This window comes from Cololabis saira, chromosome 18, assembly GCF_033807715.1.
Source record: "Cololabis saira isolate AMF1-May2022 chromosome 18, fColSai1.1, whole genome shotgun sequence".
In the NCBI taxonomy this organism is placed as follows: Eukaryota; Metazoa; Chordata; class Actinopteri; order Beloniformes; family Belonidae; genus Cololabis; species Cololabis saira.
In genome coordinates, this window is record NC_084604.1 from 17153621 (window position 1) to 17730336 (window position 576716).

General features: G+C 42.4%; 5 protein-coding genes across 19 annotated transcripts in view; 3 read left to right on the top strand and 2 right to left on the bottom strand.

Annotated features, from left to right (window-relative positions):
• LOC133464526 (forkhead box protein N3-like) overlaps nucleotides 1-21705 on the top strand; it is an 81610-nt gene extending 59905 nt beyond the window's left edge. The window contains exons 4-6 of one of the 2 annotated variants that reach the window (XM_061746557.1): nucleotides 7427-7485; nucleotides 15711-15819; nucleotides 17909-21705. In XM_061746557.1, coding sequence (XP_061602541.1) covers nucleotides 7427-7485; nucleotides 15711-15819; nucleotides 17909-18500 — 760 coding nt within the window. In that variant the 3' untranslated portion in view covers nucleotides 18501-21705. The remainder of the gene's footprint in view (nucleotides 1-7426; nucleotides 7486-15710; nucleotides 15820-17908) is intronic. The other variant, XM_061746558.1, reaches the window with a different exon arrangement.
• Nucleotides 21706-35096: 13391 nt separating this feature from the next.
• Nucleotides 35097-44726, top strand: gtf2a1 (general transcription factor IIA, 1). Of its 2 annotated transcripts, XM_061706941.1 has the most exons (10): nucleotides 35097-35264; nucleotides 37681-37782; nucleotides 38014-38200; nucleotides 38285-38349; nucleotides 39716-39791; nucleotides 39900-40024; nucleotides 40740-40844; nucleotides 40925-41212; nucleotides 41303-41392; nucleotides 42412-44726. In XM_061706941.1, exons 1-10 carry the CDS (start codon nucleotides 35235-35237, stop codon nucleotides 42517-42519), a joined length of 1176 nt encoding a protein of 391 aa, XP_061562925.1. In that variant the 5' UTR covers nucleotides 35097-35234; the 3' UTR covers nucleotides 42520-44726. The 2 variants fall into 2 exon arrangements, with proteins under 2 accessions (XP_061562925.1, XP_061562924.1); XM_061706940.1 differs by having other exon boundaries at nucleotides 38014-38349.
• Nucleotides 44727-51067: 6341 nt separating this feature from the next.
• On the bottom strand, nucleotides 51068-92524 carry tshr (thyroid stimulating hormone receptor). The gene is made up of 11 exons (XM_061707473.1): nucleotides 92472-92524; nucleotides 82498-83002; nucleotides 74168-74239; nucleotides 73128-73202; nucleotides 67847-67921; nucleotides 65488-65562; nucleotides 63934-64011; nucleotides 63355-63423; nucleotides 61323-61400; nucleotides 54093-54281; nucleotides 51068-53729 (listed from the first exon to the last, which is right to left on the bottom strand). Exons 2-11 carry the CDS (start codon nucleotides 82695-82697, stop codon nucleotides 52280-52282), a joined length of 2361 nt encoding a protein of 786 aa, XP_061563457.1. The 5' UTR covers nucleotides 82698-83002; nucleotides 92472-92524; the 3' UTR covers nucleotides 51068-52279.
• LOC133418656 (centrosomal protein of 128 kDa-like) lies at nucleotides 84659-133269 on the top strand. Of its 4 annotated transcripts, XM_061707469.1 has the most exons (26): nucleotides 84659-84775; nucleotides 85232-85400; nucleotides 89051-89137; nucleotides 89495-89621; nucleotides 89794-89915; nucleotides 90106-90197; nucleotides 91906-91978; nucleotides 92539-92661; nucleotides 95003-95089; nucleotides 95406-95480; nucleotides 95645-95774; nucleotides 97508-97647; nucleotides 99032-99103; nucleotides 99372-99557; nucleotides 105079-105267; nucleotides 106367-106828; nucleotides 108630-108794; nucleotides 109683-109847; nucleotides 120240-120299; nucleotides 121498-121690; nucleotides 124633-124682; nucleotides 126777-126800; nucleotides 129418-129495; nucleotides 129657-129770; nucleotides 131765-131858; nucleotides 132486-133269. In XM_061707469.1, exons 2-26 carry the CDS (start codon nucleotides 85254-85256, stop codon nucleotides 132557-132559), a joined length of 3129 nt encoding a protein of 1042 aa, XP_061563453.1. In that variant the 5' UTR covers nucleotides 84659-84775; nucleotides 85232-85253; the 3' UTR covers nucleotides 132560-133269. The 4 variants fall into 4 exon arrangements, with proteins under 4 accessions (XP_061563453.1, XP_061563454.1, XP_061563455.1 ...); XM_061707470.1 differs by lacking the exon at nucleotides 84659-84775 and having other exon boundaries at nucleotides 85101-85400; nucleotides 106367-106807; XM_061707471.1 differs by lacking the exons at nucleotides 84659-84775; nucleotides 108630-108794 and having other exon boundaries at nucleotides 85101-85400.
• Nucleotides 133270-150386: 17117 nt separating this feature from the next.
• LOC133418480 (neurexin-3b-like) lies at nucleotides 150387-453572 on the bottom strand. Of its 10 annotated transcripts, XR_009770445.1 has the most exons (24): nucleotides 452444-453572; nucleotides 447287-447304; nucleotides 446899-446925; nucleotides 385667-385968; nucleotides 384293-384316; nucleotides 382494-382655; nucleotides 370671-371109; nucleotides 365666-366049; nucleotides 334260-334463; nucleotides 332697-332723; nucleotides 331369-331488; nucleotides 330753-330865; nucleotides 330370-330638; nucleotides 329847-330037; nucleotides 329531-329704; nucleotides 328613-328639; nucleotides 325702-325821; nucleotides 236821-237002; nucleotides 205874-206045; nucleotides 193373-193462; nucleotides 191566-191876; nucleotides 165045-165123; nucleotides 155421-155999; nucleotides 152916-153049 (listed from the first exon to the last, which is right to left on the bottom strand). XR_009770445.1 is itself a non-coding variant. In XM_061707184.1 (23 exons), exons 1-23 carry the CDS (start codon nucleotides 453138-453140, stop codon nucleotides 152079-152081), a joined length of 4770 nt encoding a protein of 1589 aa, XP_061563168.1. In that variant the 5' UTR covers nucleotides 453141-453572; the 3' UTR covers nucleotides 150387-152078. The 10 variants fall into 10 exon arrangements, 8 of the variants coding, with proteins under 8 accessions (XP_061563168.1, XP_061563161.1, XP_061563164.1 ...); XM_061707184.1 differs by lacking the exons at nucleotides 152916-153049; nucleotides 155421-155999 and adding an exon at nucleotides 150387-152716; XM_061707177.1 differs by lacking the exon at nucleotides 155421-155999 and having other exon boundaries at nucleotides 150387-153049.
• Between the last annotated feature and the right edge of the window lie 123144 nt (nucleotides 453573-576716).

Here is a 576716-nt window from a genome sequence, read left to right on the forward strand (position 1 = left end):
ATGAGCCGCCAGACACTCCTGGGATTTCTTAAGTCTCTCCGCTCTTAAATTTTGGTCACGTCAAGCTGATGCACAGGTAAAGAAACGAGGAACGAGACGCGGCTCTACAAAATCAAAAAGCTGCAACACGCAACTCCTGATGTTTCTAAATAACTTAACCCTAAAGTTGCCCTAGAACAGTTACTGCTGCCTCTAGAACAGGAACTCCCACCTCTAGATCAGGAACAACCCTCTCTGTTCTTGTGGAGTATGCATCCACCTGTAGTTGGACTCTATCTGACCTAATCATCGGTTTGTTTTCATATTTCCTTACAGCTGTAACTGAGATTTAAAGGCACCCTATGTAGCAACACCACGTTTGACCACACAGGGGAGAAAACATTTGCCGTGTTGACATAACGAGTAGGGATGGACCGACTTGTAATAAAACTTCATTGTAACCCAGAGATGACGCATTAACCTTTATTGCCCCCCGGTGGTCAGACGTGGTATTGCTACATAGTGGCTTTATTTTTATTTTTTTTAATTAGAATAGACTCCTGAATTAAGTAAAAAAAAATGTCTAATTCATTTTGTGAAAAGAAAAAGTTATTGGTCACATCATTTTTTGGGGGGGAGGTTAAGTCACAAGGTCACAAAGAGAACTTTTGCGATATTTCGCTCAGCTGCTCCCTCTAGAGCCTCGGAGGTGACGTTGCGCTTGAAACACTGTCCTAAATTGACCTTTATTTGATCTCTTGTTCAGTCATCCTCCCATTTATCACCCATCATCACGTTCCTTGAGCCACCTGGTCGCCTCCTCCGAGATGTCAGGTGTATTTCTGTGACTGTAGTTTCATCTCCGTTGAGTGTACGAGATGTCCGGGACATCCGGAGGTGCTTAGCTGGTTTTCCTGCCAACGGTAGAGACGGGGGGCCGCGAGGGCTCGACGACACTTCCTGAGGGAATCAAACACAACAGCAACAGCATAACCATCCCTGTTTGGTTGATGATGTTTTCATATTTGTGTTACACTTATTCTGTTTCACAATTTTCCAGAGTCTTTATTCTGATTTCAGTGACTTTTGGATTTTATCTTATGTTAAAAAAAAAGAAAAAAAGGAAAGAAACTAATCAAACGCAGACCTGACTGCCAATATCCAAATATAACATAAACCTACAGCGAGCGCTCGTCTGCTGCTCTCTCTATCCTCCCTCCATCTGCCACTCTCGCTGCAGGCGATGGAGCTGACCTGCTCCATCCTTTCTTTAAATCTTTCTGCACGCCGTTGTCATGCAACAACACTCCCTACTGCCCCCCCCAGGCGTATCACACGTAAAAAGCCCTGACTTCTTTCTTTTTCCTTTTCTCCACATGTTCTCTCCATCATCCTCCCCTCCTCTCGTCTCCTTACGCTGCTCCTGTTCCCCTCCTCTCATTCTCATCTCCTCTTTTAAGCCCCCCCCTTCCTCCCCTTGTTCATCCTGAGGCATACATTACAACTAGCGGCGGCCCCTCCACTCCATCTTTTTTTTTTATTTATCCCTGCTGTGATTTATCCCCGTTCCATCTCTTTTTTTCCCGGCCATTCTCTCTCTCTATCACTTTATCATTCAATTAAATCCTCCTTCCTCCCCCACACACGCGCGCATCCCTCCGCAGTACAGCAGCGTCCACCTGTCTTGCTTCCTTTCCTCTCCTCCTGACCTCTCCTCCCCCCTCCATCCTCCCTCCTCACTAATTTCTCGGCATCCAGCTCTTCCTTTCATCCCTGTGGATATGTCAGAGAGAGCTACTATTAGTTGTCTCTCTTCGTCAGCTTCTTTTTCCCACTCCCTCTCGTACTGTCCGAACCCCCCCCCCCCCCCCTCCATCCAGCAGCGACACCAGCCGTCCCCCCCGAACCCACTCCCCAGCCGATCCTGGCAAGTTGGCTCGCAGAGCCAGCGGACTGTGTAAGACAGAATAATTGGTTCACTGTAAAATGTAAAAGTGTCATTTTGAACAATGAGGTATGGGGAAGTGGAACAAATTGGAGGCTAGATTCAGAACATGGGAAGGTGTGTGCGTTGGGGGGGGGGGTACAGCGGAGAGGTTGGGGTACAGGGGAGGAGGAGGAGGAGGAGGAAGAGGAGGGGGAAGGCTGTTCATTTGCATTGTGACACACTCCCTCTCTCTCGCTCTCTCGCTCACACGGTGGGAAACGAGTGCTGGAGGTCCCTGGTGGTGCAACACCATGCACCACCTGCACGGTCCGTGTTCGTGCACGTATGGTATCCGCTGCACGAGGACGTGTCTTTCCGTGCCTCCTTTCCCCCGTGTGAATGCCGTAGTGATTATAAATCTCCGGTAAAGGAGCTGCAACCACGGAGGAGAAATTCCCATAAAAAATGAATTAAACACATAAAAAGTTGTAGATTTAAAAACCTACTCTTCTCCTCAGTCGATTATATAGAATAAGGGTATACACCGCAGATAAATAGAGAAAAACTTAAATCAATAACGCTATTAAACTCCTTGACTTGATTAATTGCAATTTCTATTTTTTTGTTAATAGTGTTCTGAAATGTTATATTTAAATGTGCAATTAAGATCAATCAACCGGTCTATAATTGTAAAACATTTAGGAACCAATGGAATTAAATTATATGAAAATTAATTAAATATACACTAATTACTTGAATTTGTTGCGCAGAAATGAAGCAATTGAACTTTGGATGAGATCATTTCATGTAACATTTATTTAAAGGCAGGGTATGTGATTTCTGGATGTTGGCATGTCTTATATTGTAAGGCATTTTTGTCTTTGTTTATTATCACTTTGCATAGCCAGGACCTTTCTTTTCTTCTTTGTACATTTTACTTTGGAGAATTTCACTAAATGTGATTTTTTTTTAAAACGTTTTCTCCATTAGAAATTGCATATAATTGCTTACCCTGCCTTTAAATAAAAATACAGTCAACAGCATTACTTTATTCTGAAATATATAATAATATATTGGAGTTCGGTGCATATAAATCATATGGAAATAGGTATTTGTTGCTCGGGGGAGGTTTTTCTGAACTTTCCAAGTTAACCCGTTCAGAACTGAACTGGCACCATGGAGCTGTGGATGGGAATTAGGTTTTCTTTTTAAAAAAAAGGTTGTTTTGGAACAAATACAGATTTGTGCACAAAAAATGCGTTACTTACTTCAAACAAATGAATCCTGTTTAAAGCCACACTATGTAGTATTATCACTTACAGCCACATGGGAGCATGCAGACTGAAGTGGCACGTCTTGTAATACCGCTTCGTCCCTCCAGAGGTGCACTTCGTTATCCTTCTGGTGTGAGACATGAACTGCTGCATATTACTACATTTAGTGGCTTTAATTTATCCCGCTTGGCCTCCAAGTTTTCATTTTCGCTTAAAAATCTGCACAAAAACATGTTTTTAATCCTCCTCAGTCAAGCAAATATGCCAACAAATGGCGGCGTTGTGAGCTTATCGAATTAAATGAGTGCTGATTAGGTTATATTTACACAACAATAGATTGAAGTGTAGTGTTGTTGTTTTTTTTTGTTGTCTTAATTCCACTTCAATAAACTCAGTCATGGAGGCAACAAATGCTCCAAATCTCAAAACAGACTTGAAAAATAATACTTAAGATCAGAAGCTTCCTTGAAATGGAAAATCCCACAAAATGGATCTTTTATTGCTTTTCTTATTAAAAGAAAGAAAAAACCAAACAGTTATGAGCACGAGGGATTACGTGGCCCTAAGTACATTTCAATATCAGATTTATAAGAGCCTTTTTATGTCCTCCTCTTTTTTTTTGTTTTGTTCTTCGTAATGAGATCTTTCTAAAAAAGAAAAAGTTCTTTCATCCCCGAAAAAACATGTGAAGCTCTCTAAATTAAACGAAATGACTCAAGGAAAGTGTTTTACAAGTCTTCTTTTTATTTTTTTTTTAAGCAAAATTCATGCAATACTGGAGTTTAACTTCAAAACAGTTCAACCAACAAGCAGCTTCAATCGTTTAGCGGTGAATTTGAGAGGAAAATGTTGAATTCAAGACATTAAAGATGTTTAAAATGGCCTGTTTCAGCTCCATGTGACGACTTTCGATGGTTGAAAAAGTTTGAGCGGTTCAAAATTCAAAAACGCAGGTTCATCAAAAAGAGCAGAAGCAAACGTGGAGCCTCGCTGGGTCTAAAAATAACACCTTTTTTTTTTTTTTAATCTTCAACATTAAATTGGCATATAGGACAATCCCCTTTGTCAGTAAACTGACTCAGGACGGCATCGACAACTCAACATTTCACCCACAAAAAGTTGACACTCACAGCTTAAAATGAGGGTGTTTTTATAGCAATTTACGTGAGTGATGACAGCGGATGTAATTGTGCAACCGTAGAACAGCGTTTGAATGAAGTGTTTTGCAGTTTCCTTCTCGTGCATCCGGGAGTTGAAGTCCGATCGGTGAAACCCGAAATCTCTGAAGAGCCCCTCGCTCTCAGGAATATTATGCGTGAAGTGTAATGACCGTGAATGGTTGCTCAGCGTGTCCATTATGTTAAGGTCAAGGACCGTCTCCGGCAGTCGAACGCAGTAAAACGATAGGAAGAGAGAGATAGACGGACACGGCGGAGGGAGGAGGATGGAGAGGCTGAGAGGTGGAGGTGGAGGTAGGAGTTATGGGGGGGCGCTTCTTTGTCCTCCACTGTTTGTCACTCACACCTCCCGTCATAATTCACGTCTGCAGCCGCGTGCCGGTACCTGCTGGGTGTTTCAGAACAACTGGTGTTTGCACGGAGGTGTGTATCAAAATGTTGGGGGTGGGGGGGGTCAGCTGGTGGTGGTGCATTCCTTCACACCCCATCAGTGTCTGGATGCAAGGATGGAAGGATGGATGGGGAGGAGAGCATCGTTTGGAGGTTGTGGGGAAGACGCAGCATCCGTTTCTTCTTCCTCTTCTTCTTTTTTCCCTCCTTTTCCTTCCTCCTCTCTGTCTTCTCTCCCTGAAAGCTGAAAGAATGAAGGTTGGGGAGGGGGTGCAGAGGAGCAAGAGCAAGCGTGCACGAGGCGGGTTTATCCCCCTCCGCCCTCTACATTTAATGCACAGGGTCGCCATGGCAACGGGTGCACCGCCATGGCAACACGTGTAGCATAAGTCAGGTTCCCGTTCCGCCGACGAAGCCATTTGTCGGGAGAAAGATGGGCAGCGTGGGGTTTGAGAGGGGAGGAGGAGGAGGAGGAGGAGGAGGAGGAGGAGGAGGGGGGGTTCTTGGTAGGCAAGAAAAAACAGACAGGCTGTTAACGCAGGAAAAATATGTTATCGCCGTGGCAACGCAATGTGGCAACTCTCCATGGCAACAGCAGGTGGCTCAGGGCTGAAATTTGCGTTCGCTCCTTTTGCTTCTGCTTTTGCTGTGTGTGCACATGTGTGTGTGTATGTGTGTGTGCACATGTGTGTGTGTGTGTGTGTGTGTGTGTGTGTGCACATGTGTATGTGTGCGTCCATCTCTCCCCTGCATCTGGCGAGGGTGCGAGCCGCATCACAAGCGCAGACGTTTGAATCCTCTCATCCAGCAGCTTAGCACGACATAAAACAGCGCTGCTCACGTTACAAAGGAAACTCTGCTGATGAGTGGAAACAAGTGGGCCGCTTTCTCCCGAGTTCACAGCATCTTCAGGTGTTTCCCTCCCTCTCTCTCTCTCTCTCTCTCTCTCATTCTCTCTCTCTCTACGGGTGTGTGTGAGTGTGTGTTACAACCAAACCCCATCCACGCTGTCACCGACTGCGTTGGAGAACAGCCTGTCGGGCTACAGAGGAGGAAAGAAAAAAAAAGAAAGCAGCAGTCAGACGTGCCGTCTAATGGAGAGCTAAAGACCACTCAACCTGGAAAAGCTCTTACAGCCTCTCTCTCTCTTTTCCCCCTCTCTCTCCATCCGTATCCCCCCATCTCTCTCCTCCAGCGGTAGAATTATGGCTCCTGCAGCAGAACTCTGCCTATTGTCTCCCTGCACGAGCGCGAGCGGCGATATCTCCGTCTGCGTGAGAGATGCCGTCATTACCTCCCTCATTAGTGGCGCGATGATCACCTTAAGTGAGCCTCGTGTGTGTGTCTTGTTTTCCCGCACATGTGGGGTCCCAAACCTCTGTTTTCTGCTATCCTTGTGGAGGTCTTGGCTTCTGGGGGGGTTGTGGGGGGTTAAGGCCGGGGATCTCCGGAGAGGTTGTTTGTGTGTGTTAACCAGGGGTGAAAGTAGGATAAAGTTCTTGTAGGAACTAATAACAATTAAAAAATGAATACTATGTAGTAAGACACAGACCATCATTTATTGCAAAACATTTATTTTCATTTGTAAGTAATTACAGAACAGAATTACTGTGAACAAATCTGAAGGATTTGTTCACAATAGGTAAACAAGACATACTAAAAGCATACTAAAACTAGTCTTGTTTACCTAATTCAGAGTAAGCCTAACTGTAAAAAGGTTATTCTCAAATAGACCTGTAATGTTCTAGATGAGAGCTGCACAGAGTTAGATAATAGCCTACATAAATTAAAAGGTTCACTGCTTTATGTGTTGGTCATCAATATGCATTGTCCCATTTAAATAAATACATTTTTTTTATTTTTTTATGATTTCCAGTGTAATGTGTGTTCTGAGACAGTAAAGTTTCACATTTTTAGGCTTAACATTATTTAATTAGTTGGCCCTTAATTCTGTCAATAGCCTCCCCCTCTTTTTGGTTCTGCTGCTGCTTCCTCCCTCTTTTCTCATCTCTAACTTCGGAGTCGGACTCCCTTTTTCTCTCAAATATGTTGTACATCTTTCTCTGCATTTTGATGACGACCCTATGTGTTCATCTACCTTCATATTCCTGTGCCGTGTTCTGCCACCAGGAATCTTCTCTCTCCTCCCACTCTGCTCAGAACGCCTTCCTGTGCCATCCGGGTCTATATTTCTGTCTAGATCCCCGTTCTGGACCGATCCGGCTTACTTTCACCCCCGGTGTTAACAGCTTTAACGCCGTGCAACGCTCACCTGTGTGAAATGTGTGTGTGTGTTTGTGTACGTGTGCGTGTGTGTGTGTGTGTGTGTGTGTGTGTGTGTGTGTGTGTGTGTGTGTGTGTGTGTGTGTGTGTGTGTGTGAATGGGCCAGGCGGGGGGGCTGTCATGAGAAATTACCCCCGTGGACGGTGTCGTGGAGGCTGTAATTCTCGGAGGTAATCACAGGGAATAGCGGCAACAGTGGGAAACCCGGGAACCTAATCACTATAATCAGAGGCGTCGGCTTATGGGTTCAGATTCCTGCTCGCGAGGAGGCCGGCCGGGCGGGCCGCTGCCATGTGATCAAATGATTGACCAGTTTTTCTTGTTATCTCTTTCTCCTCTGTCTCCTCTTGTCCCCCCCTTTTTTTTTCTTTTTTTTTCCTTCCCCCTGTTCTAGTCCTCCATTGTGGTCGGGGAGTCCCCTAATAAGAAAGAACGGAGGAGTTCTCCTACAAGGTACTGTTTAAAGCTGCCGCTGATCCGGTAACGTGTATGTCTGTGATCTGTCTCTCTTTCTCTTCTCTTCTCTTTCCTGTCCTCGTCCTCTCTCTCTCTCAATCTCTCTCCCTCTCTCTGTCTCTCTCTCTCTCCTACGGATGAGTATTAGGGCCAGGCAGGAGAAAAATAAAAATAATATTTTAGAGGAGGAAGATTTTTTTATCATTATGCACTTCGAGAAAAAGTCGAAATGTCGAGATTAATGTTGAAGTACAATTTCAAGAAAAAAGTCGAAATGTTGAGAAAAAAGTCAACATTTCGTGAGTAAAGTTGAAATGTTGAGAAAAAAGGCGAAATTTTGACTTTATTCACGAAATTTCGACTTTATTCTTGAAATTTTATTTCAACATTAATCTCGACATTTCGACTTTTTTCTCAAAGTGCACAATAAAAAAAATCTTCCCCTCCCAAATATTTTTCTCCTGCATGGCCCTGATAGTCCTCCGTACTCTCCTCCCGTACGGATGCACCAACCTTAATCATCTCCGTGTCTCGGTTAAAAAAAATCCCTCTTTTTAAGAAAAGCGCACCTCGAGATTACGGAGACGAGAGAAACAAAATCAAGAGATCATTCAACACATTGTGTAATCTCACTTCCCTTTTTCCAACATATTTCCCATTATTCCCACTGACCTCCTCCCCCCGTGGCCGGACGGCAGTTTAAATGGACATTCAATCCCAATCAGGGAGCACTCCGGGAGCCCGCTGCGCCGCTGGGCCCTAAATGGAGGGGGAAATGGATACATTAGGCGTCTGCGGCGAGCCCTCCACCTCCGCCGATAATGGAGTAGTAATGGTGGAAGAGCAGAGGGATGGAGAGAGTGTCTGAAAACCTGGAGTCCCTCTAGACACGCCGCAGTCTGAGTGATGAGTCTGAGCAGCTGGACGGACGGACGGACGGACGGGCCGATAAGGAGACGGGTCTGGAGTCGGGGGACTCACTTGTGACCAGGAAATACAGGAAAACGTGTTTTTTTTCTTTCCCCAGAGTGCTCAGCGCCACCCCGGCTCTTAGCTGAGGTGGGCTCGAGTCGGCCCAAACGCGAAGTTCAGCCCCCACGAGGACAAAACCCCAGCGGCTCTGCTGGTTTCTGGTCTAAATGGACCGTTTTTGTTAAACTTATTTTAGCATTTCTAACTCAAAAGTACTCACAACAAGATAACACGTGCGATTGATCTCATCATCTTCACCTTAAGCACATGCAACGGCGTGAAAACCTCAGTCCCGCCTCTTTTCATCCATCAGATGCAGGTTTTCAAACCTGACGTAGTTTCTTAATCCCAGAGGAAGACAGCGAGGGGGTTCTTAGTTTTACCCGCGCCGTTTTCTCTTTCTTTTTACCTTCGTTGTTAAATTAATCATGGCCCGGTGACAACAAGTTAGATGTTGTTGTCTGTCTGAGGTGGTGTTTGCCTAAAATGCATAAAAGATGAGAATAAAATCAGCCGTCAAGGACTTCAGCAACAGTTGGTAACCTTATATTTTATTCAGTGCGGTCTGCAACGCTGGTAAACATTCATCGCGGCAGGAAGAAGCTGTTATTTAAAAGTTTTCAAGCACTTGTTGGTTTTTGTGCACGCCGGCTTCTTTAGCACTTTAAAACGGTTTAAATGGTTTAAAATGCACAAAAGAGAAACACAGCGGGGAGTGAAAGCATGTTGTTTATTTAAAAGACTCATTAACAGCAACTTTTACCGAGCAAACGCGTAAAAGCTCGGGCTGGGTGTCGAGAGAACCGGCCCGCCAGTCAGACGGACGGCATCAGCGCTCAGCGCCCTCAGACTCTGCTCTCAGTTTAACACACAGCAGCCAAGCAGGCAAATAAAAGGGGGGGGGTGTTATGACTGAGCGAGAGGCCACTTTCAAACAGTTGCATTCTCAAGGGCTGCTGGGAGTGACCTCTGAACCCTGGGGTTGTGTCCGCCGGCCGTTCGGAGGCTGCAGCCTGCAGGGCCATGTGGAAGTCATTTAACGGAGCTGAGGAGTGTGTTTGTGAGGGGGTGAGAAGGTGGAGGGGTGGAGGGGTGGAGGGGCAACTTTGCTCACACTGGAAAACAGACGGAGAGACGGTCGGATGCAGGAAGCAGCAGGCAGAGAGGCTGACCACACGTAGGAAGGAAAAAGGCAGGCGAGGAGATGTTTTCCCTCTTGGAAAAAAAAAAAAGGGCTGACGCCCCAAGATGCAGACAGATATCTTCTCTCCTCCCCGTCTTTCTTTTACCAACCGAAGCTTTTTCTTTCTTTCTTTCTTTCCTTCTTCCTTTTTAATTGCTCTGAGCTGCTGAAATGCACAGATCAATCTCTGAAAACCATCCTCATGTCACCTCATCCCCACCGCATACGTCCCAGGCGGGTTTTTTTCTTTTTTTTTAACCTGCAGAGCTCGGAGATATGAGTCACCACTATACATAGAACGACGGCCGGATCGATACGGAGAAGGGATAAGAGGAATAAAATCAACAAGGGGATGGAATTACAAGAACAAAATGAAGGATTTACTGAGGAATTCAAAGAGTAGAATGATGAGGTGAAGCAGAAGAGAGGTGTGTGTGTCTGTGCTTGTGTGTGTGTGTGTCTGCGTGTGCTTGTGTGTGTGTGCTTGTGCTTGTGTGTGTGTGCTTGTGTGTGTGTGTGTGTGTGTGTGTGTGTGTGTGTGTGTGTGTGTGTGTGTGTGTGTGTGTGTGTGTGTGTGTGTGTGTGTTGAGGGTAAACAGTAGTCGGGAGTGTGCCGCTGAGCAAAGTCAAACACAACCCGGTGTCTCGTTTCCCCGCTTTTTTCTCTCAATCACTTTCTCTTCTGATGCATGATCTACCACTCTGTGGCATGCGGAGGGGGAATGGTTGCCATGGGAACCCAAAGCCCGGAATGGAGCGGGAGGTGAGGAAGGAGGAGAGATGGGTGGGAGCACGTCAACCCAGGGAGACCTAATGCACTGCACACACACGCACACACACACACACACACATGCAGCCAGTGATCAAGATTACAAAAGAGACTCTGTGCAGCGACCGACTTATAAGGTTACGGCGAGCAGCGCTGCAGATATCGGGGGCAGAGCCACGCTAACTGCAGTCAATAAGATTACTGTGGACACAGCCGGCCGGGGAACAGCCTCGCCACGACACGAGCCGCTCCGTCATAACTCATCTAGTGTGTGTGTGTGTGTGTGTTACGTGGCCAAATACACAAGACCTCTGCATTACAACTTGTTTTAATGAGTCCGTGGCTCCTGCGGCGCGTTCAATTCCTCCTCATAGCATCAATCATTAATTTATGAATTTGTACGGCTGAGATTTTACTTTTTTTTTTTTTTTAAATAAATAAAATTTAAGAGCTGCAGTATATGGACGCTTTGGTACACTGGTGTTGGCATGTGCACCTCAACAACTGCTTCTGAGGGGGACGAAAGCAAACAGCGGGTCATTTGTGAACACAAACTGACCCTCGAGAGGAAAATGACAGCTGTTTGGAAGCTGGGGAGGCCGTGGTGAGCCAGCACTTTCTCTTCTCCTCTCCTCCTCTCTCCTCTTAACCGTCCAGCGTTTAGCAGAAGTAGGAAACCAGCGGAAAGACTGTGACCTTGATGGAAACTGAAACTGCTTTAGGAACTTTATTTTAATGAAATGCTGCTCAAAGAAGGTAATTTTTGCATCGATAGTTATTTGTTTCTCCACCACCTCGCACATGACGGCAAAATGAAGTGATTCAGAAATGTCAGGCAGCTGGGGTTTGACATTTTTGGGGAATGTGTCTTGCTGAGAGTTGGATTAGTGGAAGCAGCCAGTCGTCGGAGGTCAGTGTAAAGAGAGAGAAGTGTTTTGTTTTGTTCTTCCCCAAATATTAAAATAAGGTTCCCTAATGCACCTACTGCATCTTGTTGGTTATTTATATTAAATAACAACAGTAAAGGGGTGTTTCACCTGTTTCTGTTATTTCTGTTATTCCATCCAGAGTATAACTCTTCTAGTTTCACTTTTAAAAATGTCTTTTTAATTTATTTTTACTGCACATATTATATTTCCTGTAATAAATGCCAAGGCCCATGTTAACTCTAGCTGCTAAAAGTGGGTTTCCATTCATGCAGTCTGACGGACAGTGACGGACCTGGTAGGATCCACAGAGCTGCCCGATGCCACCTGACGGTGGTAGGGCTCCGGTTTCACTTTTTGCTGACTGCAAATAAATAAAAGATGGCTCAGAAGAAGGAAAAAAAAACTAAACTGGAACAACAAGGCCATTTGTGAAGGAACTGAGATGGTTGATGCGTGGCTCCTTCCCGATTTGCATAACGGTGGTGTTGAATGAGAAGAGATGATTGTAGATGACAATGAGACATCCAGTCACCAGTGTGTCAACTCCACCCAGCAGTTGTTCTGGGCCATTAGAAGTGTCTAACTCAGGGACCAGGACTTGTTTTTACCCCGTAGAAGTTCCTCAAAAATGATCCACTCCTGCTAATGGAAACCCACTTTTAGTGTACCCTGCTCTGATAGGGGGCGAGTCTTTAGTCACCGTGTACAGTGACTACCGCCTACCGCCTCATGCAACCTGTCGGTAGTAGTGTTCCGGTTTCACTGTTTGCTGACTACAAATAAATAAAAGATGACCAGTTGTGAAGGAACTGAGATGGTTGATGTGTGGCTCCTTTTTCCCGTTTGCATACATTTGCATGGTGTTGAATGAGAGGAGATAATTATCTTGTAGAGGACAATAAGACATCCAGTCACCAGTGTGCCAACTCCACCCAGCAGTTGTTCTGGGCCATTAAAAGTGACTAACTCAGGGACCAGGACTTGTTTTTTGCCCCGTAGAAGTTCCCCAAAAATTCTTGTCACAACTGCCAACGATCCACCCCTCCTAATGGAAACCCACTTTTAGTGTACACTGCTCTGATACCCTTTATTCGTGATTCTAATCTTTATTACCTTATCTGCCATTTTTCTCTACGTTGTCTTGCTTTCAAGAGATTTATATTGTTCATGTGGCAAAAGCTTTCATTTATTTACAGACCAACAGAATAGGGATCCTGCTTAGTGTGAGATTACAGCCCCACATGCAAAACTGAACACGCTGTGCACGTTCAGGACCATTCCCATGCAGACGTTCCCTCTGCACAGTGAAGAGTTTCTGCCCCCCCCCCCCATCACCGGAGGGCATTTTCACCTCTCTCTGATAACTCTGCTCTTGAAAATGACTTCTGCTACTCAGATCAATATGGTTTTTGACCGTCTGGGACTACAGATCAATGAGAGCATTAAGGATCACGTTTGGACGGCCCACCTTGACACCCGACAGATGACATCATAGGAAGCCCAAATCCTGATGCAGATATCAGTTTAGCAAGCTGTTATTCCACATTTGATTCTTGCAGCACCGAATCAAACCAGAATCCCTTTCTCAGTAGGGCTTTTAAAGGTAGAGATCCATACCAGTCCCATTTGTACCACATGTTACAGCCGATCGATTCTGGGTTTGTGTTTGAGGAATTGGGGTATATTGAAAATCTTAAAACCAAAGTTTTGTGTAACCCAGCCGCTTTGATTCTCACACCCATCAGATGTCTGACTGCCTCGGGGACGTAAAACCCCGACTGTCCCTGCAGATCTTTCCAGTCTAGTCTTTGAGTGGGTCCCTCAAGGATATAAAAGGATTTGTACCAAAGCCCGCCATCATCCCAGCTGTGTGCCGTGTCTCTGATATGTGTATCCGTGGGCTTTTCTTCTTCTACCTCTTGTGTTATTGGCACCATTTGCATCATTTTGTTGCTTGGCGGCATCAGCCAGGTGACAACAAGGACCAGTCCTTACTGGTTTAAGTGGGGATGGACTGATTGAACCGTTTGGCTAATGATTCCTGTTTTACTGGTGGCAGAAATGCATCCTCGGCCTTTAACTGACCCAGTCTACTATTAAATCAGCCCTGCTCGAGTACCTCTAGCTGGAATGCCTGACTTTAATAGTAGGAATTCAGTCTTGTAGTATTTTTAGAAAACAGGAGGAATTGTTTGGCTCACCATTTGAAGAAAAATAGCATTTAGATGTTTGATATCTCTAATCATGTGCACATCTTGCTCCCTGACTTGTACCAGTTAGACATCTGTTGGAAGAGCCTGAATACACAAAGAAGTTCAAAACTTCCCCGACTCAGCTCCGAAGGCAACTTCCCCGGGGATCTTTTCTTTTTTTATGCCATTCTTCTGCTCTCTCTTTTTCTGCATCAGTGACTTAACACAGCCTGATCTGGGAGGTCTGCTGAGGGTGTCTTGAACTCTTCGCTCTGACATTTACCGTCATCTAAGGACATAATTAAAAGACACCTGAGCGTCGCCCGAATCGTTGCAGCGTCGCCTTCGGATTAAGTGCTGCTAATGAAAGTGAAAGAAAATTGTGTCTTCAAAACCGTTTTGGCAATTAAGGCGGTGGAGGTTATTTTAAAAATGAATATTCACAGCTATTCAGATGTCGGACAAAGCAAACACTCAAAATAAGAGCCACTTGATTTAGATAGTTTAATTTAATGACTCCGGGTTCACATCGTAGAATAATTGGTAAAAGTTTGGTAAAAGTGCTGGAGCCAGATGTTTCAGTTCAACTTTAGTGGCCTCAAATTTATATCTTTCTAAAATGAATGTTCTTGGGTTTTGTTGTTGGTCCCATCCATCCATCCATCCATCCATCCATCCATCCATCCATCCATCCATCCATCCATCCATCCGGGGTCTCTGTGTGTTGACTGTTGAATGGCCTGACATCAAGCGTTGCTGAACTGAATTATTATGGGTGTGTTGCATTGTGTTGTTCGTGTCAAATTTGACAAAATAATTTTCAGCCAATCGAGTTGCTGCCAATCAAATCGTACATTGGGAGGACCATCGGCGGGCAAAAGGGAAGGAAAAAGGGATTATTGGCTTGTGAAATTGGCCTTAAATGACCAGACTGTTGTAATATCGAGTAACAAACCTCTGTAATAAAACCTGGAAAGAAGTGGTAGAGTCATGGGGTGAATCTGGGAGATGTTGGCTAATTTTCTATGCTATATAGTTCTAGCCTTTCTAAATAGCAATATCAAACAGAGCTCTCTTACCAGTCTGATATTCTCCCCGAAAAAGATTTTCTGTCCCTTATTGTTGAGGCTCGTTGTGTATCGTGCCGGAACAAATCGGATCGGTTGTTTATTGGTACGATAAAGGCGTCAGCAGGCAACGCCCCAACGTCTGTCACACATCCTGCTCACACAGCTCAACTCTGGGTATTTCTGACCAACCTTCGTCAGAACAAGAAGCAACCAGTCAAGTTTCCTTGATTGGTTACCCTCATCCACATAGCTGCAATTTGATTGGCTGATGCATATGACAATGGGCGGATAATCGTAACTCTTCTAAACCTCTGAAGGATGCAACATTTCCGCCGGCGTCGCCGATCAACATCACCGATTGACGTCTCCGATTGACGTCGCCCTGTTCAGAGTCGGTAGACACTATCAATGTTTCCAACTCCGAGAGGTTTGATCCTATCCAAGCTGTCATTGGTTGAGAGGCAACGTGAAATCTGATGCTACAAAGTGAAATGTTGTCTTTGAAATAATTGTTGGTCACAGTCTTTATAGTTTTAAATCACCCCAAATGAGCCCGAACCAGCAGGTTAGGCGATGGATAATGTTCATGCAGTGGAGTCGGTGGAGAGGCGTGACAGCACGTTAGTAGTTAACTGGATAACTGTTGGTTACAGCTCTAGATCTCACAAGTGAAGCCACCAATACCCGGCTTATTAAGGCTTAAAAATGATCCACTAAATGAATGTGTTTGCTTTAAACGCAGCAAATGTGTCAGACTTGCTGTAAAACACTCAGAACTGCCCTTCAAGGTGCAGCTGCTGCCGCTCAGCCGCGGCATCAGACCGGCTGGATTTAGTCGAGCCCAGCAGTCGTTGGTAATTGAATAAATCACAGCAGCCTTAACTCATTTATGACGCTTTCCCGCTCAATTTAACCTCGCCTTGCTCATCAATATAGCCCCTGTTGGCCTCCTTGGGCGGCCGGCGAATCCTCATCGAGCTGCCCCCCCCCCGCCGCCTCGCCCACGGTCCGATTGGGTTTTTTCCTTTTGTGCTTTTGACTCTGATTTGAGTTTTTTATGTAGCGCTTCGGTTCAAGTTGTTGTGTCTCTGCTGCTCTCTCTTTCAGTTCCTCGTGGCGTGATTCAAAACGGGGCCCGAGTCAGGAGTCAGGCCCTCTTCCCCGTTATCAGACCCCTGCCTGTCAGCCCGGTGGGGAGCAGAACCTCGGCCATAAGGTGGGTGAACTCCGCATCCGCTGCCCTCAACCATGTGATTAAAGTCAGCACACACACACCTCCCCACCCAGGCCGACACACACACACACACACACACACCCGGGAAAGCCGTGCACGAAACAGATGCAAAACCTTCCACTGATGGTTAATTCCGTCTTTGTTGTGCGTGAGAGTCCGAGGCGTTGTGGCTCCCGCTGCGTGGAACATTTCATCCAGGTGTGTTTATATAACAGCCTCACAAACAGGTTTATTAGAGGGAGAGGCCTCGTGATTTAGGGAACATTTGCAGCATGCAGGGACATGCACATCCATCACGGCAGCACGAGAGTATGATGGTCTGCACCCGCGCGATGAATTAAACATCCCCGGAGCCGCGCTAAAGGTACGCAGTGAATATTTGATCACTGCATGTTTTGCCTATAAGTTATTAATATGCTAACCCTCTCGGTCTGGAGGAACGGGGGACAGGGCGCGCCACCGAAGCTCCCGGTGATTTATGGGTAGTCGTGCCCCCCCCTCGTCCTTTAGTGCTTCACACAGAATAGAGTCGCCCGACTAATGAGGCTAAATGTGTGGATCAGGTGACCGTAGGTGCAGGATTATCAACCGGTGGGGCTCCCACTTTGACTCTGGGGGGGGCGGTGGAGTCTCCCGTCTGGGGGGGTGGGGGGGCGGCCCAGAGTGCACTCTGTCATCTCTCAATGTGCACAGACGGCAATCTGGCGTTGAGAGTTGAGAGTGCTCACTGCTGAGCTGCTGCTTTTCATCTGACCTGAGAGATGATGAGGCCCCGCTGGGCCGCTGATAGATTACCTGAACTTAGTAGAGTTTCTTTGATAACTGGAGCAGCTTCGGAGGAGAGGTGGAGGGGGGAGGGATGGAAGGAGGGATGGATGGATGGATGATGGAGGGATGGATGGATGGATGGATGGATGGAGGAATGGATGGATGGATGGAGGGGTGGATGGATGGATGGATGGATGGATGGATGGATGGATGGATGGATGGATGGATGGATGGATGGATGGATGGATGGATGGATGGATGGATGGATGGATGGATGGAGGGGTGGATGGAGGAATGGATGGATGGATGGATGGATGGATGGAGGAATGGATGGATGGAGGAATGGATGGATGGATGGATGGATGGATGGATGGATGGATGATGGATGGATGGATGGAGGAATGGATGGATGGATGGATGGATGGATGGATGGATGGATGGATGGAGGAATGGATGGATGGATGGATGGATGGATGGATGGATGGATGGATGGATGGATGGAGGGGTGGATGGAGGGGTGGAAGGATTGAGGGATGGAGGGATGGATGGATGGATGATGGATAGAGGGAGGTATGGAAGGATGTAGAGATGGAGATATGGGTGGATGGATGGAGGGATGGATGATGGAGCTATGGAGGGAAGTATGGAGGGATGGAGGGAGGGATGGGGGGAGGGAGGTATGAAAGGATGGAGAGATGGAGGTATGGAGGTGACGGCTCCAGTAATGGCGCTTTTGCACTAGTCCCGCCTCCGCCCGGCTCGGTGCGGCCCCGTCTTGCACGTTTGCACTCGGGGCTGAGACGGGTAGACCCGCTCCAAACTTTTTCTGTAACCATTCTGGCGAGGTTCTATCCGGGCTGAGCCGGGACTATTTCTGACGTCACCACCCTCCGCGCTTCTGATTGGTCGGGGGGCGGGGCCGTCAGACGTTTGAATCAGGAAGCGGGAGTCAGAGCGAGAGCGACCCGCGGCTCGCGGCGATTTTATTATAAAGTGCAAAACGTCTGTTTGGTGATCCAACTCTGAGGTGCAAATGTTCATACACCTGGTGGCTGAGGAGAGAATTAAAAAAGGGATGTAGACGGGCTGTTTTACTCTCAGCCGCTCGCGGCTCCAGCTGATTTCTCATCAGCGCCGACGTGAACAAAGCGGTTGCGCAATCGAGTACGTCACAGCAGCTTCACCCCAACCTGCCCACTTCTCCCCTGGGGGTGGAAAAACACACGGGTAGAGGCGTGACGAGCCGAGTCGGGCTCAGTAAGTCCTAGTGCAAAAGTGCCATAACAGTCTCTTCTCTCCTCAGGTCGTCTCTGGGAGAGTATCTAAGCGGAGGGCGGCTGAGCCCGTCCTCCCCCCGCTACTCCCCCCCGCCCTGCGAGGACCTGCAGGACCTGCAGGACATGCAGGACATGCAGGACATGCAGGACGACCACACCTACAGCACCGCCAAGTCCCCCAGCAGGCCGTGCTCCTCCCCGCACGACGACGACGACATCATCGCCGTGGAGATCCAGTCGGACGTCAAGCCGGAGCCCCGGGAGATCCCGCTGGACTCTCACGCCGCCGCCGTCGCCGCCGCCGCCAACGCCAACAACAGCAACGGCTGCATTTCCCAGCAGCCCCCGCGCGGACAGAGACGCAGCTCGGCGCCGGGGGGCGGGACCCCGGCGGGCAGCAGTCTGCCCTGGACCAAAAGCCGAGCGCGGGGCATCAGCGACACGCTGCCCCTGAAGAAGCGGCGCGCGGTGGAGAAGCCGCCGGAGAGCGACGACGAGGAGATGAAGGAGGCGGCGGGGTCGCTGCTCCACCTGGCGGGGGTCCGAGCCTGCCTGAACAACATCACAAACCGCACGGCTAAGGGCCAGAAGGAGCAGAAGGAGGCCCTGAGAAACTAACACACACTAACACACACGCACACACACACACAACTAGGTCGACAGGTAACTTCAGCATTAGTCTCAGCAGACGCTCGTCATCTCCCTCTACCTTTCTGCAGGGCATTAGGTGAATCCTACTTATTTGTGGCAATATCAAAAATCTATGTTTTCCTACATGTTCAGCGACACTAACATCGGTGGGTATCTCTCATGTGTCTATGTTTGTTTTCGTTGTTTTAAAAAGGGGATGAAAGCCATAAAGAAAAAAAAAACAAAAGAAGAAGAAGAAGAAGAAAAAAGCACGTTTTTTTTGTCACCGATTTTTCAAAAAAACAGAAAAGAAAAGAACAACAAAAAAAAAAACGGAGTCACGCCGGAGGATGGCTGTTTGTCTTTACCTGTTCGTTTCCACGGTAACCTGTAGCAAATCTCACAGCGACGCCAGCAGAGATGGCACGAGCATCCCTCCCCCCCGACGACCCCCACGAGCACAAACGTGAGACTGTGCCAAAGATAAGCGACCAGGTTGCTTCATGTAGCCGATGCGACAGCTGACGAGGATTTTAAAAGAATAAAAAAAGAAGATAAATCAATAAACAAACAAACAAAGGCATAGTAGTAAAGAGAGAGAGCGAGAGAGAGAGAGAGAGAGAGAGAGAGAGAGAGAGAGAGTGACCTTAAGTGTCAAAGTAAATGTAAAACCCAATGTGATATATATATATTCATGCACTTAAGATTATTTTATGCCACTTATACTAAAAGCATCATGGGTAAAGACATGGTTTATTTCAAGAGCACTCATAGTATTTAAGAATAAATATATAAAAATTTAAAAAAGAAAAAAAAGCTCATGTTTATCACCATAGCGATGGATAGTGTGCCGGGTCTGAGGCAATATCTCCTTCATTTTGTTGTTGTTGTTGCATAATGTAAACGTCCTTAAAACTTCCTGGGCCCTCGTGTCCCCAGACACGACGGCCGCCAGTAGCCGCCCCCCCCCCTTCCCCCACCCCATCATTAGACGCTGTCGAAGAACTCTCACAACACGAAGCGTGGGTTTGGATCTCTGTCCTGTGTCTGTTGTAACCCCTCACTCTACCCTCATAAAGATATAAGCAATTCGTCCCGCGCGGACAAAACTCTGTAAAAAGTTTAGAAAATACTTTATTTTTTTCCTTTTTTCTTAATTGAAGCAATTTGACCTGCAGGACTTTCTCAGTTATATTGCATGGGTGCTTGTAAATAAGATGAAAAAGCAAATCTTTTTTATTCAAAGATCATGTAAGATAAACGATGTATTTAGCATGAAGCATGACTTATTTTCATATAAACCTTGATCCTAGAGGAAAGAAAGGAAAAAAAAAATTCCCACCCGTTCTTATACCCGTGGTTATTATGGATTTTTTTTTTTTTTTTTGAATTTCTTTGGATCATTTGGCTTTTATTTTGATGATTTCTCACTCCTGAGCGGGCTTTCAAAGACACGTCTTCAGGGAGGATCGTGGGTGACCACTCTGCAGCTAGAGGCCCCTCAGAGGCCCCGGCTTCAGCCAGCAGAACCGCCCCCCCCGACCCACGGGGGGGTGCACTTCCGTCTTCTTCTGCCTGTACAGTGATTTACTTTTGAGTTTTTACCTGTTTTTGGTTTGTTTTTAAGGTGTTCAGTGTCAACCCCGGTCTGTGGAGTGTGTGAGTGTGTGTGTGTGGCCAGGATCACACACACACACCCTTTAACATTGTGCCTGCCTCCCTGTCCGCCCTCAGTACCTCCGCTGTCACCGCAGTGTTACCCGTCTCTATTTATGACAGTTTGGTTTTTCTCTTCTTTTGTGCTTTTCTTTTTCTTTTCTTTTCCTCCGAGTGTGTAAAGTTACATGTGTCTTTAACTTCCCGTCTGACATTGTTCGGTGTAAATGTGTGACTCAGATGGGCGTGGAAAAACCTTCCAGGTGTCCTGAGATGACCCGCATATCTCAGAAAGAGAATTTAAATGAAAAAAATTGACCTTTGGGAGGAAGAAAAATGTCTGTTTTCTAACTCACATTCAGTATTTTTAACATTAAAAAGCAACAGTTACAGAGGTCACGTCTAAGTTTAACCTCTACAAGGTGTATGAGCATCTCACTTCAGGTCATTGATTGAACCCACGAGGGCCGCCCGCCGCGAGCGGTAGATTTTTTTTATTTATTTATTATTTTTCATGAGGGATGATTTAGGTACGACACTGCCACGTTGGTGCACGATAGTGTTTATCCCCCCCCCACCGAGGTTTTGCTGAAGCTGGATCGACCCTGACTGACTGGCGGCGAGCAAAAGCTGGGCGTGCTTCCTCCTCTGGTACCGACTCCTGCCACCTGTAGCACGCAGCGCTGGCTTTGCATCCTGTCCGGTTGCCATGACGACGATTTACAAAAGAGAAAAAAAAAAGGCTAAACAGTTCTCGTCCTGTGCCATCCATCTACTGTCTCATGGGTGCCCCCCCCCCCCACCCCCCGTGACCCGGGTCCATCACCTCTGCTTTATTTCCACTGCTGTACGCGCTCATCTGGCACGTGGGTGGAGGGGGGGGGGGGGCGTGCGTTGCTCTAGCAACCGCCTCTTTTATCCTCTGACTCACTCGTTGACTCGCAGGGCGGATGAACTCGTGACCCGAGCCCCGGTAGAACAGCGGCACCTCAAATATATAATAATATACCTGGAGAATAGCAAAGAAAAAGTCATGTCACTGCCTGAGAAGCCCCGCCCCACCCTCAAGTTTCTTTCAAACCTGCCAATCAATGCGTTGCCATGGTTTTTGTTTTTTGTCTCTTTTGCTCATCTCTCCGACAAAATGACGTAAAATACTGCCAGTATGTCCAGCGAGAGCGTTCGGAAAGCCATAGGTTAGAGATGTCAACACGCCAAGCTGTTATCGATCTGTGAGACGTGATGCCGAGTACACCCACATATGTTTTTTCTTTCTTTTTGTTGTTTTTTTTTTGTTAATTAATGTTGTTTTCTAGTTATTGTGCAATCATATTGCCAAAGAATGATTTCAAGACCTATTTCATCACTACATGTAAATATCAACGTTGTCCCAATACCGTGGCAAAAAAAAACAGACAAACAAACAAAAAAAAAGTATATAAATGTTGTTTTATTTTGTTTTTCCATTTTCTGAAAAACTACAATGATGTTTATGTGATGTATTGTCTTCCAGTTGGTTGCAATAATAAAAAAAAAAAATAATACGAGTTGCAGACGAGACGTTTGTTGTGCCCAGTCGCTTCTGATTTCCCCCCCCTGAACACAGTCCAGGATTACAAGGAAGCGTGTCCCTCCTCCTGATCCACTCCTCCACTGCTCTCAAACGTGACCTCAGTCATTAACCTCCCATATTCCCATCAACGGGGGTCTTATCATAACCGGGCCTCCTCTGCCAGATAATTAGTCACTTACTTCCTCTAATCATTGAAGTTCAATACTTCTGATTAAAATAACCCCCCCTCCCTCCATCCCTCCATCCCTCAGGGATCAGAGTAAAGGAGTTAAGTGTAGTTCCTCGTGTCTTATCAGTCTGAGTGGTACCGGTCCGGAGCGGGTGGCGGTGGAAGCCCATTCATAATTGAAGCCGAGGCCGGCGCCTCCCCGAGCAGCGCGCTCCCGCCACAACACCACTGGAGCCATGGCAGCTCCTCTGTTGCTATGCAACGACAGCAAAGAGGAGACAGGGGTGAAGGAAAAGAAAGAGGAAGAGGGGAAAAAAAAAAGGAAAGTGTGTGTTCTCTGGATCTTTAGAGGGCATCGCACGACTCGGTTACAAGGAGACTTGGAGATGGCGACACCGATCGAGCGCTTTGGGTTTGAGCACATCTGGAAAAGTTCACAAGCATGCGCTCACCTGTCTCCAATCACTTTGTTTCACAGGTGAATTAAAATAAAATAAATACAAAACATGGGTGGGAGAGATGGATTCACACAACAAAGTGTGAAGTGGTTCCACATCATCCACACACTGACGACCGACCAGCAAAGCAAGTTTCCATGGAGACGGAAGTGGAGGTAATGTTCTCTTGTCAGCCCAAATTTATTGCAAAGCTTTATTGTTTTGGGAGACCCCCCCAACCCTGACCCAACCCGGTCGTCCGGGCCAGCGTGTCTGACATCGATCAAACATGATCTATGGATGCTGCTCATCCAGATATTCACGTAAATCTCTTTTTTATTGAACATCAGGTAAAACAGTTGCCTGCTGTACCACAAGTGAAGGGTTTGTGTGTGTGTGTGTGTGTGTGTGTGTGTGTGTGTGTGTGTGTGTGTGTGTGTGTGTGTGTGTGTGTGTGTGTGTGTGTGTGTGTGTGTGTGTGTGTGTGTGTGTGTGTGTGTGTGTGTGTGTGTGTGTGTGTGAGTCCTGGAAAGAGACCCGCCGGCTTCCTGTCGCGTGGCGTGATCGCCCTCTTGTGGCGGCATGACGTTACTGCACGAAGGCAGCGTCGGCGCGCTGCCACGCAGAAGCGACACAAAGGACATGGGGTGCTCATGAAACATGTATTACCTGTTTTCAAAAGCGTTTTTCATATTTTATATCTTTTTTTTTTTTTAACATTTAAGATTTTTTCCAGTATAAAACACATACAAAACAGCAGAGACAGAATATAATGAAAAAAAAAAAAAAAACAGATCAGGACAAAACAAAACAAAAACAAAACGAAACAAACTGCCAGAAGGCAGAAGGGATATAGTCACGTAATAGTAACACTTATGCATGTCAGCTCACATACAGAGTCAGGGTATACAGGTAGAATAAAAAGTCCAGGACAGAGTCCACAGTGTCCAAAGAGCAAGGTCCAAGTATAGACAAGGGGGCGGAAACTTGACTGTGTAAAGCTTAACGTGGACATAACAAGACAACATGGGATGGAATAGAAGAATCCAACATCACTGGTCAGGAGGACGATGTCTACCATTTTTAATATACTCAATAAAGGGTCCCCAGGCATCTAGGAACTTGTAGCGGGTGTCTGACAGAGTATACCGAATTTCTTCCAGGTAGATACAAGATACCATGTCGTTCAACCACTTCTTGAAACAGGGGGGAGAAACTGATTTCCAATCTCTAAGAATAACTCTTTTTGCTACCACCATGCCAAACATAAGGGCTTGCTGCAATGATGAGGGAAGAGTGAGAGAGAAGTTGGAGCAGCCAAATAATATCAAATGACTGTCAGGGGTCAATTGTTTACCATATATAATGCTATACAAATGAAAAACATTGACCCAGAAGTTCTTCATATTTTATATCATTAATATACCTTTTGCAATCCTTTCACCTCGTAGGTCAGAAGTTGAAACTGGGGGATGACGTCACACCAGAGTGGACCCCAATCAAATGCTACAAACCTTGTTTGAAAAGAAAACGGTCCCATCTGTACGTCTGACGGGACCATTAGGGGGACATTTAGTTTGCTGTTATACTTAGCAGCCGCGTGGGACTTTTCCAGTTGGACTTTTGAGTATAAATGTAACACAGGTAACGCAAAGCTGTAGGACAAGTTTTTAAAAAGGCACCGAGAGGGGTAATGTGGGGTTGAGTGACTGACTCCACCTCCCAAATCTGTAACTGTAAAAATATGTTGTAAATTGAGCTGGTTTACTTACTCATCACCTTGAAGATAAGAACTGCCACCCATTGCTTATGTGTGCCATTAGAAACATTAACGGTTTGCTGTTCATTGAGTTTGAATGGTGTGTTGTCAAGCGTTGCTGAACTTGATTGTGGCTCCATTCTCCCACGGAAATTTCTTCCTGGTTGCCAGAAAAGTAAGCTGTGTGCTTTGAAAGAGTCCTGTGTCCCCACATACGATTACATCGACTGCGGCTAGCAGTATGGCCACAATTTGACCTCCTAAATCTTGCGTCAAGGTACGAAATGCTGATTATTTCCCAACTTTTGATGGGAGCAACGCTGTCCTTGTGATACCTAGAACCCACGATTCAGTTCAGCAGCGTTCAAAGTCAACGTGCAGCAACGTTAAGGATGCTGGCAACGCAAATGTGTGAGCGAGGGGTTCGGAGTTGAGCCGAGTCCCATTATCCAGCTCTCATAGGTACCCCACGTAAATACACTTAAATGTTTATTGGTATGACAGTGGTGTCATCGAGGAGCAATCCAAAGCCCAGGAAACTGATTGCCCCTTACGACAATCAAAGGTCGCCATGGCTACCAGGTCTTTCAGCTGGTTCATCACATTTGCCGTTGAAAAATCCTGTTTCAAGTGTTGTTTTGGTGGCGAAATCAACACTGTGCACAATTTTTAGGCCAGTATAGTGACCATAATCATCATTTTTATGCATATTTTCCAACTCCAAGCCGTATAAACTTGAATGCTTATTGAATTTAAGCATATCAGGTGATGTGTATTTGTGTAATGAGGGAGGGTGTTGCCTAAGGAGATCAACACGCTATTTTAAAGGTGTGCATAACTGTTAGGCAGCTTCTTTTCATCAGGCAAAATAGGCCAAAAAAGAGATTTAACTGACTCTGAAAAGTTGTAAAAAGTGTTTCAGAGGGATGCGGCACTCGTGACTTGCTAAGATAGTGGGGTGCGATCAAAGAACCATCAGATGTTTTGTTGCAAATAGTCAACTGGGTACAAGAAACGTGCTGAGGTAGAAAAAAAGATGCAAATCAAAGATTTGAGAAGAATCAAACGTGAAGCTGCCAGGAACTCGTTATCCTCCCATGCTGCCATGTTCCAGGGCTGCTACCTACCTGGACGGAGAAGTACAAGGTGTTCAGTGCTCAGGGACAGAAGCCGGCAAGGTGGAAGTGGGGTACTGGTATGGGCTGGTATTATTAAAAATGGGACCTTTACAGGTTGAAAATGGACTCAAAATCAACCCCCAAACCCACTTCCAGCTTTGAGAAAACACTTTCCTCGAGCAGTGGTGCAGGAAGACGTCAGCATCTTACAAGAAGACCGTAATTTTTACGCAGGACAAAGCTCCATCACATGCATCGTGCAAGTACTCCACTGTGTGGCTCGCCAGGAAAGACCTTAAAGATGAAAAAATAATGACATGGCCCCTCACTCATCTGACCTAAACAGAAAACAATTCACCTCTCTGAACGGTGTCTGGGAGGCCGAGGTTGCGGCTGCACGATAAGTGCATCATCAACAGATGAAGAAACTGGCAGACTCCATTAAGGAAGGCTTGTGACTATTACTGAAAAGGAGGGGGGCTATATTGGTCACTTTTTTTGTTTTTTAAATGTCAGAAATGTTTATTTGTAAATTTGGAGTTGTTTGTTTTTATTATCCTCACTTTAACAGATGAAAAAAAAACAAGTGAGATGGTCGCGTAAGAATTCTGCACATTAATAGTTGCCCAATATTGTGCACGTATACGTTCTCCTAAGAAAACCTCACTTTTACTTTCTTACACATTCAGTTTTGAGGGTTCATTAACATTTTGGATTGACCAAGAGCATTGCAGTTGTTCAATAATGAAATGAATCCTCACAAATACCACTAGCCTAATCATTTTTCACACGGTGTATATTGAGGCCAACCTGGGAGCAACGGTTAATGCATCTCCTCCAACTCCTATGTTAAAATGTCCAGTTTTACAGCATAAATATCGATATTTGCAGCCTGCTTTACAAAAAAACTACAGTATATATATATATATATATATATATATATATATATATATATATATATATATATATATATATATATATATATATATATATATATATTAGGGGTGTAACGATACACTAATCTCACGATACGGTACGATACACGATATTGAGGTCACGATAACGATACGATACGATATTATAGCAGTATTTTTTTAACAACCTTTAATGAGGAAACATATGACTGGAAAAAAATTGTCTTTTATTTGAAAGACACAAAATACAAAACAATGCTGTGCGTTTGCCCTATTGTTACAGTTTTAATGCTTTATAACTGTTTAAGTTTTAAAGAGAAAGCCAGGCCAACCATTTTCCACAAACTGAACTAAAAGTAAATGTCAGGTTTGCATTATGCATCTTCAGTTTCATACAAGTACAAATATTTTGCCACAAACTGAATAGTTTCTCTCATGTATGATTTGACTTTTTTCTTTTTGAGAAATTTAACAACTAAAATTGAATAAATAAATACAAGTAAATAAATACATACAATTTTACATCATAAAAAAGATTACCTTATAAGTGTAAGAGGAGATTTATTTTTGTTAAGAAGGTTATTTTGGTAATTCAGGGTTCATTATTTTATAAATATATTCTTTATATTCTGTAAATCAGGGACTATAATTACACTAGTCAGTATATCAGTTAGTATGTTTTAGATTGGGCGGAGTGATACAGCACTAGGTGCTGTGTTGATGTTCTGAAATCCTACGCTGTTGAGCGGACATTGAAGTACACGCAAACTCACGCAGCAGTTGTCCCGTGTTTATCCTACTCACGACCCCAAAAAGGTTTAATTTAATAAGGTAAGGCTTAACTCTACACCAGACTTAAATAAGTAAAGGTTCAGAGCTCAAAACGGGACTAGTTTCTTCTGAGCGGAGTCAGATTTTGGTCCGAGCCGCGACCGCGGTCGCGGTCGGATGCGCGTTTCTAGTAAACACAATAGATAAATATTAATAATCCAATATCGCAATACAGGTTGTCACCTCCACGACACGTATCGTGACGTTTTTGTATCGTAAAATTTCGTGGCACGATATATTGTTACACCCCTAATATATATATATATATATATACACATATATATACATATACTGTATACTGTATATTTATATTATCATTATCACCTCTTCATTAGTCATCATGCTACGAAGTTGAGGGACATAATTGGCAGTTAGTACCACTCCAGTGTCGACTAAAAGCAGAAATGGTGTCTGATTTAGCCAGAAACAACCTCCAAAAGGAGATACTCCACTATAAATAAATAACTGTGCAGCTTTTTCGGCTTGGATCTGCTGGAGAAACTGATAGACACGGCTACCTGATGTGGTGGGCGTTTTCCAGTCGGCCACTCTTCAGGAACCCTATTAGTGACATCACTTACCGGTATGTCCATTATTTTTTAAATTTTTAAATTTATTTAGTTGTTTTTTTATAGTCTATAGTCACATTTCCATGACACTTTTCGAATAAAGGTTCTGTTTCCATTGAAAGGTGTTTTTTTTGGTTCTTTCTCCTTATCACCGTAACTCTTCAAATCTCGTCCTGCGAGACTTCTCTTCAAGACAATGAAAAAAAACATCTAAAATAGGAGATGGAACATCTTTAATCTTTGACAAATTGCTGCTACCGCTGTCGCAAAAATAGTCAGAGGATGAAGGCAGCAGGTGATCATTCAGATGATCATGCAAAGGCAAAGCCCTGACGTAATAACATTACAGTGAAATTAACAGAAGTAGGGAGAATGACACATAAACGAGTGAATAAATATGAATATAAAATATGAAAAAGAAGAAAAAAAGTAAATGAAAAAATAAATAAGTAAAATGGTGGATGTGGATGTCGGTGGATATACTTCCATCCATTTTCTATACCTGGTTTATCCTTTGCAGGAAGAAAATTGGTCTGGCATACTGTAGGTCTGCTGGAGCCTATGCTAGCCACCCTGGACAGGTCACCAGTCCATCACAGGGCCACATAGATATACAGACAACCATGCATACTCACACCAACAGGCAATTTATAATCATCAATTAACCTACTATGCATGTTTTTGGACTGTGAGAGGAAGCCGGATTACCCGGAGGGAACCAACGCAAGCACGGGGAGAACATGCAAACTCCACACAGAAACCCCTGCCGGGTGAGGGAGTCGGTAACAGTGCTAACCACTGAGCCACCGTGCTGCCATTTGTTACAACTTGTTTGGTGTGAATTAGTTTAAAAGATTTAATGTACTCTTTAAACTCTAGTAAGAAACAGCTGGAAACAAGACTTTGATTACTTTAGATTGACCGACTACGTCAAATTCAGCGCTGCAGGAGCCGTGCAAAAGCACAGAAAGCGTCTCATTTACACATTTTGCCATAAACTGGATTATTTATTCTGAAAAACCACCTCTCTGAAATAGTAAAAAGGTTTTTGCTATATTTTTACTAAATAAACGCGTTTCCGTCACACGTTTTTTCTATGCAATATTTACATTTTTACGCAAATCATGCGGTAATGTCAACGTGACTATGGTTGTTAAGCCTCGTAGTTAAGAAAATTAAGCTAATTTACTTTGTTTAATCAACTTAATCACACACTAAACTCCCAAAATGAATCTATATATTTGCTTTTATTCCATCCTTCTCTTTCTCATTATCATCATTTCCGTTATTGTCAGGACCTTATGGCTCACGGATTATTATATTCCTTTCAATTAAATAGTACTTAGATTTGTTTTTATTTTTTAATGTAGTTATCCAAAATTATTACATAAAACCACACACAACATGGTGCAGATTGGAGGCTCAGTCACTACCTTCATCCTCTCTAACGGCCTTACTCTCCTCCTCTTTACCATTGAATCCCTCTAAGTTTACAAATAGCCCTGTGGTGCTCTCCTCCCTTAAGATTTGGTCACAGTTTAGGTGCCATTTTTGCCAGACTAAGAGCGGTTCACAAAGCCTGTCATGAAGAGGAGACATCAGAGGACCGCTACGTCGCCCGGATCGGTGTCACCGGGGCCCCGTCCTGGAGCCAGGCCTGGGGTTGGGGCTCGCTGGCGAGCACCTGGTGGCCGGGTCTTTGCCCGTGGGACCCGGCCGGGCTCAGCCCGAAACGGCGACGCGGGTCCGCCGTCCCGTAGGCCCACCACCCGCAGGAAGGACCATGGCAGGCCGGTGCCTTGTGATCTGGGTAGCAGTCGTGGCGGGGTGCCTTGACGACCCAATCCCTTGACTAAAACCCTCACAGTGGGGACATGGAATGTCACCTCGCTGGGGGGGAAGGACCCGGAGCTTGTGCGTGAGGTTGAGAGATACTGGCTAGAGATAGTCGGGCTCACCTCCACACATAGCTTGGGCTCTGGAACCCAGCTCCTTGAAGGGGGCTGGACCCTCCACTACTCTGGAGTTGCCCAGGGTGAGAGGCGGCGGGCTGGTGTGGGCTTGGTTATAGCCCCCCAGCTCAGTCGCCATGTGTTGGAGTTCACCCCGGTGAACGAGAGGGTCGCTTCCCTGCGCCTTCGGGTCGGGAAAGGTCTCTCACTGTTGTTTGTGCCTAGGGGCCGAACAGCAGTGCGGAGTACCCGGCCTTCTTGGAGTCCCTGGGAGGGGTACTTGATAGTGCTCCAACTGGGGACTCCATTTTTCTACTGGGGGGACTTCAACGCTCACGTGGGCAATGACAGTGATACCTGGAGAGGCGTGATTGGGAGGAACGGCCTCCCCGATCTGAACCTGAGCGGTGTTTTGTTGTTGGACTTCTGTGCTAGTCACGGTTTGTCCATCACGAACACCATGTTCAAGCATAAGGGTGTCCATCAGTGCATGTGGCACCAGGACACCCTAGGCCGGAGGTCAATGATCGACTTTGTTGTCGTTTCATCTGACCTTCGGCCGCATGTCTTGGACACTCGGGTGAAGAGAGGGGCTGAGCTGTCAACTGATCACCACCTGGTGGTGAGTTGGATGCGCTGGCGGAGGAGGAGGTTGGACAGACTGGCAGACCGAAACGGATTGTGAGGGTCTGTTGGGAACGTCTGGCCGAGCCCTCTGTCAGGGACATCTTCAACTCCCACCTCCGGGAGAGCTTCTCTCAGACCCCGGGGGAGGCGGGGGACATTGAGTCCGAGTGGACCATGTTCTTTGCCTCCATTGTCGACGCGGCGGCTCGAAGTTGTGGTCGCAAGGTCTCCGGTGCCTGTCATGGCGGCAATCCTAGAACCCGGTGGTGGACACCGGAAGTACAGGATGCCGTCAGACTGAAGAAGGAGTCCTACCGGGCTATGTTGGCCGGTGGGACTCCTGACGCAGTAGATGGGTACCGGCAGGCCAAGCGAGCCGCGGCTCGGGCGGTCCTGGAGGCAAAAACCCGGGTCTGGGAGGAGTTCGGGGAGGCCATGGAGGAAGACTTTCGGTCGGCCTCGAGGAAATTCTGGAGGACCGTTCGGCGCCTCAGAAGGGGGAAGCAGTACTCTGCCGGCACCGTTTATGGTGCGGGTGCGGAGCTGTTGACCTCGACTGGGGACATCGTCGGACGGTGGAAGGAATACTTCGAGGATCTCCTCAACCCGACTGACATGCCTTCCACTGAGGAAGCAGAGGTTTGGGGCTCGGAGGCATGCTCATCCATCACCCAAGCCGAGGTCACTAAGGTAGTTCGTAAGCTCCTCAGTGGCAGGGCACCGGGGGTGGATGAGATTCGCCCTGAGTACCTCAAGTCTCTGGATGTCGTAGGGCTGTCTTGGTTGACACGCCTCTGCGACATTGCATGGAGGAAGGGGACAGTACCGCTGGAGTGGTGGTCCCTCTGTTTAAAAAGGGGGACCGGAGAGTGTGTTCCAACTACAGGGGGATCACACTTCTCAGCCTCCCCGGGAAAGTCTACTCCAGGGTACTGGAGAGGAGATTACGGCCGATAGTTGAACCTCGGATTCAGGAGGAACAATGCGGTTTTCGTCCCGGTCGCGGAACACTGGACCAGCTCTATACCCTCCGCAGGGTGCTTGAGGGTTCATGGGAATTTGCCCAACCAGTCTACATGTGCTTTGTGGATCTGGAGAAGGCATTTGACTGTGTCCCTCGTGCCATTCTGTGGGGGGTGCTCGGTGAGTATGGAGTCCGGGGCCCTCTATTAAGGGCTGTCCGGTCTCTGTATGATCGGAGTAGGAGTCTGATTCACATTGCCGGCAGTAAGTCAGACTTGTTCCCGGTGCATGTTGGACTCCGGCAGGGCTGCCCTTTGTCACCGGTCCTGTTCATAATTTTTATGGACAGGATTTCTTGGCGCAGCCAGGGGCTGGAGGGGATCCGGTTTGGGAACCTCAGGATTTCGTCTCTGCTTTTTGCAGATGATGTTGTCCTGTTGGCTTCATCCGACCGGGACCTTCAGCATGCGCTGGGGCGGTTTGCGGCCGAGTGCGACGCGGCAGGGATGAGAATCAGCACCTCCAAGACCGAGGCCATGGTTCTCCATCGGGAAAGGGTGGCGTGCCTTCTCCGGGTGGGTGGGGAAGTCCTGCCCCAGGTGGAGGAGTTCAAGTATCTCGGGATCTTGTTCACGAGTGAGGGAACGATGGAGCGGGAGATTGACAGACGGATCGGTGCAGCGTCCGCAGTTATGCGGTCGATGTACCGGGCCGTCGTGGTGAAGAGGGAGCTGAGTCAAAAGGCGAAGCTCTCGATTTACCGGTCAATCTATGCTCCTACCCTCACCTATGGTCACGAACTTTGGGTAGTGACCGAAAGGACAAGATCGCGGATACAAGCGTCCGAGATGAGTTTCCTCCGCAGGGTGGCGGGGCGCTCCCTTAGAGATAGGGTAAGGAGTTCGGTCACCCGGGAGGAGCTCGGAGTCGAGCCGCTGCTCCTTCACATTGAGAGGAGTCAGCTGAGGTGGCTTGGGCATCTGTACCGGATCCTCCTCCTAGGGAGGTGTTCCAGGAGGTGTTCCAGGCATGTCCCAGGAGACCCCGGGGCAGACCCAGGACACTAGGACTATGTCTCTCGGCTGGCCTGGGAACGCCTCGGACTCCCCCCGGAGGAGCTGGAGGAAGTGTCTGGGGTGAAGGAAGTCTGGGCATCTCTGCTGAGGCTTCTGCCCCCGCGACCCGGGAAAGGATAAAGCGGCGGACGATGGATGGATGGATCTTTCCCACATTTTCAGATCTGAGGTCAAAGTTCAATTTGCCTGCCTCCCATTTGTTTCGTTACTTCCAGCTTCAACACTGTGCATCTGCTCTGTTTCCATGCTTCCTTTCCCTTCCTGCTAACCACCTGCTCCCTTCCTGCTGGGACGATCTTCTAACAATGAAACTTAGTTAAAAGTCTCTTATATCTAGGATATATGCACTGTGTATGACATTTGATGGTCATTTTGTAGATAAAGCTCGGGAGGGTTGGGGACGGGAGTTGGGCCTGGACTTCGCAGGGGAGCTGTGGGATAAAGCTATCCGTAGCATACGATCTAGCACGCCTTGTGCTAGACTAGAACTTATTCAATTTAAGGTGCTGCATAGAGCCCACCTATCAAAATCTCGATTATCTGAATTATATCCCAATGTTGTAGACCTATGCGACAGATGCCAGGGCTCTCCCTGCAATTTAAGTCACATGTTTTTCTCCTGTCCTAGGTTACAGAAATTTTGGAGTGACTATTCTATGACCATGTCTAAAGTGCTGTTGAAAAATGTTGTTATAGCCCCTCTCATAGCAATATTTGGACTCTCTGTTGACTCCTCCCATACAGTCAGAAGTATTGGCTTTCACATCTCTTTTAGCAAGATGTCGTATCCTACTTTCATGGAAATCCCCCATGAAACCGTCTATTGCTCTTTGGCTTAGTGATGTTATGTTTTTTCTCAAATTGGAAAAGTTGAGATATTCAGTAAAAAAAAAAAACTCAGCTAAATTTGTTCATAAATGGCAATCCCTCATAGATTATTTTAACTCGTTGAAGACTCTACCCACAGACTGATCCCCTCTTACCTTAATTTTCTTTTCATTTCTTTTATTCATTTATTTGTATTATTTATTATTGTTTTTTTGTTGCATTTTACGTTTTATTTATTATTTACATTTAATGGGATATCAGTGATAGGCATTTGCATTTACTACTGCATTTGTTTTTTGTATGCCACTTTTGCTCATCCATTACTTTCCTCCATTGATCATTTGTTACTCATCTGTTTATTTATTATTTAACTGTACAGAGACTCTGTTCCTTAGTTAGGTTTTGTGTGTTAACAAAAAAAAAAAGGGACAATGTATAATGTAAAATGTTTATCTTTGACTATATGTATCCATGTTATCATTATATCATTATATGTTGTTTTTTCTAAAAAGATCAATAAAAAAAAACAAAAAAAAAAAACACTGCGTTAACGTGTTCCCCAAGCTGTTGCTCTGATTAACTCTCACAATTAATAGAGTCTCGGAGAAATCCATCACCGTGCAATGACAATAACAATAATAACAGTAATTTAATGGCACTATCTCGTGCTGTAACAATGCACCTTCCAACAATGATCATGTCCGCCTCATTCTGCTGCACCTGCTGCACCTTTCACTTTAAATAAATTGTACATACCGGTATGTTATTTAGAGCCTACCTCATACTGCTGCACCTTTCAGTTTTTTAATTGTATATATGTTAATAAGTGCCACATTTGTTTATTTACTGTTTGCTATCTTTTAAATCTGGGTACAGTGAGCGAAATTACGGGAGTCAAATTCCTTGTCGGGCAATTAAATGTTCAAACCTGGCCAATAAAATCTGATTCTGATTCTCTTTCTCATTATCATCATTACCGTTATTGTCAGGACCTTATGGCTCACAGATTATTATATTCCTTTCAATTAAATGGTACTTGGATTTGTTTTTATTTTTTTAATGTACAGTTATCCAAAATGAATACATAAAACCACAGCGGTAACGTGTAAGCAGTACTCGAGTTGAGGGGGGATGAGGGGGGATGGCATCCCCCCTGAAATAAAAAACGGTCAAAATCATCCCCCCTGTAAAACTGCCATCCCCCTTTCCATCCCTTATGTCATTTCATCAATGAATGTGGTATTACTGCTATTTCAACATTTAGAGTCATCCCCAGAAGAATAACACCAGAAAAATAACTTATTTGACCATTTTCACCTGTTTCAAGTACATTTTCACTTGAAATAAGTAGGAAAATCTGCCAGTGGGGCAAGATTTATCTTCTGATTACAAGCAAAAAAATCTTGTTCCACTGGCAGATTTTTCTACTTATTTCAAGTGAAAATCTACTTGAAACAGGTGAACACTTTTGTTTTTTCCAGTGATGAGTCTTGTTTTAAGTGTAATGAGATTTCTTTTACTAAAATGAGACCTTTTAACTAGAAATAAGACACATATTCTTATTTTGAGTTTTTGCAGTGATCCATTTTACTTATACTGTGAAGGAGAGAGGCATATTGATAAGTTCAGAAAACAGTTTTTTATTGTTGTGTTTTGATGTATTTGATGTAAGTCCAGTGGATATTTAAAGCTTACAGAAGGCTGCATTTAACTGCTGCTATGTCATTCCTGCAGTATTTCTGCAGGTGTTTTGGTCAGTGCTATTATTTGTAATATAACATATTATTTGTAATAAGCACAAATTATCTGTCCCCATATGATAAAATCCACCATCCCCCCTGATTTCTTTTTTTTTTCAACTCGAGTACTGCGTGTAAGATGATAATCAGCCTCGTCACCTGTATCTCCCGCTTGAACTACACTTCCCAGCAGCACCAGCGGGCGCCACTGATTAGTCATCAAATTCCGCGCAACATCTCGCGCGATGTGCCGTCTGACCCTGCCCTATGTCTCGCGCACTCGCAGCTCCATCGCTCAGTATATAAAGCAAGACAACGACGGGAGGAGTACGGCTGGGGAGTCGCAGCCCGGGATTGTAAATAAGACCGTCAAAACTGTGTTTTATTTACAAACGTGATGCCGGCTGTTTTAAAGTACCGTTCCCAGCTGTTTTAAGTCTTTTTTTTTGTATTTTTTTTTTTTTGCTCTGTTTCTCGCCTATTTCCGTGTGGTTTTTACACTACGCGTATAATGGCGAGCTCGGCTAACTCGAACCCAGTGGTAAGGATCAATCTCTAAGGACTGTCAGCGGGGAAATGGGGGTAAAGTTGATGGAAACATGTCCACGAGTTGGTTATCTTTATTGCAGTGAGAAAAAAAATATCGAATCTGCTTCAACCAACACTTATCAGCTTTGTTCATGACAATGAATACTCAGAAATCAGCAGTTTTCAATCAGTTTTAGAAACTACAGGGTCCTTGTGCAGAAAGCTGTTTCTTGAGTAAGCAGAAATATCTTCCTTTTCAGGCGCTCAATTTCTTTAAAAAATGACAGTAAAGTCGAACATTTTTCAGCAGTTTTAGTCTGGAGTCTTGAGGGGTCAATTTATTTTTATTTTTTCTCCCCTAAGTCATAAATGAGTCTGTTAGGTTGAAGCTTGTATTAGTGTTGTCTGAGAGGCTTCTGTGGATAAATAACTAAATTTAATTCATGATCTTGATTATCCGTGTTTGTGCGGTTATAATAATTAATTTATTAAGATACATATGTAACAAAAGCACATAGTCAACCATCCACTGCGACTGAATTAACTCTAAAATTTTCAGAATATTAAAACGTGTCCTTTTTTGGGTCAGTCAGTCTCATCATTGTCCACCATTCCACGAGCGGAGGGGCCGGAGAGCCGTCCCACACCCCCTCTTTTTTTACCCTAAAACACATTAAAAACGCCGTCCTTGTTCCCTAACGTCAACCTCCTGGCTACTTTTAACCCCAAAAAAACATTTAGAAGAAAAAAACCAGAAATCATCATCCAAATTATGGCCAAAATGAGAAAAATCGGCCGTCGGGAGCGCTGGGGTTGCCGCTCTGTAAAATGGCTTCCTCTGTTCTCCGCTCGACGGCTCTCGGCTCTGGCCCTCCTCCTCCTCCGCGCTGCCGGTTTTATACCGCCATATTGGCTGTCTAATATAGAGCGGGCCGGGATGGGACGGTGCTACACGACGCTACGTCACCGGGCTCTACATATAAACGCCAGACGGAGCTTTAAATAGTGCTGGGACACACACGGGCCGAGGAGGGAGGGACGGAGCGGAGGACCGGCCGAGGTTCTCGCCGTCGCTGGCCGGCCGACGGTGGTAGGGAGCCGGGCAACGGCAACCGGCTCGAGCCGGTTACCCGGCTTCCCCCCACTCGGCTCCCGTGTCGAAGCAGACATTTAAATTAACGTTCGGTGAAACATGGCGCCGCGTTACTTCGTCTTTTTTTTAAATTATTATTGACGGATATATACAGGAAACGTACAAAACATCAGGATAAAATGCAGTTGCAAATAATTTTTTTTTTTTAATTATTATTGACAGATATATACAGGAAAGGTACAAAACATCAGGATAAAATGCAGTTACAAATTAAAAACTAAATTATATACAGGACTGTCTCAGAAAATTAGAATATTTTGATAAAGACCTTTATTTTCTGTAATGCAAAAATGTCATACATTCTGGATTCATTACAAATCAACTGAAATATTGCAAGCCTTTTATTATTTTAATATTGCTGATCATGGTTTACAGCTTAAGAAAACTCAAATATCCTATAACATTTGAATATTCTGGGAATCTTAATCTTAAACCATAATCAGCAATATTAAAATAATAAAAGGCTTGCAATATTTCAGTTGATTTGTAATGAATCCAGAATGTATGACATTTTTGTTTTTTTAATTGCATTACAGAAAATAAAGAACCTTATAACAATATTCTAATTTTCTGAGACAGTCCTGTAGCTTTGAGAACAATTATATTTGGACGTTGGGTAGCAAATTTAGTACAGTGAATATGATATTTAGCAATAATTAAGAGAAGGTTGATCAAATATAGGCCTTTGTCTGGGCTTGTCATATCATTTTTTGATACACCAAATAGTACATGTTGAATGCTCAACTTAAAGGAACAATCAACTTTAGCATTTATAAAATTATTAAGGTCAATCCAGAGAATATGAGTATATGTGCAATTCCAGAATAAGTGAGATATTGTTTCATCCACATTACCACAAAAAGAACCGTGTGTCAATGTTTATCTTTATATTTAACAAGATTGGTCTTAACTGGATAGCATCTATGAAGTATTTTAAAAGTAACTTCTCTTACTTTGTTTGTATGGCGCCGCGTTACTGCGGATCACAGTGAAACTGGATCAGTTTAAAAGAGTGAATCATAATCAAGAGCTTATACACGTAGCGCTTTGCTTACATTGCAAAACTAAATGTATTATAATCCCTATTATGAGGCCGTCTAATGTAAAGCACCAGCAATAACTGACCTATACCTGGTTTATTACCTTTCTGACATGTCACAACCTGATCTTTTTTACTAAGAAGTCCTAATTCTTAAATTAAATGTGAAAAAGTTTGGTGTGTTTTTTTTTAATATTGTGGTTTTTTTTATTCTATTTATTGTTTTCCTCCACAAAGCCTAAATTATACAAGTCTGTGATCGAGGATGTCATCAGCGAGGTGCGAGAGCTGTTCCTGGATGAAGGAGTGGATGAGCAAGTTCTCCTGGAGCTGAAAACGGTAACTGAACCCCAAGCGAGCAGTTTAGTCGAGGAAAGCTTTGTCATGTATGTTATTTAGGTCATAAAAGGTGATTTATAGGCAAGACTTTGTCCAGTCACGGGGTCTGATGCTGCAACCCCCCCTAATGCAGCCTCCTGCAGAATCCAGATTCAGCACCTCACTTGTTCCCATAAGGGTGTTTTTCTGAGTCGGGTGACCGTGTTTGTGTCCGTTTTTTTTAAATGGCAGCTCTGGGAAAACAAGCTGCTCCAGTCGAAGGCAGTGGAGGGCTTCCACACGGAGGAGCAGGCAGCCCTGCAGGCCGCCCAGCAGCAGCAGCAGCAACAGCAGCAGGTTCAGCACGTCCAGCAGGTGACGCAGGTGACGCAGCCAGCGCAGGCCCAGCAGGTCATCCTCCCCCCCCAGCAGCAGCAAGGTGGGTCTGCGCCGCAGTTCGGCCATGGAAAACGCACTAAACGCCAGACCTGTGACACATATTTATATATTTTTTCATCTGCAGCTCCCCAGCAGCAAGTCATTGTTCAGGATCCCAAGATCCTGCAGCACATGAGTGCAACAGGGATGGTGAGTAAACGGATCGGAGAGTTCAGGGGATCAGTTGTTGCATATTCATCTTAATAAAAGCTCTTTTATTCGGGACTCGATAACCTTTTATGGCACTTTTCCACTAGTACCTACTCGGCTCTACTCATCTCAGCTCGGCTAGACTCAACTCGGCCTGGTTTCTTTTCCATAACAATTCAGCACTTGGAGTAAAAGTAGGCGGGTTGGAGTGAAGCTGCTGTGACGTATTTGATTATGTGATCTAAACGAAGAAGACAACACCACTAAAGATGTAGAACATAGAGGAGATGATAAATGTGCTGCTGGGTCTGTGGCTTGTGTTCGATATCAAGTTAAAAAATGAGAGTGAGAGAAACTTCAAGCGGCAACGATTTTTAATAATTTTTAATTCGTCTCGGTGCTGCTGAAAAGTCCGTTGGTAGCCGCGAGCAGCGATGAAGAGACAGAGCTCCTGGTGGATCTGGTCGTTCCTTATCACCCCTCTAGACCCCTTTTTAATTCTCTCCTCAGCCACCAGGTTTATGAACATCTGCACCTCAGAGTTGGATCACGGAACAGACTTTTGTGCTGCCATTGCTGGCCGAATAAAATGAACAAGAAGCCGCTGTCAGTCGCTCTTTCGCACATCCTGGCTCAGACTCCAACCCCCTGACCAATCGGTGGTGTGTAGTGTGATGAAGTCAGATACAACCGACTCAGCCGCTTAGAACCTTGGCAGAATAGTTACAGAAAAAGTATCTACCGTACTCGGCACGTTAGACCCCCAGTGGGAAAGCGAGCCGAGCCGGGCTGAGTAGGTACTAGTGGAAAAGCACCATTGGACATTAAAGTGGACCTCTTTCTAAATCTCCAACTCCGAGCAGGGAAAAGGAAGGAAGAGGCCAAAGGGCCGTCGGGTGGCTGCATCCTCTTTCCTCCGCAGCGGTGCGGCTCGGAGGAAAGAGTTTGCAGGAGTAGAAGTAGAGGGGAGGAAGGCTCCTCGGGGGGGTAATTACTAGCCAAGATTAAATCGGAGTTGAAACCAGTATGAACCAGTGTTTCCCCTTTCACACGCCGGCAAGCCCACTCTTCCTTCATCAGCTTTAGTGTCGCAGGGGGAACAATTCCTCCATCCCTCCTCAACAACAGTCTCGCTGTGAACGCCATCTGTTGTTTAATGAGCTTTGCAACTGTGTTTTTTTTTTTTTTTTTTAAACTTAATTTCAAACAGCTTCATTTGCAATTTCTCCACATTTACACCACAAAGCCCTTCAGATTAAGTGGATCGGTTCACAATTTTCCAGATGTGGCGACAGCAGCCCAAGTGGTTTTTAATACTCCACGAGTCTCAAATCTCACCGTGGCGTTTCCTGCTTTTGTCCTCTAGAGTGCAGCAGCGACCGCAGCAACGCTGGCCTTGCCCACAGGCGTCACCCCGTACCAGCAGCTCATCACCAGCCAGGGTAAAGCCTGCACACTCCACCGCCGGATCATCAAGTTCTTGTTGTTTTGCACCTTTTAATTGAATCTTATCCGTTGTTTTTTTTTGTTTGTTTTTTGCGCTTACTCAGGTCAGATCCTGCAGGTGGTCCGCGGTCCCAACGGCACGCAGTACATCATCCAGCAGCCGCAGCAGCAGATCCTCCTGCAGCAGCAGATGCAGCCCGGCGGCGTGCAGGCGCCCGTCATACAGCAGGTACTCCCCGTGAAAATGGGCGGAATCGATGAGGAGGTTCTGGTATCCCTACATGGCTTTGAGTAGGGCTGGGCGATATGGACCAAAAGTCATATCTCGATATTTTCTAGCTGAATGGCGATACTCGATATATATCGATATTTTTTCTGTGACATAATTGGAGTTTCCCTCAAAGCATTATAGCATAGCATCTCTGTTAGCTTCATTTTTTTCTGAGGCAAACCCTTAAAAAAACAGTCAGTTTTAATACAAAGCCTCGTGCCAAATGTCACACAGGTACCTTTGTTAACAGAGGTCTGCACAATATCAACATGTATAAAACAAATGAAATAAAAATAAACTGCCTGCATATATAGAATAAAAATGCTTCTTGAATAAAATAAAAATCCCTTTCCTGCATAACAATTAAATTAAAATACACTTTGCAATTAATACAATGTAGACAGTAACAGGCAGACTTTTCCACTGAGGTTGACAGTTGTGCAAATAACAAAACATTTGTGCAAATCTCAAATAAAACATTCAAGTCAATTTGTCACAAAATAAGCTATCGATATAAACAATATTGTCTCGTACCATACCGCGTTTGAAAATATATCGATATATATTAAAATCTCGATATATTGCCCAGCCCTAGCTTTGAGTCTTTTGGTTCTGACTTGGTAGAAGATCTGGATGCTGGTTGAGTAACCTGCAAGTTCTGTTCTCCCTGTAGGTTCTGACTCCCCTGCAGGGCGGTCTGTCCCAGCAGACGGGCGTCATCATTCAGCCGCAGCAGATTGTCTTAACCCCAGGAAACAAGGTCCAAGGCAACGCACAGGTGAGAACCCGGACCCCTGCAGGACCAGGACTGCCGTCCAAGTCCAAAAGTGAGGTTCTGACTTCTGTTTCCCCCGTCAGGTGATGCAGGCGGCAGCCATGGCCCCGCAGCCCGGCCAGGCCCCCCCGCAGCCTCAGGTCCAGCAGGTGCAGCAAGTGCAGCAGGTCCAGCAGGTCCAGGGAGCCGTTGCACCGCAGGCCCCGCAGCCCCAGCAGGCCCAGGCTCAGCCGCAGCCTCCCATGATGCTTCAGGTGGACGGCGCCGGGGACACGTCCTCGGACGAGGACGAAGACGAGGAGGAAGAGTACGACGAAGACGAGGAGGAGGAGAAGGACAAGGAGGCCGGAGAGGACGGGCAGGTTGAGGAGGTGAGTGTCGGAGGAAGCGCTGAGGCCGAGGCTGCGTCTCACCCGGACGCCGCTTTGAACTCATCTTTTTTGTGGTTGTTTCATGGTCAGGAGCCGCTGAACAGCGGGGACGATGTCAGTGACGAGGAAGACCAGGAGCTGTTCGACACGGAGAACGTAGTGGTGTGCCAGTATGACAAGGTAGGAGATAGTGCTGGCTTTGCCTCGACCGCTCTCACACCCCTTTTCCACCAAACCGGTGCCAGGGCTGGTGCTGGTTCACAACTCGTTCAACTTGCAAAACAGCTGAGAACCGGTTTGGTTTTCCACAGTTCGGGTGCTAAGGGGAGCCATGTCATTATGTCACTGTAAACGTCAGTTACGTCGCTGCATTTGCGTTGCTGTGAAAGTTGAAGCAACAAAAACGTATTTGCTCTAATACGGACTTGGTCCAGGTAGCACCTCCGTGGACCAACATCTCTAAAAGACAGGTCGTCTCCTTCTCAAGTTTGAATTATGGTTCTGCGTCAAATTGACGCCGTGCCTACGCTGTCACCGTGACGCCGTTGTGAACCCTTCCGGCGAACCAATCACAGCCCTCTCCGTCTGCGTGTGGTCTGCGTCGCCTCGACGCGTAGTTACAATTTTCGGGAGGTGCACGTCAGTGACGGCGTCAGTGACGGCGTGTGGTACGCGTCGACGCGTACCACACGCCGTAGGCACGGCGTCGTTTTGACGCAGAACCATAACTCAAGCTTCAGACCCATGATGCTTTGCTGCATCAACTATGATTTAATTCGTCACTTATTAGAAAATGTCTCCGTCTCCCAGTCTTGCTATTGCCGTTGGTCTTAATAACTCCGCCCCCTCCGCTAACGTAAGCGGTTCTTTCCTCTAGCCCAGTAAAGAGTTGGTTCTACCTTGGAACCGTTTTTTCTGGCCCGGAGCCAGTTCTTTGTCTGTGGAAACAGAAAGCCCGGTTCCAAACTCAGCACTGGGCCAGAACCAGAACCAGCCCTGGAACCGGTGGTTTGCTGGAAAAGGGGTATCAGTGTAGCACCGTGCTAACTGTGTTAACACCGGCATTAATGTGTCTGGAGGAATCGTCCCATGTGCGACGGGCTGAGGACATTCCAGACCCCGTCCGGCGTAAGACGAAACGGTGTCCATATGTGCTCGAAAACGCCCACGACACTCATTTCCTTCTCCTCCGTCCCCAGATTCACAGAAGTAAGAACAAATGGAAATTCCACCTGAAGGACGGGATCATGAACCTGAACGGCAGAGATTTCGTTTTCTCCAAAGCCATCGGGGACGCCGAGTGGTGAGGCGGACAAAAGCCTCGAACTCTGAAACTCCCCGTCCGGTCGACGGATACTTCAGCTGTCCTTCCATATCCTGCGACCGGATTTCCTTCAGGAAGAAACTTCTGAGTCTTTGAGAACTCTGCCGAACCCCAAAGGATTGCGAGGTACCGTTTAAAAAGAAAAAAAAAAACCTGGGTGTCATCCATCTAAAAACAACAAAACAACACTCGACGAGCCTCGCAGGATGAGAAACCTACAGGAGGAGGGAGAGCCTGTGAACACATCATTGTTTCCCTTCTCTCTTTTTCTCCCCCCCACCTCCCACCATCCCACCACCACTTCTTCAAGGCTCCTCTTGCCTTTTTTCCTGAGAGAATTCCCAAAAGTAAGCATTTCCCGTCACGCAGGTGTTGTGGACCAGGGTGAAGTGACCTGCTCTCGGCCACCGGAGGTCCGAGGTCGTTCGTTGTAACCCCACAGATGAGAGAAAAACAAACAAAAAAAAACGACAAAAAACACACCTTCTTTTTAATGCACTGTAGTCGGTTGACTGGATTGACTCGTGTCTACGTTTAAGTCCAAACTTAGTGCCACCAGTCAAACTCGCTGCCTTTTAGAAAGACCAGAATCACCTGTTTGTTTTGGCTTCTAATCTTCTTTTTCTTTTTTTTCTTTTTCTTTTTTGGATCATTTCATCTCTTTTTATGAAAATGGTGCTCCAGAGTATGTCATGTACTTAAACTATTATTGCTTTATTTTTTTTATTTTTTTTAAACGTGATTTAATGAAGCAAAGGTAAATTTACATTAATCTATAAGATAATAATTCGGGCTTTCATTTTTTTTTTTTCTTCTTCCAAATCAAGAATACTGTTATTTCTCTGGAGCTTCATTCATCTTTTATCCTTTTAAAGAAAAAAAAGAAAAGAAAAAAATTACCAAAATAAAATAATTCATTTAAGATCTGTCCAAAATGTGCAGAAGTTTGCCACATTAGTGCATCTTTGCAATCTTTTAAATTACATTTTTTTTTTTTGCTTTTACTTTAGTTCTCTGCAGCCGTCTAAAGATTTGCACTGTCAGTTTATCAATGTGTCGTGAGGTCAGTCTGTTCAGGTAATCGTCAATAGCAGCAGCGTCTTTGTTTTCTGTGTGCGTGCGTGCGTGCGTGCGTGCGTGCGTGCGTGCGTGCGTGTGTTTGTGTGTGTGACTGACGGACTGTACAGGCTCATGGAAACATCCTACAGTCTCCCAAATGCCACAGCAGAAGGCGTGATGTCCATTCTTTTATTTATTGCTGAAAGTTCATCATATGTTCATTTTTTTTTTCTTTATTTCTTGTTGAAAGTTTGGAAAGCAGCACCAAACTGTGCTCTTATCATCCAGAAAGTGTTCCTTTTTTTTTTTTTTTTTTTTCATGTTTCTTTTCTTCTTTTCAGTTGGCTGGACAAAAAGCTAAAGTCGCTGTTTTCCAAATCATTTCGTCCACCGTTTTCTCTTGTGCTTTCGTTTTATTCATGACTTTTAAAATGATATTTTCTATCAAAGTGAGTTAAATTGGGGGTGGGGGGTATGTGAGTGTGTGTGTGTGTTTCTGCAGTTTGTTTTTAGTGCCCCTGTTGCATCAATTCGAAATAAAGTGTTTTTTATTTTATTTTATTTTTGACTGTAACGTCAATTCGAATGTTGGTTGAGTTGTACGTTTTTTGAATAAACCAGATCAGCACATACTTTTAAACACAAAAACACAGGTACAGGAGCTGGAATAGGAATAAAATGTAAAATAAAATATTTTTCCACATTTCCATAATTACGATGTTGCTTCATGAGTGACGTGCACGGATAACAGGGCTGTTAAGCTCACGTAGGCACCGGAGGTTAAGTCACCCTGTGAAGTCTCCGGTTCCCTGGAGACGGCGTTCAGTAGCTCCGGGTTTTTTTCCCCATCTCTGAAATCAAAGTAGCTCCTCGTCACTGACTCATTTTACATTTTTTTTATTTTTTTGTGCATCTCCATCTCTGGTTGTCGCCTGTGCCTTTTTGAACCTTAGTTCAGTTTTCTCTGTGTTCACAGAATATTAGAGGATGGGGACGATGTCCATTAAAATTGTATTCTTTCTAAGTGTGTGTGTATGTGTGTGTGTTCTAACTGCTGTTCAGATATTTAAAGAAATGTAAGTTCATATTACTCATTTAATTTTCTTAAATTAAAACATGTTTGGAACAAAATGCAGGAAGTTGTTCTTTGATTATGAGGTTGTCTTGCAGAAAGAATCACATTTACTTTTATTTTTGTCCCTTTTGTCGCAATTTTATTATCATTGACTGCTTTATCACAGTTTTGTTTGTTTTGTAACATTTATTGTGGAAATTTTTTTCCAACCATTTTATTTATGACTCCCAGCAACTTCAGTCTTACTTTATTCTTTGAACAGTTTTGAAAATTGAACCTGGCTTTTAGCTACTTTAACTTACTTAACTTTTACCTGTTTCATTATTAAAAGTTTTGCCATATTCATAAGTATTCATCTTTTTACTTTTATGATCTTTTAACTATTTCTTAAAGCGATCTGTCACCCCAGTAAATACCTTTTAGAGTTAAACCATTAGATTAAAAGTTGGTACAAAGTATACACTTTTCTTAGGGACCAAAATGACATTAAGTGGATTGTGTTAGTAGTAGTATAGTAGTAGTATACTGTAAAACAATAAATAAAGGGCCGGGCATTTATTTGCTTAAATCGCTCAAATCAACAGGCGTCTGTTTGAGACCTGCGTTTATTAATTGTGTCTCCATTTAACCTGAATCTTATTGTGCGTCTTCAATTTATCCAGCTAGCGGTAGCCCCAATCTGCTTCTCCTTGTCAACTATGGTCCGATACAACTTGTTACTCACGCTGGTGTCTGGCACGCTTGTGAAGTATCCAGGCTAAGGGAAAAAGAGAGGCAAAAAAAGGAGAAACAGGTCCTTTTTTTTGTTGCCTTTCTCTTTGATAGACAAGCCGCTCAACTTCATAACGTCATCAGTGAGGTCACTCTAAAATTAAATAGTCACGCACTTTTCAATTCCTGTAAGGTTATTTGTGTCTAGGTCAGCTATATTTGCAGACGGGAGAATATTTTTTTGGCAACCATAAAAACTGTTTTTATTTGGGACGGGCGTTTCATATAAAAAAATATTTTGCTACACCCGGCGGCAAATTGGGACTCGGCCATTATTTGAAGTTTTACTGTAAGGTGGCAGGGGCCTTTTTGTAGGCTTTTTGTTCACTTACAAAGTTACAGTCGGCTCAGTTGGACGACCTTTTTAAGTTTTTTCGGTGTCTTAAAATGGTCATGTGTTCAGTCACACCTCCGTTTCAGGGTTAGCCACCATGTGCTGTAACTGTCTCAGGTCCAGAGTTCCTGCAGCTGGATGATGGTTGGGGTTTGTTCTCCCTGCCAGGCCTCGTAACTCCTACCCAAACTGACTCAATCCCCGAGTATTTCCTTTTGGGTAATTATGAGTTAGAGGCGTGGCGCTGTCTGGGATTAAAGCCGAATCAGGAGGTACATGGAGATTCTTTTGCCCTTGATTGTAAATGGCTTTTTACACATCTGGCCTGGACGGCCGGAGCGGAGGAGGAATGTATCCCTCCGATGAAGCGGGGTCCTCTCGCTGCTCGGACAGGAGAGCTGCCGCTGAACGAGGCCTATAATAAGGCTCCGGAGATGCTCAGAAGCTTTCTCTGCTTACCGGAGACTTTGCGGCGTCTGCCAATCAGCTGCACGGCAAAACACAAGTCATTGGCGTCAGTACGAAGTGGAGGCCGGGCCTCTTGGCTGTGGCGCGTTGGGTTTACCGTAGTCTTGGAAAACGGGAAGCTCGTTGGGACAAAGAGTTCCTGTCTAATGGAGATTACTTTTTCTCTTTTTTTTCCTTTGTTTTACCTCCATAATCTTGTGGCTTTTTGTGTCTTCTAGTAAACCTGTTGTGTCCTAAACTATGAAGGACCGGAGGTGTTGATGGGGAATAATGATGGGAGTAATTGGGGAAATATATACAGTGCTGAACTGGAATGAAAATGAATAATCTAATAAAGCGTTTTCTTATTGGTCATACTTTAGTGAGCATTTAGAAAGGGTCTTCTGCAAGTAGTTCATTATTAAATAATGCAGTTTTTAGAAAATGCACTTTCAAAGAGTGTGTTTGAACGTGTAGCAGTGAGAAAGAAGTCAAAAATGGGAAATGAAATAACATTTTATAAATTACCTCATTAGAAAATGTATTTCTAAATGAGTCTTTGAATTCAGAATTAGCTGTATTTCTCGGTTTTAAAATGCGTTTTCATGTAGATTTCAAAATGAATAATTTAATAATGAATTGAATACGTAATTACCTTTTTTAAAATGATCATTAAAATATCCGATAAAAGGCTTGACCTTTTCCAGCGACAGCTCTGGTTTTCCACACGAAAGTTTTTCCTGTAACTGCTGAACACAACCTGCAGAAAAGGAGTAATTTCACGTATTTCATGTCGTAGGTCATTTCAAGGTTGTTTAGATGTGTTTTATTGTTTCACCGGTGCTTTCCCAGCCATGACGAGTCGAAATGTCTGTTTTTAAGCCGATGTATTATGCCCTCTCTCACTATTTCCCATGGTCTTAATGAAATGTTTGTATTTTGTTTTTCGGCAACAAAAACCACATTTTTCAACCGTGTCTTTTCAACATTGGTCATAGTTGGGTTGTGGGTTGCATTCGCTTTGAATTTTCAAATAGGTTGTCACTTCAAACAGCAGAATGTTGGCGGTGAAGCTCAGGAATAAGAAAAAAATGTATATATCATGTGTGACTAAATGTTTCTCAACCTCTCACGATCACTTTATTCACCCGCTCCTTTATGATGACATTTCAAGAGATCACATTTTGTTTCTGTTTTTTTTCTTCCTCTTTGATTATATCCTTTACTCTGGCTTCATCGTGGAAAACATTCATGTGGAATATTCTCCCTTTTTGGTTTCTATTTTACTTCCAGAATTGAATTAATCCAGCTCAGTAACCCTATATCACTGATTTCAGTGGCACAAAATATAGTTTTAGCTTTTAAATTTAGGTTTCATTCTTAAGTTTTTCGATGGTATGTCATTTGCACAAATTCATTGTCATGTGTTGTGATTTTTAGTAAAAGGTGAGTTAAAAAAATTATGTTTCAGTCCTGTAATGTGAAAAATTCAAATGTACATTTTTATATATTTTAGTTATCTCTTAAATTATAAATAGATGTGTAGCAAGTCCGATTACACAACCCTCCTAAACAATGAAGATTTTGTACTTAATGATGACATTTAAATGTTTATTTCCAAAGTTATAATAACAAACTAGCTCAAAATTTTTTTTCGCAGTTTATCTATGAGGAGGGGCTTCCCTGACCAATAAGGAGGCAGTGTTAACTTTTCACTTCAATCAAAATACCAGTCAAATCATCGTCTGTGTGTATCTATCCGAACCCTGTGAGGTTGGTTCAATCAAAACCCTGACCAATCAGAGCCGACTGGAATTTTCTGGAGGGCAGCCTTAAAGAGACTAGAGCAGCTAAAACGACTTACTTGATAATATTAAAACACTGATTTACCATCTTACATATGACTGACGGCTTGAAAAGACTGACGCATGCATGTGTCATGGACTTTAGGTTCCAAGAAGTTTGCGAGATCTCTGGCTTTTATACAGAGCTTCCTTATAAGGTCATGGCCTCCAGGCAATTCGCAATCCTCCAGCAATTGGACCAATCAGAAGACACCTGAAGACGTGTAACTGAGCTTTATCTGTGGCCAAACCCTCTTGTTTTTAAGCATTTTTTAGTTTTTGTTTTTTTTGTTGGTCTGAAATAACTACTATTTTAAAACAAGATGACTGGAAATCAGCATGACATGGTCACTTTAAAGAAAGGTTGCGGGTTGTATTGAGTCAAGTTGCATGTTTCTCCGGTTTTGTCAGCTTTAAAGACATCTGTATGCTCCGAGTGTCCTGTTATCCCCCACATCTGAACAGTAATGGTATCATCTATAAATACATGTGACTTTAGACGTCACTGGGAGACAGTTGTGCGTGAAGCGGGATGTGGAGTTGAGAGCAGATCTCTGCCGTCAGGTCACAAGACGAAGGTGGTTGTGACAGAAATCTGGTTGTGATGAATCTTCTTCTGTGTGTTGCATTCCTACTTCAGCCCAATAGCTTATGGCCTGTGCACATTTGTGTTTTTCATTGAAGAAAGATTGAAAAAAAAAAAAAGCAAAACTTTGCGTGCATCAGTGCAAAAACAATTAGAGCCGTTGTCATCCAAGTCCAGACACCAAAGCTGCAGACAGAACTAATTGGAATGTTTTCATTTTTCTTTGGCTCTTAGATAAAAAAATTATTAAGATGCCATTGTTTATGAACATAAAAAAAAATCCATCTATGGCATCCACATGTTCTCATTTTATTTGGTGAAATGCATGCAGAGAAGGCTGTTTTCCCTGCGTAGTTGTGCATCCTGAATAGAGCTGAGGATGGGATGTTTAATGGCCTAAAACGCTTTGCCTCTCTTGGCTCGTCATTCAAGAGCTTTCTGCAAGAGAGAGGAACTTGACTCTTGAAGAGGACCGTTGATGCCGCCTGGTTCATGGAATAACATAAGGAATGACGACATAGACGCAGGGGTTTTTACGTTTCCAAGAGCCGGGTGCGTACTTAAGGCTCCCACCTACTCTGAGCAGCTGGGGCTCACCTACATCCTGTAAAGGGAGCCTTGTTTTCATGAAGAGTCCTTTTCATGACTCTTTTCCCAACTGTGTTTGAGTTCAGCAGCCTAATTCTTGTGTCAGCGAGGTGCATCACCGGCTTCTGCCCTGCTTATTTGAGGAATGGCTCACATGTGGGTTTATTTGTAGTACGGGGATAGGAATGATCAGCCAGGCCTGAGAACCAGTCGGAGGAAGAATGTCAAAATAAATCAAGGCCGAGTCACATTTAGATTGCTCAGCTCCGTCCACTAATTCGACCAGCCCACATTTCTCAGTGAAATTCCATATGATAATCCTGATTGCGGAAACTCCTTCCTTCCCCGTGTGCAGAGGGCAGGTACACGCCACCACGTCCAGTAACCCCCCCCTCCCGCCCCCAGACTCCCAGGCAAACGTGCACCGACTTTGATTTTTCATCTCCTTCGACATGAACACACTGCTGAACTGTGAGTTAATGTCAAGTGGCAGCGAGGGAAGGGGGCCCTCGCGAGAGCAGTCAGGCACATCGCTGACTTGTTCAGTGAGTCCTACATTTGAAGGGTCCATGCTGGGATTCTGATAACAGGAGAGTGGAGGAGATGGACGTGATAGACAGAAAATCATGTCTGTTCAGATTTTAGACTGTGAGCCGAGTCTGAAAGACCACACAACTATTTTCTTCAACTTTATCCCCTTCCTAACACGGCCTGTTAATGATATCCTTGGTTAAAAATGACAAGGTATTTGAATAAACTTATCAAAATAAAGATGAGATCAAAAGTGTTATCATGAAGGCATCTGACCTCTTCCATATGTGTGCTAGGCACCTCCCTAGGGTTTGTGCAAGGCAATATTTCTGGAAATGTTTAACGGATTTGGATGATTAACAGCCTTTTAACATGGAGATTGACTTGCTTTTGCAGCCATCCTCTGGTGGACAGTCGAGGAACTGCAACAAGCCCCCCCCCCCCGCTGGTCCTCACGACCGCTTGGTTGCCTACAAACCTGGTGGAGCACAGCTGATTTCTAGCAATCTGGTTAATCAACTTGGAAGGGTCCTGAAACGGTCGAGGTGTAACGGTGGCTTGACCGGAGGACCCGGCCAGTCTGGCTAGCTGCAAGAGCTAGTGGCCGCTGAGCTAAAGCCATCCCCCAGTTAGTCCCGGATAACTGCCGTTGACCAGAGCTATAGGTAGCTCCTCCTGCTGCCTAGTTAAGCGTCGCTGCTGGATTCTTGCAGGCCGATCCAGCAGCCCGTTTGTACTATTTAACAACACAAGTTATGTTATTCGTTAGACAAGTTTACATTAAATAATAAGTGGTTAAGGTGACAGCTAGCCATTTGACACCATAGACTACAATACTGATCTCTTTAAAAAGGAAAAAAACCCACTTACACATTAACACTTACTGGTTCAATATCACACGTTTCAGCAGTGCTGCTCGCACGTGCCTCAGCTGTATTTTCTTTAAGTTCTCCCAGCAAAGGCGAAGCTACCTCCTGTGATTGTATAAGTCACTAGTTTCCTCAGAAGGATGGAAAAATATCAGGATCGTATTAGAAAAACAACCCTGACATTCCAGAGGAGAGACGCTGCTTTAACAGAAGGGATTTGTGATTTTCATACCCGTCTGTAATTTGTAGAAACGTGCTAATAATGAAAACAGGTCTTGTTTTTGCTTTTGTAATTAGATAACTTGTTCCTAAATGATGAGAGTATCACTACTTGGGCCCTTTTTCTGCATCAATGTGTAGATATTTACCACATATCTGGTAAGAAAATCGTGAAAAGCAAAAGTAGACAAATATTTTATTACTCTAAGTATAAATGATACATCCATTTGATGCAGGTATACGCTTTGAAAAAAAAACAACAGTCTGGTTGTACTTTAAAGACATGTAAAGAAATGCAGAAATATTCCAACATGTTTTTTTTCCAGGTTTCCATTCACAATCATATATTTACACGATGAGGCAGAGGTATTAAAGAATATATGTAGCAATACCACTTCTGACCACATGAGGCGTATGTTGACGTGGGAGCCACTGACAATCCTGCTAATGAGTGGGGACAGCCCAGCACATCCAGTAATTCTACTTTGTGCCATGAGAGATGCGCCCCATTGGGTCTTCCTCCAGGGACTGACACGTGAACATTCTTGTGATATGCCGCCTCCACGTGGTCAAAAGTGGCATTACTACATAGAGTGCCTTTAATATATCACACAAAAAAATGCATGAGTTTTAGTATTGTCATAAACTGTAAAAAGTTTCCACTGTTGGAACGGCACCGAGCCAGCAGGCCGTTCTACAACACATTAAGTAGTATTTGGACCAAACACTTCTTGGGGCTTTTTGAAGGTTGAAGGACAACAAACCTCCATGGACTCTCTGGTTACGCCCGCACCACAGATGGGAAGGCCGAAGTGAAAAACTGGCCAGCCAGTGGATGGTAAAAATGAGTAAAACAATAATTTCTCTATTGCATATCAGCTCAACAAACCCTGGGTCCCATGGTCGCTTCAATGGGAACAAATATGCAAAGATTCCTGCAGTCTGAGGCTCCCTCTAATCAGATAAATACCTGTAAAAAGTTATCATACCAAATGGAAGAGTTTATGAAATGTTGTTGAATTCCCTTGTATCTCTGATTAACACTCGGCGTATAATATAGATACTGAAAAAATATATTTTGTTCACTGTTACATGTGTTTTGAATTGTAATTGTTGCTGTTATTTCTACCTGAAAGTAACCTCTACCATTCTAACTACTCCGTCAGAAAACAAAGGACTGCAAGTGAGATGAAGCCAGGCTCATATTTCAGTGACACTTGATATTTTCCAGCAACTGGAACCGTAAAATCATCACAGCCAAAATTATGAAAACAGCTGAACTTGGTCTGAAAACTGAAGCGGATACAAAATACTGGAGCTTTCTGTTAAATTTCCAAACACATCTGTCCACGAACACTTGAAGGTGTCTGCTCTCTGACCCAAAGCTGTCACACTTTACTACTTCAAGCTGGCGTTCAGCTCACGTGTCCATGCTGTGGCTCTCCACAGGGCTTATCTGCGGGCTGATTGCTTGATGGTAGGTATGTTTGGAGCACCTCTTCAAGTGGATGGGTACTTCTTCCTGGCCTATGCCTCCTGCTTTCCTGGCCTTGTTCCTACGGATCTGAGAAGTCCCACTGCTGCCTTTTGATGAGACTGTTTGACCCCTGAAGAGCTGAGCTTGCTGCTGACATAAGCCCACCTTACTGAGGAGGATGAACACATCTCCCCTGAAGGCCTTTGTGAAGATGGCGTAGAGAAAAGGGTTAGCACAGGAGTTGAGGGGGTAAAAAAGGACCAATAATATCTTAGAGTTGGATACGGTGATAAGGGGCCGGTCGAGCACAGCTGACATGGCATAGAAGGAAATAGGAGCCATACACAAGAAGTCAGTGAAGATGAGGACCGCCATGCGCTTGGCAATGTTGGTGTCCTTAGATCCAGAGTGGTAGTGAGGGTTATGTACTGCACAGTAGATCTTAATGTAGCATGCACAGATAACAAAAAAGGCCAAGATGTTCAGAACCAACACTGACAAGATATAGACTTGAGCCATTGTGGACTGTGTGTCCATCGGGAGACAAATGCTGACCTTCTGGTAACTGCTCACCCCGACCAACGGGAGCAAGGCCAGGAGGAGGCAGAAGATCCAGCCGCCCAACATCACAGCCGCTGCATGGTGCAGACGCAGCTTGCGGTCCAGCCTCATGGCGAAGGTGATGGCATACCACCTCTCAAGAGTGATCACCGTCAGCGTGTAGACAGACAGCTCGCTGGAGAAGACTGTAAAGAAACCTGCAAGTCCACAACCGGGGCCTGTCTGCCAATTTATGGCGTGGTTGAAATACTCCGACCGGGTATGGAGGTCTACCGAGGCGATGAGCAAGAGGTAAATCCCCATGCACAGGTCTGCGAAGGCCAAGTGGCACATTAGGAAGCGGGAGACGGAGAGCTTGTAGTGGCTTGTTAGCAACACCAGGAGCACCACCACATTTCCCAGAACGGCCAGCAGACTCACAAACCACACCGAGACCCGGAGGAATCCGAAGCCCATTATATCCTCGCAAGGATTGAACTCATCAGGCACTGGTGCGCACGCCACCTCCTCTCCCTCCTCGCACACCACGTAGTCATAACGACTGTCAAAATCTTGGCTGTTGTCCTCCTGTGGGTTCTTTAGGGTCTCTCCAAAGCCCACTTCCTCATCCGGCTGCCCCCCAAAGTAGGTGTGGTAGTGGAGGCTGCCATGGAAGTCTCCCCTCCACCAGTCCTGCTGGGACTCTCGGTGGCCTCCGTCGCTCAGCTCCTGGTCCGGCGGCGTCTCCACAACACTGTCCTCTTGAAGGGAAGGGATGTGAAGGGGCCCCACGGATCGCTTGTGATGCTGGTCGTAGAAAGCAGTCAGGTTACAGATGATGTACTCTAGAAATCTGAAAAACACAAGTAGACAGGTACTTAAGATTGAGTCCATTAAGTGATAAATGTAGAGTACAAACAAACCATTAATATGCCATGTTGAAGGGACGGGATTCCAGTTTTGAGAGTCATTACTGATGTGGCCCTACCTTTCTCCTACAATAATAGTGGTGAGTGACACTAATTAAGTCAACTCTGTAAGAACATAGTTGATTCAATCCCTGCCAAGATCCACACATACACGAGTGTAGCTGCCCCCGCTCGCTCTGGTGGGTCATTCAAGTACACTTCAAGTGATGCATCCACTCCACTGAGCTTTGGGGCTTTTGTGGGTACAATCACCAACTAGAAAATCAATAAAAAGGTGAAAAGCGCACCCCCGTTTCTTTTTGAGGTTTTTGAAGCCACAGCAGTGGCTGGGGTAGGTGAGATTGGCGATGGTGAGGTGTTTGAAGGTCTTGATGGGTGGTAGCTTCTTGAGAGCCCAAGCACTGCGTGCCCTCAGCTCCCGCAGAGAATCCATACCTTTGGCGGGAAGGGAGGTGATTCCTGTCTGAGACACATCTCTGCAAGACACAAACATACAATAAAATCGGTGAAGGAAATTATGGTTTTACTTAGTGAACTACTCCAATTTTAAGTGAAACAGCTAGTTGACATGGCCTGAAGTAAGCAACGAGTAGAGGTTGTTTTTCCAGATTGTTTACAACATTGGTGAAGACAATGTTGTAGAAGTTCATCATAGCATCGAAATTTGAAAAATTCCCAAAGGTTGACAGAAAACGAAGACCCATTAGACCCATCATTCTGGCCTATGAACACCATGCATCTTACGCATATATGTTGTTGTCATAGATGAGCCAATGTTTGTGTAATGCCCCTTAGGGAGAAGAAACCTTAATAGAGTTCAGAAATCTAACATTGCAAAAAAAATGTTTGGCTTTCCGACAGAACTTTACATCAAAACATTTATTGCTAAGGATACACTGAACTGTGTACTTGAAATTCAAGCACATGAGCTGGTCCAATACTGTACCTGTCTTAGCATACATGGAGCTCATTTGAAGTCATTTGTTTTTCATATGAGGTTTGATTGATTGAAACCATTATTGTCCCCTCTGGGGAAAATTAGTTGCCAAACAGCTCATGACATTCAAAAGAGAAAGACAAACAGAAAAACAGAGTCTACAATGCAACAATACATATAAACACCCTGCTGGTCCAACAAACACGAAGTGCTGGTAGTTGTTTATTTGTTTTTTATTAGATGTAATCAGTTAACTAACTGATCAGACTGCAGAGGTCACAAATCAAGCTACATCCTTGAAACGGCTCATGATTGGCAGTTTTCTACATACTGAAATCTCATAACATTGTGCTTGCATGCTCATTTAATAATAAGCATAATACCTACATCTGGTAAGATGGACAAAAACACTCGAGTCACGATATTACACAGGTCAAGCCTGGACTTTAGAGAAAACAAACTATTACAAATATGGGAGAGCTAGACATGACGAGCACGAGAGTCTCTTAGACGGATTAAACAACACCCTCCATCTGTTTCCTTGCGTGAACTCCTCAGTCCTTCATCTTTAAATAATTACATATGGTATTACTTTGACTGTAATACCAAAGCCAACCTTATTGGGATAAAGATATTCAGTGGGTTGAGAATTACACAAACACACTAAGTGATACTAGTAACTCCCCTTCCAGGTACAATACGCAGTCCATGTTATCTGTTGCTTTTTATAATTTCCTATCCCATCTTGCTTCAAGTCAGTGATTAAGTTAATAAAATGTTAGTCAGTTCCACGTTTGCTAAGAGCTTGTCCTTTTTTAGAGTCCCTTGCTTTCTCCACTTCTCTGTCCTCTGCTATTTTTTCCTCTCGTGGGGCTCATTGTGTAAGGCAGCACAGACCCTGTGAGTGTTAAGTCTGATTTTGTCATTTCCAGATGTTTAGCTCATGACCTCATGGAGGTGACCTCACTCAGGACATGTTCCTCAGCCCAACACAGGAAGAGGACCTGCACACAAACTCCATCTACCTTACCAGACACGCAGCCGCTAGTTCAGAGTGGAAAAGGAACCAGATAGCCGTGGTAAAGCCTGCTGCCATGAAGTATACTTTTAATATGGAAAATTTAAAAAAAGAAAAAGGCCACAAACAGTATCAGGGAAAAGTCTGAAGGTCCTCCATCATATGCTTACACACAATGCCTATCAGATTTCCTGGTCACGGCATCACAGCTGTGGGGGGAATGATCTTTACTCTATCCTGTCTTGCAGACATGGATCATCTCGTCTGCACTGCATGAATGAGGACTTTATTGAAGTATACAGTAACATGACACAGTGCGAATAATTACTAGACCAGTGCAATTAATTTTTGAGATATCTCCCTAAATTGCCCATTGGATTCATGTGGTATCTTTGAGAAATGCAAAAAGAAAAAATGTGGTAAATTAAAAAAAAACATTCTTTTTATTAGACAAATTACATTATAAGTTGGGAATCCAATTGGTTGTCTTGCTGAGAGGCTGAAATTCTTCTGTGATTAGGTCTGTGATTAGGATTACAAATATGATGCTAAGAATAGCATCCAGCAAACTTAGCTTGATAAAAACTTAAAAACAAGAAACAGCTTACGCTGAGGATTACCTCGCAATTTACTGAGGATTACCTTGGTAAATTACAGGGGATAATAACAAGTGCCCAGGCTTCCTAAATAGGCTATGGTGAGAAGGAATATATCAGAATCCACCCAGCTTTCCACCTAGATACCCTGAACGTCGTATGATAGGAGAGGCATTTCCCAGTGGACATGCAGAGCTTGGAACTCCAGCAGCCCAGCAAAAGTTGATCAGCTGCATTAGAGAAAAGTGGCAACAGCAAGATGTCCTTACCATATTACATGTAGCTAAGCAACAGTAGCTCGTATTCAGTAATGTCAAATGTGGCTCCATCAAGGGATTCATGTCCACTGAGGTCAGTTCCTATCCAGGTGTGAACCCAGTAAGTTGATTAGCAGATGCTGAAAGCTGGCAGTTGTTGGCAGTGTAATGCACAGGATATATGCAAAGTAGTTGATAAAACCACTTCCTGTGTAAGCAATTTCTGTCTCCAACAACAAGTTGCATAAAAACCAGGTGATCAACCAGGATCTGGAGGGATTTGGCCATTTCTGAGCAGGCTAAAAGCAAAATTAAGCCAATTTCTTTCTTAATCAGCTCTTCTCGTCATTAATTGTCTGTTGCAAACCACAACAAGATTTGTTTTTCAGGAAAATGCACAGCATGGTAAGCCAAGAGATGGTCGACCTTAGTCATAGCAGCCCTGCTCCTGAACTGAATATGTATGTCCTCTGTAGAGGGAAACTGTATGACTTGGGATATACTTGTAGTTTGACCAATCGTTCACCAAGTATTCATATCATGAACCAGCTAAACATAGCTAGTGTTGTGTAGTTCTTGATGGGAGGTACATGTGATGCCGATGGGGACAGAATGGTGTCCTAGAGTCCCAGTGTCAAAAATGCAAGAGCACCTCATGCAATGTGTGAAATATAACCCTTTCTATTCCACATTGATCAGCTCCAACTCCAACAACATACAGTCTTGTAGAAAAGAGATACCAGCAGCTATAACTTAACTGTTGAGTTTCACATGATTTTATGAAAGAGGCTTCCAAAACTCAAGTATAGACATCAACGCAGAACTTTGAAGGTAAAAGATGGTGCAGAGACGATGGCATTCGCTTTGGGTCGAGTTGATGGAGAAGCATAAATCAGGTTTTAAGCCTTAAAGGGGACCTATTATGAAAAACACGTTTTTTCTTGTTTTAACATATATAAAGTGGTCTCCCCTCACCCTGCCAGCACAGGGGAGACAAAATACCATGAATTTCTGCAAGGTGTCTGACCCCCGCCGGACAGAATCCCCCAGTGTCACGTGATTTTTTTTGAGCCGATTAAAATCGGCGCCTAGGATGACGTCACCCTAGGCGCAGAGGTTCGGCCTCCGCTGCTGAAACCACGCCCACAACCAGCTCTCTCCGCCGGCTGGAGCGGTCCTTCCTTGAGCCAGTCGGACGCGGCGCCGCGGCGGAGCGGATCCGGGTTAAATCATCCAGGTTCCCGGGCGGTTTGGGAGCTGGGTCCTCGGGGGTCCGTCCCAGGTCGGATCAGCTTCACCCCCTCCGAGATTTTCAGCCAAATCCGTCGGTTTGATCACCGGTAACGGGCGATGCGCAGAGGATGCGCCCCGGAGCCGATCTGTGCGCCCGCCGTGGGGTTCCGGCGCCCGTCGCGCAGAATCCGCCTGGCAGATCCGGCTGAAATTCCGCTGGTCAGTCCCCGGGAGTCCCTGCTACCAGTCCAGGCGGGTTCCTGCGGTCCCAGCCGGTCGGAACCGGTCAGATTCCCCGGTTAAAGCCGCAGTGATGCGCGCTGCTCCAGCCTACTTCCTGGTTCCCAAAGCAGGGTCTGTCCGACTAAATTGTCCAGGTTCCCAGCCACTTTGGGAGCAGGGATTTCTGGGGTACGTCCCAGGCTGGACCAGCTTCACCCTCCGAGATTTTCAGAGAAATCTGTCGGTTTGATCCCCGGTAACGGGCGATGCGCCCCGCAACCCCACGGCGGGCGCCCGCCGTGGGGTTGCGGGGCCAGCGTTCAGCATCCGCCGGGCAGATCCGGCTGAAATAGTGCATAAATGTTATTAATATACAACTCATATTTAATTTTTTTAACAATAACAATTGCCATTTGTGAAAATTAAGTGTTGTGATTTATTTACAGGCTCGGGCTGCTCTGGCGGAGCGAGGTTTATTCTCCTCCCCTGCTACACGTCATTCAGGGAGCCAATCAGCACAGAGCCTCATTATCATACCCCCCCCTTCCCTTAGAATGGAGCACAGAAAAAAGGGTTAGAAGCGGTAAAACTATAGACACGGCCCACAGGCTAAATTTCTGATTTATGTAGAAAAAACAAGCTTTAGATTGTTTTTAAGACATTCAAGGCCTGTTTAAAATATACATTAAATGCCATAATATGTCCCCTTTAAGAGGTGGTATGATGGTTCACTAAATCAACTTCATCAAGTTCAAAGTTTCTGTCATTTTTCAGATTTGGGAAACTGATTACACGAAACACCATCAGTATTGTCTAAGTCCCTGACGACATTTTTTGACCTTGTAGGTTTAATTATACCCACTCAACACAACACAGCAAATTAGTAACGTCAGTGGAGCACCACGCCTATAGTCACTTGTGGTTAACTGCTACACTGACCTACATTAACCCTTTGAATATCTCATGTATGTGCTGTGTATTTTTTCGAGGCGTGCATGAATGAGGTGCCAAACGAAACCAGGCTACTGATGGCAACTAAGGTCGTTTAAACACTTGATAGTGTGGTGGACTTGGTACGATTGGGGTTGCAAATTTAAGCCTTTCTGACTTTGCTTTCACTGCACTTTGTCAAACAAAGTTTTCGAAGAACATGTTTCCCTCCTCACCTGTGGTGGTGCTGCATTAGGAATTACTGAAGGAGAAGCCTCGCTAGTTTTTTGGTTAATGCAGCACAACTTTTTTAAAGGAGAGCAACCAGGGCTGGTCTATAATGAACCCTAGGATGTGTTAATGTATACCTTGTAAACGTCACCAAAAAAAAGAGTTTCAGTTTAGTACTGAAGGTAACATTGTTGAAAGTCAAATTCAGAATAGTTAAAATAATTCAGTCAAAGGCGGCTGTAAACAAATGAGTTTTTAACCTTGATTTAAAGGAACTGACGGTTTCAGCATTCCTGCAGTTTTCTGGAAGTTTATTCAAGATCTTGGAAGCATAGAAGCTGCATGCTTGGTTTGATTGTGGGGACACAGAGCAGACCTAAACCAGAAGACCTGAGAGGTCTGGATGCTTGATATGGTAACAACAACTCTCTGATGTATTCCGGTCCTAAAACATTCAGAGATTTATAACAGAAGGATTTAAAATCTATTGTCAGAGATACAGGGAGCAAGTGTAAGGACCTCAGAACTGGAGTGATGTGGTCCACTTTCTCAGTTCTAGTGAGAACTCAGGCTATAGAATCAGCTGTAGCTGTCTGATTTGCTTTCTAAGCAAACCTGTGAAGACACTGTTGCAGTAATCAATTCAACTGAAGATAAATGCACGGATACGTTTTTCAAGATCCTGCTGAGACATTAGTCCTTTGATCCTGAAGATGCTTTTCAGGTGATAGAGGGCTGACTTTGTATTTGTCTTTGTAAATCTCTGAAGGTTTAGTTCTGAGTCCATGACTACGACCCAGATTTAAGGCCTTATCAGTGGTTTGTAGCTGTAATAACTGAAGCTGTGTACTGCCTTTTGAACGCTTTTCTTTTGGTCCAAAAACAACTACTTCACTGTTTTGTTCAACTGAAGAAGAAAATGATGGCACATCCACTCATTGATTGGTTATATACATTTAGTCAATGCTTGTATGGGCTCATTATAACCTGTGTCATCTGTGTTGTTATGGTAACTGATCTTGTTTTTATTATTGTCTGAGCTAGGGCAAGCATGTAGATGTTAAATATGAGTAGTCCTAGGATAGAACTGTGGGGAACTCCACATGTCATCTTTGTAGATTCTGATGTAAAGTTACCTATTGACACAAAGTAGTGCCTAACCATTATGTAAGACTCCTTCTACAGCTTTTTTTTGTTTTCATGCGAGATGAAAGGAAAGATTCCTACAAAGTCAGTAAAAAATTGAAATGTATAAGCTCCAACTCATGTATATGGGCCATGTGTCATTTTAGAGCAGGAGCCTGAGGTGAAGGGGTGAGGAAAGTCAGAAAAAGGGAAGCTCTGCATTGCCAGCTACAGTACTGCACAAAATAACCTGTACCGCCACCAAGTGTTTGGGAGTGTAACTGCAGAGTGACACAGAAAACAATAAACAAGTAAAGATGTAGGTCCTGTATATAGCCTACATATGCAGTTCATATATAGAAATCCTGTTAAAAATACTAATTTAATACTAACTAGTCAACGTAATCTCTAGCAAGCTTAGAGCATGTACTTCTGGTATGGGTTCCTTTCTAAAGGTTGGTTTATGTTTGTAACTTGGCGCTAATGCTCCATCCAGAGTTGCAGAAGAAGTGAGATGACAGGGAGGAGCAGTGAAACTTTGCCTGAAATAAAACATGAGTGAATCAGAGAAGCCTGCTGACAGATAGCATAATGGGAAGTGTGAACATCCTTGCGCTGTTGCAAGAAAGCTGGGACAGATTCCAGCAGACCCCCAAAGAGTTCTGCTAACAGCTCCATGTGTATTTATAAGTCATGTGATTTCTGTACAAAATATTTATCAATTTACTGCTGTTTTCATTGCGTGTAACTTTTATTAAGCTTTTGTCCTCAAACCAAGACTGAAAGATGCTTTTGCAACATTTCAGTTTGATGGAAAATTGTAAAAGGATTCCAGTAAGATTAAGCTGATTACTCTATTTATACTTGGAATAAGAGAAGATGAAATCTTTTGAGTTGTCATCATAACATATTTCCTAGAGCAGCTGTATATGAATGTCGCATGTGGCTTAAACTGGTCAGAGACTTACAGACGCATGGGGCCACTGATGATTCCAGCAAAAGCCTTGTCATCCATCTTGGTCAAATATTTATTCCTGTGGAGGTCACTGGACAGAAAAGCACAAATATCAGCTTCTTCAGAGAAAGAAAAAAATACCCTTCACATTTCAGTAAGACTGACAGAGGCGAGGAATGTCATAATATTTTCTCATACCTCATCACTGCCCACTCCTGTGTCTATTTTTTCTAACTTCAGGGTGAAACATGGCAAAAAAAAAGGTCTCGCTTACCGAATGTTGCTAATTCATATTAGACAGTATAACATATGGGGCTGTGCTCCTTAAACACTGCATCCTCATACACATCTCCCCAAATCCCCTAAATCTAATAAGGATAATAGACCTATGAGGAGTGTGTTTGTCTTGGTCAGGCTTTGCTGGATCAGCTCTCTTCTTGGAGGAGATCCGGCGCCAACAAAAACACCCATGTGGTAAGACTTTATAGTTACAGACCAAAGGTTTAATTGGGCTCTTATAAAGACCTGGGATAAGTGTAGGTGTTGTAAAAGAAGAGAGGGGTCTTAAATTTACATCATTAATACTTCATATCCTGAATATGCAGGTTTCTGGGCCGGAGGGTGAAAAGAAGGGAAGAAAACATATTGCGATGAAAATAAGGAATTTTGACTGAGTCATAATTTACACGAATGGGTATATGATTAATAAATAAGCATGAAACTGATTCTTACAAGTCAGTGTTATCCAGCGTATGTTATCGGGAAACTCTCAAAGCAGACTTCCTGTTTTTCACTGTTTGAAATATTTTCCCATGAGAAATCCATTTCACTAATCGAGAGCTGGGCTTAAGCATTTCTGAGTACATATGAGACGGCCCATAGAGAACCAGCTTTTAACTCTTTTGCTGTTTTTAGTGATTTTTGGGTGAGTAAATTCATATCCCAGCTGTCCTGAAATGGTATACCCCAGTAACCTCATTTGGGAGGAGATGGATAGTCTTGAAGCTGGAGAGTGTCGGTGTCGTAGCAACTGATGTAATCAAACAAAATTACAGCACGGGCGTTGAAAGCTAAACAATCATCTTGTAAATGAGAATATCCTTCTGGTCTCGTTATTCAGCGCCGATGGCGACTGAAGTTTGACTTGACACCTTGTGAATAAGGTTACTCTTATTTTCATTTTGCCGGGAGCTGGGTAAACAATTCCTACAGCTCTTATGTTTGTTCATGACAAATATAAATCTAAAGGCCATCCATAGCCTCATATTAGCTTTACGCTAACTTTCAAGATAAAAAAACTAACTGTTTACAAGTTTAGTGGTCTATTCTTGGGTTTGATCTTGTTTTCTTGTTTTCTTTTAGCTGATGTTCTCCTGTGTTTGAAAGTCTCTCTGTTTCTCAGTTCCAACAGTTTAAATGTTAGACTTGTGTACTTGGGTAGTTAATACTTGGCAGTACTTTGTAAGACACAAGGACTGACGTCCGTCTGACTACGGTGACTACGGTGTCCTTGATGACATCACAACTCAGCTAGCAGGCTCACATGTATTGAAACATGTCTACAGTTTAATTAAGTACAAAATAAACACGCTACACATTAATTGGAATGAGAAAGGACCATGTCACGCTCTTGCTAAAGCACTTATAACAGTTACTTATGTGATGTGTTTTAATGGGTTATTGTATTTCAGCTGTGTTATAAATAGAGTTAGGTTGAAGTGAAAAGTAAAAACCTTGAAAAAATTGGAGGAAATTAAAAAAATAAGTTCTGTCTTTCCATCTTTATGAGTTAACCGCAAACATTAGCACAATTGGCGTGAGTATAAAGCCAAAACGAGCTGTACTTCCTGATGCTGAACACCAGGGGTCAGGATCCGTCATTTACATGGGCCGACTCTGGACCAGTGGAAACAGGAAGTTGCTATGTTAATTCAGGTAACTTGGCAGTGATGGGTTGCTGATGCTTATCTTCATTAAGTCTAATTCACAAGTATTCAAATGAATTGAGAACAGATTCTCTCAGTTCACGTGGTGGAAATACTTACACTTGATCTAACTTGGTCCCGTTAAAGGCGTGGTGTTGTATTTCTCTGAAGCCATTTCCATACAGCATCCTGGGAACGACACAAGACTTTTATATTGTAACTTCAAGTAATAGATGAAATAGACAAACCTCCAAATGTGCTGATATTTTGTCTTTTCCTCTGCTTTACAGACAGATTTTGTCCTAATGTGTAATTTTTGAGGCTTTCACACCAGACCCAACATTTCACCTCACTTGCTTCACTCCCAAATCTGACCACATGCAAACCATGCAAATTACTCCATGTGACTGACAGACCATCTAATTGTTTTTACTTTCCTTGTAGGATTCAAATGTGGTCAGTCTGAGGACATGGTTTTAAAATGAGGTCATGTTTTTTTGTATACTATTTTAGGATTTGTAGGGAAGAGGATCAACGCTACAAAGAAATGTTACAGTGGTATTTATCTTCTCAACATCTTTCCTGCATATCAGCTTACATGTATCTGTATTACAGTTGGGATTTAGTTTTTGTTCTTTGAACTTTTATGCGTTTATGCATCTACGTGTGGTTGCTGCTGCTTCTGCACATATAACTCACACTGTAAGCACTTCGCTTGTGATGCCACGAAAGGAGTTTGGCGGGATCTCAGTAATGTAGGGATGATCAACAATTTCCCTGCAAAGGATGATACAAGAGACAAGAGAGGAAATTAAGTGGTGTTGTAAATATATGCCTTTTAGTGGAAAGAAGCACGGGGAGAATTATATTCTGAAGTATGACAACTTAATAAGAAAATTTGATTTGCCAAGCTAAGGAGGTGAATAAGTGGTTGCTAAAACAGGAACTATGACTGCGGTTGTAGTTTTTTTCAGATGGACATCGAGATGTAGGCAAAATATATCTAAGAGGACGTGTGGCAGCATTGTATCTATCAACAGCTCAAAAAAGGCTCATAATCGTTGTTAATCGTCAAAGAGTCTCTCAAAAGATAACCAAGGGAATTAAAGAAAAACAAATGAAAAGACATATATGTAAGGGATAATGCCCAACGAGGTGTACATTATCATATGGACAACGCGGGGGCGTTAACTGGTTTGCCTCCGTGTCCATATATTTCTGATAATGGACACCTCGAAGGGCATTATCCCGCTTATACCACGGTCACTTACCAAAAAACATAAATATTAAATAAGTTATTCATGCTTTAATGTGTTTTCAGTTGAAATCATTTGTTTTATAACAAGCCACAGCTGAGCGGCTGAGCAAACTATTTAATTTCTCTCGTCTGCAGCAGTTGGAACCTGGTAAGTTACAAAGATTTTTAACAAGCCATAACTCAGTTTCCTTAGTAACGGGGGATATTCTATTCCGCTCAGCTCCGCTCGGCTATTTTCTTTTCTCTCCTCTTCTGCATCCCAGTCATCAAAATTGTTAAATTCACCAAATAAAATAAAATAAATTACTAAATCACTCATGTCGCCGTCCTGCGGTAGCCAGCTCTTCTTCTCTGTTGCTGTGGTTACCACCAGCGCAATGATATTAAAGTTATCAGGCAATTTGACCGAACTTGTTTTCCAGGTGTAGGTTATCACTTATAACCTACACCTGCCAGCCAATCAGAATCGAGTATTCACACAGGCTGTGGTATAAATATATATACACAGGACTGTCTCAGAAAATTAGAATATCGTGATAAAGTTCTTTATTTTCTGTAATGCAATTAAAAAAACAAAAATGTCATACATTCTGGATTCATTACAAATCAGCTGAATTATTGCAAGCCTTTTATTATTTTAATATTGCTGATTATGGCTTACAGTTTAAGATTAAGATTCCCAGAATATTCTAATTTTTTGAGATAGGATATTTGAGTTTTCTTAAACTGTAAACCATAATCAGCAATATTAAAATAATAAAAGGCTTGCAATATTTCAGTTGATTTGTAATGAATCCAGAATGTATGACATTTTTGCATTACAGAAAATAAAGGACTTTATCACAATATTCTAATTTTCTGAGACAGTCCTGTATATATAGCAACTTGTCACGTTCATTGACTTGTTTATTATTATTATTATTATTTATTGCTCCCTAAAAAAGAAGCTGGTTGGTTGTAAGTGATGGTGTTTAAACATGTACAGAACAACTTACAGTATGAAGTTCATGTCGTTAGAGTGGACGTTGCTCAGAGCTGGAAAGAAAGTCAGGCCAGTGTTGAAAATACCCCTGAATGACATAAGGTGAGAAATAACCATGTTAACAAGGGTCATTAAGCAGAGATGACAAGGACCACATTCAAACAAGGCTTGGCCATGCCCTGTTGCCAAAAGGCTTCCCCGCGCTGGGAATTGTGGGAAGGCATATTTTGATGCCACAGAGGGCCGTGAAAGCAACGATATTTGATCTTGGTGAAGATAAAGTTAATGTTTTTAGTCTACAGTTTAAAACAAGATGGATTTTACCAAGAAAAACTTCTATTGGATCCAAGGAAAGCCTATTTTTTTTATAAAAGGGTCAGCATTATTGTAAGACAAGATCATTCAAAATTAATAAGAATGGATTTGTGAACCTGAGGCTCCCGCTAATGTTTTCCCAATAGTTAATAGTTTTACAGTTAAAAATATTTAAAAACGTACTTTTTGTTCATAACTAGTTGGGTGCATGACCTGGAAATGTCTACCAAAACTGTGAAAACACACAATTATCTTTTTATTTTGACGAGGAAACGGTAACATTTCATTTTTACTAGTTATAAATGGCAGAAACCTTTCCACCAAACCGGTTCCAGTGCTGGTTCTGGGCAGGTGCTGGTGCTGGTTCACAACTCATTCAACTTGTGAACCAACTGAGAACCGGTTTGCTTTTCCATAGCTCGGATGCTAAGGGGAGCCACGTCATTACCTGTAAACGCCAGTTACGTCGCTGCGTTTACATTGGCGCGAGAATTGAAGCAACAACGTATTTGGTCTAATATGGACTTGGTGCACGTAGCACCTCGTGGACCACATCTCTAAAAGACAAGGGCCCGGTTTCCCAGATCAGTTAAGTAGTTCTTAACAGCGAAAGACTTCTTTCAAACCATCTTAAGGAGCCTGTGAAAGAAGTCTTTCGCTGTTAAGAGCTACTTAACTGATCTGGGAAACCGGGCCAAGTTGTCTCCTCCTCAGACCACTGCTGCTTTGCTGTATAGTAATTCGTCACTTATTTGAAAATGTCTGCTATTGCCGTTGGTCTTAATAACTCCGCCCCTTCTGCCTATGTAAGCGGTTCTTTCCTCTTGTCCAGCAAAGAGTTGGTGCTACCTTGGAACCAGTTTTTCTGGCCCGGAGCCAGTTCTTTGTCAGTGGAAACAGAAAGCCTGGTTCCAAATGCAGCACTGACCCAGAACCGGCCCTGGAACCGGTTTGGTGGAAAAGGGGTATAAATGGCTAGAAAGTTTGGAAGTGGCAGGTCTGGACTGTGATTGACATTGTGTAAACCCGTCCTCTGGTTCTGATGGGAGGATCTGCAACGGGAGGCGTGCACACTTGTAAACTGCATTGTGTGCTGCAGGTGGTGCCAAAAGAGCAGATTAATTTTCAAATGACCTACTTTGGGTAATTTCAGCAAATATGATAAAAATAAATTTACCAACTGCAGCTTTAATTTCATAATGTGGTGAATTTATAACTAAAGAATGAACACAGTCACCAGCTTTGAGGAAATGCCTTAAATCTGTGGTTAACAATTTCTGGATGACACCACATGATGGTGTTTTGTTTCAAATACTGTCGCTAGAATTGCATACCCTGCCTTTAAAGTGAAATCCGACAGATACCGCCACTAGTGATGGTTCTAATAGACTACCATTCTGAAAACCTGGAACTCGGTGTGCCGGGGACCAAACTGGAGAGTGATGAAATGGCTTTGCTGCTGTTGTAAATGTGGAGCCGAGGAAGTTAATAAGAGAGCTTCAGGGATGGAGGAGGATACATAATGGTTTTATTTCAGAACGTGTGCACAGCTTGTTCTTGTTGTTAAGTCCACCAAATTAAAACCACAGGTAAAACAGACCAAACAAAGTCATTGCCATCAGTCTCGTGCGGATAGTTGTTCGACTGAGCAATGCAAAATATTTGAAGTCCTATCTGAACAAATGGTCTAGACAAGAAAATCTGATTTCACTGTGGTTTTTGGCTGTTTAGACTGTCAACAAATGTATCTAGATCTGGATAAGATAAAAATGGGGTTTTGGCAGGCAGTCTGAACAAAGCCAGCTGGGCTTCAATTTCCACTCGCTAACACCCGCTTGTTGTCCAAATAGGGTTCTGAAAAACACAAAATGTTGACAACTGGAAACACAACTCAAAGCTTCCAAATGGCAGCTCACAAGTTAACATCTCAGTGGATTCATTCATTTTGCATATGATGCAAAGTTGACAGATGCAAAGCTCAGCTGCCCACACGAACAGACAGTTATCAGATTACACATGTGAAGTTGAGAACAGAGCATATTCTGACGGGAACTTACAGGTACTTGAGGTTCGGGAGATGTTTAAAGGCTTCTGGATCCACATACTTCAGACTTTTCGTGTTCCGAATCTCTCTGCAAAATCAAGCACAAAATAGGTGTTGGCTGATGGATTTACCGGTACCTATAAATACACGCTTAATCTGAGCATATGTAAAAGACTGGAAATGCACGATGAGAAAATTCCCCGGACCTGATGAGGAAACAGAACAAGGGGCATCCCGTGGATGCAGACGAAAGGAAACTAGGTGCAGACAGCTAGGACCGGCAGCAGAGTCCAATTAGTAATTCATTAACGTATTTACGCTTTGACCCATTTAAAAACTCTGGTCTGAAGCCATGAATTATTGTGACCAGGCTCTTCTTCACAGAGCTTGCAAACTTATACAAAAGAGCCTGAGTGGATGTTTTTCATTGCAGTGCTGTTGTGTAATAGCTAATACTTAAATACGAGCAATGAAATACTTTAGTTTATCTAAACTCCCGAGTGGCAACACTTCTGATCTGTTTCAGTCACGCAAAGAGAAAAAAAGGACCCCTTTTGTTCATTTTAGGACAAAATTATGAAAAACATACTTCCCAGGTCTTAAAATTAGATAATACCCCCTGAGATGAATGATAAAATAAAACTATTTCATCATTAATTTAGGAAGAACTGAGCTAAAAAGGCAGAAACAAAGTAGATGTTTACTGTTTCCCTAGGAATTAAGAGTTTTTGTAGTTTTCTGATCTGAAACACAAAAAGAGCAGTTGTTGCTGCCCGTCAATCTAGGCAGTTATTTGACAATTTCCAGAAAATGTTGAATCCATCCTAAAGTGAAAAATATTATTCACAAGCATAAAAAATTCAAGACAATGTCTTATCTCAGGATTGTACATCCCAGAAGGTTTGTCTCAAGGTTAGGCTCTGCAAATGCTGAAAGAAATTACAAAAGAAGAGAAAATCCAAAAAACTGTGACCTACATCTCAGACTTCAAAGGCTTCACGTTGCATTTTTAATATTAAAATTCATGACAGTACAACTAGAAAGAGACTGCACAAGTATGGTTGGTTTGAAAGGGTTTTTAGGAGAAAGCCTCTTCTCTCTAAAAAGAACAAGGCAGCAGGGCTTTGGTTTGCAAATCTGCATGAACAAACCACAAGACCTCTGGAGCAATGTCTTCCGGAAGTACAAAGACCTCGTACCAAATGTCAAGGATGGTGGTGGCAGGATGATGACCCAGGCTTGGTTTGGACCAACGCCTTGGTTACCTTGGGGAACTTCCGGTGAGGCACTATAGTAAGCTTCCACTGATGCCCCTTTTCCACCAAACCGGTTCCAGGGCTGGTTCTGGGCCAGTGCTGGTGCTGGTTAACAACTCGTTCAACTTGTGAACCAACTGAGAACCGGTTTGCTTTTCCATGGCTCGGGTGCTAAGGGGAGCCACGTCATTACGTCACTGCAAACGTCAGTTACGTCGCTGCATTTGCATTGGCGCGAAAATTGAAGCAACAACAACGTATTTGCTCTAATAAGACTTGGTCCACGTAGCACCTCCGTGGTCCACATCTTTAAAAGACAGGTTGTCTCCTCCTCAGACCCATGATGCTTTGCTGTATCCAGATTCATTCTTATTTGAAAATGTCTTCGTCTCCCAGTCTTGCTATTGCGGTTGGTCTTAACAGCTCAGCCCCCTCCACTTACATACTGTAAGTGGTTCTTTCCTCTAGCCCAGCAAAAAATTGGTGCTATATTGGAACCGTTTTTTCTGGCCCGGAGCCAGTTCTTGAACCGGTTCCAAACTCAGCACTGGCCCAGAACCAGCCCTGGAACCGGTTTGGTGGAAAAGAGGTCCAGCAGTGGGTGCGTCAACCACAAACTCCTCCGTATACCAACCTGTTCCAGAGTCAAACGTGAGAACGTCTGTCTGACAGCATGAGAGCAGACCCGTGTCATTCTTTTGGGCTATGCCTGGCTCCAGGCCTGCCCAGACCGGGGACACTGTGCTTCTTCTTTTGTCTTGTCCGCGTACAGTGGGGCAAAAAAGTATTTAATCAGACACCAGTTGTGCAAGTTCTCCCACTTAAAAAGATGAGAGAGGCCTGTAATTTTCATCCCAGGTATATCTCAACTATGAGAGACAAAATGAAAAACAAAAATTCTGAACATCACATTGTCTGATTGTCTGTTCCTCCATGCAGATCTCTTGAGCAGTGATGTTTTGGGGCTGTCACTGGGCATTTAGTTTCTCACCTCCTTTGACATCTCTTTGGTCTTGGCGATAGTGGAGTTTGGAGTGTGACTGTTTGAGGTTGTGGACAGGTGTATTTAATACTGATAACCAGTTAAAACAGGTGCCATTAATACAGGTAAGGAGTGGAGGACAGAGGAGCCTCTTAAAAAAGAAGTTACAGGTCTGTGAAAGCCAAAAATCTAGCTTGTTTGTAGGTGACCAAATACTTATTTTACCCAGGAATTTACCAATTAATTCCGTAAAAATCCTACAATGTGATTTCCTGGATTCTTTCCCCCCATTCTGTCTCTCATAGTTGAAATGTACCTATGATGAAAATTACAGGCCTCTCTCATCTTTTTTAGTGGGAGAACTTGCACAATTGGTGGCTGACTAAATCCTTTTTTGCCCCACTGTGGGTCTAATAGAATCAATCTCACGACTGGACTGTCACTCAGGACCACTTTTCCCTGGGAGACTCTCCCAGGAGAGGTTGCTAATGACAACACAGCTCTTGGCATCCTTCGAGCATGTACTGGGAACCCATCAATAACTATTTAAAGCATTTTCAGCGCATATAAAAGCGACTACAGAGCGATGCATTTTCACTTTTTCTTTAATCACCGCTCCTCATGCTGATGGTGCAACCGACATCCCGGCGCATCAAGACGTAGCCTACGACACGAAGGGGCATCATCGTATGGTTTCTGCACACCGTCTTCTTAGCCAAGATAAAGCAGATCCAAGTCGTTCAGTGTGAGATGTAATGATGTTATAAGACTTCAAAAACCATGCAGTCTGCAGAAGCTTCATTTCATTTCATGTTTGTCGTTTTTACTGTTTTACTGACGGGACACACTTTCTCGATCTTGTTTTTTGTAAGAATTTTAGCTTTTCATCTTCTCTCTGTTAGGCCTGTTCTGTGTTTAGTTACTTCTACACCTGTTTGCCTCGTCCACCTGTTATTTTTATTATTGCCATCAGGTTTACACTTCTTCCTACTCCTTTTTGCACATGTAAATTAAGATATCAAGTGTTAAAGTATGAAATTCTTTGTTTTGTTGTTTTGTTTTCTTATCTTCTCTTGAATTGTTGTTTTTTACATGTACAAAATAAATCCAATCCAAATCAAAACCTGTGTCTCATTGTCTTTGCTGATTGTCTCTTCTGCTTCTCTTTCCTTCTCTGTTGGTGCATTATTGCTCTTTCTTTTAAGCTTCCCTGTCATTTTTATCCATTCTGCTTTCCTGTATTCGTTCCTACTCATTCTCCACCTGTTACCATCTTGTATTTCCTTCTTTCCTTCTCTAAATAACCTGCCTTGGCATAACAGTAGATGCCTGATTATCCTGGCCTCCCAGTCTGCTGAATTTGGGTCCTACTCCTGCATATGTAGCTCTAAAATCTAAAAACAGTACTTCTCTGCGTTAATGCTGCCATTACAGAGGAGTAAATAACTTTTGCCAAGGGCACTGATACACAGCCAGGCCGTCACAGAGCCTGGATTTCGGACCTGATGCTGATAACAGTCGGGGTGGTCTTTTTCGTCTTTGGTCTGGAGCACATAGCACCCATTTCTTCTGAAAATAATATTCCTCCCAATTCTCTGAGATTTAATTTCTTTTTAAAGGTGTTATGCACTGTGAAGGAAGAAAAATGCAAATCCCTTCCAATCTTTCTAACATTGCTTTTTTAAACGTTTCACTGATTTTTCTCAGGCTCTTGTGGACTAAGACCCCCATTGCTCGTCAGAGACTCAAAGACTTTCACAGGTGCTGCTTCTGAATCAAATCATCATTACAATCATCTGTTGACTTCACTTGCCTGAAATCAGCTGATGAGAAAAAACACCATATACCTTGGGTTCATACAGTCTGCAAGGAAATAAAAGTCAGAATAAGTCTGGGTTTTTCCCACAACGTCTCAACTTTTTCCAGATTCAGGATTGTATCAGAAAACCTTTTCATTTTTGCAAACTATATTGACAGTGAAGTGAATATATACTAAATTCTGTACGTTGTACAACAGATGACTAGAAGAGAACATGGACATTTTCATAACAAATTTATACATGCAAACGCACTGCAATGTATACTAAAGAACCAAAATGAAGCTCTGAAACAAGAGAAAGGTATTTGATTCAAACTTCACCCAAACCTCTCAATTCCCTCTCCAAATTCGGTCCTTGACCCAACAGCTGCTGTCTGTCTCGAGCAGCCAGCCGGAAGCGAAACATTAATTTGTGTCTGACCCTGAAAGAAACCTGAGAGAGACGCCATTACCTTGTATGTGCCACTAAACCGCGCCAATCAGTGGCAAATAGGCCCTGGAGATCCAAAACACACCTCCAGGACTCAGATACGAGCCTCCGTGAGCAGCTTAAATAATTGCTTCTGTCTGTAATTTTGAGATCTAGAATTCAGCAACTAAAATTGAAAAAACGATGATAACTAAGGAGGGGATGACAGCCATATGATGGTTCATACTAACAGTCTCAAACTGTTTGCTATGAGTAACACAAATGTGTTCAAACCTGGAATAAATCCTTTCCATAGGCAGGAAGCTCTTGCTTGAATATATTAAGTGTTACGAGGTGTTCTATTGGAAAATGCATGATCCAAGAGGAGGCTCAACCATAAAGCTGTATCCGTTAATTAAAACTGAGAGCACCTTGCTAGACTTTTTCCACCTCAAAGTGCTGGGGCATGAAGAGAGGCCAAATAACCACCAGCTGTTTCCCGCAGCATGCTTATAAGGCTTAAGTCAGTGATAATGCAGCTCTGTAATGGCTGATTTCATTGAATGAAATGGTTTCTTATCAGACTGGCTTTTAGTGATACAACAACATTTTTTTTGATGGCCCTATAAATTGGCAAAATGGCTCTGCGGCACTTTGATGGGAAGCAGTAAGTAGTGTGAGAGAATAAAGCTCCAAATGTGTTTCCTGTCTGCTTCCATTTGCTACTGGCAAGCATCAAAATTAACCATTTTTCCTCTCTGGAGAGCGAGGGAAAGACCAATCAATAAAGATCAATAAAGAGTGCGGCATTTCCCTTTAGTTACTCACATGTGGGTGATTTTCTTCAGGTTGTAAAACGAGTGCCTCTCCAGCCTCTCCAGCGTCACATCCACAGATATATATCTAAAAAACATTTAACAACAGTCAGAAAGCAGAGCTACTGAAATAATCGTCTGTTGGATGTAAAGAACACGCTTTTCCGTGGCTCGTGACTTTTGAAGAGTGTGGTTCTATCCATAGGTTGAAGTAAAATTGCGGAGGCTTATTTTCTTTCTACATTACTTCAAGTGTGTGGTTTTAAAAACCTGCAAGTGTTGACTTTATCAACGTGATTTCTTTAAAGCCTCAAACGTTAGGGGTAATTTCGCAGGTATGCACCTCTCGTATACATTACCTACAGCCATCAGTGCCTCTACTCCAATATGTTATTCCTTGGTAAGAAGTATGCTCTCAAAATAAACCTTCAACTTTGCACTATGGCGACCTTAAAATTACTTTCTCAACACAAAATAGCTCGAAATGTGTTCCACCTACCGATCCTTACCACGAGCCACTCATCAATCAGTTTCATTCACCAAATAAATCGGTATAATTTCAGTTGGACAGAGAACAAAAATCCATGGAAACACTGGACCTGTGCACTTGATGTTGACAGAAAAAGGTTCATCTACACTCGTCTTCCCTGGTGGATGACCTGGACACGAAGTGAGCAGCTACGGGTCGCGACCTGATGGGGAATTTTACCGTAAGACAGAGAATCCATCTCTACTGGGGAGTCTAAAATCCCCACACACTCAAAGCAAAGCAAAGCAATGTCCCTGCTGTGTTTTGAAGGTCCAGCAGTCCTGCTGCAGGAACTCTGTGGCCCTGTCAGAAGCCAGCTGTGATACTGAACAGATGTTATCCGCTTGGGTGGGAGACAAAAGGGATGAAAGGGCCGTCTGGAGCTTGAAGGGGAAAGTATTTGAAGATCAGCAGGTGAATGAAGGCAGTTTTTTCAGGAGTTGATTTCAAAGGAGCGTGATACTGTAAAGGTGGACAAACTTTTAATAGAATCATTTTCTTGTAAACAAAAAATCCGCACTCACATTCTTGAGATGTTGACCACGCTGGCGAAAGCATCTGTTGGCACGGACGACAAACGGGTCTCAAAAAGCCATCTGGTTAAGAAGAAAAACAAAGACATGGACGCACTTGTTACGTAAAACTTTTTTTTTTAGTGTCCTCTGTGTGTTGGACATAGCTTTTTGTCATCATCAAAGAATAATTGATACTTGAAATGGACTAGTGTCACTTTTTAGTGAATAGCTTTGCAGCGTATTACTGTAGCTGAGTTGATCAGTAATTTGCCTCAAAGTACCAATTCAACTCTTGTTTTTACGGTACAGAACAGATGATATGAAGCTAATTAGACAGCGACTGAGATGTGTTGTGATGGGTTTTTCGATTGTTTACTGCAAAAATGAACGGACAAACTCCATGACGTCACACGCAAGATCGTACGCCACCATAAAGTTCAGCCGTCGGCCGACTTTGTTGAGGTGAAAAAGAGATTCTCGAAAACTTATTGGACGAAACTGTGCTTTTTTGGGGGACATATATCTCTGAAATAAAGGAAATATTTTCAGAAGGGACCATCAGCACATCAATCAAGGCTCTATATAAACAAGAAAATAATGACTTAATATTCAACATTCATTCATTCTCTTTATGGCGCTTTTTCACTCTACTACAAAAGTAACCTTCCTGACGCTCATGTCATTTCTTTCATATAGTTTTGTCATAAATACTTAAATGAATTCTTGGCATTTATTTTCCAGGAATTCTTCACAGCAATAAAAAAGGCAGAAGGGGGAAATAGATCAGGTAAGTGGAGGGAAATTGAGCCACATTGTGTGAAATAAGACCTGGAAACAGGCATTGTGGCATAGAATTGTCAAATTGGTTTAATTCACCGTACGAATTGTTACAGATTACTTTTGTAATACTGTATTTGACCCAGTCTTTGTACGTTTTGACCGTATAGTAACGTAGTTCTTGCCATTTTAAGAATGAGATGTGTACCTGCTGTACTCTACTGCCCTTACTTTTTAACAACTTGTGCTTTGTATTATTTTACCTCTTTTCTTATCCTTTAATTTAATTTTATTTTTTATTTACTGTTTAATTGTGTCTTGCCGCTTTTAATGCTGATGTAAAGCATTTTGAATTACCTTGTGTTGAATTGTGCTACACAAATAAACTTGCCTTGCCTTGCCACATGATGTTTATATGACTTTAAGAAAAAGTTTAATTATCGTGTCAGTCTGATTTTTAAAGTACCTGTAAACACTGACAGTAATCACACTATCAAGCTTCTTATAGTTAGATGAAACACTTCCAGATAGTTCTGTTGGGGAACTGGGTTTCACGACCTGGCGTGGACATCACATGTTGGGTTGTCTTTAAAATGATAGGTAATAATGATTAACCTAGGACAGATAAAAATGCTGCCAAGCAAGAACTCAGGTCTTATTTTGCGTAGGTGTGTGTGAAAGTGAAAGTATCCTCCACCAGTCCACTTTGTCAAACTGATCAAACATACTTTATCAAGAGATGAAACCCTGATTCTGCCAGAGAGGATTAAAACCTCCTGTGTGAAACATGGACAGGATGGAGACAGAGACAAGACAGTGATGGGTGCAGTGTGTGCAGTATGGTGGTCATGCAGTGTGTTGTGATGTAAGTGAAAATGTGGTGGATTATCACTCGAGGGGCAGAGATACAACAGAAGACAGGCTGATACATAGAAACGAAGTATATAGAACGAAGGGAAGAGAAGGACAAACAAAAGTCTAACTTTTCTCACATTTACCGTCTTTGCGCTCCGAAGGGTTACTAGTTGATTTATAAACTATTTATAAACAGGGCAGAAATTAAAGTGAATATAGTCTTTAACTTAAACTAAAGAAAAGAAAACCCCTTGCCTGAAGTGTGTTGTTTATTGCCTGTGAGAGATTTTATTGTGGCGGATTTAGGAATCATAACATTTTTTAAGATGGTAGCCACATGTGTGGTTGTCATTTTGTATTACCGGCTCGGAGGACGCTCAAGCAGAGTTATTTCCACCACATCGTGTCCCATCTAGCAAAAATCTTCATCTGGGAATGGGTTAAAAAGAATAAAATATATGGCTGGGCCAAAGTCGCCCTCTCCATGCACCTTTTTGGTTTATCAGCGGAACAATAGACTAATTCAGAGACCGAGATCTGGCCCATAAGCTTGAATCACACTCACATGGGCGGCTTGGCAGCCGGTAAAGACGGGAGCACGGCCCTCTGCACACGCTTTGACAAACTCAAACAAACACAGGGACACAAAGCAGATCCTGATACTAAACACCCTGGTTAGACCCAAAAAACCCAGCATGCACCCCCCCCCCCAAGTACTGCGGGACAAGACCGACGAACTTATCTAGCAGGCTTAAGGAGAAAATTGCTCCAGCCAAATTTGTTATTTTGGAACGAGACCACAGAAAATAAACAGACTGGTAATAGAGTTTGAAGTGGAGAGTGACTGCTCGATTCGTAGTTCTGTCAGCACTGGACTGTTTTCTCTGAGTCCCGTATCATTTTGATGTTCAATGGTCTGTGGCAGTTGAAAGAGAGCATCTGCTGCATATATTGTTTAAGATTTGAACCTCCACTTTTTCCAGAGAAATTCAGTATAAATACAGTATCTCTTATGAATCCTTTTCGTGATCAAAACTTCAAAGTCTGCTCAGTCAGAATGATTGAATATTCACTTCACTTTTTAAATTTGTTGTTTGTCTTATAGTAGCACTGGGTTTTATATGTAATGATTTAATTGCATGATTCGTTGGTATAAAGTAAAGGTTTGGAAATCATCAGAATTCCTGATCATCTAGGTAACATTTAGACATTTTGTACGGTACATTAAATCCTACACTAATCTGTTAATATTCAGGAAACAGCTTTAGGATTTCATTCTGGTTTAACAAAGATCAAGATACAACAAATATCGAGAGGTATAAAGTGTTTAAAACCCACTCCAAGAAGTCTGATCCCCACTTCCCCACTCTTTCTCTCAGAGTCCTGAAGTCTCTGTTCTCCCTAATTACTCTCAAACGTAACTCTCCGGGTGTTTGAGAAATGTGCTGTAAAAGGTAAATATTGTATTTAAATGCATCGTCCAGACGCAGGAGGGTGTCACGCTACGCTGGGTTTTTGGAGTGTGTGTACTTTCCGTTCCACCTCTCTGACTCCCAGTGACACATGGACTTACCTCAAAGCATACGCACACAGACCGATAACCCCCCCACCACACACACACTCGAATGACTCCAAACCATCCACATGTGTACACTCAAACAGAGAAACATGTGTAAGTCTGCTTTAGATTCACATTTTATTGAACGATACCAACTACCCTGCATTTTTTCGGTAAAAAGCATATTCTGACTGAATTGTCGCAGAATTTCCACGGCTTTGACAATTCAGAGCCTTTTTCATAATAATGATAAAACAGGGCATGACAGTTATCTTTCTACAATATTTTTATTTGAATTTTGAATTAGATTTTACAGAAGAGACCGTTTGTTTTAGGACGTTAGATATCGCTCATGTCACCATGACTTATGTAACTACTTAGCACAGAAATAGCAAAGTTCAGTCCAAAATCAGCACATTTGGTCCACCCAGCACCCCTAAAGCTTGGTCATTAGAACCGGATATTGCCCGTGTTTAAGCTAACTAAATGAATAAATATTTTAATAGTAAAAAGTTTGTGTTCCCCTTCTTTCAGTCATTTTGGCCATGCTAAGCTAACTGGCACTCACACAGTTCCAGACTGAATGTTTCTAATGAAGATTTGAAACTCGGATACCCAGAGAAACCGTAAACCCAATTTAGGAATCAGAGATCGCCGCTACTCGCATCAACAACGTAACCAGTGAGTTAAGTTTACTGTTTAATTAGCTAGAAGCCATTTAGCTAAGTGACCCCTCTTCTCTCAGTCATCTTTCTGACGCTAAACTATTTGGCCTCTAGCTTATTAATAGTTAATTTCATTATTAATGAAGTTGGAACGTCTGAGTACCTGGTTTGATGTTTCTGCTGAAGAAATCCAACTGGGAAAGTCGGGGAAACCTCACCTATACGCTGACTTCAGAATCCAACATAGCTGCTACACGTAAACAAAGTAAACTAGGCCTATTGTTTACAACAGCTCCATCGTATTTTAGGTACATTAAGTGTGACGCCGTTTTTCTGGGTTTTTCTTAGTGGTTAGCCCTGTTGCCAGCAGCAAGAAGGTTCCTGGTTCGACTCCTGGGTAGGCAGGAGTCTTTCTGTGTTTGCATGTTCTCCCCGTGCTTGCGTGGGTTCGCTCCGGTTAATCCGGTTTCCTCCCACAGTCCAAAAACATGCATAGGACTAGGTTCATTGATGATTATAAATTGCCCGTAGGTGTGAGTGTGAGTGTGCCTGGTTGTCTGTCTGTATATGTGGCCCTGCGATAGACTGGCGACTGGTGAACCCCTGCCCCTCCCCTGTGATTAGCTTGGATAGGTTCCAGCAGACCCTGCAAAGGATAAAACGGGTATACAGTAGAAAAAGGATGGATGGATAGTTTTTCTGAATCTGGAGCTGGAACAACAGCTCTGTCTTATTTTATTCATACACATGTTCACTTTTTTATTTGTGTGCATGTGCTAAATACCAAGCACAACGTTGTTTTGAATTCTTATTGCTAACAACGTCTAGCACTGGCAACGACCAATATGGTCACCGTATGGAAAGGTTAATTTTCTGAATATGCAGCTGACTCATTCTGAGTCCCAACCTGAGACTTCCAAGCTAAACGTAACGCACTAATCTCTTGTGTAGCGATATTAGAGGTTATTAACCCTTACCCATCTTTAAAGTTCCAGTCATGGAAGCTTTGGGAATAAATTTGGTCCTGTTAAGATACAATTTTGTTGAGACCAAGACTTAGGTTTTGTATTTTATCAGTCCAGCAACAACAACAAAGTGCAAAAAGGATTTTAATAGTAAGACTGACAAAAAAATGAATAGATAAAAACTTTTTTTGGAGAAGATGACAGACCAGTAAGTTTATTTCACCGACTCCATCAGGCCAATGGGGTCATTCATACCTCAGCATGAATAACGCCTCATCTGCTGAAACATCCCTCTCAAACAATGGTCTATTTTGGGTTTATTTGGCAGATATTTTTATCAGAAGGATCGACGGTGCCAGATGGTATGCTTTCATGTCTTTTATTCTCCTGAAGGGTGCTGGGTAAACTTTGGACAGGAATGTGAGGAAATCGTAGGGGACACTCCAGGCATGTGGACATGTGAATTGAAGCAGTGATGAGGAGATAATTTTTTGTGATGGGTGCTTGTTGGAGGCGATGCAAAGAGTTGTTTGGAATTCGAGGGGGAAGGAATGTTCCAATAAACTGCAAGGCAGGAATCAGGATTATCACAACATAGTGCAGAAACTTCTCTTTAGCTCGTCTCAAGTGTGCCCCACATTAGAGAAATGTGTGAACAAGAAACATGCCGGTCAGTCAGCTCCACATGATAATTTGATAATCCCTTTTACTTAAAGTTTTGTTATAGGTCAGTATTGTTCCTGGCATATAAGAGTGAGCTCACTCTCATCAGAAAGAACTTGGTAGACGTATTTGTCCGTATGTTTTTAGACTCATAACCACATTAGCTCTGACTCTAGGCTAAATCTCCAGTGTCAAACATGAACAATACCTCCTAGCACAGCTAAATGAGTTAACCAATGAGGCCCCACGTGGGATGGGATTATCCATTTCATGGCCCAGTGTGAAGTGCTCATATTGGTCAGGTTCATGGGTAATATATGGACATGGACCCAAAATGAGTGTCTTATTTGGGTCTCACTTGGGCCAACTACGTTAGAGAACCCAAGTGTGTAAAACACATGGGGCCATTAAAACAAGTGGACTATTCCACATGGAAGCCCACTTTTAAGTCCATTTATTTCATGGATGGGCCCCTCACACAAGTGTTAGCTGGGTATCATGAGACGGTGGTGCTTTGCGATCTAGACCCGGTTGGCACAGATGGTTTAGTAGAGAAAAGTTTCCACCTTAAATATGTAATACAGTAATTAGTAGCGGCATAAATTGCAGGGTGTTTTGGATTTTACAGTAGTGTTAGAAATTCATTGTTTACAAGTGCTGATTTACATGGAAATGCCTTTTCTATTGGTTCAGCATCTATGCTTCCAGATTATGGAGTCCCGCTAGATGGCGTAGATTCCCGTCAGTCAAGGCTGTGACGCGCTAGCTGCTAACAATTTCACTCAGTACCTTACAAACCCTGCAACAGTTCTCAGAAGTGATTTGTTTTTAGCTCAGTACATTTTATTTTGTATTGCACCAGTTTACAACAAGTAAACAAGCTCAATACATGTCCAATCAAATAGAGTCAAATGAACCATTCAATTATATTTCTGGTAGCCTAAATCCAATTGGTTATAATCCATTTTAATACAGTTCATTGAATCATTTCTTAAAAAGCAACCTAGCTGAGGTGAATCTTCACTTTATAGATTCAGTCAAATGATCCTCACAGATTTTGGTTCCTGGGATTGTAAGAAAGATTGTTCAGCGTTTCAAATCATCGCTTTGCTTTTAACTGCCCGATAAACAACAGTCAGAAACAAAACTGACAGTTTTATGCCAGTGGGCTTGAAAAAACCTTGCTTTTCTTTGATGTTATCATTTCATTCCAGAAGTTTGCACATGTCACTTAAGCTCAGAAAATGTTACAAAGATGTTCTGTTGTTAAATTAAAGAAAAAATGAAGAAAGAAGTCAATATTGGTTATGAAAATGATCACTTGCAGCGCTTTTGCTGAAAATAATATTTTTTGTACTGATAAATTTGCCATCTTTGGTCTTACTGGAAAAACTCTTTGGAAAGGTGGGAGCAGTGGGAGTACTGTGATTTTTCACAGTACTCTTATATCCCACATAAATACCACTTTGGCTGTTGAATCGTGGCAAATTTCCAATTTTTTCCCCTGTATGGAGGAGTTATAGGAGGCTGAAATGTTTAATTGCCCCACAGCTCAAACAAAGTTTATTGGACATCAGATTCATGCCTCATTATTTTGACCTCTTTCTCTTTTCTACAAATGTCATTGTGGCAATAGCAGTCATAGCTTAGAAGAACTGAGGGGTGATTAAGTTTACACAATGGCAATGAGACTTTCCAATAATTTCATTCAACTATGTACTCCATCTGAACTTTTAGCAGTAAGAAAAAAATGTGATATTGTGAATATAATACATTGTGCTGTGAAGTGGGTAGTTTGTTCTTTTTTAATCAATCTTCAAGCAATATGCCTGATTTCGTTGCATTAGTAGGTTCTGTGCAGCAGTTTTTATACATTTTCGAATCATGGGGCAACAAAGGTTGTAAAAGTTTAAATCTGACATTTAAATCTGACACAACATAAAAAATATGTATTTAACATATCCTATAAAATCCTTTTTAGAAGTATTATTTAACATATCCAAAACTAATCACCAGCAATGGCCCCTTCCCCATGTTCAATTTATATATGTATATACACACATACATAAATTAATTTTGCCTCATTAAAAAAAAAGAAATAAAGTTTTATCATTACGGTATATAAACTAACATTTAAAGGGTTGCTGAACATTACTGACTATTTGGTAGTTTTGAGCAGAGCTGAAAGGGTTTAAGACATTCATGTTAATGGCTCATGATGTTATAGTATGTTTTCTGCCTGTACGTTTTTTATTGGGTGTCCAGAGGGTGTAAAAGGTGTCAGTAGAGTATAATAGACTTGTACGAGTAACTGCCTTTAGAATCAGAAAATATGTTTAAAAAAAAAAAAGAAAAAAGAAAAGAAACGTCTTCTTCTTGAAATCAATATCATAAACTATAACACAGTCATAAACCAATTAAAAAAACGAAGGGGTTACATCTTTTCTTGATATAACATGCCTCCATAATAGCTATCATACAATTATATTTTTTATCTTGTAACTTTGTGCACTAAGGCAAGACAATTATAGTGTAAAGTTGTTTAAACACTCGTAGGACTGGTTTCAATTCACTGCAAATCAAAGAGAAGCTACAAGTGACACTTAGAGACTGCAGAGCACAGTAACAGTAATAGACCATAATGATACCTGAAAAACGGAATAACTACCAAGAAACAGAGGGCTTCAAAATTCCCCTGAGTACACGTTGAGAAGAATATTATTGTTATTATAGTATAATGATTTTTCCTCGGGGTTAAGAGCACTTTCTACTTTCAAAATGCACGTGAGTGAAAAAAGCTCTGCAAAAAAAAAAATGTCTTTCACAGATGCGTTTTTCTTTTGTACGCCTACTTACAGCGTCTCCGTGCTCGCAGGAAACCTCGGGAGAGTATCAATGTCAAAGCAGGAGATGGTGTGCGTCTTCCACTCAGCGCACTCGCACACGGCAGGGCAGGAGTCATCCTGGGGAGCCTTTTTACTGCTGCTGCTGCTGCAGCTGCTGCAGCTGATGCATGCAGCCGTCAGCGTCACCAGGGCGCAGGTTATCACCTGCATGCTGCACTGCTGCTGCTGCACAGCCCACACCCCCCCAAACCCGGCGTCCACCGCAGCTGATGGTCCAGCTGGAGCACAGTGGTCTCTTATGGGCTCTGGGCTTTGACTGTGGTGTGTGTAATCCTCAGGTGAAGGCGAGGAGCCGCGGTGGAGGCGCACTTGGCTCTGCAGGGGCCAGAGTTCCTGGGAGAGGCGGTGAAGGTGCGGATGCTGCGGGGCTGACAGCAGCCGCTCTCTGCTGCCTTGGAGGTGGTCTTCAACTTGAGAGGAGTGCCTTTCAATCCCTCCTCCTCCTCCCTCTTGGCCTGTATTTGTAGGATATTGTTCATTTTAGTAAAGGTAGTAAAGATATTGTCAGGGGTGGGGCTTATGTTTATTATGTTTTCATTATGTAAAGCACCTTGAATTGGCTTGTTGCTGAAATGTGCTAAACAAATAAAGGTGCCTTGCCAAGAAAACTCACTTCTGTGTCTACCTGTTCATTGCAGATTCATAAAAAAAACCAAACAAACATATATTTATATATTTATATATAACACACATTTGCATCAGTGCTTTAGTTCATTATGACATCTATGAAGAAAAGACTTCTCTTATAATTTACAACTGAGGAATGCAAGAGGTCCCACTTCTGACATCATCACCAAAAACAGACAAACATACTATATACATCTTCACATAAGGCCTCTATTATTGCATGTGTGTATGGAATTTTTATATATATATATATATATATATATATATATATATATTGGACACACTTTATTGGGCTGGCTGCACAAAAGTTGAATGTTGTTCTGTGGTTCTGCTGTTAAGTTGTGACAGGGCTGAGAAGAGGAAAAATTAAGACAATTCGATGTTGTAACTCTGAACTTATCCCAGTGTTACTGCTACCCGATACCAGGAGTTAACACTCACTAACTCACTACACAACAAGTGTTACATTGATTTGAGATAATATCATCATCTAGTAGGTAGATGCCATCATGGTGTTTGAAACAAAGTGCATAATTATCTCTGCTTGGTCTCATGGTCCAGACAAATTGAGGTGGTGGGCCGGATTTAGTGCTCAGGTCTTGAGTTTGACACATCTGCTGCAGTCCATAGAACAAGAATATGAACCAAGATGGGCACTCAAGTATTTAGGAGGCAGTTTTACTTGATCTATTCGGTTTTTCAATTGCCATTCTCATTTTTTTTTTAATTTTGGAAGTCTGCTCTGTTTTAAACTATTTTTGTTTTGTTTTCAATAGTGACCAAATTAGTTTCAGTTTACCCGGTTTCTTTTCCCTAAATTTGTCCCACAATCATTTATTTTGCATTAAAATGTCATTAGGTGTCTGTAAAAAAAAGTACATATCAGTATAGGGGGAGTGGTAGTCTAGTGGTTACAGAGGTGGGCTTGGGTCTGGACGGACCCAGGTCTATATGGCAACCACCTCGGGCCCTTGAGCAAGGGCAACCGTAATTGCTCCCAGGGCAAAATGGTGTGTTTGTGCTATCAGATGTAAATCGCTTTGAATAAAAGCGTCTGCTAAATGACAGTAGTAGTAGTATAAACCTATCTTTCTTATTTTAATAGCGGACTTTCAGGGTTTGATGTCATCATAATTCAAAAGTTTCTTTTAAGCCAAAGGATAAAAATCACTGAAATATTATAATGGAATCTTAACTCAGTAACTGAATCTATTTATAATAATAATAATAATAATTCATAATAATTAATAATAATAATAATAATAATAATAATAATAATAATAATAATAATAATAATAAAGGAAGTCTATGCATTTTAAATTAGTTGCTCCATAAATGTTCTTTGTTTTTTTTCTCAGAGCGGCAGTCGTGGCGCTTAAGCGTTTCCCTGGACGATGTAGTTCATAGCAGGAACATTCCCATAGTCATCCTGCCGGGAATGCCTACATTTCCCAGCATCCCCTGCAATCCTTGTTGTCCTCGTATCCCTGCTTAGACGCGGCTAGTTCAAGTTGCCGTAGCAAAGTAAAGCAGATGATTATTCCGACAAACGCTTAGAGAAGACTTGGAGTCCACTCCCGTGTAATTTGTGAATGTCTGAGGTTAGTTTCTAAGTGAATGTTGCAGGGTTGGAGTCGTTAGTTGACGTTAGTTTGCAGGGGAGCTAACTCCCACAGTTACCACTAGTCGCTAACGGCAGCATCACTTAAGCCTGATTTATGGTTCTGCGTTAAATCGACGCAGATCTTACGCCGTAGGGTAGGGCGTAGGTACGCGGCGACGCGCACCGTACGGTGCGTGTTGGTGTTACGCGGACCATAAATCAGCCTTTAGTAATGTTGTGTTCAGCTGTTTATAGAGATGAGGACCATTTCAATGATGTTTCCTCAGATAAGTCTTTCTATCTGGGGCTAGAGGCAACAATGGCAAAGTATACATGTATTTCGGTTAAGCAAAGATTGCCATTTGCAGGAAAAATTGACACTTTGTTCGTTAATCGCATTACTGGTGACAGTTGCGGTTTCCACGTGCGAGACCATTAATCTTCATATTTGCAGAGTCAGTGGTTTTTTCCAAACTATGGACACGTCCTGCGAGTCGGACTCGTACGACTTGATGCGGGGACCGAGGCCTCGGGGCCGGGACAGGACCAGAACCAGGACCAGAACCGGTGCCAGTCCAGGGGAAATCAGCCAGAAGATCAGCACCCTGGCCGACACCTTACAGGTACCTGCTGCTCACCTGCTGGGAGTCACACACACCTGCTGGGAGTCACACACACCTGCTGGGAGTCACACACACCTGCTGGGAGTCACACACACCTGCTGGGAGTCACACACACCTGCTGGGAGTCACACACACCTGCTGGGAGTCACACACACCTGCTGGGAGTCACACACCTGCTGGGTGTCGCCAGTAGGGATGGGCGGTATGGACTAAAAAATGTATCGCGATAATTTCTGGCATTTATCCCGATAACGATAAAAATGACGATAAAAAAAATACCAATTCAACTCTATCTTTGTAACTATAAATCTATCACCACATTCAGTCTTTGGAGCCCCCAAATCACTGCTCTAAAAGAATACTAAATACTAATAAACTACACCAATTAAATTGAATTAATAAAAAACAATTAAATTAGTCAACCTGTACTGCAAAACTGGAATGACTCAGATCCGCCATGTTTGTTACACAAACACGTCATCAATGGGAATTTTTCTTTCTTTCTTTCTTTCTTTCTTTCTTTCTTTCTTTCTTTCTTTCTTTCTTTCTTTCTTTCTTTCTTTCTTTCTTTCTTTCTTTCTTTCTTTCTTTCTTTCTTTCTTTCTTTCTTTCTTTCTTTCTGGCTCATTTCCTTCCTTCCTTCCTTTCCTCCTGTACGTTGTGCGTGGATTTAACACAGAACCATAAATCAGTTTTACACAAAAACTTCATCAACGGGAATTTATCCTTTTTACCGCGAGATGACAAATTCTTACCGTGGGGAATTTTTTTGACGGTTTATCGTGAACGGTAAAATATCACCCATTCCTAGTCGCCAGTACTCGAGTTGTAAAAAAAAAATCAGGGGGGATGGTGGATTTTATCATATTGGGACAGATCATTTGTGCTGATTACAAATAATATAATATATTACAAATAATAACACTGACCAAAACAGCTGCAGAAATACTGCAGGAATGACATAGCAGCAGTTAAATGCAGCCTTCTGTAAGCTTTAAATATCCACTGGGCTTACATCAAATACATCAAAACACAACAATAAAAACTGTTTTCTGAACTTATCAATATGACTCTGTCCTTCACAGGATAAGTAAAATGGATCACTGCAAAAACTCACAATAAGAATATTTGTCCTATTTCTAGTTAAAATGTCTCATTTTAGTAAAAAAATCTCATTACACTTAAAACAAGACTCATCACTGGAAAAAACAACAATTTCCACCTGTTTCAAGTAGATTTTCACTTGAAATAAGTAGAAAAATCTGCCAGTGGAACAAGAGTTTTTTTGCTTGTAATAAAAGAAGATAAATCTTGTTCCACTGGCAGATTTCCCTACTTATTTCAAGTGAAAATTTACTTGAAACAGGTGAAAATTGTCAAATAAGTTATTTTTCTGGTGTTATTTTTCTGGTGATGACTCTAAATGTTGAAATAGCAGTAAAACCACATTCATTGATGAAATGACATAAGGGATGGAAAGGGGGGATGGCAGTTTTACAGGGGGGATGATTTTGACAGTTTTTTATTTCAGGGGGGATGCCATCCCCCCTCATCCCCCCTCAACTCCAGTACTGTGTGTCACACACCTGCAACTGGCCGTCATTAATCTGTGTTCATTTGGTACAGATCCCACTGCACATGAACGGTCTCCATGACAAACACACACACACACCCACCTCACAAGCACACTTATCCTGGACTCTTGCACCAAATGCCACTATTTATTTTTATGTTCAACAGTTATTTACAATTAAATTTCTTTTTTTGTATATTCTTTTGTTGTTTTTTGATCATACCTAACTTATTATATATATCTGTGCGTCGAAATTTCATACTTCCACCCTAACGAGTATGCAAAAACAGTATGTGAGATTTTTTAGTGCGTCCGAAACATTAGTACGTACTCAATAGTGTGCGCTATCCATACTCATTCTGTAGAAATGTATTAGTGTGGATTGATGGACACTAGCTAAGCAGAAACTTCCCACAATGTAATGCAACGGTGTTTGGTTGCTAAGTGATACGTATATAGCATAAGTATAATAATATTATTATATAATATTCATATTATAATATTCGTATATAATAATATTATATAATGTCATCTTGTTTCGGCCAGGATAAATGGGAAATAGCGGAGTGATGCGCTGCTACTGCTGCTGTGACACGTCACTTCCTCCCAACGGCAGGAAGTGACGTGTGTGCTACGTCCGAATTAATGCACACTACTGATATTTACTTAAAAGTGTGCCGAACTTAAGTATACTTTTTATACTGTTTAGTATGGCATTTCGGACGCACCGTATATCTGTCTTCTTGAGCGGTTTAATACCTGAATTTCCCCCATCAGTTTCAATATAGGTATCTTAATCTTAATGATTAATTTCATGTGTGTGAGGGAGTGAGTGAGTGAGTGAAATTAATATAAGGACCTAGAGCGTGAAAGCATTGGACAGTGTCTCTGTACCTGATCGTAGTTATGTCTTCCTAAACATCTGCACTTTATATGATTGATGTGATTATGTACTGTTAACTGGCTGCGACCTCCTATGCATCTGCACTTTATAAGACGTGTTTTATCATTTTACTGCTACTTTGTTCCTCTTATTGTTTTGTATTCTGTCTTTTAACCTTGTGATGTTATTTATTTTGACGTGCGCTGCTGCCTTCTTGGCCCGGTCACCCTTGTGAAAGAGATCCTTGATCTCAATGGGCTATTACCAGGTTAAATAAAGGTTAAATTTAAAAAAAAAAAATATATATATATATATATACCGTATATATATAATATGATATATAGTATATATAATTTCGTTCTGGGGATTTAGACAAGGCAAGGCAAGTTTATTTGTATAGTACAATTCAACACAAGGTAATTCAAAGTGCTTTACATAAACATTAAAAGCAGCAAGACACAAATAAACAGTAAATAACAAATTAAATTAAGAAAAGATGTAAAATAATAGCACAAGTTGTTAAAAAGTAAGAACAGTAGAGTACAGCAGGTAAGTATTTAATTTAAGAGTACGCTTCAGTAAACAGTAATGTTTTTAGGCCTGATTTAAAGGAGCTGACAGTTGGAGCAGACCTCAGGTCTACAGGAAGTTTGTTCCACCGGTGAGGAGCAGAATAACTGAACGCTGCCTCACCTTGCTCGGTTCTGGTTCTTGGGACAAACAACAAACCAGATCCAGAAGAACCTCAGGGGTCTGGGAGCTTCATAGGAACTAACAGATCAACCATGTATTTTGGTCCAAGACCATTCAGGTCTTTGTAGACCAGCAGGAAGATTTTAAACTCTATCCTTTGACTCACTGGAAGCCAGTGTAGCGATTTCATGACCGGTTGCCAAGTGCTTTACAATAACATTCATTTCAACAGATCAACAAAAAGCTTGTCCATATAAGAAAGCCTTCTGTTTCTTTTTAAAGGAATCAGTGTCATCAATGCAACATAAAAACACGGGAAGCACATTTCACAAACACGGTGCAGCTGTGTTAAAAAAACCGAATAACCAGTGTGGAGATGATACGCGAGTCATTTTACTGGTCCCAGTTCCAGTACAGTCAATAATAGACGTATACATTTTTACTTATGTTATTGTTTTGATATACAGATTCCACCATTTGTTAAGTAAAAGTCTCTTGTAGGACACCAGTCGGAACCTGAATAAAGTGGACCAAATGCTGGGGCAGTACAGGGACCAATCAAACGACCAGGCTGAAGCCATGGCGCTGGTGAGACTCATTTATTTGTACAATTTTCACACCATACATATGCTATTTATTTTATTTTCATTTTCATGTAAGATTTTCTTAAAATTCATGCTTTTTCAGCAGTGGAGCTCTGACCCATGATTATGTCAGCTGTCAGCTAACTGTAGCCACTGGTCAATATGTGTAACTTTATGTTATTCACTCTTATTTTCTCTTCTCTGTTTTTCACACTCCCATTCTCAACATTTTCCTTTGGTTGTTTGTTCTGTTTAAAAACTAATTCTGTTTTTGTTTTCAACTGACTGCCAAATCAATTTCTGTTTCCTTGGTTTGTCAGTCATGCATGCTTTTTTTTTTTCTTTTTAAATCCTGCACAAGCTCAGGGAGAACTTAGAGGAGTCTATCAGTCAGTTGCAGACAACGAGGTTGAGCAAAACTAATGGAGTTCGCAGTTCCTCTGCCTCGACCCTGCATACCAGTGATTTGGAAGCATTCTCAGAATCAGGTAAATAGCAGCTACGCTGTCGGTTGAGCTCTGTATTTAATTGAGACACAAAAATAAAAACTGTTTTGCTTGAGTGATTTTTATTTATTTAGTTTTTCTTTGAACATTTTTCAAGCCCTACTAGATATATATATATGTATTTATTTATTTATTTATTTATTTGTAATTACAGAAGCGCAGCGCTTCTATCCTACCTCTCCACTAAGGAACAACGCGGGCAGTCCAGGAAGGAGGAAGAGGAGGTCTCAGTCTGCCAACGTTCGCTTCAAGGATGCCGGCCTGGCAGGAGATGATGTACGTAACAACCCGAGTACCAGTCACTTGTTACTTTATCTAGTTTCAGAAAAGTACCACAAGAGGGTACACTGATTTGCATGAATAAGAACCTGGTTATGCTGTTGATGAATTGATGAATATATTTTTCTGAAGTATGATTTCATTAATGGTTACAGTAAATGTGTCTTTTCCTGGCTGTCTCGCTCAGGTTCACGTGTTGCACCAGTCCCTGCGGGATTTACACTGCGACCAACGGAGACTGTCTGAAGAGCTGGACAGAGAGATCTTCAGGAGAAACAGGTATGTGATGGAAGACGTTTCAGCTTGTTCACCACAAGTCAGAAGCTTATTAACAGCTTCTTTTAAGGTGGTCTTTTCAAAAACCTTAAAACTGGTGCTGGTGCCAGAGCCAGTTCAGAGCTGGTTCTACTTTGAAACTGGTTCGCTTTCCCATTTACACACAGCCACATCATTACGGTGATGGAAACATGGCTCATGAAGAGACACGCATTGCTGATTTCCCTCAAAACCAGCATCTTAATATCAGTCTGCTTTTATAAAGGTGGTTTTGTACGCTCACTGCTTTGCTGACTGGTGTTTCCAAATGTTGACTGGTATGTATGATCAGGATTTATACCTGCTGAGTCGAGTGGGATTCATAAACTCCCGCAGGTGATACCGAAACATCCAAAACTGTCCGAAATTGAAGATGCAAACACTGATATTAAATTCAATTTAAAACAGCTGCTGGGGGCATTTAATCAGTGTTCAAAATCACTCTTTCAAATTCTCCTTGTGAAGGGCATTGATCCACTCCCAAACATTTTTCTAACCATGTATTCGAGTGGGATCCATAATCCCAAGTAGGTGGTACTAACGCCCAACAATGTCTCTTAATGAAGATGGAAACGTTGTTTGTAGATACTGTTGTGAAGTAGTAGCAGACATGTTACTGAATACATCATCTGTAATGCAGTCTTTCCCAGTCCTGGCCCTCGGGGCCCCCCTGTCCTGCATGTCTTAGATGCTGCCCTGCTTCAGCACACCGTGATACAAGTAGCTGTGTCATCGACACATTGTCCAGGCCTTGATGACAAACTGATGAGGGCCGTTAACTAGGATCAGGTGTGTCGAAGCCGGGAAACTTCTAAAACATGCAGGACAGGTGGAACCCGAGGACCAGGATTGGGGAACACTGCTCTGTATTGGTATAGCCAAAGCAAAGCTGCACCCATCGATCATGTCCCATTAGTGGACGTGCACTGTGAAAAGTTTACTCTCAAATATTTGAGCCATTTAGTTGAAGTCTGGAATTAACCCTTCATTTTTTTTTGTTTAAAAGGTCCAACATCAATAAGTTGTTGAAGCTGAAGACAGATAATTTCCATAATTGGTCAGTTGAATTCAGGTGCAGAGTTGGGATGTTTTAATCTGACTTCACCGATTTAATAGTTAGTGGTTTACCAGATTCACATAGTTCTGTCTGCACCGTGTTCAGCCTTTACATTTCTTTTCTACTGCCCTTCAAGTTTTGCAATCACATTGATGGATATTTGAATCTTTAAATCATCAATCAAATCAAACTTTATTCGTATAGCGCTTTTCACGCATAAAAATGCAACACAAAGTGCTTTACATAAAACAATACACAAACATAAAACGTTTAAATTATTAAGAGCTAAATGAGTCAGTTAAAGAGCCTGATTAAAGAGATCTTCTTAATAAAGAGGTGATTTAAGAAATAAAAAGTCACATGAACCTTGAAGACACGGCCCCTCAAAGTCAGCAGAGTTCAGATCTTTCTCTTGGTTTGGATTTGGCATTTTGAAGTTATTAGAGATCTATCTCTGGTGCCGCCCGAACACAGCATATTGATCAGTTTCTGTTTTTCAACATTTCAAACTGAATATCCATTAGCATTCACAATCGCACAATGTCTTGGAAGAGTGTTGAGAAGCTGTGCTCTGAATGAACTCGGCTCTTTGGGTTCGTCTGGTTTGTTTTGCAGGTCTGATATCGACACTCGGCGGGCGATGGAGAGCCTCACAGAGCACATAACAGCTTCCCAAAGACAGGGCTCAGTGAGTTGTGGCTGCAGTTATTATCATCGCCTGTGCTTTCCAGATCTATGAATGTGAGAAGAAAAGTGGAGGCAGCTTGAATTTATTGACATCAAAAAATAAGTATTGATACATAAAAGCGCTTGTGTAAAGCGTGACATTTGGGGAAGGAGCCATGGACTAATGGTTTCTTCTCTCCAATGAAATTTTATGGGATTACCTTCAGCAACTATTTCTTTATAATTTCCAGACAGTGATTACTTTACTTCACCATGAATACTGTGACGGATGCTCTTCCAACTGACATCCAGTATGCTTAATTTCTTTTTTTTTTAAATCACATCCTGTCTGTGGACGTGACAAGATAAAGGTATTACCTGTCCTGTGCAGGTGGATACGGTGCCTCCTGATTAGACAGACAGTCATTGCATTGTTAGTGAATTACCTCCAGTCACTTATCAGATATTTTTTTCGCCACCCTCACTTTAATATCCTGTTCTGTCATTAATCATACCTGAGGCCAGCCGTGTGGCGGTGACGTTTGCTTGACCCCGAGGCGTCCTCGTTCTTCTTGTCTGCAGGTGTCTGCTCGTTTGGAGCGCCGTCTGCAGGAGCTGGAGAGAGAGACACACCCCGATCAAAGGAAGGTGGAGAGAGACAAAAGGCCAGAGCAGCGGGCGGTTGTTTCTGATGAGCCGCAGGAGGTGACACTCTTTCTAGCTTCTCATCTGCTGCGCGTTACACTGCACACACCACGATCAAGAACTTAAAGTGCAATGACTTTCAGTTCTAAGGTTTTGTATATCAGTGCAATAAAAACATCTGGACCTTTACCAGGTTTTAAAATGTGCATATTGAAGTAACTGTTTCTGTTGGGCATTGAGTCTTTCATACCACTGTGGAGGACTCTTTCCCTACGTCAGTGCTTTAGTTTCGCTGGCGTTTACTGATGCACAACTGTCGCCACAGCATTTCAGTCATGCTGAGGTCTGGGCTTTGAATGGAACATTGCAACACCTTGATTCTTTTCTTTTTCAGGCATTTTGTTGTAGATTTGCTGGTGTGCTTCTGATCGCCGTGTTCGATTACTCAGTTTTAGTTGTTAGATAGCGCTGCATTTGATCGTAAAATTAGAATTAGTTGATAGAGAAGCTCATGTTGTCTCTTTAAGTACGAGATGCCGAGGTCCTGAAAAAGCACAATATAAATCGAATCCATTATTATTATTATTAGAATCAATTCATTGAAAACGTGTACACTGTTGCATACATGTCATAGTTATAATCAAGCAAGTACCAAAGATGAGCTGTGGTTACACATGCAAATCGAGTTTAGATTTTTATTTAAATCAAGCCAAAATGACTTGAGTTGCTGAATTTGTCGGATCAGTTTGAATGGTTTAAAATGACAGTGTTGTTCTCAGAGAGCAAAGATTTTAGTATACTGTATATAGTCACCTTTATTGACACTTTTCATGAATGCCTCTTACAGAAGTTTTACTCTTACTACTATTGCAGTTTAGTCATTCTTCCTTACATCCATCTGTCCATGTAAATGTCTTCTAAGACTGTTTCCTACATAATGAAGGAGCACAAAATACTGCTTGAATGAGCTCACAGATTTATACAGTTTATAAATGCTCCATTCTGACAGAAAATGTGATATATGCCATTATTTGTACGTATATTCAAAAACTAATGTACATATATATGTAGGTAGAGAATATAAATTCTCCCCACAATTAGACGGTGATTTATTGTCATTTGTTAATCGTAAAAACGCAGAAAGGAAATAGGAAAAAACAAAACAATGAGGAACCTCCTGGCTGGGTGGGTCATAAATAGTCTTCCTCCACATTACTGCTGTTCTCTGGGGTTTGTTACGACTGTGTTCCTACTGTCTCACAAACACTTCTTTCTGTAGTGTAGATGCATCGATGTTGCACAAGGAGCGATGGATGGTTTTGTTTAAAAAGTGTGCTTCATGGTGTGTTTTTCTTTTAATGACATATAATAATAATTAAGTGAAATCTATCGATGAAATGTGTTGTAGAATAAAATCGATAATTCTGTTTTTGCTTCCAACTGAATAATAATCTTAATAATTTGGGGCATTAGTGCACCAGATGGATGGCTGAACGAGAACTACAAAGCTTAACAAATTAATTTTAAATCAATTTTAATTATCCCCACTTCATAAATCACAAGGGTTTTATAATCACAGCACTAAATCAAATTACTTTTACTGAGTATGTTGTACTTGAGAGCTTTGTTTGATGGTGTTGTTTATCTCGTAATATTTAGTAGTTTAAACAGCTCTTAAGGTTTTCTTTAGTGGTGGAGACTAATGGATTCTTAAAGTACTACTTTTCTTCTTTGCCATGCAAGTCATTATCATCGTGATGGTGGTTGTTTGTTTTCTTTTTTTTCACGTCTATCATTTCAAAAGCATGTTTTTTTTTGTTGTTTTTTTTTATCCCATATGGCTGCTGCATTTTACTGCTGAACCACAGAGGGGCGCTGTGTTGCTGTATGAGGCTAATGAACTTTGTAAGCAAGAGTTTTGAAAATGCTGTGCACTGACAGTGGCCACTGATTTATCTCCTCGTCTCGCCACCGTACCACCCTAACGGGACACTAGCATGGTCTGGGGCGATGGGTAATTATGCTTTTTCCCCCAAAATTAAGGTAAAATAAAGCACCAATAGGAAATAAAAAGGAAAATAATGTCTCATACTGCTGAAGAACAGAGGGTGCATTTATTCCCTTGATGGGCTTGTTGTGATGGGAATTAAACAGATGATGAGTCACTTGGGTAGATAGTATTGTGAGCAGGCGGCAATTCATCACCGCAGCCTGCTGAGGAAGAGGGGGATGAGTGGGATCTAAGCTCTCGTAAATATCCAGCACGGTGCAAGTGTCCTGATCCAAGGAAATAAGATGATGGTGGGCGTGGGATCCTGGGATGCAGTCGCCCCTCTCATGTTGTATTCTGGGAGTATTCTCATTCTGCCCCCTGCATGTGATTTCTGTTTGTGTTGTGTAGACTTTAGGGAGGCGCCAAGTGCAAGCTCACGAGAGGGAGGAGGCTGTGACAGCCAGGCTGCTCACAGCAGAGAGGGACAAATATAAGGTGAATTAATTTAATCTTTTTGTATTAGAAAAATACAGAAGGGCATGACGTTGCCTGTGAAAGGTCTCTCTCAAAGCTGGAAACAAAGTTTAACCAAAAACATTTGCAACAAGGCAAGCAATATTCCCGAACACTTGAGCATAAAATTGAACATTTCTTTACAGTTTTACACCTCGACAGAAGTTACGCGGCTGTTCAAATGTGCAATTTCAGAGGCAGATTAGTTGGAGACATCCTGTCATGCTCCAGATCCTTCCACATGAGAGACCCAAGCATCTGTTCGTTGTGAGGATTGTTATTATTCTGCTATCTTCAGGTGGAGCAGGAGCTCGACAGAGTCAGGAGGCTGCTGGAGCAGTCGGAGGACAGCAGGGAGTCTCTCATTCAACAGGTTTGTTGACGGGTTTGTCTCCAGTTGATTAAGTATGCATGCACAGCAAACCCCACGAGACAACATGGGAAGCTGCCAAGAGATATGACAGATAACCCTGCTGTTGTTTTGTCCACTGTCACACAGTTAGATGCCTTTTTGTATGTATGTCTGATGATCACTAGGTGGGGGGCATGCGTGATGAACTGCTGAGGAAAAAGGAGGAGAGGACGGGACCTCAGAGGGCACGGATGGAGACTGCCCAGCACAGTGCACAGCTGTATGGAAACTACTCCGACCGCGAGGGGGGAAAAGGTGAAAGACAAGGGTCGGGTATTGAACTGGTAGCCAGGTGGAAGGCAATGGGAGAACAGGAAAAGGAATGGATAATAAATGATTGTCATGACAAATTTATGTTCATAGAAAAACATGCTATTATGCCTTATTTATTATATTAAGGTATTAAGCCATTTTAGTTATGAAATGGACAGAATTGATGTGGATGGTAACATTAAAGGGGAAGAGAGGAATGTCAATAGAAATACTTAAAAAGTATGTTACAGTTATATATGAAAATCTAACTTTTGCACCACAGTTTTAACTTTTGCAAAAGTTTCTGATTTTGAAGTGATTTTAAAGAAAAATGAATGATCAGATGGCTGAGATTATGTATTTAAATTAAAAACTCTGCATGACCAAGTCAGGTGACTAAATGTCAATCATACACAAGCCTAAAAATACCAGTTATTTTCTTCTATTTTCTTCTTATTTAAATTTTTTGGTAAGGTAATTGAGACCTTAAATCTTATCTACAAATATACAATAATATAAAAGATTTTTTAGATTTTTTTTTTAATTATTTATTTTCTTTGATGTCTTTGACACATCTTCTATAGTTTCTTGCCACTGCTCTTGTTTATATTCTTCTCATTCACCTGTCTGAGTTATTGCCCGTTATTAAATTTTGTGGGATGTCAACCTGTATTTTAGATCCCATCCCAACTAGACAGTTTAATGATATTCTACCTGCCATTCACTCCTCTGCTTGACCAGATTAATATTTCATTAACATCTGGTTATGTACCATAGTTGTTTAATTAAGCTATTATGAAAGCACTCCTCAAAACGTCCAGTCTTGATCCCAGTGATATAACCAACTACAGACCCATTTCTTACCTTTCTTTTATGTCCAAAATCCTTGAAAAAGATGTCCAAAGACAACTAATTGGTTATATGGAGAATAAGAGTTTACAGGAGGAGTTTAAATCTGGATTTATATAGTCATATTTATGTTCATATTTATTCCAGAGTTGGCTACGGTGTTCCACAGGGTTCTGGACTTGGACCGATTTTGTTCACTTTACATGCCTCTTCGAGATGACATCATTGTCATTAACTTTCACTGCTATGCTGATGACACCCCATCATCACGCTAATACATTTCTGAAGCTCCACTGACAGCAGTATCACAGGCCTGCCTAAGAGATAGAAAAGTGTGGATGACTTCCAACACCAGTTTGAAAACCCTGGGAATCATCTTTGACCAGATCTTTTAAACCACATATCAAACAGGTTTCTACAGTTGCTTTATTCCATCTCTGTAATATTTCAGAAATCTGGGACATCCTTTCCCATTCCAAAGCAGGAAAACTAATACAGGCATTCATTACGTCAAGTCTGGACTAATGGATCTCCAAATAATTCTATTAAAATGCTCCAGCTGATTTGAAATGCTGCTGCCAGAAGTCTTGACTGTTACTGCCGAGAGATAACACATCTCTGATCAATTCAATTCAATTCAACATTCCCTTTATGACATATATAAAGCTCTAAATAGCCTCATCTTATCTTAAAGACCTCATGGTTCCACATCAACCTACCTGGTTTACTTACAGCTCATCTGTCGCTGTTTCATATTATAGTTTATTCTGTAAAGCACTCTGAGTTGCACTTGTGTTTTGAAAGGTGGTATATCAATAAAACGTATGATCTTCACCATCAGTCTTAGATTTTAACAACGTTTTGGTTCTGTGTGCTTGTGTGTACAGATCGCTCGGACTTGGAGAAAGAATTGGCGGAGCTGCGAGCTCAGCTGTGCAAGGCTTCGGTACACAGTGAGGTCGAAGAACTGAAGAGGGCTCTGGACTGCAAGGAGAAGGAGAAACTCCAGCTTAGCTCAGAGCTGGCGGTGCGTATGCGACAAAATGCCCGTCTGTCCTCAGTCATTCACTGCTTTCTTTCTATCTGTTGGAGTTCACTGCAAGAAGAGCAAAATGACTGAGTCTGAGCCAGGGTGCTAAATGAGCACAGCACGAGCCAATCCTGGCATCTTCACCCTGAGCGGCGCCTCTTTCACTTCATCAGCGTCCTCATCCACCGTCAGATGATGTAGGTTTGAATAGGAAATCAGACACCAGCCAACTGTTACTCAGCCTCCTCGTACCGGTGCCATGTGTCACTTACGGTGTTGTAGCAGAGCATCAAGAGGAAGCCTTCCCATTCTGGGCCGTGGTATTCTAGATTGTGGATGCTATCTATAGGATGCTGGAGGAAAAGGCTGCGGTTAACGTGCTGCACGGTCCTCTGATCTCCCCTGTGAACACCCACACTTCCACTGTTGCATAGAAGGTGTTAAGAGATGATGTGGCTGTTTGAATGCATCACCAAGGGCATCGCTTATGCTTTGTGTACTTAGATCATTTGGTGAATGGTAAATTAGCAAATATTAACTACAATGAGAAGAACAAGGTGGAAGAAATGATATGAAGTGTGTGTGGGAGGAATCATTATACAACTAATTACCCCTATTTAAGAGCCTTATTTAGTTTAAATGCCTAAATAACATAAGAGCTATGTCGCTTTCCCTGTTTTTAACATCAATTAAAATTGAAAGTAACTGAATTTTCTTTTGGCATCAAATGAAGCAAAAGTCCAATTTTAGACCACTTTTCTGAACAGCATTACAGATAAATATTTGTCATCCAGTCTATAAACAAACACAACCTCGTATGACCTTTTATGACTTGTTTTTGTGAACTTTTTGTCCCCGTCTGCCCTTTGCTACTTTTATTAAAATCCATCATAAAGTTTTTCTCTACTTTTTTCTATTTTTCATTGTCATCATAAAGCAACGATGTGAAACTTTTTTTTCTCAGCAAAAAGTCCATATTTTTGCAGTTAAAGCAGTAAAACATGCTACACATCAGACAATTTAATTAAAACATGGGCGCAGTTGACCAGCGTATCATCCCATCTTTCATAAATTCACCATCAGACAAAGTCTCGCTCTTTTTTTGCAAGCTTGTTAAACAGCATGTAGTTGAGTTGGAAGACGTTTTCAGGACTTTTTTCTTCTTCTGACATCAATGACAGCTTGTACTTCACTTTTCAAACTGAATCTACTCCTACTACACTTCGTACTCTTTGAGCATTAGCCCCTGACATGCTGCTGTTGAATCAGTGTTAATGAAAGAGGGGGGTTCAAATCATGACATTCTGAGTTAACCTTTGATATTAAGTCCAAGTCTGTTACTGTCACTCAAATGCAAATGTTTCTTTTCTCCGTCTTCAAGGAATTATCATCAGATTTAGCGAGACGAGAGCACCAGCAGCTAAGAATGTTGGACCAACTCAGAGAAATACAGGTACTTTTTCAACAAGAGCTTTAATTAATGGAAACATTTTACGGTGGTAATTTGAATTAGAAACACGCTGCGTTTAGTACTGCTCTCCAAGGCTATCAGTTAAAGTTATCATGCTCTGAATTGAAGATGTAATGTCAAAGTAATAAGATCCTTCATCATTTCACTCTATTCTGTGAGATTTTTCCAAGGATGAGAAAAACAACAACATTGGATCCATAGTATTAAGTATGTATATAGACTTTATTCAGAAATTCAATAATCCTTTCAGAGCCGAGGACAGACTGAGAAGAGAGAAATGGAGGCGTTACTGCAGGAGAGCACAAAAAGTAGAGATGAATTGAAGAACAGAGCCCAAGAAGCTGTCCGTCAGTGGAGGGCAAAGTGCAAGAGACTGCAGAAGGAGCTGGAGGAGGTGAAGGCCAAGGCTCAGCTTCATAACGACAAGGCTTCGCAGGTCAGTCCAACACATCGATTCAACACTCAATTTCTCATATTAAAGCCTCAGTTTATCCTTCGAATGTGAGCATCCACATTTGTAAGAAATTTAGTTTTATAAAAGTATTTGATTCTGTTGTAATTCAGATAAATTATTCATGGGAATAGTATTATGTACAAAAAAGGAAAAAAAAATACTTTAAAGGAGACAGATTTTGCTCCGACCTGAATAAAGTGTCTGTGACGTGTTTTGGTGAAATACTAGTGATTTTCTTTTTTATATTTTTATATATATATATATATATATATATATATATATATATATATATATATATATGTATATATAAAAAAGACAACAACAAAAAAAACCTACAAAAAAACAAATTGATAATTGCAACATGAAGGCCATGCCTTCATGCCAGTGAAAATATTATAGTGATTCAATATTTTCTTCATGACTGAGACGACATAGAAAAACCCAGAAACATGGCTGTTGCATGATAGAGCCTATAGCTAAAAAAAAAAGACAAGCGTCTTCCCTTTCAGCCAATCTTTGCAGATCTGTATTAGCTGTTTTTAGGAGGCGGATGGGTTCCCCTCCTTTGTGAGCTGTTCAACAGTTTGGCACTTCCATCCAAATGTGTTTTTAGACACAAATTACGCTAAAATGAATGACAAATGACACTACACAATGCATTATTGAGATTTTTCACCGAGAAAATTAAGTTGATCAAGGAGAAAATCCCTCCCCTTTTGTGTGGAACCCCTGCTGTCGCTGAGCCTGTCTCCAGCTTGTGGTCCTCATTTAGGTCTGTGACTCTTGCTGATATCTCAGCACTGGTGACCAAGATGAAACTCTCCTCTTGCTCATCGGATGTCCTTCCGTGTAGGCTTTTTGTGAAAGTGCTTGATGTAATTGGCCCCTGGGTTACCAAAATGGTTAACCTCTCTCTGTCCTCCGGAGTGTTTCCCAATGCTTTTAAGCATGCTATAGTGGAGCCTTTACTCAAAAAGGCAGGCTTAGACCCGACTGTCCTCGGTAATTTCAGGCCAATCTCTAAGCTACCAATCTTGTCCAAGATCCTAGAGAAGGTGGTCTCTGAGCAGCTGTCATTATTCCTGGATCAAAACAACATCCATGAGACATTTCAGTCTGGTTTCCGCAAACATCACTCTACGGAGACAGCCTTGCTGAAAGTGTCCAGTGACATTATGATGTCTGCTGATTCGGGAAAATGCACTGTTTTAGTTCTCTTAGATCTGTCCTCAGCCTTTGACACCGTCGACCACCAAATCCTGTTGAGAAGGCTGAGGGATGAAGTAGGACTGTCAGGTTCAGTTCTCCATTGGTTCTCGTCATACCTTTCTGGGCGTAGCTTTAGTGTTACAGCTAACCAAATAAGGTCTGAGTCAGCAGATCTGTTGTATGGAGTCCCCCAAGGTTCTGTTTTGGGTCCTTTATTATTTTTGTTGTATTTGATCCCCTTGGGAAAAATCGTCCAGAGTTTTCCTGATGTCTCCTACCACATGTTTGCTGATGATATTCAGCTTTACTGCTCTTTCAAGCCTACTGAGCTCCACAGGCTAAATTCCCTAGTTCATTGCTTGGTGGAGATAAAACAATGGCTAAGTGTGAACACCTTGCAGCTAAACGTAGACAAAACTGAAACCCTGGTTATTGCCCCTGATGCCTCCATTCCTGGGATTAACCAGTATTTGGGTGACTTGGGCCAGTCTGTTAAACCGAGCCTAAGAAACCTGGGTGTTGTGTTTGACAAAGACATGTCATTAGTGCAACACTGCAAACAGCTGACAAGGAATTGCTTTTTTCATCTGAGGAATATTTCGAAACTCAGGAAAATGTTGTCGCAAAAGGATTTGGAGCTGGTCATTCACGCATTTGTGTCCTCGCGTTTGGACTATTGTAATAGTTTGTTCTCTTGTCTAAACAAGAAGGAGCTGTCTCGCCTGCAGCTAGTGCAGAATTCCGCAGCAAGAATTCTGGCCCGCGCTAATAGGAGGTCACACATAACCCCTATTCTCAAAGATCTTCATTGGCTGCCAGTTTCCTCTAGGGTAAATTTTAAAATTCTGGTTTTAACTTTCAGAGCTTTGCATGGTCAGGCTCCACCTTACATCAGCGATCTGATCCAGCCCTACACCCCAGCTCGGGCTCTGAGGTCTGTGGATCAGAATCTGCTGATGGTTCCTCGTACTCGCTTCCGGACCAGAGGAGACCGATCCTTCCAGGCCGTTGCTCCCAGGCTTTGGAACGATCTTCCAGTCTCTCTGCGTTCCATGGAGTCTGTTGACTCCTTCAAAAGGCAACTAAAGACCTTTTTATTTGTGCAGGCTTTTGCCTAATTATCTTGGGGCTGTTATGATTGTAAATGTGTTGTCTTGGCCTTTTTAATCTTAAATTTGTATGTATCCCTTAACTGTGTTTTTATTTTAACTGTGAAGCGCTCTGTGACCATGGTCTGTGAAGAGCGCTCTACAAATAAAGTTTACTTACTTACTTACTTACTTACTTACTTACACTGTGAAACGCATCGTTGCAGAGGTACGAGAGCAGGCAGAACCGAACAAGAGAGCTGAGGCCAACGCACACAAGCTCACGTTTTTCTCTAATACCTACAGTACATTTCCCTTGTCAGCAGTTCGGATGTGAACAGATGGTACTGAAACCTCTTATGAGTGCGACGTTGTCGTGAGTTGTATTAAAGTGGGTTTCCACTCTGCACGATTTATACCTAAACATTAGTTAATATTAGGACACATCTGTCTCCTGATTTTATCATGTTTAGATGCAGACAGCTGTCACAGGTTAGACTGTGTCCCTTGGACATTTTCCTTTTTTAGTTACTTTCTGAACCAATATTCACAAGGATATGAGTCAGGCAGTGATGACGCTTCAGAGCATATACCATCAGAAATCTTTATCCTACGCATGATGTTTATACTATAAACATATTCATGGTACAGATCTTTGATGGACGTGGGCTTCAGCTGACTCACCTCCAGACCGGGGGACCGGTTTATGAATTCATTTTCCTTAATATGTGTTTAACTCTTTAGCGATGGATGACTAAGTCTGTCACCTCATTTTCACAGGAACAAACTGCATTTCATTTGTTGTCTCAGACCTCAGGCATCGACTGGAAAGGATTCTCAATTTAATTAAAAAAAAATGGTTATTTTAATTTCTCCAGCCACTTTAAGCTCTTGAAAAAGAGGATTCCACATATTGGAGAGCTGTAAACCTTAAACATTTTTGTTCCGTTTTTTTGTGTGAATATTGTCAAATTGAAGCTGAATCTGCACTTCAAGCTTTTTATAACGTAACCCGAAAGTTGGGTGTAATCATCTAAAATAATATAGCAAAATAAAATGTCAGTGTTTTAATATGTTTTGGACATAACGCTGTGCCGTATTTTGTGGACCATTAGGTGCTCCGCATTATGAGGAGCAATATCTATGAACAGATCTATTTTCATACACTAGGCACACCGGGATATAAGGGACATGATAAAACATATATAAAGGGAAACAAAACAGTCTGGTGAGTCGAACTTTATTCAACTGGTTCACAATAATATCATTCTGTTGTAACTAAAACAGAAAAATACTTTCACATTTTAAATCATTCGTCTTCCACAAATCCACAAATAAAAAGTGGAGGATGTAAGTGTCGTACTACGTCCTGTTCTCTGATTGGTTCATCGCTGCTGGTGATAGCGGACACATGAAGTTAGTTTGAGGTTGGAACAACGTTGTATTCAAACATGTGATTATAACTAAATTATGATATAGATTTGAAAATTTGGTTTATTCTAAAAACCTAACGTTGGCTTGTCGTCTAATCATAGTAAGGCAACATTGACCATATGTTGGATTGATGGTTGCTTACCAGCGCTACATAATTAGTTATTTAACGTCTATCTAATGATGTTACAACCCATATTCAACCAAGGTCTGACTTTAATATGTCAGCTGAACCTGCGGCTTCATTGCTCACCAAAGTCACTAAAACATTTTGCCACATAAAACTGGTTCAACGTCAGTAAGCGCAACAACACTGCAGATTTTTGAGAAAATGTAAGGATTTTAAGCTCTTTATAGTGCTGAAAATATGGTGAATTATGTCTTAAAGGTTCTCTCTGTAGTAATAACACTTCTGACCATATGGGGGGATAGTGATCTGGTACATCTAATACCATCTTGTTCTACATTTGTTGACTTATGTCAGGAGCTGACACATGAACCTCCTGCGATGTGTTGCCCCTTGTAGTCACAAGCGGTATTCTGACAGAATGAAATAACAGCAAGCAAAACTTTGACTCTGTCAAGTTAAACATCCACTGTTTCTGTTGCCACTGTGGTTAATTTACTACATTTACTCGAAACTGCTCAGTAATGAGTGTGGTTCCCGTACCTGTTGGTTCCAACTGTTCTTTTAGCTTTTATTTGGAGGAAAATCAGTTGCACTAAATCCAGCTGTGGTTCACCTGACTGGTGCACCTGCTGCACTGGTGGGCAACTGCAGCACAAACACCACTGAACCTGGACGTTTTTGAGGATTAGAGATGCTGGCGATGTAACAGACATTGAGCACGAGCTGTGTACAGCACAGTGTGTTTCAAATAGTCAATGAATGAATAATTTCTGTATAGTTTTGCAGATCTGTTGGAGATGCCTTGCACAGCATAAGGAAAATCAGATAAACCCTGTAATTTATAATTCTGCAACTGAGATCAGAATAGATTTATTGAAATGTAGATGCATAATTTATATGTATTTTTTCAGTTCTGCTTTTAAATTGTAGTCTTGTTTTCAGTTTCTGTTCTTGTCTTTTATTCAACATACGAACCTTCGTTATGTTGGCCCTTGTTGAACATTAGTGGACTTGAATTTATAGATCTTAGTCTTTCTTATTCAGTTTTATATAAGTTTGCCTTGTTGTTATCAGCAGGTGGGTTTATTTGACTACTGCAAGGCCGATGAGGGTCATTTCTTTAAGAAGTTACTTTCCAGTTATTTACATGCTCCTTGAAGTGACATATTAACCTCCAAGTGCAAGTCAACACTGTCACTTCTCTAATAGCAGAGAAGACCAACTCCCACCTGGCATCTTGTACGTGATGAGAATTAATTACAAAATCGTTCCTGCCCCGTTAATGAATTAGGGGAATGAATCAAGTGCTCAATTAAATGATTAGGTTCAGAGCTGCAGTGAGGTTTCTGCAAATTCAAGTCAAAGCCGGCGCATTAGAAGCAATCTGCTTTGAACAGACCTGACCATTGTCCCTTATCAGAAAGCTGAGTGTTAGCATTTTCCTATCAGCTAAGCGCTGGTACTGCATATGTTTCTCTCCCTCCGTCTCTCTGTCACTCTTTTCTCTTTTACTCATCATTATCGTCGGCGCTCCTCTGTGTACACTATCTTCCTCCGTTTCTTCATTTGTCATTCCTCATTTCCCTCTCCACCTCCCCTGTTTTTCCTTCTTCTCTTCTTTCAATCCATTTCTTCTTCCCTCCAGGCAGACAGGGAGAAGGAAAGCTCGCAGGCCCAGCTGAAGGCGCTGAGCCAGCAGGCCGAGGTGTCCCGCAGGGAGCTGGCTCAGGTCCTGGGCCGTTCGGCCCAGCGCGAGGAAGAGCTGCACCGCAAGGACGTGGAGCTGTCGGAGGCTCAGCAGCGCCTGCTGTCCCTACAGCAGGAAATCCGGGAGGTGTGTCGCCGAACATCTACAGATATATCACAAGGGACACAAAGCACTTAAAATCACGCATGTGACCATCAAGTTTTCATCCAAAAATATGCATCTAGAAGTCTTTGTTGTTCATTTATTTTGATATCATGAGTAAGTAAGTAAGTAAAGTTTATTTATATAGCATCTTTCACAGACAACTGAATGTCACAAGGTGCTTCCTAAAAAATAAAACAACATCAATAATAACACAAATAAAAAAACTACAATAAAAGTAGGAAATACGATAAAAACAAGACAATACCGATAAAAGCTCCTAGAATAAAAGTCCATAAAATCAACATGGTGGTCATAAAACAACCCTCTCACTACTAAAGTTTAAAAGCTTGGAGGAACAGGTGGGTTTTAAAGGGGACCTATTATGGCATCTAATACCTATTTTAAACAGGCCTTGAATGTCTTAAAAACAAGCTTTTTATTTTTTGTTTTGCTAAATAAATTAGAAATTCAGCCTCTGAGCCATGTCTGCAGCGTCCCATTTTCTAACCTCATTATCTATGTCGGATTCTGAGTGGGCGGGGCTATGATAATGAGGCACTGTGCTGATTGGCTGCCTGAATGACGTGATACACCGCTACATAAAAAATGGCGGAAGCTCCGGCCGGCGGAGTTAGTTGTTGTTGTTCCGGCCAGAGTTAGTTGTTGTTTCACACATCGCTCCCGTTGTTACGTAACGACAGGAGCAGAATCTGAACGGCTCGTAGAAGCCACATCACACTGGACGGCTCATCCGGGCGGCTGTACAGACACTGCAGAATTTGGTTGCTTTCCTCCTTCTCTGAGTTGGCAGGCTGAGGGGAGACCACTTTATATTGTTAAAGCAAGAAAAAAGTGTTTTTCATAATAGGTCCCCTTTAAGTTTGTTCTTAAAAGCATCAATGAAGTCAATGAATCAATGAATACTGTGTAGTATGAGCATATCTGCAAGCTTGGTTTGATTTACAGATCACTTTGTCTCGAGAAATGCTTATTTTCCCTTTTTTTTGTTTTCTATTTAAATTTAAAATGTTAAATTCATGTCTGCAGAAAAAAAAGATCCTAACAAATTTCCCAACGTCAGGTCAGGGATGCCTCAGCCGGCCGGGAGCAGGAGATTCAGCGCCAGGCCGCCGTCCAAGCGAGACTGAGAGAGGAGAAGGATAGCCTGGAAGAACAAGCTGATACCCGGCACCGCCGTCTTCAGAGGGACCAGGACAAACAGGCCGAGCTCCAGGCCGCCCTCAAGCAGATGACCGCCGCACAGGCGCGGCTGTCCCAGCAGCTGGCCGAGGAGGAGGGGGCCCGGATGGAGCTGCAGAGGGACAGCACAGACCTCAAGGCCAGAGTGACGGTGCTCCAGGAGGAGCGGGCTACGTTGGGCCAACAGCTGCAGCTGGAGAGGGAAGAGCATCAGAAGGAACTGGACCACATGAAGGCCACGCTGGAAGACGGCATGATGAAGAAAGAACGCAGTGTGCAGGACATGCTGAAACTCTGCCGTCAGGAGCGCAACGACATGCAGGTACAGCTCAGGGAGGTTAAGGTAGGCCCTTTTATGTCTGTGCAGTAAATGTTAGTAGAGCTAGAAAATGCTTGGCATATTTTAGTATAGACACTTAGTAGGTGTTTTAAAAGCAAGGAAATAATCTAGACCAGTAATTCCCTCCGTCTTCACTGGTTGCCCTGGCAGCTACTTTCAGCTAAGAAATGCCTCGACATTTGATCATTATCCGTGGATTAAAACAGCTATAGCTCGTTGATTTGAGAGTTTTATAAAGGCTGTTAACCTGTTATTACCTTCCTGATGAGAGACAAAGGCCAGCCCCCCCGACTCTGCTCTGTATGCTAAACTGGCGGTACCGAAGCCTCATGTTTAGTGTGTATACACAAGTCATGTTAATCGAAGAAAATTAATAAGTATGTATTTTCTTCTTTAATGCTGAAGAAATCCTTTAATTATCCGTACAAGCCCTTCTCAAAAGCAAGGCTGATCTCGGGATAATGTTTCAGACGTCACCCACCTTCCTCATGTTTAATAATCTCATGTTAAAAGCCATAAACAAGTCTTTCCCCACACATCTATACATAGACTGCATAGTGCCACGCTCTTCATTGTCTTTAGAGTGCTATTGACTGTCTGGCAACTTCCCGCAGTCGCTGAACATCTGTGTTAAATCTGACCCAGTGAGATGCAGAAACATTGTCTTTCAGTGAAAAAGAAATCTTTTTTTCTGGGTGTTTGTCCTCCAGTATAAGTAAATCCTAAAATTGCAGAGCTCTTTATGGTGTGTGGTTCCCCGTGGATCTGCAAGTGGGAATGTTTAAAACCCCACGTATCAGACTTCAGAGGTCTCATCAAGGCTGTGCTGGAGATAGGAGACTCCTCTTAACTTCCCCCTGCAGCACCCAGCTTTCCTCCCACCTTCAATATCTGAGAAGATGAGCCCTCCTGGGTAAAGTGTTTCTTAAGGGGGCATGGTCCTGCCTGATATGGTTGAGTTTAGCCCATTAGCTGTGCTGAATGGCATTAATATCTGACATAGCTCATTGTAATAGTGTAATTTCCAAGTGCAGACAGGACAAGGGCATTTGCTGAAGTGTTTTTAAATACCCGCCTAAGGGTGCACCAGCTGTCCCAGGGAGGCCCACCCAATATTCATATACCATAGCTGGAAGCCCGCGTGGTAATTGTGATACAGTCAACTGTCAGAAAAAGCTTTAAATATTCAAATTTCCTTGTCCTTGTCCTGTCGCTCACTCTTGATTTCCTGTCTGGTCTGTCTTCCCCCTCGCTGTATCTCTCTTCCTGCCTCCCTCTAATTCTGATTTTGCATTTTTACTTCACGGCATCATGGATGTGGTTTGCGTGCGATTGTGTTATTATTACAGATAAAAGACGTTGTCAGAAGCAAGACGTTTCCAATATCAATGGACTGGCTGAGGCCATGATTTCAGACTGCTGGAAATTTTCTCCATGTCTTGCCCTATAAAATATTGATGTCTGTTTTTGCAGTCTAAAATAACTTGTATCACAAGGTTTTCAGCCTGTAGCAGTCAGATCTTAAGATCTTCAAAAAGTATTAGGGTGCACTGGTAAATCTGACAGGGACAGGGAGGATTTTATATTATCTACAAAGCTGAATTTATGTTGGTAAAATGACATCTCTGGAAATGACTGTTTACTCATGTACCTAGTATATTTCAAGGTTGAAAAAGTCACCGAAATTGAAAACTACCACAAGATGATATTTACTTTTTTTTTTGCATCAGATATTCTACCAACCTTGTTGATCTAAAATTATTACCTATATATCATTTCTCCAAACACATCCACCCTTTAATAGGCAGATGCAGCATCAGACAAGGAGCTGTGTGGGGCACTGCAGATCAAGTTGGACAGGATGAAGGATAAGTGTGATAAGCTGGCAGCACAGCTGAGCACACGAGACGATGCGCATTCACTTCTGCAGGGAAAATACCAGCTTCTCACGCAGGAACTGGAGGACAGAGTAAGAGAGCCACGCTCGTTTTACCATGTTGGTTAACAGGATACCTCCCAGAAGCTCATATCCAATCTGCTGTAGACCCATTTGTGCTGATTATAGTTCTGATAGAGATGGTTCAAGGACTCTGAAAACAAAAACAAGACATTAAATGTTGTATTATGACTGTATCCAGCACATGAAGAGAGAGAGAATGCGTTTAGCCTGGATACTTGTGTTTGTTGATGTCGTTCATTTACAGCATTAAGTATTCCAGCGGTATCTTTTATTCCTAGATCTGTCGTTGTGGCAGTGTGATGGGATGAATCCAATCTAATTTGAAAGGATTTTGCTTCCATTGCTTCATCTATGGCTTTTTTAAGCTGGAATATTTGATAAATGAACGTGATCACAGAAACGTTAGAAAATGGTTTAAAGGTTAAGTGGTGCCAAATCAGCAGCATTTAAGAAAAATAAAAAAGACTCTTTATCGATATTTCTTCAGGTGTTTTAAAAAAAGCTGATGAAGCATTGACCCATATTCGCCTTTACTGACAGGCCCCTGATCAGTCGCATGAGGGTGTTTCTGGGAGCAATGTATTGATCTGAGATTGGTTGAGTGTAGCAAACAGAGTATTATTAATGTATCATGGGTGGTTTATTATCCCAGGGACAGGATAATGATCCACGGTCCCAAGGCAGCTGTCCTCTGACTTATCGATTACTTTTGTCCCGATAAAGACCCTGAAATTATTGGTGGTACTGGCCTTAACGGGAAGCAAGGCTAAATATGTTTGCATCAGAGGAAATGGGGTGTCTGAACTCCAAGCTCCTGTTAAATCTTTTGCAGGATACAAGCGTTGTTGCAGCAGCTCACTTCCAACGAATGCACGCTGATTTGAGCGTCTTCCGCAGGTCTTGACGGGTGGACAGAGACGTGCGTCTGAATCTGAACTTGTAAGACTCGAGCAGAGGGTGCTGCAGATGGAGACGGAGCAAGAAACTGTGCTGACGGCTCTGGGCGAAGAACTGGATGCAGCCTGCCGTAGTCTGGCCAGGAATGGAGAGGACAAACTACAGGTCCGTTATTTTTTTTGTTTCAAATATGTTTATTGGGAAACCAGTCAATAAACAGTGGCATGGACAGTCAGCAATCATGTTTCCTTTTTTACAGAAAGTAGAAAAAATAAATAAATAAATAAAATAATAATAATAATTCCACAATCCCTGACAAGAATGACAGTGAGACAAAAACAAACAAATAATAACAAATACCAATATCAAACCCAAACAAACAACAACAAAATAAAACAGAACAACAACAGAACATACCCCCCATACCCATCCCTCCCTCCCTAGGAGTACATTAAACTAGGGTTTCAGTCAGATTCCTTTTCGGGATGAGAGACCAAAGGTTGCCAAATTCTGTAAAAATCCTTCAATTTATCTTTCAAAATAAATCTTATTCTTTCCAAATGTAAGGTGTTTGTCAAGTCTGTCAACCAATCCTTGAAAGAGGGCACCTTTTTCTTTTTCCAGTTTAATAAGATCAGTTTCTTTGCTGACATGATACCATATGCCAGAAGATGTTGCTGTGCAATAGTTGGTTTACTTAGCTCATCAGATGTTCCCAGGATTATTAAGATAGGCTCTGGTTCTATTTGGACCTCCAAAATTACAGAAAAAAATTAAAATATTTCATACCAGTAGTCTTGAATTTTGTGGCAGAGAGCATAGCTATGTAATAAGGTAGCTTCCACCGACCCACATTTCTCACACAAGGGTGAGACTTCAGGAAATATTTTATGCAGCTTCGTCTAGGAATAATGTAGTCTGTGCAAGATTTTAAATTGTATTAAACAGTGTCAGGCGTTGATGGAGCATTCATGAATGTACTCCAAGCTATCCTCCCACACGTTGGGAGGTATCAAGGCTCTAGTCTCTCTTTCCCACTCTTCTTTTATCTTATCCATTTTAGGAAGGCACATACTTTGTAGTGTTTTTATATAATTGTGAAACTATGTAACGTGGATTAGGGGGCAGATTAAATAAACTCTCCAGCTTGTCCGGGTTTGCCTTCTCAAAATTAGGAAGATGAGTTTTAACATAGTCTCTGACCTGTAGGTACCTGGAAAAACAGATTCTTTGGCAAGTTGTATCTTTCTTGAAGTTGTTGGAAAGAAGCAAAGGTCCCTTCTATGTATAGGTTACCCACATTACAAATCCCTATTTGCTTCCAGGTAGTAAAGGCCTTGTCCAAAACAGAGGGTGCGAAGGAGGGGTTCGCTGCTATGGGTAGCAGAAATGACATTGTTTTGAGTTTGAAATGTGTCCTCAATTGTTTCCATATCCTAATAGAGTCATAAATGATAGGATTATATTTAAAACAAGTTTTATTGATTGGGACGGGCAATAATATAATTGTTTTAATAGAATATGGTACACAATCCTCCCGTTCCATCTCTAGCCCATCATGTGATGATGGGTTGTCATCCAGCCAGTATGCCATAGAGCGTATCCCAGTGGCCCTGTAATATAAAATAAAATTAGGCAGTGCTAGCCCCCCATTCGATTTCTGTTTACAAAGATGGTCCTTTTTTATTCTGTGAGACTTATAGTTCCATACAAAGGGGAGAGTGATAGAATCCAATTTACTGAAAAAAGATTTAGTAAGGTGTATATAGGCAAGTTTTGAAAAAGATAAAGTAATTGGGGGAGAAAAATAATTTTAATGGCATTCACTCTACCTAATAAAGAAATGGGGAGAGTTTTCCAGAATTGAATATTGCTTGTTAGCTTATTTAACAGGGCAGGGAAATTTGCCCTGTAAAGAGCATTGTATTTCTTGGTGATTACTATCCCCAGATAGGTTAAACTGTCTGACGCTAATTGGAGGGGGAGTTGATTGAGCCATTCTTGATCCTCGACTTGTACAGGTAATAATTCGCTTTTGCTCCACTTAATCTTGTACCCTGAAAAAGTACCAAATAGGTGAGATATTTTCAGTATTACTGGAATTGAAATCTTAGACTGAGTGGCGTATAATAGGATGTCATCAGCGTACAATGAAATTGTATTCTTAGTGTATTGTGTATTATAGCCATGGATCTCAGGATGTGACCGAATGGTTTCGGCAAGCGGCTCTATGGCTAGCGCAAACAGCAATGGGCTAAGCGGACAGCCCTGCGTTGTGCCCCTACTCAACAGAAAGGGGTCAGAAAGTGTTTTAGTAAGTATTCTGCCCCGGGTGCACTCACATCGGCAATTTTTTCGTCAATTTTGTTGCAAATGTCCGACTTAGCTTGGGATAGCTCCGCCTGCAGCTACGCTATTGCGGCCAGCACGGCTTGGTTGTCCGTGCTCTGCGTGGTCAATACCGGGCCCTCACCCCCACTCTGGATCAGTGTTTCGGTCAGGCCTCCATCGCCGCCTGGCTCAAACTTCCCGGTCGTTTCGGCATTTTAACCAGACAATGAGTTCTTGGAGTGTTAGGGATGAAAATACACTAACTGTATGGTTGAGAATTGCACAGATTTCGTATTAAATTTAATTTTATCGTGAAATCTGTAGGAGCTACAGTGAGACGCGTCCTATCTCTTCATTGCTCAACAGCGCCCCGAGGTCCGTTCTTTTTTAGGGCCCGAGCACTTGCAGTGCGAAGGCCCTATTGTATTTGCAGGAATTTTTATTATTAGGGCCCGAGCATTTGCAGTGCGAAGGCCCTATTGTATTTGCAGGAATTTTTATTATTATTATTAGGGCCCGAGCACCTTCAGTGCGAAGGCCCTATTGTATCTGTAGGAATTTTTCTTTCTTTCTTCTGACGAAAGGAGGGCCTTTTTGCCCCCCTAAACGTGCCCAAAAAGTCACCAAATTTTGCATGCAAGTCAGGCCTGGCGAAAAATTTGATATTTAATGGTTTGCATTAATGGGCGTGGCAAAATGGCTCAACAGCGCCCCCTTGAAAACTTTGTGCCTCAAGCCCCAGAATGCGGTATGTCGTACACGCACGGAAATCGGTACACACCTGTATCATGGCGCAACTGAAAGAAAAGTCTCCTGGCTTCATGCCCGAAACCGAACAGGAAGTCGGCCATTTTGAATTAGTTGTGTCATTTTGGCGAAATTTATGCCATTCCTTCGAAAGTTAATTCAGCCCGAACCGTAACGTGCACCCAAGTGTGTTATACATCAAAATGTGCGTCTCCATCCTGCGACTACACGCATTACTTTTCTCTTTCAAAAGCGTTACCGTGGCGACGCTAGAAGCCAAAAAGCGCGGCCACCCTTCATCTGGTTGGTTCAGACAGAAAAAACTTTGCGCCTCAAGCCCCATAATACGGTTTGACGTACATGAACGAAAATTGGTACACTCCTGTATCATGTCACAACTTAAAGAAAAGTCTCTTGGCGCCATGGCCGAAACCGAACAGGAAGTCGGCCATTTTGAACATTCTGAATTAATTGCGTAATTTTGGAGCAATATATGCCATTCCTTCGAGAGTTAATTCAGCCCGAACCGTATCGTGAACCCAGATGTGTTATACATCAAAATGTGCGTCTCCATCCTGCGACTACACGCATTACTTTTCTCTTTCAAAAGTGTTACCGTGGCGACGCTAGACGCCAACAAGCGGACCCCCCCTTCATCTGATTGGTCCATATTTGATAGTTCCCCAAAAGGCACCAAATTTTGCATGCAAGCCAGGCCTGGCGATAAATTTGATCTTTCATGGTTTGCATTAATGGGCGTGGCAAAATGGCTCAACAGCGCCCCCCGGAAAACTTTGTGCCTCAAGCCCCACAATACGGTTTGACGTACATGCACGAAAATCGCTACACACCTGTATCATGGCACAACTTAAAGAAAAGTCTCTTGGAGCCATGGCCGAAACCGAACAGGAAGTCGGCCATTTTGAATTAATTGTGTAATTTTGGCGCAATTTATGCCATTCGGCAATTAATACGGCCCGAACCGTAATGTGCACCCAGGTGTGTTATACATCAAAATGTGCGTCTCCATCCTGGGACTACACGCATTACTTTTCTCTTTCAAAAGTGTTACCGTGGCGACGCTAGACGCCAAAAGGCGCGCCCCCCTTCATCTGATTGGTCCATATTTGATAGTCACCAGATTTTGCATGCAAGCCAGGCTTGGCGATAAATTTGATATTTCCTGGTTTGCATTAATGGGCGTGGCCTAACGGCTCAACAGCGCCCCCTAGAATACTTTTATCTGCCATAACTTTTGAATGGTTTGACATAGAGAGTTGTGGGTGGTGTCATGGGACTCGATATTGAGTACTTGACCATAATTGGTGAAAATTAGCTGCGCCCCTTCTTCTGATTGGTTGTCCATATTTCCTGCCATAAATTTTAAATGTTTTGACATAGAGTTGTGGGTGATGTCACCTGAATCGGTATTGAGTCCTTGAGCTTCATTGGCCTGAATTAGCCCCGCCCCTTCTTCTGATTGGTTGTCCCGATTTTCTACTATAACTTTTGAATGGTTTGACATAGAGAGTCGTGGGTGGTGTCATCAGATTCTGTATGGACTCCTTGAGCTTCATTGGCCTGAATTAGCCCCGCCCCTTCTTCTGATTGGTTGTCCCTTTTTTCTGCTATAACTTTTGAATGGTTTGACATAGGAAGTCGTGGGTGGTGTCATTTCTGATATGCTTATGGGGGGCGGTGGCCGTGAGTGCGAGGGCCCGTTCATCGCTGCTTGCAGCTTTAATTTTAATATTACTTTTGATATTTTGTCATTGGTATGTTTACATTTTCAAAGCTCCACGTCTTTCTTCAGACTTGCGTTTGAACTTGACAGCCTTTTGAAATGACACGTGTGCAGCTCTTACCTGTCGTGATATAAATGAGGACAGAAAACATATTTATGAGACTTTATCAGGAGGCGGACGACTGCATCTCGGCAGCCATGAAACAAGAAGAACTTTAACTGCTAAAACACAAATATTAGCATGAAATGTTCCTTCTCATCCATGTCCCACAGCCACAGACTGGATGCATAGCATATGTGACCTTAGGACGGTATAATGACATTTCACAGTTCCTGATTGCTGTATTGCCATAGTCTTAGGATTGAGTCACAACATCAGTGGGGTTTATGATTCTACAGCAAACCAGTGGTGCATGTGAACCATAGTGGGGAACCCCACACTGTTAGCTTTGCCATAGCCTGACGTGCACCTCCTCTGAAATGTTGATGGAAAGACACGAACCACAGCGAATGGGATTGGTCCGCTTGGTGTTCCTGAAGTTTACTTCCTGCTGCTCCTTCTACTTTTTCATTTTCAAGCTGGGTAGAAAGATGGATTGCTGCAATGTCAGTAAAAAGTGATGTTGCTGAACATTTATCAGCTCCAACTTACATTAGAAATGCTGTATTTGCTCATTTGCTGTGTCTGAGTATTTAAAGAGGAAGAAAAGTAAACAAAATGAAGTTCAGGACTTGAACCTAGTGACCTGCCACCTAGTGGTTAGTGGGAGTTTTTTACCTGCCATTGTTTATGTTATGTTTATGTAATAATTGCTCAGGGGTCGTGTTCTGTGTCTCTGGAAAGATCCTAGAGACAACTTCGTTTGTAATAGACGCTATATAATCAAAATTGAATTGAATTGGTTAGCGGCGCAATTATAGCGCGGCACAAACAGCAACGGACAGTTGGTCACATCCATATGCTCTGCGCTTAGTTCCCACGTGGAATCAGAAATCAGCTTTAGAGCTCAAGACGTTTCACATATTCCTGAGTCAAATATTGAGGTGATTATTTCCCACGTACCATTTTCATGATTGATTCTTTGACCTCTGCAGGGAAACGTCTGCAGCGCACCAGTAAGAGTGTGAGCCCCATGGTTTCTGAGAGGTCCTCGCTACAGCCGGGCAGGGTTTTAGTCTGACCCATTACCTCTCCCCTCTCTCCTGTCCACAGTCAACTGCCTCTTTCAAATAAAGGCAACAGCCGAAAGAGAAAACAACAAACATAACGGTTCCTTGTTAACATTCTGCTCTCCGTCTCTGTCACTTCATGCTGAACAGTGTTTGATGAAAACTGGTCTCTACAGTATTAGAGTCGGTCAGGAGAGGGAGACTCAGCCCTTTATGGCTCTTGCTTCGTCCCTTTGTGTTGTCGGTTGCTGTTACCTCTAATAGGGCCCTGATGGCATGGCGATGGCATGGCTATCGATGCAGGAAATCAGATCAGATGGGATTGTCACATATTGACCAGACAGGTTCCTGAAGGAAGATTTGCTTTTGCATCAGATTGTATCTTGTATGTTTTGTTTTTTTGGTCAGGAGGTCAGAGCTACAGCTATTTCTGAAGACCCATTTTATTAAGTAGAGTATTTATTGCATCTAGCTGTTGAGCCATTACAGGAATACTTATTGATTTACTGTCAATAAGATTTTTTATTTAAAGTGAATAGAAAATACATTTGATCTCAACTTCAGAGATACTAGATGTCCAAATACATATTCTGTTGTCACATACAGTGAAGTTTCTGCTCTGCCCTCCAACAAATACCAATGCTGAGCACATTTCGCCCTCCAGAAGGATCTATTTTCTTATAGACTGATAAATACATGGCGGTACATGCTTGAAGTTAGTTTTACTCTGCTGCTCCAGGCTAATTAACCCGCCCTGCTCTTATCGGCTCTTATAGATTTCTTGGTCCGGTCCAGCGGTTATGCAGTCAGACATGCGAGCCCCGTCTCATCTGCAATCCGTCATGTTGAGAAGAAGTCAAACTTACCAATGATTGGCTTAATGAGGGGGATCATTAACATTCAGGAAGGTTTATTAGGAGTCACTTATCAGTTAGGTGCATGTTTGCAGGAGAGGTCTTGTAAGGAGGGACAATGGTTTTCTATTAATAAACAGTCGGGCGAGTGTTTTAATTAAACTTGGGATTGGTTTGGATGGTTTCAACACTTTTTTGTTGTAAAATGAAAATCCTAAATCGGAATCACACAACCTGTGGTCACTTGATCGATCCTGGGTGTGGCTGGAAAAAAATCTGTTTGTTTATTGAAATACGAAATTCAACTCACACATCTCTACATCATGTTGTGGTCTTTTGTTCATTTATAAATTTTTTTTTCTCCTGAAAGTTCTGGCTGGAAGATAGGTGATTCATATCTTTGCTGCTCTAGGCTTTTTATAAGACTTGCTGAGTTATCTGTATTTACTGACGTAGAGTAAATTACAGACTTACCAGTTTCGTGTTGAACTTCTCTTCCCAGGAGAACACGCACATTAGCATTAATCCAGACGATTGTTTTTTTAGATAAGCTACAAGATAAGATAAGATGCAACTTTATTTATACCCATAGGGGAAATTCACAGAGACAGAGTAATTTCAGAGATTAAAGGGAACATGAGATCGGCTCTCTCTTGGAGTGTTTATGGTTCGGGAAGTACTGAAACCTACTGACAGTAAATTATACTTCTGAGATCAAAAGTGAACTTCTGGAGTCATGGAGAATGGGTGGTACCGAGGCCATTTTACTGTTTCTCCATCTACACGATGTGGTATGCTCGAAGCATTTCAATGATCATATAATATTATACACTATCTAAAAATGAGAATCAATACACTTACATTACACTTAGAAAATAAATTGACAAATATGTTTTTGTTGGCTACGAAACAATGACACTCTTAGAAGTTCACGCTGGCACTATATGGGTCTGCCCCAAAGGAACTCTGGGTATGAGTTCACAGTCACAGAAAATGAAGCACGGTTTTCAGTAGACTTCACCAAATTCGGAACAAACAATCCAGATAAAAACAGGTCAAAACGACCTTCAGTGGACCTTGTGGGCCCAGTGAACCAGAGTGTGATGCTTTATTGCAGAAATGCTCTTTTTCTGCAGAGAACCTGTTTCAGATTTCTTATTAAGGCCAGAAACATTTTTGTCTGTGTCTCTTTCAGAGCCTTGATCCATTCTCTCTTCTAAATACAACCTGACAAAACCTTTCAGCAACTGTTGATATTATTTTTTTGTGGTATTCAGTTTACTGTGTTATAGTTTATCTAATCATGCCTTTCGGGTCCCTGTTTGTCTATCACTTGTTTGAGACAGAAGATACCTGTTTGGAAGTGTCCATGAGAGTTGTACACACAGTAACACAAAGTGAAAAGTGCGGTACACTTGACATCTACCAGCTGCTTCCTGTGGTGGGTTTTCATATAAATGCAAAGTTTGTTTCTTCATGCATCAGATCAGAACAAGATTTGAAGCCTCCAGCGCTCAAAATAGATCAGAGTCGCTGGACCTAAGTGGTTCTGAATCAGGCGTTCCCCTTCTTATGGACTCGCTAGCTGAGATGGTTCACCCACCTGCATGTGAACTAACTAAAAGGCCGTCTGATTGGCCTTCTTATGTACCACAATTCCGATTTTCATGTCAAATATCTGAGGTAATCATCAGTGTTTGGACAGATTGAGATCATTGACTGTGTAACGCTCTGTATAGAGCGCAAGAGTAGCTGCTGAAGCCAATCCCCTTACATACGGGGGGGGGGGGGGGGGGTTGGGTCTACTTATTAAACAGAAGCACTTCAACCTTCCTAAATTCCACAAATCATGTTTTCAGGGGAGTTAGCATCTTATTAAGAAGCATCCACCAAACAAAGGATTTATGAGTGATTTTATGCATGATTGATGGAGCAGAGGAGGGCATTGGCAAAAGCAGCATACTGTCTGAGCTCCGAATAAATTCATAAAATATGTTCTAAGAGGTCTTGTTTTCAGGGGGGGTAAACCTCGCTGCATTTCCACAGTGGCCCACTGGCCAAAGGGGGGGCACGGAGACAGCTGTTGAGGGCCTCCCCTCTCGCTGCCAGACTAGAGAGATGTTTTCAGTGCTGGTAAGAGTAACGTCTCTGAGTTGCATATTAAACACTGGCAGCACCAGGGGGTGGGGGGATGGTTGTCTGCTGATTTGCAGTTCTCTGCTTTCCAGTATTTTATTTCATGCATGAAGGAAAAAAAACAAAGCATGAATTTGAACTTGTTGTCCGATATCAGGCTGTGTACTGTGAGATCATGCAGCTTCAGTCAGCTTCAGCGTTTCCAGCCTCCCTCCCATAACTGATCAGTAAAGCGAATGCCAAATGAAGGAACTCTGACGGTATCTGACAGGTCCCTGATCAGCGGCATCAGAATGTTGCAGTCGTCTTCATTTTATCAGCGGGAGGTGAAACAAACATTTCCTCTGGAAAGAAACTGATCACAGATTTTCTCACATTTTGAAAGGAAACGTAAGCAGAAGCTCAGACTCGTACTGGACTGAAGATAGTGACGTTTCCTCTACTTTGAGCATTCAACTCCCTGCTATTTGTTTTCCACTGTGCCAGACGACGTGACGGTCTGAGCGGCAGGCTCGGACGCGTTTCATCCTCTGACACAGTCAGCAGCCGCCCCATGATGCAAGGACCTCCGTGGAGCAGCACGACACACCGCTGCCATGGCAACCCGGGAGAATCTTAGTGCTCGGCTTTGATGGCCAGATGAAGTCTGTTCACACCTGTGAAGCAACAATGTTGATTGAGACAGAAAAGGTCCAGGTGGTGCAAATGGAAGAGGCAACAGCTGTTCTTTTCTTTCTTCGCTCTGCATTTTGGCGGTATAAAGATTGACGCTTGTAAATTTACACGGGTTGAAGTCATCAGCTTTTTTTCTTTTTATCTAATGGACCATGAGGGGGAATCGTGCTTTTACTCTGTTTTGCACCACAGCTGCAAGAAGACGTTGGCATGTACGATGCCAAAAACTCACTTAAGCTTCCTCCCCAATATTATCTTTGCTTAATAAGGCAAAAAAAGATGCTGCTTAATTTCCCCCCATATGATGTGGTTAAAGTGCTGCTAGAAGGGCTGTGCACACGGATGCCATAGGTTGCATAATTAAATGGTTACAATTAATATAGTATATAAAAGGTAATGAAATATGGGATGGTCTACTGCCATTGGCTGAAAATTCCCTTCTATATAGTCGGCACAGCTCAGCCGCTGCGCGGCATTGACACAAGTAGCCCTCCAAATGAGAGCCGTCCAGTTATGTGACTGCGGTTATCGTGCATCTGTCTTTTTGTGTTAAGAGTGTGGGTCTGTCTGTCTGTCCGTGTCAGTAGCCATTAAGAGCTGGCAGTCGGTGTGCAGTGCCGATGCTGACAAGCCTGTCTGGGTAGAATGGAGCCCAGTCCCCGAGCTCATTTCTATGACACACACTACCTCGGTGAAAACGTGTGCAGGCGTCGAGTGTCGTATGCTGTTCAACATACGCATGCCAATTTAAGGTGGAACAAGCAGCCGCTCAGGAAGGCTGGAGAGTTTTTCCTCGATTTCCATTCTGTTGTCTGTCATCCCTTTTTTCTTAACACCCTGTATCTTCTGTTATTTCTAACAGTAGCAGAATAGTTCATATAACTTGTTTTGTTTTAACAGGCCATCTCCCAGAGACCCGGATTAGTGAAAGATCCACACCGCTGGCTCGCTGAGACTAAGGTATTTATTTTATCCTCCACTTAGACAAACGTATCGAAAAAGTAAATCTTATAAGTTATGTAATTACGTGCAAACATCATTAAGTAATGCTTTTACATAATCGCACTATTACCAGAAACATAATGCTCATTCCTAGAAATCTACAGTCGGTTAACTAACGGGTGTAATGTATGATTCGTAGTTGGTGAAATATAAACCTTTTATATCTAAATGAGCCATACTCAAAACGCTGGAGAAAAAGACTTTGGTCTGTTACTACAAAAAGGAAAAGTCAGTAATTGTCAGTCCAAAACAAATTGAAATGCTGTGCAAACAGAACCATGGAAGGTAATCAGGCAGTTAAAATAAACCCATGACGCATCTCCGATCTGATAAACCTGACGAGGAGCAGAAGTAGCTGCGATGAGGTGAATCAGCACCTCCAAATCCAAGGCCTCTTAATCAGAACATGGGTGTAAGCCCTCTGGTGATGGGGGGGGTGACTTCCTGTTTCAAGCAGAGGAGCTTAAGTGTCCTGGGGTCTTGTTAACAAGTGCAGGAAGAAAGGGCCGGGATATCTATTGTGGTCCAATAAGAGCAGCCAAAAGGCAAGGCTTTCCGTGTTTCTGTTGACCAGTCAGTGTTCCCACCCTCATCTGAGCTCACAAACCCCCCGATGATGACCCAAAGACTGAGATCAAGAAATAAAAGCTGCTGAAATGAGTTCTCTCAGCGGAGGAGCTGGACTCTCTCTCAGATGTGGTGGGACGTGGAGCCGAGCCGCTAAGGAGTCGTGGTTCAGCGATCTGGTTAGGAGGCCTCTACCGCGCCTCCCCGTGGGGGGGATTGGGCATGTCCAATTGGGAGGAGACCAGTAGGCAGACCAAGAACATGATGGAGAGATTATCTCACTTGACTGGCCGGGGCAGCAATCTAAACCTTCTGCTTCAAGTTGGCAGCAAGTTGTGAGCTGAGGATCCGTCACTTTCTTTGATACTATTGTGAAAATTAATATTTTATATTGGTAAAATACAGATTTTTGTTTCTGTGCAACATTATAGCAGCAGTTCCAACCTGATGAACAACAAATGAGCTCCAGTTGATCTGTGCCAATCAATTTTATCTTAATCTCATATGACCAAATCCACAAATATTCATGTTATTGTTTATAGTAGTAATTAAGTACAACCTTTTGTTTTTGTTTTTCTAAACCAACCAGACTAAGCTCCGCTGGCTGTGTGAGGAGGTGCGGGAGCGCGACTCGAGGGAGCGGCGCCTGCGGAGGCAGCACCAACAGACCCGGGACCAGTTGAAAGCCCTCAGGCAGAGCCAGGACTCGGAACAGGCTGTTCTGCTGCAGCGCCTGGACCAGCAGGAGAAGATGCTGCACTCCCTCGGCACCGACAGGAGAGGTGCTCTCTTACCTTCATGTTAGATTTGATACACCACAGCTTCATCTAATACCAACCTTTAAAAACACCTTTCTATCCACACAACTCATCAATGTTGACTGAATATTTACCACATCCAGCTTTTAATAACCGCTGTTCCTTTTGACACGTCCCAATTCCACTGTCTCATTTCTTATTTGCATGTAATCGCAGCATCGCTGGGAACAAGAACTACTTCAGTGCAGGCGTGTTACTGGAGCGTTACTGGTACTGAGTGGTTCGTTTTAGTGGGTGTTTGCTGGCCGGCTGTGGCTGCCCGGGAACTTAATGCAGTGGGTTTTTACACTGTTCCAGTCTGTCGCTGTACATTTGCAAATGTTTGAGAAAGCAGCTTAATGGTTTTAAACTTTGGGTCATATATGGCAAATAGTGATATGTGTTCTGTTTTGGTTTTTCTTCTTCGTTCCCTCCGTTCGGAGCACTCTCTCCGTCTAACTTTTTTCTGTAGAGATCATTGACTAAATTAAACACATTTGTTTTCAGCCAGGAAATACAAATAATCTAAAGATGTTGTATTATGATGTTAGATTTGGATCATTATCAGAAATCCGAAGTGGGGTTTAGGTCTGGACTCCGTAGTAATCAATCTATGTGTGAAAACAATGTTTCACGCTCCTTCAATCGCCCTCACAATTTCAAGAAACAAAGCGAGACCAAGAAAAAGGACTTTTTTTTCATTGTTTTTATTTTATTTCAATTATTTTATTGCTCTAAGGCTACAAAGGCCTTATCTTTTAATACGTTGAGTTTTCTGTGCATGCCGGCATGCTTTTACTTTGACGATTTAAATGCTCTTTTTTTTTCAGTTAAATTTGAACAAATATTAACATTTTATTCAATAAAGATTTTTTCCGACCACCTTTCTTCCTCAAACACGATGATTTGCCACTATTCTTCCAGGTTTTAATGATACATAGTTTTTAATTCGGTTTCAGTGGTTCAGTTTTCTCCTTAGTTTTAGTTGCTTGATGCAGATCGATAATATGACCTTTCAGAAATGGTAACACCGTTTTCATGACCATCAGATCTCATATGGATTTCTGGATTGGTTTTGGTTAAGCAACTTGTGCAAGCTGGAAAACATTTGACTTTAGTGTAGGTCAACATTTAATTGTGAAAAAAAGATTTAAAAATCTAGACTGAAAAGCAATAAATGTGCCACAACAGTAACATCTTCCTATTTAATTCTGAGATAGTTTGATCCCTCTGCTGCAAGTTGTTTTCTCTCATTAAGAATCTGTCCACATCTTGTTACTGCAGCACATAAAAATAAGTGGCCAAACATCCAGTAATGACTTGATGCATGTGGACGGAGTTACTTGTCAGCGTAGTGTGAGAAATATGCACCACAGAGCACAAAAGTGAAAACAAGATGGTCTGTGTACCAGTTTTATCTCAACAGACCTGCCATTGCTGCATTTCGTCTGCAATCCTAGAAGTCATGTGAGTGAGTTTATTTGTGTCAAGTGGCAGTCTGTTTATTTCCCTTCAGACCTTGCAGCTCCCGATCGGTGTCTCCCCCTGAAAAAAGTCAGAGCTTCATGTTTAGATAACGGTTGTACCAGTATTTCATTACATCAACTTTCGAGTGAGATGGGACTAGGCAAAGATAGCGGTGGAAAACTGTTACCATCTTTCCGGTTTCACAGTTGATGGTAACAGACTTGGACGGTTTGAAATGCTATTTGGGCTTCTTAAAAAAAATCTGTTAGGTGAAGTAGCTGCTGTGGTGAGAGTTCCTCGTATTTGTGGATTTTCAGCAGTGAAAAAGAAACTGGATGTTGACTTTGTGGGTACGTCAGGTGGTGGGCGTTCACGTCCAGCTGAAAATGTTTGGAGAGCCCTTTGCAGGTTTTTAGGCGTCAGAAACGTCTGTTTTCAGCAAGTTATTTCACTTCAGGATTGCAAAGAAAAGTATTGTATACTTTATATACATAACTATTCTTCTAAGGGAGCATCTCATTAAGCAGCCGTCGATGGCAAATTTAACATTTGGTGCTGCAATAAACAACAAAAAAAAGTTGTATTTCATGTCCCTGTTTGGGTGTAAATGAATGTCTGACTGTCTGGAAACACTGGATGAGCTCAGAGGTGAGACTCAGAAACCAATTCCACCGCTGGACAGTTTCAGTGCCGGTGGCTGCTGGGACTCCAATAACAAGACATGAGATGAGGCATCTGTTTGGACGTGGAGGGATGCAGTGACATACTTCCGGTTTTGAGAGGCTGCAGGTGAAGTGGAGATGCTGCTGACGTCTAGCACACTAACCTGCTGTCGGCATTCGTTTTCAAGCAGTTGTGTTGAAGCCAAAAACTCCATTATTATCCAAATCCATTTTGGAATGATAAAGTAATCAATACAGAGTCAGATCAGTGCATTTGACACATGATACACACATTTCATTGATAAATGATCTTTTTAAATTTTTTTTATTGAATCTGCATCTGCAAGTCCCAACCTCCTTAACCCTCAGGACAGTTAGATATTAAAAAGAACAACAACCAAAACAAGCCCAATCTACTAAAACTTTAATACTTCTCAGCATTTGTCTAATATGAAAATGAAATGAGAGTAAATCGTGTCATGGGTAAGGCTACACTATTACTGAGGTCTTCTTTGTTACCATAGCAACCGGTACACACAGACTGGTATTATCTGGATGCGGAGATGCAGTCTGATTATTTTCAAAATATGAAGTGGCAGCTTTGTGTCTCGCGGCCTTAATAGTCTCACCGTCTCTGCACTGCAGCTATGATGAAGCCACTGGATGTGAAAACAAACTAGTAAATGGTGTTTTAATAATGCCAGTTTGGTCTTAAGATATTATTTTCAAAGTTAATGGGGATCTGAAATCTTGACTTAACACCGGGATCTTATCTTATCCTCCATCTTTTCATTTCAGAGCTGCTGGAGAGGAGTCGGAGGAAGGAGGAAGAAATGAGGAACCTTCAGGTCAGCACAATAAATCGTTGATGAATCACCATCTCAATACACACCAGCATGCAGTCTCATCTCCACCTGACCACGATTCTCCTGCCTTTTATTTCACAAAGAAATGGCCCTTTTTTTCTTCAAGTTTCCTTGGAGTTTCTCAAACGCTCCTCAAACCACCCGAGGACGTCGTTGTCGTTGTCTTCTCATTCAGCCTATGACAAGGCGCCTTTGTGTCAAGTGTTGCATTGGTGGAACAAGCCTAGCTTTTCAGTCCAACATGAAAGCACGTATCATTTTTACTAGTTCCTCAGTGAGCCGCCGGTGCTTCTTCCGGGTCCAGATCCAGTCAGAACCTGAGCTGGAGATGTTCACCCCTCCTTGTCCTACAAAAGAATTAGGCATGTGCAAAGCCACCGCTGGCTGATCTTATACCAGCCATGGTTTCAGTTTATGGCGCCAGTGCAGCACTTATGAGTTATAATCAGAATCAGAAATAAGTTTATTGCCAAGTAGTTTAACACACACAAGGAATTTGTTGTGGTGATTGGTGCAATACAAAAGAACCAATAATATTAAAAGAAAAAATGTACAAGCAAGGCCGCGAGGAGGATAATGAATTATCAATTAAAATGTTAGTCTCATTGAGACACGGGGGTCTCATTTTCAAGCGAGACCTACTTTACACAATAAAACCATTACAATCGGTAAATGATACATAATGATTAAAAGAATCTGCAATTAGGTTCCTTAATATCAAGAGTTACATACATATCATAAGTATGATAGTAAAGACGAGCATAAATGTATGTAGAACGACAGATTAGTAATATATAATTTATGTAATTAATTATAGTTATTTAACGCACTGGCCTATAGTCAGGGTAAAGGATTAGGGTTGGAATCAGGATCACAAAAGAATCACGATCTCAATTCTAAGCAAATAAGGTACATTTTTCCAGGTTCGTGCAGCTTTACTATCCGTCTGTTCTTTGCACTTTGCATACGAGATTTCATTTATGTCCTGCTCACCTTATTACCCATTCTGTAAGGAGGTAATTTACCAAGGGCCACTTTCCCCTCAAACCCGCTGCCGCTTTTACACGTCAGGTGGTTTGTTTCAGAGGAACTGCTGGGCTTGGGGAGAAGAGTCCTGCGAATCTGTTTCCAACATTAGCGAGCAGCTGTGCGCCTGACAGACTCCTCGCGGCCTTGCTTGGACAAGTAGCTAATTACTGCAGACACGATGCTTGGAGTTTAAAAGCCTCTAAAGGCTTTGTCTCTGTGTTTCAATGCCGCTCCGTTTGGCAGGCCACCCACTTACCTAGTCTGGAGTCGGCTGGCCACTAGCACCTCGCAGGGCCTTTTACTCACCATTAAGCTGCAAAGCAGATGTAGGCGCACACACAAACACATGGGCCGCAGGAACCGCTCTGCAGATAATCTGCTCTTCCCAAACTGTTGTTTGTGTGCGTTCAATAGCAGAGCTCCATCTGCGGCTGCATAACAATATCTGTCGGAGCTCGCGCCGCATCCGAGATGCCGGCTCGCTTTGAATCACGGAGGACGAGGGGAGAGAGATTTACATGCAAAGAAGAAAAGACAGATCGAGTGAGGGCATAGATGAGTTAAAGGGAACTTTGGGATGAACTGAGGGGGGGGCGGGTATTCCCTTGGTTGGAAACCGTCAACATAAGGGGGGGAGACAGGCAGCTGGAGGGAAGAGCAGGTGTTTGAGTGGCAGATAAGAGGCAGAGCATCACTTATGCATCGTTAGAGAGGGAACATCAGTCAGGAGCAGGAGGAGCGGCCAGCATTTTGTCTTTGTGTGCATCGGTGTGTGTGATAAGTCTGTGTTGGGCTGCAGACGCTCCCTGCTCCCTGCTCCCTGCTTTTCCTCCACTTGTTATGTTGGGAAGACACGACTCCTTTCTACCTTCATTTATTTTTCTCCCACACATGCACCGTCTGAGTTTCCCTCTGCTCATCCACCATTTTGACGGTTATCTGGCCTCGCTGTTTCAGACTCACGGAGGCTTTTCTGTTGCATGTATTTCAACTTCACTGAGAAATAACTGGATTTATAACTGAGTTGCCTTGTATGTTTCTTTCTAGGACAGTCTGATGGATCTGGAAATGGTAAGCTTCGACATATTGCAGAAAATGTCAATTATTCTTTGGTTTACAAAACATAATAACTGCATTTTCAGTTCCTATAAAGCTTTGGTTGTTTAGCAACCCATAGAGGCGAATAAAAGGTTAGAAAGGTTTTAGACATCTTTTAATCATCTGCAGTCTTACTGATGGCGCTGAGAAGGGCGCTGTACTGACAGTACGGTATTGATCTCACCATCTACTCTATTTACGCCCAGCAACAACATCCTTAATCAGCCATTAGATGTCAGACAGAAATTAGTTAGCACTACTGAAAGGTTATATTGACCCAGGAACTTTTTACTCACCTGAAAACTAAATAAATAAATGAACCTGTCTAGGGCACGCTGTCCATCTGTCACAATTATGCACCATGCTTGTCGACTCCTACCCTCAATTAGCTGTCACGGAAAAAGAGAGAGGGGGAAAGAAGCGAGCTTCGGAGCCGTCATCAGCCCACATTTACTGCAGCTGCACGGCGGCGGGGCGCATTGACCTGTTTTCCTCTCGGCCCGGGTGCTAAAATCGCCCGGCGTATCTCACCACGATGTCAGCGCGCCTTTCAGAGTGGCAGACGTGAGAGTGATGCTCTCTAATAGCCGGTTGTTTTGATGCTTAAATTCTCCCTCTGGATGGGAACAGAAGGACCATTGACACGTTTGCAGAGCGGTGACTTGGGAGGAGTGCAGCTCCAGGAGTTTTACGGGTAAAGATTACACTTGATATGCGAGACCACAAGTCTTCAATGGCCTTTTGAACTGACCGGTCAGTGTGCCGTCGTGTCTGTGGCTATAGAGACGTTTTGGACACATTTTTAATAATATTACGACAGCTTTGAATGCAGTTGATCAAACATTAAAAACGGTTTCATTATATGAGAAAAAGATGCATCAGTATCCCCAGAGGTGGCAGGGCTCTGTTAAAGGACTTTACCCGTGTGATTCTCTATTTAATAATCGAGAAGTCTCTTATTCCCCATAGTCTTTCCTCGGTTTCATTAAGGACGGTCTCTGTGCTTTGGTCCTGCTCGGTTACGCACAACACACACGTCCTCTAAGCACCTAATACTAGGCCACACTAGTCCGGACTGAAACTTCCTGAAGGGGCGGTGATCCGATAGATATTAGCAGCATCATCAGCGTTTATGTCACCGCTGCTATTCAGTTCCTTCGTCATCACATACAAGTACATAGTAAAATTGAAGGCCCGTTAAGGCCCCTCGCTGACTATCAAAGACTACTCAATCTGACTGTTTTATCAACAAAACACGTGGGATATGAGCCATAACCACATGTACAATGGGAGTTTATTTGAAGATGAGGGGAGACAAAAAAGGAGAAACCGGTTTAATTTGTTTAAAACACAAAAGAGAAAGAAAAGACAGAACATGTGTGAAGGATGGATAAAAGCACGTGAGCAGCAGGTGTTTTCTGTGCTACAGAAGAAAGAAAATCTTTTATCATGTCACATGTTGTAGTGTGGTGGGTTGTGTACGCCTACTTCAGGATTTCCGTCCTCACACTGACCTCACCTGATGTTAGCTCTCAAATTGGGTGTCGCTCAAATAGTAACTCCCCCAACGGCCCCAGATGTTTAGCTTGTTAAATACCGGGTAGCAACGTGTCGGCGGTGCATCTTTGACTAGTCTTTGACTTGTTCACACATGAAGATCAAGTGCTGACTCTGCGACGGGCAAAGCAGGCCTAAAATTGTTTAGTGTAAAAGCTTTGAGGTAAAGTGCAATACTATTAAATATGCAGTTTAATGCAAAACTGTCTGAAAATATACTCCAAGCTGAAAAAAATACTAATAATTAAAGAGTGATTGTCTGAGTTAAAGCAGTGAATTTCAGAAGTCCTGGTAAGAGGACGCGTTCAAAGTCCAAACTGCTCCAAACCAATGGCAGGTCGTCATACTTTAAGAGCCACATCTTCAAATATGCAATACACAGTTCACATCCTGACCTTGGGACATCTCCGAGGTTGAGTTTACAGTATTTGATCAGTAAAGTGCATTTCACTGATTTGCATTCAGTCTAAATGAAGATTTATAGGTGAATACTTCCAATCCGGTTTCAAAGGGCATTAACTTAATTTGTATGCAAAGTCCAGCTCTTCAAACTTTGTCATGGAGGAAGTCATTAATAAAAGAAAACGGCGCTTCGAACAGCGTCGGCTCCGGCCCTTCGTTGGGGCTGCGCGTCCCATCGTCTGTGCAGATATAACGGTGCCAGTCGACTGCAGAGCCCACGGACGTCTGATCCAGCTGTGCTGCTGTCACAAGTCATCGCTCTCCCGCGTAAACCTCCACTGAGAGCGACACCCTGTTTCATTGATTATTCCCTCCCTATTCCTCACTCTTTGATCTTTATTTTGGCTTATAAATGAGAAGTGCTGACAAAAGATGGGACTAAGATTTATTCATAATCCTCAGACTTTTGGTTTTTATGTCTTGTCCTCGTCTGTTCGAACATTCATTTCTGTTTGCATTATTATTATTTTTTTATTTGTGCCATCAAATAAACCAACTGCGACCACAGACTTGGACACGAATCATATTGTATGATGTTCACACAGTCTGATTTTGTGTGTTTGGTTTTCAGAACACTAAAGTAGCGCTGGACCACTTGGAGTTGATGCCAGAGAAAAATCGTCTGATGGACAACTTCAAAGATTTGGAGGTGAGTTCACACATGCATGTATGTTTATATACTGTGTGTGTGTGTGTATGTGTGTGTGTGTGTGTGTGTACGTACATATCAAACACATCCCTTTTTCTCTTCTCTGTTAAATCCGTGCTTTAGTCTGGCACGTTGTGACGGCTTACGTTTGGTTTGAACAGGAATCGCAGCATCAGAAGGAGCTCCTAGAGAAGCGCTACACTAAATACAAAGAGATCGTCTGGGACCTGCAGCACCAGCTGGACGAGTCCAAACGCAGGATCCAAGACTACAAAGTATGTTACAAACACACACACGCACACACTTGCACCGAAGGTGATTGTATCACCAGTTAGCTTTCGAACACAAACCCACACCGTTTCTTTTTCTGTCAATAATTGCACTGGTTTGTTCAAACAGCGGCTGTTTGGTTTGGGATAGCGTGACTTTGAGATCCATTTATGGGTCTGCCCCCCCCACACAGATGCCAGTGTGATCAGCACCTAATTTGCAGCTCGTATGAATAAATGAATAATCACACGTGGCAATGATATATCAGGTTGGTCAGAGTGAGCGGCAGCCGGAGTACGCTCAAATAAAAACCTGAGTATCACCAGTCATTGTTAATAGCCACCATCATGTTTTCCGCTGTGAGCCAGTCGGGGGATCCATTAAGAGATCGCTGTTGACAGCTGATTGCCATCAGCAGTTTGCAACCTCCCCTAAACAGTCATACGTTCACTTTTTAAAGGGTTTTACTCTTCCAGATTACCCTCTTGGTTTGCCAAATGACTCCCGTGTTGAGAGATAAGTGGCGACTGTATTAGCTTAATAGCTGTTGCCCACTCGAGGTCCATTCTTAAAGGAAATGAATGGAAGGAGTTTATTTAAAGGTTCTCCTCCTGATCAGCCGGCGTTGCCGTAGAAGTGGGTCTCCGCCATAAACGGTCGTTTCTGAAGCCGTGTATTGATAGGCTTTCGATTTACCTGAACTAAACACACGATAAAGGACATTTGTTTAGCTTTTTATATCTACTTATAAATTTAGAATTGAACTATGTGACTGTGTGCTTTCTGCACATCAGCAGATTTAGTTTGTTCTTAGATTTTGGTACAAACATTAATTTCATGGTTGACTATTTCTCAAGTCTTCTCCTCGCCATCCCCCCCGTGCTACAGCTCCCAGGTTAAGTGTGTGTCTGTAGCCTTTGGCCTGGTAAAAACACGACTGCAGCAGAAAAGTGAAGCTTCTGCAATAACCATCCAGCTGAATCGATACGTCCTTAAAACAGTGGCTCGGAGAAACGGGGAGTAGTCTCGGCTCTGAGCCTCGGCTGGAGAAAATGTTGTTTCTGAAAGGAGGAGGAACCTTAAACAAACACGACCTCCTGCTTTCACCTTTCAGACGGGGAGGGTTGCTTTAGTTAAATACTGCTACACATCATGGCAGTCGGTAATAAAGCACGGTGTGTTCTCTGAAATTTGTTTCACGTTTCTTCAGACGCTGAATAACAAAAGCATAAAAGGTTGTTTTTTGTTTTTTAACAAAGCCATTAGCCATAATTAGATGTAGAGGAACAAAACCTCTGTTGCTGTGAGGGAAGCAGTGTTTGATTCCCTTCGATAACTGATTTTTACTGCTCATGAATTGCATGAATATTCTTTAATTTGCCTGCTGGGGAGGGCGCCAAGGACAAGGAGGTAAACACTGGCTGCATTCGAAATCACTAACTATAAAAGATGACTGCACACTACATTAGTTGCTTTTTACATGCCTCTCCATTGTAATATACAGAATGCAAGCGGTTTATTTTATTATTGTGCAGTATGATCGGGAAGCCTCAGCTCCCCCGTTCTGTGCATTTCATGGATTTTTCTTTTTCCTTTATTCGTCTGCCGTTGATGCAAGACTCCTTATTTACTGTTCCAGTGCACAACAATTAAAGACTGAGCCTGGAGTGGAAGTTTTTATGGATGATCTATGTGATTTAAGGTCACTATATATCAGGCAGCTTGATTATAAACTGCTTTTTCCTTCCTGTTGTTTTGGTTTGGGCCGGACCAAACGGTTGTAAAAGAAATGGATGAACTAGAGTCATAGAGACTAAATGAGAGTATATTTGTGACACAGCGAAGTGGCCAGCCTTATCTGCTTGTGTTTGCAGTCGGGTATCTGAGGGCCAGGTAAATCCATGCCGTCCTCAAACTTTCCCCACAGCACAAAGAATGTCATAATTAAGCCGTTTTCTGCTTTGTGTATTTAAATTGTATTCTCTTTTGTGTTTTTCAGGATGAGAAGTTGGATGCGACTACGAGGAGCTTGAGACTGGCTGCTCTTTCTTCCTCCATCAAAGGTCCAAACACACTGAAGTCCGGCTCTCTCTGTGAGTATACACCCCGTCCGTGGAAACCACCACTTCCTTTCCTTTTTAAATTACATTTTTACTCCGTCTTCGACTTCCCCATTTGTTTCTTGAACCTTTTATGGATTGTTCAGTCACTGCGTTAAACCCGTCTTAACTATTAGGAGTGAGGACGGCCAGCGTGTGGTGCTGCAAGCCGGCTCTGCTCAAGACATAACTGGATTAACACGGCGAGCTTTTAAGATCCACATTACAACATGCCCGCTTTTACGCAACGTTTCCACTCGTACATCTCTATCAAGTTTTAAATGATGTCATCATGCATCTGTTTCATCATGTTAAAGTCACTTTATATTCAGTATTTACTGAACTCAAACGTTGCATTAGTGCTGTGTCTCCGATGGCTCGCTGCCAGAATCCCTTCGAGCGATCTGAGAGACGGGTCACAAATCTCCGGCCCATTGTGAGAGGAGGAAACCGTGTCCTCCGAGATACTTGGTTTTAAAGGTTCCCTATGTTAATATACGGGGCAATTATAACACTAGTAGAGCAGTAGCAGTTACTTGAGATGGAGGAGCAAACGTCTTGTATGTTCTGAGCTCGGCTAAAAAGCCTCATGTGTGTTGTGCATGTGTCCCTCTGCCACAGCGCCTCACGAACGCCTCACCACTTCGGACTTGGATGACTCCAACGACAACCTGGACAGGCTGCTCAGACGTTAGCTTAACCCCAAACAGTTCTTCAGGAACCCCAACATTTCTGCAGCGTTTCTTTGCTCTTGGTGCCGTTTCAGACCAAGCTGACTGTGGTAAGAGGTTTTTAACGCTCACGCTCCTCGAGCCTGGAGGAGGAGGCAGAGAGGTACATATTTATGCGGGTTTGTGTAAACAAGGATATTTCTCAAAACGTAGAGGGGGAAATATCCGTTTTTGTAAATACCCGGCTATGTGTAAACGTGGCCTGAGACTCCATAGCAAACATTTCTAGCGAGGATTTTGGTCCAAAGGAGGCTCAACTGTGAAGAGGTGTTAATCTTATTTATAAGCATCTATACTGAATGTCTTAAACCCTTTTTTAAGAAGATTAACTGGTTTACTGTTACATGTTTTATTATTTTACCTGCTCAAAGTTTTTTAAATGGTGTTTATTTAAAATCATCTGTGATCATGCCAATGTGTCTGTGCTAAATTTATATCATCTCTTTAATGATTATACACGAACAAACCGGTGCCTTTTGAAAGAGACTGCAGTTGTTTTTACTAATCCTATTGTCCTGTTTATGTTTATGTGTATGTAAGTTGTGTTTTACTGTATTTTTTTACTGTATGTTTTTTAATATAATGTCAAATTCCTTTATCTTTCATGTCATGCAGAATATATATCTGTAAAAAAGAAAAAAGCACAAATGTTTATTTTTATGAAATGCTCAGGAAGAATGCACTTTGAATAAATATATTCAGCTAAAAGTCTGTTTTGTTTGTTTTTTTTTTTTTTTTTTAATTTTGGTTCAAAAAGCACATTTAATGCTAAATCTGCAGGTCGTGTTGTTGCATGATTTCATGCGAGTGTGTGCTGTGACCAGTATAAGTGAAACGGTAGTTAGGTTGCCATAAAGTTGCCTCTTCCAATGTTGATCTCAGTGATCTTGTACGGATGAGAACTTGACTGACGCTTCCGTAATCGTGACCATGTGTGGTGTTTCTTTTGGACAGAACCACGTGAGGCTGATGTCGTTTTACTGTGTGCAGTCGCTTTCTTGTCTCCATCTGCATCAGACTGCCGGGACGGCGGCGTACGAGACCGAGGCGCTGATGTTAACGGAGCGATGAGACTTCCTGCTCAGCGATGCCATCTGTCCACTGTAAGTTTTTATTTTTTTTATGTTATAGTTCCTTCATCTCTCTCTTGAATGCACCTCCTCCTCCAACTCAAGACTCCTCTCTCGCTATGAAATGAGCCACTGCTGCAAGACGGAGCAATGCCAAGTTCTACAGATGCAACCGTGACTAACAGCCCACCAGGTGATCCCTGAGCATTAGCTTTGTTGTGTTGATGGCTTATTCCTCCTTATCTTTATCCTTTCCTGTCCTCGCTGACATCTGGGAATTAGGAGGCCTTTTGAATTTATGATCTATTCAGCTCCCAAGTTCATGTGTGGATTGACATTTCTTATTGTGCTTTTATTTTATTTATTTATCTGTTTATAAAACTTACCCAAAATGACTAAAAATATAACTGAAGTGCAAATGAAAGAGAGTTATGTCTGTTCAACTCTTTCCTTTTGCAGCTCTTCAGTTTGTTGGTTCTTGTTGGACCGAGTTTGAGTCAAGTTCTTGTCGTTGGCCTGATGACCTCAGATTTGACTGCAGCTATTTGGTCGTTCACGGTCAGACACAGGGCTTTGCATAATGGTCAGATAAATCCCCACTTAGGTATGATCTGGTGAGGAGGACAGTACTTCGGTAGTAGTTCGACTTGTTACAGTTTTAAGAATTTAATTTTTCAGTTGTCTTGAATGTTCTTGACTTTCTAAATAATTTCTCGCTGATGAGATCCAAACCTTTTGAAAATGGCCTCTTAATCTTCCCCAGATTGTTTCTCAAGGATCGTTGCTGATTAATTTCCTACTTGATATTGTGTTAAAACGGCCAAATCATCTTCTTTTATAGAGATGCTCACATCTTCTGCATCGAGTGTTTTTGATGAGCAGCACTGAAGGATCCTCAGAATCAGGATGGCACCAAGTAGCATCAGAAATGCTGGTTATTTACTTGGCAGGATTCTCATTAATGTCTAGTGGTGGGCAGGCCTTATATCTGGAATTATGGTTATATCAGATTAGAAAAAGACCAATCAAGCACACCATCAATCAGCTGATTTGAGTGTCTCATTACTCCATACTGGAGAATCGTAAACTGTTAATCTAAGGAACGGGCCCACGGGCAGGTGTGTGTGCGTTCACCTGACGCTGGATGACCGGTCGCAGTCACGGATCTGCAGTTGCATATTCTAACACGACCAACAAATGTAAATCTACCAACTAATATGAGAATTTAATGACTATAACAAGCTGAAAGCAACACGACTGCTGCAATTAAAACGTAAGGAAAGCTGAGAAAAGAGTGCTGACGACGGGAAAGTTTAAATTAATTAACTGATCAATATCACCACCACATCATTAAAGCACGGGCCGGTCTGAGAGCATTAAAATACTGCAGGTGTAGTTCATAAAGATGTGAGAAAGTTTTACTCTCCGAGATGCAGCTCTGGCTAGTTTAAAAGAAGAGCTGCTCACGGGGCTCGATGTTGATGTTGACGTCCGTCATCTGAAACCACTTCTGGTGAGGTCAAGTTATGCAGAGTCACAGAGACTCACAGAGACTCACGGAGACTCACAGAGACCTACAAAGACACTCGAAGACTCTTGGAGACTGAGGCTCTCTGAGACATTCAGATACTCTCAGAGACTCTTGGCGACACTCGGAGACTCTTGTGGCGCTTTTCCACTAGTACCTACTCAACGCTCCTCTACTCGCCACGCCCCCGTCTTGCGCTTCTCCACTACGGGCAGAGGCGGGTAGAGCCGTGCCGAGTAGATATTTTTTCTGTACCTATTCTGCCGAGTTTCTGAGCGTGATGAGTCGGCCCTGGATCTGACGTCATCACCCTCCACGCCATCGATTGGTCGGGGGGCCGTCAGACATTTGAATCAGGAAGCGGGAGTCAGCGCGGCTTGCGGCTCTTCATTTTATCCGACAGGCAATGGCAGCGCAAACGTCCGTTTCGTGATCCAACTCTGAGGTGCAGATGTTCATAAACTTGGTGGCTGAGAAGAGAATCAAAAAGGGATCTAGACGGGCGACAAGGAACGATCAGATCTACCAGGCGCTCGGCCACTTCTCCCAGCTGACTTTTCATCAGCACCGACACGAACAAAATAAAAAAAAGAAAAGCGTTGCCGCTTGAAGCTTCTTTCACTCTCATTTTTTAACTTGATATCGAACACAAGCCACAGACCCAGCAGCACATTTATCATCTCCTCCATGTTCTACATCTTTAGTGTTGTCTTCTCCGTTTAGATCACACAATCAAATACGTCACAGCAGCTTCACTCCAACCCTCTGAAAGAATTCTCGTGTTCGTTTGTCTGGTGAATCAAGAAAGACTAGTGGAATAAAGTTACAGGTTAATACAACTTTTAATCATGTCAAGCACAAGGTTTTTCCGGCCGGAGGTACAGTCGTCTCCGGCCGGGGTGCACCTCTGTCAGACCGCGTGAGTCCGAGAGAAATGCACCACGTTTTCATGAGTCCAGTTGAATTTATACTGAAAAGGAGGATGTTCTTTGCAAGTGAATTTCATTGGTGGAGGGAATCAGTTACGGGAAAGAACCCCCGAACTTTGTCACTTCCAGCTCTACATTTCCTTTACTGTCTGTCTCCCATCTGAGGTGTCAAACCAGACCGCAGATCAGACCCCCCAATGCTAAACATCTGTGTCTGCCCATTGTCTTCTCTCAACAAATTGTATTGCTAATTAATTTAATTGGGAGACGCAGATCAAGGGGAAATCACCTTAAGGTGTCACCTTTCCCCCGTTTCCTCGCCAACAATATGTGTCTCTGTCTACCCTTGGCTCTTAATCAGAATGAGATTACTTTGAAGAGAGAGCCTAGACAGTTTTGAGCTTCAATAATTTCATAAAATCCTAACACCTCCTACTTCTCACCTGGGTGTCTAAAAACAAACGAGGACGAGGCGTGCCGAGTCGGGCCCCGCTGAGTAGGTACCAGTGGATAAGCGCCATTGGAGACCTTCAGAGACACTCGGAGACTCTTGGACATTCAGAGACACTCGGAGACATTCAGAGAGACTCAGAGACACACCTGTGCCTAAAACGTTGCTTCTTTGCACTGAGACTTTGGGATTTGTCTGCTATTTTTAAGACATCAGCTTGCACAACATAAGCACATTTGAAGATCAGTCTCTGTCCCCGCAGACCCGTTTACATTCTGGTCCTCCATTTGTCCAACTTTACTCCACTTTAGGTCCGAGACACTTGGTCTTAAATTCACAGCTTTCCTCTGCTTTGGAAAACCCATCTCCTAATTGCATGCACACAAAATGCTAAACACAAAGCAAAGAAGCGGTTGGAACTGGCGTTTTTTGCATGACAATCTGTCCGAGCTCGTTAAGATGAATTGCAGCTCGACAGTCAGAGTCATTTAGCCGTCAGGTCTTATTCATGAGCAACATTCTGTCTCCACACATGCAGAGATACACACATGCAAAGAGGCTGAAAAATCAGGTCATTAGCCCACCGACGCTTACTCAGGACTGACAAACACACAAACGCAAAGCAGAAGCTCTTCAACTCACACATTTTGTGTCTTGTCGCTTTCAAGTAAGTCTTTGGCAGCAGCGGCGGGGGATTTGGGAATGCTGTTGACTCTGTGCTCTGTAGCTTAACACTCGTCCCTCAGGTGTTTGGCATCAGTAGCTAATTAGGAGACAGGCGAACCTCTCGCCCCGTATTGACGCCAGCTCTGACCCCACAATATGTTTCTACACCTGCTGCATGACATTATGACCTCCGAGAACTAATGAATTCCCGTGTTATACTCCACTGAAAAAGCAACTCCAGTTTTGCCGTCAGCCAAGAAAAGCACCTTTGAAGCCTTATGTAAGCATTTACTTGTTGTTATTGATAACTGATCTGGCAACAGTTTCACTTTAGTTTAAATACCTAAAACTTTCAGGGCCCTGGGCATCACAAAATATTTTTATTTTCTGTGAATCATGGTTGCAGCAGAATTTAATTGCAAATAAAATAGAACCCCAAAATTGACATCACTCCTCGTGAACGTCTGTTCAGTAAATGTTCAGCAGAATAAGAGAAAAATTTGAAAAATGAAATGTATGACAGAACCCCAGAGACGTTGTTGCTGCCTGATATTCTTTATGTTCCGTATTAATGAGAGCAACTGAATTGATGTAGTTTTGCATTTTTTTCAGCACTATTCCTTCTTCAGATTATGAATAAATAAAATGCTACACAACTGCATCCTGCAGCTACACAATTAAACTAAATAACAGTTCTTCATATCGAACCAAATCCCACCAAAGATGATCTTTGGCCTCATTACATAAAAACAAAACCCAAAAACAAATGATTCCTGCAATAAGGACGAAATCTCAGAAACTATCCTTAAACTCTTACTCAAGAAACTGGGTTTTTATTATTTTAATATTGCTGATTATGGCTTACAGTTTAAGATTAAGATTCCCAGAATATTCTAATTTTTTGAGATAGGATATTTGAGTTTTCTTAAGCTGTAAACCATGATCAGCAATATTAAAATAATAAAAGGCTTGCAATATTTCAGCTGATTTGTAATGAATCCAGAATGTATGACATTTTTGTTTTTGTAATTGCATTACAGAAAATCACAATATTCTAATTTTCTGAGCCAGTCCTGTATTTTAAACAGGCCTTGAATGTCTTAAAAACAAGCTTTTGATTGTTTTTGCTAAATAAATTAGAAATTCAGCCTCTGAGCCATGTCTGCAGCTTCCCAGTCTCTAACCTCATTATCTATGCAGGATTCTGAGTGGGCGGGGCTATGATAATGAGGCTCTGTGCTGATTGGCTGCCTGAATGACGCGATACACCGCTACGAAAAAATGGCGAAAGCTCCGGCCAGCAGAGTTAGTTGTGGGCGTGGTTTCACGCATCGGAGGCCAACCTATGTAAATTGCATTTTCGTTACGTAACGACGGGTGCAGAATCTGAACGGCTCGTACATCCACATCACACTGGATGGCTCATCCGGGCGGCCGTACAGGCACTGCAGAATTTGGTTGCTTTACTCCTTCTCTGAGTTGGCAGGCTGAGGGGAGACCACTTTATATATGTTAAAGCAAGAAAAAACGTATTTCATAATAGGTGCAGCGCATAGATGGCGGAGGAATATGAACTGGCCTGAAAATAATTTTTCAGTCAAAAATTATTTTTTTTTGCTTTAATCCCTGTGTGCGGTGGGCTTCCTGTGCTTAAGTTGTGTCATTGTGTTTGGGCTTGTTTAGCCTATGCTGGTAGGCTCCCAAAAGGGGGGTTACGTGGACCAAGTCCATATTAGGGAAAATACAGCCTGCAAATGCGCAAGTCTGCGACCGAGAGGCTGGCAAATGTTCTTGCCAAGAGGATGTAAATGGCTAGGACTGCATCTGTTAAAGTCTGTTAAGAAAATAAAATAAATTACTTCATAAAGCCACTTTTTTTTTTATATATATATCAATCTTTTGATCTGCCACAATAATGTAATGAATTTAAAGGAAAACACATCAAGTTGAGGGCTTTTCTCAGCAATTTTTAGGTGAGATTAAAAAAAGAGATTGATTAATTACACATCTTAATTAATCTCAATTTTTTTAATCGCTTGACAGCACTAATTGTAACTGCTTCCACTGCTGTTGTGCAAAAAGTCAACAGAACGAAGGTAACGGATGATCATTTTGATGATTACTCAAAGGCGAGGACCTTACGTACTGCATTAATGTGTCAAGGACAGTTATGGCACAACTGCAGAATATATTTTTTATTTTAGGTGTTTCCATTACAGGGTTCGTTGCGATATTTAGGTTTTACACAAATCGAGGGGTGATGGAAACGCAGCTGATCTAAGCCTTTTTTTTGCCCCTTACTCTGTTTCTGATTGGCTCGTAGTACGATTGTAATCATGACATTGGACACATCTGTAAAAGTTGTACCGATGGCGGAGTAAACCATTCTACCTTCATTCAAAGTTTTTATCGTAGTAGTATTGTCTGCTTAACCTGCAACATTAAAATTTAGCCTCATCCAAATCAGGGTAAAAAGTGTACTTCCTAGTGTTGACACATATGCCAAATAACAACAAAAAATGCCGTAGCATCACATTTAAAAGTCTACATTTGGGTTCAGTCCACGTTTTCTTGCCACTTCGTCACTGGTTTAGGGTTAGGGAGTACTAGGTTAATGTTAGCTGGTTCGTAAAAACTCATCGATGAAGTTTACAGAAACAACTTTGCATTTTAACATTAACTGATACACCCAACGATTCTCTAACCTGAAAAACTACTTTCAGCAACCATGAAGTACATAAAACAATACTTTTGTGTGACATTACAAGGCTAGGTTCACACTGACTGGCCATCGGTTTTATAGCACATTTAGTCAGAATCTAGCCTGACTGCATTTACTTCATGTAGTGGTATTGCGGCTTTCCTGTCCTTTTAAGAGCCGCTTGAGAGTTATTTGTTAGGTCCTGTATATTTGCATGACGTGCTGCTGCTGACAGATGCATGCTGAGTCCGAGAGAAGTTTTATCTTGTTTAATAACAAAACTCAACCACAACGGCCCTCCGATTACATTCGCTTTTTGGGTTTTAAACGTGTACACTGCCTGCAAACGTGTAATCGGAGTAATCAGTACAAAGCGGTCAACAAAAATTACGGCTACCTAACTCGCCTCTCTCCACCACAGTGCAGGTGATTGAACACCTGTATAACCTATGGCGATCGATCACCCACGTGACCCAAACTTCCCACATCACCGTGGCAACCAGATCAAACCAATAAAAAACCTGAATATTCAATGTATGGCTCCTACAAGTGGTCTGACCTTACTTGTGTCCATGCCGACTTTCCCTAAACCTCATGGTTCCCATGGTAACATAATGGATGTAAACAAACCAAAAGATGGTCAACCATCATCAATGTTTTCTACGGATGAATAATCTTTCTCACTTTAGTTCTCTGTTTTGGAGATAAACCGTCTACACATTTGATATTCCCACTTTGGTCGGTACCTTGCTCACAGACTATGGATGACTGCGTCTAAGGATCTTGTGAAAGCACACGCAGCGCCTTATGCAAAACAACAAATACATTAACATTCCCAAGTTTAAGGCTCGTTGAATATCTCACCCCTGAAATGACCACTCGTGAATACGGCGTAGCTTCTGCCTCCCACAGCCGATCCGAGCGCAGTGGGGTGTTTTCCATCGCTGTTTGTTGATGTTATATTGCTGCTGTAACCCTCTGCAGCCGTCGCATAAGCCGATTCCCATTTGGACAAAACTATTTGGCTTTCATTACGAATCCATTCAATCATGCAGCCTTGCTCCGCCGTTCTGAGCCCGAAGGCTGAACATGTATGCAGCAGCTGCTGCTGCTTATTAGCGTTTGGATGTTTTGCAGCTGAGTGTCCATATCAGTCTCCTGGCCTTAAAGGAAATATGTTGTTTTTTTTGTGCAATTGTTGTGTAACAGTTTGCTTTTATAAGCCGCGTTAGAGTAAGATGGAGTCCTTTGCGCCTTATTTGCACATGAATATGCAACAGTCACGGGAGAGGGGAGCAATTTCCATGTTTAATGGCAGGCAGGTGGAGGAGCCGTCGAGGCTGCCAGTCGCAGCGGCACGACTGCCTCTCCTGACACCGAGAGCAGCATGGCTCATCACATCCTTTACGCTACCATCAAGTGTCGTTACATGTGAGGAACCGTGCTAAATCACACAGCCCTGCGTAGCTCCCCAGTAACTGTTACCACGTCGAACGGCTTGAGTGATGTTGCTGTAATAACCGCACATTCAGACTCATTAGATCATCACTTATCACTTGCAGCATAGTGTGAAAATGAGCCTGGCACGCAGGAAGGAGATGAGGGGCAACGACTCTCCGTCCCAGAGTGTACGTCCCAAGTCGGTCCGTTATTAGTGCTGTCAAGCAATTAGTTTTTAATCATAATGAATTGTTGGGGGCACCATCATACCACTGTGCAGCTTGGAACTGAAGGATTTTTATTGCTAATATGTTTCATACTGTACATATATACTTTTATAACAGATCAAATGTTGTGATGTAGTCTTTCTTTTTTTTATTTTAGAAAGCTGGTTTGAGAACTGGAGACGTGCAGCACATGTATTATTCACAATAATATCCAGGATGAATGGAGGGGGGGATGGATGTCGAGGACAGATTTCAGGATGCCTCTCATCTCAATGCCTTTTTTCTTTTTTAAACATTTTTTTCTGAACAGTGTTCAGTGTCAGAAGTGGAAATATTGTTGGATTGGACTTGTAAGTGGGGAAAATACAACCTCCAGGGTCCTCAGAGCATCCAGCTGCAGGCATCCGTTCTCTGTTGCATTGAAAGTCTGTAAAAACATCCGACTTCAACTCAAACGCAAATCCCTCCCCATCCTCCTCCAGCTGATTTAGACAGGAATCTGCCGAACTTAATCTTTCTTGTATTACCAGGTCCAACTATATCTTAACTTTAGCCTGGCTGGATTTAAATTACTATTATTATTTTTTTTCTTTAATTATGATAAAGAAAATATGCTTTGCAGTGTTTATAGCGAAAATATTCTTGGTTCAAATATCTTCTTACCAAAGTCAAGTGTCATTTTGAGTGGTTACAGCAAGTCTGGTTTAATTTGAAGATCTGTGAGTTTAAAAAGCTGATATATTTATGGTAAAATTGCAAACTCGAGGCATCAGACGGACTGTAGTCTTTTTTTTTTATTGATACCCGAAGGTAGATTCGTTTTCTCTGCATTTAACCCATCTCTAATTAGACTAGAGAGCTGCCATTTGGACGGCGCCCGGGGAGCGGTTGGGGTTGGGGGCCTTGCTCGGGGGCCCAGGGTGGTTCACCTTGGTTGCAATCTGGGGGCTTGAACCGGGGTCCTGTTGAATAAAATGATTCATAACTAAACTGCATATGCTGATCAACATAATGTCTGTATGTGCTAAGCTTACTGTGAGTTTACTCTGAATTATACTGAAAGGAGCAGGCTGTACCAGGAGATAAGAGGTTTCATCCTCCTGACCTTGAAAACGCAATAAAGCCTGGATTCTCCCACAGAGTGGTCAGAACTCAGCGGGGCGGGCTGACTTCTCCAAAACTGTATTCTGAGTCTTCTGTTCTCCTTTAACCTTTCCAGCTCGATCAACAGATTCGGGGTGATCAGGTTCGATCACAACAGTCCTCCAGACTCCAGCCCACTAGCTGCCACCCCCACATTTACATGTAAGAGGTGCACTCCAGCCCTGATGTTGTGTGCAGAATTAAAGCCCCGTTGTACCTGCCATGACTGAACATGGAGATGTCCAAAACTGCCAGCTGGATATTTGAAAGTTGTATGAAACCAGGCAACTGAATTAAAGACAGATGGTGACCGCTGCGACCGGTTGGCTGGAGACAGAAGGCCTCATGTGGAAGTCGGTATTGAATTTGGAGTCTGTTATGACGGATGTTACGGCAGCACCTTAACTTCTGCTTCAATCTGTTTACACGCACAGATATCGCCATGGTGAACTATTTCAAAGCCGTTTGGTTTCAAAATGGCTCGTGTGACTTGAGCTGCATACAACACTGTCTCTGTGGACCGCAGCAGCAGTTATCCGCCGCCCTTAATGATCAGATTTCTCCTGCTGGCTTCGCTGCAGTCACCTTCACAGCGGCTGAGAGGGTGTGAAGTTCACTCACCTCGCTTTATTCCCAGAACTCATGGCGCCTCTCTTTCCATCTGGTCTAACAGGCGGCGCTGGGGCCGGGTCTGCTCGGCTGCTCGAGGGCCCCGGGGAGCCCAGGAGACGCTGGGATACTTATTGTTTTCATTGGGATTCTCCCTGGATCCAATCACACTGTCAAGCTTGGATGGAAGGTACGTCTCCCGAAGTAGCAGACGCATCTCACACACACACACACACACGCACACACACACGTACACACACACGCGCGCACGCACACGCACACACACACTCGCCCGTAACATGCACACAGACGGAGACTTAGACAAATAGTCCTGGAGCACACTGACTCAACGGGTCAGAGGCCGTTGATGCTCTTGAAGTCAGAACAACCATCAACTTTTGCTGCTCGGCTCAAACCGACTCCTGAGTTTTGCAGCTGAGTCGTATTTGAGGAAACTAGTACGCTTAAATTGATCGGGTTTTGTTCCACTTAAGCGAATTCCAGCCACAGGTATCATTAACAAAAACATATTTAACATGTCAAATGTTGACAAGTGAGACATGTTTTTTTAAATTGCCTATTTTGCAGGAACATAATTTAAAAAAGAAAAAGGGCAATGGGCTAGAAAAATCTGGAAAATTGGTACTTAAAAGAAACACTTGGAGGTACATCTGGCATCTCGTGATTGATAACTGATAACTGCTAACAGGTGACATGATTGGATATAGAAAAGAGCATCTTGGAGTAGCGGAGCTTCCCAGAGGTTAAGATAAGTAGAGGTTCACCGGTCAGCGGGGGGGAAACGATGTAAAACAATTGCACTGCGTTAAAAATTGGCCTGATTCTATAATAGAAATCAGCGCCTGCACTCTGGAGCACGTTCAGAAATCCCTGTGTAAGCGATAAATGAAGAAGATCTAGAAACGCCGCGGCCTTCTCGGGTTTAAAGCCAGTTTAAAATGGATGCAGCCGAAGCGGAAAAACCGTCCTGTGATCAGATGAATCAAAATCTGAAGTGTGTCCTGAGATGGCACTGTGTCTACTTGGCGAGAAAGCCACGCTGTTGTGCATTAACATGCAGCTGTGACAGCCTGTAGAAGCTTTTCTCACTGCAACTGAAGATTCAGAGCCCAGATTAGCGCATTCATATCTTGGCAGTTAATTAGGGCCGAAGCGCTAACGGAAAGCTTTAGTTGCCGAGTGACGGAGCATGATTGTCGGAGGAGGTTTGGGCCCTGCAGGGAGACACCAAAGAGAGACATGTATACGCCCCGCCACACACACTGCAACGCCGGTGTTCAGGTCAGCGAGCTCATATTTTACCTGTCAGGACTGATCACCGTCGCCTCCACAGCTTTTTTTTTTTTTTTTAACCTTTATTTTACCAGGAAAATACCTTGAGATTGAATCTCTTTTGCGAGGGAGACCTGGCCAAGAGGCTTAACTGGTGCAACAACAATAAAATCAATTTAACAACGACAACAACAACACAGTGCAAACAACATTACAATACCTTACATTAAAAATAGCAGGTGCACATTTCTGTTAGTTTCTGTTTAAGAAGAACCTTGAATTCACCCAAGGAGATGAGTCCAGAAAGTTGAAGAGAGTTCTGAATGTGGTTCCAGGACCAGGAGCAGCGTAGGAGAAAGTTCTGTATGAATCCTGGGGACTTTATACAGCTTCTGTGTGGAAGAGCGGGAGCTGTAACACTGTGAACTGGAGACAACAAGTTGGACAGATATGAGGGGAGTTTATTCAGGATGGCTTTGTAAGTAAAAATAACCCAATGGTGTTGTCTCCTCAGGGTCAGCGAGGGCCAGGAGACCAGAGAATAGAGAACAAATGTGTCCTAAACGCTGAGTTAGTAATAAAACGTAAAGCACTGTGATATACTGTGTCAAAGCAATAAAGTGTTGAGGAGGCAGCATGCATATAAATACTGTCCCCGTAGTCCAGAGTGCTTAAAAAAAGTTGCCTGTACCAGTTTTTTCTTGGCAACAATGTTAAAACTGGTTTTGTTTCTATAATAAAACCCCAGCAAAGCCCTCAGTTTCTTTAGCAGATGAGACACATGTTCTGAAAATGACAGTTTGTCATCCAACCAGATACCCAGGTATTTAAATGATGGTACTCTTTCAATAGTTTCTCCTCCTGTAGTTTGTATTCCAGGATGGATGATGTTGGTCTTTTTGGCATTAAGGACCAACTTTAGTTCAGTCAGTGATGTCTGGAGCTGTTCAGAGGCAGACTGGAGATCATTGATGGCTTGGGAAAGAGAGGGAGCGATTGAATGAATAACTGTGTCATCTGCGTAAAGATGGATTTTTGCACTGTTCAGATTTCTCCCGATGTCATTAAAGGGAAAGTTCGTTTTTTTACAACCTGGACCTTATTTCTGGCATTTTTTATGGTTGTATACTCACCCAGAGGTGTTTGGTGTCATTTGGAGTCCTTCGGAAGATATTAGGAGTTTTTTGCGAGCCTCTTCTCCATATAACGGTAGCGCATGGGGCACCGCGGGACACAGACGATGCAGCGTCTAAATAACACATGATTGCCGCGAAACTCTTCATTTCTTTTATGAATCACTAGATCTGCTTCCAGGACCTGTTGTAACATTGTGGCGCTGTCTGTGTAATAAATAAAATAAATAAATCTGTTTGTAAACAAGACCTCTGAACTCATGACGTCATCTCTGTGCGCGCACTCTGTCCTCCGTTCAGTGAGCTCTTCAGCCGTATACTCTGGCTCAAAACGGTAAGGACGTCCATCATATTCAAAGTCGTCGTCCACAACCTCAGAATTTGACAAATATTCAGACATGTTTCAAATAACTAACAGTAAACTAACAGTAGCGAACTCCAGCTGTACACGGAGCTGTGTCTGCGATACGCGCACAGAGATGACGTCATGAGTTCAGAGGTCTTGTTTACAAACTGATTTATTTATTTTATTTATTACACAGACAGCGCCACAATGTTACAACAGGTCCTGGAAGCAGATCTAGTGATTCATAAAAGAAATGAAGAGTTTCGCGGCAATCATGTGTTATTTAGACGCTGCATCGTCTGTGTCCGGCCGTGCCCTCATGCGCTACCGTTATATGGAGAAGCGGCTCGCAAAAAACCCCTAATATCTTCCGAAGGACTCCAAATGACACCAAACACCTCTGGGTGAGTATACGACCATAAAAAATGCCAGAAATAAGGTCCAGGTTGTAAAAAAACGAACTTTCCCTTTAATACAAACTGTAAATAGGACAGGAGCCAAAACAGAACCTTGAGGGACCCCATTGGAAATTGTCGTAAAGTCTGACTGGTGCCCATCTGTAGCTACACATTGGGTCCTGTCTGTAAGATAATTCCCGAACCAGTGAACAGCTGGGTCAGAAAAGCCAATATCTTTGAGTTTTTTAAGCAGTAATCCATGGTTAACACAATCAAAAGCCTTGGTTAAATCAATAAACAGTGCAGCACAGCGCTGCTTTCCTTGGAGGATACACCCCTCCCCTCGAACCTTTACAGGGCGGAAAAGGAAACAACCCCTGCGTCTCTACGATCTATACAACATCCATAAAATTCTACGGCTGCAGATGTTTCACCGCAAAGTGTTTTACAACATCCCGGCTTTTAGTGGAGGGAGCAACAAAAAATAAGTGGCGGAGCTGATGTATGGCCTTTATGAAGCGGCTGTTTATTTGAAAGCAAAAACGTGCCGTAAATTGTTTGAGTGGAATTAAGCAGTTAATTTGTTGAAGTAAAATTTCATGTCAGCTCTCGGACCTTAAATCCACGACTGGGGGCCTTTCTGCTTCCTCCTCGCTGTTGCCGGGCCCCTGCAGACCCACGGCGACGGCAGAGCCATCAAACACGCACATGCCAAGCCATTTGGAAAAGCCATTAGCAAATGTAAATTGTTTTTAGTTTTTTTTTTTTTGTTTTAGCAACTAAGAAATGAATTATCCAGCCGACATCAACACAACCGATGAAATCTACTTCTACTAATTTAACTAAAAGGAAAAGTAGTTGTTACACATAAAATCCAATCAATAAAGTTTGTCAGGCAGCAGCCGCACGAGCAGAATGGATAGTTAATAGCAAACGGGTGCATTTATTCTGCTGGCGTAAATTTAAAAGTGACTAATTGTTGGGAAAATAACAACTCCTCACTCGTTCTGGGTTACATGCCAGTACGTGTGACGTGAGGGTTTGAATTCATCAGGATCATATAATGAAGCTTTATTCTCTGTTTGGGGAAACTTGGCTAAACTACAATGCTTTTTATTTACTAAGTTTCTTTCAGTTGTGATTCATGCTCCACTTTCCTTTACTTGTAGTTATTTTAGAGCTTTTAAGTTCTTAATACCAGCATGTTGTATACAGAAGATGGTTATGTCTCTGGATTTGTGGGATTTTCTGGTTGCTGACTGTCATTCACAAGCTTTAGCCTTTATATGCATCTGACGGACCGACTGAGACTCATTTATGTGAATAATGTTGTCAGTGAGATTAAGTCTTTAAATAAATCAGCTCTGACGGTTAAGAAGTAAAGTTTGTCGACGAGTTAAAGTGCTGTAGCCACGTCGCCGTTGTACGAATACCAAATAAGAGTTTACTGGTTTCAAAAAAAGCACAGCAAGCAATTTCCCTGAAACTCTTAAAGTGCTTAAAGATATGGTTAAAGAACTCCTCCAGACTTTTCCCACAAGCAGCGCAAACTTTCTAACTTTGCCTGTTTTGCTGCATTACCAATTTATAAATACTTTTGTAAAAACGCATTTTACACAAATCAAGAAAATTGTAATGTAAAGCACAGCCAAGAAGTTTTTTTAACGTAAGAATATGTTTCCATTTCCAATCCACTTTTCCAATCTCCATCGACTCCTGTTTTATAATGTATAATGAAGGATACATTTATTTATTTATTTTTTTTAGGTGTACAAAATCAAATATCATTACAAAAACAGATACATTTATGTCTAATTAGGGGCGTGGACTTTTGATTAGCTGCTGACTTAGCTTTTTAGAGCGTCATTATCATCAAGGCAAGTTAATTGAAACTTGACAGTTTTGGGTAAGAGAATCTGGTTATGTCAGCTTAACCGTACTAACTACCATGTCTTTAGAAAACTCAGATTTCTTTTGATAAGTTTGGAGTTTGGTTAAGTTGCTTCTGGATACCAGTAAGGATGGGAAACGAGAACTGGTGTTTCAAAGTTTTGCAAAAGATTCCCTTTTTGATTCCAGCGGGGACCAGTGATGTCATTACGTTGCTATGCAACGTGCATAAGCCAGCAGTCAACAGTAAACATGGCACCCAAGCAATACAAACGCTCGAAAGTTACGTTTCAGTAGAAAAAATAAAGAAATAAGGCAACTTGCAATACTTGCCAAATGAATATTTCATCAAAGGGAGGAAATACTACCAGTACTGTATGTAAAAACATCTGCGTCAGCATGCAATAACAATCAATGGATGCTGCGTTTTCCATCCGCTCCGGACCAACGTCAGTAATTTCAAACCAGCAGCAACGTTAGCGTGTCCTTGGCTAATAATACTCCAGGTAACTTATTAACTAACGAACACTGGCCATCATATTGGCACCATTTGCTTCATTGTTGTCCTTTTGTTCCAAATGAGACACGATAAAGAACCGAAACATTAAGCAGAATTGAATGTAATACGGATCATAAAATTGGATAAATTCCCATCCCTAGATAGGAGAGATGGATGAAGACTTCCACTATTTTTCTTTTAAATCAGCTGATGCCAATTTTGTCTGCAGTTGGATATTGACTCATCAACACAGGATGTGTTTGTAGTAACTTCACAGTTAAATCTTCTGGAACAATGTATGTGGAAAATATTTGGACAAAAGTGGAAGTTTTCCTGAAATGTGCTCTGTGCTCATGTCTTTGTTTAAAGTTAGATCAAGTCTGTCGTCGTTACAGGAAGCTCATTGGTGAGTTTCAGCGGACCTCGGCTTCACAGTTTGGTTATCTGCAAGATGGATCCTGCGGTCATGGTCTCGTAGATGTCATGGAAATCCAGCCGACTCGCAAGGTAAGCTTTAAAACAAAGCTGTGAGACAGAAGTGAAAGATGCCACCGTGGCTAATATTAGAAAACAATTCTTCACAGACGTGTAGCGTCACTGATACATTCACATATTGGCTTTGACTTTGCAGTTCGTGTTCGGTGCCTCTGCAAAGCTTTGTTGGATAATGTTGACAATGCCAGTGCTTGTTCAAAAGAATATAGTTTTTTAACAAGGTTACTTTCTATCATGTTGACTTATGCAGAATAACTTCCCACACAGTTTTGGTGGAGCAAAGAAAAATGTCTCATTTTCAGTTGCTCAGAAAAGATTTAAAAACAAAAAAGTCTCAGTTGAACGAATCTCGGTTGGCCGTCTTGCTCTCGTTGCCACAGCAGGATGAATGAGTTAATATGCAGCCATTGTGGGTGCTGGGTAAACTCACACACAGCGCTCTAATACCCCACATCAATGGGCTATTGCAAGTTAATGACCAGCTCTGTGAAGGCCCATTTGAACGAAATATGAACAGCATAAAAACAATCTGGGAAAGCAGGTGCTGCTGCCTTTGACTAGCTCATAACTGGCCCTTATGGTTGTGAAGGATCTCATTTGGCAGCACTCTCTCACGGAGGCCTAATGTGACTCTGAAGAAACCCAAAACCATTCCTCCAATGTTGTGAACACTCTGGACTCTCTAATAACCGCTTTCTCCGCACAACCGTTGCATCAATGGGCAGTGTATGAATCTGCATAATCATCTGAAGGTAAATGATACTGTTGAGCTGCTCGGCTCGGCACTTCATTTGAATGGAAATGACATCGAGTTTTGGGATCGGAAGAAATTAGTGAAGTGATGGGAAATGGATGAGACGTCGTGCTTCAGTGAGCGGTGTTTGGGATGCACGGTATCCGTCTCCTGTTCTCATAGATAGCCAGCCGCAGTCGTAACATCCAAAATGTTTGGGAACAACATTTTTATTTGTGGGAATTGTTTGGAGTCAAGGGACCATAAGACAATAATTAACTGGCTGAAAAAGCACTAACACAAAAAAAAACAAAACAAAAAAACAAAAGTGAACATACACGCTAACTGATTTCCATGAAAATGAATGAGGAAAAAAATAGGCTCATTAATAAATGACATAAAAAAAGAAACATATTCCTGGAACATGACTATACAATAACAGAAAAATAAAGCAAAACAACAGCTGAGCAGACGAGACGTTAATGTCACAGTAAAAAAAGAAAATGAATGAATTAATACCACCTTTAAGTCAGTAAGGTGCTAGCAGAGACTTCCAAATTCACCATAATCTGTTTTATTCTCTTGTACTTTTCTTTAATTTCCAATAAAAAAATAAATGACATGATGAAAGTAACTTCAGAGGAAGTCCCTCACATGAGATCAGACAGAGGCGTTTGATTGACAGCTTCCAATAGTCAAATATCCATGCGGCTGTTGAGAAACACCTTCTAGTCACACCACTTTCTCTCTGCCTAAACAAACGTTCCTGTGCAATTTCCAAGGCAAAAGAAAGTAAAAAATAGAAGAAAAAAAATCAGCTACAACAGAAAATCAAATTATCTGATTTACACTTGATCAGGATCATGAACGAAAGAAAATTAAAACTCAAACTTGAATTTCCTGTACACATTGACCTGCAAAGCACGACGGCTAGATGTAATAAAATGTAAACATGTTTACTGTTGTTGACACAGTCAGACTGTGACATTTACATCGTTGCCAGATACAAATAAAGATGATCAGTTCTGTCAAAATGTATCAAAGAAAATGTAACAAAAAGGAAAAAGGGGAAATGCTTTTTCAGATGCAAAATTCTGCCTAAAATTCAAAGAAAAAAGACAATGCATTGTACTTTGTGCCCTCCCGATCTGTTCTCACAAACTTGAACACCATCACAAATGTAGAAGTCCAGCGTTTAACTGAGACGTGAGGGACGGAGAGAAAAGTGACTAAATGCCTAACTGTCGCATCCTGCTGAGCCCCAACGTTCCTCAAAAACAGAAGCATGTTCAATAAATAAATGAGTGAATAAAAACAAAAACAAACAACAAATAGAAATAAAAAGACAGCTTTAAGTACACATAGACTTCACCTCATGTCACTTCCATGAACGCTACATTTAGTTAAAACCGTTTGAGTAGCGATCACGTCTCGACTTCCAACTTTCCCGACAATCATAGTTTTCTTGAGGTCCCTCACTTACACAGATGCCAGCAACACGTCACATACACCTCACATGCATGCTCAGAACGGCCGAAATGACAGTGATCGTATTTTACAGGGTTACAATGGACAAAGTCATCAGAGCTCCAAGGATCACACACCTCTTCACAGTCACCTGGGGTCATGTGGGCGCAAGAGTGATGTTGTTCACACGGCCAAACGCCTCCAGCAGGGACTCCTCAAAAAAGTCTGCGCCGAGTCCCGGCGGAGTCCTGCTGTAATGTCTCTTCGTAATGCTTACAATAGTAAGTGTGCTTCGTTAGCTGAAGTCCTCTCGTAGCTGTTTCAGTGACTCAGCAAGTCTTGAGTTCCTAATAGGTTGTGTACTTTTTAAATCACAGTTGCCAATATGGTACTGTCAAAGTGTTTATAACTTTGGTCCAAACAGTCTATTTTTGTTTTTTTATGTGTTGAAAAATGACTTGATTTCTATACATAATACTCCTTGTCCTTGTCTTTCGGTCTCTTGCTACTGGCGCTGCCTTTGGCGCTGCTGCTGGGTGCTTTATCCTTCACCACAGCGCCATTGGTCTGCGCCGAGTTGCTAATGTAGTTGCGCGTTTCGTCCACCTGGTAGGAACCCTCGTCCCTGTTCCTGTACTTGTACATGGCGTAGAGGAGGATGAGGATGCAGAGGGCGGCGGCCGACACGATGCCCACCACCATGCCCGTGGTGCTGCTGGACTCCCGGATCACCTCCGTGGGAACCCGCTGCACCAGGTTGGGCATGGTGGGCAGGGCGGCGGGCACGGTGCGCAGCATGGGGGAGGTGATGAAGGGGCCCCGCGGCTTGGTGCCGTCCAGGTCAAAGGAGGTGGGCAGCGGCAGCAGGACTATGTCCGGCTGCGGGGGTTTTACCTCGCGGTTGTTCATTTTCCCTGCGGGCAGCTTGGGCGGCGTGTCTGAGGGCACCGCTGCAGGCGGCGTGCCCCGGTTGTCGGGCAGAGACGAGGTGGGTGTAGTCCTACCTGACTCTGAGGCTTTGCTAGGCCTCAAGTCCTTGGATTCCCACTTGGGTGCGAGGGCTTTGTAGCCACCTTCATAGGCGGATGTGGTCAAGATCTTATCTGTTACCAGGGAGAAGGTGGTGTAAAAATCTTCATCGTCAGTCGGGGGCAGGCTAGAGTCGAAAGCTTCGCCAGAGCCAAACCCCGAAATCACCATGCCATCATCATCATCATCATCACCATCATCACCACCATCACAATCATCATCGCTGCCTCGGTCCGACAAGCAAGGCACCCCCGCCTCAGTGGCCATGGCCAAGGATTCTTTGGTGGTCTCAATAATGGTGAGGACGGGGCGGAGGGTTGGGGGGAGGGGGATGAAGGGTGAACGGGTGGATACAGAAGGGATGTCTATGGGGTCCTCGACTAGCACGGGGATGACTAGCTCCCCTCCTGCGAAGTGGAACAGAGAGAAACCCAAGTCAGAAGAAGGTTTTCAGTCAAACGGCAAAATGACAAGTAAACAAATAATTTAGAAAGCAAAGCTCAACGAAGGGAGGAAAGGAACTGAAGATAAACAAAGTCAGAAACAACAGAAAGTACCGTACCAGTGCAAAAACAAGGAAACTCAGAAACAAACAAGACCAAAACTGAAAAAAACAGCCATAAATAAAGTATACATTGCATCAAAAGGCTTTGAGGGATGCACAAGGGTGAGCCACTTCAAACTGACACCTCATCGTCATTTACGCCGTGAACTTGGATAGCAGTATCAGCTACTCTTCTAATGTTTTAGACATTATTTTATACTATTGTGTCCCCATGTTTAGTTCCTACTCACGCCTTAAAAAAGGCTAAAATCGCCATTTAAAATTTTATCCAACTTCAAGATATAATCCTTATTAGTGTGTTCAAAAACGGCGAGCAGCAAAAATATGAGTTCTGTGAATATAAAGAAGCAGAAGGCGTTAGAAGTGCCGGCCAGCGGACCTGAACGCAGGTTAACTAAGTCTGAGATGAAAAACGATTTGTAAGTTGTTTCTGAACGTTTAAAGGGAAACTTTTAAACCCTGGCGACCTACACGGACCCACGATTAACAGCTGCTGCTGTCACAAATGCAGAAACTAATTTTTCACAGAGTGCAAAAGAATTTCTTTTCTTTAGAACCTAACTGGCTTTTATTTTTTAGGGCTACCGCTGACCCACAAGCTGTTTCCCCTCAGTGGCCGGCAGGGCTCAGTCCGTCAGGACTTTGAGCTGGCTTCATCACAAATGTTGGCACACCCCAGGGGTGTGTCCTCGGTCCCATCCTTTACACACCCTCAAGGACATGAATCATCATGAAGTTTGCAGATGGCACTGTTGTAAGGACGCATTACTGGCGGGGGCGAAGCAGGAGGGAGGTGGTCACCATGGTGACGTGGTGTGAGAACATCAACCCCAACACGGACAGGTCCGAGGGGATGATGGTGGACATGAGGAAGGTGAGGATCAGCCACTGCTCGTCCGGGGGCAGGAAGTGCCTGTAAGCCCCGACGAGGCTGAGGATCTTTGTGGTGTTGACTCCTGACCAATCACGGACCGCAAACGGGTGCAGGGAGGGGGGAAGTCTTGTGTTTAAGATCACCAGGACTCCCCTGCCCTCTGAGAAGAGCATCAACCAGCCAAGAGAGCTGCCTCCGTCATCGAGGACCCCACCCCAACACAGACTGTTCTGAACCTCCAGCCTGAGGGAGGAGGGGGGGCGGGGAGAGCAGGACCACCAGACTCAGGAAGTCCTTGGTTCTCTCTGGAGTCTGTAACAACAGACTATTTATATTTTACTGTTATGCACTTTAACATTTGATAATTGCACGTGCATCATACCGTTTGTCCTCCTATATAGCTTCACTTTACTTATTCATAGTCTAAATTTTATGTTTATTTCCTTTTTTTCACATTTGTAATTTGCTTCTGTCGATTTATTCTATTTATATTTCATATATATTATACTTGGGGATTCAGTGTGAACGGCAAAGTAAGAATTTCATTGTACGGGGGAACCCGTGTCCTTACTCTACATATGAACGTATCTACGCTTTGAATTTTTTTTTTCTTTAACAAGATAAAAATGCATCAGTAAAAGTCGCCTCTCAAACGTTGTCCTGATAGAGAGGCTTGTTTTTTTTGTTGTAATTAGCGTCTGTGGGCTCCCCTACTTGCCCCAGGCCTCTTGCCTTTTGACCCTACAGTTACCACAGTGGCATAAAGTCGCCGGGCAGTTCAGTGACACCTGAATGTTTTCTGACCCGTTAATCTGGCCTGGAACAGGTTGGATTCTCCGCTTCGGCCCGCGTCAGACCGAATAACCGGACATCTCTTCCTAATGAATCCAATTAGCTTTCTCGGTTAAACTTGGTGGAAAACTACAAAGAGTCTGAAACATTCAGATGTCCATTGAAGCTGCTTATCCTCTTGCCAGAGTGGCTTATTTGTACGTTGCAAAGGCTCACAAACAGGGCACTAGAAAGAGATGCAAACCTTTTGGAACAACAAAGAAAATGCAACGGAAATCAAAGAAAGGAAGGAAAAAATAAAACAAAACAATAAAACCCAACAAAAACAACGAACAATGATGGCATTGCAAAAAGACTTTAGAGTTAGAGCAAACATCGTAATAAATCATTCACAAAGTAAAGCCACAGATAGAGCTATCCAGAAAAAGGATTAGTAAGAAGGAAGTAGAAAAAACAGGTAAAAACAAAGTCAGCTCGGAAAATCATAAAAGCCTACAGAGACAGTTGTCAAAAGGAAGAAAGCATACCATTAGTTTTGTCAACTTACATCAACAAATTGCCCGCATGATTTTGGCAGGAGGAAAAAAAAAATTTACAAAAGAAAGTTGTGTAAGAATGCCTTTTGGACAAGTTAGATTCTCTTTAACAATTTCTGATTAAGTACTATATGTTTCTCTTTTATCGACAGGATGGCAAAGGGAGGCAACAACACATACATCCACACATCATGACATGAAAATAATCTTCACCATTCTGTTCAGGTATCTTTTTTTTTTTTTTTTTTTGAAAGTTTTCTGATGTTTTATATAAAAGGAAACTGTATATCTATAACTTGCTTTGCATGATAAATCTTCATGAGCGTCTTCAGACCGATCAGCTGACGCTTAAATTCTTCTTTTTTTATTTATTTTTTTAGTTTAACTTGTTCATCAGTAATGAACAAATAACGGATGACTGTACATATCTTATATTCTCTACGTAAAAGGTTTGGGAGGGGAGTGTGAGACGGGTGGGACCTATGAACATACTAGGAAGGAAATGACATAGATGGGGGTGAACGTGTACATCAGTTGCCATGTCCATGTAAAGGCGGCACGAAGCGGTCGGGCGGCATTAGAGCTTTTGGCTGTAAGGAAGGGATGGGGATATACAAACAATGAGCATATACATGCCCATCTACAGAAGAGAACAGCACTCTCAACATTGACAGTTTTACAAACCCTAAGCTGCAACTTCTTTGCCATGCACAAAATTGAAAGACTCGTTTATTGATCAGATCCAGATTTCAAATAGCTAATAGAGAACAGGTGGAGTATTGAAGATCAGCATGGTAACAGTTTTACTTTGGAGGCGTCTTCTCTTTTTTTTCTCTATGAGAGAAAAAGACTGCTTGCAATGAATTTTGATGCCCAATCTCAGAAAACTTCTGTTGCAACGGGAAATTAATTCATAGAGATAAAAAAGGAAGCTTCGTTCTAATTAGGGGGTAGGGGGGGAAAAAAGCATTAAAACAGAGGCAATAGTAGTTCTTAGCAAATTAGCAAGAGGTTAAAATTTGAACATTTTTTCAGAAAAGAAACAGAGACTCACATATATGTGTTAACATATATGCACATTAAATAAATGAAAATAAGTAAAATACAGTAGCAAGCAAGAAAGAAAGGCATTAAGTCTCTCACACTATCAAAGATGGACAACCAGAAAGCACACACCGAGGCAGACAAAGAGATGGGGGGACAGTTTGTAGGCAAAGTGTCACCGCCGTCGTATAACTAATAATAAACTCCTTTATTATTAGTTACTTTGGTACATTTCTCTTGTTAGTAGTTTTAAAACACAGGGTAGGGCGTGCAATCTGGATGTACGTCAGAGAAAGAGAGGAGGAGGAGGAAGAAGAGGAGGAGGAAGGGGGAGGTCAGAGGTCAGACACGTTTTCTTTTCTCTTTGGATTTTAGTTCCACAGTAAGAAGTTGGGTTAATGCATGCTTGAAGTAAGTTGCATTTAGGGAAAGTAAGGTACAATAACGATACAGCAAGCCAGGGGACAGGTGAGGGGTGAGGGGTGAGGGGTGAGGGGTGGGGGGGGCTCTATGGTCAGTGAAGGGCACCGCCACCAAAGAGCATTCATTAGCAGCTGCCAGGGTGGACGGTGCACCATGGGTGATAGATAACCAACATTATGTGGCGTTTAAGCCAAAACACATTCACTAATTCATCATGAGGTGGAGGAGGGGGGTCATTGATGAGCTCCTTCTGATGACATGTTTAGATGCTTTGTGCTGTGAGCACAACCAACAGCCTGAACGTCTGGAGTTCCACAAGAGGGCGCAGGGCGGCGCGTTTAGTCATGCCTCTGGCCAATTTAACAGATCTGCAGGACGCTTACGAAAGTTAATTCAGCGAGGGGGATGTGGGCCTTCATGGTGCTGCTCTTTATAGACTTGTAGTTCTCCAGACCACTTTTTGTGGTCTTGGTTTTGTCTCGGGTCTTTGGGTCTCGGACTCGGATAATTGAGATGCCGTTGCTCACCAAGGTGACTCTGGTGATGAGCAGTTCTTCCTCTTGTTAATGTACAGTTTTGTAAACTATTTTTATTTTGCATTTCATTTAATGTTTTGGTGCATCTGCATGTGTCTGTATTTAATTACAGTTTTGTGTTTATAACGGCCTTGTTTGAATAAATATATGAATTATATTGGCATATCGTTGTGATTGATTAAGCATCAGGTCCATTTCAGTGATGCTTATATCCGGTGTAATCTGATTACTATAAAGGTAAATAATGTAATTTCAAGTTAATTGTAACTTTAATAATTAAAATTCAGGTTTCATCTCCAAATTTAGTCCAATTTAAATCAGTAACATTTACTATTCAGTACTTTTCTGAGGTGGAGGGGGGTGTTGGAGCTGGTTATTCTGCTAGATGACTTTGGGACTAGTTAGTAGTCGTGTCAATCCTTAAAAGCACTGGAGTCAATCCTCCAATAGTGTAGAAATAGCGGTAGTGCAGTCGCCACACATATCTGATCTCAGCTGATGGATGAAAACATTTCTAGTGAGTTCAACATCATCATCCACTTCTCTGTTATTGTGCTGCAGTTGAATACAAGCTCATATGGAAACTAGCTGAACCAGGATGGAGCTGATGTTCTACAATCACGCAGGATCAGGAAATAACTGGGTTTGGTCTCGGTCTTGAGCTGAACTAGTCTTGGTCTTGATTCTCTCTGGTCTTGGTCTCAGTTTAGGCTACAATTCTAGCTCTTTACCGACTGCTGACCTCTTAAATGTGAATTGCATAATTGGCTAACTGTGCTGGCGTCCTCTCTATCGCTCGTGCTGCTGCTGCTGATGTTGTTTTCCCGCCACAGAGCTGCTGACTCCATCCCAGGCTTCATTATCCAGCCTCACCCTACTTGCAGCCTCCGCCGCCTCCTCTCACTCCGTTCCTGGCAAACAGCTTTCGGCGACTGTTAGCTTTACGCCGTGTCAACAAAGCACTTGAACGGCAGTGGCGGCGCCGTAGTTGGGTGTCTCCAGTGAAGCCGGTGTGGAGGACCTTGATGTTTCGGCAAACACTTTAATCCCACGTAAGCTGCTGCACAAACGCCGCGTGTCCGACTGCATATCTGAGGCGGACAAACACTGCAGCCACTAATGGGTTTGCTCAGCCAGATTGCATTTCCTTCCCAAACTCGTCAAGATGGATGAGGAAGTTACTCCGGGCCTCCGCCTCGCTGGGTGATAATTTTCCAATCGGCTACACTTGCCGCCGGTTACTTTGTTTTTCTTCCCTTTTAAGCTACAGGGGAAGCCCGGACCTCTGAACCGGCGTGTCTTTGTGCCGTCTGACTGGCCTTCGCATCAAAGAGCAAAGCTCATCTACTGAGTTAAAAACATGAAACAACTTTCATTGCAGAGCCGTTTCTCCTTCCATCCCAGCATGCGAGAAGGACGGCGTCGTCTCCGCTCCCGTGTGGCGCTTCTGACAAAGAATTAAACCCGCCACTTAACGGTCGGTCTCCCACCTCAGCAGCTTTACGGCTGCATATGCAGAAGTGTCTCGGCAGCACTTTCCCCCCACAACAACCGAACGGAGATGAATTCTGACGGCGTGTCACGGATTTGACGACGCGCTCCCACAAAAGCAGAAAGTCGGGGCACCAGCATCAAGCACGGATGAACCGGCTCAAAGGGATTTCCACGCTGCAAATTGCGGGCGAGTCGGTGGTTCGGGGGCCTGAGATCCCATTGTGGTGCACGCTTTGTGCACGGAGACCTGCTGCAGCAGATTCATTCACCTTTACCTCCGTCAGGTGACAAACTGCTTACCAGGGAGGCGGCGACACATTCCTCACACTTGCCGGGTGCACGGCGGGGATTATTTCAGTGTGCCGGGGAACGGCTGAGCTTTCCAGAAACATGCATCCTGAAAGCTCCTAATCCCCCCAAATTATCTTATCTCACCTTTGCACTTCCCCACAGAGCAAAGCCGGCTTTCTCGCTGACGGACGTTTGTTCGTTTCCACAGTAAAAGTTCAACGACGGGAAACCGCCTCTGTCTGAGGGGGAAAAGTCGCCGTATGATGACGGATTAGGAGGCGAGTGCAGGCTGCCGCGTTGAGTCGGCGTCTCCAGCCGGCCCCCGTCAGCCGGTCGATTTGCTGTACAGCCGTTATGCCGTGCCCCCCTCGCGCCAGCTGGATAACCTTTAAACTGATCTGAAGCGTGTGTGGAAGTGACAGCCGGCCCAGCGGGCCTTGACGGCGCCACGAGGAAGCTCAGCGATCCGTCCCTCTCATGCCTCATCCGCCGCCTCACGCCTTTACTCTTCATTTACAGCGATGAAAGATCCTCACAACATTACATCCAGCCTGTTAGGAGCAGATCAGCCGAACCACCCGCTCACGGCCGGGACACCAACACACATTTATAGGTGAGATCTGCGATCAGAGGCTGGTGGGAACGACGTCTGCAGCACCGTTTAGGGCTTGTTGGCTAACTTTTTGTTAAAGATCTAAATCACTGACACAGACGTCCTTGGACAGTTGCATAAAGACTTGCCTGGCTAATGTTGCAGGAGGTGGTTTTTGAATTATTCATACCATAAGTTGACAAACAAAGCTGCAGCCACACTTGTATGTTTTTATTTTCAAATCTAACCACGGACCAACGTGGATGGGCAAAATTATAAACGCCTGGGAGCGATGCACCGTATTTTTTGCACTATAAAAGCATTAAAAATCCTTAACATTTCTAAAAAATCGGCAGTGCGCCCCATAATCAGGTGCACCTTACGTATGAATTTTGTTGCGCTTCCTGACTTTGAACCAGTTTTAGATACACCGAGCTGAAAAATAGTGCAGTTTTAGTGGTTTTTGGTAGCGACAAAGCCACTCCGCTTGATTGATGGTCGGACCGCTCAGACACATTAAAGTCGGTCCTTGGTTGGATACGGGTTGCACCGTGTATACTATAATTAAATGTCATGCCGACGTTATGTTAGTAGTGAAACCCAATCTTCAAATCTGTATCATAATCTAATTATAATCAAATGTTGGAATACGTTGTTCCAAGCTCACAATAACTTCAGGGGTGTGCTATCGCTGGCAATGATGAACCAATCAGAGAACAGGACGTAGTACAACGCTAACCTCCTTCACTTTTTAGTAGTGGAAGACGAATGATTCCAAATTTGAGTTTATTTTTCTGTTTTAGTTACTGAATGATATTTTGAGTTATTGTGAATGATTTGAATAAAGTTTGACTTACCAGACTGTTTAGTTTTGCTTTATATGTTTTTTAACATGTGGCTTATAACCCGGGTGCCTTCGCTGTTGGCTGCAGTACCCCCAACGGCCGTCGTGGTGAAGGGTGGCGCTAGAGTCTCATTTCTTAAAAGGAGCCTCAAGCTCCTTTAACAACCACTGGCTCCACCAGAGGTTCGCAGTGCATCAAGGGGTCCGGCTTCGGTGGGGGGGGGGGGGGGGGGGGGGGTTTGGCTCCATCCTTGCAACTTCCGGTCCTTTTGGAAGTGTTTTTCTCTTTGGTTGGATTCTTGAGATTTACAATTTTACCTGAACGTTTCATGGTTGCAGGACAAACATGGTGCACGTTGATGTACCGACCAGAATCCTCTACGCTGTTCTTGCTTTTGACTTCCAGTCAGCCACATCTGTCGCGTGTAATCTGACGTAGTTTGTCCGCGGGTAATTGTTGCACATCTGTAGCAGAGCAGAGGGTCACTTCTGCAACCCTGCTGACCGCTGTCGCTGACCGGGATGGCCACGATGCTCCCCGGGTGGCAGAACTCAGCCCGACTCCGACCCGTGAGGCCCAACAGTTCTCAGAAATCTCATCGCTCGGTGAGCATGAGAGGCTTTGTGGTTCACAGCGGTGTAACGTGGATGCAGATGTTTGTCGATGCATTTTTAAATTGGCTACTGCATCTTTCCCCCAACAGTGCTGCTGGAAATGATCAAACTCAACAATCAGATTTCTTTTCTAAGACAATAAAAGCTTCATTTGAGGGGAAATGGCTTAGAAGGCTCTCCACACCTTCGCCTTGCTTAATATGCATGAAACTGTGAGTATGCAAATGATCCCTGCCCCCACCTCCATCATTTGCATGGCTGTAGTCGCTCGGCACAAAGACTTCTGACTCTTCAATCAAACGGTTCATAATGTGCTGCTGCTGACGGACAAAAACTAAGAAGCCCAATCCTGCAAGAGTGGAGCATAAAACCATCTCTGTTTCCGAGACTAACTGGAGCTCCTGGTTCCCGTGTAGAACCGTCCTTCACGCCACCGACTGCTTTTACCCAAACTCTGGATTAAAGGAAGTAAAGTGAAGGTTTAGGTCTGTCTTGGTCTCCACCGGGTCTTAAGAAAGAGGAGGTTACTGCAGTGCACGTTATCATCATCCTATTTTACATTGTTCGTTCCACTGTTCGTAACTTTAGCATCTAAACGTAAACTTAAACACAAAGTTGGTATTTTTTTCTTCCCACTTTTGGTTTATACTCATCACGTTTTATTTTTTGAACTCTTGTGCATGTTTTTTCCTCGCGACAGCTGCGTTGACGGAGTGTAAAACAGAGGTGAGGCTAATAGCGGTAATGACGGCTGCGCTGCCGCCCCCCCGACCTGGAACGGAGGAGAGACTTCATTAATCCCATCAGTCACAGCTGCGCGTCGGTATAAACGTCTGCCGGGACACTTCCTCCGCGCCAGTGATCCGACCCTCGTGCAAACAGACTTGAAGGTGCTTGTTAGGCAAATCAAACATTTTGATTAATACTTCTAAAATTATATAAAAAAAATAAATAAATCATTTGCATTAATTGAGACGACGCATTTACATATTAATCACAAAATTGCCTCGATTACACGCTCACGACGAGCTTCAACACTGTTAATCAGTGTGAAATGAAATCATAATTCCACTTGCTATTTGTTCTTATTTCTTTTTTTAGGTTCTATCGTTCACCATCTGGCAGATTTCCGCCTTCATTCACGCGTTAACCTGTCAGGTATTCAGAGGACTCGGCTGCTCGCTCTTGATTGGCTCTCTTGTGGAACTCCCATGGGGGGAAAAGGGGAAAGGTAAGGTTTAACACTTTTATTAAAACACACAGACGACAAGCAGACGAACAGACAGACAGACAGACAGACAGACGGACGGAGACAACACGAGGCTCCTCTGAGGGGGAGGAGCTGCTGCAGGGAGTGCTGGCGGGTGCAGCCCCTCCGCTGCAGCCCCCAGCATCCCCGCTGCAGTACAAGCCATGGGGGGGGGTCACCTGGGACGTATGAAGGAGGAAGAAGTGGCACACATAATGGAAGCTTATTCATGCAGAAGCAGGGAGGAGGGGGGGGTACAGGATTATTAGTTCAACTAGGAAGCTGCGGTACAGTCCAGTACGACGCATGCCACAAATGCCTTCTACTCGGAGCAACAGATAGAATAGAAAAACAGATATACTTTGTGGCAATAAAAGTCTTTTTATGCCATCTGCATTCAAACTGACATGTATATGCAGAAGGGCTGAGTCGGGTGGTGGGGGGGATGGAGGTCTAACGGGGAGATGGAGTCGGGAGGGAGAGGGGCCATTCTTTCACACACAACTTTCTTGAGACAGAATGGGGTTTGCCTGCACAAGGCCAAAAAAAGGATGATGGCAAGAAAAGATTTTGTTGCCGTTCGTTTCCCTACGTTGTACCAAAAATGAGGGGAGGATGTTTCTTTAGAAGCCATGTGGCACCGAAAATAAACAAATTATGAACACAAAACTTGATGAGGAGGAGGAGGAGGAGTTTGAATTTTCCAACCACCAAAAGTTCATGCGGCACAAGATGAGGCTAAAAACGGGAGGAGCGGCTCGAATCCTTGCTTGGAGGATGGACGGCGGATGATGAGGACACCAAAGAAATAATAATAATAATAAATACTAAAAAGAAAAACCCCACAACCAAACAGGAAGTAAAAGGAAACCAGGATCTCCCGAGCGCACCCACGATGAGAGAAAAACAAACAGAAGCGGCTCCAACCATAAGCGACCCGGCTCATGTTCAGATGTGCATCACAGGAGGAAAACATGGACCCAAAAGAAAGAAAGCGACAGCTCATGCGACTGGAAGCAGGGCGAGGAATGACAGCATGAATTTCTGTGTCAACATGGTGAAATGCACAGTAGGTATGAGTGTGTATGTCGCCGCTACGTGAGGCGGGGGTACCGTGTTCCTGTCACGCTCGGCCACATTTTTGAGACCACTCGGGTTTGAGCTGAAAATTTCAGGAATCTCTAACTCGCATTGGATAAAATGCCTAAATCCTGCAGAGAAAACGTCTCTTTTCACATCAGAAAACACTAAATCTGGACATAACTTCAGAGTAAATTAGTTCCTCTTGCAGATTGAGGAGAAATGGTAACAATACTGAAATAATACATAAGAAAAAAGGGGAGGAGGGGGGGCAAGGCGATGGTTTCAACGTGGGCTCAGTATTGGCAGTGAAAAGTGGACATATGCTTGGCGTTGGGCTGAGCCGTGTTTAGCAGATTAATGCGGCATCAATTAGCACCGGCTGTGATGGTATTCTGAAGGACAGTGAAGCAATCAAATAGCCTGAGCTGTTAATGATTTCCATGGCGCCCGAGGGAGCTACTTGTCAAACGCCGAGCCGGTTTTAATATACAGGCTCACTGGGTCCTGGGCAGGGCGGGTGATTGACAGCTGCTCACTCAATAATCCTACAAACCCGAGTTGCCTCAAAAATCATCACTTCTTTTTAAAATCTGGGGTATGAATTATTATTTTTCTTATTTTCCAACTTCACTTATCACTTTGATGCAATCACAAAGTGATACCTGTGTGTGAGTGTGTGTGTGCAGGGAAGAGTAAAAGAGACGATGCGCACAGAAATTCGAGGATATCTGTTCTCTATCAGGATGTTTCAGGTAAGGCAAGCCTCCGACGAAGGAAACAGGTACAAACAAGAGAAGAAGGAGGACAGGTGGGGGGGGGGTGGAGGAGGAGGAGGCTCTGTTGCAGTTAGTCTGCTACATATCACAGTATCTAAGGCTGAAAGCATCTTTGTTCTCGAAAGAATCTCAAAATGTATCCTGTGTCAAGAGAGACGCACACACACGCGACAGCAAGTCGAGATCGACCAAGTACAGGACAGATACATTTTGAAGCATCAGCGACGGCGACATGCGGCTTGATACTAATTTTGTACTTTGTTTTCTGCAAAGTTTGCCTCTCAGTCGGATGCGGAGAGACCAGAATTAGTATCGAGGCTCCGTCATGTCTGTAGCCAGTGGCCCCATAGCGAAGTGTAACTTGTGTTTTTGCAGATGAGAGGTCCTGACGGCAGGCTGCGAGCCTTTTATCAGGTTTCCAGTCAGAGTTACGACTCCAAAGAGCTCGCTAAGTTAACTCCTGCTACTTTTATCCATCACCCCCAAAAGGGTTCTGTATGTATTTATATATAAACTCCTCGCAGCGACGTTTGTTTCTCACAGTGGCTGCTTTTTTCAGGAAGTTACACTTGAGACTCCCATGGGGCGTGATGCTCAGAGAAGAAGCTCCTCAGTCGCAAATCAAAGAGAGAAAAAGGAAGTAAGAGATCAGGTTGAGGGCAAGCACGAGTCAACACACTCATCCCACCTGTGTGTCCGGAGTCGCACTCCTCCAGGTCCTCGTCGTCGCTGGAGCACTCGGCCGACGAGACGATGTCGTCCGTCGTCTGTGGAGACACGCACACACACACACGCACACGCACACGCACACACACACGCACACACGCGCACACGCACACACAGGAGAGCTGGTCAGACCTCAGGGACGGCTGTAGTGAGTCCTCAACGCGCACGGCCACTCGACTCAAGGATATCTGCGTCGCCAGGCCGCCCGCCTGTCCTCCTCCTCCCGTATATCACTCGGAGTCAATCATATTTCACAGTGTTTATCATTCTTCACTTTATGTGCTCTCCACCTCTGCAGATAATTGTTTTCCTTCAGCCGCTGCGCTCCGCCTGCCATTATTTATCGCCCCTCTCCTCCTCCATCGTCCACAATCAATGGACCCGGCGAGCCCACACAGATCAACGGCTTCCCGGCTTCTGATTTGTGCTTAAGGGTGCAGAAAGAGGGAGGGGACGGAGGGCAGGCTTGCTGGCTACACCCGGCCAGCAATGCATTATCTACGCCATCCAGTTCCCACATGTGTGATTTATCCCCCCCTCCCTCCCCTCCTCTCCTCTTTTGGGCCGACCCGCGGAGGACGGCGATGGGAGGCCGTATTTTAGCGGCGCTGCGGCGGCCGGCCGGCGTTTATTAGGACGAATCAGCGGGGCGATAAAATAAGCCCCGTCACCGAGCCGGGTTATGAAATCAGAGCGCTGATTGAGTTTTCCGCGGCGGGCCGGGGGTGCGGGGCTCTAAATATCATGGGTTCTGACAGACTAATGAAATGCGCCCCGTGCTTGTTATGCTGCCTGGAACCAGCGACGGAGAGCCGTCCAATCAGAGCCGCGGTGGAGGGAGAACAACCGTACGAGGACACTTGATGCGCTGCTGCATGTGATAATGTGTCGTTTGGGGTCGTTTGCATAATACTGCTCTCTGAGCAAGAGGGGGGGGGCTCTGAATTAAACTGCTGTAAAACATGTCCTCTCGGTAAACATGACATAATTTACTGAAGCCACATTAGTGGTTAAAGTCTCAGTTATGGCTAAAAAACCTGGGTTATTGCTTGTTATTATGATGGCAGCAGATGTGGGATGAAACATCCGAGCCACTTCAAAGTCTGCTGGAGCAGTTTCAGCCCTGGAACCATCGCGGAGAGGAGAAGAAACTAAATAAAACCGCTGCTTCCCTTCTTGTCCATTCACGCTGCGCGTCTCCAGCTGATGCCGAAGGCGTCTCAGCCCAGGAAACATTTGCACTGCTTTGGATGCAGCGACTTCACAGACTTCTACATCTTCAAAGCAGAAAATAGTAGCCGAAGAGCTTTATGTTAATTAAATCAATACGGAGAAACAACTGATATACTTTCTGCAGCCAGATATGGGCTTAACTAAAGGAAAAGTTGAGTTATTTTCTGCCAGTCTTCTGCAGGAAGCCTCCTGAGGTGAGAGGGATGGACGGGGCTGCAGCACCGGGGGCCTCATGCAGAAAACCGGGTGTATTTTCACGGGTAAAACTGCACAAACACACAAAAGCAGCAACATAATTCTGCTTCCAGATGCTTTTCAGCAGCGTTATAAAGCCTGTGTCTATAGTTCCCTTCATGAATCTCAATCATTGTGAAACCGCAGACGCACGTCAGAGACCGATTTTCTCTCCAATATTTGGCCGTGAATGGAGGCGGACGCTCCTGCACTCAGCAGTTTCTGCATGAAAACATTGTTTTGACCGCTAATAAATAAACATGACAATAGAAACGGCAACAAAGAAGAAGCAGGATTTTACTGAATGTAAAAGATACAATATATACAACACAATAATAAAAGGGTCGAACCACAAATGAGACGGCAGCTGACAACAACTGCTCCATCTGAAATAGCACATAGAACGTATATAACGTCATATCATTTTACGGCAAGATAATCAGGAGGGAGATGCAGCTTCTTTCGATGTTTTCATAACTGGAACTTTACTGGAAGTCTGAAGCCAGAAATCTGAATGATCTTAAAAGCACATGGCTAAGATGCTGTAATGCTCATATTCTAGTGCAGAGATGTGGTTATTTATATCACCCAGCAGCAGTCATTTATCCATCATCTGTACCGGCTTCTGTCTTTCAGCCTCATGGTGGGGGGGCAAGGCACACCGTGGACCTACTCATCCGTCCGTCACAGCGACCCACGACTATCCAAGCTCAGCAGTCACCCCGACGCATTTGCACTGCAAAAACTGTAATTTACTTTCAGTGTAGTAAGAATTCAGTAAGAAAATGTATCTTTTGCCAACTAACTTAGATAATAAAAGTGATTCTAAGCAGATTTATCCTAAATTGTGGAGGACGTAGCCTTTAGACATGTTGACAACTCAGCTTAAGGACATTTTTACTTGTTTCAAGACTCACATCAACCTATTTTAAGAATTCATTAAGAGAATGTAAGAATTGATTGCATCCATCACTGCATGCAATTTACTCTGGGACAAGTGTTCGATGGAAAACCTTTATCTTAACTTATTAAGGTAAACTTTATTACCTATATTTAATCCAAATACAATTAAATCAACACAATTTACCTTTTTTTCCCTCCCGTTGCATTTGAAGGATTATTTTAAGACCCAGGGTAACCTTGAACCCCCGTCCCTGAACTAAAAACCTCCCTTGTAGTCTCCACATCCACTTAAGCATCTGAGGAGCGTTGCTGCTCCAGAAGAGCATCGTAACGGAGATGAGGCGGCGGGGTAGCAGACTCTGCCGCTGAAAAGAGCTTTAGTCACACCGATACACCAACAGACACCATTATGACTATGTTTAAGAGGGTGTCTGGCAGACGGATCAATGCTGTAATGGTTTAGCCCCGAGGTAAGCTTCATCACACATTTTTATAACCTCCACTCCCGACTTGTTGGTGGACAGAGGCCAAAGCTTTGGAGTGCACTACAACTTCTTCAAGGGAGAGAGAGGGACGAAAGCCTGAAAACCTTCTGCTGACGACCTACTCATCTCTGAGCTCAGAAGTGGAGGAGAGCTTCTGAAATGTGATGTTTGACATTTGGAGATCCACTACATGCACGCTTGATTACTCATAAACACGTGAGGCCTCTCGTCATGACGGCTGGAAATGAGGCGCTTCGTCTAAAAGGCTTACGGTGCCGTTTCCTTGCAGTCGGACTAATGCAGAACCAATGAAGTGACACGAGGCTCCCGGTCTCTTCTGAGCCGACCCGAGACGCTGATAATCACATATGGCACGAGGCTCCTCTGCCGCCGCGGATCCAGAGAGCTCGCCGAGCGGAAAAAGGCACGGGGGGCTTGGTGTGTGCAGCGGCTGGGAGCCTACAGCGGGGTGCAGCATAATGATGTGGTCGGCTAGCGGGACAACAAAAACTGATTTCACAGCTGGAGAAATCCAATTCTCCGTCTAAATCTGCAGAACACAGAGTGGCATTTTCTTTTTTTGTTTTGGCAGCAGAGAGTTTTCTTTTTAGATGTAATTATTCTCAGCGATTGTTGCAATTGTCATTTTTAATAGTCTGGGGAGCGAGACTCACAGGGGGGGGTGTGTTTCATGCACGGGAAGCTGAATATGCTGGTGCCTCCAACCTCCTGTGAGTGGAGTTAAACCAGCATCCCGCCATGAAACCTGATTACTGAGTTCACAGCCTGAAAGTGACACTCCTCAGTAGTGGTGTTGGCAGCCCGTTTCAATTTTAGTTTTACTCTAGTCTTTGGGTCCAGCTATCATTTTAGTTTTTATTAGTTTTAGTCATGTTCATTCTCCTTTTAGTCGTGTCAAGTTTCAGTCGACTAAAACTCAGCACTAAGCATTTTAGTCTTATTTTAGTCAGAATTGTCCAGGACCATTTTAGTCTAGTTTTAGTAAAAGATTGTATTTAGCCAAACCCATTTTACAGAAGACTCTAATTTGAGTTTACAACATATTTATTTTTCCACATTTCTCCCCATCTTTTTCTTCTTTGACGACACATTGGGTTTTCTTTTCCACGTCATGTAGTGAAAGTGTATCCAAAGATGGTTTCTTCTTCTTCTTCTTCAGCCCCAAAGAAGATACCTGCGTTTCTCTATGTAACTTTGTTTTTAATGGACGTGAATCTAGAGCTCTGCGTTAACGGCATCAGCCTCTAACTCTGCAGCTGCATCTTCTGGATCTGATTCCCCGCTGCAGCGACTGGGATTGAGGACTAACGTCACCCAGCAGAACTAAACCAGAGAAACTACTGAAAACATGGACATTAAGGATCTTTGTTAGAACATTTCATCTCGTTTAATTTTGGTCAACGAAAATGAAGACACATTTTAGCAGAGTTTTTATTTTGTAATCTACATTTTAGTCTCGTTTTTATTCCTCTACTATATTGCATTATATATTTAATTATCGTAATCGTCACATGACCAACATTTTCGTTGCGTCTCGTCTTCCTCACGTGATAAAGGTTCGTTGACGATATTTAGTCAGAATTTTCGTTGACGAAAGCAACTTTACTCCTCAGTGGACAAACAAACAAAGCCGAACCTCATTTAAGTAACATCTACCTCCGAGCACAACGACCAAATTGATCAGGATCGCAGTCGATGGACATCGACAGCCTCCGAGACGAGTTTCACAATAGTTTACAGCTGATGGCGCGGAGAACGTTCGGCTGCGTCGTCTCGACAAAACCGTTATTGACATCTGGAAACTGGCTTGCAGTTACTTCCAGTGCGAAGGAGTGGCGTCTCTCCTCCGACCCCCTGCCCCCCCAGCATCTCTCTGAAGCCCAGTTACCTGCGAACAAAGCCAGGTTCACTTTAACTCCTTTTCTAGCGCTGGAGACTCTGGGAGCAACAAATAAGCTGCACCCTGAGATAAAGGTTGAGATGCAGAACGGCACGATCTTCAGGAAAGGAGGCGGCCAGACCGTCGAGGCTGTTATAAGTGATAAAAGATTTTTAAATTCAATCCTAACCCCATCAGCACTTTGGCTGCAGCATTTTGCACCAGTTAAGATGCCTTCAAGTGGCTTTACGGAGATGAGGAGCAGAAAGCTGCAACTCTCAGACCCGTGCTACGAGAAGATGATGTCCGGTGGAAAGTTCATCTAAAGGAGTGGCTGGGTGGTCTTGTTTGGATCAATCCAGCTCCGGCTATAGTCAAGCAGAACCCCACCCAGCATCACTTTTTTCAAGCCTGAATCCAGTGACGGCGTACTGGGTTTTCCAGCGCTGCCAAAAACATGAATGACCTACTTCCACGGCTGTGTCAGCGCAGTCACTCATGGAGGACTAATGCTGCTAATGTGCTGCTAATGTGTCGCCTCTGCTGCAGCGCTGTCACTCATCACTGCACTGAAATCACGTCAGGAGGGGGATGTCGTCCCATGTGGACAGGCACAACACTAGAAGCAACGGGGAAGCTGGCGGAAACAAACGTTTGCCTTGATTTCAGCACATTAGGAAACATAATCTGGCGAATTAGCGGCAGCGGGAGTCGCACGTTGCCACACGAGGCAGGTGGATGTCGCTGCCAAAGAACGAAATACGTCTAAACAAAATCCTCGGAAGAGCCACACTCCTTACATGTTTGAGGTCGTCTGGCTCCCGTGTTTAACGTGGAGGAAGAGGAGGAACGCCTGCTCTTGACTGCTGATGCAGCTCATGCAGGAACAGGACACCACTCACACCTCCTCACACCTGAGCCTAATAATAAACAGCTCAACCCTCGTCACTGCTGTCCACCTACAGCACAAGCTCAGATAACCGTCCAGCTAAAACTTTAAATTAAACTAGATATCACAGACTAATAATTGGACGAAATACGGGGGAAAATGCAATCACATCGATCTTTTTCTCTTCAGTTGCAGCATTTCAGCTAATGACCAACTATTTCTAAACTATTGTGATCTGACAGTTCAATTTTTTCAATTCAATTTTATTTATATAGCGTATATTACAACAGGAGTTGTCTTTCCAGAGACCCAGAACACGACCTGGAGATTCTCACAGCAGGCGTCTTCAGGGTCGGGGGCAATTAACGCGGCTACATGTTGGAATAAGACTCATCAAATACATGGAAGGTAACGAGCACAGCTGCTGAACACGCTGCTGACGGTGACAGCGATTGGATCGGTCACATCAAAGCCAGCGCCTGCACTCGGCGGGAGAGGAGGAAGACATTACGGAGTCAGTGAAAACAGTGTAAAGGCTGAAACTCAGCCGCGGCCTCCAGGTTCCCAACATGACATGAAACATGAATGTGAGCGGAGCTTCGTCTCGGGGAGATGCTGAGAATCTGGACGCCTGCGCTTGAGCGCGGCACGCTGAGTCGCATCGTCAGGGAGGGCGAACCGCCGTCTTATCATAACAAATGACCTTCGTGTGTTTTTATGCCCGCAGGCTGCAGGAAACGCTGACAAACAAAGGCTTTTGAGACACAACAGATATCCACGTTTCAACCTCGCTATCAAACCTAGTTCGGCTCACTTATGATGCTGGAAGCTGATTATTATTATTGGGTTTTTTTTTTTCTTCCCCCTCGATGGGAATAAACCCAAACAAATCAAATTTCTTGAGCGTGTCATCCCGGCAGTCGGTGGCCAAAGAAATTCGATGTGGTTCGGCGCTCGGAGATCAAAGGGGCGAGGTGAGGGCAAAGGCACATCAAAGACACGATTCAAAAGCAATTTCTTCTTCCCCAAGGTGCTCCTTGGTCATATAAATATGGCTGCACATGTTAGCGAGGAAGACGTATCAGTTTATTTTCTAGGTTAAGAAAAAAAAAAAAAAAAAAAAAATCAGAACTCCGATCTCTTCTTTCGTGCTACGTCGCCATCGCCGGCTTCAACAGCGCTGACACCAAAACAAGATAGTCATCTCAGCGGCGAAAGCTTAGCCCCTTTATTGACGGCTGCCTGACGTGCGAGCTATCATGTCTGATCTGCGCTCTGACAGCCCGACAAGGGAGAAGCTTGTATTACAAACCGAATCAATGGCACGAGGCCATATCCCTATCAATAGGCTGCTGCAACTCGTTCTGCTCCTGCACCCAGATAAGATGCTTTATCTGGCAAAAAAAAAAGAAAAAGAAAAAGAGAAGTGGCAGCACGGAGGCGTGTTAAAAATAAAACACAGTGGTGATTGTAATCAAACGTTGCATAATGAGGTTTAATCTTTATTAGTAACAGTGCTGCTGGAAGCTGCAAGTAAACCAGACCTGTTCCAGGAGACCGGGAGCCCTGCTGTCCTTCAACGTAGCGTATAAATTACAACGAAATGAGCTCGACGTGTTCGGCCGGAGCCAGATGCTATATGACTCCCGACCTCAAATATTGATATTTGGAGTGAGCACCCTCGGTGGGCCGTTCTCCGCTGCCTCCTGCAGTCAGCACTTTTGGTTCAGGTTGGAGAGGAATGGGATTGGCTGGATGCGGGGAACAGGAGGGAAGCAGCTGGAGAGGTGATAAAATAAAAAAAAAGAAAGAGGAGAAAATGCATTTAATTTGTTCGCCATTGCTGCAGTGTGTTTGTTTCAGCAGAGTGGCTTACGTGCCGCGTGTTTCTCTCCTTCTCAAGGACCGGCCTTTGTGCTCGGAGCTGTGAGGGCTGCAGACTAATTGTCCTCCGACCACAGCCAGCCACTTTCAAGCAGGGTCATTCATCTTCCCGGGGAAAAGGAAATGGTATCCGGCCCTGATCCTTAATCACCCCCCCATGCCCCAGCCCACAAGGTCATCAGGATAGCCCAGTGACACACACGTGTGCACACATATGGACATACAACGGGGTGAAAACGGGGCGTGTGGTCACATGTCTGCAGCATGCGACTCCAGGTGAGCTGGTAACCTCGTTCCCCCAACGCAAAGCCAAACTGTGGCAGCAATTACAGATCTGGGTTACGGGTTGTGCTAGCATTTGTAGCCCTGGCTTCAAAGAGGAAGTGAGGAATCTGTGTGATGTGACGTTGAGCTACGCTGAGAGCTGTGACCGAAGAGAAAGCTGAGGGGAGATGAGAGTAGAGGGAGACTGAGGGGGGAGCTCTGAGCATGACAAAAATGAAAATGGCTCTGTTTTACAAGAGCTGATGAGACGCCGGCTCGCTCAACAACAGTGATTGAACCAAATTGAAAATGTGGGATAGTAAAGCGGACTTGTTCTTAACGTCTTACAGCGGCTCAGTGAGACTTAAATGCTGCTTTTCCTGCCTGGCACTCATTAATGCAGGGATGTAGGTTGAAGTCACAACATAGCTGCATGTAATTGAATTCATTTCAAGTACTCGATGTATTGAACATGTGATGATGTGTGTTGGTTAAACCTTCGCCGGATCTGGAGCTCGTGTGGGTTTAGTTTCTGCATTGATCAGAGTCAGACTGCTGAGTAAAGTCCTCTGCAATACATGACTAAAATCCTCAGTGGGGTTATGTTTAGACTGAAAACTGTCGTCTCATGTTCCCCAACGTGAGCCTGAGGAAAACTGGCATCGTCATCTTAGATTATGCATATGTTAACTAGAGATGCACCGATCACAGATCTCGAAAACCAGTATCGGCCGATCCCGATTTTGCCGATCACCGATCACAAGGTGAAATCCATAAATTCGTCAATATTGTTGTCTCATGTACACGACACTGACATTGTATTATTAGGTATAAAAATTAGGAGACTAGGTGTAAACTCGGCTTATAAAGAGTAAGTGTTTAGTAGCTTCAGCTTTCCTGTGGTAATAATTATGTACAACATGTGCAGCAACACAGACAACAGCAGACATGTCACTCTCTAAAAGTTGATACAAGTTGCAAACTATAAGCCTTAGTTTTCCTTTGGACAGAGGAATTAAATCTTAAAATAAAAATGAATTATGAATTATTAAGATTTGTGAAAGCTTTACCGGTAGCATCCGCCGCGGGTAAAAAAACTCTTGAGTGAAGCAAAACTCTTCACACTAGAGCTCCACATGTCACTCCTGAAGCGACTGACACGACTGTCGTCCTGCATGAGGCTTTGGACTCCTATATAGTCTGGTAAAACTCCGGCGGACATTCATCAGTGAAATATTCACGACGCGGCAACGCGCACCGTGGATCCAAGCTGCAAACGTGTTTAAACCTGATGTCTGCTACAACAGAAAGCGGCTGATGAGCAAAGCATATGAATTCATTACCTTAAGTTACGATGTAGTTCTTTATTTTTCTTCCTGTCGTTTATAAGTCTCTGTTACAGGTGTTACAGCTGAATTAGTGCCGTTGCGCGCGCTCCTTTTTTTCTCTCCCTTTTTTCTGCTGCAGCCAACTTTGAAAACTCAATATAGTCCGTGTGAAGAACTTTCAAATGTCTTATCAGCTTCGTTGTGTTGAAATTATTTTGTAACATTCCTCCTCATGGTATCTCCTTTGGACACACTTTGCAAACTGTTGCAAACCGCGCGGGCGGGGGTTTGTTGTTGTAAACGTCATCAGATCGGCCGCTCTGAACTATTATTTTCCGATCTCCGATCAAAGCCGATAGGGCCATTATCGGCCCGATCCTGATCAGGGGCCGATCGATCGGTGCATCTCCAATGTTAACAGGGAAGGAAAATAATCTACCGACTGGAAAAACTCCCAAAAAAAAATGAGCTAGTCTGAATGTTTTGTTGCTTTAATTTGTTGACACTAGCACCACAGCATTGGGCATAATGGTTGCACCACTTCATCAGCTGATCGTCTCATCCTGGAGAACCGATCACTCTGGTAGATCTGGACCACGTGACTTTGTTTTCATTGCTCCAGAGTCCAGTATTTATCCCTCTTAAAATGTCTCTCAAACTACGTGACTTTCAGTGTCAGCTGATCCCTGTGCTTTTCAGACTGGACAACAGTCTTAAAGTCATAGTGTTCACACTATGTGACTGAGCTGTGACTGGGATAACGCCCATATTGCTCAGAGCACAAATGAGCCCAAATTTGTCTTCTTTATTGTGTCTAATTGAATCTTTCCAATGGTTTCCCGTTGCTTTGTGGGTGTCACTGCATCACGGTGACACCACTCCATTCCTTGCTCTCTTATTGGCTGTTATTCAAAGGGGAAGTCGTCTCACAGTTCCAGATACTTGGCAGGTGAAAAATGTAACTTTCCATGCCATCTTCTAACTTTTCATGTCATCCATTTTCTTTGGCTTATTTTGTTATTGATTGGTAGAGTTTAATATTTCATGTCAAATTCAAAATGAATCTCTGAATAATTATTCCTCATCTTTCAAATGCATTTGGGGGAGTGGTGGCCTAGTGGTTACAGAGGAGGGTTGGAGTCTGGAGGTCCCAGGTTCCCTGGGGCTGGGGTCCGAGGTCAACCACTTTGGGCCCCTAAGCAAGGCCCCTTACTGCTCCCCAGGCGCTGTGCAGTGTAGTTCAACTAAAAAATGGGTTAAATGCAGAGAAAGAATTTCCCCATTGTGGGACTAATAAAGGAAATTATCTATCTTTATCTTTAGTGTATCTAGGTTTTTCTCGAGTTGCGCTTGGTGGATCACGTGCTCGGAACAAAGGACATGTGAGAGACCAAGACAAAAGGCTGTAGTTTCTTCTTGTAGTTTCTTCTCCTCCTGCGCCACCAGATGTAGTTTTTTTTCTCCTTTCTGGCAGCACTGGATTGGACGAGGAGACGAGCCTCCAGAACCAGCCAACCACGGGAGCAGCAAGGTCTAAACCCCGCCCTCTCCACCTATAGTATAAGTGTTTACGTTAGCCAAGCAGTCGGGGTCTTTTGCTTTCGATTTCCATTTGATGATCAGTCAGTGTTAGACGCTTAATATCAAGTATTCTGTTCAATAAACGCTTCTGGTGAATTTTGATCAAATCAGTTCCTCCTTCCAATTTTAGAACACGCAATCAGATTTTCTTTAATTTTGACACAGTTCCGGATATTTCCTGGCGATAGTTTGGAGACAGTTATCGTCTTTGAGTTGCTGACACATCGTGATTAAGTTCCCACTGGTGAACACTGATCTATTGGCAATTTAAACCCAACCAGCTGAGGACTTTGCTGAAAATGCCCTACAATTATGTAGTGTGAAAGTGATCACAATATCATTTAAGTTTGTTTTTTTCACCCTTCAAGATTCACCACAATCCTCCCAGGCAATGAGCTTAACTCAGTTGTAATTGTTTCAGCGGTCTCATTAGTTGTTTTGTTTGATTGGTGCTGACCAGTGGTTTGACCTTCCTGGTTATCTTTTCCAAGACCACAGAATATGTTGAGGAACTGAGAAGCTGCACAAGTTTTTTCCCCCAAGAAAATAATGACAAAAGCTCATCAGATCATCAGAATCATTATTTTAGAGCCCATGCTGAAAATGTGTGCACCTCCGACTGCCCAGTTATCAGAATTGCAGCCGATGAGTTAATTTCCGAGACTTCAAGTCCACATTACTCACCATTGGCTTGAACCCAACATGATGTGGTGGAGAGAGAGCTCTGCACCGGGATGATGGGACAGAAGGAGCAAACGGCGACACACCTGCATTTGTGCAGGAATCCGTGCTCGCTGAAGGAAAGATCGTCTAAACGGTTGCATCTCTGCACTTTGATCACACACTCTTTTATGTTTAATGCCGCTTGGTTTCGCAGAACATCGCTGGGCTCCTTAATGTTTCAGTTTTTCATTGTGAATTAATGCGATCCGCCTTGACATCCTCTTGAGGTGTGTGTTATGGACCCCCCCCACCACTTTTTAACCAGGCTTGAATTAGTTTGATTGTACTGCGTCTAGTCGCAGAACAGCTTGAATCTACACTGGCTGGTTGTAGGTTTGCTGTGGCGGAGAGAGCGCTGAGACGACCAAAGCGTGGCTACAACGGGATGGAGAAAGACGGTGGTAGGAATGAGGTTCTCCACAGGCTCGCTGGGGTTTCTCTGAGAGTCCCAGATGGACTCGGAGTTGAGCGGCTGCTTCTCTGCGATGCCTCCACTGGAAGGAGGCCACAGGGCTGAACTGAGACTCCTCCGAGGTTAGATCTCTCGGCTGGCCTGGAAATAACTAGACATCCTCCCAGCGAGGCTGGAGGGCACTGCTTTTCCTGTGATTAACCTAATAAGGCTAAAATATTGTTCTGATGGTATCTTAAAGCTGATCTTGCAGTGGATGAGTAAGACCTCATCCACAGGTCACCACAAACCATGGACAATTTTAATTCTTTTTATTCTTTTTAGCAAAGCATTTTATCACTAAACAATGCTGTTGTTTTTTCCCATAGTTGCTGTTTTTAATTGTTTTATTCTCTTTTCTGCTATGTCTTGACTTTTTATCCCCTTTTTTTAAGATTTTTGTGGCACTAGTGGCCTCTATTTAGAAAGTAGGTAAGACAGGAAACGGGTATAGAGAGGGGGAGAAACATTGCAGTATAGAGCGACAGGCCGGGACTCGAACCTGCTCAACCCACTGAGCTACCCAGGGCCCCTAATTTTTATCCCTTTTTATCTCTTATCCTGATTTTATTATTTCTGTTTCCTTTTAATTTTCAAACTGTAGCACTTTGAGATTTTCAGTAATGTAAAGTGCATTATAAATAAAATTTATTATTATATTATTATTACCTCGTGTTCATTTGGAAAGTGTCACCAGCTGGCCGCTGAGCAGCTGGACTGCAGGAAAGGATGACTTGAACAGAGGAGGAATCAACTAAGATAGATAGATAGATAGATAGATTTATTATAGTACCCTTGGGTAAATTTGGTTCACAGTGAGTGCCTCCTCATACAATATAAAACCATACATTCAACAACACAGGATAAGATAAAGTGACGACAGTGCTTTGGCTAAAAGAACAAAGAACAAGAAGGACGGCCCCAAGATAAGAATCAAAATAAGTAAAAACATCAGTAGAAAAAAATAAATAAATTAAATAAATGTTTATATCGTTATTGCACATGCCTTCAAACCAACCCCCGCCCACTTGGATCACCCTTTAAAATACACGTACTTATAAACCTCCTCAAAACATAATAAAGGTGATAACCGTGAAGTAGTAACCTTTATTTTTTTTACAATTATTATACAAGGCTTCAAATTGCGGAGATCAGCACCGCCCCACCGCGACCCGAGTAATTGGATCTGAACGGGAGAATCGATGCAGAACGTTTTGTCGACATTGTGGGTTTTGGAGAAAATTTTCAAACTTAAATTTGGCAAACTGTTTTACGTACATATACAGTACATATTAAACTGTAAGTTTATTGACACACAGGAATTGAAGAAGCGGGGAGATTGTTTAGGTAATCAGAATGCAGAACACAATGCAAATCCGTGAAGCATCGAGGCCGTGAATTACTGTACTCAAACATTAATTCATAAAACCTGTAAAAATGTTTCTATGTTCTCCAGCGGCACATATCTAAAGTGCCCACTTACAGAGTCTCTCCTACATTATGGTATGAAGGAGCTCTTCGTTACAGGAGGACTCTTGGCCGACTGTTGGGACTAGGTGAAGTCTTAGACGAGAGCTGAAATCAGACCTCACCATTTTCTCCTTCAGGAATATAATTCATGCAATTTTTTAATCTGTTTCAGTATTTTTTGTGTTCCTGGCAGTCAGAAGCTATTACGACTTCAAGGCTCTGAAACCAAATCAATGCGGGCGTTACGTAACGGCTGATGCTGGCAGCTTTACGTGTCCCACATTAGCCCGGGGTCCCACTTGTATGCACTTCCTAATGAGCACAAACCAAATTAAGTATTCGATTTAGTCTCTTTTTAGAAGATGAAAGTTGAAACATAATCACTAACCAGCAGAGAGATTACTTAAAACAAACCGCGCGTTGGAGCCATCTTAGTGAAAGCATCCTCACAATTATCCACAACTCATTATTATTAATATGAACACGTTCGGTTGTAGTCTGCAGCAAATGTCAGCGGACAAACGGGAGAAACAGGAGTTTTCTAACAACCCATTTAAGCAAAGCAACAGAACACATTACTGCAGCGGCGCGACAGGCCCTGCATGATATTTAATTAAATCCTGCTGCCTGAGATGCTGCGTGCACACAGATCTGGGAACATCTCAGGCTTCATATCACGTTAGCAGCCCGTCTTCTACCGGTTCTCCAGAATAATATGGTTCTGAATGCGTCCGAAACCTGACTGAAGACATTTTTGGGACCAAACAGCGAAAAACATCTGAGGTCAGTAAGACGGACAGACGGAGAAGTCGGTCTGAGAAAAGCTGTAATTCCTAAGTATAAAATGAAGCAACTTCCCGAATGTGAAATAGGGGAAAAAAGAAAAAAGAAAACTGCCGACAGAACTTTTATAATAGTTGTGTTCCCAGAACCGTTGTGCTGGAAAGAAGTTAATTAAACACCACCAACAGAACGGGATCTCGCAGCAACTTTTAAAAAACGGTTTGGCACAAAAATTAATAACAACTGTTCCACTTTGATAATTCATGCTGGTGTGCTGGTGTGTGTCGGGGGACTGATGACATCTGCAGTGTCAGAGGACGAGCCTGGATTTGAGCTACGATGCTTTAAAATCATTTGAGATGCTCCTAATCCACGACATTTCGCTGATGAGTTTAATTAGAAGTCAATTAATGTCGACTGTATGAGTCTGATGAGTTCAAGGCAGAATCTGTGAACACGATCGATGTTTGCAGGCCGCCGACTTTGCTTTTTATCCGAGTGTTCAGTCAGATAAACGAGTCGTGCCATAACCAGCCGGAGGTTAACGCAGCGTGAGGTGCGGCTGGAGACCACCAGGAGCATGTGCTGATGTCCTGCCGGACGGCTCGCAAACAAGCGACGCCGCGTCCGTGTGCTTGTGCCTGCAGCTGATGTGTGTTGCTCGCATCTCCTCCCGGCGCGCCGATGCCCCGCCGCGACGACGCTGGCTGACGAGACAGGTTTACACACACACAAACGCTCCCGGAGGATCCCGATAAGCCGCGCTGCGTGACACGGGGCCACATCCATTACAAACCCCCCCGTGGATCTCAGCCCCTGGAGCTGGCGGCCGCTTCATACACCGCTCCCAACACACACACACTGACACATGATGGACCGACATGAAATTGTAAGTATCCACAAACACTTTCATACATACAAATTTAATGGAAACAGCTCCATGTATGTGTTTTCCTGCACACCGGGGGGAATGAAAAATTCATAAATGGACCTACAAGCAGGTATTGTGCAGAACGGAGGCTTCGTACGAACTGTCGGAGGTGTTGGAGGCTTTTTACAGGAAAAAACTTTAGCTTCAATGTTTTGAGAGCGACTGCAGCACAGCTGGATGCCTTGAATGCACGTTTGCACCAACGTACGTAAATGATGGGAGCTACACTTGGCTGCAAATGTGTTAGACTAAAACGAAGAGATCCTCGCACCAGCTCTGGGCGTGTGAGCGTGTGTGTGTGCACCCCTTTAATGAGCTACACACACCAGCCAGAGTGGCCATCACTCTGCTGTCTCCTAATTGGACCAACCGAGCAACCGGCGGACAGCCGGCATTCATCTGCGACAAGTCGCCGGGAGGCGAGGTGCCTGGCGGGGCGGCCAGGAAACGAGGAAGAAAGCGCCGGCGGGAAAGCCTGCCTACTAGTCTGACCTTTAGTAAATTAGTAGATCTGTTCTGGGGAAAGGTGAGCAACAGAGGGGGAGAAAACATGACTAATGACAGGTGAACATCAGACGTCACGGCGAGGCTGCATGATACCCGGATCACCTCCTCAAGAAGGAAACATTAGTAGCTCATATCCAGTCACATGTGTTAAGCACATGATTTAAAGGGAAAGTGGTCACATATCTGGGCATGTGCAGTTGCATGCACCTTAAAACTGTCTAACAAAACCTCGAAAACCCAAAAATGCCTCTCAGCCAGAGTCTAATACATGTAGATGCAGCCTAACACCTCGGTTGGAGAGTGTGTCTATTATCCGACAAACAATTTACCTCCCATTTTCCCGTCTCCTGAGCTCCGGGCGCGTTGAAGATGATGGACGCGAGCAATTTCTCTTACGCTGCAAACATGCAAATCACCTCCAGCGCCGCCCCCCCGGCACCATCCCTCCGCGGGGCTAGAGATTGCAGCCTCCTAATTGTTCCCCAACCCCTCACGCTCGTAACGCAGGTTTATTCTGAACGAGAGACGCTGATCGCCCGCTGATAGAGGGCCTTGCACACATGAGGATTCTCACAAGGACAGTCCACATAACGGCAGCCAGCTTAGAGGAAGAAATAGAAATCCTTGATCCCACCAGAGCTGCAGAGCTGAATAACTTCGGTAGCCACTTCAAAAGTTACAGTTGCAAATTTTTTAACTTTAACTATTAATTCAAGCATTCAATGTTGCTTATTCATGAGCAACCTGGACTTCAGGAATACAACTTTTTACATTTGTTTTTTTTACGTTACATCTGCAGTTTCTACCATAAATAATATCTCTAAATACTGAGACCAGGAATTAGCACCCTTTTCTTTGCTCGTTAGTTTGTTTTTGACCGTCTAAAGTCACTACCGACTGTCACATTAGAACTGCAAATATCTAATTTAGGGTGTGGTTCACATTTACGGATCCAAATAACAGCAAAATTATCAACTTTCATTTAATTTTTTTATACCTGAGAAGTGGAAAACCCGAAGCTGTACAGCAACTGTATGAAGAGACAGATCTCTCATGAGTAGATGTGCTGTACCTTTGTGGTATTTTGACCAAAACATCACATTAACACCTCAGGAAATTGTCTCAACTTTTGAAAAAAGGTCAAAGGGTGTCCGTTGAATTCCTGTCCTAAGCAGTGGGGACTTCTGCATCTCTGGAGCCCAACACGAGCATGTGTCCCTGCTTCATCAAAGCCTGGCACCTACGAAACCCTGAAAAGCAACTGTGACATATCCGACCAGCGGCGTCGTGAAGAGACGGGGAGGGAGCTAGATACGCCTGGCAAACACCTCTTTCTCGCATGTTTTTCAATGAGTAGCGTGAATGAGCGGTTTTCAGTCTAATGCCTGGTTTGGACGGCATGAATTAGACATTTGCAAGCAAATTTGCATCCGTCTTTTGCAAGCAATGAACGGTTTGATGAGGGCCGTATCAGAGGTATTAAGATCATTTTCTGAAGGTCAATTAAAATGCAACATGAAATGATGTATTGATTAAAGCTAATCAAGCCATAACTTCACACAAAACCATGACCAGAGTCTCCTCCTTTGCTTCTTCTTCCTCCTCCAAGTATTTTTGGCACATGCAAAAGCCTCCACACAAGTGAGGTTAAATGCCTTATTTTGTCCCCAAGATTAAGCAGTCCTACAGTACATGCAGCGTGAAATGCAATAATATACGACTGCTCTGCAATGAGAAGCCGTAAAGATCAAGGCTGACACCAAACGTAACTCTCTTGTCTTTATGGGTCCCTGTGCAGATAGAGCCAACTACGAGGTGAGCTTTTTTCTTTTTCTGATACTCAGGGTAATTTCTACGAGGTAGTTGCAATGCTTCGTCCACCCAGTCAGTGGCACAGCGATTACAGAAAGTCAAAACAACAACAACCGAGCCACTTATGAACGCTGGCACTTTATCTGCCAGCAGACCTCCAAGTAAACTCTTCCGTTTCTTTCATTATTTGTTTAACCTGTAAATGGGTTTCTTCATTGCCTCCTTCTGTGTGCAGACCTTGATGCTGAGGGTGAAAACACGATCGGAGGAGTGTGAGATTCATTTCACAGTGACGCTCTCTGTATTATTGACTAAAACGTCCATACGAGCAACGTTCCTCTCCCCCTGACTGGAAGCTAGCGCATCCGCACGCTTGCATTACCACGGCTTTATACGACGGAGGCAGGCAGCGAACGCTAATGTGGCTTGCATTTGTCACCCTTGTCTGCAGCACACGATCAAAGAAATGTTCAGACTGCTAAACGGATGAAGCACAGATGAGGACGTGTATTAAACCTTCTGAACACACGCAGGTTTTGACAGTGACGGGGCCAGAAAATGCGACAAGCATCACAGACTGAGCCAGCTAAGTTGACATATCGAATGCCAGGTCTCAGATCGTTTGTAATATTCATGAATAAACACACATGACATGGCAAAAAAAACAATTAGAACTGCTCTTACGGCTGTGTGGCTTATAAACCTGTTCAAATGAATAAAGGCAAATCCAAATGTGCTGAAGGGGACAAATGTGCCGTTTGTTTTAGTTTTTGCCTGTCGGCGAGCTTAGGCAGAAAATACCCACGGATTTTGAGGAACTTAGTGGAGCTTGGCCAGATGAAGAAGCCACGAGGAACTGGATCACTCTTGAAAAATGTGAGAGATGACAAATCAGGATTTTCCTTCTTTACTTTCAAATCTTGCAGATAGAGGAGTCAGCGCACTGGATGAAAGCCCACTGGATGAATTCACTTGAATATAAACTATTCCTCACGTCACACTGCTGGTCAGTCCTCGGCATGTTGGAAATGTTGGAAAGTTTCACAAGACAAAATGAGATAAATAAGATAAAAAAAAAAGAGTTTGGAGTCAGGAATGGCTTATGGCCGGTGTTCAACACAGGGAAAGCAGTACGGCTGGGAAGGCTCGACGCCAAGCTCGGGCAGCACGGTGGATCACTGGCTGGCTCACAGCAACAAGGTTCCCGGTTCGATTCCCTGCACGAGTCTTTTGTGCGAATGTTCTCCTCGAGCTTGTGTGGTTTTCCTCCCACAGTCCAAAACATCTCTGTAGGTTAACAGATGATTCTCAACTGCCCGTAGGTGTGAAAGGTTGAGTGCGTCTCCCTGTACTTGTGAGGAGTCGTCAGGAAGGGCATCCAGCGTAAAACTGGATCCGCTGTGGCGACCCCTCTGCTTAGAGGGCGTACGCCAAAATGCCAGCGAGAGAGCACTGCAAAAACTCAAAATCTTACCAGGAATATTTGTCTTATTTCTAGTTAAAATGTCTCATTTTTAGTCAAAAAAAATAAATCATCTCTGACAATTTTCACCTGTTTCAAGTAAATTTTCACTTGAAATAAGTAGAAAAATCTGCCAGTGGAACAAGCTTTATCTTCTCATTACAAGCAAAAAAAATCTTTTTTTTTCTACTTATTTTAAGTGAAAATCTACTTGAAACAGGTAAAAATTGTTGTTTTTTTCAGCGATGAGTCTTGTTTTAAGTGTAATGAGATTTTTTTTTTTTTTTACTACAAATGAGATATTTTAACTAGAAATAAGACAAATATTCTTGTTAAGATTTTGAGTTTTTGCAGGGAGAGAGGGTCAATGCCAAGATTGCCCACACTTTAGCTACTATGAGGGAGAAAGCCATTTCCTGAATTTCCCCACCATCCAGCAACATGAAATACCCACCTGAAGGAATGTCGTGATAAAACCAGAAGAACTGATGCGTTGCAGCGAGTTCGTCACGCGGTCGGCCTGCCAAGTCTGTGGCCTAGTTTATGGAATATTTTCATCCATTTAGCTTTCCTCAGGGTAAATAACGCTTAAAAAAATAGCAGAAGTAGGAGTTTTTGGAGTACGGGATTTACGGACATTTACATTGCCATGGAAGGACTTCCAGATGTGTCACATGAGTTCACAGAAGCAATTCAATTCAATTCAATTTTATTTATATAGCGTCTAATACAACAAAAGTTGTCTCTAGACGCTTTCCAGAGACCCATACCCAGAACATGACCCCCGAGCAGTTATTACATAAACAATGGCAGGTAAAAACTCCCCTAGTGGGAGAAAAGCCTTAAGCCAAACAGTGCAAGCAAGTAGAAAGGACATGTTATGACTTGTGTTAGAAGAGATAACAGTTAGGCCCAGATGTATCTGGACAATGACAGACTTTCTTTTTTAATTTAAAAAGTTTCACAAACCTATAACATTTAATACTTAAGATTTAGACCTATTTTAAGTGGAGATAGTACGTCCATCCTCAGGGGCTGAAAGGTATTTGCACAATTGACTAAAAACTTCACTCAAGACAAATGAACCAGATAAAAAGTCTGGAGTACACATCAAGTTTTGAGTAGCTGATTGGTTGAAACTACCAATATGAAGTCCAAGGAGATCTCAGTGCAAGAGAAGGAGACATATCTATGAGAGAAATAGCAAAAAATAATCCTAAGTGTGGCCAAATCAACAGTCTGATACACTCTTCAAATTATTCAAATTAAAAAAAGAAAGAAAGCACATGGCAAGCTCAAGGCCACCCAAACGCCTGCAAAACCACATAAGACAACAAAGTGGATGTTTGCTTGGTGAGGAAAGACTCCTTTACAACACCTACAACAGTCAGAAATACTCTGGAGAAGGTAAGCAGATCAGAAATCTGCAACCAAGAGACATCTCCATGAACCCAATGTCGAGAGTTTACAACAAGGTGTAACCCATAGAAAAAGCTAAATGAGGCTTCAAAACATCTCAAATTAGATTATTTGGAGAGATGAATCAGCAGGATGGGATGAGATGGGAAAAGACAAGCATGTAGATGGAAATAAAGAGTTGAAGATCCAAAGCAGAGTAACACGTCAAACACGGAGGTGGGAGTGTTATAGTGTAGGCTTGAATGGCCACCGTGAAACATGATTTTTTTAAATCCCAAAAAAATTATCGTTACAATTTCTATGAACTTGTCAAAATACTTTTGAACCACTGAAAATGGAGGCTGCTTAAGACATTTATAATTCCCGAATGATAAATGCTATACTTTATGAAGCCTCTTTGATTAAATCTGACGGTTAAGATATTTTTTCAAATACAAAAATATATACAGATGTTTCACGGCCATCTGAAAACATAAAATATGACTAAACAACAAGTGCAATGTGCTCTTCAATAATCAACAAAGATGTAAAAAGAAAAAACAGCATTCAAGTAAGAAATTTAATCAAATAAATACAATTTAATCTATTTATTGCGATCTAAAATGTACAAAATTGCACAGCGTAGGAGTACGGGGTGAGAAAAACAAGCTAAAGCAGCTTCCTCTGAACTCTAAGTGGACATGCAACCTCAAACACTTGTTACAAACACGTTTCTACGGCTTCCTGTCGGTTATTCCTGGGTTTCCACTTGCCCCCAGCTGACCCGCAGAGCAGTAAAGTAAGAGTTGCAGTAATGAAACGTGTCCGTCATGTCGGTGCATGTTTGTCCCCACGGAGCCATCATTAATTAAGCGTGAGATTGTTCTCTCAACCTCCCATCCCGTCGCTCCTCCTGCCGATTCGGAGATGTCAAGGGACGTATTGCTTCTCACCTCGGAGAGAGAAGCGGGTAACGTCGGTTCAGCTGACCAGAAATAAGAGTGACACTGTGATGGAGGTATCCCTTCCCTCCATGTCACATGGTTAAATGTCATGCTATGTGTATTAATGTTTGTGATTTTGTCACTTAGGAGGATTCTTTGGCATGCAGTTCTTGGCAGCTTTGGAAGTCAGTCCTACACAAAGCATGGTACATAAATCAGCAGGGGGGACAGAACCACTAACAGGCAAGCCGGCTGTCAGTTGTTTGGTGCTACTCTGAGCACTGCTAACATGTTTGCAAAGTGTGAATGGATTAAAGCACTTACCTGTGTCCTCTGACAAAAGAGTGTTCTGTGGCTGGTCAGAGCTATTTATACTTCCTGGATCATACCAAGTGTAGGATGCAAGAGGCTGTTTGACTGGATAATTGTCTGAAAATTGTGTTAATGAAGCCACACAGAGATCAGATGTAGGGTAATATATAGTAAGGAAGATTATGTTGTATATTATGTAAATACTCTAGGCCAAGTGATGTGTATTATGTGTGTGTGTAAACTAAATCCCTACACTGTTATGTGGTCTTGTCCAATCAATGTGGGGAGGATATATAAGAAGCTCAACTGGGGTGGTGAAGGGTTGTTGTCAGTGGTCTGTGCACTGTGTTTGTAATAAATGCCCATACAAGGGCTAACTTGATTTAGCGCGAGCACTCCCACTTTTAAAAACAAGCGAGCACAGGCTCAGGCCTATAGCTCTTTTTCAGCGCTGCACTGCAACACGAGTGATGGCCCACTGCGACCCAGAAGGGGAACGGTTAAAAAGTAAAGGCCTCTGCAAAATGAAATGCAGAATCAAAGCAGGAGAAGAACGAACAAGGCGAGCTCTCGGAGGTAGCACAAGAATAAAATGAAAAGTTAGTGAGGACCAAGAGGAAAAAAATATTTTTGTCAAGTCACCAAAGTGCATTATCTGGTATCTAACCGCTGTGTCCTGGATGCTGATGAAAGAGCTGTCAGTCCATCCCTTCACCTTGAAAGTAGAGCGCCGCGTTTAAAAGGCTTTTGATGGCGACAACTTCTCCGACTTACTTTGATATTTACAGCCTACGAGACAGAATGCCATATTTTGCAGCGATGCCGTTATTTTTCTCATCCGCAGCGAGACAGACGCTGGTAATGCCAGAGATGGCTCTGTAAAGCATTTCGGTCCCGTCATCATCCCTGGAGATTACTGATGATACAAAGACAGAGCGGATAATAACCGCCTTGCCTCCTCGCCACATATTCAAATGTCACTTATGAAAGTTTGTTGTTTTGGAGTGTCGTCTCTAAAGCCCCACATCACTTACGGCTCGCACCCTTAGCCTCCTCCGACATGCATGTGTCAGCGCTGACATGAAGGGCCATCATCACTGCATGCCAGGCAATCTGCTGTTGAGGTGAAGAGAATGATAACAGTTGTCTTTCATCCAACAACCCAATCCAACAGCCCCGTCTCACCCACCAAGGAGAGTTATTGCTTTAATATAGACAACGAATGGTTCAATTTGTGCTCTGGGTGTCAAAGGACTGCTGGGCGTGATTACTTTCTTGGCACTGCTGTGACATTCATTGGCTTGGACTCGGGACGTATTGGAGGAAAGCCTCTCTCGGCCCAGAATGGGGAGGAGTGAGTGACAGAGAGGAAGAGAGAGAGGAAGAGAGAGGGAGAGGGAGGGAGAGAAAGGGCACGGCCGGCTTCTCACACCTCGGCGAGCAGCAGCGCCTCAATCCTCCACAGAATGAGAAATACAGCGTCCTGACCTTGGCTGATCAAGCAGAGAAAAAAGGTGCACAGTCACAATCCACCTGTGCTCAATCCCAGGAAAGTCCCCAAAACTCATTAAAGAGTGAAGAGGCACACATATTCTCGAATATCTAAACCCCATTAGCCAGAAAACATGAGCTATTAGATGAGTGTATGCACTGACTGAAACACCTTGGAAGGAAATAAACTACGGAAACCAAACTACACAATAAACTCACGGTTATTTTAAAAGGGGTCACAATCAATTGTTAAAATCAGTTCCTCAACCACTTTGCTACGATGACTGAGAAGTAAGCAGCCACTATCTCTCAGTTTGCACAACTAATGACAAGCACTGTGCAAGCACTTTCCCCACTTTTAATTTTTTTTATTATTGTTATTATTATTATGTTTAGATTTGTGGTATTTAAATTCTCGTATTTTTTTGTATGTTACATTGCCCTGTCATGCCTGAGGTAATATTTTAATTGTGCAGTAGGACCATGGGGTTGGGGAGGGGGGAGGGAGGGGGATGTTTATTATGTTTATGCAAAAAAAAAAAGGAAAACACTGTATATTTGTATACATTGATAGTCGTTGACTCGCATTGCATACAAAAAATGTACAAAATAAAAGTATAAAAAAAAATAAAAATGAGTTCCTCAGAAATCAACCGTTAATGGTGCATTTCCCTTTAAATGTTAATGAGCTCTGCTAACCCCGCCCCCTCCCAGAGTTGGGCGGGGTTAGCAGAGGTCCAATCTGGACCGGAGTCACCGGAACGAGATGAGGCCGCCGATGAAGTTCAGTGATTGACCCTTCTGATCAGAATAATAATTCTCCGTTGCTACATCTGGGGTAGAATATCCGGTTGGACAAAACTACATCTCTCTCGCTCACGTCAATGGAAAAAGTGTAGTTTTTACTTGCCTTGTATCGAAATTTAAATCACTGGATTATTTTTTTTACAAGTTCTCTGAGCAATTGTAAAAATGACACCCGCTACCCAGAGAGAATCACAGGAATACATTTCATCCAAAACCAACGGTAAATTACGAAAAATGTTGCAGTTCAACCGTTCCACCGTGCTATCAGCTAAACTAATCAAAAGATCTCTTTTGCCATAAAAACCTCAGTTCTTTAAACTCACTACACAGTACCTGAAGTGTTCCTATTTATTTATTTATTTATTTATTTATTTATTTATTTATATCTAGTTTTGTGGATTTTCTTTGGTACATTAATTAGAAAAAAAGGGATGTAAACCCTGTTTTTACAATGGAAGTGGATGGGAGATGGGCTTGATAAAACGTCAATTAGGGCTTGCACTGGACACTTCTGAATGGTTGGCTAACTTCAGTTCACTTTAATCTTTCTTTTAATGTACTAGTAGGATACAGAGTGAGATATTAACCCTCCGGAGTCCACAGACGTGCCGGCGCATCCAAATCACGTGAAATAGCAGCGAGATGCAGCCTCGCTGAGTCTCCGTTTCAACTCGTCCCGAATGTGCAGTTTTCAAACTATATGCCAGTTTTTAAGCCGTGTTGATAGACCTGGTGAAACCAGAGTTATGATATCTAATGTACGCATGTTTTTACATGTTTGGGGACTGTTTGCAGTAAGATGAAACGGTAAAAACGGGACGTTTTCGGGAAAGTGCTCACAAACAAAAAAAGACATACCGCTCCGAGTTTTCAAAGGCTCAGATGTCAGACGTAAAAGATGACTGTTGTGTTCATCATAACATCAGATAACAGACCTCAATTGCTTGTGACACATTCTGCTCTGGAAACCTAAATGATGGCGGACTGTGTCGATGGCGCACTTGGGGCGGTTCTAAGGTAAGACGGTCTTGCCAACAACTCTCCGGGGAGGGGCTTGTGCAGAACTACATCATTTTGACAGGAATTGCAGAACAGCCTGAGTTCAGAAAGGAGATTTTAAATTGCAAAAACACTTGTTGGATGTTGTTATTAAATGTGTACACACATGGCCAATACACTATTATCTAAAAAAAAAAAAAAAGAATTTGGCATCCATTGACCCCTTTAACATTTCTGAATACAAATGTTAAAAAAACAAAAAACACAATTTGTTGTTTTACTGGGAGATCTGTGCACTGACCTTTTGTTAAGCAGCTATGGACAAATTCTTCTGCATGATCACAAATGAGTGCATTTCCACTCAAGCGAAAGTGACTGGTACTTTTACCGAAAGGCAGGTATTCTAAAATTTAAAAGGTACTGTTTAATTCACAGGTTTAAATTTGTTTTTTCTTTTGCTGGGATTTGTTCTGTCCATTGTGAACGCAGTTATTTCACCCTGATGCAGACCAAAATAACCAGATACACAGGCCTGTAGGGGTCTAAATCTGATCCATATATCTAATGCTTCACAGGGGTCTGGGGTTTAACCCGGTAGGCTGGAAGTGAAACAGGGCCGACATCCTCCTTTAGTCCGTCGACCGTTGAGTCAACCGTTGAGTCTCCAATACAGTGTTGGACCTGGTAGGATCCACTGACTAAGCAAACTAGCATTCCAACGAATTTGAAGGCCATCGTGCACTACTTTCTTGGTTTGCTAATGACCAATGAGTAGAAGAGGAAGATGATGAAAAAGAGAAGAAGAAAAAAAGGCATCCCTGCTACGTCAGTGCACATAGTGGTGGAGATGAATGAGAAGAGATGATTCAAACTCGAAGGGGACGTCAAGAGAGCTGGACAACATCATCTCCTGCCTGCAGCATATCTAGCCAGCTCTGAGTCAACACAACCCCTCACCAAGCAGTTTTCTGAGGCCACTGAAGTATCTAGACAAGGCGGGGACTTTCAGGCCCCATATAAGTAATGGAGACACACGGCGATGGTCCTGGACCCGTTCATAAAAACCATATACGCTATAAACATATATTATACCTAACCAAAACAGGACCAAACGCTTAGAATCACATAATTTGGGGTATTGGTTATGACAAGACTTTAGTTTTTGCATTATTGATGCTGAGATCAATCACATATTGGTTTGGAGTTCTGTGAAGAAAAACCTCAGACTAATGTCATAAGGAGATGCAGCGCCTCATAGAAATCTGGTAATATACACCCGTAATATCAAACCATCGCCAGGACGACGACCAACCCACATGTGCATCGTCAAACAAGGAATACGCCAGTATATTTCACGAGAAAGCTGTAATTATAATTTTGATTCCGATCAGGAAGCAGCGAGGACATTCTCCAGTGATTTGAAGTGACTCATTTTAGGTAAAATGGGTTTTAATCTCTTCAAAAAGACACTGAACAAAGTGGAAAATGCTACAAGTTTACAAACTGATTATAGCGAAGAAACTGAAGACATTAAAAGTTACGGCCGAGGCAGAGGACTGTTGCTCTGGATCATTGTGAGAGTCTAAAGGGAACCCTTTAAGTTACGGGAACGTCTTAACAGCGAACGCTGCCGCGCGATGACTCAACGACACACACGTTTTCAAGCACTTGCACATCTCTCAGCAGCCCTACCTGAACCGTGGGTGGAGAGCGCTGTTTGCGGGTGGTGGTGGTGGACAGGGTGGTGGTTGTCTCGATGAAGGTGGTGGACATCTCCGGCGGCACCGAGGTGGTGGTGCGGGCCGCTCCCCGGCTGGAGGGCACGTCGCCCACCAGCCTCACGCTGCCGTTCACCCGGATGTTGGCGTGGCCCTCGGCGGCCATGTTGAGGACCTTGAGGCCGTTGTAGTAGAGGCCGGACAGCTGGCCCTGGTACGGCCGCTTCCGGTCATTCCCGCCGATGGAGATGGTGGCCTGCGTGTTGAAGATCGTCAGCTGCCGGCCTGGTGCAGGAGGACGGGAAGAGTGGGACAGGGTTCAGGATGCTAATGGAGCAATTATCTCATATTAAAAAAAAGCACAGAAAGCTGTCATAAAACACAAAAAAGCTGACTTGTATCACCTTTAAGAGCCACATTTTCAATGCGAAACACAGTCGTGATAAACATCTATACAAAAGCAAATACTGCTGCTAATACATGTGCATTAATTTACAGAAGAATTAAATTAAAATGATGCAAATCTCTATTCATTAAAGCAGATCACTGCCACATGCACCATTATGCACACTACAGCACACATGGCAAATAGAAACACTACTGAAGTGAGGAAATAAGCTGAAACATTTACTCTCTGGTCAAAACAGTGGCTCTGCACATCAAAATGGCTAATAAATATGTATACAGGAGCTGGTATTATAATTACAGAATGAGCAGTACACAGTAATGTGCTGTGTGAATCTCATTAGGAGAAACCTAAATCACAGTCAAAACGCACTGCTCCTGCTTTAATTATTGGAAGGAAATTACACCCAACTTTCACAAAACAGGAATCATAATTAAAAATCTCATTGGTAAAATTTACGGACAAGTAACACGGCGAGCTTGTTACATTTGGTCGCTACAGAGCATAACAACATTAGGTATGGGATGGCAAGGACGGGGCATTCATATCACACAAAAAAATGAAACAGCATGTGTGGAGTCATGCATGCAACAGTAATGGATCTCTTCAGACCTGCCAGTGTTTATGCGGTTGTTAAAGGGACTTTATAATAGGGTTAAGATGTTTATGTGCCGAAGCTTTTAAAAAGCAGTTTATAATGGTTTTATGCAGAGTGAGAACAGGTATTATTCAACCAAAATAAAGGAAAATAATAATAAGAGGGAGCAGACAGGGTTTCTAACCCCTCCCCCTCATGTTTGATTAGTACAGCTCTGTCAGGGCACACTGCACCGTGACGTCTTGCTGTCATTAAGACTCCAATTATCTCTCCATCACCAAAGAAAAAGGAGGAGAGAAATAAAGAAAAACAGGTTAAAATTGGATTTTCCATGAGAAATACAGCTGCATTAATTACAGCAGACAGAGGCAGCAGCTGTTTGGAAAGTTTTCAGGAGGGGGGTTATGTCTGCTGATTGTTCTCAAACATCTCAAACACAGCTGAGTCGTCGAGCCGAAGGAGTTAAACCTCCACTCAGAACAATCGCTGCACAGATGAGACCTTTTACACGGAAGAGTCAGAGCGCTTCGTACTTTTTTCCAGTCCCTTTAACTGGACAACATGACTCGACAATATAAACATAGATAATTTAAAAAAATAAAATGTGACAATGACAAAAAAGGTCAAAGAAAAATACGAAGGTAAAGGTACGCTTGGTTTAGCATGTTTTTAGGTGGTTTAAGGGGTTCATTCTCGGAGGTTGGGGGGGAGCAAGCCGATGGAATGACAGGAAATTAAAAAAAAGAGAAACATTCGAGAAGTTTAATAAAGATTTACCTTTCTCCTGAAGCCAATCTTCTACTGGCCGGGTATATTTGAACGGGATTTTCTTATTTGCCATTTGATAGCGCTCAATGTCGCTGTTGCCTTTAAAGTTTGAAAGTTTAACAAACAGCTTGAAACAGTCGGCAACGGCAACACACATCACACATTTATACAGTGGTTTATAACGAGGTTTATCTGTGTTTAGAAAGATTTATAAAAGCTTTATGAGGTTGTTTTTTTTCTTCTCACCAAGTAGCGTTACTTTAATTGACTTTTTTTTTTCATAAAGTATCCATGGACTACGAGGAGCCATGAAAAGAATGTCAAAGTGCATTAAAAAAAAAAAAACCTGCAAGAAAAAGTTAAAAACATAGCAAGTAGGTCACAGTCCATTATTACATGAGAAAGATTAAAAGCAGCTCTGAGAAGTGGTTTGGGAGGAATACATGAATTAACTGCCTTTCTCTAAAGAAAATTAGCGGTAATTTATAAGCACTTAGTCTCCCACTGGACACCACCTGCTTTTCCATTTGGAGGGCCGGTAAAAGGCACGCCGCCGTGAGTTATGTGGACAGGAAGACACGGGCAACATTAGAGGAGGAAGTGATCATCTGAAGTACAGCAGATCTACTAGCGGGGAAATCCCACTGTGACACAGATTTAAGGAGGACAACGCATACAAATGAGATCATTACCGACGTAGTGGGTAAAAGATAAAAAATAAATAAAAGCGCTGCACCACAGCCACCACGTTCCCCCTCCTCTGAGACGGTGGCTAAGGGATTCCAGTTATAAAGAGATGATAAACCTCCTCTTACTGGGAGTTCCTATGTAGTGTTGTTTTGTTGTTTGTGGCGTGACACCGTTTCCCACAGCGCCTGCACCAGGCTGCCATGTTCTGTCTGATAACCACGCAGGAAGCCTCAGACGAGGGCTCCAAGAGCCTGACGGCTGCCGAGGATTGAAATGTACGAGTCTGCCTGCAAAAACTTTGTGCTGTGACACAAACAGAGGAGCCCGTGAAGAGTGGTGACTGACAGCGTGATGTCGGTCGGTACCCAGAGAGGCTGTCTGAAACCCAAAAGCAGTGGATGCAGGATGGTTTATGGTAAAATATGAAAGATTAAGATTTCGTAACTGTGCAAATGTGCCTTGTGAGTAAAGTTGCTTTCGTCAAAAAAAGATTCTGACTAAATATCGTCGTCAACAAACCTTTATCACCTGAGGAAAACGAGACGAGACCCAACAAAAATGCTGGTCATGTGACGATAACGATGATTAAATATATAATGCAATATCGTAGAGGAATAAAAACGAGACTAAAATGTAGATTACAAAATAAAAACTAAACTAAAATGTGTCTTCATTTTCGTTGACCAAAACAAGACGAGATGAAATGTTCTACCAAAGATCCTTAATGTCCATGTTTTCAGTAGTTTCCTCTGGTTTAGTTCTGCTGCTGGGTGACGTTAGTCCTCAAACCCAGTCGCGGGGAATCGGATCCAGAAGATGCAGCTGCAGAGTTAGAGGCTGATGCCGTTAACGCAGAGCTCTAGGTTCACGTACATTAAAAACAAAGATACATAGAGAAACGCGGGGATCTGCTCTGGGGCTGGGAGAAGAAGAAACCATCTTTGGATACACTTTCCTACATAGATGCGGAAAAGAAAACCCAATGTGTCGTTGAAAAAGAAAAAGACGGGGAGAAATGCGGAAAAATAAATACAGTATGTTGTAAACTCAAATTTAAGGAGAATGAACGTGACTAAAACTAATAAAAACTAAAATGATAGCTTGACCCAAAGATTAGACTAAAACTAGAATTGAAACAGGCTGACAGAAACAACACTAGTGAGGCTGCTGGGATCGTCTCAGGTGATCGAGCTGCTAAATGCTGTTAACTTTACACCCTCCTTCCTTTGGGGAGCCACCTGAGCGCAGGTGTGACCATGCGGTTTCTGGGTCAGATGCCGGGCTTATCCTCGCAGCCACCCAGGCTGGGGTTCAATTATTGGCCATTCGTTATATTGCACTGTGGAAGGCTGTGAATGCAATCACATAAAACCACACACTTAGTTTCTTCCTGCCTTTCATACTCGGGGAGAAATACGGCCAAGTGCTCCATTTCCACCCAGCTGGGAAGGAGTGCGATTAGGTTTTGCAGAGGGAGCTCTGGGAGCCAGAGGAGCGCGTCTGCGGCGTGCCAGCAGGTTAATCATCGAGGAGCAGGACTCCCTCGCCGCTGCTTTGATCTCAAGCAGGCTTCAGGTGGCGGCCAGATACACTCCGGTCTGGACGAGGGCCACGCCGGGAGGCCCGGCGCTCACGTGTGAAATCAGAGAGGTTGGGATTTTAATGGGGCGGGTTAAGTGTTGGGAAGGGACGGAGGTCGACACAGTCCTCCGTCTCCGTCCCTTGTTGTTGTTTTGGCTGAAGGACCAGGATGTCTGGACCTGAAGAGGCGGCGCGCCTCCAGAGCGCTGCTGATGCCATGGTTTCAGGTATAGCTCTCACATTGTTACAATTGATTAATGAGGTGACAACCCCTCGTAATGAATACAGCACAAGCTAATTGTCCAACTAATGAGAAAAATCTCTATAGTTTGTCAATTTGATATTCAATTTCTGGAGGTGACTCAGGAATGGATCATCACGCCAATGAAAGCGCCATTGTTTAAAATAAAATCAGTGCGCTGTCAAAGTTCTGAAAGCAGGGTGGACAGATAATTCTTCAAAGACCCCCCCCCCCCCTTGGTCTTTCGCTTCGAAGGGGTTAAAGAGGAGAAGAAAGTGGAAGGAGCGCCGCAGTGCTATTATTCTACAGTGATTTGAGTGTTTTTCAAGGTTCATTGAGCGATATTCCATTTATATTCAACGATAGTCAATCCCCTTCACGTCCCGAGCAGACAGGCTAATTTAGATTTTATTGATAAAAGGAAATTTGATCTGACAGTACAGACAGAGCGGCAGGCGAGTCCCACGAGGCCTGTGACCCCGGCGGAGGGATGCTCGCCGGTTAGCGCTGGCCGGTCTGGCGGCCGAAGCGGGTTTGTGTGCAGCCTGACGTCTGAAACTAGGATGGATGCACGTACACCATCAAAATGAGTTAGCAAAATCTAAATTAAGTTAAAAAATAGACTTCTTGTAGTAACTCAGGGAAAAAGTGGCCGTGGTGGAACTGACCACCAAGGCTTGCTGGTTGGGTCTGGCCGAGATCACGCACCTGGTCGGCTCAAAGCCAGTCTTCTAAACCTGGAGATGACATCATGGTGGGGTTGTCCAGTTCTTTTTGTACATTTTGTGGCTATTATTAATGAAACTGAGCTGTTTGCAGGTTCCTTCACCTCCACTCATGAACCAAGATCATAAAACCCATCAAGGCCGGCTGCATATAAAACCCTTCATCATTCTCACAATAAACACTTTTCTAATAAATAAATGCATGTGGAAAAGATTAATGGAAAACTTGACGCTGTTCTGCACCCACATCCGTGTGTGGCTGGATGTTAATCTTTTTGATCCAAAAATACGCAAGAATTTGGTTCACATACCATGTGGCTTCTCTACCTTTCAAAACAATGTGTAACCCCCCCCCCCCCCCATTGGTGGCAGGCCTTCAGTCACCCCAAACACTGGCATGGCAACAGTCGTGTGCTGGTCCGTGTGGTTGCCAGTGCTCCATCACAGGGGCTGAGGGCGCAATCAGAACTAGGAAAATGGCTACCGCGACGGGCTCATGGCGTTTCCTCCGTTCAGGAGGAGATGAGTGCATTTGATATACGGTGGTTCTGTCCAAAAACCATCAGTCCACGGCTCAAATCCACAGCCAGTCGCTGCAGCTGCCGGTTATGAATATCCTGCACCACCACGTCTGTGCAATCTGCACCTGACTTTCATATCTGCTTCTCCTCCTCTGCCTTGCACAGCTCTCTTCTTTTCTCTTTCCTTTCACCTCGCCATCATTACAGCGATACTCAGCTCCATTTGCCCCCCCCATCCCTTTCTCCGTCTCAGCAATCACGGCACTCTTCTTGGGTGATTCGGGCCTCTTCAGCTGCAGCCACAATCCAGGTATCATTTATCTACTTTTCGCACGTTCTCCATTTCATTTCTCTTCTTCTCTACCCGTCTATCAGTGTGTTCGTCTGCTCGTTCTGTTCTCTGTCAACTTATTTCTGCCTTCTACTCCATTAAAAGGCGTATTCTCTGGCTAGGAGCAGCCACATCCCTCCGTGCTCCCGCAGACGTCAGGCAGAGCCGGGGAGTGAATTCATCATTTATCAGGTGGCTCTGAAATTTATAGCGTTGAAAGTAAAGCTTTCGTCAACGAAAATTATGACTAAATATCTTCCTCAACGAATCTTTATCGGCTGAGGAAAACGAGACGCAAAAAAAGGCTGGTCATGTGACGATTACGATAATTAAATATATAATGCAATGTCGTAGACGGATTAAAACTAGACTAAAATGTAGATTACAAAATAAAAACTCTGCTAAAATGTGTCTTCATTTTTGTTGACCAAAAAGAGACGAGACGAAATGTTCTAGTACCAAAGATCCTAATGTCCATGTTTTCAGTAGTTTCCTCTGGTTTAGTTCTGCTGGGTGACGTAAGTCGTCAATCCCAGTCACTGCAGCGGGGAATCAGATCCAGAAGATGCAGCTGCAGAGTTAGAGGCTGATGCCGTTAACAAAGAGCTCTAGGTTCACATACATTAAAAACAAAGTTACATAAAAAAACGCGGGGATGTTCTCTGGGGCTGGAGAAGAAGAAGATCCATCTTTGGATACATTTTCCTACATAGACTTGGAAAAGAAAAACCCAATGTGTCGTCGTAAAAGAAAAAGATGGGGAGAAATGCGGAAAAATAAATGTTGTAAACTCAAATTCGAGTCTTCTGTATCTGGAATGAATGTATTCTTGAGTCTATAAGGTAACAATAATATAATAATAAGATAACCTTGTTTGAATTTTAAAATGGGTTTGGCTAAATACAATCTTTGACTAAAATAAGACTAAAATGCTCAGACTTAGTTGACTGAAACTGAAACTGAACGTGACTTAATTCCAATAAAAACTAAAATGATAGCTTGACCCAAAGACTAGACTAAAACTAAAATTGAAAGAGGCTGCCAACAACAACACTAGTTGAAAGGATGAATTAGTGTAGCGTATTCTGAGTTCTGAGGGTAAGGGAGTTGGTGTTTCAGATAAGGACTAACCCAGTTCAGCTCGGGGACGTACGGGAATTGTTTTGTCTGCGCTTGAAGATGAATTATCAGATTTTAAAGCAACACGTTTCAGGTGGGTTTGAATGCATGTGGGTTGAACACGAGCGTGTTTCTCCACCATGGCCGACCCTCTTGAAACCAGAACACGCGCGCACACACACACAGGCGCACGTTCCCCTCAGGCCCCAGCAGAGTAGTTAGGCTAATGGTCATTCATCTGAGACGACGTCTGAACCCCGGCCAGCTCGAGGCGAAGGGTGACGCACAGTTTCTGCATGGCTCGGCTTTGCAGCTCTTTGATTCAAAGATTCAGACTCACGCAAAAAAGAAAACAAAAAAACCCACAAACACACAAAAAAAAGCATGTAATCAAAGAGTACAGGGACTCAGTGTTATATAAGGAAATTGGAGCCTTCTCACTAAGACAAAGGCAAAGCCCTGCAGTAATGTGGGCTGTCACACAAGTACAGGGGGCCGTAGGAGAGATGCAAAGCTGCGATGAGCAACAACCGATGAGAGGAAGAGGAGGAGAAACGCAGATAAGAAGGAATTTCAGGACAGAAAAAGAATGGGAGAGCACCGTTAGAGGGGGGTGTTAATTAGAGAAAGGAAGTGACAAAGCAGTCAACACACATATATCCCCCCACAAGCTGCTCCAGCCTGATGGGAGGGCTTCTGTTCAGGATCGGTGGGGAATGTTGCCGTATAGAGGAACGTTGAAGGGTTTTTCCTTACATGAACACAGCAACGCGCTCCAGTTTTAGGTCATAAACTTGCTTCGTGAAAATCACCCCACATACGAATAATTGATATCTGGAGGGCTCAGAGGGCTCGACACGGAGAGATAACTTAATCTCTCGTCATCTGTTCTGTTTTCCAGCGTCTTCAGTCTTCTGCACCCTGAACTGTCAGGAGTGGAGACAAAACAGGACGCCTCTTCCTTATTTTAGGTTTATTCTTCTTCTCTTTATGTAAGCCGAGGTACAGCTCAACTGCAATGGAGTTGGACCGTGCAACAAAGTAGTATTTGGACAAACTGATCATGTATTGGTTGAACACGTTTCCAGGTTCCATCGGAGTCGTTCAGATTTACAGACCCAAACTTTATCAACCCTTGGCTTCACATAAAAAAAATCTATCTATCTATCTATCTATCTATCTATCTATCTATCTATCTATCTATCTATCTATCTATCTATCTATCTATCTATCTATCTATCTATCTATCTATCTATCTATCTATCTATCTATCTATCTATCTATCTATCTATCTATCTGAGCCTGGTATCTGACTCCGCCCCCTGTTTTGCTCCTATAAGCTTATAAGCAAAAAGACTCTCCTTCATTAAACATCTGGGCATTTTCACAGCTGATCGATCGCAGCTTCCTTAGCGCCTCTACGAGATTACTTCCGACATATTTATTAACTGCTGCAGTCTGCAGTACTTGCATCCAAAACTGAATCAACCAGCTTGTGTCCTTTTGAACAGCATTTCTTTATGCTGATGTCTTAGTGAGGAATGCAAAAGCGTTAGATCTTAATTCTAGTACCAGCCACGAGCTTATCGCAGCCTCACAAACGGATCTGTGCGTCTGTGCTGCCTCAGGATTTCTGCAGAAGAGCCAGTCATGCAGCTTCTTAAGGTTCGCCAAATATAATCACATTTTTTGGATGTGGGACTTTTCTTCCCCCCAAACACAACTACAAACTGGAACATCCTTTTCTGTAACTGTGTGACGTTAGACTTGAACCGGGGACTGATTAGAAGACTCTTTTTATGAGCTAAGTTTTCCACTCAGCACTGGGACTAGTTTGTCCTCGTCAGATACTGCTGCGGAGAAACCTTAATGACTTCATTCTGTTTTCTTTTCTACAGAATTTAAGACTAGAAAAATACAATTTTAGTTTAATAAAAATCTGTAGTTTATATTTTCATTTCAGTGAACAGGACTATTTTTCACTGTTAGTTTCGGTTTTAGTCTTCGTTAATTATAATAAGTGTGCTGTCGGGGACCTGCGTCAACTCCTCCCGAGTGTTTACTCACATTTCACCAAATATAAGTTATGCAGTTACTCATTTACTGAGCGTGATGTTATAATTGCTCAATATGAGTGGAAAGTTGTAATTAACCACAAAAAGAACAAAGTTACTGAAGAACAGAATTGTTTGCTCTGTATTTGAAAAGCTCATAAAAGGTGTAAAACCCCTCCTCCTCCCAAAGAAACAACTCAATACTTTGATGGGTCAACTTTTCAAAGCCCACAATTAAGAGGAGCAATCATGATGAGGAAAACACCTTCATCCTCACGGTCCCCCTCCCTTCAAGGGGCCGAGGGAGTCGGGTCTGGTGACGGTTATTTAGGAGCCACAGAGTCTCCAGGCTGCCATTGGCCTCAAGTTAAACTAAGGCGATGTCAGAAAACAGCCGACGGACCACTAACATGTTTTACTATTTTACATTACTAACAAGATGACTATGTCTTCAACAGAGAAGCAGGGTAGAAAAAATAAATACAATTCAATCACTGTTAAATTACTATCAGTGAATGTCCCACAAATGACCAGTGCAGGCATGAGAAAGAAATTACTTTGCATTTGATCCATTGATCCAACTTAATTTCAAGACAGTGTCCTAAGAAAAAGGACTAAACTTTAAATGGATGTTTAAGATAAATATTGGGGTGAAAAAGTAGAGTTTAGATGTGATTTACAAACGTAAAAGCCAATGTTTGACTTAATTGTGACAATGGTAAATGTTGAGTCTCTATTCTCCATTAAAGACGGAGAATAGTTGAATCATAACAAGAGTGAAACATAAGGCGCGTGACGTTTGCCTGATTAACATTTGGATCTTGGACACGCATAGCTGTCAACGCGTGTGACGGGGATGTCGTTTCCATGTATGAGACGGCGGTTTCTTGCTCTCTTTTGCAGCATTTCTGTGGCTGAAATGCGGTTATGAAACCCGTCTTACATCATCTGCTCCACGAAAAAAAGGCAAAAGGCAGCCAGCGGCAAAAGAAAGCCAGAGACAGAAAAGATTAGCGTCACCTGCGCCGGCTGGGAACCCGACCGCAGCAGCGCGACGGGCCACGCCGGGAGAGGACTGCTGCCCCGTCGGTGAGGCGAAGGAGGGCAGCTCACTCGTGTTTTGCTCTTTGCCATCAACAGTCATTGGCGTCGTTGCATTTTTCATGAGCGCGGCTGCACCTCCTGTTCTCAGATTTCAGTTCGTGCCACATCTAGTAGCGGTGCACGACTCTGCCCCCAGCGCGGCTCATCTGAGCTGCTTCTCCTTCTGCCTAATTATGTCTCACAATTTTAGTGATCAATGGAGAGGATATTATCTGGCGTAATCCCGGCGTTTTTGGCTCAACTACCACTATATGTGTTTGTTTCCCATGTGTGTCTCTGCTCCGGGTGATTAAGTGAAATTGGATCGAGGGAAACAATGTGTTTCTCCCAAAAGCAGGTTCACCTGGAGACACGGTTTTCAAACTTGAGGAGAGCTAGTCTAATTTAAAAGACTATTAAGTAGAAGCAGAAGGGGGTTATTGTCCTTTCCTCCCCCCTCACAAATGAGGAGAGGGCGCGAGCATTTGATGAACCCATCTGTATTCAGCTGCTGTGCTGCGTCTGCTGACCTGGGAGCGAGAGATACAGTCAGGCAGCAGCTTTATCTGGCCAGCAGGCCACCCCTGGTTCCCGCCTCTAACCTCTCCCCGCTTCCCCGCCGACCCCAATGCCCCTCGCCGCCTTTGAAACCCTTCCTTGGAATGAACTGGCCTGATGTTGCAAAGTTAATGCCTCCTGCAAGACAAAAGGATTCGAGCCCAGGCGGCCCCTCTCCAGGTGTGATAAGCGTGCAAAGACAGAAGCATTTTTGAGGCATGGTTTTGCCGAGCAGATCAGTAATAGCTATTGTCGTGGGTTATTTCGTTGCCAGTCAGGTAATTTACTAGTTTTTTTCCCTCTCAAGAAAAGTACAGACTGTATGAGAAGAACTGTCCAAATATCCTGCGACGCCACCAATGTTTTCTGACGACTGTTTTTGAAGCCTCTTTTGCATCCTTCAGCATCGGACGATGTTAGTAAGAACTAAGGCCACCCAAACAAAACAACAACCTTAGTTTAGTTACCACAAAGTGACCACTTTAGTTTAGTTGGCCAGCTTATAACCTATGATGCTGACTAATGTTACTCAACATTCATTTAGATCGAATCTGAATGGCCTCATTTTAGACTTTGCTCTGGAAAACCTCCAGCAGTGTTGACTAGGGCTGAACGATTTTTGAAAATAATCTAATTGCGATTTTTTTCCTCAATATTGCGATTGCGATTTAATATGCGATTATTTTTTTCAAGGTCCTGTTCTCATGTATTTTTCAACTACACAAGCAATAAATCAGTCTGTTTTACAATAAACATTGCCAGATTTATTTAAAGCACAGATTACAATAATAAAGAAAACAAATCTGTGCCTTTACCTCTTTAACACGTCTACACATGGGTCGTTCTCTCTGAACCCAATCACACGACACCAAACCGGGTTAAACTTTAGGCAAAACGAGGCGTAGTTTGATAGCAAAAAACACAGAAAAACTCCCACAGGAAACAAAAAACCTTCCTCACAGGCAGTACTCGAGTTGTAAAAAAAAATATCAGGGGGGATGGTGGATTTTATCATATGGGGACAGATAATTTGTGCTGATTACAAATAATAAAATGTATAACAAATAATAGCACTGACCAAAACAGCTGCAGAAATACTGCAGGAATGACAGTTAAATGCAGCCTTCTGTAAGCTTTAAATATCCACTGGGCTTACATCAAATACATCAAAACACAACAATAAAAAACAGTTTTTTGAACTTATCAATATGACTCTGTCCTTCACAGGATAAGTAAAATGGATCACTGCAAAAACTCAAAATATTAACAAGAATATTTGTCTTATTTCTAGTTAAAATGTCTCATTTTAGTAAAAAAAAAATCTCATTACACTTAAAGCAAGACTCATCACTGGAAAAAACAAAAAATGTCACCTGTTTCAAGTAGATTTTCACTTGAAATAAGTAGAAAAATCTGCCAGGGGAACAAGATTTTTTTGCTTGTAATAAGAAGATCTCGTTCCACTGGCAGATTTTTCTACTTATTTCAAGTGAAAATTTACTTGAAACAGGTGAAAATTGTCAAATAAGTTATTTTTCTGATGTTATTTTTCTGGTGATGACTCTAAATGTTGAAATAGCAGTAAAACCACATTCATTGATGAAATGACATAAGGGATGGAAAGGGGGGATGACAGTTTTACAGCGGGGATGATTTGGACTGTTTTTATTTCAGGAGGGGATGATTTTGACCGTTTTTTATTTCATCCCCCCTCACCTCGAGTAGGCTACTGCTCACAGGGAACTCAGAACGTCTTCATAAATAACTCAAAAATCACAGAGAGAAAAAAAACCACCAGCAAACTAACAAACAAACCAATAAAGCCCACAGAGTTAACAAAACGAACCAGCAACTCGCAGCCGCTCTGTAACTTCTCCGGAGAGCTGACGGGCTGCAGGTGGTTTAAGGCTGATTTATGGTTCAGCGTTACACCAACGCAGAACCTACGCCGTATGGTACGCGGTACGCACAACGTACGGTGCGCGTCGCCGCGTAACCTACGGCGTAAGCTCTGCGTCGATTTAACGCGGAACCATAAATCCGGCTTCACAGCGCGACTGCCCGGCCGGCTCGTGCTCGGCGCTGCGCACAGCGCCTCGCCACGCCGACTCCGCGCTCATATATTTAATACATTTATAAAGCCCATATATTTATAAAGCCCTGCCTGGCCGAGCCCTAACACTGAGGCCATGGTAGATACAGTACGTTACAGGCGGACACACGGCACTGTTGACTTTTTTTCCCTGCCGGCAACGTGACCAGATCACGTGACTGGTCAAATCGCAGCCTTTGCGGTTAGAAAATCTCGTTTTATCACATCGCGATATTATCGCAAATGCAATTAATCGTTCAGCCCTAGTGTTGACCCATAGTTGATCTACCGGCCGCTCGCTGGCTTAGGCCAGTCACTATCACCTCTGAGTGAGAAGTCTACCAGCTTGAGCAGGTCAAGGCGGAGCTCTGCTCGCTCTAGTACTTCTTTTGAAGGTCATTGGCTAGTTCGTCTCTTTGATTGGGTCCCGAAGCCTGAGGACATCTGAGGTGATGGTTGTGCAGCTAAGTGGTGGAAGCTGATGATCTATAGGTGACACCAGCTGGTTAGTCCGGGCTACCAGCCAAACAGGAGCGTTAAACAGTGGGTTTACGCTGCGCTGTTAAGGCTGAAATATGCTTCTGCGTCACACCAACGCAGAGCACACGCCGCAGCCGTGACGCCGTGCTGAACCCTTCTGACTTCTCCGTCTCTCCGTTTGGTCGTGGTGCAGTACCCCCCGCGGCCACTAGTTAGCGATCTTTTTCTGAATGGTTTGTCCGACTTTTTCCGGTCACAGTAAATCAAAGAGATAAGGACAACTATTGTGCAAAAAACAAAAACAAAAAAAATCACATATAAACGAAGAAAAGAGCCCTGGAAGTTCACTACTGATTCAAACCGGAAACCGGAAATGCTTCGCTTTCAAACGAACCAATCACAGCCCTCTCTGTCTGCGTGTGGTCTGCGTCTCCTCGACGCGAGGTTACAATTTTCGGGACGTCAGAGACGGCGCAGGTGACGGCGTGTCCTCTGCGTCGATCCAAACCACACGCCGTAGGCACGGCGCCATTTTGACGCAGAAGCATAATTCAGCCTTTAAAGTTCGCTTCAGAACCCGTCCAGGCCAGAACACCACCAGTCACAGCGGTCTCTTAGTACAGATGACACTACAAGCCATATTATCTTTAAAATAAAAATGTTCTAGACTCCAATATGTTTTTAGTCACAGCTCAATAGTCTAGTTAAGACAGCGCTCAAAGCTAAGCAGCTAAAGTGATGACAGATAGCCGGTGTAGCCAGCCATCATTTGCATTTGCATCTATGGACACGAAAAACGTTTCTCAAATCGGGATGTAAATCTGTTCATTTCTGCTGCAAACACGGGGATCAGCTTGCATGTCGGGCCAGACCCTAGTGGCCAGTCAAGGAACTGCAATTTTATTTTTCTGCATTAACCGGATGCTGCCCCCTTGGTGTAAACAGATGGTGTCCAGTGGTTCTGAAACGTAATAACTCCCCTCTTACGTTCCTACAGAGAAGTGACGTGCCCCAGGACCCCGGCGGGAACGTTACCTGTGGGAAAGTGCTCATTGATCGGCCAGTTGTCCACCTGCAAGGTGGCATTACCCCCGTTCCTGGTGAACCTGACCAGATGGTACTTGCCATCATTCACTGGCGTGGTCGTCTCCTTGACGCTGATGTCTACCGTCCCGATGTTGAACGTCACGCCCACTTTGCCTTGTTCCTGGAAAACGCAGACAGACGAAGAGAAAGGAGAGAGGTGGTGGTGAAACGCTGCATTTCTACCAAACGTGTAAATCCAAGTCAAATACAGTGACTGCAACCTCCTCATGTAGCCAAGTCCCATCAAACATGTCTCTGTGGTCAAAGGTGAATCAGTATCAACATTTAGATTCCACCTACATGCACCGCAGCGCCGTTATAAATTAATTAGACAATAAAGCAAATGTAAAAAGTTCCACAAAGCGACTTGGATGAATGCCCTCGGCTGTTGCTAATGGTGAACTAGTCAGAAAACCTGAGGACGCTTGAGCGCCGCGCTTCATTATGCAACTGTAATGTGATGAAAATAGGCTGCCAGCGGAGACTGTAATGATGAGTAATGCTCCCCGCAGCTCGTCACCGCGACGCTGGCAGCACGGACACCTTTTCTATAGCGGCCCTTTAAAAACTGCATGAACGCCATATGTTTTGCTCTGCTCCTGATGGTAAACTATCACTTTCAGACCGCTCTCCCTGCGACCCTGCTAATTTTCACGGGCTGCCAGCGTGCTTTATTGTGACAGCTTCGGTATTCACGAGCTTGTAGGCGTTACAAGCCGGGGCCTGGGAGTGGAGACGGGGCCTGAGTGAGCGGCGATGAGGAAGAGCTGCGTTTTATGTGTCATTTGTTTTAATCCCCCATAGGGAATCTCTCAGTGTAATTACTTTCTTTAGAAGCCCAGAGCAGAGCCACCATTCCTCATAACAAAACCAAAGCATGAATACATAGCGAGAGCGTAACAACTTACAGAATACGACACATCACTTAAACTCGCTGACCTCGATTAAACATCACAATCTCTGCATCACTTAAAGAAATGTTTAATGTGGCCAGCTTGTACTTAACACACTTCCTCTTCCAGCTTTCTCTTATAAACTAAATATGAGCAGCATATTATAACAGAACAAAATGTTGTTCATATACTGAGACTTTGTTTACAGGAGTACAGAGAGACCGTCTCACACTTTTCCTCTCGGCGTGTTTCTGCTGAGCTGGTTTACTCGGCCGTTCTGCTGCATTCATGACCAACAAAAAGAAATCAAACCCAGAGATCAATATGCAACAACTATTAACCTCTAAATCCAGTCTGCTGCTGCACTTTTTGCAGGAAGTGGAACACCTTGGAAAAGTCTGGAAGAAAGATCACCCCCCCCCGCCTAAAATCCATCCATTATCTATGACTGTTTCTGCGTGTTCGGGGTCTTGGGGGGTCCGCTGGAGCCGATCTCAGCGCTCCTGGTTTCAAAATTATAAAGTAAAGGTTCAGTCTTGCAGTGACTGTGCATTCCTTAGTGGTCTAAACACCGGTGCCGTTCTCTGACTCAGTCATATTTACTGTTAAACCATCCCTCGTCTACTTACTGAGGAGATATGGAACGGCATCACAACGAGACCGTAGATGCGAGGACCGACAAAGCCCCTGTGTAACCATCTCAGCTAATGATGGGAAAAGAATGTCGCCTAAGACACGAGAAAGCCATCTCCTGAAAGCTGCAGCTCGGAGCGCACGGAGACGGAGTCAGACGAGCCAAATATCTGAATGTGCACTTAACGTCTCCATCAAAGAGGCCGCAAATGGGCTCTTAATATAAGTAGCTGTCGTTGCAACTCAGAGCAGCACACAGATGCTTACAGTGGAAGGGTGGAGACGCATGCACGCATGCACACATGTGCATGTCCATATCCGAGCCTTTACATGTTGATGATTTAAGATGACAAGCTGATGTGTGGTTTGTGTGCTGGACCGTGCAAATGCTCAGCATCCTGGCCTTCCTGGCCGGCGATGAGACCTTTTCCTGGTAGAAAACGGCCGGCGTGCACACAAAGCACAGAAGTACACACTTGTGCGTCCACTGTGACCTTCAGAGACTCTGGAAGCCGGCGCTCCCTTGTGCAGCGCATCAAAGCCACATCACTGACCCGCTAATGCCGACACACAGACAGTCCGGCGTCGGCCCCCAGTCTGACACAAAAACAACAAAACTCACGACTGTGCAGCTTTGCAGCAGCTGTCGAACGCCTCTGGGCAAAAAAGAAATTAATAAAGGAAACTGGGTGTTGGTGCCCCCACCCTCTGTTTTTGTCATCTGCATTACCAGTGTTGTCCAGCCACCCTCCCGTCTCTGCCACCGCCACACACCTGGGCCGCCCGCCCCGGCACTGCAGCACCGCTTGAGTGACAGATCCAATTACGTTTTTTATTGGCCTGTCGCTCGCCGGGTGGAAAGGCACTTCATTGTCTCCTGAGCAAAAGAGGGAAATGGCTATTGTTCTCCTAGTGGGGAGGATGATGGTCACCGTTAGAGCTGTAAACAAATGATGCACGCACTATTGTGTGCACCGAAACGTACGCGTCGGACACCGGAGACGGCCGCAAAGTCAAACGAAACACAGACGCGTTAAAACATCAAAGCAGCTGAACCCTCTGACTTTTAATAGCAAAACGCCTCAGACATGAAATTACAGTCTCTTAACCAGTATGATGTGCTGAAGCCCCGTCGTGGGGTCTTCAACGCCCCTGGACTGATGTTTACTGCCAATCACACACACAACTAAGACTGATGAATGTAATTCCCTCCCTCCCTCTTCCTCCCCGTGGTCAGGTCAGCCACAATCTTATTCAGGGCCGATCAATGGCTCCGACACGTCGGGCCCCCCAGGCGGCGTGGGGAGAGACAGAATCAGTCAGAGCAGCATCACAGCCCCTCGGCGGACAGCCGCCGTACACACCAAAGACCCCGCCCCCAGCCGGCTGAATGGTCATCCTGTTCAGCCACCGGCCCCAAATACACCTGACGGCCGTGTTATGAAGGCGAGATGGGTGGAATAAGCGTGTTTAGCTCCGTCAGGGGGAGAAACAGCTGAGAAATGTACATATCGTACATTTAAAATGCAATAGATTAGCACTTTAAGGTCAGACAATGTTATTAAAGTGGGAGTTTGCCTGCCCCCCCCACAAAAAGGTATTGCATTACAATCAAACCTTGGTTGAAATCTGGCACCGCCACAGAGTAGTTGTAGTAGGACGACTCCAGTGAATCTATATTAAGACTCAGGTGGGAGACCGGAGGATCTGGTCTCCCAGGGCGGGAGTTTGGGTAACATATCCCGCCTTTAATCTGACATTAGTGCTCAAGTTAGCGTCTGTGGTCAGGGGTCATCAAAACCATCAAAACCAAATCACAGACGCAGAATCGATAGACTGCAGAAGCCGTGCGGATGTGGCGAGACGCGCTGGATTGACGCACCTGGCCTTCGCGGTGCCGGAGCCGTTCATCCCGAGTAATCGACAGAGATAACTCAAAGATGTCAGAGTGATTTGTAGCCGTCTGTCGTCTTGTGCATCGAGCTCTGTAGGCAGGAATTTGCTATATGGTGGGATGTGGGAGGATCCTGAGGGGCGTTTGTGCGTGCGCTGGCCTTTAGTGCCCGTCATTTCTTCATGCACATGATGTACTGACGAGTCGGCGGGCCTTGGGCTCGGCAAGCCCCCGACATGTTTGTTACGGTCTTGAAAATGCTGTTCGAATTGAAAGCTACAATTACACGCAGCGTTTCCAACCATGGACTGAATGACTGTAACGCAAATGCAGGTCAATGCAGGTGGAACGAGTGTGAAGAACATCACCATGGTAACGCCTGAAAAAACAAACGATAAAGCATATCACTTCAGAAGATAGGAAAACCATGTTGATCTCTGCAACAGAGCCCGAGCCGAGGAGGATGGGAGTGGATTGGTGTCATCGCTGTCTCCTTGTTCATCTGTTTGCCTCTCAGCAATAAAACAAAACAAAACAAAACAACTCAGATTTATTTCATGGAAAATGCTGGAGAGGTAGAGCGCAGGTAAAGTGTCAGAACAAATGTGAAAGGACAGTGACTGAGAATGTTTCTCAGAGAGCTCCGGTTACGATCTTGTTTAAACCTGTTAAAGTAAGAAACGTAGCATGAACGAGATTTACAAGATGTACTTTCAAACAAACATCAGCAGCTTACGGTCATTTGTTAAATAACTCTTTGGTTTAACGACTCTTTCACAGCTCTTATGAAGGTTTAGGTCCAACGATCCTTGTTAGACCATCATTTCCACATCTGAAAGTAATAAGCTGAAGATACTTTAACTCTGCAGAGGTTCTCTTTTGTGAAATGGATGTTTCTGCTCCCATTCAGCTGATATTTAAAACCAGATGGCTGCAGAACCGCATACAGCACCTTCCATCAACAATTTTTTTACTGCAAACCGACAACTGTCATCGACCGGCTCCACTGCACTCCAGTTTGGATCTCTTCTGCTGATACCAGTCTGGTTGTCACTCTGCCTGCATGCTTTAGTACTTCTAGTACTTTTTATGCCTGTCCAGTGGCATTCGGAGACCGTTTCTTCTGCATTCAGCTTCTGGCAGCTCGTCTATGTCCCCCACCCCCAGCTCCGACAACCGGACCCCCACCTTAGCCCCTGTGTGAACAGCAGCCATCAGAGCAAACACCGTGGACCTATCAGCATCAAGGGATGCGAGGAATGTGTGAACACGGAGCTGCGGGATCACAGATCTGATTTGCAGCTTCTGCAGCTGTCTCTCAACCCTGCACTATGGCAACGACGTTCTGGAGATGTTGACACGTGCACCTCTTGCTTCTCTCTGGTGAGAATGGACTCTTGAAAAAGAAAATGCATTTGCACATCTTGTTGTTTTGTTTCACTGAATAAAAAGCCACCAAAAAGCCAAACACGGGCACTGCAGTTCATTCTCAGTCATTACCATTTGCACCATAATGATGGCATAATTAACCACCAGAACAACAGATGAGGATTAATGCAGCACTGAAATCAGCCTTCTCAAACTATTTATTCAAATTTAACTAGAAATGGTTAAAAACTGCCCACTTCCAGCTGTTGCCCTGTTTTTAATAATTTACGTCTTTGGCAAAAACAAAACCATCATTTGTGATGTTAAGCACTTAGAAATATCTCATTCTTAGAGCAGAAACGGGAAAAATGTCTCCTACTTTATACCATAATTGGCCATTTTAATCTCCTTGCACATCAACAATGAAATAACCATTTTAATCCAATTTAAATGAATAAATGGATGGTTCAAACCTATGTAGCACCTTATTTAGGATCTCTCTCTTGCAATCCATACCCACAGAAAGTTTCCCCAACAATCACCAACCATGGAGCATATTGATGTTAATACGGGCGTTCAATGTCTTACCAGATGCCACTTTAACACGCCGACAGACTGGGATTCGAACCATGGTGTTTCCTCGCAGAAAACAATCGGCAACACCTGAGCCGTGACCGCCAGCAAGCAGGTATAATGTGGTGATTTATGGAAAACTATTTGCTCTCAGCGTTTCTGCATGAAACTGGCACAAAGCCTTAAAAAAAGACAGAATGGGGAGAAATGCACGCTTTTCTGTTATGAATATGGCGCTGCCTCATAAAGAACATAAAAGTGCTCGCAGTGGCTATGCATACATAGTGCTGCCGACACAAAGACCACAAAAGCTACTCATTTTACAAAGATATATTTTTCTGTGGAACTTAATAAAACACCGCAGGCTTGGTTTTGACTTCTTTCCACATAAAATCGCAGAGTCCATCAAGTTCGAGTCTGTGCAGTTACAGTTTTACGCGCTGTTCAAATAAACATCTCTCTGAAAACTGTCGTTTCATAAATCATTAAGTGCCTCAAATGTTCATTCAGATGTTCATAATCATCTGCAGAGCTGTTGTGAGGAGCCGTGTGGGAGGATATGAGGTGCAGGGGCCTGGGTGCCTCTGAAATATTGATCACACCTAAAGGAACTCGGCGGTCCGACACAGGTTGTATTTCACACCTGAGAGGGCCAGGAACAGCTTCATCGAGGGGACAGGAACAAAATGGCCTCCACCGTGCTTTGCCCAGTGCCTGCAGCAATGGAAGAGCTAATACCAGGGAGCCCATCGGCCGGGGGGTTAATGCCCGAGTGTTCCAGCCAGAGCTACGCTACCAAAGAGGAAGAGGCTTTACGTTGTTAACACAGACACGGCCAGTGGCTCGGGCTCAATGTCAAACCCAGAGCTCTGCTCTTTGATCCCCTGCTGCAGAATACCAATCGTGCAGGGTCAGCCTTATCAATTATTTACGCCCACTCTTTCTCCGTTTCCTGTTTGCCCGCTCTTGTGGCTGTAACTTGCCCTGACACTAATGGCGGACAGCCTGGTGAAAACATTTATCAACGTTACCGCAGAGGCCCCCTCCAGCTCTACGCTATCACTTTCAACCTTTTTGGACGTTAGAGTCCTGACGGCGCACTGATCCTAATCGTCCCTGCCCCCTTTCACTGCACTTGCTGGACGGCGGTGTCGCACCAAGGCGGACGGCTTCCCCGGAAAGGACCATTGGTTTCTGCATTTTTCACAGCTAATACATTCAAAGCATTTTAAACTATTTTCTAATGCACTTTTAGCGGAAATAAACTAAGCAGCTTTGTAACTTTCACTTTGTGTATTTTTTTGTTCAAAAAGCTTCTGGTAAAGAAAAAAAAAGCTCCTGCCATCAGCCCATCAAGAAAAGTAAACGATAACTAGCACTGGATATTAAAACGGAAATACTGTCACATAAAAAAAATAAATAAATAAAAGATGGGCTCTAAAAGCTGCTGCATGTAAGATTTTAAATATTTAACTGCCAAGTACATGTATAGCCTGCTATTGAGTGGGGATGGTTCAGCAGGTCGTGTGCTGCCCCCATCTGGTCAGGAGTGGTATTGTTACATGGTGTGGCTTTAAAGCAAAAAAGAAGCAATGAATAAATCAAACTGTGTTTTTCAGTACATTTTAAATGAAATATGTTCGTACAAATATAGTTTGGCTGAAAAATTATGTGAATAAACACAATTTCCCCACAAGGTTGCAGCGTCTTTACAGAAGTCCACATGTGACGTAATGTGATCGTTGTTAGTGGACCTGCCCTGTCCTTCACTGGTTCCAGGTAGATGCTCCTCGTCGTTTTTAATGCTCGTATAGAATGAGACAGGCCCGGCCTTACACTGCCCCTGAACGCTCAAACATGGATTACTGAAGAAAGGAGCTGCTCCCTGTTGGCTAGCTCCACTGCAACGCCACAAGCCACCAGCGGGACCAGGGCAAAGACTCTCTAATGACCACTTTCTTTTCCTGAGCGATGGGAGAACAGATTTTGAAACAGATGAAACCTGACGCTGTGCCATTGGGGCTCATGCTCAGCGGCTGATGGGACGACCAACAGACCAGTGCTTGGTGGACCGACGGACGCAGACAGACATGAAAGAGCTCGCCCGCCAGAGAAGTGAAGGTCTAGTTTAATCCTTTAGGCCTCAGGGGCAGATTTAAGTGACCTGGGCAACCGTCCAGGGCAGAATCCTTAGTGCGCACAAATGAACCAAAAAAAGCACCACAAATGTTTCCTAACTTCAATTACATCCCTGAATTGATATTTTACGGGTGAGAGAAAGAGGCACCCTTCTAACTTGTGAACTAGATAGTGACAGCTGTAAAACTCCGGGGTGATGAATCAATTATGTTAAATCAATGTCTACGTTCCCACTAGTCTGCTTTAAAACTGTTGTTTACAAGATAGAACATCATCTCAGCTTTGTGTCGGAAGCCATCTCCACCCACATTACGACAATTATCAAGTAACACACATCTATCCGTGCTCATTTCCTTTCCTCCTGCACGTGTAGCGTTTGTTTTTTTACTTTCTCATCTACTATGTTACTTTGGCTTGATTGTATTCCTCCGCCGTAAGTCGCTTTGGATGAAAGCATCTGCTTAATGTAATGTAATTTAATTAAACCCTTCGCCTGCATACAAACCCGTGTAAAGCAACAGAAGCACCGTCTCCAGATCCTCAAACAGTCCTGTGGCGTCAAAAACAAAAAGATGGCTGCAGGCCGCCTCGCACATTTAAAGTAAAACTCAGCTGTGTTTTCTTTTATTGTTTTATTGACTTTTTTTGTGGTCTATCTTGATATTTCTGTGATGCCGAGACTCTAAGATGAATGTAAGATGTCATCTTTCATCGAGTTTAGTTTTTATATTTAAGATATCCACATGTTCAGATGTAAAAAAAAAAGTGGAGAAAGTTTCAATCGTATATCAGTATTAAACAATCATGCATCTTTGTGAAAGAAAACCATAATACCTAATAATAATTGTTGATAACTAACATATATATATATACATATATAAATAAACAGATGTATGGTAAAACATCTGCCATGAACTCATCATCATGACCTGCGGCATCAGTACTTTATTTGCACATTTACAACGCCGTGTAACCGACAACAGGTGACCAGGACACACACACACACACACACACACACGCACACGCACACGCACACGCACACGCACACGCACACGCACACGCGCACGCACACGCGCACGCACACACACTCTACAATGCCAGGACTGCACAAGACCTCAGATTGGACTGATGTTTTGTTCCAGTTGTTACAAAGACAATGAAAATGTATCAAGTCAAAGACGGATGACATTTGACGACACTGCACTTATGAAATAGTTTCTATTTAGGGAAAAGAAAGAAAAAAAATATGTGACCTCAAAATGTGCTGTGTTGGACCACATTGTCCCAGTGCACCGAGGGTCTCAATTAAAGAGGAAATAAATACATAAATAAATAAATAAATAAAAAAGAAGCCAATGAATAGGATTTCTGCTACATGGAATAATATGCTGTGAAAGTCCATTAGGGACCAGGCTAATGAAATTGAAACAGCTTGGTTATCAAATTAGAATCTGTTCGGCAGATATTTAATTTAATGTACTGCTGAATTTGAGCACTTTCTATTTGGTCGCTCCAGACTGAAAGTAGCGCACAATAAATCAAGCGTTCACACAATCCATCCTCCGTTCTTTCCTCCCCTCCAGTTTTCCTGCAGTGAACAACTTTCTAGTGGTTTCGGAAACTGCCGACCCCACTACTAGTTTTCTGAAACAAAACACGGTTCAAGTAGAGACAACTGGAATTAAGTAAAGACAAACCGGGCGACAACTAAAAAAAAGCCAGCTGAGTGGTGACAACTAAAAAAAAGCCAGCTGAGTGCTTTGGTTTCCCCGTGGAGAATACCGAGAGAGACAATCATGCATCCCTGCAGCTGCTCGGCCTGAAATTATTTGAATAGACACAAAAGACTTCAGCTTGTTTGAAGAGCAGCTCTCTGCATATCGCACGCTCCCCTTGCCATGTCTGGGGTTACATGCAAACGAGATCAGAGCGGGATGACGGGAGGACAAGGGCAGAAGCGGCAGCAGCAGCAACAACAGAAAACAGTTGCACGTCCTCCCAATTAACAAAAGGGATGGTGATTATTGGAGATACGTCTAACTCTAAACTGCGGAGGAAGTCGTGCAAGCTGCATTTAATTTAAATGTGATAAAATGCTAAAGATAAGGACTGCTATATGCTGTGAAGTGATGGGAAACAGCCGGGGGCTTGTTCCCCGATCACAGGAGACGGGTGAGTTCTCCACATCGATGTGGAGCAGGGGGGGTTCCCACCGACGGTGCCAAAGCCCGCTGGGTTGCCCCAAACCCCACTGACTACCGATGGGTGGGCGTCATGCTGCCAGCGGCAACCTGCCTGGCATCAGGACTCTACCTTGGACCTCGCCCGCTGAGGGGTCGTGGACGAAGGCGGTGAGGAGGAAATGGAAAGGAAGGAGAAAAGACACCTGCTAAGAAGTCGATGAGGAGCAGAAAAAGAGAGCGGGGCGATGATGTGAGGAGGAGAAAGCTGCATAAAAACGATTAACGGAGAAAATAGCACATTAGACACCCCGCTCGTGTCCACGCTCGTTCCTCTTCTTCTTTCCAGTTCGCTCCGCCTTTGATTGTCTACTGAAGAGGAGGTTCATTTTATTCTGATTTAGGATTCATTTACTCTTAAATCCTGCGAGTCTCTGCGATAACATCGGCTCACGGGTTGCGCTCCGAAGACACGGGTTCCTGCTGTTCACATTCACACACTTTGTGCCGTAATTGCTTCAACCGGGAGAGATTATCATTGAGTATGAAGATAAAGAGTGTCTTCAATTTCTAACACTGATATAATGGAGGGAAATTAGTGGAGATGAAAGGATCTACGTTCAGCCCGAGCACACCAAACAGACCAACAGCAGCCGTTTATCATCACGGTGACAAGCAGACGTTAATGTAACGAACCCAAGTTAGTCTCCTGTCGCTCACTGGCCTTGTGATGGATGGGTGAATTGATCCGAAGCAAATAAAACACAACCTTTTGTGTAGCTAATAAAGGCAACGGTTCATTCTTTTGTTCGTGTGTTTATTCCTCCATTACATCAGATTTCTTCAGGTCAGCATCACGTCAACGATGTTTAGAAAAGACTCACAAGGAGTCACATCGTACACATCTAAAAGTTGGCTTTATGGTGAGAAAGACACGATTTATGCGCTTAGAAAAGTTGCAGACATAAGCAACTGATTGTAATATTTAGAAGATGACACATATTGTTGTAATAACATTATTACCAGTCTAACTACTGCTGGTATGTGAAATATAAGTCAAGTTTGGGAACCTGGACAGACTTTTAACCCTTCTGTGGTTTAATTTTCTCCTTGAAGGTCCATCCCTTTATCTTTCTGTGTTTTGTACTTCCCCTGCACATTTCATAAAGGTCTGAACCAGAGAACATCCGAAGTGGTTCTTAGACTCGCACCACACGGAGGGGAGGTATTTATGATCTTTTAGTCCTTGTTAATACTTTTGTACTTCCATGTACCGTTTCCTGCGTGCACGTCAGCTGTTTCTGCTGCTTTGTTCCCTCAGCTACTCGCTGATGAGTCGGGGCGCGCCCGTCCTAATGATCGCCACGGTAACGCACCGACACATCATGACTTTTGTGTCTCGCACAGGAAAGTAATTACAGTTTGTTCAAACGGTTGGTGCACTTCCTCGGAAACAGTCCAAGAGTTGGTAGATGCACTCTGCCTTTCATCCCCCCCGTACGAGGAACCAACTCCCAGAAAACTGCTGAAACCCTCAGCTGTTGCAAATGAACGTGAGCAACTTTTCTATTTGCTGCCGCTCATCAAAAGAACTGCTCATTTCCCAGACTGCATTGGGGTGTGAACTTTGTGCATGTATCCTTCCCATTTCATTTTAGTTTTTACTGTTTTAATCTAGTTGCTTTCATTCTATTTCAAATGCTCCTTTGCATCTTGCGGCATATTCTATGTAGCTCACTTGTGCATGAATTGTGTTGTACAATTAAATTTGCCTTGCCTGTGGAACGAAAAATAATAATATTAATGTAGCTGGGTGTCGACCTGAATGTCGACATGAAACCTTTCAGTGAGGAACATTTGAGCTAATCAAAGTCCAGTTTCATTCACCACTAAAACAGCAACATGTTTGTACACCCACACGTCTCACTTCAGGGCATCGTATCCAAGCAGACGTGCATCTGTCCAGCATGTGACAGACACAAGACTGGGTCTTGAAAGTGACATATTCTGGGACTGGAGCATTGTTTTGTCATCTTTCCTGAAATCCTCTTAACACACCAACAGCAAACAATTAATTAAACAACCTCTTGTCAAAACAAAAAACATTAATAAACTCTGCAAGTGACAGGGCTCTAAAAAAAAATTAAACCAAGTAATTTTCATGTCAAATTGCTTCTTTGTTTGCCTGTTTATATTCTCTGGAAGTACGTTGGAAGCATGTCACAGACATTTTACTAATACCTACAAAACTACAAAAATAAGAAAGCTTAATTTATCTCCTCTTAAAAATGTGATATTCCAGGGAAAAGAAAAGAAAACAAGCACTGCTTGTATCTATAGCTATAAAAGCCAACACTTTCCACTAGTGGCGACATGTCACATGGCACGTTTTCAATTCAATTCAATCTAATTTATATAGCGTCTATTACAACAGAAGTTGTCTCTAGGCGCTTTCCAGAGACCCAGAACATGACCCCTGAGCAATTATTACATAAACATAAACAGCGTATGAGCCAGGAAGCGTCTCTGTGAACATCATTTAATGTATGGCTAGATATCAGAGTGGGCGTGGCGTGTCGGCGGAGTCAAAACTCTCCTGCGGTGACGGTTCAGGAGCCACACTGGGCGGCATATGCCATCTCTGTGTGCATGGCTGTCGTACCAGCTTGAAACCAGTCTAGAGTCCAGGATTCACTTAGCATTTATCCATTTCTAATTCATAACCACAGCTGGTACGTTAACGTTGGGCTTGATCAACCAGAACCGCACCGAACTCCCAGAGAGCGTTAAAAAACTCAAAAGGCACCACTTGATTGAAGGAAAGAGTTTTTCAACTGTTTGACCAATCATTGAGGGTCACAGTTCGGCATGGATGGATATTTGATCAGGTTCTGAGTGGAGGACACGGGGAGGAGGGCTGAAGTGGAGACGTGACTAGCCAAGACTGATTCAGGCTGAATAAACGGGAGGGAATGTGGGTCAGTCCGTCTCCCCCACTTCAAAAAACGTGGAGGCAAATGTCCTACTTCCTCAGTGCGTGGGACACTTCCAGGACAAGGTGCTGTCGAGCGCTTCTCCTCCTGGACTGGAAAAAGGTTTTGAAGGACTATTTATAAAGTGAAAATTTAGAGTAAATTTGCAATCACATTGACGAGCATCTGTCCTTTCCCTGTCTATTATTCTCCGTAATTATTTTCCCCTCACTATTTTAAAAAGGCATTATTTTTCCTGAAATTAATTGGCCCAGGAGTAAGACACCAATCATTTTTAAAGACAATTTTCTTCTCCCTAATATGAAACTGCTAAAAGATAAGTGCTTATCGAAGGCTCAGCAGATAGCGCTCTTTGCAGCTCTCCTCTCTCACAATTAACAGGGCTGCCTGCAGAGAGACGCATGAAATCGAGGTGATTGGAAATGCACGGAGATGCCAGCATAATTCTGTGAAACACCATTAACGCTAATCAGCAGCTCCATATGATTGATTATGCCAATGCCTCCCTGCGTGTTGGTAGCTTTGCATGCATGCTGATGCACGTCAACTGTTGTCGGTGCGTCTTGGTGGACATTCAAAGGAGTTGATGCGTTTCCTGTTGGTTCTTTTCAGGATTGGAGTTTCAGAGGTGGCAGGGCGGTCGTGCTTGCTCAAACAATAACAGCTTGGGTGGGATGAGAGCAGATGTGGATGATTTAGAGCCAGATCCTGGGTGGACCTGCAGGCCCATCCTCACATAATAGCCATACGAATGGGTCATTCAGGGATATAGACATGGATGGTTATGGTGGCCTACGCAGGCTGCATCTTGATCTTTTTACAGTCAGAGATAACTGCATTGAGGTTCATATAAAATAGTGACCTGGAGAAAATGACAAATATTGCCTCTTACAGGCGAGTAACAGGCTTTTTTTTTAAAATGCCACAGTAACTCTGAAGGTCTTTTCTTATTTGGACTCAGCTACAACTCCCAAACAAGATCAAGAAAAAAAGATTTATAGCTTTACCAAGATGATGTGCAGATGCTCAATCCAGAACCACCTAAACTGTCTCTAACAGAGTGAAAGACAAACACCGCTCTCATTCGTCATCTCTCTTTGACCTTCAGTCTCTCTACTTCCCTAACAAGACCACAACTCAAGACCCTCTCCCTCTTCTGCGTGCCCCCCACCAGAGCTCGATAGAAACCAGGTGATGCCTTCTCAGTGCCAGATCTCGGGCCGAGTCCACGCCGTGGGCATCTGTCGTTTTGGGCTTGTAGTTGGGTGAGTTTATCCGACACAGAAGGCGTGCCTGCAGTGGCGCCCCTGAAGGGAGATTAGACACACTGCACTGACTCTCTCCACCTCCATCCATCTATCTGATGCCCCCCCCCCCCCTCCGTTGCCTCTACGGTCTCTGCAGCTCGTGTCATCCTCCATACGCTTCCTCCCACTATTTGTCGCCGTGTGCTCCACTGTGCCAGGACTGCGAACAGGTTACAGCTGGAATCAGTCATGCGAGGCGCCGACGGGCCGCCTCCTGCATCCACCAAGACTGTTGACACAAGTTATCGCATTAAATTGCACATAGAGCCATTCCTTCTGACAGCTAAGCTAGAGGAATATAGTCAGATAATGGCTTGCATGAGGCCAAAAAAACATGGTTGTCACTGTAAATGGCATCAGCTTTTTCTGCCGTTCAAGTGGAGGCAGATGTCTGTGAATTATTTGTGTAATTTAAGCAGGGTTCCTTGAGCTTGTGGCCCCGTAGCATCTTTCTGCGATAGTCGAGCATAAAGGGAACTCGAAACCAAATAAAAACACTCAAAACCCCCAAAAAACAGTTAGAAAATAGACAAAACTCCACTGTGTCCATACAGTAACTCGAGGGTCTGCAGGCACTTGAAGCTCAAATAAACTAAAGCTGAAACAAGACTTAATCTCATCGCTGCCAGCAATGCAGAATACTTTTTTTTTTTAATTAGAGTGTTATCCAACTTGTCCCATCCCCACGTGGCTGCACTGCCACACAAGAGGAGGCGGCCCCTCGGAGGCTTTTCAGAGCAAGAGGCATATGTAATGAGTCGTGAGGTCCCTCTTCACTCCAAATGACATTAATTGCTGTCCAGGCAGAAGCCTGCTGGAATATCACCAACGCCCGTGCGGGTCAGGGCATCTCAACGCCAACCGGGAATACTGCACGGCAGCCGCATCTTATTTTTTCCCCAAAACATCTGCACAATCTCATCACGTACTTAAAAATAAGACCATGACTCCAATAACCGCTTTATCATTAACAATGCATCTCATCAGACAGAGAGAAATATTTCCAATTGAGTGAAAACTGGTTAAATGATCAAAGTAGTCCAGTAAAGCATGCGTCTACTTTCTCTTCTTCGGGCAGCGTGGCATGTTCAAGCAGGATGTGAATGAATTAAATATGGTGGATGAATTAGATATGCGTGTCTCAGCCTTCAAACCCATTTAATCAAAGGGGTTTGTGAAATTCTGAACGATGGGAGCAGAAGGGTCAAGAGAACTGTGCTTAACATCTGTCATCTTGGTGTTGACTCACTGTCGTGGCCACGGGGGATGACTGTAGGGAGTGGATGTAGCAGCTTTACACACAACTGGCAACTTCAATATTTGCTTGATAAGTCTTGGCTCTATGTTATGTCATATGTGCACACATTACTATCATCCCGAAGGAAATCTGATTTTAAAGTGTCGTCTTTTTCTGCTTGTTTAAAATGTGCTTCATTAAAACTATGGAAGGGCTGATCTTGTTACTACTTTCTAGGTGCAGGCAAGGGAAGAAGAAGAAGACGGGGATTTAATCTCTGCTTCTTTGCAGATGATGTGGTCCTCTTGGCAAGTGCTCTCCAGACCGGGAATGAAGTGTGGATTTCTAGTAGAGGAGCTTAAGTATAATGGGATCTAATGGGATGGAGCAGGAGAGGAGCAGAAGGGTCAGTGCAGGATCTGAAGTACACATTAGGTTCCTACCCTCATCTACAGTATGATTGTAAATTATGGAGTGTGACCCAAAAAAAAGGGATGTGAAGATAATTGTTAAATGAGATTCCTCCACCGGGTGTCTGGACAGTCCCATGGAGTAGACTGAGACGTTCAATTATCCTAGCGGGACAAGTGGTTCAGGCATCTGGTTAGGATGCCTGTGGGGGACGCCTTCCTGAGGGCCCTAAAGCAGACAAAGGACATGCCTGAGAGATCATCTCACTTAGCTACTCAGGGACACCTCCCAAACTCCCCAAGGAGCTGCAGGAGGTGAAGGGCGCAGAGGCCCACATATATTGACATGCAGATCTGAATAGAAACGGGCTGAATTCAAGATCAATGAACGCCTACTTCCTCTTGAAAGCGTCCTGAAGACAACTTTGATCTGTAGGAGAGAATGTGATGGGAAGAAAGTGTTTCCCATACTTGATGAAAACAAAACTGTTGAGAACCTCAGAATATAGCCTTGGCCGACTACAGGTGCAGACTAGTACTCGGCCCAAACCAAGATTAGCGGTGGGAATACCGAATGAATCATCCTCTACGCTGTAATATCAGTATGCTCCTCTGTTTCATAGTCATTCTGCATCGAGACGCCTGATGTACGATCTGACCCTTTTGCATTCAATTGTTTAATTAAATCTACTGAAATCTGGATCATCTCTCAAGTCTTATTCTTGGTAACTTAGACACTCAGTTTTCAGTCCAGTTATTCACCTGGTTGGAAAGAACTTGTTAAAGAAGTTTTTTAGGTTTTTCCACAACAGAGAATACATTTCAAAAGTTCTGATTGTTTTGAATAAATATTAAAAAGTCTGGGATTAATTCGATAACGCGGCTCAGGGGGTGCACAGTGTTTGTTACTAAAGTATAGTTTTAACTACTCAACATAACAATCTGAGGAATTTGCTACAATAAAAATGCACCAACTTGATTGCTGGGATTATGAAGATGTGTATATAGCAAAAAAAAAACTGTTAAAAAAATTGTTTGCACATCAAGGCATTGAATTAAATCATTGTGCTTGAGTCCTCCTTTAATTTCTAGAAGAATGAACATCCACACGCCATATGAAAAAGCCTCTAATGATAAGATAATACACTTTATTGTATTTGACGATTCTTTTTTCAACTATTAACTATAATTACATTTTCTCAATGTGCAGCGTAACCAGCAATTAAAGTCACTAAATAAACATTTTGAAGTAAAAGGAAGCGTAATCATCTGAAATGTTTAATATAAATATAAAGTAGCAGAAATAAATTAGAAGGCACTCAAACAAATTGCAAATGTTATTCAACTGAATTGGTGATGGTCGCCTCCCACCGTTGTAAAGGTCGATATCCCTTAATTCAATATATTTCAACTAAGTGTTTTTTTTTTTATTTTTTGCTTAAAAAAATGGGAAAAAAGAAAACCAAACAAGTATTAATGTATTAACTCCAACAATCCATGCTTCTGTAATTGTATACTTTCCAGCAACCCAAAGCTACAACGTCGGACAGATAGATTTGTTTATTTATTTTTTTCTTTCACCTCCACTGACTTCAGTGTTAATTACACAAGTTGCCATGTCGTAAAGAATTAAATAACCATATTATTAACTGGACACTTTTCAAACTTTTCAATATCATACAATTATAGCTTTTTTTTGCCTTTATAACAGTCTTCTTAAAAAAAAAACAACTAGAGTACTTCACGCTTTTGTCTTCTTGATGATTTTTGATCATACCTGTGAACGGAGGCTCAAGAATGGAGACTCATTACAAGGACGGGATTTGCAAAGTCTCGTGGACGCGAGGTTGCAAGAACTTTGCAAATCTGTGGTTGGGGCTTTAGTTGGAGCGAAACACCCTCGAGGTCGCGGGGTCCAGGCAGCTGTGCTTCTACAGGACCTAGACCAATCGAGAGACACTTGCTTAACTGAGCTCCGTCTGCTGGCAGTTTCTCGTTTACTCTTCTGCCATTACTTTTCTGAGTCTCTTACTTGCCTCTGCCCTGATGTCCCCCCTGCAGCTCGCGGAGCTAGCTTTATTATCGATATTGAGAGATATACTGACGTGGAGAGATATGCCAGCGATAGAGGCGGCAAGAACTAGACATTCCTTCTGAAAAGTGAGCAGAATCTCCTTCAAATGAAACTGACGTCTTACTGTGAAAGGAAGCCCTTTGTGCCGCTTTAAGCCGAGAAAGAAAGCCACGAGCTTTATGCACTTCTTGTTTGTAATAGCCGAGTATAGAAGCAGATTTCTCCTTTCATTTATCTGACTAAACCCCTGATCCCTAACCTTATGATGAGACCTTGGGGAACACCCTCTTACGAAACGTACACGCCTCATAGCCACCTAAAGTATGTCATCAGGATAAAAAGGCCACAACCTTATTGATCACATGGTTCCTCAATCAGACTTCATTATATCTGGAGCCGCGACCTCTTCGGACCCTTTTTTGACCCGAGAGGAATGTGTTGTGAGGTGTGTCCGTGTCCGTGTGTGTGTGTGTGTGTGTGTGTGTGTGTGTCCGTGACTGTGTGTGTGTGTGTGCTTAGTAGAACCGGATCTCCAACTAAAAATAGAAAATATGTTTTTACACCACCATAAAGGAACAGAGGAAGTGACTGTGGGCGATGCGGGAGCTGAACAAGAGACGTGGGGACGGGAGACTAGGCTGTCATGTCCTTGGCCGTCTGCCTCGCCGCCTGCCCAGAACGTTTGAAGATCAATAAAACGATGACATTCGCTTCCTAACCTTCAGCGCTTAAAATAATTCTTCAGAAAAAGCATCTAGTAGGAAATTTCTTTTATGCTTATAGATCTGGTTTGTGATGATCCTGGCTTTTATTTATCTATTTTTTTTAAGTGATATGCTGTTTTTTTTGTGTCTCCTCATCAATACAGCTTTATCATGGTGAGAGTCGAAAGTGGGAGGATTAAATAAATACAAACTTGCAGTAAAATAGCTCCTACACATTCACTCTGCTTGTAAAGGAGTATTTTTTCTTAACAGTTTGAAAGAAAACGGAAAAAAAACTTCTTGCCTTTCATTTCCACAGGAGGTGCTTAATCCTCAATGAATACATATGCAGCTGGTACTATATGTGCACGTATATGCGTGCTTGTGAGTAAGTCAATCTGCCACGCTGTCATTGGCACTGAAGACAGATTTTTTTTCCCCCCGCTAGATTTATTTTCTAATGGTGACATTTATCACTTGAGTAGACCTGCAATCCGTCAGCCGCCCCTCTCATCAATAATCCCAACCGCCGTCGGTTTGCTAAAATGTGAATTTCTCCCTCTCTTTTTATTTTGCTTTCCCTCCACCTCTCCCTGTCCTTCCATCTCCGACTCGCCGACTGACTCGTTGACAGTTCAGGCTAGAGGGGACGGGGGAGCAGAAAGTGGCTTTAACAAGGTAACGCCGGGCCTTATGGGAGGATTGAGACGAGACTTTGGAGTTGAGATAGCGGCGAGCTCCATGTACGAGACACACCAGCCTCTCCAAATCCCTCTGATCTTTCATTGGGTGCTCATCAAAGCCCGTCTTGGACATCAGACAAACACACACAGAACAGCATTGTGGGTGCAGACGGGTAAATGAAGGAAAATTGTGATGCTTGTAAGTGAAGTGAAACGTTTCGATCTCATGTGTACATCAAACTAAGTGCTGCAACAATTCCAAGTCAGAAAGTTATAACAAAGGTTTAGGTGGTATAGGGAGACTATATTTAATCTCTCTCCCTTATATATAGATATTTATATATATATTGCATTTTTATATTTAAATGGCAGTCATTTCTTTGTAATGTCTCTAACCTATTAAAACCTGTTTCAGTTTCCACTTTTCCTGCAAAAAAGTTTTGAGATTGTAAAAAAAAAAGAGGCCTGGTGTTTTTTCGGCACAGTTTTGGTTTCCAACTTCTCTCCACGTCCCCTACTGGGGACAAACCAGTCCAGAACCTGTACCTTCCTCCTCTCCAGCCAGGCCTTTAATAAAGGAGCAGCTTGGGTGGTTCCTTTGGTCTTTGGTCCAAGAAAACATCAGGAATATTGATTTTTCTGATCCCAATATTTACTGTATGACGACCCACCTCAAATCCCTCCCAACCCCGGGAAGTCAACGTTACCTCTCCGCTTTATACCTCCAGTTTGTGAACAGTTGTGATGATTGTTCACAAACTGGGCATATGGGAATAATGACATTGTACATAATAGCATTGTTATTACTTTTTGTAAAATGTCCCTAATTTTTGGGGAATGTGCCTCAAATTCAAAAGAGGATTGGATAGATTTATATTATCAATCAAACGAAGCTTCTTAGACAAAGACGAGTTATTTTTTTACTTTTAATTCGCATTTTCACTGTAATCACCGCTTCAACTATCGATCAGGTGTTTCATAAGAAAAACTGATCTTGATAATATTTCGATCTCTACAGCAGCTACATCTCAATCAAAGATGCTCTTACTGGTTATGAAGGTATTATACTTGAATGTAACTGACATCTCTTAAAACATATCTTATACTTTCAGTGCAGCTACCCATCTCGCATGGCCACATCCTGTCTCTACACAACTGTGGACATTTTCCAGACCTGATTCTTGTTTATTGTTGGAAAATGCCTCAGCATATGGTCGCCAGTTAGTTAGCAACTTCACTTCACGGGAAGTTGTTCTGCAGCTCTATCACCCCCGTCAGCTTTCAAACTACTCGTCTTTGAATACTTTATCTTTTCATAATCTGCATAAAAGCTTTGTTTTTTTTTTAAAGCTGAACGCTTCATCCTCTCAACTCGCTCGTTATGCACCAGCTTGCCCACGTACTGTATAGCAGTGACCTCAGCGTTTTTTTGCTCAAATGGAGGTTGTGTAGCTTTACTATCACAGGGGCTAACCGGGATAATGACGGTCATTACATATTTTCTAAAGTCTCATTCTTGAGGCCTGTTAAACAGAAAGAGCAGCAGGTGTGAGATGGTGGGTGGATGGAAAATAAACCATTAATCTTGTTCCATTAGTAGTTTAACATAATTATGTCTTGTACCGTTTACAAAGAAAAGAGTTACTGATTACATGTTTTAGCCCATTTAATCAAAAGCAGTTATGACCGGTAGTGTTTATTAGTTTCAAGGCAACAATGGTCTTACCACACTTTAAAAGAGTTGTTTTCTGCACTGCAGCTGGATTCAAAGTACACTTTGACCAACCAGCTTCTGGTGTTCAGTCTCGGCTTTAGTGTGAAAACAATAGTGCCGTGGCACTGATGCAGAAAAAAGCAAGAGATAAGATGGGTGAGCGATGGGAGGGAGGGCACGGGGCATCAGAGTGAGACAGAGGCAACACATAATTTTGAATTCACAGTCAATGTGCCCGTGTGCTGAGACCTATCTGAGCTTATTTTGTCTCTGATCCTGCTCTGAATTCTAAAATACCCACAAGTTACCATCTCTCCTCTTCACCTCCTTTCCTCTCACCCTTCATAATGCTTTTTTTTCTCTTCCTTTTCCATTCAGGCTCCTGTATTTGTTCTACTTTTGGATCTGCACAGTGCTCCACTCCGTCTCTTTCATCTCTTTTCCTCCCGTCTCTTCATCACTGTGCGAATGGGATTCATGTCCTACCATGAAGCTGTGAAAACACGGGCGTCCCTCTGGGATTTGGCTGTCAGAGAGCAAATAACACATAGACGGCCGCTCTGTTTGTTGTGTCTCATTGAATTTTTCATCTTAATGTATGAAATATACATCGGCGAGGCCAGGGCGAAGGGCAGAGACCGCATGGGTCTGTCGTAATAATGCCTCTCTGTTTGTCCAACTCGAGCTGTTATTCGCTGTCGGTCTCAGAAAATGGCAGCAGGAAGATGAAATGGTGCGAAAGCTCATCGGCGAGTGTATCTGTTACCCTGAAGTGCCTCTGGTTGACATGACAGGCAGATGTCCCCACAGAGCCCTCCTATCATGTCTGAAGAGGCTGCGCCAGTGTGCTGTGGGGTGAAAATTTGTCGAAGGAGTTTGTGGAAATGTGTGCGTGCACATTTGTGTGTTTACCAAACGGGACCAACGGCTGAACAGAAGGGGGTGGAGTCAGGGAAGGAGGACTGAGGAGCACGGGTGCGTGTTTTACATGTGTTGCGCGCATGCCGAGTTTGGGAGAATTACAAGAGACAAAGAAAGGCTTTTGTTGTAATGTGCAGTAAAGTGTGTCTGTACATCTCTGAGTTCTCAGGCAGAGTGCAGGTGCCTGCAGAGGTTCTTAATTATTAAAAACAACATGCGTCAAACTCCCTCCGTCTCCTTTATTATGGTGTGTCAGCTGTGACTTTAAGAGAAAGTGCAATCAGCTGTAAATGACGAATCAAGTGGCGTTCTGTGTCTTTCAATGTTCCCTCCATAAAAAGAGATGTTATTAATTTTTATGAAACAATAATCCCTTTTATCGGGTTAAAATAAAACAGCATTCCTGGTTATTTCAGTCTTTTCCTCTTAGGAGCCTTTTGTCTGACTGCTTGCGTCATATAAACCCAACTTGAACCCCATTAAGTTTCCAGTCCTGAAAGCTTCAGTGGAGGGCTTTTAAAAAAACGTTTCAAAATCTGCACATCAGCGACTAATTCACTGTTTCTTTTAATTTGTGGAGTATTGTTTTAGAGTCTTTACTGTGACCTGTTACTGTTTTACATGTGGAGGTTTAAAAACAAATAAAGCCTGGGAAATACAGGGTCAAAAATGAGTGTAATGACCAGGAAGTGAAAACCATCTCTTAATATCCTTCCCATTGCATCACTACTTGATGAAAATTCCAAAAAGATCTCTAAACTTCCTCTTTATAATAAATTATATTTAACCGTCCCCCCACCCCATTAATTAATTAGTTCTACAACCAAAGTGGACAACTACCCAGAAGCCCCAGACTCCCTGAAGCCTAAAAGTCCCGGGCCGACTAATTACTCATTAATTAATTAATTACATTTTCTAAAACTAAGTTATAAATAGGAAGGTTGTGTGTGATATGCTCGTTATCCTACAAAGCCTGGCTCAATGAACGAACAAGCTGCCCCAAATCTAACTGGCACAAACCAACAGTGCACTCACACGTGCGCTCGCCCACAGTACTTCAGTCTCAGTCACGCTGGAGCTTGAATGTGCGTCATCTTGTTGTAGCATTAAGAGCTCGTTTGTTTACTTGGTGATAATCAGAGTCAGCACGGAAACTATGACAACACTATTTACGTTGTTTTTTTTCTCTTCCTCTTTTATTTGTTGTGGTCAGATCAGTGGGACATATCACCTTTACTAGTATCATGCCATCCAGGAAAGCAGGTTAATTTGTAGTTCCCCACCTGACCACTAGAGCCCCCAAAGGTGAGTCTATCGCTGCGTCCGAAATTGCATACTTCCACCCTAATGAGTATGCAAAAACAGTATGAGAGATTTTTTAGTGCGTCCGAAACATTAGTACGTACACAATAGTATGCGCTATCCATACTCATTCCGTAGAAATGTATTAGTGTGGATTGATGGACACTAGCTAAGCAGAAACTTCCCACAATGCAAAGCAGCGGTCTTTGGTTGCTAAGTGCTGCAGAGATACGTATATGTCATAAGTATAATATTAAGTATAATAATATTAATATAATAATATTCATATATAATAATATTATATAATGTCATCTTGTTTTGGCCAGGATAAATGGGAAAGAGCGGAGCGATGCGCTGCCACTGCTGCTGTGACAGGAATTGTTACCATGGTAACAACTCCCCCTCCCAACGGCAAGAGTAGTACGTCCGAATTAACGCATACTATTGATATTTACTCAAAAGCGTGCCGAGCTTAAGTATACTTTTTGAGTATATACTGTTTAGTATGGCATTTTGGATGCATCACTGACTTCCATGTTAAAAATGTCAACTTAGCAGCAGAAATAAACTTATTTTCTTCTAAAATTGCTTTTTGGTCTCCATAGCTACATTTCACATCCAGGACAACTGTAGTAGGGGTGAATACTTTGTACGTCATTTGGTAAAATAATGAAAAGCAACAAATGTTACATCTCTCTGTATCTCAATGCATGGAGGCAGCTCTAACAACTGGCTGCACATGTGGAGGTGTGGGTGTCGCTTGCTGGTTCTGCTCAAAGACTCATAATGTTTATTCTTAATAATAAAGCCTTTACTTTCTTGATTTGTATGTTCAGCCTTCTTTTAATGTTTCAGCCCAACGAGCCGGGTCATAACAAATGGACGTATTACCAGGAGGAGTGTAGTAGTTTCATTTACTGCCTTCCCTGTTGTGATACAGCCTCGAGTGGATTTCTGCCTGTTCTCATTTCCAACTCCAACACTACCCATTTCAAATGTTGTTCTGGTGGTAAAATTAAAAGTGATCATGGTCAGCTAGAGTTGGGGAAAGTCATAGATAAGCATAAGCTAAGAAAAGCTAATACAGCGTGTTAGCAGGAGCTGACTTTGCCAATTCCCAAAAATGGGAAAATAGGTAGAACAAACAATCCCAGCAACTGATTGGATCTTTCCCACTCTACCAGAGTGACCCCAAACCAGCTGTTTTAGCATAGCTCATGCTAAGCTATGATGCAACAAGCGTTATTGAATCTGTCCATCCTTGGTTAGTCAGTCTGGAGGGGTCGAGGCCAACCTGCAGAGTGTTTCAGAACCAGTTCCTCTGGCTGCTGCCAAGACAAAGATAGTCAAATAAGATGCCACAATATTATCAGATCTGTGCGCCATAACTGCGTTAATATGTATCTTTCCCCGCCGAGGTGGAGTAACTTGATAGAAGCAATACATTGCTGGCTTTCTACGTGCTGATGCACACAGGTACACATCAAACATCTTATATTAGGTCTGTCAGGAGGAGAGGGAGCGAGGGAAGCAGATGGGGAGACAGACGCTGTTAACACATAAACAGTGACACAGAAGAGAATGGCTGATGGATGGATACCAGCAGGAGCAGCAGTAGAGCCACACTCTTGCATTGATCCATTAAAGCGTACGTTTGTGGATGCATGCAAATAATAAAACGGTAAGAAAAAGAAAAGACGTAAGACATATAGCGTGCTTTGTGTTATGTTGCGTTTCCCATCGGCAGCCACTCATCTCTTTCCAGATCTCGTTCATGTGTCTGTACTACGGGTTTCAATTATCCAGCGGCACCTTTTCTCCCCGTGAATTAGCACGACACCCAAGTGGGTAATGAAATTCAGCGTGGTTTTGTTCCATTAGACAACAGGAGCCCGACTGATTGTCATGTTTGTTGTTGTTTTGGCAGGTAAACTTGAAGGGGGGGGGGGTGGTGGCGTATATTGATTCTTTACATCGTGAAATATACAATCTGAACTCAGCAGCCATTTGGGTTTGATTTCACTGTATTAAATGTTTTTTTCTTAAAAATAGTATTTATTTCAAAGCTGAAGAACCACTTCTAATACGATATCTGATTGAAGCTTTTAAAAAGTGCTCTACAACCTCTCCTCAAATCAACATAAAACACTGAATACAGAACACCTCAGAAAGGTCATAGTTCGAACAGAAACAGCTCTCTGATTTCACAATAAACACTCAAATGTTTTCGCTGTACTGACCTTGTGTGAATGCAGCGTACTTTTAAGTTTAAGCTTTTACGATGATTATAATGAAACACTTTCATGGTCTTGCATTTCTCTGGTTCTTGACTGAAAACAGAGCCTTCTCAGCTCCAGCTCTGAACATCTCTGCGGAGCTGATGAACCAAAATTCAACCAGCTCAGTGTGCGTTTTATTGTAAATTAAGGGGGTAGGTTTACCAAGCTGGCAAATTTATCGTGAACACAGGTGCAACTAAAAAAAACCTTCAGCAAGCACAAACGCAGCCTTGCAGGAGCAGCACCGATCAACAAGTTTCAAAAGAGCTGATCTGTTGATAATCAGGAGTCCAAAAACCAAGACACATCTCACCTCAAGACCTGAGCATGAACCTCAGGTTTTCATATCCAAATATCCAAATCTCTTTTTTGTCTTTTTGCCTTTCACTCCAGTGTACAATTTCATCAGAATACAAAAGGGTTCTTGAAACAATCATCAAAATGTGAATACCCATCGACTCCAATCAATGAAACCCTGCATGAGCCTTGTAAGACTTGATTGTATTCTAAGTTGAAATTGTATTTCATGATTTTGGGTCAGAAAGTAAAGACAGTGTATGTAAATTAAAGCAACAGAGCAACATTTTCACCTTAAAGTTGTGGTTTCAAAGACATTCTGTGCTGCATTGACTTATACAAGTCTGAGAGGGACCACCGACACAACTGGAACTGCACTAACTTACTTTGTGGTCCAGCTTGATCGCTCTTATATGTGTAAGAACACACAAGGCTCACAGCAACACCGTCACATATCTAAATAAACACTTGACTACTTCTGTTAGTCAGAAGGTGTTGAAGAAACCAAAGAGGACTGGGTTGCAGAGCGTCTGTGCATGAAGGAAGACACTGAACTCACCATCTTCTTCTTCTTGGACTGCTTTAAAGTTCTCTAAAGTTGGCCAATTCCATTATGCTAAACCTCCATATGACCAGACTATTGTCTGAATGTGACGTCTCCTCCTGAAACCGGGGTTTAGTGTGTCGGTCCCTGTTAAGCTGTGAAGGATCAAAGACGGCGAACGAGTTTCACTTTCGCTGGTTCTAAGTTTCAGAAAGTAAATTTAATTGACTGACTGCTCTTTGATGCTCGCATCGACGCTGCAGAAGCGTCCCTACGCGTATGAGGGAGGTGTCTGCATTGTTTTGGGGTACTTTGACTGCAGCAGGTGACACGTGCAGGTGTCTTGGCCACATGACAGTTAACCACATTGCTGCGGTGGGAGCTGGGATTTCACCAGCAGTTGCCGTAGTAATGGGGGACATTTTCCCTCCTTCTGCAGCCTCCCTTCGCTCTGTACGCTTTGCTTTCTTTACTGGTGGTGATGGACTAGAGCTGGTCCACAAGTGCTGTTGTCTGTGGGTAGGGTTCAATCCGTGACATGCATTTGTGACCAAACTGTAGGGGTGACGGGTGAAAATAAAATCTTTTTCCACAACACATCATTTAAGTTGTTTCAGATATCGACATATGCTAACTGTTCAAACTGACGAGTTTGTCTTTAACAGGAACAGACAGCACCATTTCTCCCTTTAATTTTCTGCAAAACTGGACCTGTGACAGTTCGGGAACTTGAGTCTTCACGTGACACAATTATCACGTGCAGATTTATCGGCGTAGGTGCTGTATTGTACGTGTCATTAACTGTCGTCAGGGCAACAGATCAAGTCTGAATTCACAAAGACTGAGACTGTCTGTGTTACAATTCGAGTGATCTTCACCTTCAGACCTGTGCAGTCCCCGGTGAGACAGCATGACATACTGTAATACCCAGCACTTGGACTGTGTATGTGTGCAAGCTTAAATCCATAACATTAGCAATACCAACGATCACAGTTATCTCACACCCTGACTTTAAATCATCCTGCACTTAAAAGGTCATCTGTGTTGTTGATAGTTTCGGGTCTCATATTCTTACATTAAGCTCAGTTTTTTCTCCCTTCCTATATGCAACATGAAGTATTTGTTGTACGCCTGCAGCGTTCAGATCAATTGAACTTGTAAACGAGATGCCAGGAACGGGAAAACTTCCTGCTCACCTCTGCAAATTGCCCTAAATTGCCCCTCCGACTCCCAACCAAGCGCGCAGTTGTTCTTAGCAGTTTAAATGTAAACACTACAATCAGCATTTTAATTCATGATTGCCAAACAAGCCGTAAGCTAATCACAAAGAGGAGATAATGAGGAATGGAAAAGAGAGCACGGCTAGGGAGAATCTGTGATTAGCTCCTGCCTGGGACGCCAGTTCTGCTCTGCACTCTGGGCTCGGCTGGTGGAAGAAACTGCCATCGACACCATTTTTATGGGAAACTGCAAGCACAAGCTACTTAAGCCTCAGTCAAGGTGAGTGAAAGACATGCTTATGCCCTCCAGTGAGGTTTTACTCCGAATTTAGTTAAAGTATCTTTAGGGTAGGGAGAAAAAAAAAAGAAAAGAAAAAAAAACTGCTGCAGTTATTTCCCTTTTTGTTGACTCTACCGTGTCATCTATTCAGCTGTTAGAGATGTTAAAGTGTAGCTTGAGTGTGCTGATTTTGAAGTAGTGACCTAATAATTGCAAAAGGCTAAGGCGATAGCCTCGGGCCTGATAAGACCTTTGATGGCAAACGTATCCAGAATCGAGAGGCGGAATGCCTTTAACCTTTTCGTCCAGATTCATGACCATATGCAAAGCGCTGCGAGCCAAAACCTGATGTCTGTCATTAGGATTTATTATCTGATGACATTTCAGTGAAGTTGGGCTTTTCTGGTCATTTCAAGGCACCTCTACAAACACAGTTTACAGAGGCTGCAGAGTTGTTTCAGCTGCAAATTAGACTCTACCCCGGTGGCACCAAGCTATCCTTCATTATAGAACTGTACTAAATAAAGTCACACTATAATGTAACCTCGCCTAAAAACAGCACACTGCAGATAGGAAGAGTTGGTGACATATTTTTCTCAAAAAGTTACTGAATCAACTTGCAACTACATATTCAGTCAAAGTCTAATGAATTATTTACTGTTCACCTGAGGTGGAAAAGAAAAAATATATGAAAAAAAAATCCTGCTTTTTTTATATTGGATTTCTGTTCAAGTGCATTTGTGGAACAAGGGAGCCATGCAGCACCTTGTTTTTTCCATTTATTCCATAGGTTAAACCTACAATCACTGTTAATATTAAATGAAACTCTTTGTTTCTGCAACCTTGAAGGTCAATAAATCATTTTTAATGCTTCCACTTAAGCAATGTTAGCCGTGCTGCTTATAGAGACTACACATCATGCTGGTGCTCCGACTGCACGGATGAAATCCCCAGTTGCTTTTCTCTATTAATATATTCATTAGCGTGAGAGAGTGGAGGAATCAAGACATCCCTGCTCAACGACTCGCAGCCAAATTATTGGAGATATCCGCCTTGGTTAGCTCTGCTGCTATATCTAAAAATCTTGAATTAAAAATGCATTCCTTTTCCTTCCTTTAGAGGTTCATGCAATTACTCAGTTGGTTAGAAACAAGCAGGGAGGCGTTTTCCCACACCGCTCACAAAATTTACTCAACATCTTAATCATCTTTCATTTATATATATATATATATATTTATTTATATATGTCCCTCTAATTCCTCTCTCACATAAATATGCACGCAAACGCGTATCCACTCGCGTTTACATATACTGTGAAGGCAGCTCCGAACCGTTCGTGGCTGGCCCTCATCCTTGCAGAGCAGATGGATGTTTTTCTGCACCACATGGCCAACACTCAGGAGATGAGAAGAGCTCTTTAAGAAGAAAAAGACTTTCAATCTGCTTTTGTGACTGTACCTCCCCCACATGGTCTCGGCAGCAACTTTTCCAACCCCCCCCCCCACGATTTGATGGCCTGCGTTCATGCAGGTGCAGCTGTTGATGCTTATATAAGCAAGGGAAATGCAAGGTCCCAGTGTGAGATCATTAGGATGCTGCATGGGTGCTAGGCCCACCGGCCATGTGAGCTTCACCTTGCAGCACCCTATTTTCTATCATCTTTCTCCAGGATGTAGGAAAACACTGCTTATCTGTTGAGAGGTGCATTCATTATTCATTTGGAGAGACGTTATAGTTTGAATGTGGTAGGGATGTGGGGTCATCTGGAAGAGGGTGTCGGTATTTCATCGGTCTTAGCTGCCTTGCATTGACTCCCTGACACATTCAGGATGGAATCTGAATTTTTCTTCACATATGAAGCCCTGAACTTTTAGGACCTTTAGAAACTTAAACCCGTTTCCAGTTAGCTGTTTGGTTCGGCCTGGTACGGTACGGTATTTTGTGCGTTTCCATTATAAAATGGCCCCATTAAACCGAACCATACCGTACCATTTACGATAAGGGCAGTCAATCCGTTGATTGGCGGACAGTAAACGTCACTATTCACGACAAAAGCTAGCGCGAAACCAGTGCGAGCATTTTTAAACACTCTTCGCTGCTTGTAGTCTTCTCTCAAACAACGTGGCAATGCTTGTACATACAAGTACCAACAGCCAAGCGTTTCAGAAATAAGCTGCTGGAATACCTCCATTGTTGCCGTTGGGTAGCGTCTCTACGGTAGCCTCGCTTTTGTTTTCGTCGCACTACTGTGACGCCACGCTAGGCATTTGGTCTACAACCCGTATGGGCTTAGGTGGTTCCACTTACGGTGGAAACGCTCACCTGAATTGACCATTCTAGGCCGTGCTGAACTGTACCGAACCGTACTGCTCAGTGGAAACGGGGCTTTAGAGTCCGTTATCATCCCAACATCAACTTCGCTCTCAAAGTGCAGGCTTACTTTCGGTTCCTAGAGTTTCCAAACAAAGACTAGGAGACAGAGCCTTCGGATGTCGGGCTCCTCTCTTGTGAAACTGGCTGCTAATTAGTGTTGGGATGCAGGCGCCATGTCTACCTTTAGGGATTAGGCTTAAAACTTATCTTTTGATAAAGGTTATAGTTAGAGACTGCTTTATTGGTAACATAAACATTTCTCCATTATTAATGCAATTAAAGTGGTTTTATTGTGTATTGTAGGCAGGTATCCCTGGAATAATCTCCCATCACCTCAGATCCCCAACCAGTCGAAGCGGACAGCCGCCCGGCCCGAGTCTGGTTCTGCTGAAGGATTATTATTATTTTTTTAAGCCTTGTTGAGTCTTTTTCCTCTCCTCTGTCACCTTGTTCGTGATCGTGGGTTTCACCACAGTGATCATTGGATGCAACCTGTTAGGTTCCTTGGCTGGGCTGTTTTTTTTAATGAATTGGCACTGCAAGACTTTTGAATTTCCACCTGTTCAGTGGGATGAATTGGATTAGGAACTGGAATTAAATGGACCATGGAGTGGAATACAAATTGAACTGAATAAGACTATTTAAGTTTGTCAACCTTGTGCTTTCTATGAAGTGCCTGGAGATGACTTTGTTGTGACGCAGCACTAAACAAGTGAAGTGAACTGAAGAGATGTGTAAATTATGTTTTTCATTGAAGGTGTTTGTATAGATAAATCTGAGCATTGGAAAACAATTATTCAGTCTGTTTGCCATCATCACCATGGTTACAACACTTAAAACTCCTAGAAATCTACTAGAAATATAAAAGGAATACTTACAATATGCAGCATGATGTAATCACCCAGACGCGGGGCGCTGTCGATCCGCACCAGGATGCCATCTTTGATGGTGGTGCTGAAGCCCACGGCCAGCCGATCCGTCCGGGTGCTTGGTCTCTCGTTGCTGGGCCACGTGTATGTGATCAGGCCCCCCCCTTTGCCAAAGATGTAGGTGGTGCCAGCTGTTTTCAGAAGAAGAAACAAAAACAGCGAGAGTTAAATGTACCGTAGAAGACAAAATAGTTCAGGTTTGAGATTTATTAAAGTGGTCTACGAACAGATCCAAAGTACAACATTCACTTATATCTGCATCTAGTATATCTAGTTGTAAAACAGGACTATTTGGATTATTGTTTGAAGATCTTTGATGGTCTTTATGTGTGGAGTTTCTATGTTCCCCCATGTGCTTGTGTAGGTTTCGTCCAGTTCTGACTCCTTCCATCAGTCCAAAAAACAAACAAATATGCACATTAACTTAATGGGAGATTCTGAATTGTCCACAGGAGTGAGTGGTTGTTAGTCTGTATGTGGCCCTGTGATGGGCTGGTAATCTGTCTGGGGTGTATCTCTGCCTCTTGACCGAATCCTGAGATGGACTGCAGCAGTTCCCCGTGACCCTGAACACCACTAAGTGAGTATAGATAATGAATGGATGGATGGATGGATGGATGGATGGATGATATTCAGCCACCACCACCTCCTTCTGAGTAGAAGTCGGGAGCTCTCTCGGCTCCATCTTTGGGCGATCCAGCTCTCAAATATAGCTCCTTTCCAGGGAATTAGAGCCAGTGTGGCCTGGATGGGATAAGTCTCCCAATACTCATGTATTATTTATGAGCACTGTAACCAAAGAGACAAAGGTTGGCATGAGAAAGGAAAGACGAGGGGTTGTGGTGGTGGTGGTGAGTGCATGTGTGTCTGCAAAGATCGAAGAACTTTCTTTGGGTTTACGTTGTCAAATTCAGTGCAGAGAGACGCGCCTCGGCTCCAGGAATATTTACTATTACATCAGCCGCTACGCAGATCTGTGTCAGATTAGAGCTGCTGTCTGGATTGATCTTGGTCCCGGAGCACACAGTCTTTGAAAACATTTTGTAGATGTTTTATTTTTATTTATCATCTATGAGAAATGTAAAAGTTTCATTGTTTGGTTTCAGGGCTGGATTCTATTTTAAATGCTGAATGTTCCCTGAGGTGTGTCAGAATTAGGGCATCCTTGAGCCGCTTAGCCCTCTCGTTCACATTTAGGCAAAGATAATTGAGAGATCAAAGGCATTAGACCTACAGCAGATGCCCCGCTGGATGAATCAGTGTGGGAGACAAAACTGGCTGCTGTGGCCTGGGGAGAGCGAGGAGCACTTGGCCCGCTTCAGAGACTGACAGGGGATTGCTAATGAAGCCGCAGACTTCTTGCATCAATGTATTAATTCATTTTTTTTTCTTCCTGCCTCTCAACACTCTTGCTTCCTCCGCATCACCTCGCACCCCCAGCGATTTCCATTCACTTCCTCTCCCAGTCACCTGAACATCTGCTGGGCTGTGTGATGGGTGCCCAGCTGTCTCGCCGTTTCTCCTATGAAGCGGCAAACAATCTGCTCCGCGGTTCATAATACCCCGGAGACTGCAACAACATATGGGTGAGAGGGACTACGGGAGAAGGAGACACACTATTGGCCAGATGAGCATCTCTATTTACCCTCCGGCTCAAAAACAGGTCCTCTTTTTACGCAGCTCAGGTGTCAGCTCTGCAAACCACCAACTGATGTCGTGTATGTGACATGAAAAATATATTATCAAGCCAGGCAAAGCAACCTTCAAAGCTCCGCTTCACCTCAGTCTTATGTCGGTGGTTGCCTTTGGGAATTGATCTTCCCTCTAACAGAGGTACAACTCGGTTGCTGTCAGTAAATTTCAGCAACTGAAGCTGATGAGGACCTGCCACTGTCTTTAATAGTATATTTTAACCGTGTTGTTGCACCTGAAGCACCTGAACCCCGGTGGTGACGGGAAGCAGCTTGTAGACGCGATACACCGGATCCGGCCCTGCCGTCTTATCACCCCAAAAGCTTCCTTTGTTCTTTTTTTGTCTTGCAAAAAGAGTTGAAGTAGAGTTGGGATCAGTTTTCCCGACAAAAAAGCAAACTTTGCCTATCACATCTAACACGCACTTTTTTTTACTCCCATCCCTTTCGTCTTCTTCTTGAGGGGATGACGATGATGAGCAGCAAAAATACAAGCACCCCAGGGAGCCAATTATCACATTGAGGAGATTTGCTTAGTGTTTCAAGAAGACAATGTTCGGCATGAAACGCACACAAACCGCCACACTCGCACGCCGCCGCCGTGCACTCGCTGAGGCACGTTGTGATGCTCCAGTAGAAAAGTGTGCAAACAAGTCTGCGTTGCCTTCTCACATACTCACACAAGTGGGTGATTATCTGCACACGCACAGAGAAGACAGAGAACCCTAGATATGTAACAAGTTCCCGGAGAAACCAGCTGGGCCCGGCCTGCACTTTCCACACGGAGAGGATTTCTACCGCATACCAATTCATGCAGCCTCTGAGGCGTTGCTTCTAGTAGTCGTATAACGATTTAAACAGGAATAAAGAATTGTATGGAATACTCTCGCTTTAAAAGACTCGGCTAAACAAGCAAGGTCATAAAGTTCATTTAAATAACCTCCCTACAACCAGAGGGCTGTTCAAGGCAACACGGTTTTGTTCTTCCTCAACCCACAACTTGATGCACAGAACACCAAAATACTTACTCTTTTCTTATTTTGCTAAGAGTCTAATGACAGCAGGAGGCCGGTTATGGAATATTTTAAAACTTGTGAGAGATTTTTGCATGAACACTCTTAATTACCTGGACTTACCTCGCCGGGGCATTAACCTCAACCCCAAATGGTAAATAAACAATGATCTTTGAAAGTGTACTTCCAATTAAAAGTGAAGTAAGTTTTCTTGGCAAGAGTTCAGTAATATATATTGATCCAGCTAGTTGTTTGTTGAAAATTGCAAAAGTCATCTAAATTAAGAGATAGTATGTCCTTTTTTCAAAAAGAGATGCCATGAAGTTGTAATGGAATGTCTTTGAAATTATTTGGTCCAAATACCTCAGGGACACGACATTAAATGACTTTTTTCGACCACCTTTAAACATCTGTTGACAGCACATGGTTTGAAAAGGAGGAGTGAATAATTTCACTCCATTTTACTCGTCTTTCCTGCCATCCACTTCCTGAGGTACAGTAAAATACAGCATGGAGGGAAGTTTGGAGCAGATCAATACAGGGATGCTGGTAATCTTAGTGTATGATCCAACGGTTCCTTTCAATGACATTTAAAAGGTCCGGGTGTTCCTAAACAAAAAGATGGGGTGGTTTTATCGGTGGAAACTTCAGATTAACAAATATTTAAAGTTTGTTTTCCTCCCTCCCTCCTTTTCCATCGAAGTATCTATGAGTTTCAGCTGATAAACTTGGGCGAGGCTCAATGCGTAACTTGTGGACCAAACCCAAGCCGTAAAGACACGGCTCTCCCGCGGTGCCGTTTCAACTTCCCTTTGCTCCGTTTTAAACCCATCTCCGTATCTCTGTGTTTTATCTAATTTAATTAGTGCATATAACCACTCTATCGTCGTGGCGATCCCTGTGCTACTTCCAGTGATGGGCTATAACAACTTGTACAATCACTACTAACAAGATATTCAGCGGCATTAAACAGTAAAAATCAAGGATTCATTACATGCTTGGGAAGTTCTGTAGTATTACACAGTGGAAACGATGGATTCAGAACATCCCTGCCTTTAACGGCTATGAAGCCTGGTGACAAGCCAACTGCAAGAAAAATATCATCAAAGCAATTGAATCAACTATCTAAACAGATTACAGCAAAGGATGTTATTTTGGTGGATCAGAGGGGACTTTCATCTACATCTTTAAATAACGCAATCTTGAGATGGCCAGTGGGCACTGGAGGGGGGCCATCTCAAGTCTTATTGTAGCACGAGGGTGCTGCCATTGATTTGGGACTGAAAGGATCCGGGAAGGGAAGCTCTCAGACAAATGCAACCAACACTAATTTTCTGTTGCTTGGGCTTTGATAGTTGGCAATAACTAATGATAAAAACAGAAAAATAATCTTTAAAAACCCATGGGGTCCATTTCTGACGCGGAGGCGACTAATGCATCACTCTCGCTTATTTTGATTCATTGCAGCTGCCGCGTGGCTCCATTTAGACCCAAACGGGACATGGGAGGCCGGGTCAAAGCCTTGGCCTCCATTTCAGGAGGTCCCCCGAGGCGCGGCGGTACAGCGGGAAGGTCAGGACACCTGTCTGTGGGACAGACATGTCCTTCAGGACATAACACCACATTACCCGGCCGTAGAAAAAGTACAGAAAAAGAAAAACAGATGAGTGCAATAGGTGAGATTACAATATCTACGGCAATGTGTACCCACTCTCTTCTCTTCATGTGAATGTTACAAGACAACAAAGATATCTGAAAGAAAAAAGAAGGAGAAGAAGAAAAAAGAAGCATGGCAGCTGCCATGCTGCGGGTCGGTTATATCTGGGTAATTGGTTGTGCTCAGAATTCACTCCACGCTGTGATAAAAGCCTGTGTTTAGATGTAACAGGCCAACAGTCAAAGACGCGGCCTGCCTGTCCAACTGCAGAGACAGCAAAGACGTGGTGTACTCATTACAACTGAACACAGGACCTGGCACGGCTTTATGCTGAATCGCTGGGTCTTAATGGCTGCAGCCTGAATGGGATGTTGTACGTGTAGAACAAAAGGGGGCTCCGTCGGCCCCCCGCGGGGCACCAATAACCAGCAATAGGATAATGGTCTGTATAATATATGCACGCAGAGTATAAACGCACAGAGAAGTTTGGATCTGAACTGAAGCACACACAAACATCTGCACACACTTCTCCTCCTTTCTCCTCGTGTTTATGTCTTTTCTCTAGTTATCCCTTGGGCTTTCTGCAGTGCGGGCACCCCAGGGGATGCGGAGAGAAGACAAACACGGTTTGATGTGGTCGAACTTTCCGCCATCGGAGAATGAGGAAAAGAAAAAAAAAAAAAACCCTGAAATGAAACCGAGATGCAGAATGTAATTGGCTCCTCCGTCATGTTCAAAAGAACTCTGTCATTACAGTTCCTCCTCTCGCCATGCTTTATACATGGGAAATGATTAGGCCCACTGCCCTTCACACAACTCCAATAAAGAATCATTGACAGAGGAATCAAATTGAGAGATACTGAGCTGTGTAATCACTGGGATTTATCTCCATTTTACAACCTCTTATCATTTCATAATTCATATTTCCAACTGTTGCCTCTCCCCTCTGGGTTAGAGAGAGGGAAGGATTGATGATTGAACAGCCGGTCTCTCTTTCTCCCTGGCTTTATATGTTTAATCTACTGCCGGTAGCAAGTTTAGCAGAAATGGCTAAAATGATACACATTAATGTCTGAGCGGGGCTGGACTATAAAACGCATCCCAGCGACTCATGCACACAGAAGTCCTGATACGTGCCGTTGCCTCGAACACGGTGGTCCGTACGTCCCATCCCTCACCGGCTGCAACAAGCAGAATGCAGGACATGATTGATGAGGGGGGGTGTAGTGAAGAACAACTACGTAAAGAAAACAGCAGGCCCTGAATGATTTACACTGTCTGTTTCCCGGTTATAATAAGTTGCAGCATTACCACACTGCATGTATTTACGCACCAGGAACCAGGGGTAATGGAAGTGGAGGAAAAAAACTGATGAGAGACAGAATAGACAGAGCATGCCGAGTGAAAAGTTTGCTTTTCTTTCCCAGGCAGCCGGAGCTGCATTATTATGAACGTGCAAACAGAAAACTTAAAAAAAAAAACATTGAGTGTTGGGACTACAACAAAATGTTATTAGTTTCCTTCAAGATGCGCCCGGAGCAAAATCAAGAGATGTCACGCTCTGACTTATGAAAGTCTCTGTAAGCTATATCATTATCTCGCTTCATTTATGGGAGGGAAATGAAGCTTTCATGTGTAAACCAACAGAAAATGTAAATTAATGTCAAAGGTTGGCAGAAAAAAAATGAAAGAAAAGGCAATGAAGTGACAATGCAAGCAGCCTGTGATAATGGCTCAGTGAGTTATCTCGAAGTGTACCCAGCGTGAAGAGGACTGCGTGGCTTACTCCACGCTGTATAACATTTTGTGGGAGTCATATTCTAACTTTATGAGCCAGAGCCCATTAACAAAGGTAACAAGGCTGCTGCCGCTTGGACGGGAAACCATCAGCGGCGGCCAAACGGAGCTCCGTGTCACTGGAACTGAGAAGCAAAATGCTCGTGCGCTACATGATGATCACATGATCATCTTTGTTTTAGCACATTGAATTCTAAAAGAAATGTGTTAAGTGCAAAAGCAGCTATCAGAGTGTCATCCCTGGCAAGCTGGAACCAGTGAATAAGAGAAATAATTGAATACATAAAACAAACAAAACTATTTGCTACTTTTGCTGACCTCTAAGAATGCCTCAGAAAGCAATGGGCTTCGATAATAACTCAAATTGTGTATTCTACATCTTGAAGAATAACGAGGTGGACTTGACCGTACGGATACGTTCATACGCTGGAACACCGAGTAGAAAAGGAAACGGCTCCATTTCCATTTCCCCTGAGACCAGGGCTGCTGTTTCTTCCTTCTCTGCCTAACCTTTTCCTGATAACTAGCCGAGCTCACACGCCCCGGTGTTAAGTAAATGCAGATATCAGATATAGCTCACTTTTACAATATAAATCAGAAACGGTCTGCAGTGTAATCACACGCATTGGGTCTAGTTGGTCTCAAACCAAATTCAAATTCTCATCATTATCAGTATTGTTAGTATTGCCGTGGACATTGTGAATTATTATCTACGGTTGAAAGTTTGAAGGGACTCAAATATAAGAAGATATTTGGATGTAAAATCTGTGTAAAAATCTACATTTTGATTAGTAACTGCAGTACAATTACATACCCCCCCACATTACATGCCGAAGAAAATTATTTCATGAATCATGATTCTACAATGTAAAAGTCAGAATACTGACATTTAGATTTAAGTTGGGTAAACTGCACCATCGAGTACCTGAGACCCTTAAAACCGACCGTTGAACATCGTTATCAGAGACGAGAACAGACTAGTTGGAGAGTTTCCTTGGACAGTGGCGACAGGTCTCAGTCCGGACGTCCTTGACGTCAGCCCTCATTAACGGGGAACACGCAGTAATCCACGTGCTATGTTTTGAGGAGGAACAGCTTGATTTGTCATCTGCGTCGTGTCGCCGAGGAAGAGGTGGGAGCCACGGGAGCGGAATGCGACTGCGAAGCAGCGCAGATGCGTGCGGAGAAAAAGAAAAAAAAAAAAAAGAAGCTTTGTGGCACTGGCTCTTTACTCACTGGCATGCCAAATCAGTGTCGGACCACCACAGATGAACAGGCAGACCGACTCACAGACGCCCATTTACAAAGCAGTCATGCTCCCTCACTCTCAGCTCCGTGCAACACTGCAGAGGCACCAGTGTGAGTACATGGAGTGAAAATGGCCACACGGACTCGGGCACGCGGGCTTGAACAACAGAAGGTGAGCCGTAACAACTCCCTCTCATTACCGCTAACCTCAGATATCCCCCCCACCAACCTCTTGTCCCCACTCCTGCTGCATTACTGACACCCCTCTCCGTTGTAGCAGCGAGCGGACAGAGAGGAAGGGCTTTAAATGATTTTTTTCTCGGTTCTCTGGAGATGTCAGCTCCTATTCTCTCCGCTTGGAAAGAGAAGAGAAGGCGGGAGGGGGTCTGCAGAGGATTTCTGAGGATAGGAGAGCAGTGAAGGAAGATGATGATGGTGGAGGTGGTGGTGGTGCTGGGGGATGCTGCACTCTGGACTACAAAGAAGACCTGTCTGCTGACTTTAATGCTGCTCGCTGCCACCAGTGGAAATGTTAGAAAGAGCAGAGCAAAGCTGCAGGGAGATGAAAGGAAAGGAGCTAGAAGGTACAGTGGAAGAGATGCAAAGGGATGCTGGGTAAAAGAAGAGGAGGCAGGCAGACAAAGATGGGTAGCAAAGGTGGCATTTGTTTTATTTTTCTTTAAAAACCACACACACAAAAGGTTACAAATAAAAGCCGGGACACTAACGCACCAAAGCTCTGTAAAGCCTGACTCACTTCTCCTCCCTTCTATGGTGAAAATTAGCATTCTGTCAGCTCCATGTTCATGTTCACGCTGCTCTCAGCGAAATCAGGACATGAGTGTCTTCTTCCCATCATTCATAATGCATGACGCACAATGTGTGCGAGGCATATTACTTCAGAGGCAGGCCACACCAAACCCTGCTGAGGATTAGGTGAAGAAGATCTCCTAAAGAATGAGGGATTCCAAGATGGCTCTGGGTGGAAGCATCATTTATAATTGAATCCTCCCCAGAGGACAATGCAGCCTGTCTGGCTTTCTCCGAACTCTCCCTCACTCACCCTCGCTCGCCCCTCGTCCTCTACGAAATAACTGAAAGGTCTTCCTACTCCACACAGCAGCCTCCGTCGTGATCTTATCCCAGGGCCTCTGCGAGTCAAAGTTTAGATGGACACTTTGAGTTTCTACAAACTTTCCTTTTTCAGCTCAAGGTGTGGGGGGAAAAAAAGCGAAATGATGCATTACAGCCTCTCTCGTGTGTCGTCCTTCAGAGGACGGAGCAGTGAGGACTTACATGACGCGATGCCAACAAACGTGCCTGCAAAATCACAACATATACAGTCTACAAATATTTCCTTATTCAATAAAACGCAAAATGACTCAGAATATAGGATCATAAAGGAAGAAGGGCCACTGCACCAAAAGAGGAGAGGAACAAAACTTTCAGAGTAAACACTTTTCCCCCACAATGAAGCCGTTTTTCATAGCTGTTGATAAGATTACATTGTGACTGAGAAGGCAAGATTTTAACTTCCACAGAAAACAGAATGAGGTTTTCTGGATTAATGATTTTAGGCATCCTATAGAATTACGTAATAAAATAATACAAATATAAAAAATGCCATTGCACATTGTCAGCAAGTTTGAGTGGGCCAGCTTCGGGTTTGTATCATCAACACAAATGGAAATGTGAATTCCTGCTGCTGGTATTAAAACCATTCCTCCAACAAACGGCTGGCAGTTGTGTATATATTCGTACAAACCCTGCAAACTAGTACGTTTGAAAGTGAGCGCTGCTTAATATAGTCTCAGATAGTTGTTAGAAAGACTAAATCAGCCACAGCGACACACCAGCCCATCCTGAGGGGCTTCCCTTTACTTCTGAAATTGGGACCCGTGACCCATAAAAAGGTGCCCAACACAGTGTCCTGCCAGCGTTGGGGGGGCAGAAACGCTGGATTGTGGCGTCGGCTATGGATCAAGGCTGCTCCAGTGCATCCTCCAGTGCGGACCGAGATATACAGAGTTGGGAAGCCAACTTTAGGATTAAACATTGAGCACAGGAACGTTCCAGTGGGTCGTACTATCAAAGAACAGTAACGTCGACATGAGTGGCAGCTTCTCCACGCACTTCATCCGCCAGGCGCTTAAAGGGGACCTATTATGGCATCTAATACCTATTTTAAACAGGCCTTGAATGTCTTAAAAACAAGCTTTTGATTGTTTTTGCTAAATACATTAGAAAGTCAGCCTCTGAGCCATGTCTTTATCATCCCATTCTCTAACCTCATTATCTATGCGGGATTCTGAGTGGGCGGGGCTATGATAATGAGGCTCTGTGCTGATTGGCTGCTTAAATGACGCGATACACCGCTACGGAAAAATGCCGGAAGCTCCGGCCGGAGGAGTTAGTTGTGGGCGTGGTTTCACGCATCGGAGGCCAACCTCTGTAAATCGCTCCCGTAGTTACGTAACGACAGGTGCAGAATCTGAACGGCTCGTAGATCCACATCACACTGGATGGCTCATCCGGGCGGCTGTACAGACACTGCAGAATTTGGTTGCTTTTCTCCTTCTCTGAGTTGGCAGGCTGAGGGGACACCACTTTATATATGTTAAAGCAAGAAAAAACTTGTTTGTCATAATAGGTCCCCTTTAAATAATGAGGCTGGTGTAACTTTGTTTAGCAAATGAGCAAACAAACAATCCAGATGTAGATTTTCTCATGGTTCAGTTACTTAAATTCCATCTATAGGATTTATTCCTGCCCCCCCTCCTCCCTTCGGTAAACAAGGCTGTTTTTTGCATTTTATTGGCTGATAAAGGCTCTCTGCTGAAGCATGTTATCTGAATAAAAATCAGACAGTTCCACTGAAGCATACAAGGCTGCAGAGTTATTTTTCACATTATGTCAACAAAAGGATTTAGTTTGTGTTTGTTTGCCGCTACTTGTGTATAGAATATAATGAGTTAAGATGGATAGAGTAGCCGTCCAACTGGGTGCCAATTTTCCTTCATCCGGCAACTCGCCCAGGATTTGCTCCTTCTTCGGTAGCTACTGTTAAAGGTCACTACTATGCACATCCTCATGTTTATATTTATACTCTGGGACTCCGGTGGATATCTTTGAATGATTTGTGGTACAGGCCATATTTCAGCCTCTCTGAATCAGTCTTAGGTGTCTCGTTTGACTATAGCTTATGGAAACAGCCTCTGCAGACCTTGAAGGTGGCAAAAGGCTGCAAAGACAGAAAAGTTTCCATTTATATTTGATTTGATTCTGCATTTTTAGCAATGTCTACTTCTCCGATCCATTCCTACGTGTTTAACAGCAATTCTCGTTCTAAATTCGAAGCCTGTGGGGTGGGTGGCTTAGTGTTGCACGTTCTGACATCAGTTACATGACAAAGCAGCTGTAACATTGCACTGGGGAGAGTTGAATCATGGGACTTTTGTCTTCTAAAAATGAATGTTGATGTAATAATATAGACGTCATTATATAGACGTCAGGCATCAAAACAGTATACAGATGACAGAAAAATCCCATAAACAACAACAAGAAGCTTAATAAAGACACTAGTGACGGACTGTTTTCGTAAATCGAATTGAGAATCAGATGCCAGCCTGCCTTTGAAGAATCTCTGCTGGAGATCGAGGTGGACTTATGCTAAAAGTAATCATGTCTCATGTGAAGCAGGGTTCATCTTCTCTTTGATATCAATAACATCCACTTGACGTTACAATGCTGTACACAGACATGACTCTTTTTAAAAACTAAAACAAACACAATCAAAGTGGCAGTACACATATCTCTGCACGAGATCACACTCAAGCAGAATAAACTTGCCTGATGACCTTTTTTTGTTTGATCAGCGCGGCCCTTTTCCATGCAATTGATGATTGCCTGCTAAAACACAGGTTCATTGTGTTTTTCTAAAGCGCGAACAGATGTGGCTGTGGTTGGCATAGCAACCGCACATCCTAGACACCGATGTCTGTGGCCAAACCTGCATTGTTTCCAGCCCTAGCCTACATCAAACACCTTTACATGCCAGTGATTACACACGAGGAGCTGAGGTCCACTAATGATGGACAGGAATGTTTAGATGTGCATCGAAAGGGCACCTCCCGCATCTCAAAGTGCAGGCTGCCATTTAAGATTCAAGAAAAAAGAAGCTTCACCTCCACAGTTACATTTAAGCCAGAGCCAACTGTGTCCATAAGATTCTTGCTGAACAGTTCCCATATTTGAATTTAGACATCACTGGAAGCATTGATGAAGTGATTGGATAAGTATAACACGGGAGAGAGAGGGAGATACAGTATTAAAGCAGTCAGTATAAGGTAACATGGCAGTGGTCATTGAAGCAGATGAAATAAAATCCACCGCTTTTCCCAGCTTTTTAAAGAAAATACCATCCCAACCCAACCTTGGTATTATTTCATGCAGCAGGAGGTAAGCATGTTCATCTAAAGCTGAATTTTGATTGACACTTTGAGAGGAGATTAGGTGTGGGTAAGACTTCAGTGGCACTTAGAGAGCTCATGGGGTTTTGCAAGTTTGAAAGGTCAACTTGGGGAATAATGTTGATATACAGGATGTTACACATTTGGTGACAGAATGCAGAAAAGGAATATTTACTTAAAATCAAAATATACATGCAAAAGGATCATTATAGTCTTTCTTGAGGCTCGTCATGGCCCGACACCTCGCTCATGCAGCTCCACACATTAAAATATAAGATGCAGACAGAAGTTGAGTGATGGACAATAACTGCTGGCTTTCAGCCACGCTGTCAGCAGCTCTTTTGCATCACTAAAAGTAAGATATTGATTTTTGGATGATGTCACGTCTGTTGATATGTAAACAAAATAGAAGCAAAACACAGAGCCATACCTCCAGCGCTCCCTCAGAAAACACTCCATCATGAGCACCAAACCTCCCCGAGTTGGTGATTAGCCGGAGGAATATTTAGTTGAGGGGTTTAGGGTGTAACCATTTTAAAATGTATTTATTTATTTCTCTTAAATAATTGTACTTACAAGATGAGCAGCTAATGGTTGGCAAGGATTACAAATCCCCTAGAAACACTTATCCTACCTTTAAAAGGGTCACTTATGCTCCCAAAATGTATTAATTTCTCTTAAAAGGATTGATAAGGTATATTTGAAGTAAATTAAACACCTTACCTTCATAAGATCTTTCAAAAGAACCGACAATCTGAATACACCAAAGTCCACATTTTCAACACATCCCCCGTTTGCGGTTTCAGTCTTCAGATCTTAAATGCATACGCCACTGGAGACCTGGGACTGTACTACACAACAGCAGTTTTCACATAGGCATTGCAGCCTTGAACATTTTTCAAAAGATGCTCCAGAGGGGCAGCATGTGAGGAGGCACATCTACACAGCATTCTCTCCAGATTTCTGCCAGATATTTTCTGACAAACTCCCAAGTAAAAATCGCTGGAAGAATGACAATGACTTGCTACATATATATATATATAAAAAAAAAATAAATAGTGGAAATGGCTGTGTCACATTTTGTTTTGCTTTTTTCCCTTAATTTGTCGCCCTTAAGTGGATACCTTTAACGGCTAATTATCATAAAACTATATTAAAAAAACAGACAGACAGACACACTGGAGTATACAGTCTCCAAAGCTTTATCCCAACAACTTGGTTCAGGTATCAGGATGGTTCTCTTGAGTTTCCAATTGCATCTGAAAGGTGGTCTGAGACTTCAGCCCTCTATTGGAAGTGATAATTAATGCTCTCACTCTCCTCACCCCCCCATTATGTCCGGACCATTCTCCGCTCCCAAACTCCTCTCCTTCCCCCATTGACCAGCTACCCTTGCACATTCTCACCCAGTTCTGCCCAATACTCCAAGGGCATTGAGCCAGAGACAAAACTCAGCAATGGCTGGATCCATATTAGTGTGTGTTCGTGATTGTGTGTGTGTGTTTTGTGTGTGTGGGTGTGAGAAAGCGCAGAGGCACAATCCATCTCCTCTCAGTGATTTGGCCACAAAGCCACAATGAGGTCTATCCTGCGCCACCTCTTTTGTTATCTGTTTCTAATCCGTTATCAAAAAGTAGAGAAAGGGTTTAGGAAGAGGAGAGGATGGCGAGGGGAGGGAGGAACAGAGATAGACGCCTGAAAGACCGCTGCCACACAGCTGATCTACAAACAGACAAGGGGAGTTGCAATCGATGAGGAGGGAGGAGGAAGGGACAAACGTAGGGTGAAGGGCTGTTTTTGAAGGCTGTAATTAAGAGAATCCTTCAAGGGTTGGTATGGATCGGCGATAGGCAGGATAGCATATGCCAGCCTGACTGGGGGTGAGAAAAAGACGGCAAGTGAGCACATGTTCAAGGAGATTGTGCGTATCCGCTGAGAATTTGAAGTGGGCTCCCAGGGATGTGTGTGTGGATGTTTATCCTGATCAGAGGCCAAGGCTTAGCTGAATTTGCCTGGAGTGAGCTGGAGAGGGCCTGAGGGAGTTTCGTGGGCAGCGGGACGGAACATGCCGGCCTCTCAGTGTTTCTTATTGTTGGCCTAATTAAAAACTAAACCAAAAAGCCGTTTGTGTTGCTGCGGATGTTCTGCGTGTCAGCACCAAGACATCCTCACGGACATCCTCACTGTTCAAACTGTGTCTGTTGACATTTGAAAAGTTTTCCTTGCTTCTATTTTTTTTTCTTTCCAAATCGTTGACGTCAATTTATCCAAACCTCATCTAATATATGACCATTCTCAACATTCTAGAACATTATGATAAAACATACAAATAAAAATTCGTAAAAAGGTTTCCAAATTTTCAAAACTGCACATATTCAATTTTACACATTTAGAGCCAACTGAGCGGATGGAATTATGTAAATATAATATTTTAAATTCAAATTCACAGTCAATTTAAGCATGAAGAAAAAATATAATCTCATTACTACAGAAGCAAAGAAAATGCACAGTCAAGAGGACGGCAGTGACATGCATTTCTCTCTTCTCTCTAAAAACAATGAGCATGAGCAGTCGGCACCCTGTAGCCTAAGTAAATGTGTGCAGACACGGCCGACTGCCCAGCTTTTACTTTCAATCATTTTATGCAGCTATTGCTGTGAATATTTGGTCTATAAAAGGTTTAAGGATGCCACTTAATTTAAAGTGAGATTAACACAGACTTCAGTAAACCTGACCCTTGGCCCGAACTGTAGTTTGGAGAAACAGGAAGCAAAGCAGCTGTAGCCAGAGACTGTAAAATACAATGCATGAAGCATCGGCCATGTTACCCACTGGTTTTCCGCTTTGAAGCTTCTTTTTTTCCCCCCAGAGACGGTAAAATGAGACAGAATTCACAAAAAGAAATAATAATAATTTATGCTTTTGAAGAATCTGAAGCTGAAGAATCACACCCACAGACCGCTTTGGTTACAGCTCATTTACAGCAGAATATCCCGTTCCGAATGTTGTCTGGGTGCTGAAATGACAAATTACCCGCTGGACACTAAAAACTGCTGATAACGTCCTTAGTTTTTGTAGCAAGACGATGACTGATGAAATAATGATGGGTAGCTTTTGCTGAGCTGACGTCAATCAAAACCCTACGCCATAGGTTAGACATAAAATGATTAGTTAGGATAATTGTCTGCTCCTGTATTAATGCAATTTAAAAAATATTTTAATATTTTTTTTAGGGGACGAAGAACTTAAAAAAATAAGTTATGTTACATTAATTGCGAGTTAGCTATGGAAATCTTTCGATTGATTATTTGCAATTAAAAAATGTAACTGATTGACGGCTCTAATAATAATAATTAAAAAAAGGGCTTAGATATGATGAATACCGTCTAAACTGCACTGCAAATAAATAAAAAACAGTAAAAAACGTCAGTGAGTCTGCTCCTCCACATCGAGAGGAGCCGGTTTAGGTGGCCCAAGGATGGAGGGCCTCACTGCTCCAGCTCCAGCAACCCGATAGTTAAGCAAGAGACAGTTAATGGATATATGAATGCTAGTTAAGTTGCACTAAGTCCTGAAATAGATAAATGAATTGCTCCAAAAGAAATCCTAAAGGAAGCAGCTGAAAGCCCTGCTGGTACCATGGTACCTTTAATTTCGTTGTGCCCTGTATAATGATAATAAAAGTCTGAAGGTAACAGTGATAAAATGGAAACATCCTGGGCTCCATTCAAGTTTGGGCTTTTGATTGAGAAACTTGATGACAGCTAAAAAGATACTAAAAAGCCCAGACACCATGTAAAACACAACATTTTAATGTAGCTGTAGGAGAATCTTAACGCAAAGAAGCAAAATAATTGTTTGTTTGTTGGAAAACCTCAGAAGACATAGTTCTGATTTCATTCTCTCCCCCATCAATTTTCAAAACCTCATAAGATCTGCAGGTATCAGACAAATAACCTACTTTGGATTCACAGGTTGTAAGTCATCTTTTCATTCTTCCCACCCTCGTATTCGTCTCTCAGTGCTTCTTTCATACACCCCGACCTCCACCACGCCAGCCGTTCTTGGTTGCCGTCTTTGAAGACTTACTTAGCTGAACTGACAAGAAATTTAAAGTGAGTGATGGCGGCTTTGAACAGCATTAAAAGCAAAGGAATATGTCACAATTGTGTGGGGAATTGTTGAGTGGCATGGTAACGGGGACAGGTACTAAAGGCAAAGCTAACTTCAATCCGCCGGCCCGAGCTCACACATACCGTTGCTCACGTTGCACGAATAAAAATGAACAATCACAAAGTTAAAGACAAAATCATTCCCACGTTGGACTCCTGAGCCACCTAGACGATAAACTATGTATTGACCTGCTGTGTTTCTCTTCTTGCTCTGGGACAGCGGGGGGCTTTCAGTTTTTCACTCAGATCAAAGAGAAAATGAGAAATTTATTCCATTACACTGGGGAGGCAAACTCATTAAAAAGTGTTTCTGTTTTAAACGGTTTGTGTGACCTATGAAGTCGCTCAAAGTGAAGCATTAAAAAGACCAAAACTGTGACTTACTCTGTTCAAATACGATGCAGGGAGAGAAAATAAAAGATAAAGTGAAATGATTCTGCTATACAGTACATGAGCTCCGGTTTTATCAAAGAGGAGATGAATCTGTGAGCCGAGCAGGACAACAGGTGCCACAGCCTCACACAGCCTTTCCCAGTCTGACTTCATCTTACAGTAGCGCTGGCTGTGAATACTGATGGGGGCGAGTCTGACCGCAGTAAACGGGGACCTGAATAGCAATAAAGATGACACACAATGAAACGCTTCAACTTGTCCTGTAGCTTTATTTGAATATACTTGGGTATACACCAAACCTGCATGCCTTGCTTTGTCCTTTACGTTGGTTACTGAAACATCAACAGGAGGCTCAATATGACAGAAATGGCCTCTTTTAGGGGGATACGGACGAATGTGTTTCATATGATACACAGTGGGTGGACTGTTCACCTTGAGATAATGCCGCACGTTGCAGGAGTAGAATAATAACGCATCGGATGTGATCTGCAGCCTGATCCTTTGCTTAAGGAAAATAAAAAAAAAACTATAATAATAGGTAAAAAAGAAGTACACTGCAGCATTTTTCAAGCCGTCATTTGCTCCCATCAGAACTGGTAGCAGCTTGAGCCAACAGAGATGAGGAAGAAATCCCCAGCTCTTAAAAATGCCACAGTACATCTACAGGTGCCCCCCACCCCCCTTTTGGAAATCACAGGCAATCAAACCATTTCTTATCTCGTGCAGCAGCTGGCTTCCCTCAATCTCATCAGTGCTTTTGTAACCAAGCTCCATCAGCGAGACGCTGGACCTTCAGTTCATCGTCTGAAAGTGATTTTCGGTCGCGCGGACTGCATGAAGGGACGAGCACTGCAGAGATGGTGAATTCGATAGGGCGCTCAGGTAAGACACTACAGTCACGCCAATCAGCCGGAGGGGGTACAGAAAGGCCACCAGCCTACAGCTGAGTTTGTGATGCTGTTGTTCAACACGAGTCTGCCGGTTACATCACTTTTGACTTAAGCAAAGCCAATGATGGCCTACAAGTAAGCCAGTGAAGCATTAAGGCAATCCTGGAGAAGACGGGGTACAACTTTAACTGCTGCTGCAGAGTCGATGCCTTGTGCAACACTCAAACTCCAGTCATCCTTTTAAAATGGATTCTCTTAAAAAAAAAAAAAAAAAACAGGATATGAAAATAATGGAATTTCAAATGAAAAACATGTCAAGGAAGTGAAGGGATGGAAGATTGGACAGGGAGGCATCTTTCTGCCCCGGTAGAGCCCGTATGCATTGGCCCAACGAGCATCCCTGACATCAAACATCCAAATAAAGTGAAAACATCAAAATTGGTGTCGGGGAAAATGTTTTGCTCTGACAAAATTGAAATTACCTTGATCCATTTAAACTTTTGTTTCGCTCCATCAGCAACAGTTCAGTTCTGCAGAGAACCTTTCAAACTGTCACTAATAAGTGAACTATGCGGGAGACGGAAGTGGATTTAGTACCGTGTGTTTGTGTGTACATGGATGTATATCTGTCTCCGTGTGCATGCTTGCATATACGCCGGCTTCCTTTATATCCAGGGTTATAAAACATTATGAATCAGCTTCCTGCAAATATTTACATCGCAGCGGGCTGATGGCCCAACTAAGAGCTGGTTCAGCGCTCTCAATCAGAGGCAGGTACCGGTGAGGCGAGATAGACGGCCACAGCGTGGTAACTCAAAGTGACATGAGTGAGGAGGCTGGTGTTGGGAAATAAATTGTTAATGTGTTTTTCTGAGAGAAGGACAAAAAAAACACAGAAATTGGAACATATGAAGCCTCACAACCCATTGCCCATTGAATAGTCTCATATATAAATGTTTTCTGCACATGCCTCCCACGACTAACCACCCAGCTCATTGTGGCCAGCTGTTTGGATGCAGAAATGGGAGAAAAAGCACCATTACTCATGGGGAGTAATTTGCACCAGAATTACTGGTACAAAAGGAGCATTAGTCAAACTCTAAATATCCCCAATTTTATCACATCAAGACTGCTGCTGCTGCTGCAGCGGATTCAGAATCTAATAAAAGATTTATCACAGTTATCTGAGCCTGCAAAACAAAGCGGAAGAGATTATACCAACAAACTCAAAGGAAAACTATACCCTGCCTTTATCATTTTTCCCCCTGCATCTTTCCAGAAAGCAGGATGATAATCCACCTCCACTGAAAGAAGGATTCTGCAGTGCTTCTAAGCATTTCTTTTTTCTGCTCACAGACCTGCTGATTGTGCTTTGAGATAACATGACAAGTATGTGAGGCTAGTTTTTGTGGATGAAAAGAAGGGCAGGAGAGTCGGGAGGGATCAGCGGCAGCTGAAGTTGGTGGCTGCTACAGCCCTGTGTGACACCGAGAGTCTTCTCATTATATTCTATCAACACTATAGCAGGCTGGGCTGCAAGGTATTTCACTTATCAGAGACGACACCCGAAAGGCTCCGGAGATACTCTCTTACAGAGCACTTTAATTGGATCTTTTAGTGCTAATCTGCTGCCCCCAAAACACCGGCTAGGTTTTAATTAAACCAATGACACATTAGATTTCATGTAGGGCTCCTTAAAATGTCAGATTCAACGCTTATTCAGCTGCAACACCACACGGAGGTGAGCCTGACCCCTCAATAGTAAATCATTTCATATTGTTGGATCTGACTTCTATGCAAAAGACAAAGTCGCTCATTTGGATGCTTCTTCAACGACAGACCTCAGAGTGCAGATCGCCTCATCTTGACACTCCTTGGCTCCAACTAATACCAGGATTATTCAGCTGGAACACATCAGCAGCGCTCATATTTCTCCCCGAGACGGGGGATAAATGGATCATTGTCATGCTGCCGATAAATCAATAAAACATTAGGCTAATGTAAAGAGTTCCCACGAGAAAGGTGACAGTCAAGGAGGGGGGCTTGCTACAACAAGGCTGTCTCGCTGGAGCCAGTTTTAGAAAGGGATACGTTATGTAAAGAAATAGAAATCCCTATTTCTGTGCTGGAGAGGGCCTATTTGGACATCTGGAGTGATTACTCATAAGTTCCACCATTAACACTACAATGCCACTTTGTTCGGGGCTGTCTAGGTCTGAACACATTCAGACAGCGGTTCGGTTTGCAGCAAGCTGGCGGCCTCACAGACGTAGCTGAGAGGAGAATTATCTGGCTGTCACATCTTTCACAGCACGCTAGGTATTACTGCACCTCACAAGTGGGAGGTACAAAGCTTCATTTTCTGCTCATCTTGCTGAAGCGATCGGTGGAGGGGAGCTGAGTGGCCGTCTCCACCTGCTGCTATGATGAAGGCTGTGAAGACATGGCTGAACAGAGGCCGCTTTTGTAATGTACCAATGTGCGTCTGTATTACACAGATGTACATCATTAATGGCTCAGGAATTGGTTTTACCTTTCAAAATGTGTGACATTCATTACTTTCAGTTCCTTTACAGTGACAAGGACGTGGAAAAATGTAATTTCAGAGGTTTTGATTTCATTTGACTGACTGTTTAGTGAATGGTGACTGAAAGGAGAAGATAAAAAAACAAGAAACGCTCCGTTGTGTTATCATCAAATAGACTACACCACACTCCTGAGGAGGAGGGACTAATTAATGCATCCCCGGATACACAAATAAATTCTACTACTGACAGCGTATAAACAGCGTATAAACATGTGCACATTTAAGAGAGCAGTCTCCAAGTACGGGCCAATGGGAGTTTGGCTATTTTCTCACTCACGACCACTTACAGCAGTCACATTGAATCAGTGGCTGCCGATCGTTTAACTGGGTGATACTCCCACCCCCCCAACGCAAGGCCTGCCTACTAAGATACATCCTGAGCAGACGCTTTTTTTCCCTTTTGGACTGAATCTTACCCAAATACTTCTACTCCTTACAGCCCAAGGGTGCTTTTTACTTATATTGCAAGATTACAGTTTATTAGGAGATTTTCCATTCTCTTTGAAGACTTGTATCTAACACAGCGCCCTCAACTTCAATCTCTCTCTGCCCCTTGCTTCTTCCTTTGCTATGGCATTGAAGAGATCATTATTACGCAAGGAAGGATGATGGATTTCAGTGCGGGGGCTGATTAAATGTCTTTTTATGCTGGCCTTTGTATATATATGGACAGGCATCGGGGACGTGTAAATGCAGCACCATTTGGGAAAATCCTAAAGAAAGGAAAGCATTTGGTTGCAGTTAAGCGTTCATGCAGAACACAACCAGAAACGAGCTATCCCACCTCGGCAGATAAAACACATCCCTGCGCTGCGCTGATAGAGCACTTGTGTGATGGAAAACAATGACACCCCTTCGGAGCACCTCCTCGTTCCACTAAAACGAAGCTAAAGATTAGGATTTTAATTCGGTGCTCACCGCATCGTTCAAAAACGTTCATGAATTACATTTTGCTGAGGTGATCCTTGAAAACTGATTTTGGTTTAAAAAAAAAGAAAGGTTTGTGGCAGGGGTCCTCTGCTGAACACAAATATTTGCTTTCAGGTGTCACTGATTCCCATCAGTTGCCAAGCTCACAAAACACCAGGTTCCAGTCCACCTCTTTTTTCACTTATGAAAAAGTAGGAAGAAATAATGCGCTGCATTTTCTCTTCATCTCCATGAAATGTGATACATCCGCATTTATTTTCCAGTTCTTAAAATGGTTTCAAGGGATTTATTACATTTATGAACACACTTGTTCATTCATGCCATCGTCGACCTTTCTGACTTGGTTATCAAAAGGTATTAATAACTGAATATCTGTCAGTTCTGCAGGTGAAATTCTACCTGCAGTGACAAAAATCAAAATTAAATAACTGTTCCAACTAGATTCTCCCATTATTTCTGAATGACACACCTCAGCATGGCTCCACAATCCAATCAAAAGGCAGATAATGAAAGCAAGGAAGCAATTTAAATCCTCAACGGTCCTTTAACAGCAAAAATCGGACAGAATAAAGCAGATGAGCCAATATTACAGCAGGTAATCCATACTCGTCGTGCTATTTTTCTCCCCGCACCTCTTTACCTGCCGTTCCTCCTTCTCCTGCTGTATAGGGCCCTTTTTCTGTCTCAGTTATATCTCATTTCATCACAGGATAATTAAAAGTTCCATAACGCTGTACTTTGTCCCACTGAAATAGTTGGCAGAGATAATTGAAGTCACTGGCTTCTACCAGACCCTAGACTTTAAATTGAATGTCTCCACTCCATTTGAGAGCTGTAGGTTGGAAAAAGAAAAAAAAGGGGCAAAGTGATAGGACTGGCCCTTTTCTTCCCATTCGTTGAGCTGTAACTAGACAACTGGAGACACTGTAACGGCCACTGCTCTGCATCATATGTGTGACAAATGAAAAGCCAGAGAATGCAAGTGTCCATTAAATTGTTGGAGGGTGGCTTGACATGTTGCCACTGTAGTAGACAGACAAACTATGCTTTTGTGCAAACCATCTTGGTTATACTCCAACTAAACATCAGTGAAAACACAAAGACAACCAGGGGATTGTAAGATGTCCTGTTTTTCAGAGGAACGGAGGATTTTGATGAACCCTGCCAGTGGTGTTTCCTCTCAGCATCACATGTTGCTTTCTTCCTTTGGCATGCAATGCCATCAAAACGTAGAAACGTCTGCAAGCTTTCTTGCAGTTTTCTGATCATCAGGAGTGTGTATCGTCTCCTTAATCACCTCTCTATTTGCACACCTCGACAAGGTTCTGTCTGCCAAAACTGTGTACGAACGGGCACGAGTGAAACATACGTCTTTGATTCCGCTGGAGGTGAAAACAAAAGACACTTTACAGTAAATCCTCCCCCAGGATCACACACACACACACACACACACACACACACACACACACACACACACACACACACACACACACACGCACACGCACACGCTGCGGTTCAGTGTGTCATCAAGCGCAGACTGCTGAGCACCAGCGTGCTTCTTTCAGGCTGTAAACCGACCCGTGGAAGAAGCAGCATGCATGTGCTAAGTGAGTGACAGCAGTTATTCAATGGCCTCTCGTGCCATTTTTATTTTTATTTGCGCGTCTCAATGCGCTTCTCTGAGATGAGAAATCTGTCGGTATAAAAAGATGCACTCATTCAATAATAAATAACAGCCATCATGATTTGTTTACACTCATCTTTTTACATTAGTGTCAGTGCGAAAGTGTCCTGTTTCTTTTCATGGTTTGAGCATGTGCATGTGTTGAACACGCATGATCATGTTCTATATAGAAAACATGTTTTTATTTCATGATGGAAGCCGAAAACTGAAGCTTGTACCGACTGAAGGGTACTTTTCCTGTCAACACTGGAACAAACTGAGTCCAAAGTCACAAAGTCCCTGAAAGTTAAAGACTTTGTTTTAGGTTATTCATCTATTTGGGGCGGCAGCGGCTCAGGTGGTAGAGGGGGTCGTCCAATGATTGAAGGATTGGCAGTTCGAGCCCCAACCCCGCCAGTCATCTCTGTGTCCTTGGGCGAGACACTTCACCCTCCTTGCCTCCAGTGAGGGCATCGCTGGTGTGTGAATCTTCTGGTGGTGGTCAGAGAGGCCGTTGGCGTGGATTGGCTGCCACATTTCCGTCATTCTGCTTCAGGGCAGCTGTGGCTACTCATGTAGTTTGCCATCACCGAGTACGAATGAGGAGAGAATGAATAAGATCCATCGTGAGCCCTTTGAGTGGGGGGCACATACAAGACCATCCGAGATCCACCATTCAAAAACCAAACATGGCTGAAGAGTCACTGACCAGTGTTCCTACTTCATAACGCACCATTTTATTCATTGTAGTCCAGTTATCACTCTGCCTTCGCCATGTTTTGTTTGTCTGACTGTTTGCATGCTTGTTTAATGTCTCCCAGGACATTTCTGTCAAAAACTTAAATACTTTTAGTTATTAATGAGGCAAAGACCAGGAACAAATGCACCTCAGCAGGTTCAATCTATGGCCAGAAGTATTGCAAACTCTATCGAAAGCAGGCGGCTCGTCTCAGCCAGGAGAGCACAGGCTTTCTTCAGATGGTTTAATGTCACATTTGACCTTGCCATGTACCTCAACAAGACTGCAAAGCAGATCCTTGTTTTATAAACCTATTCAAACATCTTCATGAAAATACCATTCACATTGAAATCACATGGCCTCGCAAAAAAATACAGCTGCTTTTTTTTGTACCGCGCATCATCCTGTGGCTTAAAGGCCAGCTTGATGCCAATTTAAATATCCATTCATTTGTACAGGTTGACAACTTCTGACTGAGCATCAGGAGCCACGAGGGAGATGATTGCACGTCCGATTCCTCCAGAGGAATCAGACTATTGCTATCAAAATGTGAAAGAATAATGACGGCCAGGCAGGCGAAGGGTTAGGAGCTTGTGAGCCCATATCAATGGAGACTCTCGATGAGCACATTCACAACAACAAAAGTTTTGTTTATATGTGTGTGTGTGCTTGTGTATGGATGCAGAGGAGAGGTGAAGTGTATCCGTGTTAGAGCAGACTCCAGCTGGAGAGTTGCTGCTGGCAAAACCAGCACAGTCAACACACACACACACACACGGGGCAAACACACGGAGACACAAACGGCATACGCACGAACGCCGTCGGCGGCAGCGTGAACCAGAGGAGTGACAGTATTCCACAAGACATGAGCGAGGGCTGCGAGCAGCGTACCTGCCAGCTCCGATCTCGTCCGGGGCCTGCTGTAAACCAGACTTCACCAGAGTTGCAAAGTTTGGTCTGTCCTTTCTACTTTTCTCTTCTTTGGAAATATGATAGCTATCAATACTGACTACTGTATATGCGCTTGTGTAACCTTCTGCAGGAAACTATAGCTTTAGAAATAGGAACAAAAACCAGTTCAGTTTGGACGAGGTTGATGCACAAACACGTAAATGACTTTGATGAATGTAAACACCGAGTCACTGCTTCACAAAGATCCATCACTCTCACAGCAGTTAAAACTACCGAGGAGGAGATAGTTTGACACCGACTCGACCTCAAACCCACAAGAAGCCCCTGGAGATCTCTTGATAATGCTAACGAATCAGAACTGAATAAGCAGCATAAGCAGGAGCGACTACACTGGGTGGGGAGTTTTAGTGTAATGGAAGATGGCAGTTTGTGCACACGCACTCACACCAAGGTAAAAAAAAAAGTTCAATATCGCCACCCCAGGCAGGGTTCTAGGCACATTGTTGAACCAAATTAGCGCCAAAGTTCTGACCTTTAACAACGCTCACTGGATATCAGTCTTAACCCCTCAGTAAAAGCCATCTGCTCAGTGAATTGTTGCCTCGCCCTCGCCCTCGCCTCCCAGTTGGCACAACGGGCCTCTTCACTTCATCAACAACCGCCACGAGGATCAATACAGCACTTCGGTATCGATTCTGCATTCTGCGGCCAATGCCAGCTCCAATAATCACCTCTGTTATCTCATCAATGCTACCTGTTCCACAGGTAAATGTTGGATAAGACTCAGTTTTTCCACCAAGAATCACCACCCAGGAATAGTAAATAGTAAATGGATCGAACAGGAATAAAAAATTAAAAGGTCAGAGAATTCAATTGTGTTTGCATCGTTGCAATTGGCACATCTGAAACATCCTGATTGATGCTGATGACGGACAGCTGTAGGGGATAACATGTACAGCTGAAAGGTGAAAGTATTCAGTCATAGATGCACGTGGTTTATGTGGTTTGTCATTAGAGATGAAATATTAACCCGTAGGAGCAGAGCAGCCGTCCACACGGAGAAGGATAAGGCTCGCTGGGACAATAATTCTTCCACAGGAAGTCGTTTGAGCTTTATACTCCCACACACAAAAGCAGCTGATATTTGAAAACGGTGAGGATGTTGCCTGGACTGGCACTGATACGTGCACTATGGCGCTGCCATTCCACCTCTCGATAAGTTCAGCTCCAACTCGGCCAGATAAACCCAACAGGGCTGACTTTTATTTCCTTGTCACCCTCTTTTTTTTTTCCTCTCTCTTTTTTTTTGTTCCCTCTGCTGCGCATCCTAGATGTCGGCACACAACAGTAGCTTTGTGCTAATTCACTCAGATGCTGTCACAAATGCGGATCAACGTGTCCTGAGCCTGCAACTTGGCATGATGCTTAAAAAAGGAGAGAGAGCCTGGTCGGAAGAACATGGAGCAGAGATAAAGCAAGAGAATTAGACAAGAGATAAAGTCGGAGAAAACAACACACACACGCACACACACACACACACACACACACACACACACACACCATGGATAGACATGGCACAGAGATAAATGCTAAACATGGGCCATTTATGAAAATGAGTGGCGAGGGATATTGGTTTGTGGAATTAGCGCGGGTGACGAATCACGCGTGGGCATCAGCGTTCAATTCAACTCAGCAGACACGTGGTTCGAGTCCATGGATCTGACAGTAATGCAGTTGTAGGATAAGCCTGTTGGTTTGTGCTGCATTCACAGATCCCTAATCTGGACTGGATACCGCCGGTTCTGAGACCATGTCTAGGAACGTCAAACTCACAGAGCCTCCTCTCGTCAACTCACAGAAACAATACGATTCTGTCATTTTTCTGGTCTCCAGCAAGAAATCCGGGTTGCAGGGTTGGCAGGAGGATGCTTCAGCAACTATTATCAACATTTAACCTGCTATTATTCGGCCCGGAGCGGCAGGAATCCTATGAAAACCATAACTGCAAAGCAAGACTTGGTACAGGTTGGCATTTTATTAGTAAGATGTTTCATAGCATTGTGAGCTTTTTTTAATTTTATCATTTAGGTTACGACACAAGAACTGTTTTCACTGAGTTGTTTTAGACACTACAAAGTTTTATTTCTGCAATTTCAAAGGAACTCTTTGTTGTTCTCTGAAGGAATAGTTTCCTTACTTTAACCAAAGAACCTGTGATGCAATAACCTGCTTTGACCCTCCATCACACGGGAGCACGGCCTAACCAGAGGTGGTTCTACTTTGGATTACTTCCTGGGCGAGAACCGTCTCTGGCCGCAACGCTCGCCGCCGTGTTTATCCAACACTTTTCCAAGTCCTTCGCTGAAATGAAAAACAACCAAGATTGTAGTGGAAATACCTTTAAACACCTTGGATCAACACATTTCTGCTGCAAAACCAGCAGGAGTCCTCCACCAGCTTTCCTACACCACTGAATCGTTTTCGTTGATACTTGTCTGGTCGTTTCTCTGCCCACATCACATCCTTTGTTTCTCTGATTGCCTGTATTTCTGTCCAAAGGCGTCTAGAGGCAGTTTCTTCTGCATTGGTCGGTACTGTCCTCTGGAAACCCAAGTCAGATCCAGACACACCAGACTGAGCTGGTTTTCAAAAGGGGGAAGGAGTCCGGATGGCTGGCAGGGCGAAAGCTGACCCGCCATCTCTGCCACATCTCTCCAGGCTTGATTTCAGGTTCAACTGAAAAGTTGTGTTTTAAATATGAAAGCGTTGCAATATAGTCTGGATTCCTTTTCTATACAGCTCCAGTCAACCAAACTAAACTTCACCAGAAGGAAGTTCTGCTGCTTTGGAGTTTAACTACAAAGCTACTTTATCAAAGCAGCTTCTTCAACACAGGTTATCGTGCACGTCTCTGCAGCCGTATTATCACAAAATCCTCTAAAAGTTCCTCTCCAAAGCCAGCAAATAACTTTCATTTTTCTACGAGACAAATATTGTCATTCACTGTTTACTTTCAGTGTCTACCAAGTAGAGGATGTGGTTTGCTCACTGCTGAGCCATGTTATTAATTAATTAAACCCTACATTTCCTGCAGAGAGGTTTCACATTAAAAGCTTTCCAGCAGCCAAAGGTCTTCAAGTGCTTCACTGAAGGAAACTCAGCTAAAAACTAGCTCCGTCTACTAGGTAGAAGCAAATTTGAACAGTGTGAATGGAAATCTCCCGTCTTTTGAGTCTAATGCTGAGTGTGACATGACTAACTTTTTACACTGATGCTGAAACACTTACCATGCAAGGTCATTTCTATGAACCTGGCTTTTGTTATAAATTGCTTATTTGCATTTGTTGCACCATCCACAACATTTTAAAATCACCATTCGACCTCTAGCTTTTGTTCCAAAAGATAAAAGGTAACAAGACTAGATAAACAGCTAAATGAGCAGACAGAAGGCATGTTGTTGGAAAGCAGAGTCTGCTCGGTTTAGTTTCAGCCCTGATAAGGGCCGGGGAAAGAAGACTGGAGTAAGGATCAAATGTGGTGGCTAGAGGACAGTCGTAAAGACAAGAAAAATCAATTAAAGAGAGACGTGAGGGATGGGCCGAGGCATTTTTGCATACAGGCCTGTGTGCGATAGTGTCATCAAGTTCATAGCACTGAATGCAGAGGTGAGTAGCTGAATGTGAGTGTTGGAGAGCAGGAACGAGGAGGGGGAGGGTGTTCATTAGCAATAGCAGCAGTGTGTCTGTGTGTAACTCACAAAAGACCTCTTTCTTATACAGATGCACATATGCTGGAAAATTCCCTGCGTCTATAATTGTGTTTGCCACGGGACAGATCCGATAGAGAAAACGTATTCAGTACACTGCAATATATGGGGACAATATTTTCAGTTCAAATTACTGGAGTTGGAGAGGAAGTCACAAAGTCAGAGTCAGCATCTTCACACGACGCGGTAGATAATGGCTTTAATCATTTCACCTGCTCATGAGCGCTTGATCGATGAATCAGGGAAACACCTTCATCCACACACACGCAAACACAAGCATGTGTGCAATAATTAGCATCTAATCAATCTTACTTCCGCTCCTTCAGCTCCTCCCTGCACTCTTCATTCTGAGGACTATGGGACATCCGTGGTTCACATCTACCATGCCCCAGCGGCCTGTTGGGACCCATATGAATTATCCATGTCCTCTAAGTGCCGTGTAAGATGGGATACATCCCAGGATGAGACGTGCTTAGTTATGCAAGGCAGCAAGAGGGCTACCCCGCCTCCTCTTCTCACGTTCCCTCACGATGTTGAGCTCAAGTTTATTTTGCACGCAGAAATTAGGTGAAAAGGAGGGAATTTATTTATCCGATTTCAAAAAGGATGTTATGATACTCTGAGCTATGAGCTCATTGGAAGAGTGGCATCGTGGCTGTTCAGAAGAGGCACAAAACACTTGCACCTCTGACCTGCTCTTGTGACCCGCCAGGACAGAATAAAGCCTCTCAGAGCCTGCAGACCACTCCAGTCGGAGAGTTGGCTACGCTGCTGTGTGGGGTGCTACTGACAGGGAAGCCTGGTTTGGTGGCAAAATAATGTAAACATTAAAGACGACATGCACAACGCTCGGAGAATCACACCAGAAAAAACGGCAAGACATCTTGCGGCGGTCTTAATTAGAACAATCAGAAGCTGATCACATCACTGATGTACACAGGTTCCGTCGTAAGGCCCGTCGCATCACAGCGTCCCATTAGCAAGCCCGGCAGGTCAGCTGCAACAGGAAGTTTTCCAGGAAGTAGCACACCATAGCAGGCGGTTTTGAAAAATAGCCCGACTCTGTCGTATGACAGCTCACAGCTCGGTCGAGGTTGCGTCCACAAATCAATCAAAGTCCACAGCCTCACAGGTCGTCTCTAAGGTGACACTTTACAGCTGATTTATCTTCATAGGGGTCTGAAACATTGATCCGACCTTTCTTTGGAGTTGCAAATTGTGTCCTGTGATTCCCCTTGTTTTCTGTACAGAAACCTAAAGGTATTTTAACCCCCAAAGGCTTCAGTTCATAGAAAACATAGCATTTCTTTCTCTTCTTCCTGTGGTGTTAATTTTGGCTGGTGTGAACACAGCGACTGCAGTCAGGTGACGAGAGACCCATCAACCATAGGTGCTGTCTGATCCAAATCACCTTGGTGCATGTCTTCTCGGGAGACAGACCCAAATGGGTCCAAAAGACTCGTATGATGACATGAAATATGGTTGGGAGGTGACCCTGTCAGGGCTCTGTACTGTAGCGGGACAACAACCAATCCACTTGGGATCACGGTGTCCTTCAGCCAACAGTACATCATTTTGGTCCACAATGCAGGAGCATCCCAATATACGTGTTGGTCCTGCAGCAGGAAGGCGAGTGTGTTCTTGGTGGGTTGAAACCACGCATTCAAATAAACTTCTGTGTTAAGTATTTGAAAAAAATAGAACGTTTTCAACATTAAATCGGGACATAAAGGAAATAAATCCCTCTGTGAGAGAAAAACCCTTAATACACAGACTTTTTTTTTTTACCTGCAGCTTCTGAACAATTTGTAATTTGTTATCACATAATAAACAAAACATCAAATCTGGACTTCCAAGCTGGAGCTCAACTATTGTTAAGCAAATCATAAAACAAACTTAATTCATTTTAATCCAAAATATTCATGTTTCTCATGAGCGGCAGGTAACAGCGACTGCCCTGCCCGGAGTTAAAGGAGCTTAGTCTTCTGACTCTGCATTCTTCTTGTGCTTTAAATTCCCTCCGTCTGTCCGCAGTTGAAAGTAAATGAGTCATGAATGGGATGTTTGTACCAACAGAACAAATTTGATCTCCAATCGTGGCTCAAGCCGCCGAGCCGGAGTGACTTCCCGGCGTCTAAGCTGAGCTCAGAACCCCGAATCCGATGTTCTCCGCAGCACCGCGAGCTGTGTGACACTAAGATATGAAGTCAGGGTGTGAGAATGAAAAAAACAGCAGTTGGCGTGTCGATATGCAAAGCGTGGCCACAAAAGCGTGCAGTCTTCTCGTCGTTTGTCGCGTTTCATACTCTGGTCCACCCGCCTACACGTAGGTTCTGCACGGAGCTTGCATGTGGAACGCCTTCAATGACCCATCAGCTCGCCCGATCAGTCCTCCCGTCAGGTGTTTGGACTCCTGCTGGCTTTGCCTGCCTCTCCTGCGTCCTGGGTGGCCGTGACTGTGTGAGAGGTGCTAGTGGTGCTAGATATCATGTTTCCAGCTGGCCAGCGAGCCTCACAGCCGAGCCTGACTTTCTGTTTGCTCAGGGACTGCAGGAAGTCCCCACGCAATATCCACTCAGAGCGTCTGGGCAAGCCCATTAGCTGCTTTAGCCTGGACAGGAGTGGGTTAGAGAGGCTATCCCAATCTTTCTTTTTCTGTTTGCCTCCCTGCTACACCTCTCTGTGTACTCTTCTCTTTATTCACCGGCGGTTCATCACTTCCCTCCAGTTGCCTTGCTCCAACTTACACAGTTTGTATCACCGAGCTTCATTGTGCAGTGTTTTTCTTTGAGGGAGAAATACTCCTCTGGAAAGTGTGCGATAGGATTAAAAATCTTATACTTGCTTGGCTACAATCATCCTTTGGCTGCTTTCGGCAAAATCTGTTTCTCTGGACATTCAGTCGCAGCTTCAAGGTGCCAAGAAATAATAAATAAATTAAAAAACACCTCAGAGAGGCTGCAACTGTCTGTGAATTCACAAATCTATTTTCTCCTGTTATTCCTTTTCACTTACAGCAATGAATACAAGTGTAAGAGTGTAAAAATGAGCTAATTACCAATTAGGTACATTTATATTGAGGTAGTTTTTACTCTAGTGCTGCTTGAGAATGATCCATTTTACTGATTCTCATTAAACCTTATGGTTGACATGGCTGCCATATACTGTTCTCCGTAAAACAAAAAAAAAAGCTCAAGAAAAGCTCAATTTTGCTCCGAAATGCGGCAATAACCTCTCAGAGTATCAAAAATCAATCACGGGAGTGGTAATTACTGCCAAGAAACACATCCTGTAGAGCAGAGGGAGCCTGAGGACTGGTGGTCCTTTTTATACGGGAGATAAATCATTCATCAAGGTCGCAGTCTGCAGCGCAAATGCATCTAATAATCTCTCTGGTGTTTCAGTGAGGATGACCACTGCAGGTGAACGGCCGCGCTCAGCGAGCTCACGCGGCAGCCCGTTAGTAACCCGATGATGTCACTGCGGGTCACGCGCGACGTGATTCACGACTTCCAAAGAAACGCTAATTTTCCCAGGGGCTTTTATCCTGTCTCCATGGAGACAGACTTGACATGAGGAAACAGACATTCAAAGACTACTGGCTATAAAATCTAAACTAAAAAGAGGTCAAATAAGTATTCTGCTGGATCCATACCGGTGAAGCGAATAAAAACAGTAGAAGTCCTTTCAAGAGTGGGAGAAAACCCAAATAAAAGGGAATTAAACATTACATTTATCAAAACTCGGATCAATTCTTCATCATCGGATCACAGTTTCATCCTGGAAGGAGAAACAAAGAGAGGCTGGCTCAGATGATCATTTCATGGATAACTGTGGGATGAGGTCAGCGACGTCTCGAGAGCGAGAAAAGCACTCACCGCCTTCAGAGGATACATTTCTGAAGACAGACTTCGCAAGTTCATTTCCAGGGTAAGAAGATGGAAAGAAAAAAAATACACTGGAGTAAAGAGCTGTGAAGGACAATAACGTTTGGTGTAACAGAAAATAAACAGGAAGAAAGAGATAAGGGAGGTAAGAAGTCAAGCTGTAAACTGAGCAGGCATAAAGGAGAGATAAAGGTCGGGATTAGCAGGAAATGCAGGAGAGCTGCCACTTCACTTTGTTTTCAGACTTGTTCATTTTCATCAGTTTCGATTATTTACTCTCCTCCCCTCCTTTCTGTCTAGCAGCATGAAAAAGATTCTCGTCGGAGTGTGAGGTTAAAAAAGCAGGGCAGGGAAGGCGAAAACCTAAAATAACCACACAATTCAGCCTCCGAAACAGGTTTTCATATCGACTTGCTGTCTAAAGTATAAACACGGAGCGGCGAGGGGTAGAAAAGGTAGGAGTGAAAAGTTGAACAAATTCAAGCAGGATTAAAGAGGGAAGCAAAAAGGAGTCAAGTAAGTCCTCAAATCACAATCCAACCTGTTCTTTTTTTTATAAATGTGAGCAAAAACGAGGTTTACTCCTCCATCCTTCCCCCCGGTTCTCCCCCCGTCTTTAAACTCTGCTGCATCCATCATGAGTAGCCGGAGGGCTGGTGTAGGTCAGCACATGCACGTGCTCGAGGTGCAGGGCGACACAAGAGCACACGGCGCTCCTGACCCTCTGCTGTATGTCATGCAGGCGCTACACGAGCACCGGGCCGAGCATTCTTCATATTTCCTATCAAGATATATATATATATATATATTTCATAGCTATGACAGAAGAGAGGGGGGCTGCATGGCAGTGTTATAATGTTCAATGACCATCTTCACTAAGCTCGGCGGCCAAACATGGAAAACCGAATTTAACACCAAAGGTCAGCTGGGATTGGAGTGAGTGGTGGGAATTTTGCAGGTTTTACTTTTAAAATTGGGGAAAGAAAAGAAAAATTGATCCCGGATGAGGCTCAAAGTGATTACGACCCCCACAGCAGAGTATCAATACAGGCTGGATCACCATACTTCACCCAACACCCAGCACCAGAGTCAACACTCACGCACGCTCTCTGCTCTCAAATAATGTGCAACTAAGAATATGACCCAGTCCTGTAAGAGTCAGCATGTTTTAATTGTTTAGTTGTAGTGAGAACTAGTTACAGCAGAATCAGATGCATACTTTTACTTTTCTTTTATCATTAACTTATAAAGTAAGAGTAAACTCCCTCCTCAGTCCAGCTAGAACCAACACTTTCCCTTCACATTATGCCGCCGACCCAAAGGAGAGGAATGGCAAAAATAAATAAATAAATAAACAAATAAGCCCTAAATGTCAGTCTTTTGATAGTTTATGAAAGAAAGAGGATTTGGTTCGGCTTTTATTCAAATCACAGAGCCGGAGCTGCGTCGCTGCCTCGCCTCCATTTTAACCTTCTGAAGACTTGCAGAACTGCAGAGGTCCGTTCTGCGAGGAAGACGGCGCTGCCAAAGCCACTCTCTTCAAGGTGATCCCACATCAAACGACCGCCACACATAGGCAAACAACACACACTCCCTCAACCCTTTCTTTTATTCCTTCTAAGTGCTGAGGGTAAAGCTTCAAAGGGGGTCAAACCTCCCTCGCAATTTTTATTCAGTTGACTCTTCCACTTTTAAACAACGTCTGCTCAATTTATAGAGACGCGGCGATTGCTCCTGCTCCATCGGTTGCAGCCCACGCGCTCATTCACGTGTTTGCTTAAGCGTATACGAGGACTGAGCTCTGCTGCTGGAATAATGAGATATCTTATAATGTAAGCAATATAATAGATATAAGTTAAGCAGCGAATAATTCATGGGGTGGGTCAGTTATGAGCATCAGAACATCGTTTTCAAGCTGCCACGGAGGGGGGGGGGCAGGAAACAGTGCATACTGTTTGTGTCAGCTCAGTTTAATTCATACACGCAGCTAAAAATACAACCCCGTTGACGCTGAGAGGGACGCGATGGTGAAACGAGATCACCGGAGTCTTCGGTGTCACAACGAGAGAGAAACCGTCAAATGAAATCGGCATCGCTGGCATGTTTGTGCGTGCATGTCCCTGGGAGCAATCAGCGAGACGACGCCTGCTGATGAACGGGGAAATGAAAGTCATAACACGATAGCAGACGACATCGACTGGGATGTTCATGAGTGCTCTGCTTTGTTTCCTGGGCTCAAATTAGAAGTTCACATCAAGTGAAGAACTGTGCGCACGTACGGCGCTGCGTGCCGGCGTTGGCTGGTGTCGGCGGCGTCTGTACATTTTCTCGCATGGTTTCCTCTGAATCTGTAATTACAATCAAGTCAGAAAGCAGGGTCAGTCTGCTGCTGCTGAATTGTAAATAGGCAACGCACGCTCACGCACACGCCAAACTCTCCTAATCTCCTGATTTGATCCCGTCTTATCTCACTCGGCACTGAGTCACCACATTCTGCATGCAAATTTACACAAAAGTCAACCAGAACCAATCTGAACAAGAAACCCGAGTTACAGAACTCTGTAAGTGAGGCCCACAGTAATGTGGTGGATAACAGGAGCTCTGAGTGCTTAACTTATGTAAATATAGTATGGGAAACTAAGTGGAAATTCAGAACGTGAACCGTAAATCGAGTGTATCGACGCTTCAGGTGGGAAGAAATCTGTAAAAACAGAGAGAATCCAGTCAAGTCCTGCTTTTTTTTTGCATTTAAATACATAAGAAACGGTAATCTTCTTCTTGAGTAGCGTGTGAACCCAGTGTTTTCCAGAGCAAATGAAGAGTACGTCATTAAGAGAGTTTCACTTTGTGCCCCCCTCCCCCCTATTAGTGATGCAGATTTCCCTGCTGCCCCACGTTACGCTCCTCCTCCTCTTCATCCTCCTCATCCTCACCAAGAGTGCTCCCAAATTATTGTTCAGGTACATCTCACCTCCTCGGCAGGAGTTGGTACTGATAAGTATGGATGGCCCCAAATGCTGCAGGCGCGAGCACTTGCATAAAGTTGGTATGTTGACTTCATATTTACCATTTCAGGATAAAATGTAAGTATGCAAGTAGCCATCTTCTGAACGTGGTTTGACAGCTGATGATGTTGTCATGTTGATGTTTTATCTGCGTGATGCACTGACAAGCAAAGCTGTTGAGAAGATGTCATCACATTCATGCACATGTGCACAGTCACCCAGTCACTTAGAACAGCAGGCAAACGGTGAAAATACAGTAACACAAGTAAGCACCGAACAAGAAACAAACCATTCCCAGCGAGATGCAGTTTGTGCACCTAAATGTGCCGTGAGAGCGTGTTAAATAGCCATAAAACAAAGGTAAGTATTGTAAAATCATTCAAGCACCTGTGCTAATCCCCCCCCCGGTGTGTGAACGTTGCAGAGAACAAACACTCGGATAACAGACGCGTGAAATCCTACACAAAGACTTTTAGAAACAGGTTTTCTCAATTTTAACCCTGACGTGGACGACGACAACCTCCACGACCAAAGGGGGGGCGTGAGGGGAACCATCTCTGGGATCTTTATCAATCATCTGTTACGGGGGCAGTAATCCGCGTGGGACCCCGAGCCTCTGCTCAGCTGACGGAGTCACCGGGGGTCGTTTGGCTCGTCAACGCCTTTCACCGACAATTAAAGCTATAATTTCATACACGATTTGTAGCTCCATGATGCAGAGCTGCTGTCAAATATCATTAGTTGTCTGTGCTGTGGTGGAGGGAAGACCGAGCGAGAGTGAGGACGAAGACGGAGACAGAGGGAGGAAGAGAGCAGGTCAGTTATGAGGAGGATAAAAAGACGATGAGAGGTGGCTGCAGATCCTTCTCACTTTGATCAGTCGTGATGAGAACCGATCAGGGACTCACCGTGGCCAGCTCGGAGGGACGTTGGCGTGCGATGCAGGGGAACAGGTGGCTGGTGGTGCCTGGGTCCCTGCGGGGGGTCGGGCCGGGGCTCGGCGGGGGGCAGAGGGGCCCCGGCGGTGGGCGACAGGAGCTGGAGGTCTGAGGACGAGGACAAGGAGCCCCACGCAGAGCCCAGAACCATCCACGCCACCGCCAGGAGCAACATCCAGAACCGCTGGCCCTCCTGGGGCTTTCCTGTGGGGAGCATGGCTCACGCCCCCCCCACCCCTCCCTTCTCACTGGATATTTAAAAGAGAGTTAAGCAGATGTGCAAGGACCTCAGAAAAAGTGACCTCCCCGCAGCCGGGACTCGGCGGCAAACTCCATAGTGGACAGGAATGGAGAGAAGCTCCGTGCTGATGTAGGATCCCTCCGGACGGAGCGCGGCTCAGGCTCGTCTCGCCGACTCCCCGCGGTGGACGGCGCCAGACATCCCGCTGGGTCTCCTGCAGCTGCTGCCTCTGTGAACCGGGATCCAATATGTCTTTACTTTCTTCTCTGGGCAGGATCAGCCCGTGGCGGCTCCTCTGATGCGCGGCACAAGCATTCACTCGTAGGTGACACCTTGAACACGTCGCCGTGCGCCCTTCCCTCACCTGCGGGCGCAGAGAGAGTGGCGGGAGAGTGGAGAGGCGGCTGCAGCCCTCTCTGGCTCGGCGTCGCTCTGCTCTGCTCAGCTTCTGCTCTGTCGAGCCACGAAACCGAGGAGGAGGGAGAGATAGAGGGAGGGAACGATGGAAGGATGTGGAGCTCCACGCACTCCGGCTCAGACAAAAACTGTAATTTCTCCGTTTCTCTACCGTCTCAGCAGCAAGACACTCCCCACACAGTTCAGCCACACAAACTTTTTCTCCCTCCCTCTCTCCATCTCTCCCTTCTTTTATTTTCTCTTTCAACACCCCTGGAGAAGTGAAGTGGTCTGGCTTGTTAACCCGGGTGAGACCGGGACTGATGGCTCTTTGTATTACTCCGTGAGAGAACGGCACAGATTAGCAGACAGATAAAGAAGGAGAAAAGCCAGGGAAAAAGAAAAGAGGAAGATGATGAGAACAGAGGGAGCTGTTGGGAGGGGGTGAGAGAAGGAAGGGTGGGGGGAGACGGCAGGAGAGCGAGAGGGAGGAGGAGGGTGGGAGCAGGCTCAGGTGAAACTAAGCTGAGATGATGGGATGGAGGGAGGGGATGGGGAGGGAGGAGGAGGCGAGTGGGCCAGGTCTATGCAAATCCTCCCCGAGCAGCGAGCAAATCAGGAAGGCAGGCAACCACTGCAGAGGAGTGGGCTGCCTTTAGTCACGGAGAGGAGACGGGAGGGAGAGAAGAGGAGAAGAAGTGAGGGAATAAGGGAAATACTGAAAGGGATGGATGACTGTAGTGCTCTTAGCTTCCTCTGTATTCCCAGAACCACATTTTCATATCAAACTTTGTGTTTTTCATCCCGCCAGCAGCACCATGTGACCTCCGCTCCCTTCCTCTGAAAGCCACCTCACTGAACTTAAATAAACAAATAAACACAAATAAATCCATGCATAATGTAGAGGAGCAGATTGTGAATTTCAAAAGGGGCCCACTCTCTCTCTCCACTCCTCAAACAAAGGCGGAAAAGCTCCAAGTCTGCTTGTCAGCCCTTCCTTCTGCCGTCTGGAGGGGGAACCGTCTCCGGGCCTCGGAGGAAACGCACAGTCAAATTGCAGATTAATCATGTTTGCTTTCAAGCTGTAATTTCATTTGACTGCAGCTTGAGGTGTTTGCTGCTGACCTTTTGTATCAACACTGAGACGTTACAAGACGGCAGGAAGAGTGAATGAGCGCCGAGCGGCACCCGAGTCAAACTTGACTCGATGCTACGGCCACCTCAAAGCCAGAGCTTTGATTCGTCCGTTTCCTCATCTGACGCACCTGGTGCCACGACCTGCGTCTGCTGAGCGCCAAGCAAATTAATTATAGAGGAGACAGCACACTTCCAGCTATTCATGTTGAAGAAACTGATCAAATCTATTTTGTAAAGAATGCAATCAGTGCACATGAGAGCTTTGATGTGTTATGTAATAGTTTAATAACACAATAAAGCTGTTTATGGCTGGTTCTTCACAAGCCACAGGCGCTTCATGCGTTCGTAGAAGTGTTTGTGACTTTGCAGAACAAAGTTAAGGTTAAAAATAAGCCTTAAAAGAGCAGAACATCTACCATTCATCTGTGGGTAATCCACAAATCTGTCATGCTGGTTCTCACCACGACTGTACAAGTGTGCAGCAGAAAGTAGGTCTGCCATCTGCAAAACACCTTCCAGGCAAAGTAGCAGCACGAGGAAGAAGGGGAAACTTTTTTGATGTGATTCAGATCAATCTGCATCTCAGAATGAATTTTGATCACACACACACACACACACACACACACACACACACACACACACACACACACACACACACACACACACACACACACACACACACACACACACACACACACACACACACACACACACACACACACACACACACACACACACACACACACACACACACACACACACACACACACACACAGTTCTGTATTTTTTCCTTGAGATAAAAAGCATCTTTAAAGATTGGCATCAACAATCGACAAATCTTTAATGATTAAAGCGAATTTTATGACTGATGGTGGCATTGTACTTGATAAAAGGCAAAGAGCAGTCTGGAGTACTCCAATTCACCACAATAGCAAGGTCCTGGATAAATATATCACACAAAAACAACAAAAACATGGAGTTTGCACACGGTGATTCGTAAATCAACATGAGGTCATCACGGCGCGGAGAATGCTTCCTTTACAGTAACGGCGCTGAGATGCGCTGCCGCTCGGAGGAACAGGACCATCATTCTCATGCTGACGGACCTCTTTCTGATGCGCGAGACCTAATAAAAGCTGACAACCCAACAAAGAGACGCACCACTTCTGACATGCCATCTAAATTATCTGTGCACGGCGGTTATTTATTTATTTTTCACAATGAAAGATGCCACAATGTTTCATAATTTCATTAACACTTTTTTCTTGTGTTTTTTCCTTATTAACTTTGTCACTCAGACATTAATTCAAACTAATACTGTGCATTGGTACATCCTGCTCTACACCCACAGCTGGAGGGGAAGACTCTTAACACACTACTGACACAAATAAAGCTGTAAAATAATACAATTAATTTAATTAGTTGTTTATGTCATCTTTCACACTTACCGACTAAAAGAAACATGCCAAAAGAAGCTTTCATGATGTCAAAATGTCTGAGACTTAATACGTTTAGATGATCACTAACACTGGTGATTTTATTCATAAAAAATTCTTCGTCCACAAGATTCAGTTTATAGAATGACAGTACAGCACTTTGGTGTTTCTGCTTCTAGGACGATAAACGACGGAGCAGTTCGTCCACGTCCTTGTTGAAGCAACCCGTTAGCGTGCTCCGCCTTTCAACACACAGATATTTGAGATATTTCAGCTGCAGACGGAGGCCAAGCGTGCAGGTTTCCATTTCCCCATTTGCATACTTTAACTCATGCATGAGCAAACGCGCCACCCGTAGAGCCCGTGCACTTGCATGCGCGTTACACAACAGCCAAAAGTTGATCTTCAGAGCCGTCAACTGAGAAGGATCTGGGGAGTGAAGGGTCCCACGCTGACTCAGCGAGGAACCCTCGACAGGGTGGGGGGCAATTAGCGTTGTACATTAGGATTTCTCTGTGGTGCCTCTCTGTGACAGATGACGTCTCTGCTGCTCAGCCTGCGTGAAGACAAACGGAGCGCAAAACATCTCCATGTTGCAGAACAGCGGGGCCGACAGGAAAGAGGATGGAAACTCCGTGAACCCCTGGTTCATAACTTAAGACCACGGCTGCAACAAAACATGTGTTTTCCACACAACCAAGAGGGGAATAATCTCATATGTTCAACGGAAATGAAAATAAAATGCTTATTACAGATTACATCAGTTTTCTAAACATGTGAGATGGAACAAAAGCTTGGTTTTGTGTCTGATATTAATCAAGTCTTCAGGTTCCCTCCTCCGGTTTACTCCAGTGAGTCTCAAATAACTGCCAGAGTGGGATGTTTCAACATTCATGCAAACCTCTACTTGTGTGAAGAGACAGGCTTTAAAGGCGGATTGGCAGAGGACAAAGAGCGTCGTCTGGCACTCAGAGCATTGCAGTCTGGCACCGGAGATACATCGCAAACTCCCAAGTGGAAAAAAGAAAAGAAAAAAGAAGTCGGCGCTGACAGCAGCAGAGTAAACAGCGTTTGAAGCCATCTTTCAAGTGAGTCTCCTCCCCAGCCAGATACACGTGTGGTGTGCGCCGTTTTATCTGCAACTCGGCAGTTCCCATGCTCCGATGCCGCCACTCGTTTGTACGGCCAATTTCAGAAGGATAATGCATTTGGAATAAAGGCCTAGACTATTTACTTAAGGAAATCTCAAACACACAAGCGTACTTGCAACAGGAGAGGAGAGGTTCATTTAAAAAGAACAAAGCGATAAGTGGAAGCCAATCCACATGCTCACTTTCCTTGCAGAATCATAATGAGGCGGGTGACACAGAAATGTGCATTTTGTCCCGAGGTATAGATCTGAAAATGATTGGTCCTCTCGCCCCGAAAGAGAATGGAAAACGATAAAGAAATGTAAAGTCTCACACACCAAGTTGGTCAATTAGCAGCTCCTCCCTGCACTCATCAGGCTCTACAGCAGGTTTCACCTCTCCGCTCAAATAATATAGCAGGACATTAACATCATCTGTTCGGTGTGTTGAAGCGATGGCAGTCGGTTGTTCAGGCTCCAGCCAGGTTAGCATTGATTTTCCTCGTGGCTCCGTTCAGTCATGCACGGGAAAGTAATGGAAAAAGCCATAATGCAGCCACAATATTTGCCATTTAAGCAGAATTGGACTGTAAATCAATGGAGGTTTATCGCTAAAAATGTTTAAACAATCACAGTTTTACAACATCATTGACTATCACTGAAACTATTTATATGAGCATGCCAAGTATGTGGTGGCTGTAACCTATACTGTATATGTCACGTTTTTCTACACTTTTAGCTTACCAGACAAAAGGTGTCGGATAGATCTTTTCTCGAAGGCTCGACTCCATCAGAGTAACAAATCAAATGTTATTAAATTAAAAAAAAAGTTTTCTTTACGAGGAAAATTCTCTTCACCATCAAAGCTTCATGGGAAGTTGTGTCGCACCAAAACTCACGGACACGTTGCATTATTTGAAACAAAACAGCAGTTTTGGGAACATGAGATGGGAACATGTGAGAATACGGAGATAAAATCAGACAAACGTCATTCAAAGACTTTTTTACAGCTTCTTCTTCCTAATCTGGTTCACGGAGAAAATAAAAATGATTCGGAGTTGATGAGAAGTAAAGCACCATCATTTATTTACCTAAAACTTCTTCTGCACTGCTGACCAAACATCAAATGAACCCTCTGCTGCCGCCTGTGTCCGCTGATCGACGCAACTGTTGCAGCTCGGACTCGAGTTGTGCTCAAAGTGATGCATGCATGTCACAGGTGAGATTGCGTCAGCAAATGTTGAACCAACCAATGGGGGGTTGATTAAAATGTTTAAAGGGGACCTATTATGAAAAACACGTTTTCTCTTGCTTTAACATATATAAAGTGGTCTCCCCTCAGTCTGCCAACTCAGAGAAGGAGGAAAGCAACCAAATTCTGCAGTGTCTGTACAGCCGCCCAGATGAGCCATCCAGTGTGATGTGGCTTCCACGAGCCGTTCAGATTCTGCTCCCGTCGTTACGTAACAAAAATGCGATTTACATAGGTTGGCCTCCGATGCGTGAAACCATGGCCACAACTAACGCGTCATTCAGGCAGCCAATCAGCACAGTGCCTCATTATCATAGCCCCGCCCACTCAGAATCCTGCATAGATAATGAGGTTAGAGAATGGGGTGATAAAGACATGGCTCAAAGGCTGAATTTTTTTAGCAAAAACAATCAAAAGCTTGTTTTTAAGACATTCGAGGCCTCTTTAAAATAGGTATTAGATGGCATAATAGGTCCCCTTTAAAGGTTGCCACCAGATACATAGAAAGCAGGACTTGTACGGTGAAAACAGCATTGAGAAGATGAAGAGACGAACCGCCCAGGTTTCACTTAATACTGAGATGAACCAAACAAAAGTATCATCCATCAGCTACTCGGGACTGATGCTCGAGCCATAACGGTTGCATTTTTTAATTAACCTTCATGCTTTATGACCCTAGCAAGAATTTGTAATCATCTTTTGTCAGCTAACAGATGCATTCTTTCACCTTTAATATGATCAATATGATCTAGATCATCGCTTCTCTATCCTGCTCCTCTTAGATGTTGCCCTCTTTCAACAGTCCCTGATACAAACGTCTGCGTCATCGACAGGCTTGTACAAACGTTGATGACAAGTTGATGACGACCACCAGAATCGGATGTGCTCGAGCAGACAAACGTCTAAAATCAACGCGGGACAGGAAGTCCTCGGGACCAGGACCAGGTCCGAGAAACACTGATCTTTGACTGATGGTACAAGAATAAACATAATTCACAACATCCACATTACTGTATATTTATTGTGATTTCTGTCATGATCAAGACAACCTTGAAAGCCATCCATGCCGAGATGAAACCAAGCGCTCGTGTAGGAACACATGTCCATCTCCTCGCCCCCCCCGCCTGCGTTAGACTCGTGCCCCGCCTGTGGCTAAAGAGTAGTGATCCATCCACTTTGCTGCATTGAAGCCGAACACAGTTAATAATGAATGAATCATACAATCAAAACTGACAAGCAGCAATTGAAACGCAGCCATTTGTTTGAAAGATTAAAAATGCAGCAACCCGCTTTTTACTTATGAATGAAACCCCAAACCTCAATCAGTCAACGACAACTCAAGGTGAGCCAGGGCCGAGCCCGAGCGGACGGCAGAAGTGAGCAGAACCGAGTCCAGCAGCACAAAAGCAGCCACAAAAAAAAACTACAAACAAGGAGACAAATGATTAACTAGAGTCAGTCCGGCAGGAACGAGCCGTCGAGGAGCTTTCCACGATGACTGATTAAACTGAACAAATGTATTTTTGTTTCCATACACAACGTCAATCCAGACGAGACCTACACGATGGCATGCAAACCAAGTAACAATGCCCCCCCGGAGGACTCCTGGGTTTCTGCCGGGCAGAACATTAGCAGAACAATACAGACGCCAGAATCCAATTTGCTTCACAGAAATAAAGATCTGTAAGAGATTAAACCGTCAAAAGAGCTGCAAAGGAACTTGTCATATTTTATTGAAGATACAGAGAGGAAACCTCGTGGCCTTTGTTTAAACGGAACCGGATCACGACTTAGATATTCATGACAAAGTATGCAGGTGTAGTACCTTTTTATACACTTGCAAAGTTCAAATTACTTTGTGTGAAAGGATATTTATGAGCCTTTTCAGAGGCTTAAAATTGCCATTTATTTTGACATAGATTAACTTTAATTGCTATTTTGCTGCAATCACAAATTCTGTTCTAACTAACTTGCTTCACGCTGTTTTAGTTCGACAAAAATTTACACATGATCTTATAATATGATAACTTGGAGGGTGTAAGGAAGAGCCCTGCACTACACTGGAAACAAAATATGCTCATACCTCAGATTCTGTTATACTTTTAATTGAAGGCATCAGCTGGGATGGCAGGACTTCCCTCGTGTTTGGCCCCCGTGAATGGCTTCGGACCAGCAATGACAGCATAACAACACAACTATTATTTGTAGCGTGAAGGTGTGATCGCTGTTTGAAAAGGCTTTCAAATAACAGGGCAGGCACTCCCCTGCTGGGAATAAAAAAAGCACTACTTCAGCACGGTGACCAATGAAGTTAACTGCAACAAAATCCTCTCTGGTGTGAAGCCTCTGCAGCCCACGGACACGGCAGGTTACAGGGCAACATCTGCCAAGATGTCACATTGAATTTGAGGAGGGGTCTGGAGGAGGGCGTCTTTTTGGGATAGCATTAGATTTGATAACAGCTTTGGAAAGAGTTGATCTGCATAAGTGAGCAGAAACCACATGAAAACAAAAGGCAGAGGCATCATCAAGTGCAGCGCCTGGCCAGCAGATACCCACCGTGTCCTGCCGTGGCCTGAATAAAATACTTTAATAAGGAGCTTTTGTTTACGTAAAAAAAAGCAATAATTGTCCACAAAATGTTTTAAAATCATACGGCGTGAGGTTTAAAGCAGTTTAAACTCCTGTCTACGTAGACATGATGCAACCTGTCATGTATTTTAGCAGCGCAGAGATAAATGACAGGGCGATATTATCATGTGAAAGGCTGTCTTTAGAGGCGCCTCAGTTTAAGACCCGGAGATAAAAATATGCCATAAAAAAAGGAAAAGGTTGCTTTTTTCCCCTCTTAAGTTCAAAATCTTTTAAACCACAAGGACATCAAAGATCGAGCGGAATAGAGAACCACTTTAATCTTCAGATGTGTTGTTTTCTTGGCTGAATTTTAGCATTTTAAAATAGCCCTTTATGCATTTCCAACCTCTTCAGACTTGATTGAACATCTGTAACATGTGATTTTTACCTCTGGCAATCAATACATTTTTATCTTATCTCAATTCAACACTGTGGGAAATGTATTTTCCTCAGTTTATTGCTGAGGAATAAATGAGAATAATTCCCTCATATGCACCGATTCAATATCTACCGGATTCCAGCATCCAGTTGGCTTTGTTTGCAATCAAGACGGGAATCAAAGGGCTTTGAAGGGAACATTTCCCAACTGGCATCTGTAAAGTCGGCTGATTGTACTTTATAACTTGTTTGCTTAGACTTTACAAAAACTGATGGCACAGTTTAGTTTCTCAGTTTCCTATTCAAAACCTGAGTTAAGATAAGGTGACTTGCTGCCGGCTGCAACTTCACAGGAGTCGTATCAAGCTTATCGTGTGAAGAATGCTAGAAAAGTTTATTTTCCAACGTTCTACACTATCCGTTTAACCGTTTATCTCGTGCATTAAACTGAAATATAAGAGAAAGTGAAAGAGAGGAGAAAAAGAAAAGCTCTCATTTCAGGAGTGTCAGTTTGCTTGACGTAAAAAAGGAGTGTGTATAAGAAGAACTGGACAAGACCCCTGTGATGTCACCAAGCTTCGTTTTCCTTGTGGTATGTGGCGACAAGTTACAAATGGGCGAAACGAGCAGATCTGGGGAGCCGGGTGGACCCTGGCCACCTCAGTTCAGTCATCGTTAGGGTTAGGGTTCCGGTTGACGGGCGAGCACCGTTGTATGACACCGCAGACAACCGGTGTGTGAATGTCTGAGTGTAAAGCGCTTTGGGACTGTAGGAGTACAGCTGGAAAGCGCTATATAAGTGTAAGCCATTTACCATTTAAACACTATATTGTAGTGCCATTTTTTTTGTCATAACTTGATAAATATGTATATTGTAATAACGTAATGATAGATTATTCAAACATAAAATAACGTGATAAGATATTGTACAAATGTAAAATATATATTGGTACAACATTAACATTTCACATTATAACTTGATGGCTAATTTTCTTGTAAAGATGGTGGCAGTTCTACGCTTCCGTACCCCCTTGCAGTCTAACATTATTACCAACTGTATAAATGTTGAGATTCATATGCTCACACGGCACATTTATTTCCCATTTAATTGCTACTCGTCAATCAAACGTGATTCCTTTGTGTCGTTTTTTTGTCCAAAACGCCACAATACAAGGTTTTTTTTTACACACTTTTAAACACTGATAAATGCTCTGAGTTAGCAACGGTAACTAAGTGGGGAGGGGCTTACAGTACCTATCAGGCTAAATGCTGAGTGAGTTGCCGTGCGCCTCGTGGCCTAGGATCAAAGTGTGAGCCTGTAAAAATGCACCGACACTCGGATATGCACAAACACACCGCTGAGTCCCTCCGTCAAAGGAGCAGTGATAAACTTTGACACAAAGGGATCAAACGGCAACACTTGGGGAGCTCAGGCGACTCGGATGACTTGACATAATGGTTATGCGCTCAAAAATGTGACACTACACACAAACCACACAGAGTCTGCGTAAGTCGCACTTTGTAAATGTTCCCTGCACAAAGGCTGATATGACAGCGGGAGGAAAGGGCTCGTGGAATTAACACTACTTTACAACAGAATGAGATTTTGATTGCTCCATTTCATGAAACTGGCTGATTCACCCCCCCCATCCACCCACATACACAATTTCACAACATCTTAATCCCTATTTTAATACACTCTGAGAAATTGGTTCCAATGAATGCGCACTAGTGTGCAAGAGTTATCATAAACTGGTGCGACGCTTCAGATTGCCAAGAAATGGTAATAGAGAGCATTCCAACCTTGAACGCTGACACCCATTTGTAGCATTTTGCAGTTTCTGCAGAAGGCTCGTTTGTATTCCTGCTACAGTAAGAGTCAAGCACACAGCCAATCTGCCCCCTGCCACTTCCAGGGCTTTGTCAAAACAGTTCTGGCCAAGCGATTTACAGGCAATATATGAAATATGAATCACACCTCGTTGAGGGAGAACGCGCCAAGGGATTGTGAGCAGTGTGTGTGATAAACGTGAAGGCTGAGGGGGCGAGAGACACATTATTGCTCAGGCTAAGGCAAAGGAATGTGAGACCATTAGCTTTACGTGTTCGTGTTACCTATGCTCATCTGGATGAATATAGATAGAAATGAAATGCAGTATGCACACCGATGCAAAGGGAATGTGCAGGTTTGCACTACAGAAGCATGCTGCTTTCATTTCTTTCAGTCTGAGGAAAACAAACTACATCCAAAAACCAAAAGGTGCTCAGTGAGTAAAAGTGACACAGTCCATCCACTTCATCCTCTAAAACCCATCACTTTGCTCAAAACATAGCATGCTTATCTGCACTTGTGTAAGAACAACAATGTGGAGAGTCTGGTTTGAAAACAATATTGTGCATTGAAGTGTCTCAAAGAGACACCATTCAAAAAAGCAATCTGCGCGCCTCTACAATCGTTAAAACCTCAATTTTGCTTGTTTCTGACAAAGGCAATGTGTAACAAAGCTCTCGAAATGGCTCCCACCTTCCACTCAGCCCACACATGACGCCCACAGGCCACACGGGGTCGTCCAGCATTTAATCTGGAGAACCACCGACCACACAAACACACATAAAAGTGCGTAGTTGCAGTGCCTCACGTGACTCGACAAAGTGACGGGAAGGGTGATGAGGAAAGGTTGCTCGTTTACCTCGCTGCCCTTCGTGCATCTACGAGTCTGAGCCGGCGCGGTCACTCCTGCATCAGAACACAAGTATTCGAGGTGTTTAGCAGCTGCCGGGACGGTACGGCAGGTATGCAGAGCTCTCCGCCAGGTGTGCCTTCACAGCACTGCTGTCTCTGCAAAATCGTTAGAGCCCTGTAACTCACGATGCGTAGAAATGTTGTGGGTCATATCCTCGGGGAAGGAACAGGATGATGTAAAGCACGGAGGACCGCGGCACCTTTTCCTTTCAGCCAGGATAAACCAGCGTGTTGTAGCGCAGGCTAATAGGTTTTCACCAACTTGCAGTGGGCCGCTCTAAAACACAGCAAATAATACCCTTAATAACCTTGAATTATACTGCATTTTAATAATGATATCACACTTCACCAGGCGGGTGTAAATTAAACAGGAGGACAGTTTAAATCACCCCAGGGTAGTTGAATATTGGCCACCCTGCCTGAGTTAGACACTGTGCTGATCCTGTAGTGGGGCGATAAATTTCCACCACAGGCCTCTCTGACCACAAGCCAGGCTGGCTCCCGGCTCACTCTCTGCCGGAGCTAACGGTGCCGGCCCAATTAGAGTTGGCTGAGAATAGGACAAAGCACATGGAAAACAATGACATTTTTACACCGGGCTGCTCTCGCTCATGAATATGGAGCACGGTAATTAGGGCTTTAAAGCAGTTTCTCATTTCCCCGTGCGAGGATTCACACATCTGACGCGTCTTCATTGTGAAGTGAATTCCATGATAGCCGCTGGAAAACCATATTGGGAACGACATATAAGGACGCTGGCAGGGGGATGAACAGTCGATACAAATCATATTTCTCCCAAAAAAGTTGGGAGGTTGTCTGAAATTGCAACAGAAACATAAATGTGCCGTTTATAAACCTTCTCTCACAAACAAATGGTAGAATGTTTCCAGGGTGTTCACCAACTGCAAACCAGAGGATTAAAACAGCAGCACACTCCAAAAAAATAGGGAGTTATATGTTTACCATTACTTTACAGCTTTCCTTTGTTTTATACCCTTTCATAGTTATGCAAATGTTCACACTTCTTCAAGAGATATCTGCCTCCATTCTTACTGATTTTCAGTCAACACACGTGGATGCATGCCGGGGCAGAAGCTTGCTTTTGAACCTGCTTGAATAGAGTCTCTTTCTTCTTGGTCGTTCTGGCATGTCGAGCCTCACATCTGTTTTCAAAGCCATCGGAAACACGCCCACTGCTGTTCCGGCGGTCTGAGACCAAGTCGAGTCCAACAACATTTCTGTTATTAGGTGGTTTACTCTTTGCGTTAGGCAGTTTCAATTTCCATTTCTGAATGAAGAGTTGGATTGAGTTTACAGACGATAGTTTTCCAAGGTACTCCGCAGGCCTTATTGATCACAGACGCACAGCAATTTCTCATGCTGCCTGAGGGACTGAGGCCACGTGCATCCAACAGTCTTGGCCTTTACACAACTGAATTTCCCCAGGCTCCCTGAATCTTTCCTCGAGATTATGAGGTGCAGGCATTTAAACAGCCAGCTTTAAACCAATTTTGCATTGACAGACAAATCATTTTTGTTATTCATGTGACTGAGCTACGAGTCTTTGGGCTTGGGACAAGGTGGTAATCCACAACTCATCCTTGATTGGAAAAAGAAAACCTTTGGGTGAAGCTCCCGATACCCTCATCTGTCACCAATCCAGGGGGGATGGTACAATCTGCAGAAATGCTGTAAATTACATGAACTATTGCTTTCTCATGCCTTTATAGCCATTTGAGTGTCTCTGCTCAATGCTGAATTCTTTTACTACGATCATATGAGGCGCTAAAGAGAATAAAAATAATTTCCTTCAAAACATACACCTGTCAAATTCAAGCTAAGAAATTACAGATTGGAGGTTTTACCAGAATGCAGTTTATGATTATAAACTTACATTTATAAAAAAAATCATCCTACCAGCTCTGCTTTCTATGCATTGAGTGCTACATATCAATAACATCAGTGCACATGAATGTAATATCCTGCATGAATCAGAGGTTGGCTGGTGTTACTATCGAGTACGACCAGCTTAGCCTCCTCCATCTAGGTTAGTATTCAGATGCTAAATGCTGGGAGAATGTATTACGCTCTAAGCCTGAAATAGCAAGATAAGGACTTTGCTTTCTCAATTTTAACCTCTGAGGCACGCCGCAATCGGCTTTCCACAAACCAGGTAAATAAACATACAATATGATCAGATAAAAAGATCACTCTTGCCTTTGCTGATAAGCTCCAAAATGAGGTGTAAGCTTACACTTATTTGTAAACCTCGGGCACAACTGCTTCACACGAACAGCGTCCGTTTCATGTTGCCCTCACTACAATAAAGTAATGACAAATCTGCAACTGAGGAACGGGAACAAAAACACTCCCCTATTATTAGCTCCAATGGAAGTCCTGTCTAGCTAATTCTCGTCCTGGAGAAAAGCGACGAAAAGAGCAAGACGCGTCAATATTTCAGTTGCAGCTAATGGAGGAACTGAGCGAAGCTAAAATAACTTTTTTGGTTGTTTTTTTGTCTTTTGTAAGATTTAGCTGGTGCGCTAAGTGCAGTCCCTGGTGGGTCTTAGTGAAGGCAATCAAGCCTGAGCGGGAACATCTTCCTGAATATCATTCTGACGACTGCTTCAGATCTTTAGGAAGGCCTCGTTTCCCATAAACCTGAAGCAGGCTTCGTCTCAATGAGATTATGCTATGGCATGCCTTTCTTTTGCTTTTCAGGGGAGAAAAAATTATCACTTATGAAAATATGTGGAGGCCGAGGCATTTTCTTCACCGTGTCTGATAACTGGAAAGCTCAGATGGTTGAATTATTTCATAAATGAGTTACCACATATAAAACCTTGAGTCCATCATTTCTAGGGGAAACTGAATTTACTAAAGGGACGCATTTACTAAGAAGAGACAGAGAAGTGTATGTCTCTTCTAACAAAATAGAAGAGAAATTCAAAGGCGACACAGATGAAAGTAATAATCTGCTTTTGAGAACAATATAAATGGATTTTGAAGAGTTTTTAAAGGCATTATGTCTGGTCGGGGTTGAAGACAGACATATAGCTTCACTTACTCTAACACAAAAAGCTTTTGTCACATTCAGCAGGCGCTTTTAGATCGGATGCCGCTATTATGGCTGGATGATCAACGCGTGTATAACGCGTGTTATTTGTCACTTCGGGCCTGAAGGCGAGTTGAGGGGAGGGAAGGAGAGTCGGGATCCACGAAACGAAACCTGGGAGGGCGTGTAGAATGACGTATTATCCCCACATCAGCGGGATTTATACGCCGTCAGACGGGTGTAATTTTCAAAACGGGGATGGATGCGTTTTTTGGCCGGGTTTTGCTTCTTGCAGAGACTTCAAAAGCAAGACCCGGTTTGTCATTTTTGTGTCCATTTGTTCAAACAATGGACCATCATTCTTTGTGGTTCCTGACATACGCTGGTTTATGCCGTCCGAGGCTCCGAGGCTGAGTAGCTGGCGGATCTCCCCGTCTCCCCAGTTAACCGTCTTGCAAACATAGATCCTACCTGTGACCTCTTGCTGGTGTTGTTTCTCTCATCAGCTGTAAAAGCCCTGGTGGGTTGTACTGAGCAAATCACCGACAGGGGGGACACATGAAATGAGAGCGTGGGGGCAGGAGTTCATGGTGGTGTTTTCTCAAGGAAAAACTTGAGGGAGGGGGAAGGAGGAGCTAGTTCTGTGTTTTGATTATGTTTTGTTTAAAATATCAGATGTAATGTCATCAAGAAATCCCTTACCATACTTTTAAGATCCCTTTACCCCCCCAAAAAATAATAAATAATAAATAAATAAGGTATTCACTTACAGTATAGGATGGGAGGAGCTATGTTTATCAGGACACACGTGCCTGGGGAAAAGTTGCAGGTTAAATGTTGCTTCAGTAATGAGCAACCATAAAAGACTCACTGAAAACGTGTATTTGGGGAATCAAACAAAAACATTAATCACTGAAATATGTCATGTTAAAAGACACAGTAGTAGTCTAGCAGCATGAAACATTGTCATTAACCTAATTTCTAAAGTTATCTTTGAAGAAGATCAAAAATCTTTTCTGCAAGTTTTCCTGGATGAATGTTCAAAGAATATTTATCTGAGAATCCGGTATCTCATCTAACACCACCTTCATGCCGCTTTACAGTACTAACAGGATTCAAGTGCTGGTTCCCTAATCTCCAAAAATCCCCAGTGGAATAGCATATTTGTGCTAAAATAAGAGGGTTTATTTAGATGTGAACGTTTCCTCCACTTTTTTTTATTTTTTATTAGTATTTCTCCATTTTCCACAACTGATTTGCAGCCAGTTCTGAAAAAGGTAACTCCATCTGTGAAAAAGGCATACTGTGAATGGTTATCATCAAATTAAGATTATGGAGGTGATATATGGAGGTGATATTTCTTCTCAGAGGAATCCAACAGATGGTCTCCCGTCAATGGCTGGCAGCCAAAGACGCGGCCGGGGCTATTTTCGTACACAAAAAAAGGTGTCATAAAACTTGGAACTCCTTTATATTTGTCACGAGATTCGATAATGTTATTCACACCTGCCGATCTCACTCACATGAAAACAAAAGGAGGGAAGAACGTTCACTACAGAGAGAGCTCGCCTGAGAAAGACAGATAACACGTACAGAAGACATCACAGATGGCTCCACTAATCAGGAGATTTTCAGAGGAGGTAATGTCTATTTTACCCCATCCCAGCCCCCATTCACTTCCATGAAAAAGAGCAATGAGACGAGTGCTGGTTTCGTACTTAATTATCTCTTTAATGAAGAAAGAGAATGGCGTTTCATTAGTCAGCCCCAGATTTAGACTCCTGGCATGCAAGAGGTAAATGGATTTAATGTTGCGAGGATAAATGGAGCAAAAGCGTTGGTATGCAGATGTTTGCACATGTGCAGTAGGCGTAACAAACTACCACACAGCATTTGAAGTGCTTTTCCAGCCTCACATCTACATCTGTCCTGCACTATAGGAGCTGCATGGAGCAATCGTGGCATTTAGAGCCCGAGAACGAGCCGCTTAGTGTGGTACTGAGCGATTACCAGAAGATATTCCCATGGAGATGAGAAGCAGGAATGAATGTTAGGAAAGTTCACTTTGAGAGCATCTCAGATTTCTAGGAACAGCTGCCCAATAGTGTTTGTTCAAGTTCTGCAGGACTGGATGAAACTGTGGCGCTCCAACATGAAAAGATGTTTTACTTGCAGGACAAACGCTCAACATGATGTACTTGAAAGAAGTGTACATTAGGGGTACACCTGAGTTGTGATATTGTATGTTCCAACTACAGAAACATGGAGAAATATTTAATTTGCAATAGGAGGATGAACTGAAAAAAACAACAATTTAATATTGATAGTGGACTTTTTATACAGTAATCCCCTGATGTCTGTTAATGACACAAAAGCATTAATGTTGCTTAAATATAAAACAAAAATTATTAGCAGAATTACAGCAGCCGCAGGATTTACCTCACTAACATGTGACTCTTCAACAATGTTTAAGTTTGAAAGGTGGATTCATCACGTGTGAGAGTTCCAGCGGTGATGATGAGTTTTAACAAGCAGATTTGAATAAAATACGATCCTGCTCACACAAAAACGCTTCTTTTGCAAGACACCGGTTGGAAAAGAAATCTTGTCTGTGCAATTATTTTCCCTCTTTTTAATAAATGAATGATGCATGGATGAAAAGACAACAACTTCCCTCTCACATCTGAGGCCAATTGCTTAGTGAAACAGTCTGTGTGTTTTAAAAGCTTTTTTTACTTTGTGCATTAAAAATAAACATGACATTCGTAATTATTTTTACTGCCCAAGATTTTCTGGGTGACAAGGTGTGACTGTTGAAATGTTTATACACCTAAACCTGCAGGGTCTGAGTGCACTGATGTTGGACTGAGAACGGTGGCCCCTAGCTGACTCCTAGATCCTGATCCACCACTAACGAGACTTGTCCCGAACCGCGATTAAAATCCGCTCTGCTGCAACGTTCATCTGCAGCCGAGGCTCCTTAAACTCGGATCAGGTGAGTCTAAGTCCGAGGTGTCCGAGGCTTTCCCCCGGATACTTCCTGAAGTGACAATCAGGCCTTCACGTCTTTTCCAGTGGCCTTTAGAAGTCTGCCGTCGCTGTGCATCACATCATGTGACACCTCATCTTACGCTTGACAGTTTCTTGATGACTCTGCGGCGTTCGTCACTGTCGTCTTAAAGCTGGCATCAAAACTGGATTTTATCCGTTTCCTTCTTTGCTGTGAAAATAGAGCCACTTTGTTGGGGACGCAAACCGCCTCTCTGCATCCCTCCACCCCCTCCTCCCTGAAGCTGTTATGATGTTATGTTTAAAAAGGTCCATTTGTAATGGGAACATTAACGGTTCTGGCTCTGACTCTGTTTTGGATGCAATAGTCTCCGTGTTTACATTTATAGACCCCAATTAAAAGGACGAGCTAACTTTTTCATTTATCCTCAGAAGGGGAATAAACCTCGTCTTGCATTCAAGTACATACTGTACATTTTGGATAGTGTTGTAAAAGTGACTAAACTTCCACGTCTAAAGGTGGACCCTCTGAGATGAAAGTTGCAGAAGCAGATTTGGGCTGTTTTAATCCAATGCAGAGATTTTAGTGTGACTCACTGGAGTTCTTCGTCACCTCAGGTGCATTTTGTTCCTGTTTTTGTGCCAAAAGCGTGCCATCACCACCAAGTTGTCCAGCTGCATTAATGTGTTCTCAAAGTTGGACTGCAAAGCTTTCAAAAGGAAGTTTGAAGGTTCCCCCACCGGTCCTTGCTCGCCCGTCTGGGTCCACTCATTTCTCAAGGAAACCCACTAGACGGGAGCGTTTGTGCGACTTCCTTTCTGAATTCAAAGCTGCTCAGACATGTTTGCTGCAGACAGCTTCGCCTGGTCAAATCAATTGCATTCAAAACCTCAGCGATACACGGGTATACAGTATGTGCACACATCAGAATTATCGCACATGTGCTATCTGCAGTATCAGCAGACTTGCACATAATAGCAGACAGAGAGAGACATTTCAGAATCAGCCCACACTATACCTTGGAGCGACGTCAGGCTGCTGACGAGTAATCAAAAGCCCTGGTTAGCCTCGAGGTCAATTCATCAGAAAAGTTAGCACGCTTGAATTATACATGCCAGTCTCTGTAAACCATAAATGTTGAATATCTCATTCATGTACAAGATATGACACAGAGAAAATGTGGAAAACGGAGGAGAAGGAGAGATTACAGATAGGAGAAACTGAGCGGCTCGTCGACGAGGTGAAAGCGTTTCGAGCAGAAGTATTTCACACAAATAGGAAAGTGATTGACCATTCGTGTTAAAATCCTCCTCCATCCAGAAGCGCAGGAAGGAGAACCACACCAACACTAGGAAACACATGTGAGATGTTAAGCAGACCACTTCTCTCAGGCCTTTCTAAATTTTTCCTGTTTTTAAAAGGGGTGGGGGGCAAGTTTGAGAAAATAAGGACATTGTAGACGATCTTCACACAGGCTTCTCGAGATATAGCCTTCAGCTATTCCAGCTGCAGACTCTTACTGTGAACCCAAATGAGCAAATCAATACCATATCGAGTGGGGTCAGCCTCCTTGAACCTTCGCTCTCTGCTTCACTTGCTCGATGATGTGCATCTCTACCTCCTCTGAACTCACATGTGCTTTTAATCTGGCTGGAGAAGGATTGGAGATATGAGGGGGCTGACATCCAGGCGAGCAGAGACTGGCAGACGTGTTTCAGAGCTTGTGATCTCACACTCTCCATCTCTCTCTCCCTCTCACATGCAAAATAACAAGTTACCAGGCTGTAACATTTCAAAGCCAGCAATATCTTTTATATCTAACAGTGCATCAGTAATAGTCAATCAACCGCAGCTGGGCCAGAAAATGGTGTGATGTTGTGTGTCAAGTTCTCAAAACAGCATGAAATGTCCTTCGATATCAAGTCCCCTAATTGCAGCACACCTAATTAAGCACTCACGCAGCCCTTTAGGCTGGGAGAAAGACAAACGCTCAGCCAGGAGCTTATCATGCTGGTCCTGGGTAGAACCCTGCTAGCCTGGAATAAAAGTGCCCCTTTAAATAAAACCGTATGGTTAAAAATTTAACAGAACATTTTTACTGACTGCTCAAACTTATTGGAAGATGTTTTATTCCTCTTCTCCTTGAGCTACTGTATTTTCATTATTTCCTTTCTGTGGCCCTGAGTCAGAACACTGAAGCGGAGCTGTATTGGTGAAGATTAAAACTAAACGTGCCCCCGCCGAGGCTGCTGCCCCAAATAGCTGATCGATCATTGATCGTTATGCGCCGAGGCTTGAGGCTGAGTCGAGCAGACTGATGGGTCGCTAACAGGTTGCAGAGAGGCAGACGGCCAGCGGTTTTACAATTCTATGAAATTAATAAATAAAATAAATAAATAAATAAAAAGGCCAGTGAGGTTGATCCTGTCCACTCTGCAGATGAACTCCGCGGCACCTCATCAGCACATGCTTTAACGTCTGTCCTCAGCACAGCCTTGTTTGGTTGTCAGGGGAAGTTATGGGACTCTTTGTGGGGGAGGCTACAGCTCTGACAGTGATGACATTACTTCTGCCCTTCTCTTGCGAGGAAACCACGGTGTCTGGTCTCATAAATAATAGCGCGATGGCTGTAGCCATGTATCCCGCCCTGTCTCCTATTATTAGGCCATCTGCATCCATCGATACCCACATCTCTTGTTGCGAGGGCCATTCTGGGTTCATCAGAGACGGGAGCTCACAACACTTCATCACCAGATCCTGCCAGTGTCACCGCAACGAGGTCATACAGGGAGCGGCACCACGTGCACCCACACACAGACCAATAGTGGCTACAACACACCGATCTCTGTTTAGTCTCTTCAATTTATAACCAGCTTCCTTGCACAGTTTCTTTGATCAAAACCTTAACCAGAGCCTGGATAGCAAATTAATGCCCTCTGCCTGCCTGCCTGCCTGCCCCCCCCACACACACACCATCATCAGCCTTCCTGCATGGCTCCTCACCTGTCGGCTCACTCCGTCCCTGCGAGCCTGTGCTTCATCACCGTACCAGTGTCTGCTATAGTTAGTTACGTACCAAAGGCTACATCCTCTGGTACAACAAAAACAACAACAAAAAAAGAAACAACAGAGCCGGAGAGGAAGGAAGGAAGTCCAATTATCATTTCAGTGTTTATGCAGCATCTGAACGTTGGTTTGCATGCAAATGCAGAGTGAGAAAGTAGTGCTGCAGAAGTAAGGGTCTCCAGTGTGGCATCATCCTCTTTCACCCTTGCTTCCACTTGTTTTCTCCTCCCACATCCCCCGTGCAGCCAGATCTCTGGTTCCTCCGACCTGCTTCTCCTCATTTGCTCTGAACTCCGTAGCCGGGATTAAAGCTGCTGATACACGGCTGCAACAGCCAGACGACGAGGCTTTATCACCCTTAATTCAATCTACTCAGTTGCAGCAAAAAAAAAAACATGCCTCAGGAAAACATATTTAGCATTTATATTAAGTGATTTTTCAAGTGATTACAGAAATGTGCTACTTTGGACACTTGCAAACATCCCTATGAATGATTAAATGCGATTCCAGCCCTTCACTCCTCGCTCATCTCCTCCGACATCACGGCTCCGTGTTCTTCATCTCAGAAGTTCAAAGCTGAAGTGTAAACAGAGTAGGAACCATCTTTATTTTCAAACTGTGTCTGTGTGTGGTGGTTGTGGGGGGGGTAACAGGGAGCTGAGCTCTCTGTAAACCTGCCTGGCTTCAACGCTGCCACATTACTGGCTCAGAGGCAACTCTTAGCCTGTGGGTGAACTCTCCAACTCGGTGAGGCTGCGGGCGCATCCCCAGTGAGCTGGAAGCTTTGGCCTCGAGATGGGTTTCCTCTGTCTGCACACACACACACACACGCACACGCACGCACGCACGCACACACACACACACACGCACACACACACACGCACACACACGCACACACACGCACACACACGCACACACGCACACGCACGCACACGCACACACACACGCACACCCTGGTGGAGGAGAGCTGTGTTTGGCTGATAAAGTGCTACCCTGAGTGCAGCTCCGGCTGCTGCATCTTCTCACTCCTGCTCCTCTTCCTCGCTCTTAGTCGGCCTCGCGAGTGCCCCGCGCACCCGTCCTGGCCCGCTCCTCACCTTGCAGGTCGTACGAGGTGTTAAGCGGAGGGAGCAACATGACGTTGGTCACAGTTCACAGTTTAAACGATGTTAGAAATAACCTGTGTGGACATGTCTGGAACAAAAGGCCGAAGTTGCAACCAATCAAAGCAGCGTTACAACGTCTCAGATAACTCAAATGAACGCCAAATATTAATATAATCATTTAGCAAGTCAAATGGATTTACTTAGCCTCGACTTTTTCCTTTAATTAATTATTTTTCCATTGTTCTCGTCTTGAGTTTGCATTTCAAAAAGGGCTTTTGCAGCAGCCAATTAGCCTGTGATGGAACAAACACATCTGGCTGCGGGAGAATCACGCCGTCATGAAAGGGCCCAGATGGACCGAAACGCAATTATATGTGCAAGATTAATTATGAGCTATTACACTGTTGCTACAGTGCCACCGTGTAGGAACACGAGTTTAAGAAGAGCACACACAGAAGAGTGTGAAAGAAAAGGAAAAGTCTGCTCAGACAGATGTCCGCGGCATGTTGACGGGAATTATTTTAAACACCAACACGGCTTTACTTTGAAGACTAAATAATAGGGCAACTGGCAGAAGGCCAGTAATATCCACTACATGCTGTTTGAGAGCGTAAAGGGGCCTTCTTCTAAAGTGGCACCACATGGAGAAACAGGGGGGGGGGGGCTAATTAATGACAAACAACAACATTTTCCACATGTTATGGATATCATAGGTCCCGTGAGAGATGACCAGTGTGCTAGTCGGAGCCTCTAACCTCCGTGAAGTCTTATCCTCTTGACTGACAACAAACATGTTCTTCATTGTGGAAAGAGAACGTGGAAATTGAATATCAAATATGGCAAAATCTGATTGAGAAAAATAAAAAAAATTGCAACCACTAAAAAAATTAATTTAAAAAAATGATAATTTATATCCTACAATAAAATGTATAAAACTCTAAATTTTCCAGCCCGCATTTGTTTTGTTCCTCATCTGTCAACCCTTAGCGACAGCCTACATTAGCTACTCCGGGCCACCGTACGCTCACACGGCAGCGTTACGTTACCACTTTGCGGGCAGTGCCTTATTGTGCATTTTTGAAGTACCATAAAGATCAATTTTTTTCACGCTGCCTACTTTAATGAAACAGTCCGGCCCCATGTATGACTTCATTGACTAGCACCAGTCATGAAACTGCAGTTTGAGTGGCTGACGAAAAAAACACAACTAACCAGCATCCACTTCAGCATTGGGGGAGTGGTAGCCTAGTGGTTACGCAGGAGGTCTGGGGTCTGGAGGATCCAGGTTCAAGCTCCTGGATTCCATACGAGGTCAAACACTTTGCGCCCCCCTCACATGAAACCTGCTGTACAAAAACGGCAGACCACTGCTCTTAGTTTGACTAGAGATAGGTTAAATGCAGAGGAATAATTTCCCCATTGTGGGATTACTAAAGGAAAAATGTATTATTTATTTCAACCCTGTCACGACAGATTTCTGTGATGTACACGTGAATGAAATGGGCTGAAACTTCTGGCAAAGGCCTTTGGTCCTGCTTATGTACACAGTTGGAGTTTTATTTAACCTCCTAAGACCCTGTGCATATTTTTCCCTTGTTACTTTGCCCCCCCCCCGTGAAGAAATTAAATATTATGATATAAACAACAAATGTTCTTGGGAGGTTGATGTAGGATTTGGCTGCTACCAAGAACAACAGAGTAGCACTGCATGTCCTGTCTCCACGTTCTTGTTTATGCTGCGTGTCTTCACATGATGTAGACACAGCAACCCAAGCGCTCTCTGGTGAGGATGCCATTAACTGAATAGACCTGCAGTTGCATCGAGTACTCCAGCGCTTGCTCACTGAGCCGTGCGAGGCAGCAGCTGGATGGCCTAGAGAGGATGCAGGGTTCAGATGTGATTCAAGAAGCCCACCAGACCCGAAGAAGCCTCTTACTTTAGACTTTAAGAATCTCAGTGTTCATCTGAAATTTCTGAATGGGTTTCCTTGGAGATGCTTTGGTGATTATACGTTTTTGATTGCTACTTAAAAGCACCGGATAATGTGCCCTTTTATCCACAAATGGGTGCAGCACTTACAGCTGCTTCAACCACATAATAACTGTCCCTCTCAAAGGCTCCTCTTGCAACATGAAAATAACCTGAAAAAGAAAACTCTTCTTTCAGAGTAGAAAAAATGAAAAAGCAAAATTGGAAATGACGGCAAAATACAAGGGGAACTTTCAAAGTTGTTCAAGTGTGTTAATTCTGCATCGTGATCACAGCTCTATTTTTGTGCTGTTGTTGAGCAAAATCAATCCTCACGATTTGCGTGCCTGGCAGACTTCTAACACAGGCAGTCAGCTGGAAAATAGGTCCACCATCAACCCTCAACACCTGCCCAGGCCTCAACGCTGCATGGATAGCCACACGTGTGTACACACACCTACACACTTACACACACACAGAGTGCAGGAAGCTTTTGGCTTTGTAATCTCAGTGGCGATGATGTGCTGGCTGAAAGACTTGTGATTGTCAGAGACACCATAAGTGAACCGGAGCAGGTTTTTCCACCGGCTGTGAATTTCAATGGAACCAGAGATGATTCGGACACACGCTGAAAACTGTCGTTGGCTGGCGGCGAGTTGTGAGAAAAGGCAGGATGACCAGGAGTCAGACAGAAGAGCAAGCCTACTTATACCTGGTGCAGGTCCAAGATGGATAACAAGGATACTGACATAAGACAAATATGTGAGATCAGAATCATCATTCAAGTCAGAAGGCTACACCATGGGAAGGTACTGTAGGTCATCAACCCATTACAGTGCCCAAGAGAGGTTTTGGTGATTAATATTTACCTGCAACGTTACTTAAATTACTGTTTGTTAAATCAGTTTTGTTAGATAATACTGTGATGGTAGTAGAAACTGGCAATGATTCTCACAACTCCTGCAACTATACGAGCAAATAGATATCTAGTAGAAGCCAAAAGGTGTGAAATTAGGTGTAGAATTGCATACAAATGTTATTTTTGAAAGATTTTCAGTCAACTACACAACAAATACAACTGCAAATGCAGCCCTGAAATTTTTTTTTAACTCTAAAGTCAAAGTGACAAAATGTGCACGCTAACCTGAAGCCTTCTTTGTGTGTTATGTCCTAAATATGCTCGAGGTGTTCAATAAACAAACAAATAAATAAATAAGCAGTGCTGCCTCCCCATCGCACTGGCGGGCTTTCGCCCTTCTGAGCACAGACCCATCATCCAAATAACATGTCAGGTGGCTATAATGGCTCCTCGACCCAAAACAAACGCCAGTGATCAACACCGCCAGGAGGCTGCTTCAGACAAACAGCATATTAAACAACAGCAGAGAGAGAGGTGCTAACTCCTCTATTCAGCAACACAGTCAGCGCTGGTGGACAACTTCCCACATGTCTGTTTGCTCATGGTTTTCTTCTTCTACTTTGTAAGAATCCATCCTGAATATTTTTTTTTCGGTTATTCATTTCCCTCAGACTTGCAGGACATTTTTGCAGGTGTCAGGCACAATAAGCACATTTTGGCTGATCCCTTTTCCAATCTCTCTCGTTATCCCCGGTTTGGGTCCAAAGGCGGCATCCATTTGCCTGTCTGACTGGGACAGTAATATGTGGCTCACAATATAATGCATGGGCAGTCCCATCAGAGCCCACAATGCAGAACGCTACCCACAACCCAATACCTGCCTCCCTAGATGGAGGAGCGCGGAGGAGGATGGCTGGGAATTTGGGAAACATAACCTGAGGAGAGACTTGCAGAGACAGACAGAGAAACAAACAGTCATAAATCCTGAAGCGCATGCTCGTCATCCCCGAGTGCAGCTCGAGGTGACTTTGTTTCACGTTGTTAAAGTGAGATAAATACATAAAATAATATATATATATATATATATATATATATATATATATATATATATATAAAATAAATAAAAATAAGAAAAATGTGGATTCCTCCGTCTCTCAGGTACATCAAAGGCATATTTCTCCGGAGCAGCGGGGATTGGGGTGGGGGAGATGAAATCACGAGGCATACTCGGCTCCCCGGTTCGCTTTCATGAGTCCTCCCTCAGCATTACAATTTTAATGAAGTCAAATTACAGCTGGGAAAACTGTGCCTGGAACATCATTTATTACCGAAATAACAGGGGGCAGTGACGGAGCAATGCGTTTGTCGCTAATGACTGTTACTGGCTAGGAAAGTGCTAAATATTATATTACAGAGCTATTATGATGTACCAAATACTCATTCATCCTTGAGAGCCTATACAACCAGGTCTCTGGAAAACAAATCACACTGGTCCACGCAGCATTTAAGCTTTTCCTCCTCGGGGGCCTTTGAACCGTGTCTGGCCGACGTGTTTCCCATGATTCACAGAGGAAGCCGTCTTGTGAGGCTACGACTGAGGCTGAGGACAATGAAAACATGTATGTTTTTAGCTCAGAGGTTATTTTGGGTGGCTACATGAGTTATAGCCGCTTTCTGCAGGTTCATAACTTCAAATTAATGCTATTGCTTGACGTTTTTTTCGCGGCCAGCGTGTTTCTTATGGGCTGGTTGCTAGGCAACAATAGTAACCAGACAACTTCCCATTTGTTGTTTTTTTATCTTAATTCTTGAATGAGCTAAAAAAAACAAAAAAAAACTTAATGTCAGGTGGATTTATTGACTTTTTAACAAGACTCCCAGAAGTTGCTAAAACTATGTGGTTTCTAAGTGTTTTCTGATGTTTTAGGAAAAAAAGCAAATAAGCATATTTTCCCAAACACTGCTTTGAAAAATACTCCTCTCTTTGAATTCCCAGCTCATGTTGACCCATCTTTTTTAAACATGTAGATTATTCAAGTGGATTTCACTGTTCATTAAAAGCGTCCAGATTCTTGCCTTTGATGACAAATAATCTCGTTTGATAAGAAATTACCCCAGAGCACCTATGCAAATCCAAGCCAACCATCAAAATATATGTTCTGACATCTCCAGGGAGCATGTGCAGCCTAATTTGCAACACGGTGAGGTGACACATGGATGTGCGCGGGGAGGGAGAGTCCTTCTGGCCTGTGGCGAGGTTCCCTCCCCCTCTCTGAGCCTTTCCCTTTGCATCTGTCTCTCATCATCTCTCTCAAGCTCCGTCCCCATCCTCCCTCATCAACTTTTCCCTGCCCCATCCCCCCCCCCCGCCCCTGTCGCGTCATCCCCAACACCCACTTCCTCCGTTTCACGTGTGAGTGTAAGACAAGAGGCGCTGCGAGATGCCCCGATAATGCGGGCTGTTTGAACAGGAGGACGTTCAGAAAAGGCCTGAAAGTACAAACTTGAAATAAAAGCCAAAGCTGCCTTCTGAACAACCTAAATAGCTCATCCAATCTCGCTGCCAGTTTTTATCTTGTTCCAGATATGGCTGGGACAGGGCGGCATTAATCTCTTTCCAGTGGCACGTCCTAATGAAGCCATCGTTTGTCTGCCTAATGGCACCTGGGCTTCGCCTGTCATCAGCAACGTTCACCTTGCCAGCTCCTGCCTGCCGACAGAGACGGGATCACGTCCGACCTTACCGAGCGTGCCTCTCTTTCCACATGCATGCTGTGAAGTCCCTGCAACCCCACCACCGAACAAATGCGGTCCCGTTTGCTCTGGGCCGGCCGAGGGTTTGTGGCCAAGAGAAAACATGCCACTGCCTCTGTGCCACGGTTCTCCTTTGTGGCGCGGCCAGGGAGGGTGACATATGTCCGTGTTGTCAGGAATGTGGGGTGGGCATGCGCGTGTGCAGCGCGACAGCTGGAGCCGGGCTGAGCTGCCTCTCTTTTGGGAGCACTTCATGGCTCTTGCTTCTACCACACAGCCATCGCCTGCAGGTTAGTTTGACAACAGTTAACCTTGGATTTATCTCACCCACTGCCGTGTTCACAAACACACACAGGAACACAGAAACTGGAACTGTAATGGCACGATTCACAACACTCCCCTATAGTGAGCACACCCTTGAAACATGCATTCAAACACTCTTCAAAAGGAACACACTCCTATGTATAGAAGCAGCATGCATTATGCAGCACATGCATATACAAGGAGAAAAGGAAACACCCACATATGATATTATCTACTCAAACCACAAACAAGGCTGTCAATCATCACCTTTAAGCCTGGTGTGCAGTCACCCTATTATATCTTATAATGCTCTTTCAGATCCCTCCCCCGGGTGTGCCATCCCTTTGCCAGGCTTATGTGCACATTTTCCCACCGCTGGGTAAGTGGAAGTCCATTACATTACTTTATGATGCTACATCTGTTTAGCCATCCCTGCAAATTAAAGCCACTGCAAACAGGCTCATCGCTCAGTGCACTCAATTAAAAAGAAGAAAAAAGGTCTTCCTTGTGCAGAGATATAGTTTTTGAGCCAACAGCTTTTTTTTGTGCATCCTTTCAGCTGTGGGGGTGCAGCGAAGAAGGGCCGAGGTGAGTAGTTTAGCATGGAGAAGAGGACGTTTGTCGTGGAAGTAAATTATTCTTCCATTATTTTTGCCTGATTGCTGTGCATGAGGCAAAACCGAGGGAGAGTGGGCGTGTGATGGTGCCGGGGCATGCACAGGTTTTTTATGTATGTACACTATACACTCATAAATTTCAGAGAGTTTTTCATATTCATGAACTCATGAATGTGTTTGAGATCATCTGTGTATGCACTGCTGTGTTTGATCACTTAGGATTCATGATGATAGTCCTGCTGAGAACATGGTGTATCAGCATGCATGAGCTTCTACGCAGACGATCCAAGCAAGAAAAAGGCTAATTGATTAACTATTTTTTTTCTCAACGATGGAAATCTGTGCATTTTGTGCACATTTTTATAAATGGGCTCAATAATGCCTCTCGGTTTTGCTGCATTTTATTTCCTTCTTCGTTCAGCTTTACCCTATGGAGGAGTTGGCGCAGCGGACCATTGTGCATATTGATTGGTCATAGGTTTTATATCAAATGTTTCCCTGGCACATCCTTCCCCATTTATCCGAGTACTATGAGGGGCAGCCGGGGAAATGTGGAGTTCAGTGTCCACTCTGGCATACGATGAGGCTGGGCATCGATCTGTCAACCTTCCAATTAGAGGACGACCGACTCTGCTCACGCCACGGCCACCCCGAGTGGGATTGCTCGATTATGTCAGTGAATATGAACTGGTGTCATTTGAGTCAATACAAAGATTCTCAAGGTGGCTTCAGGATTTGTAGGTGATCCATGAAGCAAAAACCACAAGGAAAATGTTTTAATGAAGAGGATTGTGGATGGTGTAGAAAGGATAATTAAAAAAGAGAAAACAAAAACAAAAGACACGCTCCACAGCCAGCATTTCCACTTCTGAGTCTCTCTCACAAACCTCTGCTTCATTGAGGGGGACAATGGACAAGAGCGGTATTGTGAAAAGTAATTACAAGGGAAAACTGCATAGCTGCCCACGCAATCATCTGTGTCAGAGGCCACACACAACACGGGGCTTCCTTAAATGAGCTTGACAAACCCAAAGCATATTAATTTTTTCTCCCTTGATTTTATCTTCATGCACATGTATTATTAAACCCGTTCTCATCATCAACACCACAATATGGAAATGCCGAATTGTTGCCCAGATGCCAGCGTGGGTCGTAGAGGTGTGTGTGATACTGAGAGAGGTTGGGCTGAAAAGGTCAAACATGTACCGTCCGTCCAACTATCCATCATCTATCTCTCTCTCTCTCTCTCTCACACACACACACACACACACCTGGGTAGGTGACCTCACGGAGGGTGGTCTGTGAGCTCTGATTGGGATGCTGAACACCCCCCTCTACAACAGTGAATGGCGGTGGCACAACCCGTAATAACTGCCAATGCACGAGCACTCACACAAACATGCACAGAACTTGGTGTTTGTGGCAAAAGTCCATGCAAGTCAGAAGTTAGAATTACACGTTCGCCCTTCAGGTTCAGGCAGACTACGCAGGAAGTGCAGATCCAAGCAGGCGCACGGACTCATTACAGACATCCACACTGCTCGGCCCAATCTGCAGAGCTCTGCGCTTGTGAAGGATCCTAGCCGGGGTTCTGTCACCACAAATGGTAACATATACTTTGGAAAAGTGGCACTCACCTGTTTTCCAATCTTAAATAGCAACTTAGAAAATGAAAAGTTTTAGACTTGTGGGATTCAACCTTTTTTCAGCAAATCACTGAAAAGCAGATCGCCGAGAAGTTATTACTGCTACCAAAGATGAAAATACAAACTTGCAGCGTTCCACATGTACAGCATTTCTTTTAATTTCATGAAGTGAAAGCATTGCTTTGCCACATGCTTTGTAGATTCTCAATCATCCAGGTCATGGTCAGAGAAAAGAAAACACAAAAAAACTGAAATTCCCACCTTCAGGACCAAACACCCGAACAGAAAACGAGCCCGATGGTCCTGTCCAGTGAACGCACGATGTGCACAGATCTTTGTAATGTAAAACTCACAAATGAGAGCCATCTCCTCAGGGCAAGACTCAGCGGTCCACCTGCATCTCAAAGACCAGGGAGACACTCTGGTGACAGAAAGGTCCACATGCTGGGCAGGGAGGACAGACGATTTGAAAGAAGAGACCATGTTAAATGGGGATAAAACAGTAAACAGAGGGAGGGGGGGCACAGGTTTCCCCAATACAGCATGAAAACATCTCACAGGTTAACAACGTACAGCGGACAAAAAGACCATATTGACCCACAGTGGGGGGGTGGGCTTTAACCACTTATTACTGAAGAGGCCTTCTTCAAGAAGCAATTTATTTACAAAAACTAAAGAGAAGCCCACCCACATGCCTCCTGTTCAGGCTCCGTTCAATGTTTAGGATGCCCTGCAAACCTGAACAGAGAGATGGATGCTTTAGGGGGAAGGTGGGGTCTCCTAGGCAACAACTAAAGTAACATCATCACAATTCACTTTTTTGATGAAAAACATGGATTAATGTGTTCCCATGGTAACTTTGACTTCTTTAAATGCTAATTTGTGAACAATTTTTTGAATTTTCAAACTAAGGTCATTGATAAAAGTCATATGTTTTGTAACTTCAGTACAGAAGAACTATAAGGTACCAGGAAACATTCGAGCACTGCGATACTCAAGTAAATGCATCTATTGTTTGGACGAGGAAAGTTTCATTGCTCTCAAGCTCAGTCATTTCTCCATGATACTAAATACATCAGCTACAACCAAACCATTAATCCGAACACATCACAGCGGAGAGCAGGGTGTCACTCGGGAACAAATGTATTGTGACTAATGTTACGGTCCATTAATGTCGTGACAATCAATTTAAATTAAGTAAAGCAATCTGGAGCTATACGGGCCGAGATCGTAACATATACGGCCAGGATCATTATGTGTTAAAGGAGATGGCAAATAGTCCCGACGCTTAAAGATCCGTCACAATATCCGTGTAATAAGCATATCATTTCTCTCATTATGGCCTCACTCCGACTTCCCTCTCTGGAGCATTTATCTCAGCTGTCAATCTTCACCGCTGGAGTTTACAAGAGCCTGCAACGTCTCAGGATGTCCGACTACACGAGTGAACCAGATATGATTTCACCACAGAGTAGTAGATGCTACGAAGCTTCAAGAGTCTGTGGACATCACACAAAAAGGAAAAACAAAAAAATCACATCCCAATGGGACTGCAGACGAGTGGGAGGCCGGCAGCAAAGAGGGAACGTGTTTTAGCTATAATTAATAGTATGGTCGCTGTTGGAAGCACATTTTTACATCCCGACGGATACTGCCAAAGTAACAATGAAATATCTCTGCGTAGTTTATCTCTAGAAACTATATCAGAGCTTAGTCTGAAAAAATAAGATGTGGATAAAATCCAAGGACAGGGTCTGTTTCCTGAAGCTGTCGTTACCAGTAGCTATGGTGGAGTAGAGTAACCGTGGAAACAATGATGATCCGGTACACATGAATGTTTTATTAAAAGCTCCTCTCCATCGCCAGAATCCACTAATCTGGACTTTATGCAAAGGTTTTTTAGCATAACCTTTTCAAGGTCCTGGTACATATGACAGTGTGATGCTGATGGATCAAAGGATTAAATATTTCTTATTTGTCCATCTAATAGTGGAATAATGACGCGTATGCACTCAATTTTTAAAATAATTACGACTTTCAATTTTCATAGCAGTACAACTTCGTTTCATAAAGTTACAATAATATTTTTCAAAGATTAAAACTTCATTCTCAAAATAACTAATTCTTTTTCCTTATACAAGAAGTTGATTCTCATAATTTTCTCATAAAAGTCTGAGTGCATTATTTTAATATTTCAGCACGACTCTGAAAGCCTCTTCATACAGACATGTGTGCACAGCAACGGCAGCTTAAACTGAACAGCCCGTTCCAACTTATCCTCTCCAGTTTTATGGAAGGTGACAGCTCGTGGTGAATAAAAAGGTGCTGCTGAAGCTTTGTCGCACTGATATGGTGTTTTTTGGAGATGCAACAGGATGTGAGAAGAAAACAGAATCTGAGAACGTTATACTTCACTAGACATGCTCTCTTTCACAGGGATGCCTCGATGAAAGCAGAACGAAAATGAGCAGAAAAGTGACCAATGTTGCAAAGACTGACACTGGTAACCTGATATACAGTAGCTAATCAACACTCTGTTTTTGTAAAATCTGTTGAAGGAAGATTGATGGAAGATTCATCATTTTGAGCATTGTCAAACATTTTCAAAACTGCATCTTTCATACTGGGAACAACAACGCAGCATGTAAGGTATATTGGTCCAAGAGTGACAACAGTTTGCAGAGTTAAAGATCACGCAATAGTACAACAGGGAGATGGTGATGTGACTGCTTGGACTGGCTTCTGCTATAGTGCCCCAGTGCATTGTGGGAAACAGTATGCAAGGAAGACCATGGCCGTATCCGAAATCGCATACTGTACTACTAGTACGTACTGATTTTTCCCAAATGCAGTATGTAGTATGTAGTATGCAGTATGCGAACAAAAGCAAAATCTGCAGTATGCTAAAAATACCCGGATGTCATACTGATTTGGAAAAAATCCACAGCATGCATCAGACCAGTCTACTACTATATCCCAGAATGCAATGCACCCTTGACCGGACAGCACAATTTTTTCTTTTTTTTTTTCTTTTTACAAGCTTTATTAAGAAAACACAAGTGCAATACAAAACAGAGGCGACCGTATCATCAGTACTGTACTGTGCGCGTGATATTATTTTTATTATGTTTTATACCAAGTACGTAGAGGTGCATTAAATAAAAACCCAAACATATGTAGCTTAATAACATAAAAAAAATTCAATAGACTGATATGTACATTTTAATACATTTATTAAAATTGTGACGGCTCTGATGTACAGACAGAGCAGCAGTGCTGCTTCTGGGGCTCCAGTAAAAACATGAAGCTTCACTTAATATTCAGACAAACTAATGTGGCAGCTACAACTGTTAAATTTCATCTATTAAACCAACATTTATCTTCCTAAATGATTTATTTCAGCCAACGGTAATTCTCCACAGAGCTGCAGGTCAATTCAATGGATCACTTTCTCCCCGGGACGACGGCGTAGGTCGACCCAGCGATCACGTCTGTACTCCGACCGTGAGCTGCTGCTGCTCCCGAGCCGGCGGCTCTTCTCACCCCCGAAAACATCGGAGCAAATTTCTTAACAGGCGTTATTTTGATAAACTGAGCCCAGGTTGGGGATCTTAACGGTTACTTTTACACCTGAAAAAATATTAAAACTTAATAAAGTGGCATATTAACAGCGCTACAACGGAAATTAAAACAGCTTTTAGCTTGCTTTTAGCTCTCGGCTTCCGCCGTCGTTTTGGTGTGAAATGCATTCTGGGATACTTGGTTGCTACTGCTGTGTGAACGGTCTGCTGGAGCGGCGTACTGAGTCGGTCATTCAGTAGGCAGTATACAGTACATACTGATGCAGTGTGTAGCATGTAGTACGTTAGTATGCGATTTCGGATACAGCCCATGTAACCTGATGTTGAATCCCATGCAGGATTAAGATCTATTGCAGTTCCTCGACTGGCCACTGGAGGCTTGCTCCAAGGTCAGCGCCACTGACCTTCATGTTAAAATGTTCAACATTATAGCAGACAAACATATTTACAGTCTGGTTCTATATTTATATTCTTTTATATAAAGCAATAAATGTACCTCTAATATATGACTGACAGTTGGCTCAGCCAATGGCTGGCCACTATTACTTCCTCATCTGTAATCGTCACGCTACCAGGCTTCCTGAAGCAATCAGCAGTTTATTCTAACCCAGCATCGCCTAAACATAGCAGTAATGTTTGACTTAAATGTCTGCTGGCAGCTCTGCCGTATTTTGGCGGGGGATCATCTGAAGGAGCGGGTAGGCAAAGCCAACTTTGATTGACATATGGTGGGTGTGTTCTCGTTGGATTCCTGGGCAACATTGGTTGTGTGCAGTGCAAAGATGAAGAAATGCTTCAAAACTGCTTTTTGCAGAAACCTCTGGGTCATGTGACTAATGCTTCATCCACTGTATTTAAAGTCAAGGGTTCACTCTAAAAATGTCTCCAGTGTCAAAACTGATGAAGTCATGTGGATGGCAGGAGAAGTGTCTTCAACCCAAAAATAGAAAGCCCAGCTTTTCATGACTGAGTCCATGATTCAGCCTTTAGGAGTCTACACCCGATTGATGACACAAATGTCCAACAAAGTGCGACACTGTTATAAAATGTTACAAATGTTCAACCGTACTCGTCTTTAAAAAAATAAACCAGGCATCTTGTTGAGGTAATTTTTAAAAGGAGTATCATCACGTATAATCTTGTACTTTTGGTCGAACAGAGAACAATTATGATGTCAATGACATAAATGAACATGATCATCAGATATGTTGTTGTAAAAAACAGGACATTCATGCAAATGTTCTTTTAAATGTTCATCCGTGTTCTACAGCAAAGCTCTGCACACCCTGCACAGGGCACAGATTCATCACAAGGTTTCAAACAGAGAGGCGGGCAACCGTGCACGCTGGCGCTCCCTGACTAACTTGACATGCACATCCTTGTTGCGTGGGGGAGAAACGGCAGAAACTCGATGGAATTTCTGTGACGAACTAATAGTTGTTGACACATTTCGGCGTGCACTGTGGTGGTAAATTGAACAGCCCAACATGCCTTGAGCATCTGTGACAGTCATGCTAAACCAACCTGGTGGGAGGTTTCCAAGCAGGGTTTTTGATTTATTACATCCTGCTCTCTTTTTTTTAGGCACTGATGCCACAAACTTTAGAGAAAAATAAGGGAGACCCCAAAGAGTCGACAAATGCTGAAGTTTCCACAGTCATGAAATTATTGTGGAAATACTTTCATGTACTCTCGGCATGGAGTCCTTTCATCTGGGGACTTACTTCAAACTAAAGATACAAAAGTGTCCCACAGGTTTATTACTTTGTAAATATATATTTCTACATTGCATTTATTCCTACAAATTGTGCAGAAGAGAAATTGTACTGAATTATTAAATCTCTGTTATTGTTATAAACTGTGGCGCTGGCATTCCCGCAGCACAAACCACTATATATGTGACACATTAATTGCCGCTATGACCGATGTGGCGTCATCTATTCCCTTACTTCTTCTAGGTAGCTCTCTGCTCTCCACATTCATTTCCTTTCTTTTCATATCAAATTTGATTTTTTTTGTTACATACAGTAGAAAACTGTTGATGGTGTCAACGTGCTCCTAACCAGAGCAAACGCATGTGGATATAATCTCTTGCACTCAATGCAAAAAACAGAAAGGTTAAATATAAAAAAAGAAAAAAGAGAAGAGTATGGCTCCTGATAGAAACATTTTACCTTGAGAAACATAGTCTGGCAAAGGATTGAATTTGTGCACTCGTTTGTGCCACTTCATTCATTTGTGATTCAAAAAACGACTAAACTTTTTCAGACTCCGTCTTAACAAAGCTGCACATATCTTCGTGTAAAGAGGTCAAGAGTATTTGCTGATTTAAATTGAACTATTCAGAAGCAATAGGGAAGAATTAACCTTTGGGTGCTGAAATTAGGCATTACTCACAGCGGCTTCCTCAGTGGTTTAATCCCCAAGCACGAGAATTTACATACCTAGCTTGGATGTCTGTGCGTACACACACACACACGGCTCTTATTTCTGACTTCATTGCATTAAAAGTGCACATTAAAACACACAGCCGACACGTGCTGGGCGAGCGTTTCCCGAGGATACAGAGCATCCGAAGCAACACTGCTGAGCCCAAACATCAGCCAGCCCATTAAATGAGGCATGACTCTGGAATCGTGCGCAATTTCTCTGGATAGTGTCTCAACGTGTTTTAAAGTCATTTATATAATGATGCCGATGATTCACGGAGAAGGAGAGCAGAAATGGAGCAGAAAAAGGGCATATTGACTCTGTGGAGGTTCCCAGGAATTATTTCCCCCAACGTACAATGAGACGGTTAGCAGAAGGTCAGCATCATGATCTAAGCTCTGGAGCTCAGCCGTGCGCCACAGTGGCACCGAGGAGGAACAGTCAAGCTGGAAACAGCTCACAGCTTACAAGCTCTGTAAAACATGAATCATCTCTATTTAAGTCTTGATTTAAAAAAAAATGCTTTTGCTAAAACAAAGTGAAAACCATCTGCTTGTGGCAGCGTAGGTCATGTGACACACACTTCCACATCTGCTTCAAGTGAGGATAAAATGTGCAGCAAAACCCCAAAATGAAAATGCAACGGAGACAAAGTGGAAAGAGGTGGAGAAGGTTCCCTGGATAAAAGAGCGCAGTCAGCTGCTGGAGTGGAAACTTTGTGCTGCCTCCCGGAGAAGATGCTGAAAAGAAGCCAGGTGGCTTCGCTCTGACCACGAAAACATGGAGGTGGAGATTACGGGTCGCTGGAACGCTCCAACAACCATGATTAGGGGGGCTCAGACTGAAGCAGCGACAATGGTGATGCTAAATCATCACTTTTTGTGCTCTTTACCAACTGAATGCTTCAGAAGAGATGTACGGAACCATGCAGGTATATATTTTTAGAAGTGGTTGCCCTAGTTGGAAATAATCCGGCCATTAATAAAACAGAGGCAGCCTGTTCTTGGCACTATCGAGAAATGGAAGACACAAAATTTAAGATTTTTTTTTTTCCACCCTCAGCTGCTTATTGAATTCAATTCAATTCAATTTTATTTATATAGCGTCTAATACAACAAAAGTTGTCTCTAGACGCTTTCCAGAGACCCATACCCAGAACATGACCCCCGAGCAGTTATTACATAAACAATGGCAGGTAAAAACTCCCCTAGTGGGAGAAAAACCTTAAGCTAAACAGTGGCAAGGAAAAACTCCCCTTTAGGAGGGAAGAAACCTTGAGCAGGACCAGGCTCATAAGGGGGGACCCTCCTGCCGAAGGCCAGACTGGGGGAGTCAGGGACGGCAGCAGCACAGCAGGCAGGTGGAAGCAGCAGCGGGATGACCAGGGGTGGGGACCGCAGGCCAGCACGCAGCTCCCAAGCTCTGGCCAAATCATCAAGTCCCAGGTTGGGGTGCAGGGTCGGGGAAAGGTTGAGAAGGGGCAGGGCTGAATTAAGCGAAATAGTGTCATGTAGCATGTTCATCTAAGAGGGAAAGAGACAGCAGATGAGAAAGCCGTTAGATTACAAGGTGGATGGCCAAAACGCCGGAGCTGAGAAGTTACTATTACACGATGGCAGTGGCGTGTAATTGCAATGTCAATCTAGGGGATTTTAAGTGGGACTTAATACCAAACCCCTCTCAGAGCACTTAAGGTAGTGTTTTACATAAAAGAAACAGAATAGTGTCAATTTAAATTGCTACCTTTTATGTTTTGGTTAAAATGTGCTGTTGGGTAAAAACTCTTACATCCAGCACACAAAACTGAAAAGCTCATTTTCTTACCGTTTCTGATTGCTCATTAGTTCATGGTTTAAACATGTGTCTTTCAGTAAACTGCTCAAATTTGTAGGTTTCTGTGACATCACAAACCCAGTCCAGCAGCTACTGAAAGATGGCCCAAATAAAGAGGGCAATGTTAATCCATAAAACTCCAAAAATACAGGAAAACCGACAGTAAAACACAGACAGATTATTGAATGTTTTAATATTCAAATTATTTTCTTTGCTCAGCTGTTAATTACTTCAGTATTCCTGTCCTTGCCACAGAGTTTTAACAACCTGAGGCTTGTTTCATGCCAGACTTGGGCAGAAATTTTCTTCTGAGTGACAAGATTTCAAACCAAGTACACCCAGCGTGCACGTTCTCCATGTCCAGTGTGCCTCGTCACTGACGTTACTGCCAAAAACGCTGGTCTCTAGTCGAATATCTCTTTTTAATTTTTTTTATTGAGACATTAATGCTGCATTGATCTCGGTGCCAAAAGACTGACTGGAAACCACGGCAGGCATGTATCCCACCACGATGGTGGGCGTCCAGTACTTTAAAGTTCTGACTGTTTCTCGTGCACCACCTGGGTACTTGCTGTGTATTGACCAGTGACAGCTGTTTGTAGGGATGTATTTTGCAGTCAGAATAGTAAGTACAAGTGCACAATATGGAGCGTAGCATGTGCCTGCAGGACATACCTGCTGTCTGCAGGGAAAGGAAAATGTATTTGAGAAAAATGCCAGAGAAGTATTTTGCAGTGTTGTGTATTCTTCTCTCAGGCTAGGTACTGTATGTTCTCTCGTATGGTAATGGCACGCTTCAAGGGGTATTGAGTCCGATTAGTCTCCAAATTTAAATTTGCATGGTAACTAGAAGCTGTAGGACAGAACTTAAATCGAGAATAACCTGTGGAGGAGAGGGGCAGCGAAGCTCCCGCTACCTCATTAGACTCTTAGAAATGGACGGAGACGTTACCTTTGTTCTTTTCTTTGTGAACAAAGCAGATTTTTTTATGCCAGTAAATTGTTTCCACTCATAAAAAAAGGATGTAATATAGCATTTTAAATCACTTTTATACTCAAAAGGACAGGCACTTACAATTTGAACTGAAAAATATACCTTTACCGTGTTTTGCTTTTCACAGACATTAAAGTAAAAAAAATAAAAAGGAAAGATTTATAATACATTTTGAGCTGTTATGTTCACCATTTGATGCATTTCATGATTACTCATAAGTAATGGCCATCAATGACGTCTATTCCCAGTGTACCTTGTAACCTCCCACACATTATTCCCGTTATAGTTCCAGCCCTTTTGATTTCGTCCCTCTCTCGTTATTTAATGAGTGGGATCATGGCTAATAGCTGCCATCATCTTCCATCCTCCTTAGAGGCTGAGATGAACGAATCGATGGAACTCTGACAAGCAAAATTACCACAAAGATGCATCACATTACCAACAGCACAGAGCTAATAATATAGAGGCGATGAAATATCGATTTCCTGACATCGATCTCCAGACATATTTGTGCACATAATAAACTCATATTTACTTTCATGTTATATCACATTTCTCTTCATGATCCATGAAGAAATTTCAATGTGTAAAGAAAAATAAAAAGCACTACCTTCATCACCCTCTTTAATAGCTTTCTGAAGGATGGAGCGAGAAGCAGTTATGAGGAAAAAAAAAGAATACAGAGAAAGCTTAAGGGTTTGGATCTTTGCAAATGAGGGAAGAAGAAGAAGGAAAAGAAAGGTCTCCAAGGAAGCCTAATCACTTTCATTTTGCATCTGTGCAGAATAAGACCAAGTTAACCAGATCAACTCCAGCACAAAGGAGTAGGAAGTGATGCCTGGCCGGAGAGAGGATAACGGATGGCTTCTCCCTGGAGGTCATTAAATAATTATCTTGTGCATTTGAAAGCTCATGTTTAAAGTGGAACGTTCCGTCGATCCAGAGATTATGATAAATAAAAGGAATATGAAATGGTTACTCTTAAAATATGCATGTTTTAGGATGTGAAGAGACATCGTGTCGTACTAGATTTGCACATTTTTTGTGTCATAGAATGTGAATTTGGGGCAAACTGTAAATACTTCACGTCTTGGTAAATCATATGAAGGACTAATGTTCAGATGTTTATTTTTAACATATTTAAAATCAATATTCGACCTTTTTCCTGGATGACAACCAGTGTTTGTAACTGTACTTCCTGAGAACGGAGACCAAAGGAAACCGAGAAAATTACCATTTTTCCAATTTGTTCATTTTCTGTCCCCCGTGCCCTTTCCTGATATCCTTCCCTCTTTATTGGAGCAAATCATTAGTACCACATACTGCTGTTTTCTCGGAGTGAGTTAGGCTAATTTTGACATGCTCATTATGTCCTCTGCCTCTCCGGCTCCCTTCTTTCCCTTCAGCACAGACCTGCTCTCCCTTTAAGCCTGACCTCCCTGCTTCCCCAGCTGCTGCCCAATGGCCCGTGTGATGCATCCCTGTGGAAAGCTGCTTATCTCTCAGGAGTCTGGGGGGGTGAAAGACCTGATGGGCAAGGGTTAAAGCCAGGCATTAGACCAATCTCTGTCAGAGACGTGCACGAGAAGCCTGACCAGAGGTCTGGTTTCCTGCCAACCAGAGTTAAAATCCTCCGTGCTACAAATTCATCTTCTTCTTACTTGATATTGTTCCCTTTATACGATGCCTAATCTTCCTTTCTTCTCGGTCATCATCAGACTCGTGCAGTCAGTGCTGGGAGCTCACTGCAGCTATTGGCAGGAGGAGAAAAATGATGTGTGTGGGGGGAGGAGGGCAGATGCTTGTGACAGCGTGGAGGCAGTAATGAGGGTCCCTACGATGGAGAAACAATCAGTAAGGCCTAAGTACACAACCCTCTCGCACACGAGCAGCCAGAACAGCGTGAGGGTGATAGGCTGGCGAGGGCCCGGGGCCGGTCTGTGATGCACATTACAGCAAGCTTCATGACGAATATTGAGGAGAGAAACCAAGAACATCACTTTCAGTCACTTACTGAGCACCGAGGAGAGCCAAACCAGTCAAAAGTACATCAGCAGCACCATTTTCTAAAAACATTTATCTGAATGGAAGCAAACAGCCGGCCCGGCGTGGATGAATCAGTTCAGCGTGCAGGAGCGGTGGAAAAAGGGAGGATGGAAAGGATTTTCTGGCACTCTCAGCCATTCTGTCTCATGCCAGAATGGCACACATGACATCCCAGTGTGTTCCCCGAGCCTGCCTCTAATGCACACGCAAAGCCTTTCAAAAGCATTACCGCGGCGACGGGAGACACCGTTATTGTGGCAGACATTTCAGAAGGAGGTTTGGTTCTCCGAAGCTGAGCCACGGAGAAAGGGAACGCAAGCGGTAGTTGCCGAGCGTGGGGCTCGCATGGCCGCAGAGGCTTTTCCAGAAGTGGGGCAGCAAAGAGAGAAGAGAGCACACGTTGAAGCGAACAAGGTTTGAATATAGCCCGAGATAAAACGGAGACGGCGTGGCTGCTAATGCGGGCGGCCACGGTGGCGAGCGAAGCAGCACACGACGCGAGGCGAAACCAAACACGAGAAAACGAAGACGCACGCACGGATGCAGTGCACAGACCGAACCGGCAGCATGCTGGAAGGCGTTCGTCCAGAGGGGATTGATTACAATCGATTAGGTCACCGCAGGAAGTGCCAAGTCTTTTTACAGCCTAATGATCGGTCGCCGGGTTCGTTCAGGTCAACCAGAAAATATGAACGGAGGAACTGTATTGATTAGGACTGCAAACATGTTAACTTCTAAATATCACCATGACATTTCTCGAACTTTTAACCATATATTCCCATATAAAAAATGAAGACGACTGATTAACATTTCTGCTTCATTTTGATAAGTTTGGTTTCTTTCTTCTACTTCTTTTTTAACTGCTTAATAAAATTAAAAAAAAACAGGAAAAAGATAAATAAACCAGGCAAAAACTGTTTCCCTGTTTATGGGGAGTAAAATCTGGAAATTAACCATAAAAGACTTCACCGTAGAGACAGGAAAAAGAAACAAGAAAAAAAGAAATGGAAACTATCTTTATTGAAAACTTTGATTAATAAAAAAAACAAAAAAAATAAAGGATTAACATTAAAAGTATGAAGCACTTATTTTTTTAACTTTATTTGTGTCACAGACATGCAAACTCCAAAGTAACGACTGAGCAGTGGTGGGTTCTCAGAAAAGATGGAGAGATAAAAAACGAGTTGTGTTTGAGGTCGTCGAGCACCTGGAGTCAGATGAGGACGGATGTGCACAACTTTGACCATTACAGTGATGCATTTGACCCTGATGTTTACCCTTGATATCCTCTCAAAGACGTGAGCAGACAGCAACGCGGTTACAGTCACATTCACAGTCAGACCCAGCGGAGCCGAACACCTTCCTGTCCCCCGCTTCACGCTTGAGGGACGATTGGAAACGGCGGGTCCACGGACAATCAGCCCTCCGCCGTAATTGGGTCCCTCGTCACCCAGCAAATTCGTGTCAGCATTGGTCACATGGGATACTGATCTAAATGGCACCGATGGCCTACTTCTTGTGTGCGAATATGTGGGAGAGAGAGAGAAGAAATCTACGGTAAGCAAGGGAAGAGTGGTACGATAAAAAAAGAGTGACTAAATAAGCCTGTGGGTTGAACCTTTATAGTTCTCTCTCCATGCACCCACAGCATGACCTACCACAAGCTGTTTTACACTTAATTGTGCCACATCTCTGTTATGATTTGACCACGGGCGCCGGGGTTGGTTAAAATGTTTCGCTCCCCCGTGGAAAATGGATCCAAAAATCTATAAAAAACATTTTTGTTATCTATTAAAAAAACAAAAACGGCCAGTTGTACCACTGCGAGATGAGAAAATAAAGAACTGAGCCGTCACCAAAGTTTATTCCCACATCGCTAACTGCTAAGAGCAGAGTCATTAGCCCACATTTAAATGCAGTGTAACGACTCTTTCCACGAGCACAGATAATAGATAACCGCATATTGCTTCCGAGTAGTAAAATCAAAAGATTGTGCTGGTAACGCATTATTGCACTTTATGTTGGAACACCCCCCGTTTTTCCAGCGTTCCTGCACATTTGTAACCTTAGAGCATTTCCCAAAGCTGCAGCAGGATATTCAGAGCTGAAAGCTAAAAAAACAGCTAAAAAATAGCTAAAAGAATAACATAAAAATTATTTACAAGTCCATATGGACAGAGAGCAGGACAGCACGGCGAGCCGAGGGAGGTCTGTGGTCAACACACATTCAGAAAACGAGAAGACAGCCAACCAACAGGGAGCAGGACGTTTACACTAGGTTTTCCAAAGGAATTTAAAACACCACAAACACTTCAGTAGTGCTGCTCTCTAGAAACTCGATGGGACTATTTTTTGTAGCTGCAGACGGCAGGGACGTGCACAGCCATTTGGAATAACAAAACTCAAAGTTATTGGAAAATTCCCATTCTAGTTTGCCAATATCTAAGCAAACGTACTTTGGTTATAGTCACGTGAAGGTATATTGTTCCGATATGCGTCATCATCACTTCAAAATTGACCGCTTTAGTTGTACTCGCATTTGATTGGCTGAAAAAAACAACAAAAACATCAATTTTTTAAAGGGCATTTCTTATTCTGCATCCGATTCCCATGGTGAGCGCATAGTTTAAGGTAGAGGGCTCCGACTCCAGATGTTACTGCAATCCACGGGAAAGGGAAAAAAACACATGTCTCACACTGCACAGCGCGAGTAATAAATGAAAATCACAGTGATAAATGTTAACATGTGTTTCTAATCATAAAAATCCGTGGTAAATGTCAGAAAACTCTCGGTTTTAGTCATCCGCAGGGTTGCTAGGGTGAAAAATAGAGATAAGGTAAAAACCATTCATAAATATATGTCCATGTTTGAATCCTGGTGTGTGCAGGAAACGGCCTCAACCTGCTGAAACACTTTCTCTCTCAAGTCTGTCGTGTGAACAGTCAACTTGAACATAAAACAGTTGTTTGGTTTTGCAGTATTTCCTTTTTTCCTTTTTTAAGCCCAGGTCATGTGCCCCTCACCAGTCCCTGACTGTCGCCCCCCCACGGACATGTTTCATTCATTTATTTGACATGTAAATCTGTGATATAAAGTGATCAGTACAGAAGCTGAGAATCAGCATCCACTTCCATACAGATAAAGAAAAGCCTTATCTTCATCTCATTCCTATCAATAATAGATTTATTCCTCATCTCCAAAAGCACCCCCCCCCCCGAAGTGATATGTCCTAAATAGCAGCTTATGTGTTCAGGATCCTCAGTTGTTATACATTAAATTAATGACAGGAACTGAATTACAGAACAATGTTTATGGATCAAATGTGAAATCGACATCTTATATTTAACATCGTTCTCTGAAAGGATCAACTTCAGACCTGGACTTCATGTTTTGTTCCCGATGTGTGAAAGCAGGACTTCACATTCATGTAGGTCATTGTTTAATGAATATAAATGATGACCTTTGCAGAGCAGGCTCTTTTCCTTTTTATGTCGTCCCTAGAGAACCCGAGATGATCCACTTTGGTGGAAATATGCTCAAATATAAATCTGAATTAATAAAAGAAAAGTTGATATTTCTATCACTATTTCTACAAATATGGAAGACTGTACAAGATTTACTACCGGAGCAGAGTAGTTGTGCAGGTTGAACCTACTGACTGGTTTAAGGGCGTAAGCAGGGGTTTGATAAAGCCTACAAGCCTACACTGACGGCACTGAGGAGTTAGAGGCGGATAGTGTGTTGGTCTGAAATAAAACCCTTTTCCTTGCTACATCAAAATGTAATTTAGATGAGGAGTTTAACTTGACAACTTTCAGAATCCATTCATGATGGAAAGGAAGCTGTCGCTGATCAAAAGGAGGACGTGAAGTCTGTGAACGCCAGAGAGCGATTGGTACAGACTGAGCCGCCAATGTTTCCCGCTGCCATCTGTGGGGAGTTTAGTGACGAACCAGGAATCTGCTGACACAATAATTGCAGACATTTAGCAATGAGGCTGAAAAAACAGAGGAAAGAAAAAAAAAAGAGTGGGAAGTAATGTGGCTGAAGGAGGCAGCATGGCCAGAGAGAAAGACAGCCTGAGTGAGAGGTTGATAATTAGCAGGAGCTGAACGTTAAGCACAGAGCGAGAGGTCTCTCTTAAACACCGTACTCGGCGACAACCCGGCCGTGAGTAATTTACTCTCAGCTCGCGTGTGATTGAGGTCCTAGGATGCAAACCATTTCCTCAGTAAGACAAGGACCTAGAAAATAACAATGACTTCAGAATCATGGCCTGATTCTGTCCAAAAAAGATGTACCAAAATACCAAAAACACCCTCCAAAAATCAATAAAGGTCAGACATTTCCACTCGCCTCAAGAGCAGACTAAAATTTCAAAATCAATGGATCCATTTTAAGAAGTTTAAAAATAAAAAGACAGAATAGATCAGTGTTAATCTGCTCAGACGAGTGAGGCACATTTTTCTGGGATGAAACTGACATTTTAGGGGATTAATAGTAAAGTTTAGCAATATAACAAGACTTTACAACCGAATTTTGAGGAAAATCATCCATCTGTGACATTTGTCGGAGCTCTCCATGCGTGCGAGAAGCCCTTCCACGTGCACGAGCATGCATCCTGACCACCACTGCAGGGCACTTGCACCCACTCGGGTCTCTCTCCTGCTGAAGATGATTGCTGCTCGCTTGCATCAATCTGGCCTGACAGTTTGGGGGTGGAGACCAATGAATGCACTGACCAGCTCATGATTTGCTGCTGCTAGTGCATATCCTTCAAAAAAGGTGCCACTACTCTGGGCTCCCTGTAATGTTAACTGTCAATTGAAGTCGAGGCGCCATTGGTGCAGGTGTGACTGCACTAGAAATGACCAACCGGGAGCTGGTCAACTGTGAGGGCAGAATAAGCCCTTGAGGGCACAGATGTCCTCCAGCGATGGCACGTGGTCCTCGGCACCAAAACAGGATCTTCTCTGCTCGTGAGAACCGTTTCCTTGGTGATGGTGATTGAACATAACGCTCCGTACTGTATCTCATCCTGTGAGACTTCTCTCCACGATAATGAAAAAGAAAATCTCTCCTTTGAAAACGATGGATGTAAAACATCTTTGGTTTTGGACAAATACAGTAACTGGAATGGCCACTACCGCTGTGTTGCGAAAATGATCAGATGATGAAGAATGGTCATTCAAAAGATTATTCAAAATGCAAAGCCGTTATGTAATACAGTAATAATGACTTAGCGTTATAGCACAACTACATCATATTAATGAGGCCAAAAACTGGGAACTAGATTTTGAAGACTTTAGATTGACCGGCTACGTCACATCCAGTGATGACGGAGAATAATTGATACACATGGAGTAAAAAAAAAGAAAAAAGACAAAACACCACGTGAAAGCATAAAGTTTTACAGGTATTTCTTTGAGATATCTAGGTTTTACGCTTGTCTAGGAGTAAAAGACCGTAGGCCAGATTAATCAGGAAGTTGGTGCCGTCATGCATGGAAATCTTTTGAGTGACGTGAGAGAGAACAGCCTGCACTATAAAAAAAAAAATATATATATATATATCCAAGTTAATTGGTTTTAAACTACCGTTTTCTTGATAAATACTGTAGATTTATCTTATGGAGAGTAAAAGTTGTGGCCCGCTTTGCAAATTACTATGCACCACGGGGTTCTTTTGCCGAGAGCCTTTTAAATCGTTAAAATAAAGCCTGTAAGCCTTCAACCACTGTACTTTCACCCCCCCACACTTATTGCTGCAAGTGCTGAACTACTTCCTCCAACACCATTCTGATAAATAACTGACCTCGTCGTGGCAACTGAACTTGGGTAATGACATGACTGCCATGTTGGAGAACATAATAACTTCAAAGTACAAAACTAGATGCTGGGAAGAAGAAAGAAGGATGGCGATACCTAAATCCTCAGTTTAAGGTTATATTTAACGCTTCCTGATGGAAGGCATCAAGTAGTATGGAGTCGTGCCAGGTACTCGCTCGAGTCCAGTCAGAGACACATTCATCTGGACTTGGAAGATGTCAAGAGGGCTGCTGCTACTTCTGATAGCAGATGAGCACCAACACACGGATAAAACCAGCACTCCTCGTGTCTGATAAAGTGCCACCCTTTAAGTGCTGTACAGAGGAAAGCTCTATTCTTTTTCAGAGTGGTTTAGCTCCCTACTGGGGATGAGTACCCATCAGCCTCACCGCTGAGAGACAAAAGAGAGAAGGAAAAGGAGGGTGGGCTGCAACCAGCACAATGGAGCAATCAAATGAGAGCGACTCACCTTTTTCCCTCTCTCTTTCAACCCCACATGTTCATAGCTGTGCTGTAAAGCATGAAAGGGGGCTGAGGTGGACAGATAGTGCACGTATTTGCCGGTGGAACCGAGCACTATTTGGGAATATTGTCTGCCGATGACACATGACTTTTATTAGCGTGGCCTTTCAGGTCCATCCGTCACACTGCCAAGTACACAGCCCAGAGCAGCCGTGAAACAAAGGGATGAGGGGTCGCCCGTCCTGCCTCTTTGTTCACACAGAACGACTCCGACATCGTGAAGGCCAACTCGGTGAGCCCAAGTGCATAAACTACGACTTGCTTATAATCTGTTCACAACAACGACAAAAAACAAAAACTCAAGGGCAGAAGTGACGATAACATAAAATGCAGTGATTTAAAACAAAACAAATAAAAGAATAGATTAAATGCAACGTCTACTAGTAAAAATGACAACATTATCCTCCAAAATCCTTCTTTAAAATACCAGTGAATAAGAAATGAGGATAAGAGACATCAAAGCTTACAATGAAACCCGTGCCGGAGCTCCTCGGCTCCAGCCCCCCCGACACCCTGAAGTCTGGCTGAGGTATCGATTGGCTGATTTGTATGTGTTGTGGGTGCTCCTGAAATGTGTCTGGGAACATGCGCTGATGGATGCGTCTGTGGCCGGGCCCTTCCGCCTGCGGGGGCGGCGTCGGGTGCTGGGAACGCTCCGACAGCCTCAAGGTTACCCGCCTGGCACCCAAACAGATGGATGCCCCTCGTAGTAACCATCTGAAATGTGTTCAGCTCAATCATTCCTTCCTGCTCCTTCCCGTGCTACATCTCTCTCACTGGCTGACGGAGGCAGCCTGCAGAGACTCTGAGCTGCAGCGTGTATGCAGAGGAAGCTGTGCAGGTTGGGATTTTACGTTTCAAACCAGGAGAGCCTCACCGACTCTTTCAGACTGCTAAAACTACCATCAAAGTTTGATATCCCTTTATTAATTGAATGTATCACTAAACAAATTTACCTTCATATCAACCTGACATCAAGTTTATTCTAAAGTCAAGGTTATTCTAAAGAAGACCAACTGTCAAGGACAAGAACAATCAAAAGGGACATATTATAAGGAAATCTGAGCTTGAGGGCATATACGTGACTGTCTGACCTGACTGTTAATCTAAAAACTTTGACATAACTAAACCCTCCACCTTAGCATTGGGCTGTCTCAGTCTGAGAAGATGTTTTTCAGTGAAGCGTTTCCGTTGGTTGCAGTCGAGCTCTGAGCAGAGTTATCTCGCCTCCACATCCTTCATTCCACCCGATCATCATGCAACATTTACCATTTGTCAGAAGTGTGCGGGTCAAAGATTTGACACAGATTTCAAAAACCTGAAACCAGCTCGTTCAGTGAAACTCACAGCTGCGACAGATTTAGAAGAGAAAAATAGACCATGTCTCCTTTAAAGAGCCCACCCAAATTAAGACGCCACGTTGAATGATGTTCCTTTATAAAACCGTGGCTGCGTGAGCAGCTTTTACCTGCAGCCGTCTCAGTGCCAGGAGCATTGATGCGAAGGCTAAACACATCCAGAGTTTTATTCACTCCCAGCAAACATTTATTTTTGCAAACTTGGAGGGGACAAAACTGGGAAAATATGGATTTGAAAGTCATTCTGTCGTCTTGTAACACTTTTGTGGCATTTTTCACAAAGCTGTCCCCCTCCTGGCCACCTGACAGGACTGATGCTTTAAATGGACGACCACTGTGCTGCTGCAGTGGGATTCTGTCACGTACCAAAACTCTCAGGCTCAACTGACTGCATTTGCTTTGGCACCGTCCCAAAACGCAGCTGAAGAAAGGAGAAGATGAAGATCATCTACGTTTCACATAGAAACCCATGTCAAATGAGTCGCTGAAAGTACTGTAGCTGGTTCGCTGGCATAAGAAGCAGCACATTTGAATCCCTTTGATCCAATAAGGATCCTGTAATGGTTCAGAGACACAGCCACGTCACAAATAGACAGAAATGCTCCAGAAAAACATGATAAACTGCACATTTTTCCAGCGTGTGAAATTACTGACAACGACTCCCACTACTCTTATTCATCTTTTTACCCTCTTCACACCCGTCTTCCTTCTGGCCCGGGGACATTTCAGCTCCACCCACATCGAATCATGCCTCGGCTTTGAGCAGGGAGGTGACACATGCATCGTTGTAATCTCCACCCGTCTTATCGCAGTGACGTGCAGCGGTGCTGGACAAGCATCATTAACCTCATCCACCCACCAGCTGGGATGCATGTGCAGTTTGAATTTCAGCTCCATCTGTAGTTCAGATACAATATCAGCAGATACAACCAGCATTTAAACAGGCCAGATACTTATATACCAGAAATACTGCTGTAATACTGGTTGCTTCCCGTTCCTCCTCCTTCACCTCTTATGTGTGTTATATCTGCATATTATGCATCATCATGTTTACGTGTGTTCCACTGGACTGGTTTCGGGCACTCACACATTTCCTTCAGTAATACCAGCGCCACAACATGTGCTGCATGTGTTCATGCAAACTGATGACGTGATGCTTAAATCCTTGTTCCACATCTCACAGCATGGTCATCGCATCCATTTCATCAAAGACGGTCAGATCATTTCTAAATGTGCTTTTAGAATAGGTTCTGCCCTGAAGACAAATCGTCCTCCGTGGAAGTCTCCTGGCCCATTTCGGGTTTACCGGTATTTATAGATGTGTTCTCATAGTGCACTGCTCCACTTATACGTACTCTTTTGCCAAAAGGTCCTTTCAGATCTCATACAAAAGAAAAATCAAGGAGGAGGAAAGCATTTCCAGTTTCTTTCTTCTTTTTTTTTCTGCAGAGTCATCTTAACACTGATTGCAACCACAGGTTGAAAAAGCTGACTGTGTGTTATGAAATATAGTCACGCATCTGTGGCCAGCTGACACGGAGCCAAGCGGCACGTGTCCAGCCCCCAGCTGAAAACAAGCCGATGACCACTCACAGCCAGCCCAACTCAGCTCGCTCTACCTGCAGAGATCGCCGGTTCAATTACTCAATGGTCCAATGACGTTCCTTCAATATTCATAAAGACACTCCTTTATATCCACCAATAGGACTGTGTTCTCGTTTATCCTTCATTGTGCACTGATGTCATGTCCATTTTTAATCCTCCTGCCATAAAACCAAAAAGCAGCCATATCACTCAAAAGTGGGAAAAATGCAGTTAATAATTTCTGCAGCTGAACATTGTTAACTAAAAGAAACGCCTGCTCCCTATTTTCCCTTTTTCTCCTTATTTGAACAATAAAAATGTCCTGAGTAGTTTCTTAAAAGCTAAGCTGTGTTATCATTTACACAAGCAGTGAGCTCGATCCTGTAGCCCTCCGAGCAGGCGCTGAAAATAAAAACAGGTCACCAGGTTAAGCGGGAGTAAAATCCCCAAATCTGCCTCTGCAATTACCGATGTCAGCTTCCAACTGAACAGCAGAGTGCTGCCGCCTGTCCGTAGCCTTCCTCTCCGTTCTCTCCCGTTGTTTACCATCAGCATGACTTCGTGACCTTTGCAGAGATAATCTATTATGCAAGTGGAGTAATTGTACTCGATTTGGGAGAGGAGGATCTGTCTGGGCCGAGGCGCGGATGTCCTCGGCCTGAGGCCTTCGCAGAACCCCAGCGAGGACGACGAAGAGCATTTCAAAACATTGGGAGGGAAAAAGTGGACCGGGCATGACAGAAGCAGTAAGACAGACCAAATGGTTTAGAAAGAGTCCAGCGTCAGAGCCCCCCCCCCTTCCCGCTTGAATGCGATGCTGGCTGCAACGTGCACTTCAAGAGACTGACAGGTCTTTTTTGCTTGTTGTAAAAAAAGACCTACAAATTTCCTTTGCGTCTTGTTTCCTCAAGGAGAATGCAATCACAGCATGCAGGCTCCAGACGTGCACGGAAATAAATGGAGGCGGCATTGATAGTTTTTGCCTGCTGAGAGCTTTTCTCTCCAATCACCTGTTGGCTACGACGGAGAGGTACAGGGGATCCACACAGCCTCGATGCTGAGCATCAGAACACACCACTCTTGGAGCTGCATTACTGGCAGAAGTCTTCACTCTACTCTGCTGAAGTCCTCTCATTTGGACAATGACAGGGTCAAAGAATCAGACAATTACGGATATTTGCCGTCAGCTATCAGAGAAGGAGAGAGAAGGAGAAAAATAGTCCACTTCCAGATTGTTAATTTGAAACTGTCCCTCTTCAACGTGCTCAGTGAACAAAATAACTGGCAGGACACATGCGAGCATGAAGCAGGGGCTTTTCGTTTTCATCACGTTACTTCAACCGAGCAATAAAACTGTCGGCAGCATGGCAGCACAATAACACATTGGATTCTGCATTGTTCGGTAGATCGTGCAATATTTCCTCATTGATCAATAACTACAGTCGCTGAATAGACTCTGCATTTGTACAGGGGAGATGTAGAAAGACAAAGGGAGCTATACGAGGGAAAGCAGTGGAGGAAAATAACAGGAAAGCTGATTTCATGCTCGGGGGATTGCATCTCATTTTCTCTCAGCGTGGCCGCGCAGTGCGCGGTCTGACTCGTGGATATACTGCCACCTGGTGGTCGCAGCCCGCACTGCTGCTGGTGCTTTCAAACGGCACCAATCTATAAGGTGGACGAGACCCTGCAGCTTGGGCAACGTGTACACTGAGTGCTCTTTCAAGAATGTAAATGCAGCTTTCCCTAAGCAATATATTTTTTTCTTGTTTAGCTTTGCCTTTTTATTATCTTTACTGCTTTTAGCGTAGGGAATAAAAGGGAAACAGCTTAGAATAAAAAAAAAACAAATCTCCAATTAAAATCAATACCACTCAGTTAACAACACTGCTTTATGCTCAGAGAGTCAATATTAGCAGACATCCGTCTTCAAAACAAAAACGGGCAAACCAAGATTTAAAGGTGCAGTGTCACAAAGATCTAAAATAGGTGTCTACCTAAGCTCCTGTGGTTCCAGAAGAATTATGTTTTTGCCGATAAGAAATCAATAAAACCTCTTTCTATGTCACCGCTGGCAGCACCGGGGAGTGAATTAATGAGGGCCACTCATCACTAATTAACACATAAACACTGAGCTCCCAACACCAACTGAGGGTTGAAGTCGGTTATTTGTTCTTTGTTGGAATGATTGCATCAGACGACGGCCGCAGCCGATGAAAAAGAAAAATGTGGTGGAGAAAAAAAAAAGAAAAAAGGATGAAACGCTGGTGTGGGACTATAGAAAAATGGGATTCAAGAAATATGGAGACAAACACAGCAGCTGGGTCTAACATCACAAAGGTCTGGATGATGAGCGGACGCTGGCGCTTACACATAGCTGCTCTGCTAACAGTCACCTCATTAGTCTGGCCCGGTGGCACTTTGCCCCCATTATTAAATGGTAAATGAAAGAGCGCCAATCGTGATTACTGAGGAGAAGTGCCTTGTTGTCGTGGGGATAACAGATCCCCACAGATCCCTCCCTCTCACACACGCAGTTTGACTTCTGTGATGGCTTTTAGATGCAAGTTTATGAAAAGGCGATTGAGGCAGAAGTGGGTATTTTCCACATGATCAGCCACAACTTCTCACGCTGGAGCTTGAATTGTAAATGCCTGAGACTTTAGGGGAACCTGATCCGAGAACTATCCCACTAATTGGCAAAAAGCACACAGGAAAAGCCTCCAAAAGATGAAGAAAAGAGCCTTGAAATGTCTGAGCAAAGGATGAGGGTCTTACTGCTGAATAGATAATGTCAGGGATGACGACACCAGATGCATATTAGTTAGTTTCTCTATTATTTGAGTAAAAATCCCCCACACCACCACTGTATGTGTGGTATAGATAATGCAAGTTAATTGTAGTGGCATCTACTTGCTGCTGATTGACCTCAAGTGTTGCAGAAGCAATCCATCAATTCACTGTTGCACTTAAACTGAGCCAAAAGGGAACAAAAATAAATGTTTTATATGTTGACACTTCAAAAATATCCTCCCCTTGCCATCAAGAGACCCCAGTTGAAGAACGCGTTTGAGCAAATCGCAAAAAAGAAATTCTCATTTCAACAAATTCCTTCCAGTTTGTTTCATTTTTTTACAGTCAACCCTCTTTTTGAGCAGTACTCACGGTCGTTGCAGTGGGTCCCTGTGTACGACGTCAGGGAGCAGTCGCACGTGAAGTTCTCCCACTGCTGGATGCACACACCCATGTTGGCACACGAGTCCTCCTGGCATGTTGTACTGGGGCCTGATAGGAAATAAAATATGCCACAGGTAGGCAGTCAGGAAAATTTAAAAGCTACTGGAGATTGAAGTAGGAGCCATGCAGAAGAAATGCACTCTAGAAATAGATCTGTACACGACGTGAGCTTAGAAGAAAGCAAAAGGAGCGAACAGTGTCACCACAGGCCACCGGACTTCGAGTATAAAACAATTAACTGAAGAATCCCAAAGCATGCTGGGAGAAGCTGCTATCACGCAGGCAAGTTGCAGCAGAAGCACCAGGCTTTCACAGGTTCCACAGTGGGAATTTTAGCACAAAGGTACTCATATATATAACTCATATAAATAAGTTAAATACTCTAAGACCCGATGGTAAGGATGCTATTTAAGCGTGCTAAGCTTTGCTGCAGAGGAAAAGTAGGAGCTTCGGCCCGGCTTGGCTGGTGTGATGACACTGTCAACGTTTCCGGTTCTCATTCTACTCCACAGTGTGTGCGAGTGCACTTGCATGCAGTTTTATCATTCCAACATGGTTAAGAAAGTTTTATCAGAGTAAAACTTGACACGCTGCATTCCCTCTGTGCACAAGCAAGACAATACAGAAAAGAATGACCTAATATGGAAAAATACAAACATATGGATTCATGAACAAAAGAAAAATAGACCCACAAACATCTCTTTGAGAATGGTATTTAAAAAAAAAAAAAACAACTCCTGATAACTCTCAAAAGGAATATAAAAAGAAAAAAAAAACACACTCGACAGAAGTCATGAGGAGGAGAAGAGAAACAAAGAGCACTTGAAAACGCCTGGTGCATATCCTCGCGTATGCACCCGAGTCAGACGGGAATCAAGAAGTGTATTCAAAGTCAAACCGGATGTGTGTTTGCTAATCTTCACAACAGTGGTACCCAACCTGGAGCTCCGGCCGCCTTAAACCCCCCAGGGGTGCCCGACAGTGTTACGGCACTGCGGTTCACATTTACTCAAGGACTAAATCAAACGCTGCAACCTGTCCAAGGTGTCCCCCTGCAGACCCCAGCAGACCCCTGTGACCCTGAACAGGAATAAGCATGGATAGACGCAGCCAACGCTGCAGAAACAAAGCTACGCAGTCTTTCAGAGGGACAGGTGCATGTAAATATTGAGAGAATGCATCTATTACTTATTACGGACGGCTGTTTGATGCATTTCATAAAAGGACGACAGAACAACTTCATTATCTACAGAAGTGGGACTGCGCTGTTGCTTTCATACATCAATTTACTCAACACAGGAACATGATTCTGGGGAAAATTAAATCTCATCTTACTGATTTTGTCTCATACTTATTCAGAGGAGTGGCAGCGTACCGCTGAAACCAAGCTGAAAACATCGGCTGAGCCGGTGATCTTGCTCGTCTTCGAGCTGATTGTATACATTCAAAACTAAATATATATAGTATTTCTTGGACACCAAAGGTTTAGCGTTATTGAAGGACTCGCTGTCGTAAACAGACAGACCAGCGAGAGGGGTTCAGGTTCGTCCCGTCAGAAACCGTCGCACCGTTTCGGCTCCCACTGGTTTTACCCCACAGGGATGCAGCTGCAGCATTGTTGCAGATACAAGTGGGGTCTATGTGCAGAAAAAACTAAATAAAAAAGGTTGGGAACCACTGTTTCACACCACATATAGCTCTTACGTTTGAATACTTATAGTGAGAGGGAATGCAGATAAAGACAAGCACACAGCATAGATAACAAAATTAACAACCCCACATTAGATCTAAACAGACAGAGGGAGAAAGACCTCAATAGTAATGCTTCTAATTACTATATACACAGTAGGAAACAAACCAAGCTGAATAAATTAAAATCAAATACAGACTACAAGTGTGGCAGACGAATGCACAAACATCCTTTAAGAGCAATTGTCTTTTGCAAGACAATGTGAAGAGAAGAAGACACTTTTTGCCAGGTTTGCCAGCTGAAAGTGCATTTACTGTGTAATGTACAGTAATGGTGGTCAACCAGGCGTCCCAGAGACACTGGATATAGTTTCAGTCTTTCATCAATGCAAAGTTAACGCTCATTTGTTAGAGTGAGCGGTGCAGGATCTAGATGTGTTCCCAGTGTTGCAGCGAGAGGTTGCTTGCCCTCTGGGAGGGAAAAAAAAGAAAATCTGACAAAATCTGACAGGAGAGATGATGGGTTTGTTTTGTGGAGGAAGGAGAAAAAAAAAGAAAGGAGAGACTGAAGGTAGAGAGGCCTGACACAGCAGCAACATGGTGAGATTGCCTGGATGTGCAGTGACAGCCTCTCTACTGTTTGTGTGAGCAAACGTGTCGCAGCCGCAGCAGAACTCACGCAGCCGTCTGCCTCAGCCTTTGTGCAACACTAATTCCTGACCTGATTCCTTTCCATCTTTAACTATAATTCGAATTTGTGCCATTTTATTAAACATTGTATATTTGCAGACCCTGTGGGTCACAAAAGATAAAAGAAGAAAAAAAAAAAAAAAACACTATCAAGCGCATTCTTACCCTTTTATATTGTTAGAATGAGGAGCTGAATAGTTAAATTTGCACCCCTGGACTGTCATAGTACGATCCTCCGACTAACATGTCACAGCTCATTCTTCCTGACTGCCTCATGACAACTTTCCTGTTTTTAGTCTTATCCATTATAACCCCCCCCCCCCCCCCCCCCCCCCCGCAGAAAACAAGCAACCACTGCAACACCTGGGAGACATTATTGCCATGGTGACACCCACAATGCATTGCACACAGCAGGGTTTCAGGCGAGCGGGCCTTCAAAAGGCGGAGTTTAGCCCTCTACCTTGCAGGTCGGCTTTGGTGAAAGCAACTTTGTTGGTGCAGAAAGAAAAACAACAAACAGAACACAGCAGAGCAGGAAAAAAAGAGTAAAAGTTAGTGAGAAAAAGGCACCGATACTGTTCTTTAAACTTGTTCACTTGGGTCAGTCAAGCAACAAGGGAACAAAGATGATTTGAAAAACAATTACAAAACGTATCAGTATTTTTCTTTCATCCTCAGTGGCTTAGAGTTCATTGTTTCTCTGTTGAGGAGACTGACGTTTTCTCTGATATTGTTCTGAATCTCTTTAACCGATATTTATCTTCTGCTGCCCTCTAGAGGGCAAATGTAGAACCTCACCTCATAGTAAGGGACTGTCGTCTTAAATGAAAATGATATTGATATACGAATTGAACCGCTATGAAACCCATAATAGTTCCATCTTTACAGGAGAACAGAAAATTAAACATGGATTGAATCAACTGTAATTTAGATGCAACAAATAGAAGACGTCATAGCATCTTAATTTATTTCTATTCTTCAGATAAAAACACATCTAGTCCACAATAATTAATCCACTAAGAAAGTGTCAAATTTAGGGGTTAAAAAGGGAAGAAAAATATACCAGTATAAATTGGATTCGTTTTTTTTAAGTCTTTAAAAATGATTTAAATGATTTAAAGAAATGTATATTTTGCGTAAACACAATGTTTTTGTTTTTAAGCCAATTTCAGCTTCTATAAAAGAAAAAAAAAACATCTTGAAGAAGCAGAATGACCTCGGAAGCATCATTTTGAAAATGAGGCACATACCTAGAAGAAAGCGAAGGATTAACGATGCCATGGGGGGGCTACGAGTGAGCTACCAGCGAGCTTTCTAATTAGCTTAATAAATCTTAGGGAGTAGGTCAGGATTGGTATACGCTACAGGCCATCTGTACCTTCACAGCCGCGGTCAATCTGCCCGGTGCGGAAAAGGGCATCGCTGATGAGGTCTGGCAGGCGGCCGTTGAGGTCAACGGAGGCCAAGCAGCCCTGGAAGCCCTCCCGAGAAACCACCAGCTTGGGGAGATTCTGATACATGTTGGGTCCCAAACCTCCGATGAACAGGTCACCTGATGGGGCACGAAGAGGAAGTTACCATCCGCTCGGTACGAAGACGGACCACAACTGGCACAACGCGCCTGGCTTTGAGCACTCAAGAGCTCCTGACTCTTTACACCTTGGGGTTAACTTCAATTTTCAAACACGAGGCACCTTTGAGGTCGAGGTTCTTGGCTCCGTTGACATTCTGGGTGACTGACTTGGCGTCCACCTTGAGTGTGTGCGTGTTGGAGGCGTCTCGGGTGATGACCACGTTGTGCCACTGGTTATCATTCAGCGAGCTGTCACTGTTCCCCTTCAGCAGACTGGGCCCGTTCCCCAGGTCGAACACGTAGTGGATAAACCTGCAGAGAAAGATGCAGCACAGGAGAGCATCAGGATTCAGCTTTCCTCTTCCTATTCTCTAGTATTGATCACTTTTAATGGAGAAAATTTCACAACCAGCTCATGTTGCTCTGACACTAATAAGAATATAAAAACAATTTTCTTTGCAGAGAAATGATCTTCACGCCTGGAAGAGGTGCACCAGAGATCCGGGATCAATACCCTCTTATCAGTGCTGTTAAATGCACCCGAATCTACGCCGGCGCAGGAATTTCTGAAGAATTAATCATCTCTGGAATCCAACTTCTCAATGAAACATCGATATTTTCATCAGCGCCTGCATCCCGCTCACCCTTTGACCAGCTCCACAGCAATAAAGTCGTTGCCGTCCCCGCTGTTGAAGATGATGAAGCCGTCCGGTGACGTGGTTTTGAACTGGAAGAACAGGTGCATGGTGGTATAGGCCTGCAGGGTGGCCAGCCCCAGGAAGCTGCCCTTGGTCTTGAAGGTGACGGGGTCGGCCACGATGAAGCGCATGCCGAAGTGTGCGTTGAGCTCGCAGAAGTCGATGTCCCCATTCTTACACATGTCAATGTACTGCATGCCGTTGAATTTGAGGCTCTGAGGAGAAAGTCAGTGATAACGTGAAGCGATTCAAGTTACTGAAACTCAAAATCAGCAATAATATACGGCTGTTATACCCGATCAAAAACAAAAACATGCTGCTCGTGCTACCTGAAGGTGGCCAATAAACGGTGACGGTGGAGCTGAGACAAAGCGTTTCTCAGTCAAGATGCCCGTCTCCACGTTGTTGAACTCCAGCCGGGTGTGATCGCCTGCCATCTGACCTGCAGACGGAGCGGAAGTGAGAAACAAGTGTGGGCTGCAGGAGGAGAAGCGATGCTGCCACCCACCCTAAACTCTGTTCTTTGTGTACGACTCCTATAAACGTGTTGGCAGTTATTCTAAATGGATAAAAAAATAAAAAATAAAACACATGCAAGAGTTTCTGACTGGCCACCTCGGCCCAGATTACAGCGAGCGAGCCGAATTCGAGTGAGCTAAAAGGAATTTTAAGGACACTATTAACTATGAAGAGCTAAACTGTTCACCAGCGGCGGGCGGGAAAAGGTGCTCGCAGGTAGAGAGGCTCATCGGGTTTGTTTCGGATATGTGAAATGCATGACTACTTTTTACTATGTTGTGATAATTAACTCTAAAAATCATCTTACTTCTTGGAAGACGGTTTGTAAAGTCATGCCAGAGAGAGAGCAGAGACGACAGCAGCAAACAAGGAAGAGTGTAACTTGCACATCATGCGTATCAGGGACGTCAGAGTAACGGGAGATACCTTCAGCCATGTCGTCGTCCACGACGAGCCGGAAGTTTTTACCGCGGCGGATCACTCGCACCGAGTGCCACTCGTTGTCGTTGAGCTTTTGTCCGGCATAAAGAACCTCAGGGCCCTTGCCTGAAGATGAGGGTCAGTTAGTGGAGGGAGGGGAGTGACAAGCTAAAACAAACCAAATCTTTGTTGTTTTTTTAAATTATCATTATTTAATAAAGATCAATGAAAAACAGCCTGATCAGTCTCTTATTTAAGTTTCACCGTTTAGAAACAAAGATTTGATCTGTTTGTGACAACAGAGGAAACCAACATGTGCTGTACTCTCACAAAACCTAAAAGTCTGACTGAACATTAAACCCAGACCTGAGGAGGATGCTCGGCTGTGCTTAGATGATCAATCTCAGCGAGCTACACTTAGATTTAACTTAAACACGGCTTGTTTCCGGATATCAGTTGCAGTAAAAGTAGCAGCTCTTATTTTGTAAAGCCAGGGCGTTAATGGCGCCACAAGAGGGCAGTACAGCCTCACAGAGCTCATCGGAGCCTCTTTTCTCTCTGAACCTCTAATCTGCAGCGTAAAGATTAAAAGCTAGAGAGCCTTCTTGACCAAAACAGATGCAGAGAGGAAGCTCTTAGATATATTAAGATGATAAATATGTCTGATTAACCAACATCAAGCTTTACTCGACTTGTGCATGTATCAGCGAAGGGATTTCAGTGAAATCAGAACAAAACTAATTCAGTGTGACATGGCGGTATGCAGAGTCATAAATCAAGTAATAATCATCTCCTGGCATCTGCAGCGAGCCACTTCAGTGCCGACATCCCTGAAACCCCTCAGCTTTTTGGTTGCTTTCTTTGGGAAACTTCAAAACATTTAAAGACTCCTCTTTGTGAGCTAAAAAAAAAAACAACAAAAAAAGAAAAATCCCTTCAAAAACCATCTGCAATACATCTAAATACTGCAGGACGTGTCAGAGAAACGCAGCAAGTGCAACACACTGCAGTGCTTTATGGTGCAAGTAGGAACATAATGTATACGGCCCACAGCGTCTTAAAAGAGCAAAACGTTCAGCGAGTAGCTATAGGCACACGGGAAAAGACTTAAAAATAGTTGCCCCAACTAATTTGAAAATGTGCCGTTTAAAATATATATAGTCAGATTTGCATAACTTTGATCTCTGGTTATTACATTTGCACCCTCTTATCTGAGAGCTCCTCTTATCGGCCCCCCCTGAACGCACACATCGCTGCCCTCACGCCCAGCACACAGACTACAATCAAACATTGTCTAAAAGGAGGAAGGCTGCAGAAGAAAAGTGTTGACTTACTGGTGTTACAGTTTATCCTGACACAGTCTAGATGGGGAGGGGAGAATAAGTGACAGATGAAATCGCATCCTTCAAGGTTACAGCTGCAGACATCCAAAAGCAAGAAAAGCCACCTTCCGGGGACGGACACATGACGCCAGGGGCCATTTTCGCCTGTTCGGCTTCGGATCCTCAGTGATACTTTAGCAATATTGGAAATGTAATCCAGGTCAAATTGATTTAAATCACTATCAATGCATCCAATAGTGCCGTACCAGTAGTGCTCTTTACTACTGTATTGATTAAAGATCTCAGGTGTGTAACTAAAGCCTGAGCTACTGCAGTTACACTTGAAATATCAGATGTCGTTATACTCCTGGAGTTCGGTCACACGTTCAGCTGTTAAATTTCAAAATGGCCACTTGCAACTTAAAGGCCACATTGATTTCACAACCTGGCAACCGGAGCCCAAATAATGCCCTCGAACACGGTACTGCGATGTAAAGCAGTTCTCTCGGGACTTGTGAGCCGTGTACGAGACGGGCCCCGGGTTTGTGCCGAGCAGGCCTGGATCTACGTGGCCTGGCTGGTCATGTGCCGTCAACCGCAGCAGAAAAGTGGGAGCAAACAGACTCGAGCCATGCAGCACCAACACCGCACAGAGGTCCAAAAACCCCTGTCTCAGGGGAACCCTGCGGAAGTCATTGAAATAATATATCTTTGTGAATTCTACCGATTATAATTTGCAGAAATACATCAGCTGTAATAGTTGAGTCCATATTGTTTAACAGTAAAGGAGTTATAATTATATATTTACCACATTCCTATGAATTATTAATCAAGAATTTAAGACTTCCTTATTGAAACGGCTGAACTCTGACACCATCACTCACGGCACCATCTGCGGGCATGCTGGGTGCTATGGCATCGGGCTGTGTGCCAGTCGGGCCGCAGGCTCTGGGCCTTTGAAGGGGTGGGTGCCATCTTTGAACAAGGCATGGTAGATGCCAGCTAGACCAAAGGCTACTAATGAAGAGAGAGAAGCATCGACCTTCTAACATGAGTGGAAAAAAAAAGGAAAATATAAATTCAAGAATAAAACGAGATCAAGATGCAAATGGTCAGTTCGGTGCTAAAAATATAGGAAAGCCCAGCTGAAGCTCTGAATAGATGGCAGAGTAAAATTTACAATGTTGATCTTTAGGAAATGAATGCCATCTATTACCTTTGGGAAAAGAATATATATATATATATTTAAACACAACAATGAGCAAGCCCAAAATGATGTAATCTGTTCAAAAGATGCACAGCGGAGCACGGACGACTTTGTAAATGTAAAAACCGATGCAGAGAAAAATTCTACAGACACATTTGAGTATCAAGGCAGAAAGAGAAGACGACTTACAGTCCAGGCAAGTCAAAAACAAGACATGCAACCACAAAGACAAACTAACATGAGCTTAGAACAGTATGTGTTGGGTCTGACGTGACATTTCGGTCGAAACATTCAAAAGAGACCATGAGGACGGAAGAGTTGGGCCTCAACCCCGAGCTCGAGGGGAGGTGAGCCCGCTTATACGTTACCTAGGTTGACCGTCAGTTTGACCCTCCCACTGTCCAGCTCCAGCCGCAGAGTGTCTGCAGACTCGCGCGACGTGGCGGCCATGAGCAGCCCGAAGGCACGCTGGGACATGAAACGGAGGGAGACGTCCTCGGCCTCGGTGTGCATGGCGTTTGGCATCACCACCTTCATGTACATGCTGCCATCGAAAGACAAGATCGATGACTCTGCAAGGAAAAGACAACACATATATGCATAAGTACGTCATTAGATGAGTACTGACCAACGTTGGGCGGGAGAGGAGTCTGTCGAGTTGCGTGAGAGCGAGGTGTGTGAGAATAAAACAAAACAAAAAAAGAAACTAAAACTGCACATGCTTCATCTGGTTCTGACAGTTTCCGTTGTGCGACCAAAGCTTCCGATGAGATAAAAGCATCCACACATACGCTCAGTGGGCACAAGCAAACCCACTTGGAAATTAAAACATGAATGCTTGTATGTCCCTCATATTTTATTAATGGGACACACACACGCCTGGATTTCGCCCTCATCGCGTCACAAGCGCGCCGCTCAGAGGGGAGAAACTTCAGTCATTGTCATCTCCTGTCCTCCAAAGTAACACCTTTCTAAAATACGCTAGTTGGCGTCTTTATTCTTATTGTAGAGTTTTACTTTTGTCTAAATGTTACATCCGAGTGGGACATGCACACAGGGCCATACATAAATTACAAAACACTTTTTTTCCCCACAATGCACTCAATGCACTATCAGAGAGTACAAGGAGGCACATCGTGGAGCTGTGTAGGCTGCCGGTACAGACTGATCCGTTCCTCTCTTTCAAGTTCAAATAAGAGGACTATCAGCAGACTGGAAGCCTCGTGGGGAGAGTGACACAGATTAAAAAGGGTATCCAACCATGAAATACCTGGTTGGACACCTCGGCTTTTGAAAAGAAAAATTAGCCCTGCGGCCTCAGTAACGACAACCGGTTCCAGGGGAATGTTGAGGCCGTAGGTGAGAGGTTCCAAACAGGGGTCCGAGTTGTGCAGGTAAATAATGAAATGTCACACCTGAATAGTCTTAAAGAAAAAAAAAAGTAATTATTTCAGACGGATATGCAGAGACTGCACAAGCATTCCGACTAATATCTGACGACACTGATGTGACAGATTGTAAAATTCACATAAAAACTATTGTGAAGCTGCTCAGCCACTTATCTCACCAAGCAGAGCACCGCTGGGAGAGCACGACGTGTTTCTGTGTTGGTTTCAGGGCTGTTTCAGACCCATTCCAGGAACAAGCGTCGCCTGCGCGAGTACAAAAGCCTGAAGGGCGACGAAACCTTGGCTTGCTGTTGTTCTGTTCACTTCTGTGTTATAGTAAAACTTGGGCACGTTGCTTCCTTTTTTGTGTTGTCTTTCCTCACAGATGCCTCTCCTAAGTGGCAGGTGTCCTCATTGAAAAAAATAAATGAAGACTAAAAACCTGGAGCCAGGCACACTCAAAAAAGGGGGAGAAGAAAATGACTAAATAGAAACAGCTGTTCTAAGCTGTTATTAAGAAAATAAAATACTATGAGACAGAGGGACTAGAAATATGTTCATAAAGCTATTTGATTTTACAAAATATATGGAATCAGAGGAACCAAGAAAAAAAGAGCCTAGATGTGAGCGAACCTAAATTAGCCTATTAGACCGCCCTCTACTTGCCAACTGGTCTCAGATTAGGTTCATTCTTTCCACACGTCCTCATGATTAAAACTGAAGTGTCCTGATTGCTGTTCACTTATATTTGTAAACTCTGGACACTGAAATTCAACCACCAACATGTTGAAAACTCTACTAACTGGCACCTTAAATGTTGCCATCTACATTCAGACGTTTATCCCACCCTCCTTAAAAACAAAACAATTATTTGAATGATACCAGAGTATTTAATTTTATACTTTCAGGTTTTGAATACTTTAATAACAAAAATTGAAAGGAATATCCAAGTTTAGGGCGGTTGAAAGGAAGCAGCGAGACAGAGCTTTTCGCTCCCGCAGCTTCAGATCTGAGCCAAACCACAACTTTGTGTTCAGTGCCACCTGCCAGGGTAATTGTAATTGTTAGATATCGTTTGGTCCTCTGAATTCATACAGCAGGTTTGGTCCTACAACAATGTAAGTTTGCTGTCCAGATACTTTTAGGGCCAAGAGAGGGAGATGATAATAATCCTCCTCACGAAAACAACAGGGGTCCTGCAGTTTTGCTGCTTCACATCCTAATAACCTAAGACAAACAGATATGTCCTTTCTGGACAATAAAACAGACTTGGCACGGAGGAAAAAAGGAAAAAGATAAGAAAGGAAACTTTTGTTTTCATGCATTTGCACTTTAGCGAACTATTACTAAACAGCAGTAATATTACTAACATACAAATGAAGTAAATAAATAAATAACCAAATGGATGAGAGACAACCTTCAGTTGGACTTATCCAGTGTAGTGTAATCATTTCTGAATACAATGAAACCCTGATAGCCACAGTAGATAAACCAACCAGGGAATTAAATAATGTGATCATCATGTTATAAATGCTCCATAATGATGGGAACCTTCAGTCCTAAGACTTATGTGGACATTATCCAACCTGCAGACCGATGGCACTCCCTAACAGCAGAAGAGTATGCACAGCCACGGTGCAGAAACAGCTCTGTAGCAGCTACCAGACTGACCGGTCATCTCTTGTACAGTAGGTGCCAGAACAAGCTGGTTCACAGAGGCTCCACTCACCCCTCACAGGTCCTGGAGTAATGTTTCTCCAGAGCAGAAATGTTTTGATTTCACGGTGCCGTCAGGTGGATTCAGTGCAACAGCTGCTCTGTCTCGACCCGAGCTGATGCAGCTTGTATCATCTTTTCTTTGCTGTTTTAACTTTGCGTTGAAGTTGATTTATTATTCACCCTGAAAGCTGCAATATTCTTTGCACACCTCCAGTTAGGTGATGCAATTTAAAATATCCCCGAAGATCACGTAAGCGCAATACACAATTCTGCAAATGTGCACCTTCGTTCCTGACTGGTATCGATCAGCCTCAGCGGGGACCTTTGTGTTCTTCTTAAGAGGCTTTTCTTTTGCTTCTAAAAAGGGGGAGTTGCATTTTATTCCCATTGACCGTAATTTGCTGCTCTGAGGGGCAGAAATCTTGAAGGAGGCAAACCATCTCAAACGTGTCCACTTTAGATCAGCTGAGAAGAAGTTCAGACGGGAGAGAAAATCTCATACTCAAACTCTCAAGACAGCTGGCTACGAGCGATTGGCCAGACAGAATCTTTCCACTGCTTCACACTCAAAACCACTGAAATATTCATAGAAGTTCACAAAAACACAAAAGGAACAGTAATCATCATAACTAAGAAAAACAAGAACAGATACAAGACTTGACACAAGCCTGAATCCTTAAACTACTGATAATGTCCACTTATTTACAGTTGGGGTAAAACAGTTGGGGTAAATTTTTGATGACCAAACTCTGGCTTTTATGTACCTTAAACTTTCTAAAATGGCAATAATTTCTAATTACACAGTAAAACAATGCACATGCAGTTCAAGACTGAACCTGGATTTGGATCAGTGTATTGATCTCATCTCTGACCACACGAATATCTGTGTTCCCTGATTGTAAGACTTCTTGTTAACAAATGTACAACCTACAGATCTCCCAGCGCAAGTGCAGGTTTGTTATTCCAGTGGCAGTTCCGGTTATAAATACTAAACCAGGACCAAGGATCTATGAGATCAAACTTCCCCTTTGAGATGGGATTAAGTCTAAATGCCTCCTGCTACTTATTTAGCTAAAACAACAGGAATCCAAAAAAAGAAGCTTAATCACAATTCCCAAGTCGCCAAAAGAACCAAAATGCAGCAAAAACCTCCAAATCCATCCTCACGTTATATTTGCAAAGACACAAGCATTGAGCTCTGCATGAAGTGAAAAATGTTGCTGTGAACATTATCATTCATATCCAGTGTAAAGCTGATGACATGCATCTGCAAGATGCATGCAACTGCAGCACGTTTCTGCTTAGAGGCGCGTGAACGCACCGTCCAACTTCTTAGAAACACAGATTGTCGCAGCTTCAAAATGTCCCCTGAAAACTGGCATTTCTTAAGAGAGTTATCAGCAGCACCAAGGATGTCATTTCAGATGATAATTAAGCTGCTGCTTGTCATTCAGGGTGCGTTTGTGTGTAAAGTGTGCATTTTCCACTGAACCCTCCCTTTACATAATTAGCAGTCCAACTCGAGCAGAAGAGAGAGGAGGAAAGCTCTGCAAATACCGCGGCTAGAGGAGGAGGAGTTACTTAATCATACTCTTCAGCTTTTAGCTTCCCTTCCTTCTGTAGGTTTTTCTTCTCCGCGCTCACATCATGTACTTTAACTGGAAATGTGTACAGTTATTTACGTTTTTCTTCCTTGTAACTAAACAGCGTGAGATTCTGCTGTCATCGGCTCTTTAAAGTTATAAATTGTGTATTCTGACTCCTTCCTGAAGGCAAGTATAAAAGGAAACACTGATGAAGAATTTTACTGACACCAAGTCTGGTGTTCGTGTGTTCTTGTTTCTACAGTGTATTATTACACACTACAGCAGCAGAAAGTGCTTGTGCTAGAAAGTAGAGGCTCTTGGCTGTTGGTGTTATCCACTGTAATCCTCCCCACGTGACTGCACTCTTGAGACACACACACACACACACACACACACACACACACACACACACACACACACACACACACACACACACACACACACACACACACACACACACACACACACACACACACACACACACACACACACACTGAGAAGAAAAAGATTGTACAGAAAAGTGCTGCTACAACACAGGACCATCAAAATGGCCCAAAATATCCCAACAGACCCCACTTTACTTTTAAAGGCGCAGTATTGAAATAATCCAAACCTCCCGTGGAAAAAAAAAAGCACTTAACCAAGACACATAGAAATGCACTTTAAATATGAAGCGGAGGAAGCAAATATTGAAGAAGAGTTTGTTCTTTGGAGACACTTTAATTGTTCATGTCTGATGCAGTGTGAAGCTTTCAATTGTAACAGCAGCCTGCAAAAGTGAAGCTCCGGGACTTGAACCCTCGGCTCTCTCCAAATATGCTCCACAATAGTTCTCTAGTCACCAAAGCACAAAATAACCTTGGCATGTCACTGACACTTTATACTGGTATTGATCAGATACCTCAGCATCACGGAGTTACAGTAAATGCGTCGTATTCCCGTTTGTTTCAGTTTCAGAACTTCAAGGTTATAAAACCTCTGTTACACGAGGAAAATACTACAAATGTTAGGTTGTTATTCTGGTAGCACTCATGACTTCATCCAGTCAGGACCCCGAGTAATATTAGTACTGATCTGGAGTTATGTCTCACAAACCTGTTTTTATTTCCAGGGCGTCCAACTACAGTCTCTTGTACCCCGTTGCATCGTACAGACATAATAATAATAATTAAAGCTGCAAGCAGCGATGAACGGGCCCTGGCGCGTGCAATCTTTTTTTACCAATAAAGTTCAAGGACTCAAAACCATGTCCGATGACACCACCCACGAGTCTTTATGTCAAACCATTCAAAAGTTATGGCAGAAAATAGGAACTGTCACATATCGACCAATCAGAAGAAGAGGCGGTGCTAATTTGCACCAATTAAGGTGAAGGAGTCAAAACCGAGTCCGATGACACCACCCACGACTCTGTATGTCATATCATTCAAAAGTTATGGCAGAAAGTAGGATCTATCAAATATCTACCAATCAGAAGAAGGGGCGGGGCTAATTCATGCCAATTATGGTCAAGGATTCAAAACAGAGTCTGATGATACCACCCACGACTCTTTATTTCAGACCATTCAAAAGTGCGCTTTTTGGCATCTATTGTCGCCACGGTAATTCAATTCAATTCACTTTATTTATCCCCAAGGGGCAATTTAAAAGGCATGACAGCAGCTTAAGGACTTACAAACAAACACACAGTTGCACATAATAGATTTTCAACATTTAAAATATGTGTGTTTTAAAGTGAAATTAGCTTTCTGGGGTCTAAAAAAAGGGTTAAGATGAGTAAAAAAACAAAAAACAAAACAATAAATAGATTGATCATAAAATAGATTAAGATGCTGAGTTTAGGAGCTGGACAGCTCTAGGGACAAAGGATGACTTCCTCTGCGCCCTGCAGCCTGGGCGCGTGCAATCTTTTTTTACCAATAAAGTTCAAGGACTCAAAACCATGTCCGATGACACCACCCACGAGTCTTTATGTCAAACCATTCAAAAGTTATGGCAGAAAATAGGAACTGTCACATATCGACCAATCAGAAGAAGAGGCGGTGCTAATTTGCACCAATTAAGGTGAAGGAGTCAAAACCGAGTCCGATGACACCACCCACGACTCTGTATGTCATATCATTCAAAAGTTATGGCAGAAAGTAGGATCTATCAAATATCTACCAATCAGAAGAAGGGGCGGGGCTAATTCATGCCAATTATGGTCAAGGATTCAAAACAGAGTCTGATGATACCACCCACGACTCTTTATTTCAGACCATTCAAAAGTGCGCTTTTTGGCATCTATTGTCGCCACGGTAATTCAATTCAATTCACTTTATTTATCCCCAAGGGGCAATTTAAAAGGCATGACAGCAGCTTAAGGACTTACAAACAAACACACAGTTGCACATAATAGATTTTCAACATTTAAAATATGTGTGTTTTAAAGTGAAATTAGCTTTCTGGGGTCTAAAAAAAGGGTTAAGATGAGTAAAAAAACAAAAAACAAAACAATAAATAGATTGATCATAAAATAGATTAAGATGCTGAGTTTAGGAGCTGGACAGCTCTAGGGACAAAGGATGACTTCCTCTGCGCCCTGCAGCCTGGGCAGCGGAGTCTGCGTCCTGAGGGAAGCCACTCAAACTCAGGACACAGAATGTGGGAGGAGTCCTGTAAGATCCTGCGTGCTGTCTTTATTGTCTGTTGGTCACACACCGCAGTAAGAGTTCTTACAGGCTGCCCGAGGATTTTAGAGCAGACCGTCGCTGTGCCCAACAGGCGGTTTCTGTACTGCAATGTGATCGAATAAAACCAACATGTAAAACAAAAGGTTACCACATTTTCAATAAAAGCATAATAAAATGTTGTGAGAATGTCTTCGTTGACTCCGAAGGATTTTAACTTTCTGAGTAGGTACTGTCTCTGATGCCACTTCTTTAGAATGTCCTCTGTGGTGTTGTCAAAGATAGTTCTCAAGTACTTGTACTCCTGCACAATCTCTACTCTCTATTCACAATCCCTGAATGATGGTGGTGACGGTTTCTGCTAACTGTCTCCGTTTATGTGAGAAAGTCACGATCATCTACTTTGTTTTATTTATGTTGAACTCAAGGCAGGAGCTGCCACACCACTCCACAAAGTCCTGCAGGGGCTGAGCCATGATGTAGTCTCTGACCGGAGAGCAGGGACTAGGGCTTTAGTAATGCTTTTGACTGAGAAAAGTAATGCCCATCGTCGCAGGATGGAGACGCACATTTTGATGTATAAAACACACCTGGGGGCACGTTACGGTTCAGGCGAAGAAACGGCTTTAGAAATGGCATAAATTGCACCAAAATTACACGATTAATGGCCGACTTCCTGTTCGGTTTCAGCCATGGCATCAAGAGACTTTTCTTTAAGTTGCGACATGATACAGGTGTGTACCGATTTTCGTGTACGTCAAACCGTATTGTGGGGCTTGAGGCACAAAGTTTTCTAGGGGGTGCTGTTGAGCCGTTAGGCCACGCCCATTAATGCAAACCATTAAATATAAAATTTTTCGCCAGGCCTGGCTTGCGTGCAAAATTTGGTGACTTTTGAGGCACGTTTAGGGGGGCAAAAAGGCCCTCATTTCGTCGGAAAAATAAAAACTGAAAACAGATACAATAGGGCCTTCGCACTGTCAGTGCTCGGGCCCTAATAATAAATTTTATTTGTAAAGCACTCTTCATAAAATAATCTCAAAGTGCTACAGAAACCAGCAAACAAAATAAACAAAAAGGAATAAAATCAAGACACATAAAAAACCAGAAGTAAAAGCATAAAGCACAGAGAGAATAAAAACATCTATAAAAGACCAGGGAAAGCCTTCCTGAACAAAAAGGAAAGTTTTAAGCCCCTTTTTAAAAAAGTGTCCACAGACGTAGCTGTTCAGGGAGGGAGTTCCAGATGTGGGGAGCAGCGGAGCAGAAGGCTCTGTCTCCTATGGAGCGGAGTCGGAGTCGGGTCGGGCTGAGGAGGTTGGTGCTTTGTGACCAGAGATTACAGGTGGATGAGTGAGGGGTAAGGAGGTCTTTGAGGTATTGAGGGGCATTGCTGTAGATGCAGAGGTGGGTGATGAGGGCGATCTTGTGTTGAATTCTTGAAGTTATGGGAAGCCAGTGTAGGTTCTGAAGAATAGGGGTGATATGATCGTATTTGCGAGTTTTCATCAGAGTCCGGGCAGCACAGTTCTGAATGAATTGAAGTTTCTGGAGGTGTTTGTTGGGGATACAGATGAGCAGGCTGTTACAGTAGTCGAGCCTGGAGGAGATTAGGGCGTGGACGAGTTTTTCTGGCTCGGAGAAAGTGAGGAAGAGGCTGAGTTTAGATATGTTCTTTATGTGGAAAAAGCAGGTTTTGTACAGATGTTTGATGTGGTTTACAAAGGTAAGTTTTGGGTCCAGCTTCACACCGAGGTTGGTAACAGAGGTAGAGAGGGGGATGTCTTGACCGGAGAAGGAGATGGTGATTATGGGTGATGACTGGACCTGGTGAGGGGGGCCAATTTCTATAGCTTCGGTTTTGGAACTGTTCAGTTGAAGGAAGTTGTGACTCATCCACACCCTAATCTCCTCTAGGCAGTTGGAAAGGGCTTGAATAGGTGATGATGAGATGACTGGGGTGGAACGTAGGTTGGGGTCAGTTCGAAGGTACAGCTGAGTGTCATCGGCATAACAGTATCCATCTCCTTTGGTGCCAGTGCGGTGACAAATGGCAAAGGACCTTCCTATAATAAACAATTAGCTGCTGCACCAAACAGTTTCTTCAGGGTTTAAAGTAAAAACCAGAAGCTTATTATTCATGGCACCATCGGCTCGGTAACTTCTCCCCGTCAGACAAATAAACTGCAGCTCTACTGCAGGTTCAGATCAACCTTTCCAAGTGAGCTGCTCTCCCACCTGAGAAACAAGCTCGATAAGACTCACACAAACTCTTAAATAAGGGAACCCTCTTATTTATTTATTTAATAGAGAAATAGAGATCCTAATGTTTTTCAGCTGCTGATGAACATGACCACCACAGATCATCTCCATCAACCGTCATCGATTCTTGGCATGTTCGAGTGAATTAAATTCAATTAATTTACCCTCATTCTATCTGATAAACCTAGCTGAATAAACTTTGGGAAGGTGGTAATACTCTGTAACCTCGTGTGAGCAGCCTGAGACGACTCTTGCAGCATGGACAGATGCTATGGGCCCAGGCAAACTTATTTGCAATTATTGTTTTATTTAATGATATATGTAAACTTAAGCATGTGCTAAGGCAATGTTTTCAGCTGCTCCAATTAATGCTACAAATACTTTACTGACATAACATGACTAAAAAATTTATTTCCATGAGGTTGTCTGCGTTATACCCGACTTGTACTGTCTAATGAGTCTTGAAGGGAAATACTACAGGAATACTGAGATATTTGGTCATTGCACTTTTCTGAGGCGTGACATTACGATAAGATGAATGTAAAACATCTGAATCACTTTAACAACTGCTGAGTCAGTGTCATGTCATCTTATCTGAAAAAAGGCCAAACACATTTATTCAATTCGTTTTTGTTTCTTACAACTTCCTATCAAAAACATGGAGGTGTTGGAGCATGGCAATAGGAAAAAGTTTAATTAAATAAAAACAAATGTAAGCAATTTAAAAGAGAAAATTTAATGAACAACGAGGGCATTATTTGCCGACTATGGCGCTAATAACATCTTTAGTGCCTGTTCCTAATCGCTCAAACTCTTGCTGAAGTGGTGACTTGCAGAGACCTTAAACTTATAAAATACAACGCAGTCTAAAAGCAGATTAAAGAAGTAGTGCATACTACGCACTCTGGAGATGACATGCCGATCAGACAGCAGAACTCAGGACGAGGGAAGCACACCTGCAGAGATTATGAAAGATTCTGCCATGCTCATCCTAAGGAGACTGGGAGCAATCAATCAGCACAATGACACCATGTAGTGAAGACATCCTAACACCGAGCACCCTGCACAACTTCAGCACACTCTGCTTCTTTAGAAAAATTTAGAGCTTCATCAGCACATAAAAAGTAAAAAAAGCCTTCCCAGAGCACATGTGATTGTGCTGTTACTGTTGGTTACGGGGGCAGGAACATCAGTGATTGAATTATCCCCATCATGGTGTTTTGACGACAGCTTGTGTTGCGTTACAAGAGAAAAACACTGCTTTTGCCGCACACACACACACACACACACACACACACACACACACACACACACACACACACACACACACACACACACACACACACACACACACACACACACACACACACACACACACACACACACACACACACACACACACACACACACACACACACACACACACACACACACACACAGGTCCTGATTTAAGCAAAAGACAAAACAACCACTGCATCTCTCATGATCCAACATTAAATATTTATTACTGTGGAAATTGACGATGGGAATTACGGTGTAACCTCTACTCTCGTGTAGGTGTGATGTCATTGCTGGCTGGACCCGTGAGACCAAAACTGCTAAATCATAATCCATAATGATTTATCGTATGAAACCATCTGGGAGAAAGTCTGACAAGAAATTATAGTTTGTAAATTCTCACTTGTGGGCATTTGTCACCTTTTTTCCTGTCATGAAAAAAAACATCTAAGCAATTTAATGACAGCAACTAGGGCATTTGGCATTTCCAACACTGTATAGACAAAAACTATAGCCGACCATGAAAATAACCAACATCAGCTGATAAATGGCGGGTCACACACACACACACACACACCATCTTATGACTCTGATGAAGGCGAAAGGAATCGCTGAAACATTAAAATAAAAAACCTAAATATTCTTGTCCGACAAAAAGAATCAGCAAATTAAATCATGAAAATAACCGTTAGCTGTAGTCCTATATCATTAACAACCACCAAATGAAAATGTATTCCAATGATGTGGAGCCCAGTCACATCCAATACACCAAGTTATACCACCTATATCAAAGAGTTTGACAGTTCAATGTTCTGCAGAAATCTTTGTTACGTCTAAAAATCTAGTGGACAAAAATCCTCTCGTGCAGCTGCCTGATGCCTCTTCTGACACGATGGGTGGGGACCAGTGTGTCTGTAGCCCAGCACCATCCCGTCACCTCAATGAAGAAAAACCTTCACGTTCCTGCAGCTTGCACGCATGCACATGCAAATGCACAGGGCAGCACCATCAGAGGGCAGCAAAGTCAAAGACTGATGGGTGCTCTGGACATCTTCCCTTTCATTTAACTAAAAAGAATGGGTAAGAATCCTGTGTAAGAATATTTGACCCATCTTCAGGTTTGTTGTATGTTTGCTGTGGAGATTTATATTTTCATTAAGTGTTGTAATCATCTTCATGAAATTCACGTGTTGAACCTGGAATAACTGAACTGCTGCATGAAGTCCTAACCAGCACATCCCAAAGATTCTCTGGACTCTTTGGTGATCAATCCCGGAGTGAAAGTGATGTCTCATGCTCCCTGAACGTCTCCGTCAGCCCCATGAATGCTGGGATTGTCATCTTGAAATACTCATCAGGGAAGAAAAATGATATACATATAAATAAAAGGTAACTTGGGCCATTTCCCAAACCCCATATTACCAGTGTGTATTGGCTAGTGCATTTTGTGAAAAAAATTAAAATAAATAATTAAATAAAAAGAGTGCTATGCAGGATGAGAGCACTTCCATTTGCAGAAAAACCTCCAAGTTTACTGTATGTACTCATGAGATAATGCAATGGGCCACTAGCCTGGTGATTGCTGTGATCGACTTCCAGTTTTGCTGCAGCATAATTGCTTTCCAGAAGACTCGTTCTTGGCTAAACACAGCCAGCCAATCATGCAAAGCTAATTTTTTTTTCTTCCAGCCATCCTATACCAAAAACACATTGTTGGGCAGAGTCTGATGTAGTGCTGCCAGAATCTGACTGAGGATTTTTCCAAGTTAGAGCTTTTTTTGCACTGACAAGGTTGTGTTGTTCACTCTGGATTTAAGCACAGGTACTGTTGCCAGGTTTTAATAGTGTGTTGGACAGTTACTAACACAATATTGTAAGTTTCAGCAATCTTTAGTTTATTTGTGCATTTGCAGCAGATCAAGGAGCAACCTCTGGGTTTTTAAAAGTGATCCAAACCCAGTGGAGTTCCTTGAATTACCATTAGGCTCTGAATCCAAAAGTGATGAATATAAGGTAATGTTAGCAAACATAGGTCAGCATGAGCCAGGATGAGCAGTTATTACTGATGCGGCCATGTTCCCAGGAACTGCCAAGCTTCTTCCTTCGCTCGTTGTTTGACTCAGCCCAGGATTGGGCAGTCAGGCCCTACCGAAATGGTGCAAGGGGACCTGCTGCAGGCTGTGTTGACTCTAGACTTAAACCACTTGCTTATGGAACTCTATAAGGGAAAGCTGCTCCCATAGATTGGAAGTCCATAGAGCAGCCAGGTCCCTCTCAGGTCCTGACGACCAGACCTCGCAGAGCGGGACAAAAATAAATCAATCACTCTTCAGAAATGAACAGCTGATTTCCCACAAGAGTCCAGTTTTCTTTATGCAGTCTGTGACTGAGAGCCATCTGGAAGAGTGAGACATCTTTTCCAAGACCACAGGATTCATCTTCCCACATGGTAACTTCAAGAATGAGAAGCTCCTTGTTGTAGTTAGAGTTAAATAACTTGCTGCCAGCTGGAGCATTTTAGATCACTGCAGCACTCTTCCAGCTGGAGGCTCTTCTGTGAAATCCAGGTGTATTATACACCGCTTGAATGTCATGATACTAATTTATTGTTGCACCATCATGCTATCGTACCAAATTTGCCGATCTAAAAATCTCTTTTTTACATTTCCAGCTCCAGCACAGGCACACGGCGCTTCCTCTTATTTCTTTCCTATCCTCAAAGTCAGTCCCTGTGGGAATCATCCCCCTCCATGACTCCAGGAGACTTGTCAATTTCTCAGATGGCCGAACACTGAAGACTTGATTTCAGCTGTGCTTCCCCACTCTCTCCCTCTCCCGTACGTGTGTAAAAGTGAGAGGGAAATCCTTGCAAGAGCAAGAAAAACAGGTTCCATATGAATGTGTGCTGTTGAAAAGAAAACAAACATAGCACAGATACCAGGTACAGGCAGCAGACAGGGGAAGATGAATGCAGGCGCATTCTGCACAATGTGTCATAATAAGACTCTGGCTTTACATAACCCTGCACACTTCCTAAGCACACATTTAATTACAAATGGGGATTAGGGATCAACGGCATAACGTTCCAGGCAGCAAAAAAAGAAAAAAAAAAGCCCTGAAATGAACAGATCGCTCTAAAGTGCAGGAGGATCTGATTGTCTCTCAGGTAAACATTGTCAAACAAGTCTATGCCCCCCACCACCGTCTCTCCAGAGTTTTTAAAACAGCTCAGTCCTCCAGCTCCCCATTACCTCAACATCTTCCTGTTCCCTTTGTTTGTTTGGGAGTGTTTTTGGTGCAGTATATCAGGCGGCGTGTTTCAGCTTTTACAGCAAGTTCAAGTGTGTAAACATGAGCCCGACTCTCCCTTCAGCACAAGTCTGTCTTCTGGCACCCGAGCAGGAGACGGCAGCTTCATTGGCAGACAACTCTAATCTCCTCAGTCGGAGAAGAGGACATTTCTCTCCATGTTTTCAGGAAAATTAGCACAGCAGGAAGCTTCAAAAATGAAAAACCCACCTCCATGATGTCAGTCTCTCGGTACCTTTCCTCAGATAGAAAAAGAAAACTACTTTTTCAGCAAATGGTAAGAGGAAGATATTAAAAAGCAGCCCTGATATCACAGCTGTCTGATCTGAACCTGAGCAAAAGAATCCCACCTGAGGAAGCATGATCAGTAGATGTTTGGGAATTGCACGAGATATCTAAACAATTATGGTGCCCACTTAAAAAATAAATAAAAGTATCCCTGTGAAGTAAGTGTAAAGACAAAGCTGAGGTGGAGATGGGGGATGAATAGATGGTTGTTTTGGGAACTGGGAAATATTCTTAAAAGCGCCTGCCCAGGCACTTTCTGCACTCGGCACAATGAGAGCATGCGTGAGCTTCAAATGAAAAAAGGATTAATTTAGCATGCCTCCCCGGGCTGCAAAACAGCCCAAACACAGGCACAGAAAATCTCAAACAGTAAGGCTTATATACATATGTATGTTAAGCTGAAGAAGAAGCTCAATGAAAGGAGTCAAAATGCATCGCCACATATGAGCAAATACATTTTAAAACAGGACAACACAGTCACTTAGATGCCCCGAAGGATTTTTTTTAAAACAATCTTTGGTGCATTAAGTGATTAATGTTGACATCTGCTTTTTTTGTTGTTGTTTATTAAGAGGCATTAGCCAGGAACCACCGGGAGGACTAGATGTGTGTGTGCTAACTTGCACCTACGATTTTCAAAAGCTCAGAGTAAGCTACAGATTGTCAGCAAAGCATCATTGACACGTTTGTTCTAAACTTAGTCAAACAGTTTTTAGTATCACAGCGACTGCTTTCACTTTAGAGACATAAGAGTATATTACTTATTCCCCTTCATCTTGATTTACTGACATATTGTTATGTTTTGGGTTTCCCCCCCCTCAAGGCACACGAGGACGTCAATCACACTTTGCTCGTTAGTTGCACACCAGAAGACAAACAAATGCACCCTGTGCCAAGAGAACAAGACAGGTGATTCATCTTGTGGAATAGGCATGCACTGAAGACAAAACACAACGTGTCATCGTGTCACCCGTCAAAAACACACCCCTCATCCTCATCACCGAGTACAAGAGAGTAATATCAGACGTAATGGTGAACTGCAGGTGCAGCTGCTGCTAAAAATCCCCCACCTGCAGTGCACCATGAAGGCACCACGGACGCATCATGTGCCAAATGAAAACGGGTCAGGTACCACATCCAGGACAAATGAGCCTGCAATGTTGCATTTATGTCAATCATAAACTCAGAAAACCACTTTCCAAATAAAAAAAAAAAACCATATCACGGAATTCAGTTGGAAATATATAATTCAACATAAAAGATGATACAAATGTGCAGCTGTCCGTCACAAGACAGCATGAAGCCTAGTATCTTGTCTTACAAGGCCTTTTGCACAACCATCATTTTTTGCAGCAAGGTCTCATCTGTCTCCTTGGTGTCACTCATCATATTCACCCTCCTCATTTTGAATTTCCAGCCTCATCCCTTTCTCCATTTTCTTTGCAACTTCTCTATGCATTTTACAGCCTTCTCCCTCTGGTCCTATGTGCAGTGCGCATATATTGGCTCGCCTGTTGATAAAAAGGCAGATCTTGAAGTGTCCTTTTCTCTGTCTGCTTGGATAAGTGACTCAGCAAAAGGTGCTCGAGAGGTAGAGTTGAGGAAAAGGCCATATCCATGAGGAAAATAAAAGCCATTACTTTTCTGAAATTCCAACAATCTTTTAGCGAAAAGATGAGAAAAAAAACCCAACATACACTTGAAGGGCAGAAAAGCAGGCTAATAACGAGTCCTCGGCTTCTAAAGACTTACTAATCTTTCCTCTTCTGGGTTGATATCTACTTATAATGCTGGATAAAACTTCTAAAAGCCAAGTTGCTGTTCAGTGTGTACATCAACCTGGAAGTGATGCTTCCTCACAGTGTTCAGATAAACAATGGGAGCTTTGTGCTGCATATGTACATTAACTCATTATGCCAATTAGAAACGTGACCTCAGACTCAAAGATCCTCTAATGCTTTCACAACGGTTACATCTCTAATGGCTGACAAGCTTCATCACCAAGATTCATATATCTTCCCTGGTTAAACGTTGTCTTTTTCACTCCCGGTTAACGAATAAAAGCTGCTGGCGCAAAGAACCAAAAACACCACGCGTAATGTTTTAATAACAAACCATGAACAACATCTCCTTATGCAAATACATGCTGCGTCATGGTTAATAACAGAGATGTTTGACATTTTAAAGTCACTTACCTATCTTGAATCTTTAATTTAGTCACGATGGGTGGTTTTAGTCATATTTTTGCTCGTCTCATGATCACTGGGCTGTAATGTCCTGCATGTCAGCTCCTTTACTTCCTGTATTATTTTGAAAGTATTCCTTTCTTTGGACATTCCTTCAGCTGTCTGCGGCTCCCTGCTCCACACCTGTTTACAGTTGTGCTGATTGCACCACTGCGCTATTCCCGCCACACACCTGTTCACCATTAGTCATCACCTCCCTCTGTATGTGCTCCATTTTTCACCTGCTGTTCTCTGGACTTCCTGCCCTGCAGTGGTGTACCCCCCCCTTTACTCCTCCCTCCCTCTGTTCCTTCTTCATTATTTCTTTTCTGTTAGAATCTTTTCATCTACACACCTGCTGTGTTCTTTGTTTGAGTGCAACCTCAAAGCAAACTAGATAATTTGGTGTAGGGAGAGCGATTTCCAAACCTGCCACGAAATAAAGGCAAATATTTTCGAAGAATGCTGAAAATCAAAATGCAGGAAGTTCCATCCAAGCTTTTATCTTTCAAAGGGGGTGAAAAATCTAACCTGCAAATTTACACATAGACAGTTTTAATAATTTCTGGTTACTTAAAAAAAAAATTGTTGTAGATAATTAAATAAAGCTATAATACACGACTTGATAGTTCAGTTTCATGGTTTCAGGTGCACGTGCAACATACATGAAACATCATCAAAATCCTGTGGTAAGACCTGGAGGTATAAGAAATGTATTTGCACAAAGATGGCATCAATTATGCAATGGTTATTCAAGGGTTCAAGGGTTAAGGGAGGCTTTCAGAACTGCCCAGTTTTTCTCCCTTTGTGCCTGGAAATGCAGCTGGAGCATTTAGACAAGCGTTTAAATGATGCCCCTCCAACGTTGGTGGAGCGGGCGTTTAGCACATCTGAGGAAGCAAGCTCAGCACAATACCAGAGGGGTTGGAGGAGATCTTTTGAAAATTAGCAGCTTATCAAATTGGTTCAAGACTGTTCACTGTGAGATTCCAACCTCATGGAACTTGACTTTTGCTCTGTACTCCCATCATGTTCTCATACTTTCTGAATATACCGAGTAAGACACCATGGATAATGATCAAGCTGACTGTATTCAGAGACAACAGTGAATGTCTCAATCCTGGACCACTAAGGACACAGATCGGGACTGTTCAGTATAACGATGAAAACGTTCATTGAAAATGTTGTGAACAGTCTATTCTGTTCATGCTTTGACATTTACGAACTCAGATGCATGCTGTAATTATGGGAATAAACGCAAGATTTTAGGATATTCCTCCAAGTACGTCAAGTTCCTTTAAAATAAAAAAAGTCAGTTAAAGAATATAAAAACATGACAATGAAGCTGAAGAACTTTGGGGGTTTTGTATCAAAGCTTGTTGGAAAATGTGGCCCACGAGGATTTATATAAAATGTACCGGTTTCTCAAATAAATATTGTATGTAAGCTTAAATGAAACACGTAAGCAACTTATTAAAATATGCGATGAAACATGCATATCAGTTTGATAAGAGCCAATAGCAGGCTAACAAAGGCTAACGTGTACAATACACAGAAAATTCTGTCTTTTTTATTGTAATTTAAATTTGAAGCCTTTAAACAGACTTCACACAAAGTATATATTTATCAATGTGTATATTTAATATATTTTTGTGTCATATGACAAATAGGATATGTCACTTTACTGACCATGAAATGTACAAAAGAGTATTTTTTTTATTTTATTTTTTAGAAGATGTGATACATTTGGCATAGTGATAAATAATATTAACTTGAAAAAGGAAAAATTATGAAAACGGAAAATCAGGAAAATCCCTCTGAACTGGGTTGTGTTCTGGAACCACGACACCTACATAACTAAGAACTCAGCACTTAAAAATGATTTTTTAGAAATATATTTAATATTACACAGTAACAATAAAAAGAGGAAACACGTCACCTGCAATAATATCACTTGGGTGAGCTGACAGTTTCAGTTAGTGTGGCAGCATCCATTAGAAATTACTACAAATGTTATTAATTTGTCCATATAAAATAACATTATTTGACTGAAAAGTCAAATACATCCATCCATCCATCCATCCATTATCTATACCCGCTTTATCCTTTGCAGGGTCACGGGGGTCTGCTGGAGCCTATCCCAGCTATTTTCAGGTGAGAGGCAGGGGTTCACCCTGGACAGGTCACCAGTCCATCGCAGGGCCACAAGTCAAATACAATTTGAAAAAAAAAAAAATTCAATAGTTATACTGTAGCAGTGGTTCCCAAACTTTTCCTTGTGGGCCCCCATTTGGTTTATAAGAAAAGGTTTTGCACCCTCACCCAACGTGTTTAAAAACATGAACTCCTCCCCGTCAAACAAATCTCGTAAAATATCTGTCCATTATGCTCAGATGCGATTCCGGAGCCTCTCAAGGCCCTCAGCAAAAACTCAGGGGCCCTCCAACTAATTATTCAACCTCACAAAGTAAATCCTCTGACTCTAAGAAAATCAAATCAAATCAAACTTTATTTGTAAAGCACCTTTCATACAAAAAATGTAACACAAAGTGCTTTTCATAAAACATAAACATAAAATGTATTAATGCCCCCCTTCCCCCTCCCAGCACACACACAGACAGACACAAGCAGACACACGGTGTAGACATGGGAACGGTAATAGGGAGCCGTCCAGGCCAGGAGGTCTCATAAAAATGTTAAAGAAAAACTTTTTTTTTTAAATTGTTTATATTTGTATAGACCCCTTTCCGTGTTTGTAAACAAGTATGACGTAGGCATGCTGCGCGCGCATTGTTGCGGCAGAAAGACGGAGTTCATGACAGTTTACACCAGCCGATTGACGGAAAAAGATCGTGGAAATTACGTTACTAAACTAACTTTGGCGGATGGAAAGCAACTTCCTTCCCGGAGGAAGATATCACAAAGTGGCCCGATGTCCAATGGCCGGATATTCATCTGTATTTGGTTGAGAAACCTAGTGTTTACACTCAGAAGCTGCGAGCCTGTCAGCAGCTGTCAGCTGAAGTTTGTAAAGAATTATAACAGTCAACTGAATGTATTTTATACACTAGACATTTTAAGTTATTTTATTATTTCATATTTATTTAATTTATCTTATTATTTTTGTTAATTTACTGTGTCCCCTTTGTTTCTTAATGAGTTTCATTAAGCATTGCCTTTGAATGAAAGCCATGTCATGTGTACCTTTGTCTGTGCTGGCTGAATGAAGTTGATAGTTATTTAAAAAAAAAAAAAAAAAAAAATTATATGAGCTTTATTGTCCATCCTGCATCTCACATTATCACCAGTAATTTACAGAAACCTATTCCCACTAATATGATAAAAAGAAAAACATTAAAAGGCATATAATGCAAAATACTGTTTTTTAAAACTTAGTTCATTATTTTTAGGTAAATTCATTATTTTTATTTGAGGGTTTGTGGGGATTAATATATCTATAATATACCTGAGTTTGATATACAACACATATAGTGAATATATGTATATTTGTGCAGCATATTTACAGCTGTGGAAGTTGGATGTTTGTAGCTTTAAAAAGAGAAAATAATCAATACATTTACACAATCAGTGAGAAAAAACAAATAACTCCAGTAGTTTATTAGCAAAACTTTAATAGTCAAGTAAATCATTAATGGCTGATATTCAATTCATAGTCACAGCTCCAAATCACTGATGAGAAAATAAAAAAATGTCAAGACTTGATGTTATTATTCAGAACTCTTATTTCTTAGATTTTTTCGGAACAACACTTTTGCTAAGGTTTGTGAGACTAGCACACACAATAACAATATCATCATTATTCCTCTGGGAATTGCAAAAAATGTATGTTCCTCAGGATTTCGATTTGTACACCCATACACACAACAGCTGGTGGGCATGTTGTTATTCTATAACGTTACTGCAACTCCAAAAACGCAACTTAAGAAACAAATCTTCCCTCGCTCTATTCAAACTCATACAACTTCTGCCGCTCTTCTGCCGCAACAATGCGCGCGCATCCTGTGATGACGTAGGCTGGAAAGGGGTCTATTGTTTCAAAATAAAATACAAACACCACTGGCGCACAACAATTATTTCCATCCATGCACCTTAGTAGCAGGTTTTCTAAATGTCATGCCAGTGAATTATCTAACTTAGCCTTCTTAGCCTGACAGTTAAATTTAAGTGGACGCAGCTTTGATTTGATTGCTGGATGACGAGGTAACGAGTTCACTTTTATTTCAGCCTGCTAGACGCGTAAACAAGTGCAGGTGTCTTTACTGTGACGCTCGTAATTAGCAGGACAGACTGAGCTGCTCTGAGCTAAATTAACTTATTTGTTAACTGCACTACTCACCATTTTCTTGATACTTTGTTTGCTCCTCCAGTTTTTTTCCCTTCGTGTCTCGCTGCCAGATGGAAATGTTTCTCCATTTTGACCATAGACATATATAAAGGCTAGATGACTCGTCCGCGCTGCTGCCAATGCAGAGCGACGTCGTCACACGGCGGCCATCTTGCCACAGGAGAGTCGCTCACTCATAACATTGTGTTTAATGGTGCCTGTACTGCTTAAACAGCCTTAACTTGCTTAATTCTCAACAGATTTTCAAACTGTTTGTTTTTTTATGAACGTCAGAGATGTAGTTATGACACTGCATACTTGTAAATAATTATAAACATTGAAAAACCTACTTTTATATGAAAATAACCAGAAACAGATAGCTATGACATGGTATTTATATTAAATCAATATTTCTATAGTATTCTTAGTAATATTTATTTATATTTACATTATAACACATATATATATATATATATATATATATATATATATATATATATATATATATATATATATTATTACATGTATTTATATGACATTATAACATGTTTATATATTATTACATTATGATGTATTTATATCATGACATTATAACATGTGTGCATATATATATATATATATATATATATATATATATATATATATATATATACACACACACATGTTATAATGTCATATAAATACATGTTATAATGTATATATATGTATATATGTTATAATGTAAATATAAATATTACTAAGAATACTATAGAAATATTGATTTAATATAAATACCATGTCATGGCTATCTGTTTCTGGTTATTTTCATATAAAAGTACGTTTTTCAATGTTCATAATTATTCACAAGTATGCAGTGTCATAACTACATCTCTGACGTTCATAGAAAACCAAACTGTTTGAACATCTGTTGAGAATTGAGCAAGTTAAGGTTGTTTTGCAGTACATGCACCACTAAACACAATGTTATGAGTGAGCGAGTCTCCTGTGGCAAGCTGGCCGCCGTGTGACGACGTTGCAGCAGCGCGGACGAGTCATCTAGCCTTTTTATATGTCTATGATTTTGACGGCCCCGCATCATCAGGTGTGTTTACGGTACTTGGGAGAGTTAGAGATAGGTCCCCCTTTAGGGGGTTCTCCGCCGGCCGACCACTGTCATTGAAAAATTCTCCGCAAACTGTTACAAATCCAATTTGGTGGCCCTCGGGGGCCGCCTTGTGGCCCCCAGCATTTGCCTGGTATGCAAGTTGGCCAACGGAGCCTCTGCTAGCAGATTTTTTTAATTCATTCATAAACCTCCCCCTAAGATTCTCAGAAGATCTCAGGAAATATCCTTATTCCTGTTTATAATAATCTTTTTTCACCACTTTCAAAAATGTCCCCGCCAATTTGTATTTTGTACATTAATTGCAACTGGTTTGGCTACTGGTTGAGTGAGACACATCATTCACCTGGAAGCAAGATCTAATTTATCCAAAGGTGATGGGCATTACTGTCACATCGTCTCTGATGTGCAATTACACCCTGTCATTACGTCATGGAAGCGTCGTGATAGCCTGTTATTTTACTGCCACTAAGAATGAACATTGAGCAAAGTGAGCAGGTAATTGTACAGTCTGTGTGTTGTGGAGTTTCAGATGTGATTGAAACATTTAAGAAAAGCTGTAATGATGCACATATCAAACAAAAAGTTGCCTTTACTACGATGAGAACTAAGAACCGAATTTCAAATTATTTTAACAAATAATTATTCCGTTCACAGGAAATGGGATTCCACATAAATGAATATGGCAACGTGTAAGTGAGCGGTACTTTAAGGAGCGTATCGCCTCCGGTGGAAACATTAAGACAGGGAAAGTCAGTGCTGTAACAAAAGATGTCATCACTGATCTGCGGTGGGCACACTTCCAGCTACCAGATCAGGCCCGGAGCCAATACCTCTCCTCTCCACAGACAGTCGGGAAAACATGGGTCTTTACTGTATGTGGGCGGTGGCATCTTGTAAGGGAAAATGCAATATGCATTAGACACAACTCAATCTGTCTCCAGTGGGTTCCTGTGTGTGTGTGTGTCTGTGAGTGTGTGTGTGATGGTGGTTAGTGTGCGCATATGCAGTAGAGAGCCAGAAAGAGGAGAGTCTCAGTGGGATTGCCTGGCACTCGGCTGGCACACCGTCAGACAAACACGCTTCATTAAAGGCCTATTTACCTGATTAACTGGGCTACTTTTTCAGCTACACAGCACTCGGCAACGCAAAACTGTCAACAGCACCCCGGCTCGCTAAAAAGCTCCCCCTCCCTTACGAACTGAGCCGCGCACACAAACACAAAGCTTCACCCGCTGATTGACTGACTGTTTGAATGACTGTCTGGCTTGCTGAAACAAGTCCTACGATGGCATTCTCCTTCACTTGTCAGACGCAGACGATGACATCAAATAAACCCCCCTGTAGTCTTGAATTAGCGTCACCTCTTACAAGTTAAGACTCAAATGCGACCTGAATAATCTGTTGCAGTGGAGCTCTCCTTGCAGGAAATAACATTTGAATAACCTTTTTATGTAATGGAATGTAACAATCAAACAGAAATCAAGCCTGGAGCACCCTCCCAAAGACGATAGGGGACGAAGCCCACCTTGAAACATTATCATTACATGAGAGTAATGGCTTCCTCTCACTTTGCTTTCTGTGGATCTGACTGCAGGCGTTGCAAGAAGAAAATCATTTTTCTCTGCATTACTTTTAAAGAGCGGCACCGAGCTAAACCAGCCACCTGATTCAACCAAATTAGACCTATCCTGCACAGATGGGGCTAAGTTAAAAAAAAGGAAACCAAAAAAAAAAAAAGCTTTCACACCCATTAGCAAATTATTTAAGCTGATACAGCAGAAGGTAAATTGCTAAAATAAATAAAGCAGCGATTAACAATTCCCCCTTCTGATCAGTCTAAGAGGAAAAATGTCCTTAAGCTTTGATATTATATCACAGTTAATACCATTACACGGGGTTGTATTTTAAGCAGTCACCTTTTCTTTTCTCTCTTTGCCATGAATGTACGATCACAAGCGGCCAGGTTTTCAGTGGGCCTCCGCCATTGGTTAAAACCTAGACATGAGGGGTCCAGCAGGGCCACAGCTCAGGTGTTATGCACCTGCCTGATTGGCTGCATGGAAACACGCACTTGAGTGTTGACTGAGGGCAAAAAGCACGCTATGTCAATAATAATTATTTTGATTTCAGCATCACATTCAAAAGCTGCACAAAATCAGACACAGACACACACACACACACACACACACAGAGACACAGAGACACACACACACACACAGCCTCGCTCCCATGCTGACACCACATCTGTTTGTGTGATGCCAAGGCAGGCCTGTGATCACAGGTGCTGTCATGTCTGCTGGGTAGGGTTAAGAAGACATGTCAGACAGAGGGTTTCTGTGTGGGGGAAGACGCAAAAAGAGGTGTGGAGGGATTACAAAAAGGGAAATGTAGCACGTAAAAGATACAGAAGGGTATGGAGAAAAATAGAAAAAAAAGAGACAAAACATGAATGGTGTATATACTAAACTTGGCACTGATATCAGGTAAAGAACTGCGAGCAGACAGCTCCGTTGTGTCTGCTAGTTGTCGCCTCGTGCCATCTTTGATCCCCTCAAACAGTCCAAAATATCTGTCACACTGCATTTTCCTTCTGGTAAACAGAGCAAGAAAATTGCCAGCTTCTTAGCCCCCCGAAGTAAAGAAAGAATTTCTCACAGCGATGTGTGCCGTTCAATACAAACGTAATGATATCATCTTGCTCTAGTTCGCATGATTCCATTGTTTGTATTGAAAAAAGAAAAGAAAAAAAAAAGCTGTAAAAAATTGGCCCTGAGTATTTTCTATGAGACCAGGGTTTTCTCTCTTGTCAAATCAAGCAGCAGTGGAACAGGAAGGTTTTTTTACACGTCCGCCCACTGTGCACAAACCCACACAGCTGCATTGAGTGTGGTCTTCACAGAACAGTGACGAATGGCAGCGAGATAACGTGATGCCCGATGTTCATGTCTAAAGAACAGAACTGGGAGTAAGATAATATGCAAGGATGAAGATGCAGAATATGTTAATGTCCAAAATGGGTTGTTTTTAAGGAAACACAAGGGTAGGCATAGTTGTAAACTATCTGGACACTTTTAAAACATATTCTGAGTATAAGTCTTCAGTTTTTGATGGGGTTGCTTTGACTAATCGGATGGATGGAGTGGATCAAGTTGGTAAAAATCAAACAGATACTGGAAGATGTAAAAGATGCCACTTTCTGTCTTTCCTGTTCTTTGCTTAGCTTTTGATGAACAGTTACTGATCATTCTCCAGTTGTGACATAAAAGACTACAGAAGCGTTTATACTTGGTTCTTTATGAGGTTTCAAGTACTGTTTCCCAGCCAGAAACACACACATCCGAGCTCAGCAAGATGGGTTCATGTTCTTGTGATCATCCTCTCGAGATGATCCAGCTGCTTCACCATTTAAACTGATTGTAGCATCTACTATCAAATATTTTGGTGGAATTACCGGAGTGTGTCCATGGCAACGATGGAAAGAGGAATGACAAATACCAGACCTCTGCTCTGTTTTCATGTTTCATTTATCCAGCCTCTGGTTTATTTCAATTCAATTCGATTTTACTCATATAGCGTCTATTACAATACAAGTTCTCTCTGGGTACTTTCCAGAGACCCAGAACGTGACACCCGAGCAATTATTACATAAACAATGGCAGGTAAAAACTCTCCTAGCAGGGGGAAAACCTTAAGCCAAACAGTGGGAGGAAAAGAGACCTGGATCAGGACCTGGATCATAAGGGCTGAACGCCAGCTGGGCAGAGCAGGAATAGGGAGATAATAAAGAACAGAATGAGGGGAGACAGATATATTGTCAAATTTACTGTACAAAGGACAAGATGTTTTAGTATTAATTATCAATTAACTGGAGAACTAAGAGCTCTGTGTACATATGACTGATACATGGTTAGTTGGTGGACTACAGAGATGACTATAGAGACAGGTCTAGACGACACTGGGATGATCAGAGGACAGGACTGCAGGTCAGGATAACAGTAGATATCCAACAGAGACATCTATATAGACAGGGGGATGTAAACACTGGGATGGTCAGAGGGTGGGGATGCAGGGCAGCATGCAGCTCCTGAAGCTCTGGCCTCCAAACATATTGGACTGATTGGAAGTTGGTTCTATAGTAACGGTTCCTGATAGCAGAAGGCCCGTCCTCCACATCTACATTTGGAGGAACTACGAGAACAGAAAGCTCTATTAGGAACATAAGGCGCTATCTATATATATATAGGGCACTATTTATATGTTCAGTCAAGTCATTTTTCCATGATTTCAGTCAAAACTCTTTTCTCTAAATCTAGAAATAAAAATATGGTGGCCATAAACTGCTTTAAGGATTCTCAAACCTTCACAAAATCACGTTATAACAACACCAGACAATAAAATGATCCCAAAAAAGTTTTCCAAATGAAACTAGTTGAAGCTAAAATAACACAACTGTGTGATGTAATCTGGATTTTAGGTTCAGTGTAGTTAAACTGGGAAATTAAAAGCTAAATTTTTGTAGAAAGAACTGCAGATACTTCCAACGCTTCAATGGAACTCCCTAGGAATTAAATAATGCCTCAAATATGTACAAATATAGTTTCATACAATTGTTTGGGGAAAAAAATTGTTAAATAATCAGATCACCAACAATGGCCAAACATTGTAATGTAAATTGCACTTGTTTGGGCAGAAGAGATCTCTTGTCATTTCCCCTTTTATCTCATTGATGCAACAATCGTCTGCTGTGTTGCAGTCTTCTTGAGATCAATAGAGAGCTCTGTGTGTGAATACTGTGCATCTCCGCGGTTGCTTGATATTGTGACCAGGAAACTCTGGGGGCTGCATGGAAGAAAACAAGCTTCATAACCCCCCCAGCATTTCAAACTTAAGGCTTTTCCTCATCCCAAATGCTACAGTCTTCGAGGCAGATGAAGAGAAGCTTGAGATGTGTGAACTGTAATGTGATAAAATCCTCAATGAATATGCAGCAAGTACAGATGGGGTTAGACTCATTTTCAAGTTTATTCTTGGGGTGGGTGTTTTGTGCTATTTGAGGATAATGTGATGAGTGTTGTGTCTTTCCACATGCAGACTGCACCTGAGGTTCAGGGTGAAGCCAAGTAACCTGCGAAAAGATGGCCAATTAAAGCTTCAATCAAAGGTTTCTTCACAAGCGAGAACAGAGGAGGCGCTGGCTGAAATAAGACTGTCATGATCTCAGCAGGCTGCTAGGTCTGTCTTCCCTGATTGTCCCCCCTTCTGTGTGTCACTGGCTGTCTTTTCTGTGTTTACGTGTGTGTGTGTGTGTGTGTGTGTGTGTGTGTGTGTGTGTTTGCGGTCATGGCACCAAGGCTCCTTGGCACTTATGTAACACAATACCTTTTGCCGCTGCCAACATTTCCACAGCAGACTGCCTCCCAGCTTGTCAGTCAAGCCCTGGACCGCCCATACGAAGCATTCATCATCGTAACTACTTTCAAGTCATAAATAAACCTCCTCCTGACCATTTATCTTGTCTGTGTGCTTTTGGGGCCAAACGTCTGGAGCCCCAGAGCCTCCGAGCCTCGCTCTTGTAGCCACAAATCAAGCTCCGTTTTCCTTCTTCTAACCAACTCTTCACCTATCGTAAGAAGCTTTTAATCGCTGACATATATGCACATATGAGTTTTTTTTCATTACAGTCGCTGGCCGCACTCCACGGGAGAAAGTGAGCAAATTGCTTGGGTAATGAGCTGCGGTGCCTCTGCACCGCCGGAAGCTGGTTGGAGCTGTTGAGGCCCGACCGCAGACCAGACAGGACACACCGTGGGTACTTATCAATCTTCCAGAAGGAATGTGAGGAAGCTCGTGGGAGGAAAGAAGATATACTGTAGGAAGATATATGTATATATCACCGTTACCACGAAAACCCAGATCGAAAACCCAGATCAGAAAACCCGGAGTGTTTGAACAGGTTCTTTGCAGCGATGTACATTACTATGTGATTTTGTGCTTGTGTTGGTCTCTCAGATGTAAGTCGCTTTGGATTAAAGCATCTGCTTAATGACAGCGGTGGTAGTAGTATTACTCTGAAGAAAAGAAGACAGTGAAATGTCACATTTATGAGAGTTAGAGGATGATATCAGCTGATTTGTGAGTCCAGAAGAGCTTCTGAAGGTTCTGAATAACAGAAATGTGAAGTGTAGAACTTCAGCTGCAGCTAAAGCTGAAAACTATTCTCCCTTTCAGTCTGATGATCCTCAACCAACTCTGCACAAATAAAAGCAAGGCAAGAGAAACACGCACATAAGCTATGACGTCATTCAGGGAAGCCGCAGTTTCAGAGAATCACGACTTTCTGAGGTAATTCAGCTAGTTTTTGTTTGTTTGTTTGAATGACCCACTAAAGAGAGCCGGCGCAGCGGTACTAATACTGCCTGCTGTCTTTTAGAGGGGTACAATCAATCAATCTTCTTTCTCTCTACTCACAAGTTATTGCCATCAGTTTTAGGGCCTGCTTGCGACAGATTAAGGTCGATAAATGTGCTTCTTTTATGCTTACTCGGGCAAACTCCAAGTGCAGTAGCCACAGTGAAAGAGAGCGTGTACATCTGGGTGTTGTGCTTCGATTTTTGATCAGAGCTGGAGCCAACCGAAAACCCTCCAAATGCAGATTAAATACTTTCTCGCTGCACTAAAAAGCCAGATGTTGGTGAATTTGTGGACCGGTGTGAAAAAACAAAGGCTTAAGGCATTTCCATTATACATGAACCTTTAGATATTTTCCTATAAAATGTGCATGCACCAGACAGAAGCCAACACTGAAGCATTTGAAAACGTTTGAAAAGTTTCTTTCACTTCTAAAATATTACGTATTCAAGAAATATCCCTGTTTTCATCGTGGGAGAAGAGGCATAGGTGGTGCATCAGATAGGGGGGTCACTTGAACAACAGACAGGGTTGAAGATGCAAGTCTGAGCCTGTCTACAGGAAATGACTCGCTACGAGATATTGCATATCTTCAATGGTTCTGAGGTGGAAAGAGCAGTTTTATCTGCAGTCCGTCGGGGCGGCAGTGTCAGAGCTGCACAGACTGACGAGGAGGGCCGACTCCTAAAGCTGATTGTGAGAAGAATGCTGTTGCATTAGTTGCAAAACATAATGGCTAATACTGCACATCTGTAAACGACACAGGGATGAAATGAGGAAGTGACTTCAGTTGGATGTATTTTGTGGTTCAGTGCAATTCAGTGCACCTCATGTCATAAAAGACTCCTCCGGAATCAACTTATTGAACTGCTGCCTTCAGGAAGGCGTTACAGGTCAATTAAAAAACGCACAAACAGACTATTATACAGTTTTTTCTCTGCAGCCATTCAGTCTCTCAACAAACAAACATAGTGACTCCAATACATCCAGTGGAATATAGTCAAATTTAACTTATTTATAACTTATTTATACTTAAATGGTAAATGGCTTACACTTATATAGGCTTTCCAGCTGTACTCCTACAGCCCCAAAGCGCTTTACACAGCAAACATTCACCCACACACGCACACATTCACACACCGGTTGTCGGCGGAGCTGCCGTACACAACAGCGCTGGCCTGACAACCGGGAGCAACCGGGGATTCAGTGTCTTGCCCAAGGACACTTTGGTGGACACAGGAGGAACTAGGGCCACTGACCATCAGGTTCATGGGCAAACGCTCTATCAACTGAGCCACCTTCCCCCATTGCACTTAGTGCAATACTGTCACTTAACACTTTATCCTGCTCTCTGTAAAGTCTGTTTCTTGTGTTTCCTCATTATTGTCTTCATGTTGTACAATGTGTGGCTTTGTCATGTGTATATTAGTCTCTTTGTCTTCTTTTTAATACTACTGGACAGCTATAATTTCGTTGTGTACTGATACAGTGACGAATAAAAGGTATTTGTATGTATGCGTCTATCTATCTATCTATCTATCTATCTATCTATCTATCTATCTATCTATCTATCTATCTATCTATCTATCTATCTATCTATCTGGATCGATAGAACTTTCAACAATGTAATGATTTTATTTTACTGAAGATATGACTGCAACAGTGTAATTTACCTCGAAGTAAACTGAACAACATGACCCGTCACCTTGTATCTATTAACTGAGTCCCGTTACTCAAGTGTTCATATATTAATGTACGAGTTGTGGCTGTTGCGGATTAAACTTCTGTTCACAAATTTTCCTGACTATCAACACAATTCTGCCCTGCGTGACTGTGTCGGTGAGTTGTAATATGCAAAACACTTAAAAGGATTGGAATTGTATTATTGCAGTATTTGAAGCAAGAAATTAAAATCCAGAGGCACGTATTCGGCATTAGCTGTGTCAGCACATTGTATTCCACATCAGTTCCCACAGTGGAGCGCGGAGGTTTACTGCTGAACACACTGAAAACTCTTTTCCACAGCTGGAGAACATGGAGGCAGGCCTGACGCCCTCGGGGTTATCATCCAGCGGCAACAGCAGCCGCCAGATGCAGATACACGAATGCGTGCGTGTGTGTGTTGGGGGGGCGTAACACAACAGGAAAGGTAAAAGGCTGAGGCGAGGGCATGCATTGTTATGGAAGTTTTCTTCCTGTGGGCGGGAGGTGTGCAGCACACTGGCTTCAAAGCCACGACGGGTCTGCCGTCTTTTCACTGTTCTGCCAATAAAACATCATGGGAGGACACTCTAAAATAAGCAGACTAAGAAAAGGTCAATTCAACCAGACAGAAGCAGCTCCGCCTGAAAATGTAATTTTAACACTGTTCTCTAAATAGATGAAGAGAAAATAGATAAACCTTACACGTCTTGATATGTTGATCAGGCTTTGTTAATGACATATTATCATCTCTCCCTCATACAGTCACATTGACGGCTGCCTCCATCACCGTCCTCTCATTATTCCTCATACAGGAGCTGTCCCTTTCTTTACAGGTCCCCCGCTCTCAGGAGAAAGCTTAAAACCCTCCGCTGAACTCGGCAATTCTCTGTAAAAGTTGTCAAAAAGCCAAGAACAATCTGAACAATACATAGCGTACTCTCCCACCGCTCGGCGTGTCCCTCTCTCCTCCGTCTCATAAAAACTTTATGTAGCCAATCTTTATAAACTCAGAAAAGGAGAGCCCATTTCAAGTAAATTCAATTCTTCCAGAAGCTCGACAATAAACCACAACATCAACAAAAAGGCAAAAGAAAAAACTTGCACTCGTACATCTCATTGAGTCTTTAAGCAAAGATCCCATAAATAATGTGAGGAAAGTGTCCTAAGACAGACCTTTTTGCTGTCAGCTAAGCCAAACTGTCCATTTCCTTTAAAGAGACAGCATCGACACTTTGCAAATATGGCATAAACAAACCTAAATAAATGAATAAAGAACACACATTCCAAGTTATTAAACTTCATTGTCCAGATATTTCATTTTTTGTCCCAGACTCATATTGTGTGATAAAACAGCTTTGAGCGTTTAAAAGGAACTGCTCTCTTTTGCCAACAAACCTTTAAACCTTAAGCCTTCTGAGCAAACTCTTCTGCCCAAAGTCGGACAGAAAACCCCCACGAAGAGCAGGAACACGGCCGGAGAGGACTCACCTCGTTCGCAGGTGCTGTCCCAGAAGCCGGACCCCGTGCAGTCGCAGACGAACCGGTTCCATCCCTCTTTGCACACGCCGTTGTTCTTGCAGGGGCTGCTGTCGCAGTGCTTCCCCGTCGTCTTGGTGCACGTGTACTTGACGCCCGTCACATTCTGGGACTGCGCTATCTGCCGGATGTCCTTGCTGCGTCCGTCGATGAACAGGTCCCGGACGCAGCCCACGTAGCCGTAGTTGAGCATGGCGGTCCAGAGCTCGGTGGGCAGCACCAGGCCCGCGCGGTTGTTGGGGAGACCCCCCAGGTACAGGTCACCTTCCAGGTCCAGGATCTCATTTTCTCCGCTGGCTGTGAAAGGCGTCCTGCGGCTATTTACTGAGATGATGCCTGGAAGGGGGGAAAAGCAATTATTAATAAATACTTTACTCCAGAAAACACACGTTAACAACGCGTCACATCATTTACAACATTTTCACTCAGGTCTGATGTTCACAGCAGATGAGGCCCATTTGATTTATCGGTGAATTACCTCTATAAAGCACATTGTTTTGTTTTAAATTTCTTTTTTAAGATTTCAACAACTCTTCCCTTGTATTGTAGATGCTCTAATTCATAGCCTACAGTGCATATCCTTTTTAAGTAAAGTCTGAGAAAGGTGGCAGATCTTAATTGTCCTGCTATTTCTGGCTTCCTCTTCTTTTTCTCCGAGTCACACTTAGTTATTTCCAGCTGCTGCCTTTGAGGATTAAAAATTACAGTGCACTTGGTATTAGCAAGTGAAAATGACAGGCATGTTTATTTGCATATAGAACGGGAAGGTCGGATCTGCTGCCTCAGTCCGTGTTTGGGTACAGGTTTTCCTGCCGGGCGTGAACATGCGCTGCCAACTGCTGGATGCATTTTCATGCCAGGCCTAAGTAGCGCCTCTCACTCACAGCCTTCCTGTGACGGTTGGATCCATCGCTCCTTTTTCATCCACACAGTTAAGACAAACTTAGTTAAGAATCGACCACATGGCGGAGATTATGCATTTGCATTTGGAGGCTTGATCAGTGACGAAGCGAGCAACTGATGGAGCTGAATATAACTCAGCTAACTGATGCTGGCTAATGAGGAGGAAACTGCCTACGAGGCAAAAACCCATTTCTGTGACTTGTTTCAAGACTATTTTAGACTATTTTGTTAGTTTTAAGGATTCTAGTCAAGAAAAATGTGGACAAATATATTTTTACTTTAAATTAGACAGTTTTGACGAGATATATGGACTATTGTGCTCATTTGGGCCACCTTTACCCAGACGAGTATCCGCTGTTTTACAGGTGTTACTATTTCTCTATTTCTTTAACTCGCAACGTGGTCACCAGGCTGCTGGGAAACTGCACGAGGGCTCCCCAAGATGTCGGATTCATTCGTTTGAGCTGCTGGGTGTATGCTACGCAATGCTACTCTCACATAGCCTGCGGGAATGTGATTTTGCATCAATATGCCAATTAGCTAGTTTTCCTCACACCGAGTTCAGCACGCGTTCAAGAGCTGCAGTTTGAAATACCTCCCCCAGAACTCTGTTCAGAAGTGGAAATGGAGGGAGTGGAGAAAAGGAACATCCAAGAGAAAAGATGCCTGCAGTGGAAACACTGCTAAAAAGTGTCACAGCCCCACTTCTGAGGAAGGAGGTTAAAATGATAGATGTTGTCCTGCAGAGCTCTGACAAAGTGGTGTTGCACAGCCACCCCGGCAGCGATGGAGGCTGGGACACAGCACGTGTAGGTGGTGGTGCAAATATGGGTTTGGCCCTCTATGATTCTCTTCAGGGAACCTTTGTCGTAAATATTTCTCTTTTATTGCCTAAAACAACTTCTGGAAATAGCTTCATTTGAATAAAAATCCCCTAAACTAAAATATTTAAGTTTTTTGGGGTCAGTTGTTTAAAATCTGCAGTTCGTGTATTTATATACCAGATGAAAAGATCCCTTTTTCTTCACAGCCCAAATTTAGTTTGAATAAAAACTATTAAATATCACTTCTCGCTTATTATGTTACATTTACCTTGCAGCCAGGAAGAAAGATCCGAGCCCGAGCTCTTTGTGGACATTAAATTTAATTCACTCGCAACTCCTATTAACATTTCACTCGAGCCACAAGTGTGATTATTTCTGTTCTAAACCACCTTTCAGTCTGGGATCCATTTATCTGTCTCATTCCTCTTTTTCCCCGTGAAAAAAACAACTTTCGCCTCGGCTATCACACACGGGGCCTGCGACGGTGATTAATCAAGGCAGTGGGCTCTGACACACGGCTAAATTGGCTGCTCTAACCTGATATATAAGAGGGTCTATAACGTGGACCAACACAACCGCGTTCTCAGGAGGATCTCCCCTAATGCACAGATTGTGTTGGGTTTGGAGCTCACGGCAAAAGAAGCTTCCAACCCTTTTCTCTAATATAATCTTCTTCTAATGCTTTCTCTATATTTGGCCATGTTCTGAGGTCGGAGGACGTACAGATGGAAGCGAGAGGAAATGGATTCAATATCTATCTAGACTAGTATGACTGGAGATAACTGGAGATGAATCACTGCTGAAATGAAAATACTGAAGACATTTACATAATCCTTTGGTTGTAATCTGTAACTCTTGCTGCTGTGTTTCCTCCCAAGTGTGTTGGACTGTTGTACTGTTATTTTATTTTTTATTTTATTGACTGACATAATATCACTGTAGGAAAATCATTTATATTATAACTATCCTACTAGTCTTTGACATGCAAATCAACAGATTTACATTTTTTCTGCTTTTAAATCAAGATATCTAGCACTAAATTGTTGTGACATCAAAACACAGTTTTGGATTCTTTTTATTTCTTTCCTTTCTCCATTAAGGAAGCACCAATATCCTCATTTACAAATGAGAACCGCTAAATATAATGTAACAACAGCCACATTAAGTTATTCTTTACTCTTTCCTGTAATCTTAAATATATGATCACTTGTTTTCCTGCTCTGTTTCTCACCGTTTGTTCATTGGCTTGTCAGTGGCGAGTATATAAATGTGTGCACGATGGTGTTTGCCAAAAGCAACAAATCTTTAATGGAGCCAGTGGTTCACCGCACAGACGTTTTTTATTTAGTGCAGAAACAATGACAAATGGTGACATTAGTTAGCAAGCTTGATGATCTTTTTCTTTAAACTGTGGCAGTCTGTTTCAACATTTATAGATGGATATGGACATTTATGGATATTCATACTAAAGAACTGACACTGAAACTCCTCATCTGCCTGCATGTATGACACATCCCCCTTTTTGTTCTTTTGTTTGTTTTCTGTAAAAGACATATCTTTTGGAGTAAAAGGTAAGGGCTTTTCTTCTTCATTTTAGATGCAGGTATGATTCCAGAGATCAATTACATTGACTACTGAGTACTTAGCAGGGAAATGTGTTAAGGAATTGTATTGTTTTTTATCTTAATTACATTGTTTGAAGAAATTGTGACCGGTGAAATCCATCTTACCAGAAAACAGGAATGTGTGCAAGGATGCTTTAGAGGTACTTGGCCCCTCAGTGAGAAATGTGGCTCCTTCGTGACTCCTACATCTGCTGTGAGACTTGTCTGCCAGTTTTTGTACACCGTCTGCATTTTTAAAGTGTTTTGTGGGCCGGCTGTATCCGTGCATTGCTTTGTGAGAGACCATATTTTTTTGCTGCTTAGAAAACCATTGTGCTGAATTTATCAGCATGATCTTAAAATTGGCATCAAAACTTCTCGTTGGTTTCCTTTCTTTACTTTGTTCAAGCGCTCACTGTCCGCATCACCTTAAACCCCTGGAACTGTTGTACAGTGGGGCAAAAAAGTATTTAGTCAGACCCCATTTGCGCAAGTTCTCCCACTTAAAAAGATGAGAGCCCTGTCATTTTCATCATAGGCACACTTCAACTATGAGAGACAGAATGAAAAAAAAATCCAGAAAATCAAATTGTCTGATTTTTAAAGAATGTATTTGCAAATTATAGTGGAAAATAAGTATTTGGTCAATGACTAAAGTTCATCTCAATACTTTGTTATATACCCTTTGTTAGAAATGAGAGAGGTTGCTGATGGAAGGAGGTTTTCACTCTAAATCTCACGAAACATGGCCCCATTCATTATTTCCCTTAGACGGATCACTCGTCCTGGTCCCTTTGCAGAAACACATCCCCAAAGCATGATGTTTCCACCCCCATGCTTCACAGTAGGTATGGTGTTCTGTGGATGCAACTCAGCTTTCTTTCTCCTAAACATGACAAGTTGTGTTTCTACCAAAACGTTCTATATCAACAGAGGAGCCTCTTAAAAAAGAAGTTACAGGTCTGTGAAAGCCAGAAATCTTGCTTCTTTGTAGGTGACACAATATTTATTTTACAGAGGAATTTACCAATTCATTCAGTAAAAATCCTACAATGTGATTTCCTGGATTCTTTCCCCCCCCTCTCATAGTTGAAGTGTACATATGATGAAAATTACAGGCCTCTCATCTTTTTAAGTGGGAGAACTTGCACAATTGGTGTCTGACAAAATACTTTTTGCCCCACTGTATGTTATGTTTAAAGCTTTAATTGTAGCAGGCACATTCATGTTGGTGGAGACTGAGAGCTCCTCCAGAGGCTCCCAGACACGGCAGCCTTGTTCAGATATAAATTAATCTTCCAACTATCCCTTTTCTTGTTTTGGGATGATGATTTTGTCTGTCCTGCCGGCTGCCGCAATCTGATCAATACGGTAATCAAAATGATGTTATAAAAGAGGGACTACTGCGGTTATATATCCTTCATCTTTTCCTTTGTTATGGCTGTGCTGTGCTACACTATCCTTCAGCCTATCAGGTTACTGCAACTCTAGTTGTTGTAGACGTAAAAGTGAAGGTGTCTAAAAGTCTAATCACAGGATGACCTAACTTTCAAGACACATTGAAAACGGACAAAATGTTTGTTAATTGAATGTTTCTCTATGCCTTCGTCTCATCTCCATCCTTACCTGAACGCCCGTCCCTCTGGATGTCCACGTGGTGCCAGGCTCCATCATTGACCTTGGCCTGGGTGGCTTTGACCTTGATGGTTCCCGAGCCCATGTCCAGCAGCAGGTACAGCCCTCCGTCCAGCAGCTCCACCGCAAAGAAATCCACCTTGTTGCTCTTCTGGCCCTTCACGTCCCGCCGGTCCTGAGGCATGCCGTGGGTGAAGAGTATCAGCCCGTTGGGCTCCGTGGTGCGGAAGTCGAAGGAGATGGAGCCCACGCGCTTGGTGTTCCACTTGGGCAGGGCCAGGTAGGAGTCCGGGCTCTCGAAGTTGATGGGGTCCAGGGTGGGAACATTTTCACACTTGAAGACCACGTCGCCTTGCAGCTTCATCTTTGGGTCGACGATGCGGGCGAGGCGGGAAAGCTCCAGCCTGATATCGTTGTTCTTATACACCACCTGCGGATAATATACACGTGAGACTTGTGGCTTACTGAGGGGATTGTCGATGTGAAACATTTATTAGATCAATTGTTGTTATATTTCTTATACTTAGAATTCATCACTTGTTACTGCAGGAGATAATCTTATAAGGCAGTGATATAATTCCTTCTTAAATGAATTGCACTCCACTGCAAACTGTGATAATAAAGGATCACGCTCTGGTATTACATTTTCCAGAATCGAGGACAGCCGGATCAATAAAACTAATATCTTTTAGGGTTTGTTTGTCTCAGTGATTTTCTATTTTAGCTCCAATTTATTTGTGATGAAAAGGAGATTGTAAACGAATGCGCGAGTGTATTTTTGTTTCGATCGAACAACTGCTGATAGAGTGAGGTGTAAGAAGTGATGGCTAAATTATCAGCCGCTCATTCGTTATAATGTTCAAAGATTGCGGTCTTTGTCAGCATAGAGCCAAAGCCCGAGGTGGGACTCGCATCCCTGAACAAAACACACCCTTTTACACCCACAGTACTGCCACACAACCCATGATCCATCACAGTAGAAATCAGTTTAGTAATGTTGTCAAACACAGTAATATAACACACAACGGGGAGCAAAATCTTGTCAAGTGGTTTTCAGTGATGTGGAAAATGCTTCTTTTTTTTTTTTTTTTTCCTGAGGAGAAAGTCTGGCTCTGTCCGGTGTAGAGGACGGTGTCTACACAGGATGCAGCAACTCTGTTAGTAGCAGCACATCTGTCAGCAAACAGATTTCACTGCCGTGGGATTACGGATAATCCTGGAAGATTTGACAGTAAATCAACACAGGTGACCCCAGAAGAACAGCAGAAGTGAAGGAAACCATGTGACGAGACAAACAGAGGACGACTTCTCAGTTTAAGCCCTGTTTGCTCTTTAACCGTACGCTCTTTACTCGTGCATTAGAAGGTTTGTCCCGAGTCATCGTCTGAACGCGACATAATGCATACGAAGGCTTTCAAGCTCTGCTGATCTGAAGGTGGAGAGGCTGATTGAGTCAATTTGATCTGATACTGTATGATGCTCAGGGATCCTCTCAAACGAAGGCTGCAAACAGAATAGCAGGCTTTTGATTCTGAGTTTCACAAACCAACAAACAAAAGGACTCAATCCTTGTATAGTATTTGTTTTCATCCTTTGCATTTGCTTGCTCAATTATCAAGCTTTTCACTGTGTTCTTGTATTGCTTTGAAACTGATTTGAACCATATTCATTTATTCATCGTCTCTCTGCGTTCGCTCCACTCCTCTGTTGTGTTTAGTCAATTACCCCACTGCTCCGCTCAAGACCCACCTGTGTGCCATAAGTCACCTCTTTCCTGCTACATTCACACAACAGTTTTCTGGAGTCGTTCACCAGATTTTCCAACTATGACCATCTTTCTAAACCTCATGTCTTCTTTTCTTTCATTTGCTTCAGCTCTTATTGTATTCTTCAGCTGATATGAATGTTTTAAGGTCTACTTGTTTTCTTTAGCTCATCTTTCTGGCTTCAGCTGATGTAACTTTTTTGATTTCATCTTGTTCGCATCAGCTCTTCTTCCCATCTTAAGCCCATCTTCACCGCTCTTCAACTCCTCTCTTCTTCCATCATCTCAAGAGTTTTCAGCTATGTTTTGCCATTTTCTTTGAATTTTCGCCTGATTTTAGCAATTTCATAGATTTTTATCAGTTCAGCTTTTTTTCAGCAATCTTTAGTTCTCATTCAGCTTTCGTTCAGCATCACAGCATTCAACCCTGCATTTTCACAGGGAATGCAGCCTTTCTAGTTGTTTATTGCGCTCTGACTTTTGCTTGATGTGTCCACTCAGATATTCCTGTTTTTGGTTCTTTGGATTTGTGTTCACTGTGCGATAATAAACTTTGCTATGGATTGCATCTGTAGAGTCCATGTCTCAAATACACACATGCACATCTTTAGCCAATGGCTGCTGTATGAATCAGGGTCCGCCGGGACCGTGGATCATGTCGATCAGTCTCATTTCCCACTTTCTTCTCACATTTAACCACAATGAGCCAGACAAACCAAGACCAATGATATAACTTTCTGTTTTGGGCAAGAAATTAAAAAGCCTTCAGCCCAGGAATTCCTTGCGGTCCCCGAACACTTGATCCCTCCTAATTCCTCCATTCACACACTCCTCCGGCAGCTCCATCCTGCAGCAATATGTAAATGTGCTGCACCACTTTCGCTTTAAAATACTCAGAATGACCAATTCCCACCTTGGTTTGCAGTTATCAGTCAAATTCAAGGTTGTGACTCCTCAGTATTTGTTTCTACAGTTCTCCATTCTTGTTGTTTATACTCATGGGTTCAGAGTTTCCTCACTCTTGTGCACATACTCCATACAGATTTACCTTCATAGATTTAGATAGATGTGGAAATGATGGATGGATCCTTCACGTTCCTATTTGTATCCATGCAGTGGTTATGAATGATGCTCCTGACAGGGTAAACATAGGTGAACGTTTGATTTTCATCGCAAGAAATCCTGGTTTAGTCTTTAGAGAACAAAGAACGTATTCTTTTACACGGATTTCTCAGGTACTGTAAGATGCCGTCTGATGTAACAAAGGTTCATTCTCACTTCCATCTGACAAATGTCAGACAATAGTAGAAGATCCATCCATTGTGCCGTTATCTATGCCCATTTCACTTCCTTTCAGGGTCATGGGGGTCTGCAGGAGCCCACCTTAGTGGGTCAGTGGGTAAACAGCGGGGGTTCACCTCGGACAAGTTGCTACGTGTAGTGGAAGATATCCACTACACGTCTGCTCATGTGTGCAGATATCATAAAATTGCATGCTCTGTCACAAACAGGTGTCCGAATCCTTTCCTATTTATTACACATTTAAAAAGCAAAGCTACAGCTTACAGGGATAACAAAAAATAAATAAATTGGTAATTATGTACGCTTATAAAAATAAAAAAAGCAGATTTTTAAAAATGTTTGAACTGTTCTTCAAACGGAGGTCATGCTGACTGTTATCAATTAGCAGCAACATTTCCTGTCGTTGGATTTCAGTCAATTAAACAAACCAAGACCACATTGTGCAGCCATAAACTACATGAAAGACAAGGGGGATCTGACAAATGTTGTTTTATAGAAATGCTGTAGTAGCCCTGTAGGTGAAGTTTGAACTATGGTTACTGGTGTTTCAGAAACACTGATGTTTTTATGTGTTTTCCTCTGGAGCATAATACCTTGTTTTCCACATTCAGCTCCCTTTTAGACTTCTCTTTGCAAAGAAGGCAAATATGAATATTACATGAAAAGAGGGAGAGAAGAAAGAGATGCTTTAAGATGCTACTCATTTGCCACAGATAAGGTTTTTTTTAATAGCCCTGTGATGGTCATAGCACATTTCTTAGATGTGAATCACTCAACCTTGTTTAGGGCGTGATGTCTTTGAGCCACTAAGTAACATTTTCCAGGCAAGAAAATAATAATTATGCAAATAGAGTTTCTAACAGAATGTTGTTATACCCCAGAGCTCTGTGAGACTGGAAAGCTCTTCCAGAGACTCCCAGACAGGGCAGCGTTGTTCAGATATGTATTAATCAACTATCAAACCAACTATCCCCTTTCTTGTTTTGGGATGATGATTTTGTCTGTCCTGCTGCAATCTGATCAATACAGTAATCGAAATGATGTTATAAAAGAGGGAGTCGCTACTGCGGTTATATGTCTCTCATCTTTTCCTTTGTTATGGCTGCGCTGTGCTACACTATCCTTTAGCCTATCAACAGCCTTATGGGCCCATTCATAATGCACACGCGGGGGAATGAAATGACTCCATAAAGCCGAGATCCTGCAACTCTGCTCCAGGATGGTGTATTGATCGAGCCCCGGTAAGGCTACAAAGAGACGGATGAGGGGAGGGAACGGTCTGTGCACACATATGCACGTATACAATCGCTGCTCGAACCTACTTCAGATCAGTGGTCGTGTCCCTTCGGCCCAGCTGCAACTGCTGTCAGCTGCTGATTTAGCCCCATGTTAATGAAAGGGAGAGGTGATTCCACTGATGTGCAGTGAAGATACACATTTATAAGGCGCTTGTGAAGCTTTGCAGAAGCGACCGCTGCTTAAAGAAACATCAAGCACCATCTAAAAAAGATAAAACACAGTAAACTGCATGTGCAGTAGCACAGACACAAACACACGGACAACATATCTCCTCGGGGCCTATTGTCCCTTGATCTAAAACTACTTACAGTGATATTAAGAAGTGATGCGATATGTCATTGCAAATGCATAAAAGCAGTGTGCCTTTTATTTACATAAAAAAAAATATCCCTGTGGGAAACGTGTGAATTTTTTGGGTGAAATGACCAAGAGACAGCCAGCTTCAGCTTCCCAACATGATCCACTATTCTTTGCGACATGTACAGTGCCCTCCTCAAACACACACAGTGAGGTGCCCCCTTTAATCCGTCACATTAGCTCGCCCGTGAACTGGCTGCGAATGCTGCTGAGGCTGCTGCTTCTGCACTCTGCCTCTTTGGTTACACCCCCGTCTGCTCCCCCGCATCCTTCAGCGTCACACCTGCGGTGACAGTTGGTCTTTCATGTTCCTCTGTTTTTTTTGTTTTTTTTTCCCAGCACCATCAGGTAAATCTGAAACTCTGCTGCGTCATCTCTGAAATATTAAATGCAGAAAATTTGATCTCTCCTCAAGACGAAGCTCGTGTTTCCTGGATATGCTATATTATAACAAGTATTTGCCTATCATACAGCAATTCAATCATAATCTGCTTATCCCACAGCTTTATTGTCACCTTTTAATTCATCATTGCTGGGTTATGGGTTTTGGCTTGTGTCACAGGGGATGCCCATACTTAAAAAACATAAAATAAAAACCCTTTTTATTTCCTCTCACACCATAAATCACCTTCTGGATAAGAATTAAACTGAAAATTTGAACTGTATTTCTTAATATATATATATATATATATATATATATATATATATATATATATATATATATATATATATATATATATATATATATATATATATATATAATATAAATACCACCAAATGTGTATGCCAAAGATGAAAAATGGGTAATTTATAAGAATTCTAAGAAAACCATGTACATAATCATGATCTTTTGAAGATTTTCATTTATTTACTTTGACTAGAATAAGTCGGATTAATGCATTTCTACACAAAAACCGTGATTATCTTTTTAATTCATTAACTTTGAACCAATTTGAGTCAGTCATCTGATGTGGTAAATAGCAGGTGTGGGCACCTTCGATGATAAAAGCGGAGCTACAACCATTTAGGCTTTCTCATTAGTTAAATCCAGAGGGGATTTTAATTTGAAAGAGCAGAAAGTATTGAAATCCACCACACAATTTTAACATTTTGGGGTTTTACACATTTGTCAGAGATAGAGATATTAGATTAGGGGTGTAACAATATATCGTGCCACGAAATTTCGCGATACAAAAACAAACTGTATTGCGATATTGGGTTATTAATATTAATCTATTGTGTTGACTAGAAACGCGCATCCGACCGCGCCTCGACCCGCGGACCAAAATCTTACTCCGCTCAAAAGAAACTAGTACCGTTTTGCGGTCCCGTTTTGAGCTCTGAACTTTTACCTATGTAAGGCTGGTATAGAGTTAAGCCTTACCTTATTAAATTAAACCTTTTTCGGGTCGTGAGTAGGATAAACACGGGGACAACTTCTGCTGAGTTCCAGTGTACTTTAATGTCAACATCAACACAGCACCTAGTGCCGTACTGTGGCGTATCACTCCGCCCAATCTAAAACAGACTAATCACTACAGATAAACTGATTATAGTCCCTGATTTACATCAGAATATAAAGAATATATTTATAAAATAATAAACCCTGAATTACCAAAATAACCTTCTTAACAAAAATAAATCTCCTCTTACACTTAAAAGGTGAGCATGAATCAATCTTTTTTATGATGTAAAATTGTATGTATTTATTTACTTTTATTTATTTATTTAATTTTAGTTGTTAAATTTCTGGAAAAGAAAAAAGTCAAGTCATACATGAGAGAAACTATTCAGTTTGTGGCAAAATATTTGTACTTGTACAAACCTGACATTTACTTTTAGTTCAGTTTGTGGAAAATGGTTGCCTGGCTTTCTCTTTAAAACTTAAACAGTTATAAAGCATTACAAACTGTAACAATAGGGCAAATGCACAGCATTGTTTTGTATTTTGTGTCTTTCAAATAAAAGACAATTTTTTCCAGTCATATGTTCCTCATTCAAGGTTGTTAAAAAAATACTGCTATAATATCGTATCGTATCGTTATCGTGACCTCAATATCGTGTATCGTACCGTATCGTGAGATTAGTGTATCGTTACACCCCTATATTAGATACATGGATTTTTAAATATGGAAACCTGCAGATGTGTGGAAAGAAGGCTCAAAAGTTAATGTGCACCATTGCAGTATTCCTTTTGAATCTTGACATAGAGAGATAGAAAAAAAATGCAAGCTAAACTAATGAGAATTAAGAGTCTTGCACCTGAAGCAGTTGATGTAAATAAAGGCATCCAGTTATATTCAAGGAAATGTTAGTTTATGCTATTTAACCAGTGATACATTTTGGGGTGTTGTCACTTTAAAAGAATATAAAAAATAAAAACAATATCTGTCATGTTTCCTCTGGTCAGCAAGAGAAGACTAGAAATCTTACAATTAGGTTACAGCTGGTTGATGTGACCAAGAGCCTTTATGTGTAACTTCCTGTAGAAAGCTGGTGTGACATTTTAAAGTCATATACTGAGTATAATAATTAGCCGCGCTGGCTGCAGTGAGGTCTGTGAATTTGAAGCAACGTTTAGTCGAGATATTTCTTCCAGCTTGAGAGGTAAAAGGTTACCTACACTGACGAAAAAGGCTTTTCCGTTTCAGTTTAACTCAGTCAAAAGAACAGAAAAGCTCTAATTAAGCCAGACAGACATCTTTCCTGTCACATAAATCAACTGTTATAACTTTAACTTATGGACTGCCATTTCATAGTTACGTACATAAATACAAAAAAAATTAAGAAAATGTCTTTTTTTTTTATTTAATTAATGACACACTTCTATTTTTATAATAGTATATTGATTTATTTAATGACACTTTTAATTCATAGTATACTCATTTATTTCTTGACACTTTTTTTTTTTTTTAAAGAAAGAAAAATAAGAATCAGTATAATTTGTTATCCAGTGCTTGGTTCCGAGGCAGCTGGGATTCTGAATACAGATTTGCAAGAACGTAAACCTGCACGGCCGTTGTTTACTGTTGTCCCAGCGGAGCCTGTCGGGCTGCCAGGGTGAAAAGTGAAGGTGTTCTATTAAAGTCTGTGCTTTGAACCCATCCAACACCGCATGGCCCTCAACAGGGACCGTCAAAAATGTACCGTAAATTAATTAAAAGGACAGCGTGACATTTGCACAGGGTGTAGAAGGGAGACAAGCACCCCGTGTATCATACTGGGGCGACTAACACCAAACCGATGACGACAACGTTCCTCTGAAAGGCCAAGTGTTATATCTTGTCCTGCTCTTTTCACATCACTCTCTTGATCTCCATCCGTCACCGGTGTGGTTTTCTGTTTCTGTCCCATGTCCAACGGCGTTCACCTCACCTGCATCTGTTTTTATTAACGCACCCGCTTTCATCCTCCTGTTCTGACACAGCGCCATGCCCCGTCCACCCCCACCAGCCTGACAACGAGTTGCCATCCGCCGATGCTGCCATGGGTACCCGCCACGCCAGGAGGAGAGGCCTGATGGATTCAGAACTTAAATGGGGGAGAAGGGGTTTGTAGAAAGCGCAGACTGCATAGCGGTGAAAATATCAGGCTGCTGGGAGAAGGAAGCGACTGGCTGCCCACGAGCGCATCGGGTCACGTGAAATGCTGCATCCCATGAGGCAGAACACAAATGTGGGTGGGACATTGTGTCTGTGTTGTGTATGGATGACATCCCATGTAGCCTTAAGGCGCACATGAGCGCAGCGAGGACTGAACAAGAGAAAAGGTTATAATGGCAGTGCGCAGAATCCTTTTTGTTGTCGGAGCAGAGTAAAGGAAGCATTTGCTCGCTGTAGCAGCGCATGCCTCCATCTTATTCATGAGCTGAAAGTGATGCACGGAGACCACTGTGCTTCGGAAGTATTAGTAAATTTTACAGCCAGATATTACACACAGAAGCAGAAGTCATGCATTCTGATCTAAAAAAAACAAAAGAAAAGGACAAACTCCAAAGGATTCATTTAATCTTTATCTCTTGATAATCCAAATGAAGAGGTGGAGGAGGCAAGAAGGAATACATATGGAGAAGGAGAGCAAAAAGAGAGAGAGACAAAGATATTCAGCTCAGGGAGAACACGTAGGTGACAGCTCGCCTGCTCGACTACACACCTACAGTACGGAGTGATGCAGAATGTGGGCCTGAAAGGATCAAACAGATGTAGTAAATGAATAAAGGCATGAGGTTGAGATCACACGGCCTGTTGTGAGCAATTTTGACGGTGCTGGGTAGCAGCCAGCATAATGTCAGCTTAATGGAGCAACATATGATGAACACTTGAAGATCAAACAGCACCACCACTACTCAGCCACACGGCTGTGAAGCGCCTCCGCACATCCTCTCCACGTAGCGCTCGCAGTCAAGAGCCAACCCCTGAGTCATGCTTGCTCAGATAATATTGGAATTACATGACAGTTATGATTGCCTCTGCATCTGCAGGAAAAGTTAGCGGTGGACTAATGAACACGGATGCATATTAAGCAGCTAAAGAGCCAGATATGTCTCTCAGGAAGAGGGGAAAACACAGCTAGAAGGGAGGCGAATATCGAATTCGGAGGGAATCTGAAGACTCTATATTACAGGAAACATCTGGTTGCAAAAACAACCAACTGCTTGCTGATGTTTTTGATATAAAACATCCACACCGTGCGTTTCGTAGTTTATTGCAGAGCTTTGACGTCTATTGATTCAAAACCAGTCAATCAATCCAGCTGGAGGCATTTTGAAATCAAATCTTTACCTATCACAGTCGGTGCGTGTTTTTCTACAATAAACCAGTTTATTACACCAGAGGAATCTTTTAATGTGCTTTAGCATTATGATAAACTATTTTAGACATTAATCAGTGAATTTCAAAAATGAAATAATGTATTTTGTTGCACGCCAGCATTTGCACAACTAATAAAAGCTTTTTCCCCTTATAGAATAAATTTAACAAGTTAGACTTCGGCGAACCTGCCAGATAGGAGAAAATCTGGATCCTACTGGGGTTATAATTTGTGCCTATATTTTTTTAATTAATTTATTTAAATTCGATTTTGTTCGAGCATTGGTGAGAAAGCTCAAGTAAGGATTAGTTGGGCTCCTGTGTGAGGATGCACTGTGCATCCGTAAGCAGAACAGTAAACATCTTTGATTAATCATTGGGAAGAAACCAGCACATCAGAGAGGGATTCAAATTCAAACAACTATGCCACTCTTGTGAAGCAGATTTTTAGAGAGCTGGGTTCATTTGTTCAGCACAGTCAAAAACCTATTACTTTGATTGTAAGTTTGACCCAATTGACCCAAAAGACCGACCCAACTGTTCATCTGCGCCTCGTGCATTTCCATGACTGGATAAACAACCAAACAGTGGTCTTGATCATTATCCCAAACGGACCAATAATGTATTTGTTCAGCTATAATTAGTACAAACACTAGAGTGGGGGCATTTTTCAGTCTAATCCTTTGTTTGTTTTTAGTCATTTTGTGAAGTTTTGTGCTTTTTTTTTTGGGTGCTGAAAATCCGGCAAGTATTTAGGTCAGGTTAGAAAAGTCAGGATGTGTTATGTATTTGATAATGGAGGCATAAGAAGTGCCGCAGACATATCTGGGTCAGCGCTTGACTGCAGACAAGGCTGTGTCTTCGGAGAGACCCAGTCCAGGGTCATAGAGGTCCGAGGGTAGATCAGGGTGATGACTGGAGGAACAGCAGTCTGAGCTTCTCCGTCAAATCCCACAACAATGTGGACAAGGTGACTTTCCCTTGACACACCCCAAACCTAAGCATGTGTGTCTGTGCGAGTGTGTGTCTCTGTGTGTGTTGGATAGATGCCCTCTGAGCCTGCCAGCAGATCAATAGACTTAACGGGCTTTTGACAAAATTGAAAGGATTGTGATGGGGGAGTAAAACCAGGAGAAGAGGGCAAACAAGGGTCTGCGTGGGACGCTGCTGTGTACTAATGCAGAAAACCTACAAATAACTCAAATAAAATGAAAAAAATGTCAGCGAGAATGCAAGTTAGTAAAAACATATTACTACAGACAGGAAGAAACTTTACATAAACCTGTCGTGGTATGATTATCTCTCGTCACTCCCACCGCATTCCCATTGGCATGATGCCGCGGTTGTTTATCCTGGTACCATGTGGGATGGTGTTCTGTGATCTGCCCCGAGAGCAAATGCTGTCAACAATTCCCTGAGAGCCTCGCAAGTGTCTAAGTTGGAGGCTGCCATTTCCATAAAAACAAATTCCTATTTATGCAACCTAATGCCACTGTGTTTAATATTCTGATATTAAAAACACAACTGGTCCACATTAAAACTAACAAAATACTAACTATATACAATGTAACATGACATAAGCATAGACAGGCCCTTGCAGAGTCCCAAGTAGCACACAGTGGTTGTTAAGGTCTTTTCTTACAGCTTTGTAAGACCACAAGCCCTCTCTTCACTACATTGTTAAATATGGGCGAGCAAAACTCAAATAACCTGGTACTTAAGATTTTTGTTGCCTCTACTCACGAGCCCAAAGAGCTGGCACATATATTGCAAATGTCCCCAAACAAGCACACTTTTCCACCCATTTCATCACAAGCCAAATATTTATTTCCAGTCGCTGCCCGTCGGGAGGCGTTTGAGCAGCACACTCAAGCCGACGCTGCAAATTACACGTGACAGAAGCAATTTTGGAATACTTTCTCATACACAAACCAGCGTGAGCGTCATGAAATAGATTTAGTGAGGGAATATTGAAAGTTTGATACTTCCTCTGCCAAGTCAGCTGCTTTATTTGATAATTCAATTTCACCCCTTCCCACCCCCATCCCCCCTTTTCCCACATGTCCTTCGGGGAAAGTGTGGTGATTATTGTTTCGTCTTTTTCCAGAGTCAACCGTACTGATTAGATAAACATTAGGAAAGGAGTCCCATTCACGGCACGACGGCGAGGGTTCAGAAACATGCGTAGGATTTCCAGAGAAGAACCAGCGAGCTAGAACGAGTAAACCGTGCGCAGCACACTAATAATGTAGTCTTATCTGTATTCAGCGGAGCCTCTCCTACCTCTCTGAGGCAGCCCATGAAATTGTTGCTAACTGGGGATCCTGGCAGGTCAGCGGTGCTGGGGCTCCCGCCCACATAGAAGAAGTCATCAGAGCCCAGCATGGTGTAGTCCTCCTGGGTGTAGCCGGTGGTGGTGAGGATCCCATCAACGGAGATCGTCACCTGTCGGAGGGTAACACATAGCCAAAGCCAAGCTATTACACACTAGGATTCGACCCTGTGCTGCATTTCAAACAGACTTCCCTCCTTGGTCTGCATTCGAATGAACTTTGTGTCTACTTTGATTCCCCACTGTTTTTTCTTGTTGTTTAAATTCAACTTTGACGGAATCGTTTGATACCTTGAAGCGGTTGTTTTGGACCAGACAGCGTTTGGATTTTGTTAATGGAGTTTTTGCCAAAGGGGTTCACAGGACAGGTAAAGAAAATATGGAAGAGGCATATTTTCTTTATCTTTGATGGGGGAAAGAGAGAATGGATCCTGGGTTTGATTCAGAAACTTCAGGTTGGGAGGAGGGTTAGTACAATGTTCAAACCAAGGACAAATTGAATCCACTTGTCTTAGGTTTCGGGGTTTTCATCTGTTACTGCAGACACACACATATACAGTACATGTATGTGAACCACACACTCATACATCTCTCTCGCACCAACAGCCTCGCCCTCTCTCCTCTCTTCCGGACATCTATATATCCACTCACATGCAAAACAAAGGGAGGCTTTTCACACCACAACAATGTGCAAGCCAAGGGCATTATTGTTAGAGGGCAAATTAAACACATAAACGACTGGACATGTAATGGAGTAAGTGGATCAATGGCTCCAATCGTATCTGGAGCATGCGTCACGGGACACAGACATGCACGATCAAGACCAGGGCTCATGTTTGAACACATCCTCAGAACAGCTGCTGCTGATCTCTGATCAGGTTTGGATAAGCGGTCGCGCTCGCAGCGGCTTGTCATTGCACCGGACCAATAATCGTTGATCAGTTAAGCTTATTCTTGCAAATGTGTGCACATGGGGCCCGGAGGGTATCAAGGTTGGCACAAACACACAACACCACTTTCACCAGCATGCTACAAGAAAATAAAACACACAGGGGAAGGCAAAGTGAATGAAATGTTGATAGGTGGAAGGTGAGTGAATGGATTAGTGTTAGTGGTTATTCTGGATGACGGGACTGAGGTTATGAGTTTGGGATGTGACAGTTTCATGAGATGTGGGCATGCCATGCACCATAGTGAGTTGAAAACAACTGTCAGAGCTCCCGCAATTAAGGCCTGGGGTTGCCATTTTGGTGGTAGCTTCTCTTTTAGGGCTCGGTGTCGAGGTCACCTTCTTAGGGATTGTGGCAAGCTTCTGTCAGTTTTGGACGACAGTCCTCACAAAAAATGGGGACTATTTTGTGTGGAAAAAAATAAAAAAAATAAAATAAAAAAATAAGTTTGCCTTGACAAAGGCAAAGTAGTAAATTTTTTTGCTTTTATTTTTTAACTTGTTGGAAATCTGCATTAATGTGGAGGAAACAAAAAAAAGAAGAAGTAAAGCCAAAGTGAAAAGAACAGGATGGGGATTGTGGGGTAAAGAAGAAGGTTGTTGGCAGGTCAGGGAAGAAATTGAGAGGAAGCGAAGAAAGAATTGCCTGGTAATACAAACCCATCTCCTCATTTTTTGATAAGAGTGTCTAGGATGAAACTCAAAGAGAACGAATAAAAGAAGAGAGGGGGAGGGGACACACGGCAAACCCAAAAAAAAGACAATAAGAATGATATCTACCAGACAATGTAGTTTGTTTACCATAGCGTGTCCAATGCCTGATTGCTTTCCAGAAAAAGGGGAAGAAAGGAAATCAACAGAATAGTGAACAAAAAAGGTTGTTAATAAGGATGGACAGAAAACAAAAAAACAAAAGCAATGATGAAGAATTAGGATGTTAGTTAGTTAGTACATTAGTTGGTTAGATATTGGTTAGTAGTAAAAAATAATGATGCTTTTCATGGATGAGTTAGAGTAACAGTGAGTAAACGCTACACGATTTGTCAGAGATCGGTATTTAGCTACCCTTGCGCCATCCTAGGCAAATTTTCTACTTCACCCTCCTGGAAGAAGAAGAAGAAGGTAAAATGAAGTCCTGACAGATACGTCCAGGTGAAAATTTGCATAGGACAGCTTGAATTCCAACAAATCCCGTAGTGTTTTTCCTCGCTCCGTCTAACAAAGTGTGCCTTTCAAAGAGGAAAGGTAATGACAGCGAAAGAAAGACAGATCTGTAGAGGGAAAGAGGAAAGCAGGCAACCAGCCTTGGATCTTGGCTTTTAACCCACTACACTGCATGATAACCTGTAAGGAATTTCTGCTGTTACAATTTACTAACCTAAGGGACAGCGGATAGCTGTCAAGGAGGGTCAGAAAATACGCACTTACTTGTTGTGCTGCTCTGACACCAGCGCTAAAATGCTGTCTCACCTGACAAACTAAAGGTCGACTGAGACAATGAACGGCCCCACATGCTGTAGCTCGAATTAATTCCATGCACCACCGGGTTTTATTGGTTATTTGCTGTCATTAAAGCTTCTACTGATACATCCTGGCTCCACTGAGCCATAATGTACAAGCTAATTCTCGATAAGGAACAATATCTGTAAAGTAACAAAGAGTTAGTGGATGGTTCACAAATACTCTCTTGGCTAGCGTTGAAGCCGTTATGCTACCCCATCATTCGCTACGGGCAGGGAGACAGCAACAGCACGGAATATTAGTCTAAAGCGAAATACCATTAGCAGATAACTTTAAACTGAAAACACAAACAGCTTGTGTTTAGTGCCAGGCTAATAGAAAGGGAACTCACACCCTGCAAAGGAGAAATTTGAATACCATTCAGCGGCTGCTGAACTGCTTTACACTGTCTTTATTAACTGTTCATTCAACGTGAGAGAAAGAAGCCAATGAGAACAGATGAGAACAAATTCATGTCACTGTAAAGATAACCAAAATATAATGGCTTCGATAATTAATAATGTCTCTGAATTGCAGTGATGGAATGACAACCAATCACAAAAAGGTGACCTTCTGAATGCCAGCTTCCTCTCAAAAGCGTTTGGAGGCAGCTTGTCTACAAAACAGAAGGAGAAAGACCTCCAAACTCCGAGCATCACCGTTACCCCCGATTACCTGTCTCAGGTTGCGCGTCACTTTGATGTCGTGCCAGGCGTTGTCATTGAATTTTCCATTGACTGGTTCAACTATGGCCTCGAAGGCCCCAGAACCCAGATTGATGACGAGGGAAACTGCCCCATCTTTCAGAGCCAGGTTGACATAGTCGGCGGATTTGCCCGTGTGGAGCAGGAGGCCGTTGCGCTGCCAGGTCTTGAAAGACAGCGTGATCTCGTCGCTGCTGCTCTGGATGGGGTTCTGCGACAGGTCGTAGCAGAAGTACTCTGATCCGCGGAAGGTGGCCACGTTCTCGTCCCTTGCTGAAATCACAAGAGGAAAACAGCTACATGTTACCATTTAAATCTTATAGGACACCTGCTGCGAGACGCTCATAATCACATCTACTGTAAGCACTTCTTAACACGACACGTGCATCGTGTTAGATTTAGCACTGATTGTGAGGCAGCCACGGCAGATATAAGAACTGGTGCTTGCATCAAGCAAGCGCCCCCACACACATAACACACAGCTCTCCATAATTACAGCTACAATAATCCCATCATTCACTCGAGATCATAAAATCCTATCGGTATGACTCCGGGTTTAGGTTTCATGTACAGACAGACAGCCGGAGTTGTTATGTGGGAATGCTGTTTTGTACTGATAGTAAATCAAACATAGTCGGATCTTATAGTTTTGCATCACTCCCGTGTTACAAAGTGACTACTGGAGCCCATTTTTCTTTGCGTCACCACAAAGAAGAAAGAAAGGAAACAAGGAGCTTGTGGATGAAAGCAAAAACACAAAGCTGCATGGTTGGTGAAAAGGGAAACAGAAGGAGTGACAGTGTTGTTGTTTTTTTTTTTTTAAACTTGTGATCTGTGATGAAATAATTGGCACTTTCTTGACAGCGTCTAACATGATGTTCGCTGTGGTTCGATGTCGGGATATTACACCCAGAACACAGCGTTCAACACCTTCCAGATATTTCAACCAGTCCACTTTGTGCCTGGATTTCTCTCTACGCTGTCGCAGACGAGTCATGACAGGCGAAAGAAAGAGAAAAAAAAAACTACAGTCCAAAGCCTTCGAGCTGCAATGTTTCCGTTTGTTGTGTTGGATCAGGCGATATGTAAACATGAGAGAGGAGTGTTGCGGAGCTGGCAGACGTACAGATGGAAGGAAAATGAGAATATGAACGCTGCAGGAGAAACAAATAGGAAGTGGACTAAAGCTGTGGGATGATGGGGTGCTGATTTCGGTCATGGAGAAATGTTCCCTTTGGCGTCGAACTGACGTCTTCAAACAATACAGAGAAAAGAGAAAGCGGTACTGGAGGGAACAAAGGCCCAGTGAAATCCCTCATTCGTGTGCCAGGAGAATAAATAGAAACCCTTTATTACCACTGAGAAGGCATTATAAGGAGAGACAAAGGAATCTACTGTACATTGAAGGACAGAAACATAAAAAAACCCATTTCTGCTGATTCATGGATCCTTATTACATCTAATCTAAGAACTTGAAAAGACATTGCCAGCATAAGGAAGACTGATTATGCCCATAACATTATTCTTGGACATTTGTGCTGGACACTTAAAGCAAAATGATAATACTAGTAGAATTACTCAAAAGTGACATGTGAGCTCTATTATATCTGCCAAAACCCTTTTTCTAAAGGTTTTTATTGTGTCACAGAAGAACACAAACTGGAGAAAAAACACAAAGGCGTCAATGAGTCACAGCGTTTTTGTTGTTGTCTTGCAGCATCGTACTCTTTGAGAGAGAGTACAGAAACTTGATCATGTGTTCTCTCACCATGTGTGCAACTCCCCTTATCCATGAAAAACCGGTCTTGAATGGTACAACTCCAGAATGAAAACTCCAGAGATGGTAAAAAAATCTCCAACGTCTGATTATTGACTACCTGACAAAAACGCCACAGTTTGTAAGACGGAAGGATTGCCTTTATGAGAGGGCCGTTAGCACTACACAAGAGCTGCATGGACACTTCAGTTCACAGTTTCCTTTTGACTCCTCAGACTTCCAGCAAAATTCGATACTGTCATCTGCAGAAAGACCCAGCCGATTCTGCAGTCATGGAGAGTGTCAGTGCTGCGCAGGAGGCTGAGCACAGACAGGCGGTGGACCAATTTGTGACATGATGTGAGAACAATCACTTCTTCTTAAATGTGAGCATGGAAAAAAGAGTTGATGATGGATTCTAGGAGACCCGGACAAACGGATTCAAGGTGGTGGAGTACTGCAGGGTATTTGATGACTGTTCAACTGAACACACAAGGAAGAGGTTGGAGCAGATTCTACTACACAGGAAAGCTCAGGTCCTTCAGTGTTTTGCTGGAGGATGTTTCACATCTTCTATAAGTACCAGGTGGAGAACACAGGTGATGGGCGTGTAATGTGTATTCATCATGAACAAGCACCCAGTTTTTAAGATTAAAGATGCAATCAGATGAAAACATGTAGGTCAAATACAATTTATTATAAACAGATGGTTGTATAAGTATGTAAAAGTTGGTTGATTATGGTTCTGCTGCCGATCCTTTTGGCATCATTGGACTGAAACCCAAGAGAGGGTTCCCCAAGATGCCAGCAGTACACCAAACATGTTGGTACAGACTATGGACAAATCACTGTCATTTCAAAACAGTGTTTTAAACCCAACACTTCTTCAGTTCAGGGTATTAAAGTTTCCTTTCTTTTATTATTTGCTGATCTGTGTATTTGTTTTGTTTTTCTTTTGTAAAAAAACTTGTTTTTTCCTGCAATATAATTTAATCTTGAGGAAGTATTACTCATTTGAATTCAGTTTGACTCCATTTAATTAAATTCAATTAATTTTTTAGTTTCTAAAAATGATTGGTTTAGTTTAATATTAATGAATCCTTATCTAGAATGTTGATTCAAGGCAAAGAAGTATCCACTCGCCTCATGTTTATTATTACTTGCAGTAACGAAATTCAGAACCATTTCACACTGTATATTGCACTTCATATGCATGTAAGAAAAATATAATACAATAAGTAAAGAGTTCCCACTTTTAGAAATATTTCACCTCCGTGTGATAATTATTATGATGCAGTTACAAAAATAACTGCAGAACCTCTGATAAAACATTGTTACTGTGAATAATAGAGCAAATTGATATGATGCAAAATTTGCAAACCTCAGCAATACCAAACGTGTGGTAAGTGTATACTGATCCATACGGTCCGGGGGAAAATGTATTGCCAGTTGAGACATGTGCATCACAGATCTGTGGCTTTATTATTGATCACATAGCAGGGTCGTTTTCCCTTATTTTCGCCGTAGTCATCAATATTCCATTTGTGCACTGCCAAAAGCAAGCACTGGGGGCTAGAGTTCGATTTCAAAATCCACTGGAAGCAATTAGCTCCCTCATTATCATCTCCCATTTTCTTCCGCTCGTCCTGGCCACACACAGCTACGCCACCGGAGCTGTCTCAGCAGGCTGAGCTCAAGAGCCTTTTGAGCCCGGAGAGCTGTCACCTGCAGAACAGCACTGTTTGTTATCACTCTGGCAGGGATAGCACTTGAAATATGCAAGAGGATATCAGAAGGGGTTTAATAGGAGAAAAGAGTATGGTTAAGACTGCAGGAGACATGCAACAGTTGCATGGCCTCACTAGTGCACTGGGGTCAGTCAAGCCCCAAGGAGACTTCTCTGGTGGAGTCAAGTCAATCTGTGATGACATCCAACACATCAAATGCATGTTTGCATTGTATCTCCTGATAAACAAGAGGGGAAATGTGCAACCTAACTTTAGAAGGCGTAGCTCCGCTTTTAGCTGCGGCTCTATGTGAGACAGCCTCAGGGACAGATGTCATGCAAGGCTTCATGCCACAAATTATTTTCCCTCCCTCCTTTTCTAAAGAAAGTGGGAAAACTGCATGATTTGAAAGTAAACGGTCATGCACATCAAGAACGATAATGTTAGCTCTAATTAGGTTGCACTTTGAAAAAATACTCAGACACTTAACAAAAAAAGATCACAAAAATACAAGTGGTAAGGGAAATATAAACAGAAGAGTTAAAGATTATTAAAGATCAAAAGCAGTTCTGAAGATCTTGGGTCTTGAGCTTAGATTTGAATGAGTCCAGTTTTCAAGACCGGGGCTTGGTCCTGAGTGCTAGTCAGAGGAAGCTAGCATTAGACGAAGGGGGGTAAGGGGAGGTAGCGTAGCGGTGAAAGGCATCAATAAGGTGCACAAACCAAATTTAGTTTTGAAATACGAAAACCTTTACAGCTATTTTTAGATTATCTTAAAAACAAAGTTGGCTCGGCAGCAGGCTACAACCCATAGCTACAACGCAAAAGCGTTTATTTATTCATCTTAAAATGATTAAGCGGTCTGCTTGGGGCACTTGTAAAAGTGAAACCCGCTACCCAGAGAAAATCACAGGAATACATTTCATCCCAAAACCAACAGTAAATTACGAAAAGCGTCTGCTTTGGATAAAGCCAGACTCGCAGTTCAACCTTTACACGGTGCTATCAGCTAAACTAATCAAAATATCTTGTTTTTTGCCAAAAACCTCTGTTTTTTTAAACTCACTACATGGTACCAGAAGTGTTCCTTCTTATTTATATCTAGTTGCTGTTGATTTTCTTTGGTCCAATAATTAGAAATAAAGTGATGTAAAACCCTATTTTTCCATTGGAAGTGGACGAGAGAGGGGCGGGGCTTGATAAAGGGTCAATTGTGATCTGGGTTAGAAGTCAAGTGTTTTCCATTATCCTGTCTATAACCTGTCACTTTTTTCAGCTGAAACCCATGACATCATACCCCCCACCCCTGCAAGAATAAACCAGCAGCAGCAGGTCATTACAGTTCGTTCTGGAGCCAGGATACAGCTGGAGGGTGCAGGGCATGCTTTGCATCGCAGAACATAATTGTTCAGCAGTATTGATGCTTTCATCATTCTCATTATACATACTTCTACAGTTCTTAGTGTGAACGGTCCTCCACAGCTAAACCAGCATGGTTAAGCTTGTTCATATGTGCTGCTTTCAGCTCAATGGTGATCCATTACATGTCACATGAATTTGGAGCATCCTGGGTGATGTCTCTCTTAGACAGGCTTGTGTTAGTGGGGGATTTGTAAGAATATGTCACATGTTAATATTTTACAGGCCAATTACCACCAATGTCCTATATACAAAAATTGTATTCAACCAGGCTCAACAACGCAACAATACAGATTGGCAATGCAGTTTGAGAGGCTTCCTAACAGATGATTTGGGTTGTGTGAAAGCTGTGCTGAACATGTCCTTCACAGGACAGCTTCAGGTTAAAGTGAATAGTCCCCCGACACGTCTTTTCTCATCTAGTATTTCATGTAACCTTGTGAAGACGTTGTGGACGAGCTGTTAGCGGCTTCCTTTGATGTCGGTACTCCGACTGGATGAGAAAGAGTGATGGAGACGGAGACAGAGGCATACAAACATAAACAGGAGAGGCACGGAGGAAACAGAAGACGGCAAAAAAATAATGCAGAGGCTGTGAGAGGGAATATAGGAGGGAGCCAGAGCCGGAGAGCACCAGTGGTATATCGGGGAAGCAATGGCTCTCCAGAGAAACGAAGTGACACAATGTGTTAAGACAAGCAGTGAAGAGCTGCTCCTCCGGTTTGTGATCCTGTTTTACCCAACTTAATAACATGCCAATAAATGTCTATCCTTCTTTTTCAGTTTTCACCTCACTCATAACACTGCGAATCCAACACTTTCTAATTTGATTTTCTCACACAGTACATCATTCCCCCAACATAAACCCCCCAGTGAAAAGCTTATAAAATTAATATTGAAAGACTCTCATTTCAAAGAAATGAAAGATGTGCTACTGAAAAAAAGAACATGGCATTTGGAGTTAAGAAACCATCACCGAATTAGGTAAATTAAGAAAATCTCCAGCAAACTTCAAGCCATAGGAACGGCTGCGGTGGTAAATGGGGCAAACAGGGAAGACTGCAACATCTCGACCGTGACAGAGCGTGAGTCATTATGCTGGAGAGGAAAACGCTGCACACTGAGTACAAGCAAAGCAGCTACCTTCAGCTAAATATGATGTCTACAACCCTACCATTGTTCTTTGTGTTTGTATTTTTTCTCGTAATAACAGACTTGGAAAGGTTAAAGCCGATTCTAGTCTGTGAGTCTTATGTGTTGGTGTTCATAAAGCCAAATGAACGCTGAAAGAAACATTGATTTTTGGTCCCAGCTGTTCATTTCTGGAAATCTTAGGTTAAGTCTTGACCATCTTGATCCGTCTGTCTTATGAGAGTTTCTTTGGGTGAGGTGTGTTGGGAGCAACGGTACCTGCTCAGAGGAACCTGTAGACCGCATCAATCTGAAATCATAACTACCCAACACTGAGCATATGATCAGGGGTGTTTTTGTGTGGGTGGAATTTTGAGGGCAAATGTTCACGCGCTCTGTGGATTGTTGCGTCTAAGAACAACAGCAACCGTAATATATAAACCCCAAATGTCTCCTTCGGGGCTTCTCAGACAAAAACGCTTCAAACACTGTTGGACTTTTTCACCCTTGGCCATGTCCGTGATGTCTGTTTAAGATTTTGCGAGTTATCCGGTGTCACAGACGAGATTATGGTTGTTTCTTATGAACGTGGTATTTGGGTCATATCGCATCACTCACTATTGAAACAAAACTATTTGTAGTGTCCTTAGGTAGAAATGTTTAAGAGTGTATTAAGTTCCTTCGCACCGTAAGAGCTTCAGTAAACATTCATTTCATCACTCACTTCAAACAAACATTTACAAACGTGTTCATTGATAAAATTACTTTTTTCCCTCTCTAACTGAGGCATTATAACAAAAATCTGTTGCTAATCTCCATCTTTTTAGCAAAGCACGTACACACGCGCAGCAGCTGCAGAAGCAAAAAACCAACAAAAAACCGGGAACTGCGATAGAAGATATCCTGTCTGAAAATTCAAAATAAAAGTCCTTTTCAAAATAAAGTTCATGTCATCCTTTAAATTAAAGACAGGGGCTGAACATAATGTAAATCATAAATATTTGTACAAAAGAAGTAACCAAATAAGGAAATGACCAAATAAGGACAATTGGTCCTTTACACTATTAAATCTATTGATTTCATTTTGTCACATGCAAATTCTCTGTTACACCACGCAGAGGTTTTTCAAAGATACGGCAGAACAAACAAGCCTGACAATTGTCTGAAATATGCCCACCTTACCTCAGTCACCTCAAGATAACTATCGTAGCTTGGTTTGCAACAACAGCTAAGCTATGATGCTAAGTAGCGTTACCTTACATTCATTCTCATCGAATCCATCCATCCATCCATCCATCCATCCATCCATCCATCCATCCATCCATCCATCCATCCATCCATCCATCCATCCATCCATCCATCCATCCATCCATCCATCCATCCATCCATCCATCCATCCATCCATCCATCCATCCATCCATCCATCCATCCATCCATCCATCCATCCATCCATCCATCCATCAGACCCTGGTGCTCTGTTAGGTGACCGTGACCTGGGAGTCCCTGTGCTCCATCAGAGCTAGGAGGTAGTTGACTGTTGGCCACCAATCCCGTTCGTTAGTCAATCTGAAAGGTCCATTCAAACCCGTAGAGGAGCTCACCAGGACGAGCAGCCCATTAGGGCATGATCTGGTTAGCGCTGTAGATGAACGTGGCTCCTGTCTGCTGCCTAGCAAATCTTAGTTCCTAGACCTTCCCAGGTCAACCCAGAGCTGGGAAGGACACTCTCTTAGCACACTTAACAGGAAACCAAGTCCTATTAACTTCAAAATAAGAATGTTCATGCTTTTTTCAGTCTTTAGTTACAGCTCAGAAGGCAAGTTCACTGAGAGTGCTAAGTCGATAAGGTGATGACAGCGAGCCGTTATCACCACAGACTGTAATGCAGCTGTCACTCAAAAATCTATAGGCTACCTTGAATTATGAACACATTAGTGGCATTAAAGAATTTTACTGGATGAGGCACATCAAACTCACCATCTCCTGTCCCTTTTTTTGGTGTCATGTTGTAAATGTTAGGTTGATTGATGATTCTAAATTGCCTGCAGGTGTGTGTGAGAGTGTGTGAGTGTGATTGTTTGTATATATGTGGCCTTGCGATGGACTGGCGACCTGTCCAGGGTGTAGCCCTGCCTTTCACCTGTAATGACCCGGGAGAGCTCCAGCAAACCCCTGTCACCCTGTACAGAATTAAGTAGGTTTAGGAAATGGCTGGATGGATGGAAGGAGTCGGTCCCTAGTGGTTACTCAAGGAACTGCACTTTTTGTGATGCCAGAGGTTTGAAGTAACAATAGTTCTCTTAAAGTTCAGTGTTTTGCTCACCAGTAGAGTAGGGCATCATTATCCTCAGAAGAGGGACTAAACTTAAGTATCCCCTTAAGGATGAAAGCATTTCATCTTCACCTCACCAAATGTTAAAGATATCATTTACATTTTCCAGTCATTTTAGTTTGTGATTACTGTGAAAACAAACACTCACACATCTCAAATGTGCAGAGCAGATTGGGGATATTTCATGTGTTTATCCAGAAATCATTTGGCCTCCTTTATTTAGCAAAACAGATGGCGACTGGCTTTCTGTACATTTGTTCTGGGAGTATCACAACTCTTAACATACAAGAGAAAACAGGCTTTAAGAAGTCCCATAACGCTGCTGCGTTCAGTGGTACGCTCCGACAAAACAATTTGAAGCTTTGTCACTGCAAAGCACAAACTTGACTAAATGGTTAATAAATGTTTGCACATGTGTGACTTTTGCCTTCTGGCGTTGACAAGCGAGTGGCTGTCACCTTCAGGATGTGTGTGTGTGTGTGTGTGTGTGTGTGTGTGTGTGTGTGTGTGTGTGTGTGTGTGTGTGTGTGTGTGTGTGTTGGTGAAGCTTCGTATTTGCTGCTGACGGTGGAGTCTCCATGGGGTAAGCAATGAGGTTTGGAGTGACAGCAGATGGGGGCTGGGGGAGTGAATGGCGAGAGTGAACGATGGAGGGTGTCTGAAGAATGGGGGCAGGCGCCTGAGGTCCAATCCCATCAACGGAGGAAATTGTGCGGAGCGAATGCTGGTATGAGGAGGAGGGGGCTGAGGATGAGTGTGCAAGGGCAAGAGAAGGAGGGATGTCATGACTGCACCCCTGCTGCTAACACCGTACAATTAATGGTTGGAGTGGTACTTGGATGCCTTTTTAGTTAAGGCTCTTAGTATGAATTTAAAGTTTGGCTTTAGTCAGAGAAACAACAAAGGAAAACTTGGTTTAGTTCAGTTTAATAACTTTTCAGGCATTACATGCGCCAAGTGATATAAAGGGACTCATCCATCATTTTAAGTAGAGTCTAAGGTTGCTCAGCTTTGATCATTTTAGAAAAATACTTTAAAATGATTTTAGAAGTTATTCTAAAACTTTTTTTTTTGGCAAAACTTAAAATTGTTCAGAAAAATTTATTATTTTTTTCCTTGTTCTATAAGTAAACTGGAGACATGAAATAAAACACATTTACTTTCAGCTTTTACTTCAAATGATTGACTCCGCCCTACCTTTTTATCAATATTTTAAAATACTGGAACAGTTTGTATGTGATGTGTATGTTTGATGTGATGCAAGCATCACCTCAGGTCTGACTGGGTTAAGGAGTTATTATAGAAAATAACCGACTGAACTGCAGTGAAATGTGGGTGAAATGAATGTCTAAAGTCTGCACCACTTCCGTTAACAATGAACATTATGTCTCCTGAATGCCGACCATTGCATCATCCTGACAGCTGCCATCCTCACTTAGAGTGGACGGTGACGGCAGTGACCGTTTCACCGGGGTTTTTTTATCCTCCAAATGTAGGCAGAACACCGTCTCTGGAGGACTTGCATCACTCAGCATTCGCTTTAATTTCCTGCCTGACATATTATGTGATTTAGTATGAAAACTGGCTTAGAAGTAATTTAATTACTTTTATCTGCATAGAATGTGTGTGTTCGGGTACAGTGTTGGACTATGTGTTATTTTCTTGGCACACTTACTCAACGGTAAGGAAACATGTCAATAATCTGAAAGGCTGGTTATTCCTGTATGTGAAAGTATACCCGAGCATCTCTGTGCATTTGTGTGCATATAGAGTTTCTGTTTGAGAGGCTCGCTCCATGAAACCAGCCGTCCATGGAGCCTGTCAATCATCCGGAGAGGCGCTGCCTTATTGGCTATTATCTCTCCTGTCAGTTGGTTGGTCATGCCTCCACCTCGCCACATCAGTCTCTGTCAGTTCACACGCTGCTTGTGGATCGAGCCATGGAGCATGAAGCGGCACGTGACCATTACCATTGCTTAAAGTAGCAGATGCTGCTTCAGTGTAAGTTGCCATCAACAAATATTATGGTACAAAAATATATCCAGTTGCTTCTTTTGATTGAGGGAGCATACATGTATGCAATATGTCATATAATGTTTCTTTATCTAATTTAACTCTAACGCCACATCCACAGTGGTTGAATTAAACCCTCAATAATGGAAGGTTTTTTTTCTCCTGCAGTTCCCACTTTGATTCATAAATGTTTGTTTACTGTCTAAAGTGGATGGACACAACCGGAGACCCTAAGAGACCCTAAGACTTAGCTTCGGAGATTCACCTATTCATTTTCTTTTCACGGCCTCTCTCTGATTTGCCAACTTATATAATAAGTTAGCAAATCAGTCTAATCAGTCAATCATATAATTATTTTATATAGTAATATAATATAATAATATTATATATAAGCATTCATGCAATATAAGACACAGGTGTAACGTAAGCACTGCTGCCTTTGTCTTCATAGGAATCAGCTGTTCTGTAGCTAAAGCCTGCATCTGATGAAGAGGAAACTGTCTTATGTGCAAAAGGAAACGAACAGCATCCTGTGTGTACTGGTATTTGAATCTACACATGCAGTTGCTGTAATGTAAAATACTGGCAAATGCTGGTTAAAATAACTAATTGGATTCCACAAAAGGTGCGAGATTAAAGAACAAGTGTTGGGCATGAAATGATCACGCTTCAGTGAAATACAATTTAGACCAAATTAGCTGTCAGCGGAACAAGAATAAGTTTTCAGAAAATGTTTTGTATCTAAGCGGGTTTTAAGTAGCGACCAGAGGTTGTTTCGTCCGTTTCACACTTTTTTAAACCCACGTTTTCAACATGATATTATACTTTATTAAAAGAAACACTGTTCAACTCCCTGAAAAAATAATGAACTAATGAGTGTGGGAAGGAGGTAAAGCCCCTCTTCGGCACTTGAAATGGATTAGCAGGCATCCCTTGTGGGGGCTGAGCCATCTAATATTTATAACCTCTATAACTTACTCTTCTGTGTACTGGATGAACATTTAGCTGCGCACAGGGAGGTGAGAGGTTAAAAGGGGAACAGCAATGCCATAAAAGCGACAATGAAATAAACATGACTCACTGTGAAAGAGCCCTCATGGCCGGTGTAATCTAGAAGAGCATGGTATCCGGGAGGTGAGGAAGAGCGTGGCACCAGCAGAGTTAACAACAAGCATCACGCTCGGCCTCAGAAGGATGACCTTGTCTCAAAAGCCAATCAGACGTGTCAGGGAGGAGGTGAGCTGCAATTTTGTCACATTATAGCCTATTTGGACTTTACAAAATCAGATTAGAGTGTGCTGTGAGATGAGATAAAAGATGGCTAGGGTGTAAGAATCCCCCTTCCCCTCATGCATATGTATGTCGAAGCTGGGTACATAATTATTTCTTAGATAGCAGAACAGTGATAAAGCTGCAGACAAACCAGGGAATCGTAATCAACACTCAGCCTAATGAAATTAAGGTGGAAAAGCACTCCCATAGCTTTAAATCCAGCTAGAACCAGTTGTAGCCTGTAGCGAAAACAATGTGTGACTCTCACTTAGTGTGTGCCTGAGTGTATATGCGTCATTTGTAACAATGTGCTCCTTGAAGAGATAAGAATAACGATGGATCACTTGTACCTCTCTTCTGCTTCCTTATTTAACCTTTAACTGCAGGGCTGATTGCACACAAGCAAGTAGAGAAGGTATAAATACTGCAATATTAAAGGATACGAGCACAAAAACTGCGGCGCAATACAACCTTCTAATTAGGAGCATCCACACAGGGACTCACTGAAACATGTATGGGCGAGTAGTAATTCTTGGCATCTGCTGATGGCGGCAACACTAATTACATCATTCAAACAGAATCACACTCACATGGACATCCTCCATTATATGGAAGCATACCTTGTTTTACTTCTTTCTTTAAGCTGGCATTTCCACCCCTCCTCTCTGCTTGCCTACGCCACGTAATTTTTTTTTTTTTACTTAAAAATTGTGCTTCAGGGAATGGGGAAGAGTTTAAGCCTCATCTTTTGCTACCAAGCTTGGCTTGGATTGGCTTGATCCAAACTAAGTGATTCCATCCCACAGACTTCTTTGAGCTGTTTAAAATGAGCAAAGAGGATCCACGAAGTCTTCAAGGGAAAGCAAGTTCAACAAAAAAAAGGAAGAAAAAAAAGCTAATCTCAGCAATCTCCTCTTCATTAGCATCTCAATTTCTGTACGCTTAGTGGCATGCTTATGATACAAGTTGTAAACTACAGCATTCATACTCCAGCTTGCATTTGAGATCATGCATAAGCATGTACAAAGTGCGGGAATGTGTGTGGGAGTTTTATGAAAAACAAATGCCAGCCGCTCTCCCCAAATCCTGTTAGGCTACAAGCAAGCGACCGACTCTGAAATGCAGAGGTAAACGCAGAATTACTGTCATTGAGGAAAGTGGTATTTGCTATTTGCAGAGCAGGACCTGCCCACACTTTTACTATGCTAATCCAGGCTTGTTAGTGCAACACCACTGACTGTTTGGTCTTCTGGTGAATGAAAATGTTTAAGCTCGTCTTCTTTTTGCAGCAGCAAGCATGTTGCACACTCATGCTGCACAAACGAAGTATGACGATCTGGATCGCAATCACAAATGTAGCAAGGACAACCAAAGATGACTATCCCTTTCTCATTAAACCTGAGAGCATGTACAATCGCTATCCAGCTCTGCAGTCAATAACATCATGCACACACGCACGCACGCACGCACGCACGCACGCCCTGATCTTGGTGGCTGTTATTAGTCTGAAGAGCAAGTCGCCCCTCTTTGATGACTGGATAAATCATCATACTGAGAGGATGACTGTGTAGAGAGGACATGAATGAGAATCAGAATCACAAAGAGAGGATGAGAGCAGAACAGTGAGACTCAGATTCAGATGGTGAGACAGTTAAGTCAGGGTGGTATGACTTCAGAAGATGTGGAGTCAAGCCACTGAATGCAAGGACTGATGTTCAGCCTCGCAAATCTGTCTCCATTTGAGCACCATACCCCAGAGTTCTGCTTTTTCTTTCCGTCACTCTCGCCCTCCATCTCTTTCCATTTTGCTTTATCAAACAGCAGAAGGGGCTTTATGTGGCCTGGTACTCTAAAAGCATCCCCTTTGTCTCTTTGGCCAGCTCCCCTCTCCATGTCAGCCGGCTCATGCTCTCTCCTGTGGAGTCCTTTAAATTACAAGGGGAGAGGAACAAACGCCGGAGGGATTACTGCTGGTCTGAAAACACACACGTGGACACCTCTTGGACCTCTGTGCCCTATTTCCATTGTGCTTAGGACTTTACATCAAAAACTCTTTGCTTGTTGCACAAATGTGAGTCATTGCCTTGCTTCCTGTTTGCACATTTTTCACTTATACTCAAATAAAACCTCCAATATTTTCCTTTTTAGGCAAGACCTTTGACTCATCAACATACACTTAACATGTTAAAGTGGTTTGGATTATCGAATTTCTTTACATAAAATAACAAATCCAGTAATTAGATTGTGGCCTTTACTTTTAAATAAGAAGAACTGACAGAGGCTGCTACAATTTTCTTATATTCAACCTTTTCTGAGGGACCAGTTCATCAAAATACAGCTGCAATGTCAAAGCACCTGGCGTATATCAGATTTACACAAGCCTCACGCAGCAGCACAGCCGTCACAGTTAAATTCGATGCAAATAGCTGAAAATGTCATTTCTACAGCTTTTGCTTAAGTGCCAGGATCATGACAGAGACCCGTTCAGTGACCCAGCAGAGGAAACCTTAGTCGACATGAGTAAAAGAGGAGGATATTACCAGAACTTTTACTCAGTGTTAGATTAAATTTAGACATTAAATTACCAATTCATAAATAAGCATGGTCAGGTGAGAAGTGCAGGGCTTCAGCACATAGCTCCAGTGTGTCAGGTAAAAATCCTAAAATGTGATCATTCCCAATCGTTCAAGGCAGATGGACTAATAAGTGAAGCCGAGGATTTAGACAAAACACCAGTGGAAAATGCCATTGTAGGAAGACCGAATGTTCTCGAATGATTGTGGGCATACTTATGAAAAAATTAAATAATAAATCCCACTGACTCATGCTCAACGAGGCAGGATTTGGACGTCAGCATTTAAGGCTTCAACAGTCCCATGAGTCACGCTGGTCCTTTTTTTAACGCCATGCGCTGCCAAGCTGAATTCTGAATCCATTGCTGCACTTCGCTGTCATAGCTTAAAGTGGGAACAGTTCACCTTTTCAAGTGGTAGCACAAGTGCTGGCCAACCAAATCACCTGACTGTGTTTGATCTCGTGACTGGCAATCGCTACAGTTCAAACGTCACACCTGCGCATTTGAAGGTGAAGAAACATCTCAGCCAGGAAAATCCTGACTAAAAGCACAGAAAAAAAAGTAATTTGCCAACATTTGCAGGACTTTTTGCAGATGCATCCAGTCTACTGTATTTTATTGGAAATTAATGCATATTCCATTCAACAATATCTATGGCCACTAGGGGGCATTGTGAACATTCAAGGGTGTTTTTCCTGATTTATTGATTCATCGATAATTGAGCCTCGGCGCATTATTACTCCTTCTGATAGCTAACTTTTGATCCAAAGGAGATACAACACAATCATATGCCATTTAATAGAACAGCTCAACAACAAGGAATAGCATTTTAGCTCCATCAAATCGTCATTTTTCCAAAAGCAAGCAGAAACCAGCACACAATGACCTAATGGCCATGACTTGACAAGAATTGCTGGAAGTAAATCTGAGTAAATGTCAATTCCTCCAAAAATAACCAAATATACACACATACACGCACATATTCATATGTACACTATTGTGGTTGGTGAATTAAGAAAAGCCTGACGAAGATGATGGGTACGAGGTTAGCAGCTGAGAAAGACAACGCAGAGGAAATGAGGAACAAGAGTGCTCCGATGGTCTTGTGAAACCCCCGTTAGATAGGCGGTGTTCATCTCCGTGCTTCTTTCCTTATCCTACATCTTATGCACTGGGTGCTGGATCTGAATTAATCATCCGTGATGAGGTGAGAGGAGGGGGTGTGGTAGGAATGTCACGATCATCAACACATTTCTTATGTAGCGTATTCATCGTGGTGTTTAATCTGATACAATTCCGGGACAAGGAGGCTGTGGCTCGTCAGGAGATGGTATTGAAGATGCTTCCTAGGAAGACAGTTGTGATTACTTTAGCTTAAATACCCGCCTGAAGGGCAGTGAGATGAACAATGGGGAAAAACTGCACGGCTGAGATGTTGTATACCAGATCTTTCTGCCTCTTTCATAATTAAATCAAATCACATCCGGAGAAAGAGAAACCTTTAAAATGTGGCATGACAGAGACAAACAGTATGCTTTTAAACTGCATGCTTTCAACCGTCTCTGGAGACTTGGAGTCGACAGTATGTCATTCATACACATAAATAAAACAGATGTAAACCGCAGATGGGCAGCCTCACGTAAAACCATGACCTCACCAACAAAGACATGAACTTGAAGATCATTATTAGTATATTAAGTAAAAACTGATCTGGCGTTCATTTTTGCTTTGGAAAGAGGAGGCATGAAGGGCAGAACTCCAAATAAACTCTCACTATTATGCTGTAAAGCTAAAGCTGTAATTCATAAAAGTTGACCTCAAACTGGGTAATGGTTGAGCATATGCAATGAGCAACACCAAGGTCGCAGACTGAGCTAAATCTCAAGGCGAGCTCTGTTTATGCGTCTGTGTGTTGATTAAGTTCATCTGCATGTGAATGGAGCTCTTTTATTGAACTTTCAGTATCGATTTATGATCATTTAACGCGTTATGAGGGCCATGCGTTCCCTCCTGCCCTGAGGATCAAGAGCGAGGGGAGTGGGGGGGAGAAGGGAGAGCGCCTTCAGAAGTTGGGCACGCTGCTGCACAATTCAGAGATTAGAGCGGTTCTGGTCTATAATGTGGTATCTAACGCCCACGTAATGTAAGTATAGAACCAGGGAGGTTCACCCAGCAGTCACATAGAGATGAATTCATGGACAAGTCTTTCTTGTGAGCTCGTGCAGCTATGATGTCTCTATGGAGTAAGTCAAGGAAAAGAAAATGTTGCATGGAAGTCATTTTTTCAAAATAGTCCATTCCTCCTTGGGTCTTTAATACCTGAAAAGGCAGCAGAGAACCTTAACAACATTGATTTCTACATTGAAAATTAGAGCTATTCCAGCAGTGTCCCTGTAGCTCATGAGTGAGGTTAATTGAGAAACTGTCATCCAGGTTGGGCCAATGTTCTTCCCGCAGCTACCATGGAGACTGCTGGGAGCTTAGCTGTCAGTGTTTTTGCTGTCAAGACGTAACAGTATCCTCTCTTTTAACGTTTCTTTTACAGGGGGCACGGGAAGAGAGCAAGCAGTCGTTTGATGAGGTCTTTGTTGCATTTCTTTTTTTAATATGATTCCGATACTAAAAAAAGAAGGATTTCTGCTGATTTGCCGTTTACCTGACAGGAATCTGGATAGTGGATTGGATCAATGCAAAAATGGGTTTAAAATAAATAATGCATCGCCTGTATTTGACAGTCTTCTCAAAGTGGGACTCATACAGCTTTGTTGCCCTCCTGTTTGTAAGATGCAGAGGCGGACTGGAGGATCTACGATGATGTCCCTCTGAGCCAGAACTGGACAAGGACACAGTCAAAGTGGCACATCTGTGCCGTAAAGGACAGCCTGCGTTTCAGTTCGAAAGCACACACCACTACACGTCTTCTCTATGGAGTAAAAGGGAACGGCATTGGATAAAACGAGGACATCTTTTCGTGCCGATACAATGCTAGCATTGTGTGAAGAAGGCAAGAGTTTCCATGCGAGTGCCATACATGTTCAAGGGAACAACTTTGAGAGTTTAGCTTTGACCAAGGGAGCAATGGAACATTTTAATCGAAAGCACAAATCAATTTCAAACTGCTCATGTCTCCAACTAATCTGTCTGGAGTGTGGACAATGCATGTCCCAAGTGGCTGAACACGTTCACGCAAATATCAAGCAGTGATATAATATACAAAATAGTTGAACCTGGACCTCAGGGCTGAATCTTTTAACAAGCAAAAACCCACTTCTCAAGACTCTTGATACCAACAAATTCCCCCACATGTGACAGATGTGAGTGATGTAAGCCCAGACCAAGCAGTAAGCACATAACAGATGTACATCAGGCCAAAATCCTTGAGCACATTAACATTTAAAGTAGGTCAGAATCACCCCATTGTTCAGCTCAATTTTCTAATATGAAAGTACAGTACATTGTGAGCAGGGCTTTGCAGACGTCCACGGGCACAGAAGCATATGCAATCTGGAGAGAGGATTATACGTTTTTAAACTGTACAGTAAATTAAAGTGAGGATGCTTCCAAAAATCAGATGAAAAGTTTGTCCTTTTTGTTTTCGCATCAGTTATATTTATTTCAGTTTCAACTAAAACAGGGCTGCAACACAAACCCAGATTTTCGGATTTCTTTATTGCCATCTGAGGACAAAAATCTATGTTTAACAATTTAAACCCAAAACACACATGCTACATTCTGATATTGCAAAACATTTAAATTCATGCACCAACTCTTGAAAATCTTGCATCACCAAAACAATATTCCGTCTGAAAAGCTAAAGCGTCTGCGATCAAGGTGCTGGAACTACCTGTAACTCTTAATGTTCCTGCTAGTTTGCCTCAACAAACTGAATGGAGAGATAACATCACTGTTTTTGGGTCCCCCCCACTTTCTGAAAACTGACATGAAAAGAGCAAAAAGGTTTTTTATCCGTATTTAAGGATGGTGTCTTTGGCCGTGGATTGGCGCCGATCAGTGTTTTTCGGTCAAACAGAGGGTTAGTGGTGCAATCCCCAACCCGTCCATGTGTTGATGTTTGCTTGAGGAAAACAATGAACTCAGTATTCCAAGTACTGAGAAGAAAGCCTAGACTGCTGGGCCGCCCCCCGTGATACACCTCTGTTCACCCTGTTCTCTTCTATCCTGACTATTAATGACATTATTGTTTCACAATTATTAACACGTGTTCTTTCACCCCAGCAGATTTTCATGATCTGTTGCTGTTCCCTCCTCTTTCCTGTCCTCTCAACCCCCAACATGGCAAGGCAGATGGCCGGCCTTCCTGAGTCCAGTTCTGTCAGAGGTTTCTTCCTGTTAAAGGGGAGTTTTTTTCTTTCCACAGTCGCTTGATGCTTGATCAGGACAGGATACTGTATCAGAGAAAAGGTTTTGATGCAATCTGTTGGTTTTCTTACCTGAAGCAATAACCATTGTCGTTTTGTTATTGTCTTTGTATTAAGGACTAATTTGGAATTAGTTCAAATATGTTGTTGAAAAGCCTTAAGATTACATTTATGTTGTGATTTAGCGCTATATAAATAACGCTCATTTGCATTAAACAAATGAAAAAGGACTTCATACTGTATGTTGAGTATAAGCCTATAATAAGAGTAGCTGAATAAGATATTGATAGATTCAGTTTTTCTTCAATGTAACACCCCATTGAGATATATTGTGCCATTTTTAACAGTTGACACCATATCTTGAGGTCCTAATGAAATGTCTCTACATTTTCTTTGGTCAGTATATCACAGGGGTACAGTGTAAAGGCACCTTTCTCCTGCATTCTGGTCACAGGAGCTGATTTAAGGCACCTGAGTCAGCCTCTCAGCTCCACTTCACCCCCATCTAGTGGGGTGTGCCTCTTTTGAAATAGGTGTCACACCTTTGTGATACACCCTTCAGAGCTACAGCGAATGCAGCAGAATTTGAAATTGGGTCAAGATATAAATGGGCAGGCTGGATAAGCTACTCTGATCTCATCTGAGTCTGTGACGTGACAGCTCACTGAATTACATTTTCAGGCCTAAAAAGGCTCAAACAATGTAACAAGGTTGAATATATCTGAATGTTTTTGAGCTGGAGTCATTTGGGACCCAAATATTTCCGTTCAATCACAAAAACTGAATATACATTTCTCATCATGTAGAATGTCACCTTCAAAAACTTTGGTGTGTTTAGGGCTGGATAAACTTGTGACTGACAGGTTGATATTTATGTTAAATGATCTGCACAGTGCTCACTGCCTTTTCCAATAACACTGACATTTTGAACAGCCGTAAACTTCCAAACTTGAGTGTTATACCAACTAAGCAAGGGTGATCTATGGTGGCCGGTCAGCTGTGAAGGTCCACATAACGTCCATAGGTCCTTTATGGGTAAAACATGTCTCCAAATCTGAGATGCCAGTGGCTGAAATGTTAAATGTAATGATTCAAAGTGGTACAACAACTGTGAAATAAAATAACTCTGTCCACATTTTACATGCAATCTTGATTGAAATGTACTTTTATAGCTTTAAGGACAGAGAGCAGGGCCAATAATTCACAAACAAAAATCTTTTTTTCAAGCTTTACCCTGACGTGAAACAACAATTGAAGAAAAGAAAATCCACACATCGCCATAATTTTTTAAGACTGTCTGAACCCTGCAAAAGAACAAACGATTTAATATTTTCAAAAATAGTGACTGCTACAGTATGTGGATTTAAAGCCATCTCAGTTCCCTGTGTCTCTCTCTTTCATCCCAGAGGATATCGAGTTACAGCTCCCAAATCCATACACCCTTTTGTCTGCACGTGAGTTTGATGTATTTATTCAAGCCACATGGACCTTTGTTGTCATTTATTGTGAGAACTTTATCCTATGGACAAGAAAAAAAATGTCAACATTGCTGCTCACTCTCACAAAACACTGTATTTGTCAAACGCTTCTGCTCTTACAGTCTGTTCACCTGCAGATAGCAAGGTTAAGATGTAAAATAACTGCTTTTGCAAATGTCAAACGCTGCATTGTAATTAGCACAGAGGCTCACATAGCAGGGAAATGGTGACATGCTATCCTGGGCTAAAGAGGTAATCACAGCGCTTTCTTGTGCAAACAGTTGCACTGCTAAAAAAACACAAAAAAACACCAAGAAAAGAAAAGCAAAGAGGGAAAATCAAATACTGGATAAATCAACAAACTTGAAACAAGTGGTGCCATGAATATTCACTTTAGCCCCTGAGGGTAACGCTACATTCTGCACTTAAGGATTCTTTTTCTCTTGCTCCCTCTTTTCTTCTCCACACTTCCACTTCACAAGCTAACTCCAGAAAGCCAGTCAGGTGGGGGTGGCTGGAGCATACTATATCACACATCTCCTTCTCTTTTATGTGTTAATCACCATCAGTGTGGCGAGGGTGAAAGATGAATGAGAATTTAATGAAGATTTAGGTCGTGGGAAGTGACTGGTGCAAACCCAACACTCACCCCACAGCGCCCTTGACTTCTCCTTGTTTTTAAAATGCACCTGTGTTACTATAGCCGAAGCTTCCTGCTCAACCAAAGGAACACGTTTTGAGCGGTGAAGCTCGATCATATAAAGGGACAAAGCTGCAACACCCTGAAACCTCGATAATGTTTTAAATATTCATGAGGAGTATATGGTTAAGACATACATATGGCCCAAACTGGATCATGGCAGGAAGCAGGTATTATAGCTTGGGATGCATACAGTATTGGGTATCATGTGGAAGAGGTGAGAAAGATGGGGGTAAGAGACCAGGGCAATTCCTCCTACAGTAGAAAGAGAGAGGTTTTATTTATATTACAAGGTAGGTCTCTCTCTCTCTCTCTCTCTCTCTCTCTCTCTCTCTCTCTCTCTCTCTCTCTCTCTCTCTCTCTCTCTCTCTATCTCTATAAGGGCCAATCCACACATCTATCAGGAAAAGGCACTAAGGCTACTGGGGATAAAGCATGGAGGCATGAAGAGAGGCTATTTCCATGGGGACTCCTTGGAGAGACCAGACCCAAACTACTACTGAAGCCTAGCAATGAGAGGTCTCTCTGGGGGGCTGCAGAGGATAAGAGGCCCTGGCGGAAGAACTCTCACGTCAGCACTTCAATCACGCCTAATCCCTGCTTAGTACACCCACTGCTATGGCAAGGAGAGAGCGAGAAGAGAAGGGGAGGGGGAGTGAGGATGATGAGAAGGAAGGCTAAGAGAAAGACAGATGAAATGAAACAGAGGGAAGATAAAGAGAAATTATTACGAAAAGGAAGAAGATGACAGACAATAGGGAAAAAATGCCAAAGGAGTCATCAAAGGTGAGAAAGAGAAGGCAGTGTGTGAAACTGAGCGTTAATTTAATCTTAGTTGTGTTAAAAAATAAATGAGCGCAGTGTTTGACACTCATTATTTTTTATTTCCAAACATCAATTCAGATCAGAGAAAACCAAAAAGGAAAGAAGTTACGATTCAAATATCAATTATCATGAATATATGCACGTTTTGTTTTAGCACAGAACAAAGTTTCCAGAGTGACGGCAACATTTGAACTTCAAAGAAGATTGCATCTTCAAAACAAACTTATTTGTTTCTTTTAAACACATGAAATTACAAATAAGGAGCATTTTGTTAAATAAGGAGGTCAGAAGAGGATATGTTTGTCTGTTAACTACATCCTACTGCTAACACGTACATATATACATACATAAATACATTAAAATATATATATTATATATATATATATTAAAAAAAAAAAAAAAAAAATATATATATATATATATATATATATATATATACACACACTGTATACATACATACATATATATATGTATGTATAGTATATGTATATATGTGTGTGTGTGTGCTGCACATGTCTTCTTCAGAGACTGCTTGTGTAATAAAACAGAACCGTGCAGAATTACCACATTTGTTCACAAACTGCACTTTAATTTTGTGAAATTTACTGGAACCGTAGAGATGGGGGCATTAGAGGACAGTGGCGCATCGGCAAAGCAAGATGGTCATAGATCTGCAGAACACAACTAATCTTTTGAATGTTTTGCCCATGTACAATATGTGTACATGTGTATGTGCACGCTTGTTTCTGTGTACCTACATGTGTTTGTGTGTGAATGGAGAGATGGAATGGTGAGGGAGGATAGAAGAGGGATGGAGATGAAGCAGATGGATGGGGGGGGGGGGTGGATGAGTGAAAGAGGATTACGCCACGTCAAACCATCATCACTCTCATAAAATCAGTCCTCCCACAATGCTCAGGAGGGTTCAGAGCCAATGTAGAACAGGGATAATTTAAGGCCCAAAGTCTATCTCCCTCTCTCACCCAACACACTAAACTAAGGCTGCGATGGAACGGACAGAAGAGACAGTTTAAATTAAGTGCAGGGATTCTACACTGATGGAGAATATGCTGCATTGAATTGTAAAATGTGATTGGGCAGGAAATCTATGAGAGGATTTAAAGCCATGTGGGTCAATGCTGTCTATGTGTCAAAAATGGAAATGTTGTGTTTTATCTACAAAAGATACTTACATTACGCAATGTTTAAGGTAGTTAGATTAGATTAGATTTTCAATGAGAAAATGGTAAATGTGTGTAGCTTTGAAAACAAATCAGAGGAATGAGATCTGCTCCACAGTTTACAAAACCACAAAAGCAAGTTGCTTGTGAAAGATGCTACCTTTTACATGTTTTCTACCCTTTGATAAATATCTCGCAGTTAAAGCACTTGCAGAGCTAACGCATATTACTCTGAACATGAATATAAAACAGACTGCTTTCTGAAAAGGGAATCAGCAGGTTCTTGTTATCAACAGTATTTACTCAAGAGAAGCTACTTTAAAACGTCCAACACATTCTCCTAATTGATGTGTACAGTAGTCTCTGCCAAAATGCGTTGTTTACATGTTGCACTGACGGTTGATCAAACATTAATAAACTGCCTTGAGCAGCAGGAGCTCCAACTCCTGATTTGAATGACCTAAACACAAATAGATGAATATAATATTCTATTCATTTAGAACAAGTTTACACATTAAGTTTAAAATATTTGTTAAAAATGTTAAAGTGATTGTTTGATACCATCCATTTTTGTAACAATCCCACAAAGGATCAGTATACAAAGTGAACAAAAAACTTTCTTTGCAGACAGTATAGATCTCACAAATTTATGAGCCAGCATATTTCCTTGTGTGTATAATTTACAAGACTGTCTATAAATATCCCTTAATCTGAAAGGTCATTAGTTATCTAATTTACTGCACACTTTATGGACCGAAACAGATGGGAATAAATCCTTTTATAATGTTTCCTTATGTTTTCTCATGGTGCTTCCTTACCGTAAGAATAACATTAGTCTTATGATTTCTCAGAATAAGAATTATGCTTAATACCCATACCACACCAATTACATACCAGACAGTATACAAAATAAATAATTGCTGAAGGCCATTAGTATAAAGAGAAAATATCACCAATTCATCTTCATACGTAAAAGGTAGTCAGTGGGAGAATTTCTATTCATACATTCAAATCACATCTTTTTAACTGCAATGATAAACTATTGTCTCTAAGAATATACATTTTGTTTTAAGGCTTTGTTTCTAAACAATATATTTTCTTTTCTTTACAGTTTGTCACATAGCTATCATTTATCACTTGTCAAAACAAACAAACCATATAGCTAGCCTTGGTGTGTAATCTCCTTAAGTCCAATGTCACAGTTTATAGCTGAAAGCCAAATGCGTCATTTCAGCACCATGGTCAGCGCAAGACCTCTTTAACAGCAGCTACAATAATGTCCTGCTTCCGCTGAGCATTTCAGCATCACAGATGATGCCTTACTCAGTCTGCTCCAGTTTCTACCGCTAAGTCAGGACCCACAACAGCTGCACAAACCCTTACTCCAACTCACAGCCGCCTTCTGTTAATAAAAGTGGCTAAAAAGTTCTCCCATCCCTAAAATGCATCTCCCACGGACTGTGTAGTCATATGCTGACATTTTCTGTGAAATGTACGTGGGAGTGTATGTGTGAGAAAGAGAGTGACAGGAGAGCTGACATGAAGCACTGCACACAATTCCCCAGTAGTAGATTCCACAATTGTAGTTAAAAAAAGATATGAGTGGGTTGCCAAATATTTTTGTGCAGCTGTTTATGAACCAAAGTGTTTAATTTGTTTGGAGGAAACCCTGCAGTTATTTATTGGACTTTATTGGACTAAATGTAACATTTAGTAACTGGATTTTCTCTCAGTTCTTTGTCAAATTCTTCAGAACTTGATGAGCAGCTAAATACAGAAAGCCATCTCAATGTTTTTTTTTTGTGTCCATATAATTAACAGTATATACAGGCAAATAAGTATTTAAGAAAAATGGTGATATACAGATTATGATTCAAATTTCCATAAATATGACTAGAATTTAAGAGCCATTTTATGAGCTTTGAGAAGTTGCATTCTATTCAAATGTTAGAGAGAACTATAAAAATGATCCTTTCGGTGTTTTAAGAGAATATATATATACTGTACATACATACATATACACACATACTATGTGAACTATGTGACCTGACTTTATAAAAACTATGTCATGCATACTGGGCAGGTCAAACTGAGCCACTTCCTGGCTGACTATGTGGCTTTAAAATAGCTCAAACGTTGTCTGAAACACAGTAGATGACTTAACGTGTTGTGACCGGATGTGACGTTGATTCTGCAGTTACGTAAATGATGGAACTTCAGGCTATTCATGCCAATGAGGACATTTCATTCCAGATTAGTGATTTAAAATGATGTCATAAACTGCTGTTTATCCGCTGTTCTTGTTTGGATGATGTTTGTCCCTGCCATCATGTGTAGTATCACATTTAGTTCATATGAATAAGCACTATTTTGATAGCGTTCAAAGGTCTGTTTGAGTGGTGAGATCCTCTCTCTCCTACTGTAATGCACATTGGCATATCAAAAGGATTTGTGTATGAAATAAATGTATGTACTCCCACAGAGACAATGCCTTCTCCTTAAAGGCCTAGTAGCATGAAAGTGGTGCTGTCTCTCTCGTCAGTTATGTAAAATTCTCATCTCATCCCATCCCACAGTCCAAGCAAGAATTTGTCCATGTAAGGTAAGCATCAAATAATAATGTCAGCAAAAAAACCTCAGGGAAGTTTAATCTGTTATCTTAAGTAGCTGTCACACCTTGACTATTTACCCTGCGTATGCCAATTTTTCAAAATGTCTCCATAATGCTGGTATAGGCTGAACTACTTAGAGAACATACATAGCACATTAAACTAGTTGGACATATACATGAAGTATTAATAACTTATATAGAACTTTACATAATGTCAAGATGAATTATACTGGCTAATGCTTTGCAATTTTTTTTCCACAACTTATGCCCAACAATACACAAAATTATCCATAGCAGTGTTTCACCAACAATCTCCTGTCATAGCCTATAGAAATACTGCCATCACAGAAGTCGCTGAATCATCATCAACATCCCTGTCACGCCAAAAATATCAAAGAACGCTGGCAAGAAGTCTCCTGGCCGTGGTTTTGGATGTGGACGAAAGGAGTATTCATCATCACCCACACCCTCATCCTCACGCTCACCCTCCGATGGAGATGATGCAGTTTCAGTCCTGCCAGATCCTCCATCTCTTGGATGGACATGGGCTTAGGTAGGTAGTGACGGGTTCCTCCTGTGAAGCATATTTGTATATACCAATTCCCTCAACGTGCTGCCAATACACCATTATGTGATAGCTTTGTTAATGTCTTGGAGATTAGATCAATATACGTTACACGCAGGTTCAAATTACGTTACTCATTGGTTAGAAGTAAGTTCAAGGTACGCTATGTATTTTGACTTATGAGTACCTTATAAGTAATGTGTGTAAATGTGTGTGGACGATTATATAACTTAAGGGTCATGTATGTGGGACGTATGAGCCATGTGCTGGCATATAACACCATACAGCTGACATAAATGACCTGGGCCTACTACTTCACGATATTAAAACGTATGCCAGAGTGCTTCAAAATGCTCTTAACTTATGGAAAACCTACACATAACCTATTTGACATTCACCAGCGTATTCATCAAATTTTTCATACGCCAGCTTAGCTGGCTAAATCATCAAGGTGTGGCAGGGTCTCTACTTTTTGCTTTATTTGTGTGATGTCCTTCTGTGCCATGCACTTAATACAATTCTTGCCACTGGTTGCCACCTGACGTCTTTCCACCTTTTGCTTTGGTCCCGCATGCCTATGCATCAATGCACACAAATGCAATTATGCTAAGTCACATGCAAAATGGCGTATGATTCAAACCACCTGTAATGGACAAGCACTATGCTAACAGCCTGGAGTGAAAAGACTGGTGCATCACAGGTCCATCTGTGCCTTTTTAAAACAGATATGTACACAAGTGAGGAACACAGGCATGCCTATGTACTCATATGTAGGTAATGTAAGCGTGCAAAAACAAAAAGTTACATCTCAACTGATGCACTTACATCAGAATGCAATGACACCATGAGAGAATTAGAAAATATTTGAAAGGAGAAGTGCATACACCAACTGTTATTGATAGGGAAGGGGATTGGACTCCTTCAGCAAACCAATACTTTATGTCCATGGCAATGTTTGCCAGCAGATGCACTCTGCAGCATATCAAAGAGAGCAGACGGATATTAATTATCACAACATGAGATTAGTCACAGCCATTTAACAGAGGCATCGATTTGCCTCGTGTTTGATGAGTTGCCATCAGGATCAGTAAAAGTGAGCGCTTGAAAAAAGGAAAACAAGTGTTTGATGTTGATGTAGTGATAATTGTAACAATAATAGTTTCAGAGTTTTTCCCTTTTTTGTTGGAGATAATAGGTACTGCAGTTACTTTGACAGTGACTCACTTGGCTGATCTAAGTAACAAGTTGGACCTTGAAGAAAATGACAGATTCACCGAATTCATTTGACAAATAAATTACTCAAATGCACTGTGTGTCTGCTTATAAAAGAAGCTTTTGTTGCATGATAAAGTGCTATAACTTACCAGTGAATGGCAGAAACATAGCAGACCATCATCAGTTATCCATTATTTATGTTACCGTAGGCATTTAGAGTCCATTATGCAGAAGGGTCAAGATGCTGAAAGATGTTTCATTTGAGTGACACAAAAGCTTTAACACTCCCAGGCAAAGAGGAATGAGAGAATTATGCAGCTTTCACAGGAGCTATTTGTCATCATTCATCTTTTTTTTTGGCTTGTTCTCTTGTGTCTTTTTGTTTATTTCCTTTGCTCTGCTTCCTTTTAATAAAAGAATAATAATCAATTTTGTGCTTTAATGTGTGGGGAAAATTACAACAGCAAACGTTTCACAGCCCTCCTCCTTTGTTGGAGCTGAGAGGGGCATAGCTATTTTTGCCGTGGAGGAGGAGAGTTCAAGTCTAAGCCCACTCGATGTTTGGCTGCGGGTGGAGAGAGGGAAGATGTGAAAAGATAAATGACTTTATTCTTCACAGACTTGCGGCAGAGCAAAAACTCCTTTAATATTTAACTTTTTTCCCCCAGAATACAAGCATAGGTGGAAGAGGTTTTCATTACAACATGCGTACGATGACAGTGCTCTTATGGATACATGAAGAAAGGGGCTCCGTTCATCTCCAACCCTGACGCAAGAATAGGTGGGATCGAGGAGGAATGTTCTTAGGAAAACTGTGAACGGATAAGGAAAAGGGATAATGAAACTCATTTATAATCAAAATTGAAGCCAGCTCCAGTTGAGACAGAGACGAACAGAGAGAAATATTAGAAGACGGCTCAAAAGGGGAGGACTGGGAGGCGAGGCTGAGATTGGAAAGGGACCGTGGGCTATTGGGAGCCTGTTCTTCCCCTCAGCATCTGGGTGAAGTTCATTAAGCAGTGGATCTGTTGCAAAGGGACTTTGTTACACACCAGACTGGGAGGAAATGGAAACGACCGAGGCTGATGCAGCAAGGTCACAGCTCGTCCAGGGAGCCGGCAACTTTCAAATGGGGAATGGAGATGATAATGATGAAGTTTACAGTGACAATGGTGATAGATGATACACAGAAACCTCCAATCTTTTTTCCCCTTTACACATGTATTTCCCTTTGTAACAGAGTCAATGGCCAGAAACAAAAATGGGAATCAAGTGTTGCATATCTCATTACCCACCAACGCTATTTCATAACAAGGCACCCAGGTGTGACTTTAATTCTCACTGTTTTTCCTGATCCAAGCTGCAACGTTGGAGACATATTCAGAACCTGTTATCGCACGTCATGCTATACACTCGAGAGATTTTAAATGCCTACGGCTTCAAATATATATAACTTGATACTTGTGCTACTGCACATTCTTTGACCGTCAAGAGGCCAGTGTAAAAAAGGGTGATCAAAATAGTGATATGATATTGGATACAAATATATATCAAATGCATGAAGAGAATTTTGTGAAACTTGCCCTTGCCATAGTTTACATTCAGATGGGGTATCAATGAACTCATTAACTTCAAAAATGGAAATCTAAGCGGGGCTCTCTTGTAGTTAAGACATATATTAGGTGAGTTTGTTTGGTCCAGACAGAATTTAATCTAATCCTCAACATTATTTGCTCCTACTGTCCCATTTGCTCTCTATTGACTCCTTTCCCTCCAGCTTCAGATCTCTCTATCCGATCTATATGTGTCAAAGATGATTTATACAGTCTCCAACAGAAATAATGTTCCTTCAAAGCATTAATCTTTGGTTTTTAGCAATCGACGACAAGCCAGGCATATGAGAGAATTCAGGAATTGTAATAAAGTGTGACAGCGGTCCTACATCAATGAGTTTCTCCATAAAAGGCTTGTCAGATTAGGCACACCAAATCTTCAGTCTGGACTTATTATTATTATTAGAGACCCTGAAATGCTGGTGAATACTCCCTGCATGCAGATGAGTGGCCTGACGCCAAGATGTCAGATCAGATCAGAGTCCATTAAGTTCCACTGTGGAGTGAGAGTCCATGTACTTGAGTGCATGTGGAAAAACTAATTTCATGTTCTTTTATATTTAGATGATTGCGGATGTGATCCTGTGTTAACGGGTAGAAAGTGTGGCGAGCATTAAACATGTTTCTGGGCGTGACAGTCAAAAAGCCTCAACTGTGTTTTCATGGTAGTACACCACAAAAGAAAGCAAATAGAGACACTTTAGACACTTCATCTGCACAGAGAGTCTGCAGAAGAGAGAGGAGCTGAAATGCTTTCCATGCCTCTGTCCAAGATTATAGTTTAACATGTTTCCAGCCCCCTGCCCAAATTTATCTTCGTATACACCTGACTAAAAGGAAACAAAGCCTTGCCTCTGCCAAAACCCAACCTTTGTCTTGCTCGCTGTCATCTTTATTTTCCTCTTGATTGTATTATTTTTCTGGTTTGTTTTTCTGTTCCACCCTCCTCTGCATATTTTTCCTCCATTATCTCCTCTCAGTTTTCATTCTCTGCACCTCCGTTATCGTTTCTTCTTATATGCATCTCTCTACAATTGCAGACCTATTTACAAAGAAGCCCTAAAAATGACAACAAAAAAGGCAACTGGAAGCCACATATGAGAATATGACATGGTAGTTTGAAGGTGACAAAAAAAAGACATATTGTTCAGTGCTGAGTCATTGTTTGAAGTTAGGAGGTTTTGCTCAGATCTTCAAGGACATTGGCTGCAGAGATTGGCTGAGGGGACTAAAATGAGGTATGAGGATAAACTTCTGCTTCAGTGTGGCATGTAATATTTCAGATGAATACACAAAGAATAAATTCTTAACGACTCGCTGTCCCCAGGAAAATAAGTTGTTAATGGTTTAGAAGAAAGTGCAGAATGTTTTGAAATCTGTTGATAATGCTTCTATGCAATCATCACTGTAGACCATCCCTAAAAATGATTAGATCCACTATATCCATTTAAGCCCTGCTGCAAGTTCATTCTTGTAGATTTAAGATGTGCATCTTCTACATTAAAATTAAGAACCTTCTATTTCTATTAGATTCAAGAACATATATGAATATGTTGGACAAAAATTGACAATGATTTTTTGTAAGCTCTGATATATACATGTTTGTGTGGTTATCTGTTTGAAAAATAATAAAAATACTTGGATGAAAATGTTTTAATACAATTAAGAGCCTTAAATTGCTGTATTATCCTAGGAGGAGTAATATATACAGTATCCAAAGATACTGCAGATCCCCTTGACACCAGTCCATTTTGCAACTTGATATTTCTATAGTAGTTTAGATGGGACAACCTGAATATTGGCTCAAGAGATTGGTGTCACTTGAAGTCATGACATTGAACTCACTGGACCTTTAAAACCGACCCAGACGTAACATTTTGGTTCATTTTAGGGAGAATAAAAAAGCAATTTCTCCTGGGTTATTTCATGTCATGTGCAGGCAAAGATGTACTGTTACACCCAATGTGACCTCCGTCCTATATTGAGTTTCACAGCCAGCTAAACTCTCTCTTGCGTTGTATCCTTCAAGGAACAGACAGGTGTTGTACTTGAACTGGATTTAATACAGTGAAGTGTGAAACTGAAAAGGACATATAGAGGGTAATACATTGATTGATAAATAACACAATCCTAGTCGTTGTCAATCAGGTTATCAGAATGGCCAATGTAATACTCTAGATCTACGTAAATTGACAGCTAGTATTATTATATAAAGTAAATACTGTATATGTAGTAAACAGAACTAATGAGGAAAGTTATAAGGCTAGAATTTAAAAGAAATATGCTTGATTAATTATCGATTGGTTAAAATTATATTCAAACAATAATATACAACATGCCAACTTACTTATATTGCCACTCAGAGGGCTGGGAACAAACAGATGGCTTACGATAAATAATCACATTTGAATTGAAAACAGACCACCATTTTCTTGGTGCTCAGACAACTTCCTGTTGCATCATTTCCTGTTGCTTACTCTCTGCAAAGGTGACAAACAGCCCCCGAATCTCGCACTCAGAAGGCACGTCGATCTTTCCCAGTGGCCAGCCGCGGTACTGCAACAAAAAATCCCATGGGGCCCAGAAAGCTTTTTTCCCCATAGACCGCAATAGTAAAAGAGAAGCCTCTAAAACTGTTCACAGGACACCTCCAGCTGTAATCACCGGCAATTACTAATCTTTGTATTCTATATTTTTAAGTCATGGACTTTATATCCTTCAAAAATGTTTTATAACGGCCAGAAAAGTCAAAGAAAAGTCTCTTTCTGGGCGTGACGTCACGGCCGTGTCGGTGCCATTGATGTTGCCCCGGGTCATGATGGAAGGCCCCAGAGCATCATGGGAGGTGACTCAACTGCGCATGCTCTATGGGCCCCTTAACACGGAAGTAAACTCGGAAGTCAGGACATTTTTCGGCGTATGCGCTGAGTGAGCAACTTACATTGAAATGAATGGGCGGCCATTTTTGGTATTCTATCCAGTTAATATTATAGACCCATGGTGACAACACTATATCGCTACCACATAAACTACGAACAATAAAACAGCGCTCTCTAGAGGCCCGGAACAGATTCCATTCAGTTCAAATCAGTTAAATTAAATTAAATTCACTTAAATTCAATTCAATTCAGCTGTCAACACCACAGAAAGCAAATAAGTTCCAACACTCAAATGACATACAATCTAATTCAGTTTAGTCCATTATAATTCACTTAATCCAATTTATTTCAAGAGTACAGATTAAAAATGAATACGAATCCAAAAGAAACCAACCAGCCAAGAAACAGATTCTTTAATCAGACGACTAAACTGCTGCAGCCACAACCTCGACACACCTCTGAACAGCTAATCTAGTATTAATTATAAATCTACTAAGATTTAGCAAAAATGTGGACCATATTAACTTTGAAGGAAGTTCAAGAAGAACCGTTTATTCAGTTTTTGATCAGTTTATTCCAAAATATTAAAGATGCAAAATGTGTTTACGCAAAATGTTGCATCAGAAATTAAAAGCTCTTCATATTGGATCAATGCAGACAAAAGCGACCTTCAGTTGTGACGATTAATACAGAAAACACACTTGACCGAAGGCGACAACTTCACAGATAAATACATGTAACATGTACTGCCTTCAGCTGGTACCAGTGTCAAAATCACATATGCTGGTGCAGAAGATCCCTGCAGACGGCCCGAAACAGCATGTGTACACGTCCAGATCTGAACAGCTGGCAATGCAGCGCTGCAGCTGGAGGATTCTGGCTGGGGCTCAGATAAACTCCTCCGATAACATTGTGTCTCTCCATTCATTTCAGAAAGACCGAAGAATCCAGGTGGTGTCCCCTCACAGTTGATTTTAAGGCAATACATTAACTCACCTATTTGTGGCTGAGGCCGTGGACAGAATGGTTGAATAATTAAAAGGGAATAAGCATCCTGTTACAGCGCTGATTCGGCTAGGTAAACTTAATCTGAATGTATGGCAGTCAAGTCGTCGGTGTTGTAGCATGAAAACTTTTAATGATAGCAGAGATCATTGCTCGGGGATATTTGTCAGCTGAGTCATGTTAACTGCAGCTTTCAATAGAGCCTCACCTCAGTTATCATTCCCCCTAGCTGTACCCTGGCACAACAAATATGACCACATATGTAAGCCTCAAGCAACACGGTTCCACTATTTATAGGCAAAAACTTTCATGCACAGATGCATCTTGCAATATGTAAAAGCCTTTAATTGTGTAAAAGAAAAAGAAAAAAAACGGACCAAATTACAAATGAAAGAACGGCTACAGGGAAAGAGGCAGCATGCACGTGTATGCAAAATGTTAGTTAGACACCGAAAGCAAAATAAGAAAAACAGAAAAGTGAAGTGTCAGCTTCACAAGAGTCCCCATCACATCTGGAGAGGAAAGATTAATGACAGAAGCTCAATGAAATGCTAGTGGGAAAGAGCCAGCATCAGGAAAAAAGGTCACTTGAGTTGCAGGAGATGTTCCCGCGTGGCTTTACCCGTAGGGCCTTGCACATCCAAGCCTCCTCCTCAAGAGTCAATAATATTACCTCAAACACACTCTGCATATACACAAATATATACAGCATAGAGAAAATACTCCTTTAAACATCTGTACACACTTTTTTCTGTTATATTTCCACCAGTATTTTGTTGCAAAGCAGAACCAGCAGCCTTATATCTGTCCATTATGAAGGGGAATACATACATTCTGTCATGAATTTTCTCTCGTCGCATTTGTGACGTTCAGTACCTGGCCTTTTCCTTTTTGTGTGCTTGCTCTGCTTTTCTCCATCACTCCCCCTCCCCCCTCTCCATCCCTCTGACCTGGATTATACATTTTTTCAGCTCCCTAGGCTGAACAATACGCTCCAGCGTATTAGCATGCAGCCTGGCCAAAAAACAAAAATCCTGTTTAGGCTCCTCCCCCCTGCCGCTGTCCTCATATCCGCCATCTCATAATATTAGAATCATGCGGGAGGGGGGGTTCTAGTCACCCTCTGATTTAGTTTCGTTCTCTTTATGCATCAGGCTTCATCTCCACTTTTTATCTTCATTTTTTTATGTTGTCCTGTTTTTGGCCACATCTCCGTTTCCCTTTCTCTAACTCTGGTGCTTCATTTAGCCGTGCCACATCTGTCTCCATTACTTCCCATCCTTTCCTTTTCGCCCCCATTAGCTTTTTGTTCCTTCCTCATTCCCTCACCGCCGTCCACACTTCACTAACCTCGCCGCTGGAGTACTTGAGAAAAAGGAAAGCAGCATGCTTCATTTGAAGACAATAATTAATTCTCTCAATCTTAATGAGCCAAATCACTCACATGCCCAAAAAAGGAGACAGAGAGAGCGTGAGAAAAGAAATGAGGGAGTGATGGTATGAGACAAGTGCTTCTCATCCTTAATGCCTGTAAACGCGGAGCTGACAGCAAATCATGGTTAAGCTCCTCTTACAAAGCACCCCCTCACTTATTCAGCCAGCGGCTTACCTGGCGATCACATATCGGTCTGATGACGATCCTGACTGATGTTACTTCAGTTCAGATGATTTCAAATGGTAGATGCTTTTTTCCCACACTAACATTTCACTACCTCTTGTCCCGCTCTCTCTGTCCTGACAAGCTCTTTGAAGCCATTTCTCCAATCCCAATAAACGCGAACGGCGACGTCTGGAATGATTCTTTGAATTATCCGTTTGACTTGATTACAAAAAAGTCAAGCGGCCTTGCTATCGAAGCCAGTGCCTGCTCCCCTTTGCTGCAAAAACAACATTCAATTTTCGTCTTATTGGACTCTATTTTGAATTGAACTAAAACATTAACTGGGAATAATCCTTCTGCACGCAATTACCGCAGCCAGGGAGTGCTCCTTCGCCAACATATGGTTGCTTGTATGTGTTTGTTTAAGGACTGGTCATGGTTATTTCTGCAGAACCTAAATGTAGAAGTCACAACACGTGCTTTTGGAGTTTATCAAAATGTATGAAGAAGTTGCTAGTAGATAATGAAGGATTGTCTCTTGCAAATGCGTGTCAAGGTGCGGTTGGAGTGGGACCCAGATGCAGGACAGACAAGGAGGCAGTAGTTCCAGAAACGTGATTTATTTTAACTTAAATCAAAGAAAAGCGCTGCTTAGCAGAATTGCAAAAACCAGAAGATGAACATGACCAAATCCAAAACAACCTGACCTGACGTATGGGGGGTAGAAGAGTATGGACTGGCAACGAGCAAGGGAAAAACAAGACACAATATACACAAAAAGCTTGTGAAGACACAGGTGTACATGATCAGAGAAGATGGGAACAAGGGAAGTAAAGACATAACTTAAACAGGACACAGGTTTCAAAATAAAACAGGAACTTAAATACCAAAACTGTGGAAAAATTTGATCTCAACTCAAAAAACATGACAATGCGCTTTAAGAAAAATTATGTCTGTTCCAGATTACTTGATCAATCAGTGAATACTGACAGAATATTAAATTTATTGAAAAAAAATTGGTAAACGCATTATGTCCTTTTTCACATTTTTTGCGTTTTGTAGGATGAATTTATTAGCTCCATCCTCATCTTTTGACATGCTTTATAAAATAAAAGCATGTGCCTCCTCCTCTTCACCTCCTGCTCAGATGATAATGGACTCGACACCACAGAGATCATTTTGTATGTTACTGGACTTAAATTTACCAAAATATTATTGATCTCACCCAAGCAGGCCTCTCTGTTCAGCAGAACACCACATATCTTCTATTGTCTCTTCAAGTTCACCAACACACTGCAGGTCATATGACTGATCAATGAAGGTTCAACCAACAGCAGTTAACACATCTGCCAGATAGACACGACTAACCATTAAGAAACAAAGCCCTGCGTCCTCATCACAGCCATCAAACACTCCACAGATCAAGTGGAGAAGCCTTGATGCTTAACCTGAAAGCTGTTTTCAAAGACAGAATGACGCTCTTGGTCAACATCACATCACCGGAGCCTCTTTTGTCTTCTAGTCAGTCTTAAGTACTCTACAACATAAAAGCAAATGTTTTTAATTCCTGATCACTTAATGGCTACATGTTCTATTTATATCTTAGGAAGGTGTACAATCTATTTTACAGGCTTTCATAGCTCAGTAAAAGCATTGAAAAGAAGAAGCTTAATAGTTTTAGGACATTTTATACCTAGCCTATTTATAAGTGTAATTTGTGTGCATAACTTCATTTTAATGAAGACAAAGTGAAAGAAATAACTTGATGCTCCTTTACTTATGGGACTTTTTTAATAATCATTCTTTTAATACAAAATAAGCTGTGTGTAATTAAAACCGAACTTTACTCACTCTTTGTTATGCTCTAAGTAAATCTACACTGTAAAAAGAGCCCTTCTAGAAATAAGCCTATACTTTTCAATAAAACTAGTCAAAATTGTTTTATTTTAAGGAAAAATGATCTTTTCCAATGGGGAACCCTGCAACGTTTACTCAGCAGCTGTCCAAAAGCCCTGGCTGATGGGCACTGGTGGCTCCACAAGCAGGTGCTCATGGCTGAGGTGGTCAGCACAGCTATCAGGCCCAGTAACTTCCTTAAACCTGGCGAGAACCCACCACCACAACAGAAGAGGAACATCCATACTTTCCACAGCCACTGATTTTCAGTTGAGAGTGGACCTCGGCAAGCAGCTGTGATTTCCAGAGCGCATCACCCACACAACACTCCGCCCCGATCTCGTGATCTTCTCAGATTCCATTAATAAGTTTCATGATTTTAAAGTTTTATGTAAAGCACTTTGTGTTGCATTTTATAATTGCATGAAAAGCGCTATACAAATGAAGATTGATTTGATTTGACTTGATTAAACCTTCACATTATTTTAGCTTTGGGATATGGGCATCAATGTGGCAGCACAGTGGCTTGGTGGTTAGCACTGTTGCCTCACAGCAAGAAGGTTTTCGGTTTGACTCCCTGGCCCGGCGGGAGTCTTTCTGTGTTTGCATGTTCTCCCTGTGCTTGCATGGGTTCCCTCCGGGTCCTCCCACAGTCCAAAAACATGCATAGTAGGTTAACTGATGATTATAAATTACCCGTAGGCGTGAATGTGAGTATGCATGGTTGTCTGTGTATTTATGTGGCCCTGTGATGGACAGGCGACCTGTCCAGGGTGAACCTGCCTCTCGCCTGTGATTAGCTGGGACAGACTCCAGCAGACCCCCGTGACCCTGCAAAGGATAAAGCGGCTATAGAAAATGGATGGATGGATATGTGTATCTATGTAGTTTCATAAATACAGTCCACATATTTTGACCAGTGGCAGCACAAAACTGACTGCATGAATCCTCTTAAAAGACAGTAGAGGACATAGAAAACAGGCCCTTGAATTCAAACAGAAGGCCAATGTTATTTAATCTCTGTGTGGAAATGGGTGATTTTTCATCTGGCAATCCAAACTACAATATACACCACAAATGCACAAAAGATGTGATTTCTAGCCCAGCACATCCTCGGATGTTTGCTGTTAAACTCTGGTTTTCTCTTTATCATTACTTTTAAGTGTTTTAGTTGCCTCTGACATGATGTAATCTCTTGGTCTGTGGGATAGTTTCATAGTTGCTCATCTGTGTCATAGGACCTTAAAGCCATATGAGATGTCAACGACAGAAGTCCAGTTATCCCTGGATCACTAAACTTCTTAAAAGTAAGCAACTATTCATTCCAATGTGCTTGTAATGAGCGCAAACTGTTTCAGTTAGTAAAGCGGAAAAAGCCCTTACTTGAAATATATAAAACCCATTCTAACAAAACTGACATTTATTCCCTCTGCATTATACTATCACTAAAAAAAAGGTTCAGTGACCACTGTATCTAAGGTTCTACACCTCAGAAATGGTCAAAACCGCGTGCCTCCTAAACTTGGTGCTGGCAGCTGCTTAGAATGAACTAAACATTTATTTTGAAACGCAATCTGACAGAAGCGAGTAGCAGAAGAAGAGGGGTTGCTTGTAAAGGGGTTGCGTTCTGAATGTTCCTCTGTCACTTTGAGACAGTAAAGCAGTTGTGTTGAGGCTAGAAACCTGTGTAGATGTAGTTTTTCCCTCATTAAACCTGGAATTGATAAGTGAATAAAGGCCACTATAGGCACATTGCTAATAAAGACATGTCACTTTATTAGGGATACCACAGTATGGTTGAAACTTCTTTTTGACGTCTGTCTCCAATTCTGGGCATCACGATTTCTAGTCTATATTCCCATTTGGATTGACTTACCCTTACAGTTTGATCTAGGAGCTCCTTATATCACAGTGATTGACTTTCAAGATGTTCTAACAGGATTTAAAGGTAAAGATCTGACCTCAAAATCCCCTCCCTGATCTGCAATCTAGCAAAAGCCTATAGATTCTTCTTTAATCCTGAGTCATCCTTATTCCCCTGAAAGGACCATTTTACCTTTATACTGAGGGACATATCTATTCAATGACCATGTCCCAGTTAAAGACAACGCATACAAGATGTCAATTAGTCAAGTATCTACTGCAGGTCAAACTGAACTGACTTTTATAGGCACTGCGACTCTTCTGCAATCCTCAACTTTCGTCTTTGAGCCTTTGTTGTTGAGTGTGACGTGGCTAAATAAGATTAAAATGCAGTTTAAGCAGCCTGACTGCAGAACAATGATGTTACAATTCATAGACAGGGATTGAAAGACAGATTAGTGTTTTCAACAGACAGAGATTATTCCTCTGAGCAACTACATTTCAAGGAGAGGAAAGGAGACACATCCAAGTCCTAACGGATCCTCATTTCCCCTTTCAGCCGTATTGTAGAGGGAGAAGCCTCGAAAAAAAAAAATAGCCTAGGATCGAATAGAGTTGGTGCTTTGAGGGAGAGGGACACAAAAGAAAGGAAGGATTGACTGCAGCATTACATCATTACGTCCATAGCTGTAACTCTCTGGCTCTCACTGACATTTCAAACTGTGAAAGCAAGGTATCCAGGGTCAGAAATGATGTCTCACTGCCACAGCTGACCCATTACATTGCTTGAAAGGCAGTGATTATGTTGGCAAGCCGGCGAGACAAAAACACAGAAGCCTAAACAATAGCGGGAGGTCACCTTGATACAGCTGCCTACCAGAGACGGGCAGCTCTTTTGAGGGCTCGAAAGAAGAGAAAATGACTCAATTACCACCAGGCACGCAGTGGAGAGTGCTGGGGAAGAGGAGGCAGGACTGGAGGGATGCTGGCAGGGGGAACGAACCGGAGTAAAATAAAATAAAATCCAGATGTAAACCCCTCACATTTGATCGGACATGTGTTGTTCTTCTCTGCTGATAAAACAGTGAAAAAGACAACGTAAAAAAGGAAAAAAAATAACCTTGCCAGGATTTAAGCAGGGACCTGAGCAGACATAAAAGCTCAGCTGCAACTGAAGTTTGTGACCATGTTTGGTTCTTTCAATTTGAAATGCATGCTATTATGAGGCAAAAATACGATGCATGCTGGATCCTGAATTAAATACGTGGGGCTTTTCTGCTTTACGCACACACTGTGGCCTTGGAGCGTTTCTGAAAGTTATGTTGGATATTCAAACTAGAATGTATGAAGACATAATGAAGAGGGAGAGAATATATTTTAATACCAAACCTGATTTTTCTTCCAAAGATGAATTGCTTATTTTATATTTTCCTGTGTTTAGATTGGAAACACTTTCAATATATTATTTTGTCGAACTATACTGATTACCTTAATTATCAAAATAACTTGTTTTCTGATTTGGTCTGACCTGGGTAATTATCTCTAAGAATGGAATACTCTAGTTTTCACTTTATTCATTTATTATTTTTTTTAATTATTTTTATAATACAGAATTACCTAACACAACTCTTCTATTTTCTCAAAAAAAAAAGGGTCAAAATTACAGGGTAATTTTATCTCATAAATAAAAAGTGTTCCCACAGGGAAGTAGCACAAAGGACAAACAAGGATTTTGGCTGAAGGGATTACATTTCTAATCGTATACCTCCATTCCATCTAAGAGACTGACTGCATAATTTATCCATCATTTCTTTAATTTCCATGTGTAAAACCTGAGGTGTCTGACAGTTTGCACGACTGGTGCAAAAGTTCAAAGTACACAACTGAGCTGTAGTTGTTTCATGTCCTTTTGACAAAGGAAAGAAGAAAAAAGACACCATCTGTTAAAATGTGAGAAAGTTCTGTGTAAAAAGTGTAACTTAGCAACAATTTAGCATATGTGTGGGCAGAACTGACACAGAACAGGAGGTAACACTGTTTTTTTTTTAAGTGCAGAAGAATGGGCTCGACTTTAATTATAGCCTGTTTTAACTTGATATATCTAACTGTAACTATTTAATGTGAAAGCCATTAAAGGTTTCATAAAGTAGAAACCTGGACTCCAACGTTTAAGATACAGATAATGAAAACTGTAACCTTTAGATTATAGCTATAGATTTAAACTAAGCTCAATAAAATGTAGCCTTTTATATTTCTTATATTACTTTGGACAACCTACAATTACTGTGATATTTTTTGTATTTTTTATGTTTTTTATCTTAGTCTAAATTCTGAGGTTTCTGAAAAGAGCTAGGAAATAAAAATGAGAACAAACTTTTCAGGTCTTTACCAGTCAAATGAAAATCAGTCAGTTCCAGTGCCATTCCCTGTATTTTGTATGTTCTTATCTGAAACACACTGATCGAATGTCTACCACAATAAATCCGACTGCGCCCATTTTGTGGTCAGAAATAAGCCAAAATCAACATGTTGTAGAAGTGGGACTTCTTTGTCCTCCAGCTCTAAACGGGTGACATCTGACAAGTGTCAAGAAGATCTGAAAGTATTGTCCCACACGCCGCCAGCGGCTTCTCATTTCTGTCCACTGTTGAAAGACGATCTTTCGGTGGGGCAGATTTATGATATTAGAGCTCGACGGAGATGGCCAGGAGTTGCTGTTAAAGTATGTCAGGACAGTCCGTCACTCTGTAAACCAATATATATATATATATATATATATATATATATATATATATATATATATATATATATATATATATATATATGTCTGACATTAATTTTACCTTAAAAATATTGACCCATCTCAACTTGGAAATGGGAAGGAAAAAAAGCACATATGCTTTAAAATGAAATTAACTACTTCCAAAACACAAAAGAGGTTTCAGCTGCTGAATGGTTAAACATACCATTTCTACCTGTGCAACACCGCACTAGAGCCTCCAGTAGCTTTGAGAATTGATTTAAAATTTGTGCTGCTACAGTATGTGAAGCTCTAAAGGACCTTTGACACAAAGAGCACTCTCAGACTTTAGATAATTGCTCAAAGATAAGTGGAGAGATCAGCGTTCGTAAAATATTCCTTCCATGAGACAAACACTCCTCCAAAACACATCGGGGACTGACAAGCCCAAGTCAGACAAGATCTTTTTGCCTACTCTTGCAAAAGAAAAGAGATAGAGAAGAGCTCGGACATTGCGCTTTAATTGCAGCACATTACACAGCAGACTTGATAAATGGACCTTTGTCCTTTTGGACACGTGCTGATCTGTGCAGTGGGTCTCGTTGAGGACTTTTGCTCTAAGGCTGCAGCAATTTAAAAATATGCTCCTCAGCAAAATTTTGACAAGACTCCATTTAGCAAACAATGTCTGAATACTTGGGACTGAAGGTACCTGCGTCCTTTTCAGGGGGAACTACAGTAAACAACCCTGAGACTGGAAAGCTGGCTCATTACACACTCCACACGCTTGTTCTTTTTTCTAACCAACTATCCTGCAAGGGAAATATAAGATCGGTTGATATAATACTAGTCACTTATAAGTATTTATGGCCTGACGAAGAATTGGGCTTACTGTAATCAGGAGGTAAGAAGATGAGACATTTTCCACACCTACAAGGTCATGTTAGGCGTCAGTCGAATACTGTTATCTTGGTACTTTTCCAGAACCTGCCGTAACCTCGGTCTTAATGTTGTAATTACTCACGCCATATTATCTTATTGGTCTCTTTCCTGTCATCTGCCATGCTGTAAAGATGCGACCCCTTGCATGCAGCTGACGTAAATCAGATTCAGTCCTTGTCAGAGTCAAGTCTTTGTTCCTCCCGTCTTTACTAGCTTTTCTAGAGGACATTTGTTCCACAACAATTCAGCAGATTCTTGCTGACGTAAACAGTGCAAATTAATGTCACGCCCGACAAATATTCTTCATCTTTGTTTTACAAATTAAGATTAAAAGTAGTCCATTCTTCCCGCAAGTTCCATGTTTTACTGACTGAAACGTTATGGTTAAAAAGTACAACTGCACGTGGCGTGCAGAGACTCAGTGGGATGAAACAGAGCCTATTCATGTCTTTTAGACTGTATTGTTGCTAAAATGACTGGAATAACACAGCATTGATTTATTTTTTTACCTGTGAGTGTTTCATGTATCACGGCACAGCTGTGTTCAGATGTTTTGAATTTTTCTCAGCTTAAGTGCCATGTCTCTCTGTTTCACGAGTGTTGCAGTGCAGCTCTGTGGGGGCAAGAGTTGCTTCATGGCCAACCATCACATTTAATATTTCTAAGGGCAACAGATATTACTCAGCAGGCATTTATGCTGCCTTTTTCCTCAACATTTCATGAACAGTACACGGACTTGTGGATATTTGAGGCTGAGTTGCAGAGAAACACTATGAAATATGACTACATGAACTCCCAGATGTTGGAAAGAACGCTGTATGTGGAAAAGATTGGCATCAAAGATGTTTACAGTAAAAGAAAAGTTGATATACTGCATCATCCAGTCAATGGATAATGCAGTATATCTTCCCTAAACAACATCATCTTCAAAAATTAGCTTTCCCGGGAAGAGGTATTGGCATGTGGGCTAATGTATATAAATCTTGTCCTGTGCCCGAGGCCAATAAAGTTTTATCAGCAAGCAGTAAGGATCAGCATCTCTACACCATGACAAACATATTATGTATCCACTCACATCCAGATACGTCAGCTAAGACCTGGGGATATGAGGGGATGTACCTTCGTGTGTGTTCAGAGTGAACGACAGACGTATGTCAAGGAGGTTTTTCAGGGACAAATGTTGAAGGATTGAGTGGACAGAATATGTGTGCGTGTGTGTTTGTGAGCATAAAAGATGCTCTTGGCGTTCATTCATGCTGCACACACACTCACGTATGTCACATTATGCTGTAGTCCGATGGTCCTGCACAACTGAGGCGCTAAGGACGCTGGACACACGACATCATCTACATGCTAATCACATCTGGGGCAGAAGAAGTACGAGGGCAAAAGGTTTGGCTTGAATATGCTTTTACATTAATAATTTAGCAGTTTAGGAGCATAAAAATAGAACAAATAATCCAAATAATTCATTAAGAAGTTTCATTTTCCAGATAATTAAGACATATGATGCACTGGAAGGATGTACTATTTATAAAACATATAAGAATATATATAAAGGAGGAGGATGTATGTTTCCTGATATCTTTTACGCCGTTTCCTCCATTGTTCCCCATGTTTTCCTGAATTTCTAATGGTACTAGAAGTGCGCCTGACTAGATCTGAGCAACATTTCTGTTGAACGGCCCTAAGCTATAGCCATGGCCCCATTCTGCCAGGAAAACCAATGACTTAGTGCTTCAAAGTCCTCTAAACGCCCGAAAGGGGCCCATCATTTAACCATAAGACACTCCAGCCTCAACTGGCTGCAGCTGGAGGTCATGCAGGTACACTTATGTGCAGGTGAGTGCAGACTGGTATACCCAAAAAAAAAAAAGAAAATCATAAAAGCGTACATGACATCAGGAGACAGATGAAAAATAACATGAGCCCAACAGAGAGAGCAACTTTATGTGTTGTTTTATCACATAAAGAAAAAGACATAAATAAAAATGTACACTTCTATCAGATAAATCAGGAAAATATCAGCAGCATCTAATGTGATGTGATGTGATATTGTCCAGCTACAAGGTTGGTGATTCATTCTCTGGCCATGCTACATGCCAGAGTCCTTGAGTAAGACACTTATACTGCCTTTTACCCTCATTGTTTTGTGATTGTAGACATAAAAAATAGAAACTATAGAGTGTTTCTGTGACTAGTTGAGTGAGAAACACAATGTAAAGCACTTTGTAGAACCTCGACAAGGTTAAAAAAGGTACTTTTATATGCGCAAGCCCATTCAGAAAACTACAGAGGAATGAAACGTGAGCGCCGCTCACTCCCTTGCGGGATATACAAATATAAATAATTTTGAAACATGTCACTCAAGAACGTTGCAGTGGGCTCTAAACCCTATTTTTCTATTAATTTTTTACTAGCGTCAGACAGTGAGGTAGCAGTCACCATCACAGGGTAAGCTTTCAACTGTTTAATGCCTCCTTACCGGCCTCAAAAACACAAAGTCCTCCCACGTACACTCCCACAGATGAGAGGTCTGCAGGAGCAGACATAGTGTCATACAGTATCTTTATGATCCTTTTACTTTCTTTTTCTTGGAGAAGCTATGGTTCATATTGTTGGTTGTATCTGTGGGTCATGACCTGCACTGCGAGATACTGTAGAGACATTTGGAATAAATACACATGCTGCTTCCTGTGTCTGTGGAAGTCTCACTCTTTGCTTTGCTCCATCTGTCTCTGCAGGATCGGTTAATGAGTCTAATGAGAATAAAGACTGGAAGGGAGAGGGGAAAAGACGGAGAGGGCAGAGGAGAGTGAGGAGGGAAACAATCAGATGTGCCTCTGCCCAGCCTTTGGCAATGACAAAGTGAAGCAATTATGCATGAAGGCTGTGACATTGACTGTGGCATCACCTCTTCTGCTGATCTGTTAAAAAGCAAACGTACTCTATAAATTCGGCGAGGCACAGTCACGCATACGAATAAGCCGACGCACATCACTCCATCAAACACATTCAAGGACTTAGATGATCATACTTTGACAAGTTAACAAGTCCACGCACATGTGCACATCATCGGCTGGCGTGAACATTTCACAGGTCAGCAGAGGGGTGGACCTCCTCTTCAGTCCCCCACCCCCGTGGGTTTCGTCTGAGGTGAGGGGGGAAAGCACTCCCATCACGAGCCCATCACCTAAGTTTAGCCTGTCATCTCTCTCACAAATACACAAAGCTTACCCTTCAACAAAGTACACGCCTACGGCCTCGCCATCCCTCTCTGCCGCCCCACTTGTGCGGCTGCATAGTGATGCTGTCATGCTTGAAAGAGATATTGATCACACACAAGAATGCGTCTGCAGTGACTCTGGTTTGCACCCTCACTCAAACCTCCACTCAGCGCCATTACAGTGGCATGGATGGACAGCGGGGGGGCAGGGGGATTGTGCAGTGTTGATGAGTTAAATTTGCTTTGTCAGTCAGACACTGCGGCAGCAGTAATTAGATCTGGCGAATATTGCCAAAATAGATAGGCATCATATATTATTATTGAAAAAATGATTTCCTTTCTACCTACTTTCAACTATCGTCAGCATTTGAAAGGGCTTTTGCTTCTCTGTACTCTTCCACTTGGCCTTTTAATACGATTGAATTCCTAATACAGTCATTTTTATTTACTTTTCTTTTCTTTTTATATTATCAGACAATTCACTGAGACAGACACAAGCACTTCATCTTGAAAACACGGACAAGACCAAAGAGACGGTAGTGGATTATATGAAGAGTAAAAATAAACTGAAGGCAATTTCTACGCTGGACCGAGAGGCAGAGGTGATGGAGGAGGACAAACATCTGACTGCGCTCGAAATGCAACTGAGGCTGTCGAGAAGAGCCCAGAGCAGACTTGATTGTTTGTGGAAGCTTAGGTCCGTCTATGTTTGCAGCAATATCCAGCAAATATCCTTGTCAGTGATGGAGAGTGCCGTTTTATTCGCAGCCATCTGTTGTGGCAGAAGCAACAAAGCCGGTAAGTCGGAGAAACTGAGCAAACTGATAAAAAAACTAAAAAGATTTGGCTCTTTGTTGGGACTGGGCAACGATATCATTCTCCATAGGGAACAATAAATCTCAGCTGAGTCCTTTCCATGGAAAAAGTGCATGTCCTCCCTCCACCAGCATGGGTTTTCTCCGTGTACAGTCCAAAAACATATCCCTTTGGGGGAACGGCTGATTCTAATTTGACCCCAGGAGTGATTGTGAGCTTGACACTCTAAAAAGTCGACCAGGGATTTCATCCCTAGGTGGGTTTCTCAGATGCCCCAAGCAATGACGATGAGCAAGCACTAGAAAAAACTCCCAGTCAATTCCCCCACTGAGCACGTGTTTCCTAACAGGACACATGCACACCCTCTCCATCAGCATCCAGATGGTGCACGACTCTTCGAGACCAATTAACAGCGTGGTGGCTAGTCATTGTGATGACAACATGGAGTGATGAGCACACACACTGAGCTCCATGCCTTACGTTGTTAAGCAAAGTGCCCCAACACAAATATTTACAGCATTTTACATGAATAAAATCACTTCAACTCTCCATAGGTAACTGGAATCCTGCTTACAAGAGAGCATGGACATAGCCAACGCTACGGTCCTTACACTGACTTCATATAAAAGATGCCCAAAGGATGAAGTCAGAACGTGTCTGAAATTTGCATTTGATCTAATGGCCATTTCAAGGCCATTTATGACCTCAATAACTATTTTCAAGTCTTTTTAATGCACCATGATGTTCATTTTGTGAATTATGGCTCCATTTAGATTATAATAGACGAATAAACTAGACCTGATTTATGGACGGGCTATCGTGAAACCGGTAAGTCACCACGTCGTAGGGGTGTATTTTTCAGGGCTCTCGTCACACGTGTCTGCAAAACAACTAGTTATGATGCATCAGCTACAATTATTCTTACTTGTTTCCCCACAGTCTCCTTTATCAGTTGCATATAACTTTGATTTAGAGAAGGAATTCAGCCAATTGGATACAGTGACGATCTATGGCTTTAACAACATTCTTATTTCTTAGAGGCAGCAATTCAAAACAAACAAAGGAGGCGAGAAATGGTAAATGGTAGATAAAGCAATTAATCTTCAGAGGACCCAAATAAGAAGTACTGTAATCATTCCTAATATCTTGTAATGCTTCACTCAAGAGAAAACTTAAAAAACTCAGTCAAGTCCAAATCTGCTGAGATAAAGTGTGGTAGGTCAGCATATTTTCATGCAACTGATCACCCAATTATCAGACTAATCATTGTCTCTTGCAAATCTGTCACGCCGTGCAAGCGCGGGGTAGTGGAGATCAATAGGATAGGATAATCCAAGCAACACACACATGCACACATGCATACTGCTAAAAGGAAAGATGATGATCAAACGAGATCAAATGCCTCTGCGGGTCTCTCTGAGGACCCCCATCAGGCACTCAGGCAGTGGAGGTTAATGGGTGTGCTGCGGTACTTTAAGACTCGTCTACAAGAACATGCGCGCTGAATCCATAATCTGCTAAGCTACAGATGTTACAAAGAGAGAAAATAGAGGAGATAAATTAGTAAAATGATGCTATATTTACTTAAAGCTTAAGGGCAGGTCAGAGCTAGGACTAGAGTGGAAAGCAGTAGGGTGGTGGTAGCAACAACTGGAGGGCGGATAGACGGAAAGAAAGGGGAGTGTTACAATACAACACTGAACTTTGAATGAACTGGGCAACAAAGTGAGATGAGGATGCGAAGGAAAAGATGAAACAAAAAGAGACGGATTATTTAATCGCTTTTTTTCATGCATTCCACAAAGAAAGTGATGATGGGAAAGAAGAAGTGGAAACAGAGATGTGGGAGGAGATGAAAATGCAAAGCAAACTGATAACTGCGAGAGCTGAACAAAAGGAATCACGGAGGTGGGAGTGTGACTAATAGGTGAGGGTGAAATAGTGGAGTAAAAAAAAGAATGAGAAGGGGCAGAGGAAGAGAAGATGAGACAGATAAAACATAAAAAAGGAGGGAGTAAAGATATAAAAGCGGTGCAGGAAACAAAGACAGTAAAATCAAAAGCGACGGCGAATAAGTCATAAAGAGGAAGCTGGTCGCTGCAAGCGGAGAGTGAGAGACAGGAGCAGCTGAAGCAACAGAAATATAATAAATAAATAAATACAAGAGCTGTGTCGACTTGTCTTTGCATATTTGTTCACCAGTGGTAGAGAATGCATCAAGGACAATGAGATGACGGCCTCTGTCTTTTGGGGCATGTTTAAGCAACATGGACGAGATCTGAAATCAATATGATGTCTGACTTTAAGGACTAAGAGAATGTTATGACCATTTAACGAGATATATTCAACTGCTAAATGAATCACGGCATTATGAGCTTAATTCAGAAATATGGAAACTGGCAAATGAAAACTTTTGGCGGACGGGAAAGTCCTGTGAGATGATTCACTCATCGCATTTTAGCTGAAATTTGAAATATGCTGACAACCAGCACCCACCCCTGAGAAAGCCTCCTTCAGAATTTCATTCCTTGCAGATAATAAAACGGTCCCATAGAAACACATTATTTCAACATACAGATAAAGAATTTAGAGTAAATCTAATTACTTGGATAAACAAACCATAAAAGAGCCAAGAACAAACATTTACGGAGGAAATTAGCTGTTGCAGTGGAATATGAAGCATATTGATAAGAGTAGGGGCCGTAGAAGCATACTAAGAAAAAATAAGCCCTCAGATGGATTTCTTAGAACTAAAACTTGGAAAGATGTCTATAAAATAATTATATTATATCAATGTTATTATTTTTCTTTAATTCAGTGTCACATAGTAGAGATGCACAAAGTACTGCGTCAGAATGTTTGAACAAGCAGAACAAACAACAGGAAAGCAGTGTAGTCGTTGGACAACAGTCGATGAAAGCCTCATTAAAGAACAGAAACGTGAGAATAATAATAATAACATATTTAAGTTGGGTCATTTACCCCAACTCTGGTAAAAATGGGGGGTAATCTAAGACCAATAAACAATAAATAAGTAACTGAGGTAACAACACATAATATACTCTACACACGTGTCATTATTGGCTATGGTGATGTTTGTGTTAGTAAGCGCTGCTTTTTCTGCTTTAACTGATTAGAGCTCCCTGATATAATCAAACTAAATAGTGCTTTGAAGGAAACAGTATTGCAACTTGGCTACAGAACTATTAAGACGTCACAATACCTGTGTTATTTGGAGCAAATTACAACTATGAATGCAACCATAACGACATGATATATAGTGCTATATTGTTCCACAGCACAAGACAGACTGGAGTAATTTCACTTTTAACAATTCCTCGTGTTTTTACTTCATCCGCTGCTTGGGATGCTTTAATAACAATAATACAGAAGTTAGAATAAGTTAGAATAATAATGTTAGCTGTGGATGGATAGGTCCAAAAGTTTACAAAATGCATGGTTAAGAAAACAAGTCAAGGCTAGAAATTTCACCGGCCATAATCAAAGTTCCCATCGCGTCATGTGGATGTGCCCGTACAAGAAAACATCCTTGTGGAGGGATACACCGTTATCAATTTCCAACTCCGGGCTGTGACACCATAATGTTTAATCGGGATTATAAGCACTTTATGGTGAAACTGCACTCATTTATGTACCATTTTCCATAGTAAAGACTAAAACCTACTTGAGTTATCCACACGAAACCCTAAACCAAACCGGTACAAGACAGCAGCACTTTACTGGATATGAGGAAATCACCCAAACAGGTAAACAGTGAGTGCAGTGGATGCCGCTCATCACCACTCGATTATCTTCCCTCGGTGCAGCCGACCGCAAGCAAAAGCCAAACCAGACGACTTCATTAGCATATCATCTGCATAATGGCTCAGCTTGAGCAAGGGCATTTGTTTTTACTGTGAGCTTGGCCTCTGACGTGAAATGATTGTCTCACATCTCAGGTCTGAACAGGGATTTAAAAGAAGGATAAACAAGCAAAGTTGCTTTTTCTCTTTTATATATATTTGCTTTGCTGAAAATTAAACAGCCATACATGAATGTTTGTTATACAGACACAGTTAATTGGCTACATTTTAGTACTGTGACTATACTGTAACTTGTTTAAATTAATATGATGCATTTCTTATGTGAAAAATATTAAAAGGAAGCCCAGATCTGCAGATTTATCTTTATGCTACAGTTCTCCCAAAGTAAAAAGTCAAATAATACCATGAAGGTTATTGGAATATTTATTCCTTTTAGTTCTGTGACATTACAGGTTTTTCACTCTGTACCCTTGGTTAAAGAATAGTTCTTTTCACCTCCCATTTCACCTTTTTGATTCATCACGCTTTATTAAGTATCTGCTGCCTCCATCGCAATTTACGGGTCAAAATTTCATGAGCTCAGATTAAACGTGTTTTTAAATCGAAGCGACACCTTCTTGTAACCATCTGTGCCGGAATAATCGAGTAGCTGACGTGTTGCATGAGCACCACACACACACACACACACACACACACACACACACACACACACACACACACACACACACACACACACACACACACACACACACACACACACACACACACACACACACACACACAAGGTTCAGTCAGGAAAAAGCAACCATTCTGTCAGGCTTACTGCCGTGCACTGTTATACTCAAAGGTTCAAGAACTGAGCGACATATCAATGACAGAGGAAGAAAGAAATGGGTGCAAGTAAAAATAAACACTTTCTAAGTACAAATATTTAGACTCCGTAGTCTCAGATGGATCACATACATTCTCCACTCCAAAAACTAGATTCCTGGTTCTGTATCAGATCTAGGTGATTACATGGACTGGCGTGCACTTTCTCATAATTCTGTGTGCTATGTCAGTATAGACTGCAACTACTATGACTGATCTGCTCGATACATGCATGAAATATTGCTTTGGGGGGACGCAGGCTTTGATCATATCTAGCATGCTCACAATGCAAACCCAGAGGACACATACTGTAGTGCATATACTGTCCAGCGTAGCCAAAGCATTGTGGTAGAATAAGTACAGCAGGTCAGTGGTCCAACTCTTCACTGGAGTGGGTGCATCTTTGGTTTTGTACGGGTTTAAAACACATGAGTGGAGATCAGGCATGATGCAGAAGCAAACCAAACCACACTCATCTTTCAGGACCTGCTTACTGAGAGTTGGTGTGTGCAGGCTTGGAGGCTTTAAATTCGGATGTGCTTGCACGATGTGCCACTTTCACTCAGGCCAAACCCTGAGTCATTTATCAAAAAAGGCGTTTCCATATTTGTGGAGAAAAAAAAACAACAATAATTTCTGACTCCAAAAACTAACAGACCAACAGGCATGAACAAATCCTCTCTTGGGCCTGGTTAACAAACAGAAAGGGATGAGATTAATCAAATAAGGAGAGGATGGGCAATAATCAGGAGGAAGCAGCGTTCTCTAACAGTGGTCATTGCATTTCAAACCATGCAGCTGCCATGTTTACTTTCTTTCTCCCTGGTGTGAACATCCATGCTTGGCTGCAGCCATCAAATCTACACATGTCACCCCCGTGCAGAAACCCACATATTCCCATACTTAGACGCTCACAATGCAGCCCTCCCAGCCATATCTTAACCTAGTTCTTCTCGTAAATCCCACTCATAAGATCTCAGACACTTCACAAACAATTTACAGCAACGTTAAGACTTCTAACAAACATGAACAGTCACTACTACTACAAGCACGGCTGCCACTACCGTTCTTCTTTTGAAATACAAACGTGCGTGGCATGATCATCAAAGGTCGCCTGACTAACTCACAGCAGCAACATTCAGACCAACAAAAACAGTGAAAACAAAGAGTGCAGGGAAAATGCCTTAACCTGATTCCCTCTCTGTCACTATGTCGCGGGTGTATGTGTAACGTATCAGCAGATGTTTCTACGCGTACGCAGACAGCTGACATTTTTTTATCTGCCCAGCCAACGATGACAGTTCATATATTTTGTGTAAACACTTGTAATACTTTGTAAAGAGAGGCAGCCCAAATAAGTATGGAAAAATATGTCAGCCACATATTGCAGTGTTTCTCTCCCTCTCTCTATCTCGCTCTCTTCCTCCGTGTTGTGTAACCGCTGACGCACTCATGATCCGTGAAAAAGTGGGAATCAGTTTTGCTCGGTTGATCCCAGAGGTCAGCGGCACAGGGAGAGAACAGAGGCAGAAGAGGGAAGGGAGAGCAAGGCCAGAAGAGAGTAAAGAGGGAAGACGAGGAAGGAAATGTAACCAATCGCCGTGCTTGCATCAGTGGATTGGTGCCAGGGTGGGAACCGTGCACTGGGAACGTCTTCTGCACCTCTGCTCAGTGTCGAGGGACTTGTGCAAGCAGGGATTGTCGGGTAGCGGTGAAAAGAGAGCGAAGAGATAAGACAAGCAAATATCTGGATAACAAATGACGCCCATGCCAGGATGAAGCAAACAAAAACCAGAAAAGGCATGAAATGACAGAGCAGAATATGGAGATGAATGAAGAGAATTAAACAAAACACATGCAAAATAGATAAAAAAAGATGGGTTATAGTTGCTCAGATTCTTAAATAAATAAAACCACTGCAAAGTCTGCAGTAACCACAGTCTTTAGACTTTAAAGCAAACCGCCTGTCGCTTCAACTTTGTAGTCGTTTTGTGTTCTGGCTTCCGTGAGGTGGAACGGGGGCTTCCTGGCCGAGGTTTCATTCCAGCCAATCAGCATCTTTTCAGAAACAATGAGCTGTGTGAGAAAAACCCATGGAGGTATAGATGGGAAGGATTGTGTTTACGGCTCATATTTTCCCAATCCTTGAGAAGCAGCTGGTCAGTCCTGAAATCAATTTGACCGATGCCCTCAATTTTTAAGCCGATTTGAAATCCACCTTGAGGATTGTGGTGTAGTTTTATAACGAGTAATGAGGAGAGGCAAAGTTAAACTCAATTTTAGGTTGAGCGTCTGGCCATTAAAGACCATTTATCAAATGGTCTACAGCCATCGAGGCCAAATGAGTGCCAGCTGGTGCATTGAATGCCTGAGGCGTAACGGGGAGAAATAGTTGCCATTGTGACACAACATGGAGGCAAATAAACCAACACCTCGGATTACACTCTGAGTCCATCTCCATGCAATACGAGCGGCAAACGCTTCATATTCCAACATGCACATATGTGTCAGTAGGTTAAAGACCACATATGGACGAGGGCAAATGCAAATCTAATGTTCATGCTTTTTTTGCAGCAGTCTGTTAGTTCAGTTACAATCTGTCTCCATGGAAACAAAGAATTGTGTGTTGTCCTCAAACGGTCAAAGCTCATTTTTGTGCAGCAAAATTCCCTCAGAAGTATGTTTTTTTTGTTGTTTATGTAAATAGATTATTACCCCAATCCAAAATAAAAGTATAAATGATACATACCACTCAAAACTGCACAATGCAGAAACCTAAATGTTTAAACACATTTGTAAAGCTTCGGTTTACACAAGAAAAAGATGCATTGGAATTAAGATTTTTTTTATTGATTAAAGTGGATGTGAATTAAAAATCACATTTCCTTTTATTTCACATTTCCACAATTCAATTCAATGAAAAATCTGAATGGATTATGTTGGAAAAATTTAAATTGCAGCCTCTGCTGGTCTCAGGCAAATAACATCTCAGATCCTCTGACATCACTGCTTTCTGACTGCAGATAGATACTTACACCTGTAACAAACACATTAACTCTGAGGGGTACTTGAGCCATCTCGCTTAATTGAAAATTATTTCTTCCCTTTTCCCCCCCCCCCTTCAGCCATTTAAATAGCTGCCGGAAGATGTCAAGTCTCCGTGGCTCAGCAAACAAGTCTTGGTGATCAGCAAATAATGGAAAAAGCAGATGCAAGCACTTTAGGATTAAAAAAAAAAAAAAAAAAAAAAAAAAAAAAAGTCCATGCCCAGATGCAAGACTAAAAACATTCTTCTTATGTTGCTCAGAATTGCACCCCAGTTTATGAGAACCAAATATTCCAAGTATCTGTCTTGCTGATCTTTCAGGATCTACAGCACCCCTCATTGGTTGTCATAATGGCATTTTCTAGAAAAGAGCTTTTGTATATCTTGTACCACTCGGTACTAAAAAGAAAACTATATTTCCCTATGCATAAAAAGCTGTATTATGAATCAGCCTGTAGGAGGAGCAATACCTTCGTACGACTTCTAGTCTGCCAGAAAACTACAAGAAGAAGGACGACCTGTACAACGACTGCCAACCAGCCTGCCCAACTTAGTGACTTTGGTGCTATATTTAGCAGGATTTTAGAAAACCAACAGCAACTTTTTTTCCTTCAAAACAGTGACTAGCGACAAATCCAGCAACTTCTAAGGTGATACTGATGACTTTTGTAGACTCTTACATAAAAGCACGTATCGTTTGTGTAGTGTCAGAAAGCCACTGAGATGTCTCCAGTGTAATGCTAAAGCGCAGGAAACTGACCAAAAGTTATAAGGAGTGTGGAGAGAACTATTCACAAATCCTACAGAAGCCTGGTAATATCTGTGGACAGGCGGTAAGCATTCCTCTCTTGAGCCTGACTGAAATGTGATGTCCACAGTACTTGAAACGGCGAAACAAGAAAGAGGACAGAGAGGAGAGTAAGTGACGGAGGCTACTGCAACTTGAATATTGAGCGAGAAGGAGATGAATAGGCTGGGACAGAGGCATAGAGAGAATGAGAGGGAAGGAGTGACAGACAAGTAGAGGATATATGTATATATATATATGTATGAGAGAGAGAGAGAGAGAGAGAGAGAGAGAGAGAGAGAGAGAGAGAGAGAGAGAGAGAGAGAGAGAGAGAGAGAGAGAGAGAGACATGTGAAAGGGAAAGTGCACCCTCTTTGAAGTCTGAGTTATAGATTTGAGGACATAAGTAAAAAAAAGTCACCTGGTTCTTACGATATTTTTTCACAGCCTGCTGGTTTGGAGTATCAAGGTGTTTGTTAACACAAAGGCGCAGGGGAGAGACAGTAGCAGTGTTTTTTACAGAGGTTATGAATATATTTATTCACAATTTACAAGTTGAAACCATTCACGACAGCATCCGGTCTTCTCAGTCACGGTCCCCCAGCCAGTTCACCCCAAGGTTAGACTGTGCGCTGCTCAGAGAAACTGCCGAAGAAGTCAGAGAGCGACATTTAACGCTCTACGGGCTTCAGTTAGCATTTTATCTTAAAGTTCATGTAGAAACTTTATATGGGTTGTTTAAAAGACAAATCACTTTCGCTCTAAAAAGAAGATGGCAGGAAGTTCTAGCTTGTCTTAGTTGCATCTGAACCACACCAGAAAACCTCTGGACCAATGTCTTTTGGAAAGCCATGGCCAAAGTGCAAAAAGTGGAAAAATAAAACTGACCGCAGCACATCAGCAACAATTAACACCAAGTGTTGAGCATGGTGGCGGAGGGGTAATAATTTGGGTTCATTCTGCAACCAGAGGTATTAGGCACGGTGCAATCATTGAGCCGACCGAGAACTCCCATGTTTACCAAAATATTCAAATGTGAGGCTACCTGTCCAATGGCCGAAGCTTGGCAGAAATGATGTTATGCAACAGACTATTGAGCCACAACCCACCAACAAACTTGCATGAGAATGGCTGAAAAGAAGAAGAATCAGGGTGCTGAAATGGCTCAGTTAAAATCTGGGGCTTAATACATCTGTGAATAAACATAAGCCCCAAAACTTCAATGAACTGAAATCCTGTGTAAACGGTTACTGCATTCTGGCTTAGCTTGCTCATGAAATAATGAAAAAGTGTCATTTATCATGTGTTGCTGTTAATCTGAGTTTGTCCCCAGTCTTAAGATCTTTAAAGGATAAGATGATTTTATTACAGATGATTCTCAAAACCATTAGAAGTGGGCGAGGGTGAACTTTCTCATTATCTTGTATGTGGGAACTTTTCTGCAAGACTTTGAGAGGATAATTAGGGAGAGTGACTCCAGAAGTGGAGAGTAAGTTCTCAGTCCTAAGCCTTCAGGCAGAGGGATTAGACTTGGGTTGAACTGCTGTCTCCCTCCTTCCATATCTGCCTCCTTCTCAACGTTTCCTCTCTGCTCTAAAATGGACCACAGGAAAAATGGCAAAAAGCAACCAAGGCACTGCTGTGTCTGTTCGTACAGTTTCTTTCCAACATAACATCTCTGTAACATAATAATGTTAAATACACAATGAGTATAAAAGTACAATTATTAAACTGTCATTCGTCGATAGACAAGGTGTACCCTGAACAGGTTGTCATATGTCACCTTAAACAAGGATCCCAGTTACCTTTAGGCCACATTACTGAAAACTGTAACTAATGTGTTGTAAAGGAAAGTAAGTAAAACAAAGTCATAATCAATGGCTGTAGTAAGGACTATGTGACTTGAGGAAAGCAGTCAGATAACGCGGTAAGTCAGACCATCTCCCATCTTTGACATGGTGTTATGCTGTGATATCCTAATGAACATGATCCAGACGTCCACTGGAATTACATGCTTTGCTGAGATGTGAGGAGAAACTAATGACAAACCCCGAGCCAGTGAACGGACAAACTTGTAAGACAAACTACAGTATAATCAAACTCCTCTATTTTTTCTTTAATGCTCTGTAAAAACAAAATACTGTATGCAAAGGAAGTAAGTAAGTCTTACCAATTGAGAACTCAACACATTTTATTTTTAGAATCCACAACAGCTGTCACGATCTCATTTCATAAAATGATGAACATGATCAATTTTCAGGTTTCAAGTAATCTTTCTGACAACACTCAGAAGTCCATGGTGGGGTGTGAAAACTCAGTTTAGTCAACTGGTTCAATTTAAGAGACAAAATGGTGTAGTTAGGGTTCGGCAGGGAGAACGTGGTGGTTTGTGTTCAAGATGCTAAAACGCCTCTTTTGTGTACGCGTTTCCAAGAACTATTAAAGGAGCTTGAGGCCGAATTGAGGCAGGATTTATGAAAAAAATTCGTATACGTTTTAAGTTTTCTGGTAATAATGTCAGATGAAGCGTTCCAAACCCAAAAGAATGAGCCCTCTAGTGTATCTCTCCGTTGCCTTGAACAGGCTGTGTGCTGCAAAATGTGCTGCAATTCGGGGGCCGAATTTCCCGCGCTGGGCTGCGGATGTGACGTCACATGAGGCTGCATGCGCGTTCTCCCCGTTCTCCCGTGCCGGCTTCACTGTTGGCTGCAGTACCTCCGACGGCCGTCGTTGTGAAGGGTGGCGCTAGAGAGTCTCATTTCTTAAAAGGAGCCTCATGCTCCTTTAACCTATCTCTTCATTATGTCTTAAATATAAGCAAATAAAGAAAATAAAGTCGCATTATTTGCACGTATGAGGAAAAGCGAGTTAAACATCTGAAACACATGTTTTCAGTAAAACTATTAAGTCTTTAAATATCCGCAGGCTGACATGGAGCAATGTTGCAAACTGGAGCAATGTTGCTAAGTGGAGCAAAGTCCCTTGTCCGCTGCCAAGGCTCGCTATATCGTCAAAGCCACGCAACAAAAAACGTTGCATCTCCGCGCCAAGAACAATCAGGTCTTCTTTGATTGCAAGGGACTCAAACTTTTCTCCATGAATCGCTTACAGCCCTCGAGCAGCACTAGCCCAGATTGGAGAGAAGGGTTGTCGAGGTGCCCCGCATTTTTCATCAGAAAATCTGGCCTCACGACAGTGACATGCTTGCTTGGCCTCTTCATCACAGCTATAATTTTCCATCTGTCTTTCTCTCTCTTTCTCATCCTTCGCTCCTACTCTCTCACACCTCTCTTTTTTGGTGTACTCTCTAGCTTTTTCTTCTCACTCCCACTTAATGTGCCCTCTGACTGCAGGTCACAGCACACATGCACGGCAGAAAAGACATGAATCTAATTGCACGGGGGTCTGCTGAAATGCATCGTCTGTTTACGCGCCACTTCATAGGTCTTCTTCATAAAACGCCATTTGCTATATTCGGTTATGTAATGTGAAAACTAGTTTGGTTGTATTTGTGTATTTAGGATGGTTTCAAACAAGGTTAAGTAAGTTTTGATCAAACAAAACCCAATGGAGGTTCTGTTATTTGTTCTTGAAGAATCACTCGAGGGTTAATACAGATATAGAGACAGATACTGTATAGAGACAATCATTAACATTTTCACCTAAGCAAAACTCCAAGTCCTACTACAGTCCATCTAATTGGCATGTCCTTGAGCAGCTGGAGAAAACTGGAAGACCCAAAGGAAACCACTGTGGACTTCAACAGGAAAGGCCAGAGCCACGTCTTAAACCCGGGTTCTGGTGATTCTGTCACTGAAGAGTGAACCGCTGTGTAACTGATCACTGCAGGCTGATCGAGATACCTCTGCTGATGCAACACAGTTGTAAGGGGATTCTGTTTTTGGTTTTCTTTATTTTCTTTTGGTTTTTAAAATTGATCCAAACTGAATTAAGGCAAATCATACACAATACAGTAAATCTGACTGGAATCACTCACTATTGAGCCCAATGGTATACTCCCGGTGCAGGGAAGCTGATCCATGATGTCAGATGAGTTTGGGGCTATGATACACTTCACACACACCAGCCTCCAAATCAATCCGATAGCATTTCAATGGAAAACACATCATTCATCATTCATATAGTGCCTCTTCGCTGTGTGAAAACGATGCAAGAAAAACACTGAAAAAAAGCAGTTGATCTCATTTACAAATAACTTCCCTATACAGTGACCAACAGGTGATTTTGAGCACAAGTCTTTCACTACTGTACAATATCATGTTCATGAATTCAAACCGGTGAGGTTAAAACCTGACAAGAATCACTTGTAGCCATATATTTCATGTTTATTTCAAAGGTGAATGTAAACCCTGCACATGCTTAGCTAAAAACAAAAACAGCCAAAACTGAAAGGGAAACCCAACTTGGGGCACGTTAAGCAACTGCTGGATGTTTTTATCTCAGGAAAACAAGAGCGAACGAGACACTCTCACAATTTCTCTCTAATTAAAAGACTTATACAGTATATAAAAGACCTATCAGGCAGTGCACAGCGGGAAACCGTGTCATTATATAGATATATGACTACTCTGACTACAACAACACAGAACAGGGATGCTCAGACTCCAGCAAGCTCTCTCTGGTAAGAACGCCATTGCATCTCCATCTCTTTGCATAGCAAACGGCTGTTTGCCTCTGTATTACTGCTCAACTTATTGTATAGTTAACCTCCAATCAAGGACTCGTAATAACAATGACCCTGTAACTTGGCTGTAGATGCTGTTACGACCTAATTTAACAGAATCCAAATAGCATGTTAAATTCACCAGTCACTTCTTATTTGGCCATCCAATAACTGCCATAAAACATGTGCATCTTCACACAAACACACACGGAGAATCTATTATTAATATCTGCTGTTTGAAAAGACATTAAATAGTTAATTGCAGAGCTTACTCTCACCACATACTCCCATCATTTTATATTGAGATTTAATATTTATGAGAACAAATCATTTAGTGCTCAGAAGTGATACTGTATTTCTCCAATTTTCACCCAACCCTCCGCTCGATTGTTCATCCCTCGAGCAGCAGTAAATGTGAGGGTTCATTAGCTGGAGAGCATCAAGTCCCTTGATTTTACTTTTCTCCCAAACACACAGATGTGCATGTGGATTCATTTAATGGCTATCCAGTGGCAGCACGTTCACCACCGGATGCAAACACACACACATACACACACATGGCTCGTATGAAAGCACAAGAGGGAAAACAAGATGTCTGTACCTTTGTTTCTACCTACAGATTTTGCAGAGGAGAAAGGATCCACGGAGATAAAAGTAGGAAGAGTGTCATCATCAGGCAGAGCACCAGAGAGAGGCAGCAGAAAGTAGGAATAAGCTGTGGTTAGTCTACATTAATCCGATATACTGGCAAATGACACTTGCATGCAAAATGTTGACAATCATGCAAATTGCAAAAAAAAAGAGGGGGAAACATGCAAAAGCAAAACACAAAGGACATCTTCAACATCACACTCTTTTTTTCTCCAACTTTTGTTGGCCTATGAGAAATTGCCTTTGAATGCTAAGAATATTTACCCAAAGTGAAGTTGTTCGAGAGACTTAGAGACCGCTTAACAGGTTACTGTCTTTTGATAAGGCTAATTTTGGTCATAAACAAACAGACAAACAAAAAGATTCACGGACAATGCTCGCTATTTAGGGGAGGAGGACATATTTTGCTGCAAACCTGATAAAGTGGCTGAGCAGATATCAATTTCATGTTGACGGCAAATCTAGAAGTCGTGGCTGTGTTCAAATTTAATAATACATGTTTAAAACTAAAAGTTACTGTCCCAAAAAAGTCTTTCCTCAAAAAATATCGCTGATATTGAAGAACTCACCAAAACATGAGATTGCAGCATCTCGTCAGAAAATCTGAAAGGGTTTTTGTGAGTGCTTTTATTTGATTCCTAACATGTATTTATATTAAAATTAAAAGACTTAGATTCCGTGACAACTGAGATCAAAAAGATCACTTAAAAAGAACGCAATCCATTTATTTTCCATAAAACAGGAATAGACTTCAACATTGCTTAACACAGAATATCTGTGCACATTTTCTATGGTTTGATTAAGATCAGCAAAGGTTTGTGATTATTGATTATTGTAAAGAACTGGACAGTTAAATACTAAGCTATGTATAAGGTTAAATCTTGATTATGGTTTTACAAAGAACATAATATTAAAGGCCACAACAGAGCACATGCAATCTCCAGCGAATAACATCAAACTTTGATTTTCCCTTCCTTCCACAGTCCAGACATTAATAATAATAAGGTGCTGATTAAAAGTGCAGACTATACGAGGTCCACTGTGGAATTGTAAAACATTAAATACATTACTGTAATATTCATTTTGCTAAAACTACTTTACTACGGTACATTTTTTTTCTTATTTTAGCTTTATCGCTCTAAGTCATCTTCCCCTAGCAAAGTCCCTCCCCCAAACCCAGCGATGTTCTTTCCTAGCGTCTTGCTTCTCTGTGCTTCCCCCCCACAGTGGCCCGTGTCACTGCATGTTTGCTGTGAAACTGAGACTGGCACACAATTACGTAACACAAAGAAACCTGTACGACATGAGGCTGAGGAGCCACGGCAAAGACAGAGGGACGATGTTGAAATATTGGACATGCCATGCTCCCATGCAGCCTTCCCCACCAACACACACACACACACACACACACGCACACACACACCGCCCACTTCATGTTGTGAGAGCAGTGGGGGCATACTGAACACATAAATGCACATGGACAGGTAGTGAAGGCACAGAGTGTAGATGTACATCCCAAAACCAAGCCAGCAGGTGAGTGAATTAAAAACAGAGCGATCTTGACAGAGAAGGAAGATAGTACCTTGTTCTGCCTTCAGGTGTGCGAGGCCTTGAAGAGAAAAATCAAACAGGAAGGAATAGAGAGAGAAATCAGAATAACAACACACCAATACTGCAGCTGTATTGTCTCTATGCATGCTTTGCATGTTGGCAAACCATGTCTATCACACTGACATCAAAGCTTTCCCCAAGTGCATATGAAAGCTTTTATTTGAAAAACAGAAAACGCTAACAGTGAGGGCATCTCTGTGTGTTAGTTAGCCATGAAAGCTGTAAGTAACTGGTAGTTTTAAACACATCATCTGACTGATTCATTTTTCATTAACTATTAAATACATTTGTGATTAACATGACCTGCTAAGGCATTGGTGATTTAGCAGAAGTTGTTACTAATTCCTCTGGAGACTCACCTGGTTTTCTCATGACTGCTGTGGAGTTGTCAAAGGAAAAGAGAGAAAGCAGAGAGAGGCATTGCATTATTATCACACGACAGTTGAGTTTGCATGTGAGTCTACCATGCAAAACGAACCACACTTCTAATCATTGAGCTGTCATGTAAGGAGCAAAGAGACGCACCTTGACATGCCTGATATGAAAAATAAACTATAATAGTAGTCAAACAACTAATTCCGTATAAATCCCTGTGGAAGAAAGGTGCAGCAAATTCCATCTGTCCCATCGTCTAAGGGAGGCAGATTGACATAACCCCTGTAGCAAACAAACTCTTTCACATTTCGAATATTGTCCAGGTCACATAATATTCTGCATCCTGTATCACACAGATGCCATCACACACGTGGAAAGATGCATAAATCCACACCCCAGTGGATTTGTGGTGACGTGAGGCTTGTGGATCTCAGGATGCTTTTCCGCCAGACCCATGTCTTTTCTCCCCCACTGACCATTCCTGCCCTTTAACCTAACCGGGCCAATCTTTAGTGTAGCTTATTACAGTTCCAAATAAATTAGCGGATTTCTTGAGATTCCGTAAAGCTCACCGAGGGAATGCTCACTGTGTGACTCCAGGGGCAAAATCAAAATAAATAAATAATTATAATAATAAAAGCATTAATCCAAATTGCTTGCAGCAAATATCCTCACTAGGGAAAGACCCATGAATGATACAGGTCACACATGAGTAGGAAATCATTGAGTCAACATCGTTCACATGTATTATATGTTCCAACACTCCAGTCTCAAAACTATCCAGAAGCTTCTCATCGGAGCCTCTAAGGAGTATTAAGAAATTACAATAGAAAAGCAGAGGTTTGAATACACAAAACCCCTACTTTGGCTTGGTCCTGTGGCTTGATCTCTGCCCATGCTGCATAGCGTACCTTAACACCATAATGGTCTAAAAAGCTTAATGGAAAACAGAGGTTTCCTTTGAGAAGATGGAGGGTAGGCAAAGTTTCTAGAAGCCGCTGTGAGGCCAAGGTTGGGTTTTTATTTCCCCTCCTTCCTCCTTTAAGGAGTCTAAAATGGATGCTACTTCTCCTCGAACAAAAGGAAGATGACATTGGCAAAAGAAAGGGAAGGACGAAGCATGAAGGAGGGGGAGGGAGTTAGTGGCCTGCTAAGGGGCAGCAGTGCAGTTCCAGCCCTCAAGAACAGGCTTTGAACCGCTGCTTTATACACCTAAAACAGCAGGTAGACTACTTTTTTTTTGTTCCCCGACACTACAAACGCTTGCATCCAGAAAATGTGCATATACTGCATGAATGCCATATTGTTCAGATTCCCATGCAGATGAAAACCTTTACTCTTCATGCAACAGCACTCGGAACAAGCCAATGTGCTGTGGAGGACATGTGGTCTGAGCGTAATCCCTTGCTCTATTTTAACAGCGGCTTCGCCACTCAAATCTGAACATAATTTTCAGCATGGGCACTAGACGCAAATGCCCTCTGCACTGGAATCAGGCAAGTCCCTGCCCCATTTTTTTTTTCTCCATGACCTACTTTTTATAGTAAGATTATTGTAACTGTCATTTTTTTCCCATGTCTGCTTATTAATCCCTAAAGCTAAGCCTTAAGGCACCATTTTAGAACTTGCTTCCCAATTTACTTGTTTTAGCCTTCAACTACTTGGTTTTCACGATTACAAAGGAATTGAAGACACTTGGACATGTCACCACCACAAAGGTAGCTGAACAGAATAAAGTTTAATGTTAAGATCATTACCGTAAGGGACGGTAACGTTTCCAGAGCTATATAAGACCTTTCTGTAAAAAGGGGCATATAATGAAACACAGAAAAATCGTTTTTTTTATGCCTGAAACAATATATTTGGATATTTGGATGGGTGAAGGCACTCCCCACTGAAAAACTTTGACATAATTCAGCCCTAACACTTTTTTGGGGGTGCCTTAAAAACATGTAATAGATAAACATGATAAACATGTCAGTCAGTGAAGCATTCAGATGACTGACTTATCCAGCGTCATCATCTTTATCTTAGCTTCCCATTATACTGCATTTCTTGTAGCACAATGCTGACTCCATCCCCTAAAATGATGACTAGCTCAGTAGAGTCACAGTTGAAAGGGAAGAATACTGTGTACTGTGGCTCTGTGGTATTTTATACAAAACATGCCACAGACATTTCTTTAAGCCTTCAGAAAAGTGGTCCAAATTTTGAAGAAAAAAAAAAGATCAAATGACTTCTGCTTTAATCATGATTCTACCAAAAGGTGAACTGTAAAGAAATATTAATGAGTAAACAAAGCAGCGGATTTGCCTGGCAAGGTTGTGTAAGATCAGTCACACCGAGATTTCCTGACCCACATGATGGCAGAGTGTTTCTGTTTCATGGCCAAGTTTTACGGTTTGGGAAGAGCTGCAGGAGCTACAAGCGAAGACGTTTCTCCGGTAATAACTACCCCTGCTCTCCCACAAACAGCCAACCAGCGTGGGAATGTGGAGGCTTTTCACTGCAAGTGGTGCAAACAGGCTTTACTCTGTTTCCCCTTTTTCCCGCTTTCTCATTTCTCCTCTCATATGTTAATTCTGCTGGCTCCTTGTATTCCGCTTCTAGGCCAGAGGGCTACCATTAGGAGCACGGCCGGCATAATGCTTTCAAGGCCCAGTCCACTCAGTCAGTCAGCCATCTGCCCATTTTAACGAGCAGCTCAAGGGCCTTGTCCACGTTAATGTGTGTGATTGGGTGTGCGCCTGTAAATGCAACTGCATCTGAGTGCATGCTACCGAGGCATGGGCCACAGTGCATCATAATGTAAAATATAAATATTCACAAGTTTGACAGATTGCTTTGGATGCTCATTAATGTACAGAGCAATCACAACGTACAGACAATAACAGGTGCGCTAAGCAGTTGTTCACGCAGCCTGTACCTGCAACCACATGGCAAAGTTTCTCCCAGGATATGCCCGGAAAACGTGCAGGACGTTTTCAAGCGTTACTTGAACAACAAGTAATTTGCCACTTGTGAACAAATTAAAAAAAGAAAAAGAAATTTGCCTTATTTGCCAACAGACCGTCTGAATTGACCGCAGTGTTTGTGCAGGCATTTTCCAGGCAAATTAGCCATCTCTGTTCTCATTATCCTCGTAATTATGGTTCCCAGCCTCTGTGGAATAATCAACAATCAGGCACATCAGTTAATGAGGAAGCAGAAAACAGCAGCAGTCAGAGTGGCTGCAGAACTGAAATGACTACACTCCCGGCCTCACAGCCCTGCACCCCTTGAAAACAGAGGGAGATAGAGATACATGTTGGTGTAAATGTATCTCAAAAACAAAAAAAAAGGGGGGGGGGGGGGGGGACAAGAATGGGTGGTTCTTGTCCGACAGCTGACCTCCTGGGACAAATTAGGGTACATCAGGCCAGCGGTGAATTTGCGTGTCACACGTCCTCTGCCCTGAGGCTGTAGTATGACAACCTCTTTCCCCGTCTCAGCTATTCGGCTGAGTTTCAAGGGTCCTCTCGAAACCTTGGTTGTTTTAACACAGACCTGTCATAGTTCCCACATCAGCTCTCAGACAAATGGACCACCTACTCCTTCTCTTTTGACTCTTCAACACAGGCAGTGAACAAATGGGATGAAACGAAAGGGGGTCAAGTCCACTCAGCTCGCTCGGCTGCTCAGCAACCAGCACATCGCGTGCTGTCCTGAACAAAGCCACAGGCCAGTGCTCGAGATTTAAGCTCCAAACAGCTTCATTTAAGAAGAAAATTTTAAGGACATATCAAAAAAAAAAAAAAAAAAAAGACTGACAAAGGCCTGTCATGTAAAAATTTATTGAAAAATTCCTCAAATATATGTTAAAATGAGGATAGATTCTAAAATATGAAATGCATTAGATACGGTTAAAAATAGCTGAGTCAGTGATACAGTTTCCAGTGAGCATTCCCTGGAGTTCTGGCCAAACGGAGACATCTCTGAACCCGGTCAATCTGATTTCAGGCAGGCAGGAAGTGGGTCAGTAGTAAAGGAAATTTGACATGGGTCTGTTCACACAAAGTTATCTTCTACAACCCATACATGAGAAGAAAAAAAAAAGAGTTAAATCTCTAAGGTTATAGTGAAATTACATGTCGTGTAGAATTGCATAACATTTTAATATTAATATGCAGAAATGTATATTTTAAAATCAAGTAGGCTTTAACCAACAGGAGTGGTGTGACACAGGATTCAGAATTGGTTTAAGTCATGGAAAATTAGTTCTTGGAAAGGGAGTGAAAGGCCAGTGGCAACTTCAGAAACTGACTCCAGTATTGGGCCACTTCAGAGGATAGACACGTTTTAGCTGAAAGAAAGCAGTTTTATATCTATAACTTTGAAGGTGAAGGGATAGAAGAGAGCAGGATATTGAACAAGAGTCGCATCTCATTTCACTCCTCAAAAAAGAGATTGGCTTGGCACAAAAGCAGAGGAAAAACAGATGAAGTCGTTTCTCAAACAATCGTTACGTGTACCTTCAGGTCCCTGCAGCACTTTGCAAACTCTAAATGCATTTAATGAAAGAAAGAGATCTCAGTCTTGCAATTTTGGTCACATCAGCTAATACCGTATTCACCACTTCCTAATCAAATGTAATAACTGTGAGGGGAGAGGATATACTCAGCACATCACCTACAATTTAACTCCCACACGAAAGATGAAGAGTTCCTTAGCCGTGTGAGCAACAGCCCACAAAGAAATACTCCATTTAATCTTTAAAACACAGTGGAGTGGATCTGCTTTTTCCCAATATGCAGGAAACTACACAATGTGCAAATGTTAGATCACAATCAATGTTTTTCAAAATAATTCATAAATAAAGTTTAGCGTGTCACAAATAATTGCATGAGGTGAAGTGGGTATAGCAACATGGTTATGGAAATCGCAGAAGTCCACATGGAGATTTATGATTTAGCCGTACATAACAAATCATATCTGCAAAAATAAATGGGAAAATACATAAGAGTTACACCTTATACCATGAAAAAAACAAGGAAAACATGATGTTAGGTCAGTTCTATATTTGAATGAAGGCCCCTCTGAATTTTTTACAAATGCTGTAATCAATATTCAGTGTTTGACACAGAAAGCTCTGGAGCTCTTACCTTCAGTGCAGTATCGACCTACATATCCAGTTCTGGAGCAGTCACAGTAGGTTTCTCCATCTGCCAGTGAGCAGATCCCGCCATTCTCACAAGGGTTCCTCGTGCAGAGGCCCATCATCTCCAAGCGTACCTTCTGACTATTGATTAACGTAGGAAGCTTACTCCCGTAATGGAGGTCAGTGATAATTCCTTTGAACGGTGGTATCTCAAGGACGGAGGGCAAGGTGATGGCAGAAGTGCGGATGTCCCCTGGAAGCCCTCCCAAAAAGAGGTTGCTAACAATATTCATGAACTGCCGCTGGGGTCGAACCTCTCCTGCCTTGTTCCGGCCATCCACGGTTAAGCCAGTCCACAAATTGTGCCTGTTGATAGCGGCAGAGTGCCAGTGGCTGTCATTGACCATTTTATCAGAAGAGACGGTGGTCTCGGCGCAGTCGATGCTTACACGAAGCTGAAGCTTACCCTCAGATACAGCGAGAAGCAAAAAGTCGCAGAATCCGCCATCGTCAAAGTAGAGCAGCATGCCTTTCGATTCGGAGGTTTTGAACTGAAGTGACAGGTTACTTATGGAGCTAGCATCCCAGCGCAGGTACCGAGCCCACTGACCTTCTGAGCCAGTAAACTCCAACCCTGCACTCAGGCTCAGCATTGTACTTAGCAGCATAAGGAAGTGCCCAGTGGGGCTGTTTGGATTCATCTTCTAGAATTACGGGGCACGTTAAAGGAGGGTTAGAACTGGGGATAAATCCTCAAAGTGATAAAAACATTTGTGTCACTTTAGCCCCAGGGTGTATCTGTTGAATTTTATATTCCACATAGATTTTTTACAGTTTAAACAAACCGTTATTTTTAAATTTAGAGACACGTCTTATGCTGCAAATAGAGGAAATCTAATATCTTCATACAAGTCTTCGGATATATATGTGGAATAATATCCAGTTTCCAAACAACCTGGGTATCTGAAAAGTGTAGCGATGAATGTGACACTTGGGTTGTTATGTCAGTGGTCCAGAAATGCATCTTGGGATCTGTCTTTGAGGCGACTTCCTGGATTGAAGCACGTCACAGTCACGGTTGGTCCGGTTACATGCCCCATGTTTTTATGCTTGGCTGCAGATGCACGTTGGCCAGACCTGCAGGAAGAAAAAATTAACCGTTTTTTTTTTTTTATATACAGTATATAGCCTATAAGTAGAAAACAGTGATAATCAGAGTTAACTGACAAAATAAGAATAAAATAAATATTGACCAAGAAAAATATTGGATGCAAATCCATGAGTAAATGTCCATCCATTATCTATACCAGATTCTTTCTATCCAGGGTCACAGTCTGTTGGAACTTATCCCAGCTCTCTTTGAGCCAAAGGCAAGGGTACACCCTGGACCTGTTGCCAGGGCAACATATAGACCAGTGGTCTTCATTCCTGGTCCTGGAGAGCTGCTGTCCTGCATGTCTTGGATGTTTCCCTGTATCAACACACCTGATTCTAATTAGTGATCATCACCAACTTGTAATCAATGTCTTCAGGGTGTATTGAAGCAGAAAAACATGTAAAAGATGCAGGACAGCAGCTCTCCAGGACCTGGAATGAAGACCACGGATATGGACAAAACAATCACAGACAGTCACACCTGTAGGCAATTAAACATAAGCAATTAGCCCAGATGTTTTTGGACTGTGGGAGGAACCTGGACTACCCTGTGAAAACCCAAGCAACTATGAGGAGAACATGCAAACTCAACCCATAAAAGGCTCCAACAACAACATGATGCCCCATGACTGACCAACTCTGATGATTGTTGGGGAGGGTAGTTATGTATGTTTGTTTAACAAAGTCAGTTCATATTAAAAATGGTATTCAAAAGAGGCATGTTAGAGGAATCACATAATAGAGGAATCACAGGTTAGGTAAATCATCCTAATGGTTTAGATAAAACATTACAATCCTAATATAGAACTGACTCCCTACGTGACCGCTGACTGCCACTTAAAAAAACACTAATGAACATTTATTAAGGTTTCACAAGCTTTTTACTCTATGTTGCCATTTCCATTTAATTTTATTTCAAAGAACAATCAAATAATTAGTTTTAAAAGGATAACTTGACAAATAACTTAAGAATAACTGAGATATTTTTTTTTAAATAAATTATAAATAGTAGTAAATCGCTACTATTAAGTTCATGATGAAATCCATTGAATTGAGCAAGGACATGTGTTTAGCTTCCAACGTTAGGCTGCTATCGGTAAGGGCCTGCTGGGATCCTGATTAATATGAGTAATTATCTGCCGCCACTCTATCGTTCCCTCTCCCATTTGCATGTCTTTGGTAGATTACAATTATAAACAGCTATTCAGAACGATGTTAGGACAGCACCACTTCATATTTGAATCCCAATATCATTAACATTATTCTAAAATTCTTCCATTGAGTATATTTTAAAATTATTTCCATCACCAAATCCTGCAGGAGACACTAATGGAATATTAACTAGTGTGCCTCTGTTTGCATGCAACACCTGTACTCATACCAGTTCTGTTTAAATTTGCTCGGCAGGCCTACGAATGATTTCTATGGCGAAACTTTATATGTGTGTGTACTCTTCCAGCCCTTTGCCCTTGCAATTGTTTTGGCAGCGTGCTGCTCAGCAGACAGCTGCATTGTCCAATCATGACAGCAGCACAGAACCATGCAACACAATAGGCCCTTTAACCACCTGCCCTGAATAGTTAATCTTGCTGCAGCAGGCGAGCTATTGAATTCTAGTAACCGATACCTATGCTAATGCACTGTGTGTGCTCACATGTGTGTCCCTGTGCAGGAGTGAGCACGAGTGTCCCTCTTCGACATCCCTGCGTTGCCAGGCTGAATGATTATCATTGTCTTAAAAGTGAATGTGTAAGACAGCAGGGAGGTTAAAGGGTTTCGTGTGTTGAAATAACCCTGAATCACCAACTAGAAACCATGGATTTTTTTATAAAAAGTGTGGTAGGTGCTGCGTGTTGAATAAGTAAAGCCCATATGCTCATGAAACCTGAGATGTCAGCTCAGTATTATAATTGGCCTCACTCCATTCAATTAACATGACTTATAAAGCGTATTGACTTGTATCCAGTGTCCCTGAAGGCCATTGATTTATAGTGAATGCTAACAATGCTAATGTCACTTATGTAACTAGAAGACTGAAGGAAACATCAACTTTAAGAATTAAAAACTTATATTTTTATATGAAGTCACAATCTAAGACTACTTTAGACATTTACAAATTGAAATCCAGTTAGCTTGCTAGTTAGTTAGCCAATGGGGTTTTTGGTTAAGACAAAGTAACCTTACGCAATGATGTCATCTTCACTGACGCTTTAAGTATTATTATTGATGGACTTCAACTAATCTCACGCCTGACACCAAGAACAGTATAGTACATCATTCTCTCCCTTGAGCAAACTTTTTTTTTCTTACACCTCATTAAGATGTAGTTTTTTTGTAGTTTAAGTGGCTCAAGTAGTGTATTTTACAAGTTACCTTTGCGTCGTCGGTGCTTCCCGTTAGGTAACTTGTCTTGTCATAGCTGATATAGGAACATATTTTCCGGGATATACACAATTAATTATTAAAAAGAGCAGGATATGAGATGACCTGCGCGGGTATTGTCACTCACTGGCCATTAATGATGCATTGAGGCGTCCAAGTCCGCCGCAGCAGATTTATTGACATGTTTTCTAATGCGGTGGAGAGCCCATCACGAGCAGGGGACCCCTCCACCCCATGCTGCGCCCCTGTCTATCACCAGCTCTAGCCGGGAGCAGCGATTTAATCCCACATCAGTCACGGCCGACGCGGGTGTGCTACTAGTGCCCAGAATAATACCAGTCGGCCGTTTGTAGGGACATATAGGGAGCACTAGTGGAAATTATTCAGGCTAGGGGTACCAAGGGGTCATATGTAACCCACAGTGAAAGGAAGCCAAGCCAACTTTATTTATAAAGCACTTTAAAAACAGCGACCACTGGCCAAAATGGGGAGAAAATACGACCACAGAGTAAAACAAAAAACAGAATAACTATCATATCCATCCATTGAGGAAGTATGTTTTTGTCATGTCATGCTTTATTCCAAGTCAATTAACCACACAAATCAAGCTACTGTATGGTGGTTTCTCAAAGCGAAAAGTTTACTTGATTACATTAAATAACTTTACATTGCTAACCCACAACATGACAAGGGTTTTAGGTACTGTCAGAAATTAGTGGATAGTTATTTTTGTTCAAGTACACATGAATATCAATGCAAAGCCCCATATTGTTCAAATAGTGTAGCTCTTTCGAAGAATAGGAGTGTAAAACTCCCTAGATATGTTTGAGTAGGTCTAGATTTCAACGTGAAGCAGTCTTTGAAGAAAAATATAGATGGGCATAAGGTCATCAGCCACACAAGTTCGTGCAGATATATTAAAATTGGGCTGCTCAGCTAAAAAGCCAAGTGTACATCGATTATGCCTGCTTTTAAAAAGAAGTGCAAAAATGCCCAGATTGTGTCTATTGGATGGATTACTATGTAGAAATGTCCCCATATAAAATAAAATGAACAAGCTCTTAAATATGATCAAAAATCCAGCGTGGAGCACAGATGAACTCAGCCTGGATCATTTCAACGCTTTCCCGCTGCTCCTCGCATGGTGGCAGTCTGGCTGCTGCTCAACGATTTACAATCCATTTCCTCATGAAATAAGAAGCAAATATTGAACGGGACTCCAGATTACGTTGGTAATAAAACATCTTTAAATCGTAAGTAGTTCTGACCATTTCTGGTTTGGCGTTTTGCCTTAATATGCGTGTCATTGACAGTCGCTATTCAGTCGACTAAAAACTTTCAGTCCCAGCGCTTTTCAAATATTCACCTTAAATGCACGTCTTTAAAATTGAATTCTAATGTCAGGGAGATGGAAAACGTGGTTTTTCCACCAAGACACGCATTCGTCGGAGGTTAAACTGCGACCGAAAGCTTCCAAACTACTCATGCGAGACACATCAGCGCTTAAATCCCCAACAGCATCAACTCACTGCACATTCCACATCAAATTTACGGACAACGGAAATTATAGCATTAAAAACTTTACTATCCCACAACACCTAAAAACACGAGAGTTTAAAAGACACAAATGCACGAGGGACTCATACACAAATAAATCCTAGTTGTATTGTGTTCCTACCTTTTCGTTTTAGGGAGACGATTCCGGACATATAAAGTCCGAGTGTGGATATAAGTAAATTATAATAATCCAGAGCAATATTCCATTTGGACGCCAGAATATTGTCAATGACTGTAAGTCTGTGCCGATGGTATGCAGATGCAAGTGGTGAGGTGGTTATTCTGAGCGAGGCGCAGTGGAGGAAAAGGCAGCGGTCCTACTTGATCCGGCTCAGTGGACGCGCATCTCTCAGCTCGGCTCAGTCAGCGCAACTGCTGACGGGCCTCGGATTCCTCCCGCACTGACGATCCTCCGCCTTCCACACAATACCCGGCACGCACAGAGCTGGGCGGGGGGAGCGAGATCATTTGCAGAGACAACAGGGGAAATAACCACTCAAGGCAAATTACCAACAATGAAAATCCGTAATTCCTCATTTTTAGCTCTGTGTAATCTATCACTGCCTGTTCTGGGGAATAATAAGGAGGAAGTCGTGAATCATATTGCACAGAAAGCATGTTCACCTTGTGGATTTTTGCACAAATGTCACAATCATGAATATGCATGCATGCTACTGTACGTGTTCATTTTGTGTGATGTGTAGCCTTTCGTAGCTGAGAGTGCACAAACAGACAGTCTAGACTTGAGGATGTTTATACCCTCTGAAATGGTTAGTGTGGGAATTTTAGGAACCCATGGTATTTCAAGCGTAAATCGTTTAGTTGTGAAATTTCAGCTCCTTTAGCGCAGAGCCAGCGTTACATGAACACAGACTGGTACCATGGACAGAGACAGATCTTTTACTTTCCACAGCCAGTCTGATTCTAGGGTGCTGTCCAAGGTCCTGAAAATTTGTCAGGATAAATAAATACATAAAAAAATACAGCATGGAGGTGAAAACTGGGAATAACCTATTTTATAATCTACATAACCATAGGTTATCATTTCTTTTAACATAATCCACCGTAGTACTCATAAAACCAACTGCTGCCTCTAGTAATGTTAGTGATTTGTGAGGCTAAACATTTCATTTTCAGCATATCATCTACATTACACATTCTTCAATTGGCCTGACATTCTGTTAGTGGGGATCTTTTGGAAAATTGCAGGGGGAATGCTATTCCCATGAATATGCACCCAACATATGCATATTTTGCATCAGAAGTTCAAAAGGTGAAACTTCTTGTTTGCACAAATCATCATCTACTTATTATGCTAATCCTATTTCTGATGTTTACTTTTATTACACAATTTTAATATAAAAAACGAGGTTATAGAAGGAGAGACAGCACTAAAATGAAGCAGGAAAATACACAGTAATAAAGATTTAAACTGCAAAAGTGAACTACATGTTTACAACTAAATATGTATGTATGTCAGCATCAAAGAAAAATCTGCAAGTCCCGAGGCAGAGCCTTAATTTACTACATGTGTCTAGACTAAAGAGGGCTAGCTTGGCCTGTGAGGTTCTTGACCTAACCATTGACATTTCATGAGCCAAGAAGTCAGTTTATATCTTTCCATCAGACAAAATGTAAACACAATTTTTTGCAACCACTGGGAGGAATCTTAATCTGGAGATATGTGAACTCTCTTTCTTTGGCACCAGCTCCAACCCTAGCTGTTGCACTGCAAAATAGCTCAGGGCTCAAGAGTGACTTTTTGACTGAGGCAAGACTAGAGGGAGATGAGTGGAGAAGCTTCAATGACCTTCTCTTCTTCTGTGAAAAATGAGAGAACGCTGATATTTCTGGAGGTTGAGCAGAATTTTTTGTTTTCACATGAGTATCTGACAAATGGAATACTTGTTCTAAACAAAGCTGCTCTACATGTTTTTTTTATTTGATTATTTTCTTTTGTAAGTTGGAATTAATTAGCTATACATATCAGAGCATGTTACATTTACTTCCCCTTGCCATTACCTTAACAGTAGCACCTACAGCTGCACTTTCCCTGAAAGATCAATTTATCAATCAATATATTGTTTTATACATATGGACAGTGCTATCTTTGCCTTGATACTATGCAATTATATTGTACATTCTCTCAGTATTTTGTGCCTGAAAACATGCAGACATAAGTGTTGACCGAAAGAATCTGCTATGAATAGATGATTAAAGACACTTTTAATAGCAAAGGCAATGGCAAACATATTTAGATCAGGAACTGAGATCTGAAAAGATTCAAATCAAACAATCCACACCATCTGTTGCAAAATTGAGGCCATTTGTTACTTTGAATAGATCTATAGGGCTGAAGCAACATCTGGGCTGCTTTGGATGCCCTGTTGTTGCAGAGACTGACCTGGATAAAGTGGGTGGGAGAGTGATGAGATGATAGGACTGGAGAGAAAAGTGACTCTTCCCTATCTGCCATTCATTATCACTACTCTGAAAATGACTGCTTTATTTACAGTTGCTCATACATCTAGACTGAAACTTAGTCAAGCAAATACATTGATGTTATAAATACAAATATGTTGACTGTTTAAAAAAGGGAAAGTCACAAAGATGAAACATAATGAAGTTCAGCCAACCTTCCTTTTAAATGACACTGAGTAACAATGGAACAATCATTAATTAAAGAACTTGTAAAGGCTGCACAAGTTGTTATGTTAAATCTACTCATGATGATGTGAAAAGTGTCTATCTTGGACAGCCAAAGCATTACCTGGTCCGTGCAGGGACTTTACTAAAAGATCATACACTGACACTTTAACTAGGTCTTAAGGCTAATTAAAACAGAGCTGTGACGGGAAGATTAATAGCTCTCTCTAATTAACAACAGCTCAATGAAACATACAGCAGTGAAGAAGATGGCGGGGAGCTCTACCCCATGAGAAAAAGAAACTGAAGAAATAATCATGAGGTTTTAGCTTCGCAGCACCTAAATATTCTTTCACAGAATGACAAATAAAATCCTTTTTCCACAAATATATCACTTAAATCAAAGACAACAACGCCTCAAGTTGCTTTCCCACACAAGGTTTCTCACCCCCCTTCCTCTGTACTAAATACGGATAGTAAATGAATTATAACCCTTTGATAATGTATTCAAAATGAATTCAACACAACCCTCTGGTTTACTTTAATAACACCCCAGCTACTTGTTCTGTGATCAACAAGAGCTGTTGTAATATTAACTATGTATTACATATGCCACGATGCAAAATTAATCTTAGATGAAAAAGTTTTCAACTGCAATATGTTGGTTTAGAACATTATTTATCACAAAAGAAACTGTTTTTTCCCTAAACCTTACAATAAATAATTATTCCAAGCTCACCAACCCATACAGTCACACATTTCTACAGAAACGGTGGTGTGTCATTCAATACAAGGGCTTCTGCTGTCCAGCAATCTTGCTAGACCAGAGGCCTCATGGCCTCACTGCCTGCTCTAATGATCAGCGGTTTGCTGAGTTTGACCCTTTGCTTACTTCTCTCTGCGTGATATCACCTTTACAGCTCGGTGTAAACCTCACTTACCAGATATACAGGAGAAGGGATATTGACATATTCCGTTTTAACACAGCTCATCCTTGAACGGCGGAGAGATGACAACCTGTTCTCAGAAGGAAGTTTGATAAGACATGAATGGTGACCATAGCCAGGATGAAAATAACAAAAAGCTTGCTTTAACAATCTCCAAGTATGTCAGTGGTGTCTGGAGTAGCAGAATTATAAGTCAAATGGGACTGGTAGTGCAGAAGATGACGCTTTATGTGGTACCTCTGCAAGTTGATAAAGCTTTATCTAAAATGGCTTTAGTAATACAAAGCCAACTCTCCTGCATAGGCTCATGATGAGGCAGTGAATTCCTTATAAATCATGGAGAGATGGAAAAATCCTTTTTTTCAAAGTTAGACAAGAAGTGACAGCCAGTCACAGCCACTTTGAGTTGAAGCATGTGTAATCAGCTTGCCTGAATGCATAGTTCTTCCTGCCACCACCTTTAAAACTCTAAACTAGACATTTTTAAACCTTTATCCAGACAAGACAAGCAATTCCATCTGTTTCAGTCTTTAGAATAAGCTAAGCTAACCTAACAAGGCCAGCTATAGCTTGATCTCTCTGACAAATGTGCATGAAAGTGTATGTCAGTCCCACAATCGTGAGTGTGAGCAATACATTACAACAAGCTTGCTGCCAGCGGGCACCACCTGCTACAGCGTTATCAATTATCCATGATGGTCCTAATAATGTATCATTGTTTACCACCTCCACACTGAAAGTCATATGTGCTTTCTCCATCACAAAAACACACATACACACAATGATGCTGATTGATCCCAACTGATCTTTTCTGACCTCAAATCCTTGCTGTCTGAATTCCCGTCCGACTGGCCAGTCACTAAAGAGGCTGTTAGTGGGGTCAAAGTGATTACACTATCAAGGACATCTATTAGAATCCAATTTGGCCAGGTTTGGTCCTCAAACAGGCCCAGCTAACCTCCTTAATGGACATTCATTTATCTCCTGTTGTTTGGGAGCTGTTGCGTGCAAGGTCCAAAGCTTTTGGTGCTAAGCAGGATGAATGTGATATTTAGATCAATAGCTCCAGCTTATGGGGAAAAATGTGATGGTATACAGATGATAAGAGGGTGATATTTCATTGTAAATGTCAGTGTAATGTAACCATCAGTGCCCAGGGTGGGGGACAGTGAATACACATCAACCTACACACATATACATATACATACACTGTATATGCAGTAACTTAGGGAGCAAGGCACATGAGGGTACTTCATCTATTGCTCCCTTTCACAAAGAAGAATCTATTTGAATAATGGGGAGAAGCAGCTGTCAGGCTTGGTTATCTTGACTCATGGACTGTAGTTCCAACACCTACATATATCTGACGGGGAAGAGGGAGAGACAGAGAGACCAAGAGGAAAGCACACTCACTGGCCTGCAGGGTACCTGCATGTTTTTTTAACCACATAGCTTGGAGCTTGAATAGACAAACGTCAGAGAGGTGTTGGAGCCATAATACTGCATCAATCACTGGCCTGGACATGAGAAACTCCTGCACCGAGATGTTTTGAATGCTAACATTTCTAACACAAAGAAGAAAAAAACTGTCGATAAACATCTATGTGACCATTTGCACAGAAATGAACTGTTTGAAGAGTTTTACACAGAATTCAAAGACAAGTTGCTAACAGTTTTCTCAAGGCCTTTACTTGATATGATTACAGCATGCTATTACAGTAGCTTGAATATGTTTATAGGGATTATACTTAGGACTGTCAAATTAGCGCGTTAATTGCGATTCATTAATTACAGACATATTTAGCGTGTTATGTTTTTTAATCGCTTAATCTATTTTTTAATCTCTAACTTTACTTTTTCTGTTTGCAAGTTGCCTTTATTTTGAAATCTGTGTTAATGCGGTGTGTTGTTAGGGGGGGGGGGAACAATGGTCAGTCACACCTTGAAGTGGACATTGACTGGCTGTCCCTGTGTTTGGGCGTGTTTAGCAGACGCTGGTAGCTCCCATTGTAGCTGGACAGGCCTGGGGGGGGCGGTGAGTAGCAGAGAAGAGAAGTGAAAATGGAGGAGTGTGTGAAAGTTGTCGGTCCAGTGAAAGGACCTTTGATAAAGGTTAGAGTGATATATGTTCTTTGTGGAAATGAGTTTTCTTACCAACAAAGCAGCTCAAGTTTAGCTACCACATAAACGCAGAGCACCAGGTCGCGAGCACAGCCACTGCTAATGTAAGCAGCAAAGATGTTAACTATTTATCGAGCCACAGCTAAACTAAATTCGAGGAGAGCGCCTCGCACATTTGCACGTCTGCGACCGAGAGGCCGGCTAATGTTCTTGCCAAGTGGATGTAAATAGCTAGGACTGTATCTTTTCCAGTCTATTAAAACAATAAATACATTATTTTATGTATTTATTATGAGGGCTTTTCCTCGCAATTTTTAGGTGAGATTGAAAAAGAGATTAATTAGATTAATTACAGATCTTAATTAATTAATCTCAAAAATGTTTTAATCCCTTGACAGCACTAATTATACTTAATATATTGTTACTTACAATCACAGTGGTCTGATTAATGACATGTTTATTTTATAGATTCCACTTTGAGTATGTAAACAATGTGTCTTACGCACCAGAAAGTCATGTAGTTCCCTATGCTTATGCACCCAGTGGTTGCCACTTTACATAAACACTTATTGATAATATTTGTCAGTACTTTATCATTTTCAGTATTATGTAGATTATGCAAGTTCTATCCCTGTGGTCACATGAAACCAGTCCATTTGTCATTCAGTTTTAGCTTCTCAATTGGACCAAAACTAACTTTGTGTCTTTATACCTAAATACCAAAGACACACAATATTCATGTTGTTACTTTGAATGGTAGTACCTTGGCCTCCAGTACCACTATGAGGTACTTTGAGGGTTATTTTTGACCAGGATATGCCTTTTTATTCACATGTAAAGCACGTTTCTGGGATGTCCTTCTTTCACATCTCAAATATTGCCAGAATAAGGAACATCATGTCTCAGAGTGATGCAGAAAACCTAGTTTATAAATGTGTTACTTATAGACAGGACTGCTGTAATTCTTTATTATGATTAGGGTGCCATGTTCATGTGACTGAAACCAGGTGAACCACTGAGAGTGGACAAAAGACAACCCACACAAGTGGAGCGAGAGTTGATTGCATACAACTTCAACAGCTTTTGACCTTGAAACTGCCCACTGAGCTATTCCAACTGATGATGCTTCAAGAACAAAAGAAAAGTTATTCCAGTTGCCTTGTTTCCACCTTTAAGAGTTACCATTACATGGATGACAGAGTGTATGCCAGCATACCCTCTACCTTTAATATTAGGCCCAAAACAATCCTGTTTTTGACGGTTTATACTTGGGACCAGACTTCTGGAGCACCTCCCATGATGCACTAGTGAGCCTGTTGGATTCCTTAGCTCTAACAAGTTATTTTCACATGGTTGTCTTTTTTAAATAGGGTTATGCTGATTTGGACTGCACTGAATTTAATTTTACTGTATTGGATTATAATATCAGTTTGACTGAATTTAAGAGCATTTTTTTTAGTTTTTTTTTCCCAAGCATTTTTAGTCAGCACATTAGTAACCTTAAAGGAGCCGTCTGTAAGAAATGGCCAAAACTGGTACTGCAGTCACTTTCAAAATATTGTTGAGCGGCGTGTACCCTCCCCCTCCTCCCCGACCAGAGGTTGCCAGGTAGGCTGCAGAATGCTGCGATAATTAGAGCCGAGCTGGCAACCCGGATGCCGAAACAATACTGACTTGGTGATTGGGAGATAGGTGGAGGGTGGAGCTTCAGAAACAATACTGACTTGGTGATTGGGAGATAGGTGGAGGGTGGAGCTTCAGAAACAATACTGACTTGGTGATTGGGAGATAGGTGGAGGGTGGAGCTTCAGGCCAAAACAAAAAATGACAACATAAACATCAGTTGAGGGCTGCAACTCCTCTTTTTAAACTGGAATATCCTGGCTTGAGTGCTGTTGTCAGTGACATAAGTATTTGAAATTAACATGATTTTTAAATGTCTGTTGACATATCGGGGTCATTTTATGATTCGTTTTATTATTGCTCTTACATACAGCTCCTTTAAATCCTGATCGCTATCAGAAGTCCTTTAAAACACAAGGCTGCACCAGTTCAAACACAACCTGCCTCCTGCCAAAGTTCAGTTTCTCGTTGTCATGTTAAGGGTACCTCAACATAAATTACAGTTTCAACATCAAAATTAAATGTTGCTTTCTTTGGAGCAACTGATGCCACAGTTCTTGATGGGAAAAGGTCTTTGCAAGACAATGTTGACACCTGGCCTCCAGGGCACCCTGACACTTGGCAGGGTCCAACTGTGTAATACCTAAGTGTTTCAGACTCTGACCAGATGGTTGCGTGAAGGGAGATCACACATGCTGACAACACGTAGCCCTACAGTTGGTATACAGCTGCCTCACACAAATAATTCATGTTAGCCAGATGCCCTATAGATCTGCAGTCTTGAATACATCCATAGAAATGGATACTGTTCGTGCTCCTATACCATTGTCAGATTACAGGTGACTGACTTTGTTTGTTTTTTTCTGATAAAACTTCACATGCATGGAAGAGGAAAGGGATTATTTCTAAAGTTATAAGAATAATAGATGTCTCATATTAACAGGGTCCCTGTTTTGGGGAGTTTAAAACCCCCGAAAAGGCAACAGTTTATGAAACCCATCTCGTAGCCCGCCTTCCTCCTGGTACAAGACTCCCATGTGGGAGCAGAAACAAAGGCCTGGTTCCTGATTTTGAATAAGGACAATGACAAAAGGGGTAAAAATGACACAAAAAGAAAAACGTAGCCCCATGCCCCTTGAAAACTACTTCAGAAGCAGAGTGGGTGAAGGAGAAAAAAAGCAGGCGCTGAGGGACAAACAAAGTGATGAAAGCGTGGAGAATTCCGAAAAAAGGATGACACATTTCTTTCATTTGCACATAGAATGCCTGTTCATCAAAGCTACAGAGAACACAATGCTGAAACACAAGTAATTTTTTCTTTTGTTCTCCCCCACAATTGTACTTGAAATCATATGGCACATAAATCATGGGGACATTTCTTTATTTCCAAGTGCACACAACTGCCACAAGCTTTCAAGAGGGAGGCAATTTATTTTTCAAGGGTCCCCCGGAAAAGAGCTTTGATGGCACCCAAAAGAAAGAGAGAAAAAATAAGAGTACAGGCCCATTTCATTGAAGTTGCCCCCTTTGGAAGATATAGCTACATGGGGAGGAGGTGACACCATCTTATATCAAAGGCTTTGAATGATTCTTATGTCTGCTGGAGATGTAAAGAAGGGCATGACAGAGCAAGAAACGCTATAGCTTCCAGTCTTAAGTTGAACCACATCTGCCAGTAACTCCAGCAACAATCCTGTCTTTCTAACAAAGCTCAGTTCATTCATATTTTCTCCCTTCAATCACCAAGACAGTCACTCATGACTAAGCTGTAATGGAAGGTGCAGCAGTCACTTCGACCCAGCAAGAGGAAACTCCTATAATCCCCTCATCAGACTGACAGATGATTCCTGGATGTGATGGTAAAAGAGAAATACAGAGGGAGTGAGAGAGAGAGAGAGACACGTAATGTAGCGGAAGAGAAAGAGATAGAATATAAGGGAGAAGGGTAATGGTTAGGCCGCTAATGTTTGCTCTCAGATTTGAAATAAAGCTGTTGCTGGTAGATAGGAGAGTGATCAATCAATACGCAGAGAATGGAGGTTAGCTTTCTGGGTGTAAGCAGGTGATTTGTCTACGGGCTGAGATTCACACAGGAATGGTTATGAATACGGAACCAGGCAGTGACTCTGAAAATGGAGCAGTTCAGGATGAGGAGCTTCAGTAAACCATGAAGACCGCAGGTGGGAACAAGTGATGTCGGCTGGGAGGCAGCCATTTTTCATAGTCTGTGTGTATATTCATTATCAATGGTTTGTGTTCGCCTCCCTTTGTTTGAAATGTGCTTGGATCCCTCATCCTGTTGTCGTTTAAAAGATTTAAGTGAAGACAATACAAAAAACGAAGCAACAAAAATGTAAACAGTTAATATGCTCTTCTTGTATGCTTTTATGGAGAAAAGATATTGACATATCCCCCCATTCAATTTCATTGGCTGGTCTGTTTTGGTAACATTTGCTTTAATGTAACAAAGAGCTTGAATTTCCACTTTTTTTTTTCTCTTGGCTCCTAACTCGAGGTCTAATTGCTTTCCTTTGAAGGTCTTAGCTGTTTTTCCATCTTTTAGATATATCCTATCTGTGGGGAAGTGGAACAAGTACTCAGATATTTTTTTTGATGTGTAAGGCTGTTGAATCACAGCAGCAACCTCGAGGCTGCTACTGTATGATTCCAGGTAAGAACTCATCCAATCCTAAGACGCTTTAGAGATGGACTAAAGTCCAATCGAGGGTAAACTGTTTTATAATTCATTATTTTAAAAAGCAATATACATTTTCACTTTATTTGACAGAAAGAAACAAAAATAGAGTTGAAACTTTGACCTACGTGAAGTGAAAAACCAGCTCACTTCAAGTTTGCCATCCTAATGTCGAATCCACTTTTATTTGTACGTGCAGTGGGAATCCATTGCAAACGCGTGTTCACCAGGCTGGCCCATGTGCAGAAAGTGTGTGTGTTTATGTTAAAAACCATTAGTAAATGTCAAAAGCCTGTGCACATTTAACGGAGGCAGTTTACTTTGGAATGGTGCTTATCCAGCCTTATATCAAGCCGTGCCCTATGAATCAGCGGTGTCCTTGTGATTCATTCCTGTTGATCGGGATCTGAAATGTCCTTCTATCCCATTTTCTGTATCTGATCGGCTTCCTGATGTAGCTTCCTCCCATCTCCTTTCATTTGTATAATGAAAAGACTATTGATTACTCATCCAGACAGATGGACAGACAGATGGACACAGAAATGGGGACAAAGAGAAGAATAAACAAACAAAGTATACCTGGTCAAGTGTACCCGGTGGAGTTTTTCATAAACAAAAAATGAAAGGGATATTATTATATTTCTAAATATATATATATATATATATATATATATATATATATATATATATATATATATATATATACATACATACATACATACATACATACATACATACATACATACATACATACATACATACATACATACATACATACATACATACATACATACATACATACATACATACATACATACATACATACATATACATATATCAAATATATATTTGAAAATAAAAAAAAAAGTAGCTGTGTCATCAACAGAGTTGTGCGGACCTTGATGACAGGCTAATAAGGACTATTAATTAGAATCAGGTGTATTGATGCAAGGCAACATCTAAAACATGCAAACATGCAGGACGGGGGGGGGGGGACTTGGCACTTAAAAAAAACAGGGTACCACATGACGCGTCCGGTCCGTGCACCAATCACAGTCATTGTAGATACAGCTGGCAGTGTATAGAGCTGATATTAAATAAAATCTGACATTTCCGTTGCCACTTACTCACAAATCTTGAAAACCCTTCAAATGAACATATTAGAAAATTATTTCAGACTGTTTCATGAAGTCTCTTAGTTTCCTTAAAAATGTGAGGAAATACATTTAAGAACCATATAATATTCATTTGAAAATTAAAGTGAAAAAATCAGCTCTTGTTAAATGATGTCTTGAGAAGCAAGGAAAAAACAAATACAAACACTGCAGCGTGATTGATTTTCATTTGTTGATGTTGTGGTGACTGGAACTCATCACCTTACCACGGTGTAATTTACTTTGTTTTGATTAAACCACCAACATCTTGTTAATGCCGAGAGACTCCAAGCGAGCTTCTTTTAGTTTAATTTGAACTTGAGCTCATCGGCTTAATTTAACAGTTGATAGATGAAACCTACCTCAGATCTCGCATTTAGGTTAAGAGTATGACTCCGGGGGAGCGGGGGAGCTCAGAGGAGCTGTTTATTGCATGCATCCAAGTCTAAAAAAAATGCAAAATATGTCTAATTGAAGATACTCAAAGTAAGGTAATGCTTATCCCCTGGAAAGCTGGTGCAGTTTAACCACTAAACATCTTAAAAGTTAAAAGTCAAATCGAGAAAGATCCATCTTTGATACTTTCAGCCCTGCTTCCCCATTGGTCTGTTCGCTGCAAACCTGAGCAAAGCAGATAAAAAGCTGTCATACATTTTTAAAAGTTCATTTTGAATGGATTTAACTTTTAAGAACAAAAAAAAGTCATGAAAAAAAACAAAACAAATAGAGAACTTCCATTGGAAGAAACTGCAGTATTGACCGTCTGTAGTATTTTTCAATGTGTCATGGATTTGGTATTTAGTTTTGTTCCCATCTGATTGTTTGATTGTTTTCACCTGTGTCTCGTCAAGCCTTCTGTGTGTATCTTGTATTGTCTTTCCCTTGCTCCCTGCTGGTCCGCACTGTTTCTACCCCCTTGTGTCCTGTCTGGTTTTTGGTAAGCTCTTGTGTTTTTTGTAGATCCTGCTCAGCAGCGTCTTTGGTTTGTTCTTGGATTAATAAATCACAATTTTTTGGAACTCCTGCCTCCTTGTTCTCCTGCATTTGGGTCTTACATCCACCACCTTGTGAGACAATGACCCCTTTTATTAGCTATAAAGATGTAAAGTTAAATAGGAACGGTAGAAAAGGGTGAGCCTATAGGGTTGCCACCATGACATGTTACTGTGTGGGGCACAAATTCAGTCTTCCTTCCCCATACGTCTGGAGGGAGCACCTGGAACTGACCTGAAAGCATCGAGTGACAGCACAAGCCACATCAAAGAATACAGTGTGGAGTAAAATTGTTCTCATTTTAATTTACAAAGATATATGAGAATTAAAAGGGGAATCCGGGTATCGCGGATAGCGGATAGCCACGACCATTTTAAATGATAGTTTACACCCTTTGCACAGTGAATTTCAGTTTATCCCCTCTGGACGGAGGTTGTCAGTCCCATTTTGTAAAACAAAACGTTATAAAAACAGCTTTGTTCCAGCTGCAGTAACACTGGCGAACAAGCTGTAGTTTGCACAAAAGTTGCACAAGTCACTTTTCGGAGCACGATGTATTTTACAATGTTTTTATCTTATTGCTCTTATCCATTCCTAACTTGGAGGAAATTTTGCTCTTGGTGTTTTAATTCTTTTTTAGCCTCATGTCTTTTATTTCTTATATTTATTTCATGAACTGCAGCACTTTCTGTCGAGCCGAAGCTGTCTCTTGTTTTATGTGTATGTGTTCTTCTTAAATGTCTTGTTCCTGAACTGATTGTTTGTTTTCTGTTGCTTGTTTAACTCTCGATTGCAAAACCAGTTTACCCTTGGGTATCAATAAAGTAACCTGAACCTGAACCCTGATCCTGAGAAGTTCAAAATTATTCGGCCACAATATTTTGGCTACACAGTAGATCATTACCATTCTTTTTAAAACACTGCCAGTCAGACCTGAAGGGCAAAAGACACATTTACTAATTTGGTTTCTAAAAAAATGTACTTTTAAAGAACAAGGTAAAAAGTTGACTATATATATTCAATACTTCCATCTGATGTTCTCCCCTCAGAGTTACTTCTATCGGAACAGTACCCCCACCTGTCCACCTCTCCCTCCCTCCCTACCCCCTCAAACCCCAGTAAGACAGGGCTGTAAGGGAACTGATCTCCTTTGATTCGCTCGGACTCAGAGGAAAAAGATGAGGAAGGGGAAAGAGAGCAAAACTTTGGAAGAAAGACAAACTGAGGATTCACTCGACATCGCTGTTCTCCTCATGCCGCCGATGGAGCAGCACTTGTTTCACTCAGAACGTCTGTGTTCCTCCCAGGGCCAGAGAGACATATGGAAAGAGAGGAGGACGGTGTAACGGGGGGCAAAAAAACAAGCCCTGCGTGCAAAGCTTTAGCCAAGAAGGAGCCAGATGCACAGAGAAAGAGTGTGAGGGATTAGATACAGAAAGAGATGTGAAAAATCCTGACTCGACTCCCCTCTGTACTTACTATGTAATAATTGAGTGTGTTTCTTTCCTACTAAAAATAAGTCTCTGGCTCTGAGTCATGCATGCACCGTGCCAACATTTAAAGAGAAGTCTACTTAACAACAGAAAAGTTGCTCCTATTACTCAGCTGTAATTACGGATAATTACAAGGAAGTCAACCCTCCTGAAGAATATAATTCTCTAAAATATCTTTTGTTTTTAGCTGCCTGCGAAGAGAGAAAGCATGAGTGAGAGGGGGGAAGTGATAGCTGGAGACTTCGGCTTCTTAGCCCCGGCTTCTAATTGATTTGGTTTCTTAATCCCCCTTGGATTGAGTTAGGGAAAGCGCGCTGCATGATTGAGGCATTTGAATTCCTTCGGTGAGACTCGGCGGCAGCATGGAGTTCATTTAAATTGAAAGTGGATCAGTCACTGTTCATGTTTACACTGAGGATTTGGCTCCTGCTGACAGCCAAGACTTTCAGTCCGTTAGGACAGATCATCACCGAGGCCATCGACTCCAGTCTGTTAGCCTGCACTCACGCTGGCTTGCTGACAATGTCCTGTCACTTGCGGTTTCTGCAGCATGTGCTTGAGGAGACTTGTGGCAGTAGTTGCTGAAAATATCTATCAAATGTCCGTAATCACACTCGTGCTTCTCCTGGATACAAGCTGCTCCCAGAGACTCCGCTTCTGCACACCATTTCAGATGAGAAGGGCAGCTAACTTTGCTGGTAGCAGAAGAGAATATCCGTGCCACAAATGACTATGGGTCTCTTGACATTATGAGGTTAAGCACAAAAAGAAACACATATTGAGGCTTAGCTGTGGACTAATATTGGAATGTGACCATGAAAGACATTTCTAATCTGCTCAGCCAAAATCACATTAACTCTCCTAATGTAGTTCCTCCACACTAACTGAGCTGGCTCTTGGAACATTTTTAATGGGAAACTTTCTTCCTTGGTGAAGGAGAGGTTGAAAAAAAATCTACAAAAGAATAAAAATAAATAAAATAAACCTCCTCTGTAGTTAATCTATCCTGATTTTGGAAGTAAAGTGAACTTTTTCTTTTTCACTTGAGCCTCCATAGATGGCTCGAAACAAAACCCTGCAGATTTACCACAAATAAACACGGCACGGCTCTATCAGAGTCACTTTCAGCAGCATGTCAGGGAGAAGAAAAACTACCAGTCCATTTCTAACATGAAACAGCTCTCCGGGTAGGAATATAAGAAATGGCACCATCCTGAAATGTGAAGCCAAGCAGGACGCCAACCGAAGACAGATGATTGGCTGTCAGGATCTCACTAAGACTCGCTGATCATCACACGGAGCACGCAGTCTCCCTCCCTGTTCCCGCTGGGCATTGTGAGAGCTTGGCAAAGCGAGGGAAGGAGAGAAGAGTGAGAGCGAAGAAGAGGTCATCGGGATCGGCTTTGTTGAGAGATGGGCATAAAACAGCCTCTACAAGCTCATCATCAAAACGGACAACAACTTCTCTGACTAAAGCACTGCCATGGTCACAGATATAAGGAAAATAAAAGAATATTTCTCAAATAGTCCATTTGATTTTAAGGTACAGTGCTTTCAGATTGAATCATTCTTGCACCAGGAATGTAATGCTGTGTATTGCGCATCATCTTTCAGTTCAGTATTTAAGGGTAGCAATATTAGATTGCCTTAAGGATGGGATTAAGGTTAGTCAGCCCCAACGAAAGTCAAAAACTAGCACAAGTAGAATGCAGTGTATTTCATTACATTATATTTAGCAGGCATTTTTTATCCAAAACAACTTTCAACAGAGGAATACAGTGGAGCTATTTTATTGAAGTATTACAAAATACTGTATGTTCTGTCCACTTTCGATGTACCCTCATTAGCCATAATGTTATGCAAGTCATCCATGCATCTCCGAAAGGGCTACAACTATTAAGAGTGGACATCTGATGGTGTGCAGAAGGGGAACTGGATTGTTCGCTCTGTGGATTATGGGGCATCTGTGAATTGAGATTTCTTCCCAAAAATGCTTTCAGGTCTCATGTGTTTGTTGTCTGGGGGATTCGGAGACCAAAAGAGCCCATCAGACTCTTTGCTGTGCTCTTTTAGCACTTTCAAAAAAAATGAAGGACCAGCAGGTGAAGGGTGATGGGGATGGAGTGGTCTGGGATAGTGTGGGGAAATTATGTTTTCGTTTTTGGGGAATATGATTGGTCTGCAAAAAAGATTTGGTAGGTGGCTTTAGCCAGGTTGAGCAGTGTTTGTGTCTTATGTGTTACACTGACTTGTTAGGTTTAGGTCACACATTTATTTAGTTAGGTTAAGGAGTCAAACGGGTCAATGGTCTAAATATTAATGACGCTAAAGAATACCATCTATGTTGATTAATACCAGCAGGGCAGGTAAAGTTTGATGAAACAAAGTTTGTGATCTGATTTAGGGAAGATTACAAAGCCAGAGCTACCTGCAAAACTGATTTAAAATGGGCTTTTATACAATAATGATCAACAGCCTTTATTTGTAATTGAATAGATTTTATCCACAAATCATTGTGATGTCATCAGTAAAGCTCAAACCCTGAATTTCTTGGTGGTTCTTCTCAGAATAATGACATAATTAAATAAATATTAGGTTTAAAAGAGGGATAAGCTTATCACACCCTCCTGTTCAAATGCAGAACTAGGGCAACGCCCCCCCATGGGTGGCGTCACAGTGACGATGTCCACCTCTGATATAACGGTTATCGCTGACACAAATAAACTAGTATATGCACAGCGATGGGGTGGTGAAAACAGTGAAAGGAAAGCTTAAGAAACAAGATTGATACATGCAACTTCCACAGGGGAAGACCAAGTCAAGAATGTTGCTGTTGATGAGTAAGCTTAGCAAAATGCAGAAGTGAGCAGTGTGTGATGCATCATTAATGACGAGCTGCTCTTCAGGATCATCCCTTTCATGATGTGGAGCTAAAAGCAATCACCATGTGTACTACAGCGTTGCAGTCACAGTATTCCACAGCGTTAGCTTATCCTCATGTATACACACAGCGTGCTTTTTTCTCTGCACAGTTGGGGAAAAAAAATGCTGAATCATGTTTGCATTAGCAGATTTCGGCAGGACAACTGTGGGGCCTACAGTTTGCAGAAAATTCTCAATTCAAGATTACATATTCCCCTGGCCTTGCCTTTAAATTTAGGGAACATATGGCACTGCATTTAGTCCACACACTGATGTGGAAAATTGGGTCCGTAAAGGATTTGTGGAGTAACATCTTTGGTCACTTTCCACCAATGAAAAGTGACAAATTCTCTCCATTCTTTCTCCACTCAACATGATTAAAAGGGCTGAGTTTAATCTCATATTTAGTGTAAAATTAACAAGAGCAAGGGTTATGTTACATTTTATACATAAAAAAAAACTAACCTTTAAAACTGAAAAGCTTCTTTATTCACCACTGCATTCTTCCTAAATCCACACTCCGGCCCACTTACTTGGGTAAACGTTTATAGTGAGGATTTTTTTCTTTTTTTTTAGTAATAGACACCAGCTCCTAAATATTTGACAGTAACGTTAAGGAAGATTTTTGTAATTTAGGCCAGTTATGAGCCCTCAAATCTGTTTCACTTGTAAAATGTCATAACAGTGAACTCAAGCCTTCCACCAAATTACTTACCAAGTGGCTTGAGGACAACAAATAGGGCTTTTTGACCAACTCAAAATTGGTGCTAGTGCTGGTGCTGGTCCAGCGCTAGAGCCAGTTCCAAACAGGTTCTACAAGAACTGGTCTGGTTTTCCACTGACTGGAGAGCACCAGGGACTCAGGACCACCAAAGCGGGAGCAGGAACACTGTAAAATGAGCAGGAAATCCCTCAGAACAACAACAATAGAAAACACATTTCTGTATGTACAGACTGTGGTCCTGGCCCCAGAAATATTTTTTGGAGTCCGAAATTGACTTCATGCAACTTTTCGCCATTAACATTGAGGGCATTTACATTTCAGGATGAAAGTAAGTCTTTTTCGAGTCACAAGCGTGCTGTTCAGGACACATATTTTTGATTGCATGGTAAAATCAATAAGGATGCAAGATTTCTGTGATATATATTTTATATTTACTGTATGAGGTTGTTTAAATATGGTGCTTGCATTGCTTTGGTTGGCTGAAATGATCATGTTCCCCTCCTGTGATGTAGCAGTCGTTGCATCTGGCCCGGTGAGGTTTGGGCCCAGCAGTTTTCTTGGCACTAAGTCAGTGTTTTCCTTGCAACATAGTCAGGGATGTGAGATGCAGGTATACTTTAAAAGCTGTTGCAGAAGCTACAGTGGACCTAAAGATAATCTGCAAAAGCTTTTGTAAAATTCAAAAACAAAAAAAAAACACTCAGATAAGTCTCTAATCTCAGCAATTTTACAAATGGTGTTTCTGTTCCCATGAAAATGGATGATGGTCAGTTAGTCGTGACTGTCCTTGTGTGATCCCAGGCGTGACTCTGCTCTGACAAGAAGATTTTTAAGAATTTTTTATTTTTTTTCTCTCAAGTTGTGAAGAATATCTATAGATGGACCACACACTCAGTATTCACTGAATAATACGAGAGCATTTAAATTACTTGTCACAATGGGATAAAATGTGCCAGTGCTGGACTGCATAAGTACTGGACATGTGTTTGCACGCTGCAGCTAATTGCAAATTACTTTGAGTAATAAATTGGTCTCCAAATGTATGTTGCAGGAGCAAGTAATAAAACAATGTGCAGATACCAACAGCTGGGATATACGGTTTAAATGTTCCTGGAATTAAAAAGCACAGATAAGGGCAGATACTAAAAAGAAGAAGAAAAAAAAAAAAGAAATAAAACTTTTACAATCTGGTGACGCTTATTCTGAGGTACAATGAGTCAGAGGGGAATGTTGTTCCCATAAAGTATTCAAGGACCCGGTGATGTTTTTTCAGACTTGGCTCCCTCTGCATCACACTCATTCAGAGAACAAAAAGAAAGTGAGAACAATGGGGGGGTGGAAAGATGCATTGACAAAGGGAATTTGTGAAAGAGAAATGAGGTTTAAAAAAAAGACAAAGGCATTTTTTCGTGGGTCCAGATGATTATGTTATTGTTTGAGCTGCAGACCATCAAATCGAGATGTCACTGATGCTGCTGGACTCTCGTTCGTCTCTATTTCTGTTGTTAAACCGAGACCACCAACACCTCGATAACCACCAGCTCAGTTCAGCGCCCCCTTCAACGGCCCCAACCTTTTACTACTCAAAGGGCCATTTGATTGAGCTCAACGTTCAGTTTTAATAGGGTAAACAAACACCGAAAGTCACAATTACAAATGTACCATCACCACGAATTGCCCTTCATTAAATTTGTTCTAGCAAGCAGGGCTAAATCTAATTTTGCCACTCCAAGGATACAATACCTCTGTACACAAATTCATCTCTTATTCTACTCACTAGAAAATTACCTTGATAGTGATTTCAGCCCACATGCTGTACGGTCAGCTCCCTGCTGTCAAGGAGCATGTGAGGTGAAGACTGCAGGATGCGTCATAACTACTGTATGAGTAAGGCAGTCAAAGGCAATTTATGTGCTGACCTATCCAGTGCCACGTACCCTGATGAAGACCTCTGTGAGTGGAGGTGAAATAAAGAGGTTTATTTCATAGGAAATCTTGATAAGAAGTAAAACCAAACATTCAAAATGAAAAAAAACAGAAATGCAGAAATGATAAAAGGCTCTATCTTTAATACTTGCTCTTAGTGTAATGACTTACATTATAGTAGCTTTTTTTTTTTTTTTGGACCATAATCGCTGAATATTTCCCCAATGTTGTGCCCCTAAGAACTACAGTACAGCCCTGTGTGTTTTGGTATTGTTGTTTTACACGTAAGCTGCAACCAGTTCCTGACATAAAGACTCATGGGTGGTGTCATCGGACATGGTTTTGAGTCCTTGACCATAGTTGGTGCAAATAAGCCCCGCCCCTTCTTCTGATTGGTCGATATTTGATAGTTCCTATTTTCTGCCATAACTTTTGAATGGTTTGACATAAAGAGTCATGGGTGGTGTCATTGGACTTAGTTTGGAGTCCTTGACTTTTATTGGGGAAAATTGCACGCGCGATGGCCCGTTCATCGCTGCTTGCAGCTTTAATTTATATAGAAATAAACATTTCTATAGACTAGAAATTTATATTTCTAGTCTATAGAGATTCGTCTGAGACTTCTGGCTTTTTCCATACTTGTGTCATAGTGGTTCCCCAAATTAATAAAAACCCCACGTTCACACCAGTTTAAACGAAACTTGCTTATTTTAGGAGAAATAAGTGGTATAATAAGGGGTGTTGCCTTTGCTCCTTTTCCCTTTATGCATTGTTTTGATGGAGACATAATTAAACTGGACACAATTAATGACAGTTCCCCCCCACTCATCTGTGGAGGGTTCTGTAGACCACCCCCCATAACACCAACCCTCTTTGCCATTCACTCACAACATTTGGTGAAGGACTGGAGAGTACTTGGAGCCTGACCAAATATGTCATGCAACAGCAGTAGGCGTTATGTAAGAGAGTCATCCCCTGCCTGGCTCCCCCTCCACTCCCTCCCACCCCTCCCACCCCTCACTGGTTCTCACCTCCAGAGTGTGGGGGTAAGGAGTCAGCGAAGAAAGCTAGAAAACACCCATGAAGCACTGCTGTCATATGCAGAGGCTTTCCAGGTGCTCTCATCCCCTCAAGACTTCATATGTCGTTAAGGCTCATATCAACACCTTTGCCTGTTGGTTAATTTGTAATATAAAAACAACAGGAAAGAGGGCGGGGAGGTGGGGCAAATATAACATAGAACAGAGAGTAAAAAATGAATGAATAATGGAAAGAAAGGACATCATCGTTGAAGTCGGAAGGATTCCTCTTTGGCTGTGATGAAGGAACTTCAATTTTAATCTTCATTGCATTACATCAAGTGATTGTTTTAATAAATCAGTCTTGAGTACAGCTATTCTTCAACAAAACACCATGACATCAACATCTCTACAGCCACTATCATCTATTTAAAATGTCACGGTCTTGAGGATTATCAGACCTGTATTGAATTCTGCAACCCTCAAAGTTCAAAGTGCAACAAAATTACAAAACTCTTTAAGATGTATTTAGTCCATTGCTGTCATCTTTGACCTTTTTGCTCGCCTTGGCCACTTTGTTAACACAGTGGACGGGCGGTATTTGGATCAGCACTCCGTTGGCGTGCCTTGTGCTTACACAAGCTTATTGCATTACAACCTTCTCGGCAGGCAAAGTGGGACAGAATATTTATTTAGAGATCATCTGTCTTCAGCGTATTAACGTCTATAATGCATTAAATATCCAGCACTGAGAGAGGTTTGGATATTAAAAGCAAGAGATTGTAGCAGTTAAAATAACTTTACAACACATCTATGAAATAATGCATTTACGTGGGATAAGCTGAACTTCTGAAGATCTCCCTTGGTACCGTTTGCTACATATTATACTTGGCAAGAAAAGCTAATAAGATCAGCTTATTTACATCAAATATTCATGTGCTCCTTGTTTTTTTTCTCCTGTTTGTTATGTTTGTCATTCATTTGAAACCTTTTTGGGAACGAAGAAGTAAATCATAGGACCTCACCAGAGTGAGTGCTATCAGTTTGTGTTTCTGTGGAGTGGAGCGTACAACTGGGGTACCGGTTGTGGATCTATAAGCTCCTTTGGCTGGAGATAACTCTGTGAGTAGATTAGTTGGGGGTTTGAGGCCGGTTACACCCTCTGTCCTGCTTGTGTGCCCGGCGGTCACTCAGATTGGGGATCAAATCCGTTAAATCCCTGCTACATCCAGGCTACAATGTCAAACAGTGGCACTCAGATCTTCTCGTGGAGAACACACATTCACACATGAATTCACAATGCCAGGCGCAGGTTGTACACGCACACACAATATTTATGCCTAAAAGAAAGCATGAAATTACAGTAAGAGGCAAATGTCTAGTTTTGTCTTCACTGACTTGTGGTATTCTGCTCTGTTGGGGAACTTTGATGGCTAAAACGAACCAAGACTGAACTGCAAGAGCATTTTTATTAGTGGGACTTGATAGCTTGTGCTTATCCTGGTGTCACAATGGCCGCTGTAAAGAATATGATTAACTGAAAAAAAAAATGTGTCTGGCAAACGTCAGATAGGTAATAATTAAACCCTTTTGCATTTCAACTGAGTAAAATGCTGAAATAGGATGGTTTAAAATAAAAACCCACGATTCTTACTGCCTTTCTACTCCCCTAGACTGTTGTCTCTAGCTGCTTTCCAGAGACCGACCCAGAACATGAACCTCGAGCAATTATTACATAAACATAAACAATGGCGGGTAAAAACTGCCCTAGTGGGAGAAAAACCTTCAGCCAGACAGTGGCAAGAAAAACTCCCCTTTATGAGGGAAGAAACCTTGAGCAGGACCTGGATCATAAGGGGGGCCCTCCTGCCGGAGGCCAGCTGGGCAGAGCAGGAAAAGAGAGAACAGACAGAGAATGAAGAACAGAGAAAGGAGAGACACGGACTGGTGCACTACAGGGATGACTATATAAGCAGATGTAGACAGTAGACACTGAGGTGGCCAGAGGGGGGAACTGCAGGTCAGGATGTCAGCAGGCATCTACAGGCAGGTGGAAGCAAGCAGTGGGATGCTCAGAGGGTGGGGCTGAAAATAATGTGCAAAATTAAACATTTCAAAAGGTTTTTGAACATGATTGGTTATCATGAATTATTATAAAAGACCACTACCTTATTTCCTTCTTCTATTTTCAATGTTGTTATAACAAAAAAAGCACGTCTCAAAAAGCTGCTAAGGTATGGAATCATTTCTGACATCTGAAGGGGATTGGTACCGCCCCCATCTGGTTCGCCACATTAATCCATCTGCTGTCCATTTGGATTTAAAGGACAGAGAAACAGCCTGCTGGAAAGAAAGACAAATCAAGGGAGTTATAGCCGTGGTATAATGAACAATACATTTGGTATTTTGAGGTCAAACTATGAAATACACAGTCTGGACGCATATTAACTTGTTAAAAAGGGGAACATATGCCCCTTTTAAAAGGGCAGTGCAAGGAGAAAAGGTAGCGGCACTACAGTACACTACAAAGTAAATTCATTATATGCATGTCAAGTTGCTTATAGAGACATTTTTAACATTGAAGAGATTATTGCAAGCAGAGAAGGATGCTCCTGTCTGGAAAGCATACAATCGCTTGTAACAGCTTTTCCCACCAACATGCAACCACAAATGGGATCAATCTAGACCTGGGCTGTCTTGGATGACAAATGTTGTTCCTCAGAGCAGTTCAGTGGTGGAAAAAGGAAAATAACCTTTTAATATTTGAGTTTTGATGGCTGGCTGCAGACCCGGTAGTTTCTCTAAGCAAACATCAATTTGATTGGCAGGGCCATGGGTAGCCAGTGTCCCACTGTCAAATCTTCAAATGCACGTGGGCTCTGATGCAGAAACTCTGTTGCCGTTAACCATACTTTGTCCGAGTGAATGAACTTGCTATAAGGATTTGCTTCAAGTTTATAGAGCGGTGGATGCAGGAATAGCAGACAATCAGAGTCTCCAGGGTGGACATATGGGAAACTGCGGGTGGTTAGAAATCTGAGTTCTCTGTTTTGCTTTGATAAAAATGAGACCAAAATTTCACATGTTTATTATGTTCTGCAAATCCCTCTCCCCCATATTGCGGACCCCTCACACTAACAGCACTAGGAAAAACAAACCCTGTTGTCATAGAGATTGTGCTTCCAGCCGTTTTCAGTAAAGACGATTATACGTTATCTAACAACATATGCAAATGACCATTTTCTGGTTTTGACAAATGAAAGGGTCAGTTACATTTCTTCAGCTGGTGCTGCAGACCTGTAATGATACATACTGCTCCCTTCTGATCATCCTCTTTTAATCCCACGCCTCTAGCTTCAGAGCCATTCTAGTCATTAGTTCAGCAACTGATATTATACGTTCCAGCAATAAAGGAAAAATAAATGAATCTAACTGATCTGAAGGCAATTTTATTTCAACATTTGTATGTAATAAGTACAACGTGTATTTTATTATCAAACTTAAATAGTGTCTATTGTTACTCTGCTCATTTACAAATTACTAGTGTTGTTCAAAGAACTGCAGTGTTGAACTATTGACCAAAGAAAATGAGAACAACACAGGTTTATAAAGGAATCTCAGATGATGTGATTTACATTGACTTTACATTATTACTGCCTCCAAGAAACAGCCATATGGTGACTGCTTGAAGCCCCTCCAATCCCTACCCACCTGGCTTGTATATGTTAGCAAACCAACAGCTATCCATAATACTGAACATATGCTACCTCAAACAGTGTTAAAAACTCACTTATGTAATGAAACCAAAGTTTGTGGTGAGCCACATTCAATCCACGTAGAGAATATGTTGAGGTCTGGTATTTTAATATATATTCCCTTGACACATTTTTTCTAATACTCTTTATAAATCCAAGCTAAATGAAGCTTTTATTAATTGTCAGCAAAGTTTTTATGCATCAATTATTAATACACCATATCCCTTTAGAAGACTGTAGGCAATTACATACACTGACAATCATGAAAACCTCATTGAAATAAAAGTCGTAAGTGCAAGAATTGAGCAGATCTGTCAGCGAGATATTTCTAACAAAAGCGTGATAAAAGAGAAATACATTGCGATACAACCCCTTTACTGCCTTAGAACTTACGTTAAACACAGTGCCCTTTCCAGTAAATTGGAGCACAGTGTGAGATCAAAGGGAACATAGGTGGGCTGAGGCTGGCAACATGTTGTGATTGGGTAATGGGCCTAATGTCCCGTGCAGCGCTTATCCTGCCTCCCAGATGGATGATGATGAGGTGATGGGGCGTGAGGTGGGTGGGGTTCATCCCCCCCCGGGGCCTGGAGAGATGAAGCAAACACACTGATACAGATGTCATCCAGAGGTGAGGAATAAAGACAAGGAATGAGGAAGGATGTCCATGAATAGATTGCCTCTGAGCCCCAGCTGAATCTGGAATGCATTTGATTGCTGGTGTAAACAACCGAAGCGTTCAACAAGTGCTCGTGGGCAGAGAATCCGCATCACCGGGGGAATTCTTTGTGAAATTTCATTCAAAAGGCGCCGTGCCAGTGATCCCCTCTCTCCAAGACCTGAGTCCATTTTGCTGCTGGTGATTTGCTTCCCCTTTAAATTAAGTGCATGAGAGAACATTCAGACAATTTTGTACGAGGGAATAATAATCAAAGAAAGGGTGTAACAGAGAAGAAGACAAAAAGGGGGCAGAGTCTACTTTAAAAATGCTTGGAGAATCATCTTGGGCACTTCTTTTCTCTTCTACTTTTCTCAGAGCTCTAATGGCTTAAGAGGGTGCAGTTAAAAGAAAGGAGGGAGAGTAAGCGCAGAGGCAGAGTAAGCAGGCTGAAAGTCATAATCAAGATGAAAAGGTTTTTATTCAATGCTTTCAACAACCCTTGGGCTGGATGGATCGCTGCACCCTGCTGGCCTACTGCTAAAAGGCTATAGCTAAAGGTATGACTACTGATGTGCACTGGTGTGGATATGCGTTTGTTTGAATGACCATGACTATCAGAGAATGCTGAATGAACTGACAACGGATGGCATCCAGTGTCTTCATTAAATTCATTACATATAATCACAAAGATATAGTATCTGAAAATGCAAGGACACAGAAAGGCATCTGCCTCAGTTACCGACAAAGCTTAAGAAGTTGCACTATTCAGGACATACTGAAATAAAGTCCATCAAAGGAGCTGGTTTTACTGTTGTCTTCTACTCGGAAAGACTAAAGTTATGCTTGTGCTTTTCGGCAAGCATGTATGTGTAAAGAGGAGTATTGATGCACCTGAGGTGTGTAAGCTGCTAGTTTTACAGCTTTACAGAGGTCAAAGCAAATGTGTCTAATAAAAATAGAAAACCAGTAATAGCACAAGCCAACAAAAAAGCGTAGAATCACACGCCGTTTTGTATCCACTGTGTTTTTCCAGGAAAAAAAACCCCCAAAAAACAAAAAAAAACACATTCACAGAGTGAAAGTTAATTAGGTTGCTTTATCCGATGAATTGTCTCTGCCTCTCTGCAGTTAATTGCTGATTTTGTTCGATAACTGTGTCCACGGGCGTTGATGCAATGAGTTCTGCAAGACTATATTTCACCCAACTCCACCAGTGAAATGTTGAATTAAATGTGGGGAAAAAACACACACTGTTACTGGCAACCCGTCGTCAATATTATATGTTACACTAACTTATTTTGTCCATGAATGAGTTTTCCATGCTGCAGTCAGATGTTAGACATTTTAGTCATATGGATGAGCTTCTACGCAACTGCTTCATTTGCGCTTTATCGCTCATGCAGTAATATTCTTTTTTAACACTTTAATGAGAAAACATAAAGTTCAAGCATCATTTATCAGGCTTACTGAGAAAACACTGGGGTTTAGAACTGAACTCTCTCCATAGATTCAGAGCCAGGTGGACAGGTGGAAGCCGGTGAGGAGGTGGCATTGCTGTTTTAGAGCAACAGCGAGCTTGGTAGGCGAGACATTCGAGGGCATCTATAAAAACAAACTTGTAGCTCCTTATATAGGTCAAAAGCAAATGGAGCAATTGGAATGAGCCGTTCAAAGGGGTGAATGGAAACACATGCACACTGCACGATTGGCTGCTTGGATGAACTGCCGGGCGTTGTTTCAATTTTGGTTAAAAAGGGGACAGCAGTCCATCTTTGCAGTTAGTTACACAGAGCATCATTAATCTCTAATAAAAAGAGATAAAGTAAGTAAGTAAGTAAGTAAGTAAATTTTATTTATATAGCACCTCTCACAGAGAGAAACTCACAAAGTGCTTTACATACAGAAAAAACAGTAAAAACATGAGGTAATTAAAAAGCTGCACAATGTGTATCTAAGGAAAATAACAAACAGAAAAGAAAGAAAGAAAAAGACAAAAAGAAAAGAAACAAAAATCATAATACATCAATAAATGCCTGCTCAAAAAATAGCGTTTTTAATTTGTTTTTAAAAATGTCCACAGATGTTGCATCTTTCAGGGCTTGTGGGAGCATGTTCCAAAGATGTGGAGCAACTGCTTGGAAAGCCCTGTCACCTTTGGTTTTTAGATTTGTTTTTGGCGTTGTTATAAGGCCCTGATCAGCCGACCTTAAGGCTCTTTGTGGCTCATAGCGTGGGACCAGATCTATGAGGTACTGAGGAGCCTGACCATGCAGTGCTCTGTAGGTAATAACTAAAATTTTAAAATGGACCCTGAACTTGACAGGGAGCCAGTGCAAGGAGGCCAGGATGGGAGTGATATGGCACTTCCTGCTGGATCTGGTGAGTAATCTGGCTGCTGCATTTTGGATAAACTGAAGACGTCCCATGTCAGTTTTGTTGAGGCAGGTGAAGAGTGAATTACAGTAGTCCAAACGTGATGATATGAATGCGTGAATGATCATTTCTAGCTCTGGGTATGAGACAACAGATCTGAGCTTGGCAATATTTCTGAGATGGAAAAAGCAGGTGCGGGTTATTGAGCTGATGTGAGTGTTGAGTTGCATGGTCTGGTTGAAGTTGACACCTAGGTTCCTGATATTTGGACGGACATAGTCTTTAAGGGGCCCGATGCAGTCCACCACCTTTGGAATGAGGCTATCAGGTGCCACAATGAGCACCTCGGTTTTCGTCTCATTCAGGGATAAAAAATTGTCCGACATCCAGGCCTTTATAGCTGACAAGCACTCATGTAAAATGTTGAAATTAAAATCAGTTGGGCTCTTTGGGTTAAAAGAATAATAAAGCTGGATGTCATCTGCATAAAAGTGATAAGATATACCTTTAAAAGTGCTGATAAGGTGTCCTAGTGGTAGCATGTAAAGTGCAAATAGCGTTGGCCCAAGAACGGAGCCCTGGGGGACCCCATAGGAAAGGGGGGCAGATGCTGACACATGTGTGCCAACAGCCACATTAAAACTCCTACCCGTGAGGTAGGAGGAAAACCAATTAAGAGCCTTTCCTGTGATCCCTACCTGTTTATTGAGTCTATTTATTAAAATAGAGTAGTCTAGCGTGTCGAAAGCAGCACTCATGTCAAGTAAAACCAGGATTGAACCATTTCCAACATCAGATGCCATCATTAAGTCACTTGAAACTTTTAAAAGGGCTGTCTATGTAGAGTGCAACTGTCTAAAACCGGACTGGAACTTATCTAAAATGCTGTGGTCATTTAAAACTGTTAAAAGTTGGGTGGCAACGACTTTTTCTAGAATTTTGGAGATAAAAGGGAGCTTTGAGATTGGGCGGTAGCTGCTGTGGGATTCGGGATCCAATCCAGGCTTTTTTAAAAGTGGATGGACAGTAGCTGTTTTAAAATAGGAGGGGACTTGACCAGAGGACAGAGAGAGGTTGATGATATTGACTAGAGTTGGGCCTATGGAGCTAAAAACATCTTTTAAAATAGTGGTTGGGATGATGTCTAGTGGACTGGAGGAGGTTTTCATGCTGCTGACGAGCTCTGAAAGATTATGGAGGGAAACGGGTGCGAAAGAGTCGAGGATAGACTGGTGATTTGAAGGTGGGTGATGAGCAGAAGTGGAGGGGATAATGGATGCTCTGATGGATTCCACCTTGTTTATAAAAAATGACAGGAAGTTGTTACAGTCGGTGGCGGAAAAAACAGGGGGGTCAGGTGATGGTGGACAGACAATGTTGTTAATGGTATCAAAAAGTACTTTGGGATTTCGTCGGCTGGAGGAGATTAGCTTTGCAAAGTATGCTGCCCTTGCTGCTTTGACCACGGAGTTAAAACTAATTAAAAGAGCTTTAAGCTGTAGCCGGTGGGCCTCGAGTTTAGAGGACTTCCACCGGCGCTCGACCTTTCTGCACTCACGGCGGAGGGAACGAGTTTCCTCGTTTAGCCATGGGGCTTTATTTAAAGTGCGAATAGTGCAAGATTTAAAAGGAGCAACTACATCTAAAATATCTGAACAGTGTGAGTTAAAAGAGTTGACTAAAAGATCTATGTCTGTGTTGTCTGTTGGAGGTAAAATCGTGATGTTGTTAAAAGCAGCTGAGAACTTTTGGGCCGACAAGCTATTTATTATACGTGATCTCTTTATTTTAGTACCACCCACACTGTCAGGATTAAAAGATATATTAAAAACTAGGGACTTGTGATCTGTCGTAGCCTGGTCATTTGCAACAATATTATCTACGGCTAAGCCAAAACTAAAAACAAGATCCAGAGTGTTTCCTCTGTTGTGCGTGGCACCCGAGACATGTTGAACCAGGTTAAAAGTTTCAGTGACACTTAAAAAGTTGGCTGCAGCGCTGTCTGTACTCTTATTAATATGAAAATTAAAATTAAAATCACCAAGTAAAATAAACCTTTCAAACTTAATAATACAGGTTAAAAGGTCACTAAAATCTGTTAAAAAAGTGCTGCTATATCCAGGTGGTCGATAAATTAAAATACAATAAAATGGATTGGTGCGACCAATTTTAGTTATTAAAAGTTCAAAGGAGCTGTACGAGCCAGCGCTCACCTTCCTTGAGGGAAAATAGTCTCTGTAGACGAGGGCCAGGCCACCTCCAATGTTTGACCCAGCTGGCCTGGACATACATGTGAAGGAGCAGTTTGGTGGACATAGTTCTATTAATGACATGTATTCGTCTGCCATTTGCCAGGTTTCAGTGATACAGAAAAAATCCAGGTTATTGGTGGTGAAAAAGTCATTGAGAATGAATGATGACTGGGTGATGGAGCGTGCATTGAGTAGGGCCATTTTCATTGTCTTTTGCTCCTGGGGGTCTGGAGGTGGATGTGATTGGTGGGAGGGAGTAAGTGGGACAATGTTGTTGAGATTTTCTCTTAAAGTGCAGGGCTGTTGTACATAAACGGCTGGCGATGGTCTATGGGTAATTAAAACAGGGATCTGCATAGTATATGCATATGCATAGTATAAGTAGACACATGATAAGAAAAAATGGTTAATTATGTTGAATTACCGTGGTAGTAGTATGGTAGTACCTGAGGTGAAATCAACATTTCTGGTGAGGGCTCTTTTAAATTGCGACAACACTCATTAACAAACGGCGTAAGTAAGAACTCTGTACATCTTGCACCATGTTTGAGTTAACTCACACAAGCGTGCCATTGGGAACATATGCCATTTGGGCAAACAAACCTCAGACACAGAGCAGAGCAGAGAAACTAAGGTGAGTGTAAAGGACAGCACATTCACAGTCCTCGATTTCACTGAAATCAAATGGATGTGAAAAGTACCTAAAGGAAATACAGTATTCCTTTTCTTCCATCTGTAACAGGGAGAGATGTATCCAGCGAATGAGTTCATGAAACACGACCCCACCACCAAATTTAAAATCAACTATGAGAGCTTAGCAGAAAACATTGAGGTGGGGAGAATGGGGGACTCCAACAAGGGCACTTCAGTCAGAATAAGAGAGAACAGGGCTGGCACTCACCACAGCGAGGCCACATTATGGAGGCATCTGATGGAGTTCAGACTGAGCACTCTTGAACCACAGCCAGTAAATCCCCGACGAGGGAGGGTGCTGAACCCACAGCACTCAAACATGCATGTGCAAACGAACACATTACTTCCTTCACATCCATAAGCTATAAGCACTTCTTTCTATTCAGGCTCCCAAGGATCTGCTGGAGCCCGCCACAGCTGTCCCCAGGAAAAACAAAAAAAACAGGGTACACTCTGGACGGGACCTGTCCAGGGTGCATGAATGTGTTCAAGTGACTTGATGTCAATCTGAATGTGATCAATGAAAGATTTTGTTTTCCATTGATAGTTATTATGGAATTTTGTTATCAGCAAATTATACACATTTTTGATTATATTTACTTCTGTTGTGTGACTGAGGTCTTCACTAAAGTTTTTTTAAGCACATGATTCGTTACTCTTTATACTCTGCATACTCTGCAACCGAACGTTTTGATGCTTCTGGTATTTTGAATTTGTCCTTCATCAGAGACTGAGCAGGAGTCTTAGGGATGACCAATCCTTACCATTGACTCTTTCACCTTGAATGGTCTTGCAACTATAAGTCTCACGTGTAAGCGTCGTACTACATCCTGTTTTCTGATTGGTTCATCGGTGATAGCGGACACCTGAAGTTAGTGTGAGGTTGGAACAATGTTGTATTCCAACATTTGATTATAATTGGATTATGATATAGATTTGAAAATTGGGTTTAATCTAAAAATCCAACGTTGGCCTGACATTTAATTATAGTAAGGTAACATCGACTAGATGTTGGATGATGTTTGCTTGCCAGAAGTACGTAATTAGTTATTTAACGCTGTCTGACGTCCCAACCCGTATCCAACCAAGGGCCGACTTTAATATGTCGATTTTTGAGCGCCGTGTACCACAGTACATTTTTTACGAGGTCAGTAAGCACAACAAAATTTAAGGATTTTAAGTGCGCCTTATAGAGTTGAAAATATGGTATTTAAAGTTAAATAGAAAGAAAAAATAGATTATATACATATCTGTATATATATATTATCCTGACAGAGGCCCACCTTAGACCCACAGAATACTTGAAGTGAGTGTATCAGAACAGAACTCATGTGCTGGAATCCTTCCAGAAGATCCTTTCAAAACACAGAGCTATTTCAGACCGATGAGTATTGGCGAATTGTAGGCTGACAGAAGACACAAATTAAACAAAATCCGTCCAGAATCTTGATTCGGCTTCGATTCGACACTTGGCCGTGTTCCATGGACCTGCCAAACTGCCAGTGAGTGGAAAACAGATCCTTAGGTAGGTCTACTGTTGGAATGATGAGCCACAGGTGTGCAGAGTAATTGGCAGAAGGATCAGTTCAGGCCATCATGTTTAGACAGACAGCGTACAGAGAGACAGGAAAACACAGAAGAGACAAGCGGAGAGGGAAAGTGCTGTGGAAAGAAGGGGATGAGGGGTGATGTTGTTTTTCTTTATCCTCCCCTGTGTGCCCTTGGCAACCCATCTTCCTTTTCATACGATGATGATGATGATGATGATGATGATGGCTCATTTCTTGTTCCCGCACCCTCCACCCCACCACCCCCACCTTTAAAAAGCCATCATATGATATTCATAAAGTCATAATTAATTCATTGCAGGGCAAGCTTTTTGGCTGGAAACCAGTCCTCAGCATGAAAAGCTTTTGGCTTTGTGAACATGGCCTTGGGTTTGAAATCTACGTTCGGTAGGTGAAAGCAACAGCCAAAGGGAATCCTATTCAGTCTTGCAGCACACGTCTGAAACTAAACCATGTAATGTGTCTCTCTACACATCTTTGTTGCAAGAAAGACAGAAGTGAAGATCTTTGGCATGAAGGGAATTGAGAAAAGAGAAACCGTCCATGTTCTGTGCTATTACCTTAGCTTTGTAGTTACTCCTTAAGTTAACCTCTCCTCTTAAAAACGTGGATCTCACAGTGCAAACTTTGACTTGTGTATTATGTTGGTTATAAACAAAGAGGATTTGGTGATCCGAGTTTGTGCCACCGCCAACTTCAAACTGCGACAAAAGACCCTGGACATGCAGCAGATCCCTCACACACAGCTCCTGCTCTTTTTCCATCTCTTTTCTGACATATCTCACACCTATCTGTTTATTCCCTCCCTCCCGAGTTCTCTCCTTGACTAACTGCCTGCCTCATTATGGGAAAACTTTATCATTTATGATGATGCATGTTCACAAACTGTAGTGAAGTGTGAAGCATCAAAATGGTTCATAATACACAGAGAAAAAAGGAGGGGAGATGAGAGTGAGTGAATGTGAGAAAAGGGGTGAGGTTTGAGGATCCGAGGCTTCCTCTGTTCAACAAGCCCAGAGGACAGAACTATTTCCTCTTATTAAAAAGTATTTGCTCTGATCCAATATTTGAAAGGTGCTGCAGGAAAAACACAAACTGTAATCCAGCTAAGCTTTCTGGTAAAATGTATTTTTATAGTGTTTGAGACAAAAACACACCGTGTTGAAAGCAATATTATTGGAGAAGGTTCGTTTGAAGGGAAAAAGGGTTACGGAAGGTTGGCTCCATATAATGATATAATTGGCTTTGAGATGTGACATTACCTGTCCACAGTCTGACTGCAAACAAGAACAAAAGCAACTTGTTCTTAAAAATCTCTCATTAAACATTCAAAGAGAAAAAACAAGTCACTAAAATGGCAGCGTTCACATCTTTGATTCCTTTATGTTGTGACTCCTGGATAATGGTGAAAGCATTCTTTTAGCGATAATAAACATTTAACTGCAAAGCTAAAAGTGCAGAGATTTAATTGGAGCTTAAATGTTATTTTTTATTCAGGCAACACAGCGTGACAACAACCATGATGTCCCAACACCTAAGTCAAATTCAGCCACTCTTTAGTTTGGTTTTTGAAGTAATTTATTTCCACTGCATTTGAAGGAAAATATATTTGTTAAGGAGGATAAAAGGGCCCTGATTTGTTCTCCAATGTCTCAGGTCAGCTAGACTTTCACTTATTCTGAACAACTTCGGCTCGCTCACAATAAATTACTCCTGCTCAGATAAAAACTTGCCGGGCTCATTGGTTTTACTTTATTTGCCTTTGACTAAATATCCCAGAGATAAATCAACCCTAAGTCCATTACTAAATGGTAATGGCTATGAACTGTCGTCAGGGTTTAAAACGACATAAACTGATATTGTTTTGAATTAGAACTGAATTTATGTTTGCAGCATAATGGAATCGGCATTGAACCATGGGGCAAGAAGTAATGTCACAATCAATTATTTTGAGCCTCTGACAAAACTCAAACGTCATTCCACATGAGGTATGGGTAGCATTACGAGACCAGCGTTTCTCAATTCTGGTCCTCGTGCCCTCCTATCCTGCACGTTTTAGATGTTGCCTTGCTTCAGCACACCCTGATACAAGTAGCTGTGTCATCAACAGAGTTGGGCAGACCTTGACGACCAGTTAATGAGGAGCATTAATTACAATCAGGTCTGTTGATGCAAGGCAACATTTAAAAACATACAGGATAGGGGGCTGTGGGACCGGACCACGAGGACTGGGGTTGAGAAACCCTGCTATAGACAAACTACCACTCCTCCTACTGTCATTAAGCAGACACTTTTATCCAAAGTGACTTACATCTGAGAGAACAAACACACCATTTCAGACATGGAGCAATTATGGTTAAGGGCCTTGCGCAGAGGCCAAGGTGGTTCATCTTGGTTGCCCTTCCAGGGCTTGAACCTGGTCCTCCAGACCACCCCCAAGCCCAAACAAAGATAATATGGAGTTTGCAAGTGTAGAGAGGACTGTTTGTACAGGAATGTCCCTCTGTTTGTTTTAAAATGAGGAAGAAAGTTCCTGGCCCCTGCTTCGCTAGAGTTTATTTTTTATTTAACCTTTATTTCACCAGGAAACAAAAAACTCGTTGAGATTAAAAATCTCTTTTACAAGAGGGTCCTGGTCAAGAGTCGTCATGTTAGTCCACTTCTAGACCCAGTCCTCTTCATTTTGTGATTATAAACTAACTTAAAACATGTATGCTGGGTGGCTGTGATCCACCAGGAACATTGACTGATTTCCTTGCTACCATCTCGTAGATGGTGCAGGAGCCTGCCTGCAAAAAAAACTGAAAGACAGTTTCTACCTCAGGCTCCTCAACTCACAATACATGACTTTTAATAATGGGCAGTAATGCACTCATCAATATGTCCCCCTTACTCATAACTTCTGAAACACGTAGCTCTGCACAATCCGCTATCCTTTACTGTCTACCCATCCATTATCTTTACCTGCATGAATCATATTCAGGGTCACAGGTCTACAGAAACTTATCCCAGCAGGCAACAGGTGAGCGGCAGGACCACACTCCGGTCAGGTCCATCACAAGGCCAAAAAGAGACAAACCTCCAGATACACCCACTCTGACTACTTGGGTTGGATTTGAAACCCTTGCTTAGCCTAACAGGCATGGTTTTATACTACGGTAGTAATAGTTCCTGACAAAAACCCAAATAAGCACAAAGGTAACATGCAAACGCCAAACAGAAAGACTCCAGCCTCTATCCTTCTAGGTGTGAGGCAATAGTACCAACTACTAACCCACCATGCTGCGCCCCCCCCCCCCCCCCCCCCCCCTCACCACAGTGAGGGGGGGGGGGGGGGGGCAGTTTTTTTTTTTTCAGTACACTTTAGTTTTTTTTGGTAAAAATGGTATTCTACTTCAACGGTGCTGTTATTGCTGAGTTACTGGTTCTTGCATGTCCTCTACATTTCTTAGTATTGTTGACCCCGTGTTAACCTGCTCTGGACAAATAAACCGATCTATCTGTCTAAATGCACACCACTGCGCCGTGTGTTGTTACTTTTCTTTGATGCTTTGCTCTGTTAGCATTGCTGCCAACTGGTTAGCGTTTGATCACAAGTGAAGCCAGTCCATTCGGTGCTAGAAATCTCTCTGGAAAGCCCTCATTTGCTTTGTTGTGCTCTAACACTGGCAACTGGATGTTTGTAAACTCGGTTGACATGGCTGTTTGGTGTTAGAATTACATATTTTATTCATAGCTATTTGTTGGATCAGTGTGACGATGGTTTAGTGTAGTGCAGTTGGGAGGGAAAACGGTGTAAAGTGAATGTGATGTGGAAAATAGCTGAAGCAGACACATCACGCTGATGTGACCTGGGATTTTTTCTCTGGTCTTGGATTTAATTTTTAACAAAGATGTGAGACTCTCCAGGTTTTCCTTTAGCCCTCTGGAGTGCTGCTTTCATCTTCTTCTCACTGTAAATTGTTGACTTCACCATATTGTTTGAAGCAAGCTAATTTCCACTTTCTGTGTCACGGTGGGACCCTCTTAACTTTGTCTTTTCTTGTTTTCTTCTTTACTGCAGCGTCCCAGGAGCAGCAGTTTTAAAACATTTCCACTACTAACTGAATAATCCTTGCTTATCTGATGTATTTTAGCCTGTGTTGGTGAAAAGCTCAGAGTATAATGTTCATCATGTTCACCATCTTAGCTTACATCCAATAACATAAAAACAGGTTACCATATGATTATTTACCCTTTAACAATGAAGATAATGTGCCATTATTGATGTGAAGTCAACTTTCCAAATACTACAGTATGCTGCTCTCATGACTTTTCTACACAGTTCATGTGTAATTGTACAAAATATCTGTGTCTGTCACATCTGTTAATTAAAACCATACAGAGAATATAAGAATAGATTTAGGTAATTGAGTTAAAGGGTTTTTCGCCAAAGAATACAGAACTAGCTGGTTCTGGTAATCCTGGATTAGGATTTTTGAATCCTTCATTCAGCCTCAAAACTCAGCAAGGCAGACAGACATATAGAAATAAATCTGTACCAAAAGATAGTTGAGTAAATGTGGATGTCTTAAAAAAGAACTGTGCCCAAGGTCAATCAAAAATACACTTTGTTCTCCGTTTTCAATTAGCGACCGACTTGAGGAGTCAGTGCTCTTTACTTTACTCTACGGACGGACAGACTTTGCCCAAACAGCAGTCCAACAGGCTGTCTATCCAGCGATCAAAGATGCCACAGAAGCACAAAAATGGAGGCATTCAGGCGAAGAGCCAGCCTGCTAGTCATTCACAAGGACATACAGCTAGACAGGCTGCCTTCCATTATGTTCAGGCCTGGGAGAGCTGACTGCTTCACGCAGCTACCTTTGTCAGGATTAGCCATCATGATCGGTGCAGAGACGATAGGATCTCAGCCCAAGATGATGCTTTAAAAAAATAAAACGTCTGTAAGCATTAAGGGGCTAGAGTTTATTCACTGAATAAATATGAACAGTAGATATGTACTGACATGGATGCTAGCACTAAATTAAATTCAGTACATGCACACAAAGTGACATTCACTGTTGCACGCACACCTCTTGCAAAGAAGCCACTGAAACGCTACGTGGGGACAAACAAACCGGCTGCTCTGTTCCTTTTTTTCCTGACTCCAACTCTTTCCGCTGCCTTTCTTTCCCAGAAAAGTGGCAATCAGGCAGGCAGACAGCAGGGCTGGACTCACATCCAGTCAGAGTGGTCAGCAGTAACAGGATTATCTGGGGAGAGAGCGTGACGACACGACAGTTTGACGCCAAGTGCTGTCATTATCGAAATACATTACGCACTCCAAACGAAGCTATTGGAGCCAAACTGCTGTCGACTTAATTACTCCAAGAGTACTTTGTGGCTGTGGCACATTTTAATAACTTCTTCCCCCTTCTCGTGCCGCTCTTTACGCCCATTGGTTTGGGAGATGTTCAAAAACATTTCTCCGTGTCGAGCACTGAGTCACTGCTCAACCATTAATCTACCGCTTGTTCTTCTTCTTTTACTCAGTTGAATTAAATTTTCTATGCTTAATAGTGCACAAATGAATTTGTGATTGTCTTTGAAACACAATCACAAGTGCGCATCTCTATGTGTGTGTGGAAGTGTGGTTTGTTTGGGCTGTGATATGAAGACAAACAAAACGCAATAGAGCATAAAAGCACGTTTAAAGAATAAGTCAGGCACTTATGTCCCTGTAACAGCCCAATCCACATTCACTTACAACACATGCACATCTGTAGACCACCAGAGATCCCTTAGAGCAGCCATTTTATAAAAGCACTTCTCATTTTAGAAGCATTAAGCTCAAACACATTGTAACGCTACTGCTCTTCAGTGCACACCACGATGCACTTTCCTCATCTCGTGTCAGGTTCAATTAGCTCCTAGATCAGCTGTTACGACAGGGAAACTGTTGCGCTGGCTGCTGCACATGGACTTCCCCCTGTTTTGCTGCTTTCTACATTTAATGTCCTCGGCAGCATCGCTCATGGCCATATGACTTGACTCGATGAATTATTTACTGGCTCATATTCTGCTACAGCATATAGGCTTCAACTGTCACGAGCATCTGTGGCCACCCGCTACCACTGAGTCTTTTGATTGGGTATGCATCATACTGAAGTCCCCAGGGATTAGAGGATGCAATGGTTCAAGCCCAAGTAGATAACATATCCAATAGATGTTAGCCAGAGGCATGATACAAGTCCTCAGAGAAGAAAGTGAAACAGAATATCTGGGTGAAGAATTAAAAGCAGAGAAATGACGAAGAGGAAGAGTTATGGAAAACGGGGAGGTGGGAAGGACGGAGAAAATAAATGACAGTGAAGGATCAGCAGAGAGTCTTTAGCATAGTCACGCAAGCATAGAGTGAAATGCCAACTCTGTGCAGGAAAAACACCAGGGGGTTGTGCACATAACGCAGGGCAGGGTAGCCACTCTTATCTTTGCCGCTTAATCACACAGATGCACATGTAAACATGTATTTGCACAAGCAGTTGGAGTTGTCAGGTCACATTAGCTGTATGGTGCTTCATTTGCATCATGTAGATGTACCGCATATATGTGCTGTCCCTAGAGAGCCCTGCTGCAGTAAATCATCGGTGGGTCGGGATGTTCTTTTGAACATGCCACTTTTAAGCACCGAAGTTTACAGCTCGTCTTTTCTTGGTTCTCGTAAACTTGCAGCTACACACCTGCATGCAACACACTCCATTTGAAATTGACAAATCGAATTTGCTTGGCCGTGATTTGACGTCCAGAGTATTAAACAGCAGAGGAAACACAACCACAAAATCCCCCCTTTTTGATCCCATAAGGCAGCACAGCAGGGCACATACGGTAAGGCAGATTTATCTTGTTCTAAGAAGAGCATTTATCTACTTTAGAAGTCTCTCTGGATCAGATAAATGATAGCACCTGCGGTCACCAGGGAAATTAAATAGATTATTTTCTTAGTGTGCTGCAATACAGATGGCACAGGAGCTTCAACTTCTAATTGTGTATTCATGCATTCAGCGCTCAAGATTGATTTTCTTCGCTTCATTTTTTTCTTCTTTGCATTTTCTTGTGCTGCCCTACAGAAAACCAGATACTGTGTGTCAAAGCTCGCATAGTGACACAAAGCAGGTGCTTTGCGTGTAAGATTCATCATTCTCCGGCAATTGAATGAATACGTTCCAACCTCAGACTGTTTTCTTCTCCTCGTGCCTGGCTTTTGGAAGTGGATCTGGGTGTAGTCACACCCCGGTTACATCAACAGACTTAGTAGGTTCACAAGGCCAAACAGAAATGTGCAAAAACAGGTGAGTGGCGAGGGGCGCTGAGAATGGTGAGGTGCAAACTAGACCCAGGAGAGCATGACTGTGAAATTACACAAACAGCCAAATGTGCAGCACATGGACTGCACTGCAGGTGAAAGAATAAATGGATACAGGATGCAGGTAAAGACATTCACATACAGAAATGTAAATTAAACACACACACACACACACACACACACACACATGCACACACACACACGGATGATAGGGAGTGAGGGAAGAGGAAAACCTCAAGAGCCATGGTATTCAAAACTCCAAACATCTCTGGCTCATGAACATGAAATCAAACGCTTTGTAAACATACTGTATAAAATTACGAAGGATTGCAAGTACTGCATAAAAAATAAATGAAAATAAAAACTGTAGAAATCATCAGGAAATAAGCACTTCATGATCAGACATGATTGCTATATACTGCAGTGTTTAAAGTATGGTGGTGATGAAGCTGTGGTCAAACTGCGACAAAGAGCTATTGTGAAATACAAGTTTATTCAATAAGAAAAGCAGAAGTGGGTTTCTCATTATGTGGCTCTTCCGGATAACTCCAAATAATGAAAGCACCAATTCAAAACATGTTTTCCCCCCTCGGGAATCAATAAAACATCAAGTTCTGCTGTAATCGGTGTATCATCTGAGTCACAGATGGCAAAAACTGCACATTTGGCGAGTAGCTGAACTGACAAACAAACCCATTAAACTGTAACTTCCATTTAGAAAAATCTGAAGGTGCTTGGTTTCATTGTTTTGGTCAGTAACTCTCTCCTGACACCCACCCTTCATCTGTTTGGGTCGAGTTAACATTCAACTGAATGCTAGTCATAACTAGTACCAGTAATAAAAGCTGTTACTTTCTGCTTAAATAATAATAATTAAAAGCTTGCTGTTTTCTTATGTAAAGTGTGTCTGGACATCTTCGTACAGTATTACAAGATACCACAGAATAACTCATTAATTCATCACCAGTATAATGGCTCCTCCTGAAACTGTGGTATTTCAAAAATTTAACTTTGGCGTAACATTTGAAGATACAAGTCTATTCCAGGCGGCACCCCCCTCCCACTGTGCGAAGCTCGACAGAAGCCGTGTTCAAAAAGACAAAAACATGACATTTTCTTAACCGATTCCTTCTTTGTTTGACTTTCAACCTGTGTCAGCTGGTTTTGTGAACATATGATTTTAGCGTGGAAGCTGCTGTATATGAAGGTCTACATGTTTGCATACCTTTCTGTATCAGTGTCTCAGTCTTTTGGCCCCATTGGAGTTCTCGCTTCAGCTCACCACCATGATCATTTAGCCTGCATGGCTCCTTTGAAGTAAGCCTCAAAGACTAGCTTCAAAGCTCCTACTCTTACAAGCTAACATGTTGCTCCTTCTGTGAGGAAAATATCAATAGGACCCTGCCTCTGTTAGTATGATTTAATAGCTATGTTATTGAATGAGTGGAGTTGAAGAATGTATAATTGCTTTTACTGAAAAAAAAAATCATTACCGTTTGATTAGCTCAACCCAGTGTTTTACTGCAGCGCATTCTTTGCATAATGATTAGATCCATAGTGTTTTTTTGTTATTGTTTTAATAATCTTTAAACCTGTGCTCTGGCTTTGCGTGGAATTTTTTTGTTTTTGGTGTTGCGTCGTTTGTCTGCTTTTCTATCAGCAGGATTTATGAAATTTGATGGAGAAGGAGAGCACTGGCAAAAGATGAATCCATTAATATTTCATGTGCATCCGTATTACTTTCCTTAAAACTGCAAGGCAGAGTATTGACCTTGATGCAAGAATGTGCTGTGTTGGTGTCCTTCTAGTTCGGCATGCACTCGTGCACATATGTATACCTTATGTGTGTCTATGTGGACGTTATATGGGCAAATAAAATTCGAAGTAGGTGTTGCATCGATTTGTAGGGATGTGCTTCCTGCGTTTACAATTAACTGGTGCCAAGTGCTCCCGCTGACTATTAAGACTTGCATGCATGTGAAAAGAAAAAAACCTCAGTATAAAAAGGTCGTTTCCAGGTATAAATGTGCACACACACACAACTTAACACTCCATTCTTAATATTGCTCAAAGCACAAAGTACTCTCAAGATATAAAAGTAATCCCTAAATGAGCTCCAGGATGTAAACTAACCTGAGTAATGTGAGATTTGACTTTTCAACCTCCCAAAACGATTTCCACTTTGAAAATTCAATAAAAATGAAACTGACAGACATAAATACAGTAAACAGATATGGTGTTTAGTACAGTTACCTTACAGCTAGAAGGTTCCTGGTTCAAATCCTAGCGGGGGGGTTGCTTGTTCTGCCTGTGGTCATGTTTTTCTCCAGGGACAACAATATGCACATTGGATTGGTTGGCTGATGTAAGATTATTTGTTGGCCTAGCAGTCCCAGAGTGAGCCCTGCCTCTCAGCCCTTGACAACTGGCTACAAACAGGCTACAAACAGTATAAACCCCATCTATAATGTATATCTGCATTGATAGTTACAACAGTTGTGAAAATAAATTGTAAATAGTCAAAACTCTTATAGCTCCAGGTTTTTAGTCACGCAGGGGTACTTGCCAGCAATACAACTCTGTGTAATATGAAAGAGCCACTGATGAAATAAAAATAACCTGAGAAGAGTTGGCTAAATAAACTATGCATCACTTCGTTTGGTCTCTCCTGACCTGCTGTTGGGCTTAAATAAACATCAGCTAAACCAATGCAAAGTTCACAGCAGCAAACCTTAATAGTCTGGTTAGTATTTCTGACTTTTTTCCTTTTTTGAAGGGGAGAAACTTGATACTGTTCATCTGGACATTGTTAAACATGATTGATCCTCTTATAGCAAGATTGAAAGAATAACCATGGAGACAGGTGAAGTACAGACAAACAAAATAGAAAGTAATAATAAAAAAAAGTCATACAATGATGAGAAAACTGGCTTATAGGCTTCTGTCCTGTCATTGCTGGAGTATAAAAAAAAACATAGAAAGTAATCGTAAGAATCTGAAGAAGGTCAAGAGTAAAACTGGATCTTTTTTGTTCTTCAAATGTCTATAATAATGACAACTTTCTAGGTGATGAACTTCATCTTTTAATGTGCCTTATTATCCCTAAAAAAGATGTTTTAGGGCTTGTCACCAATTCTTCAACAGAATTCAAATGAACTGAATGAGGGACACGGTTGACATAATCCCTAATATGATTGGATGTGAATATCTAGTTAAATGGCCCTTGGACCCACCTGATGTAAACACAGTAAGAGGTCGATTGAATTCATAATAAGGTGCTCAAACCTTGAGTGCTGCCAACGATGCAATTACATGTGAATTAGTGGAGCACTGCAAGCAGAATCAAATCCTAAACCTCTATACTGTTCTCTCTAAGCATGCAAAACCGCGTGGCTGCTGCCTAGCCGCTGCAGACTTACATAGCAGCTCATCATTACAGCCATTCTATGAGAGATGCTCACCTGTCAGCTTCACAGTGATGGGTCAAGGCTGCTGGACAATGTGGACAGCCTCCATAGAAATGCTTATATCATCTCGTGTCCCCTATCCCAGGTGTATATGAGAGAGGCTGAGCTAATTGGCAGCTCAAATTTTAAAATATCATCCACATGAAATGAGAGGGAAATGGGGGGCCTGTCAAATTTTTGCTGGGGCAGTGACTTCACTCTGGGTCTAAATGTTATGCCAGATCAGTTCTGGGATTGAAAGGCTTCTAAACAGTCTCTCTTGATGAATGAGGCTGATCCGCCACGCTGCGAGAGCCACCGGCTCCTGGACTGTCTAACTGCCGGAGGAAATTAAGAAGAAAAAGACAGGTGGATGGATAGCCCTGCTCACCTCCCAGTGAACGCTTGAATGGTTCATTTGGAGATTTTTAGAAAATAATGCTGTGACACCATCATACGCCAATGGATACTAAGTAATATCGAACCAAAGATAAAAGTTCCATTTGGGCCGCTGATACTAAACCGTCCGCCACATGTGGTCCACATTGGCATGCAAAAGTTTGAGAACCCCAAAGTAAAAGAACTGGTACAGCATATTAAATACTATTATTTAATTTTGTACAATTTTAAAGTGTGGAGAGGAAAACAACAAAAACAGAAAGGACTATCAATCAAAAGTTTGAGCACCCACATATCAATTACCAAGGGCTTGGGTCTTGTTTTGCTTGTTAAAACTTTTGTTGGTTCACAGCATTTTATTTGTGCTTTTGCTGGGCAGATCAAGTCAGAAGTTTCAGCTGGAAAACCCACAGAAATTTAGAGTCCAGCTCCAAAAGTCAGAGAAACCTCACTTACTAAATAAGGTGTTAAACAGCTAGTCCAGTTTATTTTCTGTAATTACCAACAGAATTCCTGAACAAGAGGGAGAGGGGTCTAATTAAGGTCTTCAAGACATGGGCAGTTTTAACCGGAAACTATTCCTGGGATGGTAGAGCCCATTCAAACCCAGATTTGATCGCAAAATACATATTTACCAGACTGTTAGGTGAAACAAGATGAGAATCAAAATGCAGATTGCAGTAGTCAGGTTGATAGGGAGCTAAAGTGGGTTTCATTTACCATGAGGCATCATGAGAAACCAAGACAGGGATAAAAAAAAAAAAAAACACAAAAAATACCATAAAAACATCCAATGCAAGAAATAAAAAAACAAAAAACAAAACAAGAATTCAAGAGGGTAATGATGCTGGAAGCAGGAACATGACAGAGTAAACCACAGAGGAAGGACTGCATTTTATGCCCACTCTGAGAACTAATTGGATAACAGTGCACAGGTGAAAAGGATAAGGAAGACAAAGGAGGGAAAACATTCAAACGACACTTAAGACAAGCAATTAGCAAAACTAGCACTGGACCGACTAAATACAAATTAGGTGCTTCATCAGAACTAACTAAACCTAGAGGGGGAAATCTTAAGATGACCACATACCAGCAAACAAGCAAAATCAGATTGTTTGTTTCAGGCTAAAAAGGGCTTACAAACACCTCTCTAAAGATCAGTCGTGAGTTTTGGGTTTGTTTTGCAGCCAGTGGTACTGGATAATTATACAGGGAGAGTAAGATGTGAAGGTAAGACAACAGGATTCTGATCTTCGGCACATTAATATCCACAAAGGTTTTACTATGAGTTCTCTATCGTATCGAGACTATCTCTCCACTCCGTTACATATTCGTAACCGGATCCGTGCTGGGTGCAGTCTTCCGTCACGGCGGCTGTGATTCCCCATACCGACGTATTGCTCATGGTTTCGTGAGTTGACGTGCTCGGTGGGGCCCGCGTGGTGTGCAGACTGTTTAAGTCTGCTGACAGCGGGTGGGAAGACGTGGCTCTCCAGTCGAGCCGGCATCTCTCTGGCTGGGTTTTTCTCCCGCTACTTCTTGGTCCCCAAGCGGGACGGGGGGACTTCGTCTGATTCTGGACCTCAGGGGGCTCAACAAATATCTTCGTCCCCTGAGGTGCAGGATATTGACGATTCTCAGGGTGCGGCAAGCCATTACCATGGGGGACTGGTTTGCCACTATAGACCTCGAGGATGCGTACTTCCAGATACCCATCTGGGAGGGGCACTGGCGTTTCCTGAGGTTTGGCTTCGAGGGCAGACGGTTCGAGTTTCAGGTCTTGCCTTTCGACATATCCGTGGCTCCCCGGACATTTACCTAATGTATGGATGCGGTCCTCGCACCCATGAGGCTGCAGGGGCTCCGCATCCTCAATTATCTCGACGATTGGCTGGTCTGTGCGGTCTCGGAGGAGCTATGCCGCAACCACGTGGCCCTGCTTCTGGAGCACATTCAAACCCTGGGTCTGCGCTTGAATTACAAGAAGAGCAAGCTCCAGCCTTCCCAGGTGACAACCTTCCTGGGCACGGTTCTGGACTCCAGGAGGGCGGTTATCATGCTGACTCTGGGGAGGTAGCAGGCCTTCACGGTCTGCCTCAGCCACTTTCAGCTGCACTCTTGGGTCAGCTGGGGGCTCTGCCTTCGTCTCATGGGCCTGATTGCAGCCATGGTGCAGGTTGTCCCTCTTGCCCTCCTGTATATGCGACCTGTCCAACGGTGCCTGCTGGGCTTGGGCCTGTGGCCTGTGATTTCCTGCCAGATCACAGTTGTGGTTTCTCGGGGGCTCCACAAGGACCTCTCCTGGTGGAGGGATCCGGCCAATGTGGCGAACAGGAGTGCTTTGGGACCGGTGGTGTATCGCCAACTGGTAGTTACTTTATTTGGATGCGCTGGCGCACCCATGGCCTCAGGGCCTTCTCTATGCCTTCCCTCCGTTCACTCCTCTCCAGCCTCTCTTTCACAGGAATCAGGTGGAAGGGGTGAGGCTAATTCTGGTGGCTCCTCTTTGGCCACACATGCTGTGGTTTTCGGCAATTCCACCTCTCCTGGACGGCACACCATGGGTTCTCACGCTTCGGCGGGACCTGCTGTCCCAGGCGAGCGGAGCCCTGTTCCACCCCTTCCCAGCGGGGCTCAGACTGGTGGCCTGGCCCCTGAGAGGGACGGGCTCCTTGCTTTAGGCTTGCCAGAGTCCGTGGTGAAGACTGTGCAAGCGGCCCGGGCACCTTCCACTAGGGCTGCCTACTCATACCGTTGGGGGGTATTTACCACTTGGTGTGGGGCTCACCAGATGGATCCCTATTCAGCCACCGCCCGCGGCATCCTGTCATTCTTGCAGTCTCAATTGGAGAATGGGAAGTCTGCCGCCACCCTGCGAGGTATGGTGGCAGCTGTCAAGGCAGTTTGTGTCGGTGAGCATGCATTGTCTCCCAATGACTGCTCCTTGATTTCCTGGTTCCTTAAGGGTGCCCAGAGGCTTGCCGTTCGTAGGACTGGACCTTCGGTCCCTCCTTGGGACTTGGATATCGTCCTTGGTGCACGTCAGCATTCCCCCTTTGAGCCCCTTGGGGTTGCTGATTTGCAATGGCTTTCCCTGAAAACCGTGTTTCTGCTGGCTGTGACTTCTGCCAGGAGGGTGAGCGAGCTCCATGCACTGTCCGTTCACAGTGACTGCTGCAAGTCTCAGACCGTCGAGCTGCGGTCACTGTCCTCTTCGGAGGTGAGACAGGCAACTGAGCAGCTCCTGCCCATGCTGTGCCTTGTCAGGGCCTTGACGGAGTACATACGGCGCACGCAGGCCATCAGGAAGACCAATCAGCTGGATTGTGGACACAATTCAGAAGGCTTATGTGCTCTCAGGTGTGCCTGTCGCGTCCGGGGTTCGGGCGCACTCGACACGTGGTGTGGCCACCTCATGGGCCTTGTGGCGAGGGGGCCTCTCCCGCTACCATCTGTGCAGCAACCACATGGTCATCTCAGTCCATGTTTTCACGTTTTTACCGTCTGAATGTTGCAGCCAGCCCCTCCTTTGGTGAGCGGGTGCTGGGTGCAGGGATTAAAGCAAAAAAAATATTTTTGACAGAAATTTTTTTTTCATGCCAGTTCATATTCCCCCGCCATCTATGCGCTGCACCACACTTTAAGAATGGCCCCTTTTCTGCCGTGCGGTCGCTTCCCAAAGGTTTCAAGTAAAAAAGTTAAATGCTGTATTAGCCCTTCTGTTTTCTAATGCAGCATTTAAGGTGTAAGAAGACTTTACCCAACACTATTTAAATACTCGAGACCAATAGCATTTTATAGGAGGAAGGTGATTTTGAGCAGTTTTATTATTGTCAGTTTGCTTTTAATTTATAGTCCACATCAATTTGTGCAGTACTCTCATTAAAGCCTTTGGCCTGTTCTCCTAGATCAACCTGGTAAACTCACACTTCTTCATCCAGTTGACCAGCTGCTCTGATGTCACTGCACTTGGCAAGGCTTTGGCCCAGTAATGAAAGCATCCTGGACTGTTTCATGGACAATCAATGATGGTGTTAGTGCAGACAAAGAGATGATGATGTTATTGTTGAGAAGAAGGTTTTTCAAAATCGCGTCAACACCCCCCGTGGGCCTTCAAGATGCTTTGTTTTAATTAAACAGTCGGATTCCCCTGGGGCGCACCAGTTCTAAGTTTAGCTGCTAGGCGCCAGCCGAGGCGACTAGGCTCGCCACCCGTCCCTTGAAATACGGAATTGTTACGTAATTGCAAATTAAAAGTTGCGTTCCGTATTGAACCAATACGGACATATATTATGCTCTTATTTATTGATGTCATAATCTATAGGTGAAGGTCGGAAAAGTTGAATATATCGCAAATTCTCATTTGTAGTAAATTCAACTAAAGGTGAAACAAATATCTTATTTCCAACTATATTCAAAGTAAGATACTTCAAGCCTTTATTTGTTATAATTTTGGTGATTATGGCTCACAGTTTATGAAAACCCCAAATAAAAAATGTGATTTTATGAAATCAATAAACAATTCAACCATCAAAATGATAACGAATAAAGGTTTAACATATCTTGCTTTGCATGTATTGAGACTATGTAATATATTAGTTTCACCTTTTAAATTGAATTATTGAAATAAATTAACTTTTACACCATATTCTAATTTCCCGACCTTCACCTGTAGGTTATATTCTACATCTTGGCTGATGTGGACAAGCATAGCAAAGGAGACTATTTCAGTTGCTAGTAAGGTTGGCTATCTGTAAAGTCGTGCAAGTTCAATGCTATTAAAGCACTTTAAACTTTAAATCAAAGCATTTTGTTTTGTCATATAACATTTCTATGCAGTTTAAAAGTTTTGGGGATGTCCCTTTTTTTGGCGTCTGCGCTGCTGAAATCAGGCATTCCTTATTTCTGTTTCTGAAAGGTGGCAACCCGAGAGGCGACCCGCCAGACACCCGCGCGAACGGGTCCCCGGCGGGCGCCGCGGCTGGGGAGATCCGCAAGAAGGGCCCGGCGCACGTCCAGAGTCGCCGCCGCCGACCGCCATACCCGATCCCCCCCGCCGGTCCGCGCGGCGCCGGACACCGCCCCGCGAAAACCCCCGCCCGTCTACGTGCGAACGCCGCTGGACGAAGGCCCCGCGAGGCGGGCCGGACGGCCGCGCCTCCGGCGGCGGGGAGAGGAGGGCGACGGGGTGACTGCTCCCCCAGCCGCGGCTCCAGCCCAGCCCCGCTTCGCACCCCAGCCCGACCGACCCAGCCCTTAGAGCCAATCCTTATCCCGAAGTTACGGATCTGATTTGCCGACTTCCCTTACTGATCCAACACCGCTTCCTCTGTTTCTGATTGGCTAATCCAAGGCTCTGGCAGCATTATTGGTTTACAACAGCGTCAGTTTAATGCCTAACATGATTTCATTGGATAGTCTAAACTGTACCACAACAAAACGCACATGCAAAGGTTTTGGTTTTTTTTTCCCCTCATTTTCCAATTGACGGAAATCCGTCTAGAGACGGAGAACTTTAATCCCTGTGGGTGTGACTCAACGGTAGGCGGCTACATGCCTGTTTCCTTTGTTGTCTCCTTCGATCAGCTTGGCGTCTTGCGGGCTGATCTGAGCGGCCGCTCCATTCTTGACTTTTTGTTTGGTTTCTTTTGGTCAGTCTTGCGGCTTGCGGACTGTCCTGTGCGGCCTGTCTTCCTCTCAGGCTTGGCCTTTGCGTCTTGCGGGGCCTTGTCCTGATTGGTATGTAAATAGTGTAGAAGAATAAGAGTCACTTTTCGGTGAATATGTAACAGAGTGGAGAGATAGTCTCGATACGATAGAGAACGTTTGGTTACTTTGTAACCTTGGTTCTCTGAGTCAAGAGACTATCTCTCCAGCTTTCAGGCCGCTCGGAGACATGTTTCGATCAAACTATCACTGGTTACACGCCAGCACAGGTGCTTTATAGGTAAACCTGAGGGCGTGACCGGGCAAGCCGGTGTGTCGAAAAAGAAATATCCACGTGCCTTGGCAGCAGGGGGATTCATTCCCCGTACATATTAAATATGTAACGTAGTGGAGAGATAGTCTCTTCACTCGGAGAACCAAGGTTACAAAGTAACCAAATGGTATCTCTCATAAAAATGCAGTGCATGCAAGGTGATCAGATGTTACGGGCAGAATAAGGTTACATTTCCCAAATTAAAAGTGAAGGAATCTTAGCCAACCTATTTCTTGCTTGTCATTTTAATACTCAAGAAGATGTGTCAAAGACGTTATTCTGCTTTCCAGACTGAGCATGTCAGTATGTAACGATTGTTTTTGAAGCTGGGAAAAGACAACATTTTCAGTTCTGTCCAAACAGTAGCTCAGATTGCAACAGTTTTATCTGGGAGAAAACAAACTATTGCACGTTTTTGTTTCCTGCCTTTGCTGAATACTGTATGTCTCACCTCTATGTTTTCTCCTTCTCTGACAAGGTTGATTCATCCACCTCTGTACTTGAACAAACAACACAGTCTGCATTAATTCCAGGCTATCAGATCTGTTATACATCTGGGGGCACAAGCTGTGACAAACTGAATTCCTCCAAACTATGGGGCCTGCAAAAAACTCAAAAGACCCGCCCTTAAACTATTTGATTTGTCTCTCTTGGCTACTGTGGCAACATCATGGTGAAATATGATGGAACGGGCTAGGACGACAGCCTGTGGTGTGTTTGGATATAAATAGCTCTTTCCAACTCCAGTAGTGGGAATGCACATGACATCACTTGGAAATGTCATGCATGGTGCTTGTGTTATGCCCACAGAGATGCAAAATTGTTCCTGAATCAAGGGCCACAGACTTTTTGACCAGCTTGAAAGGAAGGAAAAAATGTTGGGAACTGGAAGAGCTGTTGCTTAAATCTGTTGGCACAGCTGGTTGCACAAGAAGTCTGGGTTTTGTTTTTACAAATTTCTAAAATGTAAAGAGTATACGAGACGGTGCAGTGCACCAAAACTGAGGATTTATAGTGAATGCTTTGTTTCTGGTATATTAGATCTTTAAATAAATAAAAATAGATAATAATGATATTAATAAAACCATGTTAACAGTATTGATTATGCTGTCTTTTGAGGGAGTACAATGATGGAAGCTCCAATTAATTTTAAGCTGTTGAGCAAATTTAGTGTTATTTACTGCTTGTTTCTTGATATATTAAAGGGATATATGTTCAAAGTAATAATAATAAAAAATAAAACACAGTCCTATTATCTTGTATAGGGTCATATGTTGCCCAGTGACTGGATCAGAGTTTTATAGTAGTGTTACATTACATCCAGCTTCATCTCTGTCCATCTTCAAATCATGCCGCGTTTGCTGTTCGTTAAAAGTTTATACTGCAAAGCACCAATTTCAAAAGAAAAGGGAGTGGAGTCGAGATATTACATCTGTCCTTAAAACTAGCTGAAGTACATTTAGAGAAAAGGAAACTCTTTCATCTTTAAAAGAAAATAATTTGAAAAGAAAATCGATAAATGTTCCTCTTAAGTGCTCTCGAGCAAAGAAACAGATGTTATTTGAGGAGACAGTGGTATGAAGATGTCTTTTGATTATGCACTTTACCTTTAGTCCCATTAAAAAGTACGAAACTATGCTGATTATTTCACTTTTCAGGTTCAAATTATCTCAACGTAAATTATTTGATAAATACGGGTTTTCATACCTTCCAAAATTATGCATCAAATTATGAATCAGGTGCTTCTCAGAACAAAGACGGCAAAAAAGATAAAAGACTCTGTTCTCCTTTCCTCACGATAGTACGCATAATTATTCTGTGTTTTGATGACCGACATTTACCGCTTAGTTACACAATCACAGAAAACAAAATGACAGATTTTAAGGTGCAAAAAAAGTTAGAAAAACAACATAAAAAGGTAAATAAAAAATCAGCTTTAAACAGCAGTCTTTGATGTGTCCCTTTTGCTAAAAAAATAAAAATCTGTATTTGTCTCTTGAGGTATACATTCTTTGAGAATGCGCCAGCAATTAAACTGTTATTTGCATTAATTTAGATTTTAACCAATTAAGACAACCTCACTAGGGAGGCGTAAATTACTTTTATCCATCTCCCCTGCTTTTGTATGCATAGTTTGTTATGTATATTGATGCACCTATTGACTTTCAGTCTAGCAAGCCAGTTTTTCTTTGAAAGTCCTCAATCCTGAACAGTGCGGCGCTGAAGGTCAGAAAAAGCTCGTGCATTGCGCTCGTGGCGGGTAATCTACATTGGAAATGACACAGATTGAAAAACAGAGACATAATATATGTTCCAGGGATTTATCTAGGTTTCTTTTACGCATATTCTCCATTTAATGAATCAGCACTGAGCTGTTTGAGTTAAAGCTTCTCTCTCACCACTGGGATAAGACGTCGAAAAGGGCTTCAGCGTGTGAGTCAAAAGGTCCTCCTTGTGGTGTTTCTTCTTCTGGAGCTATAGTCTCTGAAATATCTGTCTGACCCCCATAATGCTGAGTGCTGCGGACATTTTCCCTGCTTGCAGCCAATTCTGATACACAGTCATTGGGGGAAGGAACTCGGCCTTGATGCTACAATAATAAAGAAAGAAAACGAAGGAATTGAAATGTTACAATTGCTTGGAAAAATAATATGCAAGACCAGCATAAGAGGACAAGGAATTCTGACTAATTGTGAATTAAAGAGAAAATGTTTTCATGCAGCAGACAAAGGATCTTACATGCCTATATAGGTGAGTTTTCATTAGCAGGGGTCCAGGGTGGTCTTCTGAGGATACGGCTGTTGGAGCAAGCCTCCATTACCAGGACACATGCTCCAAACAAGGAGGTGTCTGAGCTTCAACAGGGCCTAAACAAGTGTAATGGAGACTACGGAAACATAACATGGAGATACCCTCTCTGATGTCACACACAAGTTTTGAGACCTCTCTTTACTCACACTGTGCAACGCCATCACACAAATGGATGGAACAAACAGTTTATCGACTACCAGCTCCCTAAGCTGATTCAGGAGGAGCTGCAGAGTTGCCAGCAAAGGTTTGCAGCAGAATATCCTGTTTCAAATATCATTTAAATGGTGGAATAAGAATTTACCACTGCACCTTGAAAGCTGGGTCGTCACAAGCTCACAATAACTTCATCATGTTTTATTGCATGACGACGACTGCTGAGGGAATGATGATGGCCACCAATCGCCTATCCTAGCCGCTAATCATAAGTAATTATACATAAGTTCATTGTTTTATAAATGTATCTGATGTGGTCACAAATGAAAAAACAACTGCAAAATAAAACAAAATTCTTGTATGTTTGATATGGATGTAAAATGTATCCAAGGAGACCAAAACCATTTAATGAACCTGGTTTTAAACATTTTAACATTAGGCTCATGGGAAATTGACTCACATTTGGACCTAGTGGTGAGTAGAGGAACTGCAGCTTTTCTTCAGTCCCGAAGTTGAATTGTTGATGGATGGGCTGAAAGGACCGAGGAGGATGTTGGCCCTGTTACAGTTCCAGTCTCGTAGGTTTTACCCCAGACCCCTTCTAATGGAAAGCTGCCTATAATGACATAAAACCCAGTTTTGGGCAGAAGACCATAGGTGTATGAGATCTTCTTAGACTAACAACTGCAGTCCAGAGCTTAACCTGCTCTTGTTTAATTCATGCACATAAATATGTGAACTGAGCAATATATATCATTGCGTCGCTGCAAAAATACTCCCGTGTCTAAGTACAGTGTTTGGCGCCCAAGGAATGATCAGCTGAGGTAGAACAAAAAAAAGTAACAGGTACAGTACTAACTCTCAAAAAAAATGTAATGCTTAACAGAATGGAAGAGGTCATCAAAAGGATAATTACAAAATAAAGAAACTGATGACTATAGGGATTAGGATGCTGCAAATTCTGATCATTTCATCTACTGCAATATATTTTCTTTTATTTGTGACAATTATTTGTACATGGCGATATTAAATAATTAAATTAGTGAACAATATCTGTCACCGCTGGAGATTGGTGCGCTGTAAAAAACATGACCAATTATTTTACTGAGGGAATCTATTTGTCATCTTTTCATTCAATCGACTGAATTAACCAACCAACTTCTTTTCATCTCATTCTCATCTCACTCATACAAAGTGAACGTGACTTCTTAGCAACGCTTTACGGCTGAAAGACATAGTCACTTTGTTTAGAAATAATTTGGCTTATTCTGCTGGTAAGTGTGACAAAAGGAACAAGTTTTGTGTTTCAGTTTTTTCTGTAGAAGATCATTTATTATAGCAGATTTTCCTGTCCTTTAAATGTGAAACCATTTAAACAGGACCAGTCTAGCTAGGGACACTGCTTCTTGCAGGAGGACCCCCGCCCCCAATGTTGGCCGGTCCATGATGGGCCCATTTTGTCTGAGAAAACATGTCGCAATTGGCTCCTGTTTATAATTCAATCTGAATAAATGAAAAGTAAAGGTTAGCATATTAGGAAACGCTAAAATTGTGGTAACTGAGATGTTACAACTAACTTCCAGACTCGTTTGTTCTAATCATGTGCCTTTTTTTTTTTTTATTAACCAGGGAACAAAAGTGTTAATTCCATCCCATCATCAGTTATGACAAACAGAAATTAAAAATGGAGCAATCAAATTCTTGTTGTTGGAAAAGTGCAACAGGGGAATGTTTGGCATCTTTGCTAAACAACTTTGTTCATTTTTCAATAACCTAATGATTCATTTTAGTAATTATTGCAAAAGAAAATTAAACAATGACAAACTAAACAGATGAATGCGGACATTTTCGCATTAAACTGATTGCATGTATTGTCCAATGAGACAGAGTACACAAGAGGATGATTTAATGCATTTTTGTTTTGGAAAGCTATTCCCTAGGAGGTCAAATTTAGATTCGTTATCACTAACGACACCAATAATCTGAAAAGATATCACAATGGTGTTTCCCCTTTTTTTTTTTTTTTTCTAATCGCATAAAATTTCCACCAAATGTTCCTTATCACTCTGTGCAGTGGCTGCGCCATTTTCATCACAGAAACGGGATGAATGCAAGCCGTTTGCCTCATTGTCATCCGTGTCTATTGTATCTAAAAGGACCACCTGCTAGCTAGGAAGTGTGATGGAAAGCCATGTAGGGTGCGAATCATAATTGCCACTTGGGGGCTGGTAAATAACAGCACGCTATTTCAGAGGCTCAGCCCTGCCATCGCAATAAGCCACAGTGTTGTTTCCACTTTTCATTAGAGAAGGTCAGAGCTAATTTAGAACATTTCGCTGAGAGAGGGAGGCGTTGAACATGTGAGTGGGGAGGATAAGACGAGCGCCTGGTGACAGAAGGGGAGGAGGTATTTAACTTTATTTCTATGGAAGTGGTTACATCACACTGAAAAGTAAAATAAAAGAATAGTGCGAGCACAAACACACACACACACACACGTGCACTAAAAAGGCTTTGCCTCAGGCAGCTGATGTCAGTAACCTCTACTGCTGTAATTCATCGCTGATAGCACAAAACACAACACTGTTTACAATCATCAGTGACAAGTGTGGGTTATTAAAATGATTTGGTACCTTAACGTGCATTACCACTTTAAGATGATAATACACTTGAAACAAAGTGCTGTCAGACATTGTTGAAACAACAAGTGTCTATCTGTTTGGGTAATCACAGGACACACCAGTTAGTCTGAGGGTAGATGGTAAGAAAGCAGCAGGCAGCTCCCTGCTTTCATAATCCCTGAATTTGAAGCTTGTTTGAAAAAATTAGGAACACATAAACGTATTTTCTAGGACGCATTACTGCTTATTGCCACCTGCAGAATCCATCTGGTGGCTTTGTTAAAAAAGAAATTGATTTTCTAAAGTATTGTTTGCACTTCGAAGCGTTCCACATTCAGAAAAGAGAGGCGGCTGAATATTGTCTCTCGGTTGCAAATGAAAGTCTCCACTATTGGGGCGGGAGAATCCGACATGTTAGACAGGATTTGTGCGTTGTGTGTATCGTTATGCATGTGCATACATATATATACACAGTATATACATACAGGGGTGCACACAGCCGGGACTCAATGGCTAGTCTACTGCATGTTTTAGATGTTTCCCTGTCTTCAAACACACCTGATTCTAATCACTGGTCTTCATCAACATGTCATCAAGGTTTACACAACTCTGTTGGTGACACAGCCTTGTCCATCAGGGTTGTGTTGAGGCAGGGAAACATCTAAAACGTTTTTTTAGGTGTGTGCACATAGTTTTATTTATTTTCTGCACAATAAGTTAAGATAGATTCATTTATTTATATAGATGTATTTACAAGGGATTCTGTATGTTCAAAATGTGTGTGTATGCATGTGCGTATATGTATATCGATGCATAGATTCATACTAAAGTTAACATTGTTATACAATGGTTTTGACATGTCTGGAATGAATCAATAAATTAGATGAAATTGTATTTTTCCACCATCAAATACTTATTTTTTTTAAGTCTGTTTAATTCGAAGGACATACTTCAGATAGCATTTCTCATTAACTCTGAAAACATCAGAGGGGTGGAGCATTCTCAATGGGCCCTTATATCAAACAAATGCAGATGTTGAATCATAAACTGTAAACTGGAATAATGAAATGATCAGAAAAAGAAATCTTGAAGTAAAATATATGTCATACTTTTCACTTCTTCTCGTACACAAAACAAATAACTTACTAAAGCAAGACAAATTAAAGCTGCAAGCAGCGATGAACGGGCCCTCGCACCCTTGTGCACGTTCAGACGTGCTGCAGTGGAAGCGCCTGTATGACTTGCATGTAGATTCTTCAGGCCATGGACATTTAGCGGATGACACCAGCCACGGCTCTCTATATCAAACCATTCAAAAGTTATGGCAGAAAGTAGGAACTATCAGATATCGACCAATCAGATGAAGGTGCGGGGCTAATTTGCAGCAATTACTGTATGTTCAAGGACTACAAACCCTGTGACACCACCCACGACTCTGTATGTCATACCATTTAAAAGTTATGGCAGAAAATAGGATCTATCAAATATCGACCAATCAGAAGAAGGGGCGGGGCTAATTCAGGCTAATGAAGGTCAAGTACTCAATACCGAGTCCGATGAAACCACCCACATGTCTTTATCACAACCCGTTCAAAAGTTATGGCAGACAAAAGTTTTCTAGGGGGCGCTCTTGAGCCATCTTGCCACGCCCATTAATGCAAACCATAAAATATCAAATTTATCGCCAAGCCTGGCTTGCGTGCAAAATTTGGTGACTTTTGGGGAACAAATATATCAAATATGGACCAATCAGATGAAGGGGGGGTGCGCTTTTTGGCGTCTAGCATCGCCACGGTAACGCTTTTGACTGAGAAAAGTAATGTGCGTCGTCGCAGGATGGAGACGCATATTTTGATGGACAACACACCTGGGTGCGCGTTACGGTTCGGGCTGTATTAACTGCCGAAGGAATGGCAATAAATTGCGCCAAAATTACCCGATTAATTCAAAATGTTAAAAATGGCCGACTTCCTGTTCAGTTTCGGCCATGGCGCCAAGAGACTTTTGAGTTGCGACATGATACAGGGGTGTACCGATTTTTGTTCATGTACGTCAAACCATATTGTGGGGCTTGAGGCACAAAGTTTTTTCTTTCTGGACCAATCAGATGAAGGGTGGGTGCGCTTTTTGGCGTCTAGTGTCGCCACGGTAACGCTTTTGACTGAGAAAAGTAATGCGTGTTGTCGCAGGATGGAGACGCACATTTTAATGTATAACACGTTACGGTTCAGGCTCTGAAGCGGCTAAAAAAATGGCTTAAATTTCACCAAAATTACACAATTAATTCAAAATGGCCAACTTCCTGTTCGGTTTCAGCCATGGCGCCAAGAGACTTTTCTTTAAGTTGCGACATGATACAGGTGTGTACCGATTTTCGTGCATGTACGTCAAACCGTATTGTGGGGCTTGAGGCACAAGGTTTTCTAGGGGGCGCTGTTGAGCCATTTTGCCACGCCCATTAATGCAAACCATTAAATATCAAAATTTTCGCCAGGCCTGGCTTGCGTGCAAAATTTGGTGACTTTTGGGGCACGTTTAGGGGGGCAAAAAGGCCCTCTTTTCGTCAGAAGGATAAAGAATAAAGAAAGAAGAAAGAAAAAATTCCTACAGATACAATAGGGCCTTCGCACTGTAAGTGCTCGGGCCCTAAAAAACAAACAATCATTTATGTTTTATCTCTACATTTATCATTCAGTAATGCCCTAAGTGACGGTGGCATACTTCTAAGGGAACGTCTGTCCTCTGGACCAAACTCCCAGCACCACAGCATGATGGCCAGAACTTAATTTGTGGTTTATCTCTCCAAGCCCAGGATGAGCATATCAGGCAATTACTTGTAAATTGGTTTCATTTTGTATGAAAAAATAACTAACAACATGACATTTTGCTCAGAAGAGCAAAAGAACAAAGTGATGATAGGAGGTCATTTGAACACACAGTGTGATAAGTCTTCCTAATACACCCGCATAATACCGATGCTATTATTTCAGGTTTTTTTTTCCTTTTTCTCTCTATTGGACTCTTTGGAGTCCTTTTTCAGAAAGGCTGCTTGTAGAGAGGTAGACATCGACTTGTCCAATTTCTAATGCCCAAGTCTATGAAAATAAAGGGCATCTCTTAGCCTCTAATGCTTTCGTCTTCAGTGACATTGGTCAGACTGCATGATACATCACATGAACTACATTAGTTCCATCAATTATCTTCTTATGCTTATGTCAGGACCCCAGGGGTCTGCTGGAGCCTATTCCAGCTCTCTTTGGGCAAAAGGCAGGGGTACAACCTTGGACAGGTCACCAGTCTATCGCCAATTAAAACCAATTGGGAGGAAGCGGAGGACCTGGAGACAATCCACCCAACCACAAGGAAAGCATGCAAACTCCATACAGAAACATTCCTGTTGAGTTTTCAAGCCAGGAATCGTATCCTCTGATTTAGAGGTTAATAATCCTCATCCAGTCAGTTTTAAATAACTCTTCATGATAAAACGTCACACTAAATGATCACCAATTGGATTAAAGTACATGGCCAAGATAAGATACCCTTGTGATGGTAATGTCCATCACAAAGGTCTGTAGATCAGTGGTCCCCAACCCCCGGGCCCCGGCCCGGTACCGGGCCGCACAGAGAGAAAACATTATTTCTGTAGCATCCCCTGATGATGGTTGACTCTCAAACTGATGGTTCACAATGTTTTTATTCCTTGGATGTACAATAAATAAAACACACCGTAAGAGCTATAAAGGAATAAAATAAAATAGCTAGTCTTTCTACATTCATATAAGTTTCATTTAACTTAAATACAGACCGACGCAGTTGCTGCTCGCTCTGTAATAACAGCTACAGGCTGATTTATGGTTCCGCGTTACACCTACGCAGGGCCTACGTAGGGTGCGCGGCGACGCCGTAAGATACGCCGTCGATTTAACGCGTAACCATAAATCAGGTCTACCGCTGACAGCAAAACTCAATATGTACATAAATAAGGCATAACATTTGCAAAGAAAACAAATCCTTATCAGAAGGTGCTTTTTGTGTCAGTTGGGCACAACTTTAGCTTTCAAGACACTAGTTTAGTCTTTCAGACATACTTTCTACTGCCGTTAAACTTTTACCATCAAAGTCCGAAGCTCAGGATGTTTACAATTTCTCGGCGAGACGCCTTCAAAATAAAAGCACTGAATATCAGTGTCCTTAATAAATAAAATAAAAGCCTGGCTTTAAATAACGTTAATGAGACATAAAAACATAAAAACACATTTATAGAAATACCCAATAATAAAAGGTAATTTACAATTTCCATTATTTTATTTTATTTTTTCGAAAATTATGTTTTATTATTATTATTACTATAGAGAAAATATCACAGTTTTTAATGCCGATCTTATCATTTTATTTAGTTTTTATCAACTACACATTAAACCGCTCCGCGGTTCAGAAAAGGTTGGGGACCACTGCTGTAGATAATATCTACACAGCTACATGTGTTAAGTTTGTTTGCTTTATGTTACAGCACAATAAGATTGGTTTTGAGTTTAGCATTTGTTGTTCACCGACATTACACTGTATTTTTGTATTCACATTTAGTTTACACTGTTATGTCTAGATAGCTGGTTCATTTTATTTTCAGTGACAGTTGAGAGCTTAATTGTGTTAGTTTCTGTTATTTCTCTGTGTTCTTCCCTCTCTTTGTCTTTGATGGGCTGATCAGCAACTATTTAAATTCCCCTTTGTCTCATTTTGTTAGGTCAGTTGTTTAAGTTGGTGTACTGTTATGATACTAGTTAGCTAGTATAGTTTTGTTGCTTTGACCTCTTTTAAGGGTCCATTTTTGCTGGTTATTTTGAGTTTATACCTTTTGTTATTTTGTTAGCAAACCTTTTTTTGAGCTCAACTTGTGGCTGCCTGTCGTTTGACTGCTGGGTCCCTCACAATCTGGTATAACAGGGAAGTGGACTTTTGCTGGATCTTGAAGTTTTCTTGGGTCAATTGGGGTTGACCCAAGAAAACTGGGGTTGATTGTGACGGTTCAAGTACTTCCAAAGGACTATTAACAACAGGACATATTACAGTTACTATATGACCCTATATGACTGACTGACATGCACACTGCAATATTTAATTTCCCTTGGAGATTATAAAGTAATAGACTGGCAACCTGTCCAGGGTGGACCCCTGCCTTTAGCCTGTAATAAGCTAGGATAGGCTCCCGTGACCCTGCACAGGATACAACGGGAATAGAAAATGGATGGATGGATGGATGGATGGATGGATGGATGGATGGATGGATGGATGATAAAGTAGCACTCAAGTGAATAAAACTGAATAAAATCAAAATAAACTTCAACACATCTTCCAAAGACGAAACTGAGACTATGGGACGGGCTCGCAAACACTGGGGCTGAGATTGCCATGGTAGACCTTCCTGGAAGGGTCCATGCAGAAGTCCATGAGAAAAAAAATCCAGGTTGATGGATGAACCGCAGTTTCAGAAAAAACAATGCAGGTTCCGACCTGACCAGAGGACACTGCGCCAGTTTGTATTCTTTTTTTTTTTTTAATTTTTTTTATCCCCGATTTTTTATCCATTTTCCTCACCCAGTGCTCATATCTAGACAGTCCTGGACATTGCTCCCCTCTGCCAACCCAAGGAGGGCCCTACACTGGGCTCAGGTCTCCTTCTTATCCTGAGGAGTGATGGACCGCTTCTTTTTCACCAGACAGGGTGAGGATTCTCCGGCCGAACGTAGCGCGTGGAAGGATCACGTTATTCCGGCCGGATCCTCCCCACCCCATCTGGCGCCCCGGTTGGCCAGAGGGGGCATGTATAGCCCAGGACTGTTGCATGTTTTTGTGAGGGTAGCTCCCATTAGCTACCCAGGGGAACACGGGGAGAACATGCAAACTCCACACAGAAAGATCCTTTCGCCAACCCCACCCAGGGTGTGGGCACTGAAGTCATGGGGGAACTAACACGCACTTCAGCGCCCACAGCGTCCCCCGGCGGGAATCGAACCCAGGACCTTCTTGCTGTGAGACGGCTGCACTACCTGCTGCGCCACCGTGCCCCCCAGTTTGTATTCTTGTTAGAATCGTCTGGAGGAAATATTTGTTTACCTAGTCAGTCCACACGTTCTTTTTGTATTGCAGGAGCCATTTGACCATGTCTATTGGGGTATTCTGTCAGGGAGCTCCTGAAATATGGGATGTTGGGTCTGCTTCGGTTAGTTTTTTGTGAAAGCTGGACACTTTCAGGGCTGGCCTTTGCCACAAACACTGCTTCTAAATTTCTCTGTGCAGCCAAGGCCGGTTTGGCAGTCTCTGGATTCCATCTCTGCCTTTGCAGATTATGTGGTCGTGCTGGTATCACGAAGCTACTACCATCAGCTCTCTCTGGAGCAGTTTATAACTAAGAGTGAAGTGGCAGAGAGGAAAATATGGACCTCCAAATCTGAGACCACCTGCTAGAGGACATGCTAGAGGGATTACATCTCTCTGGCCTGGGAACCATCCAGCATCCTTTCAGAAGAGCTGGAGGAACTAGCCAGCGAGAGGGGGGTCCGGGCCTTTCTGTGCTGAGTGCTGCCCTTGACCACTTAAACCCAGATTAGTAGAAGAGGATGCATAGATGGAAAAAGAGTGTATACACATGTATAATACACAGGCACAAAATGTTGGATGAGGATTCCTGCATCCGCTTTAAAGGAGCTTGAGGCAAGAATAAGAAATGAGACTCATTAGCGCTACGACAACCGTCGGGGGTACTGCAGCAAACAGCGAAGCCGGCATGGGAGAACGGGGAGAATGCGCATGCAGCGTCATGTGACGTCACATCCGCAGGACAGCGCGGGAAATTCCGGTCTGGAATTGCAGCACATTTTGCAGCACATAGCCTGTTCAAGGCAACGGAACGATACGCTAGAGGGCTCATTCGTTTTGGTTTGGAACGCTTCATCTGACATTATTACTAGAAAACTTAAAACGTATATATTCATTTTTTTCATAAATACTGCCTCAATCCTGCCTCATGCTCCTTTAAAATGCAGAGCCATTGCACGAATGAAAGGTTTAAGATGTATTTCATATTGAACTGATGCAGGTTGCAGATTGTTCTGTATTTTCAAGAGTCATTGCGAATCACTGGGAAATCAATTTCACCCCTTAATCTATTAGGACAGGATGATTTGTAAGAAATACAGCCTTGATGCTCTCCTTCAGCTTATATGGCACTACCCAAACGGAGAATGTGCTTATCATTAGTAGTATTACTCAGGTACACTTGCCAGCGCGGTGAGATTTAAACACTGGAGCCTGAGATTGCAGACAATAAAGAAGACCTATCTTTATAGAAACTAGCAAAGGTTAGAAGGTGCTATAGAGCCGGGACCATTTAACATGTTCAAGTATTAGCTATGTGATGAGTACAGACAGTTTTTCAGCTTTGTAGGCAGTGACATTACAGCAAATGTGAAACTCATCCAATCACTAAAGTAGATTAGCAATAATGTCACAGAGCCTGACCAACGCTTCTGTTACAGCGAAGTGGGCAGGTTTCTATCTTAGGTTTCTATCATATTATTAAACGTGCTATTCATACTCTAGTTCTAAACTCATCAACATACGTAGATGTATAAATGATATCCTGAAAAAAACTAATACTAACAAGGTCTTTGTAGCCTCAAGGAAGAAACATCCACAAAAAAGAAAAGGAAAATGAGGGAATATGATTATTTAACAAACAAAAAGAAACAGGCCGGATTGTGGACAATTCATGCACACACAAAATACATATATTTAGAGTTTGGCACACAGTAAAGGCAGACAGCTGTCTGATAAGTGTGTATAAATGGAAGAAAGACACAGAAAAAGAAAAGGTAATTACTAGTAAGTACTATACAAGATAACCAGTTGTGAAAAACAGAAAGGTGTTGGAAGAAGAAGTCTGAAAACACCCCAGCTAACTTTGTGTTGTTGTGTGCTGTGATCTGACAGCCAAGAGGGCTTTTTGGCAGTTTAAAATAAAGTGAAACACATATTTCCTTGGAGTTAGAGGTAACTATCCAATGGCTGGCAGAAGTGTTGTTATGCTGACTTATGTGGATGAATATTTCCGCACAGACCTGAATAGAATATGAAAAGATTTGTTTGCAAATGTGAGTCATCGCCTCTTTATTTATGTCTTTTGGATCTTTTTATTTATCTATTTATTCTTCAAAGATTTGAGCCAACAAATTTCTTGGCCAAAGTGGAATAATAATTTAACAGAATCTGGTGGGCCATTGTGGGCTTGAGTGTTGACTTTAAATAATCACCACATTACAACCTTTTTTTATATACAATAGCCAACATTTACGGAGTGGTATTGTTTTGGTTAAATTAAGATTTGTATTTATTTTTTTGAAGTATCAATAAAATCTAAAGAGTTATTTTTAAGGAAAAAAATATAAATGGACTGTATTTCTACCACTTTGCTATTTTTACCAGCTGAAGAAACAACATTAGAGATAGATGGGTTTGGCCACAAAATAGGTGGCAAAGAGGGAAAAAAAACTAACAAACAGCATTTTATTCAACCTATGCAGGTGGAACGAAGACTGGCATGCCTCCTCAGTGTTCAACAGTATGTGTGTATTCATACTAGTGATGCATCAATACCAACACTTCTGCCTGTAACCTGCACATCTGTTGATCCTGGATATCAGTGTAGAGTTTATGAGCTCCATATGCCTTTCCAAACTAAACAACAATTTATTCAGACCAAATGTAACAATATAACAGAAATAAACATAATGAACTGTCATTTGTGACAAAAATGTAAAAATTCAGCAACAGCAGCAAGAAATTCCTGAGCACCAGCATTGAAATTCAGAATAAAATATCTCAGACATGAACGTAATCAAATGTGGCAGCTGAAAATGAACATACATACCTTGTAAAAACAAAAACTTGAGATTGCTTAACTTAAAGACATTTTGATTTACTTTAGTTCCACTGTAAACGACAACGAAGTACAGACTTTTACTCATAAGGTCTCTCGAGTGACCCTGCAGGGAGTTTTCACCACATTTGTAAAGAAAGTAATAAAGTAACTTTTATAGTTTCATACAAGTGTATTTGAAATAAAATATTAATTGTGACAGTTTTGTTGCCATTTTTAATGGTAATTATTTGTGATACTGTAAAAAAAATTAAAAAAAATGGATGAATAGATAGTTGCCAAAGCAGGTGTTTGGAAGTTTTGGGTTGTTTCAAAGATACTATTTGTTCAATTCATAAAATGTATTTTCTAAATTTGGAAAAAATAATTTATTATTATTTAATTCATCGTGGATTCATTAAGTGTTTTTGAATTTGAAAAAAATTTAATTAGCCCCAAAACTTGAAAATCTGATGCACACACATGCCTCCAAATTTTTAGGTGTATTTTTTTTTTTACTTTTTCATTTTTAAAGTTTTTTCTAACAAAATGTACAGAATATTTAAAAAAATCTGAGCTGTATAAACAGGACTAATAGATCTAGCATGTACAGTACATGGCAGACACAAATGCAAATCCATTTTATTTAAGATTTACTTCCACATGTGAATGAGGCCAGAAACCGCAAATATGCACTGCTGCTTTCCCTTAGTCCTTTCTCTAACATAACGGTCCGATGAGAAAAATCCTTGGTTTTACTTCAGCGAAACTCTGCCTTATTGATTGCCAGGATCCTACAATTGGAATCATTATCCTGTGGACTTTCTGGTTTACCTGGACGACTTTTAACCTTGAGAAAGTAGTGGCAGGTCATCTGGTATAAACACTAAAGTTTTGTGGGCTCAGTATCATATGAATCTGAGAACAATGAGGATCCACTGATAAACATGCCAGTAGCTACCTCAGAGAACAATGCCATCTTTTTACTTTAAAATGTTCATAGTTGACATAGTCCAACAAACTGAATCACAAATATATACTCAAGAAGAAAACCAGAAGCAAACACATTTGAAAAATGCAGTCAAGCACCAAGAGAATTGGACTTTCATAGAGAAACGAATCCAAACACAGCAATATGTACAATGTTAAATTGGGTGTTAGTTTTGTAGGTGAGGTGTTAAACCCCCCTGTTGTTCGCCTCCGTAGTATGAGATCACTCCACGGGATGCTAGAACTGCTTTTATAATCCACTTCTAAGTGTATGCGGCTTTGCCACCTGTGCACCCTGCCACATTCCCTCCCTCTTTTACCCTTTTTCTTAAGTCAGAGACCGAGGGAACTTGTGTTGCCAAAAGAAGCGAATGCTGAAGAACAAGCCTATGTATGAGTTGCTGTAAAAGAACATTAAGAATCATCAAGAGAGTTACTTTTTCTGTGATTACTCTGCTACACTGCAAAGTGATAACGTCTAGAAGGTAATGACAAAACTGCACTTGTGCGTACAAATTAAAATATGAAGCTAATTCACAGCTTTTTCTTAAAGCAGCATTCTATAATGAATGCAGCTCCCATGGATATAAAAAGAGTTAACGTCCAAATGTTCACCTGGATTATTACCGCGCTAAGCATTTTCTCCCGGGTTTATGGTCTCATTTACTAGCTCCAGTCTTTTTTAGTTCAGCATAATGTTCATCTTTAAAAATGATGGTCTCATTTGGAGTAAAATGTGATTGACAAGCCCCCTGCCGTGTAGCTCAAGCAGTTCAGAATTTTAGGATCTTTATTGCGCACTTTATGAAATCACATGAAAAATTAAATGCTGTGCAAGTATCTCACACTGTTTTGAAACAGTAAGCATTCTCGCGGGTACCTGCAAACTATTTTTTGAAGCTGAGCCAAAATCAATTAGACAATAGTCTGTGCAGTGTTATAGAAGTAACTTGGACTTGTTTTGGGCTGGGTTACAATGTTTACCCTGGACTACCGCACTGTTGAACTCAATAAGGAATTAACTGTTTTATAAACTTATCTGAGGTAACTTGTAGTCATTATTCTGAATGTTAATGTAAATATTCAGGAAGAGTAATGCATGCTTACTTGCAGATCCAAGCCATTAAAATGGTAATGGCTTACCAAAGGGACACAGTGATGGTTGACAAACTCACGACGAGAGCAGTGGTGATCGACGTGGCAACCCCAAGTGACGGCAATATCAAGACAAAGGAACACATGAAATTGGAGAAATACAGAGGGCTGAAGGAAAAGTTGGTGGAACACATGGACGGTGAAGACGATGGTCGTTGGGAGACTTGGAGCTGTGATAGCAGCTCCAACATACATTTCTAAATTTCACAGTTGATTTGGCAACAGCAGTATCTATCGAGAGGAAAGTCTTTGTTTTTGTCCAGTATTTGAGCAAGCTATGCAATATTTGATTAAGCATACTGTGACTTAAAGGGGATCTATTATGGCATTTAAAGGAGCTTGAGGCCGGATTGTGGCAAGATTTATGAAAAAAAACTGTATACATTTTAAGTTTTCTAGTAATAATGTCAGATGAAGCGTTCCAAACCCAAAAGAATGAGCCCTCTAGTGTATCTCTCCTTTGCCTTGAACAGGCTGTGTGCTGCAAAATGTGCTGCAATTCGGTCCCGAATTTCCCGCGCTGGGCTGCGGATGTGACGTCACATGACGCTGCATGTGCGTTCTCCCCGTTCTCCCGTGCCGGCTTCGCTGTTGGCTGCAGTACCCCCAACGGCCGTCGTGGTGAAGGGTGGCGCTAGAGAGTCTCATTTCTTAAAAGGAGCCTCAAGCTCCTTTAATGTATATTTTAAACAGGCCTTGAATGTCTTAAAAACAATCTAAAGCTTGTTTTTTCTATATAAAACAGAAATTCAGCCTGTGGGCCATGTCTCTAGTTTTACCGCTTCTAACCCCTTTTTCTGTGAGTGATCCTAAGGGGAGGGGAGGCTATGATAATGAGGCTCTGTGCTGGTTGGCGGCTTGAATGACGTGTAGCAGGGGAGGGAACAAAGCCTCTCCGGGCTGAAGAGCCGGCTGCATGTCCCATGCCAGGGAGCTTCTGTGACGAAATAAATTCCATTGCTTTATTTTTTTGTATTGGACTGTCCTAACTGGCCGCGAGTTTAACGGTTTCAGTGTGGACAGAGAGCGTCCGATGTCACGCAGCTCGACGCGATAGTCGGACGCTCTCATTCAGTTACACGCTGTAAACGGATCTTAAAGCCTGATTTACGGTTCTGCGTTAAATCGACGCGTACCCTACGCCGTAGGCTCTGCGTTGGTGTAACGCTGAACCATAAATCAGCCTTTAGTTCCCTGAACGGGTCACTTCGTCTTCACACTAATACACACAGGAAGATTTAATTGAATTCTTCTAGGTACACCACAGTTCTTTACTCCAATTCCTCAAGACAAATTAATCATGTTAACTGTAAAGAAATCACAACACTGAATTATCACAAATCACAACTTTATTGTTAAAAAATAAAACATAAGTTGTATATAAATAACATATATACACTATTGCTGGCTCAAGGAAGGACCGTGCGTCTTCTGAAGGTTGAACAGCTTCAGGTGCATTGCTTGGAAGATCTGAAACCATAGATAGTAGGAAATGTATTACTAATAGAGCTCCGGTGGTAACACTGGAGCCACCGGGGCTCCTCACCGGTCCGGTCCGGTGAGGAGCCCTGGTGCTCCAGAGCTCAGCTAAATACTTAGCCCATGCAAAGATCATACTCATAGACAAATATAAATAACATGAAAAATTAACGTCACTTACCGCTGACTCGTGTGCAGTTGCCGGGTCCGTTCTGTTGGCACTGATCCTTTTATGAGGGTAAATGTCGATGCAAAACCTAATTTTTACTGTCCCCTCGTTGTTCAAACAGCCACCGCTTCTAAACAATGGCTGAAGCTCCGGCCGGCCAAGTTGGTTGTGGGCGTGGTTTCAGCAGCGGTGGAGACCGAGGGCGTGGTTTGCATTTTGCTTACGTAACGAAAATGCACAAATCTTAACTGCCCGTACATGACACTGGAAGATTCAGCAGGGCGGGGGGTACACACCTTGCAGATTTTCATGGGATTTCATCTTCCCTGTGTTGGCAGGGTGAGGGGAGACCACTTTATATATGTTAAAACAAGAAAAAACATGTTTTTCATAAAAGGTCCCCTTTAAAAAACTTAAACACTATAAAATAACAGCACCAATAAAACAGCAGTACAAACTGAGGACATACTGTATAAATAAATAAACACTGTTGGAAGGATGGCATCAAGAGAGCTGATGATGCCAAATAATCGGCAGGTAACGCAGGTGAACCTTCTCAGTAGACACAAACTCCCAGCTAACACTTATTATGCAGGCTTCAGAGAAGATTATTTACGCCTAGGTAATGAAAAAGCTACATGAAAATGATGTAATTATTGCAAATGTATTCTTCTCCCCAACCGTCACCAGGTTCACATTCTCCTCCTCCTTTTTGGCACATAAGGAAGCTACTATTAAGGTGCAGTTTTCTTTTTTCACTTATTGTTCATGTTGTGACTGCATGCTGATGGCGCTATTCAACCTCTGTCGTAGCCTGTGATTAAGCCAGTTGAGTCCTGCACTGTTCCCACCCCTCCTTGACTCCTACCTCTCCGTCTGCAGTCTCCCTTCCTGTATAATCAGAAATCTGTATATAGAGATGTTGGAATTACCAAGCCCCCGAACACCAGCTGCATTCCTGCAGCTGCTTTCTTGTCGGCACTCAGTTCTCACAATAATTGAGGAAAGTAATGGTATAACTTTCTTTCTTTCCGCTCTCCATTGTTAAACATCCTTAACGTCTACTCTTCAGCTCTTCTGTACTTAGAGTCTTACTGCCAACATAACTTATGCTCCGTTGAAACAACATTTTTACAATTTTTGTCTTGTCATGGTTACTCATCATTTAAAATAACTTAGCAACTAAGGAGATGATGTGGTACACAGTTTAAAATATTGCCTGCAGATCTTTTTGCTTGCTAAAAATTGTGGTTTTGGAGAGGCAACTGCTCTCTTCTCTCAAGGCTGCTCTGTCACACCGTCTTTAAGCAGTACAGTTCCAGGCTGTTCTTGTTCTTCATGTTTTTTAACAGAAAAATAAAAAATAAAGAAAGATAGAATTACTTGTGCAGTGGGTTATCACTCAGGGATATCATTCAGGGATGTGAAGGAAAGGCCACATTGTGCTCTTGTCAGATGCAGAGGGTTGCCATATCCACAAATTTATGGTGATTTATAAAGTCTTGTATCCTGCTCAGAATAATTCAGTCAGCGGTTTCACGACAACATCTCATCTTCCTGCTACTACCGGTTACTATGGTAACCTTATTTTATTAAAATAAATTTGTTCTTTTTCTCTAATGCCGTTGGGCTGTGAAGTTGACTTAATCACTATCAGTGGCTTGTTGACTTATATACGAAAGGCTGTAGTCATTCAAGTAGACTGATAAATTATTAATTTTTCTGTGACACGACGAGCTCAGAACACCATCTGACAGTCTGAAACAGCAGAAACAGCAGCTACAGCGCAGAGATGTGGAAAGGGCAGACTGAGTATATTAATTGGAGCCTGGATCTGCGGTGTCTTGAAAGCCCTGTTGCCCCTTAGTGGACCTGACGGGGAACACTGGTGGATCAAAGGTGCTGATATTTCGCTAAGCTTTCTATTGTCCACCCAAATAAGTTACAAAGGTGAGGTTTCATGAGACTTTCAACAAACCCAAATAATGTATTTTATTAAAAAATAAATAATTGGAAAAGAAAAAAAAACCCAGACATTGATCAATACGGAATATATATTATTTAAATGACATATTTAAATAGTTTCACTCTCTTGTAATGGATGGCTTCCATGTCTTCATAAGAACAAGACATAATGTAATGAAGTATTCAAGGAATATTAAATAAGAAATGATGGGATTTTCAAATATGCAAAAGTTCAAATCTGGTCTTCCGGCACTATTTAAAAAAGAAAAACTATATCACGTTTGAAATGTCTCAACAAGCCATTAAATGTCATTTAACAAAAAATAAATAATCGTGTTGTTATTTTAGTGAAGAGACATGAAGTGAATTCCCTGACATAGCTCCAATTAAAAGATATGCTTAATAGTCACAAACAGTGGAGACCAATTCCAGTGTTTTGAAATAAACATGAATTTAAAAGCTCATGGTGATAACAAAACATTTCTTTGTATTCATTTTTTTTTTTTAATGAAAACTAACTCTGTTGTTCAGTGGGCAATCAGACCCATTAAAGAGTGGGGGGAGGTGGATTTTGTTTGCTTGAAGTGTTTTCATAATGCATCTTCACTGGAGTTGATTTAGTTTCAAACCGCTTTCATGCCACTAAATATTAAATCCACCCTCACTGCAATTACGTCCGTGTAGACCATGATAAACCTGTAAACACACAATATAGAATCATTTCTCGAGGTTTTAATTTTCCCAAGCCACATAGTGCTGATAACTTTGAGAGTTTAATGTCTGGCTAAATGAAAAAAAGTTTTAAAAGGTTTTTTTTTTAAGTTTAAAGAAAAAATGAAAAAAAGACATAGTGGGAACACTTGATTAAAGAGCTCACTCTATAAAAATGCATTGTGAGTTCTGCTCTAATAAGATGAAAATTAAACTCACAAGATGAACACCAAGCATGGGTGTGTTAGCATTTTATGAAGAAAAAGAAAACTCATTTGAAGCTCTTGGGAGCAGAGGAGCCGACTGTATATCTGATCCACGAGTTACCTTCTAACACAAAAACTATAACATAAAGCAACTTGGTCAAACTCTTACAGGTTGCTTAGGTTTTAACATACTCAAAATAGGGCCTTTTTTCGCATTTTGACGCATCTGGTGGATCTCAGAAATGAAAAGTCTGAGCAAAATGAGTCTATCACAAATAGGAAGAGAAAGATTTTGTGTTTGCTTGTGGAATTAAAAACATTGATTTAAATGTGGGGTTCAGGGTTAATGAACCTTACACCAGTTATCAGCTAGGAAATCCTCCTTGTTGACATTTTTTTTGGTCTTTTCAGTGGGAACGTTGAAATTCCGTGTCTCCATTCTGTGTGTTGAATGAGCTTCAATAATCAATATGCAAAAAAGCACACATGCATTCACAAAAAACTTTTAATATTGGAGAAAGTGACCATCATGGCCAGGATTTATCAAACCTGTATGTGACAGGTTGTAAGTCCCTACCTGTTGTGAACAACTTGAAATAGTTCAACATACAGCAAGACAGCGCCTAAAAAAAAGACATACGTTTACTTTTCAATGACTACTTGATCAACACGGATGGTACATGTCCCAGCTGTTCCCTTTCTTATCCTGTAAACGGTTACTGACTCTGTACTCAGTGCAGGAAGCACAACAATAGCCCAGTGTTCATTTGGCCGGTCAAAGTCCTCCCAGAATAACACATATTTTTTCCTTACCCATAATGACAACGGCTTCAGTAAGCAAAGCAGTTTAGAATATTTGGCCAATTTGGGATATTAACATAATCCAACCTGATCTGATCAGATAAAAATAATAATTAAAAAAAAAAAAAAAACACACACCCCAACATTGATCGCCATATGGGATTAAAAACTTGGTTTCTGGCATTGATGTGGCCGTTTTGTTTTTGTTAGTTTTTTTCATATTTCGCACCTTGACATATGATCGCGGTGGCCTAAAATTGTCTCCCTGTCACAGCAAAAACTGCACAGGATTAAGACAATATTTGGTAAGTGGCCTTAATGTTGTAACTCTCTGCTTTACTCATGATCTGCCTATGCAGCATTTTGTGAGTATCACTGTCTCGTTCATGAAATCACTGTCTTGCAAATCTTCAACGCTGTCTTTGAAATCCTCATATTTATTCCACAACGTGTCAAACAGATATTGGATTAGCCGGAAGGCATTTCTGTTTAGGCCAGTGGGACCACACCTTCCCGGGTCATGCATCCAGGAGGTGCCACTTCAGATTCACTATTTCCAGGCCAGAGTTTGTCCCACCGCTCGTTATACGACTCAAAGTCCCTTGTTAGAATATAAAATTCTTTCAATGTCAGAGAAACTGGTACTGTATAACCAACGTGTCATGCAGGTTTCAAAGAATTTATTACTCTTCTCTGGCAACAGAAAAAAAAAAACCTCATCATCTGCTAAAGTCTAATAGATTTCCCAGCTGATGCATATGCGTGTATTGCAGGGCATCGCACTGGCAAGATTCCACAACAAGACGTTTTATGTACTGCAGTTTGTGCAAGAGGGGAAATAAACTCTTAACACAGATGTTAATCTTTGTTTAAAAACGCCCAGACTTATTCACTGGAGGAGCAAAAAGTTAACCTTCAGGTCTAAATGCTCTGTGTTTGGTGTTGATTTATATGAGATGGTACACATTCTATTTCATTTTGGGACTATACTATATTCTGATAAGTCGTGTCCTATGTGAGTTCTCAGGGAGAAATTCTGAAGGATCAGATTTGATGGAAGTGCATGAACAAATGGTTGAAAAAAAAAAAAAAAAAAAAACTTTCAGCATGGGGTTCTGCTCTCTCGATCGCCAGATGCTTGTATTGTTTGTTCTGAATAAAAGAAAAAAAAGTGAGTGAATTTTATTCTGTTCTCATTGGGTTTTGTTTGGATGCCTGTGAGCGTGTGGGTGCTGGAGAGGTAAATTTGTGCAAACCAGAAACTCCAGCAGAGAAGTTGGTGCCTCTGGAATATGTGAACATGAAGCTTTTTTTTGTATTTGAGAACTGGTTTTTGAATCTAAAAAATGGCAAAATGCATGCATTTATCATCAGCCATGTGGGTACAAGCAGAAAAAACATGCACATATGTATGAGCACACAAAAAGAAGATCTACAAAAACAAACTCTTTTAAAGCTGCACACATACGTAGGCGGAAGGTCAAACCCAGGATTTACTGGAATATCAAAAAGACATCTGCATCTATAAATGTGCTGCAACAATACAATCAGTGCTGCTGCAAGGGAGGGCAGCTTAAAGTTAATAGCATGTGATGCCCAGCTGTTGGCTCAAACACGCTGCAGCCATCTGTTTTCCCTTACCAGTTTAGTTATCTTTTCTCAAATTATTGCAAACACTTTTAAATAAGTTTGGTGTATGCTGAAGATACAAGGCCTTAGGGTGAATCGTAGGATCCTACAGTCAGCTTGTTCAAGCCAGCAGTGAGGTGCATTTTAAACGTTGTGACACTTCAGATGCAGCAAAATCAATGAGTCAGTAAAGCCTGATGTCGGTTTGATAAACACTGATTTGCATTTGGCAAAGGTCATTTGTTAATGGTCCAAAATCAATAGGTTATTCACAGAGTGGCTTTCCTCCTAAATGGCATTACACTTATTGGTAAGAATCTGGCATGTGAGTCGCATTCACCCTAAACCAGATTACATGGGCCCTGGGTTCACCTGCAACCAGCAACTTCCCTCTCATTGTATTAAAAGCCAATCTCTGAGGTAAAGTTATATGTAGACCAAGACAGAAAGATTGCGTTTTGAGGCCAATATGATATTCTGATTCTTAATAAGGGGGTTAGCGAGGTCTGCAGGGTTTAAAGCCAGGATTTGCAGGGAATCAAAGATTACCTTTACCAGATTTGCAATCTGGTAAAGGTAAGGTAACTTTATTGATACCCAAAGGTCGATTTGTTTGCAGGTAAAAAGTAGAATCTTACAACAACACCATACAGTACAGTGACAGTGACACAAGACTAACAGGAGAATAACAAAACATTGACGGACAAACAAAAACAAATGCTCCGAATTGAATAAGCAATACAATAGATAAATAAATAGATAAATAAATAAACCTAGATGGGAAATCATGTCCTATTTAGGGCATTAATAGCTGAGGGGACAAAACTACATTTATACCTTTTAGTTTTGCACAAAGGCATTTTAAACCTACGGCCAGATGGGAGATACAGGAATTCGCTGTGTAGTGGATGAGATGTATCATCTGAGATGGACTCAGCTAGTCTCTGTAGCTGCCCATTAAAGAGGCTCCAAGTTGAGTTGTGGCTCTCAAATTAGCTTACTGGCCACCTCACAATCTGATTAAGTGAGTTTTTATTTTTTAGGGGTAAATTGCCAAACCAGGACACTAAGCTAAAAGAGATTATAGATTCAATTAAACATCTATAGAACATGGTGAGCAGCTTTTTATCAATGTGAAAAGATGACAGCTTCCTAAGCAGTCTAGACGTTGGTTTGCCTTTTTATAGACGGCCTCACAGTTTTCCACAAAAAACAGTTTGCCGTCTATAATGGTCCCAAGATATTCATACTTGTCCACACATTCCACTGACTGACCTTTTATGCTGATTTGTTCCTTGTGATTGGTGAGTCTCCTGCCTATTCCACAAGTCCACATGCATATTTTTTGTTTTTGAGATATTTAGCTGAAGGAAGGACTGCTCTCACCAATCCACAAAGTCCTGGACGATTGGACCATGGCCTGTCTCATCGTCCCTCAGCAGGCAGACAATGACAGAGTCATCTGCATACTTAAAGATGAATGTCTCCTACCTGCTACTCTGGCACAGATTAGTATAGAGAATAAACAAAAGAGGGGAAAGAACAAAGCCTTGAGGGGATCCAGTGGAGGTACAAATCTGGTCAAACATTACCCCGTTGACCCGCTCTCTTTGTGTCCTATCAGTTAAAAAGTTTAGCACCAAGCACACAAGGTTTGTGCCCAGATTAAATTGGTCGAAAAGTTTTTCTATTAAAATATGGAGTTGGATCGTTTTAAAAGCAGAAGACAAGTCAATAAATAAAAGTTGGGCATGTTACATTGGTTACATTTTCTTGTAGTCAGTTTTTGATTAAATCCCTCACTAATTAGGGCCCGAGCACCTTCAGTGCGAAGGCCCTATTGTATCTGTAGGAATTTTTCTTTTTTCTTTCTTTCTTTCTTTCTTTCTTCTGACGAAAGGAGGGCCTTTTTGCCCCCCTAAACGTGCCCAAAAAGTCACCAAATTTTGCATGCAAGTCAGGCCTGGCGAAAAATTTGATATTTAATGGTTTACATTAATGGGCGTGGCAAAATGGCTCAACAGCGCCCCCCGGAAAACTTTGTGCCTCAAGCCCCACAATACGGTTTGACGTACATGCACGAAAATCGCTACACACCTGTATCAGTACACAACTTAAAGAAAAGTCTCTTGACGACATGGCCGAAACCGAACAGGAAGTCAGTCATTTTGAATTAATCGTGTCACTTTGGCGCAATTTATGCCATTCCTTCGGCAGTTAATACGGCCCGAACCGTAACGTGCCCCCAAGTGTGTTATACATCAAAACGTGCGTCTCCATCCTGCGACAACACGCATTACTTTTCTCTTTCAAAAGCGTTACCGTGGCGACGCTAGACGCCAAAAAGCGCGCCCACCCTTCATCTGGTTGGTTCAGACAGAAAAAACTTTGCGCCTCAAGCCCCATAATACGGTTTGACGTACATGAACGAAAATCGGTACACACCTGTATCATGTCGCAACTTAAAGAAAAGTCTCTTGGTGCCATGGCCGAAACCGAACAGGAAGTCGGCCATTTTGAACATTCTGAATTAATCGCGTAATTTTGGAGCAATATGAGCCATTCCTTCGAGAATTAATACGGCCCGAACCGTAATGTGCACCCAGGTGTGTTATACATCAAAATGTGCGTCTCCATCCTGCGACTACGCGCATTACTTTTCTCTTTCAAAAGTGTTACCGTGGCGACACTAGACGCCAAAAAGCGCGCCCCCCTTCATCTGATTGGTCCATATTTGATAGTTCCCCAAAAGTCACCAAATTTTGCATGCAAGGCAGGCCTGGCGATAAATTTGATATTTCATGGTTTGTATTAATGGGCGTGGCAAAATGGCTCAACAGCGCCCCCCGGAAAACTTTGTGCGTCAAGCCCCACAATACGGTTTGACGTACATGCACGAAAATCGGTACACACCTGTATCATGTCGCAACTTAAAGAAAAGTCTCTTGGCGCCATGGCCAAAACCGAACAGGAAGTCGGCCATTTTGAATTAATTGTGTAATTTTGGTGCAATTTATGCCATTCTTTCGGCAATTAATACGGCCCGAACCGTAACGTCCACCCAGGTGTGTTATACATCAAAATGTGCGTCTTCATCTTGCGACTACGCGCATTACTTTTCTCTTTCAAAAGTGTTACCGTGGCGACGCTAGACGCCAAAAAGCGTGCCCCCCTTCATCTGATTGGTCCATATTTGATAGTTCCCCAAAAGTCACCAAATTTTGCATGCAAGGCAGGCCTGGCGATAAATTTGATATTTCATGGTTTGCATTAATGGGCGTGGCCTAACGGCTCAACAGCGCCCCCTAGAATACTTTTCTCTACCATAACTTTTGAAAGGTTTGACATAAAGAGTCGTGGGTGGTGTCATGGGACTCTGTATTGAGTCCTTGACCATAATTGGTGAAAATTAACCCCGCCCCTTCTTCTGATTGGTTGTCCCGATTTTCTGCCATAACTTTTGAATGGTTTGACATAGGAAGTCGTGGGTGGTGTCATTTCTGATATGCTTATGGGGGCGGTGGCCGTGAGTGCGAGGGCCCGTTCATCGCTGCTTGCAGCTTTAATTATTTTTGTTGTCACATGCCTCATGCTGAAACATCATTAAAATATTATCAGGTAGAATTACTGAAGGTTGATGTTTCAACGCTGAGCATGCATCACATTGTCGAATGACTTGACAGAAATTCAATAATTTGTGCATTTACAAGCCAATTCATTTGGGGAACTATAATCATGAATAAATGTTGATTCATCACAATATGTTTAACAATTTGTGCTGCAGCTATTTTATTTTCTGATGTAGCCCTACTTACTCACTTTTGAACATGTGCAGGATTTGGTTATTGATTGACAGCAGTAGGTCTTGACAAAGTACAAAATCATCTCCTATTCTGCTTTCCCAGCTCCCATGGCGACATGATGCAGAGTCCACAGTTCAGCTGTTAATGCAAAGCTTCTTTGCCAGCTTATTGTGCAGCTCAGCAGGTTTGGAACTTTGACCTGATGAATTTAAATCAGAAGTTGTTAATTCAGCATTGATTCATGGTCACAAGGTAACATTTGTGGTTCAGCTAAAAACAAACATCCCTGCAGGACAGGAAGGACTGATTCAGCGCTGAAAAGAATGAATCAACATTTCATTCCAGTTCCGTACAATTTGGTACAATTTTGTCCCTGTACAGTTTAAAAATGTATTTAACATCGATCAAAGTAATTTGATTAAAATTATTGATTGTAATGATTAAGTAATGATTACATAGTGTTTCATCATGATTTCATGATATGTGGTCTTATGCAGATTCAGAGATGTATTTTGTGGATACTTTAATCCAAAACTCTGAACACAAGCTGTTCTGGAACAGTGTGTTATTGTGGAGATCTAGCCACATTGAAAGTGAAGCATTGCGTTAATGGAAATCTTGACTTTTGACCTTACAAACCTCCCTAACCTACTTCAGGTTGAAGCACTGGCCACACCAGCCTACACAGAACAGTCTGTGTTAAATTTTTCACCTTAAGCTTGATTTCTCCTTCTACCTTGCAAACGTGCACATCGTTTCCTCATACAGCACTGACGTCTCAGTTGGCATTTGTGCTCTGTACTCGTTTGTTATTTGAGTCGCTTCTCTAATGATGCCACCTTTTCTGCTTTTCTGCTTCCACCGAGCTTCCTTTTGTTTGTTGCCTTAATGAACCTCAGACATGGCAACATAGCAAATGAAACATATCTTTAATGTGGCCGGAACTGCTAAATGTTAATCATTATAAACTTTTACTGACATTACAGCAATCCATCAAGGTGATCTGAAGATGACAAAGAAGAAGTTAGATACCTGGAATTACGTAGACAGAATTCTGCCAAGTGGACCAATAAAATGTTGAGCTCTGCACCCAGTGACCAGGAGTAAAGTTTTTAGGGGAGTTGCAGGTCAGGTTACAGATGAGGTTGTAGAACAGGTGTCTCTACATTGTTGGTTCAACGCAAAAACATATCTTACCTGTAACACTGTTGTGGGTGGACTTGGAGAGCTCATCCCCCAAAGTGCACCTAAACCTGAAGCTAAACTCAAAGTTGAATCTGATTGCAACGTCTGAAAATGGATAGCTTTAGCCGGACTGCAGTAAAACCCTCTGGAAACTGAAAAGGTGCAATCCTTTCATCATTGAATGGAGCTAATGTGAGGACTTCATCTTAACCATCCAATCAACTGCGTCTGAACTGAAATGTGCTTGGATCATAATTACTGAAGTTAATGCAATAAGGAGCATTGTAAGTTTCACAGACTGTCAAGATTTGAAAGTACATCTCAATATCCTTGATGAGAGGATATTGAGATGAACAAAAAAGCAAACAGTCAAAACATGAACGCCAATATAATTATTTAGCTAAAATTAATATCTCAAAAGCCACACACCGTATCAGTCATTCTAATGAAACCCATGAACTTAGGCTATAATTAAAGTCTGCAATTGGAGGAGCCCATACACAGGAGCGCGCACAGTTTAATTGACTCGTGCACATGTGGAGCTTGGAAAGGGGCCGTGATAATTATTGCTCAAGATGGCTAGAGCTGCAAATTACATTAATGCCCACAAGCAACATTTTACACAAAAAGAAATACTACAACTACACTACACAAGTTATTACATCCAACGAGCCAATTCAACAGCAGGTTCCCTAAGTGCAGATCCAGGAACACCAAGAATCTAAAAACCTTTTGGAATCTCATGGAAGTAGATGAATCAAAAAGTGCTCCATGACGGCCTAAAGGCTGAGTTATGCTTCTGCCTCACACCAACGCAGAGCACACGCCGCAGCCGTGACGCCGTCGTGAACCCTTAGGACTTCTCCGTCACTCCATTTCTCCGCGGTGCAGTACCCCCCGCGGCCACTAGTTAGCGATCTTTTCCTGAATGGTCTATCTGACTTTTTCCGGTCACAGTAAATCAAAGAAATAAGGACAACTATTGTGCAAAAAACAAAAAAAAAAAAAAATCACACATAAACAAAGAAAAGAGCGCTGAAAGTTCACTACTGATTCAAACCGGAAACCGGAAATGCGTTGCTTCCAAGCGAACCAATCACAGCGCTCTCCGTCTGCGTGTGGTCTGCGTCGCCTCGACGCGTAGTTACAATTTTCGGGAGGTGCACGTCAGTGACGGCGCAGGTGACGGCGTGTCCTCTGCGTCGATCCAAACCACGCGCCATTTTGACGCAGAAGCATAATTTAGCCTTAACCCTGCATCGGGCTACACAAATATTGACAATAAATGTATGTAAGGTTCGATCCGCATATCCTTGTGATAGAATAGAAAAATTGACTTCTAGACTAGAAAACTTACTAGTATCAGGTAATAAATCAACTGCACCTGAGTTTAGGCTAAATTGCAGCCGCAGGTTCAACCACGGGAAAAAAAAAAAAAAAAAAACACGTTGTTAATTGACCGTCTTATGTTAATCAGGAGTTTAACTCGAGGTTAAGTCTTAAACCTTAGCTCAGCTAGTGCACTTTGCCTGAAATGAATAAGAACTGTAGTGTTAGCATCTAGTACATGTCAGACCCTCCAACCTGCAATATAACATGCACTGTGTTATAAAACCATCAATTAAATCATAGTTCCAGGGGCACAGTGTAGTTATTTTTCACTGTCCTTTTCCAGCAGAAATTAATGCCATGTGCAATTGTGAAAGTCTATCTAATATCACTAACATAACAGGCCCATTTTAATTCATCATGAATGAAATCACCTATCATATTTGTAGTGAAGCCTGATTATTCAACCCCAAAACAGCCGTGCATTAAATTAAACGAAGAGTGAAGGGCGTTACCAAAGAATGAAGCATCAACATGAACTAGTCATCCTGGTGGCTTTGAGTAACATTTATATTTTCAATAAAAGATGCTCATTGTCCAAAAAAAAAGAACAAAACAAAAATTTAATCTTGAACTGCTACTCAAAGATGCTTTGGTGTATGCTGTATATATATCCCACTCTTACTATTGACATTCAGCGCTTGTATGCAACTTTTTTGTAAGTCACCGTGTGGTGTTGAAGAATCCCTGAGGCATGATTCTTTTTAAACAGGAACTTAGTTATGAGGGCCACGGTTTTTTAAAGATGCTGCTTGAACATCTGTGCAGCGCGCAAGCAATTTGAGATAAGCTCTGCAAAGGGGAAGTTAATTAGCAATAAGGATCAGGCTTAATGAACACATGAAGTGTATCTCAGTATGTAATAGGACTGAAAGCATCTATAAAACACTACTTTTATTTGAAGCACCCCCATAAAAACGTACTCGTAGATTTTCTTTACAATTGCATGTTTGCTGGTTCCTCCCTCACGTATCGTCCCTGCCGGTGTGAACCCACAAAGTACCACGGCAGACTGCGACGCAGCGGTTTTCCTAAAAAATGCTAACTGATTTCTTTTATTTATAATATCTTTTTTCTGCATGATGGGAAGTAATTTGCTATAATGCTTTATCAGTGTGTTTTTGAAAAAGCCTTTTCATCTCACTGTGCTGGTCTCCTCCTCCGTGGGGGGGCCCAGCTGTTCTCTCTTCCTCTATCAACACCAACCACTGAAGCTGAAACATTCGGCTGCCATTGATGCTAAATGAGACTTCACACCTCCCTGCTTTCCCTTTCTCTTCAGCCTTGCTTTATTTTCCTCCCTTCTCCCTTTAACTTCGTCTAATTCTGTATCTGTCATGTGCACACTGACATGAAAACACTTTAAATACTAAATTCAGAGAGATTAAATGTTTTATTTCATTGAAACTTTTGCAACATACACAAACCAAATGTATGTGTACACGTATGTTAAATTAGACTAAATGAGTGAAGCTCTGAAATGGTGAAAAACAAATCTGCACTGCCGAACATTACATGACGAGGAGGAAAAAAAGAAAAAGAAAACTTCGTAGAATTGCATGATAAACATTTACTCTACCTGTGATTGCTAATCGTTCACATTAATCTCTCCAGTAGGTGTATGAACCATCAATGCAAAGTTTAAATGGAATAAACATAACTTTGTGATAACTAAAAGCAATTGCACACACATTGATTGTATATGATTATTTATCGAATACTTCCATTTTGAACCAACAAAGTAACTTATTTTAATTCTTGTCATATGGAATCACAAAAAGTAACTTAAATATCCCTGAAACAAATATTTGAAATAACGACAATGAAACTTAAAGGAGCTTGAGGTTCCTTTTAAGAAATGACTCTCTAGCGCCACCCTTCACCACGACGGCCGTTGGGGGTACTGCAGCCAACAGTGAAGCCGGCACGGGAGAACGGGGAGAACGCACATGCAGCGTCATGTGACGTCACATCCGCAGCCCAGCGCGGGAAATTCGGGACCGAATTGCAGCACATTTTGCAGCACACAGCCTGTTCAAGGCAACGGAGAGATACACTAGAGGGCTCATTCTTTTGGGTTTGGAACGCTTCATCTGACATTATTACTAGAAAACTTAAAATGTATACGGATTTTTTTCATAAATCTTGCCACAATCCGGCCTCAAGCTCCTTTAAAGCATTGATATAAATCTATATGACTGGAATCTAATATGGATTGATAGTCGGCTCAGCCAATGGCTAGCCACCATCACTTCTTCATATCATAATAGTCATGCTACTGAGCTTAGCAAAGCAATCAGCCGTTTGCAGCCAGCGTCTGCCAAGTTTATTTATATAGCATATAAATGTTAAATATACATGTTAAATGCTATATTCTGCTTTAAATGTCTTCATGTAGCTGTGTAGATATTTCAGGGAGGATCTGCTGATGGAGCTGGTGGCCAAAGCTAACTGTGATTGACATAGGGTGGGGCTACTCCATCAGCTTCTTTAGCAACATGGCTACACCATGGACGAAGAAAAACAGGCTTCAAACTAGGGCTGGGCGATATATCGAGTATAGGCGATGTATCTCGGCTTCTACTCTGTGCAATGTACAAAATGACTATCGTCAATATTCGAATATACATTTGCTTTTAGCTGCGGGCGTTAAATTACAGGCTTTTCTCACTCTCTCGTCTCGTCTTCTCTGAGACATAAAACAAGCGCACCCTGTTACACACGTCAGTCACGTGTTGTCGTGTGTGCATTATCATTGGCCCCCGACCAGCTGCTGGTGTCGGCGCTGCTGTCCGGGACCGCCGGTCACTTCCCCGCTCTAACTTTCCCAAACTCTGCCTGTTTGCGCCGTGAGCTCATCTGCGCGGTTGCTACGCGCGACGGACTCTTTTCAAAGCAAACCGGTTTAGTAAAGACAGGAGGGGATGTTTTCCCCTCGCACGGCTCCGGAGAGCCGAGGAGCCGCTCAGCGCGACACGCGCAGCCGAGCCTTTAAACTGATTTATGGTTCCGTGTTACACCAACGCAGAGCCTACGGCGTAAATTCGCGTTGCCGCGTACCCTACGGGGTAGGTTTTGCGTCGATTTAACGCAGAACCAAAATTCAGGCTTTTCTCTTCCATAGCTGAGAAACGTCACCTAGTGTTGCTTAAATGTGGCCACATGAAATCAATCACTATCATTGAAACAAAGTCAAACAAGACTATATGACGTCATATTTCTAAAAGTAAGTGAAAGTGATGCAAATTAAAAGGAGGAAAGGATGAAACATTGCAGTCCCTACACCTACAATAGCCTGAATATAAAGGTGCTGTAAAGGCCCCTCCTGCTCAGAGCAGCTCATCCAGGTAAAACCTGGTAAAACCAGGTAAAACCTGGGCCAGAACATGTTCTTAGCAGATGATCTTCAGACGGGGAGTCAGATGCAACGTGCACCTTCTGTTTTGAAATGACACTTTTTATGTTTATGCCACTCACTGCTTAGTAACTGTTTAATAAATACAGTTTTGGTAAATTTGACTTATTTGAAAGTTTAAAATGAGCATATATTAATGCAGTATGAACAAGAATGTTTTAATGTAGACATATAGAATCATCATACTGGTGTGATTGTATGCATCAAAGTGTTAATTCAAGGCTAAGGCAAGATATATATCGTGTATCGTGACATGGCCTAAAAATATTGAGATATTAATAAAAGGCCATATCGCCCAGTCCTACTTCAAAACCGCTCTTGAGAAACCAATGAGTCACATGACTTAATGCTTTGTCCACTGTTATTTTACAATCTGTGCTACAAACTTGGCACCGGACCGGAGCACGCTCACACACCGTTGGGACGGTAATAACAGAAGAAAAAAAATGAAATAACCAACATTGGCAGGATAATGTCAGTCAAGGTTGTAAATGTTGGTTTTGATTCATTTTAATAAACCTTGTTTATCATACAGGTCTAATACTGCACCTTTTTAAGAGTTTACCTAATTTTGCCTGATGAGATCTGAGTCTTTAAGTAATTATTCTAGGCGGCAAAGTCTCCCTGTGAGCAAAAGTATTCTGCCTTTCGAGACATTTACGGTACTTGTAAGAGTCCTTTACATTTTCAAAAAGCCTGCAGTGCAGCACGTTTTTCTAGTCATATCTGAAGAAGGAACTCAGTATGTACTGTTACTTATTGGCATAGACGTTAACTTGGCGCATTTCAACTTGTGCAAAGTAGCTGGTTTGAAAGGTTTTTCTTCAAATATCGTTAAAACATTAAAGGAAGGAATGCTTGTCTTTTGACTATGTGCTCATTGAATGGGAAGTTGTGAATGTATCAGCCATAGGATTGAAAGACTTGAAAAATTCAATTCTTTCCAAGGTTAACAAGGATAACTCTACCACCTGAGCAGGGGCAGCCATGCTTAAGTTGTAGGTTGTTTGCCTTTCAACTGTCACATCATGCATTTAAAGAAATATGACTGAGACATGAGTGTACAGACACAACTGTGGAGTACTTTTGATTTAAACAAGAGTCTGCCAAATGCAGCACCACAGTGCAGGAGAGGTGTAGAGTGGCTTGAAAAACATTAAGTTTGTGGCTACAGTGTGGAGGAGCCCAGAATATAGAGACCCGGAGTCAGTGAAATGAAAAAGGTGATGAAAAGGTGAAAAGACACCAAAGAAAGAGCTAAATTAAATGGCTTCAGACCCTGACTGGATCATCTCCAGACTGCACCGGGACTGTGCAGATCAGCCCCGTGACATTGATATGCACATCCCCAACCTGAGTTTCACCCTGGCGTGAGTTCCAGCACCGTGGAAAACCTACTGGACAGATCCAGTTACAAAGACTCAACACTCCAGGAAGCTTAACCACTTTGGGGCTATAGCATTAACCTCTCACCTGATGAAGGCCAGAGAGAGTATCATTCAACCACCTCCATCCTACTGGCCAGCAGGCCGCTGGGCCGTCTGTTTTCAGAGCTGCTTCCTCCAGGCTGCAGATGTAATATAACAAATTGTAGGACCAACAGGTTGAAGAACGAACGTGTATCTGTGGCTGTGGATCTCCTCAAAGGTTCAAAGTGAGTCTTGGTACTAATCTGTCCTGCATGATGCATGATGTATATTGTTGTGATCATGCTGCGTGTTATCTTGTGCTGATGACAGTAACACAAATTCCCTCTTGGGTGACAATAAAGTCAATCTTTAATCTTGAATGCTTCACAACTGTCTGACGTGTTTGTTTGCAGCATGGAAGCTCCTCGGGAAACCCTGCGTTCCCTGTTCTTTTTCATCCTGCACATGTCTGCTTGCAGACAAAACACAAACAGTTGCCACTTCCAGACATCCTGATGATGCAGCCATTGTTGTTCATTTTGGAGGAGAGGAAATAAACTGGAGTACAGGAAGGTTATCACCAATTTCACTGGCTGGTCTAAACTCGACAGGAGATTTATACCACCCAGGCAAAGGAGATGGTGATGGGCTTCTGCAGGAGGGCAGACCCCACTACACCCCTGAGCAACCAGGGTTTAAACTTTGAGATAGTGGAGGACTAACTGGACAGGTCTTCAAGTACAGTTTGGAGACTGAGGCTCTTTAGTATGTGCAGACCTTTTAAAGCACTGATGGCTTCTTCGGTCGTTTTACAGTCGCATGCTGGGCAGAAAAAGCTCTGAGGATCAGGAAGTGACTGAAGAAACTGGTCAGGAGAGCCAGCTCAGTCATGGACTCATCTCTTCTGATGAGCCTTCTTTAAAAATTACCGCCCTTACCACTTTCAATCTCCACCAGCACTTTGTTAACCCTGAAACATTTCCATTTTCAGCAGAAATTAGCCTAATATTCCATAAATCTTGTCAAAACTGTTTTATCTTCAGCAAAATATCTAAGAAAAAAGGTATTTGATTAGTGTTCCTAAAATTAGCCAAGTAGTCAAAAATAGTCTTATTTTTCTTAAAACAAGGCTTTTTTTTCCTCCGTATGAATGAGGTTTCACAGTGTAGTCTCTGATGGACTAGCTCTGACCCTGACCCCCTGTCACCACTCACTTATTCTGTTCTCTTTAGAAACAATTTTGAGTTTGGAAACATTTCCCAAGAAAAAAAAAAAAAAAGAAAATCAAAATCAAAATAGTTCCTTGCCTTCACATTTGGAAATGCTTCTGCAAAAACCTTCTCCAAGTCAAAATGTCACATTCACTTGCATGAAAAAAAAAAAGTTCATGTTTATTTTTTAAGTGACTTTAGTCAGTTTACATGAATGCAAGTTATCTATACTGGTGAACATTTAGAGACAAGTTTCTATTTAAACTGTAACATGGTTGATTACAAAAACTTGATAGCACATAACAGCAAATTAATTCATTTGACAAAATATGTTGTGCAAAGTTGTAGCCTAATATCCTTATCTTTGCATGCTCTTATGATTTCAGCTTCTGACCTTTTAATCAATAAAACAGGGACCAAAAATATAAAGCAGATATCAAAAAACGGCAAATAAAAAGAACATTTTAATTAAAACGCTGGATGTGGTGAGTTCACATACAGTACTTCCTGCCAACCAAGAGAAACCTTGGAGTTCAAAAAAAGGCTACACTGGCTTTCATCCTTGTTTGTGCATACACACTTAGGCTCATAAAAACATGTCACCGCCGCTTCCCTATGATGAAAAATGTGCCATTCAGCATATTATTGCCACGGACCACCAACATAATGCTCTATTGTTCAGTTCTTATTTACGTCTGCAGAGACTCCCGACATGTTTGTGTTGTTTATTTCGCTAACACAGAGGGATGATTGACAGGTTCTGCAGATCTTTATCTACAGGATATATTAAAAGATGCGGTGCTGCTTATCAGGTACACGCAACATAATGCACAGTTATTAACCAAAACAGAAGAGTGAGATGAAAATTTCTGTAAATGTGTGGCACAGAAGACATTTGTTTTGTTGTTACGGCAGAAACGTATTTATTTGTGTCTAGAATTAGGCAGATAAGATTCCGCTGTTCCTGAAATTGAGTCATACAAAGAATCTGATGTGTGCTTTTGTCCCATTTTTCCTTCAAACAAATTTTAAGGTGTACAAAAGTACAGGCCAGGGTCATCATGGTGCCGTTTTTCAATTTAAAATGCTTTACGCAAAAGAAAATTCCTCTATTCCTTTGTAATGTGTGCAGGATTTGTTTTTACATTGTCTTATTGAAAAATGTATTAAGATCTCTGGAATTGATTTGGTCTTTAGCGCAGCACATGTTACTCTAAAATCTTTTATTTGCTGCATTAATCTTACCATCATAGAAGTGGAAATTACTTTTGCCAAGGGCTCTGATACCATCCCATTCCATCACAGAGCCTGAATTTTAGAGAAGTGGCTTATAAAAGTCTGGAAGGCCCTTTTTCATTTTTGTTCTGGAGCGGACAGTATTCCTTTTCCTCAAAAAAAAAAAAAGGTGTGGAGTGCTGATTATTTTGCCTGCAATACACAGTCTGCGTCTTGGCAGAGAGATGCCAACACTACTTCAGAACAGGGTTAACATAAGGTTTAATTTCTGCACAGCTGCAGCTTTTTGTGAACGTTGCTCTGTAATGTAGTGCTTGACAAAAGGTTGAGCACAGGAATCGCTTTTCGTTAAAGCGGCGCTTTGTTGTTACAGATATGAAACAACAAGAATTAGAAGGCAATAAAAAAAAAAGATTTGGCCGGCACCATCTTGATTTTGATTGAGCGGTCAGAGTCTGGCCACGGCAGTAGCCACGAACAGAGTGAAGCAGAGGAGCTGGCGTTGCATTTATTTATGTAATCTTAATTGCTCATTTATCAAACATGTCATGTGATAAGATAATCATAGTCAGAGGAAGACGCACACATAATTGCACAGCCGTGATGAAACAAACCTAAGATGTACACAAACAACATGTTCTGGAAAATTACATTACTTGATCGTTGATAGTTGCTGCTGCTGCTGTATTTTTTGAGGAATCGGCGCTCACAGATGTCCAGCTTAGACTTGTGCCCCGACTCTTCACATGCACACTCTCTAGATGGAGAAATATGGAAATTGATTTTTAATTTTCCTGCAAGAAATGTTTTTTCTAAATGTCAATGGTTTCCTCACATATTTGTTGACTTTCTGATCCCATGCCCATCTTTATCTTCCCAAAACACTTTCATGGATAGTTTACTTTATTTAAGGATCCCCATTAGAAGCACACAAATGTGCCTCTAGTCTTCCTGGGGTCCAGAATAATGCTTTTTTACCAAATTGCCATTAAAATCACCCATTTGAAATATCTTCTTTTTTTTCCATTTAAGCTCCATGCACTAAAAACTGCACCAATACCAATAAACTTCTTATGATCCAAAAATACATGCATATCAACAAATGGTGGATGAGAATAGAATAGAAAAGTCTTGGATCACATCTAACTACAAGTAAATGTTAGAATAGACTCAATACATGTTATCCTGTCTATACATTAAAAGCTTCCATTTTATATTTTGCCTCTTAATCTATAAAACCTATGCATTGCTCTGAAAAGTTAATCAAAACAAAATGTACACAAATCAGCTGAAAACCCTGCTCCCTGCAACGCTGCATGTTAGTTGCTCAAAAAGCTTTTCTTGTTTAAACTTAGAAGTGTCTTAATTAAAAATATCCATCTCCAAACATATTTCATGACAATCATAAACTGGTTCAATCCCCTTACGTCAAAATCTACTGTAAGTGATACAGGTCGACTGATGGATGGATAGATGCATATTATTTCATCTTATTTAGCAAGTTACTAAACACATATGAGTAAGTAAGCACAGGAACCTTCTTCAAACTGTTTTTCAACTGGTAAAGGTGTTTATGAATTTTATTCATAACCGTGTTCAGCAGAAATGTCAATTTATTTGATATTCTTTAACAAGAGCTTCCTTGCCCTGAGGAGCCCGTGTGGCCTCTTTGAGCAGAGTCTGTTTCTTGAAGGCATTTTGCGTAATTATCCACTAGGTTCTGGCGTTCTTATATTTTTTTCTTTAAACCACCATTCTGTGTAAAGGTATACTAGTTTCAATGTGATTTAACATTTTCTAGTTTGTACCGTCTGTTTCAATGTCCTCAACAATATAAATGTAAATTAAATCATGGATTTGGGTTGAACATTGCACGAACTTCTGTTTCTTTTTTTTAAGACCTTTTGGTATATTTTGTGTGTGTGCTGGGTGTCTTTATCCTGCCGTTAACGAAGGCCTGAATTTAGTTGATTTTACATCGGGTTGTCTTCAAACCAGCGTGTGTTTGGGACCCAGTTTTTGACTCACACGTCCTGAAGTGTTCTCCGAAAATCGGCCCACAGTTGACTGCTTTGTTATAACTCCTTCTGAGGTTCAGGTGACTTATGGATGGCAGGTAGGCCACACGGAGGCATGTTGGACCTTTAATGCTGACCAAAGAATTTTGTTTCCATCAAGTTAAGGAATGAAAGATCTGCGATGGCTTCACTGAAAATGTCTGTTTTAGTAGTTCAGTGACAGAGTCATTTGGTAAAGAAGACAGAGGTGGATAATCCAGGTGCCATAAAGTAAAAATCATGTCCAGCAGTTGTTCCAATTAATCACTAAACCAGCACAGTACACCTGTACGGGCTGAATGTACAGGCTGATCCAGAAACATGGCAGGTTTTTCCTTTGGCGCCTGGATTATACACCTCTGAAAGAAGAGAATGACTGCAGCAAAAGAGAAAATCCAATCAAAATATCAAGCAGATTGAAGCGTTAATTACTATGAATCTGCAGTGACTGATGCTGTAACATCTCCAAGCAGCATTGATCCAGACTGAGTGGGATTGCAAGCTATTTAGCAAGAAACACATGTTTATAATATTAGCAGTCAAGAAAAGGCTAACAACATGATCCACAGTCCAAAATTAATTGAATTATTTTGCTATTTATCCATCCATCCATCCATTTTCTATACCAGTTTAATCCTGTGCAGGGTCACGGGGGTCTGCCGGAGCTTATCCCAGCTCATTACAGGCGAGAGGCTGGGGTACGCCCTTGACAGGTCGCCAGTTTTATTTTGCCATTTAGCAAAATGAATAAATGATAAAATATGATTTGCTAAATACTACAACCTACCAATTCCTGTAGCTTTCATCTTAACAGTTGAACCTCGCCTTTATCCAGAAGCCTTGTCACCTGAAGGAGCCCTGATCAAGTGCTGTATGAGAAGAGACATGTATTTAGGAATCAGCATGTGTGTACCTTTGCACACACATGTTGAATCAGGTCATAACTTCTTAAACCACAGACATTAAGCTCTTGTAATCTGTATAAATGGTGCACCATAGATGTGCATATGTACATACAAACACTTACACACACAAACACGTGTACACTCTCAAGTTGTAGCTTGTTGTAGCAATTTCAGCAAACAATTTTTTGTTAGAATAACCTGTGGTGAACTATATACTTTAAAACTTGCCTCCTTCAGTTTCTTCTTTGTGTCTTCTCACTTTTATTCTGCCAGAGGAAAAGTAAACTTAGTATGAACAGGAGTCTGTGAAGAGAGGGAGGATTTGCTAAAAGATGCTATTGATCTCTTTATTCCTGAAATAATTTGTATGGCTTGGCAAGTGTAGCATCATCTCTTATCAACGTCGGCCAAAAGCCAGGCAGTCCCCTCCTGGGTATACAAATCTTGCTGCTGCTCATCACTTTCTAGAACGGCAGTAAGGGAGAAATGATAAAGACGGTGGGAGGAAGCAGGGGCTCAGGGAAAGGAGGCATTAAAGTCAGATGATATAAATGAGGCAGTGGTAAGAAAACAATAAAATTCAGTCAAACTTATGACCCTTAAAAGGAGGCAGAGAGTGTTAGCAGACAAGGCAAGACCAATGAAAACTGCAACTCCATATACAGTAACTGATGTTTGTAACAGCTCCCATGGGATATGTCCAGAAAACACCTCGATACACTGACACACACAGGAAAGGTGGACTATATAACAATTGTGTTCATAAGGATAAAGTTGTTTAAAAAATAAAAATGAAAGAAATAGTCCCTTCTCCCCTTTTGTCTCTGCCTGTCATGCACGGGTACGTGCACGCATGTTGTCTGTTTACTTTTAAGCCTGATTTATGGTTCTGCGTTACAACAACGCAGAGCCTACGCCGTAGGGTACGGCGTAAGGTGCGCGTCGCCGCGTACCCTACGCCGTAAGCTCTGCGTTGGTGTAACGCGGAATCATAAATCAGCCTTTAGCCAGTTGTCGCATCAGAAGAAGTAGCCTTAAAGCAGGAAAGTCATGCTGAGTTTCAGCAGGCTGAAATGATTAAAAACTATCTCCGGGCTGCATGGATGAGGCCTCAAGCCTCACCTTGCTCTCAATCGAGAGGGACATCGCCATTGATGAGAACAAAGTGATTGAAAGGTTTGCGGCGATGAAGAACCGGCTGATCGTTAAATGTGTAACCCCTGCCTCCTTGGATGGAAATATTTTTTGTGGTCACCGATGGATGACCGCTGGATGAAACCAAACCATCATTGGTAAGCTGTCATAATATTAATTATTTCTGATAACACTGTCATGACGCTGAATATATGGCCTTTCCTATATAGTTTGTTGCTTTTTGACCGCCGTGTCGCTCGGTCATTGTGTTAAATACATGTCGTCGCACATTGTAAACTTTTGTCGTGTAGGTTGAACACGTGTGTCTGAATTGTGCTACTCGGCGAATCTATGGCTAAGATGAAAACTTAGCCTTAAAAATATCCCCACGATAAGTCATAATTATGAGATAGAAAGTCATAATTATGAGACAAAAGTTGAAATTATGAGATAAAAAGTCGAAAGTATGAGATAAAAAGTTTATGAAAAAAAGTTAATGAAATTATGACTTTTTATGTCATAATTATGACTTACCGTGGGGATATTTTTATTTTTAAGGCTAAGATTTCATCTTATTTTTTTCTTTTACTGGCGGAAATGGGCTTCCATTGACATCACTGGATGTCATTTGATTTTTATCTCCAGTTTGATACTTTTATCTTAAAGTCTGCATTAAGCTTATAATTAGGTTTGACATAATGACTGGCAAAATCCATGGTTCTGAAACCTCATGTGATGGTTCTGACCGTGTCGCCTGCGTGCTGTGGTTGTGTGTCAGAGGGGCTGATCTGTGGCATTTTTTTTAGCGATTATGTTTAGGGCACAAGGGCCCATCTAGAATGCTTGCCCCCCCCCCTAGGCTGGGACCCCTGCTCCGCCCCTGGATGCAACTAACGACTATTTTAATAATCGACTAGTCACTGACTATTGAAACGATTAGTCAACTAATCGGATAATTAGTAATTTTTTTTAAAATTTATTTAGTATGAGGTTGCTTTAATTATGTGGCAAATGATAATAAACACAAGAAAGATGGCACTAGAGCCCTGCTATAGCGGGACTGTTTTCTTCATCCTGCTTCCGCCCGCATCCGCAAAACTCATGAATTCATGCCCGCACGGCGCACGATAATAGAGATGCATTGATTTTGTGTCTTCTCCCGTCCCGCAAGAGAAACGTCCAGACAAATCTATCTGATTTAATGTTAACATGATCATTGCTTGATGGATAATTGACATAGGTTCATAGGCCACCTGACTGAAAGTTAGACGCAAATCCATCATTGTCATCATCACACAAGCCTTTTCGCCTTTGGCGCTGCAACAATTATGATTGAGGTTATAGCAACGAGAGTAGGCTCTGAGTGGCTCAAATAATACTAATAAATAACGTGAAATAAACAAAGTTAACTAATTAATTTAATAAATGAAAATAGGCTTAATATCTTACCAAGGCGAGCCCGACATGCTTTCTCTTCAAATGCATTACTGACATGCTCCCGTGAAAAGCAAGGTCAGCTTTGTAAACCTTGCAAGTCATCTTTTTAATCGTCGTTTTGAGGCTAAAATGCTCCCAAACTTTTGAAGTTTTATTACCTGCAGCTGCGCTGAGACGCTATCGCGCATGCGCGACTGTCGGCAGAGATTGTATTGAAGTGAGATGCCTCACTCCGTTGGAAAAAACACGTCTGGCGACAATTATCGACAATGGAATTCATTGTCGACAATTTTGGTTTTCGATTTTTGTTGACAACGTCGACGAATCGTTGCAGCCCTACTTTGGTCATATTGTTGCTGGTAAAAGATGAAAAAAAAAAAAAAAAAAAAACGAGAGAATGGCTGATCTAAACGTTGCCACTGTTTATGTTGAGGAAACAGCAACAGTAGATGACGATGTTGCTTCATTTAGGATTTCCCTGAACTGCAGCACATGAAATGACTGGAGTCTGGATGTGTGCAAAGAGTGACACATGAAATGTTTGCACTGCCAGTGTGTGCAGAAAACATCTAGCTGCCAGCTATGAGCTTTTAAATGTTTGGGGGAAAGCTGGGGATTTGGATTTTTATTAAAACAATAGTTTCCAATGAATTGATGAATTCTAACAAAGGCTGAAAGTTTTAACGGCTTCACAGCCCTAACATTGAATCGTGTGTATACTATGGAGAAAACAATCTTTTCATTGTTTGAAATGTTTGCCAATGACAATCATGTTTATTATTTGTAAATGTCTCTGTGAATAGAAATAAACATCGACGCTCTGAGATCAACACGAGGGAGGTTAGAGGATGGAGCTGTTGGAAGAACAAGTAATGCATACCCCCTTCCCACAGCGCATACCATAAACCCAGGCTGCCTTTGACATTTGTCTCAGCAAATGTTTACATCCCCATATCAGCATTCCTGAGGTAGAAATGTGTGTGTAAATCAGCTTATCTTTGAAGTCTACTTGCTTGATAAACAGTGTTTAGCAGCCTCAGCTCTGCCCAACTGTTTTCTTTTACTGCAAATTCAGCATTGCATTATGCGCATAATGATTTCAGAGAGCAGTTTAGATCTGCAATAATGTTTCATTAATTAATGTTAGAAACATACGCAAGATAAGCCATTTACATGTAAATAATTAAATTTAATGTCAGTTTTGTGGAATTCTCGCACTCGTCTGCATCATAAAACCACTTCAGTGACTCGTATCAAAAAGCTGTTTTATCCATCTTCCACACCACCGACCAGACTTCAGCCTGCAATCACTTAATACACGAGGTCCTTCACACAGAACTTAATTCATTTGCCTGTTAAAGGTGTCTGTCACCACGTTTACCGTCATTCACCTTGTTATTGTGGTTCAAAGACAGAAAAAAAGTTATTCATCCATTTATTGATGATTTTTGTTCTCCTGTTGTCCAGTAAGTCTTGTCAAGTCCCACTCTGGGTGGGTAGAACACGCCAATAGCAGAGAAACAAGCTCGAGCATTCGTGCTTAACACAACTGAAGGAGGGCTCTTTTTGATTCAATCTTGCTTTTGAAATTAAATCAGATTAAATCAGAGCATACTGTATAATGACGGTATAATGTGGAAGGAATAAAAAAAAAACTCTAACAAAAGGAAGGAAAAGAAAATTGACTCAGCAAAGTAACTGTTCATGACATGTGTCATACAATTATCAGGCCTTTGTATCAGCCCCCCCCAAAAAAATATGCACCCCATTTTAGTAATCATGAAGCATTTACAGAAAATCTGCATAAAGGATTTCAGTGTTTGTAGATAAATACATTTCCTGCAGGCCGGTGCTCCACCAGTGTGCTGCAGCTTATAGCTCATCATGAGAGCCAGTCTGAACAAACTGACCTTTGAATGGCTGCGTTAAATTGACTTTTGTTAAAGGGCAGTGCTCCCTTCGTAAATGTCACCACTGGACGGTCCCTCATGTCTGTCCCTTGTTAAGCATGAGCAGTCCCACCATCTGATAACTCTTCCATGCGGTGTGACACATGACATAACATCCCTCTGGACCATTGCTTGGTCTCACACGGATCTCAGAGTGTGGCAGAGCTCAGCTACGATATGCTATCACAAAAATTTAAATACATCTGGTGTCACGCATAACACCCATCTGTGGAGGGGATTCTGTTCTGTCAAAGTGATGGTTAATGATAAAAAAAAGATGTCAACACCTCCCCTGAGTAGGACTAAACCCTGAATGATCCCCTGCTTCCAGTCCCATCTTTTATCCCTGCAGCAGTCGGAAAGACTTTTTTTATTTTTTTATTTTTTTACAAACAGTAGCCAAAATAACGACTCATGTTAGATTAATTTGTCCTGAATGTGATTCTTCAGCACCTCTTACTTCTCTGCTGAAACCAGCTGGCTGCTTCTCTCACCCGTCATTTGCATCCTCGATGAAATATCATACGGAAGAACTTCATATTGAAATGTACATAACGGAATTACATTAATCAGTCACTTGAGATTTGCATCTGTTATAACCACTTTTGGAGCATTTTGACATTTATATCCTTGATTACCACATCCAGTACAGTACCAGAACTGGAAATTAAATTCAATTAGACTATATTTATCCCCAAAGGGAAATTACACATTGCAGTCACTGTCAGTAAATTAGTCTCTAAAGAGTAGTGTAAAATTGTAATTCAGAAAATTTTAAATTCATCCTCAGCGTGAGCAGCCAGACGTTGCTTGAGTTCATTATTCCAGTTTCCTGGTCCCATCTCTTACTCCAAATTTGCTGCATTCCTAAATGAGTGCTCTGATGGACTGTGTTGCTGTCCTGCATTAGGGATGCACCGGTCCGATAAATTGGTTACTCGGCCCAGTATTGTTTAGATGGCTGGATTGGGTATCAGATGAAGGGGGCAGATCAATAAGAACTATGAATTCACTGCAGTTTTGTTTCTTCTAAAAGTACAATAATGGAAATTAACTGGTTTTCTGCATTAATTTGCCGTAAGATGTGATCTGATCTTCATCTGCGTCACAATAATAGGCAAAGACTCTTTCCATCAGCACTGTGAATGTTTATATGGAGTCTCCAGTAAAGATACAAGACATTATACTTGTTTATGTTCCAGAAACAAACAAATGATTTGACATAGATGAAGATCAGACGGTGGCATAATTAAAATGGAAAAACAGCTGGTCCCAAAGGATTCACATTTACTTCCCACTTTGTTTTAAGTATGAATAACAATTCAACAGATGTATATGTATGTATATATATATATATATATATATATATATATATATATATATATATATATATATATATATATATATATATATATGCTATCTATTCCACTCATCAGTGGTATCAGATTGTATTAATATTGGTCTGAATAAAAGGCCCAGGTACCAGTATGAGAACAGGAACTGAGAGAGGTGGCCTGGTGCATCCCTATTATTGCGTGTGACTGATACATCACACGGGGACTGTCATCGTTTTCATTACCGCATAACAGCAGGGTCACAACTCACTAAACTACCCGCTTTGTTTCGGACTCACACTTTAAAGGATTAACATTTATCACAGGGCTCCAGGGTCATAAGCCATTCAAGCAGACCACCCCGGTGCTATATTAGAGGTCTCAGCTCTGTCTGAAAGGGGCATACATTTGTCAGCTCTGGGATCAAAACAACGTGTGACAACATGTTAAAATGGGGTGAGTAAAGATTCCTCGAGTTATTTTTTTCACTATTCATGACCTCCTTTCCCCCACTGCATCCATCAAGAATGAAATGGGGGGGAAAAGCTTTAAAATAGTCCTTTCTGCAAGTAACCATTTTTATACTGGTTTTGAGAAATTTGCCATACTTCAGCTGAGAAAAATCTAGCATGAAATTCATGTTACCTCCCGAAAAGCTCTTGGAATCCATTCACAATCCCCTCTTCATCGAATGAATTAAAAAGAGGGGAAAAGATCTGAGTGAATAGGAAGGTGGCTGAAGAGTTGAAACATGTCAGACAGGATGGGAATAATTCAGGGTTAAGTCACTTTCAGTGAGTATTCTCACCCTCACTGAGGAGAAGCAGCTCCTTTACCGGTGCCTCATATCATGACACGCTTGCACACTGCCATTAGCACTAGCTCTTCTACCAGACAGAGCAAACACTCCTACTTCTTAATATTTGATTATGGCAAACAGTTTCAGTTCAAATAGCTGTGAATACATAAACACAGAGCAGCAAAGCATGTAAAAAAACAACAATTAGATGATCTGAAAACAAAGACGTGTGCTCTGTCCTGTGAAGTTGATACTATCTTTGTTGAAAAGTTTAACAAGCCAGTTAACCAAGGACTGATTTGATGACATCAAGGCATTAATAGAAACGGAAGACTGAAAACTGGGTCTGGCGCAGTCATATCCAGGTCAGAGGGTATAGGCTACATTATTCTGTAGAGCCTCATCCATCTCGCTGCACAGGAGATGCAGCAAGGGACCAACTACAAAAAGACTCCTTCATATATATCCAACACACACACACACACACACACACACACACACACACACACACACACACACACACACACACACACACACACACACACACACACACACACACACACACACACCCACACACCTCAGAGCTATCTAGTGTGACGGTCAAACTGCAGAGGTGCCATCTCTATTTCTCCTTTGCCTCTGTTCGGATGTTGCAGAGTCTCAGCATCATTGTCCAATCGATAATGACAAATTGAGTGTGATAAGGATGAACATCCACTTTTCTGCCCCCCCTCACAAGCGATCATAAACAAGATATTATAGCTACAGTATATACAGACTGCTGCAACACCCTGTAACCTACCGAACTGAACACATCTAAAAAAGTCTGAGCATCTATTCGCCATGAACCATACCGAAAAAGGGGCTGAAGGGAAGTCATCATCCCGCCCAACTCAAAGTAAATAAAGATGTTTCAGTTCCTCCTCTGTTAGTTTGTGAACTGTCTCCTCCTCCCTTAAAAGTCAGGAGCTCCCACATCTGTGGATTTCCTGCCTCTGTTGTCGGAAAAAAAAAGAAAAAAAATGCTACGGCTCTCAAACATTTCCAGTAATGAATCAGAATCCGGTTAGAGTGCTATCTGTGGGTTTTTTCCCTACATACACATCTATTTAAATGTCTTCCCATAATGACAGCAGGCAGCTGAAAGCTAATTTATCCAATCTTCCTCTACTTCCCTCTTGTTCGACTTTATTCATTCCTGTCATCGTGTCTACTCATGGCCAATCATTTCCAGTCGTACCTGCTTAAGTATGAGCCATCAGAGAAATGGTGTTGCTGCACCTCTCACAGAGATGATCCTAAGAACTAGGAACTGATGAGAGGAGGCAAAGTGTGCAGCTGGCAAATGAACAGGATCAATACCTCAAATTAAATTGTAATCAGTTTACATTACATCCATCTATAACCACTTCTTCCTATTTAGGGTCACCGGGTTCTGGTTGGGTCCATTCCAGCACCCTTGACAAGTTCCCAGCGCAAGCGGCATCCTCCTGCCAAAACTGGAGAGCGAGCTTTATAGCGTCAAAGCATGAATTTACCCCCCCTAACCAAATGCAGCCTAGAATATCTTAAAAAGACACTAAACAAACAGAATCCTAAATTTCCAAGATCAAAGTCCAGCGACTTGTTGAACCACCTCTCTTTTCATTAAAAACAAAATATGAAGAAAATGCTGCAGATAAGAGTTGCAAAACCGTTCTGACACTACAGAGCGTTAAAACTGGCCCAATTTTAATTCTTAGACTTCTCATTAACAGCATGTCCAACATAAACAACTACTTTGTAGCACAAAGGTCACTGAAGTAGAAAATGTATTGCTTGAACGCTGTGAGTTAAAAGCAAATAATCTTGTTCTCCAAAGTGGAAAAATAAGAACATTAAGAAATTCCTAAAGTTTATCTTCAGTAAGCTTTGGCAAGACATATAGTACATTATTATTTTTGATACATAGTCAGTAAATATGTTCTTCATATTTACCCCATAGGGGTAGGGTTTATTTCAGCTATAGACAGCTAAAAACGGTGGTTGTGTTAAATTCAAATGATGATCTCATAAACATGGTTCTCACAGGCAGAGATGCAAAAATAATGAGAGCAACTGATCATAATGAAAACAAAGGATTTAAAGTAAAACTGATAGTATTCAAATCATTTGAAAATTTGCTGCAATTAAAGTTAAACATACAAGTACAAGCTGAGGTATTTGGTATGAAGAGTTTGAAGAATTTGCAGCTTACTAACCGTAGAACTGAAAAATCCAGAGTCGCGTTTTTGAACTTCTGAATGTTGAGATGAGGATATCGAGGAAAACAAGGAGGAGGAAAAAGTTTGAGGATGATATAAGGCACCAGCGAAGGTGAGAGCAGGATCAGCCAGAGGGAGAGAAGAGAGATGGGAGAAGTGTGACAGTGTCCACTTAAGGCAGCCTGACAAGAGAAATCATCCACCCTGTCAGTCTCGGGGAGTCAGCTCAGGGTACGGGAACGCAGGAAATGGAAAAAAGGTGTGGAATACATTTCTCAATGTTTGTATTTTTTCCTCTTGAAATCTGCCATCTACAAACCAGTTTACTCATGATTGACTTATTTGGGCCACAATGCAGCAGTTTTTTTTTTCCTTTTTTAAAAATAAGCTAGATAAGTGTGTAATAATGTAACTTCACTTTTAAACAAGATTCCTATTCTAAGCTTAGAGATGGAAATAAATATTTAATCAACTGATGCAAAAACACAAGAGCATTAAAAGTAAATCCTGACCATGGACCAGCTGTGATAAAGTTTGACATTTTGAAGCAGTCCTGCTAATTAACAGCCTTCGCAAAGGCAGAGAAAAACAATGAGGAGCAGGCCGAAGCAAAACACAGAGTACAAGTGAAAGGTCCAACAGGTAAATACGATTAGAAACAGAAGCGAATCACTGGAGCATCAAGTTAGATCAGGTTAAATTGAGCACTGCCCTTCATAACACGTCAAGATAGTTTGCTAATCAGACTGAAGCCAGCTGCCACCGGTCATTAGACACACTAATTTAAGTGTATTACCCACCGATGGCTCTGTGACATGCTGGGTAGTAATGTGTCACGATCATCAAACAACAAGGTAAATCCAAAAGCTTCACTTACATGATATGTTTTATATTATCAAATGTGTATATCATAAATAAATTGATGTCACGTGACACCAGAAAGGTAAGAACATTGATATACTCCCACAATCCTTCGTCATCATGGGATCCATTTTCATTGCTATGCCGATGACACACAGGTCTACATCTTCTCCAAACCCACCGCCGCCATCCCTCCCACCTCCCTCACCACCTGCCTCGAAGACATCCGGAGCTGGATCTTCCTGAAGCTATAGCAATAAAATTGAGGCCCTGCTCATTGCCTCCAAATCCACACTCACCAAATCTCAACACAACCCAGTCCCACCCATCTTCATTGACAGATTCCCTGTACCCTTCTCCCCCCAAGTCAAAAGCCTCAGCGTCATCCTGGACAGCACCCTCTCATTTGCACCTCACATTCAAAACATCACCCGGTCTGCCTTCTTCCACCTCCGCACCATCTCCAGACTACGCCCATCACTGTCGCAATCCAGCACCGAAATCCTGGTTCACACCTTTGTTACTTCCTGCATCGACTACTGCAATGCCGTCCTCACCGGACTCCCCACCAAACCCATTAACAGTCTGCAAATCATTCAGAACTCTGGATTATCGCCCGCACCAAATCGTCTGACCATATCACCCCTGTTCTCATCCAATTTCACGTTCAACACTGCATCCACTACAAAAACCTCCTCCTCACTTACAAAGCTCTCCACCATCTAGCCCTCACTTACCTATCTGACCTCTTCCAAGAATACAGCCCCCCCCGCACCGTCCGCTCAAACTCTGCTGGATTACTCTACTCACCGTCCCCACATCACGCCTCAGTCCCATCGGTGCCCGAGCCTTCAGCTGCTCGGCACCCAGACTATGGAACTCCCTCCCCCCACACATAAGACTTTCAGACTCCATATAGCCTTCAAATCCAAACAAAAAAAAAGGTATTTAAAAATCTAAATATTCTTGTCCAATGAAAAGAATCAGCAAGTTAAATTTCCAAATGGCTGATTTCCTAACAACAGTGAGAGAATTAACCCAAAAGTTCTTTTTTCTTTTGTTTCCTCTGTTGCCCACCTTTTACGGTAATATGTTTTTTTTGTGTGTTTTTATTTAGCTGTTTCTAATTTTAGGAGCCTGTCATGGCTCAGCTTCCTGTTTTTGTGTTTTTTCCTGCACGTGTCAGAGGTCCAGTCCCCGTTTGTACACTCATGGATTTGCAGGCACTGAGGTACATTCCTTCTCTAAGAGCGAGGGATCACTGCTGTCCCGCTGTCAAATCCTCAAGTGCATGAGTGCTCTGGTGCAGACTTGTGGTCTTTTTTTGAATCCAAACATTTGCAGGCTTTTCTGTATGACTTGCTTATCTTTTGCCCCCCCCAAGTAGGATTTGTTGTGTTCATTACTTCCCTGACCTTTGGGTAGTTTGCTTACTCCCATGATGCTCTTACAAAAAGTAATTATTAGATGCTAAATGAAAGTACTCTAGCATGAATTTCAAATACATGCTTGAGGCATGGCATTTTTTTGTATTTATTTTTTTATAATTCTTCATGTTCTGCTGTCTGGAAAGTGTGTACCTGTGTGCAAGGGCACCTACCTGCAGAACGCGTATGGACTAGAGCTGCATTAATCTCCACTCTAGACCGGAACCATGTGACATCATGAGTGATTAGGGTTAAGGTTAGTTGTTTGGGAAAGTGCTCCATCGGCTGGAAGTCACATGGTTTCTGGTGCAGAGTGGAGGTCTTCTTTGTTAGTTTTTTTACATAAATTATTTGAGGGTTTTTTTTTTTTTTTTTTTACATATTGATGCAAGTGTTGTGTTGAAGAACACTGTTGGTTATTGGTTGGTTGTCTGGTATTTGGGAATGAAGAATCAGATCATGTACACATTAATTATCTCTTGGTTGAACGACTAGATATGAAACTTAAAAAAACCTAAATATTCTTGTCTGACAAAAAGATCAGTAGGTTAAATTGTAAAGCCATGGATAAAATTAACTTTATTAAATCAAAATCGTTTGGAAAACACACACCCACAATACAATACATTTTAAAGGTATTGTGACATGAAAAACACATTTTTCTTGATTTTTTGTGTTTTGTTGGGTGTCTTGACATCAATTACACACAAAAAACAACAAACTTTTAACATTCAGTGTATTGTGTGCTTTCTGGGATTTTCCGCATAACTATGCAAAAACGGCGCATGTGGTTTGGTGGCGGGTCGTTGCGTATAAACCCGCTAAATCACCGCCCCCTCCACCCAGCTCCCTGCCTCCTCTCCTCTCCAGTGCACCATAAAGGCTGATTTATGGTTCCGCGTTACACCGCCGCAGAGCCTACGGCGTAGGGTTACGCGGCGACGCGCACCGTACGCTGAACCCTACGGCGTAGGCTCTGCGTCGATTTAACGCGGAACCATAAATCAGGCTTAACACTGAGCTGTTTACAGCCTCTTTTGTTCTCATCACCGGGAGGACAACTGCTAAGAAGACCCGCGGCCATTGACTGGACTTAAGATAAGGGGACACTGCTGCTTGCATGCCTTTATTTTTATGATTGTTTGCTGTGGTTCGCCGTGCTGCTTTTCCGTGCTTCGCTTGTCGCTCCCGGCTTAACTCTCCGACGCCGCTGTGAGCGTATGGCTGGAGGAGGAGGAGGTTTGGAGGAGGAGCGGAGCAATGATTGACAGGAAAGGGAGAAAAGGAAGCGTTTTTCACGGCGCAAAAAAACACTGTCATAAAAAGCCAGGAATGGAGTACTAGAGTGAAGTTTTTCTTGTTAGACTCTTTTAGACACATTTGAGGGATGTTGGCCAAGACTTTTAATAGTGTTAAAAGCATGTTAAAAATGATGTCACAATACCTTTAAATAACTAATCCTATACTAAACTAACCCCCCAATGCACAGGCTCATGCCATTAAACCAACAAGTGGCTCTGGAGATGCCACGTCGAGCACTGATGGAGGTTACCAGGTCATCAGCGTAAATTTCATTTAAACCATCTTTAGCAAAAACATTTTATTTGACTACAAACATCAACAGGTTTCATTACACAACTGTAATAAGTACACCATATTAAAAGAAAAGAACACAATCTGATGTTTCACTTCCGTCTCACCCCTCCTTGTCTTACAGATCTTTAACAAGTCATGGGAAAAGGCTGCTCCCGATGAATGACACCAGACATTATACAAGCTAAGTGTGAAGATGGAGTTGCATCCTAAAAGGAGGGCTCTAATTCAATATTAAACTAATCCATCTGCCCCACGTCACTGAATGCAGATGGCCATCACGACCAGGAACAACCTTGAACCCGCTGACAGACAAATGCTGGCTCTCATTACTCAGCCTCAATCACCCGCTCGCTGTTTCTCTTTGACTTTTCTGTGACATATTGAATATTTCTGGCACTCTGACAGGCACACAATATAAATGGTCTTTATATTGGTTGACTCCTGTTCCTGAGAATTGCTCTTTGTGTCTTTTGCTGAATGAAATCATTTTGTATTGTAAAAGATTCATTCTCGCATTTACAGTTTCATAATTTAGTCTCAAAGAGCAGAAATTGCTGCAGACAAAACCAACGTTGGGCCTTTCTAGTGTTTGTCCTAATTTCAAATCATTAGGCACCACTGCTAAAATGAAAATCATATCAAATATGCCTTCTGTGCCCTTTTCTAATCCCTGTATTTTTAGGCTCTGTAAAGATCAATAGCACAGCGGGGGAGCGCACAGTCCAGGGCTGATGCAATGCAAATGGGTTTGAATTCAATTTCCTCCGAGAAGGTAAATCCATGTCTTAACTTTGTGATTTAGTTACACATAGCCGCACAAGGCTTGTCGACTGGATGATTTCCTAGAGAAGAGCTTCAACTTGTGGGATAAAAAAAGAGAAAGAAAAAAGAAAATCCTCGCTAAATAAAAATAGCACCACACAGGGGCTTTGATTTAAACTTCATTCTCCCCGGTTGTTTTTCCAACTGCTTGTTTAGGAGCTTGTTTCTTTCTCCTTTTTGTCACCCTTTCATCACCAGTTTGTTCTATCCCCTCTCTCCGTCTCCTCTCTTTTCCAAGCCTTTTTCTTTTTCCTCTTATTTCCATCTGTCTTCGCCCCCCCCCTCGTGCTCCTTCTACCCACATCTAATCAGAGCTGTGACTGAGCAGTGTTTACAAGGTCTTCCCAGGGGCTTGCCAGTGTAGTACATTCCATTTACAACTACTCAGCTCTCCTCACCTTTCATTCCCTCCTTTTTCCTTTGGTCAGACTACAAAAGGAAGTGACATGAAACGCCCACCCCGCTCCCAGCCCCCCTCCCCGGGCATTGCCCCTCACTCTTGTATGCCCCCGGTGTCAGACCTGTGGAAAGCTATCGCACCTCTCAGCCCAAACAGGTCGGACCACCAGACGGAAAACATTTGCCATTTGCCAAGGAGTCAAAGACGTCACTGCAATTATTTATCTGGACTTTGACTCAATCGGGATGCAAATTAGAGACGATTTTGTGCATGCACCCTTTATTTTTTCTCTCTCTTTTAGAATCAAATGTGTATTTTTGCTGCATCACTTCGTGTCAGTGAGGTGTAAAGCCTCCTCGCTTTGGTTCTCAGAACTCAAGAAAGTGGAGTGTTGCAGCAGAGCGGAGGTAGGGTGGAGGGGGTTGACACGTCTATTTGTGTGAGCGTCAGATGAGCTGATTGGCACGAGAACTGACTGATGGCTCTTGAGGGAAGGTGGTAATTTCTCTGTCATATTGTGACTGATTATAGCTCTGAAATATGTCACTGTTCTAACTCCATCACAAGTTCCTGACAGGAGGCTTTGACGCGTGTTCATATGGACCGGAAGACAAACAGCTATCTAGCACCGTTCTCGAACGTCGTTCGCTGCGAGTCACCTGCACGTCGTAAATCGTCACGTAATACCGTGCAAGTGCAGATGACTTCACAGCGTGCCTGTTGACGTTTCTTTATGCAACACGTGTTGAGGTGATAACTAAAAACCTGACAAGCACCCTAAAGAGAAAATACACATTACAGGAGCCTGAAAATCTCAGACAAAAGTAGCACATGTTTGAGGATAAACCTAATTTAAGCGCGTACTTCTAAGGCTTTCTGTCTTACAGGGGAGAAAATTAAAAGTCTGAGGAGATCAAACTATATCTCCAGCTTGTGCCCGGAGGCTGCCGGAGCAGCATAACAGCAGACATTTTATGGAGGAGCACTTTATAAGCCAATGTTCCACTGGGGATGTGTAACATGAAAATTGAGTCACAGTCTTTGCTTGTGGGCACAATATTTAACAAGTCTTTTTTTCCTCTTATGCCATTGCAATATATTCAGTTGGAAGAGAAGCACGTTTGAGGTAAATTCAATATAGATTTATAGATTTCGATCCCATTGTTATACAAAGAAATGTAACTTCTTCTAAAGATTTTCGCAACTCATCAGCAAAGTTATGGGTAAATCATTCTGATCTCATAGCATAATAATTTGATGGGGCAGTTCTTTTAAAGATATTACTTTTGCTTCAAATGGGACCTTTTTCTCTCATGGGGCATGCGGCAGAAGGATGCTCTAATGACTTTAGGTTTTCACTCTATTTCAGGGGCCGGGCCAAGAAGAAATTCAATCCCATCATCACACTGAATTTGAATAAGGGGCTACGGGTCAGACTGTTGCATGGCTATTATCGTTCTTCTCATTATCACTTTCTCGGGTTATTCGGATCAGGTTTTCTGAGCTTGTCGCGTAACAGAAAGAGGAAGTGGAGTACCAAAAGAACGGTCGTATTATAGTACTGGAAGGGATGGGAGAGGTGACGGGAGGCAGATAACTAAAATGTATTGTGAAGATATTACAATCTAACAGCTAACTAGAAACCTGTAAGAGGTGAAGGGAGGAAATAGGTATAAGGGAGGTCAGAGAGGTGAGATTCCTCAGCGTAGCTCTTCTTCACCGTCTGCAAATCTTGCACCGACCCGTGTGGGATGTGGTATCAATACTCTCCTTTATGTTGGGAGACAGCGATCAATGGATCTCTCTTTCAGCAAACGGAAGCACTCCATATTCAGCTGTTTATTTCACGGCTGGATATCCGACATGATGCTTAATGGATGTGTGAGTGTATACGTCTGTGTGGCTCGGCTTACAGTCGAAATGCAAGGTGATAAATTAACACAGTGGCTTTATTGAATTGGGCAAGGGCAGCTATGTGTATGTGTGTGGGGTTTTTTTTGTTTTCACACGTGAAATTAATGTTAATGAGAACAATGGAGCCTTCCATGCGTACAGAGCGCTGTTCGGCGTCACTTTGTATCTAGCTTAGACATTTCTTTTGTTAGTAAATTCTGGTTATTTGTGTTTTTTTTTAAACATTACGCCCATGCCTCTCCCTTTTTCAGAGCCTGAGTGAGTGGCAACTCCACAAAGCAGCTCGCTGTACCTTTCCCTGCCTGCTATAGCACATTTGAGCTTGTATAAGTTAATAAATTACCTTCTAACGGGTCAAGAATAATAGCAATATGCAGGACATGAGACAGAGAACAGCACTCAATAATCCTCTGTGGCTCCTCCAACATCAGGATCAACCGGCTGAACTTCTGAAAGAAATCCCACTGAACTGAGGGCATGAATGTCAGTCGGTACGAGGTATACAGAGGGGAGATAGAGGTGCAAGCTTTTCTTCCCTCTCTGGTCCTGAAAACGCTGGCTGACTCACAAGATGGAGGAGCTCTCCGCAGCGATCGGCGAGGAGATTTGTATCGGGAGCGCAGCATCACGCAGCCCGTCCAGGCGGTTCGGGGAAAAACTTGTTGCTTTCCTCCCTGCGAAAGGTGGATCACACTAATAAGGGGAAAGTGGAGGGCTTGTTGTCCTTATTAATGCAACATTGAGATAATGAATTCACTCAGGGTTGCCGTGAAGACAACAATCAGTAAGTGGAGCTGCTGTTTGTCAGGCTGAGGTCATCCTGGCTGCTCTGGAGTTTTAAGCTGATTCACTGTTTCCTCCCCATGCCCTACATCCTGGACCAGTGGGGGATGTAACATCCCAGTGGAAAAGGAAAAAGAGAGTGTTTATGGGCACTAACAACATCAAAAAAATCTATTCAGAGGATGCTAAAGTGAGAGGCAACATGTTACATGAGTGTGTAGCTGATGTAACTTACCACAGATGAATCCAACTCATTTACTAATTGACCATTTACTTAACTTCATCATCACCGTGTCAGGGTTTATGGTTGGAATAGTCTTTGTTTTCTTGTTTGTGAAGAATGTGTGGGAAGAATTAGATTCAATAAATTATGGTCCTCTTCATAAAATAATCAAAACGCGATGTATATTGATGTCTGAGTTGCATCGAGGTATTAAGGGTGTTTAGTACGGTTGCTGTTATCGTCGACCTGCTGTGATGGAGACGATAGAAAACAAGATATCAATAGCCCGTACAAAGGATGTGACCAGTGGAGATCATTTGGTGAAAAATATGTTTAAATGAAACCCATCAGACTCCTCAGGATACATGGATAGGGATGTTTAATTTCAGTTAGGTTTTTCACCACTTTACCTCATCACTAGGACCCACGGGCCAAGAGGAAGGGGAATGGGGAGCAGCAGGCTACAAAAGAGAAGTTGCCTTTAGTCCTTCCTTTGCTAGTCCGTCTGCTCTGATGTGCCAGTCTCTTGTGCCTTCCCTCAGTGAGATGCTCTCTTCATCTCACCTTTAAACATCCATGTTCTTTGGATATCATGCTGTGGCAGCATTTTTCTGTTTAATATAAGAACATCGCGTACTATTCTGGGGTCCTGACCTCCTGCATTGGGGTCCTCGAATACACCGTGTGAAACTGAGAGAAAGGACTTCACTCCAGCTGATAAAGAACCAGATGTCCTTGCCATATGATTGGCAAACAGACAATATGTGGTCTGCAGTGTTTCTAAGTCACCTTTCAGAACCAGATGCACAGGTGCAAAGCCCTTGTGGTCCTAAAAAAACAACCGTGTCCTACACAAAACTAACCCAGAGTGAAGTAAAGTCCCACACGGAGTAAGACGCCACAGTTCAGCTTTCAAGATAACTGAGAAAATGTGGTTTGTCAGTTATTTATTTCCAAAGCTACCTTTCAATTTCAACCTTTCAAAGTAATGTTTATAGGCAACAGCATATGAGATATCAATATTTAATCACTGGAGAGAAAGAAAAAAAATCTCACGCCTTCAACTTTCACCATCTTAACATAATACAGATCTATTATCAATACCTGTTGGGCACTAAGACCTGTGGGTCATAATGTTTTGTATCTTTTATTAAAGAGTAAATTAAGACATCTTGTCCTCTTTTATGTTAAACGCTGGAGAGCCAAGGTTCTGTTAAGAAAAGGTGTTTCAATGACAAAAACACAAAGCTGAGTGCTGAATGCCGTCTCCCCACGACAAACCGACTCGCCCACTTAGTCGTCCTTTGCCACCTGGACATGCATGCATGTTCATGCATACCAGCACACACACACACACACACACACACACACACACACACACACACACACACACACACACACACACACACACACACACACACACACACACACACACACACACACACACACACACACACACACACACACACACACACACACAGCGTATAAAAGCATGGCAATTGCTCCTGCAAATCATGCCCTTAACGGCCAGGGGAAACAGACTGAGGCGAAGAGGTTCAGTCTCAACTCTATGAATACTAAAGCAGATGCAGCTGCGGCTGCTAGTCATCAACATAAATAACAGATTAACATCTTTTCTTTCACAGATTAAACATTCTCAACCCCTGCCAGCAAAATGAATGGCTGCAATTCCGACACTATTTATTTAGAAATGATTCCAGGGAAGATCAACAGTCGCTGTGTTACTTACGTTTGGTGTTGAAAGCTCATAAAGGCAGAGTTTTTGTGCTTGTGAACCTTCCTGGACTAGCTCTTCTCCGCATGAAGTGCAGTTATACCTGTGCGAAATACATCGATACACAGAAGAGGCATGCAGGTAGAGGAGCCTAAAGTGGTCGTTACCTCAAAGGAGGTTAAATGAGATGTTGCATCCATTAATATGCTGTGATACGCAGTGAGCCTGGTTCATTTGTGGATTCAGAAGAGGTTTTTGCCCCTTAGAGAGCAGTGTCAGCTGCAGTGTACACACGTAGCATCCTCAATATTTGCTCTCCCATTTAAAATTCATACCTAGAAAAAACAAATACTGTTTCTCTGACACGTGGATGTGTACCAGTGGGGGAAGCCAGCTGACGCCGGCGTTACAAAAGGCTGGAAAAGAAATTGCCTGTCGACCTTTTGAAGTAAAGCTGGCTTCTACAATGAGGCAGCGTGTAAATGGAGCCAACGCTGGCTGATGGCACCCAGATCAGTATTATACACTAGAGCGGGCCTCCACAGTTGAGGGAGCAATTCGGCCCCGCCGCTGTCTGTCAACCCTGTGATATACTCTCTTTGGGAGCGGCTGCAGGGATGGGAGGGGAAGTAGGATTTGACGGGTACATGCTGCTCAAACAATGAATGGCCGCTGGGGTTCTGCGTGTATGTGTAAAAGAAACTGCTCACAGAAAGCAAGAGGAAAAAGCATGTTCCCTTTGAGGGATTGACTTTTATTTGTGGCAGGATGTCACATTTCAAAGCATAACACCGGCAGTTCTTTATGCGCGCCCGAGGTTTTCTGCCCCGCATTTCTGCAAGATGTAAATAAATCTTTTCTCTTATTTGCTCGATAAAGACTGGACTCACGATGGGAGAGAGGCATTGTTTGTCATCACACGATGACATTTCTGTCCATCTCTGGGCCTGCAGCGAGGCAACAATTTAAATGTTAACATGGAACAGGTAGCTCTGGCAGGATGCAAAAGGAGACGTGACATCTCTTCGACTCCAGGACCAGGGGCCAGGCCTTTTGTTTATTGTTTTAATGTATATGGGTTTTTTTCCTTCCCTGTGTACTCTTTATTTCATCTGAAGCCCCCTGTTACCTCTGTAAAGCCACACCAGAGAGTCCCAGGACACATCCCTGCATGTTTCTCATGTATTTAGCTGTATTTTCACTGCACCTGGGGAAAAAAGGACCAATAAAATGTTAGTTTCTAATTATTGCACAGCTGTTATACTCTAAGATACAAGTAAAACACACACACACACACACATTAAAAAAAAATCCTGTTGGACATTGACACATTCTGAGTGAATTTAAGTGTGATGAAAGAATATTAAATCTCTTCGTATTTCCCTTAATTTACTGGAGGAAATACTGAGATAAGATCACTGAACAAACCTACCCACGAGGGTGCTTCGGATCAGCAGATATGCACTGCTTTTTAAAAAACTCACAAAAACATGTGGTTATAAGGAGTACTCTTTCTAAACACATTCTTCTTTTTGCCAAAACTTGTATATTTTAATGTTTATTGAATGAAATCAATGACGGGTGGTGTGTATTTATCTGATACAGTGGAGAGTGGCCTAAACTTAATAACAGCCTATATTAAGCTATGATTATTGGTGTCAGGATGAACACATGAGACTGAACAGATGCTGAAAAATCTGCATAATCTAAGTTAAATGTGGTTTAAACACAAAAAACACTGAAAAGTATTTACAGATCGGACAACTGAAATTAAAGTCCTGCAGGTGATTAAAACCACACAGCTGTTATTTGATCGACAAAGAGTTTTCGTGAAGAATACTTCTTGCCTGAAAAGTGCAGGGACAGAGTACTGTCACATTTATTTTATCTTGTTAAAGCATAGCAACTCACAGAAGGAGTTACTTCGCTTGTATCCTTTCATTTTCAGGTCATGGGCAACGGGGGGTGATGCCACACTGGCTCGGTGCACCTAAATGACCTAAGAGGCTGCACCAAGAATGTTTGGCAGATGCCAAACATTTGGAGGTCCAAATCCAGACGATCTTCAACTCCAAACTCCAGCAGAGATTCCAAGAAATGCCGAGGGGTGCTGCTGCTGGGTTCTGCATGGACTGTCCCCCAAGCTGCTGATGTAATGTTGTTGGTAGTGGAGGTACGTGCAAGATTATCCCAAAAACTTGGCGAGAAAGAGGCTATTGGGATTAGGCTCAAAGGCCCAAAAATGTTCCAGATTGTACAAGTAGGACGGTTTAATTTTTGCAGCAAGGCAGCAGTCACATACAGAGTGATGCAGTTACTTAAAGTTACTCAAGTACATCAGGATTCTCCTTATATCGACTCATGGACAAATATTAGTCACAAATAAGTGCTCTAGCCGTGAATCACGAGTTCAACATATGTCTAACATGAGGGGTGATCATACATGTCGGTAACAAAGGACTAGTTATCCACACAATATTATACCATCAAATGATACACAAACTGGGTCAAAAAAATAAAAGTGAAATAATACATATTTACAGAAGGATAAAACCAAATAATAGTACTTTTTCTGTCAGTCAACAATAGCCTGGTGAAGAATGTCAAAAATGAGGGTGCCATCAGACATCAGGCTCAGAAAGAGTCTCACAGACATGGGAAATAACTCTGACATCCTTTGGCTGAAATGGAACAGGATATTGTGCCAAAGCAGCCTTCTCATTTCTTTGACCGTTTCTTTTTCATTTCTGAAAAAATAAAATCGTTTTTTTCAAAATGATTCCCATAGCAACATAGCTACTTTACCTAAAATATTTACCTACCTCAATGCACGTTTGCAACTGTCATGCTAACACGCCAAACCTAATTAATGCCTAAGAAATAACAGTTTAATTATTAGACTTCTATGTGGATATTCAAAATTGATAGAGATCCCTCTTTTGGGCACAACATCACGAACCATGAATTAGCACTGCCTTCAAGAGATGAAGTATAAACTACTGAATTCTTAGACTGAGGCTTGGAGCTTCCTAACAAATAATGAAAGGGTTCCTTCATGGTTCACGCCCTCTTTCTAGATGGTGCAGTGCATGCTAGTTTATATATTGGTTAAGATAATTATGGGCGGAGTCTAAGAGCTTTAAGTCAGATCATCCCACTGAAAAACATATGAAAGGGTTATGTTATGTCTGAGTTTTAAAGTTCATTGCCATTTCAGACACCAGCATCCATGCTCTCAGTAAGGACTCAGCTACTGAAAGTGATGCTGTTGCCCAGTAGTGATGTAGTTACAGGCCCGTCCGTCTCATCCATCACATGTCACTCATGCGTCCTCCCTCCACAAAGCCTTCGGTCACACCTTCGGGCCAGTTTTAATGTTTCACCATGGGAATGCCATTCTGTCGACGTATCGCTTCATCTTCATCTTGGCTAAGTCTCTGAGCGCTCTCGCATCTCTGGCCACTCTTGCCTCCGGCTGCAGGTCTGTAATAAGGTGGCCAGATACAGTATGTGCTTCTTGTTTTTCATACCATTTTAATTTGAACAAAAAATGAAAGTCTTGTATTCGGTACAGTTCCAACCTGATGCCGTCAGTTTCATTAATGAACCAACCAACGGATGTTATCTCAGTGGAGAATATAATTTTTCATGTATATTAATAAAGCACAAGTTGATATAAGATAATTCTTCATACCACAAATATACAGTATAACACCTGAAATTGATCAAACATGATAAGATATGGGTAGAAATAATGAGTCTGAATCTCAAACTGCTCAAGTGCATCCACGGTGTACATGAGAGAGTGAATCTGAGTAGTGCTAAAGAATCAAAATCACAGCTAGAATCCTCTCAGGGTTTAAACCGATAATAAAACATATGCTGCCATATCTCACCCTCTAGATCAACTGTTAAACCAACAAGCATCACAAAAGAATGGCTACTTGACTATAAATAGTATTCAATGACATAAAAATGTGTTTTTCCCCCACGTTAATTGTAATTATTTATGAAATCCCCAACTCTGTGACAGAACAAGCATATCTTAAAAATAGACCAGCAGCATGTGTCACCTGCCTTCAAACAAACAGGTCACGGTTTTTGTCAGCATTCTGAAAGACTTTCTTACAAAGTTGTTCTGCTAAACCATTCTTGCAGTATGAGTGTTACAATCTTGTGATCTTTGATGAAACCGGGGTGCAATAACGAGAAAGCGCTTTGACAATGGTAACTTTTTTTTTCTTCCACAGTACTGCTCTTCTTAACAAATCTCACCAGGTAAAAATATGTTCTTTTTTCCCACCAGACATTGGCTCAATGTTCGAGCATCATTGTGAGGAATAATAAATAGATTAATCAAAAGTAATCTGTATCCAGATTTATCAGCATGTGGCTAAAATTCCAAGGTCAATCAATCAATCAATCAATCAATCAACTTTATTGTCACATCATATTACTGGTAGTAACATGGGTAAAAAACTTGTTTGTGCAGGCTCATCATCATTTGCAGTTAGAAGATAGACATACAAACAAAGTGCATAGTGCATGAATAAAAGCATAAAAACAGTATGTGAAATAAGAGGATAGAAAAACAGATAAATAGTCTTGGGCTTCTATATGTGATATAAAAAAATCTTCAGTTCACTGAAGTCTTTCACAAGAACTAAGTCTTGTTCAGTAATCTGTTTGCTGACAGATAAAAACTGTTCAGAAATCTGGTGGTGCTGCTTTTTATGCACCGGTACCGTTTGCCCGGCCGTGGGTAGTGGCTGGAACAGGCTATGGCCGGGGTGATGGATGTCCCGGATAATGTTGTGGGTCATGCTTAATGTTAGTTAATGATTGTGATGTCATAAAACAATCAAATACTTTTGTTTTCATGCATAAGTACGTTGCAAGCAGGTACTTTGAATTACCAGTCACCATATTTTTTTGGTCCCTATCTGCAATCCAATCAAACTAAAGAGTATCGTCAAGTCTTTGATAAATGCGTGTCGATTTAATTTTGGTTTTGGCTCCTTAAAGCAGCACAATGTAACTTTCAGCTTTTGTTGAGTTTGGCGGCTCCTTTGGACAAAAGCGGTAGTGCTTTACCAGTAGTGTGGAAGGGTTCCTACCATCCACCTCAAAGTTACATAGTGCCAGTGAAGGCGATACAGACCCCTCAGACCATGACAGAGGTGTCATTAAACCTGTTGTACGTTGATGTACCATCACAATGACTCTGGAAATATTATATTAAGGTGGAAAAGTTACATTGTGCTGCTTTAAGGAAACTTTTTTTTAAATAGATAAATTAAACGCACACACATTTGATAGAAGTCCAACTAGTATGTGACTGTTACTCAAACCCTGATAAATATTGTAGAACAAAGGCCTCAAGACTTGTTTCCCTGCAGGGTCATTTAGCTTTAAAGCGGGTGACAACTCAGACCTCAGCTCATTCACCGACTTGTTGTTTTAGTAAATGTAAATAAGTCGACCATCCTCCATCATGTTTACACACAGACTGAGTGAAGGCCAGGAGGAGAGAGACCTCTGCTGCTGAGGTTCGTCAAGATTTTAGTTATTTATGATGAAGTCTTGTAATTTTATGAAAATGTTTACATATGATGAAATGAAAAACATGCTGTTCAGAGTGTACTATATCAGTATTAATTATTAACTGATGAGGAAAAGGGAGGACCAGTAAGGGAGACTAGAGTTGTACATGTGTGGACACATTTGTTTGTAGCTTTCAAGGAAAGAAAGAAAAATGCACAGCGGTCACAGAAAACTTGAGGGTGACAAAAGTAAAATATATTATAAGAATTTACTGAAGAGTGAAAATTGTACTTTATGACTGCCTCTTGTTGTCTCTTGTGACTATATACTATTTTACGGCACCATGTCCTTGGAAAAGGGAAAAAGGAAAAATGAAATCCTGTCCTGTCTCGCCTTTGCAGCAATCTTCTGTGGAATCACTACTGCTGTTACTTTGTGAAATAGTTAGATTTTACATGAAATACAATTTTTTTTTTGTGGGGAAATGATTGAACCCTTCTGTATTTGAAATGCCAACATATTTAAAAAGGAAAAATAGACATATCATCTTTGCTGTCCCGTAGCCAGTGTTTGTGTACATCTGATGAGCCAGGAGACAGCCGGATGGTTGATATTGATTGTTTATATCCTGCTGTCTCCTGCACTGGTCACCATTTGGATTTAAAAACATAGAAAGATTTAAATTGTCTTCAAAGCATTGATGATAGTTTTCAGATCCTGTTTTCAGCCCTTCAAAGTCCATCAAGTCCTTATGCAAATGTCCAACTGTTTACACGGATGCAACTAAAGCCAACTCAAATGTAATTTACTGGCTCAATAATATTTGGAATACAAGTCTACAACCATCTTCTATTACAACTGCTGGCAAAGCCTTGCATCTTGCTTAAATATTCTGCATGTGCCAACATTTTTTTTACTATGATGCGGCTGATGAGTCCACTGAGAGGGCAAAAGGAAGAACTCCAGCATCCATGCTCTCAGTAAGGACTCAGCTACTGAAAGCGATGCTGTTGCCCAGTAGTGATGTAGCTACAGGCCCGTCCGTCTCATCCATCACATGTCACTCATGCGTCCTCCCTCCACAAAGCCTTCGGTCACACCTTCGGGCCAGTTTTAATGTTTCACCATGGGAATGCCATTCTGTTGAGGTATCGCTTCATCTTCATCTTGGCTAAGTCTCTGAGCGCTCTTGCATCTCTGGCCACTCTTGCCTCAAAACAAAAAATGAAAGTCTTGTATTCGGTACAGTTCCAACCTGATGCCGTCAGCTTCATTAATGAACCAATCAACGGATGTTATGTCAGTGGAAAATCTAATTTTTCATGTATATTAATAAAGCACAAGTTGATATAAGATAATTTTTCATACCACAAATATATAACCTATGGTCATGAACTTTGGGTAATGACGAAAGAATAAGATCGCGGATTCAAGCGGCTGAGATGAGTTTCCTCCACAGGGTGGCTGGACGCTCCCTTAGAGAAGCTCAGTCACCCGGGAGGAGCTCGGAGTCGAGCCGCTGCTCCTTCACATTGAGAGAGTCTGCTGAGGTGGCTTGGGCATCTGTATCGGAGGCATGTCCCACCGGGAGGAGACCCCGGGGAAGACCCAGGACATGCTGGCTGGCCTGGGAACGCCTCAGACTCCCCCCCGAGGAGCTGGAGGAAGTGTCTGGGGTGAAGGAAATCATCATCATCATCAAAATAGACACTCAAATGCTTAAACAGTAATGTAAATGTTAAATTGTCAAATTTTTTATTCTAACATTTTAATGGGCTCCATCATCCCTGGATGGATGGATGGATGGATGGATGGATGGATGGATGGATGGATGGATGGATGGATGGATGGATGGATGGATGGATGGATGGATGGATGGATGGATGGATGGATGGATGGATGGATGGATGGATGGATGGATGGATGCTGACTTGTCACCCCTTGGTGGCATAGATTAAGTACTAAAGTGCCATTCAGGTGTATTTACTCGATCAAGAAGTGCCAAGCTGAATAAATCCTACTACATTAACCCACGAATAAAACATTTCCAGATAATGGGTCCAGTTAATGTAATGCAGTTCTTTAGTTTTCTAATTGTACTAAGCGATGTTGCTCAGTGTGAGCAATAGCTTGCTGCAAAACACTGTTACATATTCAATCTTTTTCAAATTCAAACATCTGTTGTCAGTTTATTAATATGTTGCCCATCTGGGTAAAAGGTCACATCGTAAGGGATTCGTCCAAGTTGTCTAATATACATACATCAATATTAAAGCAATAAGCCACTTAGTTTGTGATTACAAAAAATAAAAAATCCAAAAGCTTCAAGTTATCTGTTTCAACCAGAGCTGATGAGTGTGGGAAGTGGCGGCGCTGTAACTGTGGTAATTTCTTTTAGCAGGCAGTCCAGATGGCAAATCAGAGACCCCATAATAAAACATTAGCTTTAACAACAGCACCACAAGCAGCTACGAGCTACTGCACTACACCAGTTGGTACATTAACAGTCGTGAATCAATTGGAGCAGCTTCAGTCCCTGAATGGTCTTCAAACAGAGCGTGATTTTAATGGGATCCTAGGGGCCTTGCATATCAAGTGTGGGGGTCACGCAGGAGAGCACCAGTTTCTGTAGGAAATAATGAGGTCACTCTGCAAATAATGAGGCAAGTGATGTTGGGGGAAGAAGGAAGGTGTAGCAAGACACAAGGGATTTCAGGCTCTACTCAACATCAATTTGTCAAAGCAGGTTTTGGATTGTTATTTCTTTCCTTGTGTTTCCCCCATCTTGCACTCTTCTGTCTCCTCTTTCTGTCTTTAAAACACTGTAATTTTGTCATGCCATCAGTACCGGCAGGGTGTGACAACCCGCTGCTTTTAATCATTCTCAATCAGGAGGGACTGTCTCTCTCGCTCCATCTCATTTGCCGTCTCTCTCTCCCCCTCTGTCGCCCGGCAGGAGACAGGCAAAATGGAGAAGAATGAGATGAGAGCGTAACCTTTTCAAGGACAGCAGTGAGCTGCCCAGCTATAAAACGCTTCAGAAAAAGAAGACCATGGGTTTGATTAATATGGAAAAGGAAAAAAGAGGGAGACGGATGAGGGGGGGGGGCCTCGACTTTTATACAATTTTTATATTTAGCTGCAGAAACACGTGGCAAAGGCCTCCACTGCTAAGACTGCACGCTCTTCTAGCTAAAGGGATTTCACAGAAAGTATATGTGTGTGTCAGGAATCGTGTGTGTATGCATGGATCTGCATGTGTGCATGTGTTTATTAAGGCCAGCGATTACAGCGAGCACTGCTGCCGACATGAGGAGAGGAAGAGAGGAGGAGGAGAGATGTTTAGCTGCAGGAGCTGTGTCGTCCTTAATTACATGGCAAACAACCGAAGGCCTTCTCCCTTACAGGATAAATGCTTGTGTATTTCTCTGAAGGGCTATTATTAAAAAAAGAAACGTTCCTACTCAGCAATTTCTAATAATTAAGTGTTACAAAGACTCATTTCTTTGGAACCTTTTTCTTTCTTTTTTTTAGGTAGGTGTTATTCTGCTAAGAAGACATATTTTATTCTTTCAGGACTGTAAACAGAAACAGAAAAGGCTGAAAAATATCAACAAAATTAATGAGAAAGGAACCACAGAAAGCATATAAGCAAACTAATATTCAGTGACTGTAACCATGAAACATATTTTCTTTCTTTGAGCATCTATATACAGTCTACAAACCAACACAGAAAACTACTGTCAAAAAATTACTAAGTAACTGACAACTCAACTCAACTGCATGGTAAAATGAATTAGCCTTTCATATTCTATACTCATTTATTCTTATTCAGGGTGCTGGAGCCCATCCCAGCTATCTTCAGGTAGAAGGCAGGGAAACACCTTGGACAGGTTGTCAGTCCATCCCAGGGCCACATATAAACTACACACGCATGTTTTTGGACTGTGTGAGGAGGCCGGCATACTAGAGATGCACCGATCAGGATTTTGAAGGCCGATCACCGATCTCAAAAAACCAAATCTGCCGATCCCGATTTTGCCGATCACCGATCACAGCGAGAAATCCATAAATTCGTCAATATTGTTGTCTCGTGTACATGATGTAGAGAAAATCCTTTTTGGGATCTCCACAATAATTCTAAGTTTTCCATTATTCCAAAATCGTTGTATAAAATATAGTATAGTTTTTCCTTCATCCGTGGACTTGAAGAAAACACAGGAGTCAAGTTTCGGCTGGCATTTGTCCAAAAAATACTGTGAAGGTCCTTTATTGCAAAAAAAGTACAATTTAACAGGATGTTCACAGGAGAGCATCACATGTTCCGCGGTCCAAGGAAAACTCTGAAAACGTATCTCCGGACCACGGCTTATATACCCAGTCTGAGATCAGATACGACATTTTCTGTACTTTCTAGGCTCCGATTTGATACATTCGCCAGAAATTTCTCATGATGTTACAGCTTCCCAGTTTGCCTCTCACCTTTGCCACAGTCACTCAAGGCCACGGGCTGCAGGTGTAGCGGACACCTTACCCGTGTGTGTGTGTCAGGCCAGTGTTTTTTTTCTCTCTATAAATATAAAAATTATATAAAAATTAGGAGATGAGAAAGTATCATGAATTGACTGTTTTATCGCATGCTGAGGCAATAAGCAATATTTCACCCTCTAGGGACTCTTAGAGACGGCTTACAAAGAGTAAGTGTAGTTCACTAGCTTCAGCTTTCCTGTGGTAATAATTATGTAACAACACAACATGTGCACTAACACAGACAACAGCAGACATGTCACTCTCTAAAACGTTTGTAACATTCCTCCTTGGGATATTTCCTTTGCACACACTTTGCAAACTGCAAATGTTTTGTCCTTTTCAGACATTGTAAAACTCCTGCACCGGCGAGGCCGGCCACGCCCCCTCAGGACAGCTCAGTCCGAGGTGTGGGAACGCCCGTTTGTTGTTGTAAACGTCATCAGATCGGCCCGCTCGGAACTATTATTTTCCGATATTCGATCAAAACCGATAGGGGCATTATCGGCCCGATACCGATCAGTGGCCGATCAATCGGTGCATCTCTACGGCATACCTGGAGAAAACCCGAGGAAGTACAGGCAGAATATGCAGACTGCATACGGTGCACCATGCTGCTCATGAATGAGCTAATATAATGTTATTGGAATATAAAATAAAACATTGCAGAAGTCACTGCAAACAAAACATCAGGAAGTAAAACCTTCCTAAGCAGCTACTTCATCTACTTTGAATTTGTCCTTGCGATTCTTTAGTGGAGAAAAAGGCCTTAATCACAAAAAAAAAGTTATTCTGAATCTGCTGATACAGCTAAACGCCTAAAGCCTAACATGAAAAACAAAAAAGCGTTTGAAGCTTTTTTCAAACTTTTTAGGAACTTAACGCTGAACTGAATTGTCTTTCCTTTTTTGCACATATTTAACAATTTAAATGGTCTGCAAAGCAGAAACTAAAAGAAAAAAAAGCTCTTCTTTCATTTGTGTCCGGTGGATGACACAACATACTGTATGCGTTTGCAAACCCCTGTCACAGCATTTAGAGAGATCAGGTACTTCCTTTCTGGGCTATTCATCTGTCTCATTGTAATTCCCTTTCCATTAGCTCCCGGGGAGACTGTGAGTGGCGATGGAGGTAAATAAGTGAACTAATGAGTACACCAGTCGCCGTCTGCCAACCGGCTGCTGCCATCAGCAGGTTCTGAATCACAGCGAAAAGTAAAGGAAAGGAGTAATAATGGGGGCTGTTGAAATGTTTGTAAAGATTACCAACTTGACCCCCTAGCAAAAACTTTTCAAGGAAAGAGACTGACAGGTAGGGGCAACATGCACTTGACACAGTAGTTCATTACATTCAGGTTTGATGTCATTAGAACATTAACTTGCCTGAGCTCACACCCCCACAGGTGCAACGACAAGGAACCTGTCACAGTCGTAAAGTGAAGAGGAGAATATAGACTGATATGAATAGAGAGTGACCTCATCAAAATTTGTGTCATTTCAATTTCAG

Excerpts from the sequence above, each read along its gene's own strand:
- gtf2a1 (XM_061706940.1), top strand. The coding sequence starts at position 35,235 with ATGGCGAGCTCGGCTAACTCGAACCCAGTG. Across the intron at positions 35,265-37,680 it reads CGGCTAACTCGAACCCAGTG|CCTAAATTATACAAGTCTGT; the intron begins GTAAGGATCAAT and ends TCCTCCACAAAG. Across the intron at positions 41,213-41,302 it reads AGGACGGGCAGGTTGAGGAG|GAGCCGCTGAACAGCGGGGA; the intron begins GTGAGTGTCGGA and ends TTTCATGGTCAG.
- tshr (XM_061707473.1), bottom strand. The coding sequence starts at position 82,697 with ATGCAGGTGATAACCTGCGCCCTGGTGACGCTGACGGCTGCATGCATC. Across the intron at positions 65,563-67,846 it reads CTCCCGAACCTCAAGTACCT|GGGTATTTTCAACACTGGCC; the intron begins GTAAGTTCCCGT and ends TATGTCATTCAG. Across the intron at positions 54,282-61,322 it reads ATCAGTGGCCCCATGCGTCT|AGATGTGTCTCAGACAGGAA; the intron begins GTAAGTCTCTGA and ends TGTGTCTTGCAG.
- LOC133418480 (XM_061707177.1), bottom strand. The coding sequence starts at position 453,140 with ATGAATCCAAACAGCCCCACTGGGCACTTCCTTATGCTGCTAAGTACA. Across the intron at positions 334,464-365,665 it reads GGACAGCACCTGCGAACGAG|AGTCATCGATCTTGTCTTTC; the intron begins GTGAGTCCTCTC and ends TTTTCCTTGCAG. Across the intron at positions 191,877-193,372 it reads AGATTGGCTTCAGGAGAAAG|GCCGGCAGCTGACGATCTTC; the intron begins GTAAATCTTTAT and ends CTCCTGCACCAG.
- LOC133418656 (XM_061707469.1), top strand. The coding sequence starts at position 85,254 with ATGGACACGTCCTGCGAGTCGGACTCGTACGACTTGATGCGGGGACCG. Across the intron at positions 85,401-89,050 it reads CCCTGGCCGACACCTTACAG|GACACCAGTCGGAACCTGAA; the intron begins GTACCTGCTGCT and ends AGTCTCTTGTAG. Across the intron at positions 95,090-95,405 it reads CAGAGAGGGACAAATATAAG|GTGGAGCAGGAGCTCGACAG; the intron begins GTGAATTAATTT and ends TGCTATCTTCAG.